Below are 576,716 nucleotides of genomic sequence, written 5' to 3' on the forward strand. Positions count from 1 at the left end.
CAATGGAATATTAATATTATTATTTAATTAAAAGGAATGAAGTATTGACACTATGACATGAATTAACATTGAAAACATGGTAACTGAAAGAAACTAGTCACAAAGCACCTATTGTATGATTCAATACATGAGAAATTTCCAGGACAGGCAAATCTGTATGGACAGAAAATAAAGTATTGATTCCCTATGGCTGGGGATGGTGTGGGGTGGGGGCAGGTGTGAATGAGGAGGAACTGCTAATGGTTATGAAATTTCTTTTTGGAAGATAAAAATATTTTAAAATTGATTGTGAGGATGATTACACAACTCCCTGAATGTAATAAAAACCATTAAATTGTACACTTAAAATAGGTGAATTAGATGGTACATGATTTATTGAGATACAAAATTCTTATTTTTTAAAAAAAAAGGTGATGAGTAACTTTATTTCAGTGGTTTAACTGTTCTCCAGTATTTATTTAAAATTTTTGAAAACTCAGCAGTGGTCATAAGACTGGAAAAGGTCAGTTTTCATCCCAATCCCAAAGAAAGACAATACCAAAGAGCATTCAAATTACCACGAAATTGCACTCATTTCACATGCCAGGAAGATTATGCTCAAAATCCTCCAAACTATGCTTCAGCAGTATAAACGGACCAAGAAACTTCCATATGTACAAGCTGAATTTAGAAAAGTCTGAGGAACAAGAGATGAAATTGCCACCATCTGCTGGATCAGAAAAAGCAAGGGAGTTCCAAAAAACATCTACTTCTGTTTCAATGACTATGCTAAAGCCTTTAACTATGGATCACAACAAACTGCAGGAAATTCTTAAAGAGAAAGGAATAACAGACCACCTTACCTGTCTCCTGAAACACCTGTATGCAGGACAAGAAGGAACTGTTAGAACTGGACATGGAACAATGAATTGGTTCAAAATTGAGAAAGGAGTATGGCAAGGCTGTATACTGTCACCTTGGTTATTTACCTTATATTCAGAGTACATATGCAAAATGCTGGGCTGAATGACTCACAAGCTGGAATGAAGATCGCTGGGAGAAATAACAACTTCAGAAATGCAGATGATACCATTTTAATGGCAGAAAGCAAAGAGGAACTAAACAGCCTCTTGATGAAAGTGAAAGAGAAGAGTGAAAAAGCTGGCTTAAAACTCAGCATTCAAAAACTAAGATCATGGCATCTGGTCCCATCACTTCATGGCAAATAGGTGGGGGAAAAGTGGAAACAGTGACAGATTTTATTTTCTTGGGCTCCAAAATCACTGCAGACAGTGACTGCAGCCATGAAGTTAAAAGATGCTTGCTCCTTTGAAGAAAAGCTATGATAAACCAAAATAGTGTATTGAGAAGCAGAGACATCACTTTGCTGGCAAAGGTCAGTAGAGTCAAAGCTCTTCTTTTTCCAGTAGTCATATATGGATGTTAGAGTTAGACCATAAAGAAGGCTGAGTGCCAAAAAATTTGTGCTTTCAAACTGTGGTGCTGGAGAAGACTCTTGAGAATCCCTTGGACAGCAAGGAGATCAAACTAGTCAATTGACTAGATCAAACTAGTCAATTTCCTAAAGGAAATTAACCTTGAATATTCATTGGAAGGACTGATCTGAAGCTGAAGCTCCAATACTTTGGCCACCAGATGCGAAGAGCCGACTCACTGGAATAGACCCTGATGCTAGGAAAGATTGAGGGCAAGAGGAAAAGGGAGTGACAGAGGATGAAATGGTTAGATGGCATCACTGACTCAGTGGACATCTGTTTGAGCTAACTCTAGGAGATAGTAAAGGACAATGAAGCCTGGTGTGCTGTAATACATGGGATGCAAAGAGTCAGACATGACTCAGTGACTGAATGACAACAAACCAGATTTGGGGAACAGACTGGGGATTTCTTTTAGATAAAGAAGTTTAATAGAGATCATCCAAAAGAGAAAATTACACCTCAAAAATTTTGGCTGGCTTTTCCAAGGTCACACAGCCAAATGAATGTGTTGCATATTGTGGAGATCTAACACAGCACCAGTGATGTCCAGCTTCCATGGTAATACCCAAGGATCCTTGCCTCCTGGTACTTACATCCTGTCATCTCATCACTGGTTCTGGGAGAAGTTCACTGGATTTAATGATGACACTACACTGGGCCATTCTGGTGACCACATGATGGGCTTAAGTACATACCTTTCCTCAGCTGAACTCTCAGATGAGACTGCAGCCCCAGGTGAAAGTTGGATTGAAGCCTCATTAGAGCTGTGAGTCAGAACCATCCAACCAAACCACTCTGGATTCCTACCCCACAAAAATACTGAAAATGAATGAGTGCAACCTACAGAGGTAACTATGCACTGCTTACGTTCTTTCCATTCTGAAGGTTTCTTCTTATTTGGGAACTGTTAGATATTTACAATAATTGTCCAGGCTCAGTTCAGTTCAGTCACTAAGTCGTGTCCATCTCTTTGTGACCCCATGGACTGCAGGACACAAGACTTCCCTGTCTATCACCAACTTTCAGAGCATGCTCAAACTGATGTCTATAGAGTCAGTGATGCCATCCAACCATCTCATCCTCTGTCATGCGCTTCTCCTTCTGCCTTCAATCTTTCCCAGCATCAGGGTCTTTTCCAATGAGTCAGTTATTCTCATCAGGTGGCCAAAGTATTGGAACTTCAGCTTCAGCATCACTCCTTCCAATGAATATTCAGGACTGATTTCTTTAGGATTGACTGGTTGGATCTCCTTGCAGTCCAAGGAATTCTGAAGAGTCTTCTCCAACACCACAGTTCAAAAGCATCAATCCTCATCACTCAGCTTTCTTTGTAGTCCACCTCTCACATCCATACATGACTACTGGAAAAACCATAGCTTTGACTAGATGGACCTTTGTTGACAAACTAATGTCTCTGCTTTTTAATATGTTTTCTAGGTTAGTCATAGCTTTTCTTCCAAGGAGCAAGCATCTTTTAATTTCTTGGCTGCAGTCACCATCTGTAGTGATATTGTAACTCCCACCCAAAATAAATAAATAAATAAAGCCTGTCACGGTTTCCATTGTTTCCCCATCTATTTGCCATGAAGTGATGAGACCAAATGTCATGATATTTGTGTTCTGAATGTTGAGTTTTAAGCCAACATTTTCACTCTTCTCTTTCACTTTCATCAAGAGGCTCTTCAGCTCCCCTTTGCTTTCTGCCATAAGGGCAGTGTTACCTGTATATCTGAGGTTATTGATATTTCTCCCAGCAATCTTGATTCCAGCTTGTGCTTCATCCAGCCCAGCGTTTCTCATGGTGTACTCTGCATATAAGTTAAATAAGCAGGGTGACAATATACAGACTTGATGGGAAGTCTGTATCTTTCCCTTCCCGATTTGGAACCAGTCTGTTGTTCCATGTCCAGTGCTAACTGTTGCTTCCTGACCTGCATACAGATTTCTCAGGAGGCAGATCAGGTGGTTGGTATTCCCATCTCTTTCAGAATTTTCCACAGTTTATTGTGATCCACACAGTCGAAGGCTTTGGCATAGTCAATAAAGCAGAAATAGATGTTTTCTGGAACTCTTGCTTTTTTGATGATCCAAGGGATATTGGCAATTTGATCTCTGGTTCTGAGCCTTTTCTAAAACCAGCTTAAACATCTGGAAATTCCCAGCTTACATACTGCTGAAGCCTGGCTTGGAGAATTTTGAGCATTACCTTACTAGCGTGTGAGATGAGTGCAATTGTGTGGTAGTTTGAGCATTCTTTGGCATTGCCTTTCTTTGGGATTGGAATAAAAACTGACCATTTCCAGTCCTGTGGCCACTGCTGAGTTTTTCAAATTTGCTGGCATATTGAAGCAGCACTTTCACAGCATCATCTTTCCAGATTTGAAATAGCTCAACCGGAATTCCATCACCTCCACTACCTTTGTTCGTAGTGATACTTCCTAAAGCCCATTTGTCTTCACATTCCAGGATGTCTGGCTCTAGGTGTGTGATCATACCATCGTGGTTTTCTAGGTCATGAAGATGTTTTTGTATATTTCTTCTGTGTATTCTTGCCACCTCTTCTTAATATCTTCTGCTTCTTTTAGCTTCATACCATTTCTGTCCTTTATTGTCCAGGCTGCATGTGTTAAAATTCATACCCAAATCACCTATTTGGATAGGAATTTGATATATATTTATCCACTTAAAGGAAGGACAAATAATTATCACAAATATTTGTGTAATTTTTTTTACTCTATCCAGGAGGTTTTTTTTGTTTTTTGTTTTTTGGGGTTTTTTTTGCTATTCTGAGAGCAAGGCACAGCATTTTAAAGTAGGACAAGTCTTCTGATAAATTGTCTCTGCATTTGTTGCCAAGGTAATTAAATCAAATCATATCATGTCCCTTCTGGTGCAGCTTCCAAATCTTCACTGAAACAGCCTGATGCTGTGGATACTGTGTTCCACTCTCTGTGCTGTCTGTAAGCAATTCCACCCATGTATCTAAATCTGTGCTGGCAGAATTTCCCAAGAGCCTCCCAATATTACTAACAAGCCAAGAGCCAGACAGAAGGAAAAATGTGGAAACAAACCAGCATATTTTCCCCCCACATTTTTGAAAGCAAAACTTATAGGAGGAGAAATACGTTTCTTGTACAGCTCACTACTATTGACACCACTGTCCTCCTGGCCTCTCCCTTCATGTCCTGGGGACTCTTGAATTGGTTTGGTCTCCTCCCCTTCATCCACATCATCCTTCTCAGTGACTTCACTAAAACAGAAACAATCAGGCAAGGGTTTCCTCTCTCTCCTTCCACGAAATGTGGTGTCTTTGAACATCACAGTTCAAAAGCATCAATTCTTCAGCGCTCAGCTTTCTTTATAATCCAACTCTCACATCCAAACATGACTACTGGAAAAACCATAGCTTTGACTAGATGGACCTTTATTGGCAAAGTAATGTTGCTGCTGCTGCTGCCGCTAAGTCGCTTCAATCGTGTCCGACTCTGTGCGACCCCATAGATGGCAGCCCACCAGGCTCCCCCGTCCCTGGGATTCTTCAGGCAAGAACACTGGAGTGGGTTGCCATTTCCTTCTCCAATGCATGAAAGTGAAAAGTGAAAGTGAAGTCGTTCAGTCTTGTCCAACTCTTAGCGACCCCATGGACTGCAGCCCACCAGGCTCCTCCGTCCATGGGATTTTCCAGGCAAGAGTACTGGAGTGGGGTGCCATTGGCCTCCCTTAATCTACTACATTTCCCAAGTTCAAGTTCTCTCCCCTTTCTACCTTTTCTGCTCTTTTTTTGCATAAACTGTATTTAGAGTTTTGATCTTTTCCAAGGCTAGTGACAGGTAATACAATGCAGCAGCTTCCTGTTAGCCATATCACTATGAGAATAAAAAACTGATACACTTACAATGATCCTGTACCCTTATAATCATTCTGTTTTTCACCTTTTCAGTACATTATTCAACAAGTTACATGAGAGTTTCAACTTCATTATAAAATAAGCTTTGTGTTGGATGATTTTTCTCATTCTTGTTATTCAGTCACTAAGTCATGTCCAACTCTTTGCAACCCCATAACTGCAGGCTAATGTCAGTGTTCTAGGCTGGACTAAGCTGTGAGGTTCAGTAGGTAGATTAGATACATTTTCCACTTATAGTATTTTCAGCTTATGATGGGCTTATTGGGATGTAAACAAATCCATCTTCTTGATGAAGATCTGTAGCTGGGTTTGAACCTGTTATTCTGCTTATATTACTTTCAGAAATTAGTACTAAACACCACATCATTGTGTAGCATTTCCAGTGGACATTGTCTTATCCTCATCTTACTCCATCTCACACTCAATCTGGCATTCTCTCCTTATTAAAATCCGGTCCTGGTTTGGTTCCTAGGATGCCACATTGTCACCCTTCCTCCTACCATTCAGGCCACTTCCCCTCAGTCTCCTTTCCTGACTCCTTATCTTCTGCCTGCTTTCCAAATATTGTCATTTCTCAGGGCTCAGCCCAGGGTATCTCAACTCTCTCCTGAAAATCACTCATTTAATCCTAACAGGTAAAAATACATATAAATGCAAAAGAATCCCATATTTATGGCTCCAGATTCAAATATCCAACTGTCAACTTGAGATCTCTACTTGCCATGCATGCAATATTAAACCTCACATGTCTGAGGTAGAACTCAGTTTCCAGACAAACTATTCTTCCAGCTATTCCCATCTACCTAGATATTCAAGCCTAAAACTAATTGGAATGTTCTCCATAATTTCTCTCTCCCCCTTAACCTCCATCCATATTAAATTCAACAGCAGGTCCTCTAGAGCCTACCTTCAAAATATGTCTTGAATCCATGTACGTGTTGTCAAATACTACCAACCTAGTCCAAGCTGCCACTGTATTTCATCTGTAACATTACAATAGGTCCCTTTTACAGCTTTTTCTCTCTCCAATCCATTTCCCATACAGTTACAAGAAAAAATCATCCAGGAAGATGATATTTAGCAATCTGAACAATACACCCACAACTCTCTACCTACACTTCCAACCTCACCTATGCCACTCTCCTCACTTGTGAACTATGATCACAGGAACTTTTCATTTCCTAGAGCAAATCATGGTCTCTCCTGTCTGGAAGTTCCACAGTGATCTTTATAAATCATAAACATTGAGCAAGGCCGAGAGAGGAAGCCATTTGTTGAGTGGAAAGAGCATATTGATGTATTAGTTATCTACTGCTGCTAAGACACTTTAGTCCTGTCCAACTCTGTGCAACCCCAAAGACGGCAGCCCACCAGGCTCCCCCGTGCCTGGGATTCTCCAGTTATCTACTACTATATGACAAATGTCCCCAGTGTCATTCTGTCTAAAGTGAGACATAGACTAAAGTAAGATGTCTAAAGTAAGTCTCATTCTATCTAAAGGAAGATGGACACTCCCATCCAGTGACCAGGATCTTTAACTGATTAGTTTCTTATTATCTTACATATTTTAGATTGAATATCTCTAATTTCCTAACCAGACTTCAGATCTCTTACTCTTTCTTTTTAAAACTTCTTTACAATCTTCCTTGATGGTTCAGATTGTAAAAAAAAAAATCTCCCTGCAATGAAGAAGACCCACATTCGATCCCTGGGTCAGGAAGAGCCCCTGGAGAAGGGAATGGCTACCCACTCCAGTATTCTTGCCTGGAGAAACCCATGGACAGAGCAGCCTGGTGGGCTACAGTCCATGGGGTCACAAAGATTCAGACATGAGAGACTAACGCTTCCACTTTCACTTCACTTCTGGTCTGTTGCCTCTCTACCCCTTGTTGTTTAGTCACTAAGTCATGTCCATCTCTCTGCAACCCCATGGACTGAAGGATGCCAGGCTTACCTGTTCTTCACTGTCTACTGGAGTTTGTTCAAATTCATGTCCATTGAGTCAGTAATGCCATCCAACCATCTCATCTTCTGTCACCCACTACTCCTCCTGCCTTCAATCTTCTCCAGCATCAGGGTCTTTTCCAATGAGTCGGTTCTTTGCAATAGGTGGCCAAAGAATTGAAGCTTCAACTTCAGCATCAGTCCTTTAAATGAATATTCAGGTGTTGATTTCCTTTTAGATTGACTGTTTGATCTCCTTGCAATCCAAGGGACTCTCAAGAGTCTTATCCAACACCACAATTCAAAAGCATCAATTCTTCTATATTCAGCCTTCCTTATAGTCCAACTCTCACTTCCATACTAGACTATAAAACTCATAGCAAACCACCATGTTGCCTCTATTCTCCACTTTAAGCCCAAGTGCTTAGAACAGTGCTGTGCATGTATTAAAACTTTTTTAATATTTGTTGAATTAACAATAACAATAAAGCTATAAGAAGTTCATAGAAACAAAAATATTCAGTTTAAGAACTACAAAACCAAAATACCTCTATAAGCAAACTGGTCATTCTTGGCAAAGTGTACATATGTTATCAGTATGCCTTGCATAATGACAACCGTATATGCAAGACAGCAAAAGAGACACAGATGTAAAGAACAGACTTTTGGACTCTGTGGGAGAAGGCAAGGGTGGGATGATTTGAGAGAATAACATTGAAACATGTATTTTGCTATATGTGAAATAGATGACCAGTCCAAGTTTGATGCATAAAACAGGGCACTCAAAGCCAGTGCACTGGGACAACACAGGGGATGGGGTGGGGAGGGCTGTGGGAGGGGGATTCAGGATGGGGGGATACATGTACACCCATGGCTTAGTCATGTCAATGTATGGCAAAAACTACCACAATATTGTAAAGTAATTAGCCTCTAATTAAAATAAACAAATTAATTTTTTAAAAAGAAGCTTATGAAACAAAATTATTCAAAATTACTACAGTCCCATTGCCACCAGACACAGATTCATGAATGTGTGGGTGCAAGGTTATGTTCCTTTCTTAAAATCCCTTTTCTACAATTCTAATTTCTGTTTTCAGCACCTTCTGATTTAAATTAAGTGGGATCTCTCCCTTCAAACACTCTCAATTTCTCTTAGAGAATTTGACCTTAAAAGACCACGTATCAGAAGCCTTAAAATGTCAGCATTTCCCCAGATACAGCAGCTTCCTTGTCTCACGTCTATAACCAGTAAACTAAATGATAAATGAAAGATATTCTAAGGTTGCAGGGGTGGGGGGAACTATCAGAAGTCTTATTTGTAAAGCAGAATTGACGTTGAAAAAAAAAAAAAAAAGTGGAATGAGACACATTTTGTGGGCATCAGAAGCCACAGGTGAATCCTGCCAAAAAGTCAAAAAAAGCTTCTCAAGGGTAACCACTTTCAATCTATTTTGTTTCCTTTTGTTACTCTTCCCAGGTAACACAAAACTTCAACTGATACAAACCATTTTTACATATGCAACTTGTAATACAGCCTATTTATATTCTTGTTTTATTTGATTCAATTTCTCTCCTATAATTCTCTTGGTATTAAAAGTCCTTTTGGGAGAACAAGATGGCAGAGGAGTAGGTGGATGTGGAGTGCATCTCTCCCCATGGATACATCAGGCATACACCTTCAGACACAGAAGTACATGCAGAACACCAGCAGAGAGCACACAAGAGTACCTGACCAGTGGAAAAGAATATACAGAATCATGCAAAATTTGAGATCAAGTCCTGAGCCTTTGGAGTGGGAGCACTGACTCCAAGATGCTATATTACCAGAGAACTAACCCTAGGTAGTATCAAATAATGAGAACTCGCACGAAGGAAACCACTTGAATACAAGACCCGGCGTCACCCAACCAACAGTAGTACCCTGTGCAGGATGCCTCATCTAAACAACAAAAAAACAAAAATACAAACCCAAACATCAGCAGAGAGGATAAACCTCATTCAGCCTTGCCCATCGAAGGAAAAACAAATAAAAATCAGCACAAACCCCGCCCTATACAAAGCTTACACAAACCACTGAGCCAAACTTAGAGGGCAGAAACCAAAAGGAAGAAAGAATTCAACCTTGAAGCCTGAGAAAAGGAGACCTCAAACACAATAAATTTTAAAATAAATAACAAAAAGGCCAAAAAAAAAAAAAAAAAACCACTATACAAATGAAGTAACAAGCTAGAAACACAGAAGTTCAAATAAATGAAGAGGAAATAGGCAAACTACCTGAAAAAGAATTCAGAATAATGACAGTAAAGATGATAAAAAAAAAAAAAAAACCTTAAAAACAGAATGGAATAAATGCAAAAATCAATTAACAAAGACCTAGAAGAATTAAAGAAAAAACATACAGAGACAAACAACATAATTACAGAAATTAAAAATACTCTAGAAAGAATCAATAGCAGAATATCTGAAGCAGAAGAGTGAATCAGTGAGCTGGAAGATAAAATGGTGGAAATAATTTCTGAAGAGCAAAATAAAATAAAAAGAATGAAAAGAACTGGGGATAGTCTCAGAGACTTCTGGGACGATATCAAACGTACCAACTTTCAAATTATAGGGGTCCCAGAAGAAGAAGAGAAAAAGAAAGGGTATGAGAAAATTTTTGAAGAGATTATAGCTGAAAATTTCCCCAGGATGGAAAAGGAAATAGTCAAGTTCATGAGGTGCAAAGAGTCCCATACAGGATAACCCAAGGAAATTGTCAGTCAAGTTCATGAGGTGCAAAGAGTCCCATATAGGATAACACACCAATACACATGCTAATCAAACTGACAAACACTAAACACAAAGAAAGAATATTCAAAGCAGCAAGGGGAAAGCAATAAGAAGCATACAAGGAAAACCCCATACATTTAACAGCTAATCTTTCAAAAAAAAACTGCAGATCAGAAGGAAATGGCAGGATGTATTTAAAGGACTGCAAGGGAAAAATCTACAACCAAGATTACTGTACCTGGCAAGGATCTTATTCAAAATTGATAGAGAAATCAAAAGCTTTTCAGACAAGCCTAAGTTAAGAGAATTCAGTACCACCAAATCACATTTATGACAAATGTTAAAGGGACTTATATAGTCAAGAAATACAAGAGAAGGAAAAAAAAATCTACAAAAATCAACCCCAAACAGTTAAGAAAATGACAATAGGAACATATATTAATAACTACTTTAAATGTAAATGGATTAAATGCTCCAACCAAAAGACACAGACTGGCTGAATGGATACAAAAACAAGACCCATATATATGCTGTCTACAAGAAACCCATTTCAGACCTACAGACACATATAGACTGAAAGTGAGAGGATACAAAAATATATGCCATGCAAATGGGAAGCAAAAGAAAACTGTAGTAGCAATCCTCCTATCAGACAAAATAGATCTTAAAATAAAGATTACAAAAGATAGGCAAAGACACTACATAATGATCGAGGGATCAATCCAAGAGGAAGACATAACAACTGTAAATATCTATGCACTCAACATAGGAGCACCTCAATACATAAGACAAACACTTACAGACATTAAGGGAGAAATTGACAGTAACACAATAATAGTAGGAGACTTTAACACCCCACTCACACCAATGAACAGATCATCAAAACAGAAAATTAATAAGGAAACACACGTCTTAAATGACACATTAAATGAGATGGGTCTCATTGATATCTTCAGGATATTCCATCCAAGTGCAGAATACACTTTCTTCTCAAGTGCACTTGGAACATTCTAAACGATAGACCACATCTTGGGTCACAAATCAAACCTCAGTAAATTTAAGAAAATTGAAATCACATCTTCTCTGACCACAACGTTATGAGACTAGGTATCAATTACAAGAAAAAAAAACTGTAAAAAACACAAGCACACTGGGGATTAAACAATATGTTACTAAATAACAGGCTACTGAAGAAATCAAAAGGGAAATCAAAAAATTTCTGGAAACAACCATGAAAACACAACAACTCAAAACCTATCAGATCAGATCAGATCAGATCAGTCTTTCAGTCATGTCCGACTCTTTGCGACCCCATGAATCTCAGCACGCCAGGCCTTCCTGTCCATCACCAACTCCCGGAGTTCACCCAGACTCACGTCCATCGAGTCAGTGATGCCATCCAGCCATCTCATCCTCTGTCGTCCCCTTCTCCTCCTGCCCCCAATCCCTCCCAGCATCAGAGTCCTTTCCAATAAGTCAACTCTTCGCATGACATGGCCAAAGGACTGGAGTTTCAGCTTTAGCATCATTCCTTCCAAAGAAATCCTAGGGCTGATCTCCTTCAGAATGGACTGGTTGGATCTCCTTGCAGTCCAAGGGACTCTCAAAAGTCTTCTCCAACACCACAGTTCAAAAGCATCAATTCTTCGGCACTTAGCCTTCTTCACAGTCCAACTCTCACATCCATACGTGACCACTGGAAAAACCATAGCCTTGACTAGATGGACCTTTGTTGGCAAAGTAATGTCTCTGCTTTTCAATATGCTATCTAGGTTGATCATAACTTTCCTTCCAAGGAGTAAACGTCTTTCAATTTCATGGCTGCAGTCACCATCTGCAGTGATTTTGGAGCCCAGAAAAATAAAGTCTGACACTGTTTCCACTATTTCCCCATCTATTTCCCATGAAGTGATGGGACTGGATGCCATAATCTTCATTTTCTGAATGTTGAGTTTTAAACCAACCTTTTCACTCTCCACTTTCCCTTTCATCAAGAGGCTTTTTAGTTCCTCTTCACTTTCTACCATAAGGGTGGTGTTATCTGCATATCTGAGGTTATTGATATTTCTCCCAGCAATCTTGATTCCAGCTTGTGTTTCTTCCAGTCCAGCATGTCTCATGATGTACTCTGCATATAAGTTAAATAAACAGGGTGACAATATACAGCCTTGATGAACTCAAAACCTATAGGATGTAGCAAAAGCAGTTCTAAGAGGGAATTTATAACCGTACAATCCTACCTCAAGAAACAAGAAAAACATTGAATAGACAACCTAACTTACACTTAAAACAACTGGAAAAAGAATAACAAAAATCCCCTAAATTAATAGAAGCAAAGAAATCATAAAGATCAGAGCAGAAATAAATGAAAAAGAAATGAAAGAAGCAATAGTAAAGATTAATAAAACTAAAAGCTGGTTTTTTGAGAAGATAAATAAAATTGACAACCATTGAGCCAGACTCCTCAACAAAAAAAGAAAGAAGAATCAAGTCAACAAAATTAGAAATGAAAAAGGAGAGGTTACAAAAGACAATGTGGAAATACAAAGGATTATTAGATACTACTATGAACAACTATATGGCAATAAAATGGATAGCCTAGAAGAAATGGACAGATGCTTAGAAAAGCAGGCTGGTCTGAATCTTGGCAAGAATGGAAGAAGAGGTGGCCCATATGAGATGATAAAAAGACCCATGGGTGTAAAAGAAGAAGTAAAGCTCTCACTGTTTGCAGATGACATAATAGTGTACATAGAAAATTCTATGTACACTATCAGAAAATTCCTAGAGCTATCAAAGTCACAAGATAGAATATTAATACACAGAAGTAACTTGAATTTATTTATACTAACAATGAAAAATCAGAAAGAGAAATTAAGGAATCAATCTCATTCACCATTCCAACAAAACGAATAAAATACCTAGGAATAAACTCACCTAAGGAGACAAAGCTGGAATCAAGATTACCAGGAGAAATATCAATAACTGCAGATATGCAGATGACACCACCCTTATGGCAGAAAGTGAAGAGGAACTAAAAAGCCTCTTGATGAAAGTGAAAGAGGAGAGTGAAAAAGTTGGCTTAAAACTCAACATTCAGAAAATGAAGATCATGGCATCCGGTCCCATCACTTCATGGCAAATAGATGGGGAAACAGTGGGAACAGTGTCAGACTTTATTTTTCTGGGCTCCAAAATCACTGCAGATGGTGACTGCAGCCATGAAATTAAAAGATGCTTACTCCTTGGAAGAAAAGTTATGACCAACCTAGATAGCATATTGAAAAGCAGAGACATTACTTTGCCAACAAAGGTCCGTCTAGTCAAGGCTATGGTTTTTCCTGTGGTCACGTATGGATGTGAGAGTTGGACTGTGAAGAAGGCTGAGTGCCGAAGAACTGATGCTTTTGAACTGTGGTGTTGGAGAAGACTCTTGAGAGTCCCTTGGACTGCAAGGAGATCCAACCAGTCCATTCTGAAGGAGATCAGCCCTAGGATATCTTTGCAAGGAATGATGCTAAAGCTGAAACTCCAGTACTTTAGCCACCTCATGCGAAGAGTTGACTCATTGGAAAAGACTCTGATGCTGGGAGGGGTTGGAGACAGGAGGAGAAGTGGAGGACAGAGGATGAGATGGCTGGATGGCGTTACTGACTCGATGGACGTGAGTCTGAGTGAACTCCGGGAGTTGGTGATGGACAGGGAGGCCTGGTGTGCTGTGATTCATGGGGTCACAAAGAGTTGGACAGGACTGAGTGACTGAACTGAACTGAACTGAAGGAGACAAAAGAACCCTACACAGAAAATTATAAGACACCAATGAAAGAAATCATAGATGACATAAACAGATGGAGAGATATTCCATGTTCCTGGGTAGGAAAAAGCAATCTTGTGAAAATGACTATACTACCAAATGCAATCTACAGATTCAATGTGATCCCTATTAAATTACCAATGGCATTTTTCACAGAACTAGAACAAAATATTTCACACTTCTTGTGGAAAAACCAATGACCCTGAATAGTCAAAGCAGTCTTGAGAAAGAAGGATGGAGCTGGAGGAAGCAACCTTCCTGACTTCAGATTATACTACAAAGCTACAGTCATCAAGACAGTATGGTCCTGGCACAAAAACAGAAAAATAGGCCAATGGGAGAAGATAGAAAGCCCAGAAATAAGCTCATGCGTCTATGGATACCTTATTTTTGATAAAGGAGGCAAGAATATACAACTGGGCTAAGACAGCCTGTTCAATAAGTGGTGCTGGAAAAACCTGAACAGCTACATGTAAAAGAATGAAATTAGAACACTTTCTAACACCATACACAAAGATAAACTCTAAATGGATTAAAGACCTAAATGTAAGACCAGAAACTAGAAAACTCTTAGAGGAAAACATAGGCAGAATACTCAATGACATAAATCAAAGCAAGATCCTCTATGACCCACCTTCTACAGTAATGGAAATAAAAACAAAAGTAAAGTGGGGCCTGATTAAACTTAAAAGCTTTTGCACAGCAAAGGAAACTCTGCTGCTGCTAAGCTGCTGCTAAGTCCCTTCAGTCATGTCCAACTCTGTGCAACCCCATAGACAGCAGCCCACCAGGCTCCCCCATCCCTGGAGTGGGTTGCCATTTCCTTCTCCAATGCATGAAAGTGAAGAGTGAAAGTGAATTCACTCAGTCATGTCTGACTCTTAGCAACCCCATGGGCTGCAGCCTACCAGCCTCCTGCATCCATGGGATTTTCCAAGCAAGAGTACTGGAGTGGGGTGCCATTGCCTTCTCTGAGGAAACTCTAAGCAAGGTGAAAAGACAACCCTCAGAATGGGAGAAAATAATAGCAGATGAAACAGTTGACAAAGGATTAATTTCCAAAATATACAAGCAGCTCATACAACTCAATACCAGAAAAACAAACAACCCAATCAAAAAGTGGGCAAAAGACTTAAACAGACATTTCTCCAAAGAAGACATACAGGTGGTTAATAAAAACATGAAATATGCCCAACATCATTATTAGAGAAATGCAAATCAAAACCACAACGATGTATCATCTCACACAAGTCAGAATGGCCATCATCAAAATGTCTACAAACAATAAATGCTGGAGAGGGTGTGGAGAAAAGGGAACCCTTTTGCACTGTTGGTGGGAATATAAATTGATACAGCCACTATGGAAGATGATATGGAGATTCCTTTAAAAAGTAGGAATAAAAACCACCATATGACCCAGAAATCCCACTGCTAGGTATATCTCCTGAGGAAACCAAAATTGAAAAAGACACATGTATCCCATTTTTCATTGCAGCAATATTTACAATAGCTAGAACATGGAAGCAACCTGGATGTCCATAGACAGATGAATGGATAAAGGTGTGATACACATACACAATTAAATATTACTTAGCCATAAAAGGGAATGCATTTGAGTCAGTTCTCATGAGGTAGATGAATATAGAACCTGTTATACAGGTTCTACACTCTGTTCACTCTGTTATACAGAGTTACAGAGTGAAGTAAGTCAGAAAGGGAAAGATAAATATTGTATTCTAACACATATATATATGGAATCTAGAAAAATGGTACCCAAGTATTTATTTACAGCGCAGCAATGGAGAAACAGACATAGAGAATAGACTTATGGACATGGGGAGAGGGGAGGAGAGTGTGAGATGTGTGGAAAGTGCATGGAAACTTACATTACCATGTGTAAAATAGATAGCCAATGGAAATTTGCTGTATGGCTCAGGAGACTCAAACAGGGCCTCTGTATCAACCTAGAGGTGTGCAATGGGGAGGGAGATGGGGGGCAGGGAGATGGGAGGGAGATTCAAAAGGGAGGGGATATATGTATGCCTATGGTTGATTCATGTTGACGTTTGGTAGAAAACAACAAAATTCTGTAAAGCAATTATCCTTGAATTAAAAAATAAAAACAAAACAAAAGTCCTTTTGATGGTTGTTGTCCTTTCCATTTTGAAGTCATTAACCTCTGTTTCCTACCTGAAGTAAGGGGGTGCCCTGTGAGTGACAGCCTTATTTACAGAGAACAGGGAAGGACTTGACAGCTATTTCAACCTGCCAACTGAGATAGCCTCAAGAATGCTGCAAGTGTCACAAATGGAGAAGCAACGTCACATAACCAAACTGTTTCCTTGTCGTTCACTAATAGCATTCTCTGATGTGTGCCTCTTGAGAGAAAGACTTGCCAGAAGGAAGGTGGGCTAGGTAATTTCTTTTGTACCTTTTATATGACTTTCACAGACTTCAAACTCTCAAAAACATAGAGAATGCTTTAAAATTGCAAAAAATGAGAATAAATGTTTTTAAAAGACTGTATTATTTTGAAATAAAGCACAATGCCTTTTTGAGAATGATATTTTCTATATACAAAAGTTTTAGCACAAAATGATGCTTTTTATCTATTTAAAAAGTATATCTGAGAGTATGCCAAAATATTAATTTGATCTATGTCATTGCCCTAAAACACACAATCAGGTATTCAATTATCTATTTTCTTGTTGCCTTTAGTCTCTTGTTGAGTTCAACTTATTCACTCAATTTAATAGACATTTCTTAAATTCCTACTATGTGCAGGCAAAATTTCTAGTAGTTAAAATTAAATTAAAAATTCAGTTTTTCAGTTGCATCCAAGGAAAATGAGGTAGTTTACAGTCTTTCAGGAAAGAGAGAAAAGTGGGTGATCAAGCCATACTGGTCATGAGAGTGTCCGCAAGCTTCTGTTCTCCTATGATCTGTCTGGGCCCAGGTCTTTCACCTGGATCTGAATCTGATTCTTCTAATCCATGGGATCTCCCATCTTCATTCACCTCATGGTTAGAGTATTCAAAACAGATTCTGCCATTTTCCCAACAGCAGTCTGTCTCTCATTCCTAGAATCCTAACTGCCAAAGTAGCAGCCATCAGCGAGCACTTAGCATGTGCGAGGCATCACACTATGTTACATGGATTATCTGATATAAGGTTCAAAATCGTCTACAAACTAGGTTATATTATTAGTCTGCTTTGCAAGCAAGGAAACCAAGACGTGTACAGGCTAGTAACAAGCCCAGATAACCAGCAAGTGGTAGATGCAGGCAGGTGATGAAAAATCACATTCTAGGACTATGATGTCCAGTAGCATGAGTGACCTGGGCATTTGGAATTTGACTAATGCAACTAAGAAACTCTTTGATTTAATTTCATTTAAGTTTAAAGACCAATACTTAGTTATTTTTAACTATAAATTTTATGAAATCTACAGATCAAGAGTTTCTGATGAAAATTAGCATCCAAGTTGATATGCGCTGTAACTGTAAAATAGAGGTCAGATTCTGAAGACCTAGTATGAAAAAAAAAGAATGTATAATTCTGATAATTTTTTATATTGGCTACATGCTGAAATTATATTTTGGATATCTTAGGCTCAATATAAATATATTATTGTAATTAGTTTTACCTATTTATTTTTAGGGCTTCCCAGGTGGCTTAATGGTAAAGAATTCACCTGCCAAGCAGAAGTGTGTTTGAACTCTGGGTCAGGAAGATGCCCTGGAGAAGACAATGGCAACCCACTCCAGTATTCTTGCCTGGGAAATCCCTTGGACAGAGGAGCCTGGCAGTCCATGGGGTCGCAAAACAGTTGGACACGTGATTTAACATCAACAACATTTATTTTTACTTTTTAAATGTGTTTATGAGAAAAATTTAAATTACAGCTATGGCTCAAAGTGAGCTGGAAGGTAGAGTAGTGGAAATCACTGAAACTGAACAGAAGAATAAAGAATAAAAAGAAATGAGAACAATTTAGGAGGCTTCCACAACAACATCAAGTGTGCTAACATTCACATTATAGTGTCCTGGAAGGAGAGGATAGAGAGAGGAGACAGAGAACACATTCAAAGACATAATAGCTGAAAACCTCTAACCTGGAAAGGGAAACAGACGTCCAGGCCCAGGAAGCACAGAGTTCCCTAATAGCCAAAATACGGAATCAACCTAAATGTCCATCAACAGATGAATGAATAAAGAAAACATGGTATCTGTAATGGAATGTTATTCAGTTTTTAGAGAAATAATTACTGTCATTTACAACATGGATAAAATTGGAGGACATAACGTCTAATCAAGGCTATGGTTTTTCCAGTGGTCATGTATGGATGTGAGAGTTGGACTGTGAAGAAAGCTGAGCGCCGAAGAATTGATGCTTTTGAACTGTGGTGTTGGAGAAGACTCTTGAGAGTCCCTTGGACTGCAAGGAGATCCAACTAGTCCATTCTGAAGGAGATCAGCCCTGGGATTTCTTTGGAAGGAATGATGCTAAAGCTGAAACTCCAGTCCTTTGGCCACCTCATGCAAAGAGTTGACTCACTAGAAAAGACCCTGATGCTGGGAGGGATTGGGGGCAGGAGGAGAAGGGGACAACAGAGGATGAGATGGCTGGATGGCATCATTGACTCGATGGATGTGAGTCTGAGTGAACTCCGGGAGTTGGTGATGGACAGGGAGGCCTGGTATGCTACAATTCATGGGGTCACAAAGAGTCGGACACGACTGAGCAACTGAACTGAACTGAACTGATACTAATTGAAATGTCAGACAGAGAAAGACAAATACTGTATGATTTCATTTATACATGAAATCTAAAAAAGTCTAACTCATAGAAGCAGAGAGCAGCATGGTGGGTGCCAGGGGCTGGCAGGAGAGAGGAAAGGAGATATGCTGGTCAAAGGGTACGAAGTTTCAATTATGCAAGATGAATGAGTTCTGAAGGCCTAATGTACAGTGTTGTGACTATAGTTCATAATATTGTATTACATATTTGAAATTTGTCAAGAGAGTAGATTTGCAATGTCCCCACTACTATATAAGACTTCCCTCATAGCTCAATCAGTAAAGAATCTGCCTTCAATGCAGGAGAGCTGGATTCAATTCCTGGGTTGGGAAGATCCTCTGGAGAAGGAAATGGCAACCCACTTCAGTATTCTTGCCCGGAGAATCCCATGGACGGAGGAGCCTAACAGGCTACAGTCCATGGGGTCACAAGAGTTGTTGGACAGGATTTAGTGACTAAACCACCACCACCACCACCACCACCACTATATATATGAGATAACAGATATGTTAATTAGCTTATTATATGTCTTCACATAATTACATTGTGATTACATTTGATGTACATATCAAAACACATTAAACACTATAAAAATATACAATTTTTATTTATCAATTACACTTAATAAAGGAAAATTAAAAATTAATTAAAATTTTAATTGCAATATAATCCAAAGACAGAAAATTAGAGTAGAAGGAAAAGGAAACATAGAAAAAGTCAAAGTACTAAATAAAATCATAGAAATAAACAAAAAACAGTAGGAATAACAATAAAAGTAAATGGACATTAGTGAAAAGACAGACATTTTAAAGTTGGTAATTAAAAAAAAAAATCCAGCTCTATGCAACTTACAGAAGACAAATGTTATAATACAAAGGACAGAGGAAGTTAGAAAGTTAAGACATGGAAAAACTATCTCAGTAAATTTAGCCAAACTAAAACCAGTATAACTCTATTAATATCTAAAAGGTGTGTGTGGGTGGGGGGTGAGACTACTGGCTCTGAAACTTAATTGTACATTGGAATAATTGAGGGAAATTTTTAAGTTACCAATGTCTCACATCAATTAACTCAGAATTTCTAAAGTTTAGACCTCAGCATGGATGTTTCTACAAGTCCTCTAGATGATAATGGTGCCAAATCAGCATTAAAACTTATACATTAAGGCAAAAAACATCTTTAGGGGATGAAGAGATTCACCATATGTTAATGAACATATGTTAATAAAAATATATAACCAGGAAGAAATTAAAATCTTAAGTCAGTATATAAATAATGGCCCAACTTCAATATACGGGTAAAGCAATACTGACAGATTTGGAAGAATATTTTTAAGATTTTAAACACTATTCTTAATAAAAGAGCGCTCAAGTAGAGAAAAGCTAGAGGGATAAGTAACATACTTGGGAAATTTGAACTACTGATATACCTAGATAATTACCAAAGTAATTACCAAAGAAAGCACATGGAATATTTACAATAATTATTATATACTTGACTTTAAACCAAGTGTTTTATTGTGTCTCAATAAAACACAATAAAATTGTACCACCATATAAATTATATCCTCTTATCAAAATTAAGTTGGAAATAAAAAATATTTCAAACTCATGTATTTGGTCATTTAAATTTTTATAAATTACATATAATTTATTAATCAAATAAAATAGTAAAACTAAACAATAAGGAAAATATTATATATCCAAACTTGAAAAATGTTGTTCAAATAGCTCTTAGAGAAGAATTTTTAAATTTAAATACTTATGTTTTTTGAAGAATATTTAAAACACACTTAAGAATTCATCCTAAATACCTATTTAAAAATAAAATAATAAATTATAATTAATGTTGTTTTAAAGGGATGGTATAAAATAATAATATCTAATTTGTGGAGGTTAAAAATAAGATAGTCTTAAAATATTGGACAATAATTAGATATAAGATACAATAGGCAAGAGGACCAGTACTCTTGCCTGGAAAATCCCATGGACAGAGGAGCCTGGTAGGTTGCAGTCCATGGGATGGCTAGGAGTCAGACACGACTGAGCGACTTCACTTTCACTTTTCACTTTCATGCATTGGAGAAAGAAATGGCAACCCACTCCAGTGTTCTTGCCTGGAGAATCCCAGGGATGGGAGAGCCTGGTGGGCTGCCGTCTCTGGGGTCGCACAGAGTCGGACACGACTGAAGCGACTTAGCAGCAGCAGCAGGCAAAAGGAAGCAAGTAAAGGCAGAAAACTTTCAAAGACAGAAATAAAACTGTCTCTATTTGCAGATGACATACCCAGAAAATTCAAGAGAATCAATACAAAAAGCAGTACAAACATTAAGAGAATTTAGCAATGAAATTCTAACTTCATTATAGAGATAGCAATAGCCTTCAAATGTACAAGCAATAACTAGGTAGAACATATGATGAATGAAAAGACTTAACTTACAGAAACAACAGCAAAGAAAATTACTTGATTACAACAAGAGATATGTAAATTTATTTGAGGAAATTTTCCTATTACATGTGAAATATAAAACAGTAGACTTGAGCAAATGAAAAGACAAACAATGTTTTTTAATAGGAAGACTAAACCTCATAAATATATCAATTCTCCCTAAGTTAATTTGCAAATTTACTTCAATCCCCTAAAAATGCCAGTAAGTTTTTCCCCAGATACACATAAGTCGATTTTAAAGTTAATATTTAAAAATAGACAAGCAAAATTAAAGCAAGATTTATTTAACCTTCCTTTATGAAAAGGAAGATTCTGAAAATCTATTTCCCCATAATGCAAATATACTTAACACCATGTAATGCATTATTAAAAATGGTTAGGAAGTATTAATAAATTTTATGTTTTTTACCACAATTTAAAAAAATGAAAACAGGATAAACACTCCTTCACAGTGATCACCTCTTAAGCATTCTCACCAAGCATTACACATGAGGCCCTCTATTCTTAAGAAGTCTTTATCTATGAACTAGAAATACTGATCACACTGAACTTTATTTCCTCTTTCCTGGAGGATCAGATGGTAAAGAATCTGCCTCCAATACAGGAGATCCAGGTTCAATCCCTGGGTCAGGAAGATCCTCTGGAGAAGGAAATGGCTACCCACTCCAATGCTCTTGCCTGGAGCATTCCATGGACAGAGGAGCCATGGGATCGCAAAGAGTCAGACAGGACTGAGTGACAAACACTTTCTCTTTTTCATTTTCAATACAATTGTATTGTGCTTAGTTCAGTGCTTGGCATGGAGTGAGATCGATAAATGTAAATTATAGGTAACTTCCTACTTTCCCTGTAAATGTGCTGTTATCAGCAAATCTATATATATTTCAAAAAAAAAAAGTGAAAAAGAAAAAGTGCCAAGAAAACCTGGGGAAAAAAAGGAAAAAAATGAGAGAGGTTAACTCAAATAGATATTAAAATACTATTATAAAGCATCTATATTTAAAATTCTGTGCTATCCAGAAAAATCAATGGATAGTCTTTGAAAAACAATGGGTCAAAAGTATGTAGAAATAGGCCTATGTGTGTATGTAAATTTATTATGTAATAAAGATAGTATCGCAAATCAGTGGGGGAGGGCAATATGGAAATATTAATAATGGTATTGAGAAACTGAATAGTCATTTGGAAGACTGTATCATTGGATCTGTATGTCACAATATACACCAAGATAAACTCCAAATGAATTAGATATCTAAATGTAGATGGATGGGAAGGAAGGCAAAAAGGAGAGAAGGAGAGAAGAAGGGTGGAAGGAAGGCGGGAGGGAGGGAGGGAGGGAGGGAAGGGAGAAAAAAAAAGGAGGGAGGAAGAAAAGAAGGAAGAAAGGAAGGGGGGAAAATTGACAGAACTACTATAATAAGATGTGAGTAAATTCCTCTATTACCTGGAAAAGGGGAAGAAGTTCCTAACCATGACTCAATGTCCAGAAGTAATAAAATTAAAAAGGATAATTTTTAAAAATTAAAAATAAAGTTTATAAGGCAAAAAAAAAAATGCTATAAGCAAGCTCCAAAGAGAAATTACAATGATAAACCAGGAAAAAATATTTGCAATTTACATCAGAGCGCAGCTGATACCCCTAATATATAAACAGTTTAAAAAGTCAGAAGAAAAATAAAGTAGTTGAAAAATAGTACACAAGATACCTATAGGAATGGCCAAAATCCCAAACACTGACAATACCAAATGCTGGTGAGGATACGGAGCAAGAGGGGCTCTCATTCAGTGCTGACAAGGATGCAAAATGACACATCCACGTGGGGAGATTGTTGGGCAGTTTTTTATAAAACTAAACAGGGCTTCCTGGTGGCTCAGATGGCAAAGACTCTGCCTGCAGTGCAGGAGACCCAGGTTCAGTTATTGGGTTGGGAAGATACCCTGGAGAAGGGAATGGCTACCCATTTCAGTATTCTTGCCTGGAGAATTCGATGGACAGAGAAGGCTGTTGGGCTACAGTCCACAGGGTTGAAAAGAGTCAGACATGACTGAGCAACTAATGAATCAGTCTTAGCCTATAACCCAACAATTGCACTCCATGATATTTACCCAAATGAGTTTAAAACTTATGTCTACACAAAAACCTGCCAATGGCACATGGATGTATACAGCAGTTTTATTCAATTGTCAAAAGTTGGAAGTAACCAAGACGTCTCTCAGGAGGTAAATGGATAAAAAAATCTGTCATACAGCCAGACTATGGAATATTATTTAGTGCTAAAAGGCACTGAGCTGTCAAGTCATGAAAAGACATGAAGGAAATTTGAGTGCATTTTACCAAGTAACAGAAGCTTATTTGAAAAATCTATATACTGTATGATTCTAACTGTATAGCATTCTAGAGAAGGTAAAACTAAGGAAAAAGTCAAAAGACCAGGGGTTGCCAGAGGCTATAGGGAGGGAGGGGTGTACAGACAAGCACAGAGGGTTTTTAGGGCAGTGAAACCATTTTGTTGTTGTTTAGTCACTAGTTCAGCTCAGTTCAGTCCGGTCACTAAGTCGTATCAGACTCTTTCTGACCCCATAGACTGCAGCACACCAGGCTTCCCCATCCATCACCAACTTCTGGAGTTTACTCAAACTCATGTCCATCAAACCGGTGATGCCATCCAACCATCTCATCCTCTGTTGTCCCCTTCTCCTCCTGCCTTCAATCTTTCCCAGCATCAGGGTTTTTTCCAGTGAGTCAGGTCTTAGCATCAGGTGGCCAAAATATTGGAGCTTCAGCTTCAGCTTCAGTCCTTCCAATGAATATTCAGGACTGATTTCCTGTAGGATAGACTGGTTGGATCTCCTTGCAGTCAAAGGGACTCTCAAGATTGTCTTCTCCAACACCACAGTTCAAAAGCATCAATTCTTCAGTGCTCAGCTTTCTTCACAGTCCAACTCTCACATCCATACATGACTACTGGAAAAACCATGGCTTTGACTAGATGGACCTTTGTAGGCAAAGTAATGTCTCTGCTTTTTAATATGCTGTCTAGGTTGGTCACAGCTTTTCTTCCAAGGAGTAAGTCCCTTTTAATTTCAAGGTTGCAGACACCATCTGCAGTGATTTTGGAGCTCAAGAAAATAAAACCTCTCACTGCTTCCATTGCTTCTCCATCTATTTGCCATGGAGTGATGGGACTGCATGCCAGGATCTTAGTTTTCTGAATGTTGAGTTTTAAGCCAACGTTTTCACTCTCCTCTTTCACATTCATCAAGAGGCTCTTTAGTTTTTCTTCACTTTCTGCCATAAGGGTGGTGTCATTTTGCATATCTGAGGTTATTGATATTTCTCCCAGAAATCTTGATTCCAGCTTGTGCTTCATCCAGGCCAGCATTTCTCATAATGTACTCTGCATATAAGTTAAATAAGCAGGGTGACAATATACAGCCTTGATGTACTCCTTCCCCAATTTGGAACCAGTCCATTGTTCCATGTCTGGTTCTAACTGTTGCTTCCTGACCTGCATACAGATTTCTCAGGAAGCAGGTCAGATGTTCTGGTATTCCCATCTCTTGAAGAATTTCCCACAGTTTGTTGTGATCCAAACAGTAAAAGGCTTTGGCATAGTCAATAGAGCAGAAATAAATGTTTCTCTGGAACTCTCTTGCTCTTTTGATGATCCAAGGGATGTTGGCAATTTGATCTCTGGTTCCTCTGCCTTTTCTAAATCCAGTTTGAACATCTGGAAGTTCACGGTTCACATACTGTTAAAGCATGGCTTGGAGAATTTTGAGCATTACTTTGATAGCATATGAGAGAGTGCAATTGTGCGGTAGTTTGAGCATTCTTTGGCATTGCCTTTTCTTGGGATTGGAATGAAAAGTGACCTTTTCCAGTCCTGTGGCCACTGCTGCATTTTCCAAATTTGCGGGCATATGGCGTGCAGCACTTTCACAGCACCATCTTTTAGGATTTGAAATAGCTTAACTGGAATTCCATCACCTCCACTAGCTTTGTTCGTAGTGATGCTTCCTAAAGCCCATTTGGCTTCACATTCCAGGATGTCTGGCTCTAGGTGGGTGATCATACCATTGTGGTTTTCTAGGTCATAAAGATCTTTTTGTATAGTTCTTCTGTGTATTCTTGCCACCTCTTCTTAATATCTTCTGCTTCTGCTAGGTCCATGCCATTTCTGTCCTTTATGGAGCCCATCTTTGCATGAAATGTTCCCTTGGTATCTCTAATTTTCTTGAAGAGATCTCTAGTCTTTCCCATTCTGTTGTTCCCTCTATTTCTTAGCATTGATGATTGAGGAAGGCTTTCTTATCTCTCCTTGCTATTCTTTGAAACTCTGCATTAAAATGGGTATATCTTTCCTTTTTTCCTTTGCCTTTAGCTTCTTTTCTTTTCTCAGCTACTTATAAGGCCTCCTCAGACAACCACTTTGCCTTTTGCATTTCTTTTTCTTGGGAATGGTCTTGATCACTGCCTCCTCTACAGTGTCACGAACATCCGTCCATGGTTCCTCAGGCACTGTGTCTATCAGATCTAATCCCTTGAATCGATTTGTAACTTCCACTGTATAATCGTAAGGGATTTGATATAGGTCATACCTGAATGATCTAGTGGTTTTCCTTACTTTCTTCAATTAAGTCTGAATTTGGCAATAAGCAGTTCATGATCTGAGCCACAGTCAGCTCCCAGTATTGTTTTTGCTAACTGTAGAGAGATTCTCCATCTTTGGCTCAAAGAATATAATCAATCTGATTTCTGAATTGACCATCAGTGATGTCCATGGGTAGAATCTTCCCTTGCTATGATCAGTGCATTTGTGTTTGCAAAACCCAGTTAGCCTTTGCTCTGCTTCATTTTGTACTCCAAGGACAAATTCGTCTGTTACTCCAGGTATCTCTTGACTTCCTACTTTTGCATTTCAGTTTAGTCACTAAGTCGTATCCAACTCTTTTGTGATCCAATGAACTATAGCCTGCCAGGCTCCTCTGTCCATGGGACTTCCAAGATAAGAATCCTGGAGCAGGTTGCCATTTCTTTCTCCAGGGGATCTTTCTGACCCAGGGGTAAAACCCACGTGTCCTGCATTGGCAGGCAGATTCTTTACCACTGAGCCACCAGGGAATCCCTTGAAACTATTTTGTATAATAGTACAATATTGGATATATGTTATGTTACAGGGTATACATTTGTCAAATATATACAAAGAATGTACAGTACCAAGAGGGAGTCCTAATGCCAACTATAGACTTTGGGTGGTAATGAACTATTAATGACTATCCAATGACACAAGTCTCCACCCTGGAGGGTGTGTTCATGTGGTCACAAGGTTGTACGGGAATTCTATGTACTTTCCCTGCACTTCTATGTGCATCTAAAACTACCCTAAAAAATAGTCCACTAAAAATAAATTAATAAATTAGTAAGTAAAATTAATTAGTCTAAAATATATGCAATTGGAGTCCCATAAAAGGAGCAAAGGCAGGAAAAAAATATTTAAGGAAACAGTGGTTGAAATTTGATGAAAACTGTAAAGTAGCAGGGTCTTCCATGGTGGCTCACACAGTAAAGAATCTGCCTGCAAATGCAAGATACCCAGGCTCGATCCCTGGGTTGGGAAGAACCCCTGGAGAAATGAATGGCTACCCATTCCAGTGTTCTTGCCTGGAAAATTCCATGGACAGAGGAGCCTGCCAGGCTACAGTCCATAGGGTCACAAAGAGTCAGACACGACTGAATGACTAATACTTTCACTTTTTTCATCAAGCAGCAGATCTAAGATGCTCAATAAACTCCAAGAAGTAACATTAAAAAGGTACATCATAATCAGATCAGATCAGAGCAGATCAGATCAGTTGCTCAGTCGTGTCCAACTCTTTGAGACCCCATGAATCGCAGCATGCCAGGCCTCCCTGTCCATCACCAACTCCCAGAGTTCACTGAGACTCACGTCCATCGAGTCAGTGATGCCATCCAGACATCTCATCCTCTGCCATCCCCTTCTCCTCCTGCCCCCAATCCCTCCCAGCATCAGAGTCTTTTCCAATGAGTCAACTCTTCGCATGAGGTGGCCAAAGTACTGGAGTTTCAGCTTTAGCATCATTCCTTCCAAAGAAATCCCAGGGCTGATCTCCTTCAGAATGGACTGGTTGGATCTCCTTGCAGTCCAAGGGACTCTCAAGAGTCTTCTCCAACACCACAGTTCAAAAGCATCAATTCTTCGGCGCTCAGCCTTCTTCACAGTCCAACTCTCACATCCATACACGACCACTGGAAAAACCATAGCCTTGACTAGATGAACCTTTGCTGGCAAAGTAATGTCTCTGCTTTTGAATATGCTATCTAGGTTAGTCATAACTTTCCTTCCCAAGAGTAAGCGCCTTTTAATTTCATGGCTGCAGTCACCATCTGTAGTGATTTTGGAGCCCAGAAAAATAAAGTCTGACACTGTTTCCACTGTTTCCCCATTTATTTCCCATGAAGTGATGGGACCGGATGCCATAATCTTAGTTTTCTGAATGTTGAGCTTTAAGCCAACTTTTTCACTCTCCTCTTTCACTTTCACCAAGAGGCTCTTTAGTTCTTTACTTTCTGCCATAACGGTGGTGTCATCTGCATATCTGAGGTTATTGATATTTCTCCTGGCAATCTTGATTCTAGTTTGTGTTTCTTCCAGTCCAGCGTTTCTTATGATGTACTGTGCATATAAGTTAAATAAACAGGGTGACAATATACAGCCTTGATGAACTCCTTTTCCTATTTGGAACCAGTCTGTTGTTCCATGTCCAGTTCTAACTGTTGCTTCCTGACCTGCATACAAATTTCTCAAGAGGCAGATCAGGTGGTCTGGTACATCATAATCAAATTGCTTAAAATAAATGACAAAGAGGTAATGCTAAGGCTAGAGAGGGGGAAATTACACACATTTATTTTAAAAAGATAATTATTACAGCTGACTTCCAGATATAAAATCCTGCTGGCCAGAAAACAATAGAATGATATTTTTAAAGTAATGAAAGAAAGAGCTTGTTAACATACAATGCTATACTCAGTGAAACTATCCTCCAAAAGTGGAACCAAAATGAAACCTTGTTCAGATCAATAAAAGCTGAGAGAATCTCAGCAGCCACCTGCACCTGAGCAACCAGGGTAATGAACTACAGACATGCAGGTTAAGCTATGAAGGCTTAACATTAATTAATCTCATTAATCAATTAATTCCATTCAGTAAATTAATTTTGTGGATTGTTGCTGCATAAGACACTCTGACTTAGTGGTTCACAAGCTTGGCTACATAGTAGAACTATCTGAGAATCTTTCTTAAACTCTAGTTACCCATGTCCTAGCTCAGAGCAGTTAAGTAAGACAGTAAGAGGGGCCCGGGCTCCTTGGGTGATTATAATATTCCAGTAGGGATCAAACCAGTTTCATAACTTCAGCTCTTACATCCCAGTCCATTGCCAATGTCCAACCTGCCCTGCTGAAAATAGCTGACAAACAGGTCAGACATGTTTTCTACCAGTTAAATAAAAAGAAATATAATAAATAGGGAAAGCCACATAAGGAATAGCCAGAATACAGTGAATTTCACACTTCATCTGCCATCAAAATCCAGTTAGAGGTTGTTTACTTCATCCACTGAACTAAAGAAATTCCTTGGCCTCTTCCAAGGGCAGCGTTTCCAGATCCTCCAGAACCCACAAGCAAGCCAGTCTTGTGATGGTTCTGTCTTCACGAGAAAGCAAAGGGGAAGGATGGCAGCTCCTTTGTCTCTGTGCTGCCGTTCTGACTGCTCTTCCTGTCCTCAAGTTTGCTTTTCTCCTGTAGGTTCTTCCTTTGCTAAACTGACAGATGCCGATGCCTGATTCTCCATCACCAGTCCTTCAGGACCTTCTCTTCCCCAAAAACTCAGTAACACATTCTGAGTCACTGTCCTATTAGCTGGGAAGAACAGATCTGTGTCTTCCAACTTGACTTAATAGGCTGAGACTTAAGTCTTAAGATAAACCCAAAGTAAATGTTTCTTTTCATAGCCCAATATTTATTGTCCCTAGATAAAAAATTTTCAGCATTTTCCACAAAAAGTACTTTTTCTGCAATCTCTATAAAAGTACCAGGGGCATTTTTTCACAGAACCAGAACAAAAGATTTTACAATTTGTGAAACACAAAGGGCTTCCCTGGCGGCTCAGTGGTAAATAAGCTGCCTGCCAATGCAGGAGACATGGGTTTGACCCCTAATCTGGGAAGATGCCCTGGAGAAGGAAATGGCGACCAACTCCAGTGTTCTTGCCTGGAAAATTCAATGAACATAGGAGCCTGGTGGGCTATGGTCCATGGGTCACTTACATGACTCAGTAAGTGAACAGCAGCATGGGAACACAAGGCCCCAAATAATCAAAGCAATCCTGAGAAATAAAAATGGAGCTGGAAGAATCAAATTCTCTGACTTCAGACTATACTACAAAGCTAGAGTCATCAAGACATGGTACTGACATAAACAACAGAAACATAGGCCATTGGAACAGGACAGGAAGCCCAGGGATCAGCCCTAAGCCTGTGGCCACCGTATCTATAGCACAGGAGGCAAGAATACACAGTGAAGAAAAGACAGCCTCGTGTGTAAGTGACCCGGGGAAAACTGGACAGCCACATGCAAAAGGATGAAATTAGAACACTTCCTACACTATTCACAAAAATAAACTCAAAATGGATCAAAGACCTAAATGTAAGACCAGAAACTAGAAAACTCTTAGAGGAAAACATAGGCAGAACACTCAATGACATAAATCAAAGCAAGATCCTCATGACCCACCTGCTAGAGTAATGGAAATAAAAATGAAATTAAACAAGTGGGACCTAATTAAAACTTAAACATAGGAAAAACATAGAATACTCCTTGATAAAATTAGCAAGATCCTTTTTGACCCGCCTCCTAGAGTAATGAAAAGTACTTTTTTTTTTTTTTTTACCAAGTCCATGTTAGGTGAATTCACTTTCACTTTTCACTTTCATGCATTGGAGAAGGCAATAGCAACCCACTCCAGTGTTCTTACCTGGAGAATCCCAGGGACAGTGGAGCCTAGTGGGCTGCCATCTATGGGGTCACACAGAGTCAGACACGACTGAAGTGACTTAGCAGCAGCAGCAGTTCTCTGTTACAACATAGACAAGAAAGTGTTTCACAAGAACAGGAATATTTTAAAGTCATTTCATTTCTAATAAAAATCTCTGACAATATGAAGTTGGCTGTGTCCTAATTTAATTATTAACAGCACCCCTGCTTACTTTCAAAATTCTCCTACTTTGGATGGTAAATTATATGCTTACCTTGTTTGTAGAACAAATGAAGACCAGTTTTCATCAGTGCCACAGAAGGAACTTTCTCACATTGCCAGCACCCTGAACAAGCCAATTCACACAGCCTAACCATCCTCCCTACTCCATGTACCACAACCTACGAAAAGGTCAAACTGTTACAGCTCCAGCAATTACAGCAAAGGGCAAGTGCAATTAACGTTGTAAGTCTGAGCTGTTAAACATTTATTCTCCTAAAGTCCTGTCATACATCTATGGTACTATGGAGGTTTGCTGACAAAATGAAAGGAAGAGTAAATATTAATAATGCCAATACTCTTGGTCTCTATCTGTTCTTCACTTGTTAAGCCTGGATGAGCTACCATTGCTCTTGGTGAAACATGCATCTGCCTCTAACACAAAGGAATTTTTGATCAAGTGGTGTCCTACTGGCATGATTCAGATGCTTCTTGCTGAAAATATGATTTCTTACAGCCTCCAGCTTCATGTCCATCTACCTCTATTTACCCTCAGGAGTTAACATATGTTTTTTACTTTTCCTGGTTCAAAATTTCATCTTTTATAATTTGTATTCTGACCTAACCACTGGTAGAATCAATATCATAAGACAATATCCACTAATACACAAAGTAAGAGGAAATATAATATTAGATTCACCATGGCTTAATCCAAATCACTGAAATGGAAATGCCTAATAAAAGTGAAAATAATATTTATTAACTCCCTATGTGCATTGAAAACATGACTGGGAAAGCAACAGTGACTTTCCCAGTCAAGAAAAACTTGTTCAGGGACTTACCTGGTGGTCCAATGATTAAAACTTCCCCTTCCAATGCAGGGGATGTGGGTTAGATCCCTGGGTGGGAAGCTAAGATATCTCATGACTCATGGCCAAAAATCAAAACAAAACAGAAGCAATATTGTAGCAAATTCAATAAAGACTTTAAAAATGGTCCACATCAAAAAAATATCTTTAAAGAAAAGAAATAGAAAAACTTGGTGAGGGAAGCTAGATGAAGACAAGCATACCCTACCCAAGCATACAGTCCCCATAGAGCCAGCTCTGTAGCAGTGGTGTGATTCTCTTTCTTTCCTCTAATAGAGCCACTCATAAAATCTTCTAAATGAAATTGGTTTCTTTCAAATTTACAATGATCATTTCTACGTGGATATTCATCATAAACAAGCTGTACCTTTAACCCAGGGAATCACTGAAATGTGGCAGGCATGTCTCTCTAGAAATACACCAGACTGATGTGCTATATCCATTGACCTTTCCAAATAATCTTGCTTTGTGAACAAAAGGCAATGTTAATTTCCTCAAGAGTAGGAGCTGATGCAGCCGTCAAAGATAAAAGAAAAAAGGACATAATAGCAGCAAACTTCAAAGGTGCTCTGGATGCTCAAATAATGATAGCAAAGGAGATGGGTGACCTTGAGAATGCCAGCAAACTAAGGAGGGATTTAGAGGTGCCCAAGTATAATGTATTCACAGACACTTTTTATTTCAAATGGACAAGCAATGGAGCAGAATTAATGCCCTGTGGAACTCATGGCTGTGCACTGAAATCCACCACGTTACCAAGACTTATGGGCCTTCGGAACAACCCCGGTGAAGGTGGTACCCCTTACGGTGTGTCTGAGCAGCAGCATACAGATTCGATGCTCTGATCCTTGAGAAAAATACAAAGAGTCACTTTGAGCTAAGGCGCCAAATTACAGCTGTGTTTCAGCTTGGATTCCTTCTGTAGAATAAAACCTGCTGACTAAAGCAGTAAGATTTGATTTATCTTTTCCTTTTAATGGTGTTTATCAGACTAGAATTGGTCTCTTGTTACCACTTTGAATACAATGGCTTTGCTGGATACCTAACTCGGCACATTTATTCTAACCTTACTGTGGATATCAGGAAATGAATTTGCTAATTAATAGTAGAAACCAAAGAATAAGCATAGAAAGTACAGACAAAAGGAGAATATTCTTTAGGAATGATGTCCAACTATATTTCAGATGACTTCCAGTTGGCCAAATAACACATAAAAAATCGCCCAGGGGCTTTCAGCCATGAAGAATCAGAGAAAATGAAAGAACAGCAGATTGAACGTAGAAATAATTTGTCATTTCAAAACTTGCAAAGTGCAATAAAAGGCCACTTGGAATCTAATTGAAACGACTCTGGGAATGAAATGGCATCGGTGCTTGGTGAAGGCACATTAGGAAAATACAGCTGCTTGAGTGAAACACTAATGGAGCCCTCAGTCTGACCTAATGGTGCGTGAGGAAGGCACCTTCCAGGGTCACCTGCAGCAGCACCATCACCGCGATGGAGCACACGGGAGACGCTAGACCAGGCAGGGCCCTCAGGGTGGACATCAGCGAGGCCCCCTCTGACTTCAGCTAGGAGAACCTGGGATAAGAACAAAATATAGTGTGTATGTGTTGATCACAGCCTCCTAATTTAGCCCTCTGTACTAACCTATATGGGAAAAGAATCTGGAAAAGGATAGAAATATGAACATGTATAACTAAATCACTTTGTATACATGTGAAATTAACACAACATTTTAAACCATCTATACTTCAATATAAAATTTAAAAATTTTTAAATAAATAAATGAAAACCAGGCTTGGCCAAACCCTCCACAATCATCCTCTTTCTGGCTTCTCTGAGGGTGAAGACTATTTCTCCCTTCCCTACAGAAATAAAAGGGCACAGGTTTAAATGCAACAGAAGGCCTGAACCCTACATTTTTAAAAAATCATTGTTTTATTCAACCAATATTACCTGAACATTACTAAGTACTAGGCACATTCTGTAAGTAGCACTGAGGGCCCTGCAAGTCACAACACTTATTTTCCTAAAGTCACCACTTCTGTTGTTTAGTTGCTAAGTCGTGTCTCTTTGTGATCTCGTGGACTGTAGCCCACCAAGCTTCTCTGTCCATGGTATTTCTCAGGCAAGAATACTGGAGTAGGTTGCCATTTTCTTCCTCAGGGGATCTCCCCAACTCAGGGCTTGAAACTGCAGCTTCTACAAGGGCAGGCAGATTCTTTACCATCGAGCCACCGGGGAAGCAATGTGATTATAACGTGATATGGTTATACAAAAAACATTCAGGAAGTCAAGAATAATTTTTTCCATCTAAGAATTCACACATATGTAGAAGCCTGCAGATAAGGCCAACAATGAGAAGGAAATAAATGGAGGGAACAACCAGACTGCTATTGCCAAGGTCACTGAGGGCATTAATACAGCAAGAGTCAGGTTGCCATTCAGCTGTCTGGGGGTTTTAAATTTAGACCCTAAGCATTAACAGAGGCTTCCCAATAAACTCTTCCCTGAAAGAGTAGCCTATTTTCTTTTTCTCTAATCCCTTTCTTCACATTTTCCCTTGAACCTGCTTCAAACAGGCATTTGATTCCTCCACTCCATTGAGATAGCTTCTGTCAAGGTCACCAATAATCCTTATGTTGTAGAATTTATAATGAATTTCAATCCTTAAAAATGTGATCTTCCAGCAACATTTAACAGAATTACCACATCCTTTTTCTTGAAACATATTGTTCCTGTGGCTTCTGGGACACCAGACTCTCCTCCTACCTCTAAGACTTGCCTCCCATCACCTTATATCTCCTCATTTCCTGTCATTCTAAGTGTTGGGGAGCCTGGGACTCAGCCCTCCACAGCTCAGCTCTACTCAAACTAACTTCCTAGCATAGCTCATTCAGTCTCACACTTTCAAAAACATCTGAGTGTCGATGACTCCCACATGTATCCTCAACCATGAATATTGCACTGCCCACTAAACATTTTTGGGAGTCTTGTAGGAATCTTAGCCTTACCATAACCCAGAAGAAACTGCTTACTCCTCCCAACCTGTTACTGCTCTGATCTTACCCATCTCAGTTACTAGTTTCTCCACTTTTCCTTCGTTCACAGAAGAAATCCCACCATCACCCATGACTCTTTTCTTTCTCTTACATCCCACATCCAACTCAACACAAAATCTCTTTCAAAATACACCCATCATTTGACCTCCTCTCAGCATTTCCACTGCCCAAATCATGGTCCTAGCCACAATCACGCCTCACTGAGACTATTGTAACAGCCTCCTCAATTGATCTCCCCGCTTCTGTTCTTAGGAACAGAGTGATTGTTCAAAAACTCAGACATGATCATGGCAGTCCTGTGCTCCAACCCCTCCAATGGCTTCCCACCCAAGTCAGAGCAAAATCAACAGCTTCTTCCCAACTCTGTTACCCTAACCTCACCCCCTTCTCCCTGCTCACTCAGTCTCGGCCACTCCGGCCTCCCTGCTGATCCTCACCCTTGCAAAGCAGTCCCCATGTCAGAATTTTGGGGCATACTCTCCCCTCTACTTCCAAAGCTTTTCCATCCTGGAAATGCATGGCTTGCTCTCTCACTTTCTTTAGGACCTGTTCAAATATCGCCTTTGTGTCAAAGTCTTCCATGACCTCTTTTTATGAAAAAGCAACTCCATTACCTTACTCCAGCATTCCCTCATCCCCTTTTCCTGCTTTTCCTAAATTTCTCATACTACCAGCTGACATATTATGAGTTTTTGTGTGTATGTGTTTGTTTGCCCACCTCTACCAGAATGTAAGCTCTGTGAGGGTCAAGGTTCTATCTCCTGTCTTCACTCATATACCGCCAGCTCTCAGAATGGTGCCAGTTGTGGAGTGGGCACACAATAAAAACTTACTGACTGACTGCATGAATGAACAGAAACAGTTCCTAGAACCTGAGCTCTCAAAAGAAAGCTAATTCTTTAGAATGCCATCAATGCCAGTTCACCCAAAGAACCTAGAGACATACCAGAACCACAAAATTCCAAACAAAACATACACACACATGCACACTCGTACACACAGAGTAGGTACTGAAATGCTCATAATTCAATACAGCTGTGATCATTTACAAAGTTCTCTGATAACTTTATGCATTACCTCACGCTGTGTTGTTCTGTTTTATACTGGGACTAGGTTCGTACTTGGACCCTATCTGAGTATTAAAGTCAAGGTTCTACTGCCTTTAAAGAAAAATTTATACTAACATTTCTTGAAGAATTTTGGGAGAAAACTAGATACTAAAGTTTACGATGTACATATCCTTCTACTAGGAATGCTATTCGAAGTATATAACCTGGTTAACCTATACTAGCCGTACCACCTAGTGATCCATGTGTACACAGGGAGAGATGAATGGGAAATGTTCACTGCAGCATTATTTGTAACAGGGGAAAGCTGGGAACAACCTAAACATCCAGTAAAAGAGAATGAATGTGTAAACTACGGTCTGTTCATACGGTAGAATACTAATAGCCTCCAGAATTAGAGTCTCATTTATCAACTTGGATAAACCTCAAAGCATTGTTGAGCCAACAAGCAAGTTGCAGGATGCATACCATGTAACACCACTTGCATAAAGCTCGAAAGTGTGTGACAAGATACTATATAGGATTTCTGGTGACAAAAGCAGCAGAGTAAAAGTACAAAATGATAAATACCAAATTTAGTAAGGTGGCTACCTCTGGATAGGGAGTATTGGAAGGGAAGGGTGGAGGTCTGAACTGTATCTGTGACAACTTTTTTTTTTAATTTTTATTTGATTTTTAAACTTTACATAATTGTATTAGTTTTGCCAAATATCAAAATGAATCGACTTTTTAAAAATCTTATTGAAGTAGTGTCAAGCAATGTTGTGATTTCTTGTGTAGAGCACAGTGAACCAGTTATACAAACGTATAATACAAATTTATATCACGCTGCCCCTGTCTTGGCAACCACAGGTCTGTCCTCTATGTCTGTGAGTCTGTCTGTTTCATAGACACACAGATTTACCTTCTATATATAAGTGATATCATGTGGTATTTGTTTTTCTCTTTCTTTCTTAACAAAGAAAATACTTCTGAAACAAACACGTCAAGATTTTAAGTTATGCCAAAGCTCGGCAGTGTTTCTCATTATGTCTCTCTGCTTTCCTATGTGCTTGAAATATTTTAGAAAGAATTCTGAAGCAGAAAGAATTCTGTTTCCCAAAGTAGGGAAAACCAGATAAAGAGCCCCCTTAATGCAGTGCAATATTAATAAGCTCAATTATATTTACAAGGGTATTCCAGGTGGTGAAAATAGTATTTGCATAATGGCTTGTTTTGGTAACACTAGTAGTTAGAATTAAATCATAAAGGACTTTATAAGTCATGCTAAGCAGCTGGAATTTTATTCTGTCAGCAATGTAAGTTCATTGAATTTTAAGCAAGGGAGTAACATGATTTGGTTTACATTTTAGTGAGATCACTCTTAGAGAGCAATTTGGGGAATAGAATGGAAGACTGAAGTGAACGGGAGTAGTCAGACCAGTTTGGAGGCTAGTCTGATCCAGGCAAAAAGCAAGGCAGTCCTGGGCTCACCTCATGGCATGGGGATGGTGAAAAGCAGATCTCTGCAAAGGTATCTGAGAAATAAAAGACTCTGATTGGAAAGTGCAGGAGGATGTCCAGGGTGTCTTTCAATTTTCCAACTTGTCCAAAAAAGTGAATAATGATGCACTTGAATAGGGAATTAGGGGGAAGCATAGATTCAGAAGTAATGCCTGCCAGTTCCAGCCATCCTCAGACATTACTGGGGAGGATACCCAGGAAGCAGGTGTATCACCAGGTCTGCAGCTCTGGGAGAGGCTTCAGAGCTAAAGATACATATTTGGTAAATAAGTATTCCACATCCATGGAAGTGAATGAGATCTGTCTGGAGAGTACAAAGACCAGAGATTATGGAGAGAACAAAGGAAGGAACTCAGGTCACACACTGGATGGGAGACACCAAAGAAGATACCGCGAAGAGGACTGAGCAGAAGTGGGTGGAAATGTGGAGAAAGAATTCAGATCTCATGCTTCCATGCCAAGAAGCCTGAGAGCTGGAACCAGGCAGCACAAGCCCTCCGCACTGGGATAATGGACAGTGGGTTCCTCTTTCTGAAGGTGAATTTCTCTTCGTGGGTTTTGGGTGACTTCAAAGTGGATGTGCAAACCCATGAAGAACATTGGATATGTTGTCAAGAAAACTCTTAAGGGATCAAGTTCCATATGACCCCCACTTAAAACTGACCTTCTTGGGATTTATACTACAAGTTCCGGTGTTAAAGTCTTTCCCACCTCCCCTTCAACAATCACTTTCTTTTCTCTTCACAGAAGAAAGGTATTCTCCCAACATGTTCCTAATTATACTTAGATACTTTCTTATAGGGTATGGAAGCCTCTAAGGGTCCAGAGAAACAACTCAAGCCTCTTGTCTCAGCAAAGCCCTCCTGAACCGACGGGGCCTTGTGCGTTCTTTGAGCCTACGGGTTTCTGTAAGGGGCTCAGCGTGGCTCTAGAAGCCACCTCTGTGGCCTCGTGCAGGCCTCACCCTCGTTCCCTTGTTCAGTTCCTGCAGGCACAGCCTGGAAGGTCCTGGCCTCCGCTTCTCTGGTACTGTGACAGGGTGGGAGCTCACACAGGCGCCATTCCACAGGTAAGGATGGTGACTCTCTGTGGGAAGATCCCGGAGCCACGACAGGCAAAAAAAGGCTGCCCCCGCGCTTGTTCACGGAGGTGGTCCTAACACTGCGGCAACAGCCAGGCTTCCGTAGCAGTGGCCAACTCCCCTTCTCCTGCCTCACTGCTCCTGTGGGCAAGCCTCTGTCTCAGGCTCCACTTTAGGGGAACCTAAGCTAAGAGAGTTGGGGTATTCTGATTCAGATATTTTGTCAGAGGGAGCAGAAGCAGTGAGAAAAATTTCCTCTAACAACTTCCCTTTTCTCATTCCTAGACAAATACCAAAAGGCACAACACTTTAGGAAGGAAGTGAAAAACTTCCCTAACCAGTCAGTGCTACAGCCTCAGGTAAAAGAACACATGTGAAGGTAAGGTAGCATCTCATAACATCTTGAACATTTATTCAGATGCATAGAAGAAATAACTAACTTGTACTGAAATTTTCTCTTAGTAAAGCCTCCTGTTTGTTTTTAATCATTTCTCTGCTTCTTTATTCATTCATCTTATGCATACGTTACATGTAGATTAACTTGATAGAAATATGTTCTTGATTTCACTGTCAGTTCAGTTCAGTTCAGTTGCTCAGTTGTGTCTTTGTGAGCCCATGAACGGCAACACGCCAGGCCTCTCTGTCCATCACCAACTCCCGGAGTTCACTCAAACTCATGTCCATCGAGTCGGTGATGCCATCCAGCCATCTCATCCTCTGTCATCCCCTTCTCCTCCTGCCCCCAATCCTTCCCAGCATCAAAGTCTTTTCCAATGAGTCAACTCTTCGCATGAGGTGGCCAAAGGACTGGAGTTTCAGCTTTAGCATCATTCCCTCCAAAGAACACCCAGGGCTGATCTCCTTCAGAATGGACTGGTTGGATCTCCTTGCAGTCCAAGGGACTCTCAGGAGTCTTCTATAATACCATAGTTCAAAAGCATCAAGTCTTTGGTGCTCAGCTTTCTTCACAGTCCAACCCTCACATCCATACATGACCACTGGAAAAACCATAGCCTTGACTAGACGGACCTTTGTTGGCAAAGTAATGTCTCTGCTTTTGAATATGCTATCTAGGTTGGTCATAACTTTCCTTCCAAGGAGTAAGCGTCTTTTAATTTCATGGCTGCAGTCACCATCTGCAGTGATTTTGGAGCCCAGAAAAATAAAGTCTGACACTGTTACCACTGTTTCCCCATCTATTTCCCATGAAGTGATGGGACCAGATGCCATGATCTTTTTTTTCTGAATGTTGACCATTAAGCTAACTTTTTCACTCTCCTCTTTCACATTCATCAAGAGGCTTTTGAGTTCCTCTTCACTTTCTGCCATAAGGGTGGTGTCATCTGCATATCTGAGGTTATTGATATTTCTCCTGGCAATCTTGATTCCAGCTTGTGTTTCTTCCAGTCCAGCGTTTCTCATGATGTACTCTGCATATAAGTTAAATAAGCAAGGTGACAATATACAGCCTTGACGTACTCCTTTTCCTATTTGGAACAAGTCTGTTGTTCCATGTCCAGTTCTAACTGTTGCTTCCTGATGTGCATATAGGTTTCTCAAGAGGAAGGTCAGGTGGTCTGGTATTCCCATCTCTTTCAGAATTTTCCACAGTTGATTGTGATCCACACAGTCCCATCACTTTAGGACAAATAGAAGGGGGGAAAGTGGAATCAGTGACAGATTTTATTTTCCTGGATTCCAAAATCACTGTGGGCAGGGACTGCAGCCATGAAATTAAAAGACATTTGCTTCTTGGAAGGAAAGGTATGATAAACCTAAACAGCATATTAAAAAGCAGATCACTTTGCTGACAAAGGTCTGTTAGTCAAAGCTATGGTTTTTCCAGTAGTCATGTACAGATGTGAGAGTTGGACCATAAAGAAGGCTAAGCACCAAAGAACTGATGCTTTTGAACTGTGGTGTTGGAGAAGACTCTTGAGAGTCCCTTGGACTGCAAGGAGATAAAACCAGTTAATCCTAAAGGAAATCAACCCTGAATATTCATTGGAAGGGCTGATGCTGAGGTTGAAGCTCCAATACTGTGGCCAACTGATGTGAAGAACTGACTCATTGGAAAAGACTGTGATGCTGGGAAAAACTGAAGGCAAAGAAAAAAGGTTGGCAGAAGATAAGAAGGTTAGATAGCATCACTAACTCAATGGACATGAATTTGAGCAAACTCCAGGACATAGTGAAGCCTGTCATGCTGCAGTCCTTGGGATTGCAAATAGTCAGACACAACATCAACAGTGAAATATTATTCCATTTTACTCTGTTTACTATGTAAAAAATATCTGTCATTTAACATATATAAAAAGAGAAATAGAGTAGATGCTGAATCCTGTCTCATTCAAGCAATATGTCATATTTTATCTATGGACACACGACATCATTAGAGAAAAGAAAACGTTCACCTCATAAAGCAATGCAGTAACCATAAAATTTTATTTTCTAGATTTACTAATCATCATGATCTTTAACCAGACAGTGACTCCTGGGTGGTTGATCAGCTCCAGGGTGGCCATCACCAGTGGTGAGGCCTGAGTGCCCTCCACTCCCCAGCATCCTCCAATACCTGCTCCAGCCTTCCCAGACCCAATTCTAAGCCACTCCAGCAGGACCTTTGCCTCAACCCCCGACCCCAGGTTGACTGACACCCAACGGCCAGAGAAGATTTAAATGCTTAGTGAGGACCAGCAATGGAACAACCAGGACACTGGGCATGTCAGCCAGCTACACTGAGTGGCTGAAAGGCATGTCTCTGCTAGTTAGGGCTTGACAAAATGTGGTCCACTGGAGAAGGGAATGGCAAACCACTTCAGCATTCTTGCCTTGAGAACCCCATGAACAGCATGAAAAAAACAAAAAGATAGGACATTGAAAGATGAGTCCCACAGGTTGGTAGGTATCCAGTATACTACTGAAGAACAGTGGAGAAATAGCTCCAGAAGAAATGAAGAGACTGAGCCAAAGCAGAAACAATGCCCAGTTGTGGATGTGTCTGGTGGTGAAAATAAAGTCTGATGCTGTAAAGAGCAATATTGAATATGAATCTGGAATGTTAAGTCCAGGAATCAAGGTAAATTGGAATTGGTCAAACAGGAGATGGCAAGAATGAACATCAACATTTTAGGAATCAGTGAATTAAAATGGATAAGAATGGGCAAATTTAGTTCAGATGACTACTACTGTGGGCAAGAATCCCTTAGAAGGAATGAAGTGTTATTCATAGTCAACAAAAGAGTCTGAAATCAGACTTGGGTGCAATTTCAAAAATGACAGAATGATCTTGGTTCATTTCCAAGGCAAACCATTCAACATCACAGTAATCCAAGTCTATGCCCTAATCACTAATGCCAAAGAAGCTGAAGTTAAACAACTCTATGAGGACCTACAAGACCTTGTAGAACTAACACCAGAAAAAGAAGTTCTTTTCTTATAGGGGACTGGAATGTAAAAGGAGAAAGTCAAGAGATACCTGAAACAACAGGCAAGTTTGACCTTAGAGTACAAAATGAAGCAGGGCAAAAGCCAATCAAGTTTTGCTAAAAGAAAGCACTGGTCATAGCAAACACTAACTTCCAACAACACAAGAGAGGACTCTACACATGGACATCACCAGATGGTCAGTACTGAAAGCCGACTTGATTATATTCTTTGCAGTCAAAGATGGAGAAGCTCTATACAGTCAGCAAAAATGAGACCTGGAGCTGACTGTAGCTCAGATTGTGACCTCCTTATTGCAAAATTCAGGCTCTGATTGAAGAAAGTTGAAAAAGCCCCTAGACCATTCAGGTGACCTAAATCAAATCCCTTAGGATTATACAGAGGAAGCGACAAGTAGATTCAAGGGACTAGATCTGATAGACAGAGTGCCTGAAGGACTATGGACAGAGGTTTGTAACATTATACATGAGGTGGTGACCAAAACCATCCCCAAGAAAAAGAAATGCAAGAGGGAAAAGTGGTTGTCTGAGGAGGCTTAAAAATACCTGAGAAAAGAATGGAAGTGAAAGGCAAAGGAGAAAGGGAAAGATATACACGTCTGAATGCAGAGTTCCAGAGAACACCAACGAGAAATAAAAAAGCCTTCTTAAGCGAACAAGGCAAAGAAATAGAGGAAATAAATAGAATGGGAAACACTTGAGATCTCTTCAAGAAAATTAGAGATACAAAGGGAATATTTCATGCAAACATAGGCACAATAAAGGGCAAAAATGGCAAGGACCTAACGGAAGTGGAAGAGAGTAAAGAAAGAATAACTATACAAACAATTTCTTAATGACCCAGATAACCACGATAGTGTGGTCACTCACCTAGAGCCAGACATCCTGGAGTGTGAAGTCAAGTGAGCCTTAGGAAGCACTACTATGAACAAAGCTAGTGGCACTGATGGAATTCGAGCCAAATTATTTCAAATCCTAAAAGATGGTGCTGTTAAAGTACTTCACTCAGTATGTCAGCAATTTTGGAAAGCTCAGCAGTGGTCACAGGACTAGACAATGTCAATTTTCACTCTAATCTCAAAGAAGGGCAATGTCAGAAATTATTGCAACTACTGTACAATTGCACTCATTTCACATGCTAGCAAGGTTATGCTCAAAATCCTTCAGCTTTGTCTCAGCAGTACATGAACTGAGAACTTCTAGATGTACAAACTGGCTTTAGAAAAAAGCTCTGGAACCAGAGATCAAATTGCCAACATTCACTGGATCATGCGGAAAGCAAGGTAATTCCAGAAAAACATCTACTTGTGCTTCATTGACTAAACTAAAACCTTTGACTGTGTGGATCACCACAAACTGTGGAAAATTCTTAGAGATGGGAATACCAGACCATACCTGTCTCCTGAGAAACCTGTATGCAGGTCAAGAAGCAACAGTTAAAATTGCTTCATAACACAGGGAGCTCAACCTGGTGTTCTGTGACAATCTAGAGAGGTGGGATAGGATGGAAGGTGGGAGGAGATTTCAAGAAGGAAGGAACATATGTATACTTACGGCTGATTCACGTTGATATATGGCAGCAACCAGCACAACATTCTAAAGCAATTACCCTGCAATTTAAAATAAATACATTTTTTAAAAGTAACAGTTAGAAAGAACCCAGATATGAAAAAGTGACTGGTTCAACCTCAGGAAAGAAGTATGACAAGGCAGAATATTGTCATACTGATTATTTAACTAATATGCTGAATACATCATGTGAACCATTCAACTTAGCTTCTTCAGTATCAGTGGTTGGGGCATAGACTGGATTACTGTGATGTTGAATGGTTTGCCTTAGAAATGAACAGAGATCGTTCTGTCAAATTTCAGATTGCACCCAAGTACTGCATTTTGAACTCTCATTGACTATGCTATGCTATACTAAGTCACTTCAGTCGTGTCCGACTCTGTGTGACCCCATAGACGGCAGCCACCAGGCTCTCCCGTCCCTGGGATTCTCCAGGCAAGAACACTGGAGTGAGTTGCCATTTCCTTCTCCAATGCATGAAAGTGAAAAGTGAAAGTGAAGTCACTCAGTCGTGTCTGACTCTTAGCGACCCCATGGATTGCAGCCTACCAGGCTCCTCCGCCCATGGGATTTTCCAGGCAAAAGTACTGGAGTGGGGTATGAGTGCTACTCTATTCCTTCTAAGGGATTCTTGCTTACAGTAGTAGATTTGAATTAAATTCACCCATTCCCGTCCATTTTAGTTCACTAATTCCTAAAATGTCAACGTTCACTCTTGCCATTTACTGTTTGACCACTTCCAATTTGCTGATTCATGGACCTAATAGTCCAGGTTCCTATGCAATATTGCTCTTTACAGCATCAGACTTTAACTTCCATCACCAGTCACATCCACAACTGGGTGTTGTTGCTTTAGCTCTGTCTCTTCATTCTTTCTGGAGTTATTTCTCCACTGATCTTCAGTAGCATATTGGGCACCCACTGACCTAGAGAATTCATCTTTCCAGTATCGTATCTTTTTGCCTTTTCATACTGTTCATGGGGTTCTCAAGGCAAGAATACTGAAGTGATTTTCCATTCCCTTCTCCAGTGGACCACATTTTGTCTTCACCACGACCCATCCATCATGGGTGGCCCTACGCATGGCTCATAGTTTCACTGAGTTAGACAAGGCTGTGACCCATGTAATCTGTTTACTTACATTTCTACGATTGTGGTTTTCATTCCTGTTGGCTCTTCGATGGATGAGGATAAGAGTTTTATGGAAGTTTCTTGATGGAAGAGACTGGCTGTTGGAAAACTGGGTCTTGCTCTGGTGGGCAAGGCCATGCTCAGTAAATCTTTAATCCAATTTTCTGCTGATGGATGGGGCTGTGTTCCCCCACTGTAGTTTGGCCTGAGGGGAGTTAGGGTGACCTCCTCCAAAAGGACTTATGCCAGCATGCCACAACTCCCAAGACTGCTGAGTCAGTGCCCCTGACCTCGCAGGAGGCCACTCTCAACCAACACCTCAACCGGAGACTCCTGAAGACTCACAAGCAAGTCTGGCTCAGTCTCTTGTGGGGTCACTACTCCTGTCACCTGGGTCCTGGGGTACACAAGCTTTTTTGGTGCCTTCCAAGAGTCTCTGTTTCCCCAGTCCATCTTGACCTGGTGAAGGTCAGTTTTCATTCCAATCCCAAAGAAAAGCAATGCCATAGAATGTTCAGACTACCACACAATTGCACTCATTTCACATGCTCACAAGGTAATGCTCAAAATCCTCCAAGCAAGGCTTCAGTATTACCTGAACTGAGAAATTCCAAATGTACAAGCTGGATTTAGAAAAGGCAGAGGAACTAGAGATCAAGTTGCCACCACTCATTGGATCATAGAAAAAGCAAGAGAATTCCAGGAAAACATATACTTCTGCTTCATTGATTACACTAAAGCCTTTGGCTGTGTGGATCACAAGAAACTGTAGAAAATTCTTAAATGGATGGGAATATTGGACTTAACCTGCCTCGTGAGAATCTTGTATGCAGGTCAAGAAGCAAGAGTTACAACTGAACATAAAAGTGGTTCCAAATTGGGAAAGTCAAGGCTGTATATGGTCAAAATGCTTATTTAACTTGTATGCAGAGTACATCATGAAAAATGCTGGGCTGGATGAAGATTATGGAAGAAATATCAATAACCTTAGATATACAGATAGCATCACCCTTATGACAGAAAGCAAAGAGGAACTAAAGAACCTCTTGATGAAGGTAAAAGAGGAGAGTGAAAAATCTGGCTTAAAACTCAATATTCAAAAAAATGAAGATCATGGCATCCAGTCCCATCACTTCATAGCAAATAGATGGGGAAACCATGGAAACAGTGGGAGACTTTATTTTCTTGGGCTCCAAAATCACTGCAGATGGTGACTTCAGCCATGAAATTAAAAGACACCAGCTCCTTGGAAGAAAAGCTATGACCAACCTAGACAGCATATTAAAAAGCAGAGACATCACTTTGCTGACAAAGGTCCATATAGTCAAAGCTATGATTTTCCCATTAGTTATGTACAGATGTGAGAGTTGAACTGTAAAGAAGGCTGAGCACTGAAGAATTCATGGTTTCAAACTGTGATGTTGAAGAAGACTCTTGAGAGTGCCTTGGACTGCAAGGATATCAAATTACTCAATCCTAAAGGAAACCAATCCTGAATATTCATTGGAAGGACTGATGCTGAAGCTGAAGCTCCAAAACTTTGGCCACCTGATGCAAAGAGCTGAGTCTTTGGAAAAGATCCTGATGCTGGAAAAGATTGAAGGCAGAAGGAGAAGGGGACAACAGTGGATGAGATGGTTGGATGGCACCACCGACTCAATGAACAAGAGTTTGAGCAATCTCTGGAAGTTGGTGAAGGACGGGGAAACCTGCCATGCTGCAGTCCATGGGGGGTCACAAAGAGTCAGACACAACTTAGCAACTGAACAACATCATGCAAAATGCTAGCTGGATGAATCACAAGCTGGAATCAAGATTGCTGGGAGAAATATCAACAAACTCAAATATGAAGATAATACCACTCTAACAGCAGAAAGTGAAAAGGAACTAAAGAGCCTCTTGATGAGGGTGAAAGAATAAAGTGAGAAAGCTGGCTTGAAACTCGTATTCAAAAAACTAAGACCATGACCTGAACAGGCAGCACTATGGAGAAAGACTGGCCAAAGAGGCCTTCTGATCACCAGCTACAAGAGACTCAAAAAAAAGGGAAAAAAAAGAGATAGGGCCATAATTCCTACAGCAGAGATAGTCTGTGTCCCTGCACACTTGGCACCGCCAGGGTCCCTGCAAGCCAAGCAGCTGCACCACCTTCCTGCTCAATCCTCACTGGGGCAGAACTGCCACAGGCAAAAACAAGTCTTGCATCTATGGGTGCAGAGTCACCTCAGTTCTGTCCGACTCTTTGTGACCCAGTAGACTGTGGCCTGCCAGACTTCTCTGTCAGGGGGGATTTCTTCAGGGAAGGATACTGGAGTGTATTGGCCAATACTGGTTACCATACCCTTCTAGAGCACTATATTTCCTGCTGCCATAGCTGCCAACTCCCCTGAGTACCTGGTGCTGCCAGAACCCCTGTGACCCAAGCAGCTGCACCACCTACACACCTGGCCCTCAGAGGGGCAAACCCAAGTCCTCCAGGGCAGCCTCAGGAGCTAAACCCCAGTGGATGACCCACATGCAGAGGTGGAAAGAAAACCACAGTTGAAACCCAGGGGCAGTGTAGCCAAGGAAGAAGACCCAGAGTCCTCCCACCAGGTGTACAAACAGCAGATTAAATGCACACAACCAACTAGGCAGACCCTGTGTCTATGGAATAGATAAAAGAACATTGAGAGTTGCCACAAAAGAAAACACACTAGTTCTGTGGACATTAGAGGCAAGAACACACAGGAGTAGGATGAGATTAGAATCTGAGCTGCCCCCACAGCAGGTCCAGAGACCAGCCCAGTGTTGGAGGGCATCCTAGGGAGGTGAGGTGGACTGCAGCTCCCAGTGAGGGAAAGGACACAGACAGCAATGACTCAAGAAAGACATTTATTATTCTTATGTTTTGACTTGTTTTGTAGATTCTTTTTGATTTTTCTTCCCCTGTCCCCCACCGTTGTAGTTGTTGATTTTATTGGCACTATGAAATCTAATTAAGCTTTTGAGGTTTTGTTTTTTTTTTTCCTCAGTCACATTTTGATTGTTGTTATAAACCTCTGCCTCTACATTGGGCTTTTGCTGTTCTGTGGAGTTTTGCTATTTTTTTTCTCTTTTTTTAATTTTTTAAACCTATTATTTTTTTCTACATGTACTCCTTTGTTTGCTTTTCCTACTGTTCTTTTCCCCTTGCAGTTAATCTTTAATGTATATACATCTTCTTTATCTACCTCTATTTAACTCTGCATATCTATTCTTTCTTTCTTTTCTTTCTCTCCTTTCCTCTAAACATATTTGTTAGTTTTATTTTCATTGCTTTATTCCCCAATTGGTACCTTGCTTTAGTTTTGTTTTCCAGTTTGTGCTTTAGTTAGCTTTGTTCTGGCAGATATAATTTTAATTTCCCTCTGTTCGCTGGGTTAATCTATTGTACTTAATTTTTGTTGGACTGTTTTGATATTGCTTATGGGTATCTTCCCTAGTGGCTCAGATGGTAAAGCATCTGCCTACAATGCAGGAGACCTGGGTTCAATCCCTGGGTTGGGAAGATCTCCTGGAGAAGGGAATGGCAACCCACTCCAGTATTCTTGCCTGGAAAATCCCATGGACAGAGGAACCTGGTTAGGCTACAATCCATGGGGTCTCAAAGAGTCGGACATGACTGAGCGACTTCACTCACTCATGGGAGTATATGTATATGTATATATTCAGTCACACTTTTATTGTTGTTATAAACCTCTGCCTCTACATTGAGCTTTTGCAGCTTGGTGGAGTTTTCCTTTTTTTTTTTTTCTTCTTTTTTTCTTTCTTCTTCCATTTGATTTTTTTTCTTTTCTTTTTTATAATTTTAATTTTTTTTAACCTATAATATTTCTCCTACATTTGTTCCTTTGTTTGATTTTCCTACTATTCTTTTCCCATAGCAGTTAATCTTTAATGTATATAAATCTTCATCTACATCTATTTAACTTTGTATATCTATTCTTTCTTTCCTTTCCTCTCAACATATTTATTAGTTTTGTTTTCATTGCTTTATTCTTCACTTGGCACCTTGCTATAGTTTTGATCTCCAGATTGTGTGTTACTTTTGTTCCTAACTTGTAAATATAATTTTATATTCCTTTGTTCACCAGATCAATCTACTAAACTATTTTTGTTGGGTTGTTTTGACATTGCTTATGGCTGTATATGTATATGTGTATATTCCACTATTTTAATTATTATTTGCCTGATTTTGTAACTGCCATTTGTCTGGGGGTCATCTCTGGTTTCTCGATTTTGGATATTTGTTTTAATCTCACTTCATGCCATAACAAGCCACTTGTGGAATCTTCGTTCCTGACTAGAGATCAAGCCTTGAGCCTTTATTGTGGGAGCATTGACTCCAAGACCCTAGATTACCAGAGAACTAACCCCTAGGGAGTATCAAATAGTGAGAACTCACAGAAAGGAAACCACTTGAACACAAGACCCAGCATCACTCAACCAGTAGCACACTGTGCACGACACCTCATCTAAACAACAACAACAAAAAATACAAACCCAAACATCAGCAGACAGGATTACCACCTCACTCAGCCTTGCCCATCAGAGAAAATCAAACAAACAACAACCACAAAAACCTCAGCATAATTCTCACCCTATACAAGGCTTATACAAACTATTGAATCAACTTTAGGAGGGCAGAAACCAAAAATAAGAAAGAATTCAACCTTCTTCAAGGAAAGAATTAAACTTTCCTTGAAACCTGGAAAAACGAGAGACCCCAAACACCATAAGTTAAAAAAAAAAAAAATGAAAGGCAGAGAAATACTACACAAATGAAGGAATAAACTAGAAACACAGAAGCCCAAATAAATGAAGAGGAAAACTACCTGAAAAATAATTCAGAATAATGATAGTAAAGATGATTTTAAAAACCTTGAAAATAAAATGGAGACAATGCAAGAATTAATTTAAAAAGACCTAGAAGAATTAAAGAATAAACATACAGAGACAAACAACACAATTACTGAAATTAAAAATACTATAGAAAGAATCAATAGCAGAATATCTGAAGCAGATATTTTATCTTCCAGTGAAATGGAAGATAAAATGGTGGAAATAACTTCTGAAGAGCAGAGTAAAGTAAAAAGAATGAAAAGAACTTAGGATAGTCTCAGAGACCTATGCTGCTACTGCTGCTGCTAAGTCGCTTCAGTCATGTCTGACTCTGTGCGACCTCATAGACGGCAGCCCACCAGACCTATGAGACAATATCAAATGCACCAATATTGAATTATATGGGTCCCAGAAGAGGAAGAGAAAAAGAAATGGTGAAGAGATCATAGTTGAAAATTTTTCCACCGTGGAAAAGGGAACAATCAGGTCCAAGAGGCAAAAAGGATATACAAGATATCCTGTATCCCATACAGGATAAACCCAAGGAGAAACATGCCAAGACACATACTAATCAAACTAACAAAGATTAAACACAAAGAAAGAATATTAAAAGCAGCAAGGGAGAACCAACAAGTAACATACAAGGGAAACCCCATATGCTTAACAGGAGATCTTTCAGCAGAAACTCTGCAGGCTAGAAGGGAATGGTAGGATATATTTAAAGTACTGAAAGGAAAAAATCTACAACCAAGATTACTGTACCCAACAAGGATCTCATTCAAAATTGATGGAGAAATCAAAAGCTTTTCAGACAAGCAAAAGTTAAGAGAATTCAGTACCACCAAACTAGCTTTACAACAAATGCTAAAGGGATTTATAAAGTCAAGAAATACATGAGAAGAACAAAGATCTACAAAATCAACCCCAAACAATTAAGAAAATAGTAATAGGAACATATATACCAATAATTACTTTAAATGTAAATGGTTTAAATGCTCCAATGAAAAGACACAGACTGGCTGAATGGATACAAAAACAAGACCCATATATGTGCTGTCTACAAGAAACCCACTTCAGACCTAAAAGACAGATATAGACTGAAAGTGAGAGGATGGAAAAATATATTCCATGCAAATGGAAAGCAAAAGAAAGCTGGATGAGCATCCTCATATTAGACAAAGTAGACCTTAAAATAAAGAAGATTACAAGAGATAAGGAAGGACACTACATAATGATCCAGGGATCAATCCAAGAGGAAGACATAACAACTGTAAATACCTATGCACCCAACATAGGAGCACCTCAATACATAAGACAAACACTGCTGCTGCTGCTGCTGCTGCTGCTAAGTTGCTTCAGTCGTGTCTGACTCTGTGCGACCCCATAGATGGCAGCCCAACAGGCTCCCCCATCCCTGGGATTCTCCAGGCAAGAGTACTGGAGTGGGTTGCCATTTCCTTCTCCAATGCATAAAAGTGAAAAGTGAAAGTGAAATCGCTCAGTCGTGTCCAACTCTTAGCGACCCCATGGACTGCAGCCTACCAGGCTCCTCCGTCCATGGGATTCTCCAGGCAAGAGTACTGGAGTGGGGTGCCGTTGCCTTCTCAGAGACAAACACTAGCAGATATAAAAAGAGAAATTGACAGTAACAGAATAATGGTAGGAGACTCCCCACTCACACCTATGGACAGATCATCAAAACATAAAATTAAAAAAGAAACACAAGTCTTAAATGATATATTAGATGAGATGGATCTCATTGATATCTTCAGGACATTCCATCCAAATGCAGAAGAACACACCTTCTTCTCAGGTGCACATGGAACATTCTCCAGGATAGACCACATTTTGGGTCACAAATCAAACCTCGGTAAATTTAAGAAAACTGAAATCACATCAAGCATCTTCTCCGACCACAATGCGATGAGACTGGATATCAGTTACAAGAAAAAAACTGTAAGAAACCCAAACACATGGACATTAAACAACACGTTTCTAAATAACCAACAGGTTACTGAAGAAATCAAAAGGGAAATCAAAAAATTTCTAGAAATAAATAACAATGACAACAAGACAACTCAAAACCTATGGCATGAAGCAAAAGCACTTCTTAGAGCGATTTTTATAGCAATACAAACGTACTTCAAGAAACAAAAACATTGAATAGACAACCTAACTTTATACCTAAAACAACTGGAAAAAGAAGAACAACAACAACAAATTAGTAGAAGGAAAGAAATCATAAAGATCTGAGCAGAAATAAATGAAAAAGAAATGAAAGAAACAATAGTAAAGATTAATAAAACTAAAAGCTAGTTCTTTGAGAAGATAAACAAAATTGACAAACCATTAGCCAGACTCAAGAAAAAAAGAGAGAATAATCCAATCAACAAAATTAGAAATGAAAAAGGAGAGGTTAAAACAGACAATGCAGAAATACAAAGGATTATAAGAGACTATTATGAACAACTATATGGCAATAAAATAGATAACCTGGAAGAAATGGACAGATTCTTAGAAAAGTTCAACCATCCAAGACTGAACCAGGAAGAAATAGAAATTATGAACAACCCAATTACAAGCACTAAAATTGAAGCTGTGATCAAAAATCTCCCAAAAAACAAAAACCCAGGATCAGATGGGTTCACAGGAGAATTCTATCAAATATTTAGAGAAGAGCTAATGCCTATCCTTCTAAAACTCTTTCAAAAAATTGCAGAGGAAGGAACACCTCCAAACTCATTCTATGAGGCCACTATCACCCTGATACCAAAACCAGACAAAGACAGCACACAAAAAAGAAAACTACAGGCCAATATCATGAATGAATATAGATGCAAAACTCCTCAATAAAATTTTAGCAAAGTGAATTCAGCAACACATCAAAAAGCTCACACACCATGATCAAGTTGAGTTTATTCCAGGGATGCAAGGATTCTTCAACATACACAAATCAATCAATGTGATACACCATATTAACAAGCTGAAAGATAAAAATTATATGATAATCTCAATAGATGCAGAAAAAGCCTTTGACAAAATTCAGCACCCATTCATGATTAAAACTCTTCAAAAAATGGGCATAGAAGGAACCTACCTCAACATAGTAAAGACCATATATGATAAGCCTACAGCAAACATTATTCTCAATGGTGAAAAACTGAAAGCATTCCCCCTAAGATCAGGAACAAGACAAGGGTGTCCAATTTGGCACTATTATTTAACATAGTTCTGAAAGTCCTAGCTACAGCAGTCAGAGAAGAAAAAGAAATAAAAGGAATCCAGATCAGAAAAGAAGTAAAGCTCTCACTGTTTGCAGATGATATGATACTATACATAGAAAACCCTAAATATACTATCAGAAAATTACTAGAGCTATTCAGAGAATTTAGTCACAGAATACAAAATCAATACACAGAAATCACTTGCATTCCCATACACTAACAGTGAAAAATCAGAAACAGAAATTAAGGAATCACTCCTATTCACCATTGCAACAAAAAGAATAAAATATCTATGAATAAACTTACCTAAAGAGACAAAAGAACTGTACACAGAAACTTATAAGACACTGATGAAAAAAATCAAAAATGAAATAAACAGATGGAGAGATATTCTGTGTTCCTGGGTAGGAAGAATCAATATTGTTAAATGACTAAACTACCAAATGTCATATACAGATTCAATGTGATCCCTATCAAATTACCAATGGCATTTTTCACAGAACTAGGACAAAAAATTTCACAATTCATATGGAAACACAAAACACCCCAAATAGCCAAAGCAGTCTTGAGAATGCATGAAGCTGGAGGAATCAACTTTCCTGACTTCAGATTATACTACAAAGCTACAGTCATCAAGACAGTATGGTATTGGCAGAAAAACAGAAATATAGACCAATGGGACAAGATAGAAAGCCCAGAAATAAACTCAAGCACCTATAGGTACCTTATTTTTCACAAAGGATGCAAGAATATACGATGGGGCAAAGACAGCCTCTTCAATAAGTGCTGCTGGGGAAACTGGACAGCTACATGTAAAAGAATGAAATTAGAACACCTCCTAACACCATACACAAAGATAAGCTCAAAATGGATTAAAGCCCTAAATGTAAGACCAGAAACTAGAAAACTCTTAGAGGAAAACATAGGCAGAATACTCAATGACATAAATCAAAGCAAGATCCTCTATGACCCACCTCCTACAGTAATGGAATAAAAACAAAAGTAAACAAGTGGGACCTGATTCAACATAAAACCTTTTGCACAGCAAAGGAAACTTTAAGCAAGCTGAAACGACAACCCTTGGAATGGGAGAAAATAATAGCAGATGAAACAACTGACAAAGGATTAATTTCTGAAATATACAAGCAGCTCATATAACTAAATGCCAGAAAAGCAAAGAACGCAATCAAAAAGTGGGGGAAAGCCCTAAACAGACATTTCTCCAAAGAAGACATGCAGATGGCTAACAGACACATGAAAAGATGCTTAGCATTGCTCATTATTAGAGAAATGCAAATCAAAACTGCAATGAGATATCACCTCTGTATCAGCCTATAGGTGTGGAATGAAGTGGGGGATGGGAGGGAGTTTCAAGAGGGAGTGATATATGTATGCTATTGTATGCTAAGTCACTTCAATCGTGTCCGACTCTGTGTGACCCCAGAGATGGCAGCACACCAGGCTCCCCCGTCCCCAGGATTCTCCAGGCAAGGGATATATGTATACCTATGGCTAATTCGTGTTGAGGTTTTACAGAAAACAACAAAAATCTGTAAAGCAATTATCCTTCAGTTAAAAAATAAATTAATTTTAATAAAAGATGTGGAAGTCAAATAACTTATTTCACTAAGTCAAATATTGTGTTATCACTGATATGTGGAATCTAAAACAAAACCCAAAAAAGTACATAACAAAAGAGAACCAGAGTCACAGGTATAGAAAACAAACTAGTGGTTACAGTGGTGAAAAGCAAGAGGGAGCAAATCAGCGGATTGGGATTAAAAGATACCAACTACTACGTGCAAAATAAACAAGCATTTATTATTTACACATGTTTACTGTGTGTAAAAATAAATAAAATAAATATAAATAATATAGTATACAGTACAAGGGAATATAGCCACTGTTTTCCAATAACTTTAAATGGAATATAATCTATAAAATATTGTATCTTTACATTTTACATATAAAACTAATACTGTAAATCAACAAAACTTCAAATAAATAAGCAAAGGTTCAAACAATAACAATGAAAACAGTACAGTGTAAGGATCAGACATACAGATAATTTGTGAAATTAACCACTCGTGTTAATTAACATATCCATCACCTCATATAGTTATCAAGTCTTTTGGTGTGTATGGTGAGAACACTACTCTACTCTCTAATCTACTCTCTTAGCAAATTTCAAGTATATATTGCAGTATTGCTAACTATGGTCACTATGCTGTATATTTGATTTCCCATAGCTTTTTCATCTTATAACTGAAAACTCATACCCTTTGACCACTATCTCCCCAATCCCTCCACATATCCAGCCCCTTCACTCACCATTTGATGCTATTTCTCTGAATTTGACATTTTTTTTCCTTTTACACTATATTTGTTATGAATTTCAAGAAGCTTCAATAAATAAAGAATATATTTCAAGGTCAAAATTCTTTGGATTTACACCTTTATGAACACTTTTTAAAGAAATAAATATACTTTATTAGCTTAATTTCAAGATATCTATATATTTACACAAAAGTGTGCATAAGGATATTTACTGATGCATTAACTGTAATAGCATGATTGCAGAAATACCACAAATATTCAAAAAATGAAAAAAATTTTGGCAAGTATGGATTTCATATTCCATTTTGTTCTGGTGTTTTGGCTGTTTTGTAATTGTTCTGTCCCTTTCTTCTTGGTTGTTCTGTTTCTTTGTGATTGGATGATTTTCTGTAGTTGCATGCTTAGATTTCTTTCTATCTATCTTTTTTACATCTACTATAGGTTTTTGCTTTGTGGTAACCAAGAGACTTCCATAAAACACCTTAGAGTTATAGCACTCTGTTTTTAGTTAATGATAACTTATGTTTGAACACATTCTTAAGCTCTAGCCACCCTCAAGTTTTCTGTTTTTTATATCAAGAAAGGAGATCCAGGTTTGCTCCCTGGGTGGGGAAGACCCCCTGGAGAAGGGTATGGCAAACCATTCCATTATTCTTGCCTGGAGAATTCCATGGACAGACCATGGGGTCGCAAAGAGTCAGGCACGACTATGTGACTAACACTTTCAGTTTCACTTTCATATATTTTTGTGTGTGTGTGTATACCCTAATAGATTGTTGTAGTCAAAGTTAGCACTGCTACCTTTTTTTTTAACTCATACACTCTACATCAGCATCCATATGTTTTTTTTAATATTTTTTAATGCTCATACCAGATTTATTAACATTAGTGATTAACCTGCCACTATTACAATATTAGATTATAATATTAGCACTGAGAGTTATATTTTTGTATGTTTTTCTGTTACTAATTAGTACCCTTTCTGTTAGCTTAAAGAAATTTTTAAACATTATAGTAAGGCTGTTTAATGGTAATGAACTCCATTTTTTCCCTTGTCTGAAAAACTCTCTATTTGTCCTCATTCTGAAGAACATTTTGCTGGTTAGAATATTTGTGGTTGGCAGTTTTTGTCTTTCAGCACTTTGCCTATATTGTGCCACTCCCTTCTGTCCTGTGAAATATCTGCTAAAAATTTGAGTCTTATGAGAATTCCCTTGTACATAACAAATTGTATTTCTCTTGTTGCTTACAAGAGTCTCTCCTTGTTTTTAACATTTGACAATTTAATTACAATGTGTTTCTATATGGGTCGCTTTTTTTCTCTTTATATATATATATATATATATTGTTTTTTTAAGTATAGTTAACTTACAATGTTTCAGGTGTACAGCAAGATGATTCAGATATATATATATATATAAATATTATTTTTTAAATTATTTTCCATCATAGGTTATTACAAGATATTGACTGTAGTTCCGTTGGCTATGCAGTAAACCTTTGTTACTTGTTGCATATCTATTTTATAATTAGAAATCTAGTACTCTATTCATACTAAGTCAAACAAGTGGAATCAAAATGTCACAAATTTTTTAGTTAGGCAAAAATTCAAGTTTTCTAAAATATATATATTATACATATTATTTATATGAAAGAAAGAAAGTGAAAGTGAAGTCGCTCAGTCGTGTCCTACTCTTTGTGACCCCATGGACTGTAGCCTACCAGACTCCTCTGTCCATGGGATTTTCCAGGCAAGATTACTGGAGAGGGTTGCCATTTCCTTCTCCAGGGGATCTTCCTAACCCAGAGAAGACATATTATTTATTATTTATATATGTATATAAAACATATTATTTATATATGTATATAAAAGCTTTTTCTACTACACTTGAAAAAGGCTTCAGAAAGAACATCAAAAAAAAAATAGAAGAGATGGAGAAATTGAAAAACATAAACTAAATGAAACAAGATCACTGAATATGAAATAGAAAAAATGAAACACACTAGATGAAAGTAAAAGATCATCATATAGTTCAGTTGTTTTTAAACATGATTGCTCATTAGAAGCATGTCCAGAGCTACGGAGAAAAAAATAGCAATACCTGGGCATTTATATTTTTCAAAAAATTCCCGTATAATTCTGATATCCATCTGGATTTTTAAAAATTATTACAGGTTTTTCTATTAAATCGTTTTGGTGATACAGAGTTCTATTAGTTTTCTATTTACCAATCATGATACAATGGTATTAAGTGAGTAACAGTTACATAATCACAATAGTAAAAGATGTTTGTCAGTATTCACAATCAATAGCCAGACAAAAAATAAAAGATAATTACAACTGCAAGCCATAAGGGGAACATGATTAACTTAACAATATAAAATAATTACATACAATTTGGGGGTTCAAGTAGAGTGATGTGATAAGTGGAAGTGCATACATGGACATATTTTCATCTGTTCAGCCAATCTATGTCTTTTGTTGGTGCATTTAATCCATTTATGTTTAAGTAATTATCAATATATATGATTGACCAAACTTAATTGTTCAGTTTGTTTTCTGTAGCTCTTTTCCTTCTCTTGTGCTTCCTGCCTAGAGAAGTTCCTTTAGCATTTGTTGTAAAGCTGGTTTGGTGGTTCTGAATTCTCTTAATTTTGGCTTGTCTGGAAAGCTTTTGATTTCTCCATCAAATTTGAATGAGAGTCTTCCTAAGTAGAGTATTCTTGGTTGTAGGTTCTTCCCTTTCATCACTTTAAATATATTGTGCTATTTTCTTCTGGCTTGTAGAGTTTCTCGCCTGATGGGAGTTCCCTTGTATATTATTTATCGTTTTTTCCCTTGTCTTGGTGTGTTCCTCCTTGGGTTTATCCTGCCTGGACTCTGTGCTTCCTGGACTTGGTTGACTATTTCCTTTCCCACGTTAGGGAAGTTTTCAGCTAGTATCTCTTCATGTATTTTCTCAGGTCCTTTCTCTCTCTCTTCTCCTCTTGAGACCCCTACAATGTGAATGTCGGTGCACTTGATGTTGTTCCAGAGGCCTCTTAGGCCTTTTCATTCTTTTTTTCTATATTCTGCTCAGCAGCAGTGATTTCCACCATTCTGTCTTCCACATCATTTATCCACTCTTCTGCCTCAGTTATTCTGCTACTGATTCCTTCCACTGTATTATTCATCTCTGTTTGTTCTTTAGTTCTTGTAGGTCTTTGGTAAGCATTTCTTACATCTTGTCCATTGTTTTCCCAAGATCCTGTATCATCTTGACTATCGTTATTCTGAATTATTTTTCTAGAAGATTGCCTATCTCCACTTCATTTAACTGTTTATCTGAGGTTTTACCTTGTCTGTTCATCTGGACATAACTTTCTCTTTTTTCATTGTGATTGCATGCATGCTAAGTTGCTTCAGTCATGTCTGACTCTTTGCAACTCCATGATCTGCAGCCCACCAGGCTCCTCTGTCCATGGGGTTCTCCAGGCAAGAATACTGGAGTGGGTGCATGTAATTAACTTTCTATAATATGGTTTTCATTTTAGCTGCTGTGAGACTGTACTTCTTCTTGCTTTTTCTGTCTGTCCTCCTATGGATGAGGTTAAGAGGTTTGTGTAAGCTTCCTGATGGGAGGGACTGTTTTTGTTCAGTCACTCAGTCGTGTCCAACTATTTGTGACCTCATGGACTGCAGAACACCAGGCTTTGCTGTCCTTCACCAACTCCCAAAGCTTGCTCAAACTCATGTCCATTGAGTTGGTGATGCCATCCAACCATCTCATCCTCTATCATCCCCTTCTCCATTTGCCTTCAATCTTTTCCCAGTGTTGTCTAATCAGTTGGCTCTTTCCATCAGGGGACCAAAGTATTGGAGCTTCAGCTTCAGCTCACTCCTTCCAATGAATATTCAGGGTTGATTTCCTTTAGGACTGACTGGTTTGATCTCCTTGCAGTGCAAGGCAGTCTCAAGAGTCTTCTCCAACACCACAGTTCAAAAGCATCAATTCTTCAGCTCTCAGATTTCTTTATGGTCCAACTCTCAAATCCATACATGACTACTGGAAAACCCATAAATTTGACTATACAATCTTTATTGGCAAAGTAATATCTCTGCTTTTTAATATGCTGTCTAGGTTGGTCATAGCTTTTCTTATGAGGAACAAGTGTCTTTAATTTCATGGTTGCAGTCATCATATGCAGTGATTTTGGAGCCCAAGAAAATAGTCTGTCATTGTTTCCATTGTTTCCCCTTCTATTTACCAGGAAGTGATGGGACTTGATGCCATGATCTTAGTTGTTTTGTTTTTTTTTTAATTGAAGGATAATTGCTTTACAGAATTTCATTTTCTGTCAAACCTCAACATGAATCAGCCATAGGTATACTTCCTCCGCATCCCACCCATCTAGGTTTATACAGAACTCCTGTTTGAGTTTCCTGAGCCATACAGCAAATTCCCATTGGCTATGTGTCTATTTTACATATGACAATGTAAGTTTCTATGTTACTCTTTCCATATATCTCACCCTCTCCTCCCCTCTGGCAATGATCTTAATTTTTTGAATGTTGAGTTTTAAGCCAGCTTTTTCACTCTCCTCTATGACTTTCATCAAGAGGCTCTTTAATTCCTCTTCACTTTCTGCCATAAGGGTGGTGTCATCTGCATATCTGAAGTTATTGATATTTCTCCTAGCAATCTTGATTCCAGCTTGTGCTTCACACAGCCTGGCATTTCTCATGAGTTAAATGCCTATAAGTTAAATAAACAGGGTGACAATATGCAGCCTTGATGTCCTCCTTTACCAATTTGGAACAAGTCTGTAGTTCCATGCCCAGTTCTAACTGTTGCTTCTTACTGGAGAAGGGAACGGCAAACTACTTCAGTATTCTTCCCTTGAGAACCCCATGAACAATATGAAAAGGCAAAAAGGATGGGAGGGGCTGGATGGGAAAGACCAGGTCTTGCTCTGCTCTCAGATCCTTGATCAGTAAAGCTTTAATCCAATTATCTGCTGATGAGTGGAGTTGTGCTCCCTCCTCATTAGCTGTTTGGCCTGAGGCGACTCAGCCCTGGGTTCTAGGGTAATCTAGGGTAAGGTTAATGGCAAATTCCAAGAGGGTTTACTCCAAGGGTACATTCCCAGCCTGTTGCTTCCAGTGCCCCCATCCTTGTGCTGACCATTGCTGACCCACACCTCTACAGGAGGCCCTCCAACACTAGCAGGTAGTTTTGGTTCAGTCTCCTGTGAGGTCATTGCTCCTTTCTTTCGGGTCTTGGTATGTGCGAGATTTTGTTTACGGTGGAGTCTCTGTTTCCCCCAGTCCTGCAGAAGTCCTATAATCAAATCCTGCTGGCCTTCAAGGTCAGAGTCCCTCAGGATTCCCAGTTCCTGTGTTGGATCTGCAAACTGGGATGCCTGACTCGGTGTTCACAACAGTGGGAGAATTTCTTTGGTATTATTATGCTCCAGTTTATGAGTGACCCAACCAGGGGGTATGGGATTTGATTTTATCATGATTGCACTTCTCCTACAGTCTTGCTGTGGCTTCTTTGTCTTTGGATGTGGGTTATCTTTTTCTGGTGGGTTCTAGCATCCTTCTTTCGATGGCTGGTCAATAGCTAGTTGCAGTTTTGGTGTTCCTGCAGAAGGAGATGAGTGTGCATCCTTCTACTCCACCATCTTGAACCAGAAGCCTATGTGGTTCTCTTTGGATTCATCTTATTTGGAATGTCTTCTGGGCTTCCTAAATCTGGATGTCTGGTTTTTTTTTTTTTTCTTTTTTTTTCCAAGTTAGGAAAGTTTTCAGCCATTATTTCTTCCAGTTTTATCCTCCTTTTTCTCTCTTCTCTTCTGGGACCCCTACAATGTAAAATTTGTCCACATGATTTTTCCCCATAAGATCCTAAAGCTATCTTCACTCTTTTCTTTTTTTTTTCTTTTTCTCTTCTGATTGAGTGAAATCTGTTTTCATGTTGGATAAACCTTTATTCCACTTGACCTAGTCTATTTTTGATAACTTCTATTGAACTTTCTAGTTCAGTTATTGTGTTTTTCAGTGCTTGATTTCTGTTTGGTAGTTTCTTTTATTTCCTGTCTCTACTGAAATTCTCACTTTGTTTATTCATTGTTCTTCAGATCTTAGTGGGTATCTTTATGACAGTTACTTTGAACTCTTTATTAAATAAATCACTTATCTCCATTTCATTAAGGTCTATTTCTGAGGTTTTATCTTAGGTATGGAAATACATTTCTCTCTTTCTTCATTTTCTTGATTCTCTGTGGTGATTTCTGTGCATTAGATAAAGCAGCTGCCTCTTCCCATCTTGACAGAGTAACCTTGGATAGGAGATGAACCATGCCATTCAACTCCATCCTAGCTCCTTGTTGGCTCTCAAACCTTTGTGAATGCCCAAACTTCCTTCTTTGTTTTTAGTGGTTCCTAGTATTTGAGAGTGTACAAAGATCTTTCAGTGTCTCAAAGGGGAGGTTCTCATTCAGTACCTAAATTCAGACTGACTGGAACCCAGACTCTCAGGCAGCAGATTTAATATATATATAATATGCCTCTTTCAGAACATGACTGGAAGATGGCTATTTTTGTCTGCTCCCTCTGCATATATCCCTAAGATTATGGATAGTTAAGAACTGTTTCTGTATTTGCTACCATCCAGTTGAACCTGTGGACATCAGATGCACCAGTTATCAGATTCAGGGATGTGTCCTCTCTGCAGCACCCCCATAAATGTAGGGGCTTCAGCTAGGTGCACAAGCTCCTTTCACAGAGACACCCAGGACCTGGGGTGGGGCAGGGGGTCAGCATGAAAAATGTGCCTGCTGGACCCCAGTCTCTGAGGAAGACTATGGCCATACCCTAGATGTGTGCTAAATTAGAAGCCTGCCCTTCAGGCCATGGATTTTATGATCTAAAATTAGGTTTCTTTCATGGAAAGACTTGACATTTCAGGCTGCTGCCTCTGTGCTATGTCCTGGTGTTTAAGGATTGTATCACTGTTAGAGTCCTATGGGGAAGTCCTCTGGCCACCAGAGCCAGGCTACAAAGGGTGCATCCCCTATGTAGTAGCCAAAATAGCCAGGGTGCCAGACACATATACAGGCCCCTTGCCAAGTGATCCCAGAGTCCTGGAGCGAAGCAGAGGGAAAGAACAAAAGTGGTGCCCACCAGTCATTCCAGTCTATGAAAAGGATGCAGTCATCCCCTGGATGTGAGTTAAGAGAAGCCTGCCCCTCAGGCCATAGGTTTTAAGATGTGCAAATAGGCCTCTTTCCTGAAGAAACTGGATGTGTTGCCCTGCAGCCTCTCTGCTGAGCCCTGGGGTGAGAGTCACTGTGAGTCCTCATGAGGCTGTTAAGAACTGTGTCTTAGTTTCACACGGCCTGTGCATCTTGGGTCATAAACACCATTGGCTCTCAGAGCTGGATTTTTTGGGAGACCATGTCTCATGTGAAAGTCCTTTAAGTTGGGGCCCCAGATGTGGGATCCAAACCCTTCATTCCCCAAGGGAGAGCTGGGAGCCTGAGTTCCCTGCCAGCTGTGTGCTACCATCACAGGGGCAGGCTTATGGTGACATTGTGTCTCAGCCCTTCCTACTGTTTCCATGTTGGTTTTCTCATTTGCTTGCTGTGAAGGAGTCATGCAACTCACTTCTGGATTTCCTTCTGCGAGAACTGCTTCATATGCTGCTGTAGATTCAGTGTGTCTCTGGCAGGAGATGACTCCAGGAACCTCCCATGTGACCTTCTTGAACTGAACTCTCCCAATCTCTGGAATTTTAAGAAAAAATTTAAACACTCCCATGTAAGTTATTTTCTAGAGTTAACGTTAAATCTTTAAAGAACACTTCAGTATTCAAAGGCCATTTCCAATTTATGTGTTTATCAAGTTTGTAATCTTATGTAAATTATATGACTATTTGATATAATTGATTTTATTTCTATTTTCTTTTTGAACACTGTAAATCTTTATTAGCCAATTTGTTTGGACATATCAGCTGTATTTAATTATAATCAGTTATTATATATACTGTACCATTTGATCTTATCATTAAAGTAAATTCAGTATGACCCTGCTTTTGAACACTGGAATCTATACTCTGGAAATGTGCTCATTTGCCCATAATGTAGGTCCTGATGATCCAAGGCCACGAAGCTAGGATCACAGAGGGAATTACACATAGTCCCCACTGTGAGAAACACTGTAAGGATTTCTCTGTGGCAGAGACCAAAGGCAAGCTTCTCAGTTCAGTTCATTTGCTCAGTCATGTCCGACTCTTTGTGACCCCATGGATTGCAGCACACCAGCCTTCCCTGTCCGTCACCAATTCCCAGAGTCCACTCAAACTTATGTCCATCAAGTCAGTGATGCCATCCAACCATCTCATCCTCTGTCATCCCCTTCTCCTCCTGTCTTCAATCTTTTCCAGCATTAGGGTCATTTCCAGTGAGTCAGTTCTTTGCATCAGGTAGCCAAACCATTGGAGCTTCAGCATCAATCCTTCTAATGAATATTCAGGACTGATTTCCTTTAGGGCTGACTGGTTTGATCTCCCTGCAGTGCAAGGCACTCTAAAGAGTCTTCTCCAACACCACAGTTCAAAAGCATCAGTTCTTCAGCTCTCAGATTTCCTTATGGTCCAACTCTCAAATCCATACATGACTACTAGAAAACCATAAATTTGACTATACAATCTTTGTTGGTGAAGTAATGTCTCTGCTTTTTAATATTCTGTCTAGGTTAGTCATAGCTTTTCTTCTGAGGAATAAGTGCCTTTTAATTTCATGGCTGCAGTCACCACATTCAGTGATTTTGGAGCCCAAGAAAATAGCCTGTCACTGTTTCTATTGTTTCCCCATCTATCTGCCATGAAGTGATGGGACCTGATTCCTTAATCTTAGTTTTTTGAATGTTGAGTTTTAAGCCAGCTTTTTCTCTCACTTCTTTCACTTTCATCAAGAGGCTTTTTAGTTCCTCTTCACTTTTTACCATAAGGGTGGCATATTTGAGGTTACTGATATTTCCCCCGCCGCTGCTGAGTTTGTGCTTCATCCAGCCCAGCATTTCATATGATGTACTCTGCATATAAGTTAAATAAGCAGGGTGACAATATACAGCCTTGACATATTCCTTTCCAGTCCACTGTTCCATGTCCGGTTCTAACTGTTGCTTTTTGACCTGCATACAGATTTCTCAGTAGGCAGGTCAGGTGGTCTGGTATTCCCATCTCTTGAAGAATTTTCCACAGTTTGTTGTGATCCACACAATCAAAGGCTTTGGCATAGTCAATAAAGCAGAAATAGATGTTTTTCTGGAACTCTCTTGCTTTTTTGGTGATCCAAGGGATGTTGGCAATTTGATCTCCGGTTCCTCTGCCTTTTCTAAAACCAGCTTGAACGTTTCATGTACTGTTGAAGCCTATCTTGGAGAATTTTGAGCATTACTTTGCTTGCGTGTGAGATGAGCGCATTGTGCAGTAGTTTGAACATTCTTTAGGACTGGAGTGAAAACTGACCTTTTCTAGTCTTGTGGCCACTGCTGAGTTTTCCAAATTTTCTGGCATATGGACTGCAGCACTTTCACAGCATCATCTTTTAGGATTTGAAATAGCTCAAATGGAATGCCATCACCTCCACTAGCTTTGTAGTTATGCTTCCTAAGACCCCCTTGACTTCACATTCCAAGATGCCTGGCTCTAGGTGAGTGATCACACCATTTAAATTATCTGGGTCATTAAGATTTTTTTTTTTTATAGTTCTTCTGTATATTCTTGCCACCTCTTCTCCGGACCTTCTTCTGCTTCTGTTAAGTCTATACTGTTTCTGTTCTTTACCATGCCCATCTTTGCATGAAATGTTCCCTTGGTATCTCTAAGTTTCTTGAAGAGGTCTCTAATCTTCCCCCATTCTATTGTTGTCCTCTATTTCTTGGCATTGATCACTTAGGAAGGCTTAGGAAGATCGCCAGGATGAAAAGGCAAAAAGATGTGACAGTGAAAGATGAACTCCCCATGTCAGTAGGTGTCCAGCATGCTACTGGAGAAGAGTAGAGAAATAACTCCAGAAAGAATGAAGAGAGGGAGCCAAAGTGAAAACAACACCCAGTTGTAGGTATGACTGGTGATGAATGTAAAGTCCAATGCTGTAAAGAACAATATTGCATAGGAACCTGGAATGTCAGATCCATGAATCAAGGTAAATTGCAAGTGGTCAAACAGGATATGGCAAGGATGAACATCTACATTTTAGGAATCAGTGAACTAAAATGGACCGAAATGGATGAATTTAATTCAGATGACCGTTATATCTACTACAGTGGGCAAGAATCCTTTAGAAATGGAGTAGCCATTATAGTCAACAAAAGAGTCCAAAATGCAGTACTTGGATGCAATCTCAAAAATGACAGAATGATCTCTGTTCATTTCCAAGGCAAACCATTCAATATCACAGTAATAGAAGCCTATGCCCCAACCACTAATGCTGAAGAAGCTGAAGTTGAATGGTTCTGTGATGACCTATAAGACCTTCTAGAACTAATACCCAAAAAGATGTCCTTTTCATCCTAGGGAACTAGAATGCAAAAGTAGGAAGTCAAGAGATACATGGAGTAACAGGTAAGTTTGGCCTTGGAATACAAAATGAAGCAGGGCAAAGGCTAACCGAGTTTTGCCAAGAGAATGCACTGGTCATAGCAAACGCCCTTTCCAACATGAGACGACTCTACACATGGACATCACCAGACGTTTGTTACTGAAATCAGACTGATTATATTCTTTGCAGCAGGAGATGAAGAAGCTCTATACAATCAGCAAAAACAAGACTGGGAGCTGACTGTGGGTCAGATCATGAACTCCTTATTGCCAAATTCAGACTTAAATTTAAGAAAGTAGGGAAAACCACTAGATCATTCAGGTATAACCTAAATCAAATCCCTTACAATTATACAGTGGAAGTGACTAATCAATTCAAGGGTTTAGATCTGATAGAGGGCCTGAAGATCTATGGACGGAGGTTCATGACATTGTACAGGAGGTGGTAACCAAGACCATCTCCAAGAAAAAGAAATGCAAAAAGACAAAATGGTTGTCTGAGGAGACCTTACAAATAGCTGAGAAAAGATGCGAAGCAAAAGACAAAGGAGAAAAGGAAAGATATACCCACTTGAATTGAGAGTTCCAAAGAATAGCAAGGAGAGATAAGAAAGCCTTCCTCTGTGATCACTGCAAAGCTTCTCACTAAAGGCATTTGTAACATGCTGACAAATAACCATGAAGTGTACTTACAAGAGATGTGAGAAAGCCTGAAGGGCACAACTGATGGGCACCAAAGACTAGTTAAATGGGTTGGTTTAGTTTTTATTTCCTACTTACTGATGAGAATATGCAAACAGCACCAACAGAAACTTTGAGGTTTTTTTCTCACTGGATTCCATCACTGAAAAGAATCACAGAATTTTTCCCTGGAGATATCTTTAGAGATCAGCTAGATCAATACCACCTCCTTTCTAGTTTTATTTCACACTTTGTTTACCCATTTACTGGCATGGACAGATCCCTCCATTTAAATTTTTCCGAACATATAAACACTGGTGTGTGAATATCCAATCTGAAAGTTTCACAGGATGTTCTCATCATATATTATGTGATCCACTTGTGTCTTTCCTCCTTAAAGTTCCAAGGCAAAAAGCACATTAAATATTTGATTCTGAGTGACCTCAATGCTAAGGGAGCATGGTGTGTTGTGGGGTGGAGAAAAGGCAAAACTAGTCGGCCTGTGCATGAATCCAAGGGCTGAAGGAGGTGCAGGAGCAGAGGACAGACTCGTGTCCTCCCATTCCTCAGTGGATCTCAGAAGATGGGCAGAAGGCTCGTCACATGGAGAAGCAGGAGAGGAGCTGGCTGCTACAACAGACCCTCAGTCTTTTAAAAAATAAATATTGTGTCACAGAGCATGGGTTTGAGTTCCCTACATCACAGAGCAAATTCCCACTTGCTCTCTACTGGGGTGGGATGGGTGGGAACTGGTAGGGAGGTTGAAGAGGTAAGGCACACATGTATATCTATGACTGATTCATGTTGATATATGGCAGAAACCAAGACAATATTGTAAAGCAATTATCCTCCAATTAAAAATAAATAATTTTTTTTTAAATATCATGGTCAACTTTCTTCTGATCCTATTGCTGTCATTTGATGGAAGAGCATTGAACGTTGTGCCCTTTCTCCCACCACCACTGTCCTTGCTGAGCAGCAGGGAAGGTGTCCGACAGAGCCATGGCTAGAGGTCAAAGGTAGCCTGACAGTGGTTAGGGGATTTCAGGTGCTGATTTCAGTTCTGATTCAACCTTCTGGTGTTACCTAGAGAAAGAACCAACCCTCCTGGCCTCAGTTTCCTTACTTGGTTACCTAAGATTAGACAAGTGACCTCAGTAAGACCCCTTCCAGCTTGAACACCCTGTGATTACACATGTCAGCATCTCCTGACTATAGCCTTGCATTATCATGTTACCAAAATGGGATCACTGAAACTTGAGTCCCGTGGGTCCCTGCCTGAGTGTAGTACAAGGACCTCAGGGGAGTCCAGTGTCTCCTCTAAAGCTGTCACCTAAAATGAGGTTCGTCAGAAGCTGTACCTCTGATAAGGTTTAAGAGCATGTCTGTATACTGCATACCTGAGATACAATTCATTCACTCAGTAGATACAAACGCCTGGTTCAGGTGGAAGCTGGGGTAGGAAGATGAAAAGCAGCCGGGTAGAGACAGCTTGTGCTGTGTGAGAGGCAGAAAGGATATGTGAGGGAGCGCTGGGGGTGGGGTGAGGGTAGGCAGAGTGAGGACCTGTCTGCCAGAATTCGGGGCTTCCCAGGAAGGCTCACAGCCTCGGAGCAGATGCAGGAGCTTCAGCATCTGTAAGATGGTGATGAGCAAAGAGTGTTTGCAGGCAAAGGGACTGGTTTGATAAGGGAGACTGAAAGGCATTGCTGTTTAAGGAAACCCTGGGAAATGTACTCCAGCTCGAATGTGGGGTGTAGGATGACAGCTGTAGACACCAGCCAGCATGGAGAGGGCTTCAGGCAGGAAAGGCTTGGGCTTGTTTCTAGGAAGGAGACGGCAGCAGCACAGAGGATAGAGGGGAATGGGGAAAGGCTGGAGGGGGGCCTGGAGCAGGGGCTCCAGAGAGCAGATAACCAGTTCATCCAGCTCACACCACTGGCCACTTGCAAGACAAAGCCTGGATTACATTTACACATTCATCTGCTCTTGTCAGCGGTAGATACAGAGGTGCAGAGTGATTTTCCTGAAGTCATCATGAGACTCGGCCAAATTTCTAGACGAATGGTGACTGTTTTATTACAGAAGTAAGACCATCATGATTTTTACTGTACAATTTCCTGCAGAAACTCATAATCAGCTCCTGTCCCTGTTGTAACCCACACCCACAGGGAAGGCTCCCAGGATAGCAGTTCATTTCACCATCACTATGCTCTTCCCTCTACTGCTGGCCTTGCCTGAACACTGGCCATCTGGGCACTGGGCAAACTTTGTTAGAAAAGTGACAGATATAATTTTCAGGCTTCATTTTTGTTTTTATGATGACTATCCAAGCTCATTAATTTCACAGAATCACATAAGTGTATAGAAAACTTGGATCCGGAGCAAACGGGAAAATTTAACTCAAATTCCTATGTCTTCCTGCTAGGTTCCAAATCCTTTTCTTAACAACAACTCAAAAAACCTGATAGTCTGAGATCACTGCAACCCTGGGAGAAATCTCTGAAATGCCAGATGAAACCGCACTTTCAGATTTCTGCAGCAAGTCAGCCCCTCCAGCACCCCTTGCCTTGGGATCTCATAATGCTTCATGAAAGCAAAACTCATTAAGGCTCCTTTTTGTAAAGTGGGCACGTTATTATTCTCATTTCTCACACTGACAAAGCAAAGCAGAGAAATGTTTGCAGTTCCTTGTCCAAGGTCAATTCCGTGACAAAACCAGAAGCACAGCTCAGCGATATGCCCTCAACAACGATCAAGTTCTGTACATTCAAGTAAAGCAGGATTGACTTACCTAAAACCAGAGTAAATCGCATTTCAGAACAGAAATGGGAATGTGAGCGGCTTCTTCCCCGAGCACCAGTCGACCTTCCTGGCCCAAGGATTTGGTCTGATTACTATCTAAACAGGATAGTAAACACCTTCCAGGCCACATCAGCCTTCTAATGTTACTCAAGGAGCCTAGTCTGTAAATAAAGCACACCTGCCCCTGCCGCAGAGGGGAGGCGAGGATGGAGAGGACTTTTAACGAACACGAGAGAGAAAGTGAAACAGCTGAAAGTGAAGTCAATGAGTTGAGTAAAAAACATATATATGATATACAAGACACAAATAGGTATGATATATGCTATGGGTAACAAATGTGTCTATAATTATATATGTGATATATATGATAAGGATATCTCATATATGCTGTATGAAATATATTTGTGTATAAAATATATATAATATTACATATGTTATCATCATACTCATGTTTATAAATAACATACACATCATACATTTACATATTTTATATATTGTATACTATATATGACTTATGAGTGTTATATATGTTTATATAAATATACTATATATTTGTGTAAATATATCTTATGCCTGTTACATACATATAAAACAATGAAATTTAAGACACAGAATGCCCATGTGTCAGTAAGTCCATTGAAAATCTAGCATGAAATTCAATAATATACATCCTGATATTTAACATACAGAAGACTTAATGCCACAATACTGGACTTCCTATGAGAAAGGAAATACGTGAATGTTTTTAAGGATTATTTTAACTCTATAATTATGAGATCTGCACTTTAAAATGTATTTCTAAAATAAGAGAACTATCGTGTTGAAAAATGATAGTTTGGTTGGTCAGGTAATAGGAAACTGTGTTTTGAAGAAGATAGCTAGTTTCTTCAAATGAGGCCAACTTCTCACAAGTGGAAATCAAAGAAGAGATGGTAAAACTGTTTAGGAAGAAACAGTCTGTACATAAATTTTATGTACTAGAGTAGGTGAAATACAATATTATTGAACCATGTATGCTATGGATAGAAAAGAAAGATGGCTTAGAATTTTACGAATTGAGCTGATGCCTCTTTGTGTGTGGTGTTAACCAGAAGCTAAAGTAGGAAAATGAACACGTAACTAAGAGAGAGCAATAGGCATCTGACAAAGTCTAAGTGTCATGTGTAGCTATACATTTCTTTCTGGTCTTTACAAAATAGCTTAACAAACTAATATGAACTAAGAGAAAATTTAACTTCTTAAATACAGTATACATTTACACCATCTCTAAGTAATAATACAACATTTCCCTCACTCATCTACAGTGCGTAGAATGGCCTTAGATGAGGGTACCGTGGACTGTGAACTCTAAGCCCTGGACCGTGAACTGGTACCTGGACTATCAGCAACCAGGCCACACACAGGGCAGGAGGTGAGCAGTGGGCAAGGGAGCAAAGCTCCATCTGTATTTACAGGCAGCCCCCATGGCTTGTTACAGCCTGAGCTCTGCCTCTGGTCAGATCAGCGGCGGCATAATGAAAGTAACGTGCTTGCTGCTGCTACTGCTAAGTCGCTGCAGTCGTGTCCGACTCTGTGCGACCCCATAGACAGCAGCCTACCAGGCCCTGCCGTCCCCAGGATTCTCCAGGCAAGAACACTGGAGTGGGCTGCCATTTCCTTCTCCAATGCATGAAAGTGAAAAGTGAAAGTGAAGTTGCTCAGTCGTGTCCGACTCCTAGCGACCCCATGGACTGCAGCCTACCAGGCTCCTCCGTCCATGGGATTTTCCAGGCAAGAGTATTGGAGTGGGGTGAATGTCCTTGAATCATCTCCAAACCATTCCCCCTTACCCTGTTCCACGGAAAAATTTTCTTCCTTAAAACTGGCTACCTGTGCCAAAAAGGTTGGGGACCACTGCTTTAGAGTCTAAAGTAGTTTTGAACTGTGTCTTGCAGAAGGGTCCTAGAAAGTCGGTGGTTGCCCGGGGTCATTTTCTAGTCCTGTCACATTTGAACTGAGTTCTCCTGAGTTTGGGTCTGAGGTGTGCCGGGGAGTGCAGCTCACGTCAGTGTCATCATCCATCTGGCATCTCATGGTCAGCCAGCAGTTCACTGGGTGGGGTCGGGGAGGGCCTCTGCCTCGACGTAGGGGGAGCTCCTTGCCTTTCACGTCCTGGCCCCCACTCCCCGAGTGAAAGCACAGAGGGCAATCTGACTGTCCTGTCGCCCCACAGACGTCAGTAGGGCAAACTGCCCACCTCCCACAGAATCTGGTGAACAGCCTCAGGAACTGTCCTGTCCACATCCACACCCCCCGCCACCCCAGGTCTCCAGGGGCACAGCTGCAAGGCTCTCCTCTGGTGCCCATTCCTATATGGTGCAGAGACGGGGAGCCCATCATCAGGAAAATTTATGTCCTCATATGTGTCAGAATAATGCCAGCAGCCTAACCTGCCTGTGCACCAACGTCAACTATTCCTGAACTCCAGCCTCACAGATCGTAGATGTTTGTCCGGGTCCCCTTTAGGTTTAGATTCCCAGAAGTAGATCTTGAGGCTAGGATTTGAGGGCTGGAGGTTTGTTTGGGACATGATCCCAAGAAACATATTGGGAGAGTGAGGGAAGGGGCAGGGAGGGAGCAATGCCACAAGAGGACGAGCTGATGAGCCCATCACTGCTGGAGGCCACTGCGCTCCACCTTCCAGGGACAGAAGGACAGTCCCACCACGGCTAAGGGGGCTGGGGTGGCTTCACCAGCTCATGGCTGCCCTGGTTCAGGGCAGCTATGGGGTGGGGCTGTTCTGTTGGCGTTTTTACCCTCTTCTGTGAGTGTTCAAACTTCCTCCTGAGGCCAGAGAGGGTCAGAGTGTCTGCTGCCAGGTCTTAAATCATACTGCAATTTGAATCTTCCTGAATATTTGGAAAACCCAAGGTTTGTTCTTCTCTGCTGGGCTGGATTCTCCCAGTCACCTTCCAGCTCTGTCCCCCCCTGCCCTTCTAATTCTTGGGCTCCATTGTCCAATTGCCAAAATACTGCAGCAAGCTTTGTGGTTTATGGATACTCCCATGCATTGGGTAAGGGTACTTCCATTAAATCCACTACATCTTCACACTAGTTAGGGAAAATCTCTCCACCCCGACTATGGCAGGTATTTGGTCTAGAGAAAACTCTCCTCTATCTTCAATTCCTTGGCCAATTGAACCCCAACCCTTTTACTCAGTCACTGAGAAAGGAATGGCTAATCACCAGAAGACCAGTTTGTGTACACCAGATTTGCAAGTGCTGCAGGGTTTGGAATATGGATATTTTGTATCTATTGTCTTAAGTCCTCAGGCACAACTGAGGTGGAATATAACTCCTCTCACTGCTAACACAAATTTGTTCTGAGTCCAAGAAGTACCCATGGTTCAATTGTAACATCTAATAATGTTAGTAATATTTTTGTAAATTTCTTGCAAGCTTCTTATAAGAAGCAGTAGAAGAGGCAATAATAAAGTTTAGTGATTTGAAACCTGCACATCTTGATGTACTTACTGTCTGTGGGACTTAGGGAAAATCACTCACCAACATAAAAGGCTGTCACCACACAGAGTCATTTTCTGCCATGAGAATCAAATAGGATAACGTATGCAAAGGATTTAACATGGAACCAGGAACACAGGTAAGTGAGTATTCATTCAATCAAAAATACGTATTAAAAATCTCCCACGTATCAGGCACTCTTCTAGGTACTTGGGTTCACAGCAGTGAACAAAGTCCTTATTCTGAGATCCTAAAAGTAAAAAAGCATATACCAGGTGGTGGTAGGTGATATAATAAAAGTTATGGATGTTCTAGAAAGAGAGCGATGGTGAGGCAAAGGCAGTCAGTACAGCCTTTTTGATAAAGTGATATTGGAGCAGAGACATGGAGTAAGAGAGCAAGGAAGCTCCACGGATTGTCCAGGCACAGAGAAGACCGGATGCAAGGGAGGATGTGGCCACCAGGGTCCAGGAGTGTGGAGTGGCCTGCGCATGCGCCGCAGAATGGAAGGAGGGGAGTGAGGAGATGCGCCGGGGAGGCCGCAGGGCCTGGGCCACACAGGCTGCTGCAGGGACTTGCACTCTGACTCTCACCATGTGACACAGCAGAACGTTTTGCGTTCTAAGTTAATCACTAACTTCAGGAGTTTGTTTGTTTTTCTTTTGCTAATTGTTTTAGGTGTAAGGGTAGGTTGTTTATTTTAATGTTTATCTTGTTTCTTGGGGTAGGATTGCATTCCTATACACTTCCCTCTCAGAACTGCTTTTGTTGCATCCCGTGTGTGTGGAGTCATCATGTTTTCATTGTCATTTGTTTCTAGGGTTGTTTTCTTTTTTTCCTCTTTGATTTCTTCAATGACCTCTTGGATATTTAGAAGTGTTGTTTAGCCTCCAGGTGTTTGTCCTTTTCAGTTTTCTTCCTGTAATGGTATCTAATCTCATAGTGTTGTAGTCAGAAAAGATGTTTGACACAATTTCAATTTTCTTAAATTTACTGAGGCTTGATTTGTGACCCAAGATGTGATCTATCCTGGAGAATGTTCTGTTTGCACTTGAGGAAAAAAAAATGCATTCTTCTGTGTTTGAATGTAATATCCTATAGACATCAGTTAGGTCTATCTGGTCTAATGTATCATTTCAAGCTTGTGTTTCCTTACTAATTTTCTGTCTGGTTGACCTGGTTATTGGTACAAGTGGGGTGTTAAAGCCTACTACTGCTGCTGCTACTGCTGCTAAGTCACTTCAGTCGTGTCCGACTCTGTGCGACCCCATAGACGGCAGCCCACCAGGCTCCCCCGTCCCTGGGATTCTCCAGGCAAGAACACTGGAGTGGGTTGCCATTTCCTCCTCCAATGCAGCAAAGTGAAAAGTGAAAGTGAAATCGCTCAGTCATGTCCAGCTCATAGCGACCCCATGGACTGCAGCCCACCAGGCTCCTCCACCCATGGGATCTTCCATGCAAGAGTACTGGAGTGGGTTGCCGTTAATGTTGATTTCCTCTTTTATGTCTGTTAGCATTTGCCTTATGTATTGAGGTGTTACTATGTCAGGTATATTACTATTTGCAATTGTTATGTCTTCTTCTTTGATTGATCATTATGTAGTGTCCTTCCTTGTCTCTTTTAATGGTCTTTATTTTAAAGTCTATTTTACCTGATACAAGAATTGCTATTCCAGATTTCTTTTGATTTCCATTTGCATGGAATATCTTTTTCCATCCCCTCTCTTTCATCTGTATATGTCTCTAGCTCTGAAGTGGGTCTCTAGGAGACAGCATATTTAGGGATCTTGTTTTTGTATCCGTTCAGCCAGTCTGTGTCATTTGGTTGGGGCATTTAATCCATTTACATTTAAAGTCATTTTTGATATATATGTTCCTATTGCCACTATCTTAATTGTTCTGAGTTTGTTTTCATAGGTCTTTTCCTTCTCTTGTGTTTCCTTCCCAAAGAATCCCTTTAACATTTACTGTAAAGCCAATTTGAAAGTGAAAGTGTTAGTCTCTCAGTCACGTCCAACTCTTTGCAACCCCAAGGACTGTAGCCCACCAGGCTCCTCTGTCCATAGAATTCTCCAGGCAAGAATACTAGAGTGGGTCCCAGCCATGCCCTTCTCCAGGAGATCTTCCCAACCCAGGGATTGAACCTGGGTTTTCTGCATTGCTGGTGGATTCTCTACTATCTGTACCACCAGGGAAAGCCAGTTTAGTGGTACTGAATTCTCTTAATTTTGCCTTGTCTTAACTTTTGATTTCTCCATTGATTTTGAATGAGACCCTTACTAGGTAGAGTAATTTTGGTTATAGGTTTTCCCTTTTCATTGCTTTAAATATCTCCTGCTACTCCCTTTTGAACTGCAGGGTTTTTGTGAGTGATCAGCTGTTAATCTTAAGGGATGTTGCCTATAAGCTTAAATTATACATAGTGGCCCATCTCTGGGAACCCTGCCTCCCAGGTAATGAGCATTAAGCTAAAATACTTCTGTATAACCCACAGGAAACAGCCTGACCAGGCCCACCTATGAATGACTGTGGGAAGAAGAAATTCATACATCCCCTTCAGAGGCTGGCCAAAACCAGAAAATGTTTGACTTTACTGCCTCCTCTCTTAAATAGTTATAAAAGAAGCCTGGATTCTAACTCAGATAAGATGGTTCTTTGGGACACAAGTCCACCATCCTCTGTCTGCTGGCTTTCTGAATAAAGTTGCTATTCCTTGCCTTAAAAACTCATCTCTCAATTTATCAGCCAGTCTTGCAGCAAGTAATACAGGCTTGAACTTGGTAACTGTTGGAGGGCTTTGAGCAGAGGAAACATCAGATATAAGCTCTGACAAGATCATTCTGGCTGCTGCATTGGGAGATCAACTGGGAAGCTGGTGAATTATCAGAGGAAGAGGAGATAGAGCTGAGGTGGTAAGCAGGGAGATACTGAGAAGGGACAAGATTCTGGGGATATTTTGGACTGATAAGATTGTCTTTTAGTTCTGATACAGAATATGAGAGAGAAGTCTGAGGCTGAGTCCAAGCTGTTTAGCCTGAGATGTTAGAAGGATGGGTATCCACAACTAGCTGGGGTCTGAAGCAAAGTAGATGAGGCTGGGGAAGATTGAGAGTGTAGTTTGGGACAAAAATAAGATTCAGGGAAATGTCAGGGGAGCCGAGAAAGTAAGTTGAGATCTATAAGAATATAGAGTTTATATATGCTATCTAAAGTCTTGGGACTGGATGATCCAACATGGGAGTAATGTAGATAATTCATCAATAAGATCATCTCACATCAAGCAATAAATGAACATGTGCCTCATGGAAGCTTCCAGAATGGAATGATTTCTTCCAAAAATTGGTGTAATGTAGTTAAAAAAAAAAAGAAAAAGAAGAATCTAATCCAACTTGTAAATGTAACAGAAATGGAGCCACATAGAACATTTGTTGCAATTTGGCCAGAGAACTAATTTTAATTTGTGATGGCCCAAGAATTTAATTACTTCTGATATTATTTTCAGATCACTGAAACTGAGCTTTATGCTTCTTGAATACACAACTAGGGCTATGTTAGGGAAGGCAACATTATCTCGATCTGACTTCTGACAACATTTCTTTACACTTGTATTCTAGAAATTCAAGAATAGTGCATCTAGAAATTTACTGGCTAGACTTAAGGAAAGTAAACATATCAAGCCCTCTTACAGTGGTTTTAATAGAATACTAGATATGTCCTGTAACTCAGGAATTGGCAAGCTTTTTCATAAAGGCCAAATAGTAAGTTTTTTCTAGTTTTATTGAGAAATAATTGATTCACATCACTGTATTAAATTTAAGGCATCAAGTATGATGGCTTGATTTACATATGTTATGAAATGATGACCATAGTAGGTTCAGTTTGCATCAAAATTTCATATAGATACAATAAAAAGACAAGAAAAAACATGTCCTTGTGATTAGCTCACTTAGGTTCTACTCTTTAATGACTTTACTGAGCATCACATAGTTAATAGCAATGTTAACCACAGTCATGTCACATGTTACATTCTTGGAACTTGTTTATCTTACAATTGGATGTTTTTACCTTTTGATCACCTTCCTCCAATTCCCCTTCCCTGTACCCCCTGCCTCTTGCAACTACGTATCTTTTTTTTTCCTATGAATTTGTTGGGGTTTTTTTTTTAATGGTAAATATTTTAAGCTTTGCAGATTACTTGGTCTCTGTCTGGACTATTCAACCCTGCCATTGTAACGTGGGCAGCTATATATCATATGCAAATAAGTGGGCATTGTTGTGTTCCAATAAACGTTTATTTACGAAAACATGCAGCAAGGATTTGGCTGGCTGGCCATTGTCTGCCTCTTTCCATCACTACCCACAAAAGCTTTACCCCTCACCATGCAAAAGCTTAGAGAAGCAGCTGTTTGATTTTATTCAACTTGTTTATAAACAAAGATACATTGTCTTTGATAAAGTTGTCATTAAATGTTCAACAAATTTAGGAATGAGTTATATAGTATCAGTTAAAGTTCCGGAGAAGGCAATGCCACCCCACTCCAGTACTCTTGCCTGGAAAATCCCATGGAGGGAGGAGCCTGGTGGGCTGCAGTTCATGGGGTCACTATGAATTGGACACGACTGAGCAACTTCACGACTGAGCAACTTCACTTTCACTTTTCACACTGAGCGACTTCACTTTCACTTTTCACTTTCATGCATTGGAAAGGAAATGGCAACTCACTCCAGTGTTCTTGCCTGGAGAATCCCAGGGACGGGGGAGCCTGATGGGCTGCCGTCTATGGGGTCGCACAGAGTCGGACATGACTGAAGCGATTTAGCAGCAGCAGCAGCAGTTAAAGTTCATTGCAATAATTCAGGCAAGAGTGGATGAGACCTTGGAACAGGATGGGAACAGTAGAGATGATGGGAAATGATCACATTATGGATGCATTTTGATGACAGAGGCAAGAGGACTTGCAGAATGATTGAGTATACGGTGTGAGAGGAAGAACAGCGTTGAAGATGGATCCAAGAATTCTGGTTTACCCAGTTAATGACAGCTATTATTGTTGTCTTCATATAATTACGTGTATATTAATATATTTTACTTTATTAACCTGACTTATATAAGCACTCAAAAAAATGTTTTGCCCTCTTTCAGTTCCCTGTACCACAGATCTACAAGTAAAATACTCTCCAATTTACAGAAAAAAGTATCCCTAAATTGTATTTTATGAATCACATCTTAATATTGATTGTCAAGGGTGCCCTTCATAAGAAACATCACAATCACAGCATAATCATTCTCCTTAAACCAGCCTCCAGTTTTGGTTTTATTTTTCCTTTAGCGCCTCCTTGACTGCTGAGAGCACTCAGGGATAATGCGCTGATGAGAGTCTGCCCCAGTGTGATTCCCTGGTACCTGACCTCTTCCTCTGAGCTCATCAACAGTCTAGAGCACTAGCTCACACACTCACCAGAGGGATGAATAATCATTTGCATTTTGCTTTGACAGACTGATCATTAACATAAAGCCACTCCTGCATGACTTTCTGAAGGACATATGAAGATGTTCATGGGCAGTTGAGCTGTGAGTTTCATAGTGAATTTAAATTATTCTAAGATAAACTTCAGGGTCTTATCTTGTGCTCCCTGGTTTACCTGTGAAAAACCAGTTGGACAAGTAGTCTCATTAAATGACTCAGTTTCAGTCCACTGGAGAAGGAAACCCAAATTGAAGGTGGGAGTTATTTGCTAAGGCATAACTTCCAATGTAGCTGAGAAAATAAAAGAAGCTAAAGGCAAAAGAGAAAAGGAAAAATATACCCATTTGAATGCAGAGTTCCAAAGAATAGCAAGGAGAGAGAAGAAGGCCTTCCTCAGTGATCAATTTTAAAAAATAGAGGAAAACAATAGGAAAGATTAGAGACCCCTTCAAGAAAATTAGACATACCAAGGGAACATTTCATGCAAAGATGGGCTCAATAAAGGACAGAAATGGTATGGACCTAACAGAAGCAGAAGATATTAAGAGGTGGCAAGAATACACAGAAGAACTGTGCAGAAAAGATCTTCACGACCCAGATAATCACAATGCTGTGATCACTCACCTAGAGCCAGACATCCTGGAATGTAAAGTCAAGTGGGTCTTAGGAAGCATCACTATGAACAAAGCTAGTGGAGATGACGGAATTCTAGTTGAGCTATTTCAAATCCCAAAAGATGATGCTGTGAAAGTGTTGCACTCAATATGCCAGCAAATTTGGAAAACTCATCAGTGGTCACAGGACTGGAAAAGGTGAGTTTTCATTCCAATCCCAAAGAAAAGCAATGCCTAAGAAGGTTCAAATTACTGCATAATTGCACTTACGTCACTCACTAGCAAAGTAATCCTCAAAATCCTCCAAGCCAGGCTTCAACAGTACACGAACCATGAACTTCCAGATGTTCAGGCTGGATTTAGAAAAGGCAGAGGAACCAGAGATCAAATTGCCAACATCCATTGGATCATTGAAAAAGCAAGAGAATTCCAGAAAACATCTACTTTTGCTTTATTGACTATGCCAAAGCCTTTGACTGTGTGGATCACAATAAACTGTGGGAAATTCTTCAAGCGATGGGAATACCAGACCACCTGACCTGCCTCCTGAGAAATCTGTATGCAGGTCAGGAAGCAACCGTTAGAACTGGACATGGAACAACAGACTGGTTCCAAATAGGAAAAGGAGTACATCAAGGCTGTATATTGTCACCCTGTTTATTTAAGTTATATGCATAGTACATCATGAGAAATGCCAGGTTGCAAGAAACACAAGCTGGAATCAAGATTGCTGGGAGAAATATCAATAACCTCAGATATGCAGATGACACCACCCATATGGCAGAAAGTGAAGAAGAACTAAAGAGCCTCTTGATGAAAGTGAAAGCAGAGTGTGTAGAAGTTGGCTTAAAGCTCAACATTCAGAAAACTAAGATCATGGCATCTGGTCCCATCACTACATGGCAAATAGAAAAAATTTAAACAGTGACAGACTTTATTTTTGGGGGGCTCCAAAATCACTGCAGATAGTGATTGCAGCCATGAAATTAAAAGATGCTTGTTCCTTGGAAGAAAAGCTGTGACCAACCTAGACAGCATATTAATAAGCAGAGACATTACCTTGCCAACAAAGGTTAGTCTAGTCAAAGCTATGTTTTTTCCAGTAGTCATGTATGGATGTGAGAGCTGGACTATAAAGAAAGCTGAGCGCCAAAGAATTGCTACTTTTGAGCTGTGGTGTTGGAGAAGACTCTTCAAAGTGCCTTGCTCTGCAAGGAGATCCAACCAGTCAATCCTACAGGAAATCAGTCCTGAATATTCATTGGAAGGACTGATGCTAAAGCTGAAACTCCAATGGTTTGGCCACCTGATGTGAAGAACTGACTCATTTGAAAAGACATTGATGCTGGGAAAGATTGAAGGCAGGAGGAAAAGGGGATGACAGAGAATGAAATGGTTGGATGGCATCACTGACTCGATGGACATGAGTTTGAGCGTGCTCCAGGAGTTCGTGATGGACAGGGAAGCCTGGCGTGCTGCAGTCCATGGGGTCACAAAGAGTTGGACAGGACTGAGCGACTGAACTGAACTGAACTTTCAGTGAGGCAGTCTTAAGGTCTTGAGAAACTTTGAAAACACAAGTCAGAGGGAAATATCCATCCATTTATTTACACATTCAACAGGTGTTTCTTTAGGACCTAGGAATTGCAGGAGATGTTCTAGATAGTCTGTGTGTGTGTGCTTAGTCAGTCATGTCCAACTCTGCGACGCCATGGGCTGAGGCCTGCCAGGCTCCTCTGTCCATGGGGATTCTCCAGGCAAGAATACTGGAGTGGGTTGCCATGCCCTCCTCCAGGGGATCATCCCAACCCAGGGATTGAACCCAGGTGCCCCGCATTGTGGGTGGATCCTTTACTGTCTGAGCCACCAGGGAAGCCCTCTTTGTGTGGAAGCAAACAAGGTGGTCCAAGTTTGTGCTCTTAAGAATTCATACCACTGAACATACACTTAGATTAGGGTCAGTCAGACGGAAAGCATGTAACCAAGGGATAATTTGAGACACAAATGACAGCCATAAAGACCATGTCATAGATCTCTTAGACAATGAGCCCTGAGAATATGGCCACTTTACATAGGTCACTTTTGGAAAAGATATTTGAGCTGAGCCCTGAAAAATGATAGTTTCTGAAAGATTTAGTAAAAGACTATGGCAGGCAAAGTAAAAGCAAATTTTAAAATCTGACCATGGAAATGATCTGGGTGTCTCTGGGGACACTAGGTATCCCTTTAGCGGTGCTGGCATTTACTGACTCATGATGACCAGTTAAGACAGAGTGGCAAGATTTTTCAGCCATCTCATGAGTAGAAGTTTGAGTTTAAGGCTTGAACCCACTGCCCAATTTCTCTTAGGACTGAGGGGTTTCTAAGGATACAGGATATTTGTTGCAAAAACTGGGAAAGTCCCACACAAACTTGAAGAAATTAGTCAACTTTTCAAAGCCCAGCAAGGTAAACGGTGCTCTTAATTACCCAGTACTCTAATTTTAGACTCCTCAAAAGCTATGCCTTTGAATAAAATAAGCCAGAAAAAGGCCAGTCCTCACAAAGACCTAGCTTTGCCCTGCTACAGTTTCTCTCATATTTTACTACTTTTCAACTTTATTGAGGTATAATTTATAAACAAAATTGTAAGATATTTAAAGTGTACATTGTGGTGACCTGATATTCATTTATGTTTTTAAAGTCTTTCCCTTCTAATTAATTTGTTAACATCCATCAATATACATACATATATACTTTTTTGGTAAATTTATTTGTTGTATACTTTTAATAAATTTATTTATATAACAGTATTATCAAATATAGTCAGTGTGCTTTGCATCACATCCTCAGACCTCCTTCATCTTATAACTGAATGTCTGTAGTTCATGGGGTCACAGAATTAAGACATGACTGAGTGACTGGACAACAACAAAAGCCTTTTACCCACCCCTCCCTATTTCCTTTAATCCAGCCTCTGAAAGTGATACCATGCAGGCTTTATCTTTCTCTGTCTGGCTTATTTCACTTAGCATAATGTCTTCATGTCCATCCATGTTGTTGCAAATGCAGGATTTCCTGGTCCCTTGGTGAATAGACACCGAAGGGGGTTGGCTTGAAACAGCAAACTCCCTTTTTTTAGTCTTTTTGTCCCTTCTCCCTACTTCACTCCCTCGGTCCTCACACCTACACTCTTGTCCCTTTTCATCCTGGAGACTCTCTGTGGGGTCACCCTTTTCACAACTTCCCCCACCCAATCTTTTCTGCCTTGTTCCCAGCTCCAGCTTGTAGACGGCTGAGAGACGATGGACTGGACAAAGTCCTCTAGAGGCTACCTCACAGTGAGACCATCTCTTTGTTTCTTGCTTGTGTCTTTAAGATTCTGTCATTGGTCACATGTTGAGTCTCAATCAGTGAATTCAAAAGAATCTTTGTTTTACGTATAGTTTATTTATTTATAGGTATTTATGTCAGTCCAAATACCCCTGCAAGTCTCTGCCACATTGTGGGCACGGTGCAGCATGTAAATCTTGAAATAAAAGCACAACCTAGAAGAGGAGCTTGCATTTCTCTCCCCACCTTTACAATATAAGTGTCTTGCTTGGGCTCTCAGGAACTATTTTATCCATCTGTAGTCTCTCAGACTTTTAAAATTCAATCAGGAAAACTATGTTATCTCTGGTTCTGGTTTTACGTAAAATTTAACTTGTAAATGGGCTGTATTTAATTGGCTTAAAGGACATTAAGCATGTGTATACATTTCCAGAAATATAAAATAAACTCACCAGGGTACATTTCAGATTAATGTGATCTGGGAAATACTCAGTAATAAATTAATATCTGGCATTAGAGCTAGCTTAAGCTTATGGATTTAATTAACACAGACTTGTCTTCAGAGTCATCAGCATTAAATATAATATTTTTTATTGTACTGAGTTACTTGAAACCAATAAGCGCATATTGTTTCTGCCATAAAATTTGTCAACAAGGAAAATCACCTGATATGATGAAACTTTTAAGGAAATGTAACAGAGATAAGGACTTTTGGTAAACTCTATAGGAATAATTTGATTTTGGAAATGCCCACCTAAAATAGTCCCTCCAGATTTTGGTAATTTGAAATTAAAGTTAAAGATGGGAACTCATTGAATATCCAAGCCATTTCAAGTAAGATAAAATATTGGAACATTAATTGCTAAACAGGTCGAAATTTATTTGCTTTGTCTCCTTGCAAGAGAGAAACTAAAGATACTTTGATTTATTAAACATATGTCCTATATTACATTATATACACATTGAGGAAATGTCTCTCTCTATATATATATATATGTTTATATATATATATAAAGGAAATATATATATATATTATATATATATAAAGGAAATGTTTATATATATATATATATATAAAGGAAATGTTTATATATATATATATATATATATATATATAAACATTGAGGAAAGAAATTGTTCTTGGAAAAATATATGTTTCTGGAGATTATGGGATATTCCAGTCAGAAAATGCTAGTATGACAAATATTTACTTGTTTCTTAGTTTTTGCTAGAGATTAGGGCTTTAAGGTTAACAATTATAAGGGAAATATTTCAGTATACAAGGAAAATAGAAAGTATGTTTTTGGTAGAAGAAGGTATGAGGAATGGGAAGGTATGAGGGGAAAAGAGGGGGGTATCCTAGAGCTGGTTGTTTCTGGATAAAAAAAAGTGAAGGACAGGATAATATGGATGCAGAAAGCTGTGGGAGGTTTATGAAAAAGGAACGTTGGGAAAAGAGTTTTGTATATGGTCAGAACTTTCTAAGACTAGATTAAATTTATTTAGGTAAATGGATTTTAAGTGTAGATTGGTGCAAGACTAGACTTGGTTTCTCTCTCTCCTAAGAAAACTTTGTTTTCCTGGAATGCTGATTTTGATAATGGATTGTGCAAATTTCTTTGCCTTTGAATGGAGGGACCCTGGCACCCTGGAGGTGACCCAATATACCTGAACAGTGATTCTACAGGGCTTTGAAGACAGCCCCCATCTTGTTGGAAAAGCATCATCAAGGGAGCTGAGCCTTGAGAAGGGACTCATCTACAATATTTTTATGATTTATTGATAAGCAGTGAGACAACGCAAGATTCAGATCAACATATTGTTAAAGTCCTAAATTTTTTGACAAGAATGGTACATAAAATCTCCCCAAATCAATGCTCAGATCTCACAGCAAAAGGTTCAGTATTTAAGATTTGTTTTGGGCTGGTGCACTGGGATGACCCAGAGGGATGGTATGGGGAGGGAGGAGGGAGGAGGGTTCAGGATGGGGAACACGTGTATACCTGTGGCAGATTCATTTCGATATTTGGCAAAACCAATACAATATTGTAAAGTTTAAAAATAAAAAAATTAAAAAATTAAAGATTTGTTTTGACCCCCATAAGCACAAGCCCTGGCCATAGATCAAAAAACAGCAAGTAGTGCATTACTGTCTTCAAGCACAAAGAGGCAACCCCGAGGCCTTCTCAAAATGGCTGGACTCTGTCACATCTGGATTCCAAATTATGATCTTATGGCCTATGAGGTTTTAAAGGGAGGAGAAAGGGAACTCCTTCAGTGGAATAAGACCACCAGTGGACATTTGAAACTGTAGAGCATGAGTCGAGTAGGGCCCCAGCATTGGGGCTTCCAAATTTGGAAAGCTCTTTACCCTATATGTTCATAAGAAGTCAGGGACAGTGCTTGGAAACCTGAAAAAAAGCAGGGACCAATCAGAGGCCAGTGACTTAATTTTCAGAACAACTGGACTCAGTGGCCTTGGGATGGCCAAGCTGCCTGTGGGCAGTAGCAGCCACAGACCTGTTGGTTAATAAGGCCTCTAAGTTCACCCTGGGATGATGCTTAGTTGTGTTAACCTCTCATCGGGTACAATCTGGGCTGGAGGTCAAAGGACATCATCGGTTGACAGGAGAAAAGTTAAAAAGATATTAGGCCAGCCTAATGGACATCTCTGACAGTACCTTAAAGGTGTGCGAAACACTGAACTCAGCAGATCTGTGTCCAGCAGCCAAAAAGTAGAGACTAATTTCATCAGTGTATAGAGACCATAGACCAAACTTACTATAGCAGGTCTGATCTTCTAGATGAACCTCTTGACAGGCAGGAGTCGAATGGTTTACTAATGGGAGCAGTTTTATAGAAATGGGAACCTAAAAGGCAGGGTATGCAAAGGTTAGTTGAGATGAAATCATAGCAGCTTAGGCCCCACCACCCCAGACACTAGCCCAGAAGGCTAAACTAATTGCACAAAGAAGAGCTTTGCAATTAGGGAAGGATAAGAAACTGCATACTTTTACTGACTCTAAATGTAGGTTCCACATGCTACAAGCTCATGCTGCCATTTGGAAAGAAAGTAAAATGTTAACCACTAGAAGTTTCCCCCAAAATGAAAAGATTTGATTCTGGTTCTTTCAGAAGGAGTGGAGCTCCCAACCAAGGTAGCAGTAGTCCACAGTAGGGGTCATCAGAGGGATGGATCCTTTGTGCCAAGAAAACAACAAAGCTGATCAAACTGCAAAACAGAAAGCTTGACTGCAGGAACCTGAACAACTTACGGCTCAGGTGATTGGCCCCCTGAACTCCCTAGCCTCCCCGAGTATTCCCCACAGCAATAAGAACATGCTGAGAAATGGGGCTATGAAAAGGGAAGCACAGGCTGGCCTAAAAAGGAGAGTAAGTTTCTAATAAAATCATAGCAGACTTCATAGCCTTTTGAAGTAGGTCACCATTATCTTCATTACCTCCACCATAGTTTGGCTTCAGGTCAAATAACAGGGTCATCTGAGTTTAACTCAGATGACCATTATATCTACTACTGCAGGCAGGAATCCCTTAGAAGAAATGGAGTAGCCATTATAGTCAACAAAAGAGTCCGAAATGCAGTACTTGGATGCAATCTCAAAAACAACAGAATGATCCCTGTTCATTTCCAAGGCAAACCATTCAATATCATAGTAATCCAAGTCTATGCCCCGACCATTAATGCTGAAGAAGCTAAAATTGAACAGTTCTATGAAGCCCTACAAGACCTTCTAGAACTAACACCCAAAAAAGATGTCCTTTTCATTATGGGGGACTGGAATGCAAAATAGGAAGTCAAGAAACACCGGGAGTAACAGGCAAATTTGGCCTTGGAATACAGAATGAAGCAGGGCAAAAGCTAATGGAGTTCTGCCAAGAGAACACCCTGGTCATAGCAAACACCCTCTTCCAAGAGCACGAGAGAAGACTCTACACATGGACATCACCAAATGGTCAATATTTAAACCAGATTGATTATATTCTTTGCAGCCAAAGATGGAGAAGCTCTATACAGTCAGCAAAAACAAGACTGGGAGCTGACTGTGACTCAGATCATGAACTTCTTATTGCCAAATTCAGACTGAAATTGAAGAAAGTGGACAAAACCACTAGACCATTCAGGTATGACCTAAATCAAATCCCTTATGACTATACAGTGGAAGTGAGAAATAGATTTAAGTGACTAGATCTGATAGACAGAGTGCCTGATGAACTATGGACGGAAGTTCATGACATTGTACAGGAGACAGGAATCAAGACCATTCTGAAGAAAAAGAAATGCAAAAAAGCAAAATGGTTGTCCGAGGAGGCCTTACAAATAGCTGTGAAAAGAAGGGAAACAAAAAGCAAAGGAGAAAAGGAAAGATATACCTATTTGAATGCAGAGTTCCAAGGAATAGCAAGGAGAGATAAGAAACCTTCCTTAATCAGTGCAAAGAAATAGAGGAAAACAATAGAATGGGAAAGTCTAAAGATCTCTTCAAGAAAATCAGAGATACTAAGGGAACATTTCATGCAAAGATGGGCTCATTAAAGGACAGAAATGGTATGGACCTAACAGAAGCAGAAGATATTAAGAAGAGGTGGCAAGAGGTGGCAATTTCTTTTGTGTAAAAGAAATGTATAGAAAAGGTCTTCACGACCCAGATAATCACGATGGTGTGATCACTCACCTAGAGCCAGATATCCTAGAACATGAAGTCAAGTGGGCCTTAGGAAGCATCATTACAAACAAAGCTAGGGGAGATGATAGAATTCCAGTTGAGCTATTTCAAATCCTGAAAGATGATGCTGTGAAAGTGTTGCACTCAATATGCCAGCAAATTTGGAAAACTCAGCAGTGGCCACAGGACTGGAAAAGATCAGTTTTTATTCCAATCCCAAAGAAAGGCAAAGCCAAAGAATGCTCAAACTACCACAAAATGGCACTCATCTCACATGCTAGTAAAGTGATGCTTAAAATTCTTCAAGCCAGGCTTCAGCAATACGTGAACCATGAACTTCCAGATGTTCAGCTGGTTTTAGAAAAGGCAGAGGAACCAGAGATGAAATAGCCAACATCTGCTGGATCATCGAAAAAGAAAGAGAGTTCCAGAAAAACATCTATTTCTGCTTTATTGACTATGCCAAAGCCTTTGACTGTGTGGATCCACACAAAACAAACTGTGGAAAATTCCAACAAACTGTGGAAAATTCTTGAAGAAAAGGAAATACCAGACCACCTGACCTGCCTCCTCAGAAACCTGCATGCAGGTGAAGAAGCAACAGTTAGAACTAGACATGGAACAACAGACTGGTTCCAATTTGGAAAAGGAGTACGTCAAAGCTGTATATTGTCACCCTGCTTATTTAACTTATATGCCGAGTACATCATGAGAAATGCTGGACTGGATGAAGCACAAGCTGGAATCAAGATTGCCAGGAGAAATATCAATAACCTCAGATATGCAGATGACACCACCCTATGGCAGAAAGTGAAGAAGAACTAAAGAGCCTCTGATGAAAGTGTAAGAGGAGAGTGAAAAAGTTGGCTTAAAACTCAACATTCAGAAAACTAAGATCATGGCATCCGGTTCCATCACTTCATGGCAAATAGATGGGGAAACAGTGGAAACAGTGGTTGACTTTATGTTTCTGAGCTCCAAAATCACTGCAGATGGTGACTGCAGCCATGAAATTAAAAGACGCTTACTCCTTGGAAGAAAAGTTATGACCAACCTAGACAGCATATTAAAAATCAGAGATGTTACTTTGCCAAAGCTTTGGTTTTTCCAGTAGTCATGTATGGATGTGAGAGTTGGACTATAAACAAAGCTGAGCGCCGAAGAATTGATGCCTTGAATTGTGGTGCTGGAGAAGACTCTTGAGGGTCCCTTGGACTGCAAGGAAATCTAACCAGTTCATACTAAAAGAACTCAGTCCTGAATATTCATTTGAAGAACTGGTGATGAAGCTGAAACTCCAATGGTTTGGCCACCTGATGCAGAGAACTGACTCATTCGAAAAGACCCTGATGCTGGGAATGATTTAAGGCAGGAGAAGGGGATAACAGAGGATGAGATGGTTGGATGGCATCACCAACTCAATGGATATGAGTTTGAGCAAGCTCTAGGAGTTGGTGATGGACAGGGCAGCCTGGTGTACTGCAGTCCATGGGGTCGCCAAGAGACAGACACGACTGAGGGACTGAACTGAACTGAACTGAAGTTTCTAATCCCTGAGGCCCAACAACAGAAGCTCACTAAGAGCTTACATGATGCCACCCACTATGGGAGGGATGTACTGTAGGACTTGGTGCAAAAGGCTTTTTCAGCGAAGGAGCTTAAAAGAACAGTAAAAACAAGTAATGCTTGCCTGTGATTTATGTGTCCATAATAACCCGGAGACTTACCCAATTCCTCACTTCTTTACTCAAGCCAGTTCAAAATCACGGGACATACCCAAGGGAAGACTACCAGTTAGATTTCACCCAAATGCCCCCACAATCAAGATATAAATATCTTCTTGTGCTCACTGATACTTATACAGGATGAGTTGAAGCCGTTCCCACCCCATCTGAAAAGTCTGATGAAGCCTGTGGTGGTGGTTTAATTGCTATGTCTGACTCTTGAGACCCCATGGACTGTAGCCTGCCAGGCTCCTCTGTCCATGGGATTCTCCAGGCAAGAATACTGGAGTGGGTTGGCATTTCCTTCTCCAGGGAATGAAGCCTGTAACTCCTTGTAAAAGAAGTAAGTTCTCAATTTGGATTTCCAAAGTCCCTGCAGAGTGGTAACAGACCCTCTTTTATAGGTAAAACCACAGAGGGACTCATAATGGCCCTAGGGATAGATTAGAAGCTGCACACCTCTTAGAAGTAGAGAAAATGAACCATCCTTTAAAGAAAACCTTAGCAAAGCTGGACTTCCCTGGTGGCTCAGACGGTAAAGCGTCTGTCTACGATGTAGGAGACCCAGGTTCGATCCCTGGGTTGGGAAGATCCCTTGGAGAAGGAAATGGCAATCCACTCCAGTACTATTGCCTGGAAAATCCCATGGATTTTTGCAAAGAGTCGGACACGACTGAGCGACTTCACGTTCACGTTTGCATTTAGCAAAGCTCTGCCAAGAAACTCATGCACTCTGGAGTCCTCAGGGTCCATGTAGCCACCAAGAGTGGTCTGAGACTAAGTCCACTTGAAATGAGCCACGGGAGACCTTTTCTTCCTACTGACATTCTACCTGAAGAGGAGGTAAACCAGGCCCTGTGACGGACTGTTAATCTAGGACAAGTTCAGAAGGCAACTGAGGGTGATACACACAAGGCACTGCCAGTTCCAACAAATATACAGTGGAAGGAGCAGTTCCTTCAAAAATAAACCCAGAGATAAACTTCTTAAAACTTTGAAAGAAGGGTCTCCCAAAGACCAACTATTGTCAAAATAGAAGGGTCCCCATACAGTCTTTTGTCAGGCCCACTTGTCAAACTGCAAAGCATATCTAATTGGGCACATTTGTCCAGACTAAAGCTTTCACCTCCAAAAACACCACAAGTCACAACAGAAGAATAATGTACCTGTGAGCCAGTGGAAAATCTGAGAGACCTATTCAAAAGACAGGCACCACAGAGGATGAGATGGTTGGATGACATCACCAACTCGATGGACATGAGTTCGAGCAACCTCCAAGAGATAATGAAGGACAGGGTAGCCTGGCATGCTGCAGTCCATGGGGTCACAAAGAGTCAGATACAACTGAGCAACTGAACAACATCGATAGATAAGTAAAATGATGTGCTGGGTTGGACTCCTCTTTGACATTCTTGCTGTTGTAACTCTTGCCTGCATTCTACCGCTGTGCTCAGCCACCCACACCAGGGAAGCAGCTCCTCTGTCCATGCTGGGTGTAAGAGAAACACCCCACACAGACATGCTCCTCCTATCAACCCTGCCCCCCTTACTAGTCCCTGTAACTAGAGGATAGTGACAAGAAATCTCACCATTTCTAGAATCATATCTGAAGGGGAGCGTTGAAAAGAATACTGGATACAACACCCCCAACTGCATTTTTCCTGCATTTCTCCTGAGCCTGCCGGGTCCAGTGGTGACTATCAACCTCGAGGGAGACAACTGCCACCCCCTCGACCTCTGCTAGTCACATTTGCACCTTCTAGGGGACTATTCCAGTGCTTTAACTTGACTCACCCATACAGCCGGCCCAAGGCACTTGTGAGACTGCACAAGAGGCATTTGTTCCACACGCCCCCAGAACCCCCTGAAACAGAATTTCACCAGAGATCCTGCCTGTTTTATAGGGATAAACTGTACCCATAATCTTACCAACTGGTGCCCTGTTTTAAACTATGGCCTCCTCTCCTTAAACACCCATCACCCGGTCAGTCCAATTCTGCCCATCTGCAGGATTCCAGGCAAACAGTGATCTGGCCTATGGAGCTGGCAGGATCATACACAAGCATCTTGTTAAAAACACTGTAGAGTTTGACATGCTTAATTATTGATATAATGTTCTGCTGTCCCCTAATTGTTCAAGTACTAAAAATAGTTATGTTCTTCAGGAACTGTCCGGTCTTAATAACTGTGAGACAGAAATTCAGGTCTGTACCCCTGTAGGGTTTGTTTTCTTCTGTGGATATCCAAACCACCATATGTTGTAGAATTATGGCCAAGCCCTGTCATTTTCCAACCAAGCTATAGCCTATAAATGCATAAATAATGCCCACTACATTAAAGAGTGCACTCTAGGCGTTGGCGGGATAAGAGGGGCTTTTATCTATAACAGAAACACTCTGGCTCACCGCCAAAACCAGAGGGATGACGTTGGTGGGGCAGAACTGGCCATAGGAACCGGCAGCTCCAAGGGGAGTCTTTCCCTATCGCGAGGCAACACTGAGCAATCTCACCACACAGCTTGCTTCTGGATAGGACACACAGGGCAAGCCTTAACAGAACTTAAGACCTCTAGTGTTTCTTTTGCTAAGGTAGTTCTTGACAACGATCTGGCTCTTGACAACCTTCTGGCAGAAGAAGGTGGACTTTGCATGGTAATTAATACTTCCTGCTGCACCTGGACCAATGTGATGGGACAGATAGACATTAATATCAAGGAAAAACATGCCCAGGCAGACTGGTTTCACCGTTTTGGCAGGGGCGACATCACCTCCACTCTCTGGTCAACAGGAAAGTCCTCCAAAGTTAACCTGGTTCCTTCCCTTCCTAGGCCCCTTAATCGTTGCTCCTTCGGGCCCTTGTCTGTTTAACCTTTTGGTTAGGCTTGTGTCTTCTAGGCTCCAACAGTTGCAAGAAAGCTTCATGATGGCTCAAGGAATTCAGCCCATTCCAGCAGAGGGTGGCCCAGGTCCCTACCGGTTCTTGGCAGTCAGTGAAGGGCTTCTACACCTATAGGATAGGCTAGGGTCTGCAGCCCCGTCCAGCAGGAAGAAGTTTCAGAAGAACAGACCTGTGGCCCCTTACCCCTTAGGAATAAGAATGTGGGGTCGCTCAGAGGGGAATGAGACAGGCATCCTTTGCTGCAGTGCTGCACCTGGACAAACATGGGCATGAGCGAGGGCACCGGCCACTCGTTCTCACTGCCCCCCGCTGCAGCGGGAGGCCCAGTAAACACTAGTGTAAACTTGTCAGGCTTCTTGTAAATTCCTGTTGATTAAAGAGTCCAAGAAACCTGGGAGTTTCCTGGGATAATCATGGGAGTGCATTCCCTGGTGCCACTGGTGGTAAAGAACCTGCCTGCCAAGGCAGGAGAGATGTAGGTTCTCTCCCTGGATTGGGAAGATTCCCTGGGGAGAGCATGGCAACCCACTCCAGTGTTCTTGCCTGGAGAATCCCATGGACAGAGGAGCCTCGGGGGCTCCAGTCCATAGAGTCATACTGTTACATGGCTGAAGCAACATAGCACAAGGAGTCCGAAAAACATGGTTGGTGACACAGTAATCTCTTCAGAGTGCAGGGATCTCTTCAATATCCTGTTTTTAGTCCCTTTTATTTATATACAAACATGGGATTGCTGTGTAGTATGGCAGTTTTATATTTTATTTCTTTCAGTATTTCACATTTTTAAAATTCACATATATATATATATATATATATATATATATATATATGGTGTGCCTGGTCTTAGTTGCAGCACACGGGATCTTCAATCTTCATTGTGGCATGCAGGATCTTTTTTTTTTTATTGAAGGATAATTGCTTCACAGAATTTTGTTGTTTTCTGTCAAACCTCAACATGATTCAGCCATAGGTATACATACATCCTCTCCCTTTTGAACCTCCCTTCCATTTCCCTCCCCACCTCACTCCTTTAAGTTGATACAGAGCCCCTGTTTGAGTTTCCAGAGCCATACAGCAAATTCCCGTTGGCTGTCTATTTTACATATGGTAATGTAAGTTTCCATGTTACTCTTTCCATTCATCTCACCCTCTCCTAATGCAGGATCTTTTTAGCTGTGGCATGTGGGATCTAGTTCCCCAACCAGGGATCAAACTTGATCCTGCTGCATTAGGAGCTCAGAGTCTTAGCCACTGGACCACCAGGGAAGCCCCTTACATTTTTTTTTTTAAGTGAAAAAATATATGGATGAACATATGCTTGCAGATACACACATGACTGGAAGTAGACAGACATCCAGCAACTACCTCCAACTCCGGAAACCCTAACTGCAGACCCCACCTATGTTTTTCCTTCCTCCTGTTCATCTGATTGGTGCTCATAGCTGGTGTAAGACAAAGGGCATAAGCCTGTGCCTCCCAATGGAGCTATGTCTCTGGGAGCTGGGAGAAAGGATGACCTTCTGGTGTGAGGACCACTCCAAACAGCTTTCTGTGTGGGCTTTCAGATCCCCTGACAGTCTCCCACTGGGTGAGTATCTGGGCACTGTGCCCAGCACTCTTGTCCCCTTTGGTATGATCTCAGCACAAAATGAGCTGTGCCATGGTCCCCTTCTACCAGCAATGAGGGTTCCAGGGCTTGTGATTTTATTTTTAAATAGGCAGTATAGAGACTGTTTTCCCTGGTTGCTCCACCAGTTTCCATTCCCCTCAACAGTGCACAAGCATTCCCTTTTCTCACAGCCTTGCCAACTCTTGCTAGCTCATCTTTTTTTGTAACAGCCATTCTAACAGGTATGAGGTATTATCTCATTATTGTTTTGCATTACATTTATCTGATGATTAGTGACATTGAGAGCCTTTTCATGTACCTATTGACAATTTGGAGGCCTTCTTTGGAAAAATGACTCTTCAGTCCCTCTGCTCACTTTTTAGTTGGGTTGTTTATTTCCTACTAAGTTGTATACCTTTATATGTATTTTACATATACATGGAAAACCCTTATCATGGTTACTCCCATGCCGTAGACTGCCATTTGATTTGTTGATTGTTTCTTTTGCTATGCAGAAGTTTTCTAGTTTGATGTAGTCTAACTTGTTTCTTGTTGTTTTTGTTGCATGTGTGATGTCCTATCCAAAACAATCATTCTAGTTGTTGTTCAGTTGCTAAGTCATGTCCAACTTTTTGTGAACCCATGGACTTCACTGTCCATGCTTCCCTGTCCTTCACTGTCTCCCAGAGTTTGCTCAAACTCATGCCCATTGAGTCTGTGACACCATCCAACCATCTCATTCTCTGTCTCCTCCTTCTCTTCCTGCTCTCAATCTTTCCCAGCATCAGGGTCTTTTCCAGTGAGTTGGCTCTTCCCATCAGATGGTCAAATTACTGGAGCTTCAGGTTCAGCATCAGTCCTTCTACTGAATATTCAGGGTTGATTTTCATTAGGATTGACTGGTTTGATCTCTGCTGTCCAAGGGACTCCTTGGGAGTCTTCTCCAACACCACAATTCAAAAGCATCAAAGGTGCTCAATCTTCTTTATGGTCCAAATTTCACATTCATATATGACTACTGGAAAAACCATAGCTTTACAATATGGACTTTTATCAGCAAAGTCAAGTCTCTGCTTTTTAATATGCTGTCTAGGTTTGTCATAGCTTTTCTTCCAAGGAGCAATCATCTTAATTTCATGGCTGCAGTCACCATCTGCAGTGTTTTGGAGGCCAAGAAAATAAAATCTGTCATTTTTAAATAAATAAAATCTGTTTCCACTTTTTCCCCATCTATTTGCCATGAAGTGATGGGACTGGATGCCATGATCTTAGTTTTTTGAATGTTGAGCTTAAAGCCAGTTTTTCACTCTCCTCTTTCAACCTCATCAAGAGGTTCTTCAGTTCCTCTTCACTTTCTGCCATTAGAATGATATCATCTGAATGTATGAGGTTGCTGATATTTCTCCCAGCAATCTTGTTTCCAGCTTGATTTCAATCACTGCCAGGACCAAAGTGAAGAAGACTACCACCTGTGTTTTCTTCTAAGAGTCTTACAGTATCAGTCCTTATGTTTAAGTTGTTAACCCATTTCAAGTTGATTTTGTGAGTGGTATAAGATACAGGTTCAATTTCATCTTTCTGTCTGTGATTACCTAGTTTTTTCATCACAATTTACTAAAGATACTAAACTTTCCCCATTGATTGTTCTTGGCTCTAAGAAATAATACTTGACCATATACATGGGGTTGACCATATATTTCTGGGCTCTTTATAGCATTCCATTGGGCTATGTATCTATTTTTATGAAATACCATCCTTCTTGTATGTATGTTGATTTTATTTTTTTAACTTTTTCTTTTCTCTTTCTCTTTTAAAAAAAATTTTATTTATTTATTTGGCTATGATGGGTCTTGGTTGATGTATGGGTTTTTCTCTAGTTGCAGAGAATGGGGACTGCTCTCTAGTTGCAGTTGGTGGGCTTCTCGTTGTGGTGGCTTCTCTTGATGGCATTTCTTTTTTCAGAGCACAAGGTCTTGGGCATGTGGGCTTCAATAGTTGCAGCTCCTGGACTCTAGAGCACAGGCTTAATAGTTGTGGCCCACAGGCTTAGTTGCCCAGAAGCATATGGGATCTTCCTGGATCACGAATTGAACCTTCTTCTCCTGCATTGGCAGGCAGATTCTTTACCACTGAGCCACAAGGGAAGCCCTGTATATTGATTTTATATCTGGTAGCTTTACATATGGAGAAGGAAATGGCAACCCACTCCAGTGTTCTTGCCTGGAGAATCCCAGGGACTGGGGAGCTTGGTGGGCTGCCGTGTATGGGGTTGCACAGAGTCAGACATGACTGAAGCAACTTAGCAGCAGTAGCAGCAGCAGCTTTACATAACTTTTTTTAAGTTCCAGCAGTTTTTTGGATGAGTCAATAGAATTTTTGATACATAAGATTATATCATCTGCCAATAATGACAATTTTTACCTCTTCGTTTCCAACTTGGATGTCTTTTATTGCTTTATCTTGTCAGATTTCTTAGCTAGGGTTTTCAATAATATGTTGAATAGAGCAGTGAGAGAATCCAGTTCAAGATGGTGGAGTAGAAGGATGTGTGCTCATCTCCTCCAGTGAAAGCACCAAAACAACAGCTAGCAATTGAACAATCATCTATAGGAGAATGCTGAAACCCACCAAGAAAAGATACCCCACATCCAAAGACAAAGAAGAAGCTGCAGCAAGATGGTAGGAGGGGTGCAATCATGACAAAATCAAATTCTATACCTACCAGGTGGGTGACCCATAAACTGGAGAACAATAATGCCAAAGAAGTTTTCCCAGTGTTATGAAGATTCTGAATCCCATATCAGGCTTCCCAGCCGGGAATCTGACAAAGGGAGTGGGAATCCCCAGGGAATCTGACCTTGAAGGCAAGTGGGATTTGATTATAGACTTTCCACAGGACTGGGGGAAACAAAGACTCCAGTCTTGGAGGGCACAAACAATATCTTGTGCACACAAAGTGCTAGATGAAAGGAGCAGAGACCCCAGAGGAGACTGAACCAAAACCACCGGCTAGTGTTGGAGGGTCTCCTGTGGAGGTGTGGGTTGGCAGGGGCTTACCACAGGGACAGGGGCACTGGCAGCAGCAGTCCTGGAAGGTCTCCCTTGGTGTAAGCCCTCTTGGAGGTCACCATTAACCCTACCATACAGCCCACAGACCACAGGGCTGAGTCACCTCAGTCCAAGCAACTAACAGGGAGGGAGTCTAACTCTACTCATTAGCACATAATTGGATGAAAGCTTTACTGAGCAAGGCCTGGCCTTGGGCATGGGGTAGCTCCTCCCTGCCACCGCCCCTCGGGCATAGGGTGAAGATCATGGCATCTGGTCCCATCACATCATGGGAAATAGATGGGGAAACAGTGGAAACAGTGGCAGACTTTATTTTTTGGGGGCTCTAAAATCACTGCAGATGGTGACTGCAGCCATGAAATTAAAAGACACTTTACTCCTTAGAAGAAAAGTTATGACCAACCTAGATAGCATATTGAAAGCAGAGACATTACTTTGCCAACAAAGGTCCATCTAGTCAAGGCTATGGTTTTTCCTGTGGTCATGTATGGATGTGAGAGTTGGACTGTGAAGAAGGCTGAGCACCGAAGAATTGATGCTTTTGAACTGTGGTGTTGGAGAAGACTCTTGAGAGTCCCTTGGACTGCAAGGAGATCCAACCAGTCCATTCTTAAGGAGATGAGCCATGGGATTTCTTTGGAAGGAATGATGCTAAAGCTGAAACTCCAGTACTTTGGCCACCTCATGCGAAGAGCTGACTCATTGGAAAAGACTCTGATGCTGGGAGGGATTGGGGGCAGGAGGAGAAGGGTACGACAGAGGATGAGATGGCTGGATGGCATCACTGACTGGATGGACGTGAGTCTGAGTGAACTCTGAGAGTTGGTGATGGACAGGGAGGCCTGGCGTGCTGCCATTAATGGGGTCGCAAAGAGTCGGACACAACTGAGTGACTGAACTGAACTGAACTGACTGAGCAAGGCCTTGCCTACCAGAGAAAGACCCAGTTTTTCCTACCACCAGTCCCTCCATCAGAAAGCTTACACAAATCTCTTAGCCTCCGCCATCAGAGGACAGAAAGAAGAAGCAAGAAGAACCACAATCCCACAATGGCTAGAACAAAAACCACATTACAGAAAGTTAATCAGGATGAAGAAGCAGAAAGTTGTGTCTCAGATGAATGGACAAGATAAAACCCCAGAAAACAACTAAATGAAGTGGAAATAGGCCATCTTCCAGAAAAAGAAATCAGAATAACGATAGGGAAGGTGATCCTGGATCTCAGGAAAACAATGGAGAAGATCCAAGAAATTTTTACCAAGGCCTCGAAGAATGAAAGAACAAACAAACAGAGTTGAACAATACACTACAAGGAATCAATGAATAACTGAGGCAGAAAAATGGCTAAATAACCTGGAGGACGAAATGGTGAAAATCATTGCTGCAGAACAGAATATAGAAAAAAGAATGAAAAAAAACTGAAGATGCCCATGAGACCTCTTCTCCTTGTTGTTCAGTTGCTCAATTGTGTCTGACACTTTGTGGCTCCATGGACTGCAGCACACTAGGCTTCCCTGTCCATCACCAACTCCCGGAGCTTGCTCAAACTCATGTCCATTGAGTTGGTGATGCCATCCAATGATCTCATCCTCTGTCGTCCCCTTCTCCTGCCTTAAATCTTTCCCAGAATCAGGGTTTTTTCAAATGAGTCAGCTCTTTGCATCAGGTAGCCAAAGTATTGGAGCTTCAGCTTACTCCTGCCAATGAATATTCAGGGTTGATTTCCTTTAGGATTGACTGATTTGATCTCCTTGCAAGCCAAGGGACTCTCAAGAGTCTTCTCCAGCACCACAGTTCAAAAGAATCAATTCTTCAGTGCTCAGTCTTCTTTACGGTCCAACTCTCACATCCATACATGACTACTGGAAAAACCGTAGCTTTGACTAGACAGAGCTTTGTCAGCAAGGTAATGTCTCTGCTTTTTAATATACTATCTAGGTTGGTCATAGCTTTTCTTCCAAGGAGCAAGCATCTCTTAATTTCATGGCTGCAGTCACCATCTGCAGTGATTTTGGAGCCCCAAAAAATAAAGTCTCTCACTATTTCCATTGTTTCCCATCTATTTGCCATGAAGTGATGTGACTGGATGCCATGATCTTCATTTTTTGAATGGTGAGTTTTAAGTCAGCTTTTTCAGTCTCTTTCACTTTCGTTAAGAGGCTCTTTAGTTCCTCTTCGTTTTCTGCCATAAGGGTGATGTCATCTGCATATCTGAATTTACTGATATTTCTCCTGACAATCTTGATTCCAGCTGTGCTTCATCCAGCCTGGCATTTCGCATGATGTATTCTGCATATAAGTTAAATAAGTAGGGTGACAATATACAGCCTTTCCCAATTTGGAACCAGTCTGTTCCATGAGTCTGTTCCATGTCCAGTTCTAATTGTTGCTTCTTGACCTGAATACAGATTTCTCAGGAGGTGGGTCAGGTGATCTGGTATTCCCTTCTCTTGAAGAATTTTCCACAGTTCCACACAGTCAAAGGCTTTCCTCTGGGCAACATTAAATGCACCAACATTCACATTATAGGGGTCCCAGAAGGAGAAGAAAGAGAAAGGACCTGAGAAAATTTCCCTAACATGGGAAAGAAATAGTCAACCAAGTCCAGGAAGCACAGAGAGTTCCAGGCAGGATAAACCCAAGATGAAGACACTGAGACTCATAAAAATGAAACTGACAAAAATTAAAGACATAGATAAAACATTAAAGGCAACAAGGGAAAAACAACAAAGAACTACATGGAACTCCCATCAGGCTATCAGCTAATTTCCCAACAGAAACTCTACAAGCCAGAAGGGAATGGCATGATATATTTAAAGTGATGAAAAGGAAGAACCTACGCCCAACAATACACTACTCAGCAAGACTCTCCTCCAGATTTGATGAAGAAATCAAAGGTTTCCAGACAAGCAAAGGTTAAGAAAATTCAGCACTACCAAACCAGCTTTACAATGAATGCTAGAGGAACTTCTCTAGGAAGGAAACACAAGAGAAGGAAAAGACCTACAGAAAATAAACTCAAAACAATTAAGAAAATGGTAATAGGTTCACATATTAATAAGTATCTTAAATGTAAATGGATTAAATGCACCAACCAAAGACAATGGCTGAGCAGATGAAACCATGTGCATGTATGCACTTCCACTTACCACACCACTCTGCTTGACCAGCCAAATCATGTGTAATTATTTTATATTGTTAGGCTAGTCATGTTCCCATTATGACTTGCAGTTGTAATATCTCTTATTTTTTGTCTGGCTATTGATTGTGAAAACTGATAAACATTTTTTACTATTGTGATTATGTAACTATTACTCACTTAATGATTGCTCAACAGAAAAATAATAGAATTCTATATCACCAAATTACCACTTAAAAACTGCAATTACTTTTTAAAATCCTGATGCATAACAGAATTATCATGGAATTTTTTGAAAAATGCAAATACCCAGGTATTGCTTTTTTTCCTCCAAAGGTCCAGATAAGTTTTTAATGAGCAACCATTTTTAAAAACAAATGGACTATATGATAATCTTTTACTTTTATCTAGTTTGTTTCACTTTTTCATTTCATATTCAGTGCTCCCATTTCATTTAGTTTTTTTTCCCAATTTCTCCAACTCTTCTTCTTTTTTTATGTTCTTTCTCAAGCCTTTAATCAGCATAGTAGAAAAGCTCTTTTATACATATATATAAATTGTATGTATAATATATATATTTTAGAAAACTTAAGAATTTTTACCTAATTAAAAAATTAGACAGTTTTACTTCACTTTTTGGACTTAGTATTAATAGAATGATAGATATATTATTTTAAAAAATAGATATGAAACAAACAACAAAAGTTTACTGAATAGCACAGGAACCTATAGTCAATATCTTATAATAATCTATAATGGAAAATAATCTGAAAAATGATACACGTGTATATTTATCACTGAATCATGTTTGCTGTGCACCTGAATCATTGTGAGTCAATGATACTTCAATAAAGAATATATAGATATAGATATTAAGCTCCCTCATGGCTCAATTGGTAAAGAGTCTGCCTGCAGTGTGGGAGACCTGGGTTTGATCCCTGGGTCCGGAAGCTCCCCTGGAGAAGGAAATGGCAATCCATTCCAGTATTCTTGCCTGGAGAATAGATATTAAGGGGAAAAAAAAGAGTAGTGAGAGAGGGCAGCCTTGTCTTATGCCTGTAAATTTTCAGTGTTTTGCCTTTGAGTATGATGTTGGCTGTAGGCTGGTCAAAGGTGGTCATATGGCCTTTATTGGTTGAGATATGTTCCCTCTACAAACAATTTGTTGAGGGCTTATTATAAAAAAAAACATAAAAGGATGCTGTATTTTGTCAAATGCTTTTTATGAATCTATTGAGACACTCATATGATTTTTGCTTTTATTCTATTAATGTGGTGTATCCCATTGATTGATTTGTGTATGCTGAACCATTCTTGTAACCCGGGAAGAAATCCCACTTGGTCATGGTGTTGAATTCAGATTCCTAATATTTTGTTGATAAGTTTTTCATATATATTCATCGGAGATGGTGGTCTATAGTTTCCTTCTCTTCTAGTGTCTTTATCCTCACTTTTGTATCAGAATGATGCTGACCTCATAAAATGTGTTTGAGTGTTCCCTCATCTTCTATTCTCTTGGAAAAGTTTAAGGATTAGCATTAGTTCTTCTTTAAATGCTTGGTAAAATTCACCAGTGAAGTTGTCTGGATTTTTCTGTGTTGGAAGGTTTCTGATTACTGATTCAATCTCCTTACTGGTTATTGGTCTGTTTTTATTTTCTATTCATAATTGAGTCTTAGTAGGTTGTATATTTCTAGGAATGCATCTTTTTCTTCTTGGTGGGCCATTTGTTGGCATATAATTATTCTTGGTAATCTCTTATGAGCTTTTGTATATCTGTAGTATATGTCATTTGTAATGTCATTTGTAATTATCATTTGTATAACATTTGTAATGTCTCCTCTTTAATTCCCTGTTTCACTTATTTGAGTATTACTTTTTTAAGTTAGTCTAGCTAAAGGTTTGTCAATTTCATTTATCTGGTCTATAAAACCAGCTCTTAGTTTTATTGATTTTTTCTATCCTCTTACAGTGTTTATTTCCTTTATTTCTGCTCTGAATTTTATAATTTTCTCAATTCTGCTAACTTCAGGCTTTGTTCTTTTTCTAATTCCTTGATGGATAATGTTAGACTTTTTATTTTATACTTTTCTATTTTCTTAATACATATTTATTGCCATAAACTTCACTCTAACAACTACTTTTTCAGCCTCCCATAAATTTGGTGTGCTGTGTTTCCATGTTCATGTTTCAAGATATTATTTCCCTTTTGTTTTATTATTTAACCCACTGATTTTCAGGAGTGTGTTGCTTAGTTTCCATAAGTTTTCCAGCCTTCCTCTTGTTGTTGATTTCTAGTTTCATACCATGTGGTCAGAGAAGAAACTTCATATGAATTCAATCTTCTTGAATTTCCTAATACTTGTTTTATGGCCTGTTACATGATCTAACCTAGAGAGCAGTCTGTGTGTCCTTGAGAAGAGTGTGTATTCTGCTGCTGCTGGATATAATGTTTTATAAATATGTTAGGTCCATTCAGTCTAATACACAGCTCAAGGCAAACATTTCCTTGTTGATTTTCTGTCTGAATGATATATCCATTGCTGAAAATGGGGTATTTACGCCCTACTATTATTTTATTTTGTCTACTCCTCCCTTAAGACGTGCTGCTGCTGCTAAGTCGCTTCACTCGTGTCCGACTCTGTGTGACCCCAGAGACGGCAGCCCATCAGGCTCCCCGGTCCCTGGGATTCTCCAGGCAAGAACACTGGAGTGGGTTGCCATTTCCTTCTCCAATGTATGAAAGTGAAAACTGAAAGTGAAGTCGCTCAGTCATGTCTGACTCTTCGTGATCCCATGGACTGCAACCCACCAGGCTCCTCCGTCCCTGGGATTTTCCAGGCAAGAGTACTGGAGTGGGGTGCCATTGCTTTCTCCTTAAGACATGCTAGTATTTGTTTAATATATTTAGGTGCTCTAATAGGGAGTGCATATATATTTCAATTGTTCGTTTTCTTGATAAACTGATTTATCATTATATAATAACCTTCTTTATCTCATTTTTAGCTTAAATTCTATTTTATATAAGTAACTAAGTACTCAAACTTTCTTTTTGTTTCCACTTTTCATGGAATACCTTAGTCCACCCCTTTGCTCTGAAATTACACGTGTGCATGAATACTAAGTCACTTCAGTTGTGTCCGACTGTGTGACCCTATGTCCCACCAGTCTCCTCTGTCCATGGGATTCTCCAGGCAAGAATACTGGAGTGGTTGCCATGCCCTCCTCCAGGGTCTCAAATTTCATGTGTCCTTAATGCTAAAGTGAATCTCTCAGAGGCAGCATATAATTTGAGTCTTATTTTCTTAAGCCATCCTGAAGGTCTGTGCCTTTTGACTTCTGGATTAAATTCATTTACATTTAGAGTAATTACTGATACATAAAAGACTTACCATTGCCATCATATATTAATTTCTTTCTGTTGATGAAATTGTTGTATATATACAAAATTCTCTGGGCTCTCCAGAAATGTTGTGCTGGAATAAATAAGAGAATTTAGCAAGAGGATACAAAGCCAATATACAAAAATTATTTATATGCTAGCAACAAATAATTAGAAATTAAAATTTAGGGTTTCCAGTTCAAGATGGTAATGTAGGAAGATCATGAACCCACTATCTCCCATGGGCATTCCAAATCTACAGCTACATATAGAACAATTTCTGCTGAAAAAAAAAAAATAAAACTATCTGAGTACTTCCTACATGTTGGGCAAATGAGATAAAACCCAAACTGAAGCAAGTAAAAGAGGCTGAGACATGCTGTTACCATAAACCCTCCTCCTAGTGAGGCAATCCACAACTGGGAGGGAACTCAAAACCCCAAGCTTCTGTCTGACACATGAACCCCACATTGGGCACCGCAGCTCTTAAGACTTGCACCTGAGAGAAAAGCCCCCAAAGCATCAAGCTGAAAGCCAATGAGGCTTGTGTCCACAGAGCCAGAAAGCTATAGTGAGCTGAGAAAATTCCTCAAACACCCAGGTCCAGGTGCAGAAGCAACCACAAAAAAATACCGACTTTCTGAAAGTGTTTATTTGCTTACCTCAGAGCATCAGCCTGAAGAGCAGGCATCTAATTTAATACATATCAAGGAGCCAATCCAGGGAACGAGGCTGGCAGATGCCATCTTTACACATTCCCCTCGCCTCACTCCAAGGTCTAGCATCTACCACGTAGAAGTTGGTATCCTCATCTAGCACCCAGATCTCAGAGGCTGCTGCCCAGGAGGCAGCGCTAGATAGCTTGGCTCTCGTGGGCAGTGGGGTTGCAGGTCCAGGTCAGTTCAGTGGCTCAGTCATGTCCAACTCTTTGCGACCCCATGAACCGCAGCACGCCAGGCCTCCCTGTCCATCACCAACTGCCGGAGTTTACTCAAACTCATGTGCATTGAGTCAGTGATACCATCCAACCATCACATCCTCTGTCGTCCCCTTCTCCTCCTGCCCTCAATCTTTCCCAGAATCATGGTCTTTTCAAATGAGTCAGCTTTTGCATCAGGTGGCCAAAGTATTGGAGTTGTAGCTTCAAAATCAGTCCTAACAATGAACACCCAGGACTGATCTCCTTTAGGATGGACTGGTTGGATCTCCTTGCAGTCCAAGGGACTCTCAACAGTCTTCTCCAACACCACAGTTCAAAAGCATCAGTTCTTCAGCGCTCAACTTTCCTTATAGTCCAACTCTCACATCCATACATGGCTACTGGGAAAAAACATAACATTGACTGGACGGACCTTTGTCGGTAAAGTACTATCTCTGCTCTTTAATATGCTGTCTAGGTTAGTCATAACTCTCCTGCCAAGAGTAAGCGTCTTTTAATTTCATGGCTGAGGTCACCATCTGCAGTCATTCTGGAGCCCCAAAAAATAAAGTCTGGTGCTCTTTCCACATTTTCCCCATCTATTTGACGTGAGTGATGGGACCAGATGCCATGATCTTAGTTTCCTGAATACTGAGTTTTAAGCCAACTTTTCATTCTTTTCTTTCACTTTCTTCAAGAAGCTCTTTAGTTCTTTACTTTCTGCCATAAGGGTGGTGTCATCTGCATATCTGAGGTTATTGATATTTCTCCCGGCAATCTTGATTCCAGCTTGTGCTTCCTCCAGCCCAGCATTTCTCATGATGTACTCTACATATAAATTAAATAAGCAGGGTGACAATATACAGCCTTGACGTACTCCTTTTCCTATTTGGAACCAGTCTGTTGTTCCATATCCAGTTCTAACTGTTGCTTCCTGACCTGCATACAGATTTCTCAAGAGGCAGATCAGATGGTCTGGTATTCCCATCTCCTGAAGAATTTTCCACAGCCTGTTGTGATCCACAAAGTCAAAGGATTTGGTATAGTCAATAAAGCAGAAAGAGATGTTTTTCTGGAACTCTCTTGCTTTTTTGATGATCCAGTGGATGTTGGGAATTTGATCTTTGGTTCCTCTGCCTTTTCTAAATCCAGCTTGAACATCTGGAAGTTCATGGTTCATTTATCGCTGAAGCCTGGCTTGGAGAATTTTGAGCATTACTTTACTAGTGTGTGAGATGAGTGCAACTGTGTGGTAGTTTGAGCATTCTTTGGCATTGCCTTTCTTAGGGACTGGAATGAAAACTGACTGTTTCCAGTCCTGTGGCCACTGCTGTTTTTCAAATTTGCTGACGTATGGAGTGCAACACTTTCACAGCATCATCTTTCAGGATTTGAAATAGCTCAACTGGAATTCAATCACCTCCATTAGCTTTGTTCATAGTGATGCTTCCTAAGGCCTACTTGACTTCACATTCCAGGATGTCTGGCTGAAGGTGAGTGATCATACCATCGTGATTATCTGGGTCATGAAGATCTTTTTGTACAGTTCTTCTGTGTATTCTTACCACCTCTTCTTAATATCTTCTGCTTCTGTTAGGTCCATACCATTTCTGTCCGTTATTGAGCCCATCTTTGCATGAAATGTTCCCTTGCTCTCAAGGAACTGTAACAAATGGAGAGAGTTCTTAACTGGCTACCACCCTGGTAGTCCAGCAGGAGGCAGCAAATGGAGGCTGTCAGTCTGAAAGAAGTCCACTGGCTCATCTTCACAGTTGTAGTCTCAGGACAGACTTCTATCTAAACACATTTCTCAGTTCTGACTCTGATTGTATCCAGAGACCTTGGAGGAGGCCAGGTTAACTTCATGCTACCACTCCATGCTCCAGAGGGCCAGTATCTGGAAGAGAACCACACAACCACACAGGAAGTGTCCACAACCTGGTTGTTACCTTTGGTGCTGGTGTTTGTGGCTGCAATCCAGGGATGCCCTGTTCGTGTCTTTGGTCTTGTGGGACTAAAACAATCAGAATGACCTACCACCCCCAGGCACAGTGCAGACAGCATACAGAAACACATTCTCATCTGCTGTGACTCTGGCCTGCCTGCTGGTCCTGCAGCTTCAGCCTGAAGCAGGCGTTGGGTTTGACACAGGTCTGGGGTTCTCAGGTCATATTTGGCCCATTTCAGACCAAAGCTAGCAACACCTATTTGTTCATATGTGGTCTGTGGTTGCTTTTGCATGAAAATAACAGAGTTGAGTAACTGCAACAGAGACTGTAGGGCCCACAAGATAAAAATATTTATGGTATCGAGTTCAGTTCAGTTCAGTCACTCAGTCGTGTCCGACTCCTTGTGACCCCGTGAATCACAGCACGCCAGGCCACCCTGTCCATCACCAACTCCTGGAGTTCACTCAGACTCACGTCCATCCAGTCAGTGATGCCATCCAGCCATCTCATCCTCTGTCGTCCCCTTCTCCTCCTGCCCTCAATCCCTCCCAGCATCAGAGTCTTTTCCAATGAGTCAACTCTTTGCATGAGGTGGCCAAAGTATTGGAGTTTCAGCTTTAGCATCATTCCTTCCAAAGAACACCCAGGGCTGATCTCCTTCAGAATGGACTGGTTGGATCTCCTTGCAGTCCAAGGGACTCTCAAGAGTCTTCTCCAACACCACAGTTCAAAAGCATCAATTCTTTGGTACTCAGCTTTCTTCACAGTCCAACTCTCACATCCATACATGACCACAGGAAAAACCATAGCCTTGACTAGATGGACCTTTGCTGGCAAAGTAACGTCTCTGCTTTTCAGTATGCTATCTAGGTTGGTCATAACTTTCCTTCCAAGGAGGAAGTGTCTTTTAATTTCATGGCTGCAGTCACCATCTACAGTGATTTTGGAGCCCAAAAAAAATAACGTCTGCCACTGTTTCCACTGTTTCCCCATCTATTTCCCATGAAGTGATGGGACCAGATGCCATGATCTTCGTTTTCTGAATGTTGAGTTTTAAGCCAACTTTTTCACTCTCCTCCTTCACTTTCATCAAGAGGCTTTTTAGTTCCTCTTCACTTTCTGCCATAAGGGTGGTGTCATCTGCATATCTGAGGTTATTGATATTTCTCCCGGCAATCCTGATTCCAGCTTGTGCTTCTTCCAGAGCAGTGTTTCTCATGATGTACTCTGCATATAAGTTAAATAAGCAGGGTGACAATATACAGCCTTGACATACTCCTTTTCCTATTTGGAACCAGTCTGTTGCTCTATGTCCAGTTCCAACTGTTGCTTCCTGACCTGTATATAGGTTTCTCAAGAGGCAGATCAGATGGTCTGGTATTCCCATCTCTTTCAGAATTTTCCACAATTTTTTGTGATCCACACAGTCAAAGGCTTTGGCATAGTCAATAAAGCAGAAATGGATGTTTTTCTGGAACTCTCTTGCTTTTTCCATGATTCAGTGGATGTTGGCAATTTGATGGTATGGAGTTAGAGATTTAAATTAGGACACCTCCAAAGTGTCTTCTGTTGGATAGGCTTAAGAGGATGAAACAAACAGATTTGGGTGGCTTGACCGTGTCCAATGTACCTTGATTCATGGACTTAATATGCAATATTCCTATGTAATGTTGTTCTTACAGCATCAGACTTTACCTTCACCACCCAACACATCCACAACTGAGGCATCACTTACACTTTGGCCCAGCTGTTTCATTCTTTGTGGAGCTACTAGTAATTGCCCTCTGCTATTCCCCAGCGGCATATTGAACACAGTTTGACCTGGAGGACTCGTCTTCCAGGGTCATATCTTTTTGCCTTTTCATACTGTTCATGGAATACATAATGTTTCTCTCTCTTTTTTAGTAGTATATATTTTTTAAATTATTCTTTTGTTTTGTTTTGTTTTAATTTTATTTTATTTAACTTTACAATATTGTATTGGTTTTGCCATATATCAAAATGAATCTGCCACAGGTATACATGTGTTCCCCATCCTGAACCCTCCTCCCTCCTCCTTCCCCATACCATCCCTCTGGGTCGTCCCAATGCACCAGCCCCAAGCATCCAGTATCATGCACCAAACCTGGACTGGCGACTCGTTTCATATATGATATCATACATATTTCAATGCCATTCTCCCAAATCATCCCACCCTCTCCCTCTCCCACAGAGTCCAAAAGACTTTTCTATACATCAGTGTCTCTTTTGCTATCTCGTATACTGGGTTATTGTTACCATCTTTCTAAATTCCATATATATGCATTAGTATACTGTATTGGTGTTTTTCTTTCTGGCTTACTTCACTCTGTATAATAGGCTCCAGTTTCATCCACCTCATTAGAACTGATTCAAATGTATTCTTTTTAATGGCTGAGTAATACTCCATTGTGTATATGTACCACAGCTTTCTTATCCATTCACCTGCTGATGGACATCTAGGTTGCTTCCATGTCCTGGCTATTGTAAACAGTGCTGCAATGAACACTGGGGTACACGTGTCTCTTTCAATTCTGGTTTCCTCAGTGTGTATGCCCAGCAGTGGGATTGCTGGATCATAAGGCAGTTCTATTTCCAGTTTTTTAAGGAATCTCCACACTGTTCTCTATAGTGGCTGTACTAGTTTGCATTCCCACCAACAGTGTAAGAGGGTTCCCTTTTCTCCACACCCTCTCCAGCATTTATTGCTTGTAGACTTTTGGATCGCAGCCATTCTGACTGGCGTGAAATGGTACCTCATAGTGGTTTTGATTTGCATTTCTCTGATAATGAGTGATGTTGACCATCTTTTCATGTGTTTGTTAGCCATCTGTATGTCTTCTTTGGAGAAATGTCTATTTAGTTCTTTGGCTCATTTTTTGATTGGGTCATTTATTTTTCTGGAGTTGAGGTGTAGGAGTTGCTTGTATATTTTTGAGATTAGTTGTTTGTCAGTTGCTTCATTTGCTATTATTTTCTCCCATTCTGAAGACTATCTTTTCAACTTGCTTATAGTTTCCTTTGTTGTGCAGAAGCTTTTAAGTTTAATTAGGTCCCATTTGTTTATTTTTGCTTTTATTTCCAATATTCTGGGAGGTGGGTCATAGAGGATCCTGTTGTGATGTATGTCAGAGAGTGTTTTTCCTATGTTCTCCTCTAGGAGTTTTATAGTTTCTGGTCTTACGTTGAGATCTTTAATCCATTTTGAGTTTGTTTTTGTGTATGGTGTTAGAAAGTGCTCTAGTTTCATTCTTTTACAAGTGTTGGCCAGTTTACCCAGCACCACTTGTTAAAGAGATTTTCTTTAACCCATTGTATATTCTTGCTTCCTTTGTCAAAAATAAGGTGTCCATATGTGCGTGGATTTATCTCTGTGCTTTCTATTTTATTCCATTGATCTATATTTCTGTCTTTGTGCCAGTACCATACCATCTTGATGACTGTGGCTTTGTAGTAGAGCCTGAAGTCAGGCAGGTTGATTCCTCTAGTTCCATTCTTCTTTCTCAAGATAGCTTTGGCTATTCGAGGTTTTTTGTATTTCCATACAGATTGTGAAATTATTTGTTCTAGCTCTGTGAAGAATACTGTTGGTAGCTTGATAGGGATTGCATTGAATCTATAAATTGCTTTGGGGCGTATCCTCCTTTTCACTATATTGATTCTTCCAATCCATGAACATGGTATATTTCTCCATCTATTAGCGTCCTCTTTGATTTCTTTCACCAATGTTTTATAGTTTTCTATATATAGGTCTTTAGTTTCTTTAGGTAGATATATTCCTAAGTATTTTATTCTTTTCGTTGCAATGGTGAATGGAATTGTTTCCTTAATTTCTCTATTTTCTCATTATTAGTGTATAGGAATGCAAGGGATATCTGTGTGTTGATTTTATATCCTGCAACTTTACTATAGTCATTGATTAGTTTTAGTAATTTTTAAATTTTAACTGCGGAAAATTGCTTTACAGAGCTGTGTTGGCTTCTTCTATGCAACAATGTGAATCAGCCATAACTAAACACATATCCTTTCCCTCTTGAGCCTCTTGAGCCTCCCATTACCCCACCCCTCTCCATCATCAGAGAGCATCAGGCTTGGCTCCTTGTGTTATATAGCAACTTCTCACCAGCTATCAATTTTACACATGATAGTGTATATATGTTGATGCTGTTTTCTCCATTTGTCCCATACACTCCTTCCCCCACTGCATCCACAAGTTCATTCTCTACATCTGTGTCTCCATTCCTTCCCTGCAAATAGGTTCATCAATACCATTTTTCCAGATTCCATATATATGTGTTCATGCTCACAAGCTAAATCGCTTCAGTTGTGTCTGACTCTGTGACCCCATGGACTGCCAGGTTCCTCTGTCCATGGGATTTCCCAGGCAAGAATACTGGAGTGGGTTGCCATGCCCTCCTTTAGGGGATCTTCCTGACCCAGGGATTGAACCTACGTGTCCTGTTTCCTGTATTGGCATGTTGGGTTCTTTGCCACTAGCACCACCTGGGAAGCCCTCATATATGTGTTAATATATGATATTTTTCTCTTTTTGACTTACTTTACACTCTATAACAGGCTCTAGGTTCATCCTCTCAGTACAACTGATTCAAATTCATTCTTTTTTATGGCTGAGTAATAATAGTCCATTGTATATATGTACTACATTTGCTTTATTCATTCATCTATAGATGGACATCTAGGTTGCTTTCATGTCCTGGCTATTGTAAGTAGTCCTGCAATGAACATTGGGTTCATTGAATTTCTTTTAGAATTGCGGCTTTCTCCAGGTACATGCCCAGTTGTGGGATTGCTAGGTCATATAGTAGATTTATTGCTAGTTTTCTTAAGGAATTTCCACACTGTTCTCCTTATGGCTGTAACAGTTTACATTTCTATCAACAGTGTAGAAAAATTCCCTTTTCTCCACATCCTCTCCAGCATTTATTGGTTGTAGGTTTTTTGATGATGGCCATTCTGACTGGTGTTAGATGATACCTCACTGCAATTTTGATTTGCATTTCTCTAATAATTAGTGATGTTGAGCATCTCTTCAAGTGTTCATTGGCCATCTGTATGTCTTCTTTGGAGAAATGTCTGTTTAGGTCCTCTGCTCATTTTTTGATTGGGAAGTTTTCTTTTTTCTTTCTGATATTGAGCTGTATGAGCTGCTTGTATATTTTGGACGTTAATGCTTTGTCAGTTTTTTCATTTGAAGTTATTTTCTCCCATTCTCAGAGTTGTCTTTTCATCTTGTTTATTGTTTCCTTTGCTATGCAAAAGCTTTTAAGTTAATTAGGTCACATTTGTTTATTTTTGCTTTTATTTCCATTACTTTAGGAAGTGGGTCAAGGAGGATCTTGCTGTGATTTATGTCAAAGAATATACTGCTTATGTTTTCCTCTAAGAGCTTTATAGTTTCTGGCCTTACACTGAAGTGTTTAATCCATTTTGAGTTTATTTTTGTGTATAGTGTTAGGAAGTGTTCTAATTTCATTCTTTTACACAAAGCTGTCTGGTTTTCCAAGTGCTACTTATTGAAGAGACTGACTTTTCTCCATTGTATATTCTCAGCTCCTTAGTCAAAGATAAGCTGCCCCTAAGTGCATGGGTTTATCTCTGGGGTTCTTATCTTGTTCCATTGGTCTATATTTCTGTTTTTGTGCTAGTTCCACACAATCTTGATGACTGTAGCTTTGTAGTATAGTCTAAAGTTAGTAAGGTTGATTCCTCCAGTTCCATTTTTCTTTCTCAAGATTGCTTTGGCTATTCAGAGTCTCTTGTGTTTCCATACAACTTGTGAAATTTTTTGTTCAAGTTCTGTGAAAAATAGCATTGATAGTTTAATAAGGATTGCATTGAATCTGTAGATTGCTTTGGGTAATATAGTCATTTTCACAATATTGATTCTTCCAATACCAGAATATAATACATCTCTCCAGCTGGGTCATCTTTGATTTCTTCCATCAGTGTCTTATAGTTTTCTGCATACAGAGCTTTTGTCCCTTTAGGTGGGTTTCTTCCTGGGTATTTTATTCTTTTTGTTGCAGGGGTCAACAGGATTGTTTCCTTAATTTCTCTTTCTGATTTTCACTGTTAGTGTATAGGAAAGCAAGGGATTTATGTGTATTAATTTTATATTGACTTTACTATATTCTTTGATTAGCTCTAGTAATTTTCTGGTGGTATCTTTAGGGTTTTCTATGTATAGTGTCATGTTACCTGTAAACAGTAAGAGTTTTACATCTTCTTTTCCAATCTGGATTTCTTTTCTTTTTATTCTCTGATTGATGTGGCCAGGACTTCCAAAATTATATTGAATAATAGTGGAGAGAGTGGGCACCCTTGTCTTGTTCTTGACCTCAGAGAAAATGCTTTCAGTTTTTCACCATTGAGAATAATGTTTGCTGTGGGTTTGTCATAGATGCCCTTTATTATGTTGAGGTAGCTTCCTTTCATGTCTACTTTCTGCAGAGTTTTTATTATAAATGGAAGTTGAATTTTGTCAAAATCTTTCTCTGCATCTATTGAGATGATCATATGGGTTTTAGTTTTCAATTTGTTAATATGGTGTAATCACATTGATTGATTTGCATATATTGAGAAACCCTTGCATGCTTGGAATAAAGCCCATTTGATCATGATGTATGATCCTTTTGATGTGTTATCGGATTCTGTTTGCTAGAATTTTGTTGAGGATTTTTGCATCTATGTACATCAGTAATATTGACCTGTAATTTTCTTTTTCTGTTTGTGGTGTCTTTTTCTGGTTGTGGTATGAGTTTGGGAGTTTTCCTTAGTCTGTAAGACACTTCCAGAGTCTTACAGATAGGTGCCAGCTCTTCTTAAACTTTGGTAGAATTCATCCGTGTCCCTGTGGGTTTTTTTTTTTTTTTTTTTTTTTTGCTGTTTTAGGAAGATTTTTTATTAAAGTTTTGATTTCTGTGCTTGTGATTGATCTCTTAATATTTTCTCTTTCATCCTGGTTCAGTCTTGGAAGGTTATAATTTTCTAAGAATTTGTCCATTTATTTCAGGTTGTCCATTTTATTGGCATATAATTGTTTGTAGTAGTCTCTTATGAGCCTTTGTATTTCTGTGTTGCTTGTTGCAATTTCTCCTTTTTCATTTCTAATTTTATTGATTTGAGTCTTCTCCCTTTTCTTGATGAGTCTGGCTAATGATTTTTCAATTTTTTTTTTTTTATCTTTTCAAAGAACCAGGTCTTATTTTCATTGATCTCTGCTATTGTTTCCTTCTCTTCTTTTCTTTTCTTTTCTTTTTTCATAACAAAGATCACACTATTTATTTAGTGTGGGAGTTGGGGGAGGTAGGGAGGGAAAACCACACAGACATCCCTCTGGATTGCTTGGGACCTTTTCCCACTTGGAGAAAATTCATTATTGCCTCCGTATTCTCAGTAATGGGTCCTCCAAGCAGCCGGACTAAGAGGCAGAGAGAGGAGGTAATCTGAGCCTTCTCTGTGTTCCACTAGAGTAAAATCCAATTCCAGGTCAAAGGCATCATTGCTGCACTCTCCTTTCCTTCCTCAAATAGAACTTTCTGGCCTAGAGGGAAACAGCAAAAGCTCAAGCGCAGAAGCCAAGATGCCAAAGGCCATGGGTTCTAGACAGAAAGACTCCTCCCCCACTATTCCCAAAAAGCAATGAATGAGGGGAGGGGTTAAAAGGGTGCCAGTCATAGCTCTGATGGCTTCAGAAGGGGTACCCACACTATCCTTGGGTTACCCAGCACCCAGAGGCCCAGAGACCTAGCTCCCTAGGCTGTATGTATTCCTGACCTAGACTGGCCCCTCTGTATACTTCTGTCTGGTGGGAGAAAACTCTAAACCAGAAATCAACAAGGTATCCCCCCGCCCACTCAACTCACGTGCACATGTGTGTGTGCATGGCACCCCCCCTCCCCCCACACACACACACACTGCTGAGACAGATTCCAATCCTCTTCATATCTTTTCAGTGTGGATTAAATCAGTGGTATATGGAGATACGGGCAGGTCCTGGGTTCATGGAAATGTGTGTATGTACTGAAGCATGTATGTTTGAGGAAACAGAACCAATATAATCCTCTGTGAGCCATACTGTTTAGCTCCACTGAACCCTTTTCTTCAACTCAAATTCCATTAACATCTCTAAGTCTCCTTTGCCAGGCCAGAGTCTGCACTCTCTGGCCTAAAAGAACTATTAGTGTTTCCATTCCCTGCCAATTCCAAGTCCTCAACTCAGGCTGTTTCCCCCAAAGCCTTCTTCCAGAATGTCTTATCCCCTCCTCCCCTTGTTGGGCTGGTCCAGGATTGTTAACTTCTGCTCTAGAGTGCTGTCTCACCTCTCTCTTTGGACAGAAAGAACAGGTATCTTCCTTCCTCTGCAAGTCCCAATAAACCCTGGGAAAGTGACCAAAACAGGGAGTGAGGATGAAAATCACAGCCTGCTTCACCTGCCCCACCTTCAGTGTGGAAGTATAGTATTGGGTAGGCTAGACATGGGAGGGGATGGGGAAGAAAAATAAGGAAGACTTACCAAAACTAAATATGAGACAAGAAAAACTTTAGTGCTAGAGATGGAATACCCTGTCCAATAAACCAGAGAATGGTTTCTCTTTTAACTCTGCACTGCTACTGAGAAGTTTGAAGGTTGCAAAAAGATGGTTGTGGGGCAAGGAGGTGGTGCCAATCAATAAAAACTACACAAACTGTTTAAATAGCTCTGTTGCAAGCAGGGCCAGGAGAGAAGGTTCTATAAGAGGTGGAGAAGTAAAACTAGAATTCTCAGAGTTATGGGGCTGGGGCCCACACCTCTAACGTCACCCTGCTGTCTGGAGAGGACAAGGGATAAAAACAAAACAGAAGGGATGACCCACAGAGGGTCTGGTTGACAGAGGAACCAAATGCTGGCATCAAGGGAAGGGAGATGCAGGAGGACCATGGCATCAAGGGAAGGGAGATGCAGGAGGACCAGGGCTGAGAGGTTAGGAGAACTAAGAGCCCAGGAGTCTCTTGATATCTGCTTTGATGTCCTGTCCTGTGGTGATCAGGGCCTGCAGTCTGGCCTTTCATGAAGCCCATGGAGTTGAGCTGCTCCAGCTGCTGTTAAAATCTCACTTCTGGAGTTTGCACCTGTAAACTTCCACTTCCAGCCAAAAGCTGGATCATCTGCTGCATGAGTTGCTGCTGAACACTGGCGGCATCTGTTGGAGAGGATGTGACTGGCAGGGCTGGAGAGGAGGTGGGCACCTTGGGTGCAGATCCCATGTTGCTGCCTGCCAAGGATATTGGGGTCCAGGCCATCCCAGAAGAGCCAAGGCTGGATACCAGCCTGGGGGCTTCAGTCTGCAAGGTCTGAAGTCCCTGCTGGATGTGCAGCAGTCCCTGCAAGGCTCGGGGATTGGTGAGAATGGAGAGCAACTCTGGATTCTGCAGCTGCTGCAGGAACACTGGGAGCTGCAGGCAGAGCTGCTCCTGAACCTAGGGGTTCCCTGTGAAGCGTGGCACATTCACCAAAGTCAGGGTTCTGAGCAAGCATTTGCATCATGCTACGCATTTAGGGGACTGAGATCATGTTCTGCATCAGTTGGGGGTTCTCAGAGATCTGCTGACGAAGGGCCTACATTTCTGGGCTGTTGAACATCTCTGACTCCAGGCTCAGTTCAGGTCAATTGCTCAGTCGTGTCCAAATCTTTGTGACTTCATGGACTAGAGCACACTAGGCTTCCCAGTCCATCACCAACTCCTGGAGCTTACGCAAACTCATGTCCATTGAGTCAGTGATGCCATCCAACCATCTCATCCTCTGTCATCCCCTTCTCCTCTTGCCTTCAATCTTTACCAGCATCAGGGTCTTTTCAAATGAGTCAGTTATTTGCATCAGGTGGCCAAAGTATTGGAGTTTCAGCTTCAGCGTCAGTCCTTTCAGTGAATATTCAGGACTGATCTATCTCCTTTAGGATGGACTGGTTGGATCTCCTTGCAGTCCAAGGGATTCCCAAGGGACTCTTCTCCAACATCACAGTTCAAAAGCATCAGTTCTTTGGCGCTCAGCTTTCTTTATAGTCCAACTCTCACATGCATACCTGACTACTGGAAAAACTATACCTTTGACTAGACAGACCTTTGTTGGCAAAGTAATGTCCCTGATTTTTAATATGCTGTCTAGGTTGGTCATAACTTTTCTTCCAAGGAGTAAGCGTCTTTTAATTTCATGGCTGCAGTCACCATCTGAAGTGATTTTGGAGCCCCCCCAAAATATAGTCTGTCACTGTTTCCATTGTTTCCCCATCTATTTGCCAATTAGTGATGGAACCAGATGCCATTATCTTAGTTTTCTGAATGTTGACTGTTAAGCCAATTTTCTCACTCTCCTCTCTCACTTTCATTAAGAGGCTCTTTAGCTCTTCTTCACTTTCTGCCAGGCTAGCTGCATTGATCCCAAAGGGGTTGGAGACTGCTGGGTGCACTTGGATGGTCCCCAATCATCCAGTGACCTCCCCACCAGAGCCAGAGGCCGGGGGGTTGGGGGGTCAAGGTGCTCCAGGAGTTAGGGAGGGGCTCTTGTTTCTCAGTCCACAGAGGCTGGGAGGAAGAGCTGTCAGAGTTCCCAGCCAGTAAAGAAAAGGGATTGTTGCCAAACTGTTTCTGGGCAGCTGCAAACATGGGCTCCTTGATGTCCATGCACATGTGGCAGAAGGCATTACACCCTCCACTGATGCTCTCCAGATTGCTTAGAGCCTAGTCCTGCTTCTGCATCATCTTTCACATCATGGCTGGATTTCCAGTCAGCTCCATTGTCTGCATCGTAAGCTCAGGGTTGTGAGCATGTGATAAGAGCATGTGATTGTGGCTTTCAGTCTGTCTGCCCTCTGATGGACAAGGACAAGAGGCTTATGTAAGCTTCCTGATGGGAGAGACTGACTAAGGGGGAAACTGGGTCTTGTTCTGATGGGCGGGGCCATGCTCAATAAATCTTTAATCCGATTTTATGTTGATGGGTGGAACTGTGTTCCATGCTATTTCCCTGGGGCCAAACTACGGTGGAGGTAATGAAGATAATGATTCAGTTCAGTTCAGTTCAGTCATTCAGTCTTGTCCGAATCTTTGTGACCCCATGAATCATAGCATGCCAGGCCTCCCTGTCCTTCACCAACTCCCAGAGTTCACTCAAACTCATGTCCATCAAGTCGGTGATGCCATCTACCTATCTCATCCCCTGTTGTCCGCTTCTCCTCCTGCCCTCAATCCCTCCCAGCATCAGAGGCTTTTTCAATAAGTCAACTCTTCACATGAGGTGGACAAAGTATTGGAGTTTCAGCCTCAGCATCAGTCCTTGCAATGAACACTCAGGACTGATCTCCTTTAGGATGGACTGGTTGGATCTCCTTGCAGTCCAAGGGACTCTCAAGAGTCTTCTCCAACACTACAGTTCAAAAGCATCAATTCTTCAGTGCTCAGCCTTCTTCACAGTCCAACTCTCACATCCATACATGACCACTGGAAAAACCATAGCCTTGACTAGATGGACCTTTGTTGGCAAAGTAATATCTCTGCTTTTCAATATGCTATCTAGGTTGGTCATAACTTTCATTCCAAAGAGTAAATGTCTTTTAATATCATGGCTGCAATCACCATCTGCAGTGATTTTGGAGCCCCCAAAAATAAAGATAATGATGACCTCCCTCAAAAGATCCCAGGTATGTACTGCTCCACTCAGTGCTCCCAACCCTGCAGTAGGCCACCACCAACTCACATCTCTGCTGGAGACTCCCGGACACTCACAGGCAAGTCCAAGACAGTCTCCTGTGGGGTCACTGCTCTTTTCTCCTGGGTTTCTGGTGCACAGGAACCCAGCTGGTTCTGTTTGCCCTCTGCGAATTCACCCCTCCTATAATCTTGCTGGGGCTTCTCATTTGCCCTTGGATGTGGGGTTATCTCCTCACAGGCAATCCAGCACATACCGTCTTACACGGGTTTCTCTGACCTTGCATGTAGGGTATCTCCACACGGCTGGTCCAAAAAAGCACGGCTGCCGCTAATGACCTTGGGTATGGGGTATCTCCTCTCAGCCGCTCCAGTGCCATGCAGCCGAAATCAGATTGATTATATTTTTTGAAGCCAAAGATAGAGAAGCTCTATACAGTCAGCAAAAACAGGATTGGGAGCTGACTGTGGTTCAGATCATGAATCCCTTATTGCCAAATTCAGACTGAAATTGAAGAAAGCAGGGAAAACCAATAGACCATTCAAGTATGACATAATCTAATAATGGCAGAAAGTGAAGAGGAACTAAAAAGTCTCTTGATGAAAGTGAAAGTGGAGAGTGAAAAAGTTGGCTTAAAACTCAACATTCAGAAAACGAGGATCATGGCATCCGGTCCCACCACTTCATGGGAAATAGATGGGGAAACAGTGGAAATGGTGGCAGACTTTATTTTTCTGGGCTCCAAAATCACTACAGATGGTGACTGCAGCCATGAAATTAAAAGACGCTTACTCCTTAGAAGGAAAGTTATGACCAACCTAGATAGCATATTCAAAAGCAGAGACATTACTTTGCCAACAAAGGTCCATCTAGTCAAGGCTATGGTTTTTCCTGTGGTCATGTATGGATGTGACAGTTGGACTGTGAAGAAGGCTGAGCGCCAAAGAATTGATGCTTTTGAACTGTGGTGTTGGAGAAGACTCTTGAGAGTCCCTTAGACTGCAAGGAGATCCAACCAGTCCATTCTGAAGGAGATCAGCCCTGGGATTTCTTTGGAAGGAATGATGCTAAAGCTGAAACTGCAGTACTTTGGCCACCTCATGCGAAGAGTTGACTCATTAGAAAAGCCTCTGATGCTGGGAGGGATTGGGGGCAGGAGGAGAAGGGGACGACAGGATGAGATGGCTGGATGGCATCACTGATTCGATGGACATGAGTCTGAGTGAACTCCGGGAGCTGGTGATGGACAGGGAGGCCTGGCGTGCTGCGATTCATGGGGTCGCAAAGAGTCGGCTACAACTGAGCGACTGATCTGATCTGATCTGATCTGAATCCCTTATAATTATACAGTGGAAGTGAGAAATAGATTTAAGAGACTAGTTCTGATAGACAGAACGCCTGATGAACTATGGATGGAGGTTTGTGACACTGTACAGGAGACAGGGAGAAAGACCATCCCCAAGAAAAAGAAATGCAAAAAAGCAAAATGGCTGTTTGAGGAGGCCTTACAAATAGCTGTGCAAACAAGGGAAGCAAAAAGCAAAGGAAAAAAGGGAAAATATACCCATTTGAATGCAGAGTTCCAAAGAATAGAAAGGAGAGAAAAGAAAGACTTCCTCCACAATCAGTGCAAAGAAACAGAAGAAAACAATACAATGGGAAAGACTAGAGCTCTCTTCAAGGAAATTAGAGATATCAAGGAAATATTTCATGCAAAAATGGGCTCAATAAAGGACGGAAATGGTATGGACCTAACAGAAGCAGAAGATATTAAGAAGAGGTGGTAAGAATACACAGAAGAACTGTACAAAAAGATCTTCATGACCCAGATAATCACGATGATGTGATCACTCACCTTCAGCCAGACATCCTGGAGTGTGAAGTCGACTGGGCCTTAGGAAGCATCACTACGAACAAAGCTAGTGGAGGTGATGGAATTCCAGCTGAGCTATTTCAAATCCTAAAAGATGATGCTGTGAAAGTGCTGCACTCCATATGCCAGCAAATCTGGAAAACTCAGCAGTGGCCACAGGACCAGAAAAGGTGAGTTTTCATTCCAATCCCAAAGAAAGCCAATGCCCAAGAATGCTCAAACTACTGCACAATTGCACTCATCTCACATGCTAGTAAAGTAATGCTCAAAATTCTCCAAGCTAGGCTCCAACAATAAATGAATCGTGAACTTCCAGACGTTCAAGCTGGTTCTAGAAAAGGCAGAGGAACCAGAGATCAAATTCCCAACATCCACTGGATAATTGGAAAAGCAAGAGTTCCAAAAAAACATCTATTTCTGCTTTATTGACTATGCCCAAGCCTTTGACTGTGTGGATCACAACAAGCTGTAGAAAATTCTGAAAGAGATGGGATTACCAGACCACCTTACCTTCCTCTTCCAAATAGGAAAAAAAGTATGTCAAGGCTGTATATTGTCACCCTACTTATTTAACTTATATGCAGAGTACATCATGAGAAACACTGGGCTGGATGAATCACAGGATGGAATTGAGATTGCTGGGAGAAATATCAATAACCTCAGATATGCAGATGACACCACCCATAAAGCAGAAAGTGAAGAACTAAAGAGCCTCTTGACGAAAGTTAAAGAGGAGAATAAAAACGGCTTAAAACTCAGCATTCAGAAAACTAAGATCATGTCATCCGGTCCCATCACTTCATGGCAAGTAGATTGGGAAACAATGGAAATGGTGAGACTATTTTTCTGGGTTCCAAAATCATTGCAGTTGGTGACTGCAGCCATGAAATTAAAAGACTCCTTGAAAGCAAAGCCATGACCAACCTAGACATCATGTTAAAAAGCAGAGACATTACTTTGCTAACAAAGGTCCATCTAGTCAAGGCTATGGTTTTTCTAGTAGTCATGTATGGATGTGAGAGTTGGACTGTGAAGAAAGCTGAGCACCGAAGAATTGATGCTCTTGAACTGTGGTGTTCGAGAAGACTCTTGAGAGTCCCTTGGACTGCAAGGAGATCCAACCAGTCCATTCTGAAGGAGATTAGCCCTGGGATTTCTTTGGAAGGAATGATGCTAAAGCTGACACTCTAGTACTTTGGCCACCTCGTGCGAAGAGTTGACTCATTGGAAAAGCCTCTGATGCTGGGAGGGATTGGGGGCAGGAAGAAAAGGGGACGACAGAGGATGAGATGGCTGGATGGTATCACTGACTCGATGGACGTGAGTCTGAGTGAACTCCGGGAGTTGGTAATGGACAGGGAGGCCTGGTGTGCTGCAATTCATGGGGTCACAAAGAGTTGGACACGACTGAGCGACTGAACTGAACTGAACTGATGGTTCTGTATAAATTTTATGATTATTTGCTCTAATTCTGTGAAAAATGTCATGGGTAATTTGTGAAGTGAAGTTGCTCAGTCATGTCCGACTCTTTGCGACCCCATGGCCTGTAGCCTGCCAGGCTCCTACGTCCATGGGATTTTTCAGCCAAGAACACTGGAGTGGGTTGCCATTTCCTTAGAGATTGCATTAAATCTGCAGATTGCCTTGGTTAGTATGGCCATTTTAACAATATTAATTCTTCCAATCCAAGGGCATGGGATGGCTTTCCATTTCTTTGAATCATCTTTAGTTTCCTTTATTATGTAATTCTCATTATGTAAGTTTTTCAACTCCTTGGTGAGATTTATTCCTAAGTATTTTATTTTTTGATGTGTTTTTTAAAAATGGATTGTTTGTTTACATTCTCTATTTCATTGTTGGTCTACAGAAATGCAATTGATTTCTCTATGTTAGTCTTGTATACTGCTACCTTGCTGAGTGTATCAGTTCTAGAAGTTTCTGAGTGGAGTCTTTAGGGTTTTCTATACACATAGTATCATGTCATCTGCACATATGACACTGTTAAATCTCTTCCCTACCAACTTGAATACCTTTTCTTTCTTTTTCCTGTTGGATTGTTATGGCCAGGATTTCTAATATTATTCTGAAGAGAAGTGGTGAGAGTGGGTATCCTTCCCTTGTTCCATGTTTTAGCAAGAAGGCTTTCAGCTTTTTGTGGTTGAGTATTATAATGGCTGTGGGTTTGCCATGAATAGCTTTTATTATGTTGAGGTATGTTTCCTCTGTACTGACTTTGGTAAAGTTTTTTTTTTTTTTTTTTATCATGAATGGATGATGGATGTTAAATTTTACCACAGCTTTTTCTGCATCTATTGAGATGATCAAGTGGTTTGTGTCTTTATTTTTGTTGATGTGGTGTATCACATTGATTGATTTTCATATATTGAACCATCGTTTTGACCCTGGGAAGAACTCAACTTGGTCATGGTGTATGAACTTTTTTATTTGTTGCTGGATTTGGGTTTCTGTTGGTTTGTTGAGAATGTTTGCATCTATATTCACCAAAGATCCTTGCCTGTAATTTTTTTGGTAGTGTGTTTGTCTGGTTTTGCTATCAGGGTGATCGGTTTCTTCATAGAATGTCTTGTTCCCACCTCTTCAATCTTTTGGAAGAGTTTCAGAAGAATTGGTATAAGTCCTTTTTTTTCTTTTTTTAAAATATATATTTGGTTGAATATACCTGTGAAGCCATCTCAACCTGGACTTTTGTTTGTAGAAAGTTTTTGTTTTGTTTTATTACCAAATCTATTTCACTTCTACTTACTGGTCTGTTCAAGTCCTCCGTGCAGTATTGGTGGGCTCTGTGTTTCTAGAAACTGTCCACTACTTCTAAGCAGTTGAATTCATTGATGTATAATTGTTCATAGTATTCTCTTATGGTTTTTGTATTTCTACAGTATCAGTTGTGATTTCTCCTCTTTCATTTCTTAGTTTATTTGGGTTTTCTCTCTTTTCTTCCTGGTGAGCCTGGCCAGAGGTTTGTCAATTTTGTTTACCTTTTCAAAGAAACAGCTCTTAGTATTATTGACTTTTTCTATTTTTTTTTAAATCTCTACTTTATTTTCCCTCTGATCTTTATTATTTCCTTCCTTCTGCTGACTTTGGTTTTTTCTTTTTCTAATTCTTTTAGGTAGTATGTTAGGTTGTGTATTTGAACATTTTCTTACTTCTTGAAAAGGGCCTGAATCGCTATGAATTTCCAAGACTGCTTTTCATGCAGCCCATAGATTTTGTATGGTTCTGTTTTGTCATTTGTCTCGAGGTGTTTTTTAATTTTTCTTTGACTTCATCATTGACTACTTGGTTTTTAAGTAGCATGTAGTTTAGTCTGCATGTAATTGTTTCTTGTTTGCTTGTTTCTTTTTCTGTGGTTGGTTTCTAGTTGCATGTCATTGTGATCAGAAAAGATGCTTGAATACTCCTATACTCTCAAATTTGTTGAGGCTTTTTTTGTGCCCTGGTATAGCAGTACTCTATTTCTGCTTTATTGACTATGCCAAAGCCTTTGACTGTGTGGATCACAATAAACTGTGGAAAATTCTGAAAGAGATGAAAATACCAGACCACCTGATCTGCCTCTTGAGAAATTTGTATGCAGATCAGAAAGCAACAGTTAGAACTGGACATGGAACAACAGACTGGTTTCAAATAGGAAAAGGAGTTCGTCAAGGCTGTGTATTGTCACTCTGTTCATTTAACTTATATGCAGGGTACATCATGAGAAACGCTGAACTGGAAGAAACATAAGCTGGAATCAAGATTGCCAGGAGAAATATCAATAACCTCAGATATGCAGATGACACCACCCTTATGGCAGAAAGTGAAAAGGAACTCAAAAGCCTCTTGAGGAAAGTGAAAGTGGAGAGTGAAAAAGTTGGCTTAAAGCTCAATATTCAGAAAACGAAGATCATGGCATCCGGTCCCATCACTTCATGGGAAATAGATGGGGAAACAGTGGAAACAGTGTCAGACTTTATTTTTCTGGGCTCCAAAATCACTGTAGATGGTGACTGCAGCCATGAAATTAAAAGACGCTTACTCCTTGGAAGGAAAGTTATGACCAACCTAGATAGCATATTCAAAAGTAGAGACATTACTTTGCCAACAAAGGTTCGTCTAGTCAAGGCTATGGTTTTTCCTGTGGTCATGTATGGATGTGAGAGTTGGACTGTGAAGAAGGCTGAGCGCCAAAGAATTGATGCTTTTGAACTGTGGTGTTGGAGAAGACTCTTGAGAGTCCCTTAGACTGCAAGGAGATCCAACCAGTCCATTCTGAAGGAGATCAGCCCTGGGATTTTTTTGGAAGGAATGATGCCAAAGCTGAAACTCCAGTACTTTGGCCACCTCATGCGAAGAGTTGACTCACTGGAAAAGCCTCTGATGCTGGGAGGGATTGGGGGCAGGAGGAAAAGGGGATGACAGAGGATGACATGGCTGGATGGCATCACTGACTCGATGGACGTGAGTCTGAGTGAACTCTGGGAGTTGGTGATGGACAGGGAGGCCTGGTGTGCTGCAGTTCATGGGGTCACAAAGAGTTGGACACGACTGAGCGACTGATCTGATCTGATCTGATCTGATAGCAGTACGCTTGCCTGGAGAGTCCCATAGACAGAGGAGCCTGGTAGGCTGCAGTCCATGGGGTTGCCAGGGGTCGGGCATGACTGAGCCACCTCACTTTCACTTTTCACTTTCATGCATTGGCAAAGGAAATAGCAACCCACTCCAGTGTTCTTGCCTGGAGAATCCCAGGGATGCGGGAGCCTGGTGGGCTGCCATCTATGGGGTCGCACAGAGTCGGACACGACTGAAGTGACTTAGCAGCAGAAGGCAATGGCATCCCACTCCAGTACTTTTGCCTGGAAAATCCCATGCACAGAGGAGCCTGGAGGGCTGCAGTCCATGGGGTCGCTAAGAGTCAGACACGACTGAGCGACTTCACTTTCACTTTCATGAATTGGACAAGGAAATGGCAACCCACTCCAGTGTTCTTGCCTTGAGAATCCCAGGGACGGGGGAGCCTGGTGGGCTGCTGTCTATGGGGTCGCACAGAGTTGGACATGACTGAAGCGACTTAGCAGCAGCAGCAGCATGGCTAATCCTAGAGAATGTTTCGTGTGCACTTGAGAACTATGTGTACTCTTTTTCTGGATTTAATTAATGTCCTGAAAAATATCAATTGAGTTCTACCCTTTAGGATTTCTGTTGCAGTATTTTTGTTCTCAAATATCTGTCCACTGATGTGAGTGGGGTGTTAAAGTCTCCCACTATTATTGTATTCCCATCAGTTTCTCCCTTTATGTCTGTATTTGTTTTGTGTATTTGGGTGCCCCTATATTGGGTGCATATAGTCTGATGAGTGTAATATCCTCTCCTTTTATTGATCCTTGTATCATTATACAGTGCTCTTCTTTTTCTTTATAGCCTTTGCTTTAAAGTCTGTTTTTTCTGATATAATTATTGTGACCCCCACTTCCTTGTTCTGTTTGTATGAAATCTTTTTCCATCCCCTCACTTTCAATCTATGTGTGTTCTTTGTCCTGAAGTGGGTTTCTTTTAGGCAGTATTTGTAGACTTTGATTTTTTGAAAATTCAATCTGCCATACTGTGACTTTTAATTGAAGGATTTAGCCCATAGACATTTAAGGTAATTATTGACTACTTTGTATTTCTTGCCATTTTAACCCTTGTTTTCACTGGTCTTATATTTACTCTTTTTCCTTTTGTAATTTGATGATTTTCTTTTGTATTAAGCTTTCACTCTGTACATTTTGCTTTTTGTGAATGTACTGTATGGTTTTGATTGGTGGTTACCCTGTTTTTCTAGTATGTTAACCCCTTCCTATATCTGCTTGCTTTTAACTGCTAGTCATATAGGCTAAAACACATTCTAAAAAAAAAAAAATCTACATTTGCTTACTCTCATCCCCCACATTTTATGATTTTGTTGTCTTCTTTCACATCTTCATGTTCATCCTTTTGCTACTCATTGTCGTTATCACTTTTACAGAACTTTTTTGATTTTTAAAAATCTGTGTACTAACTTATTTAAATGATTTACTTTTCAATTCTGATGTTCTCTTTCCTATAGCTCTTACTTCCCTTCTATGTAGAGATGACTTTTTAGTAGTTCCTTTAGGATAGGTTTAATATTGCTGTATTCTTTTAGTTTTTGCTTATCTAAGAAATTCTTTCTCTCTCTTGTTCTAAATGATAATCTTGCTGGGTAGAGTATTCCAGGTTGTAAATTTTTCTCCTTCAGGACTTTGAGCATATCTTACCACTCTTTTCTGGCATGTAATGTTTCTATAGAGCAATCAGCTGATAACGTTATGGGGGCTTCCTTTGTCATCTTTCTTTTTTCTGCCTCTAGAATATTCTCTTTAATTTTTGCCATGTGGCACTAGTGGTAAAGTATCCTGCTACCAATGCAGGAGACATAAGAGACACAAGTTTGATCCCTGGGTCAGGAAGATCCCCTGGAGTAGAAAATGGCAACCCACTCTAGTATTCTTGCCTAGAGAATCCCTATGGACAGAGGAGGCTGGCAGGCTACAGTCCATAAGGTTGCTAAGCGTCAGATATGACTGAAGCGACTCAGCATGCATGCGTGTCTTGACGTAGATCTCCTTGTGTTTATCTTGTTTGGAATGCTCTGTGCTTCTTATATCTGGATATGTTTCCTTCTTTAATTTGAGACATTTTTAGTCATAATTTCTTCAACCTCTTCAAATACAATAAGTCCCCTACATATGAACCTTCAGGTTGGGAACTATCGGTGATGTGTGTGTTTGCACGTCCAATTACATGTTAGTTCACGTGTCTGGAGAATATGGTCACATGGATGCACCCTCTACAAGTGGTTGTGCTTTTGTGTGCTTTATCTGAGGAGGCACTGTCAGTTTTTGAAACATAGGACACAAATGTAGAACAGCACATGAAGCTTGCAGCAGCTTCCAGTGCTACCGTTTCATCCACTATGAGGAAAAAAGAGCTACCACCCAGACATCACTGAATCATTCTTTAAGAGGGTAGACAGAATTTAACCCAGCAAGGAACCAGCATGTGTGCCATCCACGTTAGGCCTGAGTGAAACCACAGCTGATAATCCTTCAGCTCTACTGTCTCCAACTTCCTCACCCTCCTCCAGTCAGTAACTCTTCTTGACTCTTCACTTGATGCCAGACCATGTATGACAGCTGTTGTAGTATAGTACTGTACTTTTCAAGGTACTGTACTATAAGATTAAAAATGTTTCTTGTTTTTTATGTATTATTTATGTGAAAAATCTTATATATTTGTGTTATATAATTATATATATCATTAACCAATTGTGTTTGTTGGGTACCTAGGCTAACTTCATTGGATTTACGAACAAATTGGACACGTGAACATGCCTTTGAAGCCGAACTTGTTTGTATGTAGGGGACTTACTATACATTTTCAATCCCCTTTTCTCCTTCTTCTGGGGTCATTATGCATATATTGGCATGTTTTATATTATCCCGTAAGTCTCATATTCTTTTTTTTCCTTTTGGCTTTCTGTCTGCTGTCCAGATTAGGTGATTTCTATTGTTCTATGTTCTAGATCACTTATTCTTCTCAATTATTAATCCTGCTTTTCAATGCCTTTAGCTCAGCTTACGTCCTGGCAAATGAATTTCCTAATTTGTCTTAGTACTTGGTTATAGTCTTTAGTTCCTTTTTATAGTAATCTACATTTTTATCAATAGCCCTTTTTAAAATTCCTTCAGTATTTTCATTATCTCCCTTGAACTTGGTGTCTATTAGACTGAAGAGAAACTGACCTTTTCCAGTCCTATGGCCACTGATGAGTTTTCCAAATTTGCTGGCATATTGAGTGCAGCACATTCACAGCATCATCTTCCAGGATTTGAAATAGCTCAACTGGAATTCCATCACCTCCACTAGCTTTGTTCGTAGTGATGCTTTCTAAGGCCCACTTGACTTCACAGTCCAGAATGTCTGGCTCTAGGTGAATGATCACACTATTGTGATTATCTGGGTCATGAAGATATTTTTTGTACAATTCTGTGTATTCTTGCCACCTCTTCTTAATATCTTCTGCTTCTGTTAGGTCCATACCATTTCTGTCCTTATTGAGCCCATCTTTGCATGAAATGTTCCCTTGATATCTCTAATTTTCTTGAAGAGATCTCTAGTCTTTCCCATTCTGTTGTTTTCCTCTATTTCTTTGCATTGATCGCTGAGAAAGGCTTTCTTATCTCTCCTTGCTATTCTTTGGAACTTTGCATTCAAATGAGTGTATCTTTCCTTTTCTCCTTTGCTTTTTGCTTCCCTTCTTTTCACAGCTATTTGTAAGGCCTTCTCAGATAGCCATTTTGCTTTTTTGCATTTCTTTTTCTTGGGGATGGTCTTGATTCCTGTATCCCATACAATGTCACGAACCTCCATCCATAGTTCATCAGGCCATCTGTCTATCAGATCTAGTCCCTTAAATCTATTTCTCACTTTCACTGTATAGTCATAAGGGATTTAAGTCATACCTGAATGGTCTAGTGGTTTTCTCCACTTTCTTCAATTTTATATGCCAACAAATTTGGAAAACTTAGCAGCGGCCACAGGCCTGGAAAAGGTGAGTTTTCATTCCAATCCCAAAGGCAATGCCAAAGAATGCTCAAACTATCGCACAATTGCACTCATCTCACACGCAGCTGCTGCTGCTAAGTCGCTTCAGTCGTGTCTGACTCTGTGCGACCCCATGGACTGCAGCCTACCAGGCTTCTCCGTCCATGGGATTCTCCAGGCAAGAACACTGGAGTGGGTTGCCATTTCCTTCTCCAGTGCATGAAAGTGGAAAGTGAAAGTGAAGTCGCTCAGTCGTGTCTGACTCTTAGCGACCCCATGGACTGCAGCCTACCAGGCTCCTCCATCCATGGGATTTTCTGGGCAACAGTACTGGAATGGAGTGCCATTGCCTTCTCCCATCTCACATGCTAGTAATACTTAAAATTCTCCAAGCCAGGCTTCAGCAATATGTGAACTGTGAACTTCCAGATGTTCAAGATGGTTTTGGAAAAGGCAGAGGAACCAGAGATCAAACTGCCAACATCTGCTGGATCATCAAAAAAGAGAGTTCCAAAAAACATATCTTTCTGCTTTATTGACTATGCCAAAGCCGTTGACTGTGTAGATCACAATAAACTGTGGAAAATTCTGAAAGAGATGGGAATACCAGACCACCTGACCTGCCTCCTGAGAAATCTGTATACAGGTCACGAAGCAACAGTTAGAACTGGACATGGAACAACAGACTGGTTCCAAATAGGAAAAGGAGTATGTCAAGGCTGTATATTGTCACCCTGCTTATTTAACTTATATGCAGAATACATCATGAGAAATGGTGGGCTGGAGGAAGCAAAAGCTGGAATCAAGATTGCCAGGAGAAATATCAATAACCTCAGATATGCAGATGATACCACCCTATGGCACAAAGTGAAGAAGAACTAAAGAGCCTCTTGATGAAAGTGAAAGAGAAGAGTCAAAAAGTTGGCTTAAAGCTCAACATTCAGAAAATGAAGATCATGGCATCCATCACTTCATGGCAAATAGATGAGGAAACAGTGGAAACAGTGGCTGTCTATTTTTCTGGGCTCCAAAATCACTGCAGATGGTGACTGCAGCCATGAAATTAAAAGACTCTTACTCCTTGGAAGGAAAGTTATGACCAACCTAGACAGAATATTAAAAACCAGAGACATTATTTTGTCAACAAAGGTCTGTCTAGTCAAGGCTATGGTTTTTCCTGTGGTCATGTATGGATGTGAGAGTTGGACTATAAAGAAAGCTGAGCTCCAAAGAATTGATGCTTTTGAACTGTGGTGCTGGAGAAGACTCTTGAGAGTCCCTTGAACTGCAAGGAGATCCAACCAGTCCATCCTAAAGGAGATCAGTCCTGGGTGTTCATGGAAGGACTGATGTTGAAGTTGAAACTCCAATACTTTGTCCACCTCGTGCGAAGAGCTGACTCATTTGAAAAGACGCTGATGCTGGGAAAGATTGAAGGCAGGAGAAGGGGACGACAGAGGACAAGATAGGTGGATGGGTTTTGGTGGACTCCGGGAGCCAGTGATGGACAGGGAGGCCTGGCGTGCTGCGGTTCACGGGGTCGCAAAGAGTCGGGCATGACTGAGCAACTGAACTGAACTGATCTGTTTCATTGTTCTTTCCGAGGAATTCTCTTGATCTTTTCATTGGGAGTGGTTCCTCTGCTTCTTAACTTTACTTATATTTCTGTTACTCTATATGAGTTTAGGAGAAACAATTACCTACTGTAGTCTTAGAATACTATTTATATGTAGGAGCATCCCTGTGTAACTTGTGAGGGTTTAATACTTATAGTGTGAGGGTTGTTTTCAGTACGAATGTCTGCCACCCCCATCCTCAGAGCGTGCTGGCCACTATCCCCATGACAGGAGGTGTAACTGGTGGTGTGATGGCCAGAGCCTCCAGTGGATCTTCACTGAGGCCTCCTCTGTGCTCTCTGGCTTCCACAGCCCTATCAAGGACAGAATCTGCTCCCCCAGTGTGGGAGGAGATGCTCCCAGATCTATTTTTGAGCTGTGGTGTGAAATAGGTGGGACTGGAATGTTCCCACTGGGAGAGTGCCACTGAGTAATCCTCCCCTGGAGTTGTTCAGCACTGAGTGTGCTCTGTTGTGTCACCTGTTGTGTGGGCTCACAAAGTACACTGTTGTTGGCTCTGCCCTTGGTCCTGCCTCTACTGTGGGAACGTTGGCAATCAGCCCTGGTGTCCCTCAGGCATTGTTTTCACAGGGCCATCAGCGCAGACCCACCGGAGTCAGGTTCCAGGACTGCAGTACTCGTGCACATGACCCACTGTGGGAGCTACCAGCAGCTCAGACCCTGGCCCAACCCAAGCCCCACATGCACGTGCCCATAAAGCCCACACTGCTAAGGCCAGACCCGTCCCAGCAGCAGTAGCACCCACTGCTTGGACCTCCTCCAGGTGCTGAATTTACAAAGCTGGTGGAGCTGTGAATCCATGACCTGCACGGCCTTGGGGGGATTTCAGTCCTGTTTCCTAAGTTGTGCAGCCCCTGGGGCTTCTCTGTGATTTCAGCCCCACCTCCATGTGGGGGCACTCTGCTGGTACCTGTTCCTAGAGCCCCCTGAGGTGGTGGCTTGTGCAGGAGCCCACCGAGACTGTAGCTGGGTGTGCACTCCCAGAACCCATGGCAGTGGGCGCTGGTGTGTGGAAAAGAGGCCATTATGGCAGCCCGCCCCTCCCCTTCCCTCACAGCGCTGGACAATGGAGGACGGGGCTTTGTTTCTACGGTGGCCCAGGCTTCTTCCACCTACACCCCTGGTTGCAGCCACACATTGCAGCCACTTCAGGAGGTCCCCACACAGCCAACTGCAGTCCTTTCCCTGGGATTGTCCTCTAAACTCCAATTCCAGCACCCAGCCCTGGCCCATAGCAGCAGATGCACCCCTCAGGTTGGGGTGGGTGTGCAGGGCAGTGGCAGGGACTGTCTATGCAGGTCTCTGTTGTCTGCTTACCACAAACTGGCTGCTGCCTTCTCCTCTGAGCCTCTGGAGCTCCCTTTTCTGTCCTGGCTGACCTCCTCACTGGCAAAGGTGCTTCCCCAGATACAGGAACATTTCCTTTCTCAGTTCCCTCCCAGGGGCACAGATCCCATCCTGCTTCCTCCTGTTTTTATTTCCTTTTGGCCTACCTAGTTGCATGATCTTTCTTGTCCTTTCAAGTGTTTGAGATCTTCTGATGGTGTTTAGGTGTTCTATGAGAGTTGTTCCATTTGCAGATGTATTTTTAAAAATTACTTATTTGGCTGTGCTGGGTCTTCATTGCTGTGCGGGCTTTTCTCTAGTTGCAGCGAGTGGGTACTACTCTAGTTATAGTACATGGGCTTCTCACTGACGTGACTTCTCTTGTTGCAGAGCAGAGACTCTAGGTGTGTGGACTTCAGTAGTTGTAGCATGTGGGCTCAGTAGCTGTGTTCTCTGGCTGTAGAGCACAGGCTCAATAGTTGTGGCTCACAGGCTTAACATCAGCATGTGGGATCTTCCCAGACCAGGGATCAAACCTGCATCTCGTGCACTGTATGTAAACGCTTAGTCACTCAGTCATGTCTGACTCTTTGCAATCTCATGGACTGCAGCCCTGCCGGGCTCCTCTGTCCATGGGGATTCTCCAGGCAAGAATACTGGAGTGGGTTGCCATGCCCTCCTCCAGGGGAGCTTCCCAACCCAGGAATGGAACCCAGGTCTCCCACATTGCAGGCGGATTCTTTACCAACTGAGCTACCAGGGAAGCCCTCATCTCCTGCATTGGCAGGCAGATTCCTTAACAAAGAGCCAGCAGAGAACCCCTGTAGATGTATTTCTGATGTATTTGCGGGAGGGAGTGAGTTCCATATCCTTCTACTCCACTATCCTGATTGGAGTCCCCACAGATTCTTAAATGCATTATTTGCTGACTTAATTTTCTCTCTATGCTTTCAGCACAAAAATTCAACACCACTATACATAAAATAGGTAAACAACAAGTACCTACTACTGTACAATGGTGGGAACTATTGACATACTGTTTCTTGTAATAATCTATAATGGAAAAGAGTCTGAAATAAAAAAATATATATACACACATAAATATAAAACTGAATCACTGAGCTGTAACACTTGAAACTAATGCAGTATTGTAAATTAGCTATTAACTAATAAAAAAAATACAAAAAACCAAAACCCCTCAAAAATCCTCATAGTTCCATTACAGGGAAAGAATACCTAGAAACTACAGGGCTAAACTGAAAACTCCATCCTGCATTTATTAGCAATTCACTACCTTGTCATCAATGTTTAAAAACAGACCTGCAGTGGAAGACTCAGGGGAAATACAGAAGCTCTCTGTACAGACATATTCTTTAACTTTTGATAAGGTTCTACAGTCATAATTCTTGGAGAAAATAAAATGCCACGAGGCAATGGACAAAAGGAGCTTATGGGATAGAAGCAAATACAGTAACAGGAAACTGCATCACTTTTGGCAGGAAGGTCAAATGCAGTGGGAAGGTAATTTCCTGCAGGTGACAAGATTCCATAGACTCACAGCACTAATTTCTTGGAATGCTGATTACAGTGAAAAGCCTCAGACCAGGACAACAGCTACCTGTCAAAAACGAGCTCAATACTGAAAAGGAGGCAGATGCTCTAGGTAAATAAGTGATCCTTGAATGTGAGTGAGGTACCCTTGTTTCTCACAAGAAACACTAACTCTGGGCCAAGACTGTCTTCGGAAGCCCACTCCTAGGCAGTGCCGTGCATTCGAGAGCCTGACAGTCAAACCTGTGCAGTTGTTCAAAACACACGGCTCACATGCAGTGATCCTGCCTGTGTATAAAAGGGAGATGAGACACATCAGGCCCCCCCATCCACCCCCGTCAGGGGGAAGCCACGTCTCCCCTGTAGCAGGGCTCTGCCTGCCCATTTCCACAGCCCCTCCTCCAGCCTTCTCTCACCCTCCTCTGCCAAATGCATATAACTAATTACCACAGTGGTTTGAGACTCTCAAACTTCTTCCCTTCAAGCTGTAAAGATATCCTCAGACTGAGCCTCACATTCAGAATGGCTGTCAGCTCTCACTTTAATGGGCACTTAAATTTAATGTCAAGCTGATGTCTGTGGAAGACCTTGATTAAATCTGCAAACAGTAGACTCTAACTAAACCAGAATTTTAGAGTTGTCTCATTTCGGCTTTCAAGCTTAAATCCCAGAAGTTTTCTTTTTTTCTGTGCAAAGAATTGCAAGAGTTTGTTTGCAAAGACCCTGAGTATCAGTCAGGCAGCAAAGTGTAACAAGCAGGACACTGTCGTGCTTTTACAGAGAGAAATCCCTCAGCTTACAAGGCCAGATGATTTAAAGATCCTTCCTTTTCATTGCTCTGTTCTGCTCCCTCCCTTTCAAAATCTGTAACTGTTTACTTTCACGACTATAATATCATAAGCGACTATATATGAAAAGTTTACTTAAACCTTCCTAGTATTCTTTTATGCACATTGCAATCAAGGGTTTTAGACTATCTGAATGGAGTGAGAAATAAAATGAAAGAAATGGGACAGTATCTTCAAAAACAACGTTGGTGCTCCCATCAGCTTCAAATTTCCAACCTGGGCTCGGCTTCTCCTGTCTCTTCTTTTGCCTCTGATCACTGTACAGCCTTTCCTTCTTGAGGTAATAAAAGACGGATGTTAAAAGACCTGGAAGGCTCATGTTCTTCTTCAATGGCTGCTGTTTTGAAAAGAGGTTGCTGGCTTTTGATTTTTCTTTTGAGTTCTTCCTACATCATCTGATTCACACAGGTCTTTCAAAGAAAACAAATCAGAATTGTCAAGACCTGTGAAGCATGAAAAATAAATTGCTTTTCCCAACTCCATAAAGCACCAGAAAGGCATTAAAGTCTATCTTCTTATATAAACCTCTAACCCCATCCTCTAATCTACACGATTCACAAAATATTTATATATTCTTCTGTATAATACATGACAGGAAACCAAGCCTTATTACAAAGAAATGAAACTGGGAAAACAACTAATATTTAAACAAGTGTTATTTTGGAGTTTGACTAGACACACATAAAACAGTCAAACTCTGACAGTGCCCTCAGACACAGGTGCTTACTGTCAAGGGCTCCGTGCTGGGTGCTCAGGCTTCAGGAGAGGTGAACACACGGCAGGAAAGAAAGCCTTGCAAATCGTGCCAGGTACGAAATGCCCTGTCCTGAGGCTCTCGCTGAGCTACAGCACGAGGCTGCGGCTCGATTTCTCTTCTTATAATACAATAGAGACCTGCTTTTCTGTGCTTGGCTTTCCATCACTAACTTGACTTTGGGGTTAAAACAGTACTCATCCTTAACATTAAAAAAAAAATTTTTTTTGCAGTTTAGGGATGAAGTGGTTGGCAGTCATCGGAGTTCTGCTGAGAACTATACATGATACAAGGAATAGCAGATGGTTTCAGAAGGGAGAGATTTATAAAGGTAATTTGTATGGAATAACACTATTTTCTGAACTAGGTAATAATAAGTCCCAAAGACAAGCAAAGATTCAGATGTATCTTCTTTAGTTATCAGTTTAATTCAGTTCAGTCGCTCAGTCATGTCCGTCTCTTGGCGACCCCATGGACTGCAGCATGCCAGGCCTCCCTGTCCATCACAAAATCCTGGTGCTTACTCAAACTCATGTCCATTGAGTCAGTGATGCCATCCAACCATCTCATCCTCTGTTGTCCCCTTCTCCTCCCGCCTTCAATCTTTCCCAGCATCAGGGTCATTTCCAATGAGTCAGTTCTTCACATCAGGTGGCCAAAGTATTGGAGTTTCAGCTTCAACATCAGTCCTTCCAATGAGTATTCAGGACTAACTTCCTTTATATGTCACTAAATATTCCAAGAAATTTTTGCTCAGCAGCCTAAGATAAAAACCTGATCAGCTGACATTTTTAGGTTCTGATGCTCTGATCCTGTTTAAGACAGACAGTGCAGTGTCTCATGTGATTAAAGAGGATAAAGGACAAAAAGAGCGCATATATGTATGTGTGTAACTGACTCACTTTGCTGTACATATGAAATTAACACAACACTGAAAATCAACTATACTACAATAATAATAACTTTTAAAAAAGGGATAAAGGGCAAGGGCCCTCTTCCTCAGGAAAAGAGACTTGTGTAGAATGGCATCCAAGGGAGTCGGTGAGTGAGGGTCACATTTCTCTATGAGTGTAAATGCTCTAGCGACTGAGCAGCGCCCACAGGGAGGAAATACCTCAGATCAGGGCACCACCCGCAGGCACACGGTGTTCACCAAAGACAGGCAAGGAGCAAGGCAGTAGTTCGGGGCACACCCATGACATTTCACAACCAACTCTCCTGCTGGCTCTGAAACAGGCATTACTAAAAATACAAGCATAGTCACCACCGAAGTCAATGAATTTACCAAACCTACCTGGTAGTTCACAGCAACCACAGAAGCAGTGAGTTGTGGAAGCTGAAGGGGGGGATGAAGAAACACCTCAGTCTTTACTTAGAACCTTCTCACCTTAGTGATGGCTGTCCCCCCAAGACAGTGGAAGTGGCAGCGGAAAATGAATACTATGGTTTTATATAATAAAACCCTTCTATTCCTTATAACAGTATGAGTGACTGTACACATTCAGTTTCTCTTAATTCCTGAGTCACAACTCACTTCAATAGAGTTTGCTCCCATTCAAAGGGGCAAAAATTCTCTTGCTAATGCAGAATAACTTCAAATGGCCAACTCAAGAGAAAAAGGAAGCAGAAAAAGTTTAAAATTTGGCAATATGTTGAATATTCCAGAATACCACATTAAAACCTGAGGCAAAGGCATAATATGAGTCTCACAATTATATGCAGACATACAATTATATACATTTTGATATTTATTAACAAAGATGGTCCAGAAAAGGTCTGGGTCAACATTACAGTGATAAGCGTTAAACTAAAAGCTGTCCTCAGTTGTATTGTTTCTAGACGACAGTAACCAGTCCAGAATGCTGCTTTCTCTCCTAAAATAGGACTTAAGTCACATCATTCAAGTGTTATATTTCAAAAGAAATACTTCCTCTTCTCTTTTGACAAAGCAAAATACACTGGAGGTCTTTGTTTTTACCTGCAAGCCTGCCTTCCTGAGAAGCATGCACATGTGGATGGATGAAGGAGGTAGGGCAGAGGGAGAAGGTGACGAAAAAGAAAAAGGCAAAATTGCGAAGTTGGAAATAAAAGCCAGTGAAGAAGATGGGCTACCAACTGCCCAGGAACCATTCACTGAAGCAACTCCTCCAGTTCCTCCAGATCCATGTCCAGAGCGGAGCTGAGTGAGTCCAAAGTGGAGGACGAATCCTTGCTTCTCTGGACACTCGGTCTGGGTTGGGGCGTTTCAGGTTGGACAGAATCCTTCTTGATGTCTTTACCTCCACTGAGGATCCGCTGGCTCTCAAAAAAGAACTGGTTTGGATGACTCAAAGAAAAGCCACAATCATCCACCTGCACAAGAAGCAGATGTGTGTCACAATAATACGTACATAACAAAAGTACAAATAAAGGGGGTGTGAAGAACCATCCAGACCTCATTCAGAACCTACTCAACATCTGAAACGCAGATTCTCCTTCAAAATCTCAACCACCACTCACACAATCTCACTCACAGGGAGCTCCAGCCACCCCCGACAGTAACGAGCAGTGAGGGGTACTTCCAGCTCAGACCCCTGCTTCCCCACCCACCTCCTACCTGACACCTCAGATGCTCAAAGGCACCAGAGCAAAATGCTTGGCATCTTGTCAGTCAATATTTGTTTAAAAAACAAGAAAAGAAAAGAGGAGGATCTTCCTAATGAGCTGAGTCTAGAAGGATGAGAGAGTAACAGCTGGGACGATGAGGGTGAGGGCCTACAAGCAGTGGGTCCCCAGGAGCAGGGGACAGAGGGCTGCCTGGAAAAGCAGGAAGTGCGGGTGGGCTGGTGTACAAGGCACAGAAAGGGACGACAGGACACGAGGCTGGGTGAGGCCGCGGCCAGGGCACAGAGACATCCGACAGCTGTGTCAGTAACCCAGACCCAGCTGCGCAGGGTCAAAATTTTTAGTGGTCACTAACATTTCTTAAGAAGGGAAGTGATGTGATTAAAGATATGTGCAATCTTATGGTGGATTAAAATGGATTAGCAGGGGGTTAAAGTTACCATTACAGTTCGGGATGAACCTTAAAAAGTAGACCAATAAACAGAAAGAAGATCTTTCCTGGTAAAACTTACTTGAGAATCCCAGGGTTCTCTGATTCTCTGTAGTCATTGTTGATACATGTCAGACGAATAATTTTATAATAATTCAGTGTATAGCAGATTGATAGTGGACACACTGACTTACAAGTTATTACCCAGATCACTAAGAAAAATTTTTTATCTGCTCCTTTTCTGCTTAGTTTCAAAATATTTACTGAATGTTTTATCTATAATTTTTATTAACAATGGAGTCATTTTGTGAACTTCTTTATTATATTGTTTTTCACTCAATTCATTAAAAACTGGGAGATTCAATATAAAGTTTGCATTTTACAAAGTGTTTCATGAAAAGTAAGTTCATTTCCCAGCACATTTTCAACCAGTAGGCTTTGCTTTTATAAATAAAGAATTCTAGAGATTGGAAAGATATAAGGAATCCTTTAAATTGAATCTCCTCCAAGCACAGACTAAGAAAGTGAGACCCAAATGGTTTAGACACAGTCACGGCACTAATAACCAGTTGTGCCTGAATTGGAATTCAGGCCTTTAGGTCACTTAGTTACTCTGAAATCTGTTTTAAGGGGTTTTATGCAAAGTCAAACTTACAATCACAGCATTATAAGTATTATTTTAGAGATAAAACTGTCTATAAGAATTATAAAAAGCACAGTTGGGTCACTTTATGCAAAAACAAGCTAGCAACTTTTGTGATCATTAATTACATATTTTCTACACCTTGTTTCAAGTTGTTAAAACTGTCAAAATATCTATCACAGATATCTGTGGAGTAAACTGAATGATTAGATTTTAACGTGGACAAAATGAAATGTGGTCAACTTTATATTTTATACACCAGGCTTCTCTAGTGGCTCAGATGGTAAAGCATCTGCCTGCAATGTGGGAGACCGAGGTTCAATCCCTGGGTTGGGAAGATGCCCTGGAGAAGGAAATGGAAACCCACTCCAGTACCCTTGCCGGGAAAATCCCAAGGACAGAGGAGCCTGGTAGGCTACAGTTTATGGGGTCACAGAGAGTCTGACACGACTGAATGACTTCACTTTCACTTTTCACTTTATATTAAGCATCAGTTTCTTCTCCCCTGAAATGGGGGTAATAATAGTTATGTCACAGGGCTGCTACGAGGAAAACCAAGGAAATATGAGGATAAAAAGAAAGGGTTGTTGGGTCTAAGAAATCTACATTAAATGCTTTGGAAAGATTCAAGTAAGGCAAGTTAAAAATAAAACAACCTGAATTCTCAAAAAGACAGGGAGAAAGATCATTCATACTGCTTTGTATTATCATTAAGTTCTTTTTCCACTTTAAAGAAACATAAACTGGAAATCAGTGGTGGTGTATTATGTGTATGGTTTTCGAAAAAAAATGAAATCAAATTCCCATCCCTAAACTATACTCAAATAAAAGACTTTGCCTTTATATCAGAAAATTAGCAAATAAATGACACTCAAATGTTTTAAGTTTAAAAGGTAATATTTTGTTTGTGTTAGTTGCTTAGCTGTGTCCAACACTTAGAGACTCCATGGACTGTAGCCCGCCAGGCTCCTCTGTCCGTGGAATTCTTCAGGCAAGAGTACTAGTGGGTAGCCATTCCCTTCTCCAGGGGATATTCCTGACCCAGGGATCGAACCCAGGTCACTTGCATGCAGGCAGATTCTTTACCATTTGAGCCACCAAGGAAGCCCAAAATGTAATGTTAGGTTACATTTGAAATGTAATCCGTTTTAATTAATATTTTTATTAACCAACTAAATAATGCCAAGGGTATTGAAATGAGGGCTGTAACCTAGGTTCTGTGTGATGTCATGTTTCCCAACTTTCTCTCTTAGGTCTGCAATCGCCCTTTCTTAACTCATTTTGTTAAATAAGCTAATTTTACCAAACATCTATTAAGATGCCGGATAGCATGATGAACTTATGAAGAGTTTCCTTCTGTTTACTGGACTATATTTCTTCTAAGATGGGGTATTTCTTTTGAAATTTTTCTTTCTTTCACTTTTATTTTTGGCTGAAGGAAGTTATCTTTCATTCTGTTCAGGAACATAAAACTAGGAAGTTATAGGGAGGAAGGGGAGAAGCATAAACCAAATAGAATGAAAACAGATTTTACTTTAAATCCAATTGGTAAAAAGAATAGAGTAAGAGATTTATCCACATCAAAATCTCCCACTTCACTTAATGCTTAGAAGTTATGTTACTTCGTTTGTGTGGTGGTGGCACTCAAGTCATGTCTGACTCTCTGCAGCCCCATAAACTATAGCCCTACAGGCTCCTCTGTCCGTGGAATTCTCCGGGCAAGAATACTGAAGCAGGTTGCCATTTCCTACTGTAGGGAATCTTCCCAACCCAGGAATAGAACCTGTGCCTCCTGCGAAGCCCCATTATTACCTTTACTTCTCATTAAAAAACAAAGGGGGGGTGAGAATCAGTTTGCTTCATTCTTTTTTTTTTTTTTTAAACGATGAACGGTAAGTTCTCGCGCTCGTTGTACGTGGGCAAAAGCACTGAATACTTGTCTTGCCGCGAGACGCGCCCCTTCGGCTCCCGCCGAGACCTAGGAGAGCTACGACTTGCTTCCTCGGCAGCCATGCTTTTGCTGTGAATGTTTCCCTCCTTGCCTTTTTTCTTGTTTGGTTGCTACTGTTGATATTTTTCTTTGTGGTTAATAATTTTTTTACTATTATTATGTTTTCTACTTTCTGTTAAGTACTGAGAGAGGGAAATCCTGTGACGCATCTTCACTCTGTCCTATGAACTTGGAAGTCCCAAAGCAAAGATCTAACAAAAGGTGAGCAGAAGAAAGAGGTGGAATGGAGACCTTTATAGGCTACATCATAAATTTTGAGTTTCCTCTTAAGAGGGATGGGGAAGGCTTTTTAAATGTTTTTAAAAAGCACATTACTGAAATGGTCAGATTTCTCTGTTTTACAAGCGACCTGGCAGCCGTGTGGAGGAGAAGGAACTGGGCAGATAAGTGCGCAGCTGCTGGGGAAGGAGTCAGGAAGCTGCTGCAGTGAGTGACCCACACAAGAGACAGTGGTGCTCCTGGCCCAGGGTTCTGACTGATCCCCAAAGTGATCTTGAGCAAGGATTAAAAGCTTAAGTGTACTTGGTATATCCTATTTAAGACTATAGGAAAATGTGTGATAGATTTTAGTAAGATTTGTATAGAGATCTCTTACAGTGAAAAGGAATTATGCTAAGCTGTTTGGAAAATAAGTATCCAGAATGACTCAGTACCTAAAGAGACCTATTTGTAAAGAAACAATTTTCAATTAAAATCCAGAGTTTAATCTACACAAAGGCCTAGTATTTTCATTTACAAACAGAGTATGACAAAATTTTTAAAAAATCACTACAATATAAAATATTGCTCTCTAAAAATATTAAAGAAAACAGATTTCAAGCAGGCCCGCCTTTGATATCTACTAAGTGAATCTCTCTCTAACATCTGCTTTGAATCAGCATGTTTTGCACACGACGACCTTCACAGTAACAAAGGTTATATATCTGCTGTAGCAAATGTGGATTCTGAAGGAATGGAAGCAATACTGTTTTACCTATGGGATGTTTGGGTTTTAATCAAGAGGTTTTCAATGACAGCTTATAATGAGGCAGCTGGTCTTACCAAAAAAAGCCATATGGAACCATCACAGCACTGCTGTAAATGTTATCAGCTAACTGGTTCATTTTCAAAACTTTCATTAAAGTGAGTTGGATCACACAGGGCTCAAAAAAATAATCACAGGTTTTTTGGGAAAAGCAGGCAGAATGATAGCAACATGACAATAAAAATAGACTTTGTTTTTAAATTAAATTAGAAAAAATAGTAAGTGAAGAGAGAGATTCACAACAAAAAATCTATAGGGAGACATTTAGTGAATACAAACAGCCTTTTTATTCCATTGATTTATATGTGGTTTAAAGTAAATTTTCTATATGTGGGAGGATTTAGACGTGTCTTTTTAGTCTCTTCATTAATCTAAGGCAAGTTTTAAACACTGGCAATAGTAGTAATACTCTTATAGGAATAATCAATAGGAGAGATGCTACAAAAGCCGATCTGAGAAATAAACACATCTTACTTTTTAGCAATGTCACAGACTCAGTGTTAAATATAATTTTCATATCTTCTTAAAAAAAGAGGTTACCTAAGTTGACCTTAATTTGTCAAAGTTATAAGGCCTCTTACTTAAAAAGGTCCACAAATAATTAAGAATTAAATTAAAATTTTCAAGTTGAGCAAGCAAATTAAAGAATACAGTCTATAGGGGAGAGTTGTGCAAGGCTGATGCTGAAAATACCAAACATGTGGCTCATCTGTTGAGATTCCTATTTTAATAAAACTGATGACAATTTGTTGTTCACTACTATATTGACATTTAGTCCTTTCAACTTTGTAAAAATAAAATTTTTATGTTTTCAAATAAAATCACTATTTTCAACAGTTAGGTGTAAGAGTAAGAGGACTGGACCCACGGCCCAGAGCAGACCAGGATTCTGTCTCCAGAATTCTGTTTCCAGACCTCCCACTAACCAGCTGTGGTCCCTCAGGCGAGTCGTGTTGAATTACTAGGCCCGCTTATTTTTTAAAGTAAAATGTGAAGTCTGGATTGTGAATCTAGACAGGAAAATACTAATGGCCTCCACAGTTGTTATTACAAACACAGTTTCAGGTGCTCCAGAACAGCAGTCAGGATTGGTTCAAAAGCTCCAGGTGAGGGCTTTGACAGCCTGTTCAAATCCAAGCTTCACCCTTTAGGGCCTTAATCCCTCAGACTCTCTAAGCTCTGACATGATGGGGATGTGGATCAGGCTTACTCTACTCTGCGGTGTGAACCAAAGGACCAATATGTCCAGAGCACTAAGTGCTGGGCCTGGCATACATGAAGGGTTTTGTAGGTATTGGCTGATATTATTCAATATTATTATTATTTTCATTACCATCAGTGATGTTATAAGATATATTTGTCCTAAAAAATTTAATGTAAGAAATTTTGCAATTATATAACCACAAAAGAAAAATGATTTCATGAAAACCAGAAAACATAAAACTGATTATAAAACTTAAAGTACCATGGTAGCTGATGATGAATTCCATACATGTAGCATCTTTTTTGGGAGGATCATGGATCCTTCTGAAACCTGATAAACACTAGGCTCCAAAAATGTGCAATATGTACTTAGAGAAAAAATGTTTCAAGGGTGCATGGCCCAGGTCCATTCTTGGCTTTCTGTCCCATGTTAGAAAGCCATGATCAGGACCAATGACTGCAAACGGGGGTCTGTGAGCTAAGTTGACCTGCTCACACTGTCAGCCTGCACACAGCCGCAAAACTTGTCAACGTTCACAACTCTAGCAGTGTGACTTGTCAGTGGTGTTCATCTCAGGCAATTTCACTTGTCTGGGTTATCTGCCTGACCCCTGCAGACCTCTGAGTTTGTGACCTAAGCATTACACCTCTCAGAACCTACTAGCAGGCCTTTTGTACAGGAGTCTGGCAAGAAAACAACCAAACACAGTTCCCTGACTCCCTTGCAGCTTGGGGGTCCACTGCATAACCTAGGGTCTGCCAAGCAGATAAACATGAGACTAAGAAACAGACTAAAGTAACATGAGGGAGCAGTCACAAGTAAAAGCATTCAATTTTCTACAAGGAAGATGGCAAAAGCCTTTGGTTCTTCTGGACAACAGCAGTCAGCATTCCACACCTACTCTGAGGATTGGGGACCTAAGGCCTGAGGGCCCAGTCCAGCCCACCATGTGCTCCTATAAATAAAGTTCTCCCGGGACAGATGCAAGCCTGCTCCTTCCCACAATGTCTAGGCTGCTTTTGCATGACAACAGCAGAGAGGAGCAGCTGTGACAAAGGGCACATGGACCTGTCATGACCTGGCCCTTTACAGAAAAAATGCCAACCCTTGGTCTCATCCATAGAAGTGGAGGGGTAGGTGGTAGCCATAGCAAAGTAAGATTTTCTCAGAATATAGTTTTTCTTAGTTACACTATTGCTGGTTCTCCAGCATCCAAGCTTAATTCCCTGCCCCTTCTATAAATTTTATAAGCAACCTCATGTTGTGTAATAAATCCCTTTCCCCTGAAAACAGCTGGAGTGGTTTCTACTGCTGTAGCAAAAACTCCTGAATCAAACACTAACAGAAGACAAAGGATAAGGTTATAAAGTTTAAAAATTTACTTACATTATGTGTCATCTCAAAGAACTTCTGACAGGCTACCTGGTAATGCGTCCCTTTTACTAAATCCAAAATCTAAAAATGAAGGGAAAAAAGAGAAAGAAAAATTAGAAATTAATTTTCTTCTAAACCACTGTAGCTCCTGCTTGCTGGCCTTTTCATAATCTTCATTCCAGACAGGAAATACATTAAATCATGTGGTACGTTGTACCCCTGCAGCCTGGGCACTGTGATAATTTTGACATTATACAGTAGCTGTTTAGGTTGGCATTAAACCACTGATGATAAGAGATAAGAAGTGATCTTTCTGACCTCCTGACTGTGAATTTCAATAACTTTACCTTGACAACAAGATGAAAAGAAATCCCAGCATTATGATTTTGACAGTTATTCTCAGAATATCATATTGCAACACATCTTCCAAAATTGTAAATATAAATCTAGTAACTTAAATGGTTGGTGCATGAAGCAATCAAGTATACTATTTAGAGTTTTATTTTCCACATTACCACTTTGTACAAAAATAGTATAAAATACAGCTGTGTGCCCATCAGGAAAACCTAATGTAAAGCCTTTGGATGAGTATCTGTGGAGAGGGAATGCTTTTGCCTTCAATCAGATTTGTCCTTTTTGAAATGAAGTTATTTCTAGTAAAGCTCAGCAAAATGTGAGAGTAAATAGAACACCTATTAGGAACATCATCCCATATTGTGTAAATACAATTTGCTTCCCAATTCCACTTCATGTAACCTCTTCAGAGCCACGTAAACTCCCATCCTTATCAGCAGAGTGCAATGCCAGCTGAAATTTGTAAATATTCATCACTTCTCCTGACAAATAAAATATATATGTGGCCTGTTCATAAAACACATTACAATGCTGGAAGTAAGAAATAGCCTCGAATGAAGGAAAAAAATAATTCTAGAGAAATGTTAATTTCTATCCTTTTTCAAAAGCATGAACTTCCTATCAGAAAAAGAGATGTAAGTGAAGTCTCAAATTCTTGCTGTCCTCCTTACTGAATATAGCTTACATCTTTTGACAGATACAAAAAAAATTACAGTACAGAATAAGCAGCACATTATACTGACAGGGGTGTACTTAAAAGAACGTTTTCTCTGACTGTCTTACAGATTACATTTCTAAATTTCAGGTCACCTTTTACTAAATCCTACATGAAAAAACTGTGTAAATGCCAACCAATCACAGCACCCAGGATCCTGCCTGTCTACCCATGTGACCTGTCCACTTTTCTTGAATTATTAGAGCAAAATGAAAAACACATCAATTTAAAATGAATGACTGTAAATCTTTAAAATGAAGAAAGTCACAAAGTTTTTAAAGTAATTCAAACATTCTGAGCTCATATTTGCCAATGTTTTTACACATGGATAAGTCAACTGTGCGGAGATGAACTTGCAGTTGAGAACTGGCAAACATCAGTGATACCAAGGTGTTAATGTCTGCAAATTACAATCTTGGAGAAGCAAGGACTTTAAATATAAACTTAAGTTTAAATGATGCCATAAATTACCTGGGAGAAAATAAATTCACAGAAACAGACAAAAACCTCAACTGTGTGGTATGGAATAAATTCCCTTTGTGTAAAAACAAAACAGTGAATCTAACATCCTATTCTATGCATACACACTTCTTGTTTATATATATATATAGTATATTTAAATATCTTGCAAAATATGTAACATTATATGTAATAATAGAATCTATATGTTTGGGAAACATACTATAAAACAATACTTTTATAATATGTAAGAAACATAATAGTAAAATTACGTAGTTGGGTAAGGTACACATATAAAAAGTTATTATGAGAAATTGACATAGAAACCATAGAATGCAAGGAAAGACGATATATCTTTAAATTTTAGGTTCCATTAAAAAATTGAATTTAGATTAAAAAAAAAATCATACAACAATCCTCTTTCTACCCCAATTCCTACTCCACTCCAGAGACTAGGCTCTTCCTTAATGAAAACCATTTACTTTTCCTCTTTTATTTCATCTTCCTATGAAGAATTTTTATTGAAAGTTTTCTTGCAAATTCATAAATAAATCATTTGCCCATCTATCCTTAAACAACTTCGCTGACTGTGCAGCAGCACATTTGAGTGAATGAGGTTTCTGCACATCTGTAAAGGTGCAGTAGGGGAAGAGGTCATAGTGCTTTTCACTGGATGAACTGTGTCCCAGGAAGAAGAGTGAGGGAAGAAGACAGGTAACAACTGACCAGCCTGGGAGACGGTCAGTGAGCCAGCAGGGAAAGCTGAGAGAAAGGTGCCCTGAGGTGACTGGGGGTTACTGGTAGGGATTATGAAGAAATAGACCTTCCCAGAACAGGGGAGTCTGTCTGTGCTCAGTCATGTCTGGCTGTTTGTGCGTCCCATGGACTGTAGCCTGCCAAGCTCCTCTGTCCATGGGATTTCCCAGGCAAGAAATACTGGAGCAAGTTGCCATTTCCTGCTCCAGGGGATCTGCCCAGCCCAGGGATTGAACCTGCATTAGCAGGTGGGTTCTTTACCACTAGCACCCTGGGAAGCCCTAGGGGTGCCTGTCTACTCAAGGTGCCTGTCTACTCAAGGCCATTTAACTGTGGAAAGAATTATAAATTGAAAAATCTTACAGCTGAATGATCTTATTTTCATTGAGACAGTTTTTCTTAAAAAAATTACGTGTTTTAAATTAAGATAGAAAATGTGAAACATTACTATTCTATTTTTTGGCAATTTATTTTTTATTTAAAAAAGATTTTAGTAGGAGCATAATCGGTTTATAATAATGTGCTGATAATTCTGCCATACACATGAATTATTCATGAATCATGAATCAGCTCTAATTTATCAGTTCCATGTATACATATATCCCCTACCTCTTGAACCTCCAATCCCACCCCTCTAGGTCATCATGAGCTTCCTGCATGATACAGCAAATTTCCACTGAACTATTTTACACACAATTGTGTATATGTGTCAATGCTACTCTCTCAATTCATCCCATCCTCTCCTTCAAGTAAGTCAGAAAAACAAATACTGTATATTAACACATATGTGGAATTCAGAAAAATGGTACTGATGAACCTAGCTGCAGGGCAGGAATAGAGATGCAGATGTAGAGAATGGACTTGACACAGCACAGTAAAGGTCAGGCTGGATCATTACTATTCAAAAAAAAAAAAAAACCAAACAAACAAAAACATATACTTTAGTTTCCCATTATGATCTACATTAAAGAGATACATGAAAAGAAATGCAAGGGTCCTGGCACTGATGGGGAAGGACTGAAGGCAGGAGAAAGGGAAGGCAGAGGATGAGATGGTTGGATGGCATCACTGACTCGATGGACATGAGTTTAAGCAAGCTCCGGGAGGACTGAAGTGAACTGAACTGGGCACTGAGTGAAGTTTGGTTCTCCTGCGGGGAACGGGAGCGTCGCTCAGAGCACAGGTGTGACACAAACATGCACTTTTCCCAGGACAGCCTGCCTGCTGTGCCGGGGGCAGGTAGAGAGGGTGAGCTCACGGCACGAGTCCAGGGGACAGACGGGGGTGGGAGGGAGGGGGGCTCTGCAACAGATGCTGACCATTGTTGGTGGGGGGTAAGGGGACAGCTGCTCCATATGAAAATGCTCCACCACAGCACTATATGGTTTTATATATTCCTGAAATACAGGGTCTTTAGGAAGAGCTGGTCTCATTCAGAGTTTAAATGTTTCATGTAGTCGTAATTCAAGTGACCTTTTCTAAAGTGCTAAGTTTTAACAGAAGAGTCTGAGCCCCTGGGCTGTGGACAGATGTGCCTGACTTACAGCCAGGCCACCATGAGCTCGAAGAGATGTTAACTTCAACCAGAAGTGCTGTGCTTTTCCTTGAAGCTGAAATTTTCTTTTATATTTTCTCAAGAAAGAAGAAATACTGGACATGGTAATATTTTATAGTGTCAATGTTGAACGTACCTAACCAAGGTTTTTTAAAATATACTTGGTGGGAGAGAGGGGTACACAGCAAGTTAGTTCATAATGTGCTTGCTTACATATTTTTTGTGTTATCATGTGCTGCATATTGAGAGGGTAACAGGCAAGAAGGCCAGGGGTCTCCAAACAGGAAATAGCCTTCAAGTGTCAGACATTTTTCTCTCTCTTAAGAGGCAGGAGGAAACAAACTAGAGATATTATTTCCTTCTCTATACAAATTTAAAAGGAGGTTTCTCTTCAAATACTGTGTTGCCATAATGACACCTGGTTTCACCTGAAGTTAATTATTCTCAAACCTAGAGATAACCAATGCCTTTTTCTTATGGAAATGATTGTCTTAAGCTATGCTAATGTACTATGCATTTACCCCAAACTCTGTCTTCAAGTCGGTTCTGCCTCTTGGCTCAGAACCTACTTGACAAACCAGTATGTTATATTCAGATATTGTTCCCCTAATCTATGTAAATGAAACTAATTGTATGGTGATCTGCCCTTCTTCAAGATTCAAGTTAATCATTTTATGGCCCAGGATGAACCATTTGGTGCCAAGATTATCCCAAAATGCATCTTACGGGTGAGGGGCCTAGTGCCATTCTGAGTTTTAAGACATTCCTTTCTTTTATTAACAGACTGCTAGTGACTATATTAACATCCAGCTGAAGACTAGCAGGAGGGTACTCTTTCTGCCCCTTCTGATGCCTATGTCAGAAGCTTTCTCTCCTTTATATTTTAATAAAACTTTATTACACAAAAACTCCGAGCGATCAAGCCTCGTCTCTGGCCCCGGACTGAATTCGTCTCCTCCAGAGGCTGAGAATCCTGGCGTCTTTGCGTGATTCAACAACAACCTTTCAATATGATATTAAAATTTTTTAAAGAAAAAATATTTTTGTAGAAAAGCCAGAATGAGGAAGTAGTCAGGCAGTAGCACTTTCTGGACAGTGTTTGTCTCATTGAGCTCCTGAAGGGCCAGCTCACCAAGGCTGGGCTCAGAGGCAGGGCTGGCCAGAGTGGGGGTTTGAAAGAACCAGAGAGAGAGACACACACTCATAGGGTGAGAAGTTCTACCGGAGGGAGGAAATGTAAGGAGACAAGAAAACATAAACAGGAAGGTGAGGGAGGCAGGTGGGAGCAGAGTGTGAAAGGCCCAAGCAATGGGTCCACAGGACAGAGCCCACAGCTGCTCTGCATGGCCTGCCCGCAACTGCGCTCACCCAGCAGGGGCGTGAGTCTCCCTGCTCCCCGGTCCTTCGGGAAGAGACAATGCACCACAGCTTCCTCATGAACCAGCATCGGTACCAAATAGTCCTTTAAGAAGGAAACCAAATCAAGTGCCAATTCTGATGTCTACGCTAGAAGTTTCTTAATTCTGCTTTAGAAAAATACAGTCTGAAGAATCGTATTAAATAAAGGCTTATTTGAAAACAAAAGCTTGTTATTTAAAGAAAAATTCCAATGAAGGTCTAAGAATATTGCTCAAATGCCAATTTGAGTTTGGTTTTTAATGTCAATATTTCCAGGCTAGAGTACAAAATGTAAAGCACAACAATCATTCTAGTCTACTTCATCAGTAGTCAGAAGGTTAAGAAAAATTAAAAGGAAAAGCAGTATCTTACTACTATATTTTGGTAACTTATGTTCTTTAACTTTTTTTCTATGTATCTTAAACTACTTATCAGCGGACTAAAGTCCATCAAGAAGAATATTAGATGATTTTTCCTTCTTTTTTTTTTTTTAAACAATGCAGTTTGCCATTTTTATAAGACATTCACCATGTTGGTACTTACTAAGTTTGGTAACAGTATTACACTTCATCGACTATTTTATCATCAAGGCAAATTACTGTTTGGTCTTGAATGCCAATAAAACAGCTGATAACCAAGATAACCTTGCAGAGAAGGGCAGAGAGAAGTAAGGTGGCAGTTTTCTCATCTGGCTTGTGTTCCTCCACAGCCTACTGGCAGACATGTGACCCGAAGTACACTTGCACACACACGTACACATATGTGAAGGAGGAATTTCAATGACATTTTATAACTTCAGCTCCCTGACACTTCCTCTACACCTTCATTTTGGCACCTGCCACAAGTTCCAGAGGCTTCTCTGGCGGCAGGATGCAGGGACCTGCCCGTCCTGGGCTTTGTGCAAGGGGGCAGGGCGGGGAGAGACACGCAACTCAACTATCTCTAACTCAAGGTCATGTTCTGTTTTATTTAAAAGTGATAACAAGTGTGTTTCTTTCTTTAAAAGTCAACCTTTCAAGGAGATATTTGCTAATATTTTCCCACTCCCTTTCTAACTTTATTTTGAAGGTGAGAGAAACAGTCATGATGCAGAGTCCGGAACACTTTTGAGCTCATTTATCTGGCTCCTGTTTCTCCCAGATACATGATGACCCTGCCATGACCTTCACCTGCCGGCAGGTCAGGAGCAGGCTTCCCACTCCTGAAAATGTGCTGCAATGTGTTAAAACACCATGTGCCATGAATCCTTCTAACTCACTCTTCATTGTCTATAATAGTTAGCCAATTGAATTATTTCTACCTCCAAAGGTCCTTAAGACCCATCTTTTCCTCCCCATTGTTCAGGCCCCCGTCATCCCCTTTTTATGGCAAAACTTCTTGGTTCCTCCATCCTCACTCAAGACTGCTGCTGATCCAACCCCAGAGGAAGCTTCCCTGCAGTCCAGGCCTAACCCTGGCATTGCTGGCTCCTGCACGGCAGTGACCGTCAGGACACAGCCTCCCCCGGGGCCCTCCTGCCCGCCCGTCCTGGGGCCTCACCTCCAGCCCAGCTTCTCCCATGGGATGTGCTTTGCAATTTCAGCTCACAAAATTCCAGTGATTTCTCAGAGGGTGTTTTTGGTCTAATGTGCTGTTTGATATGGTCTAGTCCAGAATTCCCTAGTTTCTTCAGGGCAAGGTTTACCAGGGTAGTGCTTCTCAACTAGTCTCTTCCTGGAACCTGTGTTCACAGCTCTCACAGGACCAGGCTGCCCAGAACACACCAGGACTTTATCTGACCATGCTCACTGCCTCCCAGCAGAGCCTTGTCTCACCACTCTGGACTTCTCTACCACCTGTTTCCACTTGAGCATCTCCTCCGAGAAGGTAGAGGCCATGTTATTGGCTCACTGCTATATTCCCAGGATCTGGAAGGTGACTGGAATGCAGACATATCCTATCATACTTGCTGATGCTGGATGGACGCTGCCCCTGTGGCCTGACCAGCCTGACCTCCCTCCAGGGTACTCCTACCCCTACCTCCTCACTCAGTGCAAACATCACTTCCTGCGGGAAGCACTCCTTGGTGTTACCCCCACCCTCCTCAGCAGGTCTTCTCCCTCTGGCTCTTCAACTAGCATTTAGGATAATTTTTAAAAGAACTTCTCAAACTTCATTATAGTTAATTATGCCCTTTAATGCCACCAGATTAAAAGCTCTAACACAGTTTCTTAATCATCTTTCTGTTTCCAGATTTGAACATATGGAAAACTAAGCAACATGGATGGTGCTCAGAAAATGTTTATTGAGCCATAAAATAAATGTCTTTCCTCCCCAAAGAAACTTCCTTCTGTTTGAATCTATCTTAGAGTACTTTTACCAGAACCTCTGCAATTAGACACTTGATTTCCAATTCTCTCTTTATTTTTTGGTATAGCACCACAGAGAAAATTGCTAACTTAATTCAGTTCTTCCACAGGCTTTAAAAGGGCTTGAGAGGTTTCTCTAGTCATATCTGAGGACACTCTGGAGAAGAGAGTGACAACGCACCATCAAATTAACTGAAATCCAAATGCAGAAATCTGCCATTGCTGTGTATAGTTATCCTGGTCTGTGCACACAGCAGCCTCAGCCCATACCTCTCAGACAAGCTTTCAGACTGTGAACCAAGTCAGTCACTGTCTCCACCCATGTGGTCTACATTCACTAGGCCCCTGGAAGGGAGTCCAGCGTCGGGTTTATAGAGATGAAAGATACCACTTATGCCCCTGGGGAGAGTAAGGGCACAGAGTCAATTTGGAGGGAAGGACAAACAAGGGAACAAGCAGTCCAGAACAGGCACTGACCTGACAGGAGCACAGAGGATGCTACAAGGCTGGGGCGGCTCAATATGAGCATTTGCAGAGGATGGAACCAGGTGGTAACAATGAACCACAGTGTCGAAGATAAAGTATAAAGCATCAGAGCAACCCAGACACAGGACAACATGCAAAGGAGGCACAGACGCTCCAAGCAAGGCTCTTGGGGATGGGCAGACTCTCAAACATACTAGAAAGATGATCTGACCTCAATATGAAGGACTTCTGGGGGGACACGGACTGTGGACAATGGGCAGACATAATGAGAGCAGGGACATCCTTGAGAGCCCTGGGACCAGCCGTGGATGTCGCCCCAATTTTTAGCTTGAAGATCTGGTGTCCTACTAGCTCTCCCTGAAGGCAGATAACTGAGGCCGCACCATCCCCTCAGGACGGGCATGCAGGTCTTCAGGCTTAGAGGCCACTGATACTGAAGGCCGCGCTGTCCCAGCAGCTCGGGAGATCTGACAGCAGCCCGACTCTGACTGCCGATGTGGCACATGAAGGTCATGCCCCATCAGGGACCAGTCACAGGGCCATCCCCCTCAGAGGGGAGAGACCACTCCCCTTCTGCTCCCTCCCTATCAGGTGCTGACCCGAGAACACCCCCAGCGAACATCCTGAACGCAGACCCCACCGCAGTGAACCAGACTTGGACGCACTGCAAGCTGTTCTGCTTGCTTGCTTGCTTGCCTTTTCAGGGACAAGGGATGGGCTCAAGGTGAGAAGTAATAGGGACTCCTGCTCCATCCATATCAGACACTGTTCTGGTTATTTTACTTAATTACCAGCTCTCTAAATCTGCTCTTCCCATATATATGCAAACATGTTAAAAAAAGAATGCTTACAGCAATTTAGGCCCTTGTAATGCCTGGTAGAATCGAATCCAAAACGGTGACCCTCTCCAGCTAGAGAATTGTACTATGCCATCCCTCATAAATCCTGAAATGTCCTGCAAGTCAGCTAAATTCTAAATATAAGAGGCTTTCTGAAAGATGGATTATGCTGTTTAATAATCATATTACATCATTTCCTTATTATACTTTCATCCACAATATAAAAACCCAAATATTGAAAATGTCCCCCCCAAAAAGGAAAATGTCCCACTGTCTTTTACTGTATTTGGATAAAGGTTTTGAATTATTAAAGATATGTCTAACATTTGGGTTAAAGGATTTAAACTTTAGGGAAACATAAACAACCAAGTGAACTTGGAATCGGGGAGGGAGAGAAAGAGAAGACTGAGGAGAGGACAGGAGGGAAGGGCAGGCAAGACTCCTGTCAGGTCTGCGGAGAGGGGCAGAGAAGTGTGAAAAATTGCAATCCCACTCTTTACTCTCTAGTTACACCTGCCTTGTGGCTATCTCAGTTTGTTTTTTTTTGCCTAGTGTAAAAGCCAGCCACTTCAGAATCACTGTGTCCTACGTGATCTTTATGGAAATGATGAAAAGGATTTATCCCTGACAACAGTTATTTTCAAATATTTTATAAAAAGAGATGTATCAGATACTCTACTGAAAACAAACCAAATTAGAAGAAACCAAACATCTGTCATTTAAATAAAGTTTTTCCAAGCACTGGAGGATTAAAAGAAAAATAAATAAATATATATATACTTTATATATATATATATATATATATATATACACACATATATATATAATATGGCCTTCCTCAATGGCCCAGCTGGTACAGAATCTGCCTGCCAGTTCAGGAGGTTGAAGAGGAAGAATTTGGTCCCTGGGCCAGGAAGACAGCCTGGAGAAGGAAATGGCAACCTGCTCCAGGATCCCTGCCTGGAAAATCCTATGGATAGAGGAGCCTGGCAGGCTGCAGATCTTGGGGTCTCAAAGAGTCAGACATGACTGAGTGTGCGCATACATATTTTATACACACACACACATATGTACACATACATGCACATATACATTTAGAAACAGAAACTTCGTCTAATAAGAACTACATTGCAAATTGATGGTCAGCACTACCAGGAAGTCTGAAATGGCTAAACAGCAAGCAGACTAAGAATCTGAAACACTTCTTATGGAAAAAAAATTACTTACTTTCTGTATAGTTTAAGTTTGCTTTTCAAAAAAAAAGGGAGGGCAGGAGGAATCCTCTGGGAGAATAGTCTACAAAACGGATCATGAAACAGAACTAAGTTGGGAGAACAGTATTTTGTCCACAGGAAGGCAGGTGGATTTTATTATAAGTATCATAAGAGACAGTGACCATACGTGACTGAATGAAATTCCTCTACAGATACCAGAAATTCCACATGAATAAATAATAATGACAGAAAGATACATAACAGTAAACAGAATTGAATGTGTTTTTAATAAAGACTTTGTTTTCCATTTTAGTTCAATTTTACTGAAAGCAAACTTTAATAGCCTTGGTTAACAAATGGCATATGTTATTTGACTTTCAAAGTGATTTTCCTTTGAATCACCTTGAACAATATCAAATAATCTTCAAATGACCATTCTTCTTCAGCCTAATGAAAAGGAAAGATATACACAAATATTAAGTTAGATGTTCAGAGGTTTTTATTATAAAGCCAAAAATGGAACCATATCCTCCTAACACCAATTCTAAAGTTCAACTTCCCATCTTTTCTTAATGCTATTCTAAGATTTATCAAGAACAATGTACACATTTTCAACTATATCACCAAGAAAAGCAAAACTAAGTGCAGCAATTCTTATAAATCAGAAGAGATGCTCATGGAAATGGAACAGACAGGGAAGGTGTTCTTGAGAGCAGTTGCCATTCATAAAGCAATGAACAGATGGATACCATATTCCACTGTGCTCCTCACCTAAGGAGACCACAGGAGTTTTAGGTCAGATTTATGTGAACACCGAAGGAGAAGGCAATGGCACCCCGCTCCAGTACTCTTGCCTGGAAAATCCCATGGACAGAGGAGCCTGGTAGGGTCTCAAAGAATCAGACACAACTAAGCAACTTCACTTTCACTTCTTACTTTCATGCATTGGAGAAGGAAATGGCAACCCACTCCAGTATTCTTGCCTAGAGAATCCCAGGGACGGGGGAGCCTGGTGGGCTGCCATCTATGGGGTCGCACAGAGTCGGACACGACTGAAGCGACTTAGCAGCAGCAGCAGCCAGCAGCATATGAACACCAAATAAGGAGTCATTGAGATTTATATTTGCCATAAAATCTTGACATAGTGTTACTTTTAAGTCTTTAAACTATTTTGAAAGATTTCTTCATTAAAAGGCATTTAACAGTTTTAGATTTAATATGGTCACTAACTTCTTGAGAATTTTTGGACTGTGAAAAAGAGAAGTTAATCAACCTTTCAAAAACTATAAACAACATACATTTTTACATATTTCAAGGTTTTAATATCATTATTAATTTCCCCAGAAGCACCAATTGGATTTGCCTTTAAAATAATTATTAATGGTTATGTTGAGTAAAATTTCTAAGTCACATTTTCTCCTTCTCTTAAAAAAAAAAAAAGTGAAAAATAAAAAGTTTAAACAACACTAGTACTGAAAGGAAAGTGAAAGTCGTTCAGTTGTGTTTGACTCTTTGCAACCCCATGGACTATACTAGTACAGAAATATACTTGTAAATGATGAATCATTCATCAAAACTTGAAAAATGAGTAGCCTTATTTTCACTCATTTATAGGTCAACACGTAAAAGTACATATTGGCTCTAATAGGTTAAGCACGACTGTATGTTAGAAGCAAATATTAAAATATGAATATAGAAATAGGACCAAATCACTGTAATACTTAACAGTCTCAACTAACCATTTAGAGAAATACTCAGCAATGGGAACACAATGAGTAACATTTGCAATTTTAAATTTTCTAAAATTACAAGTAAAAAGGTAAAAAGAAATGTGAAATCAATTTAAATAATACATCTTATTTAAATAAGTATTGTTTATGATCATTTCAATATGTAATCAATATAAAAATATAATTACTAAGATATTTTACACTTGCTTTTCATATTAATTCTTTGCAACCTGGCATGCATTCTCCCCTTATGGCAGGCAGTGTGCTGGAGTGGACAACACTGGCTTGTGTGTGGGAGCTGTGCACATCTCTTCCCAAGTAAGGGTTTGAACATCACGTTGATAATGTGTCCAGTAGGAGTATTCACACAACAAAAATCAGCAAGTGACACAAGTCAAGGTCTTTTTCTTTTCCCAGGAGAGCTGGTCCCTGAACTCACCACTGCCCTCAGCACCTCTCAGTGTGGATCATCCACACGTCAAGCGCTGAACCGTCACTGCATGCAGCTGTGCCTGCAACTGGAGAGCCCAGATCAAGCATGCACAGACAGTCAGGCTCTCCGAGTTAGCAACCTGGAATATTTCAAATGTCCAGTTTTCTAGAAATTATTATAAAGTTTGGAAAGAAACAAGTAGGCAGGGTCCATTCACAGGAGAAATGAATACAAACTGTCCCCCTGGAAGCACAGGCATTGGATTCATCTGACAAAGACTTGACATCAGCTGTCTTGGGGGTGAAGTCGCTCAGTCGTGTCCGACTCTTTGCGACCCCGTGGACTATAGCCCACCAGGCTCCTCCATCCATGGAGTTTTCTAGGCAAGAGTACTGGAGTGGGTTGCCATTTCCTTCTTTTGGTCAACCACCAAAAAAAAATACACATTCTTCTCAAGTGCACAGGGACCATTCTCCAGGATAGACCATCTGTTAGGTGGCCAAACAAGACTTAATAGTTTTAAAAATACTGAAATTATAGAAAACATCTTCTTTGATCAAAGTGGGGTGAAATTAATTACACAAAGAAAACTGGAAAATTTAAAATATGTAAAAATTAAACACACTCATAACCAATGGGTCAAGGAATGAAGAAAATCATAAGGGTAATTGGAAAATACTTTGAAACACATGAAAACAAAAATACAACATCCAAGCCTTATACAGAATGTAGAGAAAGCAATGCTCATGGGGAAATCTTCAGCTGTACACACTACAATAAAAAAGAAGAAAAAGCTCAAATCAATAACCTACCAGAAAAAGAGCAAACTAAACCCAAAACCAACAAAAAGAAGGAAATAAAAATTAGAATTAAACAAAATAGAGAAGAGAAATACAATAGAGAAAATTAAAAAACAACTTGTTACTTTGAAAGGATCAATAAAATTTGACAAAGACTGAATAAGGAAAAAAAAAAACTGAGACAAGACACCAAGACTAAAATCAGCAATGAAAGAGGGGACATTACTAATGACCTCACTGAAAGAGATCATAAGGGAATACTACAAACAACTTCATACCAATAAATTAGGTAGCCTCGATAAAATGGACAAATTGCTAGAAACACACAAATTACCAAACCTGACCTAAGAAGACAGAAAATCTGAACAAACCTATAATAGTCAAAGAGATTGAGTGTTTAAAAAGTTCCCAACAAAGAGAGCCCAAGACTAGCGACTTCACTTTCATTTTTCACTTTCATGCATTGGAGAAGGAAATGGGAACCCACTCCAGTGTTCTTGCCTGGAGAATCCCAGGGATGGGGGAGCCTGGTGGGCTGCCGTCTATGGGGTTGCACAGACTCGGACACGACTGAAGTGACTTAGTAGCAGCAGCAGATGGCTATCAAACATTTAAAGAGTACGAATGGATGGCATCACCAACTCGATGGACGTGAGTTAGAGTGAACTCCAGGAGTTGGTGATGGACAGGGAGGCCTGGCGTGCTGCAATTCATGGGGTCGCAAAGAGTCGGACATGACTGAGTGACTTAACTGAACTGAATGCTTCGCAAGTGAGTGAATGAAAGCTGCTCAGTCATGTCCGACTCTCTGCGATCCCATGGACTGTAGCCTACCAGGCTCCTCTGCCCATGGGATTCTCCAGGCAAGGATACTAGAGTGGGTTGCCATTTCCTTCCCCAGGGATCTTCCCAACCCAGGGACTGAATCCAGGTCTTGCATACCTCAAGTAAATTCTTTACTGTCTGAGCCACCAGGAAAGCCCAATTGTCTCAAGTCCTTCTCCAAAAAGGAGTCAACACTTTCTAACTCAACTCAAGAGGCCAGCTATTACCCTGACAGCAAAGCCAAAGAAAGATATCATTAAGAAAATTACAGACCAATAAACCTTATGAATCCAAGATACAAAATATCTAGCAAACCAAATCTAGCAGCACATTAAAAGTATTATAAACCATGTCCAAGCAGGATTTATCCCCCTGATGCCAGGGTGGCTCACAGATGAAAACTGATCAATGTGTAAACCACAGACAAAAACCACACCGTCACTTCAGATGCTGAAAAGGCTTCTGAAAATATCCAACACACTTTCATGTTTAAACACACACACAGAATAGAAAGGAACTTCCTTAACATAATGAACGGCATCTATGGAAAACCTATGGCTAGTATCATATTCACGGTGAAAGACGAAGTCTTAGCCCTGAGATCAAGAATAAGCAAGACAAGGCTGCCTGCTTTCACCGCTGCTATTCAAAAACACACTGAAGTCCGAGTCAGAGCAAATAGGCAAGAAATAAAAGGCATTCAAATGCAGATGAAAAAGGCAAAACTATAATATATATCCACAGATGACATGATCTCATATACAGAAAAATCCTAAAAAATCCGTTAAAAAAACTATTAGAGCAATAAACTATGCAAAATTGCTGGATACAAGAACATTTCTTTGTAGAAACCACTTGTAGTTCTAACACTAGCAATCAACTATCAAAAAAGGACACAAAGTAAAAGTTCCATTTACAACAGCATGCAAAAGAATAAAATGACTAAGACCAGGAGACGAAAAGACAGGTATGCTGAAAACTGCAAAACACTGCTGAAAGAAATTAAAGACCTAAACAAACAGAAAAAAAAAAAAAATCCCTTGTCCACAGATAAAAACATAATATTGAGAGGATATCGATACTACCCAAAGCAAACTACAGATTCAGTGGAATCCCTATGAAAGTTCTAATGGCCTTTTCTGCAGAAATGAAAAAGCCAGTCCTTAAATTCACATGGAATTGCAATGGACTCCAAACAGTCAAAACAATATTGAAAAAGATGAAGTTGGAAAATTCAAACCTCCTGATTCAAAATCTACTACAATTTTAGTAATCAAAAAAAGTGTTGTATGGCAAAAAGACAAACATACTGACCAACACTATAGAATCTTTGGGAACCTTGATTGTACAGAGTATTGAAATAAAGCCATATAATTACATCCCATGAAATTTTAACAAGGGTCTTAAGATGATTACGATGGGGAAAATGGTCTTTTCAGTAAATGATGCTGGGACAACTGGCCATCTACATGGAAAAGAATGAAGATGGACTTCTGTATATCACATCATATACAAAAATTAACTCAAAGTGGACTGATGACTTAAATATGAGTTAAAACTTTAAGACTCCTACAATACATGTGTCCATTTTCAATAACTTTGAATTTGGCAATGGACTTTCAAATATGACAGTAAAATGTAAATAACAACAACAACAAAAACATACTGGATTTCATCAAAATTAAAAACTTTTGTCCCTCAAGTGAAGTGAAAGTCACTCAGTTGTGTCCGACTCTTTGCAAACCCATGGACTATACAGTCTATGGAATTCTCCAGGCCAGAATACTGGAGTGGGTAGCCTTTCTCTTCTCCAGGGGATCTTCCCAACCCAGGGATTGAATTTGCATTGCAGGCGGATTCCTTACCAGGTGGGCCACAAGGGAAGCCCAAAGGACACTATCAAAAAAGTACTGATAAGACAACCTCAGAATGGGAGGAAAAAATTGCTGTTATAGACTCAATGTTTGTGCCCCTCACCCCTCACCAAAGTTTGTATGCTGAAATCCTAAGCCCCAGTGCAATGGAATGAGGAGGTAGGGCCTTTGGGAGGTGCTCAGTGCTTTGTAAGAGAGACCCCAGAGAGCTCTTGCCACCTTCTGCCTCGTGAGAACACAGCGAGAAGACGAAGACAGCCATCCATGAGTCAGGAGGCGGGGCCTCTCCAGGCACTGAATCTACCAGGGCCTTGACCTTGGACTTCTCAGCCTCCAGAACCATGAGGGTAGAAGTCATCCACCCTACAATAACTTGTTATAGCAGCTCACACAGACCTAAAAAATCAAATATTATCTGATAAGAGCCTAGTATCCAAAATATATAAAGAACACTTAAACTCAATAATAAAAAGACATCCCAATTCAAAATGGGCAAAAGATTTGTACAGACATTTCTCCAAAGAAGACAGAGAAGCCATCAAGCACAAGAGATGCTCAGCATCACTAGTCATCAGAGTAAATGTAGGTCAAATCCCCGACAAGGTACCACTTCACAAGGTGTTAGGGGCTGAACTGTCTTCCTTCAAAAAGCTAATCCCTCCTGCCTCAGAACAGGATCCTATTTGAAGAAAAGGTCTTTACAGAGGAAATGAAACTAAAATAGGTCATCAGGGTCAGTCTGAATCCAACCCGATTGGTGTCCTTATAAAAAAAGGAAACAAAGAATACACAGAGGGAAGATGTGATGTGAAGACACACAGGGAAAATGTCCCATGAAAAGGAAGAGACTAGGGTGATGCATCTACAGAGCCAGAGATGTCAGGCTCAGATGGTTATAACTGACAAAAGGGGGCAGGGTGACAGGTGTTGGCAAGGAAGTGGAGAACTCAGAACCCCGCACAGCACAGCTGGTGGGATGTGAAACTGTATTGCTGCAGTGGAAAACGGCCTGGTAGCTCCCCAAGAGGTTAAACACAGAATTATCCTATAACCCAGCAATGCCACTTTTAGGTGTACACCCGGAAGAACTGAAAGCAGGCACTCAGACAAATACTTGTATGTGAACGCCCACAGCGATGCTATCAGACTATACAGCCAAAAGGGGAAACAACTTACTGTCCATTGAGGGGTGAACGGATACACACACACTGGAATATTATTCTGCCACAAAGAGGGATGAGGTACTGGCAGACGCTACAAGGAGGAACTTTGAAAACATGCTCAGCGAAAGAAGGCAAACACAGAAGGCCCCTGTTGTGTGACTCCATTCACAGGCGGCCCTGGCACGGACACACCCGTGGAGCTGGCTGGCTGCCAGGGGAGGGCTGCCACCAGGGACCGGGCTTCACCGGGTGACAAGCTGGCTGGTGCTGGCTGCACAACACTACGAATGTACAAAACGTACTGAATCGTACGCCTTTAAATGGTTTATTTCATATCATGTGAATTTTATCTCAATAAGAAGAAAAGTAACTAGGACTTTTGAAACCCTGTTTCCACCTGTAAGTGGAATTATTCTCATCTTTATTTCATATTATTTGCCAGGGTTTAAATAATTTATTAAACACATTCCTAAATTTAGGTACATAAAAATCATTATTCACCTCACAATAAAGGCTTTCCCTGAAAGAAACCAAAAAGAATTTCAACTGAATTTAAAGTAAAAAGAAAAACAAGCAAGTCGTGCAGAGCAGGCCAAAATATAAAACCAGAGAAGAGGTCCTGTGTCCAGTGACAGAACAAGCACATCACTTATTTCTACATAGTAAGAGAGAAAAAACACTAAAGGGTACAAGCATTCACAGACTGCAATAAAAGGCATTAACTCTATCTTGACATATATTACAAAGAACTACCACCTTTAAGTTATCGTGTATGCAGCAATTACTGTTCTTTATTAAATTCTATGAGAATTAATGATATGCATGCATGACTCAGCATAGTAAAAAGAAAACTTTACAACTTGAAAAGGATACAGCACACTGTTCCAAGTGCCTGTGAAAAAATTACAATGTGAAAATTTCATGTGTATCTTTTCACAATAGAAAAAAAACTCTTCAGAGAAATGAAACTATTTAAGATCAATTAAAGATTTTATTCTTAATATTTTGAATGCAGATTCTTCTTAAATTTCTGTATCATACTATAAAATATTACCATTTCATTATAAAACTATAATTTTTTATACAAGAGGTGAAGGCAAAATGAAAACTAAAAACCAAAACTCAAGACATCTAAATTTGGCAGGAACTACTGATAGGGATGGTTAACTGAACAAACCAGCAAAGCACTGGCAGGATTATTACCTCACTGGAAATTCTTAAAAGAAACTGAGCTTAAAATGCATACCAGTATTTCAAGGAGAAGAATGGACGGTGTGGGCAAAAAATTGGCCAATATAGCTTATAAACATACGTATTCATTTGGTCACCAGCATGGACAGCTCAGAGAGAATTTTCCAGGGTTCCAAACCCCTGAACGTTTTACAAGCAGAGAAAACAATGGCCTTTGCCTCAGGTGTTTCAAGGGTGTTCCTGTAACCGACAGCTTAGAAGACACAGAACGTTCCTGGAGCCATGCTCACTGCCTGGGGGAGGCCCCAGAGCCCCACTCTGACAGAACCCCGCACAGGCAGCAGAGCCTGCCTTTCTCAGCCCGCTCCGTGGGAACTGGGGCTCAGTGGGCGGACACAAGAGAAGGGCAATGAACTGCAAATGCTACTGTCACCTTTCTCCCATCATCTACGAAACTGAAGCAGCTAGTTTCTTCATTAGCAAAGAGAACAAAACTTCAGACCAGTCACCACTTTTAACAGGGGCCAGACACTACAGTGCTGGGAGGATAGGGGGTAGAGGCTGAAACCCTCACAACCAAAGATAACAGGTCAGCTCTCACTACTGCTATTAGCACCTTCCCGTCAGGCACATGACCACTTAATTTAAACTTCATAAATAACACTAGACTGTTCTGTTTAACCATAAGCGACTGCTTATGAGAGTGAAAATAAATGTTTTAAGTATACAGTGTGGCTAATTATTAATATCAAAAGCTCCCACCACAAGCTTCTTCCCTGACTGGTCTATTCTCAAGATGCAGTTCCTTTAACCATTTCCACTTTGGGGCCATACAGATTGTTGCCTATATAATTCTAAGTTACATGCTGATACTTTGGGTTCTTTATTTATTAACTTAATCTATAGAAATCCTGCCATGAAAGATGGTTATTTGGCTCTTTATGTTACTTGGACTTCCCTGGTGGCTCAGATGGTAAAGTATCTGCCTACAATGCAGAAGACCCAGGTTCAATCCCTGGGTCGGGAAGATCTCCTGGAGAAGGTAATGGCAACCCACTCCAGTATTCTTGCCTGGAAAATCCCATAGACGGAGGAACCTGGCGGGCTACAGTCCATGGGGTTGCAAAGAGTTGGACACAACTGAGCGACTTCACTTTTCTTTCATGCTACTATCTACCCATTCTCTCTTTCTTTCCATTAAAAAAATTAAGGTATACATTTTCATGCAGTAAAATATACCCCCCTTTAGTGTATAGTTTAATTTGGACAAACTCAGTCATGACATCACGTCCACAGTCAGACAAAACATCTCCATCATTCAGTCAACCCCCAACCCTTTGTAACCAATACCTCCTCCATTCCCAACAATCACTCTGCTTTCTGTACATAGAAGGAATCATATCTGATGTCTCAACTAGCATGGTGCCGCCTGCTGGACATACCAGAAGTTTGTCACTTTTTATTGCTGAGTAATATTCCATTGCGTGACTACAGGCAATGCAATATTAGAGACATTGTGGGTTCGGTTCCAGACCACTACATTAAAGCGAGTACTGAAACAGAGTGAGCCACAAATTTTTTGGTTTCCTAGTGTGTAACAGCAATATGTCTTAAGGAAACGTTATGTATATTTTAAAAAATATTTTAATTGTTTCTTTTTTTTTGGCTGTGCTGGGTCTTCCTTGCAGTACCTGGGCTTTCTGAAGTTGTGGCATGAAGGCTTCTCACTGCACTGGCTTCTTCTTGTTGCAGAGCATGAGCTCTGTAGCACGGGATTAGTGGTTGTGCATGGGCTCAGTCACCCCATGGTATGTGGAATCTTCTAGGACCATGGATCAAACCTGTCCCCTCATGGGCAGGTAGACTCCTAACCACTGAACCACCAGGGACCTCCCAATGTTCATATCTCAATTTAAAAATCCTTTACTACAAAATAACACTAACCATCATCTGAGCTTTCAGCCTGTCATAATCTTTTTGCTGCAGGAGGGTCTTGCCTCAGTGTTAATGGCTGATGACTGATCAAGGTGGTGGTTGCTGAAAGCTGGGGGCAATTTCTAAAAATAAGACAATGAAACTTGCAATGTTAACTAATTCTTCCTTTTGCAAATGATTTCTCTGCAGGACACAATGCTGTATGATGGTATTGTACCCACAGGAGAGCTTCTTTCAAAATTGGAGTCAGTCTCCTCCAATCCTGCTGCTGCTTTATAAAATAAGATTACAGAATATTCTAAATCCTTTGTTGTCATTTCAGTAGTCTTCATAGAATCTTTACCAGGATTACATTTAATCTCAAAAAAACACTTTGTTGATTCATAAGAAACAACTCATTCATTCAAGATTTACACCAAGATTATAGCAATTCAGTCACACCTCTGAGCTCTACTTCTAATTCCAGTTCTTGCTACATTCACCGCATCTGCAATTACTTCCTCCAGTGATGTCTTGAACCCCTCAGTCATCCACGAAAGTTGCAATCAACATCTTCCAAACTCCTGTTAATGTTAATATTTTGACCTCTTCCCATGAATCATAAACATTCTTAATGGTATCTAGGATGGCGAATCCTTTCCAGAAGGTTTTCAATTGACTTTGCCCAGATCCTATACAGTTATAACCTTACAAAACATTTCTTAAATAATAAGACTTGGAAGTTGAAATTATTCCTTGACCAATGGGTTGCAGAGTGGGCACTGTGTTAGCAGGCAGGAAAACAACATAAATGTTGTACGTCTCCATCGGAATTCTTGAGTGTCCAAGTGGATGTTCAATGAGCAGTAATAATTTGAAAGGTTATCTTTTTTCCTGAGCAGTAGGTCTCAACAGTGGGCTTAAAATATTCAGTAAACCATGCTGTAAACAGATGTTCTGTCATCTAGACTGTTCTGTTCCATTTACAGAGCACAGGCAGAGTTGTTGCTGTCCAGTCACTAAGTCGTGTCCAACTCTTTGCAACCCCACAGATTGTAACCCACCAGGCTCCCATCCATGGGATCTCCAAGGCAAGAATACAGGAGTGGGTTGCCATTTCCTTCTCCAGGGGATCTTCCCAACCCAGTGATCAAACTTGCATCTCCTCCTCGGCAAGTGAATTCTTTACTACTGAGCCACCTGGGAAGCCCTTGGTGGTAAAGAATCTGCCTGTCAATGCAGGAGACACAGGAGACTCGGGTTCAGTCTCTTGGTCAGAAAAATACCCTAGAGGAAGAAATGGTAACCATTCCAGTATTCTTGCCAGGAAAATCCCATGGACAAAGGAGCCGGGTGGGGTATAGTCCATGGGGTTGCAAAGAGTCGGACACGACTGAGCACGCATGCATGCACGCCCAAGCTCCAACTTAAAGACCAGCTGTGTCAGCAGCTGAGAGTCAGCCTGTCCTTTGAAGCTTGGAAGCCAGGCATGTCAGACTTCTCCTTCCCAGCTATGAAAATCCTAGATGGCATCTTCTGCTTGGTGGCTACACTGTGGTCTAGTAAAGCCACCTTCATGAATTATTTTAGCTAGATCTTCTGGAGAACTTGCTGCAGCTCCTACATCAGCATTTGCTGCTTACCTCACATTTTTAAGTTATGGAGACAGCTTCTTTCCTTAAACCGTATGAACGAACCTCTGCTGGCTTCAGACTTTTCTTCTGCAGCTTCCTTACCTCTCTCAGCCTTCACAGAATTGAAGGGAGTTAGGTCCTTGCTCTATATTAAGCTTTGGCTTAAGAGAATGTTTCCCTTGTGGCTCAGCTGGTAAATAATCTGCCTGCAATGCAGGACAGCTGGGTTCAATCCCTGGGTTGGGAAAATCCCCTGGAGAAGGGAAAGGCTACTCACTCCAGTATTCCGGCCTAGAGAATCCCAGGCACTATATAGTCCATGGGGTCACAAAGAGTTTGACACAACTGAACAACTTTCACTTTCATTTCACTAAGGGAATGCTATGGTTGGTTTGATCTTCTATCCAGAGACTGAAAGTCTCACCATACCAACAATAAGGTCTTTCTTATTATTCAGGTGTTCATTGGAGGAGCACTTCAATTTCCTTTAAGAACTTTTCCTTTGCTTTCATAGCCTGGCTAACTGTTTGGTACAAGAGGCCTAGCTTTCAGCCTGTCTTGGTTTTTGACATGGTTTCCTCACTGAGCTTGATCTTTTGATTTTAAGTGAGAGATATATAACTCTTCCTTTTACTTGAACACTTGGAGGCCACTGTAGAGTTATTAATTGGCCCAACTGCAATATTATTGTGTTTCAGAGAGAAGGGAGGCCCAAGGAAAGGGAGAAAGATAAGGGACTGGTGCGTTAGTGGCGCAGTCAGAACACACCCAACATCCACTGACTGTCACCTTATATGGGTGCAGTCTACAGTGCTGCCCCTCAACATTACAACAGTAACATAGGTCATAGCTCATAGGTCGCCATAACAGCTCATAGGTCGCCATAACAAATAATGAAAACGTTTGAAATATTGCAAGAACTACCAAAAGCTGACACAGAGATATGAACTGAGCAAATGCTATTGGAAAAATAGTGCTGACAGACTTGCTTGCCACAAACCTTCATTTTGAAAGAAAACACACTATCTGTGAAGCACAAAAAAGTAAAGCACAATAAAATGAGGTATAACATATTTGTTTATTCAATCACATATGAAGAACACTGGGCTGTTTCTAGTTTTGGGGAATTAGAATAAACCTCTCTAAACACTTACGCACAGCTTTCTGGGTGGACTTAGGCTTCTATTTCAATGGTGTAATTATCTAGAAGTGCTATGACTAAGTCAAACAGTATGCACAAACTTAACTTTATAAGAAACTGCCAGCTGCCTTCACAATGGCTTTACCATGCAGAACCCCAGTCTACAGGTATCAGACTTCCAGTCATTCTGCATTCTGACCAACACTTGGTACTGTCAGGGTTTTTTTTTTTTTTTAATAATTAGACCAATTCAAATTGACATATAGTTTTAAAATCACATTTCCCTAATATCAAATGATAAACACTTTTTTCAAGCATTTACTTATTATTCAAATATTACTTAAAAAACTATTTTCCTATTATTGAGCTTTGAGAGGTCTTTATATCTTTTAATTCTGAAGACAAGGACTTTATGACAGATGTGATTTGCAAATATTTTTCTTCCAGTCTTCGCTATTTTATCATTCTCTTAACAATATTTGTGCAGGACAAAAGTTTTAATTTTCATAAAGTCTAATTTACCAACATTTTCTTTCATTGAACATATCAAGTGCAAGATTATTCAGATTTTCTTGTTTTCTCCTGGAAAGTTGACATTTAGATCTATGATCCACTTTTAATTAAGTTTTTCAAAAGTGTGGGGTAGGTATCTGGGTTCTTTTGGGGCAACAGCAGAGGTGGTGGGGGATATGGACTAGAGCTAGTACAGTTGTTCTAGAACTACCTGTTGAAAAAATTACCTTTTCCTGTTGTCATCTCCCTTGAACCACACTGTTTTGGTGTGGTTAGAGCTACAGCAGCTCAACATTAAGCCCTGAAACCAGGCAGTGTGTGCCTCCAACTCTGTTCTTTGACTGTTTTCATCAGTGTCTCAGCATAAAGATCTTGCACGTATTTTATAAATAAATTCATTTAAAAACATTTATGTCTTTTTGATATGACTGCATATGATAAAACTTTTTACATTCTGGTGGGTTCTTTGAGATTTTTTTTCATAGATAATCACATTCAGAATAGAGGAAGGTTTTCTTTCTCCCCTTCTAATCTGCCTTTGATTTCTTTTTCTTGTCTTCTTATAATGGTTACAGTCAGAGAACACTGTCTGATTTCAATTCATTTAAATTTGTAATGAGCTTTTTAAGACCCAGAATGTGACCTAACTGGGTGAGTCTCCTCACCTGCTGTGGGATGGCATGTCTACAGATGTCAGTGTGGCTCAAGGCATCTACACCCCTACTCATTCTCTGTCTGCCCACGTCAGTCATTCCTGAAAGAGCAATGCTCAAGTCTCCAGATGTCACTTGTGCATCTGTCCAGTTCTCTACTCAGGTCTCTCTCTTCTTACTTCGTGTGTTTTTAAGCTATGCCGTTGTGGTATGAACACTTAGGATTCTGGTGTCTTGTTGGTGACCTGACTTCCATGCTTTTCTCTTCTGGGGGAGGGCTGAGGAACAAATGCAGGACTACCTATCATCTTTGGCTTTATTGTGTTGTTCAATTCTGGTCTTCCTAAGCTGGATACCAAGATCATTCAAAAAGGATGATAAAATGTGATCCTATAAATATGCTTTTATGCAAGTAGGTGATGCCAGTTAAATCACAATGATCTCTCCTCTGACCAATAAAATTCTGATTATTTTAATAATAATATTATAAAACTTAGCAGAAGATACAAGTACTTCTTAATGTTGATGGTATCTTTTCCAAATAGTTATTCTTTGAAATAAAAATAGCTCTGAGTTTTACCTTAAATGCATTTAAATGATATTTTTCTTGACTTTCTTTTAATATTTTAACATATACTTGGAGTTTTTAAGATCTAATTTCCTCTTATGCCAAGCTGCAACTAAGTATCCATCCAAATGTTTTACGTGATTTTTCATCCATCAACTTTATTCCTTTTAGAACACAGCCCTAAGCTGCTTTACTCTATTGAGAACCACTCAATAAAGCCATTATATAACAGTACAACATTATCTACAGCCCGCCCACATGCCCTGTGCATCTTGAAAAAGGTTACAAAGCGGGTCCAAAGGATCATGCTTCAACTAACTAAGGGATCTACTTGCAAACTAAATGGAGGAATGCAATGGAGTCAGAGCTAAGAATGTACAAACATGTGCTCGCTTTGACAGCACATATACTAAAATGGGAACGATACAGAGAATATTAGCATGGCCCCTGCATAAGAACGACACACAAATTCTTGAAGCACTACGTATCTTTTTCAAAAAAAGAGAATGTACAAACATAGTCACTCCTGTTAAATAAAAGCATCACTCTTTTCAATAAACATCTTAATAGCCTATATTTTTTTAAAAGTGATTGTTCATGAAGTACCCATCAGCAGACAAATGGATAATGAAGATGCGGTACATATATACAATGTAACGTTATGCAACCATAAAAAGAATGAAATATTGTCCTTAATATGGATAGACCTAGAGATTATCATACCTAATAAATCAGACAGAGAGAGACAAATACTGTATGATTTCACCTGTATGTGGAATCTAAAAAACAAAACGAACAATATAAATAAACAGAGTCAAAGATACAAAGAAAAACAGATGTTTACTAAAATGGAGGAGGTGAAATATTGAAACAGAAATAGCGAATCACTATGTTGTATACCAGGGACTAACATGGTATGAAGGTCACTTTGAAAACCAACTAACCAACCATGGGAAAAAGGATCAGATTTGTGATTTTCAGAGACGGGGTTGTGGGAAGGGGAACTGGACGAAGGCAATCAAAAGGCAGGAACTTCCAGTTGTAAGAAAAATAATTACTAAGGATATAATGTACAACATGATAAATATACATTATATATGAAAGTAAAGAGAGTAAGCTCTAAGAGTTTTCATAACAAGGAAACAACACTTTTTTCTATTTCTTTACTTTGTATGTATATGATGACATAGGTTTGCTAATTTTACGGTGGTCATCACTTCACAGCATCTATACATCACAGCACTGTGCCGCGCCTTACACAGTGCTGTATGTCACTCTTGTCTCAAGAACACTGGACGAAAAAAAGACCACAGGCATGTACAGCGTGGTCATGATGTAACAGAGAAAAGCTAATACTGCTTGGTTAGAGAGGGGCTGTCTTTGCTTCCGTCTTTATCAAGCCCAGCCTCTCTGACGGGTTCTTTTCCTACAAACAGGCTCAGGTCCCCAGTAGCCCCAAACATGCAGGCAAACCACCCAAGAGGCTCATGCTGACAGAGCCAACACTTTCTGTGAGGTGTGCTCGCTGCCTGCGAGTCCAAGCCGCTGCCTCACTCACTCCTCAGTGTGTCTGTGGTCTTGCTCTGCTTTCCCTGAAATGTTGACGCCTCTCACCGAATCCAGCTGCCTCTCCTCAGGCCTAATCCCAGACAGTCTCTCCACTACAAAGGACTCTGTCTCTCCACTACGAAGGACTATACCCTCCTCTCACAGTTCTCTGCTGACTTTTGTAGCCAGCACTTCCTAATGCATTTCTTCCCTTTTCCCCCATTTCTGCTCTGTCCTCTCTGATTCTACTTCCTTCCACTATCTGACAAAGGGAAGTGTGAGCCAAGATTGCATCCTGAGTCCTGGCTTTGACTCCCTCGCCCTCTCTCATTATCTGCTCCCCTCTCCCAGAGAAAACTCATGACAATCAGCTCTAAAGCAGAATGGGGTTGAGAAAACATCATGGAGTCAGAGGCCTGGCTTCCATCTCTGGTACCAATGACTCCGGAGCTATGTGCCCATATTACACTCCCCACCCCAACTCCACAAAAGAAGCACTCTCCTCTAATGCTCATTCCAATCAAATTGATTGTTAGATCTACAATTCTAACCCAAAAGAACACCAGATTTCCAGCTGGCACTTCTCTAACACACTACAAATCTGTCATTTAACTGTCCCAGCTCCAAACCTAATCTCTCAAACCAACAAAAACTCCTTTCAAGTGACCCATTAATGTTGATATACTGGTGCTACCAATACTTTAAGCTTGAAATGCTAGCAATCCTATACACTTATTGCCTTTTATTCACACTTTCTCTCTTCCTAGCCACCTCCCATACACTCATGGTTTAATTCACAGAGCATCCCTTCCAAGAAGTGATCCTCAGCCTCCCAATCTGATTACCGACTCCTGTATGCAGAAGAACCAAGACACTCTACGTGTGCCTCTCTCTTAAGACTTAGGTTTTATAGGAACATGGGTTTATCCAATTCTTCTTAGCATCTGCAAATAGCTGGGCACCTTGGACACTGCCTTTGCCAGAGGATGGAAAAACCAAGATACGAATTCAATTGATTAAACTCAATATAAACTCTGGACACAGTAGAAACAAAATTTTCTAAAATAATTATTTTTTTCAAGAAAAACTGATATATAATGAATTAGATGTTCTGGCTCTAAAATAGTGTTCTTCTTAAGCTAAGAAAGCAGAAACTCCTTTTAAATGCCTTAAAATCCCAAGCCAACTTCACAGAGAGAGTGCATGTCTGCAAGCTCACAGGTTTTTTTAAAGCTTATTTATTAAAAGACACACTCTTAAACATTTGCGGTTCCCTTCGAGCATTTCTTTTTTTACCTAAGTGGTTTCCAAGACAAAGCATCTGATGAACCGTTGGACCTGATGAACTATCCTCCTAAGTGTGGATATGATTAGTAAATCAGAACACACAGGCTGCACACACTGCTCTACATTCTGCTTCAACCTCCAGCAGCACAGTCTCCAAAACGCAACACAATGTCATTCATTTTCAGCTTCATTAATAAGCTTCAATGCATTCCTCTAAAATCTTATTTTCTAAAATGCCCCCCATTGAGATAGTAAAGCAAATAGAGAGAGGGGGGAAAAAAAGGGGGGTTGCAGCTTTATTACACAAAAATGTTGCCTAGCAGAGAAAAGAACTAGAATGTCCAAGGAGTCTAAACCACAGAAGCCAAAGCTTTGGCTTCATTCACTTAGAAGAGGGGCTGTCCGATGTGAGGCCAAGCAGGCAGTACCCAGCGTCCCTGATGGAATATGACATGAAACCCAGGGCCTGTCCACTGTCTAGTTGTTGAGACTGCGGGGAGGGTCCGACCTACCTGGCTGATCCCTGCGGGAGGGATCTTGTAGGCCTGCAGTTTCTGCCTCAGCAGCTCGGGGTCGCTGTGTCGGAACGGGCACCCTGGAAATGACAAGCAGCACAACAGCAGGTTATCCACCCAGACTCAACACAACACCACGCTCGAGAGACTCCTGAGCACCCCCAACTGTCCAACAGCCTATAAATAAAAGGGTTAACTACCCATGGGTGCAGCTGCTTTCCTCTCTTCATCTAAGTGACAGCTAAGCTGTGCGTTATCAGGGCACTACAGGCTTGAGAGTGACACAAAGCTTTCAGCATTCTCAGGAGAGGCCACCCACTCACGAGGAAGGGGAACAGCTTTAATCATGCTACTTGCTAACAACCTGACATAATCACCAAGTAGCTATGAAGCATTTTACCTAAAAATTTCATTCAATCTTTCAATCGCACTTTTTTTTTCTAGTTTACAAAAATACATAAAAGCATAAAGGAAGATAGACGGCATAAACAAAAAGAAAAAATGTGAAAACTCTAGGAAATATAAAAATCTCACATCATTTACAGATGTTAATTTTATGCCTACTTCCCCACATCTAAGGTCAGGGGCAGCGGCCGAGAGGAGCTACCCCACATCCAAGGTAAGGAGCAGTGGCTGCGCATTGCTGGAGCAGCCGTGAAGAGACACCCCATGCCAAAGGTAAGAGAAACCCAAGTCAGATGGTAGGCACTGAGAGAGGCCACCAGAGGGCGGACAGACAGAAACCACAACCACAGACAACAAGCCAATATGATCACACGGACCACAGTTTGTCTAACTCAATGAAACTAGGGCACGCCATGGGGGCCACCCCAGACAGGAGGGTCATGGTGGAGAGGTCTGACAGAATGTGGTCCACTGGAGAAGGGAATGGCAAAGCACTTCAATATTCTTGCCTCGAGAACCCCATGAACAGTATGAAAAGGCAAAATGACAGGATACTGAAAGAGGAACTCCCCAGGTCGGTAGGTACCTGATATGCTACTGGAGATCAGTGGAGGTATAACTCCAAAAGAATGAATGGATGGAGCCAAAGCAAAAACAATACACGGGTGTGGGTGTGACTGGTGATAGAAGCAAGGTCCAATGCTGTAAAGAGCAATATTGCATAGGAACCTCGAATGTCAGGTCCATGAATCAAGGCAAATTGGAAGTAGTCAAACAGGAGATGGCAAGAGTGAATGGCAACATACTAGGAATCAATGAACTAAAATGGACTGGAACGGGTGAATTTAACTCAGATGACATAATCACCAAGTAGCTATGAAGCATTTTACCTAAAAATTTCATTCAATCTTTCAATCGCCTTAAAAGAAATGGAATAGCCATCATGGTCACAAAAGAGTCCGAAATGCAGTACTTGGATGCAATCTCAAAAACGACAGAACAATCTCTGTTCATTTCCAAGGCAAACCAGTCAATATCACGGTAATCCAAGTCTATGCCCCAACCAGTAACACTGAAGAAGCTGAAGTTGAACAGTTCTATGAAGCCCTACAAGACCTTCTAGAAATAATATGCCAAAAAGATGTCCTTTTCATTATAGGGGACTGGAATGCAAAAGTAGGAAGTCAAGAAACACCTGGAGTAACAGGCAAATTTGGCCTTGGAGTACACAATAAAGCAGGGCAAAGGCTAATAGAGTTTTGCCAAGACAACGCACTGGTCATAGCAAACACCCTCTTCCAACAACACATGAGAAGACTCTACACATGGACATCACCATGTGGTCGACACCGAAATCAGATTGATTATATTCTTTGCAGCCAAAGATGGAGAAACTCTATACAGTCAGGAAAAACAAGACAGGGAGCTGACTGTGACTCAGATCACGAACTCCTTATTACCAAAAACAGAATGAAATTAAAGAAGGTGGAGAAAACCACTAGACCATTCAGGTATGACCTAAATCAAATCCCTTATGATTATACAGTGGAAGTGAGAAATAGATTTAAGGGACTAGATCTGATAGATAGAGTGCCTGATGAACTATGGACGGAGGTTTGTGACATTGTACAGGAGACAGGGATCAAGACCATCCCGAAGAAAAAGAAATGCAAAAAGGCAAAATGGCTATGTGAGGAGGCCTTACAAATAGCTATGAAAAGAAGGAAAATGAAAAGCAAAGGAGAAAAGGAAAGAAATACCTATTTGAATGCAGAGTTCCAAAGAATAGCAAGGAGAGATAAGAAAGCCTTCCTCTGCGATCAATGCAAAGAAATAGAGGAAAACAATAGAATGGGAAAGACTAGAGATCTCTTCAAGAAAATCAGAGATACCAAGGGAACATTTCATGCAAAGATGGGTTCAATAAGGACAGAAATGGTATGGACCTAACAGAAGCAGAAGATATTAAGAAGAGGTGGCAAGAATACACAGGAGAACCGTACAAAAAAGATCTTCATGACCCGGATAACCACAATGGTGTGATCACTCACCTAGAGCCAGATATCCTAGAATATGCAGTCAAATGGGCCGTAGAAAGCATCACTACAAACAAAGCTAGTGGAGGTGATGGAACACCAGTTGAGCTATTTCAAATCCTGAAAGATGATGCTGTGAAAGTGCTGCACTCAATATGCCAGCAAATTTGGAAAACTCAGCAGTGGCCACAGGACTGGAAAAGGTCAGTTTTTATTCCACTCCCAAAGAAAGGCAATGCCAAAGAATGCTCAAAAGTGAAAGTGAACGTGAAGTTGCTCAATCGTGTCCAACTCTTTGGGACCCCTTGGACGGTAGCCCACCAGGCTCCTCCATCCATGGGATTCTCCAGGCAAGAATACTGGACCAGGGGATCTTCCCGACCCCGGGATCGAACCTGGGTCTCCCACATTGTAGGCAGATGCTTTACCATCTGAATTACCAGGGAAGTCTGTTTTTAAGAATGCTCAAACTACTACACAATTGCACTCACCTTACATGTTAGTAAAGTAATGCTTAAAATTCTCTAAGCCAGGCTTCAGCAATACATGAACCATGAACTTCCAGATGTTCAAGATGGTTTTAGAAAAGACAGAGGAACCAGAGATCAAATTGTCAACATCCAATGGATCATTGAAAAAGCAAGAGAGTTCCAGAAAAACATCTATTTCTGCTTTATTGACTACACCAGAGCCTTTGACTGTGTGGATCACAATAAACTTTGGAAAATTCTGAAAGAGATGGGAATACCAGACCACCTGACCTGCCTCTTGAGAAACCTGTATGCAGGTCAGGAAGCAACAGTTAGAACTGGACATGGAACAACAGACTGGTCCCAAATAGGAAAAGGAGTACATCAAGGCTGTATATTGTCACCCTGCTTATTTAACTTATATGCAGAGTACATCATGAGAAACACTGCTCTGGAAGAAACACATGCTGGAATCAAGATTGCCAGGAGAAATATCAGTAACCTCAGATATGCAGATGACACCACCCTTATGGCAGAAATTGAACAAGAACTAAAGAGCCTCTTGATGTTGAAAGAGAAGAGTGAAAAAGTTGGCTTAAAGCTCAACATTCAGAAAACTAACACCATGGTGTCCAGTCTCATCACTTCATGGCAAATAGATGGGGAAATAGTGGAAACAGTGGATGACTTTATTTTTCTGGGCTCCAAAATCACTGCAGATGGTGACTGCAGTCATAAAATTAAAAGACTCTTAGTCCTTGGAAGGAAAGTTGTGACCAACCTAGACAGCATATTGAAAAGCGGAGACATTACTTTGTCAACAAAGGTCCGTCTAGTCAAGGCTATGGTTTTCCAGTGGTCATGTATGGATGTAAGAGTCGGACTATAAAGAAAGCTGAGCACCAAAGAATTGATGCTTTTGAACTGTGGTGTTGAAGAAGACTCTTGAGAGTTACTTGAACTGCAAAGAGATCCAACCAGTCCATCCTAAAGGAAATCAGTCCTGAATATTCATTGGAAGGACTGATGCTGAAGCTGAAACTCCAACACTTTGGCCACCTGATGCGTAGAGCTGACTCATTTGAAAAGAGCCTGATGCTGAGAAAGACTGAGGGCAGGAAGAGAAGGGGATGACAGAGGATGTAATGGTTGGATGATCGATTCAATGCACATGGGTTTGGGTGAACTCCGGGAGTTGGTGATGGACAGGGAAGCCTGGCATGCTGTGGTTCATAGGGTCACAAAGAGTCGGACACGACTGAACGACAAGTGAACTGCACCCAAAGTGCAGAATCCATACAAATTTAGAGGAATCCCAGATGGAAATGAGATGAACAAATAGGAAAATACTTCACAGAAAAATGACTTATAGGAGGTATACAGAGTCTCTATATTATTTCATAAGAAAAATAAAGATAGACTGCTAAAAATATTGGCATAAACAAGAACACAGAAAATATCTAAAAGCTGTATACACCAAAATCCAGGAAATTTTAAGTATTTTAATAAGAAACTGCAATGATAACTCAATATATTTTATTTAAAAGTTGACACAGGAAGCAAGGGCAATTTTTTTTCAGTCATAGCTGATGGACCTGTAAGTTAATTAGAAACAAGTGTGCATTATTAATGAAATCAATGGGAATTTGGCTGCCCCAGAAGCTAAACAAATATGGTTACCAAAAGCCTTAACTACGAATAAAAGCACACATGATAACACTGCTGCTGCTGCTGCTGCTGCTACTAAGTCGTTTCAGTCATGTCTGACTCTGTGCAAACCCAGAGACGGCAGCCCACCATGCTTCTCCATCCCTGGGATTCTCCAGGCAAGAACACTGGAGTGGGTTGCCATTTCCTTCTCCAATGCAGGAAAGTGAAAAGTGAAAGTGAAGTCGCTCAGTCGTGTCTGACTCTTAGCAACCCCATGGACTGCAGCCTACCAGGCTCCTCTGGTCCATGGATTTTCCAGGCAAGAGTACTGGAGTGGGGTGCCATTGCCTTCTCTGATGATAACACTGGATTTCTATAAATTATGAAAGTCACAAAACTCATGGTAGCATATATTTTATTAAGATCAACACTGTTTAGTACTAGGAAGTGTGATGAGCAGGTGCACAGCATGTGGTTAAGAGTCTGGAGCTGCCCTGCCTGCATCTGAATCTCGGTTTACCAGCTAAGGATTGGGGGGCTGTGTGCATGTCTGCATCTTGTTGACTCAGCTTCACTCTCTGTCAGCATGGGAAATACGTAGCGGAGCTCCTGTGAGAATGATATATAAAGCCCTTCCACACACCCAGCATAGAGGAAGCACACCTCAACATGGGTTAGCCAACATTATTATTCTTAAAAAAAGTCTTATAATGAAATTGCAAAGGATCCCAATGAGAAGGAAATGAGGCTTAGTTAAGTCCAGAATTATTAAAAGTGAAAGTCGCTCAGTCGTGTCCAACTCTTTGCGACCCCATGGACTATACAGTCCATGGAATTCTCCAGGCCAGAATACTGGAGTGTGCAGCCGTTCCCTTCTCCAGGGGATCTTCCCAACCCAGGTCTCCTGCACTGCAGGCAGATTCTTTGCTGTCTGAGCCACTAGAATTATTAAAAGACAGTAACAAGAGACAGATTAACTGAATTGTCCAAACTGCACTTGAAATACTGCCCATGCCTATATGAAAAGGTCAGAAAGGGCAAAGCCATGAAGAAACCAAAGATTGACAAAAAGCCACAGATGACAAAAAGCCTTTCAAAGCTTTGCTCACAATAAGAAAACAGAAGAAACAATCCACCTTAGGAGTAGGGAAGCTGGTGTTTTTGACAAATGACAGAAAGAAAATAGAATTCAGCAACTCCGAACTTTGCTTCTATCGTCTAACAACCTTCCCAACTGGAAAGGGCTGAATTCACAAGGTAACTGAAGGTAAAGGGAGTGTAGATACAACTCATGGTGTTCTAGACAAGTGTTGAACAAAACTGCCCAGCACACATTTGTGGACGGAATGGATTAACAGTCTGGAATACAGTTCTACCTATATCGACTCAAGATTGGCTAAACAACCATTCCTGGCAGCATTGGTTAATGAAATGCTGTCAACCTAGGGGACTACAGAGCTGTGCAAATTACACAAACCTGAAAGGATAGAGACTTCAGGTTTCCAGCTTGGCACAGAAAGAGCAAAGAAGTTTTCACTTCATCCCAACAAGTAAAAAGTTGAACAGACTGGAAATCAACAACTCCACTCAGACCCATCAGAGAAATGAGGTAACAGGGCAAAGCACTGCCCGCCAAAATTAGAGAGAGAGGCAGACACAGAGAACCACAACATACCAGAGCAGAAATCTCTGCAGGAACCAGCACTGGCATAGGAACTCCTACCCTGGAACTGACAGATTTATGGTCTCTGTGTGGATGACTCTGAGAGACAGAAACTCCAGGGCAACTGGCCAGAGGAGGCCACACTGTGCAGCTGAATGTCAGGGGCCCCACTATGTGCTCACAGCATGTAACAGAGAAACCCACTCATGTTCTGGCATGGGGCAGATGCACCATCCTTAAATACTCTGGAGCACTCTGTTCTGTTTAGCAAGGCTGCCCTCAGGAGAAACTATCTTACCTGAGTCTCACCTGTGTGGGGGAATGGAAATGCCCAGCTCTAGCCTCCTCTGACCACTCTGTCCCCTTGGAAGCAGGGAAGCTGAGAATCATTCATGAAGTTCACAGCCACAGGCACACTAAACACTGTCTATAGTCATCCCCCTCCTGCTCACCAGCACATCACTACAGGCGAGTGTACTAGATTTCTGTACATCCTGTATGTCACATCTACCTTTCAACAAAAAATTACAATATGAAGAGGCTGAACACATGTCAGAACCAAAGCCAGATATGGCAGTGTGTTGGCATTATCAGACTGGAAATTTAAATTAACTATGATCAACATGATAAGGGCTCTACTGGAAAAAGTAGACAACATGCAAGCACAAATGTGTAACATAAGCAGACAGATGGAAATTCTAAGGAAGAATCAAAAAAGATATCAGGAATTAAAACACTAACAGAAATGAAGAATGCCTTTGTTGGACTTATTAGCAGACACAGCTGAGGAAACAAACTCTATGCTTCAGCATAGGTCAATAGAAATTTCCAAAAGCAAGAAAAGGAAAAGAGATTGGGGGAAAAAAAACAAGAACAAAATAGCCAAGAACTGTGAATAACAAAGGTGTCACATATGACAACTGGAATCCCAGGAGGAGGAGAGAAAAAGGAAAAGAAGCAATAATGACAGAGAATTTCCTCCAAATTAATCTTAGATACCAAACCACAGACCCAGAAGGCTCAGATAACACCAAGCCCAAGCAGGATAAATGCCAACAGAAGACAGTGAGGCATATTATATTATATTATATTATTATAGTATAGTATATTAATAGTTTAGAAAATCAATGACAAAGGAAAATCTTAAAAGAAGCTAAAGGAGAAACATCTTACCCACAAAGAAAAAACTTTTATTGAACTTATCCTCAGAAACTATGCAAGAAGGGAGTGGAGTGAAACAGTTAAACTGTGTAGAGAAAAAACTCCCTCAAACTCAGAATTGTGTACCCTACAAAATTCTCCTTCAAAAGAGAGAAATAAGGAGTTTCTCTGACAAACAAAAATTGAAGTAATATGTTTCCAGATCTCCAGGGCAAGAAATGTTAAAAGAAGTTCTTCAAAGACAAGTAAAATGATATAAACCAGAAATTCAGATCTACCCAAAGAAAATCTGAACATCAAAGAACAGGAAAACAAAGCAAAACCTTTGCTTTTCTTATTCATAACTAATCTAAGATAAAAGTTTGTTCAAAGCAATGGGAACAATGTATTCTATTATGTAGGTTTATGTACCTATCTGCATGTGTTTATATATTCTTATTATAAATGAAATGAATGACAGAAGGATACAAGGGAAGTAGAAATAACTCATTATTATAAGGCACTTGCATTACTTGTGCCTGACATGGTGACCCAAAAAGAGACAGATTAGTTGTACATATATATGAAAACTCCTTAAAAGTAAAACCAATTTAGAAAGTAATAAAATAAGTATAATAGATATGTTAAAAAGAAAAAAAATGGAATCATATAAAATGCTCAGTTAAAACCACAAAAGGCAAAAAAAGTATGGAAGAGAAAAACACAAAGAAAAAGGACAACAAATAAAAAACAGTAACAAACACAGCTGCATTAACCCAACCATATCAATCCTTACTTTAAACGTGATGCTGCTGCTGCTGCTGCTAAGTCACTTCAGTCGTGTCCAGCTCTGTGCAACCCCATACACGGCAGCCCACCAGGCTCCCCTGTCCCTGGGATTCTCCAGGCAAGAACACTGGAGTGGGTTGCCATTTTGTTCTCCAATGCATGCATGCATGCTAAGTCACATCAGTCATGTCCAACTTTGTACAACCCTATGAACAGCCAGCCCACCAGGCTCCTCTGTCCACGGGATTCTCCTGGCAAGAATACTGGAGTGGGCTGCCATTTCCTTCTCCATGGTCACCCATTAAAAGCAGACTGTCAGAGTGGATCAAAATCAAGACCCAACTGTACGTTGTATACAAGAAAGCCACTTTAAAGACACACATGGATTCAAAGGAACAGAAGAGAAAGATACATCATGCTAACACAAACCAAAGCAAGTGGGAGTATATATTACTTTCAGACAACACTGTCTTCTGTTGGCATTTATCCTGCTTGGGCTTGGTGTTACCTCAGAACACAGGGTTTATGTAGGATAAAAAGGGTCTTTACATAACAACAAGGGGTGAACACTGCAAGAAGACATCGCCATCTGTAATGGGCATGCACTTAACAACAGAGTAGCAAAACACATAAGGAAACACCCAACAGAACCACAAAGAGAGGTCCTGGCCCCACTGCTGGCAACCTCCACACCTCTATCAAACTGGACGGGTTCTGCAGGAGAGTCAACAACACAGGAGAGCGCCTTAGCACTCACCAGAGACAGAAATGATACCCACAACCAGCTACACCTGACAGCTGCAGACAGCACATCTTTGCTCACAGGGACAAGCTCTGCCACAGGCCATGTCAACATGGGGACAGCTAAGCACATGGAGGGCAGAGTTCACCTAGGAACTCTATCTCTTGCTCAGTATTGCTGTGGACCAAAAACTGCTCAAAAAAACCAAATATTATTCATTAAAAAAAAAAAAAAGAGAGTAGACCAGTGTATCTAATAAACAATATGAGCTTCCTGAATGTTTGCTAAGTACAGAGAGCCCTCAGCATCTGTGGGGACTGGTTCTAGGACCTGCCCAGGATACTAAAGTCTGCAGGTACCCAAGGCCATTGGCTGGGCTTCCATACACAAGATTCTACATCCTCATACTCAACCAACCTCGGATCTTGTACTACTATATGTATTTGCTGGAAAAAAATCCACATGCAAGATGACCCTTGGAGCTCATATACTTGCTGTTTAAGAGTCAGCTATGTATTATTTTCTAGCTGATTGAGTTTAAACTAAAAACAAAATTTAAAAAAGGAGAATGGACAGGAATAAATTAGATAAAATAACAGAAAGAAGAAATACAAAATCCTGTTTTTAAGGTAACAAATGTCCAAAATCACTATTACAGTAATTCAAGTCTATGCCCCAACCAGTAATGCTGAAGAAGCCGAAGCTGAATGGTTCCATGACGACCTACAAGATCTTCTAGAACTAACACCCAAAAAAGATGTCCTTTTCATTATAGGGGACTGGAAACCAGAAGTATGAAGTCAAGAGATACCTGGAGTAACAGGCAAATTTGCCTTGGAATACAAAATGAAGCAGGGCAAAGGTTAATAGAGCTTTCCCAAGAGAACGCATTGGTCATGGACATCACCAGATGGTTGACACCAAATCAGATTGACTATATTCTTTGCAACCAAAGATGGAAAAGCTCTATACAGTCAGCAAAAAACATGACTGGGAGCTGATTGTGGCTCAGATAATGAACTGAATGAATATGGCAAAATTCAGACTTAAATTGAATAAAGTAGGGAAAAGCACTAGACCATTCAGATATGACCTAAATCAAATGTTACAATTATACAGCAGAAGTGACAAATAGATTCAAGGGATTACATTTAATAAACAGAGTGCCTGAAGAACTATGAACGGGGGTTCGTGTCATTGTACAGGAGGCATTGATCAAGATTATCCCCAAGAAAAAGAAATTAAAAAAGGAAAATGGTTGTCTGAGGAGGCCTTACAAATATCTGTGAAAAGAAGAGAAACAAAGGGCAAAGGACAGAAGGAAAGATATTCCCATTTGATGCAGAGCTCCAAAGAATAGCAAGGAGAGATAAGAAAGCCCTTCTCAGTAATCGGTGCAAAGAAATAGAGGAAAACAATAGAATGGGAAAGACTAAAGATCTCTTCAAGAAAATTAGAGATACCAAGGGAACATTTCATGCAAAGATGGGCTCAATAAAGGACAGAAACAATATGGACCTAACAGAAGCAGAAGATATTAAGAAGAGGTGGCAAGAATACACAGAAAAACTATACAGAAAAGATCTTCATGACCCAGATAACCATGATGGAGTGGTCAATCACCTAGACCCAGGCATCCTGGAGTGCGAAGTCGAGTGGGCCTTAGGAAGCATCTCTAAAAACAAAGCTAGTGGAGGTGATGGAATTCCAGTTGAGCTATTTCAAATCCTGAAAGATGATGCTGTGAAAGTGCTGCACTCAATATGCCAGCAAATTGGGAAAACTCAGCAGTGGCCACAGGACTGGAAAAGGTCAGTTTTCATTCCAATCCCAAAGAAAGGCAATGCCAAAGAATGCTCAAACTACCTCACAATTGCACTCATCTCACACGCTAGTAAAGTAATGCTCAAAATTCTCCAAGCCAGGCTTCAACAGTATGTGAACTAAGAATTTCCAGATGTTCAAGCTGTATTTGGAAAAGGCTGAAGAACCAGAGATCAAATTGCCAACATCTGCTGGATCACTGAAAAAGCAAGAGAGTTCCAGAAAAATATCTCTTTCTGCTTTATTGACTACACCAGAGCCTTTGACTGTGTGGATCACAATAAACTGTGGAAAATTCTTAAAGGGATGGGAATACCAGACCACCTTATCTGCCTCCTGAGAAATCTGCATGCAGGTCAAGAAGCAACACTTAGAACTGGACATGGAACAACAGACTGGTTCCAAATTGGGAATGGAGAACATCAAGGAGTCGGGAAAGGAGTACTGTGTATTGTCACCCTGCTTATTTAACTTATATCCAGAGTACATCATGAGAAACACTGGGCTGAATGAAGCACAAGCTGGAATTAAGATTGCCAGGAGAAATAACAGTAACCTCAGATACGCAGATGACACCACCCTTATGGCAGAAAGTGAAGAAAAACTAAACAGCTTCTTGATGAAAGTCAAAGAGGAGAGTGAAAAAGTTGGCTTAAAACTCCACATTCAGGAAACTAAGTTCATGGCATGCGGTCCCACCATGTCATTAGATGGGGAAACAATAGAAACAGTGAGAGACTTTATTTTTGGGGGCTCCAGGGTCACTGCAGATGGTGTTGCAGCCATGAAGTTAAAAGAGTCTTGTTCCTTGGAAGAAAAGCAATGACCTAGAGAGCATGTTAAAAAAGCAGAGACATTACTTTGCCAAGAAAGGTCCATCTAATCAAAGCTATGGTTTTTCCAGCAGTCATGTGTCGATGTGAGAGTTGGACTATAAAGAAAGCTAGTGTCAGATTTTATTTTGGGGGGCTCCAAGATCACTGCAGATGGTGATTACAGCCATGAAATTAAAAGACTCTTACTCCTTGGAAGGAAAGTTATATCCAACATAGATAGCATATTAAAAAGCAGAGACATTACTTTGCCAACAAAAGTTCATCTAGTCAAGGCTGTGGTTTTTCTAGTGGTCATGTATGGATGTGAGAGTTGGACTGTGAAGAAAGGTGAGCGCCAAAGAATTGATACTTTTGAACTGTGGTGTTGGATAAGACTCTTGAGAGTCCCCTGGACTGCAAGGAGATCCAAGCAGTCTATCCTAAAGGAGATCAGCCCTGCGTGTTCATTGGAAGGACTGATGTTGAAGTTGAAACTCCAATTCTTTGGCCACCTCATGCGAAGAGTTGACTCATTGGAAAAGACTCTGATGCTGGGAGGGATTGGGGGCAGAAGGAGAAGGGGACGACAGAGGATGAGATGGTTGGATGGCATCACCTACTCGATGGACATGAGTTTGGGTAAACTCCGGCAGTTGGCGATAGACTGGGAGGCCTGGAATGCTGCGATCATGGGGTCACAAGGAGTCAGACATGACTGAGCAACTGAACTGAACTGAAGCACAAAAGAACTGATGCTTTTGAACTGTGGTGTTGGAGAAGACTCTTTGAGAGTTCCTTCGACCGCAAGGAGATCCAACCAGTCCATCCTAAAGGAGATCAGTCCTGAATATTCACTGGAAGGACTGATGCTAAAGCTGAAACTCCAATACTTTTGCCTCCTGATGCGAAGAACTGACTCATTTGAAAAGACCCTGATGCTGGGAAAGATGGAAGGCAGGAGGCAAATGGGATGACAGAGGATGAAATGGTGGGATGGCATCACCAACTCAATGGACATGAGTTTGAGTAAGCTCTAGAAGTTGCTGAAGGACAGGGAAGCCTGACGTGCTGCAGTCCATGGGGTCGCAAAGATTCGGACACAACTGAGTGACTGAGCTGAAACTGAAGTAAATAAGCAATGTGCTGAGGACCTGGAAACAGACAGAACCCTCTCTTCGAGACCTGCACTTGGCCAAGTAAATTCAGTTCAGTTCAGTTCAGTTGCTCAGTCGTGTCTGACTCTTTGCAACCCCATGAATTGCAGCACGCCAGGCCTCCCTGTCCATTACCAACTCCCAGAGTTCACTCAGACTCACGTCCATCCAGTCGGTGATGCCATCCAGCCATCTCATTCTCTGTAATCCCCTTTTCCTCCTGCCCCCAATCCCTCCCAGCATCAGAGTCTTTTCCAATGAGTCAACTCTTCGCATGAGGTGGCCAAAGTACTGCAGTTTCAGCTTTAGCATCATTCCTTCCAAAGAACACCCAGGACTGATCTCCTTTAGAATGGACTGGTTGGATCTCCTTGCAGTCCAAGGGACTCTCAAGAGTCTTCTCCAACACCACAGTTCAAAAGCATCAATCCTTTGGCGCTCAGCTTTCTTCACAGTCCAACTCTCACATCCATACATGACTACTGGAAAAACCATAGCCTTCGCTAGACGGACCTTTGTTGGCAAAGTAAAGTCTCCGCTTTGAATATGCTATCTAGGTTGGTATTAACTTTTTTTTAACCTACAACTTAGGCAAATTGATAGATTTGTGAAATCATGACTTGTTAAATTCCTCACTTAGCCTTTTTTTCTTAATCAGATAGAAAACTAATGAATCTACCCTTCTAAAATTTGAGGCACTCAACTTTAAAAAGCTTTGATCAGCTGTCTAAGCCACATGCAGAAGAAGGAGAACAGCAGGTGAAGAAGCTGTATGCCTGAAGAGCCTGGCTCAGCACAAAGTGGAACACAGAAGGACCACGTTCTCTTACTGGCCCGGCTCAGTAATAAAACAGACTATAACAGCCAGTGGACCTCTGGCTTGTCCTGATGACTGACAGGAAGCCCCAAGCCCACTCCCTTTAGTTGTTCCCTGCAAAGCTCCTGGGTGTCTGTGTATTACAGACACGTCAGAGAAAGCGCTTACCGTGATAATCCCCTTGGCCTGGTGTATTGGTGAGGATGATCTTCATGCAGCTGTAAGGTGTGTAGTCTGTCCTCTTGCCTTCCTTTCCGTAGCTGTGACGAATGTTGTAAGAGTACCCTTTATCAAACTGATTGGAGGAAAAAGAGAGAAGAGACAAATTAAGCCAGCATTGAACTGATGGTGCCAGCAGTGCCAAGCTGGAATCAAAGCATACAAAGTAACACTTTCTAAAATAAATTCAGCATTCACGGCAGATGTACATCTATATCAGACCCAACATTGGGTCCTTTATAGGTTTTTAAAGGTGCAAAACTTAAAGGAAATAAATTTATCAGGTTAGAGACAGTTAATGTTCATATTTATATGTTTAAAGATGAGGATAATTCTTTCCTGAGAAGAATAATCGATTTGCCTTTTCTTGGCTTGATTCCAAAGACCATGCAAGATGTCAATCATCTTCTGTATCCACCTTATGCTAGTCTTCCCTGAATTCCCACATCTTGCCACTCTACTTCTGAAGGGCCTCCTGATATAATTAATGCCTCCCCTGCATTTTCACTACACAAAAGCAAGCCGTCAGCAAATGCTTCAAGAATGAAAGAATACTGTGACTGCCTCCTGCCAGGAATTCCCGACTCATGTTGAACAAGCAAGATAACTGCACAGGAAGGACTTTGCATGGGTGGGATGAAAAGGAACTCATATTTATTGAAAGGCTCAGTATAGTGGGTCTAAGCTGTCCAATACTTTAAAGAGCACAGGAAAAAGAATCACGAGATGAGAAAATACTGTGGGTTTCTATGGATGAGATTTCTTTTTATTGAGGTATACAGCTGATGTACAACATTGTGTTAGTTTCTGGGGTATGGCAAAGTGATTCAACTACGCATATACATACATATATTCTTTTTCAGATTATTTTCCAGCATAGGTTATTATAAGACACTGAATATAGTTCCCTGTGCTATACAGTAGGACCTTGCTGTTTAGAAGTGAGATTTTTAATTTTGAGGCTATAATCTACACTGAGTGACATGCGTAAATATAAAGTCTCCAGTTTGATGTAACATACACCACCATCAAGAAACGGCACATTTCCATCATTCACAGAGCTCCCTCAAGCCTTCACAGCATCTTCCCCAACCCACACACCCAGAAGCATCCACTGGTTTCACTTCTGTCACCATGGCTTTAGACGTTCTACAACTTCACTAAATGGTATCACCTACAACTTGGCACTTGCCTTCTACCTCTACAAGGATCAAATTATGAGCTGCTTCAGCTGTTGAACCTCAAACCCCCCTGAAAGGAGTTCAGTTTGGAGATTAGGAATGAGGCACTCTGCGTTCTGAGAAAAAATGACAGAAGAGGTCCTCAGAGAGTTAGATATTTTCAGGATAAGATTTTATGAGCCTAATTCTTGCATCTCCTTGTTATCTATGAAAGCACTAAAATCCTTCATGGTGATATCTGTTCCTTGTAATGAGCAGTAAGCCTCACAAGACTAGCAGAAACCTTGTGCAATAAATATGTGATTGATTTTGGGTACTCCCCCTTCCCCAAAATCACAAATATACCTCCCTGCTACCTCTTCAGGGCACTTTCTGAGAGGTATCTGAGATGCTGTCTCCTGAGCTATAGTCCTTATTTGGCCCCAAATAAAACTTAACTCACAACTCTCACATTGTGCTTTTTTTTTTTTCATCAACATGCCAAAGTAGTATATTATGGGATAGTATATCTGGTACCCCCATGTAAACTGGAAAACACATTTTCCAACACCATTTATTGAAGATAATTTATTCCATTGCTCTATAAGTTCAATTCAGTTGCTCAGTCATGTCTGACTCTTTGTGACCCCATGATCTACAGCACACCAGGCCTCCCTGTCCATCACTAAATTCCAGAGTTTACCCAAACTCATGTTTATTGAGTCAGTGATGCCATCCAACCATCTCATTCTCTGTCGTCCCCTTCTCCCCCTGCCCTCAATCTTTTCCAACATCAGTTTAGTTCAGCTCAGTCGCTCAGTTGTGTCCAACTCTTTGCAACCCCATGAATCACAGCACGCCAGGCCTCCCTGTCCATCACCCAACTCCCGGAGTTCATTCAAACTCAAGTCCATCAAGTCCATGATGCCATCCAACCACCTCATCCTCTGTCGTCCCCTTCTCCTCCTGCCCCTAATCCCTCCCAGCATCAGGGTCTTTTAAATTGAGTCAGCTCTTAGCATCAGGTGGCCAAAATATTGGAGTTTCAGCTTCAACATCAGTCCTTCCAATGAACACTCAGGACTGATCTCCTTTACGATGGACTGGTTGGATCTCCTTGCAGTCCAAGGGACTCTCAAGAGTCTTCTCCAACACCACAGTTCAAATGCATCAATTCTTCGGCACTCAGCTTTCTTTATAATCCAACTCTCACATCTATACATGACCACTGGAAAAACCATAGCCTTGACTAGATGGACCTTTGTTGACAAACTAATGTCTCTGCTTTTTAATATGCTGTCTAGGTTGCTCATATCTTTCAAGGAGTAAGAGTGTTTTAATTTCATGGCTGCAATCACCATCTGCTATGATTTTGGAGCCCAGAAAAATAAAGCCAGCCACTGTTTCCAGTGTTTCCCCATCTATTTGTCATGAAGTGATGGACCCGATGCCATGATGTTAGTTTTCTGAATGTTGAGCTCTAAGCCAACTTTTTCACTCTCCACTTTCACTTTCATCAAGAGACTCTTTAGTTCTTGTTCAGTTTCTGCCATAAGGGTGGTGTCATCTGCATATCTGAGGTTACTGATATTTCTCCTGGCAATCTTGATTCCAGCTTGTGCTGCATCCAGCCCAGTGTTTCTCAGGACATACTCTGCATATAAGTTAAAAAAGCAGGGTGACAATATAGAGTCTTGACGTATTCCTTTTCCTATTTGGAACCAGTCTGTTGTTCCATGTCCAGTTCTAACTGTTGCTTCCTGACCTGCATACAGGTTTCTCAAGAGGCAGGTCAGGTGGTCTGGTATTCCCATCTCTTTCAGAATTTTCCACAGTTTATTGTGATCCACACAGTCAAAGGCTCTGGTGTAGTCAATAAAGCAGAAATAGATGTTTTTCTGGAACTCTCTTGCTTTTTCCATGATCCATTAGATGTTGGCAATTTGATCTCGTTCTTCTGTCTTTTCTAAAACCAGTTTGAACATCTGGAAGTTCACAGTTAATGTATTGCTGAAGCCTGGCTTGGAGAATTTTGAGCAATACTCTACTAGTGTGTTCTTTGGAAGGACTGTTGCTAAAGCTGAAACTCCAATACATTGGCCACCTCATGCAAAGAGTTGACTCATTGGAAAAGACTCTGATGCTGGGAGGGATTGGGGGCAGGAGGAGAAGGGGACGACAGTGGATGAGATGGCTGGATGGCATCACTGACTTGATGGACATGAGTTTGAGTGAACTCCAGGAGTTGGTGATGGACAGGGAGGCCTGGCATGCTACAATTCATGGAGTCGCAAAGAGTCGGACACGACTGAGTGACTGAACTGAACTGAACTACTAGCATGTGAGATGAGTGCAATTGTGCAGTAGTTTGAGCACTCTTTGGCATTGCCTTTCTTTGGGATTGGAATGAAAACGGACTTTTTCCAGTCCTGTGGCCAGTGCTGAGTGTTCCAAATTTGCTGGCATATTGAGTGCAGCACTTTCACAGCATCATCTTTCAGGATTTGAAATAGCTCAACTGGTGTTCCATCACCTCCACTAGCTTTGTTCGTAGTGATGCTTCCTAAGGCCCACTTGACTTCACATTCCAGGAGGTCTGGCTCTAAGTGAGTGATCACACCATCGTGATTATCTGGATTGTGAAGATCTTTTTTGAACAGTTTTTCTGTGTATTCTTGCCACCTCTTCTTAATTTCTGCTTCTGTTAGGTCCATACCATTTCTGTCCTTTATCGAGCCCATCTTTGCATGAAATGTTTCCTTGGTATCTCTAATTTTCTTGAAGACATCTCTAGTCTTTCCTATTTTATTGTTTTCCTCTATTTCTTTGCATTGATCGCAGAGGAAGGCTTTCTTATCTCTCCTTGCTATTCTTTGGAACTCTGCATTCAAATGGGTATATCGTTCTTTCTCTCCTTTGCTTTTCGCTTCTCTTCTTTTCACAGCTGTTTGTAAAGCCTCCTCAGACAGTCATTTTGCTTTTTTCATTTCTTTTTCTTGGGGATGGTCTTGATCTCTGTCTCCTGTACATTGTCACGAACCTCTGTCCATAGTTCATCAGGCACTCTTCAGATCTAGTCCATTAAATCTATTTCTCACTTCCACTGTATAATCATAAGGTATCTGATTTAGGTCATACCTGAATGGTCTAGTGGTTTTCCCCACTTTCTTCAATTTCAGTCTGAATTTGGCAACAAGGAGTTCATGATCTGAGCCACAGTCAGCTCCTGGTCTTGTTTTTGCTGACTGTATAGAGCTTTTCCATCTTTGGCTGCAAAGAATATAATCAATCTGATTTTGGTGTTGACCATCTGGTGATGTCCATGTGTAGAGTCTTCTATTGTGTTGTTGGAAGAGGATGTTTGCTATGACTAGTGTGTTCTCTTGGCAAAACTCTATTAGCCTTTGTCCTGCTTCATTCTGTAGTCCATTGCTCTACAGGCCCATTCTTTTGCTAATGCCATACTGTCCTTGTTACATATTTAAAGCATGTCTCAGTTTCAGGTAATGTAAGTTCTCTTGTTTTGTTCTTTTTCAATATTATTTTGGCTATTTTATATCCTTGCTTTTCCTTATAAACTTTAAAATCAGTTTATCAATTTCTACTTTAAAAAAAAGAAAAAGACTGCTGTAATTTTCAACAACCAGTAGCTTATGGTTTCATAACTACTGATGTGCCCACAAGCAATCTATAGCCAGGAAAACAAATGGCATTTCAACTGAAAGAAAACTTTCAAGAAATAAAAAAATCTTTCAAATTATCATTACATTTCACTGGTGAAAATAAGAATGTTAAAAGTTCCAGCAAACATCTTTTATGGACAACTTCTGTTTGTTTTGTTAGTCATAAGCATTTAACTATAATCAATCTCTTTGTGCAAACTTTCAGGTATGAAGTGAATTTAATTAGACGTAAGATTTCTCTACGTTCATCAGGAAACACTAAAAGAACTTTTCAGTCAGCCATTCTGTTTAATGAAAAGCTACTCTCTCTACGGAAAAAAAGCTAATGTTAGTATCCTCCCTCTCCCTTTTCCTTCCAATTTGTTTAGCATTTATGTGTATGTATATCTAAATTTGGACCTTATTAAGTTTTCAGGCTACTCACATATTTATCATACAAATTGTCTTCTTTAGTTTTCAAAGTGGCAAACTCTTGAAATATTGTGCAGAAGGTACATTTATTGGGTGATGTTTTAGGGAATACTTTTCAGGTGTCCACATCCACAACTCAAAGGAACGTCTCTAAGTACTTATATGGGACGGAGCGTGAGAACCAGGTGGAAGCACTCTTTTCTGTCTTGCCTCCTCCAACCCACCCCAGCCAGCAATAGGAAACACCAGAAAATCAACAGCCTGAAGGTGGTCAAGCAGAAGTTGGCACCCTTCCAAATTAGTCCTAACATTCCAGCTGTGGCACTGCAATCTGCATTTGTGCCCAAGTTAGCAACAAGTTGTTTTCCGAGCCACTATGTCACCAATGGAATTCAAGATATGCAATAAAGCAGGTGCATCTTAATCCTCTCACGCTGGTCTATTTCAGAGTGCCTCACAAGTCTGCCTCCCACCCCAGCTCCACCCACAGCACAGAGACTCCATTTTATTTTATTTTTTATAGTATTTACACCCAAATCTACTCAGAAGCCGTAAGTATATATAAACCTCTAAGTGCCAAGAGTCATGCATGGTCTTCCTTAGAAGAAAGTATTTCCTGCCAAGAAAAGCCCCCAGACCAAGTATTATTCCTACTGGCAGGACGGCAACACCTGCTTTTCATAAGTCAAGGTGCCTTGCACAGTTAAGTGACAACAGTTCAAAACCAAGTATTCTTCAGAGAGAGATTTATATTCAAAAAGGAAAATCTTCTTGACCTAAGGGAGGCAAAACAACCATAAGTATACGAGCAGAGAAGAAGGTAAAGATATGGCAATTCTAACAAAGACATAGTCAATCCCTTTTTCTGGGTTGTTTCCTACTCACAAGAATCTGGAACTCTGGTTTACACATTGAGGAACACACAGAGGGTGTTCCCTACAGAGGCCGGTCCTTCAGTGCCCAGGTCCAGCGTTCCACACATCACCAGAGGGCCCCCCAAAGCTACCAGGAAGGCACAGCTCAGCAGCAGAGCCATGTGTAGAAACAGAGCTGCCTGGGGAAGGGCGTGAAGCCACCATGGGCTCGCCGTGACACCCATTCTCGCCAGCTTTCCTGCAGCTGGAGACCTGTTGATTCTCGCTCCTCCTGCCACTTCTCTAAAGCTTTGCTTAAACGCATGCCATAAGCATTTAATACACAGTGCACCCATTAAATACTTACTAAATTACTGAATTATCTGTAAAACTAATCTTGTTACCGTTCACCTACAGATTCCAAGTACTTCTCTTTAACTCTTAACTTTAGCCACAGTTTAACTCTTTGAGAGATCACTGAAACATCACACATTCTAACCCAACAACACAATGAAGGAGGCTTGAAGACTGAAGATTAATAGTTAAGACAAGTGCTTTAAATCAAATACTTGAATTGAAATCCACCTCTACTATGTGTTAACTGTGTGACCTTGGACAAGTGACTCAACTTCTTTGTAGCAATTCCCTTACACAGTATATAAAAACAAAGGAGTAACATTTCACTCACAGGGTTGGTATGACAATTAGCTAATAGCTCATCTGAATAAAGCACTTGGCATAACATCAAGCACAGAATTAGCTCTGTATTGAATACATTCTCAATCAATATTTTTTAAAAAACCAATCCAATCAAAAAATGGGCAGAATACATAACTAGACATTTCTCCAAAGAAGACATAAAGATGGCCGACAGGAAAGATGCTCAACATTACTAATCACCAGAGAAATGCAAATCAAAACTACAGCAAGGTATCCCTGCACACTGGTCAGAATGACCATCATAAAAAGTCTACAAATAACAAACGCAGGGGAGGATATGGAGAAAAGGGAACCCCCCTACACTGCTGCTGGGAATGTAAGCTGGTGCAACCACTATGGAAAGTAGTATGGAGGTTCCTTAAAAACTAAAAACAGAGCTACCATAAGATCATGTAATCCCATTCCTGGGCATACCTGCAAGAGATGAAAACTAATTCAAACTGATACATGCACCCCAAAGTCCAAAGCAGCACTATGCACAATAGACAAGACGTGGAGACAACCTAAATGTCCACCTGCAGATGAATGGACATAGAAGATGTGGTACACGCACACGTGGCCTACTATTCAGCCATAAAAAAGAATGAAATAATGCCATTTGCAGCAATACAAATGGACCTAGACATTATCATACCTAGTGAAGTAAGTCAGACAGAGAAAGACAAATATCACATGTTATCACTTATACATGGAATCTTAAAAAATAATACAAATGAACTTATTTACAAATCAAAAACCAATTCACAGACAGAGAAAACAATTTTATAGTTACCAAAGGGGAAAGTGAGAAAGGGACAAATTAGGATTTTGGTATTAACATATACACTGCTGCTGCCATGTACTGGCTAATTCATATCCAGCTCTTTGTAACCCCATGGACTGCAGCCCACCAGGCTCCTCTGTCCATGGGATTTCCCAGGCAAGAATACTAGAGTGGGTTGCCATTTTCTTCTTCAGGGGATCTTGCTGACTCAGGGATCGAACTTGAATCTTCTGCTTCATAGGTGAATTCTTTACCACTGATCCACGTGGGAAACCCAACATATACACATTACTTTATATAAAACAGATAAACAACAAGGACATACTTATAGTAGAGGGAATTATAGTCAGTATGTTGTGATAACCTGTAATGGAAAATAATGTGAAAAAGAATAGATATATGTATGTGTGTGTGCACATACATGTGTGTGTGTGTATATATATATATATATATAAAACTGAATCACTTTGCTGTACACCCAAAACTAACACAATATTGTAAATCAACTATACTTCAATTTTCAAAAAAAAACCCCACAAAACTGTGGGGTAATCATTACCTATTTATTATTTTCAAGTGAAAAAAAAATGTACAATGTGAGAGTTGTGTTAAGTTTTATCTGAAATAAGAACTACAGCCCAGGAGACAGCCTCTCAGAAAGCTCTGAGGAACTGCTCCAAAGACTCAGAGGGGAGGTCGGTATACATGTCATTTTAGTAACAAGGCACACAGGCAATCAAACACACACTTAGGCAGAAGGTAGCTGCTAGTCAAGAGTAGATGCTTCCATTAATGATTTTAGTGGTTTTCTAGGTATGAGAAGGTGCAAGAATTTGGGTTCATAAAATCTCTACCTGAAAGTATCTAACTATTTGAAGCCTGTTCTGCCAGGCATCCCAGAGCACAGAGTGTCTCTCCTGCTCTCAGCCCTAACCTCCTTTCAGGGGGTGTTGAAGGTCAGTGATTGCAGTGGTCAGGGACTTCCTCCTTGTAGAAGCAGATGACTAGTGACAGTTCGTAGCTGGCGTTATTAAGTAGTGAGTCAGATGTGGTATGGTGTTTAATATTACTTAAATTACTTGTATGTTTTGCTTCCAGCTTCCTCATCAGAAAACCTGAAATCTCATTATTCTAATTTTCATCAGACCTTCAGTCAGGTGAGCAATTTGAGGTCTGTAACTCAGCTGGAAGGCACTGCTGCTATTACTTTAATTCAGTCAATTTTCTCATATGGATACTGAATATTTCTTCTGCTCTGTAGGAGTTAATTCATTTCTCCCTGGCGAGAAATTTTCACCAGGTGGAGAGGAAGCAGAAGTCAGACAGAGAACACAGATTTGGGTTCTAGCTCTGACACCTACAAGCTGAATGTTAGGGAATTATCTCAGTCTCTTTTTTTCATTTTTAATATTGAAACAATGAGACCTGTCCTTCACTCTGTGCAAAAACATTTTGTAAACTGTAAGCTACTAAGTATACACTATAATTATTTGCTACAATAATTTGCACAAAACTTGCACAAAACCAGTTTGTGTCTGTCTGAAAGGTGAAATTTTAAAAAGAGATTTTACTTAATGGTCAAGTATTAGGTTGGTGCAAAAGTAATTGCAGTTTCAGGCTGTGAATTTTAAGTCATTATAAGTAGGCTCAGACACACCTTTGTTAATCAAAATAGGAACCATTATAATCAACACATTTTTGCCAACCAGAAATAAGTTTGCTTACTCCTGAAATGTAAAAATCTGTGCTTCAGGATTGCGATGAACCCTTGGCAAGCATTTTCAGTAACCTGCTGGCTGCAGAAGCATTTTCCCTGCAAAAAGTCATCAAGATGATTCAAAAAGTGGTAATCAGTTGGCAAGAGGTCAAGTAAATGTGGCGGATGAGGTGATACTTTGTAGCCCAATTCATTCAACTTTTGAAGCACTGGTTTTGTATGTGTGGCAGGTGTTGTCATGGAGAAGAACTGGGTTCTTTCTATTGACCAAGCCAGCTGCTGGCATTGCAGTTTTTGGTGCTTCTCACCTATTTGCTGAGTATACTTCTCAGATGTACTGGTTTCGCCAGGATTCAAAAAGCTGTGGTAGATCAGACTGGCAGCAGACCACCAAACAGTGACCATGACTTTTTTTGGTGCAAGTCTGGCTTTGGGAAGTGCTTTATCTGCCTCCTGAGAAATCTGTATGCAGGTCACAAAGCAATAGTTAGAACTGGACATGGAACAATGGACTGGTTCCAAATAGGGAAAGGAGAACGTCAAGGCTGTATATTGTCACCCTGCTTATTTAACTTATATGCAGAGTACATCATGAAAAATGCCAGGCTGGATGAAGCACAAACTGGAATCAAGATTTCCAGGAGAAATATGAATAACCTCAGATACATGGATGACATTACCCTTATGGTAGAAAGCAAAGAAGAACTAAAGAGCCTCTTGATGAACATGAAAGACAGTGAAAAGGCTGGCTTAAAACTCAACATTCAGAAAACTAAGATTATGGCATCCAGTCCCTTCACTTCATGCAAATAGATGGGGGGAAAAATGGAAATAGTGACAGACTTTATTTTCTTGGGCTCCAAAATCACTGCAGATGGTGACTGCAGCCATGAAATTAAAAGATGCTTGCTTCTTGGAAGAAAAGCTATGACCAACCTAGACAGCATATTAAAAAGCAGAGACATCACTTTGCCAACAAAGGTCCATCTAGTCAAAGCTATGGTTTTTCCATTAGTCATGTATAGATATGAGAGTTGGACCATGAAGTAAGCTGAGTGCAGAAGAACTGATTCTTTTGAACTGTGGTGTTGGAGAAGACTCTTGAAAGTCCCTTGGACTGCAAGGAGATTCAACTAGTCAATCCTAAAGGAAATCAGTCCTGGATATTCTTTGGAAGGACTGAAACTGAAGCTGAAACTCCAATGGTTTGGCCACCTGATGCAAAGAACTGACTCATTTGAAAAGACCCTGATGCTGGGAAAGATTGAAGGCAGGAGGAGAAGGGGATGACAGAGGATGAGATGGTTGGATGGCATCACTGACTTGATGGACATGAGTTTGAGTAAGCTCCAGGAGTTGTTGATGGACAGGGAAGCCTGGCGTGCTGCACCCCATGGAGTCGCAAGGAGTCGCAAGGAGTCAGACACAACTGAGTGACTGAACTGACTTCCCAAACTTGCCTCCCTGGCCCAGAAGCTCCAAACCCCTTTTCTTTTATTTAGGCTAAAACTGAATATGAGTGCAAATTGAAAATACCCCATGAGTTACTCATCACTGTGTGTTCCTGTATGTACTGCATGTGTATAAATTACTATACTTCTCTTTGTTTTTTCCTTGGAAACCTGTCCTTTGCCAGGCTAATCTACAGGGTCCATGCTGGGGAACTTGGGATGAGTACAGGACAAGATTTATTCCTCCCTGAAGGTATCATCAGAAAAGCAGGATATATGTTTTTCATGTTCACATCCTAATCCCTTTTCATGAAGAACATTTTCAGTTCTAGATCCCCAAATGTGTGGATTTTCTTTCCTTCAAATTTACCTGAGACAAGATCAAGCTACAATTTAAAAATTTTGTTTCCCCGCTTTGCAATGTGTTCAGGAATGCAGGGTGTGGTGTTAGTGGGTTGGTTTGTCTTTCATACTCTGCTACAAGGTCTGTATTGATATAGACTCAAAAAATTAGATTTGAGAGTCTTCTGTGACCTAGGGCTGTGTGGTCTCCATCACTTTAACTGTATCTATTCACTCAGATATTAAAGAGCGTCGTTTCTAAATGCCTAATGGAGGATTTAGTACAATTAGATAACTACTGTTATCTACCAGCAATCAAATCAAAGTCATGCTTAGTGATACTTCAATAATTAACAGTTTGCATTTCCACAGATCTTTAGTGGTGACAAAATGGTTCTTCTCAGACCCCTTACTACTTGTAATGTATGGAAGTCAGGTATCCCTATTTTATAAATAAGCCAACTTTCAATAGGTCAAGTGAATAGCTATTTCAATTATTTAGTAGAGATGGAATTTAAAATTTTACTCTCACTTTCTAGAAACTACTCCAAAGTTAATAAATACAGAAAACTGTTAGTTATCCATGGCAAGCATGCAACTGTAGGCTGCTTCCCTGCTGCAACTCAGTCGCTTCACGGACATCTGAAAGTCACAGTGAACCACAGCTAAACACAATGCTTCTGATTCTACTGAATACCAGGGAAAAGTGTCTACTCTCAAAGAAATGGTAACTAACAAGTCACTTACATAGCATTAGTTTCTAATTTATCATGATTTTAGAATCATTAAAAATGGGAAATTTGAAGTTATCCATCTAAAATGAAAAAATAAAATCTGAAAAACTGTTTCTTCCTGCTTTCAAATTACCAGTACCAGGCACTCTACCATTTGAGGTGAGATGTGACAAGGAACTCGGTACAAAGTCAGGAGAAAGGGGGAGTGAAAGAAGAGAGCGAGGATGCAGGACATAGTACCTACCCCTCTCCTCCCCAGTGTCTGGACCTGAACTTCAGTGAACGCAGCTCCCTCATCAGCTGGAATTTAAAGACCTGCAGCAGGTGTCAGCCAACGTCTAGTGCAGCCCTGCCCATGTACGAAAGCATGCAAGGGGTCTAGTTCCCAACCGCAGGGCGACAGGGAAAGAACCCTGGTCTCTGCAGTGCCTACTCGGTGCCCCTTGTGGTCCAGGCTGAAGCCCAGGCCAGCACAAAGCCTAGCAAACTGCAGCTGTTCACTCCACATTCACAAGGCTGAACCGCTGAGCATCTTCCTTGTATGAATGCTCACTGGATCCATCCCCCACCAGGGAACTGAAAGCGAGCCTTACACTGATCACTCCCTTAGCTCTCAGTGACAAAGGAGAGTTAACAACTTCCCACTGCCAAATACTTAACATGATTTAAAAAGAGGTCTCAACAATTCGACTTTTAATCACCTTAAACAACAAGGCCCAACTGTAGAAAACAGGGAACTACATTCAGCATCTTGTAATAAACCATAAAGGAAAATAATCTGAAAAAGAATATTAGCTTGGTGCAAACATAATTATGGTTTTCGACTGTGAATTTTAAATCATTATAACTAGGCTCTAACACATCTTTAATAATCAAAATAGGAGCCATTACAATCTACACATTTTTGCCAACCAGAAATGAGTTTGCTTATTCCTGTAACATAAAAATCTATCCTTCAGGATTCGATGAACTCCTGGAAAGCATTTTCTGCCTCCTGCCTGTTGTGGAAGCGTTTTCTCTGCAAAAAGTTGTCGAGATGCTTGAAGAAGTGGTAGTCAGTTGGCAAGATGGCAGGTGAATATGGTAGATATGGCAAAACTTCATAGCCCAATTGGTTCAACTTTTGAAGTGCTGGTTGTATGACATGCAGTTAGGCATTGCTGTAGAGAAGAACTGGCCCCTTTCTGTTCACCAACGCCAGAGGCAGGTGTTGCGGTTTTCAGTGCATCTCATGGATTTGCTGAGCATACTTCTCAGATGTAATGGTTTCACTGGGATTCAAAAAGCGGTACTGGATGAGACTGGCAGCAGACCACCAAACAGTGACCATGACCTTTTTTGGTGCAAGTCTGGCTCTGGGAAGTGCTCTGGAGCTTCTTCTCAGTCCAGCCACTGAGCTGGTCATTCCCAGTTCTCATACACAATCCACTTTTTATCACACATCACAATCCGATTGAGAAATGGTTTGTTGTTGTTGCATACAGTTAGAGAAGATGATACTTGAAAGTGACAATATTGTTTATTTTCAGTCAGTTCATGAGGTACCCACTTTATTGAGCTTTTTCATGTTTCCAATTTGTTTCAAAAGCCAAACAACTGTAGAATGGTCAACACTGAGTTCTTTGACAACTTCTTGTGTAATCATAAGAGGATCAGTTTTGATGATGGCTCTCAACTGGTCCTTGTCAACTTCTGGTGGCTGGCCACTACACTCCTCATCTTCAAGACTCGTCTCTTTCACAAAACTTCCTGAACCACCACTGCACTGTACATTCGTTAGCAGTTCCTGGGCCAAATGCATTGCTGATGTTGCAAATTGTCTCTGCTACTTTACAACCCATTTTGAACTCAAATAAGAAAATTGTTTGAATTTGCTTTTTGTCTAACATAATTTCCATAGTATAAAATAAATATAAAATAAATAGCAAGTAATAAGTCATTAGCAAAAGAACATAAAGTGAGAAATGTGCATTAAAATGATGTATGACATAAGCACATTTACTTAGAATGTATTCCTATATCAAATAGCAAATTTCAACAATGCAAAACTACAATTACTTTTGCACCAACTCACTTTGCTGTACACCTGAAACTAATACAATTGTATTTCAACGTTTTAAAAAATTTTTTAATAGAATAAAAAATCACCAATTGTTCATCCAGTTTGCCTGATACTAAGAAGGCACAGGTCAATAGTGGAATTTTCAGCATCCTATGTGGAATACTTGTTTTAGAAAGTCTGCTTTATTCACTGGTATGGATGCCACTGACATAATAGTGAATGAAAACTTACAAGATTCTAAACAAATTTTCTAAAAATTTGAAGACAGAAACCACAGACAAACCTTCATTCACTAAAGTAAAATCATTTACTGAATCACACACAGACAGTATAGAAGACTAAATTCAGTAGCCCTTAAAAAGGTGGCCAATTATCTTGTTGGCAGCCTAAGAGCCAACAACAAACAAATACCACAGAGAAGCAGAGGAGCAGGCTGCCTGATGCTCTGGGTCTAAGACCAGCTGGCTCAGCCTGCATAAACTGGTCTTTACACTCACTGGAAACAGGAGAAGCAAACTGAAAACAATGCAACCCGAGAGTATGCAGAAGTGAGCTGACCAGAATGTCTCACTGGCAGGGAAAGGCGCCCTCTTCACAAATACAGTATTGCTTTTTACCAACATTTTGAGGTCAAAATAAATGTAGATTAGGTTCATCCTATTCACTGATTTCCCCAGATTTCGTTTTCGTCAAATTATCATTTTTTTTAATACTTTGCTTTGTTAGATTACCTTATCTAGAGTATACTTTAATCCACAGTGTTTGTATTTTCTAGAACTAAATTTCTATTATGACAGAATTTTAAAGATCTAGCTTTATCATTAAAAAGGTGTCTCAAGATATTGCTTTATAACCTACTGTACACATTAAGTGCAATAAATCTAAGGTTGTGAAGAGCTACAAGGATGACTGCAAAAATATAACTCCCCAATCTTGCAAATGTTAAGAAACATCTAAACATTTTTAGAATAAATGCTTAAACATTTACATATATACTGATATATTTCAATGATATCTTTCTGGGTGCATAAAGTTTCAGAACTGTCATATTTCCGGTGGAGTACACCTTTTATCAACATATAGAAATATAAGTATTTTCCTGTTTAATACTTTTCTCTGGTATACCATTTTGTACAAATCAATATCTTCACTCCAGCTTTCCTTGTTAAGTTCACTCGCTGGTACTCCTCTCTCCACCTTTACTGTCAATCTTTTTGCATCATAAAGTCTCAAATAAATAGCAAATGGGAAACTAGCTACCCATGACCCCCCTCTAGTGGTTACTCAGAGCTCGTGAAAATACACATTTTTCTATCGATGTCAAAAATAAATCAGATTCTCTACAAAAAAGACAAGATCTTTAACACACTTTTACTTCCATAATAATTATAAAATCAGATTCAGGATAACTGAGGATCAAATGATTTTCCCAGAGTCACAATAATACACTTAGATTTCACTTCATCTTCTAATTATCTAAGCTTGGCTATATAGCAGATAACCAAAGGAAAAAACTACATTGCATTTTTATAGGAAATAAACATAGATGGACTATATCATATCCTGAAATGACAAAGAGCATGAGATAAAGATTTAATTTACAGCGGGAAGTTACATTGTTCCTTTACAATTTCAGGGACAAAAAGAAGACGAACATGGATCTGCTGCCTCCTGTTGTAGGCAAGTGTTTTCTTTGTCTTCTAAAGGTTGCTGCTGCTGCTGCTAAGTCGTTCTAGTCGTGTCCGACTCTGTGCGACCCCATAGATGGCAGCCCACCAGGCTCCCCCATCCCCGGGATTCTCCAGGCAAGAACACTGGAGTGGGTTGCCATTTCCTTCTCCAATGCATGAAAGTGAAAAGTGAAAGTGAAGTCGCTCAGTCATGTCCGACTCTTAGTGACCCCATGGACTAAGCCTACCAGGCTCTTCTGTCCATGGGATTTTCCAGGCAAGAGTACTGGAGTGGGGTGCCATTGCCTTCTCCGCTTCTAAAGGTTGCTGCTCACATATTAATCAAATTAACAAAGATCAAACACAAGGAACAAATATTAAAAGCAGCAAGGGAAAAACAACAAATAACACACAAGGGAATTCCCATAAGGATAACAGCTGATCTTTCAATAGAAACTCCTCAAGCCAGGAGGGAATGGCAAGACATACTTAAAATGATGAAAGAAAATAACCTACAGCCCAGATTATTGTCCCAGCAAGGATCTCATTCAAATATGAAGGAGAAATCAAAAGTTTTTCAGACAAGCAAAAGCTGAGAGAATTTTGCACCACCAAACCAGCTCTCCAACAAATACTAAAGGATATTCTCTAGACAGGAAACACAAAAACGGTGTATAAATTCAAACCCAAAACAATAAAGTAAATGGCAACGGGATCATACTTATCAGTAATTACCTTAAACGTAAATGGCTTGAATGCCCCAACCAAAAGACAAAGACTGGATGAATGAATACAAAAACAGGACCTCTACATATGTTGTCTACAAGACACCCACCTCAAAATAGGGGACACATACAGACTGAAAGTGAAGGGCTGGAAAAAGATTTTCCATGCAAATAGGGACCAAAAGAAAGCAGGAGTAGCAATACTTATATCAGATAAAATAGACTTTAAAACAAAGGCTGTGAAAAGAGACAAAGACGGTCACTACATAATGATCAAAGGATCAATCCAAGAAGAAGATATAACAATTATAAAAATATATGCACCCAACACGGGAGCACCGCAATATGTAAGACAAATGCTAACAAGTATGAAAGGAGAAATTAACAATAACACAATAATAGTGGGAGACTTTAATACCCCACTCACACCTATGGATAGATCAACTAAACAGAAAATTAACAAGGAAACACAAACTTTAAACGATACAATAGACCAGTTAGACCTAATTGATATCTATAGGACATTTCATCCCAAAACAATGAATTTCACCTTTTTCTCAAGCATACATGGAACCTTCTCTAGGATAGATCACATCCTGGGCCATAAATCTAGCCTTGGTAAATTCAAAAAAATACAAATCATTCCAAGCATCTTTTCTGACCACAATGCAGTAAGATTAGATCTCAATTACAGGAGAAAAACTATTAAAAATTCCAACATATGGAGGCTGAACAACACGCTGCTGAATAACCAACAAATCACAGAAGAAATCAAAAAAGAAATCAAAATTTGCATAGAAACAAATGAAAATGGAAACACAACAACCCAAAACCTGTGGGACACTGTAAAAGCAGTCCTAAGGGGAAAATTCATTGCAATACAGGCATACCTCAAGAAACAAGAAAAAAGTCAAATAAATAACCTAATTCTACACCTAAAGCAACTAGAAAAGGAAGAAATGAAGAACCCCAGGGTTAGTAGAAGGAAAGAAATCTTAAAAATTAGAGCAGAAATAAATGCACAAGAAACAAAAGAGACCATAGCAAAAATCAACAAAGCCAAAAGCTGGTTCTTTGAAAGGATAAATAAAATTGACAAACCATTAGCCAGACTCATCAAGAAACAAAGGGAGAAAAATCAAATCAATAAAATTAGAAATGAAAATGGAGAGATCACAACAGACAACACAGAAATACAAAGGATCATAAGAGACTAGGATCAACAATTATATGCCAATAAAATGAACAATGTGGAAGAAATGGACAAATTCTTAGAAAAGTACAACTTTCCAAAACTGGACCAGGAAGAAATAGAAAATCTTAACAGACCCATCACAAGCACGGAAATTGAAACTGTAATCAAAAATCTTCCAGCAAACAAAAGCCCAGGTCCAGGCGGCTTCACAGCTGAATTCTACCAAAAATTGAGAGAAGAGCTAACACCTATCCTGCTCAAACTCTTCCAGAAAAATGCAGAGGAAGGTAAACTTCCAAACTCATCCTATGAGGCCACCATCACCCTAATACCAAAACCTGACAAAGATGCCACAAAAAAAGAAAACTACAGGCCAATATCACTGATGAACATAAATGCAAAAATCCTTAACAAAATTCTTGCAATAAGAATCCAACAATACATTAAAAAGATCATACACCATGACCAAGTGGGCTTTATCCCAGGCATGCAAGGATTCTTCAATATCCGCAAATCAATCAATGTAATACACCACATTAACAAATTGAAAAATAAAAACCATATGATTATTTCAATAGATGCAGAGAAAGCCTTTGACAAAATTCAACATGCATTTATGATAAAAACTCTCCAGAAAGCAGGAATAGAAGGAACATACCTCAACATAATAAAAGCTATATATGACAAACCCACAGCAAACATTATCCTCAATGGTGAAAAACTGAAAGCATTTCCTCTAAAGTCAGGAACAAGATGAGGGTGCCCACTTTCACCATTACTATTCAACATAGTTTTGGAAGTTTGGGCCACAGCAATCAGAGCAGAAAAAGAAATAAAAGGAATCCAAATTGGAAAAGAAGAAGTAAAACTCTCACTATTTGCAGATGACATGATCCTCTACATAGAAAACCCTAAAGACTCCACCAGAAAATTACTAGAACTAATCAATGACTATAGTAAAGTTGCAGGATATAAAATCAACACACAGAAATCCCTTGCATTCCTATACACTAATAATGAGAAAACAGAAAGAGAAATTAAGGAAACAATTCCACTCACCACTGCAACAGAAAGAATAAAATACTTAGGAATATATCTACCCAAAGAAACTAAAGACCTATATATAGAAAACTATAAGGCACTGGTGAAAGAAATCAAAAAGGACACTAATAGATGGAGAAATATACCATGTTCATGGATTGGAAGAATCAATATAGTGAAAATGAGTATACTACCCAAAGCAATTTATAGATTCAATGTAATCCCTATCAAGCTACCAACGGTATTCTTCACAGAGCTAGAACAAATAATTTCACAATTTGTATGGAAATACAAAAAACCTAGAATAGCCAAAGCTATCTTGAGAAAGAAGAATGGAACTGGAGGAATCAACCTACCTGACTTCAGGCTCTACTACAAAGCCACAGTTATCAAGACAGTATGGTACTGGCACAAAGACAGAAATATAGATCAATGGAATAAAATAGAAAGCCCAGAGATTAATCCACACACATATGGACACCTTATCTTTGACGAAGGAGGCAAGAACATACAATGGATTAAAGACAATCTCTTTAACAAGTGGTGCTGGGAAAACTGGTCAACCACTTGTAAAAGAAAGAAACTAGAACACTTTCTAACACCATACACAAAAATAAACTCAAAATCGATTAAAGATCTAAACGTAAGACCAGAAAATATAAAACTCCTAGAGGAGAACATAGGCAAAACACTCTCTGACATGCATCACAGCAGGATCCTCTATGACCCACCTCCCAGAATATTGGAAATAAAAGCAAAAATAAACAAATGGGACCTAATTAAACTTAAAAGCTTTTGCACAACAAAGGAAACTATTAGCAAGGTGAAAAGGCAGCCTTCAGAATGGGAGAAAATAATAGCAAATGAAGCAACTGACAAACAACTAATCTCAAAAATATACAAGCAACTCCTACAGCTCAACTCCAGAAAAATAAATGACCCAATCAAAAAATGGGCCAAAGAACTAAATAGACATTTCTCCAAAGAAGACATACAGATGGCTAACAAACACATGAAAAGATGCTCAACATCACTCATTATCAGAGAAATGCAAATCAAAACCACTATGAGGTACCATTTCACGCCAGTCAGAATGGCTCTGATCCAAAAGTCTACAAGCAATAAATGCTGGAGAGGGTGTGGAGAAAAGGGAACCCTCTTACACTGTTGGTGGGAATGCAAACTAGTATAGCCACTATGGAGAACAGTGTGGAGATTCCTTAAAAAACTGGAAATAGAACTGCCTTATGATCCGGCAATCCCACTGCTGGGCATACACACTGAGGAAACCAGAAAGGAGAGAGACACGTGTACCCCAATGTTCATCGCAGCACTGTTTATAATAGCCAGGACATGGAAGCAACCTAGATGTCCATCAGCAGATGAATGGATAAGAAAGCTGTGGTACATATACACAATGGAGTATTACTCAGCCATTAAAAAGAATACATGTGAATCAGTTCTAATGAGGTGGATGAAACTGGAGCCTATTATACAGAGTGAAGTAAGCCAGAAAGAAAAACACCAATACAGTATACTAATGCATATATATGGAATTTAGAAAGATGGTAACAATAACCCTGTGTACGAGACAGCAAAAGAGACACTGATATATAGAACAGTCTTATGGACTCTGTGGGAGAGGGAGAGGGTGGGAAGATTTGGGAGAATGGCATTGAAACATGTATAATATCATGTATGAAACGAGTTGCCAGTCCAGGTTCGATGCACGATGCTGGATGCTGGGGCTAGTGCACTGGGATGACCCAGAGGGATGGTATGGGGAGGGAGGAGGGAGGAGGGTTCAGGATAGGGAACACATGTATACCTGTGGTGGATTCATTTCGATATTTCGCAAAACTAATACAAAATTGTAAAGTTTAAAAATAAAATAAAATTTAAAAAATAAAAAAAATAAAGGTTGCTGCTACTGCTAAGTTGCTTCAGTCGTGTCCGACTCTGTGCGACCCCATAGACGGCAGCCCACCAGGCTCCCCCGTCCCTGGGATTCTCCAGGCAAGAACACTGGAGTGGGTTGCCATTTCCTTCTCCAATGCATGAAAGTGAAAAGTGAAAGGGAAGTTGCTCAGTCGTGTCCGACTCTCAGCGACCCCATGGACTGCAGCCTACCAGGCTTCTCTGTCCATGGGATTTTCCAGGCAAGAGTACTGGAGTGGGGTGCCATTGCCTTCAGGAACCAGTAATTCCCCCTGGGCAAGACTGAATTCCCTAAGCCTGCATCTGAAGATCAAAAGAGAAATACACAAAATATCTATCAAGAGTGAGAGAAAGGTATCTTGAGTGACAGATGGGTACTTTATTTTTCAAGGGAATTACAAGGCCTTTTGAAGAACTGGTTAATTCTAAGACTGAGGCAGGAAAAACAACATGAGCCCAGAGCATCTTGCGGTACCGAGCGGATGTGCTCAGGGAGGAGGGGGCCTGTAGAAAGGGCACCAGGACTAGTCTCGGGGAGCAGGAGGAACAGAGCGGGGACAATGCGAGCAACAAAGTGAACCCCAACAGCCCTGAATTACAGCCCGCAGAGTGAAGCATACAACTCACGGAGATCCATGGGCATGCTCTGACATAAACAACTGAGTTCTTTCCCCTACAAAAGAATCCAAACTGATAAACGCAGGACAAGGAAAAAGAAAATAACCCTTAGAGTGTCATACTAATAATAGCTGCTAACAGATCCACCAAGGGATGCAAAACTGAGTGGGGAGACAGGATATTTGCATGGTCTAAAATGTCTCCCCCAAGACATTTTGAAGAGAATACAGCACCTCTACAGTGGAGAAGCCCAGCAGAGAGAGCCCCTGACCCAAGTGATCAAGATTAATAAACTATGATGATATCACCTGCCTCTGATATGATGCAATCAGGAGGAAGCATCGCTCCTGTGAGATTCTTGCCAAAAATGGATAAACTTGATCTAAACACATATAAGCCCAAAATAAGAGAGAAACTATCCAGTTCCCGCCAAAAACATCAAGGTTGTGAAAGAAAAGACAGAAACTGTCCCAGATGCAATGCTGGGTGGAACCTCGAACAGCAAAAAGACATTAGTGAAAATAATGCTGTCATCTAAACAAAATCTCCAGCTAATGACATTACACCAAGGTTAACTTGCTGGGTGCCACATGGACCTCTTGGTACCATTTCTGTAATTTTTCTGTACGTCTAAAATTTTTTCAAAATAGAGGTTTATATACCAGGCAAAGGACTAGGCATAACAGGTTATCTCATTTGATTCTCCTAACAACTGTGCAAAATTAGTGTGATTATCTATATTTTATAGCCTGGAAAATTGAGATTTGGAACAATTTAAAAAACGTTCAGATGCACACAGCAAAATGTTGTCAGAACTGAAACTACTTTAGAAGTTGCTCAGTATCTGTGTTCTTTCCATCATGTTATGATAAACAAATGGAAATGCATTTATCCATCCAAGAAACACAGGTCATCTCTTCTGAAACTAGATTAAAAATTTAAAGTGTCAACAACAGCAGAAATTAATTTTAGAACTCAGTGTTAATTTTCAATTTGCTTAAAATATGTGGCATTAGGACCTCCCTGTAGCTGAGATGGTAAAGACTCTGCCTGGGTTCGATTCCCGGGTCGGGAAGATCCCCTGGAGACAGGAATGGCAACCCACTCCAGTATTCTTGTCTGGAGAATCCCACGTGCAGAGAAGCCTGGTGGGCTACAGTCCATGGGGTCACAAAGAGTCGGACAGGACCGAGCGACTAACACTACAGGGAAACAAAAAAGCTTTTCTATCGTAATACTAAAAGGCAAATACATACTTAAATAAAGCCACTTTAATCTCCTGTAATACCCAGCAAGTCTCACAGAACTCTATAAACTACACCACATTGCTATGCTTCCTGACATGAAGTATAAGAAAGGCTGGTTGGTTATAAGCGTCCTTCAAGTTTAAGAGGCACTAAAACAACATTAAGGTGTTCTCTTAACTAGTTCACAGGTGTCTAGCAAGGAAAACTCAAGTGAATTTCTACATTTATTTCAGTGGAGTTTTTTTGCACATTATACCACCTGCTTATATAACCATAAAAATATTATTTAATACAAAAAAGAAGCATATCAAACTCTAGGGAAATATCAGAGAAATAATAAAATATTCATGATGGAGGAGAAACTTCCCTCTTTCTCCTCTTGATATGTTACAGGCACCACAGTAATGGTTAAGTTACTTTACCTTGTGAACTATGATAAAGAATCAGAATTAAAGTTTCAAAACAGAGTGGCTGCCTTCTCATAACCCAATGTAACTAAACTGAATTACTGAAGATGGTGTCCTGCAATGCAGGAAGATGGCTCAACCAAGGAAAGTCTATAGAAACCTGCTACATGGTTCTAGATCATCTGTTCGCCTCTAACTTTGATGAGGCATCTCATTAAGAGACAGAATTTATTTTGCCCGTTGGGACATGACAACAGGAAAGAACAAGACAAAACATTTTTTTCAATTTTGTCAACTTAAAAAATTTAAAGCATGTATTTTTCAATGTTAGAAGATGCTTTAAACAGCCCAAGAAATCTCCTTTTTTCATTCATAGGGATTTAATTTGAAAATTAATCTATGAATGATATATTACAATGGACACAGTCAAAAAACAGCTGAAAGGACAACCTGTCTGTTGAGCTAAGATGAAATCAGGCAGTTTGATACAGGTCAAAACAAAGTGTTTGGGTTTTGTTCAAAATGAGATTTTGAAGTCTGTAGCACCTTAATCAGAAGGCACTATGAATATGAAAATGGCTACTATCCGTATTTTATATGCAATTGTCACCTTTTTTAAAGGGTGAATTTTCAAACCACTTGTTATTATTATCTCATTTATTTTACCACGTCACTGAAGTAAGTTAGCAGAGGTAACGTATTGCATTTCCTGATAGATACCTGAGCTTCCCAACAGCAAACCTGAAACCACAACCTAGCTCTGTTGAGCCCCATCCCTGAGCACATTCACTGAATTCTAACACGTCTCAGCCACTCACCCTACAGAGTGAAGGACACAGAACAGCCTGGCCCAACAAATTAAAGCAAATACATCAGAGTTGTGTTTAACCCTCATGACTACATATATTTTAAAATTCAACAGATAAAAATCACCATTTGATGCCATAAAAATTAGTGCCTTGTTTACTGCCTCTACTACTTTGTCACACACACACAGGTCAGGGGCATTTCCTGGGCTTGGACACACATCCATGGTCCTCCTGGCCCTGATTTCTATTTATAGAGCAGATGACATCACATCTAGATGTACTGCTGATTCATCTATTTGGCATGCGAGTGGAGCGTAGAGTAGGCAAATAGATGTCCTACAGTAAGAGAGGTCTGGCTGGAGAACCCACGAGAATGTCAACTCCATGAAGGCAGGAATGGTGTCCACTTTGTTAACTTCTATGCTTTCAGCTCCCACAAAAATACCAGGCACATGTCAGAGGCCCTGTAAATATTATGTGGGTCCAAATACAACTGCTTTGATGTTACACGTATAGGTTCTATGTAAATGGCAGATTCACATGGGTCCATCTAATACTAAATGAATTGATGAAAAACTCTAATTTTTCATGTCCATCTTTCTTCTGGCCATGAGCTAGAAAGACAGTGGCAGCTGCAGAATGGAGAAGCTGAGGGTAGACCCTGCTCCCCACAGACCTCTGGGGTCCTCAGCCCCCTGTTCACATCTAGTGCATTAGGGGCACTGAAGAAACACTGACTGTTAGCGGTGATAATGCCAGTAATTACCTTTTCCTGGTATTTCCTGTAGGCAATTACTAGAAAGTTAAAGACAGCAATTATAAATTACATAGGCACTTGACTTTGAATTTATTTGTAACACCTTTTTCAGTACTATAATTACCATTTTATAGTCAAATAACTTGAGCAAGAGGAGGATTATTTTCTAAAACCATAGTGAAAGAGCAGAGAAACTCAAGCTTCCCAAATTCACTTCTATGCTCAATTCATTACCATCTGCCTCCATCACCAATGATAAAGAAATATATGTATAGTCATGCTCCTAAAGTATTTCATGACATTAAGGGGTTTTCCCACTTTAACTTTTTCCCATGCTATGTCACATTTAGAAATTTGGGGGGGGAAATCCCATTGCTATTGATTTCACCCAGATAGTTACCTAGATAGAGTATCATGCGAAATGGCGGTCTTGCTAAACCACAAGCTGGAATCGAGATTGCCTGGAGAAATATTATCAACCTCAGATATGCAGATGATACCACTCTAATGGCAAAGAACGAAGAACACTAAAGAGGAGCATGAAAAAGCTGGCTTAAAATTCAACATTCAAACCACTAAGAGCATGGCATCTAGTCCCATCACTTCATGGCAAATGGGGGGAAAGTGGAAGCTGTGACAGATTTATTTTCTTGGGCTCCAAAATCCCTGCAGACAGTGGCTGCAGCCATGAAATTAAAGATGCTTGCTCCCTGGAAGGAAAGCTATGACAAACTTAGCATATTAAAAAGACATCATTTGTCAACAAAGGTCCATAGAGTGAAAGCTATGGCTTCTCCAGTAGTCACATACAGATGTGAGAGTTGGACCACTAAGAAGGCTGAGCACCAAAGGACTGATGCTTTCAAATTGTAGTGCTGGGGAATACTCTTTAGAATCCTTTGGACTGCAAGATCAAATCACTAAATCTTAAAGGAAATCAACCTTGAATATTCATTGGAAGGACTGGTGCTGAAGATGAAGCTCCAACACTCTGGCCACCTGATGTGAAGAGACGACCCATTAGAAAAGACCCTGATGCTGGGAAAGATGGAAGGCAAAAGAAGAGGGCAACAGAGGATAAGATGGTTGGATGGCATCACCGACTCAATGGACATGAATTTGATCAAACTCCAGGAGATAGTGAAGGACAGGGCAGCCTGTTGTGCTGCAATTCATGGCCTCATAAAGAGTCAGACACAACTAAGCGACTGAACAACAACAGAGTAATCATGTGAAACACCTTTCTTACACACAAATGCCCCCAAAATCTGACCCTTAAAATATACATATGAATAATGCCTTAAATTATCAAAATTTATCAAAAAATGTTTTGAGTAGCTATCTTCTTCAATTTCTCATGTCATAAATTCAACATTTATTAGAAATTATCAATTTCTGTTTTACAAAGAAAAGTTATTTCTGAAATAAGACCTCTTAGGAAACATTAACTCAAACTTGATGATCTGTATGACAAGGTAGTAACAAAAAATAAAGCTCTGCATAGCTGTGAAAATCTCTGCATGGTGCTCTAAATGACAACTTTTAGGATCACAAGTCTACTAGCCACTTACTATCTAGATTAATTTCTTTAAAATCTGAAAGCTGCCTCTGGTGTTCTATGCAGCACACAAATAAGAACAGTAATGAGAAGCATAACACATGTAAAATTACAGGAATAATAATATTTTGACATGTAGCTAAGGAGTAATTTGTTAAACACTATAATCCCCAATAATAGTATTATTTAATGCTTATTTAATTTATTTCATGGTTATAGTATTATTTAATACTTATTTAACTTATATGCAGAGTACATCATGAGAAATGCGGACTTGATGAAGCACAAGCTGGAATCAAGACTGACAGGAGAACTATCAATAACCTCAGATATGCAGATGACACCGTATTTATGGCAGAAAGGGAAGGAGAACTAAAGAGCCTCTTGATGAAAGTGAATGAGGAAAGTGAAAAAGTTGACTTAAAATTCAACATTCAGAAAACTAAGATCATGGTATCTGGTCCCATCACTTCATGGCAAATAGATGGGGAAACAATGGAGACAGTGCCAGACTTAATTTTCTTGGGCTCTAAAATCACTGCAGATGGTGACTGCAGCTATGAAATTAAAAGACAGTTGCTCCTTGGAAGAAAAGTTACAACCAACCTAGACAGCTTATTGAAAAGCAGGGACATTACTTTGCCAACAAAGGTATGTGTAGTCAAAGATATGGTTTTTCCAGTAGTCATGCTAGGATGTGAGAGTTGGACTCTAAAGAAAGCTGAGCGCTTTTGAACTGTGGTGTTAGAGAAGACTCTTGAAAGTCCCTTGGACTGCAAGGAGATCCAACCAGTCAATCCTAAAGGAAATCAGTCTTGAATATTCATTGGAAGGATTGATGCTGAAGCTGAAACTTCAATACTTTGGCCACCTGATGGGCCACTGATTCACTGGAAAAGACCCTGATGCTGGGAAAGATTGAAGGCAGGAGGAGAAAGGGACGACAGAGGATGAGATGGTTGGATGGTATCACCGACTCAATGGACATGAGTTTGAGTAAACTCCGGGAGTTGATGATGGACAGGGAGGCCTGACGTGCTGCGGTCCATGGGGTTGCAAAGAGTTGGACAAAACTGAACGACTGAACTGAACTGATAATTCCCAAATCAAGCAGGTACACTTAATTTGCTTCTAAAGAAATATTAATAAAAGCACAGCATCACTTTTGAGGGCTTTCCTGTTGGCTGAGTGGTAAAGAATCAGCCTGCCAATGCAGGAGATGCAAGAGACATGGGTTCAATCTCTGGGTCAGAAAGATTCCCTAGAGAAGGAAATGGTAGCTCACTCCACTATTCTCACCTGGGAAATCCCATGGACAGAGGGGCCTGGAAGGCTACAGTCCCAGGAGTCACGTAAGAGCTAGACAGGACTTAGTGACTAAACAACAATCACTTTTGAAATTTAAATAGTAGATCATGATAACTCTTTCACCAAGCAGCTGCAACATTAGGTGATTTCCAAGAACACTGAAGAATATATTTTTGTCTTCTGATACTAGAGAGTCCAAATTTCAAAACACTCGCCCCCTGTCGTAGGCAATGAATGTACCATCATGTGGTTTGGGTTTCTTTTCCTCAGCTGTATCATATCTAGTTCAGAGTGAACTGTGATGGCAGGGGCTTCTGCTTCTTTAAATCTCTCTACAGATGCTCACTACTCTTGATAGTGAGGGTCTTCAACAATTACAAATTAAATTCAATAGGTGTGCACATAAAATTGCACGCAAAAATGTAATAAATTTTATTTGTAATAAATATATGAATTTCCTAAAGGCTCAAAGGATGGCTATCTACCCTTCCCTTCTATTATGAAAACGTTGTACCCAAAAAGCCACAGAATTAAGCCACGTGACCAACGAGCAAAAGCTGTTTAGTGCCTAAAGTGAGGTGACACCATGTACAAAGGAAAGTCACCTTAGTTTCACTAAGGGGAAAAAATGCACTAAAACCCATCTTTCTCAGCTGAGCCTTCATTCAACATTGAAACAAGTATCTCAAACTCCATGGTTTTAGCTGCTGCTCAACACCATGCACAGAGTCGGACATGACTGAAGTGACTTAGCAGCAGCAGCAAAACCATCCCATTCAACTGGGGATTGAACAAAGAAAAACAGAAAGAAACTTTAATCTGTCTTTTCTTCTCTTTTTGCTACAATACACTGACAGCATCTTGTTCATTAATTAAACTTTTTTCCTTAAAGAAATGTACTGGAGAATGCTATTTTAGACAACCGTAGAAAAGGCAGGAAATAAAAGGCATAGTTTGAAAGAAAATCGAGGGTTTTAAAATTCTAGGTAGAGATGCAACATATTCATAAATGATAATACAAACATAGAGAAATATTTCAACAAATATAGAGTGAGACAGAATTTAAGAATTTAACACAGCAGGACTAGGGGTGGCTGGAAGTCAGGCACTCAAACAACGCAGGAAATTAAGAGGGCTCCATTCTGGTGATCAGAAGGGGAGACCTGCATTGCCATTTACACTCATCCAGTAAGAAGGCGGGTTATGATTATAAGTGGAAACCATGAACCCAGTTTGTAACAACTGTAATTAGCCAAACTTGCTGGATAACTCACAAATAAGTTTTGGTTTTGTGAGCCTGACTCTCACTGTATTTCTTACTTGTATTCACTCATGTTTGTTCTATCTAATAACAATCAGGGTAGAAACATCCTGGAGGGGAAACCCGTAACTCTTATTCATCATCTCGTTGATACGTTGGTCGCTCATTCATATGCGACTCTTTGCAACCCCATGGACTGCAACCCGCCAGGCTCCTCTGTCCATAGAATTCTTCAGGCAAGAATACTGGAGTGGGTTGCATTCCCTTCTCCAGGGGATCTTCTCAAGCCTGGGACTGAACTCTCCCACATTACAGACAGATTCTTTACCGTCTGAGCCACCAGGGAAGTGGAAAATTCTTAAAGAGATGAGAGTATCGGACCACCTTACTTGTCTCCTGAGAAACCTGTATGCAGGTCAAGAAGCAACAATTACAACCGGACATGGAACAATGGACTGGTTCAAGACTGGGAAGGGAGTACATCAAGGCTGTGTATAGTCCCTCTGCTTATTTAATTTATATGCAAAGTACACCATGATAAATTCTGGGCTGGATGAATCACAAGCTGGAATCAAGACTGTCAGGAGAAATACCAACAACCTCAGATATGCTGATGATACCACTCTAACGACAGAAAGTGAAAAGGAACTCAAGAACCTCTTGACGAGGGTGAAAGAGGAGAGTGAAAAAGCTGGCTAAACACTCAACATTCAGAAAACTAAGAGCATGGCATCCAGTTCCATCACTTCATGACAAACAGATGGGGGAAAAGTGGAAACAGTGACTGATTTTATCTTCTTGGGCTCCAAAATCACTGCAGACAGTGACTACAGCCATGAAATTAAAAGAACTTGCTCCTTGGAAGAAAAGCTGTGACAAACTTAGTGTATGAAAAAGCAGAGATGTCACTTCGCTGACAAAGATGACAAACATAGTCAAAGCTGTGATTTTCCCAGTAGCCATGCAGGGATGTGACAGTTGGATCATAAAGAAGGCTGAGCACCAAAGAATCGAGGCTTTCAAATTGTGGTACTGGAGAAGACTCCAGAGAGTCCCTTGGACAACAAAGAGATCAAACCAGTCAATCCTAAAGGAAATCAACCCTGAATATTCACTGGAAGGACTGATGCTGAAGCTCTAATACTTTGGCTCACCTGATGCAAAGAGAAGATATTGGGAAAGACCCTGATGCTGGCAAAGATTAAGGGCAGGAGGAGAAGGGGGCAACAGAGGATGAGATGGTTGAATGGAGTCACTGATTCAACAGACACAAGTTTGAGCAAACTCCAGGAGATAGTGAAGGACATGCTGCAGTCCATGGGGTTGCAAAGAGTTGGACACAACTTAGCAACTGAACAAATTTGGTATGCAGGAACTCTTACTTGGATGACAATTTAAAAAGAATATGTCATTTCCACTTTTGGCATCTTAAAACTCAATAATGCCATAAAATTCTAAGTTTGTACAAAGTCTGATAGAAATGATAGGTGTTCTCTAAAGGGAGTGATTAAAACATTAAAAAAAAAAAAAGAAAATGCTTTTCATATATTTTTGATCTGGGGTTCTGATACCTCAATACAAGAGAACTAGAGGAACTCTCGCATCCTCTACTGTTTTATCATTATATAAATCAAATGGATTTTTTCCAATAAAATTCTATGCATAAATTGCCAATGCAAGTCTCTTGAAGGCAAAAAAATTATAGGAATGATGCCATTTTGATGGTAGTTTGAATAAAAAATGCTCTTCAGCTTTACAACCTGAAGACTAAGAAACTTTACAGACTTCCTTAAAGTGTCTCAGTAATATCAACCATTGTGAACTATATCTTCTCACAACTTGTGAAACAGTGACTCCAAAATTCAAATTAAACAATAACCTTGCATTCATATTCCAACATTTGTGCTTTACTTTCTGATAGAGAAAAGTTATTTTCCTGCTCCATTCCAAGTACTTTTTTACATATTACTTTGCTTAAGCCCTAACACCACTCAGAAAAAGGCTTCAGTCCCATTTTATAGATAAGGGGACTGAGGTTTAGAAAAATAAAGCAACATGCTTCACAAAGCCTGTATAGCTGGTCAGAAGTGGAACTCAAATCTGAAATCAGGTCTAACTCTAAAGCACTTACTCTAAACGTATTTTTTGTTTTGTTTTTTAATCAAATTAATGTGTTTCAAATCTGAAATACAAAATTTAACCAGCACATATGACATCACTTATATATATGGAATCTAAAAAAATAAAACAAACTAGTGAATATAATAAAAAAGAAAGAGACTCACACAGAGAACAAGCTAGTGGTTACCAGTAGAGAGGGAAAGAGAGAAGGCAAGACAGGCCCAGGGGATTAAGAGGTACAAATTATTGTAAATCACCATGTTATATACCTGTAACTTAAATAATACTGTACATCAACTGAAGTTCAACTTAAAAACAATTAACCAGCATGTAACAATATTTTCAAAGTATGATTATTCCTCCAATTTTCCTAGATTGAAAAGTAGACATCATAGTCAATTATTTTTTCTAGATCATACTGTTCATACATTATATACAGCATGAATAACTATACCAAGAGTTATCTGTTTATTTAAAATATTAGGTGTACTTTAATCAATTTGCTAACAGAAACACAAACAACATTTTTACAAACTTCAAAAATTGTCATGATATTTGACATTTTGATAGTATAACAAGTGGCTGCGATGAGTCACAGAATGTGAAATGGTCATAGTGGCACACTCACCTCTTAATTATCATGTAGCACAAGATATTTTAGTTTCTGAACAAAAGTCTCAATGCTTTACTGACAATCATACAATTATAGCAACTATTAAAAATATGTTGAATGGTATGGTTTGTTTTCCTCCTAATAAACTGTGTTTTTATAGGGATAAAGTTGACAAGAATCTTTACAGTTTATATAGGACATCCTGGAAAGCCATGTAACACCTTTTCATTAGAACTCTCAAAAAGGAATTAATCTTTTCAATGTTAAGTATCAAAGTATTTTTACAACAATCAGAAAATGATCTGAATATGAGAAAACAATGCTGTTTATAGGTACCAAGAGAAAGCACTCAGAATATAGAGAATTGTGATAGACAAGATTACTGACAGAGTGAGGAAACATGATCAAGTTCATGGATTCTAGAAGGAAATTGAAGACATCTGTTAAATGATCACAAAAAAAAAAAAAAAAGAGATATGGTAAGAAATCATTTTCTACTCCACAACATTGATAAGGGATCAAACCAAAAAGCTGAAAGAAAAACATCTGGCTTGTACTATAAACCTACATAAACCAGAATTTTAAAAGGCTCCTTCATATCAGTTACCTCCAATTCCTCACATTTTCCTATACAAGTGTTTCTATCAATACTACCTTTCTTGCAGATGATGCCACGGCAGGGTGGGTGGGCGGCTGCCATGATGGAATCAATGAACTAAAAAGGAGGTTTCTCATGCACACATCACTCATGTCCATGTCCACGAGAAAAAGACAGGCAAGGGCCGCTCACTGAGCTAACCAACACCATGTGTGAGAACAAACGCAAGGTGGGAGGTTATGAATTCATTTTAGAATTCACAAAGAGAAGCTGAACTTTAACAAAAAAGTTTTTCTCATTTAATTATACTTTACTTCCACAGCTTTATGTCCAAATTCTAATTTTTTAAAAAGCTTGAGTAATGAACAAAGTAGATGACATCATTCAGGGAAGAAAGAAATATCTAGTGTAAATGAAATCTAAACTTCAAAATTCCTTAACTATTTTCATCATCAGTGTTTTGCTTTCAAGAAAAGCCAACATTGCTCACTTAATTTTGCAAAGCTGCTTTTTAATTAATATGATTAACTTAAAAAATAAAATTACTACAAACAGACAATTTCCCCACATGCCACATGCTGTCAGTTAATACAACAGCTTCCTCCTTCTACCAAAAGGGCTCAGTTCCTTTCACAGTAACAGGCATGAAATGAAAATCTTTTAGAGCAAACACCAGCAGCAGTGACCAACACAGAGCATCTGTGTTTGCCTGGCCACGTGCGGGGCACCTGGAGGACACGATCCCTGCACCTCACCGGAGACAAGACAAACTAGGGCCTCCTGTTTCCACACACAGACGAGGGCACAGGGCAGGCCTTGAGGAAGGCAGCTCTTTTGACCGAGATCACAAAATGAACCAAGCCAAACCTTAACAGACCTTAACAATGATCACAACCCTCCTTCACAACGGGTACAGCCCATCCAGCCCATCTCTGATGCTCTAGCAATCTGCAGCTTAAAATCCTCATTTCAAGAAACTTAACCTTTAATACTCACCCATAAAAACAGATATTCTTTCCTATTTTTGTAGAAGAGAAAGCAGAGGCGTGGAACACCCGAGGCAGAGACCAGGGGCTGTTCTGTGCCGTAGCCTTCACCCAGAGCTCCATTAGATACTCAGGTCCCACCAAAAGCTAGAAAGAGCTGTGTATGCACCAGAGGCCCCGGGCTGGCATGGCCTCTTGGAGACTGAGACCTCTCTGATCTGCACATTTAGTCACATACTTGCTCATTCCCTTAACAGCTGTGTAAGAAGAGAAATTTACATACATTTCCCTTTATTTGAAAATCAGAGTTAATTAAGAACTATGATTACTGTTCCTAATGATATTTTATTCAATCAGAACTTAATATAATGACATTTCATTCACAAAAACAGAAATTCTGGGGCATGTAGTAAGCAAATACTACTAGAAAACTGGCTTAGAGAATAAATAGTGTTTTCTTTCATGGATTGTTAACATAGGCCTGAAACCTACAGCTCTGCATGTGTTGTCTCTCCCTACTTCAGGCTGGTTGATACAATCTCACATAAATAATGAGGGAGACTGATAAAAACCAAAGAAAGCACTCACTGCATTTGGGTCACATCCTAACAAATCACATTATCAGTCATGGATATCTGCTTACTATCCATCTAGAAAATTGGACCCCTATATCCATCTGATTCACATGGTCAAACACTTTTAAACACGTGGAAAAATTTTAAGTGAGGTCAAACTACTGCACAATTGCACTCATCTGACATACTAGTAAAGTAATGCTCAAAATTCTCCAAGCCAGGCTTCAGCAATACGTGAACTGTGAAATTCCTGATGTTTAAGCTGGTTTTAGAAAAGGCAGAGGAACCAGAGACCAAATTGCCAGCATCCACTGGATCATCAAAAAAGCAAGAGTTCCAGAAAAACATCTATTTCTGCTTTATTGACTACGCCAAAGCCTTTGACTGTGTGGATCACAATAAACTGTGGAAAATTCTTAAAGAGTTGGGAATACCAGACCACCTGACCTGCCTCTTGAGAAATTTGTATGCAAGTCAGGAAGCAACAGTTAGAACTGGACATCGAACAACAGACTGGTTCCAAATAGGAAAAGGAGTACGTCAAGGCTGTATATTGTCACCCTGCTTATTTAACTTTTATGCAGAGTACATCATGAGAAATGCTGGGCTGGAAGAAGCACAAGCTGGAATCAAGATTGCTGGGAGAAATATCAATAACCTCAGAGATGCAGATGACACCACCCTTATGGCAGAAAGTGAAGAGGAACTAAAAAGCCTCTTGATGAAGGTGAAAGAGGAGAGTGAAAAAGTTGGCTTAAAACTCAACATTCAGAAAACAAAGAACATGGCATCTGGTCCCATCCCTTCATGGGAAATAGATGGGGAAACAGTAGAAACAGTGTCAGACTTTATTTTTCTGGGCTCCAAAATCACTACAGATGGTGACTGCAGCCATGAAATTAAAAGATGCTTACTCCTTGGAAGGAAAGTTATGACCAACCTAGATAGCATATTGAAAAGCAGAGACATTACTTTGTCAACAAAGGTCCGTCTAGTCAAGGCTATGGTTTTTCCAGTGGTCATGTATGGATGTGAGAGTTGGACTGTGAAGAAGGCTGAGTGCCAAAGAATTGATGCTTTTGAACTGTGGTGTTGGAGAGGACTCTTGAGAGGCCCTTGGACTGCAAAGAGATCCAACCAGTCCATTCTGAAGGAGATCAGCCCTGGGATTTTTTTGGAAGGAATGAGGCTAAAGCTGAAACTCCAGTACTTTGGCCACCTCATGCGAAGAGTTGACTCACTGGAAAAGACTCTGATGCTGGGAAGGATTGGGGGCAGGAGGAGAAGGGGACGACAGAGGATGAGATGGCTGGATGGCATCACTGACTCGATGGACGTGAGTCTGAGTGAACTCCGGGAGTTTGTGATGGACAGGGAGGCCTGGCGTGCTGCGATTCATGGGGTCGCAAAGAGTCGTACACGACTGAGCAACTGAACTGAACTGAACTGATAGCACATATCTACAGTATAACTGACCTTTTGAATATGACTCAGCAGGTACTTGACAACTCAAGAAATTAAAACCTTTCATAATACTGTTACGAATCAGAGAAGAAATGGCTGTGAACAAACAAGAATAGTCTATGATTAAACCAAACGCATACACATACCTTCAGTCCAGCCTTAAAATATCAACCATGAGAAAATAATGCAAAATGATAAACTTATAAGCACTGCAGTACATCTTGAAAAACAGAATGACGATTTCCATTCCTTTATAAAATGATTTAAAATACTCTGCTAAAAGAATCTTTTAAAACTGATCATTAAAGATCCCCCCAATGCAACTAAGACATAATTCTAAACACAACTTGAATATAGTGATACCATCTGTAACTCTAGTAAGTAGAAATGTAGGTAATGGAAGAAGGGGTACAGAGTATATTGTGCTTTTTCCACACTCTGCACATTAAAGTATTTTACATCCTATTGAAAATATGACAAGTGACAGCTTTTCCTACTGTTCTCAGAGGAAAGCTTTAAGGTGGCAAAAAGAAATATTTTTCACATTAAGAAATTCAATCATAAAACATCTAAAATGAGAAACATTCAGATAACATAACATCTACAATCACTGTCCACAAGTTCTCTAAATAGTCCCATGGATGCCAACTCTAACTATAAAAATCGTCTTTCTCCACATCTAACAGCCATCACAGGAGACACAGCAGCCATAGTCTCTGCCCCTCAGGTTCACATAATTCTTAGGTCTACAAAACGAGACCACCTTGATCCTTACCTACCATCACTTTTAAGCATCAACAGTGCAACATGACACTGCTTTCCTAACAATTACTATATTTTTCAAATGTTTGATTTGGATGTCCAGCAGAATTAAAAATGTAATTACGGGTGAGTTTTACTTCTGAAAAGCTGAATTGTACTGAGTACTGATTATCTGCAAGGTACTGTTCTAGCCTTTATCATGGATCAAGTTCACTTAACCCTTACAACTACCCTTTAAGGCAGATACTATTAGGACACTCATTTACAGACAAGAAACCCAGAGCCTGTAAGTAACCGGCCCAAAGTCAGATGATAGCTGCTAAGAGGTAGAGCGGGAACAAGAACACAAGCAATGGAAATATCTCCATAGTTAATCAGATAAAACTACCTGCTCTTTTCTGATTTATTTGGGGAGGAGGGGAGTGACAAAGAGAGTTAAGAGAAATTATACGAAATCACTATCTCAATTTCTCACTTTTTACCTTCTGAACCAAGAAGAACTTGTATGATGTTGATCCACCGGTTCCCACTGGTATGCATCCGAGGTAACCAGAACCGGTTAACCAGTTCAGTACCTCAGTTGTGTTCAACTCTTTGCAAACCCACAGACTGCAGCAAGCTGGGCTTCCCTGTCCATCAACAACTCTCAGAGCTTGCTCAAACTCATATCTATCAAGTTGGTGATGCCATCAATCTCATCCTCTGTCATCCCCTTCTCCTCTCCCTTCAATCTTTCCCAGGATCAGGGTCTTTTCAAATGAGTCAGCTCTTTGCATCTGGTGGCCAAAATATTGGAGTTTAAGCTTCAACATCAGTCCTTCCAATGAAAACTCAGGACTGATCTCCTTTAGGATAGACTGGTTGCATCTCCTTGTACTGCAAAGGACTCTCAAGCGTCTTCGCCAACATCACAGTTCAAAAGAATCAATTCTTCAGCGCTCAGCTTTCTTTACAGTTCAACTCTCACATCCATATATGACTACTGGAAAAACCATAGCTTTGACTAGAAGGACCTTTGTTGGTAAAGTAATGTCTCTGCTTTCTAATATACTATCTAGGTTGGTCATAACTTTTCTTCTAAGGAGCAAGCATCTTTTAATTTCATGGCTGCAATCACCATATGCAGTGATTTTGGACCCCAAGAAAATGTCTGTCACTGTTTACATTGTTTCCCCATTTATTTGCCATGAAGTGATGGGACCGGATGCCATGATCTTATGTTGAGTTTTAAACCAACTTTTTCACTCTCTTCTTTCACTTTCATCAAGAGTCTCTTTAGTTCTTCTTCACTTTCTGCCATAAGGTTGGTGTCATCTGCGTATCTGAGGTTATTGATAGTTCTCCTGGCAATCTGGATTCCAGCTTGTGCGTCATCCAGCCAGCATTTCTCATGATGTACTCTGCATACAAGTTAAATAAGCAGGGTGACAATATACAGCCTTGATGTACTCCTTTCCCAAATTAGAATCAATCTGTTGAGCCATGTCCGATTCTAACTGTTGGTCCTTAACCTGCATACAGATTGCTCAGGAGGCAGGTAAGGTGATCTGGTATTCTCATCTCTTGAAGAATTTTCCACAGTTTGTTGTTTGTGATCCACGCAGTCAAAGCCTTTGACATAGTATATAGAGCAAAAGTAGATGCTTTTCTGGAACTCTTTTGCTTTATTGACGATCCAACGGATGTTGGCAATTTGATCTCTGGTTCTGCAGCCTTTTCTAAATCTAGCTTGAACATCTGGAAGCTAACAGTTTACATACTATTAAAGCCTGGCTTGGAGAATTTTGAGAATTACTTTGTTAGCATGTGAGATGAGTGCAACCGTGCAGTAGTTTGAACATTCTTTGTCATTGCCTTTCTATGGGATTGGAATGAAAACTGACCTTTTCCAGTCCTGTGGCTACTGCTGAGTTTTCTAAATTTGCTGGTATATTGAGTGCAACACTTTAACAGCATCATCTTTCAGGATATGACATAGCTCAACTGGAATTCCATCACCTCCACTAGCTTTGTTCGTAGTGATGTTTCCTAGGCCCACTTGACTTCACATGCAGGATATCTGGCTCTAGGTGAGTGACCACACCATCGTGGCTATCTGGGTCATGAAGATCTTTTTTGTATAGTTCTTCTGTGTATTCTTGCCACGTCTTCTTAATATCTTTTACTTCTGTTAGGTCCATATTGTTTCTGTCCTTTATTATGCCCATCTTTGCATGAAATGTTCCCTTGGAATCTCTAATTTTCTTGAAGAGATCTCTAGTCTTTCCTATTCTATTGCTTTCCTCTATTTCTTTGCATTGATCACTGAGGAAGGCATTATCTCTCCACACTATTCTTTGGAACTCTGCATTCAAATGAGTATATCTTTCCTTTTCTCCTTTGCCTTTTGTTTCTCTTCTTTTCTCAGCTATTTGTAAGGCCTCCTCAGGCAACCATTCTTCCTTTTTGCATTTCCTTTTCTTAGGGATGGTCTTGATCACTGCCTCCTAAACAATGTCACGAACCTCTGTCCATAGTTCTTCTTTAGGCACTCGATCAGATCTAGTCCCTTGAATCAATTTGTCACTTCCACTGTTTAATCGTAAGGGATTTGATTTAGGTTATACCTGAAAGGTCTAATGGTCTTCCCTACCTTCTTCAATTTAAGTCTGAGTTATTAACTCCTTATTGCAAAATTCAGACTTAAATTGAAGACAGCAGGTTGATCAGAACAGGTATCAAAAACTTTGGTTTGATTCTGAGCTACTTAGGTTAGTGGGTTAGTGACCTGAGACAATTCATTTAACCTTTTTAGGACTCAATGCCAAACTATACACTGAAATTCAAAAATACTGCCTTCCTTACAAAACAAATATCCAAGGCAGGGTGGTAATATTCTTTATAGAAGAATTCTATAAAGAATGTTACCACATTCAATAAGATAATTGATTTGGAAAATCAACAGATACTCAATATAAAACCATTACATGAAAAGCTAAAGGGAATTTTACAATGGAAGGTTTCAGCTACCTATATGCCTCCTAATGGGACAGAAATGGTATTGACCTAACAGAAGCAGAAGATATTAAGAAGAGGTGGCAAGAATACACAGAAGAACTGTATTAAAAAAGATCTTCACAACCCAGATAATCACGATGGTGTGATCACTCACCTAGAGCCAGACATCCTGGAATGTGAAGTCAAGTGGGCCTTAGAAAGCATCACTACGAACAAAGCTAGTGGAGGTGATGGAATTCCAGTTGAGCTATTTCAAATCCTGAAAGATGATGCTGTGAAAGTGCTGCCCTCCGTATGTCAGCAAGTTTGGAAAACTCAGCAGTGGCCACAGGACTGGAAAAGGTCAGTTTTCATTCCAATCCCAAAGAAAGGCAATGCCAAAGAATGCTCAAACTACTGCACAATTGCACTCATCTCACATGCTAGTAAAGTAATGCTCAAAATTCTCCAAGCCAGGCTTCAGCAATACGTGAACCGTGAACTTCCTGATGTTTAAGCTGGTTTTAGAAAAGGCAGAGGAACCAGAGACCAAATTGCCAATATCCGTTGGATCACTGAAAAAGCAAGCGAGTTCCAGAAAAACATCTATTTCTGCTTTATTGACTACGCCAAAGCCTTTGACTGTGTGGATCACAATAAACTGTGGAAAATTCTTAAAGAGTTGGGAATACCAGACCACCTGACCTGCCTCTTGAGAAATTTGTATGCAAGTCAGGAAGCAACAGTTAGAACTGGACATCGAACAACAGACTGGTTCCAAATAGGAAAAGGAGTACGTCAAGGCTGTATATTGTCACCCTGCTTATTTAACTTATATGCAGAGTACATCATGAGAAATGCTGGGCTGGATGAAGCACAAGCTGGAATCAAGATTGCCGGGAGAAATATCAATAACCTCAGATATGCAGATGACACCACCCTTATGGCAGAAAGTGAAGAGGAACTAAAAAGCCTCTTGATGAAGGTGAAAGAGGAGAGTGAAAAAGTTGGCTTAAAACTCAACATTCAGAAAACGAAGATCATGGCATCTGGTCCAATCACTTCATGGGAAATAGATGGGGAAACAGTGGAAACAGTGTCAGACTTTATTTTTCTGGGCTCCAAAATCACTGCAGATGGTGACAGCAGCCATGAAATTAAAAGACGATTCCTCCTTGGAAGAAAAGTTATGACCAACCTAGATAGCATATTGAAAAGCAGAGACGTTACTTTGCCGACAAAGGTCCGTCTAGTCAAGGCTATGGTTTTTCCAGTGGTCATGTATGGATGTGAGAGTTGGACTGTGAAGAAAGCTGAGCACCGAAGAATTGATGCTTTTGAACTGTGGTGTTGGAGAGGACTCTTGAGAGGCCCTTGGACTGCAAAGAGATCCAACCAGTCCATTCTGAAGGAGATCAGCCCTGGGATTTTTTTGGAAGGAATGAGGCTAAAGCTGAAACTCCAGTACTTTGGCCACCTCATGCGAAGAGTTGACTCATTGGAAAAGACTCTGATGCTGGGCGGTATTGCGGGCAGGAGGAGAAGGGGACGACAGAGGATGAGATGGCTGGATGGCATCACTGACTCGATGGACGTGAATCTGAGTGAACTCCGGGAGTTGGTGATGGACAGGGAGGCCTGGCGTGCTGCTATTCATGGGGTTGCAAAGAGTCGGACACGACTGAGCGACTGAACTGAACTGAACTGAACTGAATGGGACACAATATGAAAAAGAAAGTACCATTTAGGAACGATTCCTTCCAAAAAGGCTGAATTTGAATTTATAAATGTCTTTACAGTTAATTCCATTTACAGGAAAAATGGTAAAAAATTAAATAATACCATAGGAAGCAAACAAATAAATCCAGAATGTGAAATTCCATAGAACAACTTGCTCATTTCTTCAATAAAGTTATAGACTGACAAAACAGCACAAAGAGAAAAATAATGGATCTCTAAAAGATACTGTGAGACAAAAGCCAAATGTAACATATGTAGATTCCAGTTCAAATAAATCAGATGTTAAATATATATACATATATATATATTTAGGCAATTGGAGAAATTTCAACAAGACCTAGATATTAGATGTTGTCAAAAAGTTATTGTTACTTTTGTCAAGTGGTAAGATAATCATATTACAATTATGTAAGGAAATTTTTGCTAGAGAGACATATTAAAGTATGTAGCCATCATATGACATTGTCAAGATCTTGCCTTAAAATACTTCAGAGAAACTATAAAGAATATAAAGTAATAAATAAATGAAATGTGGAAAAACTGGGCTTCTTCCCAGGTGGCACTAGTGGTAAAGAACACACCTGCCAATGCAGGAGATATAAGAGACAAGAGACGCAGGTTTGATCCCTAGGTCAGGAAGATCCCCTAGAGGAGGAAGTGGCAACCCACTCCAGTATTCTTGCCTGGAGAATCCCATGGACAGAGGAGCCTGGCAGGCTACAGTCCATAGGGTAGCAAAGAGTTGGACACAACTGAAGTGACACAGCACACATGTGCACAGAAAAACTAATAAATGTTTGACATACTTTTTCAAGACACATCAAGAAATTATTTTTAAAATTTCTCTTTAATATTAGCCCTAGGGAAGAGGGTGTCCCATTAAGACTCCAAGCCTGCTGGGTTTCCCTGTCAGGCTGGAGCAGAGTTTAAACCAGGCCAGACACCCTCTGGTTGTGGCTACAGCCTCCTCTTGGTCCCAGAGTCACTGGTTGCAAACTGTCATATGTAGATTTGTATTTGTACTTGTTTGAAATGTTTCATGATATAAAAATATTCACAAGCATTTTCTCCACCTGTTTCATAAGTTTACTATGATGATCACTGATTAAAAAGTAGCTAAGACACATATCAAGTATTTGATGAATGACAGTTTGAAAACTGAATAAAGAAAAAAGTTAAAGAAACCAGGTTCTAAATCAGGAGTCTGCAAACTATGTCCGGCCCACAGGACACACCCAGACAACTGCCTGTTTTTGTCATGATGAAATCATCTTATCCATCTGTTTAGATACTGTCTGCAGGAGCTGTAGGCTACATATATCAGAGTAAGTGTAAAAGAAACATGGTCCACAAAGCCAAAAATATTTTCTGTCTCTCCCCGGAAACAAACTTTACTCCTGTTCTGAATTCTATCATTTCATTGTCTCTTTAAAGAGGAAATTCAACCTCAAAAGGTTTTTAGAACTTTTCTCCTTAAAATTTACAAAGGACTTTCTCTCTTTTAGTTTCTCACAAATAAAAACAAAACTACCACAAAGTAGGGTTTAGGTAGCTTCATATTTTTGTCCCACAAATGAATAAATCATTTCATAGCTTCAAGGTAGTTACTTTTCTGCTAAATCAAGAAACTTACAATGAAAGTAAACAAGCCAAAAAGGCAAAGATATAAAAAAATGTTTAACCTAAAGAAAAATCATTATTAATTATTGTTAATGTTACTTCAAGTTCACTGGGTTTTATAGAAGCACCCAAGGGAAACAATACATTATGTGTTTGCACACACTACAATCAAAGGGTAATTTTACTTAGGGAGGGAAGGAAGGAGGAAGCTCACAGACACAATGTTGGAATTTCTCCTCAATAACCCAGCAAAAAACACTATACACCCATGGGCCATTTTTTCTATGAACTTCTGTATATTTTGGATTAATAGTTTAAACACATTCTTTGGCAGTCTTCAACTCAGCTTACATAACCTTTGGGTACACCCATGAGCTGATTAGTCATTTAAGGCCGGACAGAAGCAAAGTTTCAGAGGGAAATACACTGAGACCCGAATGGTTTAATATGCAAGCACACTAGCTAAAGGGTATAATTAAAACGACAGTGCTCCTTTAAATCTACATAATTATGTCCCAAAGACAGTCTCATTAGTAGCTTTTACTTTGCTACTAAACTAGAGACAGCCTCGGGTCTACATGGCTGGAAAATAAATATAAAATAAGTAAGGTACATACAAGTCAAATAAAATACCTGCACAAATCAATTACTGAACTTTTCTTTTTGAGCGAAATATAAAACCCACCAGCCAACCTTCAGTATTGGTGAGTCCCCAGCAAAATACGCTACCACTGTACCAAAGATGACCCTTACGCCTCAAATTTCAGAGGTAAAAAATAACCAGAAAGATTTAACAAACTATTTTTAATAGAGAGAGAGCTGCTTTTGCCTACACTAACTCTACTGGAAATCTCTCTTAACCAGCACTTCCTTTACTACACAATGATAACTGATGTTACTATCACCAGCCTGCGCCAGGTCCAAACCCTGAAGACGAGATTATGTTCAGCACACTTTCGGCAGTGAGTGTAGTTCATAATATTCACATTACGTTAAGATTAGTAATATATCTAAGGTATGGGGCTTCCCTGGTAGCTCAGACAGTACAGCATCTGCTTACAATGCAGGAGACCTGGGTTTGATCCCTGGGTCGGGAAGATTCCCCTGGAGAAGGGAAATGGCAACTCACTCCAGTATTCATGCCTGGAAAATCCCATGGACCAGGGAGCCTGGTGGGCTACAGTCCATGGGGTTGCAAAGAGTCGGACATGACTGAGTGACTTCACTTCACTTCACTTCATATAGGGCAAGAGTCAATCAAGAGACTGGTCAACTCCAAGTCAGACATTCACAGGGGCCATACTGAGCAATATGGTCAACAATACACAAGGGGGGAGAGCACTCCTCTTGAAATCTAGGGCATGAAACTCTACAGGGTATTCAGAGAAATTTTAACCCCACAGCGTACTCAGAGAAATTTTTCCAAGGGCTCAAAGGAATTTTAAACTACTTTTAAAAAAAGTACTGCCTAACCAGTGGCCCTTCTTTCCCTGCTCTGCTGACACTTATCAAATCTTCTGAATCAGAGCTGGAAATGCAGTTAAGAAACTGCTGCAATAATTCAGGTGAGAGATGGTGACGGCAGGGACCAGTGCTCAGCAGCAGGGGTAGTAAGAAGGATGCGCCTTCAAGGCTGAGCCAAGAGGATCTGCTGAGAGGGCAGGTACAAGAGGAAGAGTCAAAGACTGTGCAGCAGGGTTTTGGATCTGGGCAACATAAAGAATGGAACTGCCATTATCTGAGATGGAAAAGGCTGCAGGAGGAGCTGGTTTGGGCAGGCTCATGGACAAGAGCCTCACTTTTGGAGACTATGAGATGCTTCAAGTACTATTGAGTTTGCCTGATCTAGAATCTAGATCCTAAGTAGGCCGTTGGCTATCACGGTCTAAAACTCAGGCAGAAGGATAGGCTGAAGAGACACATCAGAAGCCTTAAGACAGGATGAATTCATCTAGGGATTCAGTATAGATTATAAACAATAAACTGGGCTTTGTTCCTGGGGCACTGGATTACTGAAAATGAGTAATACTGCCTTAGAGCCGCTGAATGTCATTGGTGGACACAGGACTGAGCCCATCAAGTATCCTATGAACTCTTCTGAACCAGTTCTTTAAACTATGATCAAAGGGTAAATCTGTCTTTGCTGCAACTGAACAAAGATGGTTACTGTGACATCAGGCAGATAAGACCCTGAGCCAAGCAGGTCCTCAGATACAATTCTGAGGAAGGAACAACCTGCTGCAAGCAGGAGGTATGGGCAAGGCCAAGGAAGGGTCAACCACATCCTTGATGCGTGCTGCCCAAATTCAAGCAGCCAAACATGAGACAAACATGAAGAATCTGAGGGCACCGAGCAAAATCATCTGAGGCCTGAAAGGTATCCTGAGGGACTACCTGGAAGTTAGCTTTCAGCATTCATTAGAAAAGTGAACTCGGCACAGATCTCATCTCTGTACTCACTGCTAACTTTCTTTGGATATGTGACATTCTGGTGGAAAATCCAAATGCACCTAACAAGCAACTACTCAGATTTGCTAATCTCTCTCCCTGTACTAAGAGCCCCAGACGCCATCCTGGAACTTCTCCCCATCCAGCAAGAATACTGTCACCGAGACCTAACAACAGGTGCTCAGCTTTTTATGAGGTTCAGTGTAAGATGCATTCCCTGGAGGAGTGGATCTGTGTCTTTAGCCAAACCATGGTAGTAAAGAGACCTCCATTATGATACCAACAGCCTTTCTATAAATACTTCATGGGTTATGAACTACTCATGTGTCCAAATCCTATCACCTTTCAAAGTTCAATTCAAATATCAGTTTCCCCATGAAGCCCTCTCCGAGGTCCGTGGGAAGGGGTGCAATATTTCACTCCATGCTGTACTTACTACTTTCTAACTTACCTGAAATGAGCACTAAAGGGGGACATTTTATTATCTTCTATACATCACACACTAATACTGAGAATACTATCATGTAAGTCTACATTCTCCCTGGGCTTCCCAGGGGGCTCAGCAGTGAAAAATCCACTGCAAAGCAGGAGACATAGTTTCAGTCCTTAGGTCAGGGAGATCCCCTGGAGGAGAGCATGGCAGCCAACTCTAGTGGGCTGGGAAAATGCCGTGGAAAGAGGAGCCTGGCTGGCTACAGTCCATAGGGTGGCATGAGTCGGATGTAACTGGAGCACGCACATACACAAGCACACACCCTCTCCCTATCAAATCACTCTGTCTTTGAAACAAGCTCAGCTACTCTGCTTGAGAGTCTAGTATTATATTTACTAAGGTATGTGAAAGATTTCCAAGTATCCAATAAATGTTACTTGAATTTAATGCCCCTCCCACAAAAAAACACTATTGTCTCCACCCTTCAATAGTTGTATTATAATAAAAGTTCTCTCAGTCTGATACAGACTGTATTCCTTGAGGCTATGAGTCATGTCTTATGCATGTTTTTCCCCCTCATAGTCCTTAAAGCATTGGTATATGTAGATTTTAAATGCTATGAATACATAAGCTTTTATAGTCTAATAAAATCAGAATTCTTTCCAAAAATGAGGATCTTGGGATTTTCTCCCCACCTCCGCTACACTTAGGTCTCAGGAGAGTAATTAAACACTCAGGTGTTCAGAAATGCCTAGCCCTCTGTTTCCTTCAACATTCTGCCTTTCTTCATCTTTGTAAAAGAGGAGGACAATTCCATCAAAGCAGACCGAGCGTTTGTAGCGTGGCCTCTCCAGCAGACAGGAAGATCTTGTGACCCTGGACCTTCCACTTACTAGGAAACTCACTGAGCTTCAGTACAGTTTGCTTCAGTATACAAAATGTTCTCTTTCAGAGTTTTGTATCTCTTCATAAAGAGGAAACATCACAAACTAGTCACTCTAGCACTCAGGGTCCACTTGTCTGAGGAGAAGCGACCGTGTAAGCAACAGTCAGAAGAGTTAAGTCACTCAGCTGGAGGGTTTCCCTGAAACAATACTAACTTGTTCCTGACCAATTATACCTTTTAAATGAAAAGTAGGTCTTTATTGTGAAAAAGAAGTGTTATTCTCTCAGTCATGTCCGACTCTTTGTGACCCCAGGGACTGTGGCCTGCCAGGTTCCCCGGTCCATGGGATTCTCCAGCAAGAGCACTGGAGTGGGTAGCCATTCTCTTCTCCAGCGGATCCCAGGGATCAAACCTGGGTCTCCTGCATTGCAGACAGATTCTTTAACATCTGAGCCACCAAGGAAAACCAGGTCTTTATTACTAGAGCTAAATCTAAAAATGAAAGAAGAGGGGAAAACACAAAATTAGCACATCCGGTAACTTATAATGAGAAAAACTAACGCTTGACTTAGGAGGACAGTTTTCGACCAATGAATACATAGTGAGGAAAGACTATGTAGATAGCTTTCTATCCCTGCCATGTGGGTGGCTAGAGAATGAAAGCCTTAAGAAAGTTTTTCTGCTACAAAGGCACTTAAAATCTAGTTGACATTAAAAGAAGTACTGAGGGGGTCATCACTGCTGGCTCAGATATTTAGGAAAAGGCTAACACAAGAGTCCAGCCTTAGAGGATCAATAGGAAAGATTTTTTGGCTCCAGCCAACAGTGGCTTAAATGAAATCTAATTCATCTCCAGTAGTCCTGAAATTAATTCCATTCAGTTGTCATTGATTATTCAGAATTTTCTCCCTGACCCGAAAGTACAATCTCTCTCTTTTCTCTAGACAGTAAACTTACCCATCCTACAGGCAGATTTAAATTATCTTTAAAAAAAAATCACATAGGGTTTTATGAATGACCTTGAATATAAATTTCTAAATTTAACAAAAGTATAGCTTTTAAAACAATATTTACATGTAAATCATGCATACCATGGACTCCACTAGAAGGAGTTCTCATTACTGGCTAAAATGAAACATAATACAGTTGTAAACAGAGTTTAAATGACATTACCATAGCATTATTCAACCTGCATACTTTATGTAAAAGGCCTCAAGGTGCAATCAATAAGTTAATAATTAAAATACATAAAACTGCAGGAGATAACAATCATCATAAAATTATGTTAAAATAATGTTTAACAGTGACTTATCAGAAAATGCTCATTACTTGGATTTTTTTTTAAGAATTTAGAAACTGCAGAAACATCTGCTTGAATTCACATGTGGCCAAGGCAGCACTTGGAAAAGGGTAAAGAAGCAGGAAGAGGGGACAGGAAGCAGCTGTGTTATTATATCCCTGAAATTCCAAGATCCGGCTAGTGTTTCTGTGGTCATATTATCATTCCTGAAGGCCACCCAGACCTCACGGCCGGCCAGGAGGACGGAGGAGCGCTCATGGTGATCTGCTTACTAATCCAGGCTCACCTGGCGGCAGAGGAGGGGCCATGAGAGCGGAAGTGACACAGGAGAGGTGAGAAGCCACGCCCACCAGGAAAGACAAAGGGGTGGGACGCCTCCTAGGAGAAGGAGACATATTCTATGATCTCTTCGTGAATTATCTTGAAAGAAGCCGCTTTTGTTGGTGATACTATATTTAAGTATACATGTTCTTGGAGAAGGAAATGTCAACCCACTCCAGTACTCTTGCCTGGGAAATCCCAGGGACAGAGGAGCCTCGTGGGCTACAGTCCGTGGGGTTGCAAAGAGTCAGACACGACTGAGCAACTGAGCAAATACATGTCCTAGATTTATGTTTTTCTAAATACATATTTTCAAGGGGAATTTTTAAGTGGTTTCAACCTGAAGGCATGATTGTGATAAAAGTCATACCTAAGAAAATTAGTCAACATACATTTTTCCCCTCTGTTGGTAAAGAAATACCACATCTATGATAAAATCTGAAAACATCAAAGTGGAATGCACAACTAATCTTTAAAGGAGACTTGAAAGTACTGTCATTATATTTATATATAATATATATATAATCACCATATTTATACAGATAAAAAGGTCTTTAATCCACACATTACCAGTGAAATGTCAGTTTTACTAAATTGACTTTACCACTACACAAGCATTAACTGAACAACACTACTCACCACTACCAGCTAATGATGATGGTGTACTGCTGGGTAAATGTCTACCTTTCTGACCAGTGCTTTGTTTTCCACTGAGTCAGACACGACTGAGTGACTGAACTGAAGTATCCATAAAACAAATAGGATAAAATACAACTTCTTTGCAGGGTTTTTAATATTACAAGGAGAATATCTGAGATGAATTTTCATTATGGAGTTTATTTTGAAAGACTATGGGAAACAGCATTTATTTACAGAAAAAACTTCTCACTAAAAACTGTCCAGTTCAGTTCAGTTGTCGTGTCTGACTCTTTCCCACCCCATGGACAGGTTTCCCTGTCCGTCACCAACTCCTGGAGCTTGCTCAAACTCATGTCCATCGAGTCGGTGATGCCATCCAACCATCTCATCCTGTTGTCCCCTTCTCTTCCCTCCTTCAATCTTTCCAGCATCAGGGTCTTTTCAAATGAGTCAGTTCTTCACGTCAGGTGGCCAAAGCATTGGAGTTTCAGCTTCAGCATCAGTCCTCCCAATGAATATTCAGGACTGATTTCCTTTAGGATGGACTGGTTGGATCTCCCTGCAGTCCAAGGGACTCTCAAGAGTCTTCTCCAATACCACAGTTTAAAAGGATTAATTTTTGAGTGCTCAGCTTTCTTTACAGTCCAACTCTCACATCCATACATGACTACTGGAAAAACCATAGCTTTGACTAGATCAAACCATAGCTGTGATCACATGGATCACAGTCTTGTCTAACTCAATGAAACTATGAGCCATGCCATAAAGGGCCACCCAAGATGGATGGGTTATGGTGGAGAGTTCTGACAAAACGTGGTCCAATGGATAAAGGAATGCCTTGAGAACCCCATGAACAGTATGAAAAGGCAAAAAAAACTGTCCAAGGAAGGAACAAAAAAACCAGGAGGGTGGAGAGACTGCTGGATTCTTTGCATGGTGATGACAGCACAGACCTGCTAGGGGCAGTGCCAGGACTTCAGTGCATAATGACTACTATGTATTTCTTTGAGGTCAATGGGAAAATTCAGAAATGAGGGTGGCATTTAGGAATCCATCTGCAGAGCTGAGAAAGTGTAAGAGACAGTCAGTCTTATTCAATGCAAAGGACAAAAAGAAATAAAAGGTTGCAATAAGACTTTTTTAGGTGAAAAGATGTAAAGAAAAACCAAAGGATAAAGTAGCTAAGAGGATTAATTTGGCTCAAGATCTACACACTATGTTGCAGACATCAATCATCTCTCTGGGGTATCTCTCCAGTGGGGATAAACAGAGTCAGCAATTCTACTGAGATCCTAGTAGGAAACCAGCTTTCTCCCTCCCTGGCTGAAACCAGAGATGCACTGTGCTTAGTGCCAGCTGGTGTGTGCACGTCCTCTCCCAGGCTGTCCATGGCGGTGCCCACTGTCTCCTCCTGGCTTGTCCTCAAACCCTGACTTTCTAGCCGGCTCTGGCTGCCTGCAGCTCAGCTCACAGAGATCCACAGCACCACAGCCAAGGCTCTGAGATCCAGGATCTGGATTTCTGAGTGAATGTGGGTAGTTCTCCTTGACTCAAGTTTCTTCATTATAAAATGGTGAGGACTGGCGTTTGCTCATTCAGATTCTACCACGGTATAAGTAACCAAGGCTCTTATGCAGAGCTCAAGTGGTGAGTAAAACGTCACCTTTGGTTTAAGCCTTCACTGACTACTCTATTCAAAACTACATTCCCTGCCTTCTCCTAGCATCAGGAGTCTGGCCCATTTTGGAGTTTACACTTACCCAATTACCTGGAGTCAATTTACTACTCTGTAAAACCTTAAACTAGTATCTTCTCGTTATCATTTTCTCCTAAGGGCACTGCGAATATTAACAACAAAAATTTAGACTACATTTTAAAATGGTGGGTAATGTGTCATTTTAATACAACTCAATCCATAAGGTATCACTGATAAGACAACAGCTACAAATGAAAGATTAAAGTTGAAGTGTTCTACTTTTTATCTCGTTTTCCTAATGTAAGTATGGCAAGCATTTGGAGTAGAACAGCAAAAGGAGTTATTACTGAAGCAGTTTTTCACCAAAATAGTGTTTGGAGGGAGGGATGATAACACCTATTTTATTCTAATGATAGGTTTAACACAACACATAATTTAATTGAACAGCAGACTAGCTAGCCTCTTGACAACTCATGAAGGCAAGTCCAACCTGCTCATGTCAATGTTTAAATATTAGTTCTTATACTGTGTTATCTAGAATTTGTATTCCAAATGCAATGGAAGGCACGGAGGTAAGAGTTAAAACCTTAACAGGCACGCATCTTTATTATACAATAAAATACTTAGAACAGCAAATATAACAGAAGCTTCATATAGCAAAACTTTAAAAAACACATTCTGGAGACTTGGTAGTTGCTAAGGGTACCTTTAAATTGCCACCCAAGAGAAAAGTGACAAAGATTAGACTACTTTCACTAGAAACTACTTTTTATTACATTTCAAATACTTTCCTAGGATATAGCTAATGGGAAAGTTCTAACAAAACAAACTTTTCTTTGAAAGAAAAGCCAAAAACATAACCAATTAAACTAAAGTTTGTGTCCAAACTTTATTATAAAGTTTTATAAAGTTAAATAGATTTATAAATATATGGAGAAAACACGTGAATGATTATAGACTAATCCATTTATCAATTTTTTAAATTAACTGACACTGGTTTAGTACTTTATAAATTACACAGTATTTCATGCATACTCTCATTTCTTTGCAACGTTTTAGTAAGTTACATTGTCCCCTTTTTAATGATGATGTAATCGCAGCTCTGGTGATTAGACACAGAGCTGAAAACCTCTGTTCTAAGCTGAGCCCTCTTAGATTTACATGGTGGGTCAGACATGCCTATATTCTACACAACACGCCTGTTCCTCCTGAAAGCACTTGGGAAAACACATGAAGTGGAATAAGATGGACTGGGGTTCTAACTCCCAGGTGGTGCTAGTGGTAAAGAATCCACCTGCCAATGCAAGAGATGTAAGAGAGGCAGGTTTGATCCCTCGAGGAGGGCATAGCAACCTACGCCAGCATTCTTGCCTGGAGAATCCCACAGAAAGAGAAGTCTGGCAGGCTTCAGTCCATTGGGTTGCAGAGAGTCGGGCACGACTGAAGCGACTTAGCACACACGCACAGGTCCACTCATGCACCACCTCTGGCGCCTGGACAAAAACCATTAAACTCTCCATGCTGTTGCTGTTTAGTTGATCAGTTGTGTCCGACTCATTGCTACCTGACCCCATGGACTGTAGGCCACCAAGCTCCACTGTTCATGGGACTTTCAGGCAAGCATACTGGAGTGGGTTGCCATTTCCTTCTCCATGGGATCTTGCTGACCCAGGGATCAAAACGGTGTCTCCTGCATTAGCAGGTGATTCTTTACCACGGAGCCACCAGGGAAGCCCAAACTCTTCATAGGCAGACGATATGTATTTTGCAGTGCTGTTGTGAGATTAAATGACACAAAGAACATGGAAAGGACTTAGTGACAGCATGGCTGTGTTGCCAGGTCCTAAACCAGCACAAGCATTCCCTTCTGCCCTCTCTGCTTCTGCTCTCTGGCCGCAAGGACCACCAGAGAAAGCAATGAAACAGTGCAGCTGCTGCTGCTAAGTCGCTTCAGTCATGTCCGACTCTGTGCGACCCCATAGATGGCAGCCTACCAGGCTCCTCCGTCCATGAGATTTTCTAGGCGAGAGTACTGGAGTGGGTTGCCATTGCCTTCTCTGATGAAACAGTGCTGCTGCTGCTGCTGCTGCTGCTGCTGCATCACTTCAGTCGTGTCCGACTCTGTGTGACCCCATAGACAGCAGCCCACCAGGCTCTGCCGTCTCTGGGACTCTCCAGGCAAGAACACTGGAGTGGGTTGCCATTTCCTTCTCCAATGCATGAAAGTGAAAAGTGAAAGTGAAGTCGTTCAGTCATGTCCGACTCTTCGCAACCCCATGGACTGCAGCCCACCAGGCTCCTCCGTCCATGGGATTTCCAGGCAAGAGTACTGGAGTGGGGTGCCATTGCAGACATAGTCAATTACAAATTTATGGTCTGGTATGGTTTCCTCATCAGTAAACAGACCTAAATAATAAATAGTATTCATCTCCTAGGACTGTTTTAATGCGTCCATAAGAGGATGTGTAAGTATTAATTTTGGTGTCTGGCATAGGCAAGGCACTCACTAAGTGGTTACACTGGACTCATTCTGCTGCAGCCTTTCAATCTCAGTAATTATCACCGGTGACCGCCTCTGCTTGTGCAGGTCCAGAAGGTGTTAGTCTACACTCCTTCCAACATTCCTTAAGCCCTGTTGGCACCCAGCCTTCTGGTAAGTGATCTCCTGCCTCCGTTACTGGAAAGACAGGAGGTGGGCATGAGTTTACTCAGCTCCGCTTTCTTCCTCCCAACACTTATTTACCAGCTTAAAATCTCTCAGAAAACCACCGTCAAGTCTCAGACAAATATCCTCACTCAACTCCTAACTCATCTCATTCCCTCATTCAACACATTTTACTGACCATCTACGGCCTTTCAGGCACTCAACCAAACGCTGGCTGCTGGGGGCAGGGAGCCAGAACAGAAAAGTTCCTGTTCTCAGGAGCGTGGTGGGAGCGGAGTGGTCACACTGCATAATGACCATACTATAAACAGATGCAGGTTCATAAACGATCTTCCCGTCACCCCAGGCCTCGAGTCCTCACTCACTTCTGGCGCCTCCTGCATCTCCAGGAGCCCCAGTGCTTCCACCCATCCCACGTGAGGACAACCTCTGTCCACACAGGTGTCTCCTACAGCAAACAGTTCTATTTCTCGTCTTCCTGATTTCTCAGACTTCTAGACATTACTGCTGTTGCCTCTATTTTGTCATCTATCATTAAGACCAGGAAATCTGTCTCCTGTACTTCTCTTAGAAGTAACTTCCAACATATACTACCCATGCTGGGTATCAGGAACAGCTTACTTCAGAAAGCCTTCTCCTTCTTAGTGCCTGGACCCCAGACTATTCTCGCTCTTTCTCTCCAATATTTCTAGTAATTCAGGTCTCACTCCAGGCTCCTCCATCACTACTACAATGGGGTTATCCCTTGAGGCTGAGCCTCTGCTCTCTGCACTGCTCTATATTCTCCATCTGCCCATTCACTTACCTGCATGAGGCTTTTCCCTCCACTCTCCCTGAAGGGCTCTCAAATCCACATCCCTGCGTTTCTCCTCGCAGAACAGCACCTCTCACACTCTAAGGGCTCCATAAGAACCACAGAGGAAGGAAGGAACAGATAAGCCAACCAATCAACCAAGAAGAATTTCTACCTGGACATGGATTTAAATTTACACCAAAAACTCAACTCATGACCCATTTCTCTCTACTCTGATCCCAGACCCACCAGGTCCATGCACAACCTCTGCTCCTGGAGTTCCCACCTTCCTGTTACCTGTGGACTGTCCAACCTCCACTCTCCTGCAACCTCTTCTCTGATTCCTCCATTTAAACTTGTCCTAGTACTACCACGAGAAGACCTGACTCTCTCCCAGTCTAAAGGCTGCATACCACTTCCAGATTCTCTTCTGAAAAAACAATTCTCCCTGTTTAACACTCGCTAGTGGCTTTCTCTTGACTAAAAATGAGGTTCATTTCAAGCAACTCTATTCTCACACTAATCTCTTTCTCCTCCTGTCTCATCTCCTACTTTCCTAAATTCTACACCACAAATAAACAATAGTATTTTGTAAACACTTTTAAGTAGGAAAACCCTCTTTTAAGAGAAATCTTACATAGAATCCCAACACATAAAAATAGATGAAGGTACGGTTTTGTTACACTTGTTAAAGTGTGGACAGAAATCAGACATCTCAATCTCCCCTGTAAACTTCAGTCCTCTTTCCTCTGGAACCTAGGAGTTTCTAAGAACACAGCCTGAAATGCATTCCCTTAGTCTAAATCCCTTAAACATTTCCTAAAACAAATCATTTCTGCTGGAATTCAGTCTTTCCCCTTAACCCTCCTCTGTATTTTAGGTGACATGAAATCTTAACAAGCCATCAGATTCTATTCTACTTGTGCAAACTTTACTGATTACTCTGCGTCAAGCTAACCCCACCTTCCTATGAAGTCCTAAATGAGAAGAGCTAGCATTTACTACATGCCAGAATGTGGACTAATCCTTTACCAAATCCTCAACACATCAATCAAGTGTAAACAGGGACAGAGCTATATATCCAGATGGATACACTGTTATTGTCCATATTCTGTAGATGAGGACACATACCAGGTAATCCGCCCAAGTGTGCATACAGTGGAGTCAAATGTCAATTCAGTCTGACTCCAAGTCAGTACTTCATATTAGTTTTCTCCAACCTTTTTCATATGAGCACATGTAAAACACTGTTTTGTAAAGTAAGTGGAAGGAGCTACTCACAGTTGAAGGCAACTAACCCTGAGCACCCCAGGCCCAGCCTGACTCCCTCAAGGGCTCAGGGGGCATCATCGAGTGTGCTGGAGGGGCTCCAGCTGAGGAACTCCGCTGTGTGTGTTCATTTAGTATTGACCAGACCTGATATGCAGCCAGACCTCAAATATATACACATGGGTTACTAACAAAGGACAACATTACCCTCAAATTGCAACAGAAATAGACAAGAGAACAAACAGCTGGAGATTTTCACGCCTCTATTTGATAAACTATGATCACTTAGATTTCTATGAGGCAACATCTAAAAGACAGTTCTCAGTCTGCAGTGTACATTACTTCCATGTGGAGTCTTGGAAACCATCGGCTATGGACCCGCCTCCATAGTCTGATTCTCAGAGTCATCATTTGTGACAAATTCCCAGATACTGCTAAAGCTGATGCTGCTGACTGGGGTCATGGGAGAACCACTGGTATTAAAAAGAAAAACCCAGTGGTAAATATGCTTTATATATGCACACCCCACCAGCCAAAGACTTAATCCTTGGGTGGTCCATTTTTAATGACATAGGTCTGCAATAAGTCATGATGTGAGCTGGATCTGGGACAGAAGATAAGCATTTTGACAGTGCTAAACACTGCCTGACCCAATTATGACAACATGGAGTAGACTTCGGGTACAGCCTCACCAGGGAGGAGAACTCAGCCACACAACACGCTTGTGATCTACACTGCACTTAATGTCCAACAGAGTTGGGTCAAAGCAATTCAGGCAACAGCTCTACAAGCAATCTGATTAAGCGGACACATTGCTTTGAATTTATGAGAAGAATTATCTAGTTCAATTTAATCCTTAACAAAGCCAGTGGCTGAAGGGATTTAATATCCAAATTCCAAGTGAAAGAATAGTTAGTGCTAAGTTTCTTCATGCCTTCAATAGAGGTTTGATTAATTTTATCTCTTGCATATAGGGTGAGGCTTTTTCTCAGGTAGACTGCCATGTAAATTATAATTACAACAAGAAAAACTTGCATAAAACTGTACTATGATTCATAAATATATTTTATTTGCATAAAGCATAAGTGCATTTATTTCAGGAATCTCAGAAATAAGACATTCAAAGCTCTGAGTACCTCTTATAGAATCATTCATAAATCCAAAGAATCTTATTTGAAACCTAAGTGCAATTTTCACATGTCCCTGATCCCCACTGACAAGAGTAACTGAAAAAGTTTTACTGTCAAATTTTTAATATATCGTAAACATTCACACTCAATATAATTAATCTAATATAAAAATTCTACATAATAAAACTAATACTTTGGGAGTAAGTTATACCCTAAAGCAATTAGTCTGCTACAAGATGATTCATAACAACAGAATGTTCCCTGGAAGTGGGTGATGTTTTAATACTAGAATTCCTTACCCTCTAGTATAATATGCATCCAAATAAAAATGATATTTGAATATACCGACAGGTCAAATCCATACAGAAGTCTGAAAGCAGACATTCAAAAATCACAACCCCAAACCAGCTGACAATAGTAAAACCTGGGGAATGAGTAGCAGCAACAAATAATGGAAGAATTATAAAATAATGGTAGAAAACAGTGGAAGAGCCTGCCCTGCTTTCCCATGGTTCCTGCTGCCCGTGTACTGCTATCCTTTCTTCTCTTTCAACTGATCAGCACCATCACCTCCTTCAAACCTTGATGTGAGACTGATCTCACCAAATCTTCTCTAGCACAACCCTCTCTAGTAACTTCCTGCCTCCATGCCACCTCAACAACATGCTCCTCACCACCATGTTGTGTAATTGAGTTCTGGTTACTTTTCTCAGGTCATTGTATTACCAAATAGACTGAAATCTTACAAAGCAACAGTCTTTTAAAAAATCAGTGTTGGCCAATACAATCTAAAATCCATATTTAAAGAAGTGAAATTCATTTCAACCAAGAGGGAATGTAAGTGGAAACCTTGTTCATACTATTTTCTGTGTAAACTTTTATAACATCTCAAATTGATTATATGATGTTAGTGAATGTTCAAAGCTATGAAATTACGTATCTTTAAATTACACTATCATGACCTTACACAGCTGGTCCCAGTTGGTAGTCATTTATCTAGCAAGACCAGGTCCTACTGGCTACTAATCCTTCAATTCTTAGTAACCGTGTTGGAGGGTGGGGGACAAAGCCTGCATTTGCAGAATCACCTCTGCCACAAGTATACTTTCACAGTTCAATTCCTACTACCTACAAGATGACCGCTTCCTGCTCCCCCAAAAGCAACAGTAAGGTATCCATAATTTCTGCTCAGATGCACAAAGCAACGTATGTCAAATAAGTTACAATGAGGGCATGAACAGAAGAAAAAGCAATCAGAAGTATGGTCACCTGGGAAACCACAGAAAGGAGCAGTCCAGGTGAGAATGACTGAATCACCTCAGAAGCATCCCCCACAGTCAGGAAACAAGCTATCCAACAGAAGCAATGTTCCAAGTCATTTCTGGGCTCAACGTCAGGTCCTTTCATTAGAGCACTACAAAAAATGTCCAATATATCCTCCATAATCGTGCTCTATAAGCAGTATTTTAAGGAATTAATTTCCTATACCTCTAAAAAGTAGTTTTAATTGTATGTACCATTTAACAGTATTTTCGTAAAGAGATGCTAAATTAATTTCATTGCAAATATATGTAAGATATAAACATGAACTTTTAAAAAAAGAGAAAAACATGAACTTTTATTTACAACAACAGACCGTAACAACAGAACACTAGAGAGAAACAGTAAATCATACATGTACCTTAAAATATTTTCATAAAAATAATATATTTGCTGTAATCAGTAATAAGCTAATGAAAATACAGACTGCTACATATTATCTAGAAAGATAAAAATTATTGATTTTTCTTTTCCAATAATTTTTGAAGAAAACTTTTATATTTTAAAATAAAAATCTCATTTGAAAATTTTTTTCAAACACATAGGTTTAAAAGTAAATACTGATGGCCCTGATACGAGACCATCCCAGATACACACATAAGCCAGCGGGGAGGAGGGGGTGCAGGACAGACGCACAAGCCCAAGACCTGGGGCCCAGATCTGCCTCTACCTTCATTCAGCTCCTCTTCCCCTCACGTAGTTATAGCACAAACCAGGCTAAAGAGCTACCTCAACCTCACTAACTTCACTGAAAACCCCACCTCCTAAATCCTTCCTTACTGTGATGGTTAATTTTTTGACCATCACGGCCCCCAGACCTCTGGCCATATTCTGGATATGTCAGTGAGGGTGTTTCTAGAGGAGATTAACATCTGAATTGGTGGACTGAGCAGAGCAGATGCCTCCCCAGCATGGGGTGCCTCATGCAATCCTCCCCTGGCCTGGACAGAACAAATAAGCCAACTCTCCTGTGACTAAGAGGTTATCTCCTCCTGCTTCCCCAGTGGCTCAGATGGTAATGAATCTGCCTGCAGTGCAGGAGACACGACTTCGATCCCTGGGTCAAAAAGATCTTCAGGAGAAGCAAATGGCAACCTTCTCTGGTAATCCTGCCTGAGAATTCCACAGACAGAGAAGCCGGGTGGGATACAGTCCATGGGGTCACAAAGAGTTGTACACGGCTGAGTGACTAACAAACTGTGTGGATCACAACAAACTGGGGAAAGTTCTAAAAGAGATGGGAATACCAGACCACCTGGCCTGCCTCCTGAGAAATCTGTATGCAGGTCAAGAAGCAAGAGTTAGAACCAGACATGGAACAACAGACTAGTTCCAAATTGGGAACGGAGTATGTCAAGGCTGTATATTGTCACCCTGCTTATTTAACTTATATGCAGAGTACATCATGAGAAATGCTGGGCTGGATGAAGCACAAACTGGAATCAAGATTGCCGGGAGAAACATCAATAATTTCAGATATGCAGATGATACCATCCCTATGGCAGAAAGTGAAGAACTAAAGAGCCCCTTGATGAAAGTGAAGAGGAGAGTGAAAACATTGGCTTAAAACTCAAAATTCAGAAAACTAAGATAATCTGGTACCATTACTTCATGGCAAATAAATGGGGAAAAAATGGAAACAGTGACAGACTTTATTTTCTTGGGGTCTAAAATCACTGCAGGTGGTGATTGCAGCCATGAAATTAAAACACGCTTGCTCCTTGGAAGAAAAGCTATGACCAACCTAGACAGTATATTAAAAAGCAGAGACATTCCTTTGTCAACAAAGGTCCATCTAGTTAAAGCTATGGTTTTTCCAGTAGTCATGTATGGATGGGAGAGTTGGACTATAAAGAAAGCTGAGTTCCAAAGAATTGATGCTCTTGAATTGTGGTGTTGGAGAAGATTCTTGAGAGTCCCCTGGACTGCAAGAAGATCAAACCAGTCCATCCTAAAGGAAATCAGTCCTGAATATTCATTGGAAGAACTGATGCGGAACCTGAAACTCCAACACTTTGGCCACCTGATGCGAAGAACTGACTCACTAGAAAAGACCCTGATGCTAGGAAAGACTGAAGGCAGGAGGAGAAGGGGACGACAGAGGATGAAATGGTTGGATGGCATCACCGACTTGATGGACATGAGTTTGAGTAAGCTCCGGGAGCTGGTGATGGACAAGGAAGCCAGGCGTGCTGTGGTCCATGGGGTCACAAAGAGTAGGACACAACTGAGCGAATGAACTGAGTTACTAACACACACACACACCTCCTGTCTGAGGGCTGTGAGTTCACTCACGGACTTTTTTTTCCTGCCTTCAGACTCAAATTGAAACACCAACTCTTTCCTCTTGGTTCTCCAGCCTGCTACCTGAAGATTTTGGGGACTCAGCCTCCATAATCACATGGGCTGTTAAATACCTGTCTTTCTGTGTACACACACACACACACACACACACACACACAATTGGTTCTGTTTCTCTGGAGAACCCTAACACACCTATCTACTTAATACATCAACTTCCTAATAAAAAGATCAAAAAACATTTTCAATAACATACAGTGATGTCAATGACAGAGCAAAGTTCTCACAACGGCTAATTTACAGACTTTCCAGTCATTTAGTAGCATGATAGAATTCAACAAAACTTTAAAACTGTCTACAGTCTTTCACCAAGTAAACTGATCCTCTGATGAATACATACAGAGGACACAATCAGAGTTATAATCAGAGATTTATGTGCTCAGGATATTGTTTGCAATAACATTTATGACACTGTCAAATGGATACAACGAAGTGTTCAATAACATGCAAATGATTAAGCAAATTATATCACTTTCAAAGGACGTGATTTCATGCAACTAATACAAATGATATTTTCAAAAATGATTCAACCACCTAAGAAAATGATCATAATATAGTGTCAGTTTTTAAAATGAGAAAAAACAATGGTATCTCAAGTTTACAGTGATAAACATCTATCTAAAAATTCCCTATGAAAGATTTAGAAAACGAACTTATGGTTGCCAGGGGGAAAGGATAATTAAGGAGTTTGGGAAGGTCATGTACACACTGCTATATTCAAAATGGATAACCAACAAAGATCTATTGTATAGCACACAAAAGTCTACTCAGCGTTATGTGCCAGCCTGGATGGGAGGGGGGTTGGAGGAAAATGGGTACATGTATACGTATGACAAAGTCCCACTGCTATTCATCTGAAACTACCACAACATTGTTAATCGGCTATACCCAAATACAAAACAAATTTTAAAGTTTGAGGGAAAAAATAAATTCCCTGTGAAAGATTCTGCATAGCACAATAAAATGCATTCAGAACTGTTTTCACTTTATTCTTTCTCAGCATTTCCTAGTTCTGTGCACGTATGTATATATGCCTATATATATTACATATACACACGCATTCCTACAGAAACACAACTCAGAACACAATTTCAGGTACAGCGATACTGGCAGTCTACCTACCAAAGAGAAGTACAGCATCCTCATCCAAGCATTACTTTACATCTTACATTGGCTGTTTCAATCTTACCCTTTGAACGGAATCAACCTTTCCCAACCTTCTGTTTAGCAAATATTAGATTAATTAATGAGTTTCTTTTTACATAGGTAAATTATAGAATTTCAACTACATTATAGGGGCATATTGAAAAATTTTTTAGTCTTCAGACCAAGTTAAAATTTCAGTTACTGCTCAGATTTTCCAAAATTACCTTGTCTGGATCCATCTTCCCTCTGATAAATTCTTGCTTCCAGAACTGCAACGCCTGTTCCAAGGTTAGGCCAATGCCCTTAAGGAAGAGGCCATACTGCATGCGGCCCCCATGACGGAGATGGTGATTTTCCCGCAGGGCTTTATGTAACTGACGCATGCAGGGTGGGAAGGACTTGGTAGAAAGCTACAGAAAAAAAGAATATTTTGTTATTTATCAATCTCCACAATATCTGTTACAAAATCAATCTAATTTGCAAATTGCAAATTCAGTTTAACTGGAATAAAAACAAAAACCATAAAGAAGTTATTATTGTCTCACTGTGACTACAGATGAATTGTTTTTCTTATTAATATTCTTATACTGATTACATGTCAAAATGATAATATTTTAGATATATTAGGTTAAGTAAATTATTAACATTTATTTCACCTATTTCTTTTTTTTTAATTAAACTTTCTCTTTTGAGATAACTATAGATTCCCATGCAGTTGTAAGAAATAATGCAAAGAGATGTCATGTATCTGGTTCCCCCTAAAGGTAATATCTTGTAAACCTGTAGTGAATTATCACCACCAAGATACTGACACTAACACAATTTAGATTTTCTGTGACACTCACGTGCTCATATCTGTGTACTTAACTCTATGGAACTTTTTCCCATGTAGGTTCAAGAATTCCCCCCCACCCAACCAGGCTCCTTCCTATCTCCCTTCTTATAACCTCCACCTTCTGCAGCCTGCCCCCACCATTCCCGAACCCTTGGCAACCACTAAGCTATTCTCCACCTCTGTAACTTTGTCATTTCAAGTGTTACATAAATAGAATCATATAAAGTTTTGAGAGTGGCTTTTTACTCAGCATAATTCCTACAAAATTCTTCTAAATTGCAGCTATCAATAGCTCGTTCCTTTTTTATTGCTGAGTAATATCTCCTCAGTGTGTGGATGTAATACCATTTGTCTAACCATTCACTCATTCACTCATTGAAGGACATTTGGGTCAAATCCAGTTTAGGGTTATTTCAAATAAATGAGTGTATGGGTTTTCATGTATATCTAACATTTCATTTTACTGGGAAATACGTTCAAAAGTACAACTGGTGAATCACAGATGAAATTTTAAAATAACCCAAAAGTAAACACAAAAATAAGAGAAATGGCTCTCAAAAGGCAAATTCAAATAAATGTGTTAAAGAAATTAACAATTAAAGAAAACTTTTTTCATTTATGGTCTCAGCTGTATCTCCCTCACCTTCTCAAGTATCCTCCTCCTGAGACTTAACTCCCACCTCTCATGGGCTCCTTGGCAGGTTCCACTTTGCTTGTGAGCAGGGATGGGTCTCACTTTGCTCCCCTGACTGACCAGGCAGCCTCTTTGTCTTTCATTGTAACAACTTCTACTTGATTATAATTTCTTGAATAGGAAGATGATCTATTCATTTTGGTCTCCAAAAGCTCAGAATCTCCCCCTACTCACCATTATAACTCTTGTTTCCAAGCATTAAAACCTCAGTGTACTTTTAATTTATTGTAAATAAATTGGTAATTATCTAAACAAAGATTATTTATGGTTGACTTACTTTCCCTTTTTTGGGTAATGCAGAAATCCTAAAGTGCATTAAAGTGAAATTCTATACAGTAAAAGTGTAGTTGAGTGTACACACATTGATTCTCCTATAGAGCTTCACAAAGTGAAGCTGAAATGAACTGCCCACTCTGGAGGCAACACAAGACCTATACTTAGTGTCATGGAATACTCTGCATCCTTCTCAAATTTATATGCCAAGTCCTAACCCCACAATCTCAGAATGTGGCTGTATCTAGAGCTGGGACCTGTAAGAAGGCAATCAAGGTTAAATGAGATCATGGGGGTGGGGCCATGGTCCAAGGTGATTAGCAGCCTTCTAAGCAGAGAAAGAGACAGAGGGATGGGGCAGACACCCAGAAGCCAAGAAGAGAGGCCCTCAGAAGAAACTGATAGCTGACAGCTTGATCATGAACTCTCGCCTCCAGAAATGTGAGAAGATAAGATCCTGTTGTTCAGAGTACCCAGCCTGTGGTTTGCTGTTACAGCAGCCCTAGGAGACAGCTATACTTAGTACTCTCCATTTCTCCTTTCCTAAATTATATGGTGTTTAAATATAAACACATAAATACTATTTAAGTGTCATCACTTAAAAGAAACCTCCTTTTGGAAAACTGGTTAAATTGTTTTTATCAGACTACAAATAATTTTCTGATTGTTTGGTTTTCCTATAATGACAAAAAGTCATATGCACAGCACATGGCATTTATTTTTAAAATGATTGGCAAGCAATGAAATAACATTGTCTTCCATCACCCCACCCTAAAAATAATCTTTGGTTGAAGAAAATCTTTTTTCTCTGTTGACAAAGGTTTAACAGGATGAGATGCTTACCGAATCGATCTGATCTAAAGAAATCTTGCCAGCATTGCCCTGTGTACTGTAGTCTTGACCAGTGTAGGAATGACTAAAAAAAAAAAAAGAATAAAATATCAAAATCGAATTTATAAAACATACTTTGATCACCTCAAAGGAAATTTTCAAAATTCTGACAAAAAGTCACGAGAAAACATTTCATACGTAAACCTTAGGAGAAACATAGCCAAGTGTTTTAAAGGTATTTCATAGAATATGTTTAAGTAACTTTCCCCATAAATAATACAGAAATATAGTGCTCATCTGTGTCTCCCGATTCCTAATTTAGAGTACTGTTTCCTTAAGAGCAATATGCAAACTGTTGTTAAAGTTCACACTCCTCTACTACTGACCCCTTATAACATCACAGCACAGTGGTGGTGGTGGTTTAGTCACTAAGTCATGTCCAACTCTTGCGACCCCATGGACTGTAGCCCACCAGGCTCCTCTGTCCGTGGGATTCTCCAAGCAAGAATACTGGAGTGGGTTACCACTTCCTTCTCCAACAGCACAGCACAAAGCTAGGGATAAACAGAGCTTATGTCTGAAGTCATTGCTCAGCAGGCCCTAGAGTGAGTCACCAAGACTCTCCACACTCTGGATGCCTGTCTGTCAAATGGAGACGGCACTGCCTGCCTGCAGTGTTGACGACAGGTTGGAGTTGAAATATTTTTCGTTAAAGGACCTAACATATCGTAATCACTATTCATTAAAATAAGTAACATGTGAACAGCACCTACATGTGCAGAGTCCTCATCCATATCCTTACAACAGCCCCAAACGAGTGAGTTTACTGTATATTTGAGAAGAGGGGAACTTCTGGGGTCAGAGAGCAAGGCAGCAGTGCAGCAGGAATTCAAACTTTTGACTCCCAACTTCCTGTTTGTTCACTACACTACACTACTCTACTACTCTCTTCCCTGTGATACACTGTCATCTTATATATTTAGAAATGAGGAAATGCAACATGGTTCATTCTACCTAAAGGCTCCACCTGTACACTTTATCACCTCCTTGATACAACTCCACACCCACAGCTCCATCAACAGGGACTCAGATGCAGACATCCAGAAAACCACAGTCAAACAGGGGTTCATGCAGACCTAACAACTAAAGGAAGTTCTGGACTAAAGTATCATTACAATCACAGGGGATTCCAGATGCTCTACTCTCTACCGCTCGGCACTAGAGCTTCTTGCTGCTAGTTAACATATGACCTCAAGATGCTCTCAAGTGCTGCCCTCAAGGGCTTCCCTGGTGGCTCAGATGGTAAAGCATCTGCCTGCAATGTGGGAGACCCGGGTTCAATCCCTGAGTCAGGAAGATCCCCTGGAGAAGGAAATGGCAACCCACTCCAGTACTCTTGCCTGGAAAATCCCATGGATGGAGGAGCCTGGTAGTCTATAGTCCATGGGGTCACAAAGAGTCAGAAATGACTGGGCAGCTTCGCTTTCGCTTTCTTTCAAGACTCTCTGTAGAAAAGCTGTTCTACAATCAATCAAGTCACTGATTAAACAATGCGTACGGATTATGAAGCAAAACTATGGGCTATCTCAAGACACTGTAGCCACTGGCGAGGAAAGTGTCACAAGTACAGACATCCCCTCCCCAAAATCCCCCCTCTATGGGCCAAGAATGGTCAGAATCACTCTGAGAGCAGGACACGCAAATGGTGGAGAGTGACACAGAATGATGTTGTGCCTAAAACACATCTCTGGCCTTTGGTTTTATTTCTCCCTCCAGTAACAAATTTCTGACAGTATACCATAAAGGGATTCATTCTCTTTAGCCTTGGACTAGTAATACCATGGCACATAAAACTCAGGCTAATAAGTTAAAACAACAGCTGCCATTTAATTTTAATATTTCACATTTTAATACAGAACACAACCAGAGAAATGTTTCAGTGAAGTGAAGTGTTAGTCACTCCATCGTGTCTGACTCTTTGCGACTCTATGGACTGTAGCACACCAAGCTCCTCTGTCCATGGAATTCTCCAGGCAAGAATACTGCAGTGGGTTGCCATTCTCTTCTCCAGGGGATCTTTCTGACCCAGGTTCAATCCCCACAAAGTAAAAACACATTTCACTTTCCAATGTATCTTATACATAGGGCAATGAAAACAGCACAGGCTACGAGTCTGATGACCTGCTGTTGTTTCTGTTCTTTAAATCACTGGTTTGGCAAATTGGCAATCAGTATTATTATCATTTGTAAAATAGTGCTAATAATGTAAAATAGTATTAATAATGCCAGGCCTGCCTAACTGACAGAAATGCTGGGGAAATCAAATGAAATAATAAATTCAAACTGCTAACTAAAGTCACTAAAGCATATTCCAGTACACAGACTGGAATGTACATATTCCAGTACATACACAAAACTGCCTTATGGCAGTCTTGACCAGTAAGTACAGAGGACAACAAAACAGGATGGGAAGGGAGGCAGCTGATCCTGGAGAGAATTCGTCCCCCAGTTGGGAGATGCTGGGTCACTCCTTGACCCTTGCGTTTCTTAGGCTATAAATTGATCACAATCATCTAACAGAACTTTTCAGCTCAAATATATGAACAAATATAAAAGCCTTATATAAATGATGTACAAACATGATTATAGTTATGAGTAAACAGTTTTCTCAGCCCAGATTAATGCAGTATACAAAGTACAAAGAGAAGATGTATATAAAAAGGACCTAAAAGGCAGTATAAAATGCTTCCTCAGTGCTTTGATAGGATATGCAAAAGGGCCAAATTTCAAGGAAAAAAGTTAAAAAGAGAATGGTAGCAATGATAAACACAATGAATTTGCTGGGTATAAATAATTACAGAGAGAATATAAGGAAACTGTCAGACATCACATTTCTAAAAACATTATGAATAGACAGGAAGATGGCCACCAGCCAACCCAGTAAGGGCAAGCGTGGAACTCTCAGAAGAAAAGTGATAGAAATTTAGAACTGAAGCATAAGTATTGGGAATAAGACTTCTCCCCCATTCATTCAGGATCAGAAAGGCTAGCTTGTATCTTGTTAAAGGAGTCAGTACACCACAGCTATTTAATACATACTTGAACTAGTTATAGATAGGTGAAGCCAAGGTGGGGAGGATTTTCAGATACAAGAAAGAGAAATCATGAGAAGCAGTGTATCCAATGGTCTGTAAACAGTAAAGAACCATAAAACTATCTGGGGAAAGAATTCACATGAGCAGTTTATACTCGAGAAAGAAAGCAGAAATTGGAAGGATTGAGCAATAGAAAATCAGTTGGAAGAATATAATAATATTCCAGACAAGAGAAGTCTTTGTAAAAACTGTAAAATAGCAGCAACAGACAGAGAAAGGTAGGCAATTAAGGCAAAAGAAAAAGGAACAAATAGTGCTGCCATAAAAGAATAAAAATCCTTAAGAACAACTCACATTAGCTCATGAGACAGGACCCTTGGCTTTTACTTGGAAGTGCAGAGGGAGCTATGAGATGAGACTCCCAACAGGCCCAGGACAAGTGAGGCGCCTCCTGCCACCCTCAGAGCCTGGGCAGCTTCATGTCACACAGCTCCCAAATAACGCAGCTGCTACACTAACGAGTGAAAACATGTGTCATGAACTGTCAAAATATTGTCTTGGTTTCATGACTTTAAAAACTTCATCAATTTTATGAACAAATATTTCTTAATCACTGTACTAGGATAATAGAGAAAAATTAATACAAATGTTTTGCTACTTTTTTATTGTAATTTTTAAAAGTAAAAACAATTTCTAATTGGTTTGATACACACACACACACAAACACCAAAAAACACTGTTTTTCAGCCCATTGTAAATAATCACAGCTTTAAGAAATACTTGCTATCACTAATATACAGTTTTAACAAGGGGGATTTAGTCAGCATAAAAGCTTTCTTAGTTTTAACCTTCCATAGAAAAATAAATTGAGACACAACACAAATGTCACGTTTTCAACACAGTAGACAAAAAAATATTTTAATGGGTCACAAAATTCAAATTATTTCACTAGTCATTATCCTGGCAAATATAAAGAGGAATTTATGACTAATCAGAGAATCTTAAAAAGTCAAAATTTGATTTAATTCTCAGTTTAGCCACTAACCCGGCACAAGTAAAAAAGAAAAAGGATAAGTCCAACTATGCATTAATTGTGTGCATTAGTCGTTCAGTTGTGTCTGACTCTTTGCAACCCCATGAACCTCTGCTCCTGTCCATGGAATTCTCCAGGCAAGAACACTGGTGTGGGTTGCCACGCCCTCCCCCAGGGAATCTTCCCAACCCAGGGATCAAATCTGGGTCTCCTGCATTGCAGGCAGATTCTTCACCATCTGAACCACCAAGTTGTTCATCCATAAATGTGGAGAGTAACTTATTTCCATCCTGTATGCTAATTTATCTTCTATTTGCTAGAGTATCTGGCGAAAGGCACTGAAGGTAAAATGGTATCGTTTTTCTCAAGTTACCAAAAAGTCAGAGAATAAAGACGTGGGTCCACTATAATTGTACAGTTACACTGCACTGTGCAAACAACACAAACACCTGCACTCACCAAAGAGAACTAGAGAAATGCAGAAACCCAGAACGAACCTTATTTTTTTAAAGGCCATTAGAATGTCAGACTCTCTATAACAGACTTTCTCTATCACAGTAGTTGTCCTTTTCTAATTACCCTTTTTTTTTTTTTTTAAAATAAACTTTCAAGAGTCTCTGCACAGTTCTTCAGTCCTTCATCAAGCACTTTGTTGACCAAGGAAGAGTCACAAAATCGTGATGGGCCCAGAGATGATACAAATAGTGCAACATGACAAGGTGTTGAGAACCCCGACGAGGATGCAGAGAACAGGCCCTTCTCAAAGCAGGGGGAGGACCCATCATGTGCAGCCCCAAAATGGCACCACAGAGGGGGTGCTCAGGGGCAGCATCCAGAATTCTGAGTGTCCGGAGAATGCTGTTGAGACAACTGACCACGGTGTCCAGGCTGTTCAGAGACACTTGCCATGCCAGCTCAAGGCCAGAGAAGAAGGTGACCTGGGTGGGCCTGGACAGCAGAGGGGACGAGCAGGAGACCACAGTCAGGGAATAACAGAAAAGTCATGGGCCTGGTTGTTTTAGTGTTTTTACCATTTGTAGTTGAACAATTTTATTTGCATTAAAAACACTCTTAAATTTTGACCTGGTTCAGAAAAGTACATATTGTGAGTTTATTAGCATTGCTGGACCATTTAAAAGTAAGCACGTGATAAAGAGGTGACATTTAGGGATAATAAAAGAGTCTGTTTTCTCAGCAAGTAGAGGTTTACACATATCAGGTGGACAAGTAGAAAGAGATCAGTGAAACCAAGGAAATTTCACAGTTTATAGATGAAGAGGTAGGGTTAGGCCGCAAAAAAGACAAGCAGAGGCAAGAGAGAAAAAAAGAGCTGAAACTGAGCAGGCAGGCCATGAAACACAGGTCTCCAAGCAAAAACCATCAAGATAAAAGGCAAATCCTATCTCCTTTTGCAATAACATAGTGCTAAATCATGACTTCAATGATTTTGTCTTGTCAAGTGACAATGAAGGTCTTGTCAAGTTTAAAACCTTTAAAACCCTAAACTTGTGCATTATAATACTTTCTGAGAAAAGTAAATTTTGCAATTGTGTATAACAAACCCTTAGCTTACAAGGAAGAAATTCAGTGTTTGTCCTTGATTATTTTTTCTGTTTTGTTTTGAGGTGATGGTCCTAAGTTATTCATCTACAATAAGAGAACTAATTGTACGCAAAATATACAAAAGCATCTGCCTACATGTTCAACAGGCCTACATACAACTTAATTAGAAATCAGTCACATCTGAGAAACTTCCCCCTCCCACATTATCTTGCTCACTAAACAGTAACATGTAAATAGAGTTAGGTTTCCAACAGAGTTAAAAATCACAATAAACAGAAAATTGTAAAGCTACGAAAGGTTTCAACAAATTAAAGCTGAAGGGAGAAAAGACTTTCAAATATTCATAACACATATTTACGTAACCATATTTGACATGATACCATTTTCAGTCCCATTAAATCAAGGGAGGAGGGGGCTGAGGATCATGAGACAGGAAGGCACAGTCGGTCACAGCCACAGGGAACCAATGCTCCAAACACCACCACACAAACACTGAACTTACACAATAAAAATGAAGTGGCTATACAAAGAGTTCTGAAACATAAACAACTGCACACATCTGATTGTGAAAGGCAGACCCATGCCTGGTCTTTGTAGAAACAACAGAAAACTAAGCCCGGTTCAACAAACCACTAAGGACAATAACAAGCACTTTAGGTCTCAATAGGGAGCCAGGTTTGGGTGCTGAAAATAAGAGTCGGAAACAAAAGGAAAAAATTACATGAAAGTGGGTTGTGGGTCTCATGATAAATCAGCTGGCTAAGGAAAAAACCCTTTTCTGCTGTGTCACTGAACTCAGCAGAGACGGCCATCACACCTCTGCTCAGTGGTCTGTGGGAGCCCCCACCCCCAAGCCCCAAGACACAGGGCCCCAGGGCGCAAGCTGGCAACACAGGTGATCGCTCTCTAATCACTTCCCTTGCTCGGCCCTGGGAAGAAACTTGAAGGAGGGAGCAGGAGTAGTGGAACAGCTGCTACAGCTTAAGAATCAGCCACAATTCTTCCGTACTTTCATAATTTTCCCAAGTCCAATCTGCCCAAAGCAATCAGGGAGCACAGCAGAGTAAGGGAGAGCCAAGCAGGATGGTGAGGAGCTCAGGGGTCAGACCCACAAGTTCTGGCTGTTACACTTACTGCCTGCTGACTCTGCTTCCAATTTCCTTACAGGGAAACAGGGATCATAAAAGGGGTCACGAAAGTATCCCCTCCATGGGCTACAGTGAGGATCAAAGGAGATGTTTTTGTTGCATGATTCTTCACTCAAGTTGTTTTTTTAAATTGTGAATAATATTTTACTTAGTCATATTTGTTTACAATTGAAGCTCTGGCAATTCAAAATTTATATCCTTGCCCAGGAGCTTCTTATAGACACCAGAAAACGTTAAACCTTGGGTTCCACACTGTTCTGCTGTGCTTTACGAGCTGCCTGCCATCTGGCTTCATGCGGATTTTCCTGCCCACAATCTCACTTGGGAAAACCAAGTCCTCCAGGATGGTGTCATGCAAAGCTACCAGTGTGCAGCTCCTGGGAAGTTTTTGCTTGTTTTTTGTACAGCTTTTTCGAGTTTGCTTAGGCAGAATTCTCGTCTGAGCAATAAAGACAACGCGCTTCCCACTGAACTTCTCCAGCTCACATACCAGCAGGACCTGAATTTTCTGGAGAAATTTCAGTTGAGGAACGGGAACAAAGATTATGATACCTTTCTGACCACCACCAACTTCAATTTCCTTGGTGGCCATGATGTTCAGCTTCTGCAGCTGGGCCCTGAGGTCCAAGTTCATCTCCAGCTCCAGGAGGGCCTGGGAGATGCCCAACTCAAACTCAGGGGGCTTCTCACCACTGGGCTTCACAATCCTGCTGGGCCTGGACACGGCCTGGGCCCTGCCAGTGTAGCCAACACCTCAGTCAGACTGTAATACTCATCATCACCCAGGCCTCTAGACATTTTGGCTACTGCTTTTCTCTACTGTTAACATTCACCAGTTTCTTCCCTTTATTATCAGGAAGAAAGCAAACTCCTTTCCTATCTTCCTTAAACTATCACATATAATATTTAATCTTGAAGTAGAATTTAGATGTCTTTGAATAACCTGATGATTTGGAAGCTTATACCTATATCTACACTCTTAGGAAGTTTTCACGGTGCCAAACTCCAACTGTAAACACTGCAGGTTTCAGTGGGACCCAGCTGTGCCAAGCTGCATGTCCAACATGGTAGCCACCAGCCAACTGTAGCAACTGGGTACTTGAAATGCAGCTTAGTCAGAATTAAGACATTCTATGGGTGTAAAGTCTGCACTGGATTTCCAAGACTTACTATGAAAAAATAATGTAAAACATTTCATTAATAAATTTTCATACCATTTACATGTTGAAGTGAGTTAAATAAGATTATTACTAAAATCAATGAGACTGAAGTAATTTAAAATTACACATCTGGCTCATGTCTGTGTGCTCACTGCTTCTCCTGAGCAGCATGGTCGCAGAGAGCAGACAGTGACCAAGGCTGCCAAGGTCCTCCCGTGAGGACTAGGTCCACCTGGAGAAATGCCAGCTGACCTGTCCGGACTCTTGTCTGCCAAGTTAGGTCAGACTCTGCTGGTCATATTCGGAATACAAGCTGCAACTCCAGCTGACTCTTAATATATCTGTTTTCGCAGCACTGTGCTTGAGAATCAAGGTTCCAAACTTGAGCCACAGTTCGCCATTTCTACGAATTTCATGAATTCTGATTAGCCTGGAGGTAACTTGAATCTTGAGAAACCTGTATGCAGGTCGGGAAGCAACAGTTAGAACTGGACATGGAACAACAGACTAGTTCCAAATCGGAAAAGGAGTACATCAAGGCTGTATATTGTCACTCTGCTTATTTAACTTCTATGCAGAGTACATCATGAGAAACGCTGGGCTGGAGGAAGCACAGGCTGGAATCAAGATTGCCAGGAAAAATATGAATAACTTCAGATATGCAGATGACACCACCCTTATGGCAGAAAGTGAAGAAGAACTAAAGAGCCTTTTGATAAAAGTCAAAAAGGAGAGCGAAAACGTTGGCTTAAAGCTCAACATTCAGAAAACAAAGATCATGGCATTTGGTCCCATCACTTCATGGCAAATAGATGGGGAAACAATGGAAATAGTGGCTGACTTTATTTTTCTGGGCTCCAAAATCACTGCAGGTGGTGATTGCAGCCATGAAATTAAAAGACACTTACTCCTTGGAAGGAAAGTTATGACCAACCTAGACAGCATATTAAAAAGCAGAGACATTCCTTTGTCAACAAAGGTCTGTCTAGTCAAGGCTATGGTTTTTCCAGTGGTCATGTATGGATGTGAGAGTTGGACTATAAAGAAAGCTGAGCGCTGAAGAATTGATGCTTTTGAACTGTGGTGTTGGAGAAGACTCTTGAGAGTCCCTTGGACTACAAGGAGATTCAACCAGTCTATCCTAAAGGAAATCAGTCCTGAATATTCATTGGAAGGACTGATGCTGAAGCTGAAACTCCAATACTTTGGCCACCTGATGCAAACAGCTGACTCATTTAAAAAGAGCCTGATGCTGGGAAAGACTGAGGGCAGGAGGAGAAGGGACAGTAGAGGATGAGATGGTTGGATAGCATCACCAACTCAATGGACATGGGTTTGGGTAGACTCTGGGAGTTGGTGATGGACAGGGAGGCCTGGCATGCTGCAGTTCACGGGGTCACAAAGAGTCGACCACGACTGAGCGACTGAACTGAACTGAATGAACCTGAATCTTCAGGGGTTGAGGGTAGCACATTTCTGTCTGGGAGTCTTTGGGCTTCATGGTCCACCTCAACACTGCTGAACCAAGGTCACTCTGAAGTTAACTTGGCCTCTTTGTTACCATTGCCAAAAGCCCCTGACCACCACACCCTTTAGCACCCCAACCAATCACCTAAAGCCAACCTTCCAGCAGGAATTTTCTTTGTCTTGTGGCTATAAAAATTGGCTACTAACTCACAAAAACTGTCAACCCTCCCTGGCCTGTCAGGAGTTGTGCGCTCAAAGTGCCCACTTTATCTCTGCTCTTTGTTCTTAATAAACTCACTCTTTCCTGCAGTTCTCTGTGTCTGGAAATTCTTTTCCAACCTGCACTCAGACTGCCTCAACAGACACTTAATCACAACTCTCCATTCTCATCTGTAAGAAGCTATGCTGGGGTAGGTATGACCACAGGACCGGGGCCCAGGCTGGACAGAACCCACCTTCCAACCTCAGAAAGTATCTCCATGCCCTCCCTCCTCAATGACAGACAAACTCTGAGGTTCATAGAACAGTAACACATAAAACACATTTCCTTTCCGTGCCAACTATCTACCAGTAGTCTTGAAAGACGTTTACTCCTGTTTACTCCTTTCCATCTGGCAGCTATAGGTTATCATAATTTAAAAACCGATATCAAATAAAAAAGCAGTGAAGAAAGCATCACAAGTAATCAAAACTGGCCTCTGCATTAAGGAAACATATTTCTGTTTAAATTAAAAAGTAAGCTGATATATCTTTCAAAATGAACTGTAATTTCCTATATCATTCTATAAAAGTATACCAAGTTCCAATACAGCCTTTTCACAGAAACTCAGGTGTAATCACAGCACAAATGGAAAAACAATTTTGAAAGAGCAAACAAAGGTTTTGTATGTCACCCATATATCTACTTTTGCAGTCACAATTCTATCTACTTTGGCATTAAAAAATACTCTGACTGCTTAAGCTAGGCTATTCAGACATTCAGAAAGCACAGTCCTGTCAGGCTCGATTTCAGCAGTGGGCAGGAAATCAGGGAACCACAGTTACAATGTATCATTTCCTGCTGTGAGGGTATCACAGAAAAATTCACTCAACAGCTATCACCACTGAAATTGAATGAGTTTCTTTCTACATCTAAATCCCTTGAAAATGGTATCCAACTTATGTTAGCCCAGGTGATTTTGCCTGCAGTTACTCCAATGAGAACAAAATCAATAAAATTCTATTATAAATTGAATGTAAATTATTTTTCCATAAGCATGAAGTTTAATCCATTTTATGTAAAAAAAAAAAAATTCTCTCTAAAAAACTACCAGCAGACAATAAGAAGGATAATGATGTATATTTCCTTACAACTAAGAGACAAGAGGCACACAAACCCAATAAAAACCCAGGCTGACATGGGTTTCCACATCAGGCAAGGACTACAAACATTACAATTACTACTCTTCCTTGTTTCAGGCTGGCCTCATATTTTCCCATGTGGTCCATATTTTCTTATTCATTCCAATTTCTAAGCTGCAACAGTCCAATGAACTGCAAGAGCACTGAGATGCATTTCATTTTTCTATCAAAAATATCTGTACCTCACATTGTCAAAAGTCATGGAACTGCACCCTTAAAATGAGTACATTTCATTGTACATAAATTATACTTCAATAAAATTGATTTATAACAAAGTATACACATAACATCCCTATAAGATAGTAGCTCTACAACACTACACAGGTGTTTTCACCATATACACTTAAAGCCCCTCCAAAAGATCTCTACTTTCATGACTACATTTTTTTATATTCCTTTACATTCTCAGCATATTCTGCAAGTACATGACTCCCTAAGTAGAGGCTGTTTTGACTGGACTTTGACCCAGGATGGTCAAATGATTACAATAAAGAAAAGGTTGCCTGAAAGACTGGTTATGAAAGGCTGAGGATGGGTGGGAGTGAAATAAAGCTCTAATATCCAGAAGAACTAAGACACTGAACTGACGGTCACTGTCTCTTTTGCCTACAATTCACAGAGGATGGGACGTTTCTGAGATGGGCTGTCACAGGCTGAGGCATGCTACAATGCCCCCTCACAGCTGTTCCCTAATAAGAGAAAACCAGGAACATGAGATTGGGGTTTGGTGGGGTTTTGGAAGGAGAGGAGATGAAGGGGACAGCTAATGAGGATGATTATGACAAGTCACATCCAAAGACCCCGTCACACACTTTCTGCACACTCCTTTGCTCTTGCACAGCATTACCAATGGCTCATCATGTTAAGGCTTTCATTCCACAGATCAAAACAGCGAGTTTCATAACAGATTTGGTTTTATTCTGTTTTTAAATACAGTCTTCAATAATTGTATATGTCACTGGAGGAAAAAAAATGGGGTCTTTCTAAAATCACACAGACAAAAAGAAAGAAAGGACTCTCCCCAGTTAGCTACCGACTCCAAGAAAGAGTCCCAAGTCCCAGAACAAAAGGCAAAACCAGCACTGAATTTCTACAAAGTATAGAGTGTTTCTTTACTTAGTGTTTCCAAGAGCTTTCCCTTGGAATTGACAAAATTCACCAACGTTTCGTCTAAACTACCATCTCATCCAGTCTCAACATTTAGTAGCTTAAGAAACCTACTGCTGCTGCTGCTGAGTCGCTTCAGTCGTGTTCGACTCTGTGCAACCCCATAGACGGCAGCTCATCAGGCTCCTCCGTCCCTGGGATTTTCCAGGCAAGAGTACTGGAGTGGGTTGCCATTGCCTTCTCCAATGCATGAAAGTGAAAAGTGAAAGTGAAGTCGCTCAGTCGTGACCGACTCTTAGCAACCCCATGGACTGCAGCCCACCAGGTTCCTCTGTCCATGGGATTTTCCAGGCAAGAGTACTGGAGTGGGGTGCCATTGCCTTCTCCGTAAGAAACCCAAGTGAGAGGTAAATTTTAAAACCTGAAGGGGTCTTCTCCCAGCACCGGCTCGTCCAGGAGATTCCCTGAGGTGCGGCCATGTTGCAATAACAGGGAAAGAGGAAAACAGGAGGACAGATAGACGCCTTGCTCTCATGGAACATACACCCCAGACAAACACCAAAATCAAATGAACACGTAAAAACGACCATTTTGTCCAGCGACACTGCTGCACAGCAAACAGAGCTGAGAGCGTCACAGAGGCCCAGGAATGCGGGCTGGCGACCAGGAGGAGCCCCCGTAAGGCTGAGGACCCGGCGCGCCCTATGACCCAGGTCCCCAGGGGCCTCCTGTGGACGATGTGTCTGCTGCCCACGGAGGACCACAGGGGCTCAACTACAAACGGGCTTCTTATTCCCTTTGTATTATCTTTTTAGAGCTGCTTTCTACACGGTAGCTACGAACAGCTAAGAGGGCACCATTCACCTTTGGTGAGTCCAGGCCGTCTGGCTTACCTCAGCCCAATCTATCAAATTTAGTTTCGTTTTACCGTGAATTGCATCCGGTTACCAGGACACAAACATGTAGACTTGCAAAATTCCCACAGGTCACATGTGGCACCAGGCAGCTCACCACCTGGGCAGCCTGAACACCCCAACCGCGCTCCTCCAGCAAGGCCAGCACAGGGGGCGGCTCCGGATGATGGGCCCACCTACCCCGGGGACGGGGTTGCCGCAGCTCAGCACCCCACACCCCAGGACCATGGGCACAGCCATCACAGACTGAGAAATCCAAATCCATTCATCTAAAAACCGTTATTGTACTTTTTAAAATACATGATTATCTAAACACATTTCAAGTATGACAGAGAAACGTGCTGTCCAATCCAATAAGCATCAGTTACGACCATTTAAAAATGAATTTAAATGAAAACACAGGAGCTATACTTCAAGCACTCAACAGCCTAAGCAGCTGCTGGCTACTGGGTTGAGTGGTGTGGGTACAGAACACTTCCATCATCACAGAAAGTTCCACTGCAAAGTCTTTAGCTGCTAATATTTCACAGTAACTACCACAACGTTTTCCCAGGCTTTTAAGGAAAACTGTTTCCCATAGTATCATCACCATTTTGTACTTTGTTAGGGCTTTATGCCTAACACAGTATAAAATAATTTTCTTTGTTACTTAACTATAGGACAATCAATATTGTAAAGAAAATCAAAGAGTAAAGAATGGGAAATTTAATAACTACAGGCAATGAAACTACTTGAAAAACATAAATAATCATAAACTTTGCTTTCCAGGAAGACTGACAGCATCCGCAAGGCATAAATGCCTAAGAAACCCTGGACTCGCAATGAACGGACACTTGACCCTCTGGTTGGGAACAAGCTGCATGGACGCAGTGCCGTGGGGGCCGTGAGCCCAGAGTCAGGGGCCACTCCTACGCTAACAGCCACCATAATTTACTGTAATTACTTTAGTCAAGATTCTCCCTTTTCTGACCAACAATCAGTTCTGTAAGATCAGAAGTGAACACGTATCCCGAGAACCTAACATCATATCTGGCACCAAGTAGTCCCCGTGTGTTAAATCAATGATAAACAAAACTAATTCTTCAGATGCTAAAAGATTTGTGACCCTGCATCTACTCCCAAGTCACAGCCAGTACATACAATCTCACTACAAAGTCTACTACTTACAAAGGTATCTATTTGCCTTGGCTGGATGGCCAGTTGAACAAGCAAGGAAAGATTTTCCTATCTTCTTTCTATATCACTGAAAAGAAAATCAGTACTTTATATTCTTATAAAAATCACGGTTAACCATTTTTTCAACTTTCCAACATGTTAAGCTAACAAAGTGACCTAACTATAAAACCCCAGGGTAATTCAGTATTGTACATAAATGAAGTGGTTTACTTGTAAAACTGATGAAAGTGAATAATATTAAAAGCTGTCTTCAATCCAAGAGAAAACCCTCACTGTAATAGGCAGATCAATGGCTTCCAAAGATGTTCACCCATAAACACGATAGGTTACATAGCAAAAAGGCCACTGAAGATGTAATTAAGATGAGGGACCTTGAGGTGGGGTGATTCTCCTGGGTCTCCATGTGGACTATCCAACCACATGAGCCTATAAAGCAGAAAGCTTTCTCTGGGAGGAGGCAGATATGCAGCCAAATAAGTCACCCTTGATAAATGAGAAGGACTGGTGCACCACTGCTGGCTGAGGCAGGGGACCACACGTGAGGACCACAGAGCGGCCATGGGGGCAAGGGCGGCAGAGGCAGGAATGTGGCCCTGGCGACAGCCTGCAAGGGGCGGAGGACCTCAGGCCCACCTCCACAAGGAACCAAACCCAGCCAACAACACACATAAGCGCAGCAGCAGATTCTGCCCCCGAGCCTCCAACAGGAACCACAGCCCTGCTGACACCTCGATTTTAGCCTGGGGAGGCCCAAGTCACACTTCTGACCTGTATGAAAAAAGTAAGTGCTGTTTTGATCCATTCAATTTCTGATAATTTGTTAGGGCTACAATAAAATTCTAATCCAGATGCACTATAAGGTTTAAAATTCATTATTCTGAATTCTGTCTTCGTCAAGTGACTGCTTCCCTTGCTAGGCGCATGGCCACTCTCTCGCCTCTCCTGCCCCAGGAAGGCGCCCCACTCCCCGCCCTGCCTGCTGCTGGGCGACACCTCCTCCTCACGGATCAGCGCAGCGCCCCTTCTCCACCAGGCCCTCACCTGGCCGCAGACGCCGCAGAGTCTGCAATTTTTCTTCACAGGTTTAGGCAACAAAGAAAGCCTAAGAATATCCAGTGAAATGGGAATGGTGATGTAAAGATAGATATATACATCCTCAACTAAGTATTACAAATCACTTAAAATTAGAACTGTGAAAAGTAATCTCCTTTATCATAATAGGTATGATATATTAAGTGAAAATGAATGTTTTTAAAGTTTAACCATTTAAATTATTATTACATAAAAATATGCACAGAGATCACAACAATTACAACAAAAACCTAGCAGCAACTATATTAGTGAGGCAGAATTCGTTTCTATTTTTCCAAATTTTATTGGGTTGGCCAAAAATTTCCTTCAGTTTTTCTAAGTAAAAATAAAACACATTTTTCATTTTCACCAAGAATTTATTTGAAAAACATATTCACCATTTTGTTCTACTACCTTCTGCCACAGGCACTTAACACGTTACATTCATAAACCTCTTAAATGAAACTAAACACACTTAAATGAAATCAAAATGCAAATTTCTTGAGAACAGAAATTGTGTCATTTTTTTATTCCAAGCACAATATAGGCACTCAGTTCCTGATGGGATGCCACTAATGAAGAGCTTGCATTTCCATAAGAGATTGAAGCAAAATGCTTTCCTGTGGTTAATTTAACTTTTAACTATAGAAGTAAGTTCAGCTAAGAAAATCTGGGCACAATGCCTCTACATTCTCAGAATTATGTATATTGTTAAGCAATATCCCAAATTACTAGGTTGGAAAAATGTTATAATAATTCTCTTTCAATGTCTAAATCCTGTAAAATGACTTGACAATTTCCCTATAGCTACTTTCATTTTTACAGGTATTGGTGTCATCCACCATATTAGTTTTATTGACAAACTTAATGAAAATGCTACTCATCATTCCTCTTTGATCATTAAAGGCACTAAACAAAATTATACTTAATAATGATTTAAATTTCAACCTCCTAATGTTCTTCCTCTCTAGGTTATATTTAAACTATACAGTTCATACAAATGAATGATGATTATTTTTTCTAACAAGATTATCATTATCATCTTTCAAACTAAATAGTACTCTTTCCTATTTTGACCTAAGCAAAAATAAGGTAAGAGAAAAACATTATATTTAAACAGCCTAAAGAGACAATTCAGTATGCTTGAAAGACTTTCACAAGGTTACTATGTATAATAGGAAGCCACAAACTATGCACATCAGCTACATACAGATGACTCTGACATGGTAATAAAACAAGAAACCATTTGATTTAATAATAATAAAAACAGCAACATCGGTTGGTGCATATTACATGTAGCATCCAGCCCTGGTTGCCTGGCAACCAGCCATGAGTGAATTCCACAGAGAATGAAAGCCCTAAATGAATGTACAGTTTCTGCATGTTTCAAGGACTCAAGAAGTGTCAGTAGTTAATCTAAATTCTTGTTGACAATGACCAGACTGGGGTAGAGGAAGAGGAATCCATCATTACTGCACAGGACTGAGCACTGACTGGAGGTAAGATCCAGTCCTTTAGGTCTATGTCTTCTGAATTAGTGGTTTTACAGAAGAAAGAACTGTAATAATATAATTTATAAATTATATAAATTATAATAACTTTATGCAGGAAAAAAGCAACAAAACAGCACTTCTTTGGTGGCACAGTGGGTAAGAATCCACCTACCAATGCAGGGACGTGGGTTCATTCACTGGTCTGGGAAGATCCTACATGCCACGGGGCTACTAAGCCCCTGCACCACAACTACCGAGCCCACACTCGAGAGCCTGAGAGCTGCAACTTCCGAAGCCCACATACCCTCGAGCCTGTGCGCAGCAACAAGAGAAGCCACGGCAATGAGAAGCCCTCACACCTCAACAAAGAGCAGACCCTACTTACCTCAACTAAGACAAAGCCCACAGAAAGCAACAAAGAACTAGCACAGTTATAAATAAATGAAAAAATTATTTTTAAAAATATCACTGGTATGATATATATTCATTTATTCAACAAAACATATGGAAGACCTATCATGAAAGGCACTTTGCAGCTCTCATACTTTATTGGAGAAATCAGATGAAGAAGCAAGCAATGACAACAGCACAAGTCCTGTGACAGAGGAGTCACTGGTTATTACAGGAACACACGTGAAAACACGAATGGACACTGGGCAGGAGTAGGGTGAGAACCAGGTGGTCTGGAAGAGGTCATGAGAGGAGGCAAATGAAGACAAGTGGTCTTTAGTCGGGTCACAGAAGTAGAGGAAGGGGGAAGAGCAGTCCCCGCAGGAGGCGAGCACAAGCCTGGCACTCGGGAAGAGCCCCAGGGGCCCCACTGGCAGAAGAAGTCAGGGTGTCAGCACTGAGACAAAGTCCAGAGTCAGGCTGGTTCCTTCCTGAAGGACCTTGTATGCCAGGCTGAGGTGTTCTCACCTCATCCCATGGGAAAATGGGGAGACAAAATCCTTTTAAACTGAGAAGTAACAGAATCCCTGCAGCGATGACATGAAACAGTACAGAGAGGGCAAAGCTGGCACCAGAGGGAGACACTGGAGTGGGGCTGGGATGGGAGGAGGATACCTCCAGGACACAGAGCTCTCAGGAAGGTTAACAACTGTGCAGTATTCAGGCTGCTCCCAGTCCCTCAAGATGTGTTCGCCTGAACCCCACCCTCCCCACTGCAGAGATGGCAGGAGAGGAGGAAAAGAGGGACCGACTGGGGAGGCAGGGGGGAGGACTGAAAGATACTGGAAATAAACTCCAGGCCAATTTCTGACCAAGCAGTGGCACTCTAGGTTTCAGAAGAATAAAAAGAAACCATAAAGGAAAACACTAAAGGTGCTTAGCTACATGAAACTTGAAAATTTAGGTATGCTAGATAATGCAACATAATTAAAAAAAAACTTCCAGAAAAAAATCTTTGTAACAAAAACAATGAAGAGTTACTACCCTTTATATCTAAAGTCTGTGCTCATTTGCTCAGTCCTGTCTGACTCTTTGTGACCCTATGTTACTGTAGTCTGCCGGGCTTCTCTGTTCATGGGGATTCTCCAGGCAAGAATACTGGAGTAGGTTGCCATTTCCTCCTCCAGGGGATCTTTCCAACCCAGGGATCAAACCCATCCATGTCTCCTGTGTTTCCTGCATTACAGAGGGATTCTTTACCCGCTGAGCCACCAGGGAAGCTGGTATTTATATCTAAAGTACATAAGATCAAATAAAACCAAGAAATGCTATCAATAAATAGGCAAAGATACAGAGAATTAAAATTACTTTAAAATAAAATGGATAATTAAAATGTTTTAAAATCACTCTTAATACAGTCAATGCAAGGTACATGATACCAATAGTATCTCTATGGTAAACCTATTAAATTAGCAACTGTTTTCACTGTCCCATCTGTTCATGGTACAGCAACATGGAGGATCTTGTACAATATGAGAGCATAAGTAGAATAAGGTTTTTGAAAAAGAAATAAATATACTTAAATCTTTAAAATGATTCATAAACTTTGACAACTTCCACTTTTGAAAACCTATGCTAAGAAAATGATCAAAAATACAGATAAAGATTCACATACAATGTTTTTTGTACTAGTGAAAAGAATGAACAGTGGTCTAAATACTCCATAATGAACGATAAATACACTATAGGATAACCATACAAGAAAATAAAATTAAGCTTTTCGAGAGATTTTAGTAACAGAAAAAATGAAAAAAATAGCTAATTACATAATAGTATAGTGATGACATGCTTTTCTTCCTCCTTTTCCGTATTTTCTAAGTTTGCTTTTTAAATAATGAGGATAATTTTTTTTTTCAATTTAGAAAACAAATAAAACTTATCTGAACTACTCCCAATAAAACATATGCAGGTTCCTCAAGTCTGCCTTAGTCTCACAGTTAAGAAATTGGCTCATTCCCTTTGAAACCTTTCTCAAGTCAGTCATCACTACTCATTTTAACTTAACAACCAGTTCTACACACTTTTATTCAATTAAAAGAACTTTCTATAGTACACTGAAGTTAAGGGTAACAAGCACATGGCACTAAGAACTTAAATCACAGAATTAAAGGGGGGAAGAAAGAAGAGGAAAAGAAAACCTTTGTAAAGTTTCTAGCCCTGCAAGGCGCTTCACCCACAGCGGTGCTTTACCCGCTGTGCTGGAGGGGCACTTACACGCACGACAGGGTGCCTTTGTGTTGTTACCTGAGGTGGTTGAGCAGAGGCTGGAGTCTCTCGTCGGACTGCACGGCAGGCAAGGACCTGGCTGTTAACTGAAAGCAGAGAAGTGGGTGAATAACCACACCAAAGGCCTCAGACTGAACTTATTTGAATAATAAATGCAAAATGGGGACAAGAGAATGGAAGGAGAGGGTGTTCCTAAAACTTAAGGACACTGTTCCAATTTTTAAATCAAAGAATTCTAAAGAAAGCTGATCCATTCTTTCATTAAAGCTAACCATATGACCTGAGCTTTACAGAGTCAATCTTACATATGTCCTGAGTCTGGAAGTAAACAAAAAAGGGGCAAAACAGAGAGTAAGAGGGAAGCATCCACCTGAGTTCATGAAAAAGCCTCTGGTCACAAAAATATTATCTTTGAAAATAAAAATGGAAAAACTTCTAAATCTATAACAACCAATCATGTAGCACTGAATCCTAGGATGATGAAGAAATTAGGGAGAGAGACTTTCATTTATAGCTCAGTCACTGTGAAACTGGTTACATGCAGAAGTGTATGCATACACATACATACACACACACACAAACACTGATTCCTTCATTTTGACAACAATGTTACTATAAGAAACCATATTAAGGCAATTCACACATCTCACACTCTTGCAAAGTAATGCTCAAAATTCTCCAAGCCAGGCTTCAACAATATATGAACCGTGAACTTCCAGATGTTCAAGCTGGATTTTAAAATGGCAGAGGAACCAGAGATCAAATTGCCAACATCCGCTGGATCATCAAAAAAGAAAGAGAATTCCAGAAAAACATCTATTTCTGCTTTATTAACTATGCCAAAGCCTTTGACTGTATGGATCACAGCAAACTGTGGGAAATACTTCAAGAGATGGGACTACCAGGCCACCTGACCTGCCTCCTAAGAAATCTGTATGCAGGTCAGGAAGCAACAGTTAGAACTGGACATGGAACAACATGCTCATTCCAAATCGGGAAAGGCGTACGTCAAGTCTGTATATTGTCATCCTGCTTATTTAACTTATATGCAGAGTACATCATGAGAAACGCTGGGCTGGATGAAGCACAAGTTGGAATCAAGATTACGGGGAGAAATATAAATAACCTCAGATATGCAGATGACACCACCCTTATGGCAGAAAGTGAACAAGAACTAAAGAGCTTCTTGGTGAAAGTGAAAGAGGAGAGTGAAAACAATGGCTTCAAACTAATCATTCAGAAAATGAAGATCAAGGCATCCGGCCCCATCACTTCATGACAAATAGATGGGGAAATAATGGAAACAGTGGAAGACTTTATTTTTGGGGGCTCCAAAATCACTGTAGATGGTGACTGCAGCCATGAAATTAAGACACTTGCTCCTTGGAAGAATAGTTATGACCAACCTAGACAGCTTATTAAAAAGCAAAGACATTACTTTGCCAACAAATATCCATCGAGTCAAACTATGGTTTTTCCAATAGTCATGCATGGATATGAGAGTTGGACTATAAAGAAAGCTGAGTGCCGAAGAACTGATGCTTTTGTACTATGGTGTTGGAGAAGACTCTTGAGAGTCCCTTTGACTGCAAGAAGATCAAACCAGTCCATCCTAAAGGAAATCAGTCCTGAATATTCATTGGAAGGACTGATGCTGAAGCTGAAACTCCAATACTTTGGCCACCTGATGTGAAGAACTGACTCATTGGAAAAGATCCTGATGCTGGGCAAGATAGAAGGCTGTAAGAGAAGGAGACAACAGAGGAGGAGATGGCTGGATGGCATCACCGACTCTATGGACATGAGTTTGAGTAAACTCCGGGAGTTGGTGATGGACACGCAAGCCTGGCATGCCACAGTCCATGGTTTCAAAAAGTCGGACATGACTGAGTGACTGAACTGAACTGATCTGAAGGCAATTCAAAGTATTCAGCACTGAAATATGACCCCCAATTGATCTATAAACAAAATGTAAGAGCCAAAGCCTTATTCCTAAATATTGTGTCAGGTTGAAAGTGTATCATGGAAATGTGAGCCTCTGATATATTTGAGTGCAATAATATTAACATTATATGTCCCTGTATCTATATTTCTCTCTTTTCTTGAGGAAGTCCTCTTATTCTGTAAGAATTTGAACTAAAGAAATTTAAAACATTCATTCAAAGTAATAAGATACTTAAGTCACCTAAATAAAACACCAAAAGTAAAAGATTTCTTTTGGATTCAACTGTATCAAATATATAGCTCTTGTATTCTACTAATAAACCATTTGATAATTCACAAAAGAGAACCTTCTTAAGACAAAAAAAGAAACTGAAGGATATCCTCTGGTTTTATACAGGGTATCAGTTGTTTCTGACCCTCTGCGACTCCACAGACTGCAGCACGCCAGGCTTCTGTGTCCATCACCAACTCCCGGAGTTCACCCAAACCCATGTTCGTAGAGTCGGTGATGTCATCCAACCATCTCATCCTCTGTGGTCCCCTTCTCCTCCCACCTTCAATCTTTCCCAGCATCAGGGTCTTTTCAAATGAGTCAGCTCTTTGCATCAGGTGGCCAAAATATTGGAGTTTCAGCTTCAGCATATATATAGGGTAACCTGTCTCTTTAATCATTTTGTTAATTAAAAGTAATTCATCAATTAATTTAATTCATCAAACCTAATTTTCAACATTTTATAAATAAAACTATTGCTTTAAAAACATCTAATAAATACTATATTGTGAAAAAATGTTGACCAAAATGCAAAATATGGAGTCATTTTTATATATTGTATCTAATAATAATGAAAAATCCTAATTCTGTGAGTCAAAACATATGAACAGTTAATAAAGTGAGACAGTCTGCTGCAATTTCAGTGCAACCAAAAGACTCTTAGTATCCCCCAAAAATGTTAAGTCTACTAGTTCATGACATGAAAATTTTATCAAGGTTTTATAAATAAAACACTTTACTACACCTATATCTGCTAATGTCAAATCTCTTTACAAATGTCATTTTCATTGTTCAAGAGGTTTCATGGTTCAGAACTAAAGCTATGCTCTAAAATGGTTAAAATAATTGATTTAGATATTTCAAAATCAATTTTCTGAAAACAGATGAACCAGACAGTCTAGGCTTTTTCAGTTGCTCCTGTCAATCCATGTAGCATGATTCCTAATCAACCCATGTTTGCTAAATGAAAGCAAGCAGACAGAAACACCAGCAAAATATTTATAAACAGCTCTTCAATCCCTGTAGGAAATATTTCTAAATCATACTCCCATCTCCACCTGAGCCTGTTTCCTTTGTCCTGGACTATGGAGACAGCATCTCCACTCACCATATTTCTGCCTCCAATTCTTTCCTTTTATACCAAGGCTCGAGTGAAATTTTCAAATGAAAGTTACCCACTCCCTGAGTTAAAAATCACTTAAAATTCCCTCAGGCTAACATCATCACACCTACTCTCTCATCAGATAGCTTCCTAGAAACCTCCACTTGTGCTGAACTGTTAAGACAAAGCGGACGACTGCTCAGCATCTCCACCAGACGTGGCAGGGCAGAGCAGGCAGAGGCGGGCCCCAGCTCCAGTTTCCCAAACACAGCCTCAACGATCCAGTCCTCTGCCCACCTCTTCCCAACCCCCAAAACCTATCTCCAAGTTTGAATCACTTACAACAGTAATTCCTAAAACAAGGATCAATGTTCTGGGTAAAATCACGTCGAGGAAGATTTCTGAGTTTTCCAAAGGTTCTGCTTTCAACTTGTAAAACAATTAGCATTTTCAAAAAGAGCATACATCTTAGATTAGGGTTTTGTCAATGAAACCGAAACCACAGTGAATGGGAATACTGTCAGAGATAAGAATAAAATTCCTGCCTTCAAGAATAAACCTAGTCTTGTTTTCAAAATGATAAAATGAACTAGCAAAGATTATTCATTTATTTTAGTATTAAAAATACATCTTACAAAAATGGTTCAAGCAGAGTAGAAGGATGTGAGCTCATCTTCTCCTGCAAGAACACCAAAATCTCAACTAGCCGTTCAACAACCATCAACAGGAGGACACTGGAACCCACCAAAAAAAAAACCACCACTTCCCAGGACAAAGGAGAAGCCACAAGGAGACAGCAGGAGGGGTGCAATCACAACAAAAGCAAAGTTCACACCCGCCAGGTGGGCGCCCACACTGGAGATCTGTCATTGCTGTGAAGGCTTTAGGCCCCACATCAGGCTTCCCAGCCCAGGGATCCGGCAAAAGACTGGGAATCCCCAGTGAGCCTGACTGTGAAGGCCAATGTGATTTGATTACATGACCTCCACAGGACTAGGGGAAACAGAAACTCCACTCTAGGAGGGCACAAACAGACCTGCTGTGCACCAGGACCCACGGGAAAGGAGCAGTGGCCCTACAGGAGGCTCAGCCAGACCTTCCTGCAAGTGTCTGAGGGTCTCCTGCAGAGGATGGGTGGTCAGTGGCCTGCCACAGGGACAGGCACCAGCAGCACCAGTCCTGGGAGGCACGTGTTGGCCACACGTTGGGGCAAATCCTCTTGGAGGTCGCCATCAGCCCCACCACAGAGCTTGCCGGCTAGCACCGGTGGTAAAAACCCAACTGCCAATGCAGGAGAGGTAAGAGACACAGGTTCGATCCCTGGGTTGGGAAGATTCCCTGGAAGAGGGCATGGCAATCCACTCCAGTATTCTCGCCTGGAGAATCACATGGACAGGGGAGCCTGACAGGCTGCAGTCCATACAGTCACAGAGTCAGACGTGACTGAAGCAACTTAAAGTGCAAGTGAAGTCACTCAGTCATGTCCGACTCTTTGCAACCCCATGAACTGTAGCCTACCAGGCTCCTCCATCCATGGGATTTTCCAGGCAAGAGTACTGGAGTGGACTGCCATTTCCTTCTCCAGGGGATCTTCCCAATCCAGGGATCGAACCCCGGCCACACTTTACCCTCTGAGCCACCAGGGAGGCCCCTTAACACTCACCAGGAAGCAACTTAACACCCACACAAAGCCTACAGACTCCATGACTGAGTCGCCTCAGGCCAAATAACTAACAGGGAAGGAGCACAGCCCCACCCTTCACCAGACAATTGGATTCTTTACTGAGCATGGCCCTGCCCACCAGGGCAAGTCCCAGTTTTCCCCACAGCCAGTCCTTCCTTCCCATCAGGAAGCCTGCACTAGCCTCTTAAACTCACCCACCAGAGGGCAGACAGAAGAAGCAAGAACTATAATCCCACAGCCTCGAAAACCACAATCACAGAAAGCTAACCAAAATGAAAAGAAATTGGACTATGTTCCAGATGAAGGGACAAGATAAATTCCCAGAAAAAGAAGTGAATGAACTGGAGATAGGCAACCTTCCAGAAAAAGAATTCAGAATGATGACAGTGAAGATGACCCAGGATCTCAGAAAAGGAATGAAGGCAAGGATTGAGAAGATGCAAGAAATGTTTACCGAAGACCTAGAAAAACTAAAGAACAAACAAACAGAGATGAGCAACACACTAGAAGGAATCAATAGCAGAATAACTGAGGCAAAAGAACAGATAAGTGACCTAGAAGACAGAACGGTGGAAATCACTGCTGCAAAATGGAATAATACGGAAAAAAGTATGAAATAAAGGAAGACAGCCTGAGAGACCTCTGGGTCAACATTAAACAACCAATATTCACATTATAGGAGAAGAAGGAAAGAAAGGACCTGAGAAAACATTTGAAGACTATAGCTGAAAACTTCCCTACCATAGGAAAAGGAAATAGTCAAGCAAGTCCAGGAAGCACAGAGAGTTCCAGGCAGGATAAACCCAAGGAGGAACACACCAAGACACATAGTACTCAAACTGACAAAAATTAAAGACAAAGATAAAATATTAAAAGCAATAAGGGCAAAAAGACAAATAACATAGAAGGGAAGTCCCATGAGTATCAGCTGACTTCTCAACAGAAACTCTACAAGCCCAAAAGGAATGGCACGATATATTTCACTTGATGAAAGGGAAGAACCTACAACCTAGAACACTCTACCCACCAAACCTCTCTATCAGATTTAATGGAGAAATCAAAAGTCTTACAGACAAGCAAGAGTTAAGAGAATTCAGTAAGTGAAGAGGAACTAAAAAGCCTCTTGATGAAAGTGAAAGTGGAGAGTGAACAAGTTGGCTTAAAGCTCAACATTCAGAAAACGAAGATCATGGCATCCGTTCCCACCACGTCATGGGAAATAGATGGGGAAACAGTGGAAACAATGTCAGACTTTATTTTTGGGGGCTCCAAAATCACTACAGATGGTGACTGCAGCCACGAAATTCAAAGACGCTTCCTCCTTGGAAGGAAAGTTATGACTAACTTAGATAGCATATTCAAAAGCAGAGACATTACTTTGCCGACAAAGGTTCATCTAGTCAAGGCTATGGTTTTTCCAGTAGTCATGTATGGATGTGAGAGTTGGACTGTGAAGAAGGCTGAGCGCCGAAGAATTGATGCTTTTGAACTATGGTGTTGGAGAAGACTCTTGAGAGTCCCTCGGACTGCAAGGAGATCCAACCAGTCCATTCTGAAGGTGATCAGCCCTGGGATTTCTTTGGAAGGAATGATGCTAAAGCTGAAACTCCAGTACTTCGGCCACCTCATGCGAAGAGTTGACTCATTGGAAAAGACCCTGATGCTGGGAGGGATTGGGGGCAGGAGGAGAAGGGGACAACAGGGGATGAGATGTCTGGATGGCATCACTGACTCGATGGACGTGAGTCTGAGTGAACTCTGGGAGTTGGTGAAGGACAGGGAGGCCTGGCATGCCGCGACTCATGGGGTTGCAAAGAGTCAGACACGACTGAGTGACTGAACTGAACTGAAACCAGTTTTACAACAAATGCTAAAGGAACTACTCTAAACAGAAAACACAAAAGAAGGAAAAGACCTACAAACAATAAAGCCAAAACAATTAAGAAAATGGCAATAGCATGGTTCACATCGATAATTACCTTTAAATGTAAATAGATTAAATGCACCAACCAAAAGACACAGACCAGCTGGATCGATACAAAAACCAGACCTATATACATGATGTCTACAAGACACCCACCTCAGACCTAAGGATACTTACAGACTGAAACTATGGGCCTAGGAGGAGGTATTCCATGCAAATGGAATTCATTAGAAAGCTAGAGTAACAATACTCATATCAGACAAAACAGACTTTAAAACAAAGACTGTTATAAGAGACACAGAAGGACACTACATAATGATCGAGGGCTCAATCCAAGAAGAAGATATAAAAGTTATAAACATATATATACCAACATAGGAGCACCTCAATATATAAGGTAAATACTAACAAAAAGGGCACACATCTCTACATGTTAGTGAAATGAGGTAATAATGCTATTCCAAAGCTCTTTAGAGTGAAAGTCATCTGCTGACCTTTTGATGACAAAATGTAAACTTCATTTTAAAGACTGCTGTTTCCATTGTTTCTTCTGACAGTCCTCTCCAAGCCCAAATTGCTACTACTGTATGAGGGGTCAGAAACTTGCAACTGTGTAATCCCATTAATGATGAAAATAAAAGAGTATCTAGGTTCATCTATGTCATATTTTAGATTCCACATATAACTATATTCTATATCCTATGACAAACCATAATTGAAAAGATTTTTTTTTAAATCATGTATGTATGTCAATCTAATCACACTAGGACCACAGCCTTATCTAACTCAATGAAACTAAGCCATGTCCGTGGGGCAACCCAAGACGGGCGGGTCATGGTGGAGAGATTTGACAGAATGTGGTCCACTGGAGAAGGGAATGGCAAACTACTTCAGTATTCTTGCCTTGAGAACCCCATGAACAGTATGAAAAGGCAAAATGATAGGATACTGAAAGAGAAACTCCTTAGGTGAGTAGGTGCCCAATATGCTACTGGAGATCATTGGAGAAATAACTCCAGAAAGAATGAAGGGATGGAGCCAAAGCAAAAACAATACCCAGCTGTGGATGTGACTGGTGATAGAAGCAAGGTCCGATGCTGTAAAGAGCAATATTGCATAGGAACCTGGAATGTCAGGTCCATGAATCAAGGCAAATTGGAAGTGGTCAAACAAGAGATGGCAAGAGTGAACGTCGACATTCTAGGAATCAGTGAACTGAAATGGACTGGAATGGGTGAATTTAACTCAGATGACCATTATATCTACTACTGCAGGCAGGAATCCCACAGAAGAAATGTAGTGGCCATGATGGTCAACAAAAGAGTCCGAAATGCAGTACTTGGATGCAATCTCAAAAACGACAGAATGATCTCTGTTTGTTTCCAAGGCAAACAATTCAATATCACAGTAATCCAAGTCTATGCCCCAACCAGTAACGCTGAAGAAGCTGAAGTTGAATGGTTCTATGAAGACCTACAAGACCTTTTAGAACTAACACCCAAAAAGATGTCCTTTTCATTATAGGGGACTGGAATGCAAAAGTAGGAAGTCAAGAAAACCTGGAGTAACAGGCAAATTTGGCCTTGGAATACAGAATGAAGCAGGACAAAGACTAATAGAGTTTTGCCAAGAAAATGCACTGGTCATAGCAAACACCCTCTTCCAACAACACAAGAGAAGACTCTATACATGGACATCACCAGGTGGTCAACACCGAAATCAGATTGATTATATTCTTTGCAGCCAAAGATGGAGAAGCTCTATACACTCAGCAAAAAGAAGACCAGCAACTGACTGTGGCTCAGACCATGAACTCCTTATTGCCAACTTCAGACTTAAATTGAAGAAAGTAGGGAAAACCACTAGACCATTCAGGTATGACCTAAATCAAATCCCTTATGATTATCCAGTGGAAGTGAGAAATAGATTTAAGGGCCCAGATCTGATAGATACGGTGCCTGATGAACTATGGAATGAGGTTCGTGACATTGTACAGGAGACAGGGATCAAGACCATTCCCATAGAAAAGAAATGCAAAAAAGCAAAATGGCTGTCTGGGGAGGCCTTACAAGTAGCTGTGAAAAGAAGAGAAGCAAAAAGCAAAGGAGAAAGGGAAAGATATAAATATCTGAATGCAGAGTTCCAAAGAATAGCAAGAAGAGATAAGAAAGCCTTCCTCAGCGATCAATGCAAAGAAATAGAGGAAAACAACAGAATGGGAAAGACTAGGGATCTCTTCAAGAAAATCAGAGATACCAAAGGAACATTTCATGCAAAGATGAGCTCGATAAAGGACAGAAATGGTATGGACCTAACAGAAGCAGAAGATATTAAGAAGAAGTGGCAAGAATACACAGAAGAACTGTACAAAAAAGATCTTCACGACCCAGATAATCACGATGGTGTGATCACTCACCTAGAGCCAGACATCCTGGAATGTGAAGTCAAGTGGGCCTTAGAAAGCATCACTACGAACAAAGCTAGTGGAGGTGATGGAATTCCAGTTGAGCTATTTCAAATCCTGAAAGATGATGCTGTGAAAGTGCTGCCCTCAATATGACAGCAAATTTGGAAAACTCAGCAGTGGCCACAGGACTGGAAAAGGTCAGTTTTCATTCCAATCCCAAAGAAAGGCAATGCCAAAGAATGCTCAAACTACTGCATAATTGCACTCATCTCACACGCTAGTAAAGTAATGCTCAAAATTCTCCAAGCCAGGCTTCAGCAATACATGAACCATGAACTTCCTGATGTTCAAGCTGGTTTTAGAAAAGGCAGAGGAACCAGAGATCAAATTGCCAACATCCGGTGGATCATGGCAAAAGCAAGAGAGTTCCAGAAAAACATCTATTTCTGCTTTATTGACTATGCCAAAGCCTTTGACTGTGTGGATCACAATAAACTGTGGAAAATTCTGAAAGAGATGGGAATACCAGACCACTTGATCTGCCTCTTGAGAAATTTGTATGCAGGTCAGGAAGCAACAGTTAGAACTGGACATGGAACAACAGACTGGTTCCAAATAGGAAAAGGAGTACGTCAAGGCTGTATATCGTCACCCTGTTTATTTAACTTATATGCAGAGTACATCATGAGAAATGCTGGACTGGAAGAAACACAAGCTGGAATCAAGATTGCCAGGAGAAATATCAATAACCGCAGATATGCAGATGACACCACCCTTATGGCAGAAAGTGAAGAGGAACTAAAAAGCCTCTTGGTGAAGGTGAAAGAGGAGAGTGAAAAAGTTGGCTTAAAGCTCAACATTCAGAAAACGAAGATCATGGCATCCGGTCCCACCACGTCATGGGAAATAGATGGGCAAACAGTGGAAACAGTGTCAGACTTTATTTTTCTGGGCTCCAAAATCACTACAGATGGTGACTGCAGCCATGAAATTAAAAGACGCTTCCTCCTTAGAAGGAAAGTTATGACCAACCTAGATAGCATATTGAAAAGCAGAGACATTACTTTGCCAACAAAGGTTCGTCTAGTCAAGGCTATGGTTTTTCCAGTGGTCATGTATGGATATGAGAGTTGGACTGTGAAGAAGGCTGAGCGCCGAAGAATTGATGCTTTTGAACTGTGGTGTTGGAGAAGACTCTTGAGAGTCCCTTGGACTGCAAGGAGATCCAACCAGTCCATTCTGAAGGCGATCAACCCTGGGATTTCTTTGGAAGGAATGATGCTAAAGCTGAAACTCCAGTACTTTGGCCACCTCATGCAAAGAGTTGACTCATTAGAAAAGACCCTGATTCTTGGAGGGATTGGGGGCAGGAGGAGAGACTACAGAGGATGAGATGGCTAGATGGCATCACCGACTCAAGGCACATGAGTTTGGGTGAACTCCAGGAGCTGGTGATGGACAGGGAGGCCTGGCATGCTGCCATCCATGGGGTCGCAAAGAGTCGGACACGACTGAGTGACTGATCTGATCTGATCTATGTATATAACTGAATCATTTTGCTATACAGCAGAATTTAATACAACACTGCAAATCAACTATACTTTAATTAAAAATTGATAACCAGAAAAGGTTTTATCTGTATACTTTTCCTGCTAAAGCTTTTCAAATTCCTACTTTGAGCAAAACTAAATCTAAATCAAAAACTAATAAATCACAACTGTCAGCCTTCCAAGAAAGTGATATACAATCATAACAAGATTTTCAGCATTAAGGACTTTGCTCTACAACCTGAAATGAGTATTTGTCTAGTTTAAATAGTCTTCGGTTTCTATGCATGTCTTAGCACTTTGTTTTGACAGAAAATACAATGGCGTCCTTGACACACGAATCACCAACGATGAAAGACAAAGATCTATCGAGAGTTTACATCTGTAAAGGCTAAATGCAGGGTCTGTGTCAGGGCTATTTCCTGGGAATCATAATAAAATTTGGCAATAACATGTATCTTATTTCTTATTATTATTGAGAGGTCAAAGGTGAGCTATTAAGATGTCTTCTCATTAAAGATACATCTAAAACACTAAATTAATGCAAGGTTTATGCTGTTTTTTTGGCAAGTTTATACTACAGACTCTTACATAAACCTCATTACAAAGATGATTATCATTTAGTAAATCTTCCATTTTGCCATACATTTGGGTATGAGAAATAATGTGTTTTGCCAACTAATAATTCTCCTTTTAATGACATTAAATATCACACAGATTCAAAGGCTCAAAAGGTAAAAGCAAGTCGGGAGGACTCAGGTCCACCTCGTCATCTCCTCCTGAGGAAGCAATCCCCTCAGCAGGAGCACAGGACCTGCAGACGGCACCCACGTAAGGCCAGGACGGAAAGCCGGGGTCTGGTGAAGAAATAGCCTGTGTCACTTATGGAACAGTGCTGGAATTACAGTGCTAGGGTAAACACTTTTTGAGATATTAATTAATGCCAGCTATTACAAGTTGCAGTTTCTGGTGGATAAATAATTTTGAAAAGGAGTCCAAAATATTTGTCTTGAAACACATCTATCCAAAGGGACATAACATTTTGAAAACACTGACACAATTAGCAATTAGATTAATCCACTTAAGAATGGAGAAGTCTGGCTATAGAACCTACTGGGTTCTCAGATCTCTTCAAGAGTAAGGCAAACAGAGAAAACAATGTCGAGATGTCTCACTGAAATTAGGCCAGCGTGGAAAAGGTAACCTTTGGAATGAGGATCCTGGAGGTGAGAACACGGGCGTCTGTTACACCATTTTGCATCCATTTGTGTGAAGCAGTTCAGGCAGGGAGGGCAGGCTGAGGGAACTTCTCCGAGAGAGGAATGTCTTGGAGGAGGGCCATCTGGAAGCCGAGGTGCAGAACACAGCAGCAGTAACAGAGAAAACGAGAAGGAGGATCCTCCACACAAGTTCACAGCTAGAGCAGGAGAGTCAGAGAGCAGGGTCGGGGGATGGACAGTTCTTGTAAACTGCAATACAGCGGCCCCGGGAGAGGAGAACACGCAGAGGCATGCTGAATTTGAGGTGCTTTTAAATATTCAAGAGGCAAGTGAACACATACCCATGAGAAGGTGTGGAGCTGAGGACGTCGATTTAGGCTCAAGCAGGGGCACGACTTGGACGGGCAGGGTTACGGGCAGGGTTCCCCAGGGAGTGTGCACAAGGCAGGGATGTCACTGACAGTGCTGCTTAGAGCTCAGGATTCATACACGTTCACACATAACAACGAGACCAAAGTTAGATTGGTTTTTGGTTTTTTTTTTTTTTACTTTTTATTTTTAATAGACTTTTTTTGGAGCAGTTTTAGGTTTACAGCAAAATTGAGAGGAAGTACAAAACTTCCCATACACTCTCTGCCCCCACTCGCACACAGCCTCCCCACCACCACCACAAAAGTGGTGTATTTATTACAACTAGTGAACCTACACTGACATATCACCATCATCCAAGAGTTCACAGAGGGTTACAGAGGCTCACTTCTGCTGCTGTACGTTCAATGGGTTTGGACAATCACATGATGACAGTCACCCACCACTGCAGCGTCACGCAAAACAGTCTCACAGCCCTAAACTCTGTACTCCACGCACACATCCTCTTCTCCCTCCTCTTCCTGGGCAAGCACTCGTCTTTTCCCTCTCCATAGCTCTGCCTTCGCTAGAATGTTATATAGTTGGAAACGTATAGGACGCAGCCTTTTCAGACTGGCTCCATGTTTTTCACAGCTTAAGAGCTCATGTACTAGCTTACTTTACTTTTCCATTCCCCACCTGAAAGACATCTTGGTTGCTCCAAGCTTTGGTAATTATGAATAAAGATGCAGGTTTTTGTGTGGATGCCAGGTTTCTAATAGGTGGTTTTTGTTTTTGTTTTGTTTTTTAATGAAAAACAAACAGGGAACACTTTCCAAAATGTCTTTTTGTCCTTCCCACTTTACACAGGAGCTGGGGTGTCTCCTCCTGCACTCCCTAACTTCTCGGGAGCATCAGGTCAGTATCAAGCATGCCAACCCTTCTCTACAATAAACTGAAGACACAGACTACAGTCATGTATATATATTCTGAGAGACACACAATTCATAGTCAAGAAAACAATCTTTGAAACCAAAGGGCAACAATTTATGTAAAACGAGACCTCAGAGTAACTGAGATCCAGCTCCAGAGAGAACAGGATGTTCCACAGATCGCGCCCTTTCATTACTGGGATGGAGGTAGTCGTCAAGTAAAACTAACTTTTACAAGCAGCTGCTCTTTTAACTTCATTGATTTTAACAATGGAAAAATCTGCATCTTTCTGAACTGTATTTTCTTATAATAGCAACAGATCCCAACTACAAATCCCAGACAGTGAGAATTCACATTCTGTCACTCTGGCAACCCAATCTGCTCCTTGCTTTCATGTTCAGACACCTGTAACACTTTCTGGTTTTCCTCAAGCTTGGACACATCATCTCACTCAATCTGCACAGCAGAGCTGGTCTCATCTGTGCAATGCTTCCACACAGGGACCCTCCCCTCTCTGGTGCTCACAAACATGATTTCCAATACATGGCCTCTAAACACCAGTCGACAACCTTGTCAAACAAAATGCACAGATTCCACTCGAGCTCTAAGTATGACAAGCAGTTTAGTTTCCAAAGAATATTAAACAGTGCAGAGTTAACAAGATATTTCCAGAGTTAACAAGGTATTTCCAGCTCAGGAGTCTGGATGATGTGAAGAACAGAGAAAGCAAACCCAGGACCAGTACAAGCAGATATCCCAGGGCTGATTTCTGGTCATGAAGCCTATGGTGTGAAAAGAAGCTTGTCATTCAAAGGTTAAGCTAAGCACGTTACTGAGGTTCTACATCATTTAAAAATGTAAAACAATTGCTTGAGCAAGGAAAAAAGGAGTGAAAAAGAGATGTGAATGTGAAAGTCACTCAGTCGTGTCCGACTCTTTGCGACCCCATGGACTATACAGCCCATGGAATTCTCCAGGCCAGAATCCTGGAGTGGGTAGCCTTTCCCTTCTCCAGGAGATCTTCCCAACCCAGGGATTGAACCCAGGTCATGTGGTGCTAAACGTACACGGATCGCTGAACTTTCTCCTTCAGAATAAAACAACCATAAAATCATTTTACTTCTAGAATACTCTCATAATTTGAGTACCAAGTTCTTAAGCTCCTATAGCAAGCAGTTTCGCAGCAGGACTTCTCACAAGCAAAACTAAAACCTGACAAGTGGATTCAACACATTCTGTTTTTCACATTGGCACCTGAGAGACTGAACTATCGACCTTTTGTTTGTCCTCGTAAAGGACTGACTGCTCTTGCGGGTGGGAATAAGCAGCAGCAACACAGCTGCATTCCTCGTGTCTTTCATACTCAGAGCATTCTGCTAGGAACCCTACCCAGCTTCCAATCCTACAACGTTCTCTAAAAGGGTTATTCCTCCCAAGGCACCGAAAGGATTTAAGAACCATTCAGCCAAAAGCACCAGGGAACCAGTGACCTTTATGCCTTAATCTTTTAGTCTCCTGTATTTATTTTTAAAATGTATCCCGAATTTGCACTTGATTTACTATTAAAGATGTTTATTTTACTTACCATCGAGTAAACTGTGCTATACATTCTCTATACATGCCGTAGGACATACAATCTCATAGACGTGGCCATCTGATAGCTTCAGAAAACATACGACCACACTTTCACTCCTACAGCCCCTGAGAGCAGTCTCCGCTAGTACATTTGAGGTGGGGGGTTTGGCTGCGGTGATTCTGGCTCCTGCTACATTTCACTGGCCAGGTCCAGTGTCACTTCATGTAATATCACAACTACAGAGGGACAGACCAGACACTTATTTCCACCATATATTTTTATATGCAAAGACTCTAAACATCATTGAAATACCTAGATTTTTTCATTCACTTAATAAATTTGTGAGGCAATAACTGAAATTCTAATGGTCCTTTTTCATTATTATCACAATTTCATGCATCATTTTTGTCTTCCAAAATCTTTATACCATATTTACCTAAATTTACATTTGTCAACTTCTTATTTAATGTAAGAAGTATACTTATATGGGTTTTCTGGAAGGAAAGTATTCCTTTTCTGTTTGTTATAAGCATGAATCTTGAGCAGAATCTTATTATGTAGAAGTTTCTCACAAAGCTTCCTAAATATCCACACAAATTCCACTATATGCACTGGAGTTGCCTATTTCTATAGGCTTCTAGTAAAGGTTTGAAGGACTGTCCAGAGAGAAGAGTGGCCTTCACAGTGCATGTTTTTAGCTTAAGTCCAAAATTCTTTAACTTCCTGCTGAACCTATTTCCTGTTAGAAATGTCAGACTCCAGCTGCCTGTTAAACTGGCAATCTTAGCTCTTTTGTAAATATTACCAAGCAATGTACCATTTCTAATGTTGAAAACTTCAAATTAAACAACCCACTCTACCCTACACTTACATAAATTTATTTATTAAATAAACTAAACTGAATTTAATGTCAAAGTATCCACAACTATATTTAACTACCAAGTGTAGAGACAGGGCTTCCCTCATAGCTCAATTGGTAAAGAATCCACCTGCAGTGAAGGAGACCCCGGTTCAAATCCTGGGTCGGGAAGATCCACTGGAGAAGGAATAGGCTATCCACTCCAGTATTCTTGGGCTTCCTTTGCGGCTCAGCTGGTAAAGAATCTGCCTGCAATGCGGGAGACCTGGGTTCGATCGCTGGGTTGGAAAGATCCCCTGGAGAAGGGAAAGGCTACCCACTCCAGTATTCTGGCTTGGAGAATTCCATGGACTAAGTCCACGGGATCGCAAAGAATCGGACACGACTGAGTGACTTTCACTCACTTAACCAAGTGTAGCGACACACAAAAGACATGTATGTGTCAGTACTTTCGTTTTTCTACAACTCATGTTCCCTTAATTTCGTCTTTCACGAGCACTTGGACGTGGAGACAGGGCCCAGAGGAGTGGAGCGACAGAAGTGGACAGGGACTGTCATCACAGCCTCAGTGACAGGTACGGTTGTACGACAAAACACAGTTCCTGGGCATGCACTTGAAGTCACGTAAAAACAACTCCTCCCCCGCCACGGCTAAACTTCAGTGCATGACTGATTCGGGGAAGGCATCCCTCAACAAGGAGCAATGACACGCAATGCAGGAGGCGCTCATCACCGAGCAGCTGAGCGGCCTCGCCTGCCTCTGTGACCTGCTCCTGCACCTCGACGCCCCCCGCTTCTTCAGCTGCAGCCTGTGTTCTCATTCGGGTGCACAGTGCAGTGTGCCTCCACATCTCCCTCAGTCTATTCTGATAGAACAAAGCTTTGCACTACTGTTGGTTTCATTCAATTCAGCTGAGATGTAAACGATTTTCTCTATTCATGAAGTAGTCCTACAGTTTTCCTTTAAAAATAAGTACAACTATTATATAGAATTTTGTTACTCTACTTAAAATTTTCTACACTTAAGCCCTTCTAAAAGGAGTGTCTTAAAATATTTGACCTGCTTTCAATAATGCACAGACAAGCATGTTTTGCCTCCCCTTGTGATCATAAAATTTCTGATGACTATATTTAAAACAAATCAGAACAGGAAAAAAAAATTTCCCTTACTAGGACGTAAAAACCAATAACCACCACCCATGAGAAGGCAATAGAGAACTATAACATCTTTGTTGTGATAAGGACATTTAAACAACACCAACTAAACTTTCCACCTCAGCACTCCACCATCAGATAAGATGATTTTCAAAATATTTCACTATACATTTGGAGACAAAACTCAGAACAACTGAAGAAGTATGAAAGAAAATGAAATAAATGTATTTTGAAGTGTTTCAACCAACACAGCCGAGTTCCCCAAACTCTCTTTTCTTTCTTCCTTTTATTTTTCTGTTTTTTCCAAAGTTAAGAATTATCACAAGCAGTGAACTGGATGCCTGGTCTCATTTCTAAATTCATAGAAGTTTCTAATAATATACAATCCCCTTAAGAACACCAACCTAAACCCATGAATTTAATTTATTAATACAACCATAAAGTCATTCATAGTTCATTTAGATCACCAGCAAACAGAAATTTCAAGCAAAATTCCGTTTTCCTAAGAAAGGTCAAATTTTTTCTTACTTCTTATTTTCTTCCAGGCTATGACCTTTTCTATGATTTTAAAGTTAGAGACAGAAACTAGATTCTGTAGTAAAGAAGAGATGCTGGTCTGAAAATGTAAAGAATCCTTCCCTGCTTGCTTAGCTGGAGAAGGTTTTTAAAGAATAACGCAGCTATTATAACAAGTGCCTATTGTTCTGAGGGCCCAAAACTATGAGCTGTGTTTAAGTGACAGACGCCCCCCTGCAAGTTGTCTAGGATGCAGATGCCAGACCACCCTGACATACATATTGTGATAACCTGCACCTTAATCTAGCCCAAAGCACCAAGGACTGAAATCAGGAAGGGGTAAAGTAAGCATGGGGCTTCTCAGGTGGCTCAGTGGTAAAGAATCAGCCTGCCAACCAGGAGACATGGGTTTGATCCCTGGGTATGGAAGATCCACTGGAGAAGAAAACGGCAACCCACTCCAGTATTCTTCCCTGGGAAATACCATGGACAAGAGGAGCCTGGCAGGCTATAGTCCATGCAGTCACAAAAGAGTCAAACATAACTGAGCAAGCAGGCAACAACGATAAAGTGAACGTGTATAAAGATCCATCTCCTAAAAGCAATCATTTTCACAGAGCGTATTTGTAAAACATCCTTTGACATCAGAACAGCTAGTTGAGACTTTAAAAGACTGTGACATACATGTGACCAACAGCTTTACAATGACATTATTTCATACTTTCTGGCACCATCAGGTTGATAGTGTTTGATGGATAACCAGACAAGCAAAGGACAAGTCTGGGCAACAGCTATCCTTTTATCTGACATCTTCACGCTTTATTACATATCTTAGGAAAAGGAACAAAAACCTATAGGCAATGTTCCAAAAAATCGTATTACACACAGAAAGGACCAAAGCAGTATTCTCCTGAAGCAATCTATTCTTAAGTAAAAACGCATTTTTGTTGCAGTTAGAGAGTCAAACCAGTTACAAAACTGGTGTGAGGGACAGCTTTGCATCTTACATTTCTAAGTTAAAGTTTACTTTTTCCAATAAAATATTCTGAACAAACAGTCACAAGATCCTCCAGACAAAGCACAGTTAACCAAATGCAAAGTTTGATTTTGTTCTGTTCTGCTATTTATGCCAGGCTTACATTTTCCCCTCAGTTTGATCATTTCAATCAAACATAAATGAATACCAGTATGAGCTAACGTCGGTCCTACCACGATGCTTCCACAGTGTTGGCATGTGAACTACCAAAGAGCTGACAAACTTAAAAGTCAATGACTGAAAAACACAAATATTTGTCTTAAATCTTCACTGAGGTTAATTATTTACGTGACATTAACATTAAGTAAAACTCTTTTTTTTTTCACTAAAGATACATCATCGTAAACGCATGGGCAATGAAGGACTTAAGGCAACTGGACCTTTGCAACAGGAGACTATGGTTTTTCACCAACTTTCCAGCTGGAAGTCAAAGACAGAGCTGCTGGCCTCTGTGCCAGGAGAGAACCAAGAAGCTAGTTACTAACATAGCAGGAGCCAATCTGGAAGGAAGGTCAGAGTTCAGCTTTGTCCGTGATAAGTTTGAACTGCCTGTTAGGCATTGTGTGTTTTAACATAATTTCTACCTGGAAGACCACATCAATCAATTTCTTGTGATCTCAGTGCTCCTTTTTATCATCAGCTACAATTACCAGATGAAGCGTCATTTGCTATAGGACCACCAAGGCCTGAGATCCCTTAATACAACTGAAGCCTCGCAAGAAGCTCTGAAGTGACCCAACAAGTCTTAGGATACTGACCCATCATTTCCTTAGGAATGCACAGACAGGATGGCAGCTACCAGCCACATGTAGTATTAAGTTCATGAAATGTGGCCAGTTAAAATTAAGATGTACTACAAACTCTCCACCAAACTTTTAAAAATTAAAAGAATGTAAAATATCTCATTAAAAAGTCTGTATATTGATAACATGTTGAATATTTTATATATATAGGTTCAATAAAACATAGTAAAATTCATTGCAATCTTTTGAAACGTTTTTAGTATAGATTTCAGAAAATTTAAAATACATAAATCACATTTTATTTCCTCTGGACAGAGGATTTCTGAACCAAAGGTGAATATGACTTCCTTCTGGTACCAACACAAGCAGTAATCATATGCTATTTAAATAATTTAAATCTAGGAGCATGAAGAAGAGAAACTGCAAATCACTAGAGTCACATGCAAACATCAGAAATTGAAAATCATCCATCTTATATCTGTGGCTGCCAAAGCATGCTTCTAAAAAGTGCTATGCCCAACAGGAGATGAAGTAGAACTGTACCCACTCCCCCAAAAAGGTAAGAAGAAATGCATCTCTTTAATGAAAACAGCAGCAACTTTCCCAAATATTTATATATTCATAAAATTATATACAGAAAATCTTTTCTCAAGTAGGAAGATTATAGAGAAAATAGGTCCCTTATTACACTGAGAAATATTTTATCAAATGCAGTAAGAACTGATAAATTTATTTTACAAGTTTTCGATTATATATTCAGTTCAGTTCAGTCGCTCAGTCGTGTATGACTCTTTGCGACCCCATGAACCACAGCACGCCAGGCCTCCCTGTCCATCACCAACTCCCAGAGTCCACCCAAACCCATGTGATGCCATCGAACCATCTCATTCTCCATCGTACCCTTCTCTTCCTGCCTTCAATCTTTCCCAGCATCAGGGTCTTTTCAAATAAGTCAGCTATTCGCATCAGGTGGCCAAAGTATTGGAGTTTCAGCTTCAGCATCAGTTCTTCCAAAGAACACCCAGGACTGATCTCCTTTACAATGGACTGGTTGGATCTCCTTGCAGTCCAAGGGACTCTCAAGAGTCTTCTCCAACACCACAGTTTAAATGCATCAATTCTTCGGCACTCAGCTTTCTTCACAGTCCAACTCTCACATCCATACATGACCACAGGAAAAACCATAGCCTTGACATATATTATATAGATGATTTCCCTCCCTCATCTCAAATACTCACAATAACCAAGAACCTCAGGGATGAAAAGAAAACTTAATCTAATTCATTTTAATTTGTGGATAATCTATTCTTTAGCTCCAAAGGTTTTAGATTTCTTTGGCTATGACAGTCTTAAATTTGACTCATCTACCAATATATGCAGATGAAACAACCCTTATGGCAGAAAGCAAAGAGAAAGTAAAGAGCCTCGAGCCTCTTGATGAAGGTAAAAGAGGAGAGAGAAAAAACTGGCTTAAAACTCGACATTCAAAAAACTAAGATCATAGTATCCGGTCCCATCACATCATGGCAAATAGATGGGAAAAAAATGGGAACAGTGACAGACTATTTTCTTAGGCTCCAAAATCGCTGCAGATGGTGACTCAGCCATGAAATTAAAAGACACTTGCTCCTTGGGAAAAAAGCTATGATCAACCTAGACAGCCCATTAAAAAGCAGAGACAACACTTTGCTGACAAGTCTGTGTAGTCAAAGGTATGGTTTTTCCAGCAGTCATGTTTGGATGTGAGAGTTGGACTATAAAGAAAGCTGAACCCTGAAAAATTGATGCCTTCGAACTGCGGTGCTGGAGAAGACTCTTGACAGTCCCTTGGACTGCAAGGAGATCAAACTAGACAATCCTAAAGGAAATCAACCCTGAATATTCACTGGAAAAACTAATGCTAAAGACGAAGTTCCAATATTCTGGCCACCTGAAGTGAAGAGTCGACTTATTGGAAAAGATCCTGATGCTGGGAAAGACTGAAGGCAGGAGGAGAAGGGGCAAGAGAAGATGAGATGGTTGGATGTCGCTACCAACTCAATGGACATGAGTTTGAGCAAGCTCTAGGAGTTGCTGAGGGACAGGGAGGCCTGGCGTGCTGCAGTCCATGGGGTCACAAAGAGTCAGACACAACTGAGCGACTGAACAACCACCACCACCATCAAGATGTAGGTTTTTCTTATTTTTCCTCCTTGGTATTTTATTAGTTCTTTCCATCTGAAGTCTTCGTTTTCTTAATTCTGAATAACTAACCATCATTAGTTCTTCAAATATTCTTCTCTCTGCCAATTTCTCTTCTCCCCTCGAAGTCCTATTCTCTGAAATGTTGGCACCACTCTCTCTCCTCCATATTTCTTAGCTTATTTGCTATTTTCTATCCCTGCTTTTCCTCTGCCTCCAGAATTCCTTAACATGACCTTCAAGTTCAATAATTTGCTTTTCACTTGTATCCATCTTGTTTATCTGATTTATTAAGTTCTGTAACTCCAACTATTCTATCTGTCATGTCTAGTATTTCCATCTTTTTCTTTTCAACTTCTTATTTCTTCTTAATACTACTAAGTGTCCTCCTTTATCACTGAGTATGTGTGTTATGTTTATTATACATTATTAATTTTTCTATTCTAATGACCCTACTTCATGGGGCATATATCATTCAGTTTATCTTTTATGTTTTCACTAGTAGTTGTACTCTTCATGTGTCTAATTATTTTAGCCTATGCTGTCATATTCACAAAGAATACGAGCTAACAGATCTGGAAACCTGTAGAAAATGGCCCAAATTCAAGTCCTATCCTTCCCTGTGAATTTGAAAAGGAGGCGGGTGGTGGGATGAGCCACAGGCACTGAATAACCACTCTTGAGCACTTACTCCTGTTGATTAGATGGGCCTGGCCTTTGAGCTCTGAAAGCAGCAGCACTGGGAGAAGGCAATCTCCACATAACCCTCAGGCCCTGGGAGGAGGGAGTGTCCTGTCTTCTACACTCTCCACCCCAGCAGGACTCCCGTGCTGCCCTGACAGGGCCTGCCTACGTCAATCTCTGGAGCAGTCAGGCAGGCAATCATTATTTCAAGCCAAAGGAGAAAGTCAAAAACGCAACTTAAAAGGAAAAATCTTAAAACAATGTACCTTCTCCTGAGTCTTCAGGCCTATATCCAAGACTGAACCACCTACACACACACCAACCCACAACAGCCTCACCACCCCCTGGAGTTTCCATAACTATTTGACTTTCCTCTTATGTCTGCAGCGTCTCTATGGTTTGAGAAAATGAGCCAACAGCCCTCATCACCTCTCCATCCTGACAGAGTATCAAGTAACTTAGCAAAGGAATGGGATCCCTGTGCTACAGTTTAGGAAAATGGTAAAATACTAGAAAACAGGATTATCTGTAAGGATAACTGATGACACTGAGTATAAATAAAGCAGGACATGCTCACTTAAAAATACAAACAAACCTCTAATCCAATTGTTAGACTAATGCCAACAATTAAGAGTAATTCTTAAAACAGAGCCAGACTCTCTGACTCAACGCCACCCCGAGATGGCACAACACAAGCATCACAGGGACGCCCGCGCCCCTGGCGCACCTGTGGGAAAGCAAGTCTCAGGCCAGAGCGTCTCCTTACGAGAAGACACGCTCTCCCGGCCTGGAACGCTCACTCTTCTCTTGGGATTTCTCCCTGCTGGAGGTCTGGCATGTACTTTTTCATTTTGCATAAAGCTCTGTAGGTGGCACCTGGCCAAGCTTGCTGCCACAGCTGCCACGGGCAGGGAGAGGATGGGTCCTCAGCCCGCAGCACAGAGGGACGTCAACAACCACCCCCTGCAACCCCACTAATGGGGCCCATCTACTGCTGAAGCTGACCCTGGCCTGCCTCTTCTCCCCAGGAACGAGGGCCATTCACCCCGGTGTGAGAGCTGTGCCTTCTGTGGTGACCTCAGCACCTACAGGCCAGTGGGCTGCACTCCTAGGTCACACGTGTGCTCCCTTCCCAAGGTGGGGCTCCTCCTCTGTGATGCTGACAAGTGGCACTTGCTTCAAGTAAAAACATATTTTCAAAATCACAGATTTTTCCATGAAAGTCTAGATGACTTGAACCTACATGTTACTTTTAAGTTAATCACAGTTTCTGCTTTAAAAGGCAGTCCTGAAACCTACTGCAGAAATCCTAGTATTAACTTGGAACCAGTGGCCCTGCTCACACTGCACTGAAGATGATGGAGATTGGGCCTTGGAGGAAGGAGAGAGACAGGAAAGGCTGCTGAGATGGTAATCCCAGAAAAGCTGAGCCACCAGATTCCACACATCACCACCAGCAGCACCACATCGTCACTGGCCTCTGTCCTAGTCGTCCCAGCATTGGGGCCACACGCTAGGACTTTAACGTGTGGGAGGCTGAAGGGGGAATCAGGCAGGAGAAACACAGTTGTGAACAATGTCCACCTGAGCTTCAAGTTACACAAGTCTGGATTCACATCCAGACCTCACTAGCTTACGACCTTGGGGTAGGTAATTAATTCCTTAAGGCTTCAACTTTGTCATCTGTAAAGTGACGGGACAAGTTCCTACTTCACATGGCTACTGTAAGAACTAAAAATAATAAATGAAGGAGACTTACAGATTTATAACATAGTATATATTTATAATATAATATAGTACGCTATATACAGTACATTCAGAAACACACACTGTGCAAAGCAACAGGGTCCATGCTGAGAGCTAGCGCTAGCTGCCGCTGGTGCTAACCACTACTACAACTACCACCTCACCGTTACTATTACTTCCACTATTTCAGTCATACTGTCTGAGCTTCATTCAGAATTAATATGCTTACTCTTGAGGCAATTATCCTAAGAATACATTTATGGATTTCTCAAATTATTTCAATTTCCAATGGAGCCAATCTATTTCTTAAAAAAAACCCAAAATCTATTATTATATGATTTCAGTAAAATGCCACCGCCACAAAATATTTGCTTCTCATTACTTCTAAATACAGTGCTTACAGTACCATGAAATTAATTACTTTAGGTTCCAAATTTCATTGATCAAATAAACTCAGCCACAAGCATGATACATATTTCTACTACAATATTATCCCAAAAGTAGACAATTCTTTAAAAATAAATATATATACATTAATACAAATACAGACACCTTGAACCACGTGAGATTATGTCTCTTTTACGGTAGTTTCCACCTTCTTGTCCATCTTTACTATATGAACATTTCAGAGAAGAGGCCAAACAAACTTGAATACACTGATTCAAAACCAAATTGCACGCTTGTTCCAGTTAAAATTGAACATTAAGCTGATTGGAAAACATTTTTTTGTCGTCACTTTCTAGCAGAATTGTTAGAACTTCACTAGGGATCTTTTGTTTTTCTGATGCAACAGTAAATAAACATTCAACAGCTAAATAAATATCACAAAACAAACATTAAATGTTTTTGCCACTCAATGAGCTATTGGAAAAGACCCTGATGCTGGGAAAGAATGAAGGCAGGAGGAGAAACGGACGACAGACAATGAGACGGTTGGATGGCATCACTGATTCAATGGATGAGTTTGAGTAAGCTCCGAGAATTGGTGATGGACAGGGAGGCCTGGCGTGCTGCGGTCCATGGGGTCGCAGAGAATCAAACACGACTGAGCAACTAAACTGAACTGAAACAAGTTTTTCTGAAATGCTTTACTTTAAGAATATGAGTAAAACCCTTATGCTTCTAACTAGAAGAAATTATCTTCTGTGTGAAGGGAAGAAGAGATTACGGCTCCAGCAACTGTTATATGAATAACCAACCCCAGAAATATCTGTTAAGTGTCTCTCAATTTTGAGGCATTTTCCCATGACCTTCACCTCACTTGGTGAAAAAATACTGGTGTTTTGGTGTTTTCCAAGATCTCGTTTCTGATATGCAGGCTTGTCCCTCAGTGTGAACTAAGACTGGCTGAGTCATGAAGATGACGCCAGTCCTGGGCAAGGTGGCCGCATCACAGACACTCAACAACATCAGGAACGTGTCCCTGCTGCCCAGTGCCCTTGGAAGCCAAATCAAGGCTCTGCTCAGGCCAGGTCTCGAAACTCTCTTCTCCTCGAAGGAAAAGTCTAGGAACAGGAGGCTTCAGGAACCTGCCTTCCTGCTCCCTGCCCACCCCCACCCCCCGATCTCACACACCTCGAGCCTATGCCCCCCTCTGCCATGCCAGGAATCAGCTAAATACAGGTCTGTTCTGCTTTTTCCTTAAATAACTCTCGAGTGACCCCTTCCTGTCTTCAAGATACCGTCTCACCCTTGAGCCTGGTCCGCCTCTCTAGCCTCCTCTTCGGCCACATCCCTCACCCTCTCTGAAGCCCAGCTCTCAGCAGTAGTCAGGGTCCCGGAGCTCAGCGCCTCTGCCCTCTGGATTCCACACCCCAGCCCGCCCATTCCCGTGAGCCTCCAGGAAACATCTCCAATCCGCCCCAGTCAAAACCTCCCGCACACAGCACTCATATGGTTTCCTGTTGCTCTCCCTCTCCTGGAGTCCAGGCTCCTTGATATAGACCAGGGCGTGTTCATCTCACAGCAGAGAGTTTACACTCAATAAAAACTCTTGTCAAATGAATGAACTAGCCTTGACATGTAAGGAAGATGCCCTACCTGTGGTAAGCACTCGTTAAACACCTACCAAATAAATGAATAAGTAGATAATTCTCTAGCTACTAGTCATCTGTGGACCACTATGGACATTCTCACTTCCTATAACTTAAGAGTTCTCAAAATACAGATTAATTTTTTCCTATCTTCTACTCTGCCTTGGAGACCTAAAACTCAAAGAACAAGAAAATAATATACATACTAGCCCTTTCCGTCAAGCAATATCCATTCAGATCCAATGTTAAAAAGGTCATCAAACACTGACCTAATTCACAGGACCTGTGTCTGCCCACCTACATGAGCAGAACTCTCAGAGACAACAGACAGACGCCAAATTCTAACCACCCAAGGAGGAAAATAGCAACTGTTAAAGGGGTCCAGGTTGGAGCGACTCAGAGACGCTCAGGAAGAGCTACAGCCAACAGGGCAGCAGGCCTCACAGACACAGGCCAGTTCTGCCCATCCGCTCCGTCCGGGGAAAGACACCCTGCTGGATTAACCACCATGGCCAAATGAATGTGAAGCTGTGATTTCCTGGCCTATGTGACAGGGTCATAGAACCTGGGCCTCCATTTGTGGGTTTTTATCCCTCTACTCATCACCCCACACAGTTAAACCACTGGTCAAACATTTCCAAACACTGGCTCCATAGTAACTGTCTTTACAACTTCACTGGCAAGGATCCATCCCCTCATCACTATTTGGTCACTGTTCTGGGTGCTAAGGACAGAACACTGAACCAGGCAAAGCCCCTGCCCCCGGTGGTGGAGATGGTCAACATAAAGTTTAAGGTCAAGATGACTGAGTGTGGTAATGACAATGCCAAAGAGGCTGATGAGGACAGGTCAGGAGGGCCCAGCCACTGAAGGCAGGAAAGCTTCTCTGAGAATACAACACCTGAAGAATGAGACATAAACACAATGAGAGCCTAAACCATCTCAGCATCGGGGGGAAGAGACTCCAGGATGAGGGAAAAACAATGCCTGAAGTCAAATGAGAACAGAATGCTGGACAAGGCTGGTCCCAGGAAAGAAGAGAAAGGACAGCCCTGAAACAAGGACAGTATGGACTGGCAAAGGAGCAGGCATGAGACAGGGGTCTCACAAACGACCCTCAGCAGACAGGTACCATATCACACTTTTGGATCAGGGTTAACAGTCGGATTCTTTACCCTGATGGTGGTAAGAAGCCGTGTGATTGCCTCCTCATCCCAAACCAACTGCTTCACTTAAGACTTGCACCTACACCTTCTACCGTAGAATAACAAGAACAGCAAAACAACCACAACAGTTAATCACTCCGTAATCCCTACAGCAATCCCTGCCTCCATTATTTACTTCCTCAACATCTGTGTAAATACTATAATGCATCAGATTTTTGAACCTGCTATAAAAAGAGTTTGTACAGTCATCCAAAGGAGAGACATGATTTTAATTTTCCATATTCTAAAGCTTTTAAATCTATAAAACTCAAAGTCAAAATATTGTTTGTGACCAAGCAGAATGAAGTAAATAAATTTAACTATTATAGCAACCAACAATCACAGGATCAAGTATTTGAAATAGCATGGGGTACTGTTAAATCAGTAAATAAAAACAAAGCCTAGTACTATTCAGAACTACTTTGTCACTTAAGCATCAAACTCAGGCCACTTCATTTATTTACCTTTTTTTAAAACTACTACATCACAATTAAATTTTCTTCTTGTGCCTTTGCTCAATGCAGACCAACACTGGCTCACACTGCATTGCATGCTATGTACCATTTCAAAGAGAATAAATATTCCACTTCACAGCAAAAGTACTTCTGCTGGATGAAACCCCAAGCCTCACTGATAGGTGATGCCGTTACCACCAGCAACAGAGAGCCTCCCCAGTCAAAAGCCCTGCACGCAACACTGCAAATGGAACATCTTCACTGTTACCATTTCTTCTTGCAGTCTGTTCCTTCTCTTGCTTTCCACGGCCACAGAATGTCATCATCTGCACTGATTTCACTGTCATTAGCAACACTGCCTTTCCCCAGCAATCCTGTCCTCAACTCAGCATCACCAAGATATTCTAGCTTCTGGTTTATCTAACAGTCATAAACTTTGGTTTGGGTGGGGTTTTTTTAAGATTTGGATCATATGTGATAAGTGTGTTTTCATGTTTGCCATAATATTTTTGCTAAATATAATTTCTAAGTTATTTCGTAAGACAGAGGTAGATATGCATTTTTAAAACCAGCCCAGAGAGAGGATTATAAGACACACTGTTTATGCTGCTGGCATTTCTCTTTGCTGCTGCTGCTGCTGTTTAAACTTTCTAATGAAAGACTGTGTTGTGCTCATATCCTAAAGCTTTAATCAAAGCCACGGTTTACAAAAGAAGCAATTTGGAATCATCCAAAATATCTTATAAATGAAAACCTACTTTTCTAACAGGATGGCGGAGGCCTCTGACACTGGTGCTCAGTCTCCCTGCTCACATCCTGTTCCTTCCTCCTGGGTCCAAGGATGAGGGATTCAGTCTCCTGAGTGCAGACGACACCTCCTCTGTCCCTGCCGCTCTCCCTCGGCTGTGCTCTCGCCTGGCTTCTTCCTCTCCAGCACCCTTGCTTTGCAGCTTTGAGGTGATCTGCTCTCACCTGCAATCTTACATCATTCATGGTTCTACTGGCTCCTCTTTTCTCTTCATATATGCATGCGTATCTCATTGTTAAAAAAAATAATCCCCAGACTTCCTGCTGACACGTACACGTAGGTCCACATCCCAGTGGACTGCAGGGGCTCCTACACCTTTCTTCCAGCTGCATCTTCCTCCAACTTCTGTGAGACAGGACCCTGCTGGCCACCAATATCTACCAAACTGGTCCCTCCAAGGTTTCTTTTGCTTGCTATTGCCCATCTCCAAGCAAAAGGTGAAGTCTCATCTCTCTGTATTCCATCTTCAAACAGTTCTAGTCCAAACCTTTCCTTAAGCTGCAGACTCAGATTTATAACTTCCTTCTGGACACCTCCACCCAAAGGGTCCAGATGCACTTAAAATTTGAAACCAAATTAGTCACTGTCTCAAAACAAAAAGAAAATTCTGAATTTACTTTTGTCAAAAATATCCCAAACTTTCATCACCTAACACCAATACCCAACTTTTCATTACACTTTTTCCCTCCATGGTCTTTACGGTCCATGTCCACACAGATATCCCCACCACCCCTCTCTGCTAGACTGAATCTATGATGACAACTCTCAGACCACAAGTTCTCTCCACGTGGATCACCTGCCTGACTCACTCCTTCCACCCTGTCAGCAGCTAAGGAAACCCTTATCATGCCTCAAGGTGCATTTAAGAAGGTCTCTTCTTACGTAACACCTGTCTTGCCTCCCTCAAGCAGGTATCAACTCCCCTTGCGCTGAATGCCACCAATGACTATTTCTAGAATGGAAATCCACACTCAGCCAATAGTGCAGTCATTTGTTCTGCTTCTTGTCACACTACATGGCCTCCATATTCATGGCTACATTACTCATCTTTTTATCTTGCCTAGCATCTAGCTGCTGACCTTGCAGATGGTTGACAATACATGTTGGCTAGATTTCCAACAGACAAAGCGTCCTGCAAATCTTAAACACATGCACACATGCACCCTTAAATATGCTGGCAGGTCTCTACCTACAACTCCTGTAGTCATCTAAGCACCATTATGAGGACTGTGGTGCCCTCAAATGTCACATTAAATGTCACATGTATATGGAATATTACATCTAGCTGTGACAGACAAAAAAATTTTTTTAAAAAGTTCCTCTCCCTGCAAGACAGTAATAAAAATTTTTAAATTATGCTTAATCTAACACTTAAGATGTCTATCTTTTAGAAATCTCCAAAGAAGAGCTGCAAATTATCTCCTACTCAGACAGGCAAAATCATTAGTTTTCTCTTACTCAAGTTAAGACCTGAGAAACAAGATGAATTACGAAAAGGGTATGAATCAGAGCAGTTAATGTATAACTTTTCCAATTCCTGTTCTTCTTGAAAGAATTATTTTAAGTATTGATTTTTTTTAGCAGTTCACAAATACATTAATCAAGTAACTATGGTCAATCAAGCAATTTCAAGTGTGTTTTATATACACACAATTTCAAATGTGTTTTATACACACACACACATACATGAGTAAGTAACAGTCACTCAGTTACTCAGTAATGTTCAACTCTGCGACCCCAAGGACTGTAGCCTACCAGGCTCCTCTGTCCATGGAATTCTCCAGGCAAGAATATTGGAGACGGTTGCCATTTTCCTTCTTATATATTTATTTATTTATTCAAGAAAATTAGAGATACAAAGGGAACATTTCATGCAAAAATGGGCACAAAAAAAGACAGAAATGGTATGGACCTAACAGAAGCTAAAGATATTAAAAAGAGGTGGCAAGAATACACAGAAGAACTGTACAAAAAAGATCTTCATGACCCAGATAATCACAATGGTATGAACACCCACCTAGAGCCAGACATCATGGAATGCAAAGTGGGCCTTAGGAAACATCACTACGAACAAAGCTAGTAGAGGTAATGGAATTCCAATTGAGCTATTCCAAATCCTGAAAGATGATGCTGTGAAAGTGCTACACTCAACATGCCAGCAAATTTGGAAAACTCAGCAGTGGCCACAGGACTGGAAAAGGTCAGTTTCCGTTCCAATCTCAAAGAAAGGCCATGCCGAAGAATATCCAACTACTGCACAACTGCACTCATCTCACACGCTAGCAATAAAAAATGCTCAAAATTCTCCAAGCCAGGCTTCAACAGTACATGAACCAAGAACTTCCAGATGTTCAAGCTGGATTTAAAAAAGACAGAGGAACCAGAGGTCAAATTGCCAACATCCACTGGATCACAGAAAAAGCAAGAGAGTTCCAGAAAAACATCTATTTCTGCTTTATTAACTATACCAAAGCCTTTGACTGTGTGGATCACAATAAACTGTGGAAAATTCTGAAAGAGATGGGAATACCAGACCACCTGACTTGCCTCTTGAGAAATCTGTATGCAGGTCAGGAAGCAACAGTTAGAACTGGACATGGAACAACAGACTCGTTCCAAATCAGGAAAGGAGTACGTCAAGGCTGTATATTGCCACCCTGTTTATTTAACTTATATGCAGAGTACATCATGAGAAACGCTGGGCTGGAAGAAGCACAAGCTGGAATCAAGATTGCCGGGAGAAATATCAATAACCTCAGATACACGGATGACATCAGCCTTATGGCAAAAAGCAAAGAAGAACTAAAGAGCCTCTTGATAAAAATGAAAGAGGAGAGTGAAAACGATGGCTTAAAACTCAACATTCAGAAAACTAAGATCATGGCATCTGGTCCCATCACTTCATGGCAAATAGATGAGCAAACAGTGGATACAGACTTTATTTTTCAGGCTCCAAAATCACTGCAGATGGTTACTGCAGCCATGAAATTAAAAGACGCTTGCTCCTTTGAAGCAAAGTTATAACCAACCTAGACAGCGTATTAAAAAGCAGAGACATTACTTTGCCAACAAAGGTCTTTCTAGTCAAAGCTATGGCTTTTTCAATAGTCATGTACAGATGTGAGAGTTGGACTCTAAAGAAAGGTGAGTGCCAAAAAATTGATGCTTTTGAACTGTGGTGTTGGAGAAGACTCTTGAGAGTCCCTTGGACTACCAGGAGATCCAACAAGTCCATACTAAAGGAGATCAGTCCTGAATGTTCATTGGAAGGACTGATGTTGAAGCTGAAACTCCAATACTCTGGCCACCTGATTGGAAGAACTGACTCATCTGAAAAGACCCTGATGCTGGGAAAGATTGAAGGCAGGAAGAGAAGGGGACAACAGAGGATGAGATAGTTGGATGGCATCACTGACTCAATGGACATGAGTTTGAGTGAACTCTGGGAGCTGGTGATGGACAGGGAGGCCTGGCGTGCTTCAGTCCATGGGCTGCAAAGAGTCGGACACAACTGAGCAACTGAACTGAACTGATATATATATATACATATATATTTATCTGTGTATATATACACACACACATATGTATTAGAAAGATGACCATTTAATGCTCAGAATTAGCAACTAACCCTCAAATAAATCGGATAATCTATTCTTTCCCATTCCTTCCAGTTTTATTGAGGCATAGTTGACATACAGCACTGTACAACTTTAGAGTGTGCAGCATAATGATTTGACTTACAGACATCATGAAATGATGACCGCAATAAGTTTAGTGAACATCCATCTCACATAGAAACAAAAATACAAGAAAAAACATGTTTTTCTTACTGTGGAAACTCAGGATTTACTCTCTTAACAACTTTCATATATAAGGTACAGCAGTGTTACTTATATTTATCATGTGGTACATTATTTTCCTAGTTCTTATTTATCTTACAGCTGGCAGTTGATACCTTTTAACCACATTATTTAATGCCCCCTTCTCCCTACCTCCTGCATCTGGTAACCACAAATCTCATCTTCTTTTTCTATGAGTTTGTTTGTTTATTTGAAGTATAATTGGCCTACAACACTAGTTCCTGTTACACAATATAGTTACAGGTATATATCTATATATTATAAAAATGGGTGCTCTATTCTTAATATATACACGTTCTTCCCATTTTCAGCCTAGCTGCTAAAATTTAGATAACATGTTTAACCTAGAATGTAGTTTTACTGAATCTCTTCACTCTCCAGGACAGTCAGTAAGAGAGCAACAGAACAATGACACCATATCACAGCTGAGAGCCCACCTGAGGGAATGGTCAGACAGCATTGCTAACTAACCTTCAGACTCAGGTCTGTCCAACCTCGGGGCAAATACCAATTCCACCATCCCCCCCACCCCCCCGCTCCCCCCAACACACATATGCACACCAAAGTTCACTTACAAATTCACAGTTAAGAAAAGATACATTCTCACAATGGGAAAATTAAATATTAGTAGAGTCATTTTAATCTGTCTTTATGTGTATCAAGAAATATACAAATATATACCCCGTATTTGCTCAATCTGTTACAACAAACATAGTATTTCATAATTTAAGAAAAAGAATTTAACGGGAAAGTTACAAGACAAAGCAGTATGATGGTGGTGGGGAACACAGATAAGTAGGCGTGACCTCTGGCAAGTTGCTTAGCCTCTCTGCGCCTCAATTCTTTTTTTGTTGCTGTTTGCTTTTTAATTGCAGGATAACTGCTTTATAAGGTTGTGCTATCTTCTGCCATACAACAATATGAATCAGTCATAATTTTATATATACGTGTGTGTGTGTGTGTTATCTCCCCTCTGAGTCTCAGTTCTTAATCTGTAAAGAAACCCCTGCACCTCATAGAGTGTGGTTATGTTAAAATATGCACATTATCTGGCTTACAGTAAACAACCAGCACCAACCATTATTGTCATTTTACTGTTGGTTATTATTTATATAATCAGCTCACACACTATCTATTTATTATGGCCATGGGTGACGAATACTATGCTATCTATTATAAAATGTAAATAGATTCCAGCTTCAGTGGGGTGTATGATACTTACTATAAAAATACTGCTTATAACACATATACACACTATTGTTTTATGCTGACTTACTGCACAGAAGCTATTATCTGTCTTTAAACAAATACATCTATCTTCAATTGAGCTTGCAATCCCCTATCACCACTTACTTACACTATGACACCTTCCTGTCTATTATTCTACCCTTAAAAGCTGACAGATATAGATATTTGCTGCTTAACTAAATATCTACGACTATTATTGTTACTGTTAGTAGACTGTAGTATAAAAAAAAAATCTTTGAAGTTTTTTAAACAAATGCTATACAAATAGAAAGCATTTTAGTTTCCTTTCAAAAGTGGAAGAAAAGCTAGCTATTTTCTATGGATGTCAAGTCCTAAAGAACATTTTTGATATCTGATGCTGTTAATTCTGTAGATGTCTTTATACTACTTTTAAACGAACATATAGGGTCCAAACTATAAGTAGTACTATTCGTAAAAGCTAACATTATCATCTTCAAAAACCAGGAATTAAATTTCACATAATTCTTAAAATGCAACTCATTCACAAAATTATTAATATGACCTTTTCCCAGTTTCTTATAAATTTAAAGTTTTAAATCATATATTATTTAAACTATACGATATTTAAATCAATGAATGAAGATGGCATACAGAATTTTTAGCAAATAGCAATGTATGTACACAGTTGTGCATTCATCTTCCACAGCTGATGACACCACATTACAAATACAATGATGGTAGTGTGGTGAATATTTTATATCACATACTATTACATAACAGTAACAAACAAGAAAGGATGACATGCAGCTAGGACATCTAACTGAAGCAAATGAATGCACTTCAAAGCATCCTGAAAGATTTTATCTTGTGGACTGTAGTTCATTCAAGTGCTACGACTGGTATTTATGCAATGCTTATCATATGAGGCTATCAGATCTCTCATCCATTAAACCTGCCTTTAGCCTGAATTCCAGCTGAACTAAATAGGACATTATCACTGTGCAATTTTAATGACAGAGTGTACCATTTCTGAATAACGTGATACTGTTTTTAGACCCATTATGACCCATGACCTTCAAAATTCTAATATTTTAATATTTTTAGTTTTAAACTGAAAAAAACTGCAAACCAACTCAGACTCATATTCTAATATTTAAATTCATGGCGGGGGTGGTGGGCGGTGCACATAAAGTTGTTGAAGAGAGCTCCCACCCAGGACCCAAAGCACTGGGTGGGGACAGGCAAGGCCGGGAGGCCAGAACTCGCAGCCAACAACCCACACAGGGACACCGAGCTTCCCTTCCTCTGAAGGTGACTTACTGCACAGGTCACCACATCATGCCTTCCATGTGTCTCCATGTGTATGAGGTAAAACCCCAGCCCAGTCCTGGGCACTCAGTAAACGCTGGGCAAACACCTCGCTCCGTTTCAGCCGGGTGAGCACGTAGGCGGGCATCATCATGGGAGCGACCGGAGGCCCAGCCCAGCTGCAACATCCAGACGAAGCTGGGACCAGGGATGCGGCAGGGGTGGAGAACCCCAGCCCCAGACTGCTGCGTCCCCACAGTCACTCAGAAACCGCTCAGACGTGTTCTGGGATGTCACTGGGCAACGAGAATGGACCTAGCGTGAGCGCTGCTGCACAAGAGAGCCCAGCACAGATCCCACATGCGGCATGACTGTTTACACAAGCACCCAGAGCTGGTGTGAGAAGAAAGGAGATGGGGACGGAGCAACGGAAATGATCAAGGTGATGGTCACACAGCTTTATGAATCTACCAAAAATCAATGATTTTTACACTGCATATGGGTGAACCATGTAGTATGTGAAGTATATCTCAGAATGAGTGTTAGCAAAAAGCAGAACACAGTAACCACACAGCACTCAGGCCGGTAAGGGAACCGTCACAGCCGCCCTCCATGGCCTTCCTGGAGGCCCTTCCCCTCCTCTGCGAGTCCAGAGCCAGCCTGAATCCCCAGAGCCTCGTCCAGCAGACGGGAAGAGAGGAGCCAGAGCAGAAGGCGCCTATGGCTCGGGGCACGCTGGGAGGTGCAGGGCGAGAAGCAGAGGCCTGGCTCCCCCTTGCCCCCTGCCTTCCTCCCACCTACAAACCAAGGATGGGAACAGCATGCTCCCCCAAAGTCAGTGTGAGGTTCGACAGCGGGTGCGCGGAGGGCGAAGCGGGGCTTCTGACCAGCTGCCACCACCGCTGCCTGACACTGGCAGTATCCTCCCCTCAGACCTGCCTGCAGCATCACTGTGGACTGCCGGACACTACTGAGTTATCGCCACACAGCCAAACAAGAGACGGCACAGCGGTCACAGACACTAACCCACTTTCAAATTCAAGATGAATCTGTACTTACTACATCTTTCTCTTATAAAAATGGCGGATAATACTTATAAATTCCTCAGGTACGTGAAATCTAAACAAAATGAAGTTTAATTAGTAATTTGCAAAAAAAAAAAAAAAGATGTACAGAAAAACACTGTAAACCCTTATTTTAAAACTTTTCTAGATCAAAATGTAATGTTAAATATTCAGGGGAAAAAAACAGCAAAGCCTCACTGAGAAGAAACAGGTCTTGGACAGAGTTAGAAACCAGGTGAATTTAGCAAAGAAATCTTGGATTAGACATTCTTCATATGGGAAAAAAAGGGTGAAGTTACAAAAAATTAAGGGAGTGGCCAGGGAAATGCCTGTCTCTGAAAAGAATCAGACCATCACAGAAGCCCAAGAGGAAAGAACGCAGCCAGATTCTGTTCATTTGTTCTGCTTGATTATACTTTATACTTCCATGAAGCCAAAACAAAGGAAAGAGAAAAACTAACTTTTCAAGAGAAAAGTCACCAAATAGGTCTGAACAGATATGTGTTTTCATTCTTGCCTACACATTAGATTCAACAAGGAGCCTTTTAAAAAATGAACATCAACAGAGGAACAGAAAAAGAAGATGTGGTACATATATACAGTGGAATATTACTCAGGCAGAAAAAAGTACAGAACTGTGCCATCTGCAGATATGTGGAAAGACCTAGAGACTGTCATACATAGTGAAGTAAGTGAGAAACAGAAAAACAAATATTGTATATTAAGATATTTATATGGAATAGAAAAATGGTACAGATGACCCTATTTGCAAAGCAGAAATAGACACAGAGATGTAGAGAACAAACATATGAATACCAAGCGGGTATGGGGGAGGTGCTATGAATTGGGAAATTGTGACTGACATATATATACTATTGATACTATATATAAAATAGATATCCATAATCAATGAGAACCTACTGTAGAGCACAGGGAATTCTATCAATGCTCTGTGGTGACCTGAGTTGGAAAGAATTCCAAAAGAGAGGGGATATGTATATACATATTGCTGATTCCCTTTGCTGTACAGTACAAACTAACACGATAGTAGAAAACAATTATATTCCAATAAAATTGTTTAAAAAAAAAATCCCGGCCTGGTATCTATAGCTCTGGGTGGGGATGGCAGATTTTTGGTAAAGCCCCAGGTGAACCTAACGATCATCTGGCTGAGGACCACTGAGCTCGGCCTGGTGCCCTACAGCTACAGCCTGCATGGTGCTCGGAGGGTGGCAGCCGCTGGTGGACAAACACATGTGACTAATGTGCTGCAGTTTCCCATCCTCCCTGAGGTGCAGGCTGCCTTCTCATCACCAGAGCAGGCTCTCCTCCAGGTACCTCATCCCCCTACAAAGCTAACTGGCTTCCGAGCTGTACATTCAAAGCCAACTGAGAAGTCCTTTCTGTGCCAAGCACCCCTGATGAGCTTCTAAAAGACAGGATTCACTACTTAGCATAGACCTAATGAAAGGAATTCTTCAAAAGGAGAATTTAGGCTTACTGAAGCAGAAAAGCAAAAGCCTTTAATATGAAACTGTAATTATGATTTCAGGTTTATGGGCTGCACTGCCTGTAACACGCAGGAATTCAACAAAGAGTGGCTTTCTGCGTGTAACTGCCTTTCCTAGAGAAAACCAATTGATCCGAAAAAGGCTAGAATGGAATACAGATAATTACACACACTTACAGTTGTTTCCTGCTCTCCAAAGCAAACTTTTAAAAGTATGCTTTTATTTTAAGCAAAATAATTTTTCCTTTTTAATCTAATAGTAAGGTCAAAATTTCACATTTGCCTATGATTAAATTTAACTAGTTATCCTCAGACTTGAACATTATAAGATTTCATACTGATTAAATCCCTCTATTCCCCCCAATAGAATGATAAATTGCCCCAACAAAAAAATTCAAATCAAGGATTTGAAAGGCATCAATTTAAGGATGTGACAAGCAGAGCACCCAGGTAGGAACTGACTAAAGGCCAGCGAGTTGGTGACCTCCACTCCACACTTAACTCCCACTCGGCAGGGAAGGCCAGCTCCGGGCAGAACTTGATCTCTGTCAAGGCCACTGTCTGCCTTCTCAGGCAAAAGTCACGCTTACAGCTCCAGGTATATCCTTCAAGTCTCTGCCTCCATCCTACTCAGCTATCTGTCCTCTCCATCCATCAGAGTCACCTAAATGATGGCTGACTCTAGAATTAATTCGTTACAGGTAGGCCTTTTTTATAAGTTTGAAGTATTACCTGGCCAACAGCGACAGCTCTCCAGAAAAACTGCACATCTCAGAACAAGTGTTCTGAATAAACATTACCAAAGTCTGCTTTATAATAACTTGCATCTTTCCAAATGTTTGGCTTTAGTTTTACTTCCTCTCATATCTTGAACAAAATAGATAAAATTCAACTTTTCATGTATGTAGTAGACATCGCTATCACACAAAGCTCTCTTACTGAAGTGTTACGCTTAATCTGTTTCAAGAAAAAGAAGGTACTTTGAAGATTCACCTGATTTGTGTAACTTTATAACATGGGAAGATATGCACCACCATTTCTGTAGCCTCCTCAGGAGCTGCGTGGCCCCAGCAGTGCCTGCCGCGGACGCCCCCGCAGGGACGGACGGAGCAGCACAGGCAGGGACGCGCCTGCAGGCAGACAGGTGGACACCGGACGGGGCGACCCCTCCACCCCACCCACCTCCCCTCTCTGCTAACCCTTCATTTTCTCACCTCCCCTACTCTGTGCTTCCTCCTCTCCTCTAACTGCTATTATGAGCTATGTTTCTGCCTGACTGTGAACCAGTCTACCCCCATTCTTTCTCTCATTACTGACCTTCCTCTAGATTCTCTCTGACAACCTCCTCTCCCCTGTCCTCAGGGCGCCTCTCCTGCCCCCCAGCCCGTCTGCCTTCCTGCCCTGCACGCCCACCGCCCCCTCCCCTGCCCTCTGCCGCCTCGGCATCCGCTCCACTGTCCCCTCGGGGCCTGCCCTGGTGTCACTCCCAGGAGCTCACACCTCATGTGACCATTCAAGTACCTTTCCTGAAGCAGGGACTCCCTGGAGAAAGGTAAGGTCTAAAATTCCAAGGAACTAGAAAAACTAGGCTCCGGGTTGTGTGTTTTTGCTTTTGTTTTTAAAAAGTCAAATATATCACACTATAAAACTAACAACAACCTCAGATGTGCAGATGATACCACCATAATGATAGAAAGTGAAGAACTAAAGAGCCGACTGATGAAGGTAAAAGAGCAGAGTGAAAAGCTGGCTTAAAATTCAACATTCAAAAAACTAAGATCATGGCATCCAGTCCCTTCACTTCATGGCAAATAGAGGGGAAAACAATGGAAACAGTGACTTTATTTTCTTGGGCTCCAAAATCACTGCAGACAGTGACTGCAGCCATGAAATTAAAAGACATTTGCTCCTTGAAAGAAAAGCTATGACAAACCTAGACAGCATATTAAAAAACAGACATTACTTTGCCAACAAAGGTCCATATACTCAAACCTACAGTTTTTCCAGTAGTCATGTACGGTTGTGAGAGTTGGACCAAAAGAAGGCTGAGCACCGAAGAATTGATACTTTCAAACTGTGGTGCTAGAGAAAGACTCTTGAGAATCCCCCGAAGAGCAAGGAAATCAAACCAGTCCATCCTAAAGGAAATCAACCCTAAATATTCATTGAAAGGACTGATGCTGAAGCTGAAGCTGAAGCTCCAATACTTTGGCCACCTGATGCAAGGAGCTGACTTATTGGAAAAGACCCTGATGCTGTGAAAGACTGAGGGCAGAAGAAGGGGATGACAGAAGATGAGATGGTTGGATGACATCACTGACTCAACAGACATGAGTTTGAGCAAGCTCCAGGAGATGGTGAAGGACAGAGAAGCCTAGCATGCTGTAGTCCATGGGGTGGCAAAGAGTCAGTCATGACTTAGGGACTGAACAACAACAACAATAATAAAACTGTCACAGTGAACCAACTCGATTAGTACTGTAATCTCCACTGATACTTTTACAAAAATTGAGTAGAGAGAATTAGGTCCAATCTTACAGAATTAAATATGTGGTATGAAAAGTGAAAGTGAAGTCGCTTAGTTGTGTCCAACTTTGCGTCCAACCCTTCCCTTTTCAGGCAAGGGTACTGGAGTGGGTTGCCATTTCCTTCTCCAGGGAATCTTCCCAACCCAGGGACTGAACCCAGGTCTCCTGCATTGTAGGCAGACGCTTTACCATCTGAGCCACCAGAGAAGTAGGTGGTATGTTCATCTCTATATCTGCACCCTGGAAGCTATGGCCAGGACTTGTTCTGGGAAGTTGCTATGAGGAGGGAGAGTCAGTGGAGAGGAACACGTGAAGTGCCAACACCAAGGAGAAGGCTTGGTCTCAGTGAAAACCCTAGAATCCAGGCACGATTTGACCATAAAAGCAAATGCACAAGATAACAGGCTGTTAAGTAAAGCTAACTGTAACTAAAATCTAGTAAGATTTTTAAAAGACAATGGACATTAATTCCACCAAACTAGAATTAATACCTGCCAACACAGACGCTCAGTTCAGTTCAGTCACTCAGTCGTGTTCAACTCTTTGCGACCCCATGAGCCGCAGCACGACAGGCCTCCCTGTCTATCACCAACTCCCAAGTCCACCCAAACCCATGTCCGTTGAGTCGGTGATGCCATCCAGCCATCTCATCCTCTGTCGTCCCCTTCTCCTCCCACCCTCAATCTTTTCCAGTATCAGGGTCTTTTCAAACAAGTCAGCTCTTCACATCAGGTGGCCACTGTATTGGAATTTCAGCTTCAACATCAGTCCTTCCAGTGAACACCCAGGACTGATCTCCTTTAGGATTGCCTGGTTGGATCTCCTTGCAGTCCAAGGGACTCTCAAGGGTCTTCTCCAACACCACAGTTCAAAAGCATCAATTCTTCAGCATTCAGCTCAGCTCACGGGGGCTACATACAATTTATTTAATAAGTACCTTTTCCAGTATAAATTCTCAATGTCATTTAAACATTAAAGCAGAATCCTAGGATTTCAGGTTCCCAAATTCATCCTGAAATATGCTGACATATTTACTCTCTACACATTATTCTACCAAGGCAGCAACTCTCTAGTCTTAAGCTTTGCTAAAAATTCCTGAACAATCAGAATAGAATTCTTCCCCCATATTCTACTTACTGCAATTAGCCCACTAAAAACTTAAGCCAACTAACTTGTGATGGAATTTAAGTGAAGAGGCACCCAGCTCTCAGAATATAGCACCAGAGAGAAAAGAAGATAGCAAGGACGAGAGGGTTACATCGAGTGAAGAAACAGAAGTGTTTCCAAATATTTGCAAGATGTGGTTGAAACAATGAGGGGGAAATGGAAAGCACTTCTGATAAAATGCTACAAGGCTCAAATTAAAATCCACCCACATTACTGTTTTAGGAAGCAGAACTTATTGAACACTATTTGTCCAAAAGATAATCTGTGTTTCTAAAGGTGAACTTCAGTTAAAATGGAAGGTCAGGGTAACTGAACCTACTGTATTTTTAGCTTTTAATGCACCAGAAATTGACAGATAAAGCTCTCAATGGGCCATTTTACTAAAGAGCAAAATTTAAAAGGATGAGAATGCAGGAAAAAGTATGTCCAAATGTAGGCAGAGGAAGTTTATAACATTATGCAGCTAGAGCCTTTTTAAGATTTAGATACCTTGCTAGGTTCCTAGTAGAAGTATATATTTATTAATAAATTAGTACCATTTTAAAACAAATTCATATATAAGTACAAATTACGATGTTTTAAACATATAGCTATAAACACATGGAAAACTGAGCATCTCTTCTGCTAATATTTGTTAAAATATTCAACATGAATTCAAATCTCCAGCTTCAGACCCCGGCTCTCAGTGCTCATTCTGAATCAAGGACAAAAACTCAATCTATTTTCATGCCTTGCATACAAAACAGCTTAATTCGCCAAAAATCAATAAGTCAAATGTTCGACTGCTCTGTGAGCTCTGATTAGAGAATTAGTATCACTCAGGTCACAGCGTTCTACCTGATTTTTCAAGTTTTTCACATCAATAGTCAATACCGGGGTTGAATGTTCCCAGGTTTAAATGTCACTCTCAGTTCTGATTGTAATGCTGACAAAACCAGAAATGTGATTCAGGAGTGTTTTTGCACGAAGGGTGCAGAGACTCTGCCTGCTGTGAAAACACCACCAGTGCAGCGGCACCACAGCTTCCCTCTGGAGAGTCCACTTCAGGGACCCAGAGCGACGGGTCCCAGAGGAGCGTCTACTGGGAAGTGGGGGCTGCGGGGGTGGGGGGCAGGAGCAGGTACTGGTCCAGTGATGCCTGTGACTGTGCAGAGAGGCCTGCGAGGGCAGCGGCAACGAGATTCCTACCCACACTCCGGATGTTGCCCCAGAGCCTCCTCACCACAGCTGCCTCACCTTCGGGGTGGCTCTGCAGCAATTTATGAACAAATACAGCCATAAGTCTGGGGTCCAAGCCTGAGGACTAAGCAAAGCGAGTTGGGGGAAAGAAACCAGAGAGAAGGTGAGTTCAGCATATCAATTAAAAAAAAAAAAGTGCACTTTGGTCCAAGACAGGCATAGAGAAATGGTTCTACAGATGCCCAGTTAAAAAAGAAATGGTTTGTTCTACTGGACTCACAGTAGTCATTCAACAAATGTGTGCCGCAGCATCATCCAGGGTACTAGCTGTCAGCAAGACTGCAACCAACAAGTTCAAGTAGAAACAGTAATTTGCTAAAAAGATCTAGGCTCTGAATGCAGCCAGCCTGGCCGTGGATGATGAATAAGGCCCAGTTACGTCCAACACTGGCTCCCGGGAGAAGCACTGCTCTGTTTCCAGGCACAGACTCACGGTGTGCCCTGGACCACCTCCCCCACCCTCTCCCGGCTCTAGAGCAGCTGCTGGTGATCCTCTGCACACCCAGCTGCTGCTCCTGCCTGACCCTCAGCAGGCGGGCTCTCCTTGGTGCCTATTTGGCAACAGGGACAAACGCATCAAATGCCCACACCCGAGCTTCAGGAAGAGCTGGGAAGGTGAGTGTCTGACATTCTCCACTTATGTAAGAAGAGGAAGGCTCTGTCCTCACAGGAGAAAGAGAGGGTCTCCATATGCAGACATTCCCTAGGAAACTAGAGAGAGTGAGAGTGAAAGTCGCTCAGTCGTGTCCGACTCTTTAAGACCCCATGGGCTATACAGTCCATGGAATTCTCCAGGCCAGAACACTGGAGTGGGTAGCCTTTCCCTTCTCCAGGAGGATCCTCCCAACCCAGGGATCAAACCCAGGTCTCTCACATTGCAGGCAGATTCTTTACCAGCTAAGCCACCAGGGAAGCCCAAGAATACTGGAGAGGGTAGCCTATCCCTTCTCCAGGGGATTTTCCCAACGCAGGAGTTAAACCGGGGTCTTCTGCATTGCAGGCTGATTCTTTACCAACTGAGCTTTGAGGGAAGCCCTAGGAAACAAGATGTGGGGCCAGAATCAGTGCCAGGAGAAGCACTGCAACGACCGTCTCACAGTGCTGGTGGACACAGCAAAGAGAGAGACTGCAGGGCAGAGGACAGGACTTGGTCTGAGTAAAAGCACCACAGGAAGCTTTTGGAGCGGCTGCAGAGCACAGCTGTGGAGGATGCAGACTCCAGGGGCCATGCCTGGATTAAAAGACTCAAGAATAGTGGTGATGATGATGACCATGAAAATACTAACGACGTGGGGACAGGTTCCCAAGCAGGCCAGTGGCACGTAGAGCGCTAGATAAGCAGCACAGCCTCTGTGACCACGGTGACTGCTGTCATCATCACTCATCCCATGTCAAGATGCTCGGGAGCTCTGGTGCCTGAATTCACAACGAATACATACTGAGCCAGGGTCCAGAGATAGAGACATAGTCTGCATACTCGTGGGGCTTACAGTCTATAGGGAAGCAGCTGAGTCATTAAATGACCATGCAAATCCAGGACATCATGACAAAGCAGAGCACACAGCACGGGGACTGTGTAAGGAAATGTGACCGGGCAGGAGGTAGCCTGGCAGAGTGCCCTGCTGGGGACACATGAGGAGAAGACGGTGTGACCAGGGGGACGTGGCAGGGCTCAGATGCAGAGAGGCTCCCAACCACGTCAAGAGCACCCATCCAACCACAGGGCAGGCAGGAGGTGACAGCACCACACCCCTCCTCAGGAGCCAGCTCAGACACCAGGCGCTGCTGGAAGCCACCGGCACTGAAGAGGGGACCCCAAGGAGGAAGAGGCAATTCAGACTCAAAACGCCACGCCCCTGACTGCAAAGGCCTGAATGTCTGGACTCAAGATTCTGTACAGGCACTTGCTGGCTCCCCACCTACTTCAGTCCTGTCCTCCACCGACCCAGAATGAGTTCTGAACCACAAAACTAAAAAGGATATATCAAAGAAAAGACCGAGAGACAGGATCCAGGATAACCTCCCTCATTTCTGGTTGAGGAAATCATGCTATCCTTAGTGACAAAAGCAGGCCAAAGTCCAGGCCCAGATTTCCAATCCAGGGCTCTTCCCACAGCTCCTCTACACCTCAGAAAACACCGTGTCCTTAACCTGCCCAAGAACCAAAACTGTATTAACTCACTGAGAAAGCTAGTCCTTTCTCACCTTGACATAAATAACACTAATGTGCAACATGACAAACCAGAAACGAAAGAGCAGGCAATGTTGGACAACCTTTGTTTAACACCTGTCCGCTGTCCTCCCAAATAATTAAATTTTGATTAACTGAAATTTCCCCTGATTTGTTAAGGATTCCGCTTTCAAGAGGAATCAGATTATAAGCAAAGAATGGGTATCAGAGATTTTTTTGTTAGAAATAATGATCAGAAGAAATAAAAACCTGCACCACATGCCAGCTGACCCTCTTACACTAACTCCATTACAGGGCGAAGTCCTGGGCAAGACGGTCGCACTGGAAAGCAAGGGTCTTTTAAGTGCAAAGGAAACACCCCCCAACACTGAGGGCCCTAGACTGGGTCACAGAGAAAACTAGGACAGTGAACCCCTGACACGACTCTGCATCAGGCTGGGCCTGACACACGAAAGGGTCACTTACAGTTTGGACAACTGCTAACAAAGAGGCTAACTAGTTTCATGCTTCTAATGCCAATTAAGGCCTTTCATTTTCTGTCAAATAGGATAAAACATTGGTGCAAAATCATAACAGTAATTCAAAGACTTTAGGACAAAAGTTTGGTGAATCCAACATCATCTTCAAATGGACAGAACTAAGAATGCTAACAAATGAGTTGTTCTGAAAGACCACAACTCTTTTTTCTTCACTGATTTTGATAAAGAGACATTTCTACAACATTCATCTTTTCATACTTCCAGAAGCTTTAATTTTTTGCCACATCTTCACTCATTTTCATCAAACGGTCATAAACAATCTAAGTTTATCCACTGCTACAGAGTGAACTATCTCCCCAAATTCATGCTTTGTAGTTGTAATGCCCAACCTAACACATCTGGAAACAGGATATTCGGAGGTACTTAAAGCTAGAGGAAGTCCTATGGAAACAGCCCTAACCCAACAGGACCGACAGATGGTACAAGAAGAGAGACTGTCCATCTCCCTATCTGACCCCTAGCCAGGAAATGGGGCTCTTGTCAGGAAGCTAACTGGCCAACACTTTGATCTTGGACTTCCTAGCCTCCAGGTCTGTGAGCATTAACCTTTGTTGTTTAAGTTGCCTCATCTAAGGTGTGTTGTCATGGCAGCCAAAGCCTAGCAAGACATGGAGGTTCCGCCATTGACTCACTAGGGGACAGACAATGGAATCATCATCTTTACCACCATCAAGACCACTAACATGCAGATGGGTAGGTGTGTCAGTCAGATTTTCACAAATATCTCATTTAAACTCTTTTGCTGTTACTGTTCTTACACTGAGGAAAAAGAAACAGTAAAGAGTCCTTGAAGTAGAAGAGAGGGATCTGAGGCCACCCATTTTGAGCCCAGAGCCCAAGTTTTTAAACACTACGCTATAGCTTCTCTTTCATGTCAGGGTGCTTTACTGTCTAATGTTTTAATTCCTCAGGTAACTTTTCTTATTTTCCAGGTACTCAGTTCAGTTGCTCAGTCGTGTCTGACTCTTTGTGACCCCATGGACTGCAGCACGCCAGGCCTCCCTGTCCATCACCAACTCCCGGAGCTAACTCAAACTCATGTCCGTTGAGTCGGTGATGCCATCCAACCATCTCATCCTCTGTCGTCCCCTTCTCCTCCAGCCTTCAATCTTTTCCAGCCTCAGGGTCTTTTCAAATGAGTAAGCTCTTCGCATCAGGTAGCCAAAGTATTGGTTTCAGCTTCAGCAACAGTCCTTCCAATGAATATTCAGGACTGATTTCCAGGATTGACTGGTTGGATCTCCTTGCAGTTCAGGGGACTCTCAAGAGTCTTCTCCAACACCACAGTTCAAAAGAATCAATTCTTCAGCGCTCAGCTTTCTTTATGGTCCAACTCTCATGTCCATACATGACTACTGGAAAAACCATAGATTTGACTAGACGGACCTTTGTCTGCAAAGTAATGTCTCTGCTTTTTAATATGTTGTCCAGGTTTGTCCTAGCTTTTCTTCCAAGGAGCAAGAGTCTTTTAATTTCATGGCTGCAGTCACCATCTGCTGTGATTTTGGAGCCGAAGAAAACAATGTCTGTCACTGTTTCCATTGTTTCCCCATCTATTTGCCATGAAGTGATGGATCATGTACTGTTGAAGCCTGGCTTGGAGAATTTTGAGCATTACTTTGCTAGCATGTGAGATGAGTGCAATTGTGCGGTAGTTTGAGCATTCTTTGGCATTGCCTTTCTTTGGGATTAGAATGAAAACTGACCTTTTCCAGTCCTGTGGCCACTGCTGAGTTTTCCAAACTTGCTGACATACTGAGGGCAGCACTTTCACAGAATCATGTTTTAGGATTTGAAATAGCTCAAATGGAATTCCATTACCTCTACTAGCTTTGTTCGTAGTGATGCTTCCTAAGACCCACTTGACTTTGCACTCCAAGATGTCTGGCTGAATGTGAGTGATCACACCTTCTTGGTTATCTGGGTCCTGAAGATCTTTTTTGTATAGTTCTTCTGTGTAATCTTGCCACTTCTTCTTAGTATCTTCTGCTTCTGTTATGCTCATACCATCTGTACTTTATTGTGCCTATCTTTGCATGAAATGTTCCCTTGGTATCTCTAATTTTCTTGACGAGATCTCTGGTCTTTCCCATTCTATTGTTTCCCTCTATTCCTTTGCATTGATCACTGATTCCAGGTACTAGTCTATGTAAATTTGTTTTAATACTATTACTTTTATGTACAAAAGGGTACTCCAGAACTGGGTGATCCAATTCTATGAAGAGAAAAGGGTGGGCATTTACTGTGTCTGACATAGACTAGCATTTATATACACAAGCTCTTTTTGCATGAATTCCCTATTATCTTCTTAAAAGGCCTGTACCATCAAAATTCACCAAAGGTAGCTAAAGATAGCTTCCCTGGTGGCTCAATGGTAGAGATTCTGCCTGCCAAGCAGGAGAAGCGGGTTTGATCCCTGGATCAGGAAGGTCCCCTGGAGGAGGAAATGGCAACCCACTCCAGGATTCTTCCCTGGAAAATCCCAGGACAGAGGAGCCTGGCAGGCTACAGTCCATCAGGTTGCAAAGAGCTAGACGTAAACTAGCAACCAAATGGCGGCAGCAGCAAGAGAACCACACGAGCACATCCTGATTTCCAGTATTTCTCCTCTCTTGCAGGCTGATTTCCCCTGAACTTACTGTGGGTTCCAGCTATGGGGCATGCTAGGTGCTCTGGAACACCACTCAGGCCCTCAGAAACAATGAAGCCGCACCAGCATATCTACCAGAAGCTTCTGTAGTCAGAACCTATCAGAGCGAGAATGGTTTAGGATAGTTTGGCACTAACTGAGTGCCCTTGATCAGGGGCTACCCAACTCAGTGAGACCAGCAGGGAAGGAGCAAGCAGTCAAAAGAGGAAGAGCACCAGTTCCTCTGACAGTAGAACAAGGAGACCATCAGGATCACGGCTCATCTTCCCATCAGGCCAGCAGAGCTCACCCACAGGATTCATGTAACATTCCGCTGGCTTTACTTCCCAGAAGCTATCTTCAAAACCATGCCCACGCTGAGCCTTCTCTGCTCTTCCCACTACTCCATGCTGCTGTGCTAGCCCTGACTTTCCCCTCTTTCACAGATCATATCATCCTTAAACACTGATTTTCAACCTTCCTGAGATGAGGGACTCCAGGCTTTCTTGAGTGAAATCCTGCTGCAGCGATGTACATTCTTCTTATCTGTGTCATTAATCAATAAAGGCGCTGATGAGAAGTCACTCACCATTTTGAGCCCCTCAGCTGAGCTGGAGCATCACTCAGGTAAAACTCAGAACAGGAAGCCGTTAGGCTTCATAAAACTGATTTTACTCCAATAAAACTTAGCTAAGGAGTCCTTGTGCATTTTTCATAGAGAAAATTCAAGAACAAGGAAAGCACATCTTAGAAGCAGTCTCATAAATTAATATTACTTTTGCAATAAATCAAACCCACAGAGAGATTTCAGAAATTATATCTAGAAGTCAACCTTAAAGTTCAATTTAAAGGCACTAAAAAAAAAAGAAAATAAAAAGTAAAATCAAACTGACAGCCATAAGCCAGGCCTAATCAAAGACGTAAATCAGTTAACTCTTAAAAGACACCTTTTAAAATGACAGAGGTGTAAAATCCAATAGATATAATATTTAACCTCCTAAAGAAGACAAACTTAAGAAGCATTACAGAATAAAACTGTGGTGGTTTCCACAAGCACTGTGGCCTGTGAAATCACAGAGACTGTTTTTGATTCTCAAAGGAGAAGTTTACTGAGACTTGGGTATATTCCAAAATACCTGAGAAGGCTCTGCAAAGGTCTGCCATAACCATCACTAAATTAAACACACCAACAAATTTAATATGTTCCTAACTTTTCTACTTGGCAGCAAGTGACCAGCAGTAGGAAATTTTTCTAGACTCATCCTCCCTCTGACATCTAACAAGCTACTTTTATCTCCGCGTGCATGCGTGCTAAGTCATTTTCAGTCATGTCCAACTCTTTGCAACCCCACGGACTGTAGCCCACCAGGCTCCTTTGTCCATGGGATTCTCCAGGCAAGAATACTGGAGTGGGTTGCCATTTCCTTCTCCAGGGGATCTTCCCAACCAAGGATCAAACCCTGTCTTTTGCACCTCCTGCACTGGCAGGCAGGTTCTTTACTACTAGCACCAACTTGGAAGCCCCTAAACAGGAACAAAATTTACTTTTTGTTTAAACGTAAATTTGAGAAACAGAGCCCCCTAGACAGGTTAAAGACCACCACCAAAGCCGTTTGCTGACATATATTACCATCACCACCACATGGCATCAAATGCACTAAAGGAGAAGAGAGAACAGGCAGCAACAGCCTTCACACAAATGCATGAGGGAGAGGAAGTCTCCATGCCCCACATTCCCTCCTCCGCCCTGTTCACCTGCAAGATCATTAACTTTGTGTCAACTTGGTTGGGCTAGATGCCCAGTTGTTTGGTTAAACACTGATCTAGATGTGGCTGTGCTAGTATTTTGTAGATGTGATCAACATTTACAACCAGAGGACTTTACAGAGGTTACCCCCTGCTAATGGGGATGGGCCTCGTTCAGTCTGTCAGTTGAAGGCCTTAAGAGCAAAAACCAAGGTTCCTGATAACAGAGTATATTGCCTCAACACTGTAATCTAGAACTCCTGCCAATGTCCAGTATGACAGCCTGCCCTACGTAGTTCAGATTCAAAATGACAACTTCAATTCTCACCAGAGGTTCCAGCCAGCCAGCTGACTGATCCACCCACAGATTTCAGACCAAATAGCCTCCCAGTCTGTGAACCAATGCCTTAAACTTTTATCTTCTATCAGGCCTGTTTGTCTGGAAAATTCAGCCTGATACAACCTGTTTTAAGTTTTAGGCTCAGGAAATACTAAAATTTGGAAAATCAGTTAAGTAGAAAATCAAACAAAAGAAAATATCAACAATAAAAAGTCTTATAGTTTTTCCCCAACATAGGCTACACTTTAAACCCCTGTCCTCCTTTTAGTGTTTTATTAAAATCATCATTTTAAACCAGAACAAATGAAACTTAAGTATAGTGTAACAACTGTTTTTCTGAGTCATTTTGTCCAGTTGAAAGAACACAGTGTATACTGAAAGGTTTACACTGGGTGTCACTAAAAAGACACTTGCATCCATTTAGAGATCTCATCTGCTGTGCAGTGACCCCACAGCTCCTGAGGGCCTCAGCAGGAGGTTCAAGCTCATGGCCCATTATCAGCTGCAGTCAGGCCGGGGGTGAGTGTCCCGGTCACCAGAGGACCCGCCTGGGGCTGGAAACCTGTGTGAAGACAGATCTCTCACACTGGCTTGTGGCACCACACTTCCACACATGGACCTTTCCCAGAGACTGTGTGGGTGTTTTCACAATGTGGCGGCTGGCTTCTCGCAACATGAGCAATGGGGGCTGAGAACAAGGAATCTGGCACCACGCGGGCATGAGTGTGTACTGGCAGCCACATGCCAGCACCCCCACCCCCCTGCTATCTGCAGGGCACACGTCACCTTCGGAAGGGAACAGTATCAAAAAGCTTCGGGAACATCATGAGGCAAGAAACTACTCTTGCTGTGATCCTTGCCAGTCTAGCTTTCACTGGTCTTTGCCTCTCTTTCTCAGCTTTACCCTTACTGTTGGGACTGAGAATTAGTTTGTCTCTTTCTATCTTAAAAGTTCAAAACATGTAGACTCTCTACAGACGTTTCTTTATGCCTGTTTGTGAATGGGACACTTCATCTCGTGTAACCAGCAAAGCCACACACCATGGGCTTTCTGTGTTGTTTTCTGTCTTCTCCTGCAGGCACAGGTTAACTTGGTCCATGATTTCACACAAGCATCTCATCTTCTCAAGCTCAGGCAAACCTGAGGCCACTGGCAAGACACTGGGCTAACTGCCCTGTTCCCAGTGCAGCAGGTCCCTCTCTGTGGAGGAGGCACTGGAGGAGACCATGGAGCTCTTAATGTCCCTGATGGACTGTTCAACAGGCAGAAGGGGATCTCTCAGACAGTCTGTGGGGCTGGCAGGCCTACTGCAGCAGGACCATTCAGCTTAGTTACAAACCTAGCTGACTTATCACTGCAATAAGAACCCATCATTTGTGAAAAAGATCAGGTATGAGAGCATTTTGGATTCTCTTCAGAAGGAAATTTTTGAACTGGGGCTAACAAGGCCCACTTAAAAAGAGCATTTTATCCAATCCTTAATCTCATAACTGATTCTTTGCAATTAATTATCTACATCCTCTGAAGTAATCCTGCACTGAAACATCTCCACTGATGGGGCAGAACATAAAGGGAAGGGAGTGACATTCACTGACTCTTCCTGAGGGCTGAGTGCTACACTAATTACTTGATAAGTCACTCAATTTAACCCTCACATCAAAACTGTAAGGTAGGCATTATTACCTTCATTTTATAGATTAAGAAACCCTTCTAAGGAATCCCCAAATCCCCACCCCAAATCACACAACTAGTGGAGTTAACACTCAAGCCCAGGTTTTCTTAACTCTAAATTTCATGGTGTAAAGTAAGCTCTTGCTGGTAGTAACATAGTCAAATGTCAATGACCAACTGCACACAGAGTTCACAGTAAGTAGAAGGTAAGGGCTGAGTCAAAGCCTGTTCCAGGCTACAGGTCTACATTACACCTCTTCTCACCCTGGAATCAAAGCATAAGGAGCCTGAACTTCCCATCTGGAAAGAATTCAAGTCAAATCACACAAACAACATCTACAGCTTCTGCCCGGAGCTGGCATATATCATGTCTGCACGTGCTCCATGTCACATGGAAGCCCTGCCACTGGGGAGACAGCACACTTTGCCTCCAAGGAGTTTGCGGAAGTCACCTGGCCAAGGACACGCACTATCTCCCAGGAAAAAAGGAACCCGTGTGGCAAGAAATGTGAGTGGCTGACAGCTAGAGGGGCCAACTGCAGTCATCGTTAGTGCTTGTCCCCCAGATACCTGGAGCTCTCCTCCAGGGCACAGGAGGGGGACCACGCATTTTCACTCTACCAGTGCCATGGGGAGTAGGCAACTTGCTTCAGTCAGTGAAATATGAGCCAGAGTGATGCTACTTCTGGATAAAAGCTGGATAAGCTGGTGCACCCACGGGGACTTCATTTCTGACAGTGCCTCAAAAAATGAGCATAACTTGGATCCCTGAATGAAGAAAATACGGGACAGAGTTCCCAATCAATCCACGATGACCACATGGCAGTAGGTAGATAACCTCTGTTAGCACCACATGCCTATCTTGACTGATCCTCTCTGTCAATTAGCTTCCTTCCCTGAGGAATGGAGAGCGAGAAAGAGAAAGAACTGGGGCACTGAGCAACGCATGACAAACGCTACAGCTGGACCCACAATACTTCACGACAAGTCAAACTGAGTTGTAAGTAAGCGAAAGCTGTGAGAGACAAAGAGGAAAGACAAAGCAGGAAATGATGAAGATAGCACACAGTGATAGAATTTTAAAGATGGAGCCAACACAAAGCAACAGACACACCAGGAGAGACCACGGGCTCATGGACGTCCTGGCAAGGGCCTCCAAACCCCAGTGCTGCCCTTTCCACACAGCCTTTGGGCCCCATTCAGGACGACTGAAGAATTACAAGTCCCTATTCTTCTTAAAAAGCCCAAGTAAGTCTTCAAAGAAAAAAAGTAGGACAAAATGAAACCTGTTAGACGTTCTAAGGAAATTATTCAGAAAAATTCTGTAGTGAAGCTAATCACAGAATATGCACTTCCTAATATAATCATTAAAAAATTTCCCTATATTAAGCTTATTTAAAGTAATGTTCACAAATAATCAAAAATAATATATACATACACTTACATAAACTCATTAAATATCTCCTACTCAATATCATCTAGGTACTTTGCAGGAAAACAGAGAAGTAAGGCAAAAATAAGAGAAGATCTTCCTAGAATCAAGATGATGAAACAAAAGAGAAAGAGAATGCGCCTTCCTAAAGGTGAGGAGAGAAGCTGACTGCTTCCTAAGCACATGCTGATCATGGACCACCGCCTGGAGAAAGCCTTAAGCACATGAAAGTACCCACTGCAATACTAGACTTAGCAACAGAATTCAGTTAACACTAGGTTGACTGGTAATACAAACCTCCGGGGAAAGCATTTACTCTATAAAACATTTAGTACCTGCATTCATACTTCAGGTCCCACACAAAAAGCTACTGGCCGTGATTATGTTGGTTGACTTTTAGGCCACATGCTGTGATTCTACATCTAAGATCTGAATAGAAATTAATCTGTTACGTGAGACATCCGATGGGGCTCTAAACACAAGCCAAGCCTTTTATATCAAAACAGGAAGCACTTACTGAAAACCTACCAATGGTTGACACAATGCTAAGACTTTCCATAAGGAAGAAACAAAAAACATCAAAAAGTCTTTTCAGTAAATTCAAATAGTAAACTGACCAAGTGGATAACTATAAAAAAATATGTTTCCGACAGATTCAGACAACAAACAACCAAAAGAACTAATAACCAAAAAGCTGCAGTGGTTGTTTCAACTACATTTTTTTTACAATTTAATGAATTCACAGTTGCTAACTTTCGGAAGGGAGATTCAAGGGACTAGATCTGATAGAGTGCCTGAAGAACTATGGATGGAGGTTCGTGACATTGTACAAGAGGCAGGGATCAAGACCATCCCCAAGAAAAAGAAATGCAAAAAGACAAAATGGTTGTCTGAGGAGGCCTTACAAAGAGCTAAGAAAAGAAGTGAAGCTAAAGGCAAAGGAGAAAAGGAAAGATATACCCATCTGAATGCAGAATTCAAAGAATAGCAAGGAGAGACAAGAAAGCCTTCCTCAGTGATCAATGCAAAAAATAGAGGAAAACAACAGAATGGGAAAGACTAGAGATCTCTTCAAGAAAATCAGAGATACCAAAGGAACACTTCATGGACACATGGGCACAATAAAGGACAGAAATGGTATGGGCCGAACAGAAGTAGAAGATATTAAGAAGAGGTGGCAAGAATACACAGAAAAACTATACAAAAAAGATCTTCATGATCCAGATAATCACGATGGTGTGATCACTCACCTACAGCCAGACATGGGATGAGAAGTCAAGTGGGCCTTAGAAAGCATCACTACAAACAAAGCTAGTGGAAGTGACGGAATTCCAGTTGAGCTATTTCAAATCCTAAAAGATGATTCCGTGAAAGTGTTGCACTCAATATGTCAGTAAATTTGGAAAACTCAGCAGTGGCCACAGGACTGGAAAAGGTCCGTTTTCATTCCAATCCCAAAGAAAGGCAATGCCAAAGAATGCTCAAACTACCACAGAATTGCACTCATCTCACATGCTAGCAAAGTAATACTCAAAATTCTCCAAGCCAGAATTCAACATTTCATGAACCTAGAACTTCCAGATGTTGAAGCTGGATTTAGAAAAGGTAGAGGAACTAGAGATCAAATTGCCAACATCTGTTGGACCATCAAAAAAGCAAGAGAGTTCCAGAAAAACATCTACTTCTGCTTTACTGATTAGGCCAAATCCTTTGACTGTGTGGATCACAGCAAACTGTGGAATATTCTTCAAGAGATGGGAATACCAGACCACCTGACCTGCCTCCTCAGAAATCTGTATGCAGGTCAAGCAACAGAACCAGATATGGAAAAACGGACTGGTTCCAAACTGGGGAAGGAGTACATCAAGGCTGCATATTGTCACCCTGTTTATTTAACTTATATGCAGAGTACATCATGGAAAATGCCAGGCCGGATGAAGCACAAGCTGGAATCAAGACTGCCAGGAGAAATATCAATAACCTCAGATAAGCAGATGACACCACCCTTATGGCAGAAAGTGAAGAGGAACTGAAGAGCCTCTTGATGAAAGTGAAAAAGAAGAGTGAAAAAGCTGGCTTAAAGCTCAACATTCAGAAAACTAAGATCATGGCATCCGGTCCCATCACTTCAAGGCAAATAGATGGGGAAACAATGGAAACAGTGACAGATTTTATTTTCTTGGGCTCCAAAATCACTGCAGGTGGTGACTGCAGCCATGAAATTAAAAGACACTTCCTCCTTGGAAGAAAAGCTAGGACCAACCTAGACAGCATATTAAAAAGCAGAGACATCACTTTGCCGACAAAAGTCCGTCTAGTCAAAGCTACAGTTTTTCCAGTAGTCATATGGATGTGAGAGCGAAGAATTGATGCTTTTGAACTGTGGTGTTGGAAAAGACTCTTGAGAGTCCGTTGGACCACTAGGAGATCCAACCAGTCCATCTCAGTCCTGCATGTTCATTGGAAGGACTGATGCTGAATACTTTGGCCATCTGATGGAAAGAACTAATTCAGTGGAAAAGACCTGATGCTGGGAAAGATTAAAGGCAGGAGAAGCAGGGGACAGCACAGGATGAGATGGTTGGATCACCAACTCAATGGACATGAGTTTGAGCAATTCCCCGTGATGGACAGGGAAGCCTGGCGTGCTGCCGCGTGGGCTCGCAAAGAGTCTGACAGGACTGTGTGACTCAACTGAAATGAACTTTTTGAAATATCACAATCTGTACATTGCCTATTACTTAAGTCTTGTTTTTGTGTTTAATTCAGCTAGGTGATAGAAAAGTAACAAAACTGACACTTAATTGATTTTTAATAGATTGTATAAATTTTCATCTTTTAGTGACAAGCTCTTCAGAATGACAAGCAATGTGACAGGTAAAAGAAAATGAAACAAAACTGAATTACCCTTGATATCAATCTTGTTCCATCGTGTAGTAAATCGGGTTTGGGAGTGACATATTCTGAATTTTACTGTTCAAACACTAAATGAATCTGTCTCTTCCACTGTGACAGTTCTAGCACAGCCGTGATACATATCCTCATTTTAATTAACCTAATGGTCTATTCACTGATCATACTTGGAGGTCTATTTCATTACCCTAAATTAACATTTTCTTTCCATTAAAGTTACAGATAATAAAAAGACACTGCTTCCGTGTGTGGTTCATAACACATTTAATCTATAGTACTCCTTTGTTTAGTGATTACAAGCATTAAAACGCTCTTTGAAAAGCACTTAGAGCTACTAGCAGCCAGACGATTAACTTATTCCTCTGCCTGCTGGGTGGGGGGGAACAAACATTAGTAAGGAGACTAAAAATGCAGTATTTCCATAACAAAAATATCTACTTGTCAGCTCAATAAAAGCAATCCTAACAAAAGGTGTTGATTGATGTCATTTTAAAAGGTGTGATGGTTCTCCTTAAAGTAAATGGGTTTATATTTACATAAAATAATTGAATAGTCCTGACACATTTTGTCATTTTATTCTCCTTACAATTAGAAGACTTAGTTTCTCAAATTTAGAGTCGAACGTAAGAACAATAATAATTTTAATTGTTCGAGAGAACTGTTTAAAGCAAATGTTTGTCAATTTAATGAGAAATTATTTGATCATAATTCTTTGATACAAATTTAGCACCTAAGGCTAAACTGTCAACCCCGAGAAATTAACATATATATTGGCTCATTAGTGTTTACTTTTCCAAATTAATCCCTATTGATCAAAATGAAAACATAAACCTCAATTTGATTTAAAGATGGCTTAAAATTTTTTTCCACATTATCCCAGGCTTATAACAGATCCCCAAAACAGTCTGCTGTTAGATGGGCCTCCCTCTTCCCATCCAAACCCCATCCTATTTCAGAATTTACTCTCAGTATAAAGGTTAATGTCTGAAAGAAACCATAAGTATTAAGCAGACATTCTATTTTCATTACATGAAATTGTGAGACTCCTGTTGATTTGAAATTTTAGGTATCTTATAAGTTACTGGATTTTAAAAGTAATCTATTTTGATTAAAATTTCTTGCCAGGAATACATTTTGTGTTAGATTTTTCCTTAGAAATTTCCATAATGCATTGTCCCAATAAATAGCCTTAGAGGACTGCACTTTAAAAATGTTTGCTATACATTTGAAAGGAATATTTTTTAATTCTTTCAAATTCACTTCAGAAAAGTGAATGACAATTTGCTTATTTCACTTCCCAAAAGAAAAAGAAACAAATAATACAAATACCTCAAAATTTAACTACTCCCAAAAGTAACCTTGGAAGTCTGGGAATAGTTCTGCTATCTATTTGAATAACACCAAAAAAAACAAAAGGTTATACATTACCTATTTTTCTTCAATGATGAAAATATGAAACTATTTTATCAAAACATACATACATTTTTTTGAGTTATGGGCCATTTTAATGACAAGTTAGAAGGTTTTCCTAATTCCCTAACACTTCTTCAATTTGGAACAAATCATTTGAAACAAATTCTTTCTCTACATAAAGAAGCTACTGCTGAGAAGCTTAATTTAATAGTCTCCTAAAATACCGAATTTTCAACCTGCAACTTCTCTCTGCACTGCTTCTTTGGCCTCATATTAGAATGTCTCATCCTGTCTCATCCTAGTCAACTTGATTTCCACCTGTGCTCCCTCAGTTACATCGCTATGATCACTGTCTGCAGTGCTGATTTTATTCATCGCACCCTCTCCCCACGCCCACATTCCCCCTCACCCATTCTCTCTGAAAAGCCTGTACTCCTCTCCAGCTCCTCAGACCCTGCCCACCTTCAGCACACAGCTCAACACATCTCTCAGTTTGGGACCGTAAAAGCCTGACTTTCCTTTGACTCTTGAGAAACTCACTGTCACATCAACTGTCACTTTGTTCAATTCTGTCACGTGTGTCAGTTCTGCGATCAGCTACTTGAAGAGCAATTGAGACTGGGGTCAGCCCCACACACCACATCCAGAGCCACTACCTTTGTAAATCTGCACAGACACACCTGAGTATTCCCAGATTTCACGACAGAGCTCACCAAAGGTAAAGAGGCCCAGATCCACAACAAAAACTCACTAAAGTCATTCTCAACTGTCACATATCATACACTTGTATACATCACAGAATTTGGTGGGAAAATTATTTGCAACGGTATAGTGGCTGTGAGACTTTGGTCAGATCAGGTCTCCCAAGAGTTCATGGTGGTGAGGTTCGAGGGCCAAGACCTCACTGCTCCCTGGAGGAACCACATCTGGACCAACCATGACTGCCTGCCTTCCACCAAAGAGCGCAGGTTCAGAGCAGTGAACAAGCACGCACAGCAGTCTGGTGGGTGCCAGGATAACACACAAGAAGTGGAGGCGGCCAGTTCACCCCCCGTTCATCTTGAGGGAAGAGTGTAGGTTCTACTCCCAAATACCTACTCCAGGAAAATAGCAAACTCCTGTGCAGAACTGTGAACTTTAAGGGCTGTTTAACTAACAGCCTTGGACCAAGTCTCCATTAATAACTGACTGGTTATTTCTGATGGTTCTTATCTACCCACCTCATTGTCTGTGTTTAGCAAAGCAGTCTCCTTATAAGCCCAAATAAGAGACTATATTCTATTTCCTATCTCGCTAGAAACTAACCAAATCCACCACACACTTAACGTATTATACTACTTACCTTTCACACACTGCACTTTTAAACATATTTTCATGAAAGTATTAATATTTTACATGAAAGAGCAGAAGTTCATCTGATGTTAGCCTCGACTTCAACTATCCTCCAGCATAAACAATTAGTGTCCATTTCACATGATTCACAACTACTCTATGAAAGAAAAACAATCCTGAAACTGAAAATGAAGAATACTGCTTTAAAAAAAAAAAAAGAGCTTAAGATGCATATAATCCATCATCCCCCTTGCTACAATCCATGATTCACAGATAAAACACATTACCAGAGCTGGTCCAATCAGTATAAAACCAAACTACTATTCTCTTTCTCCCTGGACCTTTTGGTATGTCGATGTGAAGTCTGGGACCACTAGGGCCATTCAGTTCCATAAGGGAAGCGGCCAAAGGTCAAAGCTGATCCAGAGAGAACACAACCAAGAGATTCACAAAGAAACAGAGCCAGTGCTTGCCAGGCCTGAAGCCCACTCAGCTCTGAATTTCATCAGCTGCATGGTCACATACACTTTCTTTCTTCTTCAAGCTATTCTATTATCTGCACTAAAAAGAAATGTTATTTATCATTCTGAGCAACAAAAAAAGATAAGAGTTCAGAGTAACATATACACACTACTATATATAAAACATATAGCTAACAAGGTCCTGTTGTACAGCACAGGGAAATACAATCAATATTTTATAATAATCTACAAGTGAAAAGAATCTGAAAAAGAATACACACACACACACACACACACACACACAAACATACACACACGTAACTGACTTGCTATGCTATATACTTGAAACTAACACAAAATTATAAATCAACCATTGTTGTTGTTCAATCCCTAAGTCATGTTCCACTCTTTGCGACCCCTTGGACGTCAGGCTTCCCTGTCCTTCACTGTTTCCCAGAGTTTGCTCAAACTCCTATCTGCAGAGTCGGTGATGCCATCCAACTTCCTCATTTACTGTCACCCCCTTCACCTCCTCCCCTCAATCTTTCCCAGCATCAGGGTCTTTCCAATGAGGCAGCTTTTCGTACCATGTGGCCAAAGTATTGGAGCTTCAGCATCAGTTCAATTCAATTCAGCCGCTCAGGCGTCTCTCACTCTTTGTGACCCCATGGACTGCAGCACACCAGGCCTCCCTGTCCATCGCCAATTCCCGGAGTTTACTTAAACTCATGTCCATCGAGTCGGTGATGCCATCCAACCATCTCATCCTCTGTCAACCCCTTCTCCTCCCACCTTCAATCTTTCCCAGGATCACGGTCTTTTCAAATGAGTCAGTTGATTTCCTTTAAGATTGACTGGTTTAATCTAATTGCAGTCCAAGGGACTCTCAAGAGTCTTCTCCAACACCTCAGTTCAAAAGCCTCAATTCTTCGGCAATCAGCCTTCTTTACAGTCCAACTCTCACATCCATACATGACTACTAGAAAAACCATAGCTTTGACTATACGGACCTTTGTAGGCAAAGTAATGTCTCTGCTTTTTAGTACACTGTCTAGATTTGTCATAGCTTTCCTTCCAAGGAGCAAGCATCTTTTCATTTCATGGCTGCAATCACTGTCTGCAGTGATTATGGAGCCCAAGAAAATAAAATCTGTTACTGCTTCCACTTTTTACCCTTCTGTTTGCCATGAAGTGATGAGACCAGAAGCCATGATCTTAGTTTTTGGAGTGTTGAGTTTCAAGCCAGCTTTTTCACTCTTCTCTTCCACCTTTATCAAGAGGCTCTTTAGTTCCTCTTTACTTTCTACCATTAGAGTGGCTATCATCTGCATATCTGAGGTTGTTGTTATTTCTTCTGGGAATCTTGATTCCAGCTTGTGATTCATCCAGCCTGGCATTTTGCATAACGTGTTTTTCATGTTAATTTAAATAAGCAGGGTGACAATATACAGCCTTGTGGACTCCTTTCCCAATTTTGAACCAGTCCATTGTTCCATGTCCGGCTGTAACATACTGGTTTCTCAGCATACAGGTAAGGTGGTCTGGTACTCCCAACTCTTTCAGAATTTTCCATAGTTTGGTGTGATCCAAAGGCTTTAGCATAGTCAATGATGCCAAAGTAGCTGGAATTCCATTGTTTTCTCTATGATCCAATGAATATTGTCAATTTGACCTCTGGTTCCTTTGACTTTTCTAAACCCAGCTAGTACGTCTGGAAGTTCTTGGTTCATGTACTGCTGAAGCCTAGCTTGAAGGATTTTTGAGTATAAATCTGCTAGCATGTGAAATGAATGCAATTGTCCAGTAGCTGGAACATTTTTTGGCCTTGCCCATCTTTGGGATTGGAATGAAAACTGACCTTTTCCAGTCCTGTGGCCACTGCTGAGTTTTCCAAACTTGCTGACATACTGAGGACAGCACTTTCACAGCATCATCTTTCAGGATTTGAAATAGCTCAACTGGAATTCCATCACCTCCACTAGCTTTGTTCATAGTGATGCTTTCTAAGGCCCACTTGACTTCACATTCCAGGATGTCTGGCTCTAGGTCAGTGATCACACCATTGTGATTATCTGGGTTGTGAAGATCTTTTTTGTACAGTTCTTCTGTGTATTCCTGCCACCTCTTTAATATCTACTGCTTCTGTTAGGTCCATACCATTTCTGTCCTTTATTGAGCCCATCTTTGCATGAAATGTTCCCTTGGTATCTCTAATTTTCTTGAAGAGATCTCTAGTCTTTCCCATTCTGTTGTTTTCCTCTATTTCTTTGCATTGGTTGCTAAAGAAGGCTTTCTTATCTCTTCTTGCTATTCTTTGGAACTCTGCATTCAGATGCTTATATCTTTCCTTTTCTCCTTTGCTTTTCGCTTCTCTTCTTTTCACAGCTATTTGTAAGGCCTCCTCAGACAGCCATTTTGCTTTTTTGCATTTCTTTTGCATTTCCATGGGGAGGCTCTTGATCCCTGTCTCCTGTACAATGTCACAAACCTCATTCCATAATTCATCAGGCACTCTATCTATCAGATCTAGGCCCTCAAATCTATTTCTCACTTCCACTGTATGATCATAAGGGATTTGATTGACTGTATTCCGAAATCAGATTCATTATATTCTTTGCAGCCAAAGATGGAGAAGTTCTATACAGTCAATAAAAACAAGACCAGGAGCTGACTGTGGCTCAGATCATGAACTCCTTATTGCCAAATTCAGACTTAAATTGAAGAAAGTAGGGAAAACCACTAGACCATTCAGGTATGACCTTGATCATAGATCTATGCAAAACTGTTCTTCATAGCACTGGACTTTATACTCTCACATCAGACACATCCACAACAGAGTGTCATTTCCACCTGGCCCAGTCACTTCAATCTTGTTGGAGCTATTTGTAATTGCTCTCTACTCTTCACCAGTAGCATAATGGACATGTTCTAACCTGTGGGGCTCATCTTCCAGTGTCATATTCTTTTGACTTTTCATACTGTTCATGGAGTCCTCCAGGCAAGAATACTGGAGTGAGTTGCTACTTCCTCCTCCAGTTGGACCATGTTTTGTCAGAACTCCTCTATGACCCATCCGTGTTGTGTGGCCCTGCATGGCATGCTCATAATTTCACTGAGTTACACAAGCCGCTTCACTGAGACAAGGTTGTTCTACTAAGAGTTCCTTCTACTCAGTTGTGGGACAAACTCAGGCCCAAGAACATGAATGAGTCTACAACAGCTAACCTTCTCCACTGGTTTTTAGAGAAGCACCAACATTACAGACCAGGAGAAAAGGAAAAATGTTGTTTCTTCTATAACATAAGATGTGTTTAATCTTTAATATCAAACACTGTCAAAGTAAAAATTTCTTACCTAACCTGTCTTCTTTTTTCCTAAACTTCCCCCTTCATGTTCTTGTAATAAAGCAAACATCATGTTCCTTCTTTTCCATTTTTTTCCCTTTTCTTTATATCAAGAAAAAAAGGTATCCAAACTTGGGAAACATCTGGGCACATGTTTTCAGCTTCAAATGGAGAGGAAAAGACACAGCAAGCACGTGGACCTAATGCAACTCATTGTTTACTTTGGATTAAGCTCCCAGGATGAGAGAAGGAGTTTGTGAATTTGCAAATATTTATCCAAATGAGATGCAAAAATTGTGTGTCTGGTGGACCAGATAACCACAAAGGGTGATGTCTTCCATCAGTATTAACCAATTTTCTATCATTAGATAGAAACATTTCATTGTTAAATTGCCTATATATACCTAACGTCTCAAATGCTCTTTGAACCAGCCATAACATTTTCCTGATTCCCTCATTAATCTCATGAGTTAAATAAAATCTCTGACATACATTCACTTTATATTTACCTGAGAGTGGATTTTACTTTTTTGAAAATTATCCATTAACGCTAGTAAAACCAGAAAACTATCATAATTCTGTAGGGAAGTATGATAGGTCTGTTTACATAACCACTGTTTCTTAGATTGTTTAAACAAAACACTGATGAAAATCAAAACTATTTACATACTATCATATGTTATTGGGCTTCCCCTAGTGGCTCAGATGGTAAAGAATCTGCCTACAATGCAGGAGACCCGGGTTCAATCACTGAGTCAGAAAGACACCCTGGAGGAGGGCATGGCAACCCACTCCAGTATTCTTGCCTGGAGAATTCCATGGACAGAAAAGCCTGGTGGGGCTACAGTCCATAAGACTGCAAAGACTCAGACACAACTGAGCAAATAACACATACACATATGTTATTACTTTCCTTATAGGAATCATTATTATCACTGTGCAAAAGCAAAAATAAATTTTAAAAAACCAATTTTTTTAATGTACTGGTTTATTTTCTCCCACTGGGTTAAAACTGCAATTGTTCTGGTAAGCTCAGAAAAGAAAGAAAGAGGTATTGATTATTAAGCCTGGCAGAATGAACAACTCATAGCCAAGACTGCTACTGCTCTGGCGGTGGGAAGAGGGTTCTCTTTGATGGAGCTTTTCCTTAAGTTACACCTGAGAATGAAAGAGCACACAGCTTCTTCACGTGAAAGCCCACACAGACACGTGAGCTGATGAACAATGCGACCTCTGCAAGCTACATTCAGTATCACATCATTGACACAGTAAATGTCAAAGATGCACTTGATTTCAGCAAAAAATAACCAGCCCCTGTTAATTCCTTCACATTCACGGAGATGCCACATCAGAGATGCAGATGCCTTTTGATGTCAGAGGGATTCTAATGCCACTTGTGCCAAACCAGCGTCATTTCTGTTCTGAGATGATTATCCTGAACCAAAGTACTATTCAAATTTTGCTGTTAAATGGAAAGAAGGCTATAGGGAAAAGATTTAGACACAGTGAGCTTCACAGAGAATGAATAAATATGGCTTCTGGGAAGTAATTTAATTTGATCAACAAATATAGTTACTGTATGGTCTTATTAGTTGATGGAATCATTCAAAGCGCAGTCAGTCAAAAGTCAAAATCTAAGGTATTACCTAAATGACAAGAAAGTTCACAAAGACAGATTAGTCAGAGGACTGGACATCCTGCAGTCTAGAGAAAGCTCTTGAATCCAGGGCATGGAGGAATGGATGTCTGTGCCTCAAAATAAATTAGCTGTCTGAAAACAACTGCTTTTTCAAAAGAGAAAACTAAAGGGGAAACCAAGTACCATCCCTAACTCCTTTTCTTACATTTCTCTCTTGGTGTCAACTAATAATCAATACTATCTACAGAAGCCTTGGTTGAAAATCTGACTGAGAAGTTTCTCCTAACGATAAAATACAATTTGAACTAGAAAAATTATATTTACCAGAATGTAAACTGATGTTATTTCTATGTGATTGGATTGCAAGTAATTTTCATTTACTTACTGGCATTTTGCTGTTATTTTCTGAAATTTCCAAAGGGAACATATATTATTCTAGTTTAGTCATCAGAAAACAGATAGAAAGATCTAGATTTATAGCTAGATACATTTATATACATATATATATATGCAATTTAAAATATTTTTTAAAAATAAGCACTGACCATTCAAGTTTCCACATTAAATAAACCTGAATTTTAAATTGATAATCTAGTTATTAGCTTCAAAAAAATCCAACTATAATGTTTGATGTATGAAAACTAAAATTCTAGCATCTGCTTTAAACATATTTTACATAATCTTGAACTGAGCATACAATGTAACAGAATTTACATAAATTTCACAAGGAAAAAAGTATCTGTCCTCAAAGTTCATGGCAATCTAATCCTCTCAACATGAGATAAAGGCAAAAAAAAAAATTCATAGACTACTGACCAGGACTGACTTCTCTAAGAGAAGAGTTTGCCTCATTTAGATTCAATTAAAAGAAAAAGTTAAACACATAAGTCTTTTCCACATAACACTGTCAACTCCACTCAAAAGACAAAAAGTCTTCAACTCAAATTCAAAGTCAAAGTGACCATAATTAAAATTAAAAAAAAAAAAAAAAAAACAACATAATAGGTCCAAGATATGGCCACGGAACTCTCTTTTAAAAACCAACAGTGACTGACTCCTATCCTAAGATGTAGCATTTCCTTAAAAAGTTCAAAAGCAAGATGCAAGGTTCATTAACTTGAAAGAATCAACCTACAGAGGGAGGGACCACCACCCCCAACTCCCAGAGACAGTATAGATTTCTGCTCCTATAAACAAACACTATTAGACAGACTTCATAAAATCCTCCAAATTTCAGAACCCAGTCATTTTAAACCAAACCTCTCAAGGAGCATTTAAATCTATTTCCTTCATGCTTGAAGCAATATGACGTTGATGCACCAATATTCAGCCAGAATTAGGATGATTTCTGAAATAATTTTAAAACACGCTCATATCCATCAAGCTCAAGGAGAGCCACAGCTGCAGGCCAGGTGGGGGAGGTGATTCCAGTGGCCAGCACCTCTTTACTGGAGTTGGAAGAGCCAGGAACAGACCGCCCATGTCAATTTCCACAACAATTTTCCTTCTCTTCATTTTCCTCTACACAGTCCCTGGGATGCAAGTCTGTGAACCCAGCCCCAGCAATAATCTTTCCTGGATGGACTTTCCACGTCAAAGCAACAAAGCTTGAAAAACTGAACGTTTCTACAGGAAAAGACTTTGGTCACTGATACACTACCAAGAAGAAAGTTCTTTAGGGTTTTGGAAAAAACCTTAAAGAGCAAATCATGGGAAAAAAATAACTAGCATATTTTTAATTTATTAAGCAAAAGACTACATTTAAAATATTTCAAAACTGAAAAAAGAGACTTTCTTAAAGCAATTTTACAACACTGTTAGGAAAACATTTAACTTCTTTAAGTAATGAATACCATTTAAAAAGGGAGTGGAATTGGAGAAGAGTTTACAGTTGACCCCTGAACAACATGGGGGCACCAACCACCCACCCCTACTCAAAAATCCGCTTGTAACTTTTTAGTCAGCCCTCCAAAACAGGGGTTTCACATTCAAGGATTTGATCAGCCACTGATCGCATACTACAGTAGTCTATATTTACTGAAAAAAAATCCACATATAAATGGACTCACAAAGTTTAATCCCATGTAGTTCAGAGGTCAACTGTATTTAAAAATCCTTCCCAAGGATCTTTGTTACTTGCTAATGTACAAATCATCTCTCTTTCAATCACTTTATCTCAAAAGTCTACACTGAAGATGAATTCCAGGTTTCAACCCTTCCCTCCGAAAAACTGTGCATCTCTGTCGGGGGCCGCGTTAGGCATTACTGACAAAACGGAGGCACGGTCCCCAGCCCCCTCTCCTCATTCCACAGGCACGGATCCCAGGATGAAGGAGTTACGCTTTGTAATTCTGACTTGTCTCTTCCTCTCCTCGGCTGAGTTGACTGAAAAGGTATATTAAGGTGCTTATTGTTCATGAGAAGAGCATGAGAAGGCACAAAGACTTCTGCAGTTGTGCTCAGAAAATAATTCATAAAGTTAATTATTGACATTTGTTCAAGGACTTTTACAAAAGAGTGTTCTAGGATGAGCACATAGGTCGTAGCTTGAGGCCATGGGAGGGATTGATATCTGAAGCCTATTTGTGAAGAGAATGTTTATGGAAAAGGAGTTTACTGAATTTAGGGTTTAGAAATAATTAAAATAGTTAGAAGTTAAAGATTTCAACCAGCACATTAAGCGCGACCGAGAGGAGCTGCCCCATGTCCGAGGTCAGGGACAGAAGCTGGGAGGACCCCATGCCCGAAGGGCGGTGGCCAAGAGGAGTTACCCCACATCCAAGGTCAGAGGCAGCAGCCGAGAGCGCCAGGCTGCGATGGTGCAGGAACGGCCGAGAAGAACTACCCAAGTCCGAGGTCAGGGGCGACGGCCGAGAGGAGCTACCATGCGTCCGAGGTCAGGGGCGGCAGCCAAGAGGAGCTGCCCGTGTCCGAGGTCAGGGGCGGCGGCTGGAGGAGCTACCCCACACCTGAGGCCAGGGGTGGCAGCCAGGAGGACCAACCCCATATCTAAGGAGCAGTGGCTGTATGGGCGCAGGAGGGCCTAGAGAAGTTATCCCACGTTGAAGGTCAGGAAGGGCGGCAGTGAGGAGATGCCCCTCGTACAAGGTAAGGAACAGCGGCTGCACTTTGCTAGAGCAGCCGTGAAGAGAGACCCCACGCCCAAGGTAAGAGAAACCCAAGTAAGACGGTAGGTGTTGCAAGAGGGCATCAGAGGGCAGACACACTGAAACCATACTCACAGAAAACTAGTCACTCTAATCACACTAGGACCACAGCCTTGTCTAACTCCATGAAACTAAGCCATGCCCATGGGGCCACCCAAAACGGGTGGGTCATGGTGGAGAGGTCTGACAAAATGCGGTCCACTGGAGAAGGGAATGGCAAACCACTTCAGTATTCTTGCCTTGAGAACCCCATGAACAGTATGAAAAGGCAAATGATAGGATACTCAAAGAGGAACTCCCCAGGTTAGTAGGTGCCCAATATGCTACTGGAGATCATTGGAGAAATAACTCCAGAAAGAATGAAGGGATGGAGCCAAAGCAAAAACAATACCCAGCTGTGGATGTGACTGGTGATAGAAGCAAGGTCCGATGCTGTAAAGAGCAATATTGCATAGGAACCTGGAATGTCAGGTCCATGAATCAAGGCAAATTGGAAGTGGTCAAACAACAGATGGCAAGAGTGAATGTCGACATTCTAGGAATCAGTGAACTGAAATGGACTGGGAATGGGTGAATTTAACTCAGATGACCATTATATCTACTACTGCAGGCAGGAACCCCACAGAAGAAATGGAGTAGCCATCACGGTCAACAAAAGAGTCCGAAATGCAGTACTTGGATGCAATCTCAAAAATGAAAGAATGATCTCTGTTTGTTTCCAAGGCAAACCATTCAATATCACAGTAATCCAAGTCTATGCCCCAACCAGTAACGCTGAAGAAGCTGAAGTTGAATGGTTCTATGAAGACCTACAAGACCTTTTAGAACTAACACCCAAAAAAGATGTCCTTTTCATTATAGGGGACTGGAATACAAAAGTAGGAAGTCAAGAAACACCTGAAGTAACAGGCAAATTTGGCCTTGGAATACGGAATGAAGCAGGACAAAGACTAATAGAGTTTTGCCAAGAAAATGCACTGATCATAGCAAACACCCTCTTCCAACAACACAAGAGAAGACTCTACACATGGACATCACCAAATGGTCAACACGGAAATCAGATTGATTATATTCTTTGCAGCCAAAGATGGAGAAGCTGTATACAGTCAACAAAAACAAGACCAGGAACTGACTGTGGCTCATATCATGAACTCCTTATTACCAAATTCAGACTGAAATTGAAGAAAGTAGGGAAAACCACTAGACCATTCAGGTATGACCTAAATCAAATCCCTTATGATTATACAGTAGAAATGAGAAATAGATTTAAGGGACTAGATCTGATAGATACGGTGCCTGATGAACTATGGAATGAGGTTTGTGACACTGTACAGGAGACAGGGATCAAGAGCATCCCCATGGAAAAGAAATGCAAAAAAGCAAAATGGCTGTCTGAGGAGGCCTTACAAATAGCTGTGAAAAGAAGAGAAGCGAAAAGCAAAGGAGAAAAGGAAAGATATAAGCATCTGAATGCAGAGTTCCAAAGAATAGCAAGAAGAGATAAGAAAGCCTTCTTTAGCAACCAATGCAAAGAAATAGAGAAAAACAACAGAATGGGAAGACTAGAGATCTCTTCAAGAAAATTAGAGATACCAAGGGAACATTTCATGCAAAGATGGGCTCAATAAAGGACAGAAATGGTATGGACCTAACAGAAGCAGTAGATATTAAAGAGGTGGCAGGAATACACAGAAGAACTGTACAAAAAGATCTTCACAACCCAGATAATCACAATGGTGTGATCACTGACCTAGAGCCAGACATCCTGGAATGTGAAGTCAAGTGGGCCTTAGAAAGCATCACTACGAACAAAGCTAGTGGAGGTGATGGAATTCCAGTTGAGCTATTTCAAATCCTGAAAGATGATGCTGTGAAAGTGCTGTCCTCAGTATGTCAGCAAGTTTGGAAAACTCAGCAGTGGCCACAGGACTGGAAAAGGTCAGTTTTCATTCCAATCCCAAAGATGGGCAAGGCCAAAGAATGCTCAAACTACCGCACAATTGCAGTCATTTCACATGCTAGTAAAGTAATGCTCAAAATCTCCAAGCCAGGCTTCAGCAATATGTGAACCGTGAACTTCCTGATGTTCAAGCTGGTTTTAGATAAGGCAGAGGAACCAGAGACCAAATTGCCAACATCCGCTGGATCATGGCAAAAGCAAGAGAGTTCCAGAAAAACATCCATTTCTGCTTTACTGATTATGCCAAAGCCTTTGACTGTGTGGATCACAATAAACTGTGGAAAATTCTGAAAGAGATGGGAATACCAGACCACCTGACCTGCCTCTTGAGAAACCTGTATGCAGGTCAGGAAGCAACAGTTAGAACTGGACATCGAATAACAGACTGGTTCCAAATAGGAAAAGGAGTATGTCAAGGCTGTATATTGTCACCCTGCTTATTTAACTTATATGCAGAGTACATCATGAGAAACACTGGGCTGGAAGAAGCACGGGCTGGAATCAGGATTGCCAGGAGAAATATCAATAACCTCAGATATGCAGATGACACCACCCTTATGGCAGATAGTGAAGAGGAACTAAAAAGCCTCTTGAGGAAAGTGAAAGTGGAAAGTGAAAAAGTTGGCTTAAAGCTCAACATTCAGAAAACGAAGATCATGGCATCCGGTCCCACCACTTCATGGGAAATAGATGGGGAAACAGTGGAAACAATGTCAGACTTTATTTTTTGGGCTCCAAAATCACTGCAGATAGTGACTGCAGCCATGAAATTAAAAGACGCTTCCTCCTTGGAAGCAAAGTTATGACCAACCTAGATAGCATATTGAAAAGCAGAGACATTACTTTGCCAACAAAGGTCCGTCTAGTCAAGGCTATGGTTTTTCCTGTGGTCATGTATGGATGTGAGAGTTGGACTGTGAAGAAGGCTGAGCACCGAAGAATTGATGCTTTTGAACTGTGGTGTTGGAGAAGACTCTTGAGAGTCCCTTGGATTGCAAGGAGATGCAACCAGTCCATTCTGAAGGAGGTCAGCCCTGGGATTTCTTTGGAAGGAATGATGCTAAAGCTGAAACTCCAGTACTTTGGCCACCTCATTCATGCGAAGAGTTGACTCATTGGAAAAGACTCTGATGCTGGGAGGGATTAGGGGCAGGAGGAGAAGAGGATGACATAGGATGAGATGGCTGGATGGCATCACTGACTACATGGACGTGAGTCTGAGTGAACTCCGGGAGTTGGTGATGGACAGGGAGGCCTGGCGTGCTGCGATTCATGGGGTCGCAAAAAGTTGGACAGAACTGAGCAACTGAACTAAACTGACTGACTGACTGATAAAAGTTAGGAATTTTTAGAGACACTATAGCTAGAAGCCTTCTTAAGAGACAGTGAGCTCAGGATGTTAGAGGCAAACTGGATTTAGGAAGATAAGTAGTAAACTGAGGAATATAGCATGAGTTACAATGTAATCACAAGTTAACTATGGGACACATTAGAAGAGGTAGATAATAGATGATAAGGCTGATTCTGAGAGAACCATTGAAGCAGGAACTCTGTTTGAAAAGCAACAGTGATTTATGGAGATAATAAATCTGGGAGAGGAGGAACTGAAAATGTCAAACCTCTGGCCTAATGTTTTTTGTAAAATTATAAAAGAGAATCTTAAACTTGAAATAAACAGGCAGTCCATAGAAAACTGAGAGGCTGTCTCATTGGCCGACACCATCCATCTCTTCAGGTTGAATCCCTGGTTGCTGGAGTTGGACTCCGGCACATCTCTGTTACTCCACCTCTGCTCAGGGAAGTCTGAACAAGAACACATAGGAATCAACCAGATGAAAACAGGGTAACTGAAGAAGACAAAGAGTGAATAAAATAACAGCATCCCAAAACCTCACTCCTAAGACCCAAAATAAAAGGCCTAGTCTACATAACTATTTTCTATAAAAACTTCAAAACACAAGAAATAGAGAAGCTTAAAGTGGCTTCTAGTTTCTTCCACTTTCTTCCAGTTTCAAAACCAGGGCACACAATTTCTGCTAAACATGTACACACCAACAAGACTCCCAGAGCTCACACAACTTACTTAAAGAATCTACAAAAAAAAAGAGTCCTATTTTCATTCTTCCACGCAAATTCTTGCTCAACAGTAAGACAAATCTGTTTATCATAACAACAAAAAAGGGTTAAAACTTCACACGAAATATATTCCATCACAGGTCCTCTGCCCATCAACACTCAAGCCCAGAGCACAAGTCGAAGGCCCTAAGGGCTGGGGAAACAGCATCCAATCTAAGGCAAGTCAGTCTCTATTTTGCCCCTGAACACTGCCCAGCAATCAGTCCTGTTGATGGGAATCCAACTCATTACTTCTTATAAGTTTTGTGACCCTAAGAAAGTTGAAAATCACATTTTCTAAAGACAAATGATCACACATTTAAGTAGAAATTTTTCTCTCTCATGATTGACGACGTCTGCAGCTCACAAAGGTGACAACTGACAAATCACATTATGCTCTGGAAGAGACTTGGGGGCCTTATAAGGATTTATAAGATATGATGTGGTTTTTCCACAGCTTTATTCATTCAAATCCTCTTCATCCAAAATAAAGCTGTCCCTACAGCTCTTAAAAATTACAACCTAGTCAATACCACTGTTGGCAAACTCAGCAAAAGCTCTGAAATCAAATATTAGGCCCCTCACTCTAACACAAGAGAAGGCAGAGGGCAAATGCAGGGAGAGATAAAACATGGAAAGAGACGATGGGAACAGAACAAAAGGAGTAAATGAAGAAGTACTGAAGACTTACAAGCTAAAATTAGACTCAATTTTATTAATGAAAAGAGGATGGCATAATTTTGTTAGAATCTGAATATAATTTGCCAACTGCTGACAAGAAGAATCAATCAGCAGCTCCAGAGAATTCTAAATTAAAAATAATCAGTCACCATACTCATGAAATATAATAAAGCCCACTGATGGATTAAAAGACTAAATGCCCCAAAAATGATATGGGTAATGTCTAGTCACACAAACATGGGAGCAGTGAAAGATCTCAAAATCATAATAGACCATGAGTTTAATCAATCAGTATTAATAAACTAAAAGAAACTTCATGTGTTTCAAAGCAACAGCTTGATGGTGGTACAGAAGAACTGTACTATAATCTGTAATGCTGATTAAATACTGGAACAGATTATCATGACAGGCTGTGAAACTGTCTTTGTTAGAGACTTTAAAACGGTATATAATATAAGAAATTCCCTGGCAGTCCAGTGATTAGGACTCAGTGCCCTCACTGGAGAGGGTCAGGGTTCAATCCCTGGTAAGGGAAGAAAGATCCCACAAGCCATACAGTGCGGCAGAAAAAGAAAAAAGCATAGAACAGTTTAGACGTGGGCCTCTCCAGAGTCAGGGGACATGGAAAGGGCCCCTCCGAGCATGCAAATAACCTTCCCCACCAGGGGAATCCTACAGCATTCGTCACTGAATAACTCAAATATCTGCAATCATGGGGATGGGAGTCCCATGTCAGAAGAACCACCTCACCCTTCCTCTACTATCCCTCCTAATGAAGGGAAGGAAAAGGAACACTCATTTTACAGGAGTTAAGTTAATGGAAGTCTCCAGAAAAGTAAAAAGTGAAAAAGAAAGTGAAAGTGAAGTCGCTCAGTCTTGTCCAACTCTTTTCGACCCCATGGACTGTAACGTACCACACTCCTCCGTCCATGGGATTTTCCAGGCAAGAGTATGGGAGTGGGTTGCCATTTCCTTCTCCAGGGGATCTTCCCAACCCAGGAATCAAACCCAGGTCTCCCACATTGTAGGCAGACACTTTACGGTCTGAGCCAGCAGGGAAGGACCCAGAAAAGTAAAGGAGTAGCAAATTTATGAAGATTGTTTAAGTAGTAACCACCCATGACCAACAAAGAGATACTGAATTGGTGACACTCTTGAGGCTAAATTGAGAAGATCTATGGAAATCTGGCATTTTAAAGTAAACCAGCAGTAGGCACTGTCTTAAGAGAAGCCACACGAGCAGGCAGCTGGCCTCTATGTGGCCTCAGAGGAGGCGGTGCACACTGGGGGGCCTGGAAGCAGAGCCAGCTGTGCACATCATCGCAACTGCTGGGAGAGAGGGAGCCCAGGATCCAATGGGTCTTCAGAAGCAGACAGAAGCCCACACTTCACGACGTTTGTCTCTTCCTTTAAGCATCTGTTTTCTCCTCAGTCTCCAACATTCCCTAGGAATTACCAGGCTGCTCTAAGAGGGTTAGCTCGTGTAAATGCGGCTCAGCTGGCGGTCAAAGGGAAGCAGTAACCCGAGGGACAGAAAGGTGACCTCGCCAGGACAGCAAGGAGGAGGAAGGACAGGCAGAGCCCAGAGTCTCTTGAATGGCCTTCCTCCACGAGCCCTGTGTGAACCTCAGCAAATCCTGGGGCCGAACAGAAATCCATTCTCCTCCCAGTGGGGCCTCTCACCGAAAACACTGGAAAAGAGAATGCGGTCATTTGCATCTTAAGTCACTCTGTCCCCTGGTCTGGTTTGCAGACTTCAGTGTGCATGAGAATCACCTCGGGCTCGTTCCAAGAGAGCTCAACTCAGTAAGTCAGAGCAGAGACCCAGGAATCTGACATATTAAAGGGCACACCACACTCTCAGAAGCTCGAGCTGTAGAGAAAAATATTTAAATGGCAGAAAGCAGGCAACAGAAAAATTAAATCAAGGGTTTAAAAGAAGCATTTGCCTCAATTAATCTGTTAACAAATTAAATTTGATTGTACTGTATTGATGGACAACCTTCATGTTACTCCAGAAATGCAGGTGTTTGCTTGGTTTTCAACTCTGATAACTCATAGGAACAGCATAACTTGACAGTTACTGCTGTTACAGAAAGAGCTAAGGGTTCAGGGCAAATTCTTACAAACTTCGTTTACCTTCATTCAAGCACGCTGCTTTCAATGATAGAGGCTGCCCCCTTGTGGCTGGAGATATTTTAATGAAGTGCTATAAAACCAAACCATACAGATGACAACGTACAGTAAGCATTTACAACATGAAGGCACTGTACTACATGCTTTACATTATGTGCTTTACATGTATTAAGCCAACAACCCTACAAGGCAGGTCTGACATCCCCATTTTACCATGGGAGCTTCCCCGGGGGCTCAGCTGGTAAAGAATCTGTCTGCAATGCAGGAGACCTGGGTTCCATCTCTGGCTCAGGAAGACCCCCTGGAGGCGGGCATGGCAACCCACTCCAGTATTCTTGCCTGGAGAATCCCCATGGACAGAGGAGCCTGGTGGGCTATAGTCCATGGGGTCACAAAGAGGTGGACTCGACTAAGCGACTAAGCACAGCACAGAGAAGTGAAGTTACCTGCCCGCAGAACTATTAAGGGGAAAAAGCAGGATTCAAACCCAAGTCTCTCTAGACATGCCACAAAACAAGCCCACTCAGGCATTAGGGGAAAAATTAAACATTTATTTCCATATCATAAAACATAAAGTAATTTGCTATAAACTGCAAACAAAATAAAATGTGAAAATAAATGGTTCCAACCACCTGCTTTGAATGTCTTGTATAATTTAACTGTTAGCTTCTTAAAAGACACTGGTCTGACATATTTATTCAATGACTAAAAACTTCTGACTGTTTCTATTTAAGGTTATATACATAATCACTAGTTGAGGTAAAGGAAGGATCCCCAAAGTTGCCAACATTAAGTGCCCTGTTTCCTTCAGTGTAAAATGATAGCTTAACTTTTTAACTAGAAAAGAGTCCCAGTCTTTCAACACAACTTAGAATAAAAATAAAGATTTATAAACATTTTTTGTGCTACCATGTAGCACTGGGGGTCTGCAGTCTGATAGCAAATATTTTAGGCTTTGAAGCCCACATGATCTCAGTATTCAAACTCTGCCACCAGAAGGTTCTGTCCCAGGAAAACTTTATTTACAAAAATATTATTTGCTCTATATAGCCCCATAGTGTGCCAACTCCTGATTCAACAGGTGCTTAATGGTAGAAAAACTTAGGAAAAGCTGTAGTTTTTCTAGAATGTAAGCAAATTTCATTCATGAAAGCAACTGCATAATCTGTTGCCCATAATGTAATACGCTTTTCTCATTTCTCATATTTCCAAGTTCACTTACTCCAAGAGAAGATGAATAGACAAAAAAGAAATCCCAAATGCCAGTATTCCATTCATCTTTTTTACTTTACAAAGGCTAAGTTGGTGATAACATAGTACTTGGAATAGACCACATCCATATTAAGGGAGAAAATAATGTTTTAATATCTTACAGTTCCTACAGTAAAACCAGACACTACGGTAAACCATGTCTACAAAAACGCTTCAGTCTTGCTGCATTACAGCCACAACTACTCATTCAATTCTCTATTTCAGATCCAAAACAGACACAGAAACAAAAACCTACAGACACGTGCATATATTTTAAAATCCTGACTTAGAAGAACGTGCCCATGTTATGCTTGGAAGGAGAGCTGAGAGGAGCACACTCATTCATCACAGCCATGCTGGGCCACAGGAGCAGCAGACACTCAGCAGCTTTTACATGAAAATGTCACTAGGTGCCTGGGAATCAAATACCAGGCTTCACTCTCATAGCAGCTGAAGTTGTCTTTTCCAGAACGTCACCAGTCGAGTCACTCACGACTGAAACCGGCAGAGCAATTTACCCTGAGTGCTCACAGGCATCATGTAGTGAAGGATGGTCTGGCCCCACGGACACCTCTCTGAGCGCGGCCCTGGCGCTGCAGGTCACGAAGACCTGAGCACAGTTACTGGCTGGTTTCCACATGGACACGTTAGAGAAGGGGGATGGGGCAAGGAGGAGAAGCACCCAACCCAGAGGACAGGCAGGGGAAGGGGCCGAAGGAGGGGAGCCACGTGTGTCCACGTCTACGTGTGCGAGTGTTTGCATGTGGTGATGCATGTGTGCGCCCAGGAGCATTCACTCTGAAACCTGGCCCTAACACTTCTGTCCACAAAATCCACAACAGTGTGAATACTTTGTGAGAAAGCAGTCTGATTTGAAACAGTTTATCTTCAAAACATGCAAAAGCTTTTCTGTTTTGGTTCTGCAACCAGTCTCACTAAAGCTAGGATATGCTTATTTGAAGAAAATGCCTGAAGTTAATAGAGGATACGTTTTAAAATTACTTATTATGCAAATAATCTTCAAAACCTACATTATGGGATTTAATTACATGTATTACACCTTTAGTCTAACTTGTTTCTTTCAATATGAGGTTTTCAAGATACCAGAAACTCATGTGAGAAGCTGACAGTTCACATAAAGTTGCTTTCTTTTTTCTACTACTTCTTTACAGATTCAGACTTCAATCCAGTGTCTTTAGGACTCCAGTGTTTCTCAGCTACTTACCAACTAACCCACAGAGTACATGAGCAAATGGGGAAAGGGACAGAACCCTTCATGAACAATAGACTTTAAGAGTCTCCAAAGAGATGGATTTCTCCTTCAAGCACTGCCTTGTCCTGCCACGACACACAGCACAGCACCAAGGACAGACCCCAGGTGCAGAGCTCAGTTCAGAGGACTACTTCACTGAGGCTGGACTAACAACTCTCCACCTCTAGAGCACCCCACACCCTCTGATGTGACCCCATACCCATCCTCAAGGTCAACTTCCTGGCCCTGACTCCAGGACTGCAATGCTCTACATATGAACTAAAATCAGAAACAACTACTTCATCAAAGTGGAGAATTCTTGCCTGGAGAATTCCATGGACAGAGGAGCCTGGTGGGCTACAGTCCATGGAGTCACAAAGAGTCAGACATGACTGAGAGACTAACACACACACACACACACACACACACACACACACACACACACACACACATTTCATCAAAGAGGACAGAGGGATGCAAGCAACTAAAAAGATGCTGAATGTCATTAGCCATTAGGGAAAGGCAGATTAAAGCCATGATGAGATACCAGCACACACCTAGCAGAATGGGAATGATAAGAATACTGCCAATACCAAGTGCTGCTAAGAATGCAGAGCGGCTATACTGTTGCACATCACCAGCAGAATTGCAAAATGGTTCAACATTAAACAATATACTTACTACATGACCCAAGAACCTTACTCCTACGAGTTTACCCCAGAGAAATAAACATGTACATTTGCACAAAAACCTGTACATGAGTATTCAGAGCAGCTCTATTCAAAAAGGCCAAAACGTAGAAACACCCCAAATGTCCTTGAATGAAAGAATGGATAAACAAGCTGCGGGACATCCACACAATGGAATTCCATTCAGCAATTAAAGGAAAGAACTGCTGATACACTGGTGGATGCAGAATTAGACTGAATTTTTTTAAATCTTTAAAGGTTACAGACTATGCATGTATTAGTTTGCCAGGGCTGCCATAACAAAACACCGCAGACTGAGTGACTTAAACAACAGGAAACAGTTTTCGTACAGTTCTGGAGACTAAAGGTTCAAGATCAAGGTGCTCTTCCGAGGCCTCTCCTGGCCGCCTTCCCTCTCTGTCTTCACACGGTCTGTTCTCTGTGGATACACCGTTGGTATGTCTCTGTGTGCCCAAATTTCCTCTGCTTATAAGGACACCAGTCAGACTGGATTAGGGCCCACCCAAACAGTTTCTCATTTTAATTCAATCAACTCTTTTAACAGCCTTGTAGCTCAGTTAGGAATCTGCTTGCAATGCAGGAGCCCAAGGTTCATACCTGGGTCGGGAAGATCCTCCAGAGAAGGGAATGCCAATCTACTCCAGTATCTTGCCTGGAGAATTCCATGGACAGAGAAGCCTGGTGGGCTACAGTCCCTGGGGTCACAAAGAGTCGGACACAATTGAGTGACTTCACTTTGACTTCGTCCCCAAAGACAGTCACACCCCAAGGTACTGAGGGCTAGGATTTCAACACATGAATTTTGGGGAGACACAATAAAGCCTATAATGGTATGGCTCCACTTATATATCATTCCCAATATGACAAACTATAGTGATGGAGAACAGATTAGTGGGTGCCAGGGGTGGAGAGAAGGCATTACTATGAAGAAGAGAATGGTGATGGAAAAGTTCTGTATCTCAAGTGTGGTGGTTACAAGTCTCAATGCATGTGATAAAACTTCACAGAAAACACAAAGAGTACATGTAAAAAGCAGTGAAATCTGAAAAAAAGGTCTGGAGTTTAGTTAGTAACAAGGTAGTGTTGTGGTTAGGTCAGGTGTTATCTTTGGGGAAAGTTAAGCGAGGAGTAGAGTAGAAACTCTCTGAACTATTTTTTCAACTTTTATGTGAGTCTAAAATCATCTCTAGGGCTTCTCTGGTAGCTCAACGGTAAAGAATCCACCTGCCAACAGGAGGAGACGTGGTTTCAATCCCTGATCCTGGAGGATCAACATGCCGCAGAGCAGCTAAGCCCATGCTCCGCAACAATTAAGCCAGTGCTCTAGAACCTCAGAGTGACAAAACTGAGTCTATGGGCCACAACTACCGAACCACTAGCGGCCTAGAGTCTGTGCTCTGCAACAAGGTGGGGGGCCACTGCAGTGAGAAGCCCTCACACAGAAACTACAAAGTTGCCCCAACTTGCCACAACTAGAGAAAAGCCCAAGTAGCAACCAAGACCCAGCAGGGCCAAAAATAAGTAATTTTAAAAATTAAAATCATCTCTTTAAAAAATGTTTATAATAATACACATTCATAGCTCCTGGACGCTCCAGGGAAGCCTGAAGAAGCATGCTGAGTGGCTGTGCTGCCCAGCTCATGCCCACCCTCCACACGTGCCAAAGAAACAGCTGGGGCATCAGGCCGCCCCCACCCAAAACATGCATGTCCCCCCACAGTTGTGCGGGTGTGCTGCCAGAGCCAAGAAAACCCAGACATGGACCTTGAGCAGAAGTAACGAGAATCAAGGTTTCAGGCAAAAATCAACAGTGATGTCATTCTTTCTTTCTTCAAAATACCTTTACATAGGGATTTGATTAATATACCTTGAAATACACTGTCCAGGATTTCAAGAGCAATTTCACACCAATTTCTATTTGTTAATTTTATCCTCCCTAGATTTAATTTTAGAAACAATGAAGCAAGGTAAAGAGGAAAAGTAAACAACTTAACGTATTGGTACTGATTCATATTCCGTTACCAGAGAGTAACTGATTATATTTCAGCAATATGATAATGACAGGTTTAACACATCTATTGTGTGTATAATTTTTTAAGAAAATCAGAGTATAAATAATCTTTTATTCAAAAAATATATATCAACTCCAACTGTCTAAAATTAAGCCACATAGTTAGTAAGTGGCTTTTTTGTAAAGTCAGTTTGTAGTTTAGTTTCTCTACTGTCTAGATGCAGCCACAGGATTCCTAGAGTCCCCTTAGGAAACAATCGCTGAGTTTTCTATACAAATTTAAATTAATTGAAACAGCTTGAAATTTGAAGTTAATGTGCAAAGTTTATTTATAAGAACAAGGCTCCAATTTACAGTATTCTTATTTTAAGAAAAAGCAGCACTATAACATGCAAACCATATGTAAAAGATTCAGGAATTCTGACTTCTGATCTTACAATTTTCTACTATCTGAGTAAGTAATCCTAACAACTCGTAATTCATCATCCCTAATGAATTCATATAATACAGCTTAATTTCATTTATAAATAAACCATAAACCCAAAAAAGATATGAATGCAACACAGACAGACAACACTGATAAAAATTCAGTAAGGCTGAAAATTGAATGACACAGTTAAACTACAACTGCAGAAAAGGTTTTGGTTTAAAACAGTCTGACACATCCATTCCCCAAATCATTTTGAATAGTTGTGAAATGTGTAAAATAAGAAAACATGTGACAAAACTAAGACTGAAAGAATCTGAGAGGAACAAGACAAACTACTGCATTGTTTAAGCCAATCTATGCCAGGGGATACAGAAGTACAGAAGTCCATCTCATTTTCTAGACAATTCAGTTCTAACCCAGGAGAAGGGAACTATTTTCAGATAGACAGAGCATGGCTGGGCCACAATTTCAGGTTTTCCAGCTTATTCTAGGTCACAAACACAATGCAGAGAGCCACTGTTTTTTAATATTTTAGGAATGAAATGACACAGAATTCTACTACAGTCTTTAGCTTAACAAAGATCTGGCAATTTTTTTCAAGAATCTTTCAGTACCACATTTCTAAAAATTTTACACATTTCTAAGTTAGCCAAGGACAAACCTTGGGTACAAGAACAAAATCAAATCTATATTAGAATGCATTAATCCATTCACTTACTGGTGGGCATTTGGGTTGTTTCTAGTTTGGAGATATTATGTATAAAACTGCTATGAATATTAATGAACAAGACTATGTATAGATATGGTTTGCTTTCTTTGGGGTAAATATCTCGGAGTGAGACTGCAGCATCCTACGGTAAATACATGCTTAATTTTATAAGAAACTGCCAAGTTACTTTGCAAAGTAGTGGCACCATTCTACACCCCCAGCAGAAAAGCATGAGAATACAATTTGGTCACCAACACTTGTTGTGAATGGTTGTTTAGTTTTAGCCACTCTAGAGGGTATGTAGTTACATCCCAGTTTGACTTTAATTTCCATTTCCTTGGATGACACATGATACTGAGGATCTTTTTCACATATTTATAAGCCATTAATACATATAGAACTCTGTAAAATGCCTGTTCGAATTTTTCCCCATTTCAAGATACTCACATAATGGAATAATACTCCGCAATAAAGAGGAATAAAATACAATAAATGATGAACCCAGATGAACTCATCGTTACCCAGACTATTAACAACATCTAGCTTCTGAGAATTATCTAGTCTTTAAAGAAACCATTAAACTTATGTTGACCAAATGGTTCACATGTATGAAAGAGATTTCCAGTGTTTGAGTCAAATGCCTAATGTTATTATAAATTAGACCACACTATGAACAATAAAAATAATCCCATAAAATATTGTGTTTAGAATCCAAATCAAATGTACAAATATTATTTGTTCAAAAAGCAAAGGAAATAACAATATATTTTAACTGTACAACCAGGGACTTCCCTGGTGGTCCATGTTCCCAACTCTGATGTCCTGGGTTTGATACTTGGTGGAGGAACTAGATTCCACATGCTGCAACTAAAGACCCAGCGTTTCACAAATAAGATCCAGTGCAGCTATATTTTTAAAAAATACACAATCAGACCAAAAATACTAAACACAGTACTTATTTTATGTGAGAAAAGTTTGAGAAGTCAAAGCTATTCTTAAGTATAAGATAGTTACCCATCGAACCAAGAAAAAAAAAGTTTTATATGTAAGTCTGTTCGTTCATTCATTCATTATTCTTCTACCTTACACTTGAGGGAACACAATTCAAGAGTTATTTAAGTTATCTGAATAGCATTTATTTGCATATGCATAAAGTATCTAAAGAGACTCTTTAATAATTAATAATGTATTCTAGTTGTCTCAAATTATACACTATCTGCATCAAGATTAATAATAACTTCTTCATAAAGACTGCTGATGAAATGGTATTTTAGCATCAGGTGCAATAACTTATGTGAGAAATGCACTTTCCAATCTCTTCCAACTTGAAGTATCCAATGTGACAGTCTTTTGAATGTACTGTTCTGCATAAGTAAGATCCCCTTAAATTACTGGCCAGAATTACTGTGTAAGCAGTTCTTTGATTTAGTGGCAATTTAATCTCCTTATTATAAAAGTTTCCCAAATGTGACAGTCTTTTAATGAAGCTACTGCAAAGATCTCTACCCTTGATCTGCTGTTTATCAATTACTTTACAATTTCAAATACCTTTATTTTAGCACTTTCTCAGGTTATCTTCTGGAGTCTGGTAACTGCTCCTATATTTTGCATCTGTTCTCATCTAACTGAATATTTAAAATCTGGTTGTTTTTCTTTGGCCAGACTTTCAATTAGGTTTAATCTCTCCTTTGATGCCAACTTAAAAAATCTTTTACTACCCTTACATTAATAAAGTACATTACTTCAAGCACTATAAGATGTGGTTGTGACAAACAAGTATTTATTAAAAATTTGTCTTGGTCTTTTAATTAAACCTCAGAGAGCTAACCTGACTAAACAGGCAGCAAAAGAATCTCTTAATTTCTGGGAGTATCTGATGTTTAAATTAAATCCACATTTTGTTTTTTTGTTTTTCTTATAATTCACTGAAGTAAATGCACTTTTTTACAATCCATGCTGGCTAAAACACACCCATCTCTACTTCTCTACCCATCCACTCACAGCTGGCCTCATATACAAAGATTCCTGGTCAGTCCAAAGTCAAAATGCAAGAATGCCACTCCTAAGAAATAAGGTATTAAAAAGAAAATACTCAGAACATAGAATGAACATATCCTGATGGGGCTTCAGTCAAGCCAAAACCTTGTGGGATACAAGCGCCCCCATGTGCACCCACAGGCACGCCTGCAGCACACAGAGACCCAGGCACACACAAGGAGGACCTCCCAACAGAGCCAAAAGGTCTAAGTGCACCCTCAGACAGACTCACCAAGCTCCTGCACCGCTGGGATGACTGGCCACTAATCTGCCACCGTCAGCAGAGCTCTAGGAGCTCCTCCACGACAGCCCTGGACCTTCAGCACTAAGCTACTCATTCCAGCAACGCAGAGCCTCTGATGGCTGTGCATGGACCCAGTTTAGTTTGCTTCTTCATCACCTCAAAAGGATTTGACAGAGACGACCTTAGGCCCTGCACCTTCACCTTAAACCCTACGGTGCAGTGACTGTGGACCTCTTACCAGACCCAACTCTGTGGCCCTCAGGCTTCCCAACTGTGCCACAACCTCACCCACCACGTTCATTTTATTCCAAATTCCAAGGTTCCTACCCTCAACCCCACTCAGGTAAACAGGGTTTAACTGTCAGGAAGCATTTAACAGGAGGCTTCCTGTGTGCTGTTTTGGATCTGTCAGGAATCCTCCGTTTCCTTATTAATTCCTGAATATTCAGGAATTAAGAGGAGATGCAAGCCTCTCCCGGGGCTGAGGGATCCAGGCAATTCCTTCCTTAGTTTTTCAATACAGTGATAAGTACCCTCTTCCTTCTTGTGAACCATAAGGTAAAAGTGATTATTTACAACCCTCTCTCTTTCATATGGATGACCTCATGTAAGTTTTGATTTTATCTCTGCTGAAAATAGCTGCCTTGTAAGACAGTATAAATACTCACACAATGTTGAATAAAACACCTTTGCTCCATCAGAGCTCTGGTCCCCGTGTCTTTCTTTCTCTTTCTTTCTCTCTCTCTCAGGCTATTCTTTGGAGTGCAGAGGGCCTCTGAGTTCACTTTCCTGCCTGGGCTTCTCAGACCGTCTCGAGAAGGCACTCTGCACCTTCACCCCATCAAGAAGGCACCTGAGGCCTCCGTAAACAGAGCACGCCCTGTGCCAGGGGCTTTATTGGCTTTCTGCGTAAACCAAGGAATATCAGTCTCCTTCTCTCCTTTACTTTCTTATCGGTCAACTCTGGACCACCAGGTTCCAGTTCATTAAAGGACCTCAACATTAACGTAACATTTGTGTTGTCTCACACGTGGCCTTGGGTTCTTTTAAATCTCTTCCACATTAACCGTCAACATACTGATCCTGGTTAATTTTACATACTATCAACTGCAACATTTCTGGCCTAAAATGAAGTTTACCCACATGCTTATTTGGATAATGATGAAATAGGTGAAAGTACATAAAAATCTATTAAAATATGCTCCTAAACCTAGAACTTCTCAGACAAAAAAAAAATATATATATATATATATATATATATATATATGTTTATATATGTGTGTGTATACAGTGCATACACACATATATAAAATAAATTTTCAGCAGAATCCCTTAATACCTTGGTACAATGCTAAGGAAGAAATGAAAATAAGCTTTCTGATAGGCTAACAAGTCAACTTAATGAACAAAGGCAAAGGACACAAGGCTTTTACTGCATTGCTAAATTACTATCTTCCTACACTAACCTTGTATGTACACATTATAAAAATCATCCATTTGTGTTACAAGCAGTGACTCTGGGTTGACACTCTAAATAGGACCTGAAGTGAATCCCAAGTGACAAGTTCCTCATTAATCATCATTTTGAAACATTCCATGTTTCAACATGGTCCTTTAACTCATTGTTTTAAAATTTCAAGTAAATGAAGCATCCCAAAGATTCATCAGCAAGAAACTGTTTTTCCAGCCCTTTTTAGCGCTGAGCATGACATGCTTGCCAATTTACTCTGAAAGGTCACACTGTAAACAGAGCTCTGCTGCACCTAGGGAAAAACCTGTTTAGCATAAGATGCTCTCATTTGTAGATCAGCAATACACTATGGGGAAATCCCATCAAGAAGAAATGTAGGGGGAAGGGGGGGAAGAAAAAAAAAAAAAAAAGAAGAAATGTAAATAGTATTATTGCCATCAAATTCTGACATGTGACTTCTAATAAAATTTGGTGGGGTTTTTGGTACAGCAACTTGGTCTCGAAGTGAAATTCTAAGCTTCAGTAGTTAGCCTGTTCAATACAGATAATGACAAAAAACATTTTTAAATATTTAATTTTTAGACTATATGAATTATAAACCTGTTGACATAGTTTATTAAAATAAATGACGAATATCGGGCTAGGAATTCAAACTCCCTGACAGACTTCCATTCTGCAGCAGATGCCGCCCCGGTGCAAGGCAGCCTCTGGGGGCCTCGTCTTCCTCCATCATGGGGACGGGGCAGGAGGAACTCCAGCACCGTGTGTGCTGCCAGGAATCAGGTCCTAAGCAAAACCAAAAACTAAAAAGACACTTGAAACTTTCATTTACATAAAGGAATAATTTATAGGAGGGTTTAGATTCTGAACTAGACAACCACTGAAGAACCCTTAAAGTTCTATGATATGTAGTAATATTCAGATCATCTTCCACAAACCAAGATTGGACGGCAATTCATTTTAAAACACACTGCACAAAAATGACAGAACACATAAACAAATCTTTATCTTAAGAAACGTTTTGAATTTAATGTCTTCTCACAACTTGAATCAAAAAATAGGACCCTATAAATTTAAACTGCATGTCTGATGAGATACCCATAGCTCAAATCACAATGCAAGACATACGTTTAACACTGGGACAAGTCAAGATCCAGTCTCGTTGATAATAAACCTTTGTAAATGAAGGCTGACATCTTGGCACCTTTCATCTTGCTCTAGTACCTCGTATCTATTTTAAATGATTATTTTGAAGTCAGAATTCAAGGAGCATACACTTTCATTTTCAGCAGATAATTCTATCAGAATATCAAACATAAACAGATAGCTCTTTAAAATAGAGAAAATGAAAATATAAAAAGACAGCACTTCAAAATACAGAGAAAAATGAAAACCTTGAGTCACAGAGGCTCTAATCAAAAACAGTAGTCAAGCCTCTCATTCAGTAATAATGAAGTCATTGTTTATGAGGATGGGGGAAACTAGGATAAAAGGGAGAAAAGATATAAATCAAATAGCTATCACTGAATACTCTGGCAGAAATATACAATGAGGTCAAATTGTTAACGATAATCATTGTAATACAAATTAATATCTCACACTCACAATAAAAACACAAATGTCACAAACATTTAAGCTCTCTAACATTTGTTTACAGCTTACATAATAGTGTTCAATGAACACTAAAACTGAAACGCAAAATATTTTCCCAAGTTTTCCACACTAGAGCGCTGTTGCCTCATGAAAACAAAAGGATTTGATACCCTGGTGCAAGTATTGAGACGAACTTAACAACAAGCCTGATAAAAACTACTAAGGATAAGGGTTGTTTCCTAGTTTCAGAATTTATTTTATGATTTAGATTCCAAATCTAACAAAATCTGACCAGAATCTTCACTTAACTTCTACTGTTCCAGATGCGATTTCAGCCTTTCACTCTGCTACTGTAGGTTTTGTTCTATTTTCCATGATTTTCTCCAAAGTCACAAAAACACCAACGGCCTCTCTCAGTCTCTATGCCCTCTGCAGGATGTGGCGCTGCCACCTGCTCCCGGGAACACTCTGCCCTCCTCAGCCTCTCCCTTCCACCTGCGCTCGCTCCCCCACAAGTATGAACGCCCACCGAGGCCTGCCCTCCACCCTTTTCTCCTCATTCCCTGTTGCTCTCATCCACCTTCAACAGAATCTTAAAATAACTGTCAGTTGAATAAATCACTTCTATTCCCCAAATGTTAGAACTGCATTTCCAATTACATGCCATATAGCTCCAAAAATGAATAATTCTACTGGAACCTTAAACATGTACAAAACTAAAACCACTGTTTCATACACTCAACAGTCAGACCAAGTATCACCACAGCTGTTTGCCATTTCTCTTCTAACTCATCCTCAAAGAACGATCTAAAACGAGTCCTGTAGGCTCAGGGGTCAGTCTCCAGCCACCCTCACTCCTACTCGACAGCAGGCACTGACGGCCGACCCCTCGTGCTCAGCTGCAGCCAGGTACACTGGGGGGACACTACGGCCCTCAGCAGAACACAGAAGAAGTTGACCCCGGCTAATCGGTAGAAAAGGGGTTTAAGAGGTTCCTGGGCATCTCACAGGACTGCTGGGAAGATAAATATGGTCAAAAGTAATCTTCCAGGGACAAGGTCCCAACCATGCTACAAAACAGGAGTAATTACAAAACGGCCATCACAGCAATTGACCTGGTGACACTGGGAAGCCCTGGCTGCAACCCACACCCTCCACTGACACAAGCGGAAGCTCTCTGCAGACTCTGCTCCCTTGGTTCTAACCGAGGTCTCATGGAAGGTGGATCTAATGGGTTAAGTCTAAGTCATATTCTTATGATCTGGCTAGAAAAGAGAATGAAAATGTGAGTACAACTCTCTATACTGGCAAAACTGACTCCTACACTAACAAGACTATATTTATGTTGGTAAAACTTGCCCAAACATAAAAAGGCTATTCAAAGGTTGAGCTTAAATATAAACACAAGTTGTACTGCACCCCACCTATCCTTCCTGCCCCTGCCTCCACACCTACTATGGGTCTGTCCAAGATCCCATCAGACTGCTGGTGAGCTCACTCCAATGTGCTGCTGGAAGGGGACCCACACTGCAATCCAGACCACTTGGCTGGAGCCCAAGTACCTTGGCTGGGTCCTGCCAGTCACCAGGCCCAGAGAGACCACCCTTTGCTCTGGACCAACTCCCAAGCCCCAGCCACGGCTACTTCCCCTTCCATACAAAGAGACCACCCGAAACCACATCAATTTCAGCAGACCAGACAGCGCTGGCAGTAACAAGACAGTTGTGTTGCTGTACCCCATGCACCTGGACACCAACATCAGTCTGCAGGAAGTCTGAGAGCTACACACCCTCTGGACATTTGTCTTTGATGGCAACTCCCCACACTCTCCCTGCCCATCCTCCTGGGTCAGCCCTTTGTCATCGACTGGCCGAGCTCAAGGGCACGTAGCTCACACCCTCACGCCTCCTCCTATCCACTCTGAGTTCTCAGAGCTTCTTACCTGAATACTGCACCTGTGTCCTAACAAATCCCCCCACAGCAAAGCCCACCTTGTGCCACCTCTACTATCACACACACAGGTAAATTCATGTCAAACACTTAACTCTTTGGAAAACTGGACACCTCAGAGAAGTAAAATGTGTGTACAAACACAGAAAGAACTGTGGAAAGCATGCTCCAGGACCATTCCTCTCGGTGCCCTCAGATGCAAGGAGCCTACACTGCGCCCCTGCCATCCTCATCACTTTCTCATGTGGGTGTGAGTAGGTGTGTAGGGAAAAAAGAAACCAAGTCTGGCAAGCAAATAACTAATCTCTACTCTAACTGACAAGGCAAAACTAAACTACAGAAAATACTTCCTAAGCTTCTCTTTACAGACTGTGGACAGAGGAGGCAATCATGAAATATTAATGAGTGAACAAGAACATAAAAGTATAGGAAACACAATTTTATCCCATTACTATTCCTAAGTTTATCCCTTATCCTCCCTCTAAATTCATACCTTATCTTTTCAATTTAGACCTAGACTTCTTATCTAAAACCCCCTTTTGACGAATAGAAACTTTCCCTACTTGAGTTTCCCCCCTAAAATTTCCCCTACATTTTTCCTAATGTAAATGTGGTCTTCTGCCCAGTTATTTTTCTCCAATCTTATGACTATGGCATCTGTATGTGTCCATTTTTAAGTATTCTTAATTATAAATACCTCTGATTCTTTGGTGAAGGATTTTTTAGCATTTGTTTTGCACTACAATTTCCCTCACAGCTGCCTTGTAGCAACCTTCTGGCTATAAATATTCACCTACTTGCAAAAGGCTAAATTCCTGTTAAAATAATGACTTACAATTTTTGTGTTCAAACAGATTAGCAAGGCTCTAGATGTCTGCAAACATGTCAAAAGAAGTGCAAAAAGATGCATAGTTCCTTTTCTTTCTTTAACCAGTAAGAAGCGACTAAATAAATTAATAAATTTCACATTCATTGTGTAAATTCATTCATTGTGTAAATTTCACACAATTAATCTTTGTGTTAAAGATTAATCAGTGTTGCCTTCATATTCCTTAACAGTTAGAGATCCCTTTCCTTCTCCAAACCCACACAGCCGTTAAATGATGTTTTTATTATGCTATATTGATTGTTATCATGTGAACTAGAAGAGAAAACAAGGTACTCATATCAAGAATCCTATTTCACACAGTGAACAGACATGGTTGCCAAGGTGGGGAGGGAGGGATGAACTGGGAGTTCGGAATGAGCAGATGGAAACTATTCACAACAAGGTCCTATTGCTGTTATAGCACAGGGAACTATATTCAATATCCTGTGATAAACCAAACTGGAAAAGAATATGAAAAAGAATGTATTTATATGTATATGTGTGTATATGAATGTATAGGATGTATATCTAAGAATGTACATATAATGTATATATATGAGTCACTTTGTTGTACAGCAGAAATTAATACAGCATACTAAATCAACTACACTTCAGAAAAATAAAAAAATCTTAAATACATTAAAAAGAAAAGAATTCTGTCCTAAACCACTTCTACTCCACATGTAGAAAGTACTTATGAAACTTGTTCACACATTGCATATATAACGCTGGACACTGCATAAGATGCCAGAAATATCAAACATATCAAAGTCCAGCAAGTTGTCTGATAATAAAGAATGTATTCAAAGAGCTTTGATAATTAAGAAGCAATATTACACCTGCTACTACATTCAGCTATTTGAAATTTGAGGTTTCTCTGCCAGGTTAGTGAGAAGTGACTTAACATTGGGATTATTTTGTAAGTATATACAACATCCTATAAATTAGTACTGTTTCAGTTAAATTCTGAAGAGAAACTAGATTCTAACAAAGACATTACTGACAAGTTGTCCCCATAACTGTATTAACATAATTAACGCTCTCATCACCTAATACTAACTTCAAAAATTTTTAGAAAGGTTTCTATTCTTTTTAATATTTTATTTCTCTTACAAATCTTACAAATCTCTCCAATTTTTCTTTTTAGTCATTCATTCAATACACATTTATTGGATCTTTATAATATGCAAAGTTACAAACAACTTCACATAGATGAGAAAAGAAGAGAATTGAAGGACGAAGGAGGAAGTGAAAGACACCCATCTTAATGCAGAACTCCAGATAACAGTAAGGAGGAGATAAGAAAGTCTTCTTAAATGAACAATGCAAAGAAATAGAGGAAAACAAGAGAATGGGAAAGACTATAGAGATCTCTTCAAGAAAGCTGGAGATACCAAGGGAACATTCACGCAAAGATGGGCATAATAAAGGACAGAAACGGTATGGACCTAACAGAAGCAGAAGATATTAAGAAGAGGTGGCAAGAATACACAGAACTATACAAAAAAATGCCTTAATACCCAGATAACCACAATGGTGTGGAGACTCACCTAGAGCCAGACATCCCAGAGTGTGAAGTCAGGTGGGCCTTAGAAAGCATTACTACGAACAAAGGTAGTATAGGTAATGGAATTCGAGCTAAGCTATCTAAAAATTCTAAAAGACAATGATGTTAAAATGCTACATTCAATATGCCAGAAAATTTGGAAAACTCAGCAGTGGTCACAGGAATGGAAAAGGTCAGTTTTCATTCCAACTCCCAAAATGACCAATGTCAAGGAATGTTCAAACTACCATACAATTGCACGCATTTCACACGTAAGCAAGGTAATGCTCAAAATCCGTCAAGCTAGGTTTCAGCAGTACATGAACTGAGAACTTCTAGATGTACAAGCTGGATTTAGAAAAGGCAGAGGAAGCAGAGATCAAATTGTCAACATCCACTGGACCACAGAAAAAGCAAGGGAAATCCAGAAAAACATTTACTTGTGCTTCATTGACTATGCTAAAGCCTTTGACTGTGTGAATCACAACAAACTGTGGAAAATTCTTAAAGAGATGGGAATATCAGGCCACCTTACCTGCCTCCTGAGAAACCTGCAAGCAGGTCAAGAAGAAACAGAACCAGACATGGAACAGTCTGGTTTCAAACTGGGAAAGGAGTACGTCAAGGTTGTATATAGTCATCATGAGAAATGCTGTGCTAGATGAATCACAAGCTGGCATCAAGACTGCTGGGAGAAATATCAACAACCTCAGATAGGCAGATGATACCACTCTAATGGCAGGAAGTGAAGAGGAACTCAAGAGCCTCTTGATGAGGGTGAAAGAGGAGAGTCAAAAAGGTGGCTTGAAACTCAACATTCAAAAACTAAGATCGTGGCATCCGATCCCATCACTTCATGACAAATAGATGGGGAAACAATGGAAACAGTGACAGACTTTATTTTCTTGGCCTTCAAAATCACTGCAGATGGTGACTGCTGTCACAGAATTAAAAGACACTCCTTAGAAGAAAAACTACGACTAACCTAGATAGCATATTAAAAAGCAGAGACATTACTTTGTCAAAAAAGGTCCATATAGTCAAAGCTATATTTTTTCCAGTAGTCATGTACAGATGTGAGAGTTGGACCATAAAGAAAGCTGAGCGCCAAAGAATTGATGCTTTCGAAGTGTGGTATTGGGATAAGACTCTTGAGATTCCCTTGGACACCAAGGAGATCAAACTAGTGAATCCTAAAGGAAATCAACCCTGAATATTCATTGGAAGGTCCCATGCTAAAGATGAAGCTCCAATACTGTGGCCACCTGATGTGAAGAGCCAATTCAATGGAAAGACCCTGATGCTGAGAAAGACTGAAGTCAGGAGAAGGTGGTGACAGAGAATGAGATGGTTGGATGGCATCACCGATTCAATGGACATGAGTTTGAGCAAATTCCTGGAGATAGCTAAGGACAGGGAAGCTGCAGTCTATGGGGTCACAGAGAGTTGGACATGACAGTGACTGAACAACAACAACAATATGCAAAGTAATATGGTAAGCATTGAGAATTCAAAGATGAAAAAGAAGCATCTATTCTTTTCAATCTATGTTTCTCAACTGTAATAAAAATACTCATGCTCTTCAAATGGGTATCGTTTGCGATCATCCTTTAGAGAAGGTATGAAAGTAGCCTCTGATCGTCTACTCTGATGTTGTTTGGGCTCTGAACTGAACTCAAAGGATGAAGTCCAGGTGTACCTCACCATTGTAGCGGCAGAACTCGAATCACTTATTTACCTTATTTACCACTTAGTCAAATACCTCTAGACTTGGATCAAGTATATTGCACAGTCCACATCAATATATTTATGGCAAGAGAAAAGGGTACTCTCATGTACTAGTGTTGGATTGGTAAATTGATACAACCACTGTGGAAAACAGTATGGAGGTTCCTCAAAAAATAAAAAGATAAAACTACCATGTGATCCAGCAACTCCACTTCTGGATATTTTTCCAATGAAGACAAAAACAGTAATTAGAAAAGATATATGTATCCCTATGTTCATAGAAGTATTATTTACAATAGACAAGATTGGAAGCAACTTAAGTGCTCACTGATGAATGAATGGTTAAAGAAAATGTAGCATATACTGTATATACAATGATATATGATGAAATATAGGTGATATATTACTCACCTATTAAAAATAATGAACCTCTACCACTTGCAACAACATGGATGGACCTGAAGCATATTATGTTCAGTGAAATAAGTCAGAAAGAGAAAGATAAATACCGCATATGGTCAATTATATGCGGAATCTAAAAAACAAAACAAACAAATGTACAAAACAGAAACAGACTCACAGATATTGAGAACAAACCAGAAGAAAGAGGGGTGGCAGAAGAAGCAAACTAGGTGAAAGAGATTAAGAGATACAAACTACCAGTTATAAAATAAATAATCGTGGGAAGTAAAAGCCCAGGGGATATAATGAATATTTTATAATAATTCTGGATGATGTATAATCTGTCAAAATATCAAATCACTGTTGTATACTTAAAACTAATAATAAGCCAGCTATACTTCAATAAATTAAATGAATAAAAACTAAAAACAAAAGACTTCAAACCATTTATGACCACTATAGTGTCTGACAAGAGTCTCAAATATTGAAAGGTTTACCATTTTGGTGATTTATGCTTTTTATATTAATTCATATATCCTCCATCAGTAAAAAAATTTTTACTCATCTGGAAGAGCATAGTTCTCATGTCTTGGATTTCAGAAACTGGCATAGTCACCTCCATTCTAGGAAAACAACTGGTTTCCTTTTTGCCTTTAGTCCCAGTAAGCTTACACCGAAATACAAAACCCAATCACAGCATCCATACTGACACAAGTTATGATTTATTCATTTATCCTAATTTTCTTTCCTTTTTCTTTTTTAAACTGTTTTAATCAATATGCTTCGTGTAAGCTGCCTCAGACATTTGGTGGAAACAAAGAGGTTATAAATGAATCTACCTACTATAAAAATGATATACACCAAGGTTCTATTTAAAAGTTTATATTTTGTTTTGCCAACCAAAACACACATCAATTCATTCTCCTCCATTTTTCTGTCAGTGTCTGTCAGTCATCCTACTCTTAAATTATATTGTCTATCAAATTTACTTATAAAGGACAAATTTTCCACCCTCCCCTTCACACAGTTTTGAGTTTCACTGCTATTTTCTTTCATTTCTTGCAAATTGCTACTTTTGAGTGGTCTGGCTCTGTGTTCCAGACACCTATTTTTAGATAACAGGTAGCTAATTCCCCCCCAGAAAAATTTTAAGCAATGACATAAGCCATAAAAAGTGAGCTTATAAGTACTGAGATTCTTTCACTAAGTTTATGAGGTGTTGGTGTATTTTGAAGAAATGAGAATATGAGACTCACAGCTTTTATTCACTCTATCCATTTTCTACTAAACTAATAAGACCATTTAATACAAAATAAAACCCCTTTCCTTTTTCTTATGTTATACAAATTCAATGGCCTTATGCCTTTGGGTTTACTTCAAGACACTATTTGTGTTTGCTTACTTCACTATTTAATACACTATTTAATTCACTAACACTATTTATGTTTACTTCAAGAACTCATTTTCCATATATGTCCCCTTAATACTACTGTTGTATAACTCTTCTGAGTGACTACTTCAAAAGTCTTCAGGAGACTTTTTAAAATATTTCCCAAATAATTATACAAATGGAATTAAAAGCAGAAAGATACTACTTTTACCTATTAGAGCAGCCAAGTCTTACTACATGGGGAAATACAAACTGTGGTAGTATATGAAAAAGCAGTTCCAATAAAACATATCAAAAGTTTTTAATAAAAAGATACCAGAAAATAAAGGTTCACATAAAAATTTAAATTACATTAAAAAATCAGAAACAATAAAATTCTAATATCACTAATATAGGTAATTATCAACATCATGACAGATAATATAATCATTAGAAAATGTTGTTCATAAAAATTATAATATTTTAAGAAAATGCCTGTGAAATAATGTTAGAAGACAATGGATTCTAAATGCTAAGTACCATACTATCAAAACAAAACTATATATTTTGTCTTCACACATTCCACACTTTCCAAATTTTTTATGAAAAGCCCTTCTCTCCTAAAATTATTGGACACCTATGCGTGTGTGTGTGAAATCTTTGCTTTTGTTGTTGTTTTGATTCTGACACGCATCATACAGGATGTCAGTTCTCCAACCAGGGACTGATGCCACACCAGGCCCTGCAGTGGAAGTGCAAAATCTTAACCGCTGAACCACCAGTGAAGTCCTTGGACATCTATTTTTTAAATCAGAGAGGTTTTTCCTTCTGCTTCTAAAAAAATCCTAATGCTAAAAATATTAATTTTTAATTATAAAATATTAAATCACCTTGTAACACAAACTTACTTAAAGCTTCAGTTCAGTTGCTCAGTTATGTCTGACTCTTTAAAACCCCATGAATTGCAGCACGTCAAGCCTCCTTGTCCACCACCAACTCCGGGAGTTCACTCAAACTCACGTCCATTGAGTTCGTGATGCCATCCAGCCATCTCATCCTCTGTTGTCCCCTTCTCCTCCTGCCCCCAATCCCTCCCAGCATCAGAATCTTTTCCAATGAGGCAACTCTTCGCATGAGGTGGCCAAAGTACTGGAGTTTCAGCTTTAGCATCAGTCCTTCCAAAGAAATCCCAGGGCTGATCTCCTTTAGAATGGACTGGTTGCATCTCCTTGCAGTCCAAGGGACTCGCATGAGTCTTCTCCAACACTACAGTTTAAAAGCATCAATTCTTCGGCACTCAGCTTTCTTCACAGTCCAACTCTCACATCCATACATGACCACTGGAAAAACCATAGCCTTGATTAGATGGACCTTTGTTGGCAAAGTAATGTCTCTGCTTTTCAATATGCCATCTAGGTTGGTCATAACTTTCCTTCCAAGGAGGAAGCATCTTTTAATTTCATGGCTGCAGTCACCATCTGCAGTGATTTTGGAGCCCAAAAAAATAAAGTCTGACATTGTTTCCACTGTTTCCCCATCTATTTGCCATGAAGTGATGAGACCGAATGCCATGATCTTCGTTTTCTGAATGTTGAGCTTTAAGCCAACTTTTTCACTCTCCTCTTTCACTTTCATCAAAAGGCGTTTTAGTTCCTCTTCACTTTCTGCCATAAGGGTGGTGTCATCTGCATATCTGAGGTTATTGATATTTCTCCCGGCAATCCTGATTCCAGCTTGTGCTTCCTCCAGCCCAGTGTTTCTCATGATGTACTCTGCATATAAGTTAAATAAGCAGGGTGACAATATACAGCCTTGACGTACTCCTTTTCCTATTTGGAACCAGTCTGCTGTTCCATGTCCAGTCCAGCTGCTTCCTGACTTGCATATAGGTTTCTTAAGAGGCAGATCAGGTGGTCTGGTATTCCCATCTCTTTCAGAATTTTCCACAGTTTATTGTGATCCACATAGTCAAAGGCTTTGGCAGAGTCAATAAAGCAGAAATAGATGTTTTTCTGGAACTCTCTTGCTTTTTCCATGATCCAGGGGATGTTGGCAATTTGATCTCTGGTTCCTCTGCCTTTTCTAAAACCAGCTTGAACATCTGGAAGTTCATGGTTCACATATTGCTGAAGCCTGGCTTGGAGAATTTTGAGCATTACTCTACTAGGGTGTGAGATAAGTGCAATTGTGTGGTAGTTTGAACATTCTTTGGCATTGCCTTTCTTTGGGACTGGAATGAAAACCGACCTTTTTCCAGTCTTTAAGGGAAAAGAGGACAGAAAAAGTTGAGGATAATTTATATAATTCCACATTAAAAAAAAAAAAAGAGGAATTATTTAAAAAGAGGAATTAAAGAGCCTCTTGATGAAGGTGAAAGAAGAGAGTGAAAAGCTGACTTAAAACTCAACATTCAAAAAACATTCAAGAATATCACGGCATCCAGTCTTATCACTTCATGGCAAATAGATGGGGAAACAATGGAAACAGTGACAGACTTTATTTTCTTGGGCTCCAAAATCACTGTGGACGGTGACTGCAGCCATGAAATTAAAAGATGCTTCTTCCTTGGAAGAAAAGCTATGACCGACCTAGACAGCATATTTTAATATGCTGCAGAGACAATACTTTGCCAACAAAGGCTCGTATAGTCAAAGCTATGGTTTTTCCAGTAGTCATGTATGGATGGGAGAGCTGGACAATAAAAAAGGCTGAGCACCAAGAAAATGATGCATTCAAATTGGTACTAGAGAAGACTCTTGAGGGTCGGTCCCTGGGAAAACAAGTAGATCAAACCAATCAATCCTAAAGGAAATCCACCCTGAATATTTATTGGAAGGACTCATGATGAAGATGCAGCTCCAATACTTTGGCCACCTGATGCGAAGAGTTGACTCATTGGAAAAGACCCTGATGCTGGGAAAGACTGAAGACAGAAGGGGATGACAGAGGATGAGACGAGTGGCTGGCATCACCAACTTGATGGCCATGAGTTTGAGCAAACTCCAGGAGATGGTAAGGGACAGGGAAGCCTGGAGTGCTGCAGTCCATGGGGTTGTAAAGAGTCGGACATGACTGAACGACTGAGTAACAACAACATATAAAATAATTAAGTTGTATGTTTAATATTATACTGCTATATAAACTACATAAAAGGAGGAAATATTTCCCAACTCATTTTACAAGGTCAGGGTTAATCTGATACTAAAATCAGACATATAATATTAATATATAAAAAGGAAACTCTAGACCAATATCCCTTATAAGCAATTAAGCAAAATTTCAGCAATATATAAAAAGTATAATATACCTTGACACAGTAGGTTCATTCCAGGAATATAAGAGGATTTAATATTCATAAAATAATACTCAAGCAATAATACTAAACAAATATTTTAAAGTCACATCTCAATAAACAAATTAATAATAAAATATCTCAAATTAATTGATGCTCAAAGGATTAAATAAAATTCAAAACCACTAGCACCACCCCCCACCAAAAAAATTAGCAAACTGGGACCAGAAAGAAGCTTCCTTTACCTGATAAAATGATATCCATGTAAAATCTACAGTTAATATCCTACTTATTAGTATCAAATGTGTCCTCCTAAGATCAAGAACAAGGAACTCATCACTTCTACTTGACACTGTAAGTCCTGCTGCTGCTGCTGCTAAGTCGCTTCAGTCGTGTCCAACTCTGTGCGACCCCACAGACCGGCAGCCCAACAGGCTCCACCGTCCCTGGGATTCTCCAGGCAAGAATACTGGAGTGGGTTGCCATTTCCTTCTCCAATGCATGACAGTGAAAAGTGAAAGTGAAGTCACTCAGTCGTGTCCGACTCTTAGCGACCCCATGGACTGCAGCCTACCAGGCTCCTCCGTCCATGGGATTTTCCAGGCAAGAGTACTGGAGTGGGGTGCCATTTCCTTCTCTGACTATAAGTCCTAGCCACTGTTAACAGTCAAGAAAAATAAATAAAAGGCATAGAGACTGGAAGCAAAGAAGTAAAACTGTCTTTATTTACAGACTACATGGGCGTCTATGTAGAAAATACTACAGAACCTACCAAGATGCTACAAAATTAACAGGTGAGTTTAACAAAATCACAAGATACAAATATTTAAAAATCAATTCTATTTCTACACACTAGCAACAAAAAATTGATAATGAAATAAACTATACTGCTCTTTATTAAAGCATCAGAAACATAAAATACTTAAGAAATAAAATATGTGAAAAATCTCTACACTGAAAACTAGACGACATTGTTGAGAAATGAATGGGACAGTGAATGGGAATTTGCCTGCCAAAGCAGGGGACAAGGGTTTGATCCCTGCTCCAGGAGGATTTCACATGCTGCAGAGCAACCGAGCCCATGCTGTAGAGCCTATGAGTTGCAACTACCGAGCCCGTGTGCTCTGGGGCCCATGAGCCACAACTACCAAGCTTCTGTGACACAGCTACTGAAGCCCACACACTCTAGAGCCTGTGCCCTGCACCAGGAAGACGCTGCTATGAGCAGCCGCACACCTCGACAAGGAGCAGCCCCCACTCACCACAGCTAGAGGAAATCCACAGGCAGCAACAAAGACCCAATGCAACTAAAAAATCTAAAAATAAAAAAATACTGGTAACTGGATATATACAATGTTCATGGATTAAAAAACTCCATGTCATTAAAGTATCAATCCTCTACCAATTGATCTATAGATTCAATATAATCCCAATCAAAATTCTGGCAGATTTCTTTGTAGAAACTGACAAGCTGATTCTAAAATGCATTTGGAAGTACAAAGATCTAGATGAGTCAAAACAATTTTGAAAAAGACCAAAGTTGAAACACTTGTACCACATGATTTCACAATCTATTACAAAGCTAAGGTAATCAAGACAGGGTGCTATTATTCTAAGGACAGACACGTGCATCAGTGGAACAAAAATAAAGCATAGAAACACCCCCGTGTTCACATGATCAAATGATTCTCAACAGGGTGCCAAGCTAATCTACCTAGAATAGGTAGCCTAATCTAGAAAAGACCAGTAGTGGTGCTCATACAACTGGAAATGAACATGCAAAAGAATGAATGCTGACCTTTACATTACTACATATCTTAAAATCAATCTAAAATGAATCACAGAGTTAAATAAGAACTAAAATCATAAAATTTCTAAAAGATAATGTAAGAAAAATTATTTTGTGTCTTTGGGTTAGATAATATTTTTTTTTAAAAACTGATGTAGCGGTGATATTCCTTAGAAAATGAATCATAAAAGAAAAAACTAATAAGATGGACTTCATCAAAGCTTAACACTTTTGCTCTTCAAAAGATACTGTTCAAACAAACAAGAAATGTGTAGGTATGTGTAGGTTGGGTTAAAATAGTCATAAAATACACAAACATACACACACATATTTATATATGGATGTATATATACAGACATAATTCTATTGCTATAGATATATATAAAACTCATAAAACTCAACAAGAAAACAACTCAATTATTATGATCAGAAAAGGATATAAACAAACACTTTATCAATGGGGGTACAGAAATCACAAGTTAAGAATTGAAAAGATGGCCAGTATCATTAGTCACTAGGAAAATTAAAAACAAAAGGAGATATCATCACATACCCACTGAAAGTGAAAATAAAAGTCGCTCAGTTATGTCCAACTTTTTGTGAGCCCATGGACTCCAGGCCAGAATAATGGGGTGGGTAGCCTTTCCCTTCTCCAGGGGATCTTCCCAACCCAGGGATTGAACCCAGGTCTCCAGCATTACAGGCAGATTCTTCACCAGCTGAGCCACAAGAGAAACCCAAGAACACTAGAGTGGGTAGCCTATCCCTTCTCCAGCAGATCTTCCTAACCCAGGAATCAAACCGGGGCCTCCTGCATTACAGGTAGATTCTTCACCAGCTGAGCTACCAGGGAAGCCATACCCACTAGAAGCGTTAAAATGTAAAATTCTGATGATACTAACTTTCCCCAAGGTTGTAAAATAATTGGAACTCATACACTACTGGAGGGAACGCAAAAGACTCCAGCCTGGTTTCTCATAAAGTTCAACATATCTATACATACTAACCATACACCCCAGCAATTCCATTCAAAGGTATTTATCCCAAGGTTCTCAGCAGTTTCATTCATAGTAGGCAAAAACTAGAAATAATCTAAATATTCATCAAATCAGGATGGGATTAAAAAACTGTGATACATTCATAAATGAAATACTACACAATAATAAAAAAAGAATAAATTACCAAAATATGAATTGACAAAAATGAATACTGAAAACATAATACAGATCAAAACAAGCCAAACACAGAATACATATTTCGTTTAATTTATATAAAATTATATATATATAATTATATATATATTATATAAAATTATATAATTATATATAATTATAAGATAATTTTGTTAGTTTTTCTCTTATAAAATTCTAAAACCAACAAAATTATCATGACAGAAAGCAGATGGGTATTTGCCCAAGGCTACACATAGAAGAAGATTAAATGTTTAAGGGACAAGGAATTTGGAGGGGGTAGGGAGATGGAAATATTACATACCTTGATTATGGTGATGATTCACATATACATGTCAAAACTCATCCAACTGTACACTTAAAACCCTTGAATTTTATGCATTTAACTTATACCTCAATAAAGCTAGTTTAAAATTTTAAATATAATACTTATAAAAACCACAGTCCCAATCATAGAAAAGAGGAACAATTATTAAAAAGAAAAAAATAGAGCTCATAAACATTAAAATATACCCTGCATACATTTTTAACCTAAGGTATACTACAGGCATAGTAATTCTAATCATCACTACACTTACTCTCCAAGAATATGCTGTAAATCTTTAACAAGTGGAAAAAAATACACTCATTTAAAATAGCTTCTATTCTGTTTGATGGCTTCTGTTGGATAGTTATGGGAGAAGTATATCTGATCTTTAAAGAACAAGACTGTGAAACAAGGAATAAGGGATTCTTGAGTGAATTGGGCCCCTGCTGAAAAGGAGACCCTACTGTGAGGCATTTCTTAACAAAATGTCAGTTTCAATGCCTCTGATGCCAAGGATGGCCTTAAAGAGCAATACTGGGCACAGTTAAAGCAAATACAGGGCAAAGAAGATCACTAACACTTCATTTAGGGACACAGGCATGCATACACATACACACACACAGAGCAGTTCTAACAATTTCCAGAGAATGACCTAGAAAGAGAAAACAGCCTTCAGTGAATATAAAGGACAGAACAGTTTTGTACTGTGCTGAACTGCAGCATTCACATTTCTCCTAATTTTCAAACAATGTTCTCTATCAAAAGTAAAATACAATCAACATATGGATGTTTCTTTAGTGAAGAACTATATATTAACACAATAGACATCATCTCAGTGGAAGGCAGGGCTTGTCCATTAGGCTTAAGCTACTCTAAATTAAACCACCTATTATTGCCTGGTTGCATCTTCCTGAAAACTGTTAATCTTTCTTTTTTTAATTTTATTTTATTTTTAAACTTTACAATATTGTATTGGTTTTGCCAAATATCGAAATGAATCTGTCACAGGTATACATGTGTTCCCCATCCTGAACCCTCCTCCCTCCTCCCTCCCCATACCATCCCTCTGGGTCGTCCCAGTGCACCAGCCCCAAGCATCCAGTATCGTGCATCGAACCTGGACTGGCAACTCGTTCCATATATGATATTTTACATATTTCAATGCATTCTCCCAAATTATCCCACCCTCTCCCTCTCCCACAGAGTCCAAAAGACTGTTCTATACATCAGTGTCTCTTTTGCTGTCTCGTACACAGGGTTATTGTTACCATCTTTCTAAATTCCACATATATGCATTAGTATACTGTATTGGTGTTTTTCTTTTTGGCTTACTTCACTCTGTATAATAGGCTCCAGTTTCATCCACCTCATTAGAACTGATTCAAATGTTAATCTTTCTTAACATAACACTGTGATAAACCAGCAGAGTCATGAAGGGAAAAGTTTAAAAAATAAAACTGGAGAGTGTATGTAAGTGTGTGTATGTGTGTGTGTACATGGAACCATGTCCAAGCCACAATGAATTATGAATTGAGTCTGAAATGTGTTGAAGTATTCTAAGTAACATAATAAACAATGAACCAAAAGTATAGATGAATTGTTTGACACTATAATATGAAAATTTTAAAGTCCCATACCATATTTTTAAACAAATATTTACAACTCTATTTAATACAGTTTTTTTTCTTCATAATTAAAAGAATGGGTTCAAATATATGATATTCTTAGAAGCTGAGACATTATTGAAGGCAAAATAAATATCAAATTGATGGCTAGTTCAATAACAAGTAACATTCACAGACTTTTTTAAAAACCATTCATGTCCTTTGTACTTTCAGCAATGGCACATGTAGAAATTACAAGGTGAGACAGAAGAATCATAACTATGTTTGGCCCCAGAAACAAGGTTGCGATCAAGCACTAAGAGCTATAACTGTATTTCATCACCGGAAACAGAAAGAGAAACGCCTGGTTTGACAGCAGCAAGAGCACTGTGTAGGGATCTCCTCACAGGACACACAGAACCACATACAACTACCCCACACAAACATGACATAACAAGACGGTAAAGGTCATGTTACATGTATTTTACCACACACACACACACAAAAAAAACGCTGGGAAGAAGTATGGATGAGAGACCTGTTACTGAAAGCTCATACAATATGTAAGTGATGAGTACACGAAATATAAGACACGGGTGGGTGTATACCTGCACATAGAACTTACCGCCTCAGGCTGAACCCATGGTATGCAACTGATTGTTGCTGTTGAGTCACTCAGTGTCGGACTCTTTGCAACCCCATGGACTGCAGCACACCAGGTTTCCATGTCCCTCATTATCTCCCAGAGTTTGCTCAAACTCATGTCCATTGAGTTGGTGATGCCATCCAACCACCTAATTCTGTCACCCCCTTCTGCTCCTGCCCTCAATCTTTCCCAACATCAGGTTCTTAGCAGTGAGTTGGCTCTTCATACCAGACAGCCACAGTATTGGCGCTTCAACTTCAGCAAAAGTCCTTCCAATGAATATTCAGGGTTCATTTCCTTTAGGATTGACTGGTTTGATCTCCTTATTGGCCAAGGGACTCTCAAGACTCTTCTCCAGCACCACACTTCAAAAGCATCAATTCTTTGGCACTCAGCTTTCTTTATGGTCCAACTCTCACATCCATACATGTGGATGGAAAAACCATAGCTTTGACTATATAGACTTGTGTCAGTAAAGTAATATCTCTGCTTTTTAATATGCTGTCTAGTTTGGTCATAGCTTTTCTTCCAAGGAACAAGCGGCTTTTAATTTCATGGCTGCAATCACCATCTGCAGTGATTTTGGAGCCCAAGAAAATAAAGCCTGTCACTGTTTCCATTTTTTTCCCCATCTATTTGCCATGAAGTGATGGGACCAAATGCCATGATCTTAGTTATTTGAATGCTGAGTTTTAAGTCAGCTTTTTCATTCTCTTCTCTCACCTTCATCAAGAGGCTCTTTAGTTCCTCCTTTCTGCCATTAGGGTGGTATCATCTGCATATCTGAGGTTGTTGGTATTTCATCCAGCCCAGCATTTCACAGGACACACTCTACTTATAAGTTAAATAAGCAGAGTGACAATATACAACACTGACATACTCCTTTCCCAATTGTGAACCAGACTGTTGTTCCATGTTCAGTTCTATCTGTTGCTTCTTGAACTGCATTCAGGTTTCTCGGCAGGCAGCTAAGGCAGTCTAATTCCCATCTCTTTAAAAATTTTCCATAGTTTGCTGTGATCCATACACTCAAAGGCTTTACCGAAGTCAGTGAAGTAGATGTTTGCCTTGCTTTTTCTATGATCCAATGGATGTTGGCAATTTGATTTCTGGTTCCTCTACCTTTTCTTGTACATATTGTACATCCAGCTTGTACATCTGTAAGTTATCGGTTCACATACCGTTGAAGCCTAGCTTGACAGATTTTGAGCATTACCTTGCTAACATGTGAAATGAGCACAACTGTGTGGTAGTTTGGCATTGCCCTTCTTTGGGGTGGGAATGAAAACTGAACTTTTCCAGTCCTGTGGCCACTGCTGAGTTTTCCACATTTGCTGGCATATTCAGTACAGCCTTTTAACAGCATCATCTTTTAGGAACTGAAAGAGCTCACCTGGAATTCCATCACCTTTGTTTGTAGTAATGGCTCCTAAGTCCACTTGACTTCACACTCCAGGATATCTCGCTCTAGGTGAGTGATCTAGACATCATGGTATCGGGGTCACTTAAGACCTTTCTGTACAGTTCTTCCATGTATTCTTGCCACCTTTTCTTAACATCTTCTGTTTCTATTAGGTCCTTACAGTTTCTGTCCTTCATTGTGCCCATCTTTGCATGAAATGTTCCCTTGGCATCTCCAATTTTCTTGAAGAGATCTCTAGTCTTTCCCATTCTATTGTTTTCCTCTATTTGCACTGTTCACTTAGGAAGGCTTTCTTATCTCTCCTTGCTATTATCTGGAACTCTGCATTCAGCTGGGTGTATCTTTCCCTTTCTTCTTTGCCTTTTGCTTCTCTTCTCAGCTATTTGTAAGTCCTCCTCAGACAACCATTTTGCCTTCTTGCATTTTTTCCTTGGGGATGGTTTTGATCACCACCTCCTGTACAACATTACGAACCTCTGTCCGTAGTTCTTCAGGCACTCTATCAGATCTAATCCCTTGAATCTTTTTGTCACTTCCACTGTATCATAGTAAGGGATCTGATTCAAGTCATACCTGAGTGGTCTAGTGGTTCTCCCTACTTTCTTCAATTTAAGTCTGAATTTTGCAATAAGGAGCTCATGATTTGAGCCACAATCAGCTCCTGGTCTTGTTTTTGCTGACTGTATACAGCTTCTCCATCTTCAGCTGCAACGAATATAATCAATCTGATTTCAGTACTGACCATGTGGTGATATCCATGAGTAGAGTTGTCTCTTTCGTTGTTGGAAGAGGGTGTTTGCTATGACCAGTGTGTTCTCTTGGCAAAACTCTGTTAGCCTTTGCCTACTTCATTTCGTACTCCAAGGCCAAACTTGCCTGTTACCCCAGTTGTCTCTTGACTTTCTACGTTTGCATTCCAATCCCCTATGATGAAAAGGACATCTTTTTTGGTATGAGTTCTAGAAGGTCTTGGTGGTCTTCATAGCACTGCTCGACTTCTTCAACATTAGTGGTTGAGACATAGGCTTGGATTACTGTGATATTGAATGGTTTGTCTTGGAAAATCACTTCAGCATCCTTGCCTTGAGAACCCCATGAACAGTATGAAAAGACAAAAAGATATGACACTGGAAGATGGGCCCCTCAGGTATCTAATACTGAGGAAGAACAGAGAAATAGTTCCAGAAAGAATGAAGGGGCTGGGCAAAAGCAGAACCAACAGCCTGTGGTGGATGTGTCTGGTGACGAAAGCAAAGTCCGATGCTGTAAAGAACAATACTGCACAGGAACCTGGAATGTCAGGTCCACGAATCAAAGTAAATTGGACATGGTCATGCAGGAGATGGCAAGAGTACACTGACATTTTAGGAATCAGTGATGAATGGATGAATTTAATTCAGATGACCATTATTTCTACAACTGTGGGCAAGAATCCAGTAGAAGAAATGGAGTAGCCCTCACAGTCAATAGAAGAATTCAAAATGTAGTACTTGGGAGCAATCTCAAGAACGACAGAATGATCTCTGTTTGATTTCAAGGCAAACCATTCAACACCACAGTAATCCAAGTCTGCGCAACTGATAAATATTGCCAAAGGATAAATTCCTTGGTCAACGTGTTTAAAAAAATGAGAGTTAGAAATACACAAAACACTGAATCCATCAAGGAAGCCATAATTTCTATGACTTTCAGTATATAATTTTTTTCAAGCATCCTTGTAGAGATGACTTCCTTCCTGATATTTTAAACAAAGCTCAAAAGGAGTCCAAAGGATTAATAATAATGTACTTATTACAAAACTGTTAGAAAAGACTATAAATGCAAATTGCTACTCCCTTTCTTTGGGATTACAGCTACTCTGCCAAAATCCAAAATTGTATTAGTTTGTTTCTTTCTTAAAGACTGCATGTTATTTCATCTTCTCTCCATTATTGCAGCCTGTAATAGTCAATGTGAAAACTGGGTATGGAAGATAACATCCCTGTTACCAACTTTGTTATTCTTCTATTTCCAAGTTTGTGAGAAAGAAATCTACTTCCATTTTCAAGTCTGTATTTTCCAGATTATCACTCTGAATATCACACCTCAATTTAGCTGCTCACTGACACTGTTTCCCAAACTGCTTTGCAACTCAACAAATACAGTCTTATATACGGACAAAATCACAGGTGCTCAAAGGACATCCATAATTTTTTCTACACTAGCGCTTAAGTGCCTTCAATATTAATACTACTAAAGTCTATGATAGGTTAGTAATTTAAAATGTAGGCCTGAAAACATTGAAACTCACCTAATAGGTTCTAAGACGTATCCTAAAAGTACAAAGTTAGTAAAAATAAAATGGATTTTATACAAACAGCAAGTCTTATAAAACATTTACTCCTACTCTTAGTGCCTTTTTAAAAATTTAGGTGAAACAAAACCTATACATTTAATGATTCTCAATTCCCTCTTTCCTTAATTATTCCTAGTATCAACAAGTCTGGGACAATTTTCAATGGCTGCTTTTATTTCTGTTTTGAATTCACACATTACTCTCCTCATACATTTCACACAACATTCTCCACACCATTCTAATTTTAGTACACACGCCGTCTACTTGAGATCACAGAGCTCTCTCTGTGTCAGTTGGATTAAGACATAAAGCCTTAATAAGATTTTTATTTCTGAGGCACAAGATTCTCAATGCACGTAAATAAGAAGATGGATTCTGCACTCCCTGCCAAAGTCCTCAGATATATGTGTGCAATTAAATAGGCAAGCAGTGAAACTTGGAAGATTCAGAATGAGTATGCCTGAACAGAGAGGTGGGGAAGACAAACTAACCAAAGTGTGGACAAAGAAGAAACAAAGAGCAAATCTACAAACAAAGACAACAGACACCAGTCTTATTCCTCATCCCCAATGCCTCCCATCCCAAAAAAAAGACAAGCCAGGGGACTGTTCACATTCAAGAAAGGGTCCTACAAAACTCAGCTCAGAACTGACCTCTCCCTTGAAGCCCTTTCTGCAGTCCCCTCATAGCCCATCACCTCTTTTCTGTGCTACAGGACACACTGCTCTGCTCCTGACCACAGCGCAGGAGGACTGTTTATGTCTCTGCCCACTGCTGCCTCCTCACCATCTGAGCACCCTGAAAGCTTAATCAAACCTGTGTCCCTGTGCATTTGACTGGCATACAGTGAATACTCGCAGAGTTACTATGTTGAATTGGAATAAAAATCTTTTTCTAAACACAATATAATTATGACAAAAATGTTAATCACTCATAAAATAAAGCCAAATGTATACAACCAAATGCTTCTTCTTAATATTTATTCTTTTTCTGGCCACTATTCTTTTTAATACCACTACTAAATGTCATAGATAAAAAAGCTGATCTGGATTGAATACAGGATATAATCAATCCTATTTCTATGAGACAAAGTTGTTTTAATTAATATAATATTTTACTTTGGTTTAAATTCTTCTGTGTCATGTATGTCTCTCTCTCTCATCCTCATTCTTTCTCATTAATGAAGAATCAGAAAACGTAAAAAAGCCTGAAACTCAAAGACACACACATAATCATTACTTCTCAATGTCCAGTCACTTAATTACATTTCAATATTTAATCAGTCCTGGAACAAAATGTATTCACATTCTTAGCAACCTCAGTACAAAACTTCTAAACTAGAAAACTAACAGGTATGTATCTTTCTTTGTAGAGACTGAATAAATTTTTGGTCTGCAAGAGTAGAGCTGTCAAAGAATTGAATTTATAAGGACTAACCCCCCCCTCCAAAAAAAAAAAAATGTCTGTATTCAGCTGTTTCCTAGCAACTGAACCTTCAGATATTTCCTCATCAAAAGAGAGTAACAGGGATTAAAAAAAATCAGTGTTTCAGTGCACTCAGGTGTCAATGAAAGCAATGCAGCTCAGTGGAAAAAGATACTACAGTGTATAAAAATACTATTTTCTACCAATCTGGGCTATAGTGTTAACAGGGGTAATTATAACTGTTAAATATGATAAATGATCTAAAGAACAGGCATATTTATAAACAAGTTCAGGGGGAAGGGTGCTCAGGGAATACAAAGTGACCACAGAAATAGTAACCCAAGAACTCCTCTGGAGGGTGAATTCAATGTGAGAAGAGAAGCTGCTGTCCTCAAGAAAGCTAGAGTTTAACCCTGGCTGATGCTGCATCGTTAATTTCTAGACAAAATATAACCTCACATTTTACATACTCCAGAGAAAAACTATCAAAAGAGTAACAACTGTAATTCCTGCAGCCAACTGCAGTGGTTCTTGGGAAGCAGGCCACTGTGGCTGCAGACATTCCCAACAGAGACTGCAGAAATATCCCTGCACACACAGCCCTTCCCACATAGTGAGGTGCTCTACTCTTTCCTGTGATAAACAGAACACTGAAGTGCCACCTCGTTTAACTCACTGTTCTCAGTAAATCTGGAGAAAACACAAACATGCAGCTCTCAGAGGGTTCACCAGATCCTGAGCACCTGCTCTTCCTAAGGTACTGTGCTTGGCATCAGAGAGGATGAAGTCGAATAGGGCTCAGTCCCTACCCTGGAGAAGCCTACATGTCAGACATGTCATGAACACTAACTGAGGGTGAATCAGAGAGCAACAGAGGGGCTCAGGGAGAGGTAATAATCTATAGGGGAAAGGCACCAACTTTCAGGAGTTATGGGACACCCACAGCCAAGAATCCAAGTCCTTCACCCACTCACTGCATGAATTTTGGTAAGCCACTCAGCCTCTACAGGGCTAAACTTTCATGGGCAAAGTGAAGAGGCCTGTACGTTTTACTGAAAGATTCTCATACACGTGTACCCCAATGTTCATCACAGCACTGTTTATAATAGCCAGGACATGGAAGCAACCTAGATGCCCATCAGAAGAGGAATGGATAAGAAAGCTGTGGTACATATACACAATGAAGTATTACTCAGCCATTAAAAAGAATTCATTTGAATCAGTTCTAATGAGGTGGATGAAACTGGAGCCTATTATACAGAGTGAAGTAAGCCAGAAAGAAAAACACCAATACAGTATACTAACGCATATATATGGAATTTAGAAAGATGGTAACGATAACCCTGTGTACGAGACAGCAAAAGAGACACTGATGTATAGATCAGTCTTATGGACTCTGTGGGAGAGGGAGAGGGTGGGGAGATTTGGGAGAATAGTATTGAAACATGTATAATATCATGTATGAAACGAGTTGCCAGTCTAGGTTCGATGCACGATACTGGATGCTTGGGGCTGGTGCACTGGGACGACCCAGAGGGAGGGTATGGGGAGGGAAGAAGGAGGAGGGTTCAGGATGGGGAACACAGGTATACCTGTGGCGGATTAATTTTGATATTTGGCAAAACTAATACAATATTGTAAAGTTTAAAAATAAAATAAAATTTAAAAAAAAAAAAGAAAGAAAGAAAGATTCTCATAAAAGACAGCTAAAGAACCACCATTCACAACAGGACATGTCCACTCAAGTTTGGATTCTAATTGTCAGGAATAAGGACAAGATAACACACAGATGATTACCACACACCTCTAAAACCCTGTCCTGCTCTATAAACCCTGTCCTGCTCTATAAATCCTATGTCTATGTGCTGCTAATATCTGCTAGCAACCAGAAAGCAAAGAAAACTTGAAATAAATGAATCATTAAAATCTTTGCCACCAATAATTTCCATAAACACAAAATGCAAGAAATAAAAGAGAAGGTCAAAATCCCTTAAAACTCTATTCTACACATGAACAAGCCCATTCAAATGAACACCTGAAAAATTTACATTTTGGAATTTTTAAAGCACTTTCATATGTATATATGACTTTTTTCAATGAATCTAACCTATCCTATCAAAAACCTAGAATATTTCACTAAAACAACTTCAACTCAATCCTATTTTAGATGGTGCTAAAAGCCTGATTCTCTAAAATGTAATACATATGGAGAAAGATATGTACATATCACTCGTAAGGACTTGTTCGTTTGTGGGATCCAGTGTGTCTGCCTGACCCCACACTCATCCTTGAAATACTCAGTTTAGTTAATAGGTCTTCTTCAATCTTTACGCTTTACTCCTTAGAAATGGCATCAACTGACTTGGCTGTAAATTTCACAATCACATAGTTGACTCCCAAATCTGTGTCCAAATCTCTAAGCACTCTTATAAGTTCCAACTCAAATTTACCAGACTGTCCTATTAATTCAGTTAACACGCCTAAATAACAAAATCACTTTCTCTCCCAAATAACTCTGTCTCACATTCCTATCACTAAAACACATCTCCAGTGATAACACCAGAAATGTATAAAAGTGTTTCCAAAATGAATATACACAAGATGATCTACTGAAGTAGGGAAAGAAATAACTAAACATCTATTCCTATTTTTTCCTAAAACTTCTTTAAAATCCCCAATTCTAATGTACACATCTGTACATTAGAGATATGTAGGTAACACAGTCAAAAAGTTTGCAAACCACTATTATATTCAAACTCAAACTTTTCCAATCTGATATTCCACTATTCTTCATGAGCATTAAATCCAAGCAAACAAACCACTGACCATTCCCAAACAGAACCCAGGCTTTTTAGCATTTTAACCACTGAACTCTACCGCTCTCTGCAAACTCTCCATCTCCCTAGAGCCAAATCATTACTCTACCCTTTCTCAAAATGTCCTGAGCTTAGGTGATACAACTCTCGGGACACTTCCCATTTTCAGCCTAGCCACTGAGTACTTCATGTTCATTTTAGCCTCTCTCTTTCCCCTCTAGTCCTACCAGTGGATCAGAGGGACCTTGAGGGTCAGGATCCTGTCTTATGAACTTCCCACTTCCAACTCTAGGTCACCCAGGCCCCACGCAATAAACCTGATATGCTAAAGAAATGCTGCATAGACAATAAACTGTAAGTGGGACATTATCAAGGGCTTAACAAACCAACATCTCGCAAACAGAAGGGTATTCAACTTAGCATCCCTAGTCAACAAGTGCATCTCAAAGTAAAAAGATGTTTATTTTTTTCCCCCAAATTGAATGATTTCTTTCTGTTAGTTTCATGGCTTTCAACTGTACTGCTTTGTCTCCCAGAGCTCAGGACCAGGGGAGAATGAAGAGGCCATGCCAGAGAGGAAAGGCAGAGGTGAAGGATTAGCAGCTGCACTGACTGGTCCACTGCAATCGCTTTAAAATAACATGAAATAACCAGGAAGTAATACTAGAAAAGACCTATTAATCAATCCCAAACCCAAGTAAATCAATTAGCCAGATGCAAATGAGACAATGAAAATTCTTATGTGATTACAAAATAAGTAACCATTCAAGGAAATTAACTCTATTTAAGCATAGCTTAAGAAATCAAACTGAACACTGCTTATAAAAGATTTAAGAGGATTCTAAACTCTGTAGAAATAAAAATTACTTGATCAAGTGCTACAAAAAGAACATTTTTCCAAAGCAACAAATACTTGATGAGTCACAGTTGAACTACTATTCTAAAAATATGAAAAAAAATCTTTTTCAAAGAAAGAAAATCTTTACTTTCCTCTCAATTCTAAAAAAAAAAGCTGCTTAATCACTGTCAGTTATTTCCTAGGGCACATCTCAAAGTCCTTCTTTCTCTCTTTAAGATACAAAAATATATATTTTCTTAAAGTCAATCTTCTAAGTTTTACCAACACCTTCTAATAATGAATCTCATCTTTAGAGAGTGAAATTAGTCAACAGTATGTGAGAAAAAAGAGAATCTGCCTTAAAGACATCCAGCTAGAACTTAAGAAGCTGCCCATTTTCTAAAAATCAAGCTAGCATGGTCCACCAGTGACACAGAGTGGAAGTGGTGAGAACCCAAACTGGGGGGTGGGCTCCGCCTTCTCCACACCTCCCAGTGTGGCCCTCACACCTCAGGGCTTCACTTTATCCTCCCCGGAAATCCAGACTTAAACCCAGCTTCACACTTTCATCTCCAGCTGGATGACAAGCACCTCCCACTTAACATGATCAGAACAGAACAGTTTTATTCTGTGGACTTCTCACTGTCTTCCACGTCATGGTAAAAGGCGTCAGCCTCTAATCAGTTACTCTGGCCAAGAGTCTGGGCTGTGCAGTACCATGGTCAGGAGTACAGACTGAAGCCAGGCTACACGGATGCAAACCCTGCCCTGCTCCCCACTACCTGAGACTGCTGTAGGCCTCAGACAGGGAAAACGGTACCCGCCTAACAGGACTCCATGAAGACGAAATGTGAGCTCATGTGAGGTATTTAGAACAGTACCTGGCACATATTAAGTGCTCATAACGTGTAAGCTATCATTACCATTTTTATCCTGATTTCCATTTTCTCTCATGCCCAGTCTGTCATGTCAACAGCACTTCAAAAAAGAAACTGAAATCCAGCAACTTCTCTCAGTCATCACCATTACAACCAGCCTCTTTCCAGGCACCATCTAGATTCAAGAGATAAACTTCTGCACAGTCTTCCTTCTACCATTCTTTCTCTACCCTCCAAAATGGTTTTCAGCCACAGTAACCTACTTTAAATATAAATCAAACTACATCACTCCCTTTTCCTAACCATCCAATGGTTTTCCAGCACATTAGGCCCTTTGTTCAGAGTCCTATGTCTGCACCACTCTCTGCCAGCTCACTACACTCCAGCATTCTGCAGAAAGGTCCCCTTTCTCTCCTTGGGGCCCTGGCATCAGTGACCTCTAGGGCTTGGAATGGACTTTACATCTGCTCTACTGGCTACTTCTCTTCATGTTATATGTAATGTATTACTGTTTACTTCTGTGGGAACTGTCTATATCCCACTAGAATGTAAGTTTTATAAGAGGAGAAATTTCATATATCCTGTTAAGTACTGTATCCCTAGTACTTAAAGTAACGTGTCGGTAAACAAATAAAAAGTTATTAAAAACAAACAAACATTAGCTGAGAGAACTGGTTAAAGGTTATAAACTTGTGTGAAGCACAGAAATGTATCTTTCCTTCATTCTCTTCCCTAACTGGCCATCAATTTATTGCATCTCAGCTGCAATTCATCCTTTTTTCCCTGCTCTGTGCTGTGCTTAGTCGCTCAGTCGTGTCCAACTCTTTGCAACCTGGTGGGCTGCAGCCCACCAGGCTCCTCTGTCCATGGGGATTCTCCAAGCAAGAATCCTGGAATGGGTTGCCATGCCCTCCTCCAGGGGAACTTTCCAACCAAGGGATCTAACCCAGGTCTCCCACATTGCAGGAGGATTCTTTACCAGGCTGAGCCACCAGGGAATCCTGGACCCTAATACACTTGCCTTTCAATATTTCTTCAGAGTTTGAAAATCTAACTCCCCTGATAATACAACTTCTCACAAAGGCACAGTTTTCATTAAAACATCCTAAGAATCACAATTAGAAAATATGAGATTCAGATATGGCTCTAGCAGTTACTGGCCAACATGACACTGGACAAACCACCTGGCCTCCCTGAGCAGCACTTGCCTGGCTGTATGAGCAGACTGTCATCTTCATCTACCTCAGAGGCTTGTGGTGAGGATCCAGTGGCAGTGAGCTTCATCTTCATTATTCAGCATCAGTCACTCCAACAAAATGTTATTGAGCACAGACCCTAAGTTATGTTGAGCTGCTGCTGCTGCTGCTGCTGCTGCTGCTAAGTCACTTCAGTCATTTCCGACTCTGTGCGGCCCAATGCACAGCAGCCTACCAGGCTCCCCCGTCCCTGGGATTCTCCAGACAAGAACACTGGAGTGGGTTGCCATTTCCTTCTCCAGTGCATGAAAGTGAAAAGTGATAGTGAAGTCGCTCAGTCGTGCCCGACTCTTAGCAACACCATGGACTGCAGCCCACCAGGCTCCTCCATCCATGGGATTTTCCAGGCAAGAGTACTGGAGTGGGGTGCAATTGCCTTCTCCGAGTTATGTTGAGAGAAAAGTCTAATTAAGACCAAGCCCTTACCTTCAAAAAGCTTACACTGTAGTTGAGAAGAAAAACACTAACTAGAATAATTTCAATGGGTGCAGAGTGCAGTGGGGACACAAAGGAGACAATTCAACTTAATTCCAGGACTCAAGGGAGGCTTCCAGCAGGAAACAGTGCCACAACTGAGTCTCCCAGGATCAGCAGGGTGAGAAAAGAGTTCTTACCAAGAAGATAACGTCCGTATTCTACCAGTCTTAAAGCACATTCAAAAGGCAGATTCATTATAACCCACATGGTCAAAGCTGCTGTTAAACACCTTGAGATGTCAGCTGGGATAAAACTCTCCCATCATATTTGACTTCCCCCAGCACTGTCAGGGAACATTTAACAGGAGGATTCCTGTGTGCTGTTTTCTGTCTCTCATAAATCCTCTGTTCCTTATCAGTTCCTGATAATGGAAACTAGTGGAGCAGCACACTGCTCCCAGGACTGAGGTCATGGGATGAAAACGCATGCATGGATTTCTTTCAGTAAACACTCTCCTTACGACAAAACTGCTTAGTCAGGACCCTCTTTCTTGAGATATGGATTGTCTTCTGACCTTATAACCATTGCTAATTCCTTGTTTCCTTGATAATGGTTGCTGTATGTTTGGTTTTCTGATCTTTATCACTGTCAAAAGAAATTCCTTGTAAAACAGCCTATATATACTCACAGAAACATCATTAAAGCACCTTTGCTCCACCAGAGACTTGGGTCCCCGTGTCTTTCTCTCTCTACCCCCTGCCCCCACTCCCTCCCTCCGGCTAATTCTCTGGAGCGTGAAAACCCGCCAAGCTCACTCTCCTGCCCGGGCTTTCAAGACCTCATCTAGAGGACGCCCTGTGCCTTCGTGAGCGGTGCAAGCCCTGTTCTAGGGTTTTATTGGTTCTCTGCATACACCAGGGAATACTAGCTTCTTTCTCTCTTTCACTTTCTTATCGTCGACCTTGGACCACCAGGTTCCGGTCCATTAAAGGACCTCAACACAGCACCATTTATTTCATCCTCTTCCACTACTTAGAATAACTTTTTCTAAATCTTTAGGGCAATTTTTCACATCCTCAAGAAGGCAATGGCACCCCACTCCAGTACTCTTGCCTGGAAAATCCATGGACGGAGGAGCCTGGTAGGCTGCAGTCCATGGGGTCGCTAAGAGTCGGACATGACTGAGCGACTTCACTTTCACTTTTTACTTTCATGCATGGGAGAAGGAAATGGCAACCCACTCCAGTGTTCTTGCCTGAAGAATCCCAGGGATGGGGGAGCCTGGTGGGCTGCCGTCTATGGGCCGCACAGAGTCAGACACAACTGAAGCGACTTAGCAGCAGCAAGAACATTTTCAATTTTTTGCAATTACATACTCTATGGTCAAAACCTTCCTCACCGGAAAGGGCAGTAACCACAATAGGTTTAATTTCCCCTTCAGCACAGTCCTAACAGCAGCAACTTCCCCACCTGCCAGCACCTTTAGCCCCCAGACTGTCAGGACAGCTTCCTGGACAACCCCCCACCCACTCCCCTGCACAGCGAGACAAAGGGCAGACGCTGGACGGCCTCGCAACCAGACTCAGCCTTGACCTACCAGGAGAAAGCCAAGCACTGTCTGCAGGAACTAGTCACTGTTCCACTCAGATCAACCCAGACTAAGGCCAGAACTCTCCACAACCCACTGGTGATCAGGACACATTCATTAAAATACACCTGAATTCACTAAAGTAAAACACAGACATACCTCATACCCTACAGTTCCACTCCTAGGCATATAACCAACAGAAATGTGTCTGTCAAAGATGTCATAGGATGTTCATAGTACCAGTACTAGTAATAACCACAAGAATGAAAACAAAACCCAAATGCCTATCAACAGCTGGGATAAATTGTGATAAAGACAATCAGAACTGGGATGAATCAAAATCATGTGTCACCTGCTAGGATTCAGTGAAAAGAACACAGTATCACTTCTATGATATTCCTGCTCAAGATTTATAACTATACTCTAAACATGCAGAAACAACAAATCTGAATCGACAAAGATCTACAAATACCTAGCCTGTAATGCTCAAAAATAGCGAAGTCACAAAAGTAAAGGAGAAATTAAGAACCCCTTCCAGACCAAAGGAAACTAATGTGACCACAGCGAACACTGCTTGTGATTTACATTAGATCTTTTGAAATAAAGGACATGACTGGGACAAGTAGTGAAAACTGAACGAGGTCTGAGACGACAGCCATGTATTGACACTAAGCTACCACTTTAAGGATATGAAGACATCCTTATTTGTAGAAATTACATACTAAAGTACTGGGGATAAGGAGTTCTTACACTGGGAACTTAAATGTTTAGGGGAAAAGTTACTGTTTCTTTACCTGTATCTTTTCTGTAAGTTTCTCATTGTTTCAAAATTCCAAAAATTTATTAACCTTTTTAAAAAGTATGTTGGAAGAAGAATGAATGAGCAGGAAGGACAGCAGGAGAAACAAATTCAAAGTTCACATGCTATATTTCTTACCAGAAAATACAAAGCTTAAGTGAAATTTGTTGAAAAAATTACTAACTTAAGAACTCATTGTTTTATCTTTAATCTCAGTACATTTAGATCTCCATATTCTACCCAGAAAGAAAAAATTTATAAAATTTGCAAATAATTGCCACATACCCTTCTGTGTACTTTAGATTTTGGGAAGATAAACTAAACAGCAAATATATATGGTCTTTTAGCCCATTTTTATCAGCAAGGAAAACATTTTTCAAAAGCTCCCCTCAACAACTTCTCATATTTTCAGTCAGAACTACACCATCTCACATGCAAGATTTGGAAAGGAGAAGGAAATAGCCGTGATCAGTTCAAGGTGGCACCACAAGCTTCCTGAAATTCATGGTGGTATTTCTGGCTGTCATAGGGCTAGAAGGCCAATACTGGCATTTAGTGGATGACAGCTAGAGATGCCCAATGTCCTAGAAATTATACACCTGCCTCACACAAAGAAGTGCTGCCCAAAATGTTGCGAGAGAGAGAGAAAGAGAAAGAACAAAACCAATCATAATAAAAGAAGGGGGGCAGCCAGTCAATAGGCAGACATCAGTGTCTCCAGAGACTTTCAGCTGTGGAAGGCACAGCCCTTATCTGTAAGTACATTATGATCCAGGGTCAGTCACAGTAGAAACTGCTAGTAAACCGTCAAGAAACTACTTAAGGAGCTTCCTTGGTGACTCCTAGTGGTAAAGAATCTGCCTGCCAATGCAGGAGGCACAGGTTCAATCCCTGACCCAGGAAGATCTCACATGCCCCAGAGCAACTAAGCCGGTGCACCACAACTGCTGAGCTGATGCCTGAGCGGTCAGGAGCCGTAACCACTGAGCGCACGCACCAAGAGCTGAAGCCTGCACACCCCAGAACCTGTGCTCCACAACAAGACAGCTGCTGCAATGAGAAGCGCAGGCACCACAACAAAAGAAAAGTCCACACAGCAGTGAAGACCCAGCACAGCCAAAAACAAATGAATAAAATTATTTTGTAAAACAGAAACTATTTCAGAACACTGACTTTACTGAGGACAAAACACATGCACAGATACACATAGGAGTAAGGAGAGAGGAAGAGCACCCAATATGCTATGTGATTTCATAAATGGCCTCATTTAATAAAAGTTAGTATTTTAGTGTTTCCAAATGCTGATATAGCTAAACTGTATATGTGCAGGTAACCCCAGAGTCAGGAAACAAAATTACTTATACCAGAAAACAATTTAAGTTTTAACTCAAAAGGAAAGATTGGCATTTGCTTATATTGTAATCAGTAAAGCTTAAAAAAAGCAACACAACCTAACTTTGAAGTTATGTACTAGACATTCAGTTCAGTTCGGTCGCTCACTCGTGTCTGACTCTTTGACACCCCATGGACTGCAGCACACCAGGTTGCCCTCTCCATCACCAACTCCCGGAGCTTGTTCAAACTCACATCCATAGAGTTGGTGGTGCAACCCAACCTTCTCATCCTGTCGTCCCCTTCTCCTCCTGCCTTCAGTCTTTCCCAGCATCAGGATCTTTTCCAGTGAGTCAGTTCTCCACATCAGGTGACCAAAGTTTTGGAGTTTCAGCTTCAATATCAATCCTTCTGATGAACATTCAGGACTGATTTCCTTGAGGATGGACTGGTTGGATTTCCTTGCAGTCCAAGGGACTCTCAAGAGTCTTTTCCAACACAACAGTTCAAAAGCATCAATTCCTTGGTGCTCAGCTTTCTTTATAGTCCAACTCTCACATCCATACATGACCACTGGAAAAACCACAGCTTTGACTAGACGGACTTTTGTCAGTAAAGTAATGTCTCTGCTTTTAACTATGTTGGTCTAGGTTGGTCACAGTTTTTCTTTCAAGAAGCAAGCATCTTTTAATTTCATGACTGCAGTTATCACCTGCAGTGATTTTGGAGCCCAAGAAAACAAAGCTCGTCACAGTTTCCATTGTTTCCCCATTTATTTGCCATGAGGTTATGGGACTAGATGTCATGTTCTTTGGATTTTGAATGTTGAGTTTTAAGGCAGCTTTTTCACTCTCTTCTTTCACTTTCATCAAGAGGCTCTTTAGTTCTTCTTCGATTTCTTCCATAAGGGTGGTGTCATCTGTATATATGAGCTTATTGTTATTTCTCCTGGCAATCCTCATTCCAGCTTGTGATTCATCCAGCCCAGAGTTTCTCATGATGTACTCTGCATATAAGTTAAATAAGCAGGGTCACAATATACAGCCTTGACATATTTCTTTCCCAATCTGGAACCAGTGGGTTGTTCCAAATCCAGTTCTGTTGCTTCTTGACCTGCATATCAATTTCTCAAGAGACAGGGAAGGTAGTCTGGTATTCCCATCTCTTGAAGAATGTTCCACAGTTGGTTGTGATCCACACAGTCAAAGGCTTTGGCGTAGTTAATGAGGCAGAAGTATATTTTGCTGGAACTCTCTTGCTTTTTCAATGATCCAATGGATGTTGGCAATTTGATCTCTGGTTCCTCTGCCTTTTCTAAATCCAGCTTCAACATCTGGAATTTGACAGTTCACGTACTGCTGAAGTCTGGCTTAGAAAATTTTGAGTATTACTTTGCTAGCGTGTGAGATAAGAGTGACAGCATTTAATTTTGAAGTTATGTACTAGACATTAAGCACTCAAAAAGTGCCCCAAAAAAGTACAAAAGGAAACCAGACTCAGATTAACAGACAATACCACTGAAAAATGTATGTATTTTTAAGATATTACCGCTTAAGTGTCTGTTTTTAACAAGTCTCTTAAAAAGCACTGATTATGATACTTATTTAACTCACCATCTCAAATTTCACCCAGCAGTGTTAACCTAGCACTGCTTTTAGTACTTAAATATAAAGACTGTCTTCTACATTGCCCTCTACTGACACAAAATTCCAATTCAGAGCAGAAATCTATGGGTTTTATTTACCACAGGCACCACTAATTGTTAACGGTCATACACGACATCCATCTCCAAGGGAAAAAAGGCACAACCTTGAAGAAACAGAGGTTTTTCACAAAATTAGTCATCTCACCATCAGCATTATCATAAGAAAGAAAAAATGACAAAATTAACTATAAGTTGGACTGTGAAAAAAGCTGAGTGCCAAAGAATTGATGCTTTTGAACTGTGGTGTTGGAGAAGACTCTTGCGAGTCCCTTGGACTGCAAGGAGATCCAAGCAGTCCATTCTGAAGGAGATCAGCCCTGGGATTTCTTTGGAAGGAATGATGCTAAAGCTGAAACTCCAATACTTTGACCACCTCATGCGAAGAGTTTACTCATTGGAAAAGACCCTGATGCTGGAAGGGATTGGGGGCAGGAGAAGAAGGGGACAACAGAGGATGAGATGGCTGGATGGTATCACTGACTCGATGGACATGAGTTTGAGTGAACTCCGGGAGTTGGTGATGGACAGGGAGGCCTGACATGCTGCGATTTATGGGGTCACAAAGAGTCGGACAGGACTGAGTGACTGAACTGAACTGAGAAACAAATGAAAATCTACTCAAAGATTTAAATATAAGACATGACAACAAGAAACTCCTAGAAAGGAACAGAGGCAAAACATTCGTTGACATAAACTTTACCAATGTTTTGAGTTTTTAGGTTAGTCTCCCAATGCCATAGAAATAAAACTAAAAATAAACAAATGGGACCTAATCACCCTTATAAGCTTTAGCACAGTAAAGGAAACCATAAACAAAACAGAAAGGCAACCAATGGACTGGCTGGGAGAAAATATTTGCAAATGATACAATGAAGAAGGGCTTAATTTCCAAAATATAAACAGCTCATACCACTCAATAGCAACAACAACAAAAAACAAATAACCCAATCAAAAAGTGGGCAGACTATCCAAACAGACATTTCTCCAAAGAATACATACAGATGGCCAAGAGGCACATGAAAAGATGCTCAGCATCACTAATTACTAGAGAAATGTGAATCAAAACTAGAGTGAGGTATTACCTCAAATCAGTCAGAATAGCCATCATTAAAAGCCTACAAAAACAACAAATGCTGAAGAGGGTGTGGAGAAAAGGGAATCATTCATGGGAATATAAGTTGGTACAGCCACTATGAAAAACAGTACGGAGTTTCCTCAGAAAATTAAAAATAGCATTGCCTTATGATCCAGCAAACCCCCTCCTAGGTATATATCCAGAAAAACCATAATTCAAAAAGATCTGTGCACCCCTATATTCATAGCATCACTTATTTATAGTAGTTTAGAGATAGAAACAACCTCAATGTTTACTGACAGATGAATGGATAAAGAAAATGTGCTATGCATATACAATGAAATACCACTCAACCATTAAAAATATATATATGAAATAACGCCACTTGCAACAACATGGATGGCTGCTACAGATTATCATACTAAGTGAGGTAAACGAGAAAGAAAAAGACAAATACCATATGACATCATTTATATGTGGAATCTAAAATATAATACAGGGGGAGGAGCTAAAATGGCGGAGGAGTAGGATGGGGAGAACACTTTCTCCCCCACAAATTCATCAAAAGAACATTTAAACGCCAAGTAAATTCCACAAAACAACTTCTGAATGCCGGCAGAGGACATCAGGCACCCAGAAAAGCAACCCAAGTCTTCGAAAGGAGGTAGGAAAAAATATAAAAGACAAAAAAAGGAAGAAAAGAGGGAGGGACGGAGTTCCGTCCCGGGAAGGGAGTCTTAAAAAGAGAGAAGTTTCCAAACACCAGGAAACCTTCTCACTGCCGAATCTGTGCCGAGCCTTGGAAGCACAGAGGGCAACATAACAGGGAGGAAAAATAAATAAACAATTAAAACCCGCAGATTACGAGCCCTACGGTAACTCCCCCAGCAGAGAAGCAGCGCAGACACCTGCACACGCCATTAGCAAGCGGGGTCTGGGCAGGGAGGCGCAGTGTGGGCTGCATCGCTTAGAGTAAGAATCTGGCCTGAATACCCCGAGCGCTATCTGAGCGAAATAATTTGGGCTAGCAAACAAGACTGTGGGATATCTACCACGCAAAAAGCCAGCCCTAACCTAAGACACCGCCAAGCCCGCGCACAGAACAAAGGACTGAACAGAGATAGCCGGCTGCAGACCATCCCCCTCTGGTGACAGGTAGCCAGAGCCGGAAGGGGGCAATCGCAGCCCCAGACAGACATTATCTGTAAAACTGTAAGCAGGCTTCTTTGCTAACTAAGACTTCTTGGGGGTCTGGACGGTCAACATCCGCCTGAGAAGGTGCGCCGGTTGTACACCTAGATAACTGAGCTGCAGGGAGGCGATAAGTCGCAGCAATAGCGCTCACCAAACACCTCATCACCTGAGCTGCTCGGACCTGGGAAGGGCACAAAACGCAGGCCCAACCGAGTCTGCGCCTCTGAGGACTACCCGAGTGCCTGAACCTGAGTGGCTTGGACCTGGGAGGTGCAAGCAGCCCAGGGACAGCCACGGATGGTTCCCGGTGGAGCAACCTAGAGCCTGAGCAGTGTGGGCAGGGAGGCTACATGCACCGTGAGCAGGGCAAACGCAGTGTGGCTGAGGCACTGCGAGCCCGTGCCAGTGTTATTTGTTTGCAGCGTCCCTCCCCCCCACAGCGGGACTGAACAAGTGAGCCTAAAAAAAAAAAAAAAAGTGTCCTCCACCGCCCCCTTTGTGTCAGGGCGGAAACCAGACACTGAAGAGACCAGCAAACAGAAGAAACTATAACAGAGGGAACCGCCTTGGAAGCTACAGGCAATAGATTAAAACCCTGTGGCTAGTACCCTCTACATAGGAAGGGGCCTATAGATCTTGAGAAATATAAGTCGGACCAAGGAACTAGCCGAAAATGAACTGAACCCACAATACCGACAACAAAACCAGAAAAAGTCCTAGATATATTTTTACGATCATTCTTTCTTTTTTAATTTTTTAAAAAAATTTTAAGTCCTCTATTATTCCTTTTTCACTTTTATAACCTACTATTACTTTGCAAAAAAAAAAAAAAAAGGCCCTTTTTTTTAAAGCAAACTTCATATATAAATTTTTTATAATTTTTTTGACCTTGCTTTTTTTTTTTTTTCTTCTTTTCTTTAACATTGTATTTTTGAAATTCCAAACTCTACTCTAGATTTTTAATTTTAGCTTTTTGGTATTTGTTAACAATTTTGTACCTATATATATATTTTTTTTTTATATATATAATTTTTGTTGACTTTTTTTTTCTCTCTTTCTCTTCTTTTATATAACATTGTATACCTGAAACTCCAAACTCAACTCTAGATTTTTAATTTATGCTTTTTGGTATTTGTTATCAATTTTGTACCTATATTTTCTTTATAATTTTTGCGACTTTGTTTGTTTTTGTCTGTTTTTTTTTTTCTCTCTCTTTCTTTTTCTTCTTCTTTTTTTTTTAACATTGTATTTTTGAAATTCCAAACTCTACTCTAGATTTTTAACTTTTGCTTTTTGGTATTTGTTATCGATTTTATACCTATATTTTCTTTATAAGTTTTGCGACTTTGTTTTTGTTTGTTTGTTTTTTCTCTCTTTCTTTTCCTTCTTCTTTTCTTTAACATCGTATTTTTGAAATTCCAAACTCTACTCAAGATTTTTAATTTTTGCTTTTATATATTTGTTACCACTTTTGTACCTTTAAGAACCCAATCTTCAGTACTCATTTTTCACTAGGGAGCAAGATTACTGGCTTGACTGCTCTCTCTCCCTTTGGACTCTCCTTTTTCTCCACCAGGTCGCCTGTGTCTCCTCCCTAACCCCTCTCTACTCTACTCAACGCTGTGAATTTCTGTGTGTTCCAGACGGTGGAGAACACTTAGGGAACTGATTACTGGCTGGATCTGTCTCCCTCCTTTTCATTCTCCCCTTTTATCCTCCTGGCCACCTCTGCCTCCTTCCTCCTCCTTCTTTTCTCTGTATAACTCCGTGAACATCTCTGAGCAGTACAGTTGTGGAGTGCACATAAGGGAGTGATAACTGGCTAGCCCACTCTCTCCTCTATTGATTCCACCACATCTCATCCGGATCACCTCTAACTCCCTCCTCCCTCTTCTCTTCTCCATGTAACGCTGCGAACCTCTCTGGGAGACCCTCACGGCAGAGAAACTTTTCATCTTTAATGTAGATGTTATATCAATGGTGCTGTATAGAAGGAGAAGTTTTGAAATTACTGTAAAAATAAGACCGATAACTGGAAGCAGGAGGCTTAAGTCCAAACCCTGACTCCAGGGAACATTAATTGACAGGAGCTCATCAAACGCCTCCATACCGACACTGAAACCAAGCACCACACAAGGGCCAACAAGTTCCAGGGCAAGACATACCAAACAAATTTTCCAGAACAAAGAAACACAGCCCTGAGCTCCAAGATACAGGCTGCCCAAAGTCATCCCAAAACCACAGACATCTTATAACTCATTACTGGACACTTCACTGCACTCCAGAGAGAAGAAATACAGCTCCACTCACCAGAACACCGACACAAGCTTCCCTAACCAAGAAACCTTGACAAGCCACCTGTACAAACCCACACAGAGTGAGGAAACGCCACAATAAAGAGAACTCCACAAACTGCCAGAATACAGAAAGGACACCCCAAACTCAGCAATTTAAACAAGATGAAGAGACAGAGGAATACCCAGCAGATAAAGGAACAGGATAAATGCCCACCAAACCAAACAAAAGAGGAAGAGATAGGGAATCTACCTGATAGAGAATTCCGACTAATGATAGTGAAATTGATCCAAAATCTTGAAATCAAAATGGAATCACAGATAAATAGCCTGGAGACAAGGATTGAGAAGATGCAAGAAAGGTTTAACAAGGACCTAGAAGAAATAAAAAAGAGTCAGTATATAATGAATAATGCAATAAATGAAATTAAAAACACTCTGGAGGCAACAAAGAGTAGAATAACAGAGGCAGAAGATAGAATTAGTGAATTAGAAGATAGAATGGTAGAAATAAATGAATCAGAGAGGAGAAAATAAAAACGAATTAAAAGAAATGAGGACAATCTCAGAGACCTCCAGGACAATATTAAACGCTACAACATTCGAATCATAGGGGTCCCAGAAGAAGAAGACAAAAAGAAAGACCATGAGAAAATACTTGAGGAGATAATAGTTGAAAACTTCCCTAAAATGGGGAAGGAAATAATCACTCAAGTCCAAGAAACCCAGAGAATACCAAACAGGATAAACCCAAGGCAAAACACCACAAGACATATATTAATCAAATTAACAAAGATCAAACACAAAGAACAAATATTAAAAGCAGCAAGGGAAAAACAACAAATAACACACAAGGGAATTCCCATAAGGATAACAGCTGACCTCTCAATAGAAACTCTTCAAGCCAGGAGGGAATGGCAAGACATACTTAAAGTGATGAAAGAAAATAACCTACAGCCCAGATTATTGTACCCAGCAAGGATTTCATTCAAGTATGAAGGAGAAATCAAAAGCTTCTCAGACAAGCAAAAGCTGAGAGAATTCAGCACCACCAAACCAGCTCTCCAACAAATGCTAAAGGATATTCTCTAGACAGGAAACACAAAAACGGTGTATAAATTTGAACCCAAAACAATAAAGTAAATGGCAAAGGGATCATACTTATCAGTAATTACTTTAAACGTAAATGGGTTGAATGTCCCAACCAAAAGACAAAGACTGGCTGAATGGATACAAAAACAAGACCCCTACGTATGTTGTCTACAAGAGACCCACCTCAAAATAGGGGACACATACAGACTGAAAGTGAGGGGCTGGAAAAAGATTTTCCATGCAAATAGGGACCAAAAGAAAGCAGGAGTAGCAATACTCATATCAGATAAAATAGACTTTAAAACAAAGGCTGTGAAAAGAGACAAAGAAGGTCACTACATAATGATCAAAGGATCAATCCAAGAAGAAGATATAACAATTATAAATATATATGCACCCAACACGGGAGCACCGCAATATGTAAGACAAATGCTAACAAGTATGAAAGGAGAAATTAACAATAACACAATAATAGTGGGAGACTTTAATACCCCACTCACACCTATGGATAGATCAACTAAACAGAAAATTAACAAGGAAACACAAACTTTAAACGATACAATAGACCAGTTAGACCTAATTGATATCTATAGGACATTTCATCCCAAAACAATGAATTTCACCTTTTTCTCAAGCGCACATGGAACCTTCTCCAGGATAGATCACATCCTGGGCCATAAATCTAGCCCTGGTAAATTCAAAAAAATACAAATCATTCCAAGCATCTTTTCTGACCACAATGCAGTAAGATTAGATCTCAATTACAGGAGAAAAACTATTAAAAATTCCAACATATGGAGGCTGAACAACACGCTGCTGAATAACCAACAAATCACAGAAGAAATAAAAAAAGAAATCAAACTCTGCATAGAAACAAATGAAAATGAAAACACAACAACCCAAAACCTGTGGGACACTGTAAAAGCAGGCCTAAGTGGAAAGTTCATAGCAATACAGGCATATCTCAAGAAACAAGAAAAAAGTCAAATAAATAACCTAACTCTACACCTAAAGCAACTAGAAAAGGAAGAAATGAAGAACCCCAGGGTTAGTAGAAGGAAAGAAATCTTAAAAATTAGAGCAGAAATAAATGCAAAAGAAACAAAAGAGACCATAGCAAAAATCAACAAAGCCAAAAGCTGGTTCTTTGAAAGGATAAATAAAATTGACAAACCATTAGCCAGACTCATCAAGAAACAAAGGGAGAAAAATCAAATCAATAAAATTAGAAACGAAAATGGAGAGATCACAACACACACAGAAATACAAAGGATCATAAGAGACTACTATCAACAATTATATGCCAATAAAATTGACAACGTGGAAGAAATGGACAAATTCCTAGAAAAGTACAACTTTCCAAAACTGGACCAGGAAGAAATATAAGATCTTAACAGACCCATCACAAGCACGGAAATTGAAACTGTAATCAAAAATCTTCCAGCAAACAAAAGCCCAGGTCCAGGCGGATTCACAGCTGAATTCTACCAAAAATTGAGAGAAGAGCTAACACCTATCCTGCTCAAACTCTTCCAGAAAATTGCAGAGGAAGGTAAACTTCCAAACTCATTCTACGAAGCCACCATCACCCTAATACCAAAACCTGACAAAGATGCCACATAAAAAGAAAACTACAGGCCAATATCACTGATGAACATAGATGCAAAAATTCTTAACAAAATTCTAGCAATCAGAATTCAACAACACATTAAAAAGATCATACACCATGACCAAGTGGGCTTTATCCCAGGGATGCAAGGATTCTTCAATATTCACAAATCAATGTAATACACCATATTAACAAATTGAAAAATAAAAACCATATGATTATCTCAATAGATGCAGAGAAAGCCTTTGACAAAATTCAACATCCATTTATGATAAAAACTCTCCAAAATGCAGGAATAGAAGGAACATACCTCAACATAATAAAAGCTATATATGACAAACCCACAGCAAACATTATCCTCAATGGTGAAAAATTGAAAGCATTTCCTCTAAAGTCAGGAACAAGACAAGGGTGCCCACTTTCACCATTACTATTCAACATAGTTTTGGAAGTTTTGGCCACAGCAATCAGAGCAGAAAAAGAAAGAAAAGGAATCCAAATTGGAAAAGAAGAAGTAAAACTCTCACTATTTGCAGATGACATGATCCTCTACATAGAAAACCCTAAAGACTCCACCAGAAAATTACTAAAACTAATCAATGATTATAGTAAAGTTGCAGGATATAAAATCAACACACAGAAATCCCTTGCATTCCTATACACTAATAATGAGAAAACAGAAAGAGAAATTAAGGAAACAATTCCATTCACCATTGCAATGGAAAGAATAAAATACTTAGGAATATATCTACCTAAAGAAGCTAAAGACCTATATATAGAAAACTATAAAACACTGGTGAAAGAAATCAAAGAGGACACTAATAGATGGAGAAATATACCATGTTCATGGATTGGAAGAATCAATATAGTGAAAATGAGTATACTACCCAAAGCAATTTATAGATTCAATGTAATCCCTATCAAGCTACCAACGGTATTCTTCACAGAGCTAGAACAAATAATTTCACAATTTGTATGGAAACACAAAAAACCTCGAATAGCCAAAGCTATCTTGAGAAAGAAGAATGGAACTGGAGGAATCAACCTACCTGACTTCAGGCTCTACTACAAAGCCACAGTCATCAAGACAGTATAGTACTGGCACAAAGACAGAAATACAGATCAATGGAACAAAATAGAAAGCCCAGAGATTAATCCACACCCATATGGACACCTTATATTTGACAAAGGAGGCAAGAATATACAATGGATTAAAGACAATCTCTTTAACAAGTGGTGCTGGGAAAACTGGTCAACCACTTGTAAAAGAATGAAACTAGAACACTTTCTAACACCATACACAAAAATAAACTCAAAATGGATTAAAGATCTAAACGTAAGACCAGAAACTATAAAACTCCTAGAGGAGAACATAGGCAAAACACTCTCTGACATGCATCACAGCAGGATCCTCTATGACCCACCTCCCAGAATATTGGAAATAAAAGCAAAAATAAACAAATCGGACCTAATTAAACTTAAAAGCTTCTGCACATCAAAGGAAACTATTAGCCAGGTGAAAAGACAGCCTTCAGAATGGGAGAAAATAATAGCAAATGAAGCAACTGACAAACAACTAATCTCAAAAATATACAAGCAACTCCTACACCTCAACTCCAGAAAAATAAATGACCCAATCAAAAAATGGGCCAAAGAACTAAATAGACATTTCTCCAAACAAGACATACAGATGGCTAACAAACACATGAAAAGCTGCTCAACATCACTCATTATCAGAGAAATGCAAATCAAAACCACTATGAGGTACCATTTCACGCCAGTCAGAATGGCTGCGATCCAAAAGTCTACAAGCAATAAATGCTGGAGAGGGTGTGGAGAAAAGGGAACCCTCTTACACTGTTGGTGGGAATGCAAACTAGTACAGCCACTATGGAGAACAGTGTGGAGATTTCTTAAAAAACTGGAAATAGAACTGCCTTATGATCCAGCAATCCCACTGCTGGGCATACACACTGAGGAAACCAGAAGGGAAAGAGATACGTGTACCCCAATGTTCATCGCAGCACTGTTTATAATAGCCAGGACATGGAAGCAACCTAGATGTCCATCAGGAGATGAATGGATAAGAAAGCTTTGGTACATATACACAATGGAGTATTACTCAGCCATTAAAAAGAATTCATTTGAATCAATTCTAATGAGGTGGATGAAACTGGAGCCTATTATACAGAGTGAAGTAAGCCAGAAAGAAAAACACCAATACAGTATACTAACGCATATATATGGAATTTAGAAAGATGGTAACAATAACCCTGTATACGAGACAGCAAAAGAGACACTGATGTATAGAACAATCTTATGGACTCTGCGGGAGAGGGAGAGGGTGGGAAGATTTGGGAGAATGGCATTAAAACATGTACACTATCATGTATGAAACGAGTCGCCAGTCCAGGTTCGATGCACAATCTGGATGCTTGGGGCTGGTGCGCTGAGATGACCCAGAGGGATGGTATGGGGAGGGAGGAGGGAGGAGGGTTCAGGATGGGGAACACAGGTATACCTGTGGCGGATTCATTTCGATATTTGGCAAAACCAATACGATATTGTAAAGTTTAAAAATAAAATAAAATTTTTAAAAAAATTAAAAAAATAAATAAAAACTATAAAACTTAAATAAAATAAAATATAACACAAATGAACTTATCTAGATCAAAGCCAAAGAATGTTCAAACTACCACACAATTGCACCCATTTCACATGCTAGCAAAGTAATGCTCAAAATCCTTCAAGCTAGGCTTCAAAAGTATGTGAACAGAGCACTTCCAGACGTTCAAGCTGGATTTAGAAAAGGCAGAGGAACAAGAGATCAAATTGCCAACTCTGTTAAATCATAGAAAAAGCAAGAGAATTCCAGGAAAACATCTACTTCTGCCTCATTGACTATGCTAAAGCCTGTGAGTGTATGGATCACAACAAACTGTGAAAAATTCTTAAAGAGATAGGACTACTAGATGACCTCACCTGCCTCCTGAAAAGTCTATGCAGAAGCAATAGGTTGAACCAGACATGGAAAAACTGTTTCAAAACTGGGAAAGAAGTACACCAAGACTGTCTATTGTCACTCTGCATATTTAACCTTTATGCAGAGTATATCAAGTGAAATGCTGGGTTGGATGAATCACAAGCTGGAATCAAGATTGCCAGGAGAAATATGAATAACCTCAGATATACAGATGACACCACCCTTATGGCAGAAAGTGAAGAGGATCCATAGAACATCTTGATTAAAGAGAAAGAGGAGAGTGAAAAAGCTGCCTTAAAACTCAACATTCAAAAAACGAAGATCATGGCATCCAGTCCTACCATTTCATGGTAAATAGATGGGGAAACAATGGAAACAGTGACAAACATTATTTTCTTAGCCTCCAAAATCACTGCAGACAGTGACTGCAGCCATGAAATTAAAAGACGCTTGCTCCTTGGAAGAAAAGCTATGACAAACTTAGACAACATATTAAAAAGCAGAGACATCACTTTGCCAACAAAGTTCCGTATAGTCATAGCTATGATTTTTCCAGTAGGGATGTATGGATGTGAGAGTTGAACCATAAAGAAGGCTGAGCACCGAAGAACTCATGCTTTTGAACTGTGATGCTGAAGGAGACTCTTGAGAGTCCCTTGGACTGCAAGGAGATCAAATCAGTCAATCCTAAAGGAAATCAACCCTGAGTATTCATTAGAAGGACTGATGCTGAAGCTCCAAAATTTTTGTCACCTGATGCAAAGAGCTGACTCACTGGAAAAGACCCTGATGCTGGCAAAGACTGAGGGCAGGAGGAGAAGGGGACAATGGAGGACGAGATGGTTGAATGGCATCACCAACTCAATGGAAATTAATTTGAGCAAAGTTCGGGGGATAGTAAAGGACAGGGAAGCCTGGCATGCTACAGTCCACAGGGTTGCAAAGCGTTGGACACTACTGAGCAACTGAAGAACAACAACAAACGAAACAGAAACAGACTCACAGATATAGAGAACAGACTTGTGATCGCCAAGGAGGAGGGATGGATCGGGAGCTTGGGATTATCAGACACACACTATTACATATAGAATAGACAAATATCAAGGTCTTACTGTATAGCACAGGGAACTACAGTCAATATCCTGTGATCAACTACAATGGAAAAGAACATAACAAAGAATATATATATGCATAACTGAGTCACTTTGCTGAAGAGCAAAATTAACAGAACACTGTAAATCAACTTCAATAAAACAATTCTTAAAAAAATTAAAACCTAAGAGTTCTATAAATAACAGAAGCAATCTCAATATCATTATAATAATTATATTACTTCTTAAGAAGTACAGAACAAATCTATCAAGAGTATGTAATTACAAACATGAACATATGGAAATGAAGTGAATATGGAAACTAAATACTTACAGCCAAAGCCTTGGACAGTTTGGTTCTAAACTCATTCAGGATGATCGCGACAATATCCTTGTGTGGTACATAAGCAAAGCCATTTTCCAAATAGACTTTCCTCCCTCGGAATAAATCCAAAGCTTCAGCAAAAGGGATCTGAATTCAGAGTGAAACATGGAAAATAAGTCAGTACCTATCATTACAAAATTCTAAAACTTCATCACTAGGGAATCTAAACAAAATGCCTCCTTTGAAAAAGTCATCAGTGCCAGCAGATCAAAAACAAACAAACAAACAGAAAAGCAAGATCAATTTGCACTTCTTGTGAGTAAACAACAGCATTAGGAAGGAGTGGCAGGCCAAAAAAGGTTTTGCTTCAGAGTAGATCTTTCAAAAATGAATAAGCCAAATTAGAATGGATTATTTCTATTCTTATCAATTTATAAATTATAATCACTAGAATTTCAAACTCTAAGCTCAAGCCCTCTAGGTACATCGCACTGCCCTCATACAACATATTTTCTGCATCAAGTAGAATCCAATGTATATACAGTATGCTCAGTGCTAAAAATTGCTAGTAAGTAAAATGGTTCCAAATTTCTTCATCTATGTTTCCACTCTTTCTCCACAGGAATATATTAGAAAAGTTAATCTCAATACTAAGAAATGGAAATAATAATAAATGTCCAGCTTTGCCTTTAAAATAAGTATTTGCCAGTAAACATTTTTTTAAAACTGAATACTATTCTACTTCAGTTCAGTTCAGTTCGGTTGCTCAGTCATATCCGACTCTTTGCAACCCCATGAATCGCAGCACACCAGGCCTCCCTGTCCATCACCAACTCCCAGAGCCCACCCAAACTCATGTCCATTGAATCGGTGATGCCATCCAACCATCACATCCTCTGTCGTCCCCTTCTCCTCCTGCCCTTAATCTTTCCCAGCATCAGGGTCTTTTCAAATGAGTCAGCACTTCGCACCAGGTAGCCAAAGTACTGGAGTTTCAGCTTCAGCATCAGACCTTCCAATGAACACCCAGGGCTGATCTCCTTTAGGATGGACTGGTTGGACCTCCTTGCAGTCCAAGGGACTCTCAAGAGTCTTCTCCAACACCACAGTTCAAAAGCATCAATTCTTCGGCTCTCAGCTTTCTTCACAGTCCAACTCTCAGGTCCATACATGACCTTTGCTGGCAAAGTAATGTCTCTGCTTTTGAATATGCTATCTAGGTTGGTCATTACTTTTCTTCCAAGGAGTAAGCATCTTTTAATTTCATGGCTGCAGTCACCATCTGCAGTGATTTTGGAGCCCAAAAAATAAAGTCTCTCACTGTTTCCCCATCTATTTGCCATGAAATGATGTGACCAGATGCCATGATCTTAGTTTTCTGAATGTTGAGCTTTAAGCCAACTTTTTCACTCTCCACTTTCACCTTCATCAAGAGGCTCTTTAGTTCCTCTTCACTTTCTGCCATAAGGGTGGTGTCATCTGCATATCTGAGGTTATTGATATTTCTCCTGGCAATCTTGATTCCAGCCTGTGCTTCTTCCAGCCCAGCATTTCTCATGATGTACTCTGTATATAAGTTAAATAAGCAGGGTGACAATATACAGCCTTGATGTACTCCTTTTCCTATTTGGAACCAGTCTGTTGTTCCATGTCCAGTTCTAACTGTTGCTTCCTGACCTGCATACAGGTTTCTCAAGAGGCAGGTCAGGTGGTATGGTATTCCCATCTCTTTCAGAATTTTCGACAGTTTATAGTGATCCACACAGTCAAAGGCTTTGGCATAGTCAATAAAGCAGAAATAGATGTTTTTCAGGAACTCTCTTGCTTTTTTGATGATCCAGCAGATGTTGGCAATTTAATCTCTGGTTCCTCTACCTTTTCTAAAACCAGTTGAAGATCTTTTTTGTACAATTCTTCTGTGTATTCTTGCCACCTCTTCTTATTATCTTCTGCTTCTGTCAGGTCCATATCATTTCTGTCCTTTATTGAGCTCATCTTTGCATGAAATGTTCCCTTGGTATCTTTAATTTTCTTGAAGAGATCTCTAGTCTTTCCCATTCTATTGTTTTCGTATTCTACTTACATTTCTTTAAAGTTTTATAAACTACCATAAAATTTTAAGAGATGAGCAGATTATGATAACAGTATTAATAAGTTGAAGAAAGTCATCCTTACTCTTCAATAGTTTTTCTACTTCTTAAAAATGAGGTAAAAAATTAGGTAAAAAAAAAAAAAAAAGAATCCCCATATAACCTATTGGCTCAAGTTTTATGGAAGAGTTAAATTATATGGCCATAATTCTTCAGTGTATTCAATGACACCACATAATAATCAGATCATGTGTTTTTGCAGAAAGTTTCTGGTTAGTTTACACATTTCTACATCTAGCATACAGTTCCTGCCCTGAAACCATTCACCGCTTGGTTGAGGCAACAATGCGGACCCACATGGCAGTCCCGCAGCCACAGAAAGCAGCAGTGACCCAGCTCCGTGTGGGTGACACAGGACACAAGGAGGCGGGAAGAGGGTTTATTTCCATAATCCCAAGAAGGACCAGAGCAGGAAGTCTGAACAGGTGGCTCCAGCTCAGGCTCTTTTCTCGTGAGACTGAGCCTTCAGTACATGTCATGACGCTTGCCAGGTCCAGAACACCGCTGAGGGGTGGGGACCCTGGGGGCTCTTTAGAGCTACTGCCCCATGACAAATGCATCCCCCGCCACCACCCTGCATGTGAGAGGCAAGACTGCACACAGGGAGGAGAGCTTGCCTGCAAGCAGTTCAGTACCCAGGCAGGGCCCGGAGTTGCTGCAGCGCAGCCTTGAGCAGAGCAGCAGGTAAAACCAACCTCCAAGTAGGAGGGGTGAGGCTGCACCCCAGAGGCTGCACAAATGCATCAGTTAAGCACCATGGAACCTCGGAAGTGCTTTAAAAGTGCACCTACCTTATAGACTGACTCCAGATCCAACTGAGCCCCACCAAAACTGGATGATGAAGCAATAATATCCTGTTCTCGGACAGTCTTTTCTTCATCACTTATCTAGAAGGAAACATATGTCATTTAAAAATTAAAACTCTGCATTCAGTTTCAATAAAGTACTTCCTGTTCTAGCGAAGATTCTATACTGTTTTAAAACTCTCAAAACCCTGATATCTCAAATCATTCCTAATACAATTACTAGGTGATTTTATAATCATCAATGAAGCCAAAATATGGAAGAAAATTTAAATTCAATTTACTTTCAAATTTCTACTCTGCCAATTTCTGAGGACACATACCAAAAGAATAGTAGCAGAGAAACAGAAAGTATTATAATATGAAACAAAAGAAATTATAATAAAAATTAAGGTAATACAGACAAAAAAATGAACATTACCTCAATGTGGAGTTATGTTAATTTATTAAAATACCTATTTGAACTAAGAGTGGAATTTTCTAGCCACAGAAAACAATTTCAAATTTAAATAAAACACTAGTATTTGTAAGAACAACTACAGTCTATTATCTCTAATTATGGCTTTGAAAAAAAATACTGATAGATATGATGAGATAAAAATCGTAAACTTCTTTACAGAAAAAGAAAAGATCTACAGATGAAGACGAATTATAAATGATAAACTGTGGGAAATCTTTGTATCATGTGACATCTGAGTTACTGTCAATAAACCCCAAGGTAGTAGGGCATAAATACTAATAATGCAAAAGTAAAACAAAGCCAAGATTCATATAACTGAAAATAATGAAAGTAAATTAAAATAATAATGGGATATTATTTTCTACCTATTAAAATGGAAAATGTTAAAATCCACAGGGTTGGAACAATCCTTGCATACAGTACTTTGACAATACACATAAATAAGCATTAAAGTACACTGACGCTAACAATTTCACTTCTAGAATTAATCTTAATAAGAGAACAAATACACAAATTGGGAAATTTTCTTTCATCACAATGCTATTTATAATAATTTTTAAAAGCCTAATGCCCAGAACAGGTGTTTGGTTAAAGTACAGTACAATGTGATGTTTAAGTAAAGCAAACCATCATATTCAGATCAGCTTCTCACAGAAATCAAAGAAAATACACTGACAGAAAATTTTAAAGCATCTTCTTTAAGGCACAGAAGATTAGTACATAGAGGTGGGCCCTCTTTAAGTGGGATATCATTAATAAGAGATGCTCCTGCTCTAACGCTGCAGGTCATTAGAGAAATCCCAAGCGTTGAACTTGTTTTAAGGTCATCCCTGATTCAAAGGCCCCAGACATCTGACAGAAGCAAACTCAAATCCTCTCTGAGCAAAGTACATCCGCAGCATGCCTCAAAGGATTTCTGCAAACACATTTGCAAATACTGTACCAAGCACACTGTATTTTATAACAAGGCAAACAGTAAAACATCACTTCATGATCAAAAACAAAAAGATTCATAAAGTACATAGATAGCAATTGTGTGAAGATTATAAAAGACAAGGATAGTGATATCTGCATGAATGAGAAAGTGTAAAAAGTGACTGGACAAAGTGGCAGAGACAAAAAGAGACTATCAGACGGGTGGCCTAGTGGTAAAGACGCAGCGCTTTCCCTGCCATGGCCTCGCGTTCAACCCCTGGTCAGGGAACTGAGATCCCACAAACCTCACAGCAAGGCCAAAAGAAAAGTATGAGAAAAGAGAGGCTTTTATTTTGGCTAATTCTGGTGAAGCAACTTCAAAGCAACTCTGCCACAACAGGTAGACTGTCTCCCCTCTCTTGAACCCAGGAGGAGTGAGCAGGGGCACCGGAAGCTAATCAGTCTCGGTAGGGATCTGCAGCGCAGCATCCAAGGATCTCAGATTCTGGATGGAAATAAACAGTATCCTGACCAGCTGTACCCACAGACTAATGAAAGGAGTAAATAAAAACCTTTCCCAACAAAGATACAATTCTCCTAAGGCTCAATACACTCCTCCAATCAATCTCTAGCACACAGAGAAAACAAACACACAAGGAAACAACGCTCCATGAATGGAAACCAGACTGGTAAAACCAAAAGAAAAGTGTAAGAAATGGAAAACAAAAAAAAAACTGGCTTTATTTATAGATTATATGAGTAGAATCCTTAGAAAATTCAAAGAATCCACAAATAAATTATTAGACCTATTTACCTAATTAAGCAAGGTTTCTAGATACAATGCCAAATACAGAAAAACTAATTATATTTCTATCTGCCAACAGCTAAGCTTAAAAATGGATTTTTTTTAAAAAACTATCATTTATAACATCCGTTGGATCACTGAAAAAGCAAGAGAGATTAAGAAAAAAATCTACTTCTGCTTTACTGATTACACCAAAGCCCTTGACTATGTGGATCACAACAAACTGGAAAATTCTTCAGGAGATGGGAATACCAGATCACCTGACCTGCCTCCTGAGAAATCTGTATGCAGGTCAAGAAGCAACAGTTAAAACTAGATATGGAACAACAGACTGGTTCCAAATCGGGAAAGGAGTATGAAAAGGCTGTATATTGTTACCCTGCTTATTTAACTTACATGGAGAGTACATCATGTGAAATGCTGGATTGAATGAAGCACAAGCTGGAATCAAGATTACCGGGAGAAATAGCAATAACCTCAGATAAGCATATGACACCACCTTTACGGCTGAAACAGAAGAACTAAAGAGTCTCTTGATGAAAGTGAAAGAGGAGAGCGAAAATGTTGGCTTAAAACTCACAATCAGAAAACTAAAATCATGGCATCCGGTCCCATCACTTCATGGCAAATAGATGGAAACAATGGAAACAGTGACAGACTTTATTTTGGGGGGCTCCAAAATCACTGCAGATGGTGACTGCAGCCATGAAATTAAAAGACGTTTGCTCCTTGGAACAAAAGCTATGATCAACCCACATAGCATTTTAAAAAGCAGAGACGTTACTTTGCCAACAAAGGTCCATGTAGTCAAAGCTATGGTTTTTCCAGTAGTCACGTATGGATGTGAGAGTTGGGACTAAAGAAAGCAGAGCACCAAAGAATTGATGCTTTTGAACTGTGGTGTTGGAAAAGACTCTTCAGAGTCCCTTGGACTGCAAGAAGATCCAACCAGTCCATCCTAAAGGAAATCAGTCCTGAATATTCATTGGAAGGACTGATGCTAAGGCTGAAACTCCAATACTTTGGCCACCTGATGCGAAGAACTAACTCACTAGAAAAGACCCTGATGCTGGGAAAGACGGAAGTTGGGAGGAGAAGGGGATGACAGAAGATGAGACGGTTGGATGGCATCACCAACTCAAGGGACATGAGTTTGAGTACGTTCCAGGAGTTGGTGATGGAGGGGGAGGCCTGGCATGCTGCCATCGATGGCGTCGCAAAGAGTCAGACATGACTGAGCAACTGAACTGAACTGAACTATTCATAACAGGATTAAAACTAGTAACAAAATAAATTTAACAAAGGATATGTAAGACTCCAGAAAAAAACTATAAAACCTAACTGGAGAAAACCTAAATAACAGAGAGACATATAAACATGCACCAGAAGAAATAATACTGTACCAATTCTCCTCAAATTAACCTGAAGATTCAATATGCTCTCAAGCAAAATCACAATAGCTTATGTGTCTGTGTTGTTTCTAGAATATACAGGGACAGACAGTGCCAAGGAAAGCCAAAACAGAAAAATAACAAAGTAAGAAACTGACAGACGAGACACGGCAAAAGGGAACAAGAAATGTGTACATCCTCATGATACTCTTTCTTTATTAAGTGATTTCCAGTTTAAATATAAAAATACATCAAATATGTGCAATGAATACTTACTAATTTGAAATTATATAAAAATTTAATATACATGCCTGTTCTTCCCACCATTAATGGGGATAATCATAAGCGACTCTATGGATTTTTTTTTTTTTTGCCCAAATGGTTTTCACAGGATCTGGCAATACTGAAGTTGACACCAAATGTGCTAATCAATCATGTCCCTTTTACAGTCACTTATTACAGCAGCAAAGAGTTAGGGAACTCTGAACATACAGATGTTGGTCATAATAATATCTGGGATTTTAACTGAACAAATTCCACAGCAATATAAGCACCACTAATACTTCACCACCACTAATCCAAAACTGGGAAAAGAGTATGTCAAAACTATATATTGTCACCCTCTTATTTAACTTATTTGCAGAGTATGTCATGCAAAATGCCAGGCTGAAATCAAGATTGCCAGGAAAAACATCAATAACCTCAGATATGCAGATGACACGACCCTAATGGCAGAAAGTGTCTTGATGGAAGTGAGAGAGGAGAGTGAAAAAGCTGACTTAAAACTCAACATTCAAAAAACCAAGATCATGTCATCCAGTCCCATCTGGTCCCATCACTTCATGGCAAATAGATAGGGAAACAATGGAAACTGTGACAGACTCTGTTTTCTTGGGTCCAAAATCACTGTGGACGGTGACTGCAGCCATGATATTAAGACACTTGCTCCTTGGAAGAAAAGCTATGACAAACCTAGTTAGTGTTAGTTGCTCAGTTGTGTCCAACTCTTTGAAACCTCCATGGACAGCAGTCCACAAGACTCCTCTCTCTGTCCACGAAATTCTCCGGGCAAGAATACTGGAATGGGTTGCCATTCCCTTCTCCAGGGGATCTTCCTGGGTCTCCTACATTGCAGGCGGATTCTCTACTATCTGACAAAAGGCATGTTGCCTCCCCGTTGGGGAATCAAACCCCAGTCTCCTGAGTGACAGGCAAGGATACTCACCACTGTACTAACAAAAGCAGAGACATCACTTTGCTGACAAAGGTCCGTACAGTAAAGCTATGGTTTTTACTGTAATTATGTACAGATGTGAGAGTTGAACCATAAAGAAGGCTGAGCACCGAAGAGCTGATATTTTTGAACTGTGGTGCTGGAGAAGACTCTTGAGAGTCCCTTGGACTGCAAGGAGATCAACCCAGTCAATGCTAAAGGAAATCAACCCTCAATATTCACTGGAAGGACTGATGCTGAAGCTCCAAAACTTTGGTCACCTGAAGTGAAGAGCTGACTCACTGGAAAAGACCCTGCTGCTGGGAAAGACTAAAGGCAAGAGGAGAAGGAAGAGGATTAGATGGCTGGATGGCATCACCGACTCAATGGAGACGAGTTTGACCAAACTCTGGGAGGTAGTGAAGGACAGAGGAGCCTTGCATGCTATAGTCCGTGGAGTTACAAAGAGTTGGACATGACTTAGCGATTCAATAACAAAGATGTTTTGGTTTAACTCTGGCATATAATTTGAATTGAGACTCACAGGAGTCTAATGCATTTCTGTACACTAATAACTATCAGAAAGAGAAATCAGGCAAATCCCATTTTGCATCAAAATAAAGATAATATCTGGAAATAAATTTAACCCAGGAGGCTAAAGACCTGTACTCTGAAAACAGTAAGACAGTGATGAAAGAAAAGGAAGACAATATAAGCAATTGGAAATACATTAGATGATCATGGAATGAAAGAATAAATATTATTAAAATGTCCACAACACTCCCAAAAATCTACAGTCAATGCAATTCCTATCAAAATACCAAAAAATACCAAAATGCCAAGAATAGCATTTTTCACAGAACTAGAGCAGTCCTAAACAGTCCTAACTAGAATAAGCCCTAAAATTTGTGTGGAGTCACAAAAGACCCCAAATAGCCAAAGCCATCTTGAGAAAGAAAAAAAAAAAAAAAACTGGAATAAATATCACACTCCTGATTTCCAACTGTACTACAAAGCTACAGTAATCAAAATAATATGGTACTGCCACAAAAGCAAACAGATCACCAGAACAGAATGCAGAGTCAGAAATAAGACCACACTTTTCTGATCAATTAATTTACTACAAAGGAGCCAAAAATTTACAACAGGGGAAAGACAGTCTCTTCAATAAATGGTGTTGGGAAAACTGGACAACTACATACAAAAGAATGAAATGGCCATTTTCTAACACCACATTAAAAAAATAAACTGAAAATGGGTTAAAGACTTTAATGTAAGACCTGAAAGCATAAAACCCCTTACATTCCTATACACTGACAATGAAAAAAACAGAAAGAGAAATTAAGGAAACAACCCCATTCACCCTTGCAAGAAAAAGAATAAAATATTTAGGAATAATTTACCTGAACAAACAAAAGACCTATATATAGAAAACTATAAAACACTGATGAAAGAAATCAAAGATTACACAAATAGATGGAGAAATAAACTATGTTCGTGGATTGGAAGACTCAATAAACTGAAAATGAGTATACTACCCAAAGCAATCTACACATTCAACGCAATCCCTGTCAAGATACCAATGGTATTTTTCACAGAACTAGAACAAATAATTTCACAATTTGTATGGAAATACAAAAAAACCTCAAATAGCCAAAACAATCTTGAGAAAGAAGAATGGAACTGGAGGAATTAACCTTCCTGACTTCAGACTATACTACAAAGCTACAGTCACCAAGACAGTATGATACTGGCACAAAGACAAAATATAGATCAATGGAACAAAATAAAAAGCCCAAAGATAAATTCACGCATCTATGGACACCTTATCTTTGACAAAGGAGGCAAAAATATACAATGGAGAAAAGACAATCTCTTTAACAAGTGGTGCTGGGAAAACTGGTCAGTCACCTGTAAAAGACTTTCTAACACCATACACAAAAATAAACTCAAAGTGGATTAAAGATCTAAATGTAAGACCAGAAACTATAAAACTATAAAACTTTCCTCTTAAGAGGAAAACACAGGCAGAACACTAGCTGACATAAATCACTGCAAGATACTCTATGACCCACCCCCCAGAGTAATGGAAATAAAAACAAAAATAAACAAATGGGACCTAATTAAACCTAAAAGCTTTTGCATAAAAGAAAACTATAAACAAGGAAGAAAAAAATAGCAAACGAAACAACTGACAAAGAATTAATCTCCAAAATACACAAGCAGCTCATGCAGGTCAATACCAGAAAAATAAACAACCAATCAAAAATTAGGCCGAAGAACTAAACAGGTATTTCTCCAAAGAAGACATACAGATGGCTAACAAACACATGAAAAGATGCTCAACATCACTCATTATAAGAGAAATGCAAATCAAAATCACAATGAGGTACTATCTCATGCAGGTCAGAATGGCTGCCATCAAGTCTACAAACAAATGCTGGAGAGGGTGTGGAGAAAAGGGAACCCTCTTACACTGCTGGGAATGCAAACTAGTACAGCCACTATGAAGAAGAGTGTGGAGGTTCCTTAAAAAACTGACAACAGAACTGCCGTATGACCCAGCAATCCCACTGATGGTCAAACACAACAAGGAGACCAGAACTGAGAGAGACACATGTGCCCCAATGTCCGCTGCAACACTGTTTACACTGGCTAGGACATGGAAGCAACCTAGATGTCCATCAGCAGATGAATGGATAAGGAAGTTGTGGTACATATACACGATGGAATATTACTCAGCTATAAAAAAGAACACATTTGAGTCAGTCTAATGAGATGGATAAAACTGGAGCCTATTACACAGACTGAAGTAAGTTAGAAAGAAAAACATCAATATAGTATATTAACATATATATTCGGAATTTAGAAAGACCCTATATGCAAGACAGCAAAAGAGACACAGAAGAAAAAAACAGACTTTTGGACTCTGTGGGAGAAGGCGAGGGTGGAATGATTTGAGAGAATATCATTGAAACATGTATATTACCATACGAGAAATAGATGATCAGTGCAAGTTCAATGCATGAAGCAGGGCACTCAAAGCTGGTGCACTGGGACAACCCAGAGGGATGGGGTGGGAAGGGAGGTGGAGAGGGGTTCAGGATGGTGGGACACATGTACACCCATGGCTAATTCATGTCAATGTATGGCAAAACCCACAATATTTTAAAGTAATTAGCCTCCAATTTAAAAAATTAATTAAAAAAAAAAAAACCTCCCAGAAGATAACACAGGCAGTATGCTCTCTGACAGTCCTGGCAATTTTTTTTTTGGATCTGTCATCCCAGGCAAAAAAAACAAAAGTAAACATGAATATGTGGGACTACATCAAACCAAAAAGCTTTTACAGAACAAGAAAAACTATCAACAAAACAAAAAGGCTGCTTATTAAATGGGAGAATATATTTGTAAATTATAACTGATAAGTGGTTAATATCCAAAATACATGAACAATTCATATAACTTAATGTCAAAAAACAATTTGATTAAAAACTGGGGGGACTTCCCTGGTGGTCCAGTGGCTAAGACTCTGTGCTCCCAATACAGGGGGCTGGTGTTCAATCCCTCATCAGGGAACCAGATCCCACACGCCATAACTATGAGTTTGCATTCCATAACTAAGACTGAGAGCAGCCAAATAAATAAACGGATTTATAAAAAGAAAAACAAAACAAAAAAGGGCAGACGAACCAAATAGATACTTCTTCCAAAGAAGACAAACAGATGGCCAACAGGCACATGAAAAGATGCTGAACATCATTACTCACCATGGAAAGGCAAATCGAAACCAGAGATATTACTTCACACCTGTCAGAAAGGTTATTATCAAAAACATGACAAATAATACACTGTTGGTGCAAACTGGTGCAGCCACTATGGAATAATACATTGTTGGTACAAACTGGTGCAGCCACCTTGGAAAACAGTATGGAGATTCCTTAAAAAACTGAAAATAAACCTTCTGTAAAATACATCAATTCTACCCATGGGTATTTATTTATCCAAAGAAAACAAAAACACTTAACTCAAAAGATACATGCACCCCCATGTTCAATGCAGCATTATTTACAACAGCCAAGATATGGAAGCAATCCAAGTGCCTACTGACAGACAAAAGGATAAAGAAGATGTGGTGCATATATACACAATGGAATATTACTCAGCCATGAACAACATCTTTCTACTGTGACAACATGGATGGATCTAGAGTGTATTATGCTAAGTGAAATAAGTCATAGAAAAACAAATACCATATGATCTAACTTATATGTGGAATCTAAAAACCAAAACAAAAGAACAAACACAGAACAGAAACAGACTCATCAATACAGAGAATGAACTAGTTTTTGCCAGAGGGGTGCAGGATAGGGCAAAGGGCAAATAGGTGAAGGTAATTAAAAGGAACAAACTTCTACTTAAGTCATGACGATACCATGTACTGCACAGGGAATATAGTCAATACTACTGTAATGACTTCGTATGGTGACAGATGGTAAGTAGACGCATAGGGGTGATCACTTTGTAATGTACACAAACAATGAATCATTATGTTGTGTGACTGACACTAACATGACACTGTGAGTCAACTATATTTCAAGTAAATAAATAAATAAAGTGAAATGCCTCCTGAAAATAAACTGGTTTCTAAGAACTTGTCATTTTATTAAACTAACACAGGACTGGTCTTTAGGGGGGTGTACAAAATAAGTAATAAAGTTAGCTAGGCTATCACTACAGCACCTTACAATCAAGGTGTATTATGCCTCCCAAATTAACATCTTCCTGAAAAGATGTATGTAACAAATTGCTCTAAATAAAACTGCATTTCCAGAATGACTTACTTTTTTATTCCAGGGGTGCTTCACCTTCAGTCTGGTTAACTGTCAATCAGCAAAGACCCTGAACATTTGAGCCCTACAGTTTTCTTTCCACGACTACTCACAATCTCCCACCTTAACCTCTATTTTCCACAACTACCCACCAAATACTAAGTACTTGAATGTTTCAAATGGTATACGGGGTAGTGGTATAATCTTTTTTCAGGCAAAAAATTACACAGGGCTCTAATAGTTTTGATAAAGTTATATTTCCCTATTTTATAATAATGTCGTTTTACATGCTCCTTAGTAACAGAATTAAGGATCTGGGCCGTGGTATCTTTTTCTTTTTGGTATTCTTCATCAAACCATAGAATAGGGAGACCAGGCTCCCTCTGCCAGGGCTCCTGAAAGGCTCAGGAGTTTTGCTGCTGGAGCTGCAAATGCCCCTACACTGAACAAGCAGGTGGTGGAGGCTGGCTGTGTAGACTGCCCTCTGCTCGCCCATGCAGAGTCCCTCTCTGAGGGGGTTACACAACCGCTACCTGCTGCACTCACAAGCAGTCACACGACTTGCCAGTGAAATATGAGCAGAGGTGACACATGTCACTCCCAAGCCAATGCTTTACAAACATGTGATTAACTGGGTTCTCTCCTTCCTCCATCACAGCAACTGGTGAAGTTCCAAACAAAGACTGCTTAATCCACCTGAGTCACGGCACGCAAATGACACAGGGAAGGGCCACCAATGGCCCACAGGAGACGCAGAGTAGGAACAAGAAACAAACCTTTTAGCAGTCTCTGAGGCCTGGGGTCATTGGCTAACACAGCACCACCTATCTTGACTGACCAGTCATCTCCCTCCTCTCTGAATCACACATTTTCATCAATAAATTATCTTGAGCACGTAATTCCAGTATGGTTATAAATTACATATACATATCACTGTACATTAGGTACTGAAAACATGTCCGTCCACCCCCCTAAAATGTAAAAGGAATGATATTAAAAACGTATAAGTTGTATTACTTACATCCTTCCCACACTCTCAAATGATCATCTTGGGCACGCCACTTTGAAACCACTAGGCTATTATCCTGGCTACTAAAGCAAAGAGATAAACAAATGCTTCCCAGAGATTTATTCTATAAACTTTCAATCATCAATATTCATTCACGTTAATAAACAGTTTGGCCAGTTTTCTCCTTGAATCCACATAGCTTTCTCAAGCCCTGGTCCTTAAACATGGCTATACCCCAGATTCACAGTGGAGCTTTTCAAAATTACAGATCCTTCGTACCACTTAGACCTACAGGTTGAAGCACAGAGGTGTGTATTTCTTTAAAAGGTCCTTTAATGACTCTGAAACATACCACTAGTCTAAAACAGTAAATACCAGGGAAGGAATCTTCTTTTCTAAAATAAATTTATCATGTTCTAGAAATACTGCCATCAATTCTAGCATTTGATTTTTTTGTGTGTAGAATTCACTCATTCTGAAACACTGAGGACCTACTATGTACCAAACACAATTTCCAGCAGATGGAATCCAGCTATTAAATAAGCAAAAAAAAAAAAAAAAAAAAACGCTGCTTTCATGCAGCTTATATTTTAATGGGGTGACTCAGAAAATAATAAACTATCAGGTTGTGATCAATGGTGAAAATAAAGCAAAGGGATGTGCTCCAGATGGGACGGATTTATACTTCAGCTGTGTAGTCAATTAAAGCCTCTCAGGAGAAGTGACACTTAATTGGCAACCTGAATGACAAGAGCATCCGAAGCAGAGGTAACAGCTCGTGCTGAAGTGATGGAGAGAAAGAAGCCTAGTGGGCCAGAGGAATGGGAGACCATGAAGCAGGGGCCAGAGTGGGGCAGACAGGGCCCAAGGCCAGGACAGGCCTTTGTGCTAACAACGGTGCACTACGCTGAAATTTGAGGCAGAGGAAAGCTCAGATCTGATTTACCCCGAGATTTTAAGCTTGCTCTGGTGCTGAATGGAGAAGGGATTGTGTTGTAAGGAACTGTATGAGGGAGAAGGCGCTCTACCGGCAGTCGGCAACAGGGAAAAGACACAGGCCTCAAAGAGGAAAAACACAAGTGGGCAGAGCTGAGGCGTGTTTGGGAGGTAGCAGGGCTGACAGGCTACAGATCGAGGGGTGGAGAGACAGACTCCCGGGTGTGGGCTTCAGCCACGGAACAGACGGGGACACCACTTACTGACTCATCTTTTTCTTGATCCGCATCCTCCACTACCATTTATATTTTGTCTCTACACATACTTATCACACGTGCCTTGTTGCAAGTCACCTCAAATCCTTTGAGGGAAGGGGCATGGCATCAGTCAGTTCAGTTCAGTCGCTCAACTGTGTCCGACTCTTTTCGACCCTATGAATCACAGCACTCCAGGCCTCCCTGTCCGTCACCAACTCCCGGAGTTCACCCAAACTCATGTCCATCGAGTCGGTGATGCCATCCAGCCATCTCATCCTCTGTCATCCCCTTCTCCTCTTGCCCCCAATCCCTCCCAGCATCAGAGTCTTTTCCAATGAGTCAACTCTTCACATGAGGTGGCCAAAGTACTGCAGTTTCAGCTTTAGCATCATTCCTTCCAAGGAACACCCAGGGCTGATCTCCTTTAGAATGGACTGGTTGGATCTCCTTGCAGTCCGAGGGACTCTCAAGAGTCTTCTCCAACACCACAGTTCAAAAGCATCAATTCTTCGGCGCTCAGCTTTCCTCACAGTCCAACTCTCACACCCATACATGACCACAGGAAAAACCATAGCCTTGACTAGATGGACCTTTGTTGGCAAAGTAATGTCTCTGCTTTTTAATATGCTATCTAGGTTGGTCATAACTTTCCTTCCAAGGAGTAAGCATTTTTTAATTTCATGGCTGCAATCACCAATAAATACAAATCAATGATTTCAAGTTCCCGTTTTTCTTAAAATGGAACATATCTATATAGCAGGTAAAAAGTAATAATCCAACAATATTAAAACTTCTAGTTTTATTAATATTAAATATTAATATTTAGGTATTATTTACTACAAAATTAACTTAAAATATTGATAGTAAAAACCAAATTGAAACAATGGGAAGACTGCTTAAAGTATCCAGTACATAATAAAACAATTAGGAATCATTTATAATGAAGTTAACAATTTGTGGGAAAAGCAATTATCATGATGTTAATAGTTATCACTGTTTTTAATAAATATTGGTCCTACACGGATAGTAAACATTGTGATCTATGGAGGGTATGCATTTCCCAAACGCCTTGTGACCCAATCATTACCCCTACTGTAGGGACTGAGGATGGTGGCAAACGCCTTGACTCTCCCACTGAGAGCTGAGATCTATTGGCCTCCCTGTGACTGGGCTGGCCTGGGCCTGCCTGACCACCAGAGCATGGAACGGGGTGCCATGCCCCTCCAGGCTGCACCTCTGAGGGACTGATAGCTTCCATCTCCTGGAGTCCTGGGCCACCAGGAAAGAAGTCCACCTCTTCACCTGCAGGATGCCATGGAGAGGATCCCAGCACTGCCCAGCCTTCTAGAAGTCCTCACCCAGCACAAGGCATGTGTGAAGCTGTCCTGGACATCCTAGACCAGACTGGCTCATGGAGCCCCATATGACACCATGTGAAGCAGAAGAAATCTGCTGTTGAGCCCAGTCTGAACCCCTGACCCTCAAAATTGTGAGATATAATAAAATGGAATTGTTTTAAAACCGTAGGATTAGGCTGTGGTTTTAAGTTTTAATGTTAGTTTTCAGAATTGTTGTTTTAAGCTTGTTGACAAATGTTACGTAGTAATAAATAACCGGGCTTCCCTGGTGGCTCAGATGGTAATCTACCAGCAATGCTGGAAACCCTGGTTCGATCTCTGGGTTGGGAAGATCCCTTGGAGAAGGAAATGGCTACCCGCTCCTGTATTCTTGCCTGGAAAAGCCCACAGACAGAGGGGCATGGCTACTACAGTCCATGGGGTCGCAAAGAGTTGGACATGACTGAGCTACTAACCAGAACACTTATCTACCTAAAATAAAAGTTCATTTAAAACATTTTTTTTAACTTACAATCTAATTCTTATAAAATACTTCCTTCATTTAAACATCCAGAAGAGAATCAAATAAAGGGAAGTATGAAAAAAATTAAACTGTTAATAACTGGTAAATCTCTAGGGGAAATCTCCACTTACAAATTATCTGTCATTCATTTATAGTTGCCCAAAACATATAAAGTTAGAAAAATGAATAATAATTTAATATCCTGTCATTCTAATTAGTATGTTGATGTCTCAGTAACTTTGCTAACATGATCCGTGTAAAAATCAATCATCTGGTTATTTCATTAATGCCCTTTTCTTTAATAGCATAGGCACATTTGGAATACACTAAAATTTATACCAAAAAGGAAAGATTAATCACTTACACTTAAGCACATTTCTTCTCCCCTAGAAAACAAGCCTCTTAAAAAAAAAAGCTGGGTAATTTATACAAGACTCCTTTAAGTATCCTAAATAAAAGAGCACTCAGTCCTGAGTTGGGCATAACAAGCCTAGACACACACGCAAGCAGCTCAGTCTGAGAGGAAGTATCAGGAAAGTATTCCACCCACCCCACCCCACCCAGCAACGCTCCTGCAGCACCTTCCAGGAGGGGACAGTGCCAACAGGTGACATGAAGAAAAATAAGGTGCTACTTGTAAGCAGTGTTACTCAACCACAGCAAAAGCTTACAAAAAACAAGTTGACTCCACCAACAGTAACACTGGAAAGCAGCAGTGACTCAGAGGAGAAGGTGAGGTGCCCTCCCGCCACTGCAGCAGGAGGGCAGACGCTCCTGGAGGCCCAGCGCATCCCCAAGCCTGGGGGGCGGGGGTGGGACATACACCGGAGGGCTGCCAGGTGAGGGGCGGAACAGCCTCCCAATGGCCCGGGGGCAGGATGCCCAAGGCCCGGCGCTCAGCCTCTCACAGGAGCGAGAGGTGTGCAGACAGAGAGGTGGCACGTGCCACCGTGGAAGACAGGTGACGGGGGTCCACTCCAGGCAACTCCGGGCACCAGCCTTCAGAGATCAGCACGGCGACCGCTCACTCCAACAGCCGCAGATACACCCGAAAGGCACCAATGGCACCATTGGGCCGTGGCTTCGGCAGAGGTTTACGGATCATCACTAACAGGGCAGCCAGGCAGCTCTCACCATCAAACACTGAGGTTTATTATGAACAGCTTGATGCCACTGAAAGGCCAGAAACCCAGGAAGTCACATGGAGCACAGAAGACAGAAGAAAGTCACTCCCAGTTAATCAACCTCAATTAATCGATCAATCTCGCTTGCTCTCTCTCACACACACACACTCCACCCCAGATCTGAATTGAAAAGCAGGACTCAACAGTGGCCACTTTATGGGGCTGAGTCACTCCTAGGCTGGTGCGGTCTAGGAAAATGCCAGTAAATATAGAAAAATATAAAGTAGAGTAACAATGAGTAAACAACACGTGTAATAAATAACGCTGAGTACACAGAAAGCAATGCTAAGAAAATTTATTTAAAAATTCATCTCTAATCCTGAGACCAAATGTAAAAATATATTACAAAAGACAATGGGTTAAATATAAAAGTACTGAACCTTAGTGAAATAAGTGGCAGAGAAAAATCAGATTATATTATTCCACCCCAGTCCAGTTCAGTTACTCAGTCGTGTCCGACTCTTTGCAACCCCATGGACTGCAGCACGCCAGGCCTCCTTGTCCATCACCAACTCCCGAAGTTTACTCAAACTCATGTCCATTGAGTCAGTGATGCCATCCAACCATCTCATCCTCTGTCATCCCCTTCTCCTCCTGCGCTCAATCTTTCCCAGCATCAGGGTCTTTTCAAATGAGTCAGCTCTTCCCATCAGATGGCCACAGTACTGGAGTTTTAGCTTCAACATCAGTCCTTCCAATGAACACCCAGGACTGATCTCCTTTAGAATGGACTGGTTGAATCTCCTTGGGACTCTCAAGAGTCTTCTCCAACACCACAGTTCAAAAGCATCAATTCTTCAGCGCTCAGCTTTCTATATAATCCAACTCTCACATCCATACATGACTACTGGAAAAACCATAGCCTTGACTAGATGGACCTTTATTGGCAAAGAAATGTCTCTGCTTTTTAATATGCTATCTGGGTTGATCATAGCTTTCCTTCCAAGGAGCAAACGTCTTTTAATTTCATGACTGCAGTCACCATCTGCAGTGATTTGGAGCCTGAGAAAATAAAGTCTGTCACTGTTTCCACTGTTTCCCCATCTTTTTGCCATCCCCAACCAACGGGCTAAAAAAGCCTGAGTCAGAAACCTAGAGCCAGAATTGAAACAGCTTTGACCAAAGTTCTCAATGAATCTCTTGCACGATTATCTTCACATCTGTCCCTTGTCCTTGCCCTTAGTACCCAAATTCAGGCCCTCCAGAGACCCCACCGTTCTCCCAGTCCCTCTCATCTCTTTCACCCGGTCCTCTACAAGCCCCCCACTTTTGGCATACCCACTCTGAGCTCACGCCAAAACATCTCCCACTGTGCCATCCTAACCAGCTGCCTACTCCCTTCCCAGGGTTCCTGCTCCACCTAAGTCGACACAGACTTACCCCTCTCCCCCGACTCTAGCCAGCACCTCCACACATCACTCGAGGCCCCAAAAGCATCAGCCCTCCCCATGAAGACCCCGTCCCAGTTCTCATAGAACTTAGGGTTTTTCAGGATGTGGGATTTTCAGGGCTAAAACCAGGAGAGACAGAATCCAAATCCAAACTTTGTTGACCCAGTATCAGCTCCCTTCTTGCCACTGTCCAAAGTGCCTCTCATATCTATGTGAAGACCAGAACATTCCAGGTTCATGGTCCCAGCCCACTGCCCACCACCCCTCCACTTCAGCAGCCCCCAGCCCACACACTCTCCCCAGCCAGACGCTTCACCCACCACTCACGGCCCATCGTGCCCACTCCACACAGTCCATAGGCCCATCAAAGCCTAGTTTATCCCAGGTCTTGAAGCTCATCCTGGTTTCCATTTTCAACCCCCAGGTACTCTGTTCTCCAATGATACCAGCCTATACGATTCCGTGGCACCATGACTTTCATCACTTTGATTTTGCACGTATTTTCTAGATCTGAAATGTCCTTCCATACCCTGCTTTTCTACAGTAAAATGGCTATGCAGGTAACATTATCTACACAGAGTTTCCCCCAATTTCATCAATAAGTTACTTTCTTTTCTGTGCTTGAACATGCAGTGTTACAGCATTTACACACTGTACCACAAGCATGTGTGTATCTTCCTCACCATAACACGAACCCAAGCAAAGACATAGGGGCTTCCCCTGTGGCTCAGCAGTAAAGAATTCGTCTGCAGTGCAGAAGACGCGGGAGATGCATGTTCAATCCCTGGGTGGGGAAGATCCCCTGGAGGAGGGCATGGCAATGCACTCCAGTATTCTTGCTGGGCAAATCCCATGGACAGAGGCGCCTACTGGGCTACAGTCCATGGGGTCACAAAGAGTTGGACACGACTGAAGCAAATGAGCACACATACACAAGCGGAGATAAATGTGTTATATTTATTTTTATATTCCCAGCTTCTGTCATAATAACCTGGTAAAACGTTTACCGACTAGAATATACAAACTACAAGAGGTGACGATGTTCAAAATGAAGAAATACAGAAAAAGAGAATAAATATTCTGCAGAGTAAAATTTCAAATGACTAAAAATTTTTGACAGCATATAATAAAATAATTCATCACATGATAAAAACAGATAACTCACACAAGAGGTCCTAAGAATTCACAAAAAAGATGTCCAATTTTCATAGTAATCAAAGACTACTCAAGAGGTTACTACAGTAGACCAATGAGCAACAGTAAGGTAATCTAAGAATTAGGACATTGTGATAGAAATGGAAGAAAAAGATAAGCAGTAAGAAAGATGGAAAGGAAACCCCCAGAAATGAAAGACACAGGATCATGCCAGGTGAAAGCATGAGCAGTGCCTTTAATAAGGTACTTACTAGAGTCACGGTTTTCCTGACACAGTAAGAGCGGTCCTCTCTGCACCCAGCCTGCACAGAGGCTGCTCAGCCCTCGCCAGGGGAGGCAGTGTGTACATCTGCAATAGCCAGGGAGCTAAGAGAGGCTCCTGGCTCCAGCCCTGGGCCCTTAGTCAGTTTCTGATTTCTTAAGTTACTCAGATCTACTTCCCACTGAAAACAATGAAAAATACTGGATAAACCATTAAAAAATAATTAGTTTAAAGAAAGTGAAAGTGAAGTCACTCAGTAGTGTCCGACTCCTAGTGACCCCATGGACTGTAGCCTACCAGACTCCTCTGTCTATGGACTTTTCCAGGCAAGAGTACTGGAGTGGGTTGCCATTTCCTTCTCCAGGGGATCTTCCCAACCAGGGGTCGAACCCGGGTCTCCCGCATTGCAGGCAGACGTTTTACCATCTGAGCCATAAGAGCACTAAAAAATTGACAGAACAAGGGAAACTGCCAAGCCAAATTTGAGGACACCTGAAACCCAGAACCAATGCTACTTCTGCCCTGAGGGCATTAGCCATCTGCTTCTGCTCAGAACCACAGCCTCAAGGACCAAGGCGGCAAAAGTCAAGATTAACGCCTGAGGACCATGGCCTCCTGAAGGAGACCCTGACCCTCCCAAAGGACAACACCCCAGGGGAAGAATGAACTAGCATGTCTAACCATCCCTCCCCCAACGATTCGAGAATAAAGAGCAGGCTCTCAAGGCATCAGACAAAGAGGAGAAGAAAAAGGCAGGAACACAGTCTTGAAAAGCTGTGGCCACTCCAGGCCAGGCAACATGCCACGCACACAGCCAGAGCACACACAGGCCCAGGAGGAACGGTGCTAAGATGACTCAACAAGAGTCGCCAACCGGTGACACCCCAGGACTGTCAGAGGCCACACACTGCCTCTCAGAGAGCACACTCACCCTCAGAACACCAGAATCGTGTACGGGCAACAACCAGGCATAGAAAACCAGGCTCATGGAAAGCAAGGCAACACAAGTTAGAGATAAGCACAACCTGTAACATTTAGAAAAGAGAACAACAATTTTTCAAATATCAGCAAGGAACAAGAATCTATAAAAACTAACAACATTTCTTTAGAAGAACTTCAAGAAACTACAATAGCCAAAATTTAAAACACAACGGAGGGACTCCCCTGATGGTCCAGCGGTTGGGAATCCGTCTGCCAAGGCAAGGGACAGGATTTGATCCTCAGTCACAGAGCTAAGACCCTACATGCTGAGGGGCAACTAAGCCTGCAGGCTGAAACCACTAAACCCACACGCCGCAGAGGAAGTCACTGCCGCAGTAACAGACCCTAAAACCTGATGCAGTCAAATAAATAAACATTAAACAACCAAACACATGACAGCAAAACAGACAAAGCAGGACCGAGAGATAACAAACTGGGAAGTTGTTCAGGAGAAATCTGTAATTCAGCAGAGATAACGATTTAAAAAAGGAAAAGGCAGAGATGAGAATGAGATGTGAAGGACTGGCTAAGAAGGTCTCCAATACATTAACTGGAATCCCAGACAGAAAGGAGAAAGAATGAATGGAGGGAAATTTTAAATTAGTATAGCCAAGAATGTCCAGAATTAGTGTTAGACCCCAATCTACAGATCCAAGAAACCTAGAGAAACCCTCACAGGATAAATTAAAGAATTTCAGTCCTAGCCGAACTGAAAAAGTTTAAATTAAACAGAAGTGAATCAAACAGTATTTTAAAAGCATACAATAAGCAGGCTGGTGATCTGACCCTCAAAGGAGCAACAGTTAGTCCACCAGCTGACGTCTCAGCAGCCAAAGAAGAAGCCAGAAGACAGCAGAGTCATGTATTTTCAATGTGTTAAAAGTATCTGCCAACAAAGAATTCTTCATCCAGCAAAAATATCCTTCAACAGAAAACAATGCAATCTCCTTTCTTGTTTTTGTTTGGATGAGAGGCATAGTCATTCAAACAAAAGAATAATAATAAAACCTAAGAAATTGTACTTTACCTCAAACTAGTACAACATGAGAACAGCTTAACATTTATGGGAAGATTAATATTTAATGCTTTCCTGTATATATCTTATATATACAATCACACATTTTCTATTATTATTAACTGGTTACTTATATAATTGTGTCATGGTTCTTCAACAGATCAGAAGACTCAAGGGTCAGGAACCATTTACAGGCTTCAGTGGGTGGCCCTCCTACATACTTACAATCACTGTGCCTAGTTTGAGAAATATTTACTGGCTGCTGACTTAGTCAATAGTTCAGGACTGAATGCCTACCATCACAATTTATTTTCACCCAAATATATGTGGAATTTTATTTCAATGGTTTGACATAAGATATTAGATTAAAAATTGCTCTGATTTTACATTATTATACTTTATAATCAATAAATATTTTAAAGCAAAATTTTAATAAATGCCAAGAAGACTTCACAACTAAAGCAATCTGAAGTGTGTTCCCCTTCTCCAGTTTTCCTGTGAACTAAGTTAATCAAGTAAATGAAATCTGTAACTGTTTCTTTAATTCCAAACTATTTATTTCAAGAACCCAGTAAACTGGCAGAATGCCTATACCTTCACATGGCTTTCTATTACTGAGCTTCAAATTTGCCACTTTATGACATTTCCTTATGTTATCTTCTGCAATAATCTTTTGGTGCTCAATTAAAGGCCTCTAAACTCAATCTTTGTTGAGGCTCCAACTGGCAAATGTCTCCCAAAAAAAACAAAGGAAAGTAATTTTCCTTCCCACTTTTACAATGTAGCCCAGTAGAAAATTGTTCAACTTTACTTAGTTCTAAGTTTTTTTTTTTTAAACTCTGCAACATTTTGGACATTTTCAAGGTCACTGGAAGAGCGGCAGCCAAACTCATTCACAAAAGATGGGATAAGATGGAAGCTTTCCAATGTAACCAGCTAACAGTCAGATATTATAAAAATAAGGCTTTACTTTTGTCTGGGGAGGAAATGATGAAGCTTGCTTACAGTCCATACAGACTAGCAATAAAGTCATGTTCATTCAAGCAAATGGAGAATGAATAAAAGGAGGAGAAAATAAGGTCAGAAAAAGAAAATGAGTTGTTATAAGCTATGGGATATCAAATCTTGGAAATTCAGTAAAAACTAAGTTGTGCATGCTCAGTCGTGTCCAACTCTTTGTGACCCCGTGCACACCAGGCTGCCCTGTCCATGGGTTTTCTCAGGTAAGAATACTGGAGTATGTTGCCATTTCCTTCTCCAAGGGATCTTCGCAACCCAGGGATAGAACCCATGTCTCCTGAGTCTCCTGCATTTCAGGAAGATTCCTTACCTCTTGAGCCACTAGGGCTTCCCTTTTGTAAGTTAGGTGTTATTACATTTATATGTTTATCATGTATTCTAAATTCAAGCAGACAGTAGAATGTGCTGTGCTGCGCTTAGCGGCTCAGTCATGTTCAACTCTTTGCAACCCCATGGTCTGTAGCCTGCCAGTCTCCTCTGTCCAAAGGGATTCTCCAGGCAAGAATACTGGAGTGGGTTGCCATGCCCTCCTCCAGGGGATCTTCCCAACCCAGGAATCAAACTGGGGTCTCTTGCATTGCAGGTGGATTCTTTAGCAGCTGAGCTACCAGGGAAGCCCAGAGAGTAGAACAGTAGGTACTTTTAGTGCCTGGGTGAAGGAAAAGGAGGTGTCTATTCCAAGAGATGCTCAGATACATACGTTTGTAACTGAAAATTTTAGAAATCAGCTTTAATGGCTTTGAAAAAGGGGTTCTAATTGGTGACCCAACTCAACAACTTTCATTTGTCAGAAAATTACCAGACATTTGAGGCTGCAGCAGGCATGGAAAACCCCCATCAGAGCTTCTCTGCCATCTCCTTTCTGCCTTCTTATCTTTTAAGATTCAGATGAAATACCATTAGCTCAGTGATGCCCTCCTAGATTAATAAAGCCCACAACACCACCTTCTTTACTTTTTCACAACTTTTACTGACAGCATCAGACATTTCACCTTGTTCTATCTCCTTAAAATTCCCTTCTTCCTCTCCCCACTATAAACATATTAATGCAAATCTTCCATCACACACTGCTGGATATATATAAAGCCTTTATTAAATACTGGTTACAAACTAATATAAGGATTTCTAGGTAGGATAGACTCAGCAGTGAATTCTGGCAGCTAAGGGAATTATCTTACAAACAAGTTTGCCTTGCAAGCACATTTCTTATAAACTGTGTGTGAATCTGAGGACCCTGGTAGGAAAGGAGCTGTGCAGTCAAGTCCTCTCAGGTCACCAGCTGACGCTGAAAGAGACACAGACACATGTTCCCCAGCATCTCCACACACGTGCCTGCAGACAGACGCTGCTCACCATGATCGTACTTCCAAGTCGTCCCCGGGTATCTCTCTTCCCAACTCACAGTTCATCCCTCATTATAGTCCTACAAGCACTCCATCTGGACTCAAGTACATGAAATACAGATTCAAACACAGGAAAAGCCGTGACACAACTAAGAGAGCATGTGTATCTTCAGGAATATCCCATCTCCAGTTCTCCAGGCTGCGACGCTGCAGCACACAGGAAGCACCCTGCCCACACCACCCGGGGACCTTGTCTGGGCTCAGTCAGTTCACAGCCCTCCTGCTCCTCCACGTCAGAAATACGAGGAAAGACCTCATGTCAGCCCTGAGGAGCCTGTGATACTAACATAATCCTTCGTGTTACAGACATTATTGTGGCAATACTGTAAGTACATATCTCATCAACACAGTCTCCCTCCAAAGCCTGAACTCGCTCAACTAAATGGAGCCATTTTCATTCTATATGTCCTCAAAATTGCAAGAAGAGACAGAACACACTGAATTCATACCTTATATTGCTCTCTGTAATAAACCTGACACTGATCTTTTATTCAAAACATCAGTCACTTGGCTCCTTAACTGCATTTTCCTTGCTACTATTAGTTTAAAATTACCCCCAAAAAAGGCAAAATTATTAACTATTAACTTTATAGAAATAAAGAAGACAGTCTTTGAAACTTACAAGAGAATTTTATGCTATATTTCATTCACTTTGTTTCTCACATTGAGTAAGAGTATTACAACCCCAAAGTGGTACAGCTTAAGGGATCCAGAGAACTAAGCAGCAAATTCAAATAGTTGTTTGTGTTTGTATTCATCTACAATTCTCTGCTTCCTTAAGCAAAGTGTTATAATGGCAGCAAATGTGTCTGTCAACATACAGAAAGAGGTTTTATTAGATCTCAACTGTCCTACTTCCCTGGAATTATGGAATAGTTTTTAAACATACTTTCAGTTTTTCAGTACGAAATAATTTCAATACATTTTCCACACAAATTAAAGGCTCTCTCTTACATACTGTAATCCAAATTACATAATATGAAGAGCCAGACAAGGCATTAAAGGCTGAAAGAAAACAGGAAAGTAGCAGTTGTTGTTGTCGCTGTTCAGTAGCTCACTTATTTCCAACTCTTTACGATCCCATGGCTGCAGCTGCAGCCTGCCAAGCTTCCCTGTCCTTCACCATCTCCCAGAGTTTGCTCAAATTAATGTCCATTGAGTCAGTGATGCCATCCAACCATCTCATCCTCTGTCATCCCCTTCTCCACCTATCTCCAATCTTTCCCAGCATCAAGGTCTTTTCTAATGAGTCAGGTCTTCACATAAGGTGGCGAAAGTATTGGAGCTTCAGCTTCAGCATCAGTCCTTCCAGTGAATATTCGGGATCGATTTCCTTTAGGATTGACTAATTTGATCTCCTTACAATCCAAGGAATTCTCAAGGAAACAGGAAAGTAAAAATCTACAACCATTTCAAAACAGGGTACACAAAAATCAAGGAGCTGTTATAGTATGTTGTCTACAGTAACTTTCAATAATTTATGAATGCCCCTTTCTATTTAACAAAGTGCTTTTAAATCCCCCACAGCACCTGAACAGTTCAGTTCAGTCGCTCAGTCGTGTCTGACTCTGCAACCCCATGGACTGCAGCACGCCAGGCTTCCCTGTCCATCACCAACTCCAGGAGCTTACTCAAATTCATGTCCAGGGGGTCCATGATGCCTTCCAACCATCTCACCCTCTGTCATCCCCTTCTCCTCCTGCCTTCATCTTCTCCAGCATCAGAATCTTTTCCAGTGAGTCAGCTCTTCACATCAGGTAGCCAAAGTACTGGAGCTTCAGCTTCAGCATCAGTCCTTCCAATGAATATTCAGGGTTGATCTCCTTTAGGATGGACTGATTTGAACTCCTTGCAGTCCAAGGGACTTTCAAGAGTCTTCTCCAACAACACAGTTCAAAAGCATAAATTCTTCAGCACTTAGGATTCTTAATGATACAACTCTCACATACATACATGATTACTGAGAAACACATAGCTGTGACTAGATGGATGTTTGTCAGCAAAGTAATGTCTCTGCTTTTAAATACTCTGTCTTGGTTTGTCATGGTTTTTCTTCCAAGAAGCAAGTGTCTTTTAATTTCATGGCTGCAGTCACCATCTGCAGTGATTTAGGAGCCCAAGAAAATAAAGTCTGTCATTGTTTCCATTTTTTCCACATCTATTTGCCATCGAGTGATGGAACCAGATGCCATGATTTTAGTTTTTTGAATGTTGAGTTTTAAGCCAACTTTTTTCACTCTCCTCTTTCACTTTCATCAAGAGGCTCTTTAGTTCTTCACTTTTTGCCTTAAGAGTGCTGTCATCTGCATATCTGAAGTTTTTGATATTTCTCCCGGCAATCTTGATTCCAGTTTATGCTTCATTGAGTCAGGCATTTCACATGATGTACTCTAAGTTCAGTTCAGTTCAGTTCAGTCGCTTAGTCGTCTCCAACTCTTTGCAACCCCATGAATCGCAGCACACCAGGCCTCCCTGTCCATCACCAACTCCCAGAGTTCACTCAAACTCATGTCCATCGAGTCAGTGATGCCATCCAGCCATCTCATCCTCTGTTGTCCCCTTCTCCTCCTGCCCCAAATCCCTCCCAGCATCAGTCTTTTCCAATGAGTCAACTCTTCGCATGAGGTGGCCAAAGTACTGGAGTTTCAGCTTTAGCATCATTCCTTCCAAAGAAATCCCAGGGCTGATTTCCTTTAGAATGGACTGGTTGGATCTCCTTGTAGTCCGAGGGACTCTCGAGAATCTTCTCCAACACCACAGTTCAGAAGCATCAATTCTTCGGCGCTCAGCTTTCTTCACAGTCCAACTCTCACATCCATACATGACCACTGGAAAAACCATAGCCTTGACAAGATGGACCTTTGTTGGCGAAGTAATGTACTCTACATATAAGTTAAATAAGTAGGGGGACAATATACAGCCTTGATATTCTCCTTTCCAGATTTGGAACCAGTCCATTGTTCCAAGTCCTGCATAGAGATTTCTCAGGAAGCAGGTAAGGGTTCTGGTATTTCCATCTCTTGAAGAATTTTCCACAGTTTGTTGTGATCCACACAGTCAAAAGCTTTAATATAGTCAATGAAGCAGAAGTACATGCTTTTCTGTAATTATCTTGCTTTTTCTATGATCCAACTGATGTTGGCAATTTGATCTCTGGTTCCTCTGCATTTTATAAATCCAGCTTGAACATCTGGAAGTTCTCGATTCACGTACTGTTGAAGCCTTGCTTCAACAGAGAATTTTGAGCATTACTTTGCTAGCATAGAAATGAGTGCAACTGCTGTGGTAGTTCATACATTCTTTGGCACTGCCTTGCTTTGAGATTGGAATGAAAACTGACCTTTTCAAGTCCTGTGGCCACTGCTGAGTTTTCCAAATTTGCTGATATATTAAATGCAGCACTTTCCCAGCATCATCTTTTAGGAATTGATATAGCTCAATGGGAATTCCATCCCCTCCACTAGCTTTGTTTGCAGTGATGCTTCCTAAAGCCCACTTGACTTTGCACTCTAGGATGTCTGTCTCTAGGTGAGTGAAGACACCATCATGGATATCTGGGTCATGAAGATCTTTTTTGTACAGTTCTTCTGTGTATTCTTGCCACCTCTTCTTAATATCTTCTGCTTCTGTTTGGTCCATAACGTTTCTGTCTTTTATTGTGCCCATCTTTGCATGAAGTGTTCCCTTGATATCTCTGATTTTCTTGAAGAGATCTCTAGTCTTTCCCATTCTACTGTTTTCCTCTATATCTTTGCACTGATCACTGCAGGAGGCTTTCTTATCTCTCCTTGCTATTCTTTGGAACTCTGCATTCAAATGGGTATATCTTTCCTTTTCTCCTTTGCTTTTCACTTCTCTTTTCTCAGCTCTTTGTAAGGCCTCCTCAGACAACCGTTTTGCCTTTTTGCATTTCTTTTTCTTGGGGATGGTTTTGATCACCATCTCCTGTACAATGTTATGAACCTCCATCCAGAGTTCTTCAGGCACTCTGTCCTTCGGATCTAATCCCTTGAATCTATTTGTCACTTCCATTGTATCATCATAAGGGATTTGATTTAGGTCATACCTGAATGGTCTCCATGACCCAGGTAATCACGATGGTGTGATCACTGACCTAGAGCCAGACATCCTGGAATGTGAAGTCAAGTGGGCCTTAGAAAGCATCACTATGAACAAAGCTAGTGGAGGTGATGGAATTCCAGTTGAGCTATTCCAAATCCTGAAAGATGATGCTGGGAAAGTGCTGCACTCAATATGCCAGCAAATTTGGAAAACTCAGCAGTGGCCACAGGACTGGAAAAGGTCAGTTTTCATTCCAATCCCAAAGAAAGGCAATGCCAAAGAATGCTCAAACTACCACACAATTGCACTCATCTCACACACTAGTAAAGTAACGCTCAAAATTCTCCAAGCCAGCTTCAGCAATATGTGAACCATGAACTTCCTGATGTTCAAGCTGGTTTTAGAAAAGGCAGAGGAACCAGAGATCAAATTGCCAACATCCCCTGGATCATGGAAAAAGTAAGAGAGTTCCAGAAAAACATCTTATGCCAAAGCCTTTGACTGTGTGGATCACAATAAACTGTGGGAAATTCTGAAAGAGATGGGAATACCAGACCATCTGATCTGCCTCTTGAGAAATTTGTATGCAGGTCAGGAAGCAACAGTTAGAACTGGACATGGAACAACAGACTGGTTCCAAATAAGAAAAGGAGTATGTCAAGGCTGTATATTGTCACCCTGTTTATTTAACTTATATGCAGAGTACATCATGAGAAACGCTGGACTGGAAGAAGCACAAGCTGGAATCAAGATTGCTGGGAGAAATGTCAATAACCTCAGATATGCAGATGACACCACCCTTATGGCAGAAAGTGAAGAGGAACTAAAAAGCCTCTTGATGAAAGTGAAAGTGGAGAGTGAAAAAGTTGGCTTAAAGCTCAACATTCAGAAAACGAAGATCATGGCATCCGGTCCCACCACTTCATGGGAAATAGATGGGGAAACAGTGGAAACAGTGTCAGACTTTATTTTTCTGGGGTCCAAAATCACTACAGATGGTGACTGCAGCCATGAAATTAAAAGACGCTTACTCCTTGGAAGGAAAGTTATGACCAACCTAGATAGCATATTCAAAAGCAGAGACATTACTTTGCCAACAAAGGTTCGTCTAGTCAAGGCTATGGTTTTTCCTGTGGTCATGTATGGATGTGAGAGTTGGACTGTGAAGAAGGCTGAGCGCCAAAGAATTGATGCTTTTGAACTGTGGTGTTGGAGAAGACTCTTGAGAGTCCCTTGGACTGCAAGGAGATCCAACCAGTCCATTCTGAAGGAGATCAGCCCTGGGATTTCTTTGGAAGGAATGATGCTAAAGCTGAAACTCCAGTACTTTGGCCACCTCATGTGAAGAGTTGACTCACTGGAAAAGACTCTGATGCTGGGAGGGATTGGGGGCAGGAGGAGAAGGGGACAACAAAGGATGAGATGGCTGGATGGCATCACTGACTCAATGGACGTGAGTCTGAGTGAACTCCGGGAGTTGGTGATGGACAGGGAGGCCTGGCGTGCTGTGATTCATGGGGTCGCAAAGAGTCGGACACTACTGAGCGACTGATCTGATCTGAATGGTCTAGTGATTTTCCCTACTTTCTTCAATTTAAGTCTGAATTTGGCAATAAGGAGTTCATGATCTGAGCCACAGTCGGCTCCCAGTCTTGTTTTTGCTGACTGTATACAAGCTTCTCCATCTTTGGTTGTAAAGAATAAAATCAATATGATTTCGGTATTGACCATCTGATGATGTTCATGTGTAGAGTTGTCTCTTGTATAGGTTGGAAGAGAGTGTTTGCTCTGACCAGTACCCTTTCTTGGCAAAACTGTTAGCCTTTGCCCTACTTCATTTTGTACTCCAAGGCCAAACTGAAGAGTACCCCGAATATATCTCCTTGTTTACTACCTCTTGCTGTTGTTGGTATCTAAGTTGTATCCGACCTCCACAATCTCCGAAAGTTTGCTCAAATTCATGTTCAACGAGTCAGTGATGCTATCTAACCACCTCATCCTCTGCTACCCACTTCCCCTTTGACTTGAATCTTTCTCAAAATCAGGGTCATTTCCAATGAATCAGCTCTTCACATCAGATGGCCAAAGTATTATAGCTTCACCATCAGGCCTTCCAATAAATATTCAGGCTCATTTCCTTTAGCCTTGATTGGTTTGATCTCCTTGCTATCCAAGGTACTCTCAAAAGTCTTTCCCAACACCACAATTTGAAAGCTTTAATTCTTCAGCACTGCCTTCTTTATAGTTCAACTCTCATATCCGTACATGACCACGGGAAAACCCACAGATTTGACTATATGGACCTTTTTCAACAAAGTGATTGTGTCTGTTTTTTAATATGCTGTCTAGACTTCCAAGGAGCAAGTATCTTTTAATTTCATGGCTGTAGTCACCGTCTGCAGTTATTTTGGAGCCCAAGAAAATAAAATCTGTCACTGATTCCACTGTTTCTACTTTTATATGTCATAAAATGATGGGACCTGATGCCCTGATATTGTTCTTCAAATGCTGAATTTTAAGCCAGATTTCTCACTCTCCTCTTTCACCCTCATCAAGCAGCTCTTTAGTGCTTTTTCACTTTCTTCCATTAGAGTGGTATCATCTGCATATCTGAGGTTGCTGATATTTCTCCCTGTAATCTTGATTCTGGCTTGTGCTGATCTAGTCCCACCTTTCCTATGATGTACTTGGTATATAAGTTAAGTAAGCAGGGTGACAATATACAGCCTTCTCATACTTCTTTCCCTATTTGGAACCCATCAGTTGTTTCATGTCTGGTTAACTGTTGCCTCTTGACCCACATCGGAGAAGACCATGGCACCCCACTCCAGTACTCTTGCCCGGAAAATCCCATGGATGGAGAAGTCTGGCAGGCTGCAGTCCATGGGGTCGCTAAGAGTCGAGCACAACTGAGTGACTTCCCTTTCACTTTTCACTTCCATGCACTGGAGAAGGAAATGGCAACCCACTCCAGTGTTCTTGCCTGGAGAATCCAAGGGACGGCAGAGCCTGGTGGGCTGCCGTCTCTGGGGTAGCACAGAGTCGGACACGACTGAAGCGACTTAGCAGCAGCAGCAGCAGCTTGACCCACATACAGTTTCTTAGGAGTCAGATAAGACGGTCTGGTACTCCCATCTCTTTCAGAATTTTCAAGAGTGCTGTGATCCCCCACAGTCAAAGGCTTTAATGTGGTCAATGAGGCATTTTTTTCTGAAATTTCCTTGCTTTCTCCATGATATTAAAAATGTCAGCAATTTGATCTCTGGTTCCTCTTTTCTAAATACAGCTTGCACATCTGGAAATTCTCAGGTCATGTACTCCTGAAGCCTAGCTTAAAAGATTTTGAGCATAACCTTGGTAGCATGTGAAATGAGCACAATTGTAGTTTTGAACATTCTTTGGCATTGCCTTTCTTTGAGATGGGAATGATAATTGACCTTTTGCAGTCCTGTGGCCACTGCTCAGTTTTCCAAATTTGCTGACATATTGAGTGCATCACTTTAACAGCATCATCTTTTAGGATTTGAAATAGCTCAGCTGGAATTCCATCACCTCCAATAGCTTTATTCATAGTAATGCTTCCTAAGGCCCACTTGACTTAGCACTTCAGGATGCCCAGTTCTGTGTGAGTCACCACACCATCACGGTTATGCAAGTCATTAAGATCTTTTTTGTACACTTCTGTGTATTCTTGCCACCTCCTTTAATTTCTACCGTTTCTGTTAGGTCCTTGCCGTTTCTGTCCTTTATTGAACCCATCCTTGCACAAAATGTTCCCTTGATAGCTCCAATTTTCTTGTAGAGATCTCTAGTCCTACCCATTCTATTGTTTTACTCTATTTATTTGCACTGTTCCTTTAAGAAGGCCTTCTTATCTCTCCTTGCTATTCTCTGGAACTCTGTATTCAGTTGGGTATGTGTCCCTTTCTCCCTTGCCTTTCACTTCTCTTCTTTCCTCAGCTATTTGTAAAGCCTCCCAAGACAACCACTTTGCCTACTTGTACTTCTTTTCCTTTGGGGTGCATTTGGTCACTGCCTCCTGTACAATGTTACAAACCTTCATCTACAGTTCTTCAGGCACTCTGTCTACCAGATCTAACCCCTTGAATCTATTCATCACCTCCACTGTATAATGATAAGGGATTTGATTTAGGGCATACCTGAATAGCCTAGAGCTTTCTACTTTCTTCAATTTAAGTCTGAATTTTAGAATAAAGAGCTCATGATTTGAGCCACAGTCAGCTCCAAGTCTTGTTTTTGCTGACTGTATACAGCTTCTCTATCTTTCACTGCAAAGAACATAATCACCCTAATTTTAGTATTGACCATCTGGTGATGTCCATGTGTTGTTTCTTGGGTTGTTGGAAAGGGGTGTTTGCTATGACTTGGTGTTCTCTTGACAAAACTCTGTTAGCCTTTTCCCTGCTTCACTGTGTACTGCAAGGTCAAACCAGCTTGTGGGAGAGATCTGTCCTGAAACCAGCATGGCAGCTGCTACTTTATGCTGGTTTCAGGACAGATCTGTCCCACAAGCTGGTCTCAGCAAGTCTAGCTGGACGTCTTACATGGCATCTCAGAATGCAGGAGGCAGCAGCTGCCAGTTTGAGGGCATTCCCTGGACACTGGCAGGGCACCACCACCCCCATATTCTATGGTCAAAGTCCCTGTGGCAACAAACCCTTTCATCCTATTAGATAATAGCTTGTTTTTAATCTTCTGGGAGCTGGAATATAACTGAATTTTAAAGTAAGCTCTCCTTTTACCCTCTGAATTAAAATGTAAAAAGTGTTCGTCTAATTATCCAACGCATACTTGCATGTATCCCTAACCCCTCACACTATACACAGAAAAGCAAGGTTTGGACTAAAATCTGCGCTCCATCCATTGAATTCTCCAGGCAGAAATATTAAGAGCTGGTACCCATTCCCTTCTCCAGGAGATCTTCCCTACCCAGGATCAAACCCAGGTCTCCTGCATTGCAAGTAGATTCTTTAGGGTCTGAGCCACCAGAGAAGCCCATTCATTTTAATGAAACACTCATGTTTCAAATTCTCTCCACTTATCTAACTGAAGTTCTTATAATTTTTGTTATTTTACATGTACCTGTAGCCATCACTTTTTAATTGAAGCATAGTTGACTTACAATATTGTGTTAACTTCCGCTCTACAGCAGTGACTCAATTATACACCGATTTTTTAATATTCTTTTCCATTATGGTTTATCATAGTATACTGAATATAGTTCTTTATGCTATACAGTAAGACCTTTGTTGTTTATTTATAAAAGCTTACATCTGCTAACCCCAACCTTCCACTCCATCCCTCCTGCTGGCAACACACGTCTGTCCTCTATGTCTGTGTTTGTTTCTGTTTCATAGATAAGTTCATTTGTGTCGTATTTTATACTCTTCTTATAAGTGATATCATATGGTATTTGTTTTTCTCTTTCTGATTTACTTCACTTAGTATGACAATTTGAAGTTGCATCCACATTGCTACGAATGTAGCCATGATTTTTAAATGGTTCAAAGTGCTACTGTGGGAAACTATCCAATATTCTCTGTATACACCATCTTTTGGAGATCTTATGCAAAAGCTAGCATGGCAACTAAAAATAATAATAGGAAGGGATAACATTTATTATGTGCTTGCTACCCGCCAGGCACTGTTCTAAGGAACTGCCACAAGTAACTTATCGAAGCTTCCCAACGGATGAGGTAGTGCTGCTACAGTTTCTGTTCTGCAGGCAAGGAGCCCACAGGGAAGGAGGAGGACCAGTAAAGTGGTGGCACCACAGTCAACCCCAGGAGGCGCAGCACTGAGGCCCAGGCCGAGCGACCTCAGACGACCCCAATGAACCGGCGCACCACCCTCAACCCTGGCGCAGATCAAAGCAGGATTCCTGTATCTACACCTCAGGTCCCCTTCCCAACACCCTAGGTCTCCACTAAAAAACCCCAAACATTCACTGTTACTCAGACTAGGACTAATGCATTCTTTATCTTAGTTTCTCTAGTCTTACCCCTAAATCAGCGACAGACAATTGATCAGTCTACAAAGAGTCTTATCTTTGTTCTTCCTGGTTTTTAAAAAAAAAAAAAAAAACAAGCTAGGAAGAACGCAAAGGCAGGGATCCAAATTCTTGCTCAGGTACTGAACCAAGATGCTCCCATGCCTTCCAGCATTAATGCTGGCCCATATCTTTTGACCGTCTCCGGCCACATCTCTCAGACTTGTCCCGGGGAATATCTAGTCAGCTGTGAGGAGAGCCTGGCAGCCCTGTCTGTGACACACCTGCCTGTTGCCATGCTTGGTTTGAAGGCACGTGCAAGGATTATTACTGGCTCCCTTGTGCTGACTCACAGTGGGAGGAAAAAGAGCCAGGAAAAAAATTAGAGACCCAAGAGACCAACAAAGTTATGACTAGAGACTCTAATGAGCTCCGTAAGATAAAGCAAAGTTCAACTCTTAAACCTTGGGAAAAATGAAATTGATAATGACATTATACACCAAGTCTTCAGCCCTGGGTTATGCTGCCCTGTGTTACACTGGAAATTTACAGATGACCACTGGTATTTGTTATCCCTTAAGTTTATGTCTACATTAGTTTGACAAGTTGATTTTAAATAATGAAAGCCATCTTTGAAAGGTCCATTTAGATTTTTGCAGATAATCCACATCTGCTTCTAATCAAACAGAGATGATTAACAAATTAAACTCTTTTTTTTTTTTTTTTGCATAATTCAGGCAAACTATGCTTCTTAGGTTTAAGAAGGTGAAACAGGGTGAGTTTATTAGTTAGATATTCCTTTAAATCTTTATTAATTATCTAATTTTACCACATAAACAGTAAAAATAAAGAAACACAAATCAAGACTTCCCTAGTGGTACAGTGGATAGGAATCTTCTTGCCAATGTAAGGGACACAGGCTCCACGCCTGATCCAGGAGGATTCCCACACAGTGGAGCAACTAAGCCTGTATGCCACAATCCCTAAGCCCACACACCCTGCAGTCTGTGCTCCACGACAGGAGACGTCACCACGATGAGAAGCCCATGCACCACGACTAGAGAGGAGCCTCCACCTGCCACAACTAGAGAGAGCCTGCATGAACCAACGAAGACCCAGCGCAACCAAAAAGTAAATAAATAAAAAATTTAAATTTAAAAAAAAATTTTTAAGAATCTTTTTCAAAAAGAAATATAAATTAAGTTCAGCTTAGTTTGCTAAATCCAGCACTTCACATTTGGGCTAATTCTATCATTTGGGGAGAATTTAACACAAGGCTCAGAAAAGAAGAAAAAATAAGTATTTTATTTCAGTTTTCTCTATCAACACCCTCAGAGGTCAACTTTACTCGAACTAGGTTCAAATAGCATTATTTTAAGAAAAAGGAAGGAGGAGAGAGGGAAGGAGGGGGTTTCCTTCCTTTCACTTTAGCCATTCAGTGCTAGAGAAGCCAAAGTCAATTTCACTAGTCAGTCACAGTTTTTTAAAGAAAAGCACTCAAAGTCAGTTTTCTTTGTTAGATGAAGAAAGCTAGCAGACAATACAGTAGCAAAGCTACCATCACAACACACCCAACTAGCCCATTGCTTTTACCTACAGCAACTATGTTCTCTAACACAAAGAGTGATGTGAGCTTTTAAAAAAAGTTATTTCCTCTTTTAACTGACCCAAAACACCCCAGTAGCTAACAAAAATAAGCCACTTGAATTTGATCAACAATAGTCACGTAATAAATAGCAAGCATGAACAGGATGTGGAGGAAGCATGTGTCATGTCTGACACACCAACTCCAGCTTTGGAGGAAAATGTAGTCTTGGAGACAGCCCTCTGTGCTAGAATTAATCCTCTCGCAACAAAAAAGGGGCAGGGAAATTCCAAAGTAGACTTTTCTCATGACTATAGATAACAACATACTAAAAACTTCAAATAGATCATATCTTTATCCTGCCATAAATTCTACCCAAACCGCAGCTCTTCTTTCATGTGTGTGTATACACATGCCTGTGTGTCAGAGACAGTGGTAAATAAAAAGAGGAGGAAAAAAATCATGCCAAGGTTATATTAAAAAGAGATACTAAAATGAGTTCTAATCCATATTAAAGAGTACACAGCAAACTACACAAAAAACGAAGACATGGTATAAAACAAACAAGAGGTTATCCTTTCCAAATCCAAATTCCAATCCATCTGTACATAGATGCTTTGCATCTCCGAACACCCTTGATCTAGAAAACGCAAACAATAGCTCTGATATACACTAATCAACCAGACAGTACCAAAAATTGTTTCTTTACAGACTTATTCAAGTGGCAATATTTTTAATATGATTTACAGAGCTCTGCATCTAGAGGCCCTCAGAAAATATTAGTTGGTTCACTGATTGGAAAAACCAAGTCTCTACTTCAAGGGCTGCTTTTTTAGGCATTTTATGGTAATCTCAATTAGACAGGCTTCCCTCCCTGGTGGCTCGGTGGTAAAGAATCCACCTGCCAATGCAGGAAATGCAAGTTCGATCCCTGGATCAGGAAGATCCACTGGAGAAGGAAATAGCAACCCACTCCAGTATTCTTGCTTGGAGAATGCCATAGACTGAGGAGACCAGCAGGCTACAGCCCGTGGGGTCACAAAGAGTCAGACACAACTTAATGACTAAACAACTCAATTAGACATGGAATCAACAGCCTAATTCAGAGCAACTAGAGCTCTGACGTGGCATGACAAACATCCGGTTGAAAAAGACTAATTTCTCTTAACCTCTAAAATATCAACAGAACAACTAAAATCCAAATGTAAAAAGTTAAAACTCTAGATATGTGCCTGACTCTTATGCATTTAATATTTAACAAACCTCTCTAACCACTTACAATTAAGACAGAAAGAAGAAACATACAAACACCACAAAGCATGGACTTCATTTCCCTATTTGCTTCCCCTTTACACTAAACAGACTGTTGGAAGTTAAAGCACAGTGCTTTGGCTCCCCCAAACGACACTTCCAGAGCACAATACTCCTGCCCCAGAGAAAAGAAAGCAATGCCACATCAAAGTGGGTTCCTGCAGTGCATCTGCACTAGGAGAAACCTATGAAGCACTCGATTCAATTTTGGAACTGTCATCTCTCATCTACCCCACTATCAACCTAATCAAAGAAAAATATATTCGACCAAGACTTTATCTCTAAGTCTCAGAAGGTGAAGGAATTATATCAAGAAGAAAACTGAAGGTGAAACTACTGTACTGAAGTTTGCGTCACAGAGGTATTAATGTTCAAGAAAAATGGGAGCTTTTTATAAAAACACCTTAAAGTGAACTGTGATTCCCTGGTGGCTCAGTGATTAAGAATCTGCCAATGCAGGAGAAGCAGGAGACACAGGTCCGATCCCCGGGTCGGGAAGATCCCTTTGAGGAGAAAATGACAAACCACTCCAGTATTCTTGCCAGGAAAATCCCATGGACAAAGGAGCCTGGCGGGCTGCACTCTGTGGGTCGCAAAGAGTTGAACACAACCGAGCACAAAGCACACACCTATAAAGTGAATTATATACAGGTGACCCTTGAACAACAGGGGTTTGAACTATGTGGTTCCACTTATATGGGGGTTTTTTCCCAATAAATGTGTACTACGTTCCACACAATCTACTGTTTGTTAAATCCGAGGATGGGGAGCTACAGCTGACTATAAAGTTACACGTGGATTTTGACAGTGTAAAGAAAGGGGAGAGATGTCATCGCCCCTGACCCCCATGTTGTTCAAGGGTCAACTATAATTATCACAAAAATTAGTTCCACAATTATAACCAACTAGACCTTCAGACGGAGAAGGCAATGGCACCCCACTCCAGTACTCTTGCCTGGAAAATCCCATGGACAGAGGAGCCTGGTAGGCTGCAGTATGGGGTCGCTGAGTCAGACACAACTGAGTGACTTCACTTTCACTTTTCACTTTCATGCACTGGAGAAGGAAATGGCAACCCACTCCAGTTTTCTTGCCTGGAGAATCCCAGGGACGGGGAAGCCTGGTGGGCTGCCGTCTACGGGGTCGCGCAGAGTCAGACACGACTGAAGCAACTTAGAAAAAGAAGAAGAAGACCTTCAGAAACCAAATGTAACAGCTAATTAGATCACTTGCTTAATTTTAAACATTCAATACAACTTCTAAAGTTAGAAGTATTATTTAGTTGTGATTTTATATGTATAACCAAAGTACTTAATAAATGGTAAGATAGCTAACCTTTAGTAAATATTTACTATGTACCAAGAATTATGCCGCTTACACAGATAATTTCATTTGGTTTCACAACAATCGTCCAAGGGCTATGATGTTTTAATGAGGCGCTGAAAGGTTAGGCAACTTACCCAGGGACATGAATCCACAGTGAGATTACTCTTCCTAGGTCTTCTCACTCACACTCTCTCCCTCAGCAATCTCCTTTTCCACCATCTCCAATATTACCGTTGCATGGTATTCTGATTATGGATTCCCATGACCTCTTGAACACATTTTAACTGTCCACAGACAATCTTAGTGCACCAGCTCTCACAGAAATATTTTCGGGACTGAAAGTACTAATACTTCAGTTCAGTTCAGTCACTCAATCATGTCTGACTCTTTGCAACCCCATGAACCGCAGCACGCCAGGCCTCCCTGTCCATCACCAACTCCAGGAGTTCACCCAAACCCATGTCCATTGTGTCAGTGATGCCATCCAACCATCTCATCCTCTGTCGTCGCCTTCTCCTCCTGCTCTCAATCCCTCCCAGCATCAGGGTCTTTTCCAATGAGTCAGCTCTTCACATGAGGTGGCCAAAGTATTGGAGTTTTAGCTTCAGCATCAGTCCCTTCAATGAACACCCAGGACTGATCTCCTTTAGGATGGACTGGCTGGATCTCCTTGCAGTCCAAGGGACTCTCAAGAGTCTTTTCCAACACCACAGTTCAAAAGCATCAATACTTCAGCGCTCAGCGTTCTTTACAGTCCAACTCATATCCATATATGACCACTGGAAAAACCATAGCCTTGACTAGACAGATCTTTGTTGACAAAGTAATGTCTCTGCTTTTTAATATGCTGTCTAGGTTGGTCATAACTCTCCTTCCAAGGAGCCAGCGTCTTTTAATTTCATGGCCGCAATCACCATCCACAGTGATTTTGGAGCCCAGAAAAATAAAGTCAGCCACTGTTTCCCCATCTATTTGCCATGAAGTGATGGGACCGGATGCCATGATCTTCGTTTTCTGAACATTGAGCTTTAATCCAACTTTTTCACTCCCCTCTTTCACTTTCATCAAGAGATACTAATACTATCCTTCCCCAAAACGTCCTCCTATTTCCGTACTCCCGACCACCACTGAACTGACACTGTCCCTGCACTCCACCCCACAGAGCCTGGTCCCGTCCTCCCCTCAGAGGCCATCAGTCCTCACCCCCCCAGGCGGCTCCCGTAACTGCCAGCCCTGCCCACTGCTCTCCATTGCCACAGCCTGGCTGCAGGTCAGACTCTCAGCAGGCCTTCGGTGGGCCAGTCATTCACTCAACAAACTCTTCTCTTTATTAACAAAGAAACTGGCAATATCCTAACAGAACCCCAGTAGAAGTCTCAACATTCTATTACGTGGCAATCCCTTTTCTTCTTAACTTTTAATTTTAAAATAATTACAGACTCACAGATATTGCAAAGGCAGAGCAGAGAGGCCCTGCAGGCTGCTGCCTGGAGCCCACAGTGACCCATCTTGTCAGCTGCAGGCGGCACCTCAGGCAGGACAGGTGACTTCAGCAAACTAAGCGCACTGCTCCACCACGGCACCACACCTGTAGATCCGCAGGACAACCGCCACTGACGGGAATCACTTTTACGCCAAGGGTCTCAGTGCTAATTAATCAATCCTATTAAGCCTTGAATACACTAATTCTCACGTGTGGCTAACAGGCAGCTTCACTGTAAGATACACGTCAGAATTATGTGGTGATCTAAATGACATTCAGTGAAGAGAGTGTGTGAGAGGAGGTCCCCCCTTAGACCTCCAAAGGGGCGGGGTCTATGCCATGGTTAGGAAAGTGCAACAACGGAGCCATATTTGTGCCCCAGCTGGAAAGCGGAGGAAGAAGCCCCCAACCCCCACAAGAAGGAGGAACTGCTCCTGGCGCCAGAGAAGGGGGACCAGGACCTGCACCACCTGGTGCTCAGAACACAACTCCAGCAGCCACTGAGCCTCCAAAGGAGCAGAGAGAAGAGACCACCCTAACCCCCATCCCCTTCCAAAGCATCACCCCAGTCTATCTTCAGGACCTGCAGACTGACAAGCTAAATGAATTTCACAGCTGCAAGGTCCAAAGGCAATGTTCTCTCAATGGTTTATGATGCTGCGAATTCCTCTCTGATGCTGTTTACACCCACCACCATTATCATCATGAATTAAAATATAAATAAATTTTGAAAACATACAGTTCTTATGATTAACATTCCTCAAGACTAGTTTGTTGTTGTTTAGTCACTAAGTCATGTCCGACTCTTTGCAACCCATGGACTGCAGCCGCCAGGCTCCTCTGTCCATGGGATTTCCCAGGCAAGAATACCGGAATGGGTTGCCACTTCCTCCTTCAGGGCATCTTCCTGATCCAGGGACTGAACCTGAGTCTCCCACACTGGAAGGCAAATTCTGTACTGTGTGAGCCACCAGGGAAGCCCCTCAAGATGGGCTACTTTAGGTCATAATCATAAGTTTATAATTTCTAGGAATTATTTCTACACTAAAGACCAGAAATCCCTATATGGATAGCACAATCCCAAGGAAAAGACACCTTCCCTGTCTGTTCTATGAAACCAGCCCTCCAGGGGACAGACAGACCTGACTGAATGTCCTGCCCCGGGCCTCCCCGAGGACCTGAGAGCAGCCCGAGTCCTCCCTAGGGACTGGACAGCCCGACGGGCAGAGCTCTGCGCTGCTGCGCGGGGAGCTCCAGAGAAGCAAGACTGAGGTGCTGCTCTTGGCTGCTTCCTTCACCTGCTATGCTCACAAGTCATGCGTGTCCTAAAAATAGGCAACACTGAGGGCTTAATTTAAGATGATTAAAAAAAAAAATAGGAAGACATCCAGATATAACTTTAGTTATGGGAACAACATACCTGGGATGACAGCTACTTTGGTATTAGTGAGGTAGAAAATGTATTTTTTTTCAAGTGGGGTAATACCATAACCAGTTCAGCAGGTGGGACAGTGGTAAAGAATCTCCCTGCCAATGCTGCAGACCTGGGTTCAATCCCTGGGTCGGGAAGATCCCCTGGAGAAGGAACGGCAACCCACTCCAGTGTTCTTGCCTGGGAAATCCTGTGGACAGAGGAGCCTTGGTGGCTACAGTCCATGGGGGGCAAAAGAGTCAGACATGACTGAGCGACTAAACAACAACAATATTGGAACTAGGATTTTTTAAAAAAGGAAAGCAAAGTAATTTAAAAGAAAATAACTGTGACACAGATACCCGATGCAGCCTCGCGCGCTGCTGACCCGCTCAGGAGTCAGAGGCTGTCCCCCGCCAGGAGCGCCGTGCAGCAGCCCCTCAGCAGCAAGTAGGGGGCCTCGGACACCACACGGAGGGGCTTCCTCCTCCTCCTGCCTGGGATTCAGGAACAGCGAGTGCACAGACACCATGGGGAGACAACATGTGGTGTGTATCTACAAACATGTTTGGTTCTAGATTCAGGTCATCAGAAACAGGTCTTCATACTCCACAAGAATATAAAAAAGAAACATGAAACAGTCAAGAAGATACGGGCAAGTCCCTGTGCAGAGTTGCCCAGAGCACTGCAGGCAACTCAACCCACCCTTCATGGTCACGACTGCCCACACTTCTCCCAACACACCCCTCACTATCACGACTGCCCACACTTCTCCCAACCCACCCCTCACGGTCACGACTGCCCACACTTCTCCCAACACACCCCTCACTATCACGACTGCCCACACTTCTCCCAACCCACCCCTCACGGTCACGACTGCCCATATTTCTCCCAACACACCGCTCACAGTCACGACTGCCCACACTTCTCTCAACCCACCCCTCACAGTCACAACTGCCCACCCTTCTCCCAACACACCCCTCACCGTCACAGCTGCTCACACTTCTCCCAACAAACCCCTCATTATCACGACTACTCACACTTCTCCCAACACACCCCTCACCGTCAAGACTGCCCACACTTCTCCCAACACACCACTCACAGTCACGACTGCTCACACTTCTCCCAACCCACCCGTCACGGTCACAGCTGCCCACAGCCCCACAGAGGTGTCCAGAATATCCACATGGGAACACGGCCCCTGTAGTCCAGAACCCCAAGGCTGGACAAAGAATCTATCCTCCTAAAAATCTGAACAACCAGTGGCCTCCATAACTCATCCTGACTGGTGCAATTCAGTTACTCCCATCCCAGTGTAAAATCTGCTCGTGGATTTTGGTTTACACTGATCTTTGAGTATTACATGAGTCTACTGTTGAACATGAACTAAAACATGCAACGTGAAAAAAGAAATGTTTTTTAAAACATTTCAGAGAAGAAAAGCAAAAAGAGTATGGAAAAGCCATGTGCTGGATAAAGAGCCCCTCCCCAGCGATGTTTCCCAAGAGGCAGCACACATATTATACAGGGAAAACCACCTATGGTATATTTATTAATAACACATTGGTTTCCATTTCTGCTCAAAACTGGCAGCTAAAATAAACATCTCAGTAAACTAATGTTACTGCTTTAATTTTCACTTTGGTATAAATCTCCAGCTCCTATCTGTGTTTGTATATGTCTTTGATGGGTCATGTCAGCATCTATTCCATTTCACTGCCAGTGAAGGACTAACTGAAAAGAAATCTGCTCACATATTTAGTAACAAGCTTCATGATTTACACATTTCAAAAAACCTAGAGGTCTGACTTTTGGATTCCAATTCTATCACTCAACTCTGGGGAGGTTACCTAACCTCTCTGAGTTTCAGTTTCCTCGAGAAGCTGTTGTGAGGATTAAATTATATAAAGCATGGAAAGTGTATAGCTCAGTGCCTGCCACTCAGTAAACACATAACAAACATTAGCTCTTAGTGACTGACTCTTTCCCTCTGTCTCCTTGTACCACTGGGCAGAAGAAACCTCAATAAGTATCTGTCCATCCAGTCATCCACAAGCAGCCCTTCCCCAGGGAGCAAGGACCTGTGCAAGCTCTCCACACCCCTCCGGGTTTTCCAGCGTGCGTGCAGAGGCCTCACTCCTTGGGTCAACTAAGGGAGCTGGGATACATCCAGTCACTGGGCTCCAAATAGACGACAGAGAGAGTCTCATGCCCACAGGCTGCATGGGTCTCAGACCTGGACAGCACGTTCTAACCAGAGAGGAACAGGGGAAAAGCCACCCAGCTGCTGGGTATCAGGGCTGAAGTATGGCAGGAGGAATCTGAGAGCCAGGAGATTAGCAATCGGGGCAGGCAGAGAGCAGATGGGGAGAAGCCCAGAATCTTAAGACCCATGACATGTGTCAGTGATGCCTCAAGGGGCAGCGGAGAGAAAGCAGGAGAAGGGACACACAGACACAGCCTGGGCTGCCGGGGTAACCATCATCACTGCAACCACGTCCTGCCTCTGTACTCAGATCTAGCTATTTGGTAACTGGGAGCACAATGGTTCTTTCTGCACTTTCATTAGCCCTCCACACTCCAGTTCCTGTTCTCGTTCATAGACCAAGATAAGGTGACCTGACCTAGGCTCTAAACTAGTCCATGACATGACTTCAACTGAAAAGAATTAAACTTTCAGGGAGCTTGTGGGCAACAGGAAAAGGCTGGAGAGATTATGGAATGAAAAAAATAACGTGAACATTAAAAAACTACCTCTTTTGAAACACCTTCAGAAAACATGAGTAACACTTTACAATGTAAATGTTTAACTACAGAAAATGTTAGAACACTAAAAGTGATATTTAGTAAAATTAATTTAATTATTTTAGGAGCTTAATATTAACATATATATAACATTATAAGACAATTAGGACATAGCTCTATATATGGGAAACTAGTTAATTTACAGTCGGACATTTTTTTCAAGGGCAAAGTCACAGGCATGGACTCATCAACAATGAGAGTACAAGGAACCCTAGATTCCTTGTAAAAGTCACAGGAAATTTTTTTTAAAAGATGACTTTCCCGGGACTTCGCTGGTAGTCCAGTGGTAAAGAACCCGCCTGCCAGTGCAGGGGACACAGTTCGATCCCTTGTCTAAGAAGATCCCACATGCCGTGGAGCAACTAAGCCCATGTGCCACGACTGCTGAGCCAGAGCTCTGGAGCCCAGGAACAGCAACTACTGAGCCCACGTGTTCCAGAACCTGTGCTCAGCAACAAGAGAAGTCACGACAATGAGAGACCCACACAGCACAACAAAGAGTAGCCCCCACTGGCCACAACCAGAAAAAAGCCTCAGCAGCAATTAAGACCCAGCACAGTAAATAAATAAATAAAATTACAAAAAAAGAGAAGACTTTCCCAAGTTATTCAAGACTGCTTATAACCCTATAAGCAATTCAACTCCAACACGCCTGCTTCACAATATTGGAACATACAACTTACTTTCACACCCAAAGGCAAACGTGCCCTTTCATCAGGTTATTAATCTTCTCCCACTCGTCCCCATTAGGTTTGAAAGCCCACCAAGTACTGAGTGAGTCTAACCACTGCTGCCCCCTCCTCCAGGCCCCTCTCCACTCCCATCACAGGCAATGCCCCATCAGAAGTTCTGGGGAAGGCGTCCACGCTTTTCACATTTGTGTTCTCTAAGTGTGCCCTGTTCTTACATCTGTGTGTTCTGTCTCAGCTGTATCATCACACTCCCTATTGGCTAAAATTTATTCTGTGGCAAAAGGGAAGATCAAAGGTACACGTATTTCTCCATTTTGCAGATACCACATTAAAGTCATTTTGTCTTATTGGTAGGTTTATAATAACTTGTAAATATGTCACAGAGGGTAAGGCATGAAGAGAGTCATGTACATCACACGAATGGCTTTTTCATATTTTAAGTAAGAGAAAAAAAAATAGTTGACCACATGATGGATGCATATTCCACAAGAGCTTAAGCAACCTGAATGAGATCAACTAACAATACAATAAGGGCCAAAATGATCAGAAAACCATGTCCATCTCAAGGCCAACTTGCAAAAATCTAAGAAATAAGCATACGGAAGGGAACACCAAAAACTATCTTAAAATTCTACACACACAAAACTATTAAATCAATATAAAATCAATGTTCCAATGCTAACTGGAAAAAAGCATTCAAAAGTCCTAATAAATTTGCATAACTGAGATTTTCAGTAACAAATGACAAATTAAATTTCAATTCATGTTCATTGAAAAGAAGTTATCAGTCAAAAATGAAATAAAATAACGTCTATGACAGAAAAAATTCAGATTTCAAACTACAGGGGATAAGAAACAAATTAGTCAGATTCAGGATAAGGAAAGCTATTTTAAAATAAGTAAAACTAAGTAATTCAAAGTTTTATATACATACTTGTTTTCAGTGAGTCAGGCAGTAAGGGTAACAATCACACTTGCTTTTTCTCAAAACCCTCACTCCCTGAACATATTTGGCAACTGACCAACACATGTTCTATTTAACATGAAGTGGAGTTTTCATCTGTGACACACAAAATCCTCTCCAATTGGGATACTCAGCCTCCCTTTCCCTGCCATTCAGTACTATTCTCATGAAAAGCATCCTGCCATTAGCCAGTGGCATTTCAAATCAAATGAAAAATATGTAATTGTCCTGAGAAGGTTTTTAAAAACATCAAGGTAAATTATAAGCTGCTATTAGACTCTGAACTGCAGCAACACAGGGACCCTTTGTTGGGGAGGCTGTCAGCTGTCAAAGCCTGACCTTTGCCTAACTGGTCAGCTGAAGAAGCACTAAGAGAACCTGCTGCGCCTCCCCATTCACCTTCAGTGTGACATGGGGTTGAGTCAATCAACTCCCCAATGAGAGGCCCAAAACAGTCCCAACAGACAGCAATGTCTATTCATTTCTTATCCTTCCTAGAAATTTCAGATTGAAAATCCAAGTTAGCTACATCTTAGTGTAAGAATGAAAAATATCGGCTTTTCCTTTTGAATACTTCATATTAAAGTTTTCTGTTGTGTGTCATGAAGATTCAAAATCTTCTAGACATTAGAAAAGAGTCAGATAACAAAGGACTGCTGGAGCCAGAAACAAAACCAAGAGTCCCACATCTGGTAACTGCTCCATCCTCACCTCCTTCCATTTTTATCCAATAAAACTACATCAGCCATAGCAAAATGAACAAAAACAAAATTTAAAATAAAAAATGATGCAACAAAATTATTTTTTGCATACATATTTCTCTACAAAAGCAAAAATAATGCAATTTAATTATAACACTGCATCTCCTCTTAACATAAAAATGTCACTGCAGCATTAATGAAACAGAAGATGAAGAAATGCACACAAACACACCACACAAGCACCCGCAGTCCAGGCAGATACTAAGATGCGGCACAAGCGGCTATTCAGCTTCTGTGACACGAAAACCAAGAGGGCCTGTGTTCTCCATCCTCCGCTGTTTCCTTCTGCCTCAACTTAGGCAAGAGTCTGTTATATACCAAGACCAATTTATGTGACAAATTCTAATAACTTTTCCCTACCCCTTGCTTTATCCTGAGTCTAAAAACATGGATCCTGAGCCTAAAAGCATCACTGACACCTGTTTTAACAAAGAGCAAGCCAAAATGCTAATCAAAGTGAGGAAAATGTTGGAAATTAGGACTACAGGGATTGAGGGGCAAGCTCATCAACAGCACAGGAGTTCAAGTGCCTTACTTGCCAGGAGGAGATGCCAGGGAGGGGCCCAGGGGAGGGGGGAACAGGTCTCCACAAGGAGAGTGATGACAATCTGTCCCACGAGTGACTTTTCTCCAGGCCCCCTACAACACTTTCTCACTCCACATGCCATGCATCCCCACCAGCTACAAATACTTGATCAAGTTTTACCGAGTGTTTATTTCAAAAAGAAAATGTGTAACACACGTTTTTTGCACACCTCCATTCACAGTTCTGATAACCGTGCTCTACCACTCTGCCCCTCAGAGGACTAGCTCTAGCCTATCTACCCACCTAGAATCACTGAACTAGAAAAGCCAGTCACCCAAGCCAAAGCTACTATTCTTTTTAGAAACTGTATGGGACCCCTGTCCACCATGATGAACAAATGTAAATAATAATGCTCCCTTTAGCCAATCTTCCATTTTTATCCATATTTCTACATCTTACTTTAATATATATGTTTATTAAGATGTCCCTCAAATGGCATGGAGAATGACAGGAAATAAATAGTTATAGCAAACAGACCAGAAGCAACCAGAGTAGTATTAAAAACCAATCATTATTGGCAACAGACTTGTTAAAAGTATGTATATATTTCCTATAAATTACTGTTTCCTAAAATAAAGACCCAAAATAGATTTAATTGTAGCAAAACACATCAATCTAATAACCTCAAAATTCTCCAACATATATGCATTTGCTGCCTGTGAATCCTCCTTAATATCACTAGTGAACATACATGTCAGCCACAGTACTAAACACGCCATATACTCTATCTCATTTAAACCTCATAAATCAGTGAAGTGGGAACTGTGATTATTCCCATTGTGAAGATGAGGAGACTGAAGTACACATTCAAAAATCACATAGCTAACTATCAAGTCTCGATTGACTTTATGCTACTTATAAACCAGCAAGTTCACCCATTACTGCTTAATGCAGGCTGACAGAAGACCCTTTGCGACCCCATGGTCTATACATTCCATGGAATTCTCCAGGCCAGAATACTGGAGTGGGTAGCCTTTCCCTTCTTCAGGGGATCCTCCCAACCCAGAGATTGAACCCAGGTTTCCCACATTGCAGGCAGATTCTTTACCAGCTGAACCACCAGGGAAGCCCAAGAATACTGGAGTGGGTAGCTGATTCCTTCTCCAGGGGATATTCCTGACCCAGGAACCAAACCAGGGTCTCTTGCATTGCAGGGGGACTCTTTACCAACTGAGCCATCAAGGAAGCCCTAACAGAAGGTACAGGCTCCTGCATTAGGGACACGGAACTTTTATTACTCACATCATAGGAAGCAACAAAAGAACCAGCATGTTTCTGTGGTTCTCCTCCCCCAAATTCCTCAACAGCATCATGACACAGCCCAGATGGATGCTTCAGTACAGTAAGCTTGCACTGAAGCTGAGAAGCCCCAACTGTATGTAACAGAAAGACATTACCTCATCCCTGGAGGCTGCCTGCTAAAAACATAGCTGTGAGAATGGCCCAGGATCAGGACCCTACATTCCCAACATACCCAGCAAGGTGTGTAGGAGCAGAAGAGATCCGTGGAGGGAGGCTTTTGCCTAACACTGATGCATGCTGGACTGTTAGGCACTATTAATAAGATACATTCCAAAAGTTTAACTTTGTTCCCTAAATTTAAAACTATAATAATTGAGATTGCTGAGGCTTCTGGTTAAAAATGACAAACTAAACATAAATACTTACTTTCAATTTACTTTTCCATATCTCAATCGTAAACGAAAACAAAGAAACAATAACAAAATAAGTTTAATAATAATAACTTTAACGAAATAATAATAAGTTTAATAATAATAACTAACACTCACTTAACATTAAAGGATGGACACGACTGAGCGACTAACACTTCCACTTCCACAAACCATCCAGACAGAAACTCATTAAGAAAACACTAGCCTTCAATAACACGTATAAACAGATGAACTTAACAAATATATAGAAAGCAATCAATCCAAAAGCAACAGAATATATTCTTTTTTGCTGCTGCTAAGTCGCTCAGGCGTGTCCGACTCTGTGCGACCCCACACATGGCAGCCCACCAGGCTCCCCCGTCCCTGGGATTCTCCAGCAAGAACACTGGAGTGGGCTGCCATCTCCTTCTCCAAGTGCACAGAAAACACTCTCTAGGACAGATCACATGCTGAGCCACAAAAGAGTTCCAAAAACACTAAGAAGACTGAACTCATATCAAGCATCTTTTCTGACCATAACACTATGAGACTAGAAATCAACTACAAGAAAAAAACTACCAAAAGAAAAATACATGGAGTCTAAACAACATGCTACTGGACTTTCCTGGGGTTCCAGTGGTTAAGAATACACCTGCCAATGTAAGGGACATGGATTTGATCCTTGTCTGGGAGCATTCCACATGCCATGGGCCAACTAAACCCAAGCGCCACAACCACTGAGCCGCAACTACTGAGCCCACACTGAAGCACAAGTGCCTGAGAGCCCAGGCTCGCAACTAAACAGCAGCCCCCACCCACCCCAACTAGAGAAATCCCACCAACAGCTATGAGACCCAGTGCAGCCATAAACAAATACACACATACATAACAAATATTTTTAAATTAATTAAAAATATATGCTACTAAACAACCAATGCACCCCTGAAGAAATCAAGAGGAAGTCAAATTACATGGCAACAGATGAAAGGGAAAGACAATAATCAATCAAAAATCTATGGGATGCAGCAAAAGCAGCTCTAAGAGGGAAGTTTACCGTAATATAAGCCTCAAGAAATAAGAAAAGGGACTTCCTTGGTGGTCCAGTGGTTAAGAATCTGCCTTCCAATGCAGGGGATATGGGTTTGATCCCTGACTGGGGAACTAAGATCCCACATGCTGTGGGACAATGAAGCCCACGCACTGCAACTACAGAGCACACACACTCTCGAGGCACACACCACACCAGGAAGCCTGTGCACTCTGGAGCCCACGTGCCATACTGAGACAGGAGCCTGCACACAAAGAACCCACGTGCTGCAACTAACAGCAAACACAGCCAAATACATAAATAAAAATTAAGAACAAAAAAAGAAGAAAAATCTCAAGCAATTTAATCTTACACCTAATGGAAGTAGGAAAAAAAAAAAAAAAACTCAACTAGTAGAAAGAAACACAAAATAAAAATCAAAGCAAAAATAAATAAAATAGAGACTAACTTAAAATCAGAGAAGATCAATGAAACTAAGAACTGGTTCCTTAAAAAGATAAACAAAAATGGACAAACCTTTATCATCAAGATAGAGAGAACTCAAATAAAATATTAAGTGAAAAAGGAAAAGTTACAATGTCACAGAAACACAAAGGATCATAGGTGATTACTACAATTATATACCAATAAAATGGACAATGTAGAAAGAATGTACATATTTCTAAAAATGTACACTCTCCCAAGACTGAATCAGAAAGAAATAGAAAAATGTGAATAGACCAATTATCCGCATTGAAACTGAAAGAGTAATCAAAAATCTCCCAGCAAACAAATGTCCAGGACCTGATGGCAACACTGGTGGAGCATACCAAAGATTTAAAGAAGACCTAAAATCTATCCTTCTCAAACTACTCCAAAAAAAACTGAAGAAGAAGAAACACTTCCAAACCCATTCTATGAAGTCCACATTACTATGATAGCAAAACCAGACAAACACATCACACACACAAAAAAAATCACTGATAAAAACAGGTACAAACATCCTCACCAAAACACAAGCAAAACAAATTCAATAATACATTAAAAGGAAAATATACTATGAACATATAGGATTTACCCAGACATGTGAGGATGCTTCAATATCTGCAAATCTATTAGGTGTGATGTGCAACTAACAGAGACTAAAAATCATATGATCATCTTAAATGCTGAAAAAGCTTTTGACAAAATTCAAAAACCACTTATGGGAAAAACACTCAACAAACAGGGAACATATCCCTCAACATAAAGGCCAGATATGACAAATCTACAGCCAACATCAAACTCAACAGTGAAAAACTGAAAGCATTTCCTTTAAGATCAGGAACAAGACAAGAGTGCCACTCTCGACTCTCATTCAACATAGTACTGAAAGTCTTAGTTAAAATAATCAGACAAAGAAAAGAAATAAAAGGAATTCAAATTGGAAAGAAAGAAGTAAAACTGTTACTGTTGACAGATGACATGATACTATATACAGAAAATCTTGAAGAGGCGCCACTATAAAACTATTAAAACTAATAAATGAATCTTGTAAAACTGCAGGATACAAGATTAACATACAGAAATCTGTTGCATTTCCATACACTAACTATGAACTATCAGAAAGAGAAATTAAGAAAACAACCTCATTTACAACTGCACTCACAAGAACAAAATATCTAAGAGAGAAAATCTAACCGAGGAAGTAAAAGACTTACTCAGAAAACTTTAAGACACTGAAAAAAAAAACTAAAGACAACATAAGCAAATGGAAAGATAAAGCATGCTGATGGATTGGAAGAAATAATATTGTTAAAATTATCACACTGGGCTTCCTTGATGGCCCCGTGATTAAGATTTCACCTGCTGGTTCAGGGAAAACAGATTCCTTTGTCCAGGAAGACTCCACATGGCACAGGGTAGCTGAGCCCATGTACTGCAACTACTAAGCCAGCATTCTAGAGCCCAGGAGTTGCAACTACTTAGCCCATGTGCTGCAACCACTGAATCTCGTGTGCCCTAGAGCCCATGCTCCACAAGAGAAGCCATCACAAGAAGCCTGCACACCACAGCAAAAAGTAGCCCCTGCTTGATGTAACTAGAGAAAACCTGCACACAGCAATAAAGACCCAGTGCAGCCAAATAAATATATTTTTTGAAATGACCATACTACCCAAGGCAGTCTTGGGTAGTACAAGACCAGTCTTGGGACCCAAGGCAGTCTTGGGAAGTACTATCCAAGGCAGTCTTGGGTAGTACAAGACCATACTACCCAAGAAAAAGTTGGCTTAAAGCTCAACATTCAGAAAACGAAGATCATTGCCGGGAGCCGGCATATTGCATATTGAGTGCATATTGTATATTGAGTGCAGCACTTTTCAGGATCTGGAATAGCTCAACTGGAATTCTATCACTGCCGGTAGCCAGCGTGAGGAACTCCGCCCATGACAAAGGTCATGAGGAAGGAGGCTCGGCATACGCAAAGGCGGGATCGAGCTTCAGGAGTCCCCTTGGAAATTCTCGAGCATATACCCCCAAAACCAGAGTCTGCCTACTTTCTGCTTTGTGCTTTCACCTACACCTCTGACTTTACAGGGGGCTGTCCCCCACTACCTCTCTGAAAAAAGTTAGCTTACAGTTCCAGTTAATAATTCCTGGGTGTGACAGTGTTTAACCTACAAACTCCTTTGGAAATCCTCTAGCCTGCCTAAATAGGTTTTTCCGGCAACATGTGATTGTTCAGAGCCTCCCAACTGTGAGAGGCAGGAGATGTTCTAAACTGTCTAAACACAGATTCTTTTGAGTAGTTAAAAGATTGATTAGAAATTGTATTGGTGAAGGGATTTTCACTTGTTGGGCCAATGTTTGCTGCTAAGTCTCCATATCCCTTACCTGCTGGGTCCCTGGCAGTGTATTGATTAATATAATTGGTGTAAGTAGTAGCTTTAATGTTTGTAACCTGGGACCCTTGAGTTAATTCTTTTTGTTATAGCCCACCACACCTTTGCGCTGTAGGAATGCAACTTTATCTAATGCTTTTGGAGGGTGGCTCCTGACCAATCACCTTTAGAGAAAAATAAGTTTTCTGAAGAAAAGGTCTTAAAATGTTAACAGGCCTCTGGGCCAGAAGATGATGCAAATCACCTAAGCTTTTGCATATTATAAGTTTGCAGGAAGAAAGCCTGGCTTGCTGCCTGACTCTACCCCTTCCCCCATTATCCTCTATGCATAACTTAAGGTATAAAAACTACTTTGGAAAATAAAGTACGGGCCTTGTTCACCGAAACTTGGTCTCACCATGTCGTTCTTTCTCTTACCTTCTGGCTGAATTATTCAGCCTCTTTTCTACACTGAATTTCCTCACTGAGCTATCCTTATCTCAGCCTCTTTTCTCCACTGAATTTTCCTACTGAGCTATCCTATTACTCTTTATATCCTTAATTAACATTTAATTAAGCAATTGTTTCCTGATCTTCGCCTACGCCGTCTCTCCTTCGAATACCCTGGTTCAGCCGGGGCTGGTCCCCGGCAGATCATGGCATCCGGTCCCATCACTTCGTGGGAAATAGATGGGGAAACAGTGGAAACAGTGGCAGACTTTATTTTTCTGGTCTCCAAAATCACTGTAGATGGTGACTGCAGCCATGAAATTAAAAGACGCTTACTCCTTGGAAGGAAAGTTATGACCAATCTAGATAGCATATTCAAAAGCAGAGACATTACTTTGCCAACAAAGGTCCGTCTAGTCAAGGCTACGGTTTTTCCAGTGGTCATGTATGGATGTGAGAGTTGGACTGTGAAGAAGGCTGAGCGCCAAAGAATTGATGCTTTTGAACTGTGGTGTTGGGGAAGACTCTTGAGAGTCCCTTGGACTGCAAGGAGATCCAACCAGTCCATTCTGAAGGAGATCAGCCCTGGGATTTCTTTGGAAGGAATGATGCTAAAGCTGAAACTCCAGTACTTTGGCCACCTCATGTGAAGAGTTGACTCATTGGAAAAGACTCTGATGCTGGGAGGGATTGGGGGCAGGAGGAGAAGGGGACAACAGAGGATGAGACGGCTGGATGGCATCACTGACTCGATGGACGTGAGTCTGAGTGAACTCCGGGAGTTGGTGATGGACAGGGAGGCCTGGCGTGCTGCGATTCATGGGGTCGCAAAGAGTCAGACACAACTGAGCAAGTGAACTGAACTGAACCCAAGGCAATTTACAAGGTCAGTGCAATTTCTATCAAAATACAAATGGCATTTTTCACAGCACTAAAACAAATAATTCTAAAATCCTTGTGGAAACACTGAAGATCCCAAATAGCCAAAACAATCTTAAGAAAGAAAAAACCAGAGGAATCATACTCCCTAATTTAAAACTATACTACAAGGCTACAGTAATCAAAACAGTATGATACTGGTACAAAAGGAGATATATTATATCAATGGGACAGAATAGAGAGCCCAGAAATAAACCCATACTTATGTGGTCAATTAATCTAAAACAAAGGTGTCAAGAATATACAATAGGGAAAAGGCAGCCTACTCAATAAGTGGTGTTGAGAAAACTGGATAGGTACAAAAAGAATCAAATTGAACTACTCTCTCGCAGCAGACACAAAAATAAACTCAAGATGGACTTAAAGACATAAATGGCCAATAAGCACATGAAAAGATGGTCAGCATCACCACTCATCAGGGAAATGCATATCAAAAGCAAAAGGAGATGTCACCTCACACTTATCAGGATGACTACCATTAAAAAGACAACAAATAACAATTGCTGGTGAGGAGGTGCAGAAAAGGGAGCCCTTGTGCACTCTTGATGGAGAACAGTATGGAGGTTCCTCAATAAACTAACACAAGAACGTCCATCATCCAGCAATTTCACTTGTGGGTATTAGCCTGAAGAAAACATAAACACTAGTTCAAAATGATAGATGCATTCCAATGCTTACTGAAGTGTTATTTACCTTAATCAAGACATGAAAACAACCTAAGTATCCACTGATAAAGGAATGAATAAAGAAGATATGGTATGTTTGTATATGTGTGTGTACTCACACACACACAATAGAATTATTACTCAGCCATTAAAATAATGAAATCTCATCATTTGCAACAATATGATGGACCTAAAGGGTATTATACCAAGTGAGATAAGTCAAACAGAAAAACAAATATGGTGTGACCTTATTTACATGTGAAATCTAAAAAACAAAACGAACAAAGAAAACAAAATGAAAACAGACCTATATATAGATACAGAGAACAAGCATACGTTTGCCAAAAGGCAGGGAGCAGAAGGTAGGTGAAATAGGTAAAGGAGAGTAAGAAGTACAAATCTCCAGTTTAAAAGAATAAGTCACAGGGATATGAGTAAGGAATATAGTCAATAATGTTGTAATAACTTTGTATGGTAACAAATGGTTATTTAACATTGTGGTGATCATTTCATTATGCATGCAAATGTCAAATCATTATGTAGGACTCCTGAAACTAACCTAACACTATACATCAACTATACTACAATTCAAAAGAAAAAAAAAGAACACACACCTTGAATCATAACTTAAACTTCTACCTTAAGAAACTAGATGGGGAGAACAAACCAAACCCTAAAGAAACAAAAGGAAAACAGTAATAAAAATTGTTAACTGATAATAATACAGAGTATAAGGAAGAGAAAAACAAGAGAAAAATCAACAAAACCAAAAGTTATCTGAAAAGATCAATAAAACTGACAACTGTACTTAAATGATCAAAAAAAAAATTTTAATTACTAAAATCAGGAATGAAAGAGAAGATATCATAACCAATCTTTAGAAATGAAAAGGATTATAAAGGAACAGTAACTCCAGAGTTCTTTGGTATTGAAAAAGGTCCTACTTTCTACCCACCCCTACACTGGAAGAGAAAAATAGATTAATCATACATCTTCTGGGGTTTTTTTCCTACAGGAAATCATGTTATGGGTAAGTGCCAGATTTCATAAAATTGTTTGCAAGAGGTTTAATGAGAATTTAATAAGAATATCTCACTTTTGATGGAATTGTGTGTGTCTGATAGCTGCATTCTAAGTTTGTTTTTTCACTGCACTGGGCCTTCATTGCTGTGTGAGGGCTATTTCTAGTTGCACCCACAGGCTTACTACAATGGCTTCTCTTGTTGTGGAGCACAGGCTAGGGTGTGCAGGCTCAGTAGTTATGGCACATGGGCATCAATAGTTGCCCTGCAGCATGTGGGATTCTAGTTCCTGCACCAGGGGTCAAACCCATGTCCCCTGCATCAGCAGGCAGATTCTTAACCACTGGACCACCAGGGAAGTCCTGTGTTATAAGTTTTGATTAGTGGCTTTGGTTAGAAATCTGGGCTCCCAACAAGTTCCCAAGCTCAGAAAGATGCTTGTAGGATCAGACCTGGCCTTGTGTGGACTTCTGGCTACAGCTTTTGAACAGTAGTAGCTTTACATTGGGTTTCCTTGGTGGTTCAGTGGTTAAAGAATCCATCTGCCACTGCAGGTTCAATCCCTGGGTTGGAAAGATCCTCTGGAGAAAGAAATGGCAACCCTCTCCAGTATTCTTGCCTAGAAAATCCTATGGATAGAGGAGCCTGGCAGGCTACAGTCCATGGGGTCACAAACAGTCGGACACGACTGAGCAACTGAGTAACAATAAAATGGGCTTCCCAGTTGGCGCTAGTGGTAAAGAACCTGCCTGCCAATGCAGGAGATGTAAGAGACACAGGTTTGACCCATGGAACGGGAAGATCCCATGGAGGAGGGCATGGTAACCCACTCCAGTATTCTTGCCCGGAGAATCCCATGGACAGAGGTGCCTGGACTCTGGTGGGCTAAGGTCAACAGTGTCGCAAAGAGTCAGACACGAATGAAGGGACTTAGCACATGAACAACTATAAGCACCAGTTACATAATAGATGCAATGGACAAATCTCCAGAAAACAGGAATTACCACAACTAACTCACAAAGTAGAAAATCTGAAAAAATCTGCAAGTAAGAAAACGAATCAGCAATTTTAAAACACCCCACAAAGAGAAGCCTAGACCTAGAAAGACCACTGGTAAATTCTACCAAATGTTTAAAATTTAAGACCAATCTTTCACAACTTATTCCCAAAAATAGAAGAGGAAGAAACACTTCTCAATTCACTATATGAGACCAATATTACCCTAACTTTTACACTCTCCTCTTTCACTTTCATCAAGCGGCTCTTAAGTTCTTCTTCGCTTTCTGCCATAAGAGTGGTGTCATCTGCATATCTGAGGTTATTGGTATTTCTCTCGGCAATCTTGATTCTGGCTTGTGCTTCATCCAGCCTGGCATTTCACATGCTGTATTCTGCATATAAGTTAAATAAGCAAGGTGTACAGCTTGATATACTCCTTTCCCAATCTGGAACAAGTCCATTGTTCCATGTCCAGTTCTAGCTGCTACTTCTTGACATGCATAGAATTTCTCAGGAGACAGCTAAGGTGGTCTGATATTCCCATCTCTTGAAGAATTTTTCAGTTTGCTGTGATCCACACAGTCAAAGGCTTTGGCACAGTCAATAAAGCAGAAGTAAATGTTTTTCTGAAACTCCCTTGCTTTTCCTATGATCCAACAGATGTTGGCAATTTGATCTCTGGTTCCTCTGCCTCTTCTAAAACCAGCTTGAATATCTGAAGTTCTCAATTCACATACTGTTGAAGCCTAGCCTGAAGAGTTTTGAGCATTACTTTACTAGCATGTGAGATGAGTACAATTGTGGGGTAGTTTGAACATTCTTCGGCATTGCCTTTCTTTGGGATTGGAATGAAAACTGACCTTTTCCAGTCCTGTGGCCACTGCTGAGTTTTCCAAATTTGCTGACATATTGAGTGCAACACTTTAACAGCATCATCTTTTAGGATTTGAAATATCTCAACTGGAATTCCATCACCTCCACTAGCTTTGTTCATAGTGATGAACAAAGTTCAAAGTGATGAACAAAGGCCCACCTGATTTCGCACTCCAGGATGTCTGGCTCAAGATGAGTGATGACACCATTGTGGTTATCACAATATTAATATAATAAAGGACATAGCCCTATGATCATTTCAACAGGTGTAGAAAAAGAACAAAATCCCTTTCACAATGAAAATGCTCAATGAAAATTATAAATCTTCTCAGTCTGTAAAGGCTATCTACAAAAACCCCAGAGCCAACATCATATATCTTGGCAACAGACTGAACGCTTTCACCCTAAAATCAGACACAAGACAAGTACTTCCACTACGGTCACTTCTATTCAACACTGTACTGGAGATGCTAGCTAACGATATAAGGCAAAAGTAAATAAAAAGCATCCAGATTGAAAAGGAAGGATTATTTCTTTATAAGAGCTAATCTCCTAAGGAGTCCACTAAAAACTATCAGAATAAATGATTTTGTAAGGGCACAGGATACCAGATCAATATACAAAAATCAATTGGATTTCCATATGCTAGCAATGAACATTTCAAAACTGAAGAAACTATATCTATAATGACAGTTAAGAATAAAATACTGAGGTATAAATAAGTACATAACTTTGTTAAAAAAAAATTAAAGCTCTCAAGAAACAAAAAAAAAATTCCCATGTTCATTGATCAGAAGACTTAATATTTAAGACAGCATGCATGCACGCTTATTCACTCAGTCGTGTCCGACTCTTTGCAATCCCCATGGACCCCACCAGGCTCCTCTGTCCATGAGATTTTCCAGGCAAGAATATTGGAATGGGTTGCCATTTCCTATCCTAAGGGATTAAGACGAGGGGATTAAGTATTGGGCAATACTGCCCAAATGGATCTTCATAGACCTCATAATCCAAACCTGAACCCCAGCTGGTTGGTAGAAACTAACAAGTTGATCCTAAAATTCATAAAATATAAAGAACCCAAAATAGTTAAAATAACCTTGAAAAAGAAGAACAAAGTGAGAAAATGCACACTACTGAATTTGAAATCATATTACAAAACCAGAGGAATCAATATTTAAGACCACATCAGATCAGATCAGATCAGTCGCTCAATCGTGTAGTACTGACATAAGGAGAAACACGTGAGTGCTAAGTCATTCAGTCATGTTCAACTCTGCAACTCCACGGACTGCCAGGCTCCCGTCACACAGCGCTAATAAAACTGAGTCCAGAAATAAACTAATTTATGGCCAAATGACTTTTGACAAGAGTGAAAAGACCATTTAAAGAGAAAAGAATAGCCATTTCAACAAATGATGCTAGGTCAACTGTATATCCACATGCAAAACAATGAAGCTGGGCCCCTACTTTACACCATACACAGAAATCAACTTAAAATGTAAATAGACTAAACAGACCTAAAAAGGACAAAAACTATAAAACTCTTAGAGAAAACAATAGGCGTAAATCTTCACGACCATCTGTTAGGCAAATCCTTCCTAAAGCCAACAACAAAAACATAAATAACAAAAGAAAAAAGACCACTTACACTTCATCTGCATTAAAAACTTTCATGTTGCAAATGATCCTAACAAGAAGATGAAATGACAAGGACTTCTGTGTTGACTCAGTGATAAAGAATTTTCCTGGCAATGCAGGGACATGGGTCCAATCCCTGATCCCAGAAGATTCTACACGGCAAGGAGCAGCTAAGCCCGTGTGCTACAATTACTGAAACCCGCACTTGAGAGTCCACAAGCTGCGTCTGCGAGCAACTACTGAGCCTGTGTGCCACAAGTACTGAAATCCACATGCCTGGAGATTCTGCTCTGCACCAAGAGAAGCCACTGTAACAAGAAACCCACACACTGCAATAATAAAGAGTAGCCCCTGCTCGCTGCAACTAGAGAAAGCCCACATACAGCCATGAAGACCCAGTGCAACCATAAATAAATAATTTTTTTAAAAAATGACAATCCTCAGAGTGAAAGAAAAAGATTTCTAATTCATAGAATTAGGCCTTACAGTGGCTGTGTATTCAAATTATGTTAAGAATATGTACCAGTAAACCATAGAAAGACAATTCAAATAAAAAATGGACTAAGGATACAAATAGACATTTCTCCAAACAAAATATACAAATAACCAATAAGTACATGAAAAGATGCTCAACTTTATCAGTTCAGTTCAGTTCAGTCGCTCAGTCGTGTCCGACTCTTTGCAACCCCATGAATTGCAGCACGCCAAGCCTCCCTGTCCATCACCAACTCCCGGAGTTCACTCAGACTCATGTCCATCGAGTCAGTGATGCCATCCAGCCATCTCATCCTCTGTTGTCCCCTCTCCTCCTGCCCCTAATACCTCCCAGCAACCTCATCAGTCACTATGAAATCAGTCACAAATGAAAATCAAAACCACAATGATGTATCACTTCATACCCACCAGGATGACTATAATCAAAAAAAAAAGACAGAAGCAACTGCTATAGAATGTAAAGAAACTAGAACCCTAACAAACTAGTGAGACGTACAATGATGCAGCCCCTCCAGAAAAGTCTGGGAGTCCTTCGAAAGTTTAAATATAGAATTACTCTATGACCTAACAATCCCACCCCTAGGTGTATATCTGAAACAAATAAAAAGATATCCACACAAAAATGTGTATGCAAATATTCACTGCAGCATATTCATCATAGCTAAAATGCTGAAATAATCCAATGTCCATCAACTACTGAAAAAAGAAATGACTGTACAGTGAATGAAGTACTGATATACGCTACATATATAACATAGATGAAACCTGGAAACATTATGCTAAGTGAAAGAAGCCAGTAACAAAAGACCATAAACTATATGAAATGTCCATTTATACAAAATGCCCAGAATACACAAATTCACAAAGACAGCAGATTAGTTGTTGCCAAGAGATGACAGAGTGACAAACTGAGAATGACGACTAGTGGGCACAGGTTTCTTTTTTAGGGTAATGAAAATGTTCTAAAATTAGACGGTGATCGTTGTGCAACTCTATGATCATACTAAAAAGCCAAAAACTTGCACACTTTTAGAGTGAAGTTCAAGGTATGTAAACTCTATCTCACTAAAGCAATTATAAAAAAGTATACTTGTGATCTCACTTATCTGTGGGATCTAAGAGTCAAACTCAGAAGCAGAATAGGACCGAGGCTGCCAGGGGCTGGGCAGCAGAGGAGAAGAGATCCTGGTGGAAGGGCGCAAACATCCAGCTACAGAAGTGGGCTCCAGAGATCGCATAACAGCCTGGGGCTGCAGCTGAGGGCCCTGCACTGTGCCCCTGAGAGCGGCTGTGAACGGCCCTCAAAGGCCTCACCACCACCGCAACAGAATGGTGATTGTGTGAGACTGCTGAGAGCCGAAGAACTGATGCTTGAGGACCGTGGTGCTGGAGAAGACTCCTGAGAGTCCCTTGGACTGCAAGGAGACCCAATCAGTCCATCCTAAAGATCAGTCCTGGGTGTTCATTGGAAGGACTGATGTTGAAGCTGAACCTCCAATACTTTGGCCACCTGATGCAAAAAGCTGACTCACTGGAAAAGACCCTGATGCTGGGAAAGACCGACGGCAGGAGGAGAAGGGGATAGCAGAGGATGAGATGGTTGGATGGCACCACCGACTTGATGGACAAGAGTTTGAGCAAGCTCCAGGATCTGGTGAGGGACAGAGAAGCCTCGTGTGCCGCGGTCCATGGGGTTGCAAAGTCAGACACAAATGAGTGAGTGAACTGAACTGACCTCACATAACATGCTATGTAAGGATCTGTTAACTATCTTTATAGCAGTAAACATTTCACAACATATACGTGTATCAGATCATCACACTGTGTACCTTAAACTGACATATTAATATATCATATCTCAATAAAGCTGGGGAAAAAAGACACACCATTAATACTATTTACATAAGGCAGGAAGCCACACTGATTCTTGTTGCAGTGGACACATCCACTTCTCAGTAGGATAATTCCTTCACGTACTCCTATTTCTTTTTTCCTTTATTTGGCCTGGAGTCACCCATTCTAACGCCCAAATACACACCACGTAATACTATTTACATAAAGTTCAAAGACAGGCAGAATCATTCATGATATTAAAAGTCAGGACAGTGATTATCAGAGGGAGATGGGGTGGTAAAGAAAGGAGACACAAGGCAACGCCAGTTGACCACAAGGTTCTCTTCCTTAACCTTCATGATACTTCACAGAGCTAGACAGTTACAACCTGTGCAGTTTTCTGTGTATGTTATACTTCAGTAAAAAAGTTTTTTTAAAAAAGAAAAAAATTCTACCTGACCTACTGAAACAATCTAGAATAAACACAATCTCAAAAATACTTCTTCTCTATGACCTACCAAAACCATAATTTCAACAGCAAAAAAAAAAAGCAACTATTTTTAATATGAGAGGATAGATGAACTATAACTGATATTAGCAGTAAGACTTCACTAAAGATCAGAGTTCTAAGCTAAGTAGAAAGCGCATGGGGTCTGGACAGTGAGATGGCACTGGGACCAACACTTTTCTCTGTCTGAGCAGATGTTATAAGAAACCTCACGGGATTCTCCGAAGTGAGTCAAACTTTGGAAAGTGCCTTGCTCACAGGTGACACACTAAATGCCCACCAAAGGTTTATGTATTTCTCTTCACACATCTCCTTCCCCCCAAAGCAGGAAGCCACACTGGTTCTTGCTGCAGTGGGCACATCCACGTCTCAGCAGGACAATTCCTTCACCTACTCCAATTTCTACTTTTTTACTTTTTTTGGCCTGGAATCACCCATTCTAACGCCCAAATACAGTCCTGACCATCCTACCGCCATCTGACAGCTCTAAGTTTCACAAAACATAATTTTTTCTTTCTTCCCACTGCAGCACAGGCCCACCTAAAAGACATAAATTCTGTTTCTATCCACAATAATTATTCTTGCTAAAAATATACCCAATATTTCTTCTTTCTTATATAATTCCTACATGTAACTCATTCAGATCTGTCTACAAAATTACACCTTAGAACTATTCAGAGATTTTGCTGACAAATGACTTCTAAAATAAAGTATTATCCACCCTAAACCTCATTGCTGGAAATAAGTACTACCACTTCTCTGTTTTCTTTGGAATATTACGAGCTTTAAATTTTTGGCCTAGAAGATTCTGGTTAAAGATGAATTTTTATAAATTAAACCTTTTTGTGCTTTCATAAATCACATACTTAAAATAGTAACTAAATAAATGTGATGCTCTGATACTAAGGAGCCCCTTTTCTTCTAGTCATGGAAGAGAAAGGTTCACTTTGTGTGAAGCCAAAGTGACTCATTCTTTCAGGCAAGTCCTCAGGAAGAAAATGTAAAGAAAACAAACTCCACATATTAACACCAGCACTAAAGGTCAAGGCAGGTGACACAATTGGAAAGACTATAAAAATATACTTACAGCCTCAAACTGTAAATGGCTATCCTTTAAGAAACTCTGAATTTTGTCCTTGGGTAAAATACTGAATCGAAATCGAAGGAGATCCATTTCTTGCTGAATAAACCAGCGCCTAAGATCTTCACTAAAACAGAGACAAGAAAACTGTAAGTGAAAAGTTTAAAGACAATTTTAAAAGTCCATTGATTTTAAATCCAAGACATTTCTATGAAACAACATTCAAATGTGAGCAATAGGCCAACAGACTTAAGTTCATTAACAGCATCAAGCTCTCTACTATGGTAAGACTGTGAATACAGGTGACATGCCACAATTTCCCAGGACTGAGTAGAACATGGGGAAGAAAGATGTTTTGAACATAATTAAAAGAATTAAATACAGAGTCTAGCTGCATTACCATCAAATAACATAAAATAGTACACTTCGTTTAATCTAACTGCAAAGTATTTGTTTACATCAGAAAATGGAGTATCCCTCCTGTTAATGCCAAATAAACATCACAAGTTTTTAAAGGTAATTTTACCTCTGAATAGATTATAATCAGATAAACTCTGCAAAGTAAACTTTGCTTACAGCTTTAGAGTTTATAACTTCACAAAATTTAATAAGCATTAAGATACCTCAACTTTTTAAAAGTCAACATTTGTTACTGTTTAGTCGCTAAGTGGTGTCCCACTCTTTTGCAACCCCACAGACTGCGACCGACCAGGTTCCTCTCTCCATGGGATTTTCCAGCCAAGAATACTGGAGTGGGTTGCCATTTCCTTCTCCAGGGGATCTTCCCCACTCAGGGATCAAATCCACATCTCCTACGCTGGCAGGAGGATTCTTTACCACTGAGCCACCAGAGAAGCCCCAAAAGTCAATATAGAACATTAATTTATAAGACAGATGGGCATTATTGTTGTTATAAAATAATTAAGCTACTCCATGTAAAATATGATTTCTTTCCTCAAATGACTTTCACATTGTCAGCAATTCACTTATTGCATAAATTGCAAAACCTGCATACGCTTTTTTAACAAAAGAAAAGCTCTAGGACCAAAGCTGGTCAATAATTTCTCAGTCATTATCTTGGGATAGTAAATAATTCAAGATTCCCATTTGATAAGGCTATTGCCAAAAAAGAAACAGAAAAGAAACATAGTAAGTATGCAATTTAGCCAAAATAAATATAAGAAAATACACAGTAAAAAAAAAAAAAAAAGCAACCAACTCCTTCCTCTGGGTGGCACTACTGACTTCTAAGAAACTACCAAAGGAAAAGATCTTAATCTAATGGACACCAGCCCATACAAGTCAACTGCTAAAACCTGTGCAGATTCAAGTATGTGTTTGATTCCAAAATCCTTCTTCCTAATGAAATCATCTCTAATTTTAAATCCTAAATGAAGAATCCCTCCCATAAAGTAAAAAGTGTTTTAATAGGCAAAATCTGCAAAAATATTTTATTTTTTTAGTCAACAACTCGTTTCAAACAATTCGCTACAACAGCATTCAGCCCATGAACCACTGGTTTCTGATGTTATCCTGGGATTTCCTACAATGGGTACAATACCTGTCGGCCCTCCTGCACCAGTTTATAGCCCAAGATGTCAGATTTGACTGTGGAAGACAAAGGTATACTCACGACTGGCAGTAAGCAAGGCGCAAAATAAAGTGAGAAATGTGATCTTTTCTTCGAGGTTCATATTCATCTTCCAAGCTTTCCTGAAAAACAATGGCAAATGAAGAAAATAAATGCAGAACAGTGAAAGGTGTAAAGAATTACTGAGTCAGCATAAGCCAATGGTGAAGCAGAAGTTCAGTAACACAGATTTCATAATATGCTCCCCAGGAGGAGTATCACTTTACTTAGGTGGACAACTGGGTGAAACACAATTGAACACCACCACCTCCTGGGTTTGGATCCCACTGTTTTCTTCCACCTCTAACTTTCCTTCTCGTCCAGCCTACACTCACCTACACTCGTCCAGCCACTCACCTCTTCCACCACTTCCCAGATAAACCCTCAACTATTCTCATTTCAACCATTTGGCAAAACCTAGATTCTAAACAAATCCATAGCTATACTCTGCAGTCCTGTTCCCAAAATGCTGAGAACTTCTGGGGAAAAAATATACAATTATAGGAATTTGGAACATTAAAAATTCACACCCTCTACCGTCAACTGGTCGCAAAGAGTCGGACATGACTGAGCAACTGAACAACAACAAACCTCAACTGGACCTTTCTCAACACCCAGAAATCTTTTTTTTTAATATATATATCTTATTCAAGTATAGCTGATTTACAACGTTTCAAGTGCACAGCAAGGTGATTTAATTACACAAATACACATATTATTTTTGAAATTATTTTCCATCATATGTTATTATAAGATATTAACTATAGTTTCCTATGCTATACAGTAAACCTTTGTTGCTTGCTGCATATCTACTAGAATCTAGCATTGTAGTCGTACTAAGTCAAACAAGTAACACTAAGGAATCTTTCCTCAAGTTCAACACAGTCAGAGCAAACATGTCCTGAGCACTCCCAATGTACCAGGCACTGTTATAAGCATTTTTAATCCATTAATCCACATAATCCTTTGAAAGCCCCTATGAGGAGGGCACCACTATATCCCTATTTTAAAGATGAGGAAACTGACTTTGTTCCAGGTCACAAGCCCATAAGCAGCAGAGCTGGGATCTGGCCCCATAACCATTCCTTTCCCTATCTCAGGACAGCTGTTTTGATCTTCACTAGGTGGCCAGCGCTCCCCAATACACCACCGTCCCCTCCTCTCATCACAGGACCTCACCTACTTTACAGAAAGCAAAGGCCTCAGGCTGACTCCTCAGCCCAAACTCCTGCCACCGCGTGTGGTACTGCCTTCCCCACTATCCCTACTGACAAACCTCTCTCTCCTCCTACATACAGCTGATCCCAATGGAAACTCCGCAGCCCACCTGCTCCTGCCTCCTAAGGACTGTGACTAATCCAAAGTTCTCCCAAAGTATCTACAATCGCCCTCTCTTCTCTTCCAGATCTTTCTGCTCAGCTTATAAATATGTTCAAATATATGCTGTCATGTGTATGTGTGTATCTTTTCCCCTCAAATTTTCCTATACTCAGACCTACCTCCCCGGTCTTCTCAGCTAAACATGTTAGAAGAGGAAATATTCCACACTCATCTCCCACCTCTCACCTCCAAACACCACCACTGTTTCACCTTCTGCCTCTGTCTACAAGCCCGTATCTACTGCACACCCTGCAGCCCTCGAGATAGTTCCACAAGCACCTCAGAGTTACAACGTGAACAAAACTCAGTCCTCTTTCTAGTAAGACTTGCCTCCTCTCCTGTATATCCCACCATCCACCCAGCTGTCATCACCAGAAACCCAAACGTCATTCAGAACTCTTTTGTCCCTCCTCCTTGTATCTCTATAATCTTATGATTCCATCTTCTCACTATCTCTTCAATCAGTCCCCTTCACGCCATTCAATTTACTTGTCATCTCCAAGCTCCTGATTGGTGTTCCCCAACAGATAATGACCCCGTCCATCTGCCACTGATATTCATCTTCTCAAAATAAAAATGAGATCACATCCATTGAGATTCAGTTCCAGCACTATCTCATCTAGGAAGCCCTCCCCAACCTGAGCTAATTCTCTGTGCTTTTGGAGTTCCTGGTTGTTATTTAGTTGTTAAGTCATGTCCCACTCTTTTGCAACCCCATGGACTCTAGCCCACCAGGCTCCTCTGTCCATGGAATTTCCCCGGCAAGAATACTAGAGTGGGTTGCCACTTCCATCTCCAGGGGATCTTCCCGACCCAGGGAGAGAATCCACAACTCCTGCGTTGGCAGGCAGACTTTTTACCACTGAGCCACCAGGAGAACAAAACAGAGTTCTTGGAGCACACATCAAATAACAGCATTTTTCACCTTGACTGCACAGAACACATCTAGCAATATCTGGAAACACAGCCCAGAAGCCACAGATGCCAGTGAGCCCCCTAAATGCACCATGGAATCATCAGGTCCCGAATGTTCACATTCCTAAGGTGGAGACACCCTGCCGCACTGGAGTTTGACTGTACGTCAATCATCCCTCATGGTTGGTAGGTTCCTTCAGGAAGAGTCTTTTTTAAAGCCCTGGGCATAATACAAGACCTTTCCCCCGGTTACTACCAGTACATAAACAAACTGAAGGAACATCTCCGTCCCTCTTTTACTTACTCTGTAGGAAAATTTGAGCTTCCGAAGCTCAGCCTCCAGCTTACTCTGATACTGTTCAGTTCCCTTCATGTAGCTCAGACCAAGATTCTCAACTGATTTTAGCACTAGAAAAAATATGAAAAACAGAAGGGGGGAAACATGTATAAATGCAAGGTAATCTTAAAAAACTAAATCCAAGGCAAATCTATGGATAGCAATTCCATAATTACTTTTTATGACAATACTTAAGCTCCATTTTCTGCAAGCACATTATGTAAGTTATATGTGTTTGTAACAGAATAACCTCCAACCATATGCAAAAAATAACCACATCCCACAGCATAACCTCATACCACGGATTCTCAACCGGAAAGGAGCAAGGGATGGGGACAATCATGATGTACTGAGCATCACTGCTGAGGGGTGCACAAGTGTGTCAGCGTGGATACCCCTCATGCGGAGCCGGTTGTGAGGCGGGTTGCCGGGAGCCGGCGAGAGGCACTCCACTCATGACAAAGGTCATGAGGAAGGAGGCTCGGCACACGCAAAGGCGGGATCGAGCCTCAGGAGTCCCCCTGGATATTCTCGAGCATCTACCCCCAAAAACCAGAGTCTGCCTACTTTATTGCTTTGTGCTCTCACCTCTGACTTTACTGAGGGCTGTCCCCCACCACCATCTTGCTCTCTCTGACAAAGAGTTAACTTACAGCTCCAATTAATAAAGTTCCTGGGCAATTAGGAGTGTTTAAATCCAAACCCCTCAGATAGCTCTCTAACTCGCCTGACAAGTTTACCCAGACTCTTACAGCTATGCATTCGACTGTTTACAGTCTCCCAGCCTCAAGAGGCACGGGGAGCTTAAGATATTCAAATAGCTTAGAGCCTCTCAGAGAGTTAGAAACTGTCAGAATAAAACTAGTAAAAGATTTCATTGATGAGCCAATGCTTGCTGCCAAGTTTCTACATCCCCTGTATTATATCCTTGAATGTGTATTAATTAATATAGTTGGTATGTAGAAAAAATAAGTAGTGGCCTTGGTGTTAGCAACTTTAGACCCTTAAGGTAATAAATTCTTTCCTTTGTTGTAAACCCATTGCACCTCTGCCCTATAGGAATGCAATTTTATCTAACACCTTCGGAAGATGGCACCAAACCTTAAAATAATTACTCTTAGAGAAAGTAAGTCTTACGGTTGACAAACCTTTGTCAGGAGTCATAAAATGTTAATAAGGCCTTCTGGCCAGAAGATGATGTAAATCACCTAAACCATTTGTATACGATAAATTTGCAGGAAAGAAACCCTAGTTTTTGGTAAGGATCAAAGACTGCTGACTTTGCATCCCCTATTATCCTCTATGTGTAACTTAGGGTATAAAAACCCCTGTTGAAAATAAAGCTACGGGCCTTGCTCACCAAAGCTTGGTCTCCCCATGTCATTCTTTCTTCTCAATTTCTGGCTCAGTCTCCATCTGGAGCGTGGAGGTCCTCTACGACCATTTATCTGCCTGGGCTTCTAAGACCCACTCGAGAAGGTGTCAAAGGTGGGGCACCTTCCGCTATTCGAGAGGGCGCCTGCGGCCTCCGTGGTCAGAGCTAACCTGGTGTCACAGGTTATATTGATTTTCCGCGTAAACCAAGCTACTCAGCCTCTTTTCTCCACTGAATTTTCCTACTGAGCTATCCTCATTCTATTACTCTTTATATCTTTGATGAATATTTAAATAGTCGCCGACATCGTCTCCCCTTCAAATACCCTGGATCAGCCTGGGCGGGACTCCGGCAGTGGGTGCTTCACCAACTCAGCACAGACTCTTCAGAAGACAGCCCGCCCCTTCCTGATGAAGCAGAGAAGAAGACACAGCAGTAAAGAAGCAAACAAGCCACTCTGACTAGATGCTTCGCTCTGTCCAAAGGCTCCTGAAGCCCCTGTCAACTCTTCCTCAGATGAATTCTTCTTCCATTGGTAGGAAAAGAGAGATTAATTTGAGAATGAAAAACTTCTGAAATGAATCCTGAACGTAAAGCCATGTCCAGCAGGGACCTCCGTATTATGGTCTCCCAAACCAAACTCATTCTCTGCCCCTCAATCCTGCCACCCACCTCTAACAGCAGCATTTCTACCCACCAGATCAGCCATCCTGGAACTTCAGCCCTCCCCACCCGATCCCCTGTTCCTCACAGCCAAGTAGTCATCAAACCCTGTCACTTACACCTCCTTGGTATCCCTTCCATCTCTCCCTTCCTGTCCCTGCCTTACCATCTCACCTCCAGGGCCAAACTGAAACGACCCTTTTCAACCACTGTCTTAACCTCTATGAGGCATCCCAGAACCCATGCTAAGCTTCCCAGAACCTATTGTCCCTGTCCTTTACTCTTTTATTCAGCAAACAGATAATACAGGTACTCTGTACTAGCAATTCTCACCCAGCTCCTCTAAGAATGACTAACAGTATCTCACCTCTACTTCTGATCTCCCCATCAGGATACACTCTGGAATATAAACTCTGCAGGCAGTGCTACTGTTGCAGTTGACACTGAACTTATTTCTTTCTTCCACCAACACAGAGAAGACAAGCAGGCAAAAGAAAATCGCTACATCCTTCTTACACCCCAGTATCACAGCATTAGCGTGGTACAAAACACCCTTGGTTACCCACAACTCTCCATCCACCCTGAACTTGCCACCTTTCCCTCCAGTGTGACACTCTCTCTGGTGCTTCCAACTCTTCCTTCAGAACATTAGCTCAGCTTGCAAAAACCCCTCCCTTCCTCTCTATTGAGAAACTGCTACTCCTGCTTCAAGATCCAGGTCACATTTCAACTTTTCTTAAGAAGTTTTACTTAATCAGACTAGGTCAATCATTCCCATCTCTATGTTTCAATAACACCTCTACTAGAGCACTTAAAATACTAAACTATAATTACTGCTTTGGACATCTGTCTCCAGGTATTAGAATACAGCTTCAACAAAGATGACAATTTCAGTACTCAGCTCAAAATCCCTACCGCCTACAATAAAGTGGCACTCAATAAATACGCACAGTACATGGAAAAAATGAATGAACAGCAAAATCTCAACGAAAAACCTCAGCAAATATTAGTTTAAAGAAGGAAATAAATTAATTTATCTCTACAAGGTATAAGTGAGGTTCTCAGGAATACAAAAATTCAAATTCAAATAACTCACATTTAACTCTATCGATAGCCAACGTTTCAAATTCTGTCAAAGATACGTTTCCAGAAGGTGGCTGCAAGTAAAACTGAAGGCTATGTGGGTAGCAAGCATTCCTCTGGTCATCTGCCAACCTCAGTTTCTTCCGTTTTCCTCCAGAAAACTCCATCTTGTTATCCTGGAAGCAAGCACAAAAAACGGTGGGAAATGGAGTTAAAAACAAAAAATAACTCTACACACGAAGGAAAACATTCTGCCACCAAAAGGTGGCAACTGATTCTGAAGAGCACGCACAACATGTCAAGAGTCGTGTCCCTGTCTTCCAGACCTTCGACAACACCGCTGGAACCGCGGTGCACGGGCGGTAGGGAGAGGTGAGCGCGGCGGAGACGCGGGCAGCGGTCCTGACTTCCCGCAATGTCCACAGCAGGGGACGCGGGCTGCTCTCCAGGCGTCTGCGCGCTCCGCCCTGAAGGCTCTGAACTCTCCAGGGTCAGGCTGAGATTGCCCGAGAGCCGCGACCCCGAACTCGGAGGAAAGCGCGGGAGCTTCAGGCTAGGAACGCGACTCGGTGGGCTTCTTCCCTGACAACCCCTGAAAACTGACGGCAGTCTCTCAGGCGCCGCGCGTCGAGCTCGTCTCCAGAGCGTCCAGCGGCGCCGAGTGACACGCCGCCTCCGCGGTCCCTCAGGCAACGCGGTCTGTCAGCCCCGGCACCTGCCTCCGCCTAGACAAGCCACCAGGACGGACTCGCGTCCCCCGCGCCAGCCGCTCTCCCCCTTCCCTAGGCTCGCACGCCTGAACGCCAGGGTTACTCTTCTTCGCAAACCCCGGCGGCTCCTCTCACCTGCAACTACACCAAACACAGACACACAGAGCGACAACAGGTTTTCTCCGGTGGCGGGAGAGTTCGTACGGGACCGGAAGCGGAAATAGCTGGACCGCGGAGCCCGCCCTCTCCCTCAAGCCGCCCAGCCCAGGCTCGCGCATGCTCAGTGGGGCGCTCTGGGTTCGGGGGGCGGCCTCTGGATTTCGGTCCCAGGTATTGCACTACGTAGCGTGGCCGTCTCTGGGGTCGCACAGAGTCGGACATGACTGAAGCGACTTAGCAGCAGCAGCAGCAGCGTGGCCGTGATAAAGCGCTGGATTAAAGCTCCAGTCTCTAGGGGTTTGGAGAAGGCAGTGGCACCCCACTCCAGTACTCTTGCCTGGGGAATCCCATGGACGGAATCCCATGAATCCCTGGTAGGCTTCGGTCCGTGGGGTCGTTAAGAGTAGGACACGATTGGGCGGCTTCACTTTCACTTTTCACTTTCATGCATTGGAGAAGGAAATGGCAACCCACTCCAGTGTTCTTGCCTGGAGAATTCCAGGGACGGGGGAGCCTGGTGGGCTGCCGTCTATGGGGTCGCACAGAGTCGGACACGACTGAAGCGACTTAGCAGCAGCAACTCTAGGGGTCTGGGTTCGAATCCCACCGTTGCCAGATGATTTTGGGCTTCCCTTGTGGCTCAGCTGGTAAAGAATCCGCCTGCAATGCAGGAGACCTGGGTTCGATCCCTGGGTCGGGAAGGTCCACTGGAGAAGGGATAAGCTTCTCACTCCAGTGTTCTGGCCTGGAGAATCCCATGGACTGTGTGGTCCGTGGGTTTGCAAAGAGTCGCACACGACGGAGCGACTTTCACTCTCACTGCTGCACTACGTGTGCGTGGGTCTGAGCGGTCGGCGCCGGGTCAGCACCGGCTCCAGACTGGGACCCTGGGTGATAATCTCAGAGAGCCCGGCGAGCGGGAGGCCCGGCTCACCGCTCACAGAGGCGGCGGCTAGGCGGCCTGCGTACCGCCGGTCAGCCCGCTTTTCTACTGGTTGGCCGGCCCGCGGGCATCGGTGTGCGTCCAGCGCGCCCCTTCCGCACACTCGGTGCCTGGCGAGCGCCCGCAGGTGACGGGAGTCGAGCCGGGACGCACGCCTTGCGCACGCGCACCCGGGAACGCTCGGCGTCTGCGGAAGGAGACCGCGGGGCGCCGGGCGGTGACGGCCCCCACTGTGCGCGGCAGCGTTTCAGAACTGAGGCCGCCAGGTGGCGGGTCTCGCTCACAAAAGAGGCCTCGAGAAGTTCCAGTCAAGGTAGGAGGGGAGGAGCCTTCAAGACGTTCAAGGTTTCGGAAATGCAGACTGAGCTGAAACAGTGTCAAGCTTCAGAGCATCTGCCCGGCCTGGGCCGAACAGGTTGACCCTGACCTTGTACCAGAACGTGTTCTGAGGGATTTATATGTCAGTTCCCTGTATTGCCATAACCCTTTTAAAAGGCTCATGTGAAAAGACCCTGATGCTGGGAAAGATTGAAGGCGGGAGGAGAAGGGGAAGACAGAGGTTGGGTGGCATCACCGACTTGATGGACATGCGTTTGAGCAAGCTCCGGGAGCTGGTGATGGACAGGGAGGCCTGGTATGCTGCAGTCCACGGGGTCACAAAGAGTCGGATACGACTGAGTGACTGAACTGAACCCATTTAAGGTTCTGTTCTGTTCAGTTGCTAAGTCGCTTCTGAATCTTTGTGACCCCGTGGACTGCAGCACACCAGGATTCATTGTTTTTCACCATCTGCCAGAGTTTGCTCAAACTAATATCCATTGAGTCAATGATGCCATCCAACCATCTCAATCTATGTCGTCCCTTCTGCTTTCAGTCTTTCCCAGCATCAGGGTCTTTTCCAATGAGTGGGCTCTTCCCATTAGGTGGTTAAAGTATTGGAGTATTCCATATTCAGCATCAGTCCTTCCGATGAATATTCAGGGTTGATCTCCTTGCAGTCCAAAGGACTCTCAAGCCGTCTTCAGCACTACAAGTCAAAAGCATCAGTTCTTCAATGCCCAGCCATCTTTATAGTCCAACTCACACATCTGCACATGACTACTGGAAAAACCATAGCTTTGACTATATAGACCTTTGTTGAAAAAGTGTTGTCTCTGCTTTTTAACCCACTGTCTAGGTTTGTCATAACTTTCCTTCCAAGAAGCAAGCATCCTTTAATTTCATTGCTGCAGTCCCTGTTATTAACCCACTTTATAGATACGGATTGTACAACAGAGAAGTTGAGTCACTTCAAAGGTCACGTAATAACTGGCAGAGCCAGGTTCAAAGTCTCAGAGACTAGCCAAGCACCACAGTGCTAACCACCAAACTACCAATTTCACTAATATGTCAGTTGTTACTGTTCAGTCGTTAAGTTGTGTCTCCCACCAGGCTCCTCTGTCCATGGGATTTCCCAGGCAAGGATAATGGAGTGGGTTGCCATTTCCTTTTCAAAGGGATCTTCCCAACCCAGGGATCAAACATGTGTCATCTGCATTGGCTGACATATTTCTTTACCACCAAGCCACCAGGGAAGCCCCGTGAGACATTATACAGGCTTTAAAAAAAAAAATTTATTGGAGTTTACTTGCTACAGTGTTGTGTTACTGTCTGTTGTAGAGCAGAGTGAATACATGTGCATATATCACCTCTTTGTCACCATAGAGCATTGAGTAGAGTTCCCTGTGCTGTACAGTAGTACGTTCTCATTAGTTATCTATTTATACCCAGTAGCATATATATGTCAATCCCAATCTCCAAATTCATCCCACTCTCCCTTCCCCTCTTGGTGTCTGTACATTTGTTTTCTACATCTGTGTCAATTTCTGCTTTGCAGATAGGTTCATCTGTACCATTTTTCTAGATTCCACATGTATGTGTTAATATGGGATATTCTTTCTTCCAACCTCATTCACTCTGTATGACACCCTCTAGGTCCATCCAAGTCTTTGCAACTGGCATAGTTTCAATCCTTTTTATGGCTGAAAGTATTAGTGTTAGTTGCTCAGTTGTGTCTGCCTTTTTGCAACCCCATGAACTGTAGCCTGCCAGGCTCCTCTGTCCGTGAAATTCTCCAGGCAAGTACACTGGAGTGGAGTGCCCCTTCCTCCTACAGGGGATCTTTTCAACCCAGGGATCAAACACGAGTCTTACGCACTGCAAGCAGATTCTTTACCATTTGAGTCACCAGGGAAGCCTTTTTGTGTCTGAGTAATATTCAGTCATACATATGTACCACATCTTCTTTATCCATTCCTCTGATGATGGACTTTTGGGTAGATTCCATGTCCTGGATATTGTAAATATATATGCTTTTGAACAATATTGACCGGGGAAAATGTTTAGGATGCTATGAAGTTAACAGCAGAATACATAAAACCATGTATGTATGGATGTGAGAGTTGGACTGTAAAGAAAGCTGAGTGCTGAAGAATTGATGCTGTGGTGTTGGAGAAGACTCTTGAGAGTCCCTTGGACTGCAAGGAGATCCAACCAGTCCATTCTAGAGGAGATCAGTCCTGGGTGTTCTTTGGAAGGAATGATGCTAAAACTGAAGCTCCAATACTTTGGCCATCTGATGCAAAGTACTGACTCACTACAACAGACCCTGATGCTGGGAAAGATTGAAGGAAGGCAGGAGAAGGGGACAACAGAGGATGAGATGGTTGGATATCATCACCGACTCAATGGACATGAGTTTGAGTAAGGTCCGGGAGTTGGTGTTGGACAGGGAAGCCTGGCATGCTACAGTCCATGGGGTCACAAAGACTCGGACACAACCGAGCAACTGAATTGAACTGATGTATGCCATATGATTTCAAGGTTGTAAGAACTTACCATTACAATTTTCTGCAGTGTTTCTTACTACTATGAGTGGGCTGCCTTCTTCAACTCCCATTCTTATCTTACAATCCAGGCATATAGTGTGTGTTGCAATCAGAATTTTAGGTGCAAAACCATCCCTCTCTGCTATTCTTCTTTTTATTTAACTTTTCCTGCCTTTATCTTCAGCCTGGTCTTAAACTGGCCTTTTTTTAACTTAAACACAGGCAGTTTCTTTACCATCTGAGCCACCAGGGAAGGAGTGCTCACATCCCCATGATGTTATACCTGTGCTAAATCACTTCAGGCATTTCCAACATTTTCCACCCTATGGACTGGAGCCCACCAGGTTCGTCTGTCCATGGGATTGTCCAGGCAAGACTACTGGAAAGGGTTGCCCTGCCCTCCTCCAGGGGATCTTCCCCATCCAGGGATCGAATCCATGTCTCTTACGTCTCCTACATTGGCAGATGGGTTCTTTACCACTCTTACCACCTGGGAAGCCCTTTTCTATGATGGTTTTTGTTCAGACACACTTGTGTCTGACTTTGCGACCCCATGGACTGCAGCACACAGGCCTCCCTGTCTATCACCAACTCCCGGAGTTTACCCAAACCCTGTCCACTGAGTCAGTGATGCCATCCAACCATCTCATCCTCTGTCTCCCCTTCTCTTCCTGCCTTCAATCTTTCCCAGCATCAAAGTCTTTTCTAATGAGTCAGCTCTTAACATCAGGTGGCCAAAGTATTGGAGCTTTTCTATGATAGATGATATTAAATACTTCTTTGGACAATTTAAAAAATGAGTCTATTGCAAACAGAAAAATGCTTACATTTGTGGGAACTAAGACACTGGCAGTGGAACATCTGATGGTATTTTTAAAGTTCTATTTTAATTTTATATGAAGTTCTCCATAAATTTTACTTCAAGAAACATGTGAAACCTTCCCACAGCATGGCCCCAAGATTCAATGACTTTCTTGCCTGTGGCTGCCCCCAGCCTGTGGAATGACCTACCAGCTCTTCCCCAAAGAAGGCCTGGAAGTCCCTACCTGTGTCTCTTTGTGGTGACCTCCCCACTCTAGTAGCTCCAACCCTCCTCAATCAGTATTTCAGTCACCACCCCACTACCTGCCTCCATCCTCCTGAGCCTTTGCTTATGCTGCATGGTTTGCTCCTGGGTTATACCACAGTACTTCCATGTCATATGATTTCTTCTCTAGTTCTATCCGTCTACTGCAGATAGCCTTCATCTTTGGGGATCATGAGCTACTGGATGATTCAATGAATGTACTCCTCAGAAAAATGCACCTACATACTAGCTTTGTTAAGTATTTCAAAAATGTTTGTGGACACATGTGTAGCTGACTGTGTAGCACCACCAGATTTTCAGCTCTTTTTGGACAGGCCACTTTTATTGTCTTTGTCTTCCCTAAACTGCCTGCAAAGTGTCTTTTAAATTAAAAGATGAGATAATAAATGTCATTTTAGGACCATTTCAGAGAGAGCTGGTTCATTTCAGTTCAGTCACGTAGTCGTGTCTGACTCTTTGCGACCCCATTGACTGCAGTACACCAGGCTTCCTTGTCCATCACCAACTCCCAGAGCTTGCTCAAACTCATGTCCATCGAGTCAGTGATGTCATCCAACCATATCATCCTCTGTCATCCCCTGCTCCTCCTCCTGCCTTCAATCTTTCCCAGCATCAGGGAAAGATTTTCCAAAGAGTCAGTTCTTTGCATCAGATGACCAAAGTATTGGAGTTTCAGCATCAGCATCAGTCCTTTCAAGGAATATTCAGAACTGATTTCCTTTAGGACAGACTGGCTGGATCTCCTTGCAGTCCAAGGGACACTCCAGAGTCTTCTCCAACACCACAGTTCAAAAGCATCAGTTCTTCAGCGCTCAGCTTTCTTTATAGTCCATTTCTCACATCCATACATGATGACTGGAAAAACCATAGCTTTGACTAGACGGACCTTTGTCAGCAAAGTAATGTCTCTGCTTTTTAATATGCTGTCTAGGCTGGTCATGGCTTTTCTTCCAAGGCACAAGCTTCTTAATTTCATGGCTGCAGTCACCATCTGCAGTGAGTTTGGAACCCAAGAAAATAAAGTCTATCACTGTTTCCATTGTTTCCCCATCTATTTCCCATGAAGTGATGGAATCAGATGCCATAATCTTGGTTTTCTGAATGTTGGTTTTCAATCCAACTTTTTCACTCTCCTCTTTCACTTTCATCAGGAGGCTTATTAGTTCTTCTTCGCTTTCTGCCACAAGAGTGGTAACATCTGCATATCTGAGGTTATTGACATTTCTCCTGGCAATCTTGATTCCAGTTTGTGCTTCTTCCAGCCCAGCATTTCACATGATGTACTCTGTATATAAGTGAAATAAGCAGGGTGACAATATACAGCCTTGACATACTCCTTTCCCAATTTGGAACCATATACTGTCCATTTTTCCATGTCCAGTTTTAACTGTTGCTTCTTGACCTGCATACAGATTTTTCAGGAGGCAGGTAAAGTGGTCTGGTGTTCCCATCTCTTTAAGAATTTTCCAGTTTGTTGTGATCCACACAATCAAAGGCTTTAGCATGGTCAATGAAGCAGAAGTTTTTCTGGAATACTCTTGCTTTTTCTATGATCCAACGGATATTGGCAATTTGATCTCTGGTTCCTCTACCTTTTCTAAATCCAGCTTGAACATCTGGAGGGTCTCAGTTCACAAACTGTTGAAGCCTGGCTTGGAGAATTTTGAGCATTACTTTGCTAGTGTGTGAGATGAGTACAATTGTGTGGTAGTTTGAATTCAGTGTTCTAAATGTTCAACATTTGAACATTGAACAAAGAAAAGCATTGCCTTTTTTGGGATTGGAATGAACACTGACCTCTTCCAGTCCTGTGGCCACTGCTGCATTTTCCAAATTTGCAGTCATATTGAGTGCAGCTCTTTCACAGCATCATCTTTTTAAGATTTGAAATAGCTCAACTGGAATTCCATCACCTCCACTAGCTTTGTTCAGAGTGATGCTTCCTAAGGCCCACTTGACTTCACATTCCAGAATGTCTGGCCCTAGGTGAAGGATCACACCATCGTGATTATCTGTGTCATGAAGATCGTTTTTGTACAGTTCTTCTGTGTATTCTTGCCACCTCTTCTTAATACCTTCTGCTTCTGTTAGGCCCATACCATTTCTGTCCTTTATTGTGCCCATCTTTGCATGAAATGTTCCCTTGGTATCTCTATAATAGCAAGGAGAGACAAGAATGCCTTCCTCAAGGATCAGTGCAATGAAATAGAGGAAAACAATAGAATGGGAAAGACTAAAGATCTCTTCAAAGAGATACAAAGAGACAGCTGGAAAAGCATGCAAACCTTAAAGTTAAACATTTCACATAAGAACTGCCTTTTTATTGTATTAAAGACCTACTTTAAGCTTCGGAGTACAGAATAGCCTGTGTTCTTTCCAACTATTTTAGCATCTTTATTGCTTTCCCATGCCACAGTTTTGATCACCACTTCACTGTGAACAGTGTTTTTGGCAATTACATTAAGAACCTCTGTATTACAGGACCAATAATGCACAATAATGATACATTTCAGTTTGCTGTATCTGGTAAATCACTGTGAGTTCCTCCTGTGTTTATTTCACCAACAAAGTGGACTTACCCAATGCTTAGCTCTGGCAACCAAGGTGCATTCAAATTACAGATCTCAACCTCAAAGTCATGGAGAGGAAAATACATATAAATGCATAACTTTTACTTATACCAGACCATAACCATCTCAAAAACAGGGACCACTGTGTCATTCATCTTTATAACCCTGGTGACTGGCACTCAGTGGGCTCTCAACAAATATTTATTATCCTGAGCTGATGTAAAATATGAGAGAGATATGAAAAAAAGTGATGGTTTCAGCTGAATGTTCAACAGATGTTTTGAATCAAATTGAATTCCAACCTATAAAACTTAAAGTCCTCATCTGAAAGCTTTGTACACATTCCTTCCAGAATGACTTGGCTACCCCAGTTTAGTCTGTAATAAAGCACAGAGTACCTTCTCTAATGGAATTTCCATGAATCATCACTGCTTAATTCAGTGCCTGCCCTGGGCATTACCCAGCTGCCAACAGACTGTCGCATGGAGCTTCCACCCTTAGGTGACTCCAGTTCCAGGACTTTAGTCCTGCTGTGTGTCACACTTACAGCTAGATTTTAGCCACCATGCTTTGTAAATCAAAGAGGTTTCATTTTTATCCTGTGCAGGGTGTCTTCCCCTAAAAACTGAAGGCCTGGTAACTTTCTTTACCCAGGAAAGAAACACTGTAAACACTGGCTCCTTCCAGCTCCTCTTGCCATGGAAAGCAGCGGAACAGGAGGCGTTCCCAGCAGAACAGCTGACCGATGAAAGCTGCTGCACACTTAGTCAGGCACAGGGTGTGGGGTCCAGGTCTGTAACTTCTGTGTATCTCGGCTGCCAAGGCAGAGCACTGTGTCACCCTACCCTTTCCACCCTGATTCCACCATCCTTTCCATCTTACTGCCCACCTCTGGGAAGAAACCTAAAACCTGTCCTTTCCTCCTTTCTTTCGATTGCTTTTATTAGTCAGCATCAAGAAGCAAAGGAACTAAAAAGAAAGCATATCTTAAAGTACAGTGCAAAAATCCTGAACAAAATACTAGCAAAGAGAATCCAAAACACAGTAAAAAGGATCATACACCATGATCAAGTAGGGTTTACTCCAGGGATGCAAGGATTCTTTGATGTATGCAAATCAATCAAAGTTATGCACCATATAAACAAATCGAAAGATAAAAACCATCCTATAATCTCAATAGATGCAGAAAGACTTTTGACAAAATTCAACACCCATTTATGATTTAAAAAAAAAATTCTCCAGAAAATGGACATAGAAGGAATCTAACTCAACATAATTAAGGCCATCTATGACAAATCCACAGCAAACACTATTCTCAATGGTGAAAGCATCTCCTCTCACATCAGGAACAAGAAAAGGGTACCCATTCTCACCACAATTATTCAATATAGTTTTGGAAGTCCTAGCCACAGCAATCAGAGAAGAAGAATAAATAAAAGTAATCCATATAGGAAAAGTAAAACCCTTACTCCTTCAGATGACATGATACTATACATAGAAAACCCTAAAGATGGTATCAGAAAATTACTAGAGCTAATCAGTGAATTTAGTAAAGTTGGAGGATACAAAATTAATACATAGAAATTTCTGGCATTCTTATACATTAACAATGGAAAATCAGAAAGAGAAATTAGGGAAACAATCCCATTCACCACTGCAACAAAAAGAATAAAATACCTAGGAATAAACCTACCCAGAGAAGGCAATGGCACCCCACTCCAGTGCTCTTGCCTGGAAAATCCCATGGGTGGAGGAGCCTGGTAGGCTGCAGTCCATGGGGTTGCGAAGAGTTGGACACGACTGAGCAACTTGACTTTCACTTTTCACTTTCATGCATTGGAGAAGGAAATGGCAACCCACTCCAGTGTTCTTGCCTGGAGAATCCCAGGGACAGGGGATCTATGGGGTCGCACAGAGTTAGACGACTGAAGTGACTTAGCAGCAGTAGCAGTAGCAGCAAGGAGACAAAACACTTGTACACAGAAACTATAAGATGCTGATGAAAGCAATTAAAGATGACTCAAATAGATGGAGGGACAGATTATGTTCTTGGATTGGAAGAATCAACATTGTGAACATGACTATACTATAACACACAAAGCATTCTATAGATTCAATGCAATCCCTATGAAATTACCAATGGCAGTTTTCACAGAACTAGAGCAAAAAAATTCACAATTTGTGAGGAAACACAAAAGACTATATAAAGCCAAAACAATCTGGAGAAAGAAAACTGGAGTTAGAGGAATCAACCTTCCTGACATCAGACTATACTACAAAGCTACAGTCATCAAGACAGTATCAGATCAGATCAGATCAGATCAGTCGCTCAGTCATGTCCGACTCTTTGCGACCCCATGAATTGCAGCATGCCAGCCTCCCTGTCCATCACCAACTCCCGGAGTTCACTCAGACTCACATCCATCAAGTCAGTGATGCCATCCAGCCATCTCACCCTCTGTCATACCCTTCTTCTCCTGCCCCCAATCCCTCCCAGCATCAGAGTCTTTTCCAATGAGTCAACTCTTCACATGAAGTGGCCAAAGTACTGGAGTTTCAGCTTTAGCATCATTCCTTCCAAAGAAATCCCAGGGCTGATCTCCTTCAGAATGGACTGGTTGGATCTCCTTGCAGTCCAAGGGACTCTCAAGAGTCTTCTCCAACACCACACTTCAAAAGCATCAATTCTTCGGTGCTCAGCCTTCTTCACAGTCCAACTCTCACATCCATACATGACCACAGGAAAAACCATAGCCTTGACTAGATGAACCTTTGTTGGCAAAGTAACGTCTCTGCTTTTGAATATGCTATCTAGGTTGGTCATAACTTTCCTTCCAAGGAGTAAGTATCTTTTAATTTCATGGCTGCAGTCACCATCTGTAGTGATTTTGGAGCCCAGAAAAATAAAGTCTGATACTGTTTCCACTGTTTCCCCACCTATTTCCCATGAAGTGGTGGGACCAGATGCCATGATCTTAGTTTTCTGAATGTTGAGCTTTAAGCCAACTTTTTTACTCTCCACTTTCACTTTCATCAAGAGGCTTTTGAGTTCCTCTTCACTTTCTGCCATAAGGGTGGTGTCATCTGCATATCTGAGGTTATTGATATTTCTCCTGGCAATCTTGATTCCAGCTTGTGTTTCTTCCAGCCCAGTGTTTCTCATGATGTACTCTGCATATAAGTTAAATAAACAGGGTGACAATATACAGCCTTGACAAACTCCCGTTCCTATTTGGAACCAGTCTGTTGTTCCATGTCCAGTTCTAACTGTTGCTTCCTGACCTGCATACAAATTTCTCAAGAGGCAAATCAGGTGGTCTGGTATTCCCATCTCTTGAAGAATTTTCCACAGTTTCTTGTGATCCACACAGTCAAAGGCTTTGGTGTAGTCAATAAAGCAGAAATAGATGTTTTTCTGGAACTCTCTTGCTTTTTCTATGATCCAGCGCCCAAGACAGTATAGTACTGGCATAAAAACAGAAATATAGATCAACAGAACAAGATAGGAAGCCCAGAGATAAACCCACACACCTATAGGCACCTTATCTCTGACAAAGGAGGCAGGAATATACAATGGAGAAAACACAGCCTTTTCAATAAAGTGGTGCTGGGAAAACTGGACAGCTATGTGTAAAAGAATGAAATTAGAACACTTCCTAACATCATACACAAAGATAAACTCAAAATGGATTAAAGACCTCAATGTAAGTCCAGAAACTACAAAACTCTTAGAGGAAAACACAGGCAAATGCTCTTTGACATAAATCACAGCAAGATCCTCTTTGACCCACTTCCTAGAGTAATGGAAATAAAAACAAAAATAAACAAGTGGGACCTAATTAAACTTAAAAGCTTCTGCTCAGCAAAGGAATCTATAAACAGGATGAAAATACAACCCTCAGAATGGGAGAAAATAATTGCAAATGAAACTGACAAAGGATTAATCTTGTAAATATACAAGCAGCTCATGCAACTCAATACCAGAAAAACAAACAACCCAATCAGAAAGTGGGAGGAAGACCTAAACAAACATTTCTCCAAAAAAAGACATACAGGTGTCCAACAAACACACAAAAAGATGCTCAACATCACTCATTATTAGAGAAATGCAAATCAAAACTAAAATGAGGTATCACCTCACACCAGCCAGAGTGGCCACCATCAAAAAAATCTATGAACAATAAATGCCAGAGAGGGTGTGGATAAAAGGGAACCCTCTTGCACTGTTGGTGAGAATAAGTTGATACAGCCACTATGGAGAACAATATGGAGATTCCTTAAAAAACTAGGAGTGAATCTACCATACGACCCAGCAATCCTACTATTGAGCATATACCCAGAGAAAACCATAACTAAAAAGGACACATGTATTCCAATGTTCACAGAAGCTCTATTTACCATAGCTAGAACATGGAAAGTGAATGTATTGGTCACTCAGTCGTGTCTGACTCTTTGCAATCCCATGGACTGTGGCCCACCAGTCTGCTCTGTCCATGGAACTCTCCAGGCAAGAATACTGGAGTGGGTGGCCATTCCCTTCTACAGGGGATCTTCCCAAACCAGGGATTGAACCTGGGTCTCCTGCATTGCATGCAGATTCTTTTTACCAACTAAGCCACCAGGGAAGCCCAAGTACTTGGAAGCAACCTAGATAGTCATCGACAGATGAATGGATAAAGAAGTTGTGTTACATATATTCAAGGCAATATTACTCAGTCATAAAAAGAAATGCATTTGAGTCAGTTGTAAGTGGGTGAACCTGGAGCCTATCATACAGAATGAAGTCAGTCAGGAAGAGAAAAACAAATTTTGTATATTAATGCATATGCTGCTGCTGCTAAGTCACTTCAGTAGTGTCCGACTCTGTGTGACCCCATAGACGGCAGCCCACCAGGCTCCCCCGTCCCTGGGATTCTCCAGGCAAGAACACTGGAGTGGGTTGCCATTTCCTTCTCCAATGCATGAAAGTGAAAAGTGAAAGTGAAGTCACTCAGTCATGTCTGACTCTTAGAGACCCCATGGACTGCAGCCTACCAGGCTCCTCTGCCCATGGGATTTTCCAGGCAAGAGTACTGGAGTGGGGTGCCATTGCCTTCTCTGATATTAATGCATATATATGGAATCTAAAAAATGATACTGATGAACCTGTTTGTAGGGCAGGAATAGAGATGCAGACATAGAGAACAGACTTTGGACATAGCAGGGGAAGGAGAGGGTGGGGTTAACTGAGAGAGTAGCACTGACACATACACACTAACATGTGAAATGCGCTTCCCAGGTGGCACAGTGGCAAGGAATCCGCTTGCCAATGTAGGAGACGATGGAGACTGGGGTTCGATCCTTGGGTCGAGAATATCCTCTGGTGCTGGAAATGGCAACCCACTCCAGTATGCTTGCTGGAAAATCCCACAGACAGAGGAACCTGGTGGGCTACAGTCCATGGGGTCTCAAAGAGTTAGACATAGCTGAGCATGCGTGCTAATGGTGGTGATGTAAAGTAGCCTGCTGGTGAGGATTTGCAGTATAGGCTTAGGAAGTTCACCCCGGTATTCTGTGACAACCTAGAGGGGTGGGACGGGGTGGAGGCTGTGGGGGGTGGTTCAGTAGGGAGGGGACATATGTATACTTACTGGCTGATTTATGTTGTTGTATAGCAGAAACCAACACAATATTGTAAACCAATTATCCTCCAATTAAAAATAAACTTTTAAAAATTCCACCTAGAAAAAAGATCAAAAATAAAAAGAGTACAGAGAGGGTGGATCACCTTCCACATATCAACATTATGTGATTTGTTTCAGAAATACTAACAGAGCCTCTGCTAAGTACCAGGTAGTGTTTTCTCTGCTGGGGATACAAGAATGATGAAACCACCTAAACTGCCCTCATAAATGTTATAGTCTATGGGAAAGAGAGACAATAAACAAGAAAACTGTACACATGACTGTGTTAAATAAGAACTGCTGAGCTGGAAATAGAGCAAAGGGAGAGGACATTAACTTTTTGGAGGAGGCATTGAAATTTTAGAAAGGGTAGCCAGGAAAGATTAACTTAGAATATGATCACAAAGGAGAAACTAGAAGGAAAATAGGGATTTAGTCGTGTGTATCTTTAGGAGAATAACAGTTTAGGCAGATAGAAGAGTTAGTATTTAAGACAATGTGATATTGGTATAGAAGTAGACAGTTCAGCCACTCAAACAGAACAGAGAACCCAGAAATGGGCCTATAGTTATAAAGCCTGGTATCTGACAGGTCCACTGTGCAACTCAGTGGAGAAAAGATGGGTGGTACTAAATGGTGCTGCAACAGTTGGTTTTGGGAGAAATTCTACTTCCTGCCTCCTCCTGTCCACAAAAATCAATTCCAGATAATTTAATGACAACTGTGAGCTGCAAAAATAAGAGTTCAGAACAATATATAGATGTTCTTGATGTAGCAAAGAATTTCTTAAACAAGTCATTAAGGAAAAGCACAAACTGGGGGATGGATAGTGGTGACGGTTGCACAAAAACGTGAAGAAACTTAATGCCACTGAGTTGTACACTTTAAAATGGTAAATTTTATTCATTTTAGCACAATTTCTTTTTAAAAAAACACAAGGTGTAAAAAGAAACTTGATAATATTAACTACACTAAAAATTAAGAAATTTATTTTTTAAGTGTTATTGGAACATAGTTGATTCACAATGTTGTGTAACTGAATCACATTTCCACTTTTTTAGATTCCTTTCCCACACAGGCTATTACAAAGTATTGAGAAGAGCTCCCTGTGGTATACAGTAGGTCCTTGTTAGTTATCTATTTTATATGTAGTTGTGTGTATGTGTCAATCCCAGTCTCCCAAATTATCCCTACCCTTCCTTTTCCCTCTGGTAACTATTTGTTCTTATATCTATGACTCTATTTCTGTTTTGTAAATAAGTTCAAGGAACTTAACTTTAAAAAGGACATAAACGTACATTTTTAAACCAACTGCAAGTTGGAAAAAGGAAATTGTCAGAAATAACACAGAGTTAGTATCCAAATGTAATCAATAAGAGAAAGGCAAAAACACAGTGGAAAGAGGGCAAAAAAACCTTCAACAGATGCTTCACAACAGAGGAAACATAAATGACCAATAAAATATGAAAGAATGTTCACCACATTAGTAATTGGGGAAATGCAAATTAAAACCACAATGAGATAAATCTTGTACGCCCATCAAATGAACAAAAGTTTTCAAGTGTGAAAACATTGTGTGGCCAAGGAACTCATATACTGCCAGTAGAAGTATTAATTGATGAAACTACTTTGAGAACAATTTGATGTCATCTGGAAAATTTGACCATTTGTCCAAGTATTGTAATTCATATTGTAATTCTACTATAAGTATATTCTCTGGAGAGATTTTTGTACATAGACATCAAAAAACGTTGACAAGAATGTTTATATCAACATCAATATATTAAAATGTTGGAAAGTTGCCATCATCAGGAAAACAGTAAATTAACTATAGTCCATTCACACAGTGGGATATAAAAAACAACAGCAAAACTGAATGAACTACAATTAAATGCATAAGCATTGATGAATCCCCAAAAGATAGTATTAACTGAAAAAGCAGGTTGCAGGAGAATCCACACATGCTGGGATCTTCCACAAGGCCCCTCAGCTAGCTGGCTCACCTTCTCTCCTGGTTTTTGTTTCTGGCTTCTGCGACTCGTCCTCTTGTGCATTAGGCCTCCGGAAATTCTACAGGACGAGACCCAATGGGATGTGGGAAGGAGAGGAGACCCTAAGACAACATACTTGCGCCCCTGGCTGCCTCCTCACAAGGCTGCCTGTGTCCCTAGGCCTGGCTCTGCCCCTCGAGGTAACCGCTGGAAAGGACCTCCTTCTTCACATTGCACGGCTCCGTGTGGTAACCGTGTTGACTTCGCTGAAGCCCGGCTTGAGTGCATGATGCACCCTCCGGATTCCTTTCTCCTACATCTTCGCAAACAGTCTGTGCAAAAACCATCTTTGAGTCCACCTGTTTTGAGTGTGCCATCTGTATCTTGCTGGACCCTGATGAATACAAATCAGTATTAATATGAAAGCTTTTTAAAAACGTGAAATAATGTATTCTTTAGGTGAAAATTGTCAAAAAAGCAAGAGAGAAATCAATATCAAACTCAAGATACTAGCTAACTCTTGGGACAGGGAAAGGATGCACTGTTGTGGACACAGGGGTTTGAAGGTTCTCCTGTGGCTCTGGGATGTATGTTCAACAGTAGCTATATGAGTTGAGTTCAGTTCAGTTCAGTCGCTCAGTCGTATCTGACTGTTTGTGACCCCAAACAGCACACCAGGCTTCCCTGTCCATCACCAGCTCCCAGAGCTTGCACAAACTCATGTCCATTGAGTCGGTGATGCCATCCAAATATCTCATTCTCTCCTTCTCCTCCTGCCTTCGATCTTTCCCAGCATCAGGCTCTTTTCCAATGAGTCAGTTCTTCGCATCAGGTGGCCAAAGTATCGGAACTTCACCTTCAGCATCAATCCTTCCAATGAATATTCAGGAATGATTTCCTTTAGGATTGACTGGTTTGAACTCCTTGCAGTCCAGGGGGCTCTCAAGAGTCTTCTCCAACACCACAGTTCAAAAGCAGCAATTCTTCAGCGCTCAGCTTTCTTTATAGTCCAATTCTCACATCCGTATATGACTACTGGAAAAATGATAGCTTTGACTAGATGGACCTTTGTGGGCAAAGTAATGTCTCTGCTTTTTAATATGCTGTCTGGGTTTGTCCTAGCTTTTCTTCCAAGGAGCAAGCATCTTTTAATTTCATGGCTACAGTCACCATCTGCAGTGATTTTGGAGCCCAAGAAAATAAAGACTATCACAGTTTCCATTGTTTCACCATCTGTTTGCCATGAAGTCAGGGGACCAGATGCCATGATCTTCATTTTTTGAATGTTGAGATTTAAACCAGCTTCTTCACTCTCCTCTTTCACTTTCATCAAGAGGCTCTTTACTTCTTCGCTTTCTGCCATAAGAGTGGTGTCATCTGGATATCTGAGGTTATTCATATTTCTCTCGGCAATCTTGATTCTAGTTTGTGCTTCTTCCAGCCCGGCATTTCACATAATGTACTCTGCATAGAAGTTAAATAGATTCAAAACACATAGATTCAAGGGATTAGATCTGATAGAGTGCCTAGAGAACTATGGACGGAGGTTCGTGACATTGTCCAGGAAGCAGTGATGAAGACCATCCCCAAGAAAAAGAAATGCAAAAAAGCAAAATGGTTGTCAGAAGAGGCCTTACAAAGAGCTGAGAAAAGAAAAGAACCTAAAGGCAAAGGAGAAAAGGAAAGATATACCCATTTGAATGCAGAGTTCCAAAAAATGGCAAAGAGAGATTTAAAAAAAAAAAAAAAAAAACCCTTCCTCAGTGACCAATGCAAAGAAATAGAGGAAAACAACAGAATGGGAAAGACTAGAGATGTCTTAAAGAAAATTAGAGATACGAAGTGAACATTTCATGCAAAGATGGGTACAATAAAGGACAGAAATGGGATGGACCTAACAGAAGCAGAAGAAATTAAGAAGAGGTGGCAAGAATAAACAGAAGAACTATACAAAAAAGATCTTCATGACCCAGATAACCATGATGGTGTGATCACTCACCTAGAGCCAGACATCCTGCAGTGCAAAGTCAATTGGCCCTTAGGAAGCATCACTACAAACAAAGCAAGTGGAGGTGATGGAATTCCAGTTGAGCTGTTTCAAATCCTAAAAGATGATGCTGTGTGAAAGTGCTGCACTCAATATGTCAGCAAATTTGGAAAACTCAACAGTGGCCACAGGACTGGAAAAGGTCAGTTTTCATTCCAATCCCAAAGAAAGGCGGCAATGCCAAAGAATGTTCAAACTACTGCACAATTGCACTCATCTCACACACTAGTAAAGTAATGCTCAAAATCCTCCAAGCCAGGTTTCAATGGTATGTGAACTGAGAACTTCCATATGTTCAAGCTGGATTTAGAAAAAGCAGAGGAACCAGAGATCAAATTGCCAACATCCATTGGATCATAGAAAAAGCAAGAGTGTTCCAGAAAAACATCTACTTTTGCTTTATTGACTATGCCAAAGCCTTTGACTGTGTGGATCACAACAAACTGGAAAATTCTTCAAGAGATGGGAATACCAGACCACCTGACCTGTCTCCTAAGAAATCTGTATGCAGGTCAAGAAGCAACAGTTAGAACTAGACATGGAACAATAGACTGTTTCCAAATCGGGAAAGGAGTACATCAAGGCTGTATATTGTCACCCTGCTTATTTAACTTATATACAGAGTACATCATGTGAAATGCTGGGCTGGATGAAGCACAAGGTGGAATCAAGATTGCTGGGAGAAATATCAATAACCTCAGATATGCAAATGACACCACCCTTATGACAGAAAGCAAAGAAGAACTAAAGAGCCTCTTGATGAAAGTGAAAGAGGAGAGTGAAAATGTTGTCTTAAAATTCAACATTCGGAAAACTAAGATCATGGCATCTGGTCCCATAACTTCATGGGAAATAGATGGGGAAACAATGGAAACAGTGACAGACTTTATTTTTGGGGGCAGATGGTGACCGCAGCCAAGAAATTAAAAGATGCTTGCTCCTTGGAAGAAAAGCTATGACCAACCTAGACAGGATATTAAAAAGATAAGACATTACTTTGCTGACAAAGGTCCATATAGTCAAAGCTATGGTTGATCCAGTAGTCACATATGGATGTAAAAGTTGGACTGTAAAGAAAGCTGAGCACCAAAGAATTGATGCTTTTGAACTGTGGTGTTGGAGAAAACTCTTGAGAGCCCCTCGGACTGCATGGAGATCCAACCAGTCAATCCTAAAGGAAATCAGTTCTGAATATTCATTGGAAGGACTGATGCTGAAGCTAAAGCTCCAATACTTTGACCACTGTGCAAAGAGCTGACTCATTGGAAAAGACCCTGATGCTGGGAAAGATTGAAGTCAGGAAGAGAAGGGGACAACAGAGGATAAGATGTTTTGATGGCATCACTGACTTCATGGACATGAGTTTGAGCATGTTCTGGGAGTTGGTGATGGACAGGGAAGCCTGGCATCCTACAGTCCATGGGTCACAGAGTCGGACATGACTGAGTAAACTAAACTGAACTGATAGAAGTTAAATAAACAGGGTGACAATACTTGACGTACTCCTTTCCCAATTTGGAACCAGTCCATTGTTCCCTGTCCAGTTCTAGCTGTTGCTTCTTGACATGCATAGAGATTTCTCAGGAGGCAGGTAAGGTGGTCTGGTATTCCCATCTCTTGAAGAATTTTCCAGTTTGTTGTGATCCACACTGTCAAAGGCTTTGGTATAGTCAATAAAGCAGAAGTAAATGTTTTTCTGAAACTCCCTTGCTTTTCCTATGATCCAATGGATGTTGGCAATTTGATCTCTGGTTCCTCTGCCTTTTCTAAATTCAGCTTGAACATCTGCCAGTTCTCAGTTCACATACTGTTGAAGGCTGGCTTGTTGAATTTTGAGCATTACTTTGCTAGTGTGTGAGATGAGTCCAATGGTGGGGAGATTGAACATTCTTTGGCCTTGCCTTTCTTTGGGATTAATATTCTTCTTCAAGCAGTAGGTATATGTATCGTGGACATTTAAGAGGTACACAAACATTCCTCTTTAAATTCTTCTTCAAGCGGTAGTATGTGTATAGTGGACATTTAAAAGGAAAACACAGCAGGGACAGCCCAAGAAACAGGAGAGCCCAGTCATTCTCCTTGTGGGACTGTACTGGGAAATCTGGGGAGTAATTTTCACTCCTATCTCCTGCTCCCTCCACACCAGACCTCATCCTCACTTCCTAACCTTCCAAAACCCTTCTCTCTTCTTAGACCCAAGATAGGGCTGACTGGTAGGAGGGACTGAGGTGTCAGAGCAGAGACTACTGAAGGCTTGGGTTGGGGGTTTCCTGCAGACAGCCATTCACAGCTGGGGTCCCCTGTCTTCCATCCCAGGGTCCTGGCACCAGGGCCTCACCGTGACAACACAGGTCTTTCTCCTGCTTACCTGTCTCCCTGTCTCTGAGCCTCTCAAGGGACCATATCCAGAGGCCCTTTCACTGAAAGTCACCAGCCTTGCCTCAACTGTCATACCACTTGCCAATGTAATTCACCCCTTGATATAACGACCTGGGAGGGGGATCGCCTGAGCCTCCCAAGCAGCTTGTCCTACCGGACTCTCTCAGCACCTGGACACATCTGCAGGAGTGTAGGGGGAGGTAGATTACTGGTCTGACCCTCTCACTTAGGGTAGCATCGTGTGGGCCAGAGGACAGAATCCTTAATATGGGCCAAGGGTAGAGGGAAGAAACTTGGGATGGGAAATACGTGGGATCTTTTCTAACACCTCGGCTTCGAGTTCATCTGCCTGGGTAAGTGTGGGGGCTGGAGGGACATGGGTGTGAAATGAACCCATTGTGAACAAAGTATCCAAGAAAGCTGTTCATTTTTGGTGCTGTTTATGCAAATGGACATGGAACAACAGACTGGTTCCAAATAGGAAAAGGAGTATGTCAAGGCTGTATATTGTCACCCTGCTTATTTAACTTATATGCAGAGTACATCATGAGAAACGCTGGGCTGGAACAAACACAAGCTGGAATCAAGATTGCCAGGAGAAATGTCAATAACCTCAGATATGCAGATGACACCACCCTTATGGCAGAAAGTGAAGAGGAACTAAAAAGCCTCTTGTTGAAAGTGAAAATGGAGAGTGAAAAAGTTGGCTTAAAGCTCAACATTCAGAAAACTAAGATCATGGCATCTGGTTCCATCACTTCATGGGAAATAGATGGGGAAACAGTGGAAACAGTGGCTGACTTTTAGTTTTGGGGGCTCCAAAATCACTGCGGATGGTGATTGCAGCCATGAAATTAAAAGACGCTTACTCCTTGAAAGAAAAGTTATGACCAACCTACATAGCATATTGAAAAGCAGAGACATTACTTTGCCAACAAAGGTCTGTCTAGTCAAGGCTACGGTTTTTCCTGTGGTCATGTATGGATGTGAGAGTTGGACTGTGAAGAAAGCTGAGCGCTGAAGAATTGATGCTTTTGAACTGTGGTGTTGGAGAAGACTCTTGAGAGTCCCTTGGACTGCAAGGAGATCCAACCAGTCCATTCTGAAGGAGATCAGCCCTGGGATTTCTTTGGAAGGAATGATGCTAAAGCTGAAACTCCAGTACTTTGGCCACCTCATGTGAAGAGTTGACTCATTGGAGAAGACTCTGATGCTGGGAGGGATTGGGGGCAGGAGGAGAAGGGGACGACAGAGGATGAGATGGCTGGATGGCATCACTGACTTTATGGACGTGAGTCTGAGTGAACTTCAGGAGTTGGTGATGGACAGGGAGGCCTGGCGTGCTGTGATTCATGGGATCGCAAAGAGTCGGACATGACTGAGCAACTAAACTGAACTGAACTGATGCAACTAGGAGACTAATAAAGAGAAAAAGATCTGACCTCAGTTTAGACACGTGAAAGTATCTTCAATACTGCGATCTATGAGTTCCACTTACCATTATGGATGGTACGTATGGACCATAACTTTAGGCATTTGATTGCTCTCTGTCAGATAAATTTTTGGCAGAATTTTTATTTTCTCACAGTCCTGATTATTCATGCCAGGTCAGAGCATCCAAAATTGATAAGAAATACCTGTATTCATTCATCTTACAACCCAGTTTGAAGCCTAACAATTTAGTAGAATGTCCCTTATTATTCTTTCTCTATTTACATTTAAGCTGATTGGATTCACTAGGCTAGACCAGTCTACTTGGCATCATCTTTTGGTTTTAAAAGGAATATAGTTGAAGGAAGGGAACTCTCCTCAGACACAATTTTGTTTTATGCTCTATAACTGATGGCATTTTCAATGTACTGTCCATATAACTTGCTAAGTGGGAACTTCTAAGGTAAACTGGTTCTTTTACATGAATTCAGCTAGATCTTGGCAATATCCATTGTTCCTTGGATGTTTGTTCCTTGGGCCCAAACTCCTCTGAATATGTGAATTTTTAATATGAGACTGATGAGTAGATCATGAGCTCCTCGAGGCCAAGTCGACCAGCTCCTGGCGCACAGCAGATTCCAGAGTGTCTGCTGAACTGACATGAACTGTTCTGTATTTATCCCTGATTCCAGATGGGCTCTCATATGCTTTATGATGTAATCCTTCACAGGATATGTGTTTTCACTCTAGACTTTGGCTTTCCCATTCAAATTCCTGATCAAAATATTTTCTCTCTGTTGGCTGATTTTTGGAAACTGAAGTAGGTGTAAATGTGATCATGTTGTTGTGCCAAGATTTCATTCCAACTTGACAGGCTGACTGATAACCACAACCAAAAGTTAGCATCCTGAGCTAGAAGAGGATTTTAACATTTCAGAAAATGGAAATGTAAAAATAAAATCTGCCTTTACTCTGACTAATCTAAACACTTTAGAAGCAATGCTCAGGGTTATCCTAAGTACAGAGAAGAAACGGGCTTTCCTGACACACATATGACAATCTCATTTGCATTTTCTTCTCTTTAAACAGAATCTGCCAGTCAAGGGCCCAGGTGGTAAAAACTGCATCCATCTACAGGAAACATGGCTTTTTCCTTAGGAGGTTAATATTTCAGGGTTGACGCCCCAGAAGGAGTGTGTGTGTGCTCTATGACCCGGAATGGGCTTCTCATCTACTGCTCTTTTTCCAGCCTCCCTGCCCCACAAGGCACCGGAAAGTGGCCCCAAGTCAAAGTCTCCAGCTTCTTCCACAGGGACGTTCACCACCACCTCCTGCTCTCCCGACCCACCCCACACACTCAGGCCACACAGCAACGCCCAGAACCTAGGTCAGTCTTCCTCAGAGTACATTGATGAAGGAATTAGGTTCTTTCGTCTTTTTTCCAGAAGAGTGATAGGAGCAGCTGTATCCCTGGAAACTCAGTTTAATGACCTTCACTGTGGGAATTCTCTGTCTGCTCTGTGGAGTTGATCTGAATTTTTTTATGTTGTGTTAACTCCAGACCTTTCCGATTATATTTGTTTCCTAATAATCACAGTATGGGCATCTGTGAGGCACATTATCATGTTCACAGCAATTTCATTTACGTGATCTGACCCAGGGTTTCTCAACTGAATTTCAGGGAACCTTTCATTTTAACCTTAATTTCCATTTTTTCTTTTCATTTTTTCCTTCCTTGTATATGACAAGCTTTAAAGGAGTTTTTAAAAGGCGTATCCTGCAACAACAGGAAGCCTATGCTATTCCACATATGCCCTCAGCTTGGCCACTGCACGTGACAACAGTCCCACTGGTGCCCTGTGACCACCGGAAATGGCAGTTGGGCCACGTGCTCAGCCCTCCATATCCACAGCTCTGCATCCCTGGATTCAGCCAACTGAGAATGGGAAATATTGAGGAGGAAAACTTCCAGAAAGTTCCAAAGTGCAAAACCGAAATTTGTCACGTGCTGGTAACATACTTACATAGCATTTTCACTGTATTAAGTATTGTAAATAATCTAGAGATGATTTAAAGTACATGGGAGGATTGCGTACGTTATATGCAAATATCACACTATTTTATACAAGGAACTTGAGCATGCTCAGACTTTGGTATCGACTGGGAGTCCTGGAACCAGCCCTACATATCCATCTGCTCTTAGATTGTTAGCAGTTGATAAGTCAAAATTCCAGTAATCATCCTGCATCATCATTGTTCTGAATTCCAACAGTTATACAGACAAAACTAACTTCTATCTTGCAGTCATAATTTGCAATTGTAAAACATTCTCATGAAAAAGCCTTTAGTTTCTTAAGATATACAGCAAGGTTTAGTTTGATAAGAAAAGAAAACAAGCCAGTGTAGAAAAGTCAGGTACTATGGAAAGCATGATAGAGATTAACTTAAACATGAAGAGGATTCATTGTGGCAAATAAGATAAATGATACTTTTAGTTCACTGAACAAAGGGAGATTTCACAGCAGTTGGAACAGAGATTTCTGGGGAGATACTTGGGTTTTCACAGGGTTTATATTAGTAATTCAAAAGACACAGTGATTGATTTCAAAGAACACACCCCATCCTTCCACCCAGTGCTCCATCAGTGTTGCAAGTAGAAGTATTGATCTGATTTATGGATCAATTTGCAGCAGTATATGCACAGTATGCAGAAAAGTAAACTAACAATGACATAATAAACTTATGGTTATCAAAGCAGAAGTGAGAGAGGGACAAATTAAGAGTTTGGTATCAACATAACTGTAACATAACTATTGGAGAAGGCAATGGCACCCCACTCCAGTGCTCTTGCCTGGAAAATCCCATGGGCAGAGGAGCCAGGTAGGCTGCAGTCCATGGGGTCGCTGAGGGTCGGACATGACTGAGCGACTTCACTTTCACTTTTCACTTTCATGCATTGGAGAAGGAAATGGCAACCCACTCCAGTGTTCTTGCCTAGAGAATCCCAGGGATAGGGGAGCCTGGTGGGCTGCCGTCTATGGGGTCACACAGAGTTGGACACGACTGAAGTAGCTTAGCAGTAGCAACATAACTATAAAATAGATAACTAACAAGGTCCTAGTCTATATCACAGGGAATGCCACTCAATACTTTGTAATAGTTCAAGAGGGAAAAGAATCTGAGAAAAATATATACATATGTGTGTAATTGAGTCACTTTGCCGTACATCCAAAACTAACACAACATTGTAAATCAACTATACTTTGATTTAAAAAAAGAGAGAAAGAAAAAGAAAAGTCAGTCTACAAAGAAGGATGTTAATTTCGTGGTACTTCTAAATTTTGCTCTCCTGCATTTTGCAGTGAACAACTAACTTCATTGGTTCTCCAATCAATTGTGATTTTAAAAAATCATTTTTAAAAAATAAATAAGCAACCAACTACATTGATGATGATTCAGGTGATGATCCACTGTGCTATCCTGCACCAGGATCCAGGGGAAAGGAGCAGTGACCCCACAAGAGACTGACCCAGACTTGCCTGGGAGTGTCAGGAGTCTCCAGAGGAGGCATATGTCAGCAGTGGCCTGCTGCAGTGGGGGCACTGAGTGGAGCAGTGCATTCATGGGAACTTTCGAAGGAGGTCACCATTATCTTCATTACCTCCACCATAGTTTGGTCCCAGGTCAAACAACAGGGAGGGAACACAACCCAGCCCATCAACAGAAAATTGGATTAAAGATTTACTGAGCATGGCCCCACCCATCAGAACAAGACCCAGTTTCCTCCTCAGTCTCTCCCATCAGGAAGCTTCCATAAGCCTCTTCTTCTTATCCATTAGAGGGCAGACAGAATGAAAACCACAATCACAGAAAACTAACCAATCTGATCTCATGAACCACAGCCTTGTCTAACTCAACAAAACTATGAGCCATTCTGTGTAGGGCCACCCAAGACAGACGGGTCATGGTGGAGAGTTCTGACAAAATGTGGTTCACTGAAGAAGAGAATGGCAAACCACATCAGTATTCTTGCCTTGAGAACCCCATTAACAGTATGAAAAGGCAAAAAGATAGGACACTGAAAGATGAACTCCCAAGGTCAGTAGGTGCCCAATATATTACTGGAAATCAGTGGAGAAATAACTCCAGAAAGAATGAAGAGATGGAGCCAAAGCAAAAACAACACCCAGTTGTGGATGTGAATACTGATAGAAGTAAAGTCCAATGCTGTTAGAGTAATATTGCATCAGTTCAGTTTAGTTCAGTTCATTTCAGTTGCTGAGTCATGTCCAACTCTTTGTGACCCCATGAATCGCAGCACACCAGGCCTCCCTGTCCATCACCATCTCCCAGAGTTCACTCAGACTCACGTCCATCGAGTCAGTGATGCCATCCAGCCATCTCATCCTCTGTTGTCCCCTTTTCCTCCTGCCCCCAATCCCTCTCAGCATCAGAGTCTTTTCCAGTGAGTCAACTCTTCACATGAGGTAGCCAAAGTACTGGAGTTTCAGCTTTAGCATCATTCCTTCCAAAGAAATCCCAGGGCTGATCTCCTTCAGAATGGATTGGCTGGATCTCCTTGCAGTCCAAGGGACTCTCAAGAGTCTTCTCCAACACCACAGTTCAAAAGCATCAATTCTTCAGCGCTCAGCTTTCTTCACAGTCCAACTCTCACATCCATACATGACCACTGGAAAAACCATAGCCTTGACTAGACGGACCTTTGTTGGCAAAGTAATGTCTCTGCTTTTCAATATGGTATCTAGGTTGATCATAACTTTTCTTCCAAAGAGTAAGCGTTTTTTAATTTCATGGCTGCAGTCACCATCTGCAGTGATTTTAGAGCCCAGAAAAATAAAGTCTGACACTGTTTCCACTGTTTCCCCATCTATTTCCCATGAAGTGATGGAACCAGATGCCATGATGTTCATTTTCTGAATGTTGAGCTTTAAGCCATCTTTTTCACTCTCCACTTTCACTTTCATCAAGAGGCTCTTTAGTTCCTCTTCACTTTGTGCCATAAGGGTAGTGTCATCTGCATATCTGAGGTTATTGATATTTCTTCCGGCAATCTTGATTCCAGATTGTGCTTCATCCAGCCCAGCGTTTCTCATGATGTACTCTGCATATAAGTTAAATAAGCAGGGTGACAATATACAGCCTTGATGAACTCCATTTCCTATTTGGAACCAGTCTGTTGTTCGATGTCCAGTTCTAACTGTTGCTTCCTGACCTGCATACAGGTTTCTCAAGAGGCAGATCAGATGGTCTGGTTTTCCCATCTTTTTCAGAATTTTCCACAGTTTATTGTGATCCACATAGTCAAAGGCTTTGGCAGAGTCAATAAAGCAGAAATAGATGTTTTTCTGTAACTCTCTTGCTTTTTCCATGATCCAGCGGATGTTGGCAATTTGATCTCTGGTTCCTCTGCCTTTTCTAAAACCAGCTTGAACATCTGGAAGTTCACAGTTCATGTACTGCTGAAGCCTGGCTTGGAGAATTTTGAGCATTACTTTACTAGCGTGTGAGATGAGACGCTGGAATGTTAGGTCCATGAATCAAGGCAAATTGCAAGTGGTCAAACAGGAAATGGCAAGTGTGAATATCGACACTTTAGGAATCAACAAACTAAAATGGACTTGAATGGGTGAATTTAACTCAGATGACCATTATATCTACTACTGTGGGCAAGAATCCCTTAGAAAAAATGAAGTAGCCATCACAGTCAACAAAAGAGTCTGAAATGCGGTACTTGGATGCAATCTCAAAAATGACAGAATGATCTCTGTTCATTTCCAAGGCAAACCATTCAATATCACAGTAATCTAAGTCTATGCCCCGACCAGTAATGCTGAAGAAGCTGAAGTTGAACAGTTCTATGAAGATCTATAACCTTCTAGAACTAATACCCAAAAAAGATGTCATTTTCATTATAGAGGCTGCTAAGTCACTTCAGTCATGTCCGTCTCTGTGCGACCCCATAGACGGCAGCCCACCCGACTCTGCCATCCCTGGGATTCTCCAGGCAAGAACACTGGAGTGGGTTGCCATTTCCTTCTCCATTGCATTAAAGTTAAAAGTGAAAGTGAAATCTCTCAGTCGTGTCCAACTCGTATAGACCCCATGGACTGCAGCCTACCAGGCTCCTCCATCCATGGGATTTTCTAGGCAAGAGTACTGGAGTGGCTTGCCATTGCCTTCTCCGTTCATTATAGGGGACTGGAATGCAAAAGTAGGAAGTCAAGAAACACCTGGAATAACAGGCAAATTTGGCCTTGGAATATGGAATGAAGCCAGACAAAGGCTAATAGAGTTTTGCCAAGAGAACACACTGGTCATAGCAAACACCTTCTTCCAATAACACAAAGAAGACTCTACACATGGGCATCACCAGATGGTTAATACTGAAATCAGATTGATTGTATTCTTTGCAGCCAAAGATGAAGAAGCTCTATACAGTCAGCAAAAACAAGACTAGGAGCTGACTGTGGCTCAGACCATGAACTCCTTATTGCCAATTTCAGACTTAAATTGAAGAAAGTAGGGAAAACCACTAACCATTCAGGTATGACCTAAATCAAATCCCTTACGGTTATTCAGTGAAAGTAACAATAGACAGAGTGCCTGAAGAACTATGAACTGAGATTCATGACATTGTACAGGAGGCAGGGATCAAGACCATCCTCGTGAAAAAGAAAGGCAAAATGGTTGTCTGAGGAGGCCTTACAAATAGCTGTGAAAAGAAGAGAACCTAAAGACAAAGGAGAAAAGGAAAGATATACTCATCTGAATGCAGAGTTCCAAAGAATAGCAAGGAGAGATAAGAAAGCCTTCCTCAGTGATCAATGCAAACAAATAGAGGAAAACAATAGAATGGGAAAGGCTAGAGATCTCTTCAAGAAAATTAGAGATACCAAGGGAACATTTCATGCAAACATGGGCACAATAAAGGACAGAAATGGTATGGACCTAACAGAAGCAGAAGATATTAAGAAGGGATGGCAAGAATACACAGAAGAACTATACAAAAAAGATTTTCATGATACACATAACCATGATGGTGTGATCACTCATCTAGAGCCAGACATCCTGGAATGTGAAGCCTACTGGGCCTTAGGAAGCATCACTCCAAACAAAGCTAGTGGAGGTGATGGAATTCCAGTTGAGCTATTTCAAATCCTAAAAGATGATGCTGTGAAAGAGCTGCACTCAATATACCAGCAAATTTGGAAAACTGAACAGTGGCCACAGGACTGGAAAAGGTCAGTTTTCATTCCAATCCCAAAGAAAGGCAATGCCAAAGAATGCTCAATCTACCACACAATTGCACTCATCTCACAGGCTAGCAAAGTAATGCTCAAAATTCTCCAAGCCAGGCTTCAACAGTATGTGAACTGTGAAATTCCAGATGTTCAAGCTGGCTTTAGAAAAGGCAGAGGAACCAAAGACCAAATTGCCAATATCCATTGGATCATCAAAAAAGCAAGAGATTCCAGAAAAACATCTACTTCTGCTTTATTGACTATGCCAAAGCCTTTGACTGTGTGGATCACAACAAACTGTGGGAAATTCTTCAAGAGATGGGAATACCAGACCACCTGACCTGCCTCTTGAGAAATCTGTATGCAGGTCAGAAAGCAACAGTTAGAACTGGACATCGAAAAACAGACTGGTTCCAAATAGGAAAAGGAGTTCATCAAGGCTGTATATTGTCACCCTGCTTATTTAACTTATATGCAGTGTACATCATGTGAAATCCTGGGTTGATGAAGCTGAAGCTGGAATCAAGTATGTTGGGAAAAATATCAACAATGTCAGATATGCAGATGACACCACCCTCATGGCAGAAATCGAAGAAGAACTAAAGAGCCTCTTGATGAAAGTGAAAAAGAAGAGTGAAAAAGTTGGCTCAAATCTCAACATTCAGAAAACTAAGATCATGGCATCTGGTCCCATCACTTCATGGGAAATAGATGGGGAAACAGTGGAAACAGTGACAGACATTAGTTTTGGGGGCTCCAAAATCACTGCAGATGGTGACTGCAGCCATGAAATTAAAAGATGCTTGCTGCTTAGAAGAAAAGTTATGACCAACCTAGATAGCATATTCAAAAGCAGAGACATTACTTTGTGAACAAAGGTCCGTCTAGTCAAAGCTATGGTTTTTCCAGTGGTCATGTATGGATGTGAGAGGTGGACTGTAAAGAAAGCTGAGCACCAAAGAATTGATGCTTTTGAACTGTGGTGTTGGAGAAGAGTTTTGAGAGCCCCTTGAACTGCAAGGAGATCCAACCTCTATCCTAAATGAGATCAGTCTTGGGTGTTCATTGGAAGGACTGATGTTGAAGCTGAAACTCTAGTACTTTGGCCACCTGATATGAAGAGCTAACTCATTTGAAAAGACCCTGATGCTGGGAAAGATTGAAGACAGGAGGAGAAGGGAACGACAGAGGATGAGATGTTTGGATGGCATCACCGATTCAATGGACATGGGTTTGAGTAGAGTCTGGGAATTGGTGATGGACAGCAATGCCTGGCATGCTGCAGTCCATGGGGTCGCAAAGAGTCAGACACGAATGAGGGACTGAACTGAACTGAACTGAAAAAAGTGACTAAATCTTTCGTCATTAACCTCAACATATACTCTTTAATTTTAGTAAAACATCATCTAGCAAATCAAATTACTATTGTTCATTGGAATTCTAGGCTTCTCAGGTGACACAGTGGTAAAGAATATGCCTGCCAATGCAGGAGACTGGATTTCAATTCCTGGGTTGGGAAGATCCCCTGGAGGAGGAAATAGCAACCTAGCCCAGTGTTCTTGCCTGGAAAATCCCACGGACAGAGGAGCCTGTTCGGCTATAGTCCATGGGGTCACAAAGAACTAGACACAACTGAGTAGTCTCAGGCAAAATTGCAATTCTATCAGCTTTTCAATTTTGTCTGTGTTTAACATGTAAAGGTATTTAGGTTTGGGGAGATTTGTTAGTTACTCACGTGGTTTCCCTGGTGGCTCAGATGGTAAAGGATTTGCCTGCCAGTGCAGGAGACGCAGGTTTGATCCCTGGGTCATCCCCTTGAGAAGGGAATGGCTACCCACTCCAGTATTCTTGCCTAGATAATTCCATGGACAGAGGAGCCTGGTGGGCTGCAGACCTTAGGGTCACAAAGAGTCAGACAGGACTGAGTGACTAATACACTTAGCTATTCACATATAAAAAACTATTGTAACAATAACAAGGACATCAACTCTGGGTATCCTCGAAAATTTTGTTCCTCTTAAGGGCTTCTTTACATTATCTGAGTTTGAGAGATGTAGTCTAATCATAAATTAGATTACAGGAATACTTTTGATTTATGCTACTCAGGATAAATGCTTCTCACAGTGATTTAAAACAGTTTTCAACAAATTTAGAAATGTAAAATTAATTTAAATTAAAAAATTTTTTAATTTAAAAGTCAGTTATTACTTTCTACTCCAGAAATTATTATATTGGAATGAAGGATAATGGACTTTTATGACCGAGTTATTTCCAGAATGTATTGGCTTAGGGATAGACGTACTGGGTCTTTGAAGTGTTTATTCTGTGGGAGATAAACAATGTGATTTAAAAGCACTCTTGATAATGGGTCAAGGTAGTTTAGAACATCCATTAACCCTAATGGATTTACAAAATATTAAAGTATAAAAGTGTGCTTTAACAGTCTTTGAGAAATAAACATAATACCTTGAGTCTTTGAGAAATAAACACAATACATTCATTGCTAAGAAATTTTCTATTTTTACCTTTTAGTAATATATGGATAACCAAGAAACAATTTTCATATCTCTTTTGGACACCCTAGTTTTTAACATACTACTTAAAATTCAATAGCTACCTTGAAATCAATGAAATTCTGAGAAAACACTGTAAAAGCAAAACTTAATGATTCAAGGATGAACTAAGGTGGAATACTTAAAAATTCAAGAGCTAAATAACTTGGAATGAAAAATATATATATACATATGCACATAAATAATTTCCCTGGTGGTCTAGTGGTGATCTAGTTAAGACTTCATGCTCCCAAAGCAGGGGACCCAGGTTTGATCCCTAGTCAGGGAACTAGATCCCACAGGGCTTCCCTGGTGGCTCAGACGGTAAAGAATCTGCCTGCAATGCAGGAGACCCAGGTTCAGTCCCTGGGTCAAGAAGATCCCCTGGAGAAGAGAATGGCTACCCACCAGTATTCTTGCCTGGAGAATTCCATGGACAGAGGAACTTGGCAAGCTACAGTCTATGGGGCTGAACAGAGTCAGACACAACTGAGCCACTAACACTTTCACTTTTCACACACATATACACACACCCATATATATATATAGAATACATATATATTCTACTTTTATATATATTAAAAGTAATTCTGCTTAAAAAACTAAACTACATAGTAACTATTTAGCCAATATTTGTATTTAAAGGTTGTTGGGGTTTTGGTGTGTTTTTTTTTTTTTGCCCTTCAGGATGTTATAAAAGGCCCAGATGAGGCAATGTTGCATATTTGGTATCTCAAATTTGGAAGTGAAATCAGTTCAGATTTGGAAGCAAGACTCTTGAGACCCCTAAGGGTGGAGGCTGAAGGTTCTTTCTTAGTCATAGAAGGTTCTATCCCAGCCAGTAACTGGGAGTATCTTCTGAAATATCTATCTTGAGTGGTTGCCATGGAGACAGCAAAGGTAAACAGAACCAGAATTGCATCAGGTTGCACTCTTTACTCATTCTGGACTTTACAGAGAGATCAGACTCTGACTCACAGGCTTTTGCCACGTCATTCTAAGATCATTTCAAATCATCAGGTATGACACTTCTAGGGCTGTTCTCCCATTCATAAGACTACTGTAGTAGACAATGATTTGAGCTCAGGGCCAACAGAAGTTTTAGCCCTGGCAGGAGAATTTAAAAGGAGAGAATAATGAAGCCCAGAAGAAACGGGGTCTTAACAATGGCTATCCTGTGCTTGAGATAGATAGACATCATTTCTATCTCTTGTAACAAAAACCTTTAAGGGGTAAAAAACAAAAAAAAAAACAAAAACAAAAAAACCCTAAAACATCACAAGGACCTCCCTGATAGCTCAGTTGGTAAAGAATCCACCTGCAATGCAGGAGACCTGGGTTTGATTCCTGGGTCTGGAAGATCTGCTGGAGAAGGGATAGGCTACCCACTCCAGTGTCCTTGGGCTTCCATTGTGGCTCAGCTGGTAAAGGATCCGCCCACAATGCGGGAGACCTGCGTTCAATCCCTGGGTTGGGAAGATCCCTGGAGAAGGGAAGGCTACTCACTCCACATGTTTGAAACCAACTACCTTCTTTTCCAAATTCAGCTACTCTCACCAACAATGATATAATAGTAGGATGGCAAAGATAACTGGTGACCCTCCCTCCCTGTCCCCTTTTGATAAGAGGGAAATCCTTTTAATTGAGGTGCTTTAATACCAATCAGTACCTTGTACAAGTTGAGGCAGAGAGCAGCCATAAGTGTCCCAGCAGCTGCTGCTGCCTCCAATTTCTCAGCACAAGAAAGAAAGGGCTTCACAATTCATGGGCTGCACCTCCCTCTTCAGCCTCTTCTTCCTCTTCCCTGTGGTCATCCCCAACTACTCACAGGCAGTTGGAAGACGTCCAATTTTGCATCTCTGCTTGCAGATGAGGACTGTTGTTTCTAAAGGTAAGACCAGAACTGTGCTAGGACGGAAGACGACAAGTTTAAACTGAGATTTATTCAGAAAACTAATACCTCTGTTTGAGAAATGTGCTCATTTATTGTCAACTTATCAAGAAACCAACAGCCTCTTTACTTGTATTGGAAGGAAGATTGAAATCAAACCATTAGATACACAGTAACTCACATGCAGGGGACCTGGGCCCATCTACTGCCCAGTCCCCAAACCCAGCACACAGGGGCCCAGCCTCAGAGAACGGTCACAGTCACAGTGGGACAGGCTGGGACCTGGGCACCTTTGTTGCTGTGCTTGCATCTGGACAAACCTGTCTGAACAACAAAATACAAAGAAACTGTAAAGGATGAAAAATAACTGCATGAGTGTGCAGTTGGGGCAAATTCAGAACAAAAGAAGCAAAGAGACCAAAAAACCCAACTACCACTTTTGAAGAGACCCAAGCAAAAGCTGGGCACTGTGCCTGCCCCCTGGACCCAACACCACCAAAGGGGCAGGCAAACCACCTAAGCCAATCCTCCAGCCCCACCTGGACATACCCCTACCCTCACCCCATGTAAAGAAACAGCTTGCTCCCCCAACCTTAGGGAGCAAACAGGCAAGGGAACCTGCTTGTTCTCACTACCCCCTGCTGCAGCAGAGGCCCCAGTAAAGCCTTGCCTGAATTTCTTGTCCAGCATCTGGTCAATTTCTATTGATTGGGGAAGGCCAAGAATTCTGGTTGGTATCAACAGTATGAGACCAGGACAAGAACCCAGGCCTTCTGATTCCAATCCCAGGGCAAGAACTCGTGTGAAGCAGAGTTGGCAGTGCCTGATGACAGATGGGAGAACAGGACGGGGAGGCTGGGCCTCTAGTTGGCAGAGTCCAGATGATTCTAATTTGTTTGGTGTTTTTTACCGTTCCTGTATTTTATGATAAAATGAACTTTCTGAACATTATTTTAATACTTTCTGTACATTATCTTTAATTTCTATAGCAATGTATGTGTTTGGATTTAATGGTTATCTTATGCAAATGAGAATAGCTTAATAAAATGACAACTGTTTAAAAGAAGAAAATGTTTCTCATAATTTAGAAAGAGAGAAGAATGAAGAGAAATCCACTGCCTTGCAGGAAGGCCCAGTTTGGCCACTGCTAAAACTCTGTTCCCAGGGTAAGAGTCCACGCCTCTGGGGTCTGGTCCAGCCCTGCCTCCAGGGCCACCTCCCCGACAACGGTAGGTGCCCAGCTTTCCCACAGCCGCTCCCATTCCTGTGCAGTTCTTAGGTCTTGTCATTCTGCCAGTACTGAGTGCCAGTCTGCAAATTGGTATATATTTACCTGATATTTACATTTAAACTTTTCACTTTGAAATAATTCAGGCTTATTAAAAAGTACAAACCAACACCAAAAACTGCCTATCAGCCTTTATCAACTGACCCCAAAGACGTGGTCCCGCTGCCATTCGCCTTCCGCATCCGGGACCCCGCATTCCATGTAGCCGTCCTGCTTCCTCGGTCTCCTTTACATTGGGCTGCTCCTGAGCCACTCCTTGTCCTGTGTGTCCTTGGTACTTCTGAGGAGGACTGGCCAGTGACACTGTAGCTTGCCCAATTTTCCTTATGATTGAATTCAAGTTGTACAATTTGGGCGGGATTATATCTTTCCACAAAAAATGTTGTGCCCACTGTTCTATTCTTTCCATCAAAATTACAGGTTATTTAATCTGGGTGTTGGAGAGGATGGTTTTGTTTTGGGGTCTGTTGGGGAATGAAAGAATAGATGGCACATTTGTGGGAAGGAATTGATGCATTCAGTTTTTAAATGAGGAGTCAAAGTGCCGGTGGACCTGCTCACATGAGGATGAGCACCAGGATTCTGGCAAATAAAAATTACTACCCAGAAGAGATGTAAAGCAAGGAGAGAAACAGTCCTTCTGTTAGTGTCTGGAAATTTTGTATTTTCTTTTATTGCCTCCATGCACTTTCTTTTTATTTCCCTAAAATCAGTTCATTAAGAACAAAGTTAAGAATTGTAATTCTAACCATAGCATGCATGCTGTCAATCAAATATATAACTGGACTTTTCTCATGCCAGTTATTTCCTTTGACAGAAGAGAGATTTAGGACTCACTCTATGATATTGAAGAAAAGTGACAAGAGTGAACATCCTTGTCTTATTCGGATCTTAGAGGAAATGCTTCCAGCTTTTCACCATTGAGTACAATGCTGGTTGTAGGTTTGTTATATATGGCCTTTCTTATATTGAGGTATGTTCCCTCTATACCCTTTTTTGAGAACTTTTAATCATGAATGGATGTCAAATTTTGTAGAAAAGCTTTTTTTACATCTATTGAGATGATCATGTGTTTTTTATTATTCAGTTTCTTAATGTGATATACTATTTTGGTTGAGTTGCTAGTGTTGAACCATCCTTGAATGCCTGCAATTAATCCCACTTGATCATGGCGTATGATACTTTTAAATTATTGTTGAATTCATCTGCTAACATTCTATTGAGGATTTTTGCATCTATATTCATCAGTGATGTTGGCCTGTCATTTTCTTTTTCTGTGGTGTCGTTGTCTGCTTTTGGTTCAGGGTAATGTTGTCCTCTTAGAATGAGTTTGGAAGCACTCCTGTTCAGTTTTTGGAATAGTCTGAGAAGTATATGTGTCAACTCTTTAAATGTTTGGCAGAACTCCTGAAGCTAGCTAGTCCTGGGCTTTTGTTTGTTGGGTGTTTTTTGATTGCTGATTCAATTTCAGCACTGGTAATGTCATATTTTCTATTTCTTCTTGATTCAGTCTTAGAAGATTCACTTTTCTAGGAATTTTCTATGAATTCCTAGAAATTCACTTTTCTAGGAATTTATCCATTTCTTCTAGGTTTTCAATTTATTGGCATTTAATTGTAGTATTATCTGAGATCCTTTCTTTGTATTTCTGTGGTGTCAGTTGTATTTCTTCTCTTTCATTTCTGATTTTATTTACTTGGGCCCTCTTTCTTTCTTGTTGAGTATGGTTCAATATTTGTCAATTTGTTTACCTTTTCAAAGAGCAAGTTTATAGTTCATTGTTCTATTCGACTGGGGTTTAGTCTCTATTTTATTTATTTCTTCTCTGATCTTTATGATTTCTTTCCCTTTACTAACCCTGGGTTTTGTTTGTTTCTTAAGATACAAAGGTAGATTTTTTATTGAAAAATGTTCTTGTTTCCAGAGGTAGACTTGTATCACTATTATATAAACTTTGCTCTTAGAACTGCTTTTGCTGTGTTCCATAGTTTTTGGATCATTGTGTTTCCATTTTCATTTTTCACCAGGTATTTTTGTATTTCCACTTTGATTTTTTTTTATAGTGACTCATTAGTTGTTTAGTAGCATGTTGTCTAGCCTCCATGTCTTTGTCTTTTTTTTTTTTCCAATTTTCTTCTTTAATTAAGGTCTAACTTAATGCCGTTGTGTTCAGAAAAAATGCTTGATACAATTTCAGTCTTCTTAAACTTTTTGAGACTTATTTTGTGACCTAGCATGCAGTCTATCCTAGAGAATGTCCTATGTGCACTTGAAAAGAATGTATATTCTGCTGTTTGGGAATGAAACATTCTATATATATTCAATAACTCTGTCTACTCTGTTGGGGCATTTAAGGCTGGTGTCTCCTTACTGATCTTTTGTCTGGATGATCTGTCCATCCATGTAAGCAAGATGTTAAAATCCTCTACAATTACTGTTACTGTCTGCTAATATTTGCTTTATGGGTTCAGGTCTCCTTTTGTGAGGCACATGACAGTTACAAATGCCACAATCCTTATTGGATCAATCCCTTTATCATGTCGTTCTGTATCACTTGTTACAGTCTTTGTTTTAGAGTCTGTTTTCTGTGATATAGATATTGCTACCCCTGCTTTCTTTTCATTCCTATTTGCATGGAATATCTTTTTTCCATCTCCTCACTTTTCAGTCTCTATGTGTTTCTAGATCTGAAGTGAGTCTCTTGCAGACAGGAAATATGTTGGTCTTGGGTTTTTATCCATTCAGCCACTCAATATCTTTCAGCTGAAGCATTGGTCCGTTTACAGTTAAAGTAAATATTGATAGGTATGTGCTTATTGCTATTTTGTTAATTGTTTTCAGGTTGTTTTGTAGTTCTTTTTTGTTTCTTTCTTCCTCTTTTGCTGTCTTACCTTGTGATTCAGTGACTAGTGTTATATTTGGATTCCTTTTTCTTTTTTGCTTGTGTATTTATTTGATAAATTTTTTGGTTTTGGTTACCAAGACAAGTTATACATACATGTGATTATTTTAAGCAGTTTATCTCAAATGCCTTCTAATCATCCTACGTTTCTACTTTTCACTTCACGTTTAATGTCTTCAACATCATTTTTACATATTTTATTTTGTGCATCCTTTAAGCACTTATTGTGGATATAGATAATTTTACTACTTTTGTCTTTTAACCTTTCTACTAGCTTAATATTTTGTTAATCTACTACCTTTACTGGATGTTTTCCATTATCAATGGTATTTTTCCTTTCATAACTTATTTATTTCTAATTGTGACCTTTTCTTTTCCATTTAGAGAAGTCCCTTTAACACGTCTAGTATAGCTAATTTGGAGAAGGCAATGGCAACCCACTCCAGTATGGACGGAGGACCCTGGTAGGCTGCAGTCCATGAGGTTGCTAAGAGTTAGACACGACTGAGCGACTTCACTTTTATGCATTGGAGAAGGAAATGGCAACCCACTCCAGTGTTCTTGCCTGGAGAATCCCAGGGATGGGGGAGCCTGGTGGGCCGCCATCTATGGGGTCACACAGAGTTGGACACGACTGAAGCGACTTAGCAAAGATAATTTAGTGGTGCAGAACTCTTTTGGCTTTTGCTTTTTTGGGAAACTCTTAATTTCTCCTTAAAATCTAAATGATAAGACTATCAGAGTATAGAGTATCAGATAAGACTATCAGAATATGCTGGGAAGAGTATTATTGGTTGTAGGTTTTTTTTCCTTTCATCACTGACTATATCATACCACTACCTCTGGCTGCAAAGTTTCTGCTGAAAAGTCAGCTTACAGTCTTATGGGAGTTCTCCTGTCTGTAACTGGTCTTTTCTCTTGCTGCCTTTAAGATTTTTCTCTTTAATTTTTGCCATTTTAATTATAATGTGTCTTGGTGTGGATCTCTTTGAGTTTATCTTATTTGGGTATCTCTATGCTTCCTGGACCTGAATGTTGTTTTCTTTCCCAAATTAGGGAATTTCCAGCTATTATTTCTTCAAATAAGTGATCTTCCCCTTGTTCTCTCTTTCTTTTCCTTCTGAGGTGCCTATACTGTGAATGTTAATATACCTGATGTTGTTTCAGAAGTCTCTTAAACTCTCTTTTAAAAAAAAAAAATTGTTTTTTCTTTTCTATTCTTGCATGATTTCCACTGCTCTGTCTTCCAGATCATCAAACCATTCCTCTGTATCATCAAATCTACTGCTGATTCCTTCTGGTTATTTTTTTCTTTCAGTTACTGTATTCTTCAGCTCTGTTTGGTTCTTCTTTATAATTCCTAATTCTTTAATAAAGTTATTGCTGTGTTCATCTATTAGTCTCCCAAGTTCACTGAGCATCTTTATAATCATTACTTTAAACTCATTATGGGTAACTTGCTTATCTCCATTTCATTTAACTCTTTTACTGAAGTTATGTCTTTTTCCTTTGTTTGAAGCCTATTCGTCTATCTTCTCATTTTGCCTAATCCTCTGTGTTTATTATATTAGGTGGGTTGGTTACACTTTTCAGTTTTGGCCTTCTATAGGAGACATCATACAGTGGCATTGTATAGGGGCCCGGCAGCGTACTTCCCTCTGGTCACCAGAGCTATATGCTCTGTGGCTGCCCCTACTGAGCCCTGTTGTAGCAGGGCCAACTATGTGAGAGAGCTGGTAAGGGGCTGGCCTCTGGCCCAGTAAGCTGTGAGATCATGTCTTGTGCTGTCCTGGAAGGTGGGGTGCTGGTGCCCTTCAGAAGATGGGACTGGTCTCTATTCAGCTGTCTCCACATCTCAGCGGGAGCGTGGGGCTGGTGCTGCCCTGCTGGTGGGCAGAGCCAGGTCCCTGGTACTATTAAGCTGGAGGGAAAATTCCAAAATGGCATTTGACAGCGCCAGTGTTGTTTCCATAGATCAAGCTCCCAAAATAGCTGTCACCAACAACTTTGTCCCCAAGAGGAGTCCAAGCTGCCTCCTGCCTCTCCAGAATGCTCTCCAAGATCAGCAAGTGAGTCTGAGAGGCTCCTTTCATGCCATTGCCTCTGCTGGGACTGAGAACATGTCAGATTTTGGACATGCCCTTTAAGAGCAGACCCACTCCAGTATTCTTGCCTGGAGAGTCGGACACAACTGAGCAATTAACGCTTTAAGAGCAGAGTCTCTATTTCCTACAGCCCTCTGATTCTCCCAACGTAAGTCTTGCTGGTTTTTAAAGGCAAGTATTTTGTGAGCACATCACCTCAATTAGGATCTTTGTTCTGGAGAGCCTAATGAAGGGTTTGGGCCTCTTACTCCTTGGGGAGAACCGCTTACAACTGTCAAATTATACATCACGTCCCATCTGTACATCCCATCCCTGGAGGTGTCAGTCCTGATTAGACCAAATCTCCATCGCTCCTACCTATCTCATTGTGGCTCCTTCTTTATATCTTTTATTTGTGGAAAATCTTTTCTGCTAGTCTAGTCATTCCATAGGTAGTTGCTCTGAAAGTAATTGTAACTTTGGTGTGTCCATGGGAGGTGAGCTCAGGGTCTTCTTACTCCATCATCTTGGCCACCTCTGCCTCCATGTGTTTTTAATGGAAATATATAAATGTCTAAAGTCTATTTGTATATGTATAATGTGTGCTTATTTGTGTATATTTATATATGTGTGTATATATATATATATATATAGTCACACTATATAAACTCTTTTGAGTCTGCTTTTGCTCATTTAGCTACATATTATCACTTCATGGCAAATAAATGGGGAAACAACGGAAACAGTGACAGACTTTATTTTCTTAGGCTCCAAAATCACCACAGATGGTTACTGCAGCCATGAAATTAAAAGATGCTTGCTCCTTGGAAGATAAGCTAGGACTAACCTAGACACCATATTAAAAAGCATAGACATTACTTTACCAACAAAGATTTGTGTAGTCTAAGCTATGGTTTTTCTAGTAGTCATGTATGGATGTGAGAGTTGGACCATAAAGAAAACTGAGTGCTGAAGAATTGATGCTTTTGAACTGTGGTGTTGGAGAAGACTCTTAAAAGAGTCCCTTGGATTGCAAGGAGATAAAACCAGTCAATTGTAAAGGAAATCAGTCCTGAATATTTGTTGAATGGACTGATGCTGAAGCTGAAGCTCCAATACTTTGGCCACTGATGGGAAGAACTAACTCAGTGGAAAAGACCCTGATGCTGGTAAAGGTTGAAGGCAGGAGGAGAAGGGGATGATGACAGAGGATGAGGTTGTTGGATGGTATCACCGACTTGATGGACCTGAGTTTCAGCAAGCTTCAGGAGTTGGTGATGGACAGGGAGCCTGGCATGCTGTAGTCCTTGGGGTTGCAAAGAGTCAGACATGACTGAGTGACTGAACTTATTGACTGTGGAACTAATACTAATAGGAACTCTCTTCCTATCAACAAATGTAGTACTATATCATCATCTTTAATGACTCCATGTTACTCCACTGCATAATTATACCATAATGTATTTAACCAATTTCTTGTTAATGTTACATTAAATCACATGTAGATTTTCATTAGTACAAACTGCACTGCAATGAATATTGTCTTTTTTTTTCTTTTTTATAATTGTGGCATGCAAGCTCTTAATTGTGATATGTGGGATCTAGTTCCCCAACCAGGGATCAAGCCCAGTCCCTCTGCACTGACAGCAGGGAGTCTTAACCATTGGACCAACAGGGAAGTCCCTTTCAGTGAATAGTCTCATGTATACATTGTGTATAATGGTGTAACCATTTCTTTGAATTGAAATTTCTGAGTCAAAGAATATGTATGTTTGACACTTTGATGCTTTTGCCAAATTGTCTTCTTGATACTGACTATCTATTAAAAATTACTAATTTGTTATATTTATAGGACATTTTCATACTTATAATTTAGTTGTACTCAATCTTTATTTTGTGTAATTTTTGGTTAAAATTGGCTTACATGTGAAAAAATGAGATTGGGTGGGTGAGAGATAATGGCAGGGGAGAATTTTTTTTTTTACCTTATAGTTTGACAATCAATTTAACTATACATAACACAAATGTGTACATGTATTACTTGGGTAATTTAAAACAAAAAAACTATTTAAAATCAGAATATCGACATCTTTATTTTGACAACACACATTTTAGCAGTTCAATTAATAACTTTTGAGTGGTAAAGCCTCCAGGTGTTATCTTCCAAGAGTTAAAGGCTAAACTTGGCAATATTGCAGCAAAGTGCAGCTAGTTTATCTTATTTGACATCCAAACATTTAAGGGAAATCCATTTATCCGTGGGCTTTATAATGTCCATTAGCTGAACTATTCTCCCAAATAGAAGTCTTACTTTTGGATTCATTTGTATTTATCTTCAGGCTTTTCTTCTTGCAAAGGAAGTTTGCCCTGTGGCCTTTTGTCCTCATGAAATAAACTACCACAATTCTGTTTAAGCATTTATTCATGGTGAGGGCGACCATATGATTTATTTCCCAGATAAGCCCATTTTTGAGAGTGAGGAGGGTGCTACAGTAACCATGCTAGGGAAACAAGGATAAACCAGAACAGGTAAAGTGGATGAATAATCACCCTGCTTGTAAGGTTTTTCATCTTCTGTGATTTTATGACTTAGCTTTTTAAATTTTTTCAATATTTATTAAGAAACAACTAGGTGCTCTAGGAGTCAGAAAGAATACATGATCTGAGTTCACAAAGAGGTTACCAGGTCCTTGGGAAGACAGGACCAGTGGCAATAAACGGCAATATGGGAAATTTCAGGAAGGCCAATGAGCAAATAACCCCAGAGAGTGATTTCTTAGTGCCTTACAAATTTTAATATATTTAATGTTTTTCTTCATAAAGCTCAAGTGAAATTAAATACTCTTATCTACACTTCAAACCAGTCAATCCTAAAGGAAATCAATCCTGAATATTCACTGGAAGGACTGATGCTGAAGCTCCAATATTTTGGCCACCTGATGCAAAGAGCCAACTCATTGGAAAAGACCCTGATGCTGGGAAAGATTGAGGCCAAGAGGAGAAAGGGGTGACTGAGGATGAGACGACTGGATGGCATCACCGACTTGATGGACACGAGTCTGAGCAAACTCCAGGAGATAGTGATGGACAGGGAGCCTGGCGTACTGCAGTCCATGGGGTCGCAAAGAGTCAGACATGACTTAGCAACTAAACAACAAACTTCACTTTAGAGCTGAGACCGGAAAAATGTTATACCGCTCTCCCAAAGATTCAAAGATAATAAAAGACCGAGGCTCAATCAAAACTTCTAACGTGACCCTATGTGAATGGTCAGTGTCTGCCACCTTTATCTGTAGTAGGTTATAAGGAGAAGCACCTCGTTGGTTAGAAGCATCAGGGGGTAGTCAAAATTAATTTAATATTCTATACCAGGGGTACCCAACCTACCATAGACTGATACCTCCTGTCAAATCAACAGTGGCACTGGGTTAGAAATAAAGTGCGCAATAAATGTAACTCACTTGCTGCTGCTGCTGCTGCTGCTGCTGCTAAGTCGCTTCAGTCGTGTCCGACTCTGTGCGACCCCATAGACGGCAGCCCACCAGGCTCCGCCGTCCCTGGGGTTTTCCAGGCAAGAACACTGGAGTGGGTTGCCATTTCCTTCTCCAATGCATGGAGGTGAAACCATCCCCACTCCCCCTGGTCTGTGGAAAAATTGTCTTCCATGATACTAGTCCCTGGTGTCAAAAAGGTTGACAATTCCTGCTCTAAACTACAGCTGGTGTAGAAAAAGAGCAGAAAGATCAGAAAGAGGTTGAGACTAGGAATGTTAAGGACATACACCAAAGTCAGAAGTAGAGGTCAAATGAGAAGTGAGCAAGAAGCTGTGGACTTACACGTCCAGAGCCACAGATGACCAGGCCACAGAGAATGGAAGAAAGGGCGCCCCCTGCAGAGGTAATAATGTGAGCTAAAACGTGGTCTGACGGTGATCATTCAGTGCGTGATGCACCCAGGAAACATTTGGGCGCGTGCTAAAAAAGAAATCAGAGGTGGAGATCTGTGTATGAAGAGGAATGCGTGCAGACTGTTAAGTAAGGCTCAAGACCGAGCTGGATTAGAACAACAGCAGTGCCAGTGAGACGGAGGAAGAACACACAGCACACATTTAGTGATGATCAAAAGCTGAGAGCTGGAAAAGAGGAAAAACACACAGCACACATTTAGTGATGATCAAAAGCTGAGAGCTGGAAAGGAGGCCTCAGGTATGTGTGCCTAGAGTGGGGTAGCGGCGGCGGAAGGGTTCTCGGGAGGTGCCCAGGGAAAGCCAGCTCGAAGTCTGGGTGAGGAAGCGTACTCTCTGCTTGGCTGTCCCACGAGTACCACAGACCTTGCGGCTTAATAAAGGTAGTCCCTTACAGCTTTGAGGCAAGAAGTCCAAAATCAAGGTGTCACCTGCATTGGTTCCCCTGAGGTCTCTCTCCGCAACTTGCAGAAAGCCGTCTCCCCTCTGTGCTTGCCTGCATCCTAATCTCCTCCTGTTACTGGGGCACCTAGTCATGGTAGATTAGAGCCCACCTGGGTGACCCCATTTTACCTCATTCACCTCTTCAAGGACCCCATCTCCAAACAGTCATAGTCTCAGGTACTAAGGGTTAGGACTTCAACTTCTGAATATGGAGGGGATGCAGCTCAGCCCATCACAGGAAGAGACTGAAAGAGGGGTTTTTCCCAGTGTAATTCTTTTTGTAATTTGCATATTATAAACTAGATTACTAGATCTAACTATTGGGTCTAAACTATAAATTAGATTATTAATGTAGAACTAGTTAGGAAGCAGCTGGAGATCTCACAATTTACATACTGAAATGTATTACTAAAATATATTTGTAGAAGCTGTGGGCCTCCATGACTTCTCCAAGGGACAGGGTGTAGAAATAATAAATTTAAATGAAAAAAATTATTTATCATGTAATAACTGGGTACTGTTCTGGGAACTGTGTAAAAATGAAGAGGATAAGAAATGCACACACACACACACACAACATGAAAATGGTCCTAAGAAAGAACAAAAAATGCCTAAGCGCGTTTTTCAAAGGAAGAGCTCACACTGGATGGTGAAGGTACAGAGTCCAGGACTGGGCTTGGGGATGGCTGTTTCCATCATGAGTGATGACTTTTGCCAGCACTAAATGCTTTGCTTGGACGATCTGTGAGGACAGAGTGATTTACCCCAGGACTTTAGAGCAGATCGTAAATCATTCTGTATTGGCTTTGAGCAATGCCAGTAAATGCTGGATCAGACTCTGGGTTTAAGCTGGTCAAGATCATGCAGAAACTGTTTTATTGCTTTTCTAAACTATAAGGAGAAGCACGAGCAGATGACTAATCAACATCTTAGCAAGTAAGCACTCCCCTGGAAGCCATGCGCAGCGTTGCTTCTGCCAGGCCAGGCCGAGGGTCCCAGGGCACCATCTGACCAGCAGCACGGCACCCCCTAGGCCAGGCCGAGGGTCCCAGGGTGCCATCTGACCAGCAGCACGGCCCCCCCAGGCCAGGTCGAGGGTCCCAGGGTGCCATCTGACCAGCAGCACAGCCCCCCCGGGCCTGCTTCCGCCCAGAATCCCACTCCTCCAGGCCCATCTGGTGACCGCAGGAGAGCTGTGGCCAGGTGCAGTTGAGTCTCACAGGACTATAGGTCAGTGTTTCAGTTTAGTTACCAGTCACTTTAGAAATCTCAGGGGAAATGTGAGGGAAGAAACTAAAGACATTTGACAGAGATGAGAGTTAGAAGGTAAAATGCTAATAGGGACAGCTCAGTGAAGGATATACAGGAACTCTTGCACAGCCTTCAATAAATCTAAAATAATTTCACATTTTAAATATTAATTAATTAATATATTTATTTATTAAGGCCACACCCTACAGCTTGAGAGATCTTAGCTCCCCAACCAGGGATCGAACCCAGGTCCTCAGGAGTGAGAGTGCAGAATCCTAACCACTGGGCCACCAGGCAATTCCCATTTCACATGTTATTCATAAAAAAGAATAGAAAGCAATAAAATACCCAGGAATTAGTATTAAAAGAAAAATGTAGTTTTATATATAAATGATCACAAACATGCAAAAACTTCTACACCATATATACCAAAATACTAGCAATGGTGATCTCTGTGTGGTGAAATTAGAGCTGATTTATATTTTCTCTTGACTCCTTTCCCACCTCCACAGTTTCTCCAATGAGAATTTTTAAATTTTGTAAGATAAAATATAAAGTCTAAAAAAATAAGCCCCTTTGGAAAGCCCCCTCCTCACTCAGGACCCCCGCGTCGCTGTGGAGAGCCGCGGAGGCGTCTGGTTCCTCCCCCAGCACAGAAGGGGCTTTGGGCTCCTGGGCTGCCCCTCTCCTGGGCTGCTGTCTCTTTGCAGCCTCACCCTCCTCCTCCCTGTGGTCATCCCGAGGCACTCACAGGCCCCGGCCTGCCTCATGTGCGGGCAGGGGGCAGTCCACAAGGTGAAAGCCCTTTCCTCCACCTCTCTCGGTCTAAGAGCCCCACCTCAGGACTCAGCTGAGATCTCCCCTGAGACCCACTCAACCCAAGCATCACATGAAATGTCTCACCCGTTCATCTCTGAGCTCCTTGAAGACAGGCCTCTATGTGACTTTACACTTTGGAGCTGAGCACAGAGGATGATGGGCCTCAAATTTTCTGTGAATGACACAAATTTCATTCACGATATTCATGAGTTTCCCTCTAGCCCACGCCACCCCACTTTCTCCTAAATTTCCCTATATGCAAAGGGAAACTTGCCTCAGTCTAGTCATAGAGTTCTCCAAAATGGGGATGACTGCATCTTCCCTGGGGTAGATAAATCCAGCAGTCATAAATTCCTGGAAATTCTCCCAAGGGCACTGCACTTACTCACTCACAAAAGATTTCTGTGTTCAAAGTGCTGAGAGAAACTTCTCCAATAGTTCCCGCAGCTATTTTCCTGGAGCTTAAAAGCAAATTACCCTATCTGAGAACTGCAAAGAAGTGAAGCAGAGATTAACTTTTCCTCCCAGACCTACAAAATGCATATTCCAGACATTTAAAAAAATAGAGAAAGAGAAACCAGTAAAGGAAACAGTAAGATTTTCCAGCTCTAACGGGTGTTTTCCGCCTTCCAAAAGTCTTCCTGAACTCAAGTCCTTTTTAAGATAGGACTTAGAAACAGGATTTTTAAACCATTTTGGAAGCCAAATGTCTAGTACCTTGGCTTCAATGAGTTGGGCTTGGGTTTTCACAAATGACAATCCCTTTGAGCAGCAGAAAAAACACTACAGATGGTCTCAGCTTCTTGTTTCTAATGAATGCTTCAGGTCCTGCCCCTGGGCCTTCATGGGGCCCCCAGCACATAACTGGCAAGTGGAAAGCATAAAAAATCATCAATAAATGCACACATAGAGAGTATTTTCTTATTTACTTCATGCATCAATACAATTGTCACTCAGGGAGGGGAAAATACCCCACAGAGCTCCAGAGCAACATTGATGAAAAGAGTGGTTCCCGATCAGGTTCCTTTTCCTTCCCCAAATGCTGACACCCTTGATCCTGTCCGAACTGAAGACACTCCCTCACCCACACCTCCTAAGAAAGCAAGAGCAAGGACACATCATGTCCATATTTTATAATAAATATATCATGTCTCTCTGAATGTCACAGATATTGATGTGATTTTGTTAATGAGACATTTTAAGACATAGATGTTGGTGGTGCAGTGGTAAAGAATCTGCCTGCCAATGCAGGGGACGTAAGAGATGTGGGTTCGATCCCTGGGTTGGGAAGATCCTCTGGAGAAGGGAACAGCTACCCACTCTAGGATTCTGCCCTGGAAAATTCCATGGACTGTATAGTCCACGGGGTCTCAGAGTTGGACACAACTGAGCGACTTTGACTTTCACTTTCTTGCGCCCTGGAGCCACAGCTACAGAAGCCCTGGCACTCCAGAGCCCACCCTCCCTGGAGCCACAGCTACAGAAGCCCTGGCACTCCAGAGGCCCCCTCCGCAACAAGAGAGGTCACTGCCATGAGAAGCTCACACACGGGGACCAGAGCAGCCCCTGCTCTCCACAACTGGAGAAAGCCCTTGCAGCAACAAAGACCCAGCACAACCAAACATAAATAAAATAAAAAATTTTTAAAAAGAAGATAAAAAGCCTGTACTCTGAAAACTGTAAGACACTGATAAAAGACATTGAAAATGACACAAATAAATGGAAAGATACACTCTCAGACTGGGAGAACTGATGTAATCAGGAAGGGTTAAATTTGACTCCGTTGAATTTGTTTCTCACCCTCGCGGAGTCGCTTTTGTTATAAAAGCATGCATAATGACCTGCCTAAGGGAACCCTACCCCTCTCTGCCTGACACTCATCTAAAGTGTCTTTGTTTAGCTCACTGGGGAGAAACCTGACCCTGCCCACCTGTGAATGACTGTGACATCCTTAAGTTTCTTGTGTAAAGAGCAGGGCCACTTGTCAGCCTGGCTCAGAAAGTCTTATTTAGGAGGCCAGAATCACAGACAACTGTGACATCCTTGTTCATTGATGTGGCAGAAGATACTCCATTTCACATGACCTGTGAAATGGCTGTAAGAAAATGAAACTGACACATCCCCCTGCCTAGGAGATATTTGCGAGAATTAAATGGTCTTTCTACTCTGTTTCCTCATCTCCCCCATCTCTGATCCATAAAAGAAACTGACATCCAGGACCAGACAAGATGGTTATTTTGAGACACTAGTCTGCCAAATTCTCCGTCAGCCAGTTTTCTGAATCAAGTCATATTCCTTGCCTCAACACTTCTCTTTGATTTATTGGCCTATCAAGTGGTGAGCAGAGCAAGCTTGGACTTTATAACAATACTGTTGTTCATTATATATGAAAGTTAAGAGAGTAAATCCTGAGTTCTCATTACAAAGAAAAAAAATTTTTTTCTATTTCTTTAATGTATCTATATAAGATGATGGATGTTCACTAAAGCTATTGTTGTCATCATCTCATGATGTAAGTAAAATCATTATTCATATACCTTAAACTGATACAGTGCTGTATGTCAATTGTATCTCAGTCAAACTGGGGAGAGAGAGAGAAAGAGATGTCCTGAGCCATGGAGTAGAGTTCTGGTCTTAAACTCTGGTTCACACACCTCACTTTACATATATGCTCCACAAGCAGAAGCTTTCATTGACCTTACATATACGCTACACAAGCAGACTCTTTTATCTACTTAATGAGTAACTGACTCAACTGTGGTGAGCCAAGGATGAAAGAGCAGATAACCAAGGAGGGTCTTGGAACGCAGGAATGGAAAACCGAGACCCTATCGTCCTTCCCTCCCCCATGCTGTAACTATTAATGGAACAGCATCACTCGACTCCCCTCCTACCCTACAGGGAGAAGGTGTCTGCCCTACTCTTCCCCCACCCAGTATACACGCCTCATCCAATCAGCAAACGAAGCATAAGACCCCTACCCAACTCCTTGTACCCTGGCTATAAAAGTGGACTAAGGACCCCTGTTCAGTGTTGGATCTCCCTTGAGCTGGCCCGCTGTTCTAACAGAGTCTTCCACTCTAATAAACTTTATTTTCCTCTCGTTCTGCCTCATGTCTGGAAATTCTTTTCCAACGCTTGCATGGACCACAACATCAATTCCCACCATTTTCCTGCAAGACCATCAACTCTATTTCCAGGCAGAAGTGCCCCCTCTGAGTTCCCAGGGTACCTAGTGCACCCCTCCTGCACCCTGCTTGCAAAGTGTAAGTGCACACGCGGTCCTCTCTAGACAACTGGGAGCTTCTTGAAGGCAGGGACTCATCTCATCTCCCCAGCACTCAGAGATGTGCGAACACGCCATCTCTAAAGTGTTTGGTGCATATTTGCAGGATAAATCCATCTCCCTCCCTTCTTGGATGCCCAGATCGGAATTTCACAAGTTGGACACAGAACAAATTCACCTGTGACACCTCAACCCTGTCAGGGTACATGCTTGGCTCTTTTGTCCACTGCTGTGTCCTGAAAGAGGGCAGGGCATGTACAGCTAATAAATCTTCAGTACAAGTTGAATGCGTGAATCTGCTCAGTTTGAAAAGGTGCCTTCTTACCGTTTCTATTGTGTCTTATTTCCTAGCAGTCACACACTCTGGCTGTACACTCCTCCTCTTGGTGGTCCCTTTTTTCATCCTGAGTCTCTGAGATGGTGACTTCTGGCCTAAACCGTAAACCCCGTGGACCTCACTGGCTTGTAAGTTCCTGGTCCTGGTCCTTTCGAGTTGGTCTTCTTCCTTTTCTCTCCTCCCCTTTTAATGTCCTCCTCATCTGCCCGCATCACCTGTCCTCTGCCTTCTTCTCCCGTTCTCCCTTTAGTTATTTGAGACATGCAAAAAAGCGTACACTGTGTCTTAATGATCATGTCTCCACCCAACACTCAGCTCACAAATCAAGATTTACAGTTATAACTGAAGCCCCTGTATGTATCACCCCCGACATGCTTTCCCTTCCTAAAAGTAGCCACTATCCATTATTTTTTTTACTACATATATGCATGTATATAATGTGTGTGTTTATATATAGAATTATTTCAGTTATTAAATTCCTGTTATATATAAATAATACTTGCTCATTTTCCAGGGAAACGTGCAATCTAGTTCCTTCTTTGTCACTGCTGTAACTTGCATAAATATATCACAGCTCATCAATTTGCTTTGTTACTAATTGACGTGTGGATTGTTTTTAATTTTGCTATTAGGAGAACCATGTCTATGGACATTTTAGTTACCCTTAGGTGGGGGTGAAGAGGAGTTCCAGATGGGGCCATGGGGGAAAGTCCACTGGCTTCTTCATGAAGACTCAGAAAGAGCTGGCACCCTCGAGCCTCATCAGACCCAGGAACCTGGGGGCTCAGAGGAAGCTGTGCCGGGTTTAATACTGACAGCGAGGAAGAATGTGTTCAAGTTGCCATCTCTCCAAAATTCCAACCCTCCGTACAAAACTTTGACTTTTCATGATACCAAAGCAAAGCCCTTCTGTGTGATGCTTCTCTAGTAGCTTGGCAGTTCAAGCGCAAGACTCGAGAATGCAAATATTTGGATTGATCCATGACTGGGTTTGGGAGGGAAAAAAAAAAATTATTCTAAGATTGTGCCTCAGGTGTCCGAAACCATCCAGCAGGACCATCACAGAGAAGAGCAAGCCTGACCCCACGTTGCATCTGTTCCTTTAGTGCTAACCCTGTGCTCCGCTGCTGAACTCAGTATTGTTAGCTCTGCACCTTCTGTAAAGGAATGTTGCTTGTAGCCTGGAATATACAGGAGAGTCCATTTGCAGGAGTCTGACCTTTAAAAGTATAACGCTTTCCCATTCATGTAGAGATAAAAAGTTTCAGATCAGAGAGTAACACTTGTCTTGTGAAGGTTTACAGGAACAACCTGACCAGACCTGCATGGACAGCTGCAAGAACAGAGGATTATGACATATCCTCCGGAGTCTGGCCAGCACCTAGAAGCCTGCAACAACCAACCGTACCCCCTCCCCTTTTAGTATAAAAGAAGCCTGCATTCTAACTCGGTAAGATGGTTCTTTAGGACTCTAGACCACTGTCTTCTCCACCTGAGGGCTTTCTGAATAAAGTTGCTTTTCCTTGCCCCAACACCTCCTCTCTGGATTTATTGGATTATGAAGGGCGCGCTGTACAAACTTGGACACAGTAACACCTTCTGCTTTTAACTGTAGTCTTGTTTTCTTGGTCCCACAAGTGGAATTTCATTCTGCTTGCCTTTTTCTCTTTTTCATTGCATTTGACAGAATTACTGATCCACGACTTATCCACTTTGGAGATGAAATTGAAAGACTATGTACAAACGTGGAAAAACAACTTCTTAGTGGTGTTGGCAGCCAAAAGATATAATAAGTTAAAATCCTCATAAATGCTCAAGAACCTGGTGTATTAGAGTTTTTCTTAAAGCTTAATAGAAAAAAATATGAATGAAATTCCCTTTGCTACCAACGATGTTAATCTTGACTATGAGGTAGCATTTTTTTCATCTTTTGCGTATAGACATTTTCATGTCGCATGATGTTTTTTTTTTAATTTTATTTTTAAACTTTACAATATTGTATTGGTTTTGCCAAACATCGAAATGAATCCGTCACAGGTATACACGTGTTCCCCATCCTGAACCCCCCTCCTTCCTCCCTCCCCACAGCATCCCTCTGGGTCGTCCCAGTGCACCAGCCCCAAGCATCCAGTATCGTGCATCGAACCTGGACTGGCGACTCGTTTCATACATGATAGTATACATGTTTCAATGCCATTCTCTCAAATCTTCCCACCCTTTCCCTCTCCCACAGAGTCCATAAGACTGTTCTATACATCAGTGTCTCTTTTGCTGTCTCCTATACAGGGTTATTGTTACCATCTTTCTAAATTCCATATGTATGTGTTAGTATACTGTATTGGTGTTTTTCTTTCTGGCTTACTTCACTCTGTATAATAGGCTCCAGTTTCATCCATGTTTTAAAAGCCTTGATATTTGAAACATTGACTTGAGTTCGAAAGAATGCATCCTCCCTTTGATCCTAATGTAATATCCTTACGTCCCACTAGAGGGCAGTAACTGGAGCATCACCCGGCGGACTCCGAGGGAGAGAGAGATGAAGCCGTTTCTTTGCACCCGGAAAGAAGATGGCGCCCTCCCAACCAGGAGACCGGGGTGGGGGTGGGGGGGGGTGGGGGGGGGCGGTGTAGTGACAGCTTGCCTGATTCACAGACCCTTCCGCCCACCCCAACACTTTAATAACTTTCCTTGGGCTCTTCTAAATCCATCTCGCGTAAACTGCAAAGCCAGAAACAAGAAGCGTCCTTCTTTTCAAGCCCAAACAGCAGCGAGCGCGCTAACAGGATGGTTTCCGCTCCCACACGCCCAGCTCCTATGGCTCAGCGCCTCTGTCTCACTTCAGTCTCCCTTCATGGGTCTCTCACATCTTTCCCCGGACAGAGTCCAAATGAGCTTTTTGCACCCAAATTCTGATTCCGTCCTAGTAAATATCGAGTACCCAAAGAACTGGCAAAATGAGAATAAAAATAATATCCAAGTAAAGTAAACCTTTGTGGACTTCCCTGGTGGTTCAAATGGCAAAGAATCTGCCTGCAATGCAGAAGACCCAGGTTTGATCCCTGGGTCGGGGAAATCACTGGAGAAGGGAATGGCAACCCACTCCAGTATTCCTGCTTGGATTCAATGGACAGAGGAGTCTGGTAGGCTAGAGTCCATGGGTTCGCAAAGAGTAAGACATGACTGAGTGACTAAAACCCACAAAGTAAACCTTCATGCATTAAATTCTTCTCCAAAGCATGTATCAACCATTAAGGTAAACAGTATCTGGATTAATTAATAAGGTAATTGTTTAAATTCTACTTTGAATGTGGAGGTAATATATTCATTTTAAGAGCATTTCCAGACTTATCAGTTCAGTTCAGTTCAGTCGCTCAGTCGTGTCCAACTCTTTGTGACCCCATGAATCGCAGCACGCCAGGCCTCCCTATTCATCCCCAACTCCCGGAGTTTACTCAGACTCATGTCCATCAAGTCAGTGATGCCATCCAGCCATCTCATCCTCTGTCGTCCCCTTCTCCTCTTGCCCCCAATCCCTCCCAGCATCAGGGTCTTTTCCAATGAGTCAACTCTTCTCATCAGGTGGCCAAAGTACTGGAGTTTCAGCTTTAGCATCATTCCTTCCAAAGAAATCCCAGGACTGATCTCCTTCAGAATGGACTGGTTGGATCTCCTTGTAGTCCAAGGGACTCTCAAGAGTCTTCTCCAACACCACAGTTCAAAAGCATCAATTCTTCAGCACTCAGCTTTCTTCACAGTCCAACTCTCACATCCATACATGACCACAGGAAAAACCATAGCCTTGACTAGATGGACCTTTGTTGGCAAAGTAATGTCTCTGCTTTTCAATATGCTATGTAGGTTGGTCATAACTTTTCTTCCAAGGAGTAAGCGTCTTTCAATTTCATGGCTGCGGTCACCATCTGCAGTGATTTTGGAGCCCCCAAAAATAAAGTCTGACACTGTTTCTACTGTTTCCCCATCTGTTTCCCATGAAGTGATGGGACCGGATGCCATGATCTTCGTTTTCTGAATGTTGAGCTTTAAGCCAACTTTTTCACTCTCCACTTTCACTTTCATCAAGAGGCTTTTTAGTTCCTCTTCACTTCTGCCATAAGGGTGGTGTCATCTGCATATCTGAGGTTATTGATATTTCTCCTGGCAATCTTGATTCCAGCTTGTGTTTCTTCCAGTCCAGCATTTCTCATGATGTACTCTGCATATAAGTTAAATAAGCAGGGTGACAATATACAGCCTTGACATACTCCTTTTCCTATTTGGAACCAGTCTGTTGTTCCATGTCCAGTTCTAACTGTTGCTTCTTGACCTGCATATAGGTTTCTCAAGAGGCAGGTCAGGTGCTCTGGTATTCCCATATCTTTCAGAATTTTCCACAGTTTATTGTGATCCACACCGTCAAAGGCTTTGGCGTAGTCAATAAAGCAGAAATAGATGTTTTTCTGGAACTCTGTTGCTTTTTCCATGATCCAGTGGATGTTGGCAATCTGATCTCTGGTTCCTCTGCCTTTTCTAAAACCAGCTTGAACATCTGGAACTTCACAGTTCACCATATTGCTGAAGCCTGGCTTAGAGAATTTTGAGCATTACTTTACTAGTGTGTGAGATGAGTGCAATTGTGCAGTAGTTTGAGCATTCTTTGGCATTGTCTTTCTTTGCGATTGGAATGAAAACTGACCTTTTCCAGTCCTGTGGCCACTGCTGAGTTTTCCAAGAAAACAGAAGCAAGGTCCGATGCTGTAAAGAGCAATATTGCATAGGAACCTGGAATGTCAGGTCCATGAATCAAGGCAAATTGAAAGTGGTCAAATAGGAGATGGCAAGAGTGAACGTTGACATTCTAGGAATCACCAAACAAAAATGGACTGGAATAGGTGAATTTCACTCAGATGACCATTATATCTACTACTGCGGGCAGGAATCCCTTAGAAGAAATGGAGTAGCCATAATGGTCAACAAAAGAGTCCGAAATGCAGTACTTGGATGCAATCTCAAAAACGACAGAATGATCTCTGTTCATTTCCAAGGCAAACCATTCAATATCACAGTAATCCAAGTCTATGCCCCAACCAGTAACGCTGAAGAAGCTGAAGTTGAACGGTTCTATGAAGACCTACAAGACCTTTTAGAACTAACACCCAAAAAAGATGTCCTTTTCATTATAGGGGACTGGATACAAAAGTAGGAAGTCAAGAAACACCTGGAGTAACAGGCAAATTTGACCTTGGAATACGGAATGAAGCAGGGCAGAGACTAATAGAGTTTTGCCAAGAAAATGTACTGGTCATAGCAAACACCCTCTTCCTACAACACAAGAGAAGACTCTACACATGGACATCACCAGATGGTCAATACCAAAATCAGATTGATTATATTCTTTGCAGCCAAAGATGGAGAAGCTCTATACAGTCAACAAAAACAAGATCAGAAGCTGACTGTGGCTCAGACCATGAACTCCTTATTGCCAAATTCAGACTGAAATTGAAGAAAGTAGGGAAAACCACTAGGCCATTCAGGTATGACCTAAATCAAATCCCTTATGATTATACAGTGGAAATGGAAATAGATTTAAGGGACTAGATCTGATAGATAGAGTGCCTGATGAACTACGGATGGAGGCTCGTGATATTGTACAGGAGACAGGGATCAAGACCATCCCTATGGAAAAGAAATGCAAAAAAGCAAAATGGCTGTCTGGGGAGGTCTTACAAATAGCTGTGAAAAGAAGAGAAGCGAAAAGCAAAGGAGAAAAGGAAAGATATAAGCATCTGAATGCAGATTCCAAAGAATAGCAAGGAGAGATAAGAAAGCCTTCCTCAGCGATCAATGCAAAGAAATAGAGGGAAATAACAGAATGGGAAAGACTAGAGATCTCTTCAAGAAAATTAGAGATACCAAGGGAACATTTCATGCAAAGATGGGCTCGATAAAGGACAGAAATGGTATGGACCTAACAGAAGCAGAAGATATTAAGAAGAGGTGGCAAGAATACACAGAAGAACTATACAAAAAAGATCTTCACGACCAAGATAATCACGATGGTGTGATCACTGACCTAGAGCCAGACATCCTGGAATGTGAAGTCAAGTGGGCCTTAGAAAGCATCACTATGAACAAAGGTAGTGGAGGTGATGGAATCCCAGTTGAGCTATTTTAAATCCAGACTCATACTGAGACATTATCTTTCATAGCTAAAGAACTAGGCTGCAAAAGATTTAATGACTGCCAAGATCCCATCTTTAACAGTAAAAGTACTAATTGTTGTCATCGTTCAGTCCCTAAGTCCTGTCTGACTCTTTGAGACCCCATGGACTATAGCACACCAGATTCCTCTGTCCTCTACCATCTCCTGAAATTTGCTCAAGTTCATGTCCATTGAATCAGTAATGCTATCTAACTATCTCATCTTCTGCCACTCCCTTCTCCTTTTGCTTTCAATCTTTCCCAGCATCGGGGTCTTTTCCACTGGGTTGCCTATTCACATCAGGTAGCTAGAGTATTTGGAGAAGGAAATGGCAACCCACTTGAGTACTCTTGTCTGGAAAATCCCATGGACAGAGGAGCCTGGTAGGCTGCAGTCCATGGGGTCGCTAAGGCTCAGACACGACTGAGAGACTTCAGTTTCACTTTTCACTTTCATGCACTGGGGAAGGAAATGGCAACCCACTCCAGTGTTCTTGCCTGGAGAATCCCAGGGACGGCGGAGCCTGGTGGGCTGCCATCTATGGGGTCGCACAGAGTCGGACATGACTGAAGCGACTTAGCTGCAGCAGCAGCTAGAGTATTGGAGCTTCAGCTTCACCATCAGTCTTTCTAATGAATATTCAGGGTTGATTTCCTTTAGGATTGACTGGTTTGATCTGCTTGAAGTCCAAGGCATACTCAAGAGTCTTCCCCAGCACCACAATTTGAAAGCATCAATTCTTCAGTGCTCATTCAGCCTTCCTTATGGACCAACTCTCACATCCATACATGACTAATGGAAAAATCATAGCTTTGACTCTACAGATCTTTGTTGCAGTGATGTTTCTGCTTTTTAATATGCTGTCTAGGTTTGTAATAGTCTTCCTTCCAAGAAGCAAGCATCTTTTAACTTCATGGCTGCAGTCACTGTGCACAGCAATTTTGGAGCCCAGGAAAATAAAATCTGTCACTGCTTCTACTTTTTCCTCTTCTATTTCCCATGAAGTGATGGGACCAGATGCCATGATCTTAGTTTTCTGAATGTTGAGCTTTAAGCCAGCTTTCTCACTGTCCTCTTTCACCCTTATCTAGAAGCTCTTTATTTTTCTCTTCACTTTCTGCCATTAGAGTGGTATTGTCTGGATATCTGAGATTGTTGGTATTTCTCCCAGCAATCTTGATTCCAGCTTCTGATGCACCCAGCCTGGCGTTTCACATGATGTACTCTGCAGAGAAGTTAAATAAGCAGGGTGACAATATATAGACTTGTCATACTCTTTCCATTTGGAACCAGTATGTTGTTCCATGCACAGTTCTAACTATTGCTTCTTGACCTGCATACAGTAGACAGGTAAGGTGGTCTGATATTCCAATCCGATCACCTCCATTAGCTCTGTTCATAGTAATGCTTCCTAAGGCCCATCTGACTTCACATTCCCAGATGTCTGGCTCTAGGTGAGTGACCACATCGTGGTTATCCCAGTCGTTAAGATCTTTTCTGTATAGTTCTTCTGTGTATTCTTGCCATCTCTAATTAAGATTTATTGAGCATTTACTATATGCCAGAAATGTGTTAAATCCTTTGCATCATCCCACTAATCATCACAACAACCTCATATTGTTTTAGAGGTGTTACTATACCTATTTTAAAGTTTTGAACTGGAAAATAGAACCTTTTATATAAATAGGCAAGGTAAACTATTTTTATCCTACAAAATATTATTCTAATAAAGGCTGCATACACAGGTGAAGTAGAGAGGATGACAGAGGCAGGTAAACTGATCATTCAACAGCCACAAATTATCCTTTTCCCTGGTAACTTATGAAGAACATTTTGCAGATGAATGTGGCTGAATCAAATCTCCCCTATATATTGTACATTCAGCTAACTTTAGACTTCATCTTAAACAAATGGCCACTGAGGTCAGCCCAGTAATCAATAATGGCTGCAAAAGGGTCAAGGTGATTATTTGATTTAGTAGAACTAAAAATTTGCGTATTTTTAGAGCTTACATTATCAGAACTTAAGTAAAATGAGTTGTTTATTCTTGACTTAGTAAGACTTCTGGGTTTGTTTTCTAGATACAGAGATGGAATTTGCACCAAAATTCTAAATACAGAGAAATAGTCCTGAGCATATGGCCAAGTTTTCATGTCGAGATGCTTAAATACTTGTCTGCCCACATGAACCGGCTGTCATCTTCCATGAAGCCTTGGCTCCTTAGTTTATATATATTGACTCACATTACAGCTATTTTGTATTTAAAGTAAAATGGAAAATTTGCTGCATTCTACTCAAAACCATGCAAATTACAGATCTTGCTTTTGTTTCTGGGTGTCTCATTTGTTCAAGCTTCTTAGAATAGTAGTCCCAAGCTTGGAAATTACTTAGGTTTCTGGCTATTCTTTTTTTTTTCCTTATAATTTAAAAATCAAATTATCTGACTTCATTCTATTTCTGTAAGAGTAGGCAAAAAGCCTGTTCCCTATTAATGATGAGTTGACCATATTCTGACAGTATTTTAAAAAGTTGGACGACACACTGGCAGGAAAAAGTCAATTGGGAAAAAAAAATGTACTCGTATTCTGAAAATGAGTCAGTGTCTGGGAACCAATTGCATTCAACACACAAGACTGGCTCTGAAGCAGCAAATTGAAAATGTGTCAAGAGAAGCTGCGTATTAAATATATCTAGAGTTGTCAGGCAGGAAATTCTTTATAAAGAATTCTGTTGAATTGCAATGACATCAGTTTCTGAAGCATCTCTAGACTGAATTGATAGATTTAAAAAAAACTAAAACACATCACTAAACACATTCAGAACTTTCCCTAGAATGATTAGAGTCTGCAGGCCTAAAATGTGTTCTGGTAAGTCACTGAATGTCTATCCTAAAACAAAGTACATTAAAAACACACATATAAACACACTTTTTAGAGAAGCAAAATTACCATGGTGCATGCCAACACGCCAAACAAGCAACAGGGGCATCACAGAAACTGTATATTAAACAACTAACTGGAAAAAGATATCCAAACCATGAAGATTTTTCCTCCTTTTCAATCTAATAATAAAAGTCACATTATCCCTTCCCTCCCCAAAATAAAAGAGGAAGAAAGAATAGACAAGGTTAACATACACAATGATATTGAAATGCTGTGAGACGGCCTGTTTGCTCAGGTGATTTAGGAAAGAGGCCAAATCAGGTCTTCGGATTTAAGTTGCCTCCCCCTCACCAGGTCACAGGCAGAACCAGGACTACTGGGATTCTACTTGCTGTGACGCATATGACGTTGTGAGCATTTGTAGCACGGTGAAGCTTACAAATCGCTTTCATAGACATTAATCATATTATCCTTATAACAATCCTATCAAGCAAGCAGGACATATATCACTATTACTGCTTCCCTTCCACAGAAGAGACCAAATCCAGGTCTCTAGGCAGCTCAGTTTTCCCTCCTCCAACCACTCCTCAAGCTCAGTTCTTGAACTGTATGTACATCCTTAAAAGAGTTCGAGTGCTTTCACAAGCTTAGCTTGCCCCTTACCACACTGATATCAGAGGGACTGCATCTGTTTACCGATTTATTCAATGTCAAGAGAACGAGGCTATTTCTGTCATTACACTCTGTGAAATAATGGGTTGATTATTTAAGATGATGAGCACTCCAGAACCAATGCGAAAAAAAATCTATGCTAAATCAGGAGACTAAAATAAACATGCATCTTTTCCCTGATGACAACAAGTTAGGAGGCCAGAAAACTAGCAAATGAAGCACCCCCAGCTCGGGCAGTGTCAGAAACCACACTAAAATGTCTCCAGGCAGCGCCCCACCCAGCACTGCAGGAAATATCAAAATACTCCCATAGCAACTGTAACTAAGCCCATCATCAGAACATTGAAAACTGAAATGAAGAAAAAAACATGAACTGGGAACAAACAAGGTTGTTTCCTGGTAGCATGAAGCCCCCTGTTCACTCCCAGAAAGAATAAATATTTAACCATCTGAGGCAGACTGTAACCAGCTATTTCAGCTAGCCAAAATCATCCTTCTAGTTTATATTCACTTTTTTGGCTACAGTTCTCAGTTTATGGGATCTTAGTTCCCCAACCAGGAACTGAACCTGGACCACAACATGAAAGTGCCAACTCTAACCAGTAGGCACCAGGGAACTCCCTGACCCATATTCTTTTAAGAAAAGAAATCAACCAAAGAGTTGAAAACACAAGAAAGTCAGAAATACGTGTTCTAAGCATGTGGTAGCATGCTCTAGCCTGATGGATTGGTCCTGAGTCCGCAGGGGAGCCCAGTGACTGATTAACCAGTAACCCTACTATGGCCAGGTAGGTATTGTCGAAGACACGGAAGTGGATCAGAAGTAGATTCTGTCCTTGGAGTGTTCCCTGGTGGCTCAGATGGTAAAGAGTCTGCCTGCAATGCTGGAGACTCGGGTTCGATCCCTGGGTCGGGAAGATCCCCTGGAGAAGGAAATGACTACCCCACTCCAGTACTCTTGCCTGGGAAATCCCATGGACAGAGGAGCCTGGCAGGCTACAGCACATGTAACAAAGAATCGTACACAACTGGGCGACTTCACTTTCTTCTTTGGAGTGTTCAGTGCTGTAGGGAGAAATAAATTAGTATAAAATAAGCTAAAATGTTACGGTTGTCAAAAGAGAAATAAGATTATTGCCGTTTGATTTTAGATGATTGGAGAGTCTTATGGGTTGAATTGTGTCCAGCCTCCCCCAAAATATGTTAAAATCCTAACCCCTAGTACCTCAGAATATGACCTGATCTAGAAATAAGGTCTTTGCAAATACAATCAAGTTAAAGTGAGGTCACTGATATGGGCCTTAATCTGCTGTGACTGAAGGAGAAGAAAAGAAAAGCCGTGAGTGACAGAGACACAGGAAGAGGATGGAGGAGGCATGAGCAGAGGGATGACACCGTCAGCCAGGGAGCGCCAGAGCGGCAGAGACCAGTGGACTCCAGGGAGAGGCGAGGATGCACCAAACAGACAGGGAGAAGATGGATCGCTTACACAGCGATTTCAGACTTCCAGCCTCCAGACCTGTGGGAATAAATTTCTGTTGTTCTAAGCCACCCAGTTCTTTGTAAGTTGTAACTGCAGCCCTAGGAACCTAACACAGAGGGAGAGAACACTTCGTGGGAATAGATTATTGTAAGTTCTTCTAAATGGAACCTTGAAAAACCTTGTTGCTGTTCAGTCGCTCAGTTGTGTCTGACTCTTTGCAACCCCAAGGACTGCAGCACACCAGGCTTCCCTGTCCTTCACCATCTCCCAGAGCCTGCTCAAACTCATGTCCATTGAGTCAGTGATGCCTTCCAACCATCTCATCCTCTGTCGTTCCCTTCTCCTCCTGCCTTCAATCCTTCCCAGCAACAGGGTCTTTTCTAAAGAGTCAGTTCTTCGCATCAGGTGGCCAAAGTATTGGAGCTGGCAACATCTAAATGGCAGGAAATGGGATTTCCTATTTCTATGGTCATAGAGTCTACCATTATGAGGTCACACCATGTGCCAATATTGTACCAGGAATCATTTGTGTATCACTGGCTCAGACTCCGGGAGCTAGACTCGCCTCCCTAGTTGACCTCCCACCCCACCCACAGTGGTTGACACGTGTGGCAGCTTCAGTTTGGTAAATGGAAGAGGAAAGGTGGGGGGTGTGGGGCTGAGGAGGGGGAGAATAGTGGGGCAGCCGGCACAGCATGCATCTCCACCCAGCCCTGCCATGATACCCTGAAGGAGACAGGATGGAAGCAAGGTCCAGAAGCTCTCTGACCTGTTTTGTTCTGGTGTGAAACCAAGTGCAGGAGGCTCTGCGCTCAGGGCTGAGACAGCTTCCAGCCAGTGCAGCCCGTCCCCTCCCCCAGCGCGAGGCCACACAGAGGCATCCAAGGACCAGGCTCTAGGGGAGTTGACCCTCGCGGGCCGTGTTCTCATGGTGGACGGTGACCCTGGGGACACTCCGGCCTTGACGAAGCTGCAGCCAGCGGCCTTGCAAGCAGACGGTGGGCATGTGGGAGATGGGGGAGGAGCACAGAGCAGGGTGGAGGCCTTCAGCAGCGTCTGCGCAGGCAGGGCGGCAAGAGAGCATCTTCAGGAACTTCTGGGAAGAGCTGGAAATACTTTGAAGGGAGTTCACTGCCTGCAAGCAAGTATAAAGAGATTCATGCCATAAAAATTTAAATAGGAAGGGAATGTGAGACCTTGTTTGGTGATAGCAGGTGAAGGAGGCCCAGAACACATTGGTCAGGACAGATATTTCCCACTTGATTCACCCGAAACCCATCCCTGTCCCCCCTTTCAGGCCGGAAAACTAAAGCTCTGGAGGTTACATAACCTTCCAACCCTGTGACCCAGTCACCAAGTGACCGAACCAGAAATAAATCCGCATTTGGCTTCCTGTGCTCTTTCTGTTGTTCCATGTTTGCTGATCCAGGCAGGGGGAGCGCATGACACTTGCAAGGAGTTTGGAAAAGACTGCAGGAGGTCAGGACACCAGCCAGAGCTCTGGCAAGAAAGGGAATGCTGCCCAAGTTGTTCGGGTAAAGAGACAAAAGGCACGCGGGTGAAGGCACGCGGGTGCAGCTGTGCGCAGCATCAGGAGAACCATCGGGGATGGTGGGAAACGCAGAGGCCAGCAGCGGACAGGAACCATGGCTGTCCCGGGCGGTCCTCGTGGGACCTAGAGCCACAGCGGGCAGGCCGCCAGCCTCACCCGTGACCTGGAGGCACACAGCCCTGCCGGGTGCGGCCGCGCAGCAGGGGGAGGGCGGGCAAGGGTAATCAGACCTCTCCTCTCACTGCCCATCTGCCCCTGCCCCCTACTAGCTGTGCCTGCTGGGGTCCCTGTGCCCGCTGGAAACCCGCTGTCAGAGAGCCTGGAGAGGCGGGAAGCGGGGATCAGAGCCTCCCCAGACCACGGAGAGGGCGGACGCGTCCGTGGAGAGAAGGGCGCTGAGGCCCCGCCCCGCCCTGTCTGGTGTCACTGGGGGTCGTGGCCCCCAGCCTCCCTCGCCCTCTGTTTTCTGCATCAGTTCAGCCGGAGGGAGGCCCTGACGGAGACGCTGGGGCAGGAGAGTAGAAGCAGGGCATTTGCCCTCTCTCCTGCTGCCTTGGGCACTGTCTGCAGCAGCGGCTGCCTCTCCCGTGGGCCCTGTTCTCGCAGCCAGAACCACCGCGGCCCCGGTTTCTTCCTGGCAAGCCCGGTCCTTTCCCCTTAAGCTCTAGGGAGGGGCAGCAGGGTCTCGCTCCGAATGACCTCGAAGATGCCTCTCTGTCCCACTCCAGACCTCTCTACTCTGAAATCTCCTGTTTAACAATTCCCTGATACGAAATTCTCTCTGTTTAAAATATCAAAAATATTTGCTGAACTCTGAATGAATGACATAGAAAACACATCAGAAACCTCACCTTCCCAGCAAAGTAGGAAGAAAAGGAATGTAAGCATGACTCACAAACCATCAAAGGACGGAGTAGATGGCTATCGTGAGCCTGTCTCTTGCTCTCAGCGGGACCCCCGCTTCCCCAAGCCCCAGGCTTCCCATCTGCTTTCCAGCCCAGCACGCCCTTCTGACCCCTGAGGTCGCGAACACCATGTAAGAACTATCCTACCAGAATTCTTGGTTTTCTTGCTGAGTTGTCCTCCTGCTACAGTAGTGTTATCAATACCATCCCTGAATAGAGCAAATTGTCTTCTTTCTCTGTTCCTGCTTGTTTACCAGAGAAACACTACTTGGTCAAAAATCTCTTCTCTTGGGATGTTTTTCTGCTCTGTTCTCTGTATCCAGCAGTCCTGCACCCATATCTTTCTCCAGAGTTCCTTAATCTGCTGAGATTCCTATCTGTTGATGCAAAGGAAATCTACTAAGAATCGAAGCCCCCAAACTAATGACAATGTGCTGTAATTTCACACGCGGAATTATAAAAAAAGTGGAATGGGTTTATAAAAATGAAGTAAATGCTAATATAGAAAACCCGACAAAGAAAAATCGATGTGATTAAGGTGATAGTCCACAAAACAGTTCTGTGCCTTTTTCACTTTAGAACACCAAACTTGCACCATGCACTTGAAATTAAATTCAATTTACAAAGCTTCCATTTGCCCACAACGCTTCAGGACCACCTACCTTTGCAAACTGAGTTCCAGTTCTAGTTAAGGGTCCGAGTACGTATTAGGACATTTCAGACACAGGTTCAGTGTTTCTCTAACACACACTTGTGTTCTAAGCTGAGATGCATTTAGTTGTTGAATGCGGAGGTGTGATTTGTAGGAAATCACCTTCTTGGTGGGATTCTTCCCACACTCCATCCGTACCCTCTGGCACCGTCTTTGGAATTTCTCCAAAGGTTAGATGTGTGTGTGTGGTCGCTACTGAGAAGTACTCTTAGGAGCAGCACTTTTTACAGAATGAGGAAGCAAGATTGGACAGAAAGGAAAGGGGGCTCAGTTAGATGCAACTGAGGCTTCAGCCAGTCCCACGGGGAGCTCTGGAGCTTGTGGCCCTTCAGAGATGTTCTGGGTTAAGGCAAGGTGTCAGGCCTTCACTTGCTCACGTCTGACCCCGTCAATGTGGGTGGGCCACCCGAGTCGGGCACCCAAGGGCAAGGCCGTGTCCTTCACCCGAGGGCCATGCCTAGCAGGCAGTGGGCTGGGGGACCAGGGGTGAGGGCGGAGGTGGGAGTTGGGGTGAGTCTGTCTGGGAGCTGCCATCAGCAAGCACTGCTCCCAGCTGCCCAGTAAATCAGAGCCTTCGTTCTGAGCAAGGATCAGAACACAGAGCACAGTCAGGGAGGTGTGTCTTTTCTTCTTGACACCGGCTTTGGGCTGGCGATTGGCCTTGCCCAGGGAACGGGGCAGAAGTGGGTGTGCAGCACCAAGCGTCAGCCTTAGAGAGCTTGCATGTTTCCAGTCTCCTCATCCCGTCCAGGCAGCCCTGTTGCTCTCAGGCACGTGTGCGTCACCTCCGCAGCTCCCACAGCCACTCGGCCCAGGCTGGTGCAGACCCACTGACCCCCAGGGAGGCCCATCGCAGCCATCGGACAAGTGCTAGCTGTGTACAATGTGGTTTTTATGCTTTGACAGCAAGTGGCCAGGACAGACTCCATCTCAGCCACCCTGGTCCAGCATCCAGTACTTGTGGCGGTTAAATCTATGTGTCACTGTGACCGGCTGTGGGTGCCCAGAGTCAGCGTGATTCCCGGGTGTGTCTGTTAGGGTGTCTCCTGCTGAGACTCGCACCGGAGTCAGTGGACTAACTTGCCCACCGCCACCACCACCCCCTGTGTGAGTGGACAGCATCCACTGTCACCGCCCTGGATAGGGGAAGGCAGAGGAAGGAGGAATTTGTTTTGTTCCCACCTCACTACTTGAGCTCACTAGACCTCACGACATCGCGCCCTATCTTCTGCCCTTGGACTGAGGTTTGCACCATTAGATCCCCTGGCTCGCAGACCTTTGGACTTAGACTGAGTCACACCACTGACTCTACTGGGCTCCAGCATGCAGAGAGCAGATATCATCTTCTTAGGGGGCTTCTCAGCCTCCACAAATCCTCATAAGAAATCTCCCCAGGGCAACTCAGAAGCACTTGATCACTGTGAGTTACGGTTCATATTCGCTTGCTTTTATTTCTAGTCGCAGGGATCCTGCCCCTGGAAGGCCCTGTGGGTAAAAGGGGCACAGAGGGCTCAGTCCCTGCTGCCCTCCAGCCCCCGCGGCCCAGCCCTCTGCCCTCCACATGCAGGTTCTGGCTGTGGACGAGCAGCTGGAGTCGGGTGCGGCAGTGCCCATGGTCAACTGGAGTGTCTGCTCACGGGTTCCTGATCCTTGAGCCAAAGACAGTGTCAGACGGAAGAAGCAAGGAGGAACGTGGGGCAGGGACCCTGTGTCTTTCCCAGTGTCTTCCAGCCTCTGGGACTTGCTTCACTTCAAGTCACGTTGTGCCCTGAGGCATCAGGAGCAGCCGTGGGGCCTCACTGTGCAATCACTTCAAACACTGCTGAGGCCGGGGAGACTGTGTTCCCTGAAAATTCTACTGCCAGGTTTTGGCAATGTGCTTTGCTTTTTTTCTCTTCCTTTTAAAGCTGACAAGGAGAGACAAAGTGCAGAAATAATGTTGACCAAATAAAGAGACTATTTTTTTTTAACCTCATTTGCGTCAGAAAATCCATTCCCAAATGAGCCATAACCAGATGAGATTCCACGTCCCCTGAGTCTTACAAGAGAAAGTTCTAATTGCAAATTTCATATTTTTATGTGCAGGAGATTCAAAGGCAGTTGAGATTTGAAACTGTTCAAATCTCCAGTTCTGAAATCCTAACCATGGCACACTATTCCTAATTATTAGGTTATTTCATTTTAAACATGAGAGACACTGAGAGCCATCCCCCTTCACTCCTCAAATTCCTAAAACAGCCACTAGTTGTTTGTAATGGTGTTAGGAAAAAAAAAAAACCAGAAAGAAAACAGTGCATTCCTGAGACATTACAAAAGACCGACAGAAGACGAGCAGGGGCGGCAACTGGAGGAGATCCTGGAGAGGGCTTCTCAGACGCCATCACCGAGCCACCACCGCAGACGGGGAGAGGGCGGCCCGGCACGCGCGGCGCACAGACAAAATGAACAGTCCTCACATCGGTGACGGCTGGCTCTGCGCCCGCCCCGCTCCTCGCGTGCAGCGTGTGCTTGTCCTTTATTCTCACGGTGACCTCACTACTACGCCCATTTTATAGACGAGAAGATTAAGAAACTAGCCACAAGGAGGTGAAGCTACATCCCAAGAACCCTGGCTAGAAAAGGATGGGGCTGGGATTCAAAGTCTCGCTCCGAGCTTGCGGTTTCAGCCGTGAGTCGCCATGAGTGGTCCTCTCACAAATTTAAAAATGCACGTGGAGGGCAGGAGACAGGACGTGGCGTAGAAGGACTTGAGCTCATCTCCGCTTGTGAGCGCACCAAAATCACAGCTAACGGCTGAACAGCTATTGATAAAAAGGCTGGAACCTACCTAAAAAATCCTACATCCAAAGACAGAGGATACCACAACAAGATGGTAAGAGGGCCACACTCATGACATAATAAAAAATTCATATAATAAAAAAATGAATATTTTATTCTGGTCCATGATATTTACACATGTGCTTTAAGTTAAAAATACTCTTTCAAAGGTTTTTATCTACATTTTCCAAGGTCCTACTTAACTTCCCTTTCAAGTAAAACTGATGCTCCAAGAAGATACACCAAGCGTCTGAGGTGACTGCACAGTTTGAGAAGTACTGACCCGGGGTAGCTAACTTGCCCCCGCAAAATAGAAATACCTTCATGGTAGCAGTCATAATTAATGTGTTCAATTCACCAGATATATAAGAAAGATTCATTTCTTCCCCAAAGTCAAGGCAACTAATTCCAAAGGCTGTGGGTACAATGAAATCAAATAAAATAGATTAACAGTAACTTAGCAGAAGAAAGGAGGCTAACACGTGAGTTAGATGCTCACCAGGGCTAAATTCAGCATAAACAGAGACTCGACATAAGGCAGAGCACCTTGTAAGCAGAATATTTTTAGTTTGGACCGAGATTCAGGCCATGTAAGAAAGAGAGAGAGAGAGGAAGAAAGTGTGTGTGTGTGTGTACGTGTGACTTTCTGTGTGTGTGTGTGTGTAAGAGGGAGAGAGAAATTTTGGAGAAGGAGCACAAAGCCTGCTTTTGTTCAGAAAGCCCATGCTATTTAGTTGGGGGAAAGGTACAAGACTCAGAGCAAATTCAACGCTGAATGAGAACAGTGTATGTAATACTAAGAGTGCAACTTATTTTATCAGTTCTACAACGTCGTCAATGACAAGATTCATTCAGGGGGCTTCCCTGGTGGTCCAGTGGCTGAGACTCCGTGCTCCCAATTCAGGGGGCTTGGGTTTGATTCCTGGTTGGGAACTAGATCCCACAGTGCTACGACTAAGAAATTCCACGTGCAGCAGCTGAAGGTCCCGCAAGCTGCAGCGAAGATGGAAGATCCCAGGTGCCACAGCCAAGACCCAGCACAACCAAACAAGTAAATAAAACTTCTTTTTAAAAGATTCATTCACATTTCAAAGATCAAAAGCATTTCTTTAAATTTCATTTTGGAATTGATGAAATACAATCATTTATCAAAATCCCATTTGCAAAGTGAAGTTAATACACAGTACAGACTTGCAGGGCCGTGGTGGGAAAGAAATGAGGTAACATATGCCTAACAAATGGTAGGTCCTCAGGAAACATAACAAGTATTATTATTTCTACCCCTTTTTGCCAAAAGCAAGTTGATTTCCTTCTTCTTCAAATAATATTTTAATTTTTACTACAAAAGCTTAAGTTGCAAAAGGGGGCATTCACCTCATTGCACAAATAAAAACATCATGCTGATGGATAAAGCAAGGCACTATTTATCTTCCTCCCCAGATTTTTCAATCTTTACAGAACAAATATGTATGTGTAAGTATCTACACACACATAAACAGTAATAAATCACTTTTTAAAATGTATTCATTGGCGCACCCTTAGGGTATTTCACACTGTACTGCATAAAAGATAAAGTATCACATTAGAGAAGACACAATTCATTAATTCTCTTTTTAAAAGTGTTAGGTACTATGAGTAAAATGAATATAAATTGCAGCATTCTGAAAGAACTTTAGAGACTAGCAGTGTGTCTCTTGTATTTGTGTTTTGAAGATTTTTCTGATCATCCTAATTAGATAGTCTTTCCCAGCTTTGCAAGTTCATGGATTTCTGTATTATGCTTATCATTTTTATGCGACACTGCACATGGTGGGTTACCTATATTTATACCTTATCACCTCTTCTAGCACGCTGAACAACAGTCATGATAGGCTGGAAAGGGCAGTAGAAAAATAAGATTGGAAATAAACGGAGAGTAATTCTACCAACCAGCCTTGGGCTCCAGGCCATATAGGGTTAGAAGAAGGGCTAGAAGGGCTGAATTTGTCCAAGGCATTTCGACATCCATGGACCTTCAGAACTAAAGCAGCAGGGAAAACAGCGAGCTTAATGCTGTTAGGTCCTCTGAGAGAGAGTATATGGGGTTACTGGGATGTCTGTGAAACACAGCCACAGGTTGGAGAATGGGTAGCAAAGGAAGAAGAGCATTTTCAGGCTGAAATAGCAAGGAATCTCATGCTGGGTCTCACAGTGTGGTTCCTGAGTTGCATCACCTAGAAATTTGTTAAAAATGCCCATTCTGGGGGCTTCCCTGGAGGTCCAGTGGTAAAAAACCCAGCTGCTAATGCAGGGGACATGGGTTCCATCCCTGGTCTGGGAAGATCCCACTTGCTGGAGCAACTAAGCCGTCGCGTCACAGCTGCTGAAGCCTGTGCACCCAGAGCCCGTGCTCAGCAGCAAGAGAAGTCACCTTAGTGAGAAGCCGGGGCACCACAAGAGAAGAGTAGCCCCCACGCTCTCTGAGCGCAGCAACCAAGACCCCGCACAGCCAAAAAGAAATAAACACATCTTTAAAAAAGAAAAAGAGAGATGCAGGAAAGTACCTTCTCTAATTGAAGACTCCACGCTGATTTCCCTTAAAAAACAAATAAAATGCACATTCTAGGCTCCACCCCAGAGGGACAGAATCAGAAACTGAGGGCAAGGCTCAGAAATCAGTGTTTAGACAAGCCCTTGGAAAGATGCTGAGGTTTGCCAAAGTGTGATGGCCACTGGTCCCAAGGTGGCCGTGGGGAGGACTGAAGGGCAAATCAGCACCACCAGCTGACCATGACACCATCTCGTGAGTCACCTGGGAAGCTTAAATTCCAATATAAGCCAGGAAGTGCAGGGAGCATCATGAAGAAAATCTGCAGGGAGAGGAGATGGTCACAGCGGAAGGAGCTTCCAAAGGCAGCCTGAAGTGGACCCTCTGCCTGTCTATCCTCAGCCGTCCACGATGGAAACTCGGGGCCAGTTGGACCACTAACTAGGTGTCAGTGCTTTATAAAACAGCCAAACTTCTAGTAACTACACGTAATTTGTAACGATTAACCCAGGTGCAATTATAAAACCAGCAGGCCAAGCTCCCGGTCTGCCAGTGCAGAAGGATGGGACATTAGTTTTTCAAATGAAACAGATAGAGCCACACAGACTGAAGACTGTTCAGCTTAGCCTCAGTCCAACAGCACATCAACAAGCCTGAGTACCTAAGAAGCACTCAAGTTCATGGAGTGATTTATACTCAGAGATACAAGTTCCTCCTGAACCACCACTGGGATCACCCCCAATAGAACTAACTACGCCTCACGTTGCTTCGGCCCTAATTACACAAGTTCCTTCATTGCTGTTTATGTCATTTGCATGTTGCTTCCTTAGGAAATTGAGGAGGGGTCCTGGAACGCAGACCATGGAGATGGATGGGGTGGGGGCTGGCGCCTGCGGGGTGTATATAGCTGGACTCTCTCCACTCCTTGTGCACGACACTGCTCTCAGCTCTCTCTGCTTCTGAGACCCCGCACTGTACACATTGGGAACTTCACCCTCTTTATCTTGTCTGAAACTCCCAATGTCTCCCTGCATTTACTGACCTATTTCAAATAACTATTAGCCAAATACATTTCTTTCCTTCAATAAAATAGATCTTCTTTCTGATCAAACAACCCCCAGTGGGGACTTCTCTGGGGGTCCAGTGGCTAAAACTCCCAATGCAGGGGGCCAGGGTTCCATTCCTGGTCAGGGAACTAGATCCCACCTGTCACAACTAAAAGAGATCCCACATGCAGCAACTAAGGTCTGGAGCAGCCAGATGAATAAATAAAAAAAAAAAAAATACAACCCCAGGGGACATGGCGGGAAGGTAGGATGGGGCATCCACAGTGAGGAACGTGGGGTCTGAGAACATCCGGAGCCTCACTGGGAATGTGAGTTTGGTAATGTAGGCGAGAGTTTGGAAACGTAGACAGACTTGGGAGATGAGCCAGGAATTAGCCGTGTGACCCCGGAAAATAGTGATAGCGTTACAGGTTACAAGATAATGCATATAAATGTGCAGGGTTCTCAGTAGAGGGGAACCTCAATAAATGGTAACGTGAGTTTGCCCTTCTTGTAGATAAACGACACCATCCCGTAGGCCAATTAAGAGACAATGCACAATACAGAACCAAGTGATAATTGAGTATTTGCTGCTTTTGATGAGCATAAAAATATTTCTGAGGAAGGAGATACTATGAAGTCTTCAAATAAGATTCAGTGAAAAATACAGTTGTCGAAGAAGAATTCCTAGTAGAAGATATGTCTTCTTTCTCAACGGGGAAGACAGGAAATTTTTAAAAGCTTAATTTTTTGGAGGACTTTTGGGTTTACAGCAAAACTGAAAGGCACAGAAATTTCCCATATATGCCTTGCCCCCACACATGCACAGCCTCTCTCATTATTAACATCACCCAGCAGAAGGATATACATGTTTTGTTTTTTTTTATGGAGGATGAACCTACATTGATAACATCATAATTACCCAAAGTTTGTAGTTTACTATTAACTCTTGCTGTTGTACGTTCTGGCTTTCCCTGGTGGCTCAGATGGTAAAAGAATTTGCCTGCAGTGCAGGAGACCCAAGAGACAAGTGTTCGATCCCTGGGTCAGGAAGATCCCCTGGAGAAGGGAATGGTAACCCACTCTGGTGTTCTTACCTGGAGGAGCCTGGACGGCTACTATCCATGGGGTTGCAAAGAGTCAGACATGACTGAGTGACTAAGCACACACGCACGTTGAACTTTCTACAGATTTGAACAAAACTGAAAGGCACATATCCATCATTAAAACATACAGAGTATTTTCACTGCCCTAAAAACTGCCTGTGTTCTATCTATTCCTCTCTCCCCACTCCCACCCTGGCAACCACTGATCTTTTTATCATCTTCACAGCTTTGCCTTGTCCAGAATTCTTTGTAGTTGGATTTATACCATATACAACCTTTTCTAATTGGCTTCTTTCACTTAGTAATGTGCATTGAAGATTCCTTCATGTTTTTTCATGACTTGATAGCTGACTTATTTTCAGTGCTGAATAACATTTCCACTATCTGGATGAATCACACTCAGCTACTGAAGGAAGGTTGCCTCCCAGTTTGCCAAGTATAGATAAAGCTTCTATAAACAGCTACGTGCATGTTTTTGTGTGGACAAAAGTTTTCAGCACCTTTGGGTAAATATCAAGGGTAAATACCTAGCAATTGGTGGATCATATAGTAAAAATATGTTTGGTTTTTATAAGAAACTGCCAAATTGTCTTCCAATGAGGCTAGACCAATTTGCATTAACACCAGAATGTTCTAATGTTCTAATTGGCCCTTCTAATAGTGAGTTGTGGTATCTCACTGTTATTTTCATTTGTGTTTGCATTTCGGTGGTGATATACAATGTGAAGCTTTTCACATGCTTATTTGTCGTGTGTATGTCTTCTTTGGTGAGGTGTCTGTTAACGTCACTGGCCCATTTTCTAATTGGGTAGTTTGTTTTCTTATTATCAATGTTTGAGTCCTTTTATATTTTGGATAACAATCTTTTATCAGATATGTCTTTTGCAAATCTTTTCTCCCAGTGTGTGGCTGAGTTTCTAATAGTCTTCACAGTCTCTTTCAAGAGCAGACATTTTTTACTGTAATGAAGTCCGATTTCTCATTTTTTTTCCTTTCATGGATTATGTCTTTGGTGTTGTATTTAAAAAAGTACCACTTTACCTAAGGTCATTTAGGTTTTCTCTTATATTTTCTTCTAGGAATCTGTTAATTTTGCTTTTTACATTTACGTCTATGATCCATCTTGAACTAATGTTTGTAAAGCTTGTAAGGCAAGATATGGAATTTTAAATGCCGAAGATTAATGCTAAGCAACTGTCAAACAAGGTTAAAAGCTGTTTGATTGGATAGATTGTAGGAATTGGGAACCACAGAATAATTAGTAAGGAAAGGACTTAACTAAGAACCTCTTCTTAGAGGAGGTAAAGTTTAAAGGAAATTTTTAACTAGAATTTTTAGAAGAATGTTGACAAACTAGTGTAAATAACCTAGATTGTTCAGGCTCTAGAAAGCTGACAATATTTAAAATGAAGCTGGTGGGAAAGAAAAGGATTGGATGATTTTTCAACCATATGAAGAGCTATTATACAAAGTAGAAGTGGCTGCCTGAACAACACCCCTGGTATCTGCCCAGCTCCTTCCCCCTTCTGCGTCAATGGTTCCAATCCACAAAAATGACCACCACACCCATGTCTGAAGGACTTAACCACCCCCCTCCTTGGCCTCAGTTGATGGGACCAAAGGAAACATCTAATCCAAGCTAGGCATTCAGAGTCTCTCTTCTGGAAATTTGAACTTGGTCCAGAAGAGTCGAAAGCTTAGTGGTGACTTACCCACTAAGCAGAAGTGACCACGAAATGACTGCTGGAGCAGAGCACCCCTGCCAACCCGCACTGGCCTGTGACCAGCGGGAAGCAACGTGCCTTGCGTTAGGCCCCCAGGACTCGGGGATGTTTGCCGCAGCATTTGCCCTGCTTGAGAATATAGTAAGCCAGACTGTCTCACCTTTAAATATTTCAAATCCTTCAAAAGCTTCTATTTGTTAATGAAAGTAAGATTTTTGAAAAGTCTAACATTTAGATGACCTGAAAGATGCATCAGAGGGAAAGGGAATTTGGGAACAGGGAAGAAACAGAAAATAAGATATGACTGAGAGGAAGATTACAAAAAATAAATCAAAATAACTAACTGCATTAATCATGTCTGTCTATAGCCTGTGTCTCTGATGCTTTGGCATCTGGCATCTTTCTGACCCTGGGGAGCCTGGCCCTTCCAGGGCTAACTAGTTTCTAGAGATGGAGAAGCCCAGACAGTCAGCACCCCTGTGTAAACCGAGGCGTCCAGACCCCACAGGGTAACTACCTGCTCTTCATCTGCCTTTATCGCTCAAGGGCCAGGGACAGACAACTGGAGATGACCCCGGTGCCCCGTAGCCCACAGAAACCACTCCCATGCGTCACCCTAAGCCCGCCCCCACCCCACACCTTCCTCCCCTGGAGCCAGCACTAAAGCTCCCATCCTGTCCTCCCTTCCTCTCTCTGCCGCGACGCCCTGGTGCTTTTCCTCAGGGCCCACGCAGCCCAGCACGGCACACGCGCCCCTGCTCTCCTAACTGCGGAGAGCAACCCCTCTCTTCAATGGCAGTGCCCCGACCTGTGCATCCTCACAGTGCCTAAGTAATAATAAAATTTATCCTGAAACCCCAATCAGGTATGATGAGTGAGAAGGAAACCTGACCTTCACCCTCTCCACCTGCCCACTGTCGTTAGTGGTCACTCAGAGTCTTGAACACACTGAGCTGTCTCCTGTCTCAGTCCTTCTTTTTGCTTGAAATTTTCTTTTTTAGCATTACTACAAGCAAAGCTAGTGAAGGTGATGGAATGCCAGCTGAGGTATTTAAAATCCTAAAAGATGATGCTGTTAAAGTGCTGCACTCAATATGTCAGCAAATTTGGAAATCTCAGCAATGGCTACAGGACTGGAAAAGGTCAGTTTTCATTCCAACCCCAAGGAAGGGCAATGCCAAAGAATGTTCAAACTACTGTATAATTGCGCTCACTTCACATGCTAGCAAGTGAAAGTGTTAGTCATTCAGCTGTGTCTGACTCTTTGGACCCCATGGGCTATAACCCAACGGGCTCCTCTGTTCATGGAATTCTCTAGGCAAGAATACTGGAGTGGGTTGTCATTCTCTTCTCCAGGGGACCCTCCCAAAACAGGAATCAAACTCAGGTCTCCTGCATTGCAGGCAGATTCTTTACCATCTGAGCCACCAGGGAAGCACTACACGACTTGCTAGCAAAGTTATGCTCAAAATCCTTCAGGCTAGGCCTCAGCAGTATGTGAACTGAGAACTTTCAGATGTAAAAGTGGGGTTGTGGAAAAGGCAGAGGAACCAGAGTTCAAATTGCCAACATTTGTTGGATCATAGAAAAAGCAAGAGAGTTCCAGAAAAATGTCTACTTCTGCTTCATTGACTATGCTAAAGCCTTTGACTGTGTGGATCACAACAAACTATGGAAAATTCTTAGAGATGGGAGTAACACACCACCCTACCTGTCTCCCCAGAAACCTGTATGCAGGTCAAGAAGCAACATGTTCCAGATACGGAACAATGGACTGGTTCCAAATTGGGAAAGGCTGTATATTATCACCCTGCTTATTTAACTTCTCTGCAGAGTACATCATGTGAAATGTCAGGCTGGATGAAACACAAGCTGGAATCAAGATTTCTGGGAGAAATATCAACCTGAGACATGCAAATGATACCACTCTAATGGCAGAAAGCAAAGAGGAACTAAAGAGCCTCTTAATGAGGGTGAAAGAATAGAGTGAAAAGCTGGCTTGAAACTCAACATTCAAATAACTATGATCATGGTATCCAGTCCCATCTCTTCATGGCAAATAGAAGAGGGAAAATTGGAAGCAGTGACAGATTTTTTTCCACTGGAATCCAAAATCACTCTGAATCATGACTCCAACAATGAAATTAAAAGACGCTTGCTCCTTGGAGGGAAAGCTATGACAAATCTAGACAGCATTTTAAAAAACAGAGGCATCACTTTACCGACAAAAGTCCCTATAGTCTAAGCTACGGTTTTTCCAGTCGTCGTGTACAGTGTGAGAGCTGATCCACAAAGAAGGTTGAGCTCCAAAGAATTGATGCTTTCAAACTGTGATGCTGGAGAAGACTCTTGAGAGTTTCTTGAAGAGCAAGGAGACCAAACCAGTCCATCCTAAAGTAATCAACCCTGAATATTCATTGGAAGGACTGATGCTCAAGCTGAAGCTCCAATATTTTGGCCATCTGATGTGATGAGCCGACTCATTGGAAAAGATTCTGATTCTGGAAAGGATTGAAGGCAAAAGGATGAAGCAGAGGATGAGATGGGTAGATAGCATCTTCGACTCAATGGACATGAGTTTGAGCAAACTCCGGGAAACAGTGGAGGACAAAGAAGCCTAGTGTCCTGCAGCCCATGGGGTCACAGAGAGTCAGACATGACTTAGCAACTGAACAACAACCAATAGCTGATTGACAACGTTGTGTTAGTGTCAGGTGGAAAGCAAAGTGATCCAGTTATACATGTATCTACTCTTTTTCAGACTGATTTCCCATATAGGTTATCACAGAATACTGAGCGGACCTCCCTGTGCACAGAGGTCTTTGTGGTTATCTGCTTGGCCTTTTCTTACCCTCTCTCTTCACATGGCTAACTCTCTCCTGGCTGTCCTCCAGTGTCTGTTCACGTGTCACTTTCATAAAAGGCTTTCCTTGACTCCTCAAGCCTCATTATTGTTTTTCACAGTTCCCTGAACTTTTTCTGTCACAGTATTTACCATAAATCACTCTTGAAGCTGTGATTACAAATATCTGTAGCTATTAGTTTACTCACAGTCAGTCTGTCCCCCTGGGTGGTTAGTGTCATGAAGTTAGAGTCACTCTTTTATACCGAGTCCCCAGCATCATACTTGACACTAGCCTAGCAAATACTCCATAAATACTTGCTGAGGGGATGAATGAATTCCCAGACTTCTAACCTGAAACCCTGGAGAAATGACACACACTATCTGAGCCAGTATTCACATGTTGAAGAAATAGCAATATTTGTAGAATCAAATAATTAAAGGCTTAGGGAATAAGAGTGAGTGAGTCAGGGAAGGTCAGTGGTCAGGTGCCATGTCCAGGGCACAAGAGCGGTCAGCTCCTTCCTTTGTCTCCTGGGATTGTGCCCCAAACTGGCAGGCGAACCGCCTGCCACCATGATACTCCCACTGAAAGAAGAAAGATGGCTTTTTGATACTGATCTTCCTAAATCCAAGAAGGCCAAAAACTAGTCCAGGCAGGATGGAGTGACCTTAGGCGCTTCAGGCCTGTAGGTGAGCAACTCTCCCCCTTGGCAATGACCAAGACTCCACGTTAAAGCCTCTCCTGGTTCAGGCTGTCAAGCTCAGGGCACCAGCTCGTGGGTCTCCACAGCCTATGGGCTCCCAGGCTTTGACCAGCACTTTGACCTGAAAGTCCGTTCTCTCTCACTAGAGAGCCTGTGTCCCCTCTTAGGAAGCCTCATCCCGCTCTGACCAGGGAGACTGGGGCTAGTCTTACTCCCAATATCCAATTACAAAAGGACTTCTTTCTTCCACAGCTGGCCTATTTTTCATAATAGAGAAAACCTGCTCAGCAAATATGTGGGCAAAATATGCTCTTTGCAGAAGCAAAGGAGGAAAGAAAAAGCTAGTTTAGATTTTCCTAGAATATTTCATGTCTTATAAAATGTTTGCTGAAATCAGCATGTCACATCCCAGATGCAAATGTTTTTGGAGAACAGTTTTTACAAATTTGTAGCGTCATAGTCCAGTCTTTCAAATTGACATTTTTTCATAACTGTCCTCTGCATGCTTGCATGCTTAGTCGCTCAGTCATGCCTGACTCAGTGACCCGTGGTCTGTAGCCCACCAGGCTCCTCTGTACATGGGATTGTTCAGGAAAGAATACTGGAGTGGGTTGCCATTTTCCTCCTCCAGGGGATCTTTCCAATGTAGGAATCAAACCCATGTCTCCTGTGTCTCCTGCATTGCAGATGGATTCTATATCCACTGAGCCATTGGGTAAACCTCAACTGTCCTCTGATCATTGTTCAAAGGGAACTGAGTCATTTCCCCAGTATATTAACGTGGCTTCAATAATGTGGAGAAGGGGAATGGCAGAATAGATCTACAGAAATAACATGCTGAGAAAGTTGACACAGTGCCAGTCAGTGAATATTGGTGTTTTGAAGTAACAACTACTTAAAGGGATGAAGAGATACCACTAGCCCCACTGTCAGGCACCATCTAAATATCACACTCTCTCTCAGATGGCTGTCAAATGAGAGTGGAAGGCTCACAAAGCTGAACCTAAAATTCTTAGCTAAGGACAATTAGGTAAGTTAATACGTGTGATTTATCTCTCTCCATGGAGAGCAAAATGAATTTGAAAATCTCTTTGTAACCCAGAGAGTTGGCTCAGGTTCAAACTGCTCCCACCATCTGTTCCCAGTATTTTGCCGAGTGACCTGCTGCTGTGTGTTCCCAGCCAGCTCTGCAGTCACAAGTCAAAGTCATGTGCATCTACATTTGGACACATTTGGTCAAAGCCTGTGACATACATGTTATATGATTTGGTTATGCCACTCAACAAGATTCTATATAATCCAAGATTTTATGTATATTCCTCACATGAAAGGTATGGTCTCATTCTGACCATTGGCATCTGTAATAGATTCAATTCTTTTTCTGGTTAAATTCAAAATTCCCAAGCAAAGTTGAGTGGCATGCTATGTTCACTAGTGTTACTGCACCTCTGGTCTTTTCTTTAAACTCACTGTTCTCTAAGGATTTCAGAAATGATCTCATCACACTCACTAGCTAGGGCTACAAATACATCCAGAGAGAGCGTTTTTTTGTTTGTTTGTTTTTTAAAGCTTAAATAGAGGTTTCCCTTGCTAGAGTAAATCCTTTGAGTTATACAGAAATCTGTTGCCAGAGGTTTCTAGGCCATGTCAAGAGAAAAACCCCAAGATTCTTTAAATTACCACTTGAAAATTTTAGGATCCTAAATTATATATATATATATATATATATATATATATATATATATATGTTTTTGAGTCCTCCCCATCAAATTCATATATTGAGCCCTAACCCCAATATGGTGGTAATAGGAGGTGGGGCTTTTGGAAAGTGATTAGGTTTAGCTGAGGTCATGAGGGTGGAACCCCCAGGATTGTATTTGTGACCTTGTATGAGGAAAAAGGGACATCAGTGAAGAAACACCATGTGAAGATACTGTGCAACCAGTCAAGAAGAGAGCCTTCCCCAAGAACCAAATCAGACAGGACCTTGATCTTAGACTTTCCAGCCTCTAAAACTGTTGAGAAATAAATATCCGCTGTTCAAGCCAAATAAAAAAAAATATATAGTTGATTTATAATGCTGTGTTAATTTCTGCTATACAGCAGTGATTCGGTTATACATATACAGACATTCCTTGCCATATTCTTTTCTGTTATGGTTTATCACAGGATATTGAACGGTTCCTTAATGTGACGCTGTAGGACTTTGCTGTTTATCTGTTCTGTATATAACAACATCTGCTGAACCCGCCTCCCACTCTCCCTCCCCCACCGCTTGGCAACCACCAGTCTGCTCTCTCTGTCTGCGAGTCTGTTTGGTAGATAAGTTCATTTGTTTCATACTTTAGATGCCACATCTAAACCACATTTTAAGACATAATTTTGGTAGCCCTGTGAAACACTTTCTCACACAGACCACATAGAGAGAATTTCTGTTTTGTCTGCAGCAGGAGCAAATGTGAATTTATGCCATTTCAGTCATTTTTGCTATTTATCATTGGTTTCCTCGACATTTATCTGGTGCTCAAAATATACCAGAAATAATTTTGCCCTGAATAAGTCTCAGTTATAACTTTGTCATTTATTTCACAAAACTTTTTCTCTTCCTTCAAAGTTATTCACTGATGGGGAATTATTAAGCATTTTTCAAATTCCTAACACTAGGTGTGGTATGAAACAGAGCCTTGAAATTTGACAAGCCCTAAAACTCATTACAATACATTCAGGGCAGAGAAGACTTCCACCCTCAACCAGCATCACCTCTGGATGTAAGGCTAGTTTCCCAGCAAAGTGGGAGAGATTGTGAATACCCTGGCTCCATGCGATCAAGGAATTATGTCCAGAGATGTCAGCCAGACAGGCAGGAGCATGTGAGGACAGCAGTGGCCGAAGCTAGCAGGGGAGGGGATTGCAGGAGTGCTCCCTTGGTAGGCGTCTGCCCAGCGTAACAGAGCAGCACCCTGGGGGGGCTTCCCAGAGCAGAACATCCCCCCCACACACACACCCCACCTCTTGTCTGTAGAAAAATGTTTGCCTCCAAATTCCAAAGAATGAATTTAATCAGAAAAGTGAGAAAATGCAGAAAGGAAAACAAATAAGACAAAATAATAATAGTTTAGCCATTAAACAAAATCAAGGACCTTTCATTTCTCCTCAGGGCTTCCCAGGCAGCACAGTGGTGAAGAATCTGCCTGCCAATTCAGGAGGCAAGAGATGCGGGTTTGATCCTTGGGTTGGGAAGATCCCCTGGAATAGGAAATGGAAACCCACTCAGGTATTCTTGCTGGAAAATCCCATGGACAGAGGAGCCTGGGGGGCTACAGTCCATGGGGTCACAAAGAGTGGGACACAATTGAGCAATAGCACCCATGCACTGCACGCAACGGCTGTAGATAATATTCTGAGCCGTATGCTTGAGCTGTTTTGCAGATACTGAAACCCCATCAAGTGGGAGATGTTAACAGCATGCTGCTCACAAGCACATAGACCCTCAGGCTGGTTGGAACCGAAAGGTTGATGCTGCTGACACCCAATTACCACGCCACCAACCAATCAGAAGAATGTCCACGAGTTGACCACACACCCAAACCTTCCTCCTCACCTCCTCATCTTTAAAAACCTTTCCCTGAAAGCCTCCAGGGAGTTCGGGCCTTTTGAATACTCAAGCTGCCAGAACTTCTTGCGTGGGACCTGCAGTAAACACTTTCCTTCACCAAGACCTGCTGTCCCGACTGGCTTCACGCCTATGAGTGAGCAGACCCCCGCCGGGCGGTGACCCCAGCACTCCCGCGGTGGTGAGCGCCCCCCAGCCTCTCCTCCCCATCCTCCCAGCACAGCCTCGATCCACAGAACAGGCTGAGAAGACGAACACCACCACATCAGGCTTCACTGCGCTCCTGGTCTCTGGGCTGCTGCAACCCTGCCCTGCCTTCAGCTCCTGCCCTATTGCCAGAACAAGCATCACTTAGGTGGGCAAGTTGTTGGTAGGATCCGAGCCAGAAGAGGAAGGAGTGGCTGCTTTTTCCTCCCTGGTGAAGCATGTCTCAGCTGTATCTAATGAGCATCCCAGGACACCCAGGCACAGCAAAGGTAGAATGGTATTATCTCAAGTTTCACAGACATTTTTTCTTTTGGCCTCTGGAGGAAAGAAAATCTATGATTTCCTACTGTTTGTCACTTGAAGAAGTAAGTTATACAGGAATAGAAGGAATAGATGCCTTCGGAATAGAGACCAAGAAAACTTAGGCTGAAATACACCTCTAGGCCCAAGACGGAGCAGCTCCTGCCAAAGGCCAGGTCAGCAAATCAAAACTTCAATAACTTTCTCTGTCCCATGGACAGAGGAGCTGGCAGGCTACAATCCATACGGTCACAAAGAGTCGGACAAGACTGAGTGACTAACACTATATGCTATAAGGATAAATAGACTTACAAGTTGTTTGATCCCTCGGAGCTCTGAGGTCCCAGCAGCTGTGCTAAACCAGGAACCTGGGCCACAGTCTCTCAGAGCTAGAGGAGGAGAATCCAGGCAATAATGTGCAAAACTGAAACCACGGAGAGTAGGACTGAGGAGTGGAAACGGAGCTTTCTTGCAATTTCTGGAGCTTACTTGGCTAACTGGTTACCAGGCCCAGGCAAAGTGAGCTTACAGGTGCGCTTTCAGACAGGACCGATACAGCAGTCTGTAACAGGAGGTCGGCAGACTGGGCCTCGTGTGTGAGACTCGGGCTGTGCTCTCAGAAGGACTCACATGGTCTTGAAATCATTAATAATTTCCCCTTGAGCTTGTGCTTTGTAAGTGAGGTGTGAGGGCGCCCCACACAGGCACTGAGCGCAGACAGGCAGGGTGCCTGCGTGCACAGGCGGGCTCAGGCCAGGAGCAAGGCCTGCGCAGGAAGCCAAGCCACCCAGCGCCGGGTGACCTGGAGGGCACCTGCGTGCCTCGGGGCAGGCAGCCGAGGGTGTGTGGGGTCCCAAGGTGATGGGAGGCTGGCCCAGCAAAGGCTGGAGCGGCAGGGAGCAAGGAGGGCCTCCACTAGGGACATGCTGGGAGGACCACTGCCCGTCCATCCTCAGTGGGTCCCAGGGCGCTGCATCTGAACAGACATCTTTTCAGCTCAGTGAGGCAGGAAACGCCCGAGCTCAGGCGGTAAACTCAGTAAATTTTGTCTTGGTAAACTTTTATTTTGTAGTGTATTACAAAATAAAGGAAATTATTATGCAATAAAAATATAGACTTAATAGACGCTGCATTAAGCATCTTTAAGGGAGTTACTTCAATTCTTCAAGGAGTTTGGAATCTTTGGTTTTGAAAACTGCTGCAGGCTTACAAATAGAAATTAAGTGCAAAGATTGTTCTATTCAGTGGTAAAGGATGCTATTGGATTCACCAGAAAGTTTGCTTGGGTTTTTCTGTAAGACATTATGGAAAAACCAGAATGAAGTTTTTGGCCAACCCAATGGCTTTGAATGAATGAATTATTAAGAAGGAAGATAACTTTAAAATTGCTTTTTCCTTGAAATTGAAGATACAACAATGCATGTATAAATGGGTCTACTGAATTTTATGAAAGTCATGAAGCCACTTTAGGTTCTTATAAGACCTCTACACTTAAAGGAAATGTCAGAAGAAACATTAAAATGCCATTGTATGGAATACCATGTAGCCGTGAAAATGAATGAAATAATGCCATCTGTAGCAACATGGACCTAGAGATTATCACACTAAGTCAAATAGTCAGAAAGAGAAAGACAGATGTCATGTGATATCATTTATTGGTGGAAACTAAAATATGACACAGATGAACATATCTCCAAAATAGAAACACACTCACAGACATACAGAACAGACCTGCGGTTGCCGAGAGGGAGGGAGGGGGGCTGGACTCGGAGTTTGGGATGAGCAGATGCAAACTGTCACATGTAGGACAGATAGACAAGGTCCTGCTGCACAGCACAGGGAACCATATTCAGTACCCTGTGATAAACCATAATGAAAAGAATATGAAAAAGAATATATACATGTATATCTGAGTCACTTTACTGTACAACAGAAACACAACATTTTAAATCAACTATATTTTAATAAAAAAATTTAATGTCATTATATACACTTTCACTGAAAATTAAATTTCCACTCGGGCTTACACGAAACATATTGGTATGAAGAATTAAATCTTTCTAGAAAAATTGTTCCACAAGAAGCATGAGATTTACATGTGTCACAATTTCTATTTCAAAATAATTAATCAGAAACATATCACAACCTTGTCACAGCTTGTAAAATACTCATAAGAGCTTCAGTAACAGCTGCATCAGCAGACCTCAAAAATTTTAACTATAAAACAATCATGTGTGGTCTTGTATTTGCCAAGTGTGACTCATACTACTTTCTGTTATATCAGTTGAAAACGAAGTTGCTAAAAGTGTAAATTTGATGACCTAATAAATTAATTTGCAGAAATCCAATATAGAAGTCTTATGATCATTCAAGATATTATATTATCATGTTATTATTTATTGTAGTAATGAAAATTATGACATCAAAGACATTAATTTTCAGTTTGAAAGTTATGTTGTTACTTAGGTGTCACTATTTCCCAGCTCATCTTTAGTAATAAAGACATTAAGAAAAAGCATTACATTTTAGCTCCTTTAGTGACACTTTACCCCTACTTTTTGAACAAGGGGCTCCACAGTCTTACTTTGCACTGGTCCCTTCCGATCATATAGCCAGCCTGAAGACAGGACTAAACCAAAGAACTGGCTGTCTAACAATTTGCTTTTCTATATCACCCCAGAACTATGGGAGTAAATTTTTTTCTTTTGAAAAGAGGTGGAACAGGAAAGCTTTCACAGTGTCTGTTAAGTTACATCATAAGACCCTGCTCTGATTATTCATGAATTATTCCTAGTGACCTTATTCATATGTACGGTTAAAAAAGAAAACAAACTAATATTCAAAATATGGAAGAATAATTCATTGAGATAATTATGCTTAGGTTTCATCAGCCATTGTCACATTTAACTATTTTTATCCAAGAGTTTACTGAATGTCACCATGTCAAAGGCATGTGAAGTACAAAGAAAGATTTCTTGTTTTGCTTTTGTTTATTTCAGGGGTATTTTGTTTGCCACATGGTGCAGCAGGCAGTATCTTAGTTCCCCAGTCAGGGATCAAACCTGTATCCCCCTGTGTTGGAAGCCAGACTCCTAACCATTGGACAAACAGGGAAGTCCCCAAAGTATAAAAAGTATTTAAAAGGATGTGGAGTTCAGGCTTTAGGATATGGCTTTGAGGCAGGAGACAGATGGACTCCAAGTTCAGTTCAGTTCAATTCAGTCGCTCAGTCATGTCCAACTCTTTGCGACCCCATGAATCGCAGCACGCCAGGCCTCCCTGTCCATCACCAACTCCCGGAGTTCACTCAGACTCATGTCCATCGAGTCAGTGATGCCATCCAGCCATCTCATCCTCTGTCGTCCCCTTCTCCTCCTGCCCCCAATCCCTCCCAGCATCAGAGTCTTTTCCAATGAGTCAACTCTTCGCATGAGGTGGCCAAAGTACTGGAGTTTCAGCTTTAGCATCAGTCCTTCCAAAGAACACCCAGGGCTGATCTCCTTCAGAATGGACTGGTTGGATCTCCTTGCAGTCCAAGGGACTCTCAAGAGTCTTCTTCAACACCACAGTTCAAAGGCATCAATTCTTCGGCACTCAACTTTCTTCACAGTCCAACTCTCACATCCATACATGACCACTGGAAAAACCATAGCCTTGACTAGACAGACCTTTGTTGGCAAAGTAATGTCTCTGCTTTTGAACATGCTATCTAGGTTGGTCATAACCTTCCTTCCAAGGAGTAAGTGTCTTCTAATTTCATGGCTGCAGTCACCATCTGCAGTGACCGTGGAGCACAAAAAAAAAAGTCTGACACAGTTTCCACTGTTTCCCCATCTCTTTCCCACGAAGTGATGGGACCAGATGCCATGATCTTCGTTTTCTGAATGTTGAGCTTTAAGCCAACTTTTTCACTCTCCTCTTTCACTTTCATCAAGAGGCTTTTGAGTTCCTCTTCACTTTCTGCCATAAGGGTGGTGTCATCTGCATATCTGAAGTTACTGATATTTCTCCTGGCAATCTTGATTCCAGCTTGTGCTTCTTCCAGCCCAGTGTTTCTCATGATGTACTCTGCATATAAGTTAAATAAGCAGGGTGACAATATACAGCCTTGATGTACTCCTTTTCCTATTTGGAACCAGTCTATTGTTCTATGTCCCGTTCTAACTGTTGCTTCCTGACCTGAATATAGGTTTCTCAAGAGGCAGGTCAGGTGCTCTGGTATTCCCATCTCTTGAAGAATTTTCCACAGTTTATTGTGATCCACACAGTCAAAGGCTTTGGCATAGTCAATAAAGCAGAAATAGATGTTTTTCTGGAACTCTCTTGCTTTTTTGATGATCCAGCTGATTTTGGCAATTTGATCTCTGATTTCTCTGCCTTTTCTAAAACCAGCTTGAACATCTGGAAATTCACAATTCATATACTGCTGAAGCCTGGCTTGGAGAATTTTGAGCATTACTTTACTAGCATGTGAGATGACTATAACCGTGCAGTAGTTTGAGCATTCTTTGGCATTGCCTTTCTTTGGGATTGGAATGAAAACTGACCTTTTCCAGTCCTGTGGCCACTGCTGAGTTTTCCAAATTTGCTGGCATATTGAGTGCAGCACTTTCACAGCATCATCTTTCAGGATTTGAAAGAGCTCAACTGGAATGCCATCACCTCCACTAGCTTTGTTCGTAGTGATGCTTTCTAAGGCCCACTTGACTTCGCATTCCAGGATGTCTGGTTCTAGTTAAGTGATCACACCATCGTGATTATCTTGGTCATGAAGATCTTTTTTGTACAGTTCTTCTGTGTATTCTTGCCACCTCTTCTTAATATCTTCTGCTTCTGTTAGGTCCATACCATTTCTCTCCTTTATCGAGCCCATCTTTGCATGAAATGTTCCTTTGGTATCTCTGATTTTCTTGAAGAGATCTCTAGTCTTTCCTATTCTGTTGTTTTCCTCTATTTCTTTGCATTGATCGCCGAGGAGGGCTTTCTTGTCTCTTCTTGCTATTCTTTGGAACTCTGCATTCAGATGCTTATATCTTTCCTTTTCTCCTTTGCTTTTTGCTTCTCTTCTTTTCACGGCTATTTGTAAGGCCTCCCCAGACAGCCATTTTGCTTTTTTGCATTTCTTTTCCATGGGGATGGTCTTGATCCCTGTCTCCTGTACAATGTCACGAACCTCCGTCCATAGTTCATCAGGCACTCTATCTATCAGATCTAGTCCCTTAAATCTATTTCTCACTTCCACTGAATAATCATAAGGGATTTGATTTAGGTCATACCTGAATGGTCTAGTGGTTTTCCCTACTTTCTTCAATTTCAGTCTGAATTTGGCAATAAGTAGTTTATGATCTGAGCCACAGTCAGCTTCTGGTCTTGTTTTTGTTGACTGTATAGAGCTTCTCCATCTTTGGCTGCAAAGAATATAATCAATCTGATTTTGATGTTGACCATCTGGTGATGTCCATGTGTAGAGTCTTCTCTTGTGTTGTTGGAAGAGGGTGTTTGCTATGACCAGTGCATTCTCTTGGCAAAACTCTATTAGCCTTTGCCCTACTTCATTCCATATTCCAAGGTCAAATTTGCCTGTTACTCCAGGTGTTTCTTGACTTCCTACTTTTGCATTCCAGTCCCCTGTAATGAAAAGGACATCTTTTTGGGGTGTTAGTTCTAAAAGGTCTTGTAGGTCTTCATAGAACCGTTCAACTTCAGCTTCTTCAGTGTTACTGGTTGGGGCATAGACTTGGATTACTGTGATGTTGAATGGTTTGCCTTGGAAACTACAACTAGCCTGCTGTTTGCATTTCCTAAGACGCGCGGGCTGCAGGTAAGGCGTCTGCACTCTGCCTCCTGATCTCCAGTGTGGAAGTAACAACGGAAACGGTAAATAGCCAGGCTTTGTCACCTGTGGACACTTCAAGGTAACAGTCATGACGAGAAGAGAGGAGTTGCACCTTGTTTGAATAAACGATTAAGGGATCTCTACTTCCTCCCTTCCTTGGGGCAGGGAGACACTACACGCTCCTTGGGGATCAAAAGCCAGAGGACAATGCCAGGCCATAATGAGTTTTGCTTCTTTCCTCCCGGGGGCCTTTGTGTTGAAATCCGTCTTGGCTGAGGATACTCAGAACCAGCATAGGGCTTTGTTCCATGTGGCTGTTCACAAAAACAAAGAGGGAGGTGCCATGTTATACAAGGATCCGTTTCCTTTGCAAAGAATCTCTCTCTCTCTCTTTTAAAGTCATGAAGAGCTAGCGGTGAGACACAATAATCTGTGACACTATCTGTGCGTTTAGGCTGTGCACACCCAGGGGAGGGTCCAGAGACAAATCAGCCAGGGGGGCGAAGCAAGATGATTGGCCAGAGAGAAGACAAAGACCCAGAAAACTGCCCCCTATAAAAGATTTAAACTTCCCAAAGGCACGACTCTCGGGACTCTCTCGCAGAGTTCGCCCGTGCATCTTTCTCCATGTACTCTGCTTTCCCAATAAATGTTTTACTTTTCTCTTTACCTTCCACCTTCTGGTCAGAATTCTTTCTTGTCAACGTAGTCAAGGTCTGGAGGACTTAGGCCCTAGCCACTGAACTCTGTCATAGATGGTTAGGACTCCTGGTCAGGGAACTAACATCCTGCTTCACACTCTTTGAGACCCTATGGACCGCAGCACGCCAGGCTTCCCTGTCCTTCACTATCTCCTGAAGTTTGCTCAGATTTATGTCCATTGAGTTGGTGATGCTATTTAGCCATCTCATCAACTGTCCTCTTCTCCTCCTGCCTTCAGTCTTTCCCAGCATCAGGGTCTTTTCTAGGGAGTCAGCTCTTCACATCAGGTGGCCAAAGTATTGGAGCTTCAGCTTCAGCATCAGTCCTTCCAATGAACATTCAGGACTGATTACCTTTAGTTTGGTTTCTTTTGGTTTGATCTCCTTACTCCAAAGGACTCTCAAGAGTCTTCTCCAGCCCTACAGTTCGAAGGCATCAGTTCTTCAGTGCTCAGCCTTCTTTATGGTCCAACTCTCACATCCATACATGACTACTAGAAAAACGGTAGCTTTGACCATATGGACCTTTGTCGACAAAATGATGCCTTTGGTTTTTAATATGCTGTCTAGATTTGTCATAGCTTACCTTCCAAGGAGCAAGCATCTTTTCATTTCATGGGTGCAGTCACCATCTTCAGTGATTTTAAAGCCCAAGAAAATAAAGTCTCTCACTGTTTCCACTTTCCCCCATCTATGTGGCATGAAGTGATGGGACCAGATGCCATGATCTTAGGTTTTTTTAAAGTTGAGTTTTTAAGCCAGCTTTTTCACTCTCCTTTGAGTCCTCTTAGACAAATACTTCAGTGGTTTTTGTGTATTAAAGGAAAAAGAAAAAAAAGACAAAGTACTTCCTTACCTTTTCACACTAAACAAGAAGAAAAATCTATTTAAACGGTGTCATTTCCCCTCAAACTCCTGCCATGATGTTCAGAGATCATCCCTCAGTATCACCCTCCTGCCTAGAAAAGTGCACTCTTAATTGAATGTTTTGTATCATTGGTGAATAGAGTTCAGCTTTGTGTTGCAAGATAAAGGGGGAAATGTCACACAAAGCAACATCATTCCCCAGGTTACTGAGAAGAGCTCCCGTTGATCCCAGTGTGTCCCCGATGCCCTGTGGATGAGGCCTCGGGCTGTCAGCGTCTGCAGGTGCCTGCGAGGCAGGACACTGCTGCGGGGCCTCTGCTGCTCCCTGAGGGAAGGTCCTACTGAGGTACTGACCCTAGTCGAGAGAGTAATCAGGGGTCAGTTCTCTTTTCACCAACATTTCCTCCTCATGAAGCCTTCTTCAAGTGACTTCAGGCTCTTGAGATGTGAGTCCAGGACGGTGGTTTCCTTTACGTGTTCTTTCTCTTGTCCCCAAGAACAGGACCCCATTCTCCACTTCTCTATCCAGACACGTTCCTGAGCTCACCTTGCCCAGTTCCGTGACTTTAGCCTCCTCACCGTGATGACTCATGTTTCTCACCCTCCATCTCTCCCGTGAACTCCAGACCCACATACCCAGCTGTCTATTCAGTGACTATTCAGGGCTTCCCTGGTGGCTCAGATGGTAAAGAATCCACCCGCAATGCAGGAGACCTGGGTTCGATCCCTGGGTAGAGAAGATCCCCTGGAGGAGGGCATGGCAACCCACTCCAGTATTCTTGCCTGGAGAATCCCACGGACAGGGGAGCCTGGTGGGCTGCAGTCCATGGGGTTGCAAAGAGTCAGACACAACTGAGCAACTAAGCACACGGCACATGCAGTGACTCAACTTGAATTTCCAATAGAAACCTCCAGCCTAACACATGCACATACATGTTCTGCCGGTTCTCCTCTGTGTGGTGGGAGCCCCTGCCCTTTACAAGGTAGAGCCCCTTCCACTACAGAAGCTGAAAGTGCTGGGTTCCACTTTCCCAGCCTCTCACTGCTGGAACGCGAGCATGTGAACGAGGCTCTGCCAACCACATCCACCTGCGCTAGACTCTGAAGCCACAGCTATGCACATGGAGAGACCGTGTCCACACGGGGTCCTTTCCAGGGACACGCTGTGGCAGCAGTGGCCACAGCTGGTCAGGACGCTAACGTGAGCAACAGCAGCAGTGCTGAAGCTGCATTCGGTTCTGGGTCCTGATGAGATCAGCCGTGGGGACTGCAGTGTCGCCCGGAAGGGAGAGTGTATCTTCACAACACCCATTTCTGAACACGATTTAGGGATTGGTTTCTGGCTTTGTAGACTTGAGGCCTTGCTTCCTCATCCTCCCAGAGATTCTCAGAACTACTTAATGTTCATTTAATGAATTATTTTTCTTAAAGTATCTGTTGCTTGCAGCTAGGAGTCCTGACTTCTAAAATATCTAAACTCAAGACAATCCTCAAGGTAACAACTTCTTTTCCATTAATATTGCTAAGAAATTTAAAACAGTTACAAGAAACAAGTCCAGTTAACCAGTTGTAACTAACGCAGCAGACATGGTGCTAGGAATCCTAAAACATAAGGAAGTCCAGGCTCTGGTTATAAATTAGCATGCTTATGATAGATTTTAAACAATGACTTCATTACAGACTTCTTTTTCTTATATTTTTTAAACTTTATTTTTAATTGGAGGATAATTGCTTTACAATATTGTGTTGGTTTCTGCAGTACAAGAGCATAAATCAGCCCTAAGTATACATATATTCTTTCCCTCTTGAACCTCCCTCCCACCCGCTTCCCATCCCATCCGTCTAGGTCGTCACAGAGTACAGAGCTGAGCTCCCTGTGTGCAAGCTTCTATTAAAGAAAAAACTCCTATGTTATACTGAAATTATGATATGATGTGATGGCATGTTATATTCAAGCAGTTATTCATGAACACTGCTATAGCCGAGAGCAAGTAACCCTGTACAGCTGCTGTACCTCAGTGCATGAGGACGGAATTCTGGCTGGTTCTCTGGGTGAATTTAATTTACCTTCCAGTAAGTTCCTCAACAGAGATGCTAAGGAGTAGGTCAGAGTGGTCTCGGCCAGGTCGTATTTGCGGAAAGCTTATTCCACAATTGCTTTTCTGTTTTCACAAACTTACTTCTCAGTATTTACAAGATCTGGGCTGAATATGATTTTGGATTTTTACCAACTTGTTTCTCACACTAAAGCTGACTCATGGTGTCCTCAGGGTGAGCTCTTTGCAGGGCTCCAGGAGACCTCTGGCTGCAAGATTCCCATAAGACGTGTGAGATGTGAGGTCCAGTTCTGGTTTGTCATCCCTGCCTGCAGCCTCTCCTGACGGTAACTGGCAGCTGCAGCCCACTCACCGATGAGCCACCCTCCGGTGGCGGGCTGGGGGTGGGGTGGGGGCAGGGTACCCTCGAGATGGCGGCAGCCCAGCCCCCTTCAGCATTTTCACCGCATCTGCTGGAAAACGATGAATCCTTTCAACACCAAAGCACAGGTGCGCAGATTGCATCTGCCCTTCCTTCTCTCCTCCCCAAAAGGCACCCTCCACTGCCCTCTCCTCATTCAGCCGGCACAGTGCACACAGCAGTACCGCCCTCCCTGTGGGTACCCTCCACCTTTCTGAACCGTTTTGTGAGCACTCCCACAGCCTGGTTTAGAGCGGGGGACGCAGGGTCTCCCCCATCACGGAATAGTTCCCCTCTCACCGTGAAGCTCGCTCTCACCAGTGCTCGGTGCTCCTCTTGACTCCACAGCCGCTCAGTCCCCTCCTCCTCCCCAGCCTTCTGCTCAGATGGGCTGGAGGGAAGTGAGGTAAGGCGTTGTCTTTGAGCCAATGCCTAGGAAGCCCAGAGGGCCCGTATATCACAATATATCATAATTGTGATACATTTCATATATGATATGAAACATAATTTCATAATTCATTTATGAAGACTGTGGAAGTTTCTTCAGGGGGTGGGGTCCTTGGCATCTTTCATCATAGTCAGTGATCCTGGAGAAACTTGCATCGTCCCATTCATCACCCCTGTGATGTTCTTTCACTGAAGTGCCCCAACCATAAGTTGACTATGCTTGAGGGCAAACATGCTTTTTGGCAACAAAATCCAAAGTCATCATGGAACAATTTTAGTGGTAGAATCTATGTGTTTGCTTCCATTGCAGTGACTTCTGTTGAGGTAAAATGACCTTTATAATTAGAATGTATTCTTTAAAAAAAAAAAATTTTAGTTTTAGTTGTGGCGCGCAGGATCTTCGATCAATGTTGGGGTGTGCAGATCTTTCAGTTGTGGCATGCAAACTCCTAATTGCAGTATGTGGGATCTTGTTCCCCAGCCAGGGATGGAACCTGGGCCCTCTGTGTTGAAAGCGCAGAGTCTTAGCCACTGGACAACCAGGGATTATGTATAGTATGTATTCAATAGTATGTATTCTTATTGATTCATTCGATAACCATTTGTGGAAAATCTACCCCTAACCAGGCACACTGCCAAACACTGGGTTACAATGCTGAGCCAAAAATAGATGAGGTGCTTCTCTTTAGGGAACTTACAGTCTAGGGGGTGAGAATAATGAAATAAAAGAATCACACAAATATGTGTAAAATTCAAACAATAAACTTGTGGAAGAAAAGACTATAACTAAGAGGACTGGGGAAGCAGGAAAGTGTTCTCAGGTGATCGAGGTAGCAGTGTTTCCACATTATATTAACTGGATTCCAGTGATACAGGAAGAAATAGATTGTGGGCCTAAAGCTGAGTCAAGGCCTCATTCTGCCAACATCATTTGCCTTTTTCACCACCTGCATTTTAAGAAGCTATGTAATATTGATATTCAGGAAATGTGAAAATGTGAAATTATGAATTGTAGATTGCAGATGAGAGTGGGATGACATTAGGAACCTTCTAAGATTCAGTTTTTTTTCACAGGTGACCTGCCTTAGTATGTGGTATTGACATTTGATACCAGGTTGGTGAACAAGTAATACTATATTGATTGAGGATGTTAATGAAATCCCCCAAGCCATTTAAAACAAAATTTCTAGAAAGCTCTTCTTTTCCATGCAAATTTGCTCAGTGACTGAGTGAAGTCGCTCAGTCGTGTCCAACTCTTTGCGACCCCATGGACTGTAGCCCACCAGGCTCCTCTGTCCATGGGATTCTCCAGGCAAGAATACTGGAGTGGGTTGCCATTTCCTTCTCCAGGGGAAGCTTCCCGACCCAGGGATCAAACCAAGGTCTCCCACATTGCAGGCAGATGCTTTAACCTCTGAGCCACCAGGGAAGCAATAATGAAATTCCCCAAGCCATTTAAAACAAAATTTCTAGAAAGCTCTTCTTTTCCATGCAATGAATATTCCATGCAATGAATATTAGGAATGAATATTCCTAAAACACAAAATTCAAACTATGAGATGACATGTGATTATTCCATATACAAATCCAGGTCAGATCACATCATCACTTAATTATAATGTAAGAAGCCTGGACTTTTCAGGGCTCTAAACAAAGTCTGGGTAGCAACTTGGTTAAAAAAAAAACCAGGCACATGATACGTTAACTAATCATCCTATGAGAAAATACACACCCTAAAATGTCATACAGTAAGAACTTTAACATTGTTTCTACCATATTAGGAAAAAAGCTTATGCTATGATTAACTGGCATGATTTCCCTTTTGATTTGGTAACCATCATGTTGGTTTGGGAAAACATGAAACAATTTAAGTCAATTGTAAGCTATTTGATTTTCATTCTGTAGGTACAGAACTATAATTTTTCAGTATCAAAATATTATTGTATATTATGATAATTCTCTCAAGGAATATTTGTTGGTAGATCCAAAAAATCAAAGCATATCACTATTCTCTTTTCTTTTCAAATTTTTGTATTTGTTAACCCAGTTATTCTATTGACAGGAAATTACTAATGCTTTTAATAGAGGCTTTTAATGTATTTTGATATGAGGACAGTTTTTAGGTACTCTGATTTAGAGGTATAGAAGAAAGGAATCTTTATTTATTGATCTTATGCGTCAAGCAGTGGACATGAGTTGATCTTATATCATGTGTCAAGCAGCAGATATCAAAAAACGTATTATATTTATTGATCTTATATTATGTGCCAAGCAGCGGACATTATATTGACCAATGCCGTGGACATGGGCTCGATCCCTCCTCCAGGAAGATCTCACATGTCCGGGAGCAACACACCCTTGTGTGCCACAACTACTGAGCCCGGACTCTAGAGCCCACCAGCCGCAACTACTGAAGCCCACACCCAACAAAGAGGAGCCGCCACTCACCGCAACGAGAGAAAGCCCGCGGAAAAGCGAAAAAGACCCCCCGCAGCCAAAATAAATTAATTAAAAAATTGTAATCATGATAATCTCTGTCGCTTTACAGTTTACAAAGAAAATTTAATGTAATTTTCTTTATGAGTTTACATAATCATAGTTTTAAAAATTAAATAGCTGCACAAGTTTATTGTGAAAAATAACAAATCAAAAAAAGGTTCATATGCTCTCTTCCCAATTCTTGTTCCCAAAGCACTAGTTTTCAACCCTTTTCTGTTTCGTTTAGTATTTATAGTTGTATTTCTATATTTGGTCAATAACTTTTAAACAATTTTTCAGTTTTATATATCAACTTCCTGTTACAAAACGTGAGAACGTGTTTCTCCTACACCTTTACTGCCCCTCCACCAACACATACTCACTTATATGTCTCCTTCTTCCTCTTAATGTGATGTATTATTGTCTCATCTTTGAATCAATAATCAGTACCTACATTGCTATGATTGTGAAATATTTTTTGTTACTCAGCCATATATGATTATGTTTCCTTTCTTTACCACTTTGTTTTTCTGGTATTTGATCTGTCATTTGCTTAGTTTTCTGCATATCTTGCATTAATTTACCCTGAACGCCTTCTAGAACATGTCTTCTCTCACATCCTTTTCCAGCACACTGCACCCTCCCTCAGTTCTGTCTCCTTGGAGACAGCCCTTCCTGCCTCTCCCTCTTCCACCAGTCGGGCTGCGCCTGTGCTCCTGTCTCTGACCTGGGCTCTCCCTTCTCGATCACCTGCGCTGGATCTCCATTTCTTGGATCCTGCACGTGCCCCTTTCTTTGCTGACTCTTTCATTTTAATAAAGCATCGTCTCCATTAGCTTCCTGAACAAATGTGTATAGAAGATAATTTTTTCAGACCTTGTAATGTCATCACTACAGATGGTGACTGCAGCCATGAAATTAAAAGACGCTTACTCCTTGGAAGGAAAGTTATGACCAACCTAGATAGCATGTTCAAAAGCAGAGACATTACTTTGCCAACAAAGGTCCGTCTAGTCAAGGCTATGGTTTTTCCTGTGGTCATGTATGGATGTGAGAGTTGGACTGTGAAGGCTGAGCGCCGAAGAATTGATGCTTTTGAACTGTGGTGTTGGAGAAGACTCTTGAGAGTCCCTTGGACTGCAAGGAGATCCAACCAGTCCATTCTGAAGGAGATCAGCCCTGGGATTTCTTTGGAAGGAATGATGCTAAAGCTGAAACTGCAGTACTTTGGCCACCTCATGCGAAAAGTTGACTCATTGGAAAAGACTCTGATGCTGGGAGGGATTGGGGGCAGGAGGAGAAGGGGACGACAGAGGATGAGATGGCTGGATGGCATCACTGACTCGATGGACGTGAGTCTGAGTGAACTCCGGGAGTTGGTGATGGACAGGGAGGCCTGGTGTGCTGTGATTCATGGGGTCGAAAAGAGTTGGACACGACTGAGCGACTGATCTGATCTGATCTAATGTCTAAAAATGTTTCGACTTAAAAACAAATGGGACCTAATCAAACTTACAAGCTTTTGTACAGCAAAGGAAACCATGTGCTCAGTCGTGTCCAACTCTTTGTGACCCCATGGACTGTAGCTCACCAGGCTCCTCTGTCCATGGAATTTTCTAGGCAAGAATACTGGAGCAGTATTTCCTACTTCAGGGGATCTTCGTGACCCAGGGATCGAACCCACATCTCTTGTGTCTCCTGCATTGCAAGCAGATTCTTTACCACTGCACCACCTGGGAAGCCCCATAAGCAAAACGAAAAGAAAATCTATGGACTGGGAGAAAACATTTTCAAATGATGCTACTGACAAGAGCTTAATCTCCAAATTATACAAACAGCTCATATGAGTCCATGACAAAATAACAAACAACCCAATCAAAAAATGGGAAGAAGATCTAAATGGACATTTTTCCAAAGAAGACACACTGATAACCAAAAGGCACAGGAAAAAATGCTCAATGCTACTAATTATTAGAGAAATGCAAATCAAAACTATAAAGAGTTCATACCTATCAGTATGGACATCATAAAAATTCTACGACTAACAAATGTTGGAGAAGGTGTGGAGAAAAGGGAACTACACTGCTGGTGGGAATATAAATTGGTGCAGCCACTATGGAAAACAGTATGTAGGTTCATCAAAAAAACTAAAAATAGAGACTTCCCTGGTGGTCTAGTGGTTAAGAATCCATCTTGCAATGCAGGGGACACAGGCTCGAACCCTGGTCTAGGAAGATCCCACGTGCTGAGGAGGAGTAGCTGAGCCTGTGCCACAACTACAGAGTCTAGTGCACCGCAAGAAGGATCCTACCGTTCAAAAAGATGCCTGCACCCCTATGTTCATAGCAGCACTATTTACAATAGCCAAGACATAGAAACAACCTAAGTGTCCATCAACAGTTGAATGGATAAAGATGTGGTACATACACACACACACACACACACACACACACACACACACACTAGAATACTACTCAGCCCTAAAAAGAATGAATAATGCCATTTGCAGCAACATGGAGAGACCTAGAGAATTTCCAGGAATTCTTTCTTTGTTCTCATAAATTTCTTTTTTTGTACTCATCTGGTCATTTCATGAATGTATTATTTTTTCCTTATATTTCTGTAGATTGAGTTGAGGTTTTTTATAACTTTTCCTCTCTCTTAGTTTCTGTTTTCTATAAATTCTAGCTTAAATTTTAATTCTGTCTCTGTCACTGGTGTTGCAGACTTTTCTCTGTTTGAAATCCTTGTCTGTTCACTTCATCTAAGGGTGAAAGCGTTCAAGTCCAAGTTGAAGCTCCTTGTGCATGGGCAGGACATATTAACTGGTGGGCTTCACTACAGAGTGATCATCCGGCTGAGGGGAATTAGGAAAGACCCTCAATTATCAGGATGTTTAGGACTGTCTTTGGGCTTCTTAGAGTTGCAGAGAAAATGTGTCCAATGTTCTGCTTGGAGGCTCTCAGTCTGTTTGCTTCTAATCTTGGAGTGGAATGAATCTATGGTTTCTCTCTTCACTACTAGACTTGCACTTGCTACTCTTGTTTTCGGTGTAGTGGCCTCACTCCAGGGCCTAGTGCTCGCTCTGGTTCACTTGTGTTAGAAAGCAAAGTTTCTGCTGAGTGGGGAGGGGGGTTGAGCAGCCATGTGTGGTGGCAGGTAAGGGGTGGGGGAACAGCCAAGGACAACTGGAGTGTCTAACTGCCTCTTATATAAACTCCCCAAATCCTCCTGCTTTACCTTCTTTTTCAGAGATTCCTGGCACTTTAAAATTTAGGTTTTATACTTATCCATACACTGTGAGGCCAACAGCTTAGGAAACAACTGCCATGGAAAAGATAGCCTGTGAGTCGCTTGTCCTGAGAGGAGGAGCAGGCCACATGCCTTCGAACCACATGGGGAAGCTCCAGGGTTGGTCCTAAGACAGACGGGAATGGGGGGCTGGGGCCAAGAGCCTTTATTGTGGTTTTCACGGGAGGCATGGGAGGGGCAGGGTGAGCAGGCTGAGGACTGGGCAGCTTGATTAATTTCAGCTCTGTGGCATTGGGGCTGTCCCTAGCCGCCCGGTACCTAGCCCTGGGATATAGAAGAGGTGGGGGTGATGTGGGCTCAGGACTGGTTGGTTTACAGGTGAAAGGCACATCAAAAGGGATCTTTATCCTCTCCAGGAATTGGCTGCTTCTGGGAGCTGCAGTCTCCTCATGAAGTAAGGCCCCAGATGTCAAAACAAGGGAGTAAAAGGTGTGCATAATGTACTTGGCATCGCCAGCTCCTGAGCCTCTGAGAAGGACTGTCTGCAAGACGGCTCCCTTCTGGATTCCGTCCACTGCTTGTTCTCAGTTCTGCTTTCATGGATAAAAGATGATTATGACAGGTGAGGGTTACTCGCCTGTCCAGCTACTCTCCAGCTTCCAAAATCTTCTCCTGTTGTACCTCCATCATTCTGTTTGAATGGGAGACATTTATGTATTTTAAAAAAATCTTTTATGGTCATTTGAGTGGGATTTGGAGAGGCAGCAAAGGTGAGTGCCTGTGTTCAACCCACCACCTTTAACTGGTCATCAAATACTACCTCTTACACAAATGCTTTTTCCTTCTTACTTTGAAGGAATGGGGATATTTAACCACTCCACTCCACCCATTTCTGCCCAGAACAGGATATACACAGGGCCATATAACTTACTTACCTTAAAATACTTGAAGAGCTAACACAGAAGAAAGAGTGAGCTTACCCTGAGTACCTCCAGACCATATGTAGGAACAAAGAATAAAAATTTTAAAGAGACTGTCCAGATAAACAAAAGAAAAAATATATTATACACTCTGAAAATGTAAGGGACTTCTCTGCAGTCTAGTGGTTAAGATCCTGTGTTTCCATTGCAGGGGACACAAGTTCCATCCCTGGTCAGGGAGCTAAGATTCCGCATGCTGCAACAAAGACCTGGTGCAGCCAAATAAATAATTTTTTAAATGCATGTTTTAAATTTTTTTAATCAAAAAATAATAATAAAATTTAATCTGCTGCCTCATGAAATAAAGAGCTTTGCATCATGGAACGCATGAAAATGCAGTAGGCAGAAATGTCTGACCCTAAAGTTTCCTAATCCCACGTGTCTTCCAGTGACTTCTCTTTTGTAGCACTTATAGTTGCTGTTTTCCCTTCAGGCTGTGAGCTGTACACGAGCAAGAGCTGTCTTTATTCATCACCTCTTTCCCAGTTAGATTTAGCATGGGGCCTGATACATCGTAGGTGCGCTAAAGCAAACCAAAATTTACATAGCAGATTAAGAACTAGAACGATATTAAATGTATCATGACACTAGAAGAGGATTCTAGAAGAAATAGAATTAAGTAAAGATATTTAATTCAACGTGGGATGATAAGGGAGGACTTCCTAAGGGCGGTGGTGTTTAAATTAATTCTTGTGCTATGTGCTAAGTCACTTCAGTCGTGTCCGACTCTGTGCGACCCCATAGACGGCAGCCCACCAGGCTCCCCCGTCCCTGGGATTCTCCAAGCAAGAACACTGGAGTGGGTTGCCATTTCCTTCTCCAATGCATGAAAGTGAAAAGTGAAAGGGAAGTCGCTCAGTTGGGTCCGACTCTTAGAGACCCCATGGACTGCCCACCAGGCTCCTCCATCCATGGGATTTTCCAGGCAGGAGTACTGGAGTGGGGTGCCATCTTAGAAAGCATAAAAGAGTTAGTAAGGCAAGGAAGGGAGGGAAGAGAATTCTAGGAGAAAAAACATCAGATCAATGTCACAGAGACATCAGATAACATGATGTATTCTGGGAACTTATTCCAAACAGCAGGGTAACATGGAAGACATGGAGGGATTCGGAGAGAGAGGAGACCAGAGCACAAGACCAGGTCAATGTCATGCTAAGAATTTGACAATTATGTGCTGGAAAGAGTTGCTCCAGACTCTGAAGCAGAAAGTCTTACAGTTCAGTTTGGAAAGGTCATCCTGGCAGCGACAGGTAAGGCGCATGAGAGGCGGAGGCTAGAAGTACAGGACCAAGAGAGAAGTGGGAACCGGGACAAAACGAGAACATAATTCAGCCAAGTTCTTTGATACCTGGGAACAAGAATCACCCTTTCTCCAGCTTCCAAGAACATGTTCCCCATTTCTGTCTGGATCTCCCCAGAATGGCCTTCACTGTCACCGTACTCTTAGGTACCTCGTAAGATTATGGCTGTTTCCACAGCCCTCCTGCTTTCTCTCTTGCCTGTTCATGTCAATGTACACTTTTTCCAGCAGGAATTTCATGTTACCAGAATTTCCTCTGCTCCTAGAAATTCATTCCTCAGGAAAGGAGTTATGAGAAGCCCTACATGTTTTCCTTTGATCTGATCCCACATGTACTGACAGAAATTCCTCCACATTTGCAGCATATAGATGGTATTTTTCTTCATATGTCAGTATTAATTCCAGCTGTTTTAACTATCAAATGCTGTGTAATACACAGCCCCCAAATTTAGTAACTTAAAACAATAGCTATTTCTTTGCTTGTGATTTTGCGACCTGGGCCGGCTCCATGGGCAGCTCCTGTCTCCCCTACATGCCACTGAGGAGGCTGGTGAGACTCAGTCTGGAGGTCCACGTGTAAGCTGGCCCTCAGCTATCACGTGGGAGCTCAACAGGGCTGCAGAGGCCTTCATTCTGGGCCATGGGAACCCCACTTGACTCAGACATTTCACTGCAGCATGGCCACTGAGTCTCAGAGATAAGGAGGAAAGCGAGCGGGGCTTACTCGTGCCTGCGCTCAGAGACCCTGAACGTCACTTCTCTGCGTTCCCCTGGACAAAGCAGCTCCAGGCCCAGGTCAGACTCAAGAGGAGGACATGTAAGCTCTCCTGCCTGAGGGAAGGATGTGCGTGATGTACGAGGTTGGGCAGAATTATTTGGAGGCATCTTCAGAGAGTATTTACTACTCAGGTTGCTCCTCAGTGTTATATTTCATTGGTCATATTAATAAGTGGTGTCTCCCAGAAAAGAAGCACAACATTGCTATTCTAATTTTCTTACTGAAGTATAATTTACATTCAATGAAACAAACAGTCTTAAGTGTACAGTTCAATGAGTTTTGGTGCATGTACATAGTTGTGTAACACGTATCCACATCAAGGAACAGATTATGTTTCTCACTTTAGAACATTCTCTTGTGCTTTTTCCTTGTCAAGACATGTTTCCAGAGGGAACCACTCACTGTTCTGACTTTTTCCATCTTAGATTAGACTTCCCCGCTTTAGAACTTAAATGAAATTATAAAGCACCTATTCTGGTGTGCTAGACTTTTGTTCATCATAAAATTTTTGAGATTCATTCATGTTGTTTTGTGTATTTTGTTCCTTTTAATTATGAGTACTATTTCATTTTATGAATATATTTATAGTTTAGTAACTATTCATTTGTTAGTGGATACCTGAATTGTTTTCCCTTCGAAAGTTAGTTGCTCAGTCATATCCGACTGTTTATGACCCCATGGACTGTAGCCCCCCAGACTCCTTAGTCTGTGGAATTTCCCAGGCAAGAATCCTGGAGTGGGTTGCCTTTCTTTTCTCCAAGGGATCTTTTCAACCCAGGGATTGAACCTGCTCTCTTGCTTTGCAGGTAGACTTTACCATTTGAGCCACCAAGGAAGCCCTTGATAGTACAAATAAAGTGGTTTTGAACATTCTTGTACTCATACATATAATATTTTCTTTATTTTGGGTTAGGACTAGGAATTCACCTGGAAGTAAATTACTAAGTCATAGAGAGGACATTTCTTTAATTGTACAAGAAATTGTCAAACACTTTCCCAAAGTGGTTGAACTAGAGTTCCAGTTGTTCCACATCTATGTAAGTATCTGGTGTTGTCAGTCATTAATTGTAGCCATTCTGCAAATGTGAGTGGGCTTCCCTGGTGGCTTATATGGTAAAGAATTCATCTGCATGCAGGAGACTGAGGTTCGATCCCTGGCTTGGAAGGATCCCCTGGAGAAGGAAATGGCAACCCACTCCAGTACTCTTGCCTAGAGAATTCCATGGGAAGAGGAGCCTGATGGGCTACAGGTCGTAGGGTCGCAGAGTTGAACAGACTGAGCAACTAACACACACTTAGAAGTGTGATGGTATCCCACTGTTGTATTAATTTTCATTTCCCTGATGACTAATCATGTTGAGCACATTTTCATGCATTTATTGCTCATTCATTGTGACATTTCCTTGTGAAGTGTCCATTAAAGTATTTTGCCCATGTTAAACACATTTACAATGTTTCAGGTGTGCAACACAGTGATTCTGTTTTTAAACTACACATCAATGAAAAATAAATTAGAAAGAAGAAACCCTGATCTCATAATTTCAGATTAAAAGTGGCCTAATTAGAACCCAAGTGTTGTGATTCCCCCAGAACTACTCCCACTGCCCCAAGATCCTGTTGCCTTTCAGAGGGAAGTGCTGAGCACACCCCAAGCACAGATGGTGCTGGGTAGCCAGGCCCTGCACCTGGCTGTGGACAAACAAGGAAAACAAGTACCAACAAGGGAACCTCCTCACCCAAGTCTAGTTCTCCTATTACATCTCAGCAACGCTTTACTAACCTCCGGCAAAAAACCAGAGTCCCTCATAGGCAATATCCAAATTAATACCATCCAATTAATATCCTAGGATCCTAACGTTAAATCATCAAGAAAAAAAATGAAGTGTATTATTAAAAATCCTTATAATTCAAGAATAGACAGTTTCCATATCAAGTTACAAAATATGAGGTGAAAGCATTCCTGTACTATTTATGAATACAAAAATCTACTTGTGCTGGTTGCCTTTTTATAAATGAGTTTTACACGTTTTTGGAGAGAAATGACAAAAAATAAGATATGATTCCAATCATATACATAACATATCTCTCTAGTTAAGTCTTCTTTAATTTATCTCAGCAATAGGTATCACATATTTTAATTTAAAATGTTTGTTTATAATCTGCTCTAATTACTGTAATTTTTAATCTAAAAGTTCTGAGAGGAAATTTCAAGAGAGTATGACAAATTTTTCCCTACAATCTAAGAGAAGACAGAATAGCATCATTACTATTTTAGAAGCAGAAACTTTTGAATAAAATTTTTTAATTAGAAGAAATGAAATATGCACCCATTTAATAACAGTACCAAGGTGGAATTTGATGAGTTATGGAAGAGTTACACATGGTACAATACAAAAGTCAAGGAGAAAGCAAATTCAGCCTTTGATATTTCTTAACCAGTTAAAAATAATAAAAACATACTTAGGCAAATCTGTCTTAACTATATGAAAAATTGAATCCTAAAAGATGTAAGAAATTGGAAAAATAAAAAAGATTCTTATGACAACTTCTACATCCAAGATGGCATTCAACATAGTCTATTTTTTTAATTTAATGTTTTCATTTATAGAGACTGCTCTTCTTACTTCATTAAATGATTTCAGCATTTAGTAATCAACATAACCAAGCTAAGTCCTTCAGATTTGATCTTTCACTATAATTAAAAGTAGCTGGTCAGTAAGTAGACATTTCTTCAAAGAAGACATACAGAGCCCAACAAACACATGAAAACGTGCTCATCCTCAATAATTATGAACACAACTTAGCAACTGAACAACAGCAACAACAAAGCCAAAACAATGAGGTCCCCCCTCACACTAGTCAGAATGGCCACTGTTAAAAAGTCTACAAATAACAAATGTTGGAGAGAGCATGGAGAAAAGGGAACCCTCTAATACTGTTGTGGGAATGCAAATTGGTGCAGTCATTATGGAAAACATTATGGAGTTCCCTCAAAAAGCTAAAAACAGAGTTGCCATATGATCCAGAAATTCCATTCCTGGGCATACATATACTCAGGTAAAACTGTAAAGATAAAAAAGTATTCAAAAAGATACTGCAGGGAGCAATGGGGACACAGACGTAGAGAAAAGACTTGTGGACACAGGGGAGGAAGGACAGGGTGGGACAAACTGAGAGAGTAGCATTGAAACATACATATTATCATATGGAAAATTAGATAGCCAGCGGACATTTCATATATGACACAGGGAGCTCAAATCTGGTGCTCTGCGACAACCTAGAGGGGTGGGAAGGGGTAGGAGGTGGGAGGAGTTTCAAGAGGGAGGGGACACATGTATACCTATGGCTGATTCATGCTGATATATGGTAGAAACCAATAAATATTGTAAAGCAATTATCCTCCAACTAAAAATAAATTGATTAAAAAAATTAAAACCAATAAATAAATAACTAAAATAGGCAGGCAGCATGGCACAGGCAACATAAGCAAAAATGTATACTCAGGCCATAGGGAAAAAAAAAATCCTGACCTCCTCTCTTGCCAAGCAACAATTCCATAGAAAGTTTGTGTTCTAATGGTATCAGTTCAGTTCAGTTCAGTTCAGTCGCTCAGTCCTGTCCGACTCTTTGCGATCCCATGAATCGCAGCACGCCAGGCCTCCCTGTCCATCACCAACCCCCGGAGTTCACTCAGACTCATGTCCATCGAGTCAGTGATGCCATCCAGCCATCTCATCCTCTGTCATCCCCTTCTCCTCCTGCCCCCAATCCCTCCCAGCATCAGAGTCTTTTCCAATGAGTCAACTCTTTGCATGAGGTGGCCAAAGTACTGGAGTTTTAGCTTTAGCATCATTCCCTCCAAAGAAATCCCAGGGCTGATCTCCTTCAGAATGGACTGCTTGGATCTCCTTGCAGTCCAAGGGACTCTCAAGAGTCTTCTCCAACACCACACTTCAAAAGCATCAATTCTTCGGTGCTCAGCCTTCTTCACAGTCCAACTCTCACATCCATACATGACCACAGGGAAAACCATAGCCTTGACTAGATGGACCTTTGTTGGCAAAGTAATGTCTCTGCTTTTGAATATGCTATCTAGGTTGGTCATAACTTTCCTTCCAAGGAGTAAGCATCTTTTAATTTCATGGCTGCAGTCACCATCTAATGGTATAGGGAGTATAAAATTTTCATATTCCAGGTATGTTTTATTTTTTCACAGAATCGTAACCCTTTATTTGTTTCATAAGTGCTTCTTACATGGATAGAGGAGCCTATACATTTCACAAAACATTCTCAGCTCTAATAACTATTAACATGTTAAGACACATACAATGTCATGAGGCCATAAGCATGTGCTGGGAAATAAAGCCAGACTTTCCCATCTCCAGTGTTACTCACACTTTCTTTAAGAATTACCTAGAAACTGTTAACACAGTTTCCCTGGTCCTGGCCTGAGATTCTGACTTAGTAGGTAAAGGTTGAGCCCTGGAATTTGCGTTTTTAATAAACACAGACATCATCCTGAAAAAAAAGATATATTGACCCCTATGTTCATAACACTGTTCACAACAGCCAAAACATGGAAACAACCTAAATGTTTATCAATAGATGAATGGATAAAGATGTGGTATATAAACACAATGGAATATTGTTGCTGTTCAGTCATGCAGTCGTGTCTGACTTTCTGTGACTACATGGACTGCAGCACGCCAGACCTCCCTGTCCCTTGAAATTTGCCCAAATCCATGTCCATTGCATTGGGGACACCATCCAGCCATTTCATCCTCTGACGCCCTCTTCTCTTTCTGCCCTCCATCTTTCCCAGCACCACAGACTTTTCCAATGAGTCATTTGCTCCATCAGGTGACCAAAATACTGGAGCTTCAGCTTCAGCATCAGTCCTTCCAATGAGTACTTAGGGTTGATTTCCCTTAAGATTGACTGGTTCATCTCCTTGCTGTCCCAGGGACTCTCAGGAGTCTTCTCCAGCACCACAGTTCAAAGGCATCAATTCTTTGGAGCTCTGACTTCTTTATGGTTCAGCTCTCACAAATGTACATTACCACTGGCATGACCATAGCCTTGACTATACAGACCTTTGTCCACAGAGTAATGTCTGCTTTTCAACATGATGTCTAGGTTTATCTTAGCTTTCCTGCTGAGAAGGAATCGTCCTCTGATTTCATGACTGCAGTCACCATAAGCAGTGATTTTAGAGCCCAAGAAGAGGAAATCTGTCACTACTTCCACCATTTCCCCCTTCTATCACATAGATAGGGAGTCCAGAGGATCACAAAGAGTCAGACACAACTGAGCACGCAGAGCACACACAAGCAGCATGGAGCCAGACGCCATGATCTTATTTTTTTTAATATTTAGTTTTAAGCTGGCTCTTTCACTCTCCTCCCTCACTGTCATCAAGAGGCTCTTTAGCTCCTCTTTGCTTTCTGCCATTAGTGGTGTCATACACATATTTGAGGTTGTTGATGTTACTCCCACCTATCTTGATTCCAGCTTGTAATGGCCCGGTGTTTCTCATGATGTGCTCAGCGTATACATTAAACAAACAGGGAGACAGCAGACAGCTCTGTTGTCCTCCGTTCCCAATCTTAACCAATCAGTTGTTCCATACAGGGCTCTAACTGTTGTTTCTTGACCCGCATCCAGGTTTCTCAGGAAACAGGTAAGATGCTCTGGTGTTATCATCACTTTAAGAGCTTTCCACAGTTTGTTACCATCCACACAGAAAAAGGCTTTAGCATAGTCGATGAAACAGAGGTAGATTTTTTAAATTTACAGTTTGATTTATAATTAGATATATCTAACTGTATAGAAAGACAAAAAAGGCAAATGAAATATTAGCCATAAAAAATGAAACAATGCCATTTACAGCAACATGGATGGACCTAGAGATTATTACACGAAGGGAAGTACGTCAGACAGAGAAAGACAAACACCATATGATACCACTTACATGTGAAATCTAAAACCTGACACAAATGAACGTATCTACAATACCAGAAACAAACTCACAGACATAGAGAACAAGGGAGTGGGGATGGTGAAGGAGGGAAGGACTGGGAGTTTGAGACTGAGTTCAGTTCAGTTCAGTCGCTCAGTAGTGTCTGACTCTTTGGGACTCCATCACACCAGGCTTCCCTGCCCATCACCAGCTCCCAGAGCTTGCTCAAACTCATGTCCATAGAGTAGGTGATGCCATCCAACCATCTCATCCTCTGTTGTCCCCCTTTCCTCCTGCCTCCAATCTTTCCCAGCATCAGGGTCTTTTCCAATGAGTCAGTTCTTGCACCAGGTGGCCAAAGTACTGGAGTTTCAGCTTCAGCATCAGTCCTTCCAATGGACACCCAGGACTGATCTCCTTTAGGATGGACTGGTTGGATCTCCTTGCAGTCCAAGGGACTCTTAAGAGTCTTCTCCAACACCACAGCTCAAAAGCATCAATTCTTCAGTGCTCAGCTTTCTTTATGATCCAATTCTCACCTCCATATATGACTACTGGAAAAACCATAGCTTTTTTTTTTTTTAAACCATAGCTTTGACTAGACGGACCTTTGTGGGCAAAGTAATGTCTCTGCTTTTGAATATGCTATCTAGGTTGGTCATAGCTTTTCTTCCAAAAAGCAAGTGTCTTTTAATTTCATGGCTGCAGTCACCATCTGCAGTGATTTTGGAGCTCAAGAAAATAAAGTCTGTCACTGTTTCCATTGTTTCCCCATCTATTTGCCATGAAGTGATAGGACCAGATGCCATGATCTTCATTTTTTGAATGGTGAGCTTTAAGTCAACTTTTTTACTCTCCTCTTTCCCTTTCATCAAGAGGATCTTTAGTTCCTCTTTGCTTTCTGCATATCTGAGGTTATCGATATTTCTCCCGGCAATCTTGATTCCAGCTTGTGCTTCATCCAGCTGGGCATTTCACATGATGTACTCTGCATATAAGTTAAATAAACAGGGTGACAATATACAGCCTTGATGTAGTCCTTTACCAATTTGGAACCAGTCCATTGTTCAATGTCTGGTTCTAACTGTTGCTTCTTGACCTGCATACACATTTCTCAGGAGGCATGTCAGGTAGTTTGGTATTCCCATCTCTTGAAGAATTTTCCACAGTTTGTTGTGATCCACACAGTTAAAGGCTCTGGAGTAGTCAATAAGGCAGAAGTAGATGTTTTTCTGGAACCTAAAAAGGTACTTAGGACCAAACCTGTTATAAAGGATGTGGATTTATTCAAATAGACTTAATGATCTTAGGCAACACACACCTCAGTGATTATTATAGTTGACTGTGTCAGAGGTGCTTCCCCAGGTTTTGCAAACTGTGCAAGCCTCTGACAAGCCTTGCGGTACTGTGGAAAGGGGAAGGAGCTCTTAAAGACTGATATTACATATCTTAAGGTATCCCTAGGTGGTGCAGTTGTAAAGAATCCTCCGGCCAATACAGGAGACACAAGAGACACAGATGCAATCCCTGAGTAGGAAAGATCCCCTGGAGAAGGAAATGGCAACCACTCCAGTATTCTTGCCTGGGAAATCCCATGGACAGAGGAGCCTGGCAGGCTATAGTCCATGGAGTTGCAAGAGTTGGAATGACTTAGTGACTAAACCATCACCCCACATTGGGTATCTTACAACCCTAACAAGTGAGGGCTCA

General features: G+C 41.2%; 1 protein-coding gene, 2 long non-coding RNA genes, 3 other non-coding genes and 2 pseudogenes across 6 annotated transcripts; 4 read left to right on the forward strand and 4 right to left on the reverse strand.

Annotated features, from left to right (window-relative positions):
- Window positions 1–56,533: 56,533 nt before the first annotated feature.
- LOC133236030 (uncharacterized) lies at window positions 56,534–68,763 on the reverse strand. The gene is made up of 3 exons (XR_009732707.1): window positions 68,657–68,763; window positions 62,244–62,362; window positions 56,534–60,439 (listed from the first exon to the last, which is right to left on the reverse strand). It is a non-coding gene; the product is annotated as an uncharacterized LOC133236030 (long non-coding RNA).
- Window positions 68,764–88,488: 19,725 nt separating this feature from the next.
- Window positions 88,489–88,560, forward strand: TRNAR-ACG (transfer RNA arginine (anticodon ACG)). Its single transcript has one exon. It is a non-coding gene; the product is annotated as a tRNA-Arg (tRNA).
- A 25,387-nt stretch (window positions 88,561–113,947) lies between these two features.
- LOC133235865 (ubiquilin-4-like) lies at window positions 113,948–114,853 on the reverse strand (annotated as a pseudogene).
- A 20,137-nt stretch (window positions 114,854–134,990) lies between these two features.
- PRIM2 (DNA primase subunit 2) lies at window positions 134,991–469,683 on the reverse strand. The gene is made up of 14 exons (XM_061397775.1): window positions 469,576–469,683; window positions 468,744–468,906; window positions 465,577–465,680; window positions 462,981–463,060; window positions 461,354–461,474; window positions 400,205–400,300; window positions 397,273–397,410; window positions 266,436–266,503; window positions 247,126–247,198; window positions 244,705–244,890; window positions 184,137–184,263; window positions 170,461–170,543; window positions 142,563–142,631; window positions 134,991–135,612 (listed from the first exon to the last, which is right to left on the reverse strand). The coding sequence occupies exons 2-14, from the start codon at window positions 468,895–468,897 to the stop codon at window positions 135,391–135,393; spliced, it is 1,521 nt and encodes a 506-aa protein (XP_061253759.1). The 5' UTR covers window positions 468,898–468,906; window positions 469,576–469,683; the 3' UTR covers window positions 134,991–135,390.
- On the forward strand, window positions 161,646–161,717 carry TRNAC-ACA (transfer RNA cysteine (anticodon ACA)). Its single transcript has one exon. It is a non-coding gene; the product is annotated as a tRNA-Cys (tRNA).
- On the forward strand, window positions 167,499–167,605 carry LOC133237111 (U6 spliceosomal RNA). Its single transcript, XR_009733141.1, has one exon. It is a non-coding gene; the product is annotated as a U6 spliceosomal RNA (small nuclear RNA).
- LOC133236829 (small ribosomal subunit protein eS7-like) lies at window positions 248,483–255,513 on the reverse strand (annotated as a pseudogene).
- On the forward strand, window positions 263,587–285,864 carry LOC133236033 (uncharacterized). Its single transcript, XR_009732708.1, has 3 exons — window positions 263,587–263,747; window positions 282,729–282,807; window positions 285,271–285,864. It is a non-coding gene; the product is annotated as an uncharacterized LOC133236033 (long non-coding RNA).
- Window positions 469,684–576,716: the final 107,033 nt, after the last annotated feature.

Source organism: Bos javanicus, chromosome 23, assembly GCF_032452875.1.
Source record: "Bos javanicus breed banteng chromosome 23, ARS-OSU_banteng_1.0, whole genome shotgun sequence".
In the NCBI taxonomy this organism is placed as follows: domain Eukaryota; kingdom Metazoa; phylum Chordata; class Mammalia; order Artiodactyla; family Bovidae; genus Bos; species Bos javanicus.

Bases quoted from the DNA above. Each gene is read 5' to 3' on its own strand.
- PRIM2 (XM_061397775.1), bottom strand. From the start codon at position 468,897: ATGGAGTTTTCTGGAGGAAAACGGAAGAAACTGAGGTTGGCAGATGAC. The intron at 463,061-465,576 runs GTAAGTAAAAGA...ATTGTTTTTCAG, and splicing joins AGCTCAAATTTTCCTACAGA to GAAAGCTTGGAAGATGAATA. The intron at 400,301-461,353 runs GTAAGTATATTT...GTTTCCTTCTAG, and splicing joins GCCATTTACAGTTTGAGGCT to ATAAGTGATGAAGAAAAGAC.